We start from the raw sequence: 436,723 nt of genomic DNA, 5'->3' as shown, positions 1-436,723 counted from the left end.
TTGTTACCCTGCAAATGCCAGGTGACTAAGCATGTCTTAAGTTCCCTTTTGAAATTATACAAGAGGAGAGGGTGGGCAGCCAAAATTTCCCCAGGAGAGAGTGCCATAATTGGAGTGTCACCCTCAAAATGTACAACTGTGCTGAAGACTGCTTGTGGCTCCAACCTGCAATAACTTTAAGTTGTAGTGCTTCAGGATTACCTGTAGCTTTAATAGAATTTATTTCCAATTGGACTTAGAATTACATCTCTTGGACTTCCGGTTGGCTCCGTTGGTGATGGAGACGGTCTTTTTAGACCGCCAGCCCCGAGATCACATTAGAGCCGTCTAGACAGCGCAAATCAGCTGTCTGACGGCTCGGAAACCTTTCCCTCGGGAAAAGAGGGAAAGGTGAGCATACGGACGGAAGTAGAGCTCCCCGGAAAGCCTCAGGAGTGATTCTAGGGTCTTGAGGGTGAGAGCTCCCTGTTTAAGCCCGAGAGCTCCAGATCCGGGAAGAGTCTGCTTTTTAGCAGACCAAATCACCGCGACCATCTCTGCGATCAATGTGATAATTTAAATTGATAAGTGGCAATGCAGACAGAGCAATGTCAGGAAGGTGGATAAATGCAAGTACCAGACCTTAACTCTGTTTTTAAATAGTACTTGAAAAGAGTACTTAAGAAGAATAAGAAAATGGCATTTCTATCTAAAAGGGCATGAAAGCGAAAGTTAAGGAAGTTCTCATTAACAAGGCTAGCGCTCTTAGCTCCATTTAAACTTGTTGGAGTTTACACTTACATAAAGATTTTATAAGGAGAATAAGATATTCTCTTTTTTTTTTTAAAGATTACAGACTTACTGAAATTGTTGCAAAGTATAAAATTAAACTGAGAAATGGATCTTAAAGATACAAAGTTTAATGTTAAGGACGGTGGAGTCTCGTCATTTCAAATACATAAGCTACAGGAAGATATGAAAAAAAATTTAAAGGGACTTTTAAAGGAAGCTTTGGAGTCACAATTTTCGGTTATAGATCAAAAATTTAAGCAGATTCAAGAGGAAATCCTGGAAATTAAAGATCAGAATGAGGATATAAGAAATAATGTGCTGGCAGCATTTAAACAACTGTGTGAATATGTGATCCAGCTGGATGAAAGAGTAGAAGAAATTAATCAAGTTAATTTGAATTTGGAAAATAAAATAAAGGCGGTTCAGACAAAGGTGAGAAGGTAGACGATGAATTGGTGGTGTTGCAATTTAAATAATGGAGTTTGCTCTGAGAGTTAGAGGACTTAAAGAAAATAAGCAAGAGAATTTAAAAGAAATTTTTGCAGAGGCTTTTGCACAGGTGACTGGAGAGCAACCAGAAGATGTTGTAATTCAAATTGAAAAAATATATCGTGTTAATTCTAAGGTTGCCAGACAGAAACAGCTACCAAGAGATATTGTGATTTATTTTACAACCAGGAGGATGAGGAATGAAATTTTACAAGCATCTTATAAAAATAAAATCCAAATATTAGGACAAGAGATATTAATTTTGAAAGAAATTCCTATTAAAATGTTAAGAAGTAGAAAGGATTTTGTTTTTTTGGTGGATGAGCTTAGAAATCATCAGATATGGTTTAGATGGGATGTTCCAGCTGGTTTAACAGTAAATCATATAGGAAGAAGATATTGTCTTAATACAGTACCTAAAGCAAGAGATTTTTATATTAATGTATTAAAGGCTGGAAGTCCACATCAAATAGTTGGGACTAAAACTGATGCAGAAGAAGCATTGGAAAAAGTAGGGGATGTAAAGGAGAAAAAATTGAGTCAAGTGGTTATTAAATGTAAAGAACAATGAGTAAAGAAGCAACAATTTCAAGTGAACAGAGTTTCTCTTTATGGGAAAGGTTAAATTATAATTAACTTTTGTTAACTTATATATGTTTGTAAGAATAATTATTTGGAGTTTGTAAAATTTATTTGTATCTGTTTGAATTTATAATTTAAATATTGGAGATGTGACTGTAGTGATGTTATTTGTTTATATATGGTTGAATTGTCAGCAACTGAATTATTTGATTTGGGGGTGTCTTAATAAAAACAGAACAAGAAATGGACTTAATTAAGGAATGCATGAAAATGGCTATAAATTATTTGGTAATTTATAATGTTGGAAATATGGGGAAGAATTGGGATTAAATGTAAATGATATTGTTTGAATTTATATTTTAAATGTTGGAGTGAATGTAGTAATGCTAGTTGATTATATGTGGATTTGTTAAAATTTAAATTAATTTGGATAAAAAATAAGGTAATGATAATAATAGATTAAGAAATGGAGTATTAAGGATTGGATAAAAATGATATTATTTATTATTATGTATGATGGATCTATAAATCTGGTGGACTATACAAGATATTACTTCGAAGAATAATAAACTGAGTAAACTGATTTTAATTTTAATATCAGCAATTGGACTTTTGCTATTGAAATATTGGAAGATGGAATACTGTTGAAGATGGATACTGTTGAAGATTGGATACAAAAATTAATGAACTTAAAAGAGAAAGCAGAAACTTTAGAGTACTTAAAAGACTGTCTACAAAAGAATATTGGAATGGAGAAGAAGGATTGAAAAGTTTAAGAATGGATAGAATGTAATTGTAATAGTTTGTTCTCTTTTCTTTCTTTTTTGAATAGATAAGGGGAGTTAAGGTACTAGGGGAGGGATGGAAGTTTATGGATTGTTTGCTTATTCTAGTTTATGATTGTTGATGATATATCCTATATTTTGCTCTGGGAAGTCCGGGGGTGGGGGGTGGGAGGATTGGGTGAAGGGGGGTGGAGGGAGGGGATAGGGTGAGGATTGGAGGGAGGAGGGGGGAAGTATGGGTAAAAATGTTTGTAAAACCTTTTGAATAAAAAAAAAAAGAATCACATCTCTTTTAGGAGAACACTAAAAGTTGTTCCTGCAGTTGAGTCCTATGAGACGTAGCAAGAATGTGTGGAAGTGTTTTGCGTAGTATTAGAATGAATTTATAGCTTGAGTCCCCAGTATGAAGCTTACAAGTTTTAAAGTTCCTTTGGACCTCTGTCTTAGTGCCCTGATCCTGATGACTTCGTTTTACTTACACACACACAAACACAAACACCTACAATACATATACACGCGCACACACAGGAGCTGCAAAGCAAAGTCAAGGATCTTTCTTTCCAGGAATGCCTCTAGGGCAGGGATGTCAAGCTTGATTTCATTGAGGGCCACATCAGGGTTGTATTTGACCTTGGGTGGCCGGGGTGGGTGTGGCTGGGGCAAGTGTGGCCAGGATGGTTGTGGCCAGCTCAACGTCACTCATGTCAGGGGTGCCTGTGGCGGCTCGAGTGCTCTGCTAGTGAAAATGAGCTCCTGAGCTCTGTTTTGGCTGTGACCGCCTCCTGCAACCCTCTGCCAGCAAAAACGGAGCTCGGGACCCACCTGAGCTCTGTTTTCACTGGCAGAGGCACTGCGGGTTGGTCCTTTGTTGTTTTCAGGGTAGCTCCGCAGGTCAGTTTTAAGCACCCTATGGAACGGATCCAGGCCCCGGGCCTTAAGTTTGACATCCCTACTCTAGGGCATTAATGTTTACGTGCTTAAATTTTTTTTATTAAGTTAGGGGGTTTTTTTTAGAAAATAAAAATGATGGGTATCAGCAGCTCATGGTTTCATTTGTCCTGGAAAAGAAACTAAGTAAGACAGGAAAGTTGAGAATAGTCTACAGGAAGGAGGTTAGAGAGAATGCTAGATAATATGGGGACAAATTCGTATTGTTACGTCCCCCAGTACCTACTTCAGCAGCCTTTTTCACAATGTGTCCTCAAAAATCCAAATGGGCTCCAGGGATCAAGTAATCCCAATTTATGACCTTCCCAGCCAGTTTTCAACAAAGTCAATGGGGGTGGGGGTGGGGGAAGCCAGATTGGATTAATAATTGCATGATTCACTTAACAACCACAGCAAAAAAAGTCATAAAATTGGGCATGACTCACTTAGTAACTATAGCAATGAAAGTTCCAGTCCCAACTGTGGTCACAGGTCGAGGACTACTTCTATAACACAAGAAATTACTTTTTTTTCTTAAAAAAATGTTTTGAAATTTAGTTTTTTAAAAAATTAATGTATCACAAAACAACAAAGGAATATATTTTAGCAATTGCTGTAGCATTTTGGTATCGAATGTCCGGTGGGCTTCTCATGAGCAGAGGTGGCATGCGAAGAGGAAGAGCCTTCGGGGTTTTTTAGATAGGGCATTTTTAAGGGGTGGGAGGGAAAGGGCGGTGTTGGGGGAAACCCGTCGGGTGGGGGTCCAGTTCCTGCGTATGCTCGTGGCGGTAAGTTAATGGGTCCGAGGGTCATGGGGGGAGTTTGTGTTCCATCTGTAGAGGATGGTCCTATTTCCACGGTAAGGGGGAGGGGCAGATATGGTGGGAGTGGGGGCTCATATCGTTTTATGGGGGGGCGCGCTCGATGCTTGCAGGCGATCGCGCGCCCCGAGCCCTCAGACTCCTCCCGTTCCCCGGATGGTCATGACCCTCAGAGCCCGGGCCTTCGGCTGATGCTGTGCAATGCACAGTCCGTGGCCAATAAGGCCCCCCTAATTTATGACCTTATTCAGGGGGGTGCCGCGGACTTTATGGGCGTTACGGAGACCTGGTTGGGCGCAGAAGGGGGCGTGCCCCTTGTTCAAATGTGCCTGCCGGGTTTCCGAGCATTCCATCAGCCAAGGGCCCAGGGCAGGGGTGGAGGGGTGGCGGTTGTGATTAGAGAGAGTCTGGAGCCGAGGGAGACCACTGTACCTCAGATTGCCAGGTGTGAATCCCTCTTTGTGAGGTGGGGTCATAGATGTCAGATGGGCTTGTTTGTCACATACCTGGCTCCTTGCAGCGTGGCAGCAGCCCTGCCCGAGCTCCTGGAGGTGCTGGCTGGAGTGGCGGTGGAGACCCCCAGACTTATTGTCATGGGGGACTTTAACTTGCCATCGGCCTGTCATCTTCAGCTGCTCGGGAGTTCACGGCTTCCATGACGGCCTTGGACCTGATTCAAGTAGTTGATGGCCCTACTCACAGTGGGGGTGGCACTCTGGATTTGATTTTCATCTCTGGTCAGTGGTTGAAGGATCTGGACTTGAGGGATTTAGGGATTTAGTCATTGAGCCTTTGTCATGGTCAGATCACTTCCTCCTTCGCCTAGACTTTCTGACCGCCACTCAACACCGCAGGGAGACGGAACCAATACGTTGGTTCCGTCCCAGGCGCCTGATGGACCCGGAGAGGTTCCAGACGGAGCTTGGGCCGTTTCCTTAGGGTCTGGCTCACGGCACGGCCGAGGAACTTGTCGTGGCTTGGGAATGAGCCACGGCGGGGGCCTTGGATCGTGTCGTGCCTTTGCGGCCTCTGACCCGGCGTAGGTCTCAACCAGCTCCCTGGTACTCAGAGGAGCTGAGGGAGATGAAACGCCGGAGAAGACGCCTAGAGAGTTCCTGGAGGTCCAGTCATTCGGAGGCTGATCGGACACTAGTTAGGTCCTATACTAGAACCTACCTAGTGGCAATGGGGGAAGCAAGACGTTGCTACGTCTCCTCCCTCATTGCGTCGGCAGATAACCGCCCGGCCGCCCTGTTTCGGGTAACTCGCTCTCTCCTTCAACAGGGAGAGCGGGATGACCCGCTGCAGGGACGTGCTGAGGAGTTTAGTGGTTATCTATACGACAAAATTGTTCAGCTTCGGGACGGTCTGGACCAAAATTGGGTAGACCCGGGTGGGATGTCTGAGAGCCGTCTTGTTGAGATTGTTTGGGATGAGTTTGACCCTGTGGCTCCCGAGGACATGGACAGGTTGTTGGGTAGGTTGAACGCCACCACATGTTTACTGGACCCGTGTCCCTCCTGGTTGGTGCTGGCCGCACAGGATGTGACACGAGGCTGGCTCCAGGGGCTTACAAATGCTTCTTTGTTGGAGGGGGTCTTTCCGGCCGCCTTGAAAGAGGCGGTGGTGAGGCCTCTCCTCAAGAAGCCTTCCCTGGACCCAGCTGTGTTAGGTAATTATCATCCGGTCTCCAACCTTCGCTTCGCGGCGAAGGTTGTAGAGAGTGTGGTGGCATGTCAGCTACCCCAGTACCTGGAGGAAACCGTCTATCTAGACCCGTTCCAGTCCGGTTTCCGGCCCGGATACAGCACTGAGACGGCTTTGGTCGCGTTGGTGGATGATCTCTGGAGGGCCAGGGATAGGAGTTATTCCTCTGCCTTGGTCCTATTAGACCTCTCAGCGGCTTTTGATACCATCAACCATGGTATCCTGCTGCACCGGTTGGAGGGATTGGAGTGGGAGGCACCGTTTATCGGTGGTTCTCCTCCTATCTCTCCGATCGGTCGCAGACGGTGTTGACGGGGGGGCAGAGGTCGGCCCCGAGACGCCTCACTTGTGGGGTGCCTCAGGGGTCGATTCTCTCGCCCCTCTTGTTCAACATCTATATGAAGCCGCTGGGTGAGATCATCAGTGGTTTCGGTGTGAGGTACCAGCTGTACGCTGACGACACTCAGCTGTACTTTTCCACACCGGACCACCCCAACGAAGCTATCGAGGTGTTGTCCCGGTGTCTGGAGGCCGTACGGGTCTGGATGGGGAGAAACAGGCTCAAGCTCAATCCCTCCAAGACGGAGTGGCTGTGGATGCCGGCATCCCGGTACAGTCAGCTGCAGCCTCGGCTGACTGTTGGGGGCGAGTCATTGGCCCCAATGGAGAGGGTACGCAACTTGGGCGTTCTCCTGGATGGACGGTTGTCTTTTGAAGACCACTTGACGGCCGTCTCCAGGAGAGCCTTTCACCAGGTTCGCCTGGTTCGCCAGTTGCGCCCCTTTCTAGACCGGGATGCCTTATGCATGGTCACTCATGCTCTCGTGACATCCCGTCTGGACTACTGCAATGCTCTCTACATGGGGCTCCCCTTGAGGAGCACCCGGAGACTCCAGGTAGTTCAGAATGCAGCTGTGCAGGTGATAGAGGGAGCCCCTCGTGGCTCCCATGTAACACCCCTCCTGCGCAGACTGCACTGGCTGCCTGTGGTTTTCCGGGTGCGCTTCAAGGTTTTGGTAATGATCTTCAAAGCGCTCCATGGCATAGGGCCGGGTTTCTTACGGGACCGTCTGCTGCCACCGAATGCCTCCCACCGACCCGTGCGCTCTCACAGGAAGGGATTCCTCAGGGTGCCGTCGGCCAGGCAGTGCCGACTGGCGATGCCCAGGGGAAGGGCCTTTTCTGTGGGGGCTCCCACCCTCTGGAACGAGCTTCCCCCAGGACTTCGTCAACTTCCTGACCTTCGGACCTTCCGCCGCGAGCTTAAGACACATCTATTTATCTGCGCAGGACTGGACTAGAGTTTTAAATTTTAAATGTCTAAATTTTAGATTTGGTTTTAAATTGGGTTTTATTATTTATATATCTATTTTAAATATTTGGCCTATATAATAAGTTTTTTAGATGAATGTTTTATTTTGTATATTTATGTGTTTTTATATGGCTGTACACCGCCCTGAGTCCCTAGGGAGATAGGGCGGTATAAAAGTATGAATAAATAAATAAATAAATAAATGAAGGCCGCAAATAAACGACACGACACAAGGACTTCTCGGGATGAGAGCCTAGAGCATGTCTGGGATGAGTCACCCAGAGCTGACCCCGGAACCCTCTTTTATTGTGTTCAGGATAAAATGGGTGGTTACAGAAGGCAAGCAGGGGCGGTTACATATTAGTACGTGACAGTGAGCACATTTCACAAGCCTTTGTGACTGGGAGGAGTTTCCAATGGGGTGATTGCTCGTGTTTCTTCTTTGTTCCTTCTTCCGTCCACGTGGTACAGCCACATGGCAGCCTACACGTGGGCTATAAGGACATTATTCCCACATTTTGGCTTACAATATATACCACCCCATAGTGCAGTCTCTGGGCAGTTTACAATGTCAGCATTATTTGCCTATTGCCCGCCCAAAATTTAACAACATCAGAAGGATGGAAGGATAGTTAGAATCAAATTCCAGGCTGTGGGCAGTTTGCTGGCAATACTGCTCTTCAACCGCTGTGTCACCAGAGCTCAACGTTTTCTTGGTTGGGTCAATATTTTAAAGCAAGATCGCAGAGCTATTTAAAATCACTTATGAGGCATATAGCATAACAGATTTTAATTTTAACAAATTAAAAGCAGTCTTACAACTGAAATGTTTAGGTTAGTCTAACTCTGGGTGTTCTTACAGAAGATGTCTAATCTTACATTCCCACCAAATAAGTCTCAAAGTTCATTGCAACTCTTGTATGAACAAAACTCAGTCTAAAAGTTAATCTTTCGGTACCCATTTCCAGACTGTTTGGAATTTTATAGGTGAATACAGAAAATGCTCCAAAGGACTCAGAAGAGTTAACATTTGCTCTGGAGTGAATCTGTCTTGTCATCAATTCTCCTCCTGGATTGACTTTACCAAGCAGCAGGCTATTCTAAGGCATTTTAAATTTTCTACCATATAGCAGAAGAGCACTCCATGGAATTTTAAAACAGTGGGCAGCCTGCAGTCATTTAATGGACATTGCAGAGCTAATGCAGCTCATGGAGAGCAGGTGCTGATGTCAGCTGGATGCCCTTTGAACCTGGAGCCAGAACCCTAAAAAGAGAGGTTGCTACTGGGAATCACAGCAAACATCTGTCATTTTAACTTTTGGACAGACCAAGAGGCGCCACGCCAAGAAGCACGATAATGTTGTATATCTAAAATAGCTTTGTCTTTTTCTGTTTCAACCCAAACTTGCTTTTTGAAGGTAATCTTTAAATGTGGATTTCTTTCAGAATGGAATTGGACAGAATGCTACCGGAAGGCTTTAAAACACCCTGATACTAGCCATTTAATTTTGAAGCCATAAAGCTACTTAATGAGACAAAGGGGTTGCCAATATCATGATTATCTGAAGCAGGGGTCCCCCAACCCTGGGGTCATGCAAGAGGTGGGTGAGGACTTCATTTGTGCACGGTGGGAGCTAGGTTGTGTATGTGAAAAGATCCCCCACCCCCTGTGCTGCTACTGCTGCTGCTGGTCCCTGTAGTCAGAAAGATTGGGGACCACTGATCTAAAGGAAGCATTTTGGGGGTATGCATGAGTGCCCCTTATAGGAATGCCAGTAGTCCAAAAAATAAGCAGGTGGTTCTCAACTTACAACCACAATTAGCCCAAAATTTCTGTTACTAACTGAAACAGTTGTTAAATGAATTTTTCACCATTTTACACCCTTTTTTGCCACAGTTTTTAAAGAAAGCACTGCAGCAGTTAAGGCAATAACATGGATGCTAAGTGAATCTGCCTTCTCCATTGACTTTGCTTGTCCAAAGGTTGCAAAAGGGAACCACATGCCCCGGGGACAGCGCAACCGTCATAAATACAAATCCATTGCCAAATGTCTGAATTTTTATCAATGATCATGGTCATAAATGTCATAAATGTGAAAAATGGTCATAAGTCACTTTTTTCAGTGTCTTTGTAACTTTGAATATATGAATGGTTGTAAGTAGAGGACTACCTGTATATTTGCACACAGAAGGAGACAATTGATAGATAAAATGATGAACAGCTGGGTAGCTAGCTGGATATTCCTCATCTTAAAACCATGTTTATCCTCGTTTGCTCTTTTATTCCTAATCCAACTGAAGCTAAACCTTTTAAGACTCATTTGCCTTATCTCAGACTTCCAATACAGATTCCAGTATTCCTCATCTAAACCAACAGGCCATAGAAATCTGCAGCAAAACCAGTTCGCATCGAAGTGATGAAATGAAGCAATGATGTGTGTTTCTGATGTCACGATGCCAACTCTGTCCTGATGTTCGATGCAAGTATTTAAGTTGTGGGTTTCTGTGTCAAGTTGTCGTGATTTGAAACTATTTTCATCACTTTCCTCTGTGCCCCAATACCTATGGAATGTGATTCCTTTTGTGATTCCTTGCAAGTTTATCAAATCACATCTTTATTATTTGGAACAGTTTATCTTTCATTAAAATAAAGAAGTCTGTTAAACCTGTTCTTAGATCATCTGGGAATGCTTTGCTATCCCATTGAAGGAACATAACAGTTGAATCATACGGAAATTTTGTGTTTTATGTGGGGAATTAGGCAATCAGCGGTGAAGATAAAAACAGTGAGAATTACTTAATTATCACCTTTAGGTATAGCATTGCGTCACTTCAAATCATGTAAATGAAACCACAAAGCACACTAACTATCTTAGGAATTAATTATATGATATTCACAGATTTTCCGGGGGGGAGGGGGGGGCTCAGAGCAGTGGTAGGGAATTCCACTGACTCTTTTCCAGATCACTAAATGCAATTATTAAAATGAGAGGTTCTAGGGAGAGGTTATGCTTCCCATGAAATAGCTTCTCCCCCTTACGTAAGAAATAAGAACATTCCCATTTTGATTAATGTGAGAGACTGAAAACAATTTCTTTTGAACTTTGATTGGCCTTCACTGTCTTTCCCTAATTGGACCATTTTATTCTGGGAATCGTAGGAATTTTTGACATCTGTAATTGTTGACATTGTTGAAAGCTCCAGAGTGCTTATGGCATACATGACATATAATTTCTGGTGTTTACATGCAACAGCGACTTTGCCTTAGGAATCATGGCAGCTCAATAACTGCTCATTTGCAGAGATCCCCGATTTTTGTGAACAAAATTATGTGCATCCAGTATGGCAGGGATAGCCTTACAACTATCTTTCAGAAGTAAGCAATTCATTCTATTTTGTGTGTGCAAGCACACAGGCGTTCGGGTGTGCAGGTGCACCTTTGAGTCATTTTTTGCTTGTGGCAAAACAAGTTTTCAGGACAAGATTTTGAAAATGGTTTGCCCCTGCCTTCTTACCTAAGCCCGAGAGAAAGTGATTGAGAGGTACCCAACTGCCTTTATGCCTAAGTCAGGACTAGAACTCAGGGTTTCCAGCCTAGTGTTTGTAAGCAAATTGGTTCTCTTCTTATGACTCTGTTCATTAAATGCAACCCCCTCCCCTCATGAATTATACTCTGTGAGAAATTATACCATTTCTCACATCTTGAAAGAATAAATAATGCAGGTATTGAAGGTATTTCTATTCATGTTTAAGCATTTTTGTTGTTCCTTTAACTATCCTATGACTATCACTAAGTGTTGTATCGTATGATTCTTGATGAATATATTTTACTTTTTCTTTATGTATACTGAGAGCATATGCACCAAAGACAAATTCCTTGTGTCCAATCACACTTGGCCAATAAAGAATTCTATTCTATTCTATTCTATTCTCCGACTTTCATCGACTGCCTGGACAAGTCCCTGTAATTTTCTTCACAAAATTTTGAAAGTGGTTTGCTATTGTCTTTTCCAAGGGCTGAGAGAGAGTGACCGGCCCAAAGTCACCCAAATGGCTTCGTGCCTCAGGCAGGGCTAGAACTTACGGGTCTCCTGGTTTTAGCCTGATGCCTTAACCGCTACACTAAACAGGCTATAAAAACAACCTAGCAGGCTGATAGTAGAGGAAAGAACAGTTCATCTATAAATCAATCATTTAACTGCTCATTTGTGTGTAGCCCAGATTTTGCATACTTCAGGAATCCAATTCGTGTTAAGAAACAAAGCAGTTTTTCCAGTTAGTACCTGGATATTGGTAATGTGCCACAATAAAACAGATGCATATAAATAAGTAAAAGGAGATGCACTCGAATTAAATCTTCCTCATCCCTTTAATGACCAAGTACCTTCGCTTCTAGTTGTTATACTGAGAAAAAAAATAATAGAATTCCTTTCAAGGAGACTTTTTACTGGATAGCTGTTTATAGAATTCATTAGCTCAAGGCAGACTTCTGTTCTTGTAATTTACAGCCGATTGAAGCAGATGGGCCTTGCCTGCCAGAATAGCAGAACTGTGATTTAATCTCCCAAGGAAATTGAGAGGAAGCCCTAAAAGAAGGAACATGCCTTCTCAGCTATTGAAACGATAAGGAGATTTAAATGCACAATCCTATTTTTATTTTTTTGTTGCTGAAGCATTTTCTGGTTTAGTTAACAGGAAGGCCTAATATCATAAATATAAACCTAATATCAAGCACTCTCTCTTGTTTGCACGGTCAGAGATAGTTAAAGCCACGATGCATGGGAAGTAATATTAGAGGAAGGTAAATTAAATTCCTTCTCTACCACTTGTTAAAATATATATTTGAACACTAACCTAACTGGATTATTGCAAATCTTTTAAAGACTGGGAGACTGAGTTCTAGTCCCACCTTAGCCATGAAAGCCAGCTGGGTGACTTTGGGCCAGTCACAATCTCTCAGCTCAACCCACCTCACAGGGTTGTTGCTGTGGGGAAAATAGGAAGGACTATTAGATGTGTTCTCCAACTTGAGTGGTTTATTAAAAAAATAAAAATAATAAAAGCAGGATTAAAATAAATAAATAAATAGTTTTATTTATTTTGGTTGCTGCTGTTTTTCAGCTATACTTTCATTATTTAAGATGTAGCTGCAAATATTTAAAGATAGATAGATAGATAGATAGATAGATAGATAGATAGATAGATAGATAGATAGATAGATAGTTTTATTTTTTTCATTCTTATTCAAAATATCTAAAGGGGAGTTCCAATAGGCAGGTGTGATTCTTAAATAATCTTCCCTCTTTTTCCTCATGACATTCCTGTGAAGTATCTATCTTTCCTCCAGGAGCTCAAGGCACTGTTTACCGGTAGTCCAGGGGTGGGTTCTACTTACCTTTACTACCGATTCGCAGTGGGGCCGCGCACATGCGCAGAAGCTTCTTGATGACCTCTGGGTCAGTGGGCGGAGCCTCCTGCCGATTTTACTACTGGTTCTTGAGAACCGGTCCAAACCGGGGGCAACCCACCACTGAGGTAGTCCTCAACTTTCAACACCATCTGAGCCCAAAAACTATGTTACTAAGCAAGACAGTTGTTACCGATTTTACGACCTTTCTTGTGACATGGTTAAATGAATCACTGTAGTTGTTAAATTACTAACATGATTGTTAAGTGAATTATGGCTTCCACGTTGATTTTGCTTGTTAGAAGGTTGCAAAAAGCGACCACATGACACTGGGATGCTGCAAGTGTCATAAATATGAACCATTTGCCCAGCATCTGAATTTCGAACATGTGACCATGGGGATGTTGCAACGGTTGTATTAAAAATGGTTATAAGTTGCTTTTTTCAGTGGCGTTGTAACTTCTAACAGTCACCAGATGAATCATTGTACATTAAGAACTATCTGTATAGTACTTCCTTCTTCAATTATGTTCCCCACAGAATTCTGGGAGTTGAAGTCCACACATCTTCAAGCTGCCAAAGTTGAAAAACATTAACCTGGACTTCAAAAATAAGGGGACTATTAGAAACCTGGAGAAATTTCAAAAGGCCTAGTAGCAAAACTTTTGGATTAGTTCAGGCATGTCCAGTCTTTCTGGACCAGTGAACACATGTGAAAGCTTTTTATGAACACTTTCACAGATGGTGGAAACTGGTGTGGCCAATCACAAACATTAACCAGAAAGCAAAACTGTTAAGTTCGGGAAGTAACGAGGCTGGAGACCAGGGTAGTGACAACAGCTCTTTAATATAGGGTGAACCCAGCAACCTGGCTGGGGGAAAAACCTCTCCTTATATACTGTTTAACCGGCGGCTTCACCCAATCAGCAACGTGCTTGTTTCCCGCCAAAACATTTAAAGATACATAACACTCCTCCCCTCCCAGAAAACACTTTACCTATATTTACATATTATTTACATGTTATTTTTCGACGTAGTCACGCAAATAACCTGGGCGTCTCCTGATTCTTTCGGACCTGCGCGGTTCAGTCCTTGGGAGTGGGTTGAGCTGGTCGGAGGGGCTGTTTGCTCCTCCCAGCTCTTTCTCTAGGCCATCCGGCCCTGGATTACTTGCAGGCTCTTTTTCTAGGCCATCCGGCCTTGGATTACTTGCAGAGTCGTCCCTGCTGTTTCCAAAGGGAACCTGATGGCGTCGCTGGACCTCCGGGGACTCAGCTAAGTCTTGCGCCTCTCCTGGGTTAAAGTCAGCTGTTGGTTCAAATAATGTGTGGTCATGGTCTGTTTCATTTAGCTCGGATTGTTCGGCTATTCGTTTTCTTATTTGATCTATGTGGCGTCTCCATACTCGGTTGTCTTTTAACTCAACTAAGTATGATTTTGGACCGGTTGCTTTTATGATTTGCCCTGCCAGCCAACTTGGGCCGTCCCCATAGTTGCGTGCCCACACTCGATCGCCTATGTCCATTCCCCTAGTTTTTCCAAGTTCCCCCTGGTAACCCTCTGGTGTGTACTGGGGATTTAAACGGTCTAGTGGGCACCGGAGCTTCCGTCCCATCAATAATTCGGCTGGGCTTCTACCTGTTGCGGTGCTGGGGGTTCTATGCTGGACCGCTAGGAAGAAATCTATCTTTGTTTGCCAGTCGCCTGGCTTGAGTCTTGACAATGCCTCTTTTGCGCTCCGGACGGAACGCTCTGCAAGGCCATTCGACGCAGGGTGGAAAGGCGCAGAGAGGGCATGCCGGATGCCCGCATCTGCCAGGTACTCCTCAAACTGTGTTGCCGTGAATTGCGGGCCGTTATCGGATACTAGCGTGTCGGGCAGCCCGTGGGTTGCAAACAGGTGCCTTAGGGCTGCGATTACAGCCTCGGCTGTCATGGATTTCATGAGAATGATTTCCAGCCATTTAGAGAAGGCGTCGACTACCACTAGGAAGGTTTGGCCGTGGAATGGGCCAGCAAAATCAATGTGGATTCTCGACCAGGGCCCTTGGGGTTTTTCCCATTCCCTGACTGGGGCCGTTGGGGGTAGTGGTCTGGATTCCTGACAGGCCAGGCATTTCCCTACCTTCTCAGCAATTTCTAAGTCCATTAGGGGCCACCACACATAGCTTCTTGCTAACCCCTTCATCCTTACGATCCCTGGGTGGCCCTCGTGGAGGAGGTCCAATACCTTTGCCCTCAATTTCTCCGGGATCACCACTCGATCCCCCCACAGCAGGCACCCCCCTTGAGCCGATAGTTCCCCACGCTTCTTCACAAACTCCTTAAAACGCTCGCCCGGCGCAGCGGGCCACCCTCTTTGTACCCAACCGAGTACAGTTCTCAAGATAACGTCCCGGTAAGATGCCCGAGCCACTTCCTGAGATGTGACTGGGCCAGAGTCCAGAGAGTCGATTAATAGTACGGGCGTCCCCGGAGTGGGGTCCTCGATTGCCCCTGGCAGTGGGCATCTGCTTAATGCGTCTGCATGCCCCAACTCCTTTCCTGGTCGATGCTGCAGTTTGTAGGAGTAGGCCAAGATAGTCCATCTGGTCAATCGGGGTGAGAGTGCCACCGGCGTTGGGCGGTCGCCAGCCAATAACCCTAACAGGGGTCTGTGGTCTGTGACAATTTCAAAGTTTCTGCCAAAAACGTATTCGTGAAACTTCTTGACCCCTGACACTATAGCTAGGGCTTCTTTGTCCAACTGGCTATAGTTCCTCTCGGTTGAGGACATCGTTCTTGAATAGAATGCTATTGGGGCTTCTGTGCCATTTGGAAGTCTGTGGCTGAGCACTGCCCCCACTCCGTAAGGGGAAGCGTCACAGACTAGAACCAATGGCAATTTGCTGTGATACTGGATTAGCAAGCTATTGCTCGAGAGTAGGTTTTTTACTGCTTCGAAAGCCTTTGCTTCCGCCTTCCCCCAAGACCATGCAGCATTCTTTCCCAACAATTTATGTAGCGGCTCGGCAATCGTTGCCTTATTTTTTAAAAAGACCGCGTAAAAGTTCACTAAACCCAGGAAAGCCTGTAGCTCTGCTTTGTTTTTGGGCGCTGGAGCCTTTCTTATTGCCTTGACCTTGCTCTCGGTGGGGTGAATTCCCTCTTTGTCAATTCTGTAGCCCAAGAATTCTACGGATTCTACCCCGATTTGGCATTTGTTTACTTTAAGCTTTAGACCGGCTGACCGGAAAATGCCCAAAACTTTTCTCAGACGCTCCCCCAGTTCCTCTAAATTTTCTGCTGACACCAACACATCATCAAAATAGGGAACTACCCCGGGGAGCCCCTGCAGAAGTCGTTCCATTAAGTTTTGAAATAGACCTGGTGCCACACTCACCCCAAACTGCAACCGGGTGCACTTGAAAGCCCCCCTATGCGTCACGATCGTTTGGGCTTCGGCTGTGGCTGCGTCTATGGGTAGCTGTTGATAGGCTTGTGCCAAATCTAATTTAGCAAAAACTTGCCCTTGTCCCAACGAGTGCAGCAAGTGTTGCACCACGGGAACTGGGTAAGCGCTCTTTTGTAAGGCTTTGTTTAACGTCGCCTTGTAATCAGCGCAGATTCTTACTGACCCATCTTGTTTTACCGGGGTGACGATTGGCGTCTCCCATTTGGCATGGTCGACTGGTACCAGTATCCCTTGCCTTATTAACTTGTCTATCTCCCTATCAATCTTGGGCTTCAGGGCAAAAGGTACCCTCCTTGCTTTTATCCTGATAGGGGCTACCTGGGGGTCTAGGTTAAAGGAAATAGGGGTCCCCTTGTACTTGCCCAGGCAGTCCTTGAACACATCTTCGAATTCACTCATGAGTGCATCTTTAAGTTTAACGTCACTTCTGTAGATGCCAGTCACTCCCATGCCCAATGCACGGAACCAGTCCAGACCCAACAAACTTGGCAGGGTCCCTTCGACGATCGTGATGGGCAGGGTCTTCTTGTGTGGTCCGTACTCGACTCGGACAGAGGTGGTCCCTCGAACAGGGATGCGATTCCCTTGGTAGTCGTGGACTCGTAGCCGTTGTGTTTGCAGGTGGCGTTTCGCGACTGATGGCAAAGCTTTCGCAAGAGTGTCCCAGGACATGATTGTGATCGCTGACCCGGTGTCCACTTCTAGTCGGCACGGCACTCCTTCTATTTTGGGCTTGGTGAAGATTTTCTTCTCCACCCGGGTTGAGGCGCGGCCTATTATCACAGTCGTTTGATTCGAGTTCGCGCCTTTTTTGTTTGAGCCAATCACGGGTCGCCTTGCCGATCCCGCTCTGATTGGCTGATTTGAATTTTCGGCGGGAAGGTTGGGGAGCTCGACAGACTTGAGCCAGGTGCCCCTTCTTCTCGCACCGCCGACATGTAGCGTCCTTGAACTTGCATTGTTGGCGCTGGTGTTGACCTCCGCAACTTCCGCATTCGTCCCGGTCTTCTTTGCCACGTTTCTCGGTTCGACAAACCCCTTCCTCATCCTCACCGTCTGATTCGGTCTGGATCTCTTCGTGGTGTACTGGGGTTGGTTTTGTGCTCGCCTTCGGCGTGAGCGGCTTTTGCAGAGTTTCCGCCGCTTGGGTGGACATCTCATGAGCTCTGGCTTCGTCCAGAGCGTTTGCCAGCGTTAGGTTGCTTTTTGATAGCAGCCGCCTCCACAAACGCATGTCTCTGACCCCACGGATGAGTTGCTCTAGCAGCACCTCGTCCAGGTCTCGGTACCCACAGTCTTTGGAGGCTTTCCGCAGGGCGGCCATGTAGTCACCGATGGATTCGCCCTCCAGTTGCCTGCGCTCTCCAAATTCAAAACGCCGCACGTATTTGGACGGCGTTGGCGCGAAGTGGTTTTTTAGCAGGGTTTGCAGAGTTTGCCACGATACCGATTGTACCGGCGTTGGCTCTGCCAGGGCTTCCGCGATGTCGATGACCTCGGGACCGCAGTGGCTCAAGAAGTATGCCCTTTTGCGGTTGTCTGGGACTCCTTGCAGTTCGTTTGCTTCTAGGAAGCTTTCGAAACGGGTCATGTACGTTCCCCATTTCTCTCTGGCTGGGTCAAACGGCGCGGGCGGAGTATAACTGGCCATCTCCGCGTTTCTGCCCTGGGCTTGCTGGGTTCGGTTCTTCCGTGCTTCAGCTCGGTTCTGGTGCTCCTTAGCCTCGGAATCCCATCCTCGTCGCCAGTGTTAAGTTCGGGAAGTAACGAGGCTGGAGACCAGGGTAGTGACAACAGCTCTTTAATATAGGGTGAACCCAGCAACCTGGCTGGGGGAAAAACCTCTCCTTATATACTGTTTAACCGGCGGCTTCACCCAATCAGCAACGTGCTTGTTTCCCGCCAAAACATTTAAAGATACATAACAAAAACTAGTGAGGTTGTTCCTCATTCCCCTTCTTCAACCTTCCAGGATGCTATCTATAACTTAAAGTTAGTTCCCTGTTTTTGTTTCTGAGACATGTGGAAAATTTTTGAAATGAAACTCTAAGTGACATTCACCATTGTCTTATTTAATAAGATTGCCTCTGGGGTTTACATGGGATCCAAAGTCAAATTTGAATTTTAGATTCTGTTTGTAGCATGTTAATTTCCTGTTTAATAAATAAAAAGCTAGGCAGCCAGGATACCTGGTGAGCAACTTGGTAAGTTTTGGGCAAATTGGTGCTCACGGCTGCTATTTTAGGATAAGCTTCATTCATCCAGGCTTCCCATTAATAACAACCGGTATACAATATGCATGGATAATGGTATTTGAAAGATTAATTCACTAGCAGTCGCTGGATTTGGTTATGTAGTAGTTTCATTGTTACTATGGAAAACACACAATAAGAGTTTTGAATGGTATGTTCTCTAGGCTTCTGTGATAATAGACTTTTGTCTAAGCTAGGATTTTTCCTGAGCAACAATGGCTTTCTTAATGCATTATGTCTCCTTCCTTGCTTAGTGGCTGTACTGATCCATGATGTGATTCCTGGACTCAGTTCAGCAGCTTCCTCTGGCATACAACTGGGAAGCATTTTCACTCTTTTGAAGAGCTTCTGCAAACCATTCTTGCTGGGAACGGCCACATTTGTGGTGTTCCCACAATTTATCCAAGATTCTCCCTTGTCATCAGCTTGCAACATTCCAGAAGTCCTGAGCTAACTTGAGTGCAATGCAGTGAAATCCATGACTTTCCAGAATGGTCTTCTGGCATAGTACCAATGACATTACAAGTGTGGCCATTTTTCATCATTGATACTTGGCCTGACATACATTAGCAAGACGGCCATGTTGTACCAAACCAAGACTACATGCCAAGAGTCATCTCTATTTACTGTGTCCTTTTATGTGTATTATGAATTTTTTAAAAAATCCTGTTCATTCCATCATGACAATGAAAAATTTCTTAGGAAAGGATTAACAACAAGATGATAATGTGGAATCTGAGAAACTAAATAGGTATAGCATCGGTTAACAAGATGGAATTACCAATCCTCTTACAAATATCCCAATAAGAGAGCCTTCCAGGAGATGATCCATCTTAGTGCTTTCTGCTGATGAATGGTACAAAATTTTTGCATAGCACCAAGACCTTTGTTTTATCATTTCTCTCACTGAAATGTGCTTGCTGCTTTTAAGATCAGAAACAAGAGCACACTTAGAAGAAATCAGCCCCAGTTTTACAGGGGTTCTAGCTTAAGACATAAATAGATCATATTTGAAAGCCTTGTGGGATAAGAACAGGTTGGAACAAATACATATGAACCTATAAATTGCAGGTTGGGAGCTGTCAACTTCATAAAAAAATGTGATGTAAATTACATTACACAACCACTGAGCAGAAGTATCTTAATTTCCTTTTGAGCTCACTTTTGAATAAATTTACGTCATCTAAATTACCCTCAGGATCAAAGGGACGATGAGCTCTGAAAATTTCTGTCAAGCACAAGAAACTACACAAATGAGCTGATCCGAGTGGTATATTTATTGTTGCTCGCCTACAGACATGAATCTTGCCAGTCTCAAGCACACATTGTATAACTATTGGATAAATATTGCAAAGTTTAGGGAGAATCTCCATCCAGCTTCTTCTCCACCTCCCCATAAGGGACTCAAGACTAATCAGTTATTTCACTGCTCCACTCAACTCAGTGCCAGATTTTACCATATCCTCAGACCTTTTGCTTACTCCAGGGAGAGTGTCAGAGACAGACTGACTGACGCAGGGGGAAGAGTCAAGTGGGGAATTAGTCTGGAATCCTTATGTAGGCATAAGAGGGCAAGGCCCAACTCCCCTGTCCCGAAGCCGTTGAATCTTATCTAGACTGGTCCAGATGCAATTGCCAGTCTGGGAAGATTCCTGTGAAATAGGCATGAACAACAAAGCAACTAATGGAGCTCTTCATGTGTGGATCTGGTTTCTGGGACCTAACAGATAGGAAAACTTTCTTAGAGACTTGCATTCTGGGAACTACATGCCAAATTTAGCAGCAAAGTTAGCAAAAGTAGATGAGGTTGAAGCACACACACCTACATTTTCACAAGCCCATGAGCACTTATACAGTTCCGCATGCCTAAATCATACAGCATCCCACTCCTTCATAGATTGGGCTGGGTTCACACAATTAAAACAACATTTTGGCTCAGTCTATGTGGGAACCCAGAATCTGGTAAAAGAAGCACATATATGCACATACGACAGAGCAATTATTTGAAAATGGGACAAATTCACTATGGCAGTGCCAAATGAATGGGAAAAAAATACCAAGATAACTGTCCTCTGGGCTGGCAATTGGGCTCGAAAAATCATGCATGACTTTAATTTGGAAATAGAGGCAAAAAGAATAAATGGAAAACTTCATATGTGTGTAGAAAGAGGTCCTGATTCCACATACTCTTGTTTTACTCTGTAACATGTATCTTGGATTAGTGTTTTGGGAGACAGAATTACCTTCATTATATTGCCTCAATATAATTTAAGAAACTCTACCAAAAATAAGGTAAAACACTACCTATTAATTCAGCTAAGTCACTGTTTACTGTTTACTGTTTACATCAATTGAAGCCAAGTACATAGTATAGCAAAGAAAAGAAAAGAAAAGAAAAGAAAAGAAAAGAAAAGAAAAAGAAAGAAAGAAAGAAAGAAAGAAAGAAAGAAAAGAAAGACAGACAGACTTCCTGCAGAAAATGGCCCAGTTAGCATTTTGTCCTAGCCTAAAATGTGATTTGTTTTATAGTTTATAAAACTATATAAACAATCATTTTATAGTTTAACGCGCTGCAGAAGTCTACTGTATTTGAGTCCAGATGACTGCAAAGAACTCCCAAAAACCCTAATACTGATTCTCAGACATTTAGAAAGTTCTTCGGAAAGGAAAACTGGTTACTCTTGTGATGCATCAGAAACAAGGCTGCCCCATCTGTGGTCACATCAGAATCACATGTCTAACTGCCCAGTTGTTCCTGAAATTAAGTGATTGGGATCTATCAGAATCTGTCAGAACTCAAAGACAGCGCCTATCTAGGGAGGAGTTAAGGAGCCAACTGGCTTCACTCAGTCAGGTGGTGGACTGAGGAGCCTGAGGAGGTATATCCAGGAGGTGTATCCAGGAGCTCAAGATGATGTACTATATATAATATACCCCCTGCCCCACCCAATATTATCCCCCATATAACATTTGTGTCCAGATATGTTGGACACAAAGTTAGGGACTGTTCCAAAGCCCCCCACCCCACCCCCGGGAGCTTTCTCCACTGAGAATAGATTTAGATCTTGGTCTCCTCAGTTTTAGGACAATTCTGCACAGCAACTTATGTTGCTCCTCTGCCAGGCTGCTTCCAGTTCTCTTAAGCCAACTTCAGAAATCCAGTCCAAATTGCAGTGAGCTGATAATACAACTGGCTGGTGTTCAGTCCAGACTTTGAACTGATTGGTCTTTCCCAGTGGTGAAATTTAAAATTTGTTACAACTGGTTCTGTGGGCGTGGGGGTAATGTGACTGGGTGGGCGTGGCCAACTTTTTTTTTTTTACTTTTAAAAGCATTTTTTCTACAACCTCTTCAGCTGAAGAGGTTGTAAAAAAACACTTTTAAAAGGCTCCTCTGGCGATCTCAGATGAGCCGCGTGATCATCAGAGGCTTTTTTTTAATTTTTAAAAGCATTTTTTCAGCCGAAGAAAAAATACTTTTAAAAGTAAAAAAAAAAAAACAACCTCTGATGTTCGTGCGCTCAGCTGGGCATGGGGGGGGGGGCAGGGATTTTTGCTACCGGTTCTCCGAACCACCAGCCCCCATCGCTACCGGATCGGGCAATCCAGTCCAAACCGGGAGCATTTTACCCCTGGTCTTTCCCCTACATCTTGTCTTTCTAATCTAAGGAAGGCAGGGCTCACTGACTGATTGGATGGCTGCATCAGTGCCCCCTCTTTCCTTTTGGGGGTTAATTCCTTCTGACTAGTCCCCATGCCTTTCCATGGCTTTCCCAAGCAACACATAACTGCCTTCACATTCTCTCCTTCCCACTCTATCACGTTTCCCCCAAAATAAGACCCAACTAGAAAAAAAAGGCCTAGCATGATTTTTCAGGATGCTTGTAATATAAGCCCTATCCCAAAAACAAGCCTCCCTTAAGGTCATCAGCCAGACAGGCGCATTTAGTACCGTATTTCCCTCAAAATAAGACCTAACCGGAAAATAAGCCCTAATGCATCTTTTAGAGCAAAGATTAATATAAGACCTGGTTTTATTTTTGGGGAAACATGGGTATCTCCTTTAACACTAAAGCAGACCCGTTCTTGTTTCTTTTTTTCCCCTTACGGGACCATCACCATTGCGCTGATGCTACAAGCAGAGTAATAGGGAAAAAGTTGCTCTTTTGTTCCTACTTCCTCTCTAGCTCCAGGGGAACTTTGTAGCAAGGAAGAACTGATAGGTCAGCTTTATAGAAACAACACAGCAATGTTTCCAGCTTGTAACTTAAACATCCTCTTAAAAAATAAAGGGAAGGGAAGCCTTGCAGTACTATGAGCAGGGGATGGAAAGTAAGGGAAGGATGCTTCATTCAGCCTGGGCAGTAACTTTTTGTTTTGTTTTTTTAAAAAAGCAATGGCTGACTAGCAGAAAGCATAGCAAGGCAGGACTGAAAGGCTACCCTGGACATCTTTTATTTTAGGTATTCTCGGGGCTCTGAGTACACCATCGTCAATTATATATTTCAGTGTAGGGTTCTTTTTAAAAATTCCTAAAGGATGCAGCACTTCTTTGATTTGCAAATACAATATACTTGTGTGCAAGTATTTTATTTACTACTGTATTTATAGCCCTTCTTACCCGATTCCTTTGGACTCGAGTTGCGTGGAATTATGCATTCGAAAATGTAGGGATTCAAGACACCATTGAATCAATGGAAATTCATTGGTTAGTTTGATAATTCACCAACCACAGAAATCAGTTTGACATTCTTTTCCTAAATGAATGTAAGATTTGGAATGAGGTGGCAGTCAGAAAGGGGATGATTACAGTGGCGATGAACATAGAATAGAATAGAATAGAATAGAATAGAATAGAATAGAATAGAATAGAATAGAATAGAATAGAATAGAATAGAATAGAATAGAATAGAATACAATTCTTTATTGGCCAAGTGTGATCGGACACACAAGGAATTTGCCTTGGTGCATGTGCTCTCAGTATACTTAAATGAAAAGATACAGTCATCAAGAATTCTAAGGTACAACACTTAATGATAGTCATAGTGGCGATGAACATCAGTTTTAAATGGTGGAAGGAATCTTTGTGACAAAAAGACTGTCTAGTTTTCTCCTATGAAATATTCAAGGTGATGAGATAACAAAGGATGCAAAATTTGGATTTAAAAGGATATTTCAGGTAGTCCTCAACTTACAACTCAGCCCAACATTTCCACCGCTATGCAAGAGAGTTGTTAAGTGAGTTTTGCCCCATTTTATGGCCTTTTTTGCCACGGGTATTAAGTGAATTACTGCAGTTGTTAAGTTAGCGACTCGGTTGTTAAGCGAATCTGGCTTCCCCATTGACTCTGCTTGTCAGGTCGCAAAAGGTAATCATGTGACCCTGGGACACTGCAACCATCAAAGATACAAGCCAATTGCCAAGCATCCGAATTTTGATCATGTGACCATGGGGATGCTGCAACAGTCATTAAATGTGAAAAGCCATCGTAAGTCACAGTTGGAAGATGAGGACAACCTGCACTTAAGAATGATATCTGGGTTTTCAATGGAATGCCATGGGATGGGATATTCTTATTAAGGGTCACGCCATCTATATTTTGTTCCAGAATGATCAGTGCCGCCACGGCTGCTTCCCTTTTCTTGTTGTTTTCTTCCATTTCCATGGTCAGCCAGAATTCTGCAGCCTTGAAGCTCAGTTAGTTCTCAATATGACACTTCGGCTTTTTCTCTCTTATACCTTGGGGGTCATTTCTTTTCTCTTAAAGTCAGTTTATATTTCTACAAAGCTTGGGTTTCTTCCAACTCAGCTTTGTGTTTGAATAGCCCTATTTTGTCATTCAGAGAAAGAGTCCACGGCTAGCAAACTGAATGTGATTAGGAAACGGTTCGCTTCATTTCCTACGCAAAGTTCAGTTGATGTTAAATGTATTTAAGTAAAATATTGTTGGCTGCGGTGGGCCTGATGGGTTTCCATTTTCTAATTTCCATACAAGCAACATTTCTGCATTAAAGTCTGAATAGTTTATTTAGAAAAATGACACCAATTATGTTGTTTTTTCTCTATTAAAGAAGCAAAAAGACTAATCCTGGTAAATTCATGTCATTTTCTTGCAAGAATATGGAAAAAGCTTGATGTTGACTTCTCCTGGGATTTCCTGAATATATCCTAGAATCCTAGGACCTTGGTGGTCTCCTATCCAGGTTCTTCCCTGGTACAATCGTGTTTATCTTTTTCTAAGTCAGTTTAGTTCTACTAACAGTTGACATTTTCAGTAGATGTTTAGTGCTCTACATGATACAGTATATCATGCACTAAGCATTATATGACATTCTTTCTTCAGACAACTACACGAAATACTAGCGCAGTACTTTTCAAAATTGGAAACTTTAATGTGTGTGGACTTCAAGTCCCACAATTCTAGGACTTGAAGTCCACACATTTAAAGTATTGGCAAGTTTGAAATTTCATTGCTCTAGAACAGTGATGGTTAACCTCTTTGGTGCCAAGTGCCCTAAGCGTGCATGTGTGAATGCACACACATGTGCCAGAACCGCCAAAATGCAATGCGAGCACCGCCCCCCATGCATGCACCCCCCGCACCCCATTTTGGCTTCTAGATTGGTACAGAAGGCTTTCCAGGCCCAAAACAGAGTGTGGGGGGTGCATACCTCATTTTGGGCCTGGAAAACCTCCTGCACCAACCTGCACCACCCTGCGCATGCACCCCTCTCCCCCTGTGCATGTGCACACGCATCTTCCACATGCACCCTGCGCATGCACAGCAGAGACCTGAAGACCAGCTGGCTGGCGGGAGGCGGGAGTGCATGCACAGTGGAGCTGGGCTGGGGTGACGGCTGGCATGCCTGCAGAGAGGGCTCTCTGTGCCACCTGTGGCACACATCCCATAGGTTTGCCATCACGGGTCTAGAAGATATAGCTTAGACTCACTATTTCTATCTGTTTTAAATATTTGTATTCCACCTCAATCAAAGTTAAATAACTCAGAACAGTCTGTCTTAAAAACCTGTTAAATCTGGAATAGGACAGATAATAATTTGAGTTTAAAAAGAACTGCATTATTCCGCAAAACACTGTTCATAAAACATTTCCATGGCAGAGGTCTGAAATAATATAAAAACAGACAAGAGCACAAAATAACATTTGCTGCCATAAGAAAAGCAAGGACTCCTCTCTGTAGCATAAAAACAAAAAGTTTAAGTCATGATGTCATTGGGCACATGAAACAAATTATGTTACAAACACTAGACATTACATAATTCTACAACATTAGATTTCATCCTTATGCAATGATATAATGATATAGATGTCAGGTCTTCAAGGAAGTCCAGACAAGAAGCACACACAATTAGGATAAAATAACAGAATCTTGTAAGTCTGATCATATTTCTCCCCTTCTTTATTTTTACTTTCCAAAAAATTAGGGAGGGTCTTTTCTGAGATGCTTCCAATGCCCCTTTTCCTTCTGTGGGCTGAGTTAATTTTTGTGAGATGATTGTCTAATCTTTGACTCTTCTTCCTGTCTCCCAAGGTCTTCCCATATACTATTACAGCAGGTGATGTTATTGTGGATTCTCCTGGGCACCTGACTGTTGATTTAGGAATTGGTGGACTTGTTCATATCCTCCTTAGGGTCCCACAACACTAGGAGCGCAGCAAATTATTGCTGCATGCTGCCACCACCATAACTGTATTTTTAAAGAATGCTAAAACCAAGGGGAAAAAAACCAAATAGGTTTTGTTTGAACTGCTGCCACATTTCTAGAAACTTTCCATCTTTTGTGGAGGGGCAATTTTAGGCAGGGTAACATTCTGCTTCCAGGAATGTCTAATTTAAGATATTCTGCTCTTTGCAAAACTCATATCTGTGGAATTCTCATTTGTATCTGTGGGATTCTTTAGGGCAGTTCAGGATGGGGGGTTAAAAAGGAAAGAGTTTTCCAGTTTTAGTTTACCAATGATGAGATTTCCTCCCTAAAAATGTTCACCTAGAATCTATATGGATACATTTTTGGTATCAGGCCAGGAAAAATATGAATTCCCCTGCTCTCAGACACTTAGAGTTTAATAGTTTATTCGTGAAAATGTTAAGTGCCTATATTATGGCTTTTCCTTTCTTCTCTGTATTATTTATTGTTCTGTATCATTGTCTAACATTATTTGAAAAATATCCTCTCATGTCTTGAACATGAGTCATCAGATGAATTAAACATATAATTTTTTTTTAATAGCAAACGTAATGCATTTTTATTACGCCTCTCTCTTAATAACTAATCTGGTTTTTCCAAGCAGGTTAAAGTAAAGGTTCCCCTCGCACGTATGTGCTAGTTGTTCCCGACTCTAGGGGGCAGTGCTCATCTCCGTTTCAAAGCTGAAGAGCCAGCGCTGTCCGAAGATGTCTCAGTGGTCAATTCCACCATGCTGACACGATATACCCATGATTGTGAACCTATGGCACAAGTGCCACAGGTGGCACGCGGAGCCATATCTGTGGGCATGTGAGTGTTGCACTAGGTTAGCTTCAGTGTGCATGTGGGCTCCAGCCAGCTGATTTTCGAGCCTTCTGGGCCCACCAGAAGTCAGGAAGTGGGTCATTTCTGGCCTCTGGAGGGCTTCCGGGGTGGGAGGGAAACTGTTTTTGCCCTCCTCAGGCTCCAAGAAAGCCTCTGGAGCCTGGGGAGGGTGAAAAATGGACCTACCGGGCCCACCATGCCATCATGTGCCTAAAGTGGGGGGTGCAGGGGGGTCGTATACGCATGCACGGAGGGCAGGGCGCATTGAATTATGGGTGTGAACACACGCGCGTATGACCCCTCCGGCATAAAAGGTTAGCCATCACTGCTATATATAATATCAACCTTGAGGTGATCATTCTCTTTTTCCCTGGCCTTCTTGGCTTTAATCCTTGTACTGTAATTTCAGGTGGCACTACTTCTTCCTTAAAGGGGAAACATTGCAAAGAATCAGTTCCAACCCTGCATCTAGGCAGCCATACTATCCTAGACATCTCACAGATTCTCCTGACACCAATATACATTGCCACTGGCCACCCTTGCTCTTTTCCACTACCTCCTGCCTCATCCTTCCACCACTGCTTTCCTCTGCTGTCTCCCACCCCTCAGTGCTACCATATTCTCTCATCTTCCTTCCCCTGAGGGAGAGAAAAATATCCTTCTCCTTCACCTCCTCCTCTCTCATTCCACCTTATTCCAGTTTTATACTATTAACTATTACGTTTTTGTCCTGATCTCGCTAATCTTGGTGTAACATTTAAGGCTTTGGATTCTAGTTCCTCCTGAGCCACCAAATTTAGTTCACAGGGTGACCTTTTTTTTTTTTTTACATTTATATCCCACCCTTCTCCGAAGACTCAGGGCGGCTTACAGTGTATAAGGCAATAGTCTCATTCTATTTGTATATTTACAAAGTCAACTTATTGCCCCCCCAACAATCTGGGTCCTCATTTTACCTACCTTATAAAGGATGGAAGGCTGAGTCAACCTTGGGCCGGGCTTGAACCTGCAGTAATTGCAGGCTGCTGTGTTCTAATAACAGGCTTCTTTACAGCCTGAGCTATCCACGGCCCTTAAGGCCACTCACCCTCTCTTAGCTTAGTCTACTTCACGGGGTTACTGTTATTTTTAGAATTTTTTAGCAGTTTTAGCAGTTTTTAATATTTGGATTCTAATTTTATTTAATGGGTTTTATTGTTTTAAACGGATTTTAATTTGGCCTTATATTTAATAAGTTTTTTAATTATTGTTTTTATTGTGTACCTTTTTATTGTTTTACTTGGCTGTGAACCGCCCTGAGTCCTTCGGGAGAAGGGCGGTATAAAAGTTTAATTAATAAATAAATAAATAAAATTATGAGGAAGATAAGGAGGGAGTACTCTATATCTTGCACTTTACAGACCCCTCACATCCTGGACATAAACTGTTCAACTTCTACCCTCAAAATGATGCTAGAGAGCACTGCACATCAGAACAACTGGACACTAGAACAGTTTTTCCCCAAATGCCATCACTCTGCTAAACAAATAATTCCCTCAACACTGTCAAACTATTTACTAAATTTGCACTACTATTAATCTTCTCATTGTTCCCATCACCCATCTCCTTCCACTTACGACTGTATGACTGTAACTTTGTTGCTTGTATCCTTACGATTTATATTGATATTGTTTCCTTAGTGCTTATTTGTACCCTATGACTATCATTAAGTGTTGTACCTTATGATTCTTGATGAATGTATCGTCTTTTTATGTACACTGAGAGCCTATGCACCAAGACAAATTCCTTGTGTGTCCAACCACACTTGGCCAATAAAAAAATGTATTCTATTCTGTTATGTATATGTATGTGCGCAGGCACGCATGCATTACATTATTAATGGCTTATTATTAATAAAGCAAGAAATCTTTTCTTTCTATTGATGTTGATGCCAAGAGTATCATCTGGTACTGACATGTTTTTCTGTTTCTGCTAAATCGTTCAAAGGAATGGGTGATTTGGAAGATATAATTCTAACCCAACTCTCAAAAGGTGCTGTTTGTGTAAATCATGTTTGAAAGAAACTTATCTTGCTTGCAGCTGGGAGTGGTTTGCAGCTAGGGCTAACATCCGGGCACATGACAGAGAGATATTGCAGGAGAGTGAAAGAGCCATGCAGAGGGAGGCAGGTGGCATGAGTGTGGTGACTCCCTCCATCACTAGCCAAAAGAGTAGCTCTAAAGGAGAAGACGACCAGCTGCTGTGAGGAAGCTACACAGTGCCTCACTACTGGGCTTACCAACAAGATCTGTCACAACCAAGAGAGGAAAAGGATGAGCCAAAGTCTTTCTGGAAATACAATCAATTAGGTTTTTTTAAAAAACAAAAGACAGTATTAATTAAATAGATTTATATGGCTGCCCAACTCACACATCGGGACTCTATAGCTGCTCTGTGGGACTGGACTGTTTCTCCATTTGCAAAAACTCATCCTCTGTATACTTCAGATCTTTTAAAGGGAAAGACACTCTGAGGGCGTTTCATCTTACCCTCATAGGAGCTGAGTGGATTTTTTTTTTTTTTTTTTGCACAGAATTAGACAAAATGCGGAAGCCAGTTTGGTGTCATAGTTAAAAGTACCAAGACAGAAATCAGAACACTGTGAGTCCCGCTCTTGTTTAGACACAAAATTGAATGAGTGACTTTGGGCCAATCATTCTTTCTTGGCCCTAGGAAGGAGGCAATGCCACTTCCAAAATCGCTGCCAAGAAAAACATGGGGACTACTCCAGGGAATCACTTGAAGTTAAAGGCCTTAGTTGAAGGCCCTCAAAGAAAAAAAATAGAATCAATACAGCATGAAGTAGAGATTTAGATGGTGTATGGGTGTGTGTTTCTGTTTAGTGTGGACAATAAATAGCAATAGCGCTTAGACTTACATATTGCTTCATAGTGCTTTACAGTCCTCTTTCTTACAGCAGTTTACAGAGTCAGCCTATTGCCCCCAACAATCTGGCTCCTCAATTTACTGACCTTGGAAGGATGGAAGGATGAGCAACCTTGAGCCTGGTGAGATTCGAACTGCCAAATATCAGGCAGATGGCAATAGTCTGCAGTACTGCATTCTAACCACTGTGCCATGGTGGCTCATAAATAACAAAATTTAAGCAGACAAAAATGAGACAAGATAAGAATAAGGATTTTCAGTAAACTGTACAGAAGAGTTCAGCCTCAGCACTTGATTTTTATTACTGCCTAGCAGAATCAGAATAATTAGTGTTACTATAAAAAAAAAAAGATCGGTGTCAGCAGATAGTCACAAGGCTGGGACACTTTCAGATGATATGACAGCTATAGGCTAGTTTAGGGAGGACAAGATGGCAACAACTAACACCATGCTACCAAGGCAAATACTTAGACATGGTCATAAAATTGCCAACAACTGAATTCTCAATTTTAAAAGAGACTATATTTTAATGATGGTTTATTTGAGGATTGGTGATGGAATAGCTGCTTTTTACTTCTGTAAGAGAAAATGCTAATCTTTTGCAAACAACCAACGCAACGTGCACCAGCCACATCTATGGTGTCAAAAGCTTTTGTGGATAAAGAGCTCATTGCATACTTTTTGCAGCAGGTTCTAGAGACTGCTTTGAAAAGAGCTGAGTACCAGAACGTGTGGTCTTTGGTTTGTTCCCTGGGCACAAAATGTATTGCTCAGATGCCGCAAGGACAACAGAACAGAGAACCACTTTATCCATTGAAATAAGGGATTAACTGACTTGATGTATACCCCAATTGAGTGATAAATGTCTGAGCAAATGACCTCTCTCTCTCTTCCCCCCCCCCCAACGTTTGCCAAAATGATGTTGGCGAGAGAGCCAAGCAGATCACATGAGTTTTTGAAGAAAACAGTATTTGTTCCATGCAACTGAGGAAAGAATGTGTATGTCGATAGCCTATTTCCCCAGCGAGAAAACACTTGCAGAGATGGGAGTGACTTTAAAAAATGAGAATGAAGACAAGATTAGAGAAACGGGCATGGCACATACAGAGGATGACAGTCAAAGTTTTAAGGTACCCACTTACTTAATTGTCTAGTTCTGGATCTTCAACAGTCAGAAAGAGGAGATGCTGTGATAAAAGACAAGACCATACTTGTCCAAGAAAAAGGGAGAAAACAAGCCATCCTAGGTACAAATTGCCGTCCTACTTCCTGTTGTCTTTTGATTGATGGCATCAGCAGAAACCTGAGCAATGGGCTTACTAATCATATCAGACAGTGAGAAGCCTATAATGCTCATCTACAGTGATACTACTGGTCCTAAACCCGTTGCATGAAAGAAAATTCTTCAATTATCTTTCAACTGGCTTATAGAAATAAAAGGAAAATAGAAACTTGATTTTAAAAAACCTGTTAAGGGTTCCTGCTGGAATGCTGATTCACTGAATTATTGTTTAGGGAAACATAACTCAGTGTATGATTCAGTCACTTGTGCCAACCATGGTTAAATAATAATAAACAAGGTTCATTCACTACAATCTGCCATTGTGTATATTTGGTTTTAGCTTAGTTTGCAGAATAATCCCAGCCATTGCCATTTCTAAATCATGGTTTATGCTATGACATATTACATGATTTTAGCAAATTCTGGTTCAGGAATACACTTAGCCGCGGTAATTGAACAAAAATTCACATTATGTGAATGGCTGATCATCTATAATCCTAAACAGAAATAAATTACCTTTTGGCTGTATGAAATGCTTGAATGTGGCCAGTAAAGAGCATGTTCATTTTTAGTTCCAGGAATTTGGCAAGAATGAACATAAAGGCGAGCAGTTTGTCTTGTTTCCATGTTTTAAATACAGTGACATATTGTGAATCATTATGTCTTCTGCCTGTCCTAAGCATATTTCATGTTTGCCTTTAATAAGAATTGGGAAATGTTAACAAATCCTATAAATTCAAGTAGATTTTTGTTGGAAGTAATTGATAAATATGGAAAGGTATCAGGATTTAAAATAAATCAGAATAAAACAAAAGTGATAATTAAAAATATGTCTATACAACAGAAACAAAAACTAGAGGAAATGACAGGATTTGAGGTAGTAAAAAAAGGTTAAATACTTAGGGGTTTATATTAGCTCATCGAACAAGAAACTTTATAAGAATAATTATGATTTGCTATGGCAAAAAGTTCAGAATGATATGAGTGTCTGGAAAAAATTGCAGTTATCGCTATTGGGAAGGATTGCGGCTATTAAAATGAATGTGTTACCTAGATTTTTGTTTCTGTTCCAGATGATACCAATAATTAAAAAGGATAAAAATTTGGAAGATTGGCAGATTGGGATTAACAAATTTATATGGCAGGGTAAAAAGGCGAGGGTTAAAATGAAAATAATACAGGACTCACGGGAAAGAGGTGGTTTAAGAATGCCTAACTTTAAACTATATTATGAAGCAGTAGCCCTTTCAGTAATAAGTGACTGGTTTAACTTAACAGAGGAAAGAATTTTGAATATAGAAGGTTATGACTTGTTATATGGATGGCATGCGATTTATTTTATGAAAAAAGTGGATAGGGCTTTTAAGAATCATGTGTTGAGAAGTGCTCTTTATGGTCTGGAAAAAATATTCCTATAAATTAGATTACAAGATTCCTATATGGGCGAGCCCCAGACATGCAATAGAGAATATAAATATAGAACAGAAACAGGAAATGATTACTTATAAAGAACTTTTGTATGCTGAAGGAGGTAGATTGCAATTAAAATCATTACAGGTATTAAAATGAAGAAGGAGGAATTATACTTGGTTTCAATATGGGCAAATAAGTGCTAGATGGAAAGAAGATCAAAAATTGGTATAATGCAAAGGAGGAAAATTTAATAAAGCAAATTAGAAATCAGACCCAGGAGCATATAAAGAGATTGTATAATGTGTTGCTTGAAATAGATTCGGAAAAGGATTTGGTAAAGGATTGTATGATAAAATGGGCACAGAATATTCAGGAACCAATAATGTTGGAAACATGGGAGAAAATTTGGGTTAGAAATGTTAAGTTTACACAAGCACAGAATTTAAGGGAAAATTTTTATAAGATGTTTTATAGATGGCACTTAGATCCCAAAAAATTATCATGTATGTATCCTAATATCCAAGCGAAATGTTGGAGGTGTGATTGTGATGACGCTACATATTTTCATATTTGGTGGACTTGCAAGAAAATTAAGGTCTTTTGGATAAGAATTTGGTGGATTATTCAAAATGTACTGAAGAAGAAGATAAAGTTCCTGCCACAATTTTTCCTTTTGGGAATTATAACGGATTGTACAGGGATTGAGACTAAATTGATTCTGAATTTAATAACAGCAGCAAGACTGTTGATTGGACAATACTGGAAGAAAGAAGAAATACCTACAATAGAAGAATGGATACTGAAAGTTATTAATTTGGCTGAGATGGCTAAAATCTCAGCTTTTTAAAAGACAATACGCAGGAAAGATATTTAATTGAATGGAAAAAATGGATTGATTATCTACAAAATAGATATCAGATTAAGAAATATCAGATTGCCTTTGAATAATTAGAAAGTTATTTTATGTAATGGGGAGGGGGTCGGGAGATGAACAGCTTTGGATGTGGTTACTTGGATGGGAAGGGAAAATTTTATTCTATGTTTGGTTTATGTACAACAATACCTTGTGATTGACCCGGGAAGCCGGGGGGGGGGGGGAGGGGGTTTTTTGGGAGGGAGGGGGGAAAAAAGGGGGGAAAATGTTTTTGTTTTTTAAAACTCTTTCAATAAAGAATTGGGAAATGTTATGCATTTTTTCTTAGTAATAAATTATAAGGTCATTTTGAATAAATGACCAGCAGAAAGCTAAATTATTTTAATGTCAGCTGTATTGGATTGAATATATTTCATCATCATCATCATCATCATCATAGGTGCAAAATAATTCTTGTGCTAAAAATTGCTCTTCCAAAGAAAAAACAGAAAAAAGGCCTATCCTAAGGCACTGTGAATTATAAATTGGCCCACTACACATATAATGATCAGCAGGCTTAAAACTCATCATTAAAACAGATTTAAAGTCAAGAAGAAATCCTGACCTTTTCTGGCCAGCTGCCAGGATTAACTATTAAGCAAAATAAGCACGTGCTTGGGGGTGCCAAGGGAAGTGGGGCCCTACAGAGCATTTGCCCCTGACTGTCATGCAGGTAACTTTTCATTGCTGTACTATCTCTCTCTCTTTTTTTTTGTAATTATCTGCCTTGTTAAACAATGCGTTTTTGGACATGGTTGATGGCTAAGGTTTAAAAGTTTGGCTTGAAGTTGTTGTCAGATATCATGGTCTGAGAGTTTGGTTCCATTGAGGGGCACCATTGTTGGGAACTACTTAGGTCCTTAGTTGGACTTAATCTGGCCCTCCTGGTTAGAGTTCCAAATTCAGTTATACAGGTAGTCCTTGACTTACAATCACAATTGAATTGATGAAGCTTTGGCTACTAAATTACATCAGTAACTGAACAGTGATTTTTAATCAACATTCTAATTCAAGTTATTGTTTTAAAGGTAGTCCTTGACTTATGACTGGTAGCTTAGTGACCATTTAAAATTATGACAGACCCCCAAAAGCTATCTATGACACACACACCCTTTCTAAATTCCGTCATTTCCCCCCCACCCTATGAGCACATATGTTCGAGGTACATTTAAACCAACGTGTCTTTTGTCCACAAAATGTTCAAACTTTACAAAATAATACAAATATTTATTTGTATATTTGTCATTATATCTAGCAACAGAAGGCAACCTGCTGTATTAAAAGACAGGGAACAGAAAACACAAGAAAACTGCAACCTAACAGTTATAAATACAAAGGAAATCACCCAAGTTCCCACTCTGGAACACTGGAAATCCCTGTATTTTTTTCTCTGTGTCCACATTTCTTTATGTCACTAAATGTATTATAACAGCCTACTCCAGTCCAGATGGCTTACAATGAGTTATATAGGGCTGCTATTCTGCACTGCTGCTCTGCCCACTGCAGCTCCAAAAGTGGTATATACATTTTCTAAATAAATAAATAGTAACCTGCTGATACCAAATGTTGCTAAACCTTGGAATATCCAATGTGTAGGCAAACCCTATTTAGCAGTGGTGGAATTCAATTTTTTTTACTACTAGTTCTGTGGGCGTGGCTTGGTGGGTGTGGCAAGGGAAGGATACTGCAAAATCCCCATTCCCACCCCACTCTGGGGCCAGCCAGAGGTGGTATTTGCCAGTTCTCCGGACTACTCAAAATTTCTGCCACTGGTTCTCCAGAACCTGTGAGAACCTGCTGAATAGCACCCCTGCTATTTAGCCACAGGTATCTCCACCTTGCCTATGGCAACTCTATTAGTTGTGTGAGACAATTTTGTACCTTTGGGAGTAAGTCCTATTACAATTTATGGAATTTCTTCCTGAGTAGACATGTACAGAGGTACATTATTTATCAATTTAGGATAGAAGCTTAAATCATTCAGAGGCATTTCACTGATGCTGATTGTACTCTAAGTTAAATCACAGTTGAAGCCTGTTGGTTAATATCTATTTGAAAAGGAAATTACATAATGCCGTGCTTAGACCACTAAAGTATTAACTTAGGTTGATCTATTACTATCTGCTTACAACACACAAGCCCCTATCATCCTCCATCTGGCAAAAGTCTGCTGTTGCACAAGAAACATGTGTACACAGGTATAGATCTGTTATGACAAAACACACAGATAAATCACAAAGTAACAAACAAAACAGCTCAGATTCTCAAAGTAATTTATTTATTTGTTTTGGTCAGGTTACTTTGCATTGTAAATTAACCACACAAAAATCAGTAAGGAATAGATCTGAAAAGAAATTTTATTACAAACAAATCTCTAAATTGTAAGGGATGATCTCAAACTCTATACGAAATAGAGTATAGAGATAGTACAGGAAGTCCTTGACTTACAATTACAATTAAGTCTGGAATTTTGGTCGTAAGTCATTGCAGTCATAAGTCAAAGTCAGCTGGGTGACCAGACTCAATTTTATGACTATTTTTATGACAATTGATAAGCAAGTCACCACAGCTTTTAAGCGAATCATGTGATCGTAAGTCCAAATCCAGATTATCTAATGGGTGTTTTTTTCTATTGTTTTGCCAAAAACAGAATTTTTTTTGTAAAATATGATTATGGGACTGCAGGATGCTGCAACTGGACATAAATGTGAACAGGTTTTCAAAATGCAATCACATAACTGAGGATGTGTGTATGGCAGTTGTGACGTACATTTTTTTAAGTACATCATAACTGTGGTTGTTAAGTAACTGGTCGTAAGTCAAGGACTAACTGTAGCTTGAAGAAATGTTGTAATAATAATAATAATAATAATAATAATAATAATAATAATAATAATAATAATAATAATATTTTAATTTGTATACCGCCCTTCTCCCGAAGGACTCAGGGCGGTGAACAGGCAAGTAAAATACAAACAGAAACATACACAATATTAAAACAACCCTTAAGAAACTTATTGAATTAGCCAGGAAATTTAAAATAACATTACACCCTATAAAATTACATAAATTTAAAACCCATTAAATTCAATTAAAATTTAAAAATCAGGCCAGTCCAGCCATATGAAATAAATAGGTTTTAAGTTCGCGGCGAAAGGTCCTAAGGTCAGGTAATTGTCGAAGCCCAAGGGGAAGCTCGTTCCACAGGGTAGGAGCCCCCACAGAGAAGGCCCTCCCCCTGGGGGTTGCCAGTCGACACTGTTTGGCTGACGGCACCCTGAGGAGTCCCTCTCTGTGGGAACGCACCGGACGCTGGGAGATAGAAGACGGCAGTAGACGGTTCCGTAAGTAACCCGGTCCTAAGCCATGGAGCGCTTTAAAGGTGGTAACCAATACCTTGAAGCGCACCCAGAAAACAACAGGTAGCCAGTGCAGTCTGCGCAGGGTAGGTGTTACGTGGGAGCTCCGAAACACTCCCTCAATAACCCGCGCAGCCGCATTCTGGACTAGCTGAAGTCTCCGAGTGCTCTTCAAGGGGAGCCCCATGTAGAGAGCATTGCAGTATCCAAGCGAGAGGTAACGAGAGTATGAGTGACCGTGCATAGGGCATCCCGGTCCAGGAAGGGACGCAACTGGTGGATCAGGCGAACCTGATAAAAAGCTCTCCTGGAGTAAAAAATTGATTTTCAAGTAGGTTTGGAGAGTATGTTTGGTGTAATGGCTTAAATAATTTAAGGTACTATGTTAAAAACTTGGAGATTGATAATTCTATTCCTGCCACAAACTACAAAGCATGAAGGGTGACTTTGCCCAGTCTTTCTCTCTAAATCCTAGGAATAAGACAATGGCAAACTCACTTTGGAAATCTACAGGCAGCAGATATGGGTTTCAGCAGGTTCTGACCAGTTCTGGAGAAACGGTAGTGGAAATTTTGAGTAGTTTGGAGAACCAGTAAATACCACCTCTGACTGGCCCCACCCCCATCTATTCTCTGCCTCCCAAGTCCCAGCTGATTGGGAGGAAATGGGGATTTTGCAGTAACCTTCCCCTGAAGTGGGGAGGGAACGGAGATTTTATAGTATCCTTCCCCTGGAGTGGGTTGGGAATGGAGAATTTACAGTATCCTTCCCCTTCCACGCCCACCAACCACACCCACAGTAGTAAAAAAATTTGAAACCCACACTGCCAGGCAGTCACCACAAATAAAAAAATAGGTCAATGACACAAAGGAGAAAATTTAAAGCCTTGAAACTGAAATAATTCACTTTGAAGAGGACATCTTTCAGAAGACTTAAAGCTCTATGCTCATGAAGTTTTGTTATTTAAAATTGCAGTAGATAATATTTAATAGGTAATTATTATTATTGAAATTATTCTGGTTTTATTGGAGACCACAGAATCAGAGATAAATGTCTTCTAATTTGGGGGGGAGCTATTCTCTCATTGGTCTAATTCAATCTCTGTAATGTTTATGAATGGTTTGTGATAGAAAAACATCTGCTATATACCAACTGCTTTTCATAAATTAGGTGGAACTAAAACTACTTTCATTTATAAAGAGAGAGAGGCAGAAAAATCATAGTAGGGCTTTTAAGGCAATGAAATGTGATGCAGCTTCTAAATATTTAACTGCCTTGTAGTCAGATATGAAATCTGCATATTTTTACAGCCCTCTGTAAATTAGCTTAACAATTCAGGTTGTCTTCTGAACCAAAGCTAAAGGCTAATTAATTGAACAGAATAGCTATACGGATATCAGTCCTCCAAGAAGCAATGAAGAGATCAGGAATAAGCACAAAGCAAAAACTCCATTGCATCTGTTTAAGTTTCTATTCCTTGTTCCTGTGGCCGAAAGCTTTTTATTTATAAACAAAGCAGGTGAGGGGTATATTTTTTTCTCCACATATTAGCTGTAACCCCAGTCAAATCATTTTTGGCTTTTTTTTGGGGGGGTGGTGGTAGATTTTTTCTAAAATATAGAAGTATATTTAGGGAAGGAAGGAAAGAAGGAAGGAAGGAAGGAAGGAATTTTGCTGCAATACCATTATACTTTGTTATATTGTCTGGAACATTGACCTGTTGAGAACAGAATACAGATCTGAATGCAAAAATATTAGAAGGAGTTGATTTTGTCACAATTTTTAATTAGTATTACTATAAAAAGGCTGCCAGATTTTAGCTGCTCAAAAATAGATGGCATTAAATGCCTAAGAAAAGGAGATATTCATTGCTGCCACCTAGTGATCATCCAGATTTGTGCACCCCAGAAATGGTAGCCCTGAGGCCTAAGTGTGTTATACTGCTAAGCCATACGGATACATATGATAATGATAACAGGAGACTAAAACTAACTCACAACAATACAAATAATCGAAATATGATAAAAATATTTATAAGCATCATCAAGTTTCACTTATAATTTATCTTAGGGTATTTAAAGTATTTAGGCTAGGCATTATTTAGGAATTAGATCATTTGGGTTGAAGGGAGGTGGCCCAAATAAGGCATTTGTAAATTGTCTAAATAAACTGTCTAAATAAACTGCACAATTAAAGGGTTGTATTATAATGTAACTCTTCTTTATGAACACTTTGAAATTCAAATGATTAAGAGATGACTGCATCCACACTAAAAAGGACATAGCTCATCCACAGAGAAATTCACACTGTCCCTTATGTGTCCCTCCTTGAATGTATTTATATTATTTGGTTTCAAGAAGGTATATCAATGTTTCAGGAAGATATATTACTTTCACCTTTTTTATTTTTATTTTTGCTACACACGCACACATATCAAAGAGTTTTCCTGACAGCTATTTGATGATAAATTTAATGATATGTATTGAAGAGGTTTTTCTGATGTCTGCCTATAGCTGTTATCTATAATAAATTAAAAAAGTTACGTATCTCTTTTATCCCAATCCCAACAAGTAAAAGTAAGCTCCCTTGAATTCAAAGGAACTTGCTTGCTTGTGGTATGCTTATAATTATATCCCAGCAGAAAATTATATACGTTGTTAGGATATTGAATTTAGTAGCTGGAACAGTAAAGCGTACAATAGATCAGAAAACATAGTTGTAGTTGATTAGTTAGAGAGTGCTGACTCATGCATGAGGAAATCTGCGCTATGATTGGTTGCTGTAAGTACAAAGGGGGAGTTTCCCTTTTTTCCCGCCTTTTTCTTCTGTGTGTTCCATATACTCTTTAATTTATGTCATCATATTCTTGTGTTCCTGACTATCTTGTGTTTTCTCTTTCTGGATGATGACAATAAAAAACTACAAGTTTGTGTTAGTGTCTCCGACTTCATCTGCCTTGAATTGATTTTAAAAAGTGGAAAAAAAATCTAATAAATTACAGATATATTGATTTAATTAACAGAGCTATTAGAAATACTTTAATCTTGTCTGGCTAATAAATGTAATAATGAGGTGCGATGTTAAGATGTTTTTATAGCATATTCTGCAGTTTTGTCCTTAGCAAGAACAATGATACTTTATCAGATAAATTAAAAATGCTTTTTCCTTAAATAAGGAAACGCTGGTTCTTACTTTCCACTTTATTCCAAATTCAATTCAAGACAAAGTATTGTGCTGATGTACAATAAGAAACATTCATCTTTCCTGCCTGTGTAGGGTTCTCAATTATGAGTATAAGTAGTCCTCAACTTATGACTACAATTCACTCCCAAATTTCTGTTGTTAAGTGAGACATTTGTTAAGTGAGTTTTACCCCATTTTATGACCATTCTTGCCTCAAATTGTTAAGTGAATCACTGCAGTTGTTAAATTAGTAATCCAATTGTTAAGTGAATCTGGTTTCCTGATTGACTCTGCTTGTCAGAAGGTTGCAAAAGGTGGTCACCTGACCTTGGGACACAACAACAGTCATAAATACGAATCAATTGCCAAGCATCTGAATTTTGATCACATGATCGTGGGGATGCTGCAAAGGTCGTGACTGTGAAAAGAAGTCACGAGTAACTTTTTTCAATGCCATTGTAATTTTGAACGGTTACTAAGTGAACTGTTGTACGTTGAGGACTATCTGTAATGGTTCAAAGGCTTTGCTTGGACTAGTTAGAAAAACAACAAATGACCATTTCAGAATCTAAACCCAAAGCATGAACTAGGACAGCCTTTCCCAAACCACATATTTCAATTTTGCTGTAGTTCCAACTCCTGTAGTTTCACATCAGCACTTTCAAAAGTTGTACAGGTAATCCTCCTTATGACTGGTTGCTTCTTAACCATTCAGAGTTCTGAAAGAACTCATCCTTTCTCTAAAAGCTAATTACAACTTAGTTTTGAAGTTCTAACATCGGCCCCCTTCTTATATGATCACATTTTGGCTGCTTGGCAATCAACTGTTTGGCAATTAGCCCACATTTAGCCCTCCGCGGTCATGTGACCATGATTTATAATTATTATTTTTTTTGCAAAAAATGGTGTTTATTTCTGGTTTTCAGCAAAAAAATAGCCCAAAGTAAACAATGGGTTGGCTTAACTAATATAGTGTTCACTTAACAATCTCAGCAAAAAAGGTTGTAAAAGCAGATTAGGTCACGAGGTGACCCATAACCATCACAACTTACTACTATAATTGCAGGGCTCAATTATGGTGGTAACTCTAGGGCTACGTGTATAATTAGAAAATGTGATATATCCTCATATATTGGGAAACGATTGGGAAGGCTCAACCAAGTATGTTAGGATTTTCATCTGGTGACAAATGTTACAAACATCCTCAGTGGAGATCAGAATTGGTAAGATGGGGGACAGTGTTATAATTCAAGTTTCACCTTTTTGTACGGTGTCAATGGCACAAGCTCAAAAGGGATGTATATACAAGGAAGGTACAAAGTTGCTACATAACAGCCATTAAAATCCAGTTATGATGAATTATTATTATTATTATTATTATTATTATTATTATTATTACTATTATTATTTTAATATTTGTATACTGCCCTTCTCCCGAAGGACTCAGGGCGGTTCATAGCCAGTAAAAATACAGTACATACAATACAGATTTAAAAAACTATGTAAAAAACTGATTCAATAACGGCCTAAAAATTTAAATACAATTTAAAACCCCGTTTAAAACCCTGATTAAAACCCTGAAATTAAAACTATGTTCAAGCTAGTCCTGCACGTCGAAACAACAGCATCTTCAGCTCGCGGCGGAAAGTCCGGAGGTCGGGGAGTTGACGAAGCCCCGGAGGCAGCTCATTCCAGAGGACGGGAGCCCCCACAGAGAAGGCCCTCCCCCTGGAGGACGCCAGCCGACATTGTTTGGCTGACGGTATCTGGAGGAGGCCCTCTCTGTGAGAGCGCACTGGTCGGTGTGAGGCTACTGGTGGCAGTAGGCGGTCCCGTAGATACCCGGGTCCTAAGCCATGGAGTGCTTTGAAGGTGATAACAAGCACCCGGAAGATCATTGGGAGCCGGTGCAGACTGCGCAGGAGAGGTGTCACACGGGAGCCACGAGGTGCTCCCTCTATCACCCGCGCAGCCGTATTCTGGACCAGTTGAAGCCTCCGGGTCCCCTTCAAGGGGAGCCCCATGTAGAGAGCGTTGCAGTAGTCCAGGCGGGATGTAACAAGGGCATGGGTGACTGTGTATAAGGAATATGCATAATGAATGTTAGGTAAATGTAACAATGACTCTGTTTTACTCCAAAGAATAGCAGGCCTTCCAAGGAGACCTTTCTCTAGTTCTACTCTTCGATAAAGAAAGCCAAGCAACCACATCAGGAAAGACAAGAAGAGACAAGAAGAGACAAGAAGAGACAAGAGATTTACTGATTGGGATCACAAATATTACTAAGTGAAATAATAATAAAATAGAAATAAATAAATAAATAATAAAAAAAATCAATTAAAAAGAAAACAAAAACAAAAAACCCCAAAAAGCAGACTTGATGGACCACTGAGTCTTTTTCTGCCATCAGTTTCCTATGTTTTTATGAAAACTACTCTGCTATTCCAGTGAATTCCAGCAAGAAAGCTCAACTCAATCCTATTCACAGCTGCCATTTCACGTATTACCTAATAAGCTGTACTCTTAAGAAGTAAGAATATGGGTACACTTTATATAAAACACACCATCATCTAGTGCAGATTCCAGGTTAATATCCACTTGATGACAAAGCAGGTTTATTTCTGTGAAACTAGAATAACCAATACATCCTTATTTTTTTTAGAAGAAGTCTCTCAGGTACTGGCTAGAAATTGTTCTTTGAATTTTCTTTTTTTAATAATTGTTGAAAAGGAGGAGATATTATATCATGAAAAATATTTCCTGTGGTGGGGATGGGAGAGAAATAATAGTGAAAAGTGAGGTAAGCAGTCAAGTGTATCCCTGCTATTCTTGATTTCAAAGGCCAGTCAAGGCTTTTTGACAACTATGTAGCAAAAATCTTAAAAACGGTACTTTTTTTCTGGCATTAGGGTTACAATCATTTATTTTTTATTATTTTGTACCACGGATGTTTTAATGTAGTTTGATGATCTTGTAAACTGCTGGCAGAATTTGAATAGATATATAAAGAATAAATCGGCTGTCCTTTCGTGACATGCCATCACCAGTTCACTCAGTATGCTAAACTAAAAGATAGTTTATTTGTAAACCAGGACTGATAAGGTTAGTTTGTTGGGTGAATCCAGGAATTTGCTTTTTGGGACACACACAAACCTTGGATAAAGCTCTGCTGTCTTCAGCCAGCATCTCAAAACAGGGCACCTCAATCTTTTGTGGAAAAGATTGCTCTTCTGTTCATGTCTAGATCCCAAAGCTCATCAGTGCAACGCAAATCATATTTCTGCTTGCATATGGCAGAAGTGGAGAATCTGCTATTTAACCCCCCCCCCCAAAAGCATTTCGTTATATTTATGCGGGGAAGGAGAAGGTAGAGGCAGGTATGTCGACAGATTGCGGTCCCGTGGAAAAGACCAGGACTACGCTTCCCAGCTCTCCCCGGGGCAGGGGCGTGGAGAAGCTCCGGAGGAGGTGTCTGAAGTAGAGGGGGCTTTGTGCTGCGGTGCGCGGTGTCTGTAGAGTGTGGCGGCTGGTTCTCTTCTGCGGGTTGCGCTTGGTAGGCGCTGCGCGGGGTGGAGGGGGGTTGCGGGCGAGCCCGGCTCCGGCTGCAGCCGACCGTCCAGAGGCCACCGGCGGAGTTGTTAAGGAGGACCGCTCCGCCCCAGCCATGCGTTATCCAGCCCGGGCTGCTTGGCGTGAAGAGCATGCAACATGCTGCCGCTAAGCTCCCGGGTTTCCAGCACGAGAGCTGGAAGAAAGGGAATCCGATTGTGCTGGGGAGGAGGAGGAGGAGGCGGAGGAGGGCGGGCATTTCCAAGGCCGGTCCTAGAGGGAGACAGAGATCTGTGCGCCTCGCCTCCCCGCGGCTCTAATTCTTAAAAAAAAAAAAATTTGGGGGGTTGCGCGCGTGGGGCGCTGGGGGAATCGGCGCGTGGAGCGAGAGGAGAGCAGAGCAGAGCTAAGCGGAGCGCAGGCTGACTGGGCGGGGAAGGAGTACCGGAGCAACCAGGGAACGACTCGGCTGCAGCGCGCGGGGCTTGGCGGAGGAGCGGCGACGGTTTGGAGCTTGAAATCCGGCAGGAGAAACCCGGGCAGAGAGGTGGACCGATCTCCCCCGCTCCCCTTCCTCGAGGAAGGGCCGTCGCCATGGGCAATGCGGGCAGCATGGACTCTCAGCAGACGGACTTCAGGGCGCACAATCTACCCCTCAAGCTCCCGATGCCCGAACCGGGCGAGCTGGAAGAGAGATTCGCCGTCGTGCTGGTAAGTGCGGACCGAGTGGGCTTTTTGCTTCTCCCCCTCCTCCTCCTCCCCATCCCGGTCCAGCGAGGCGCAGAGAACCCAATGGAGGCAGAAAACCGGGGGGTTTCCGTCGGCCCTTCTCTTCCCCCCCCCCCCCCCGCCCTGCATGCACCAGGCAGGCTCGGCAAGCAGCGGCGAGGAGGAGCGATGGGGGTCCCCATCCCGTCGCGATCTTTAGATGGGCTTTTATTTTGTCAGCCCAAAGAAGGTGGGGCGGGGGAAGGAAAGGGTCTCGGAGTAGTACGTAGGAAATCGCCCTGTCTCTGCAGCAGCTGATCCATTGTTTGAAGCGGAGTGGGGCCAGGGGCGAGCTTAGCCAGACAGTCGCTGTCCCCGTGCGAAGGGATGTGCAAAGGAACCGGGGAGCCTGCGATAAGTGCCCGGCTTTCTCCGGCACAGGCTTTCTTCGAAACGGACGGCGAAGCCCCTGGAGGCTTTGAAAAGTGTTGCGGTCCAGTGAGATCCGGGCTCCGCTTAAAGTTATTGCCTTCCAAAAGGCAGCCATTCACTTCCTACTACTGGTTTGTTCCCAGCAAAGATCTGCATCTCATTTGCAAGCAGGGGTAGAAGAGGAAAAGCGGTCGGGAAAACCTGGAAGAGTCGGGAAAATCGTTCCCTCTTTGAATCCGGGTGGAAAACCTGATACCCCTTGTTGGTTATTAAGTTTTTAAATCTGGTCAGGGGAAGGGAGCCTATTCTATATACCCCCTTTACTCCCAGACAAGCGTGTCTGATCTTGGTGGCACTGATTTGAAATAAAAGTGCACAAAAGGATTGCACTTTATAGAAATATATTTGTAGTGCCCTGGAAATGTTCTAGGTTTGAGGTTTGGGGCTTTCCTTGTTATTTCTTGAATGATTAAGAGAAACTGCATATTGACAGCATCCACATCTCAGTTGCCCTGACTCACCTTTGCTTCAGAAACATTTAAGGATCTTAACTAACAATGTCTTCCTATAACATGGTGTATATAAGAGACTTATTTTTGTTCTCATTAGATCCACATTTTCAATAGATGATGCTGGGTAAATGATTGGTGTGATGTTTAGTCCACAGATTGCCTCCCCTTTTGAGTGCCATAACTTAACAGCATTTGGCATAAGGTTTTATGTATTTTGTAAATCCATGCATGTATTCTAAGGAATCTCAGCATTTCTTTAAAATATTGAAGAAGTCAATTTGCTATTATTCTTGATACCTTTTTGTGAATTTAACTTTGTAATACAGAATGAAAACTATAGATTATATCCATTGGCATCTATTTGTGTAGAATGTGCAAGCAACATTATGCTTCCTGTTGACATTGATAAAGATTTTTTTTAATGGCTTCTGAAGTCAGTATGTATACTTAGTTTTAGAGGGGAGATGTATCAATTCTCAAAAATTTTGAGCTGGGGATTTCGTTCTCAGTAGGGTTACAATAGTTCCTTTTTAAAACATTTGGCATGCTAGTTTGTCAAAGCACAAATACTGTTGGGAGTAGGGAGGCATCGACTCTTGAGCGCATATCCAGCAAGAAAAAAAAAGTGCCTTGAAGGAAGCTGACAAAATTGCATTTACTTCTGGTTTGTACTTGCAACACTCTTGGTTTTGCAGTTTTATCCAGCTAGACGCTGTCTTGTAAAATTAGGCAAAAAAAAAAAAAAAAAGAGGAACAATTAACTATGCAACAGAGGAAATTATTCTTTAAATGGAAACAATAATGAGCTAATGTCTGTAATGTCATGCATTTGATGAAGCAGAAGAGCCAGGGTGGTATACTGTAATTAACTAGAATTGGGAAACTCTTTAAGTTCAAATCCACACTTGATCATCAAACTCTGTGGGTGATTTTGGGCCCCCAGTTTCTCAGTCCTAACCTAGTTTGTAAGATGTTGAGATGATAAAATAGGTGGCCACTCTTGGAGGTGGATTGAGAGATAAAGGTATTTCCTATGCCTGCTTTCATCCTGATTTCTCAGATCCCTTATCTGTTCCTTTTCTAGAAGATCATATTATATATTATGATGTAACAGTGATAATAAAACATGTAGTAATATATGATGTATTATTATCAAAGTCTTTCATTACTCATACATGTCTGTATCAGACTTGTTTCTGATCGCTGCTGCATGGCTCATATGTCTTCATTTGGAAACATCTTTCTCCTTTATTCACCACCTCAATATAAATTGGTGTTTTCAACATGCTCTTTAAATATATGGAAAATCCAAAGGCCTTGACAAGAACCTACAGAACTTCCCGGATGTGTGTAATCTATATAGTTATTGAACTTTGTGACACATTTGTTGAGCTACAGTTTACTCAGTTAACATAATCAAACACTGAACCATTAAATAGCTGCATATGCTTGGTTTGCGTAAGGTGCCAGGTTAAGGTATGATTGGTTACTTTGTGCTCATTATGTCTTAAAAAATGTGTGAGAAATCTGATTCATAGATCTGAACTCATGAGTTGTACTAATTATTTCGACCTAGCATGTTATATGAACTCAGCCATTATGATTTGGATCCATGACTTATGACAGTGTATTGTGTGAACATAGCTTATTGAGATAGCGGGTCATCTGTGATTAAACAAATTATGACTTATTGTGAGGTATGAACTGGGTCTGAAACTTTTAATAATATCTGTGATTGAGAATGGGTAGACCTTTGAACTGTATTTGGACAGTTTGAACAATGATATGCATAAAATTGTTAGATCTGATTTGCTTAATCATCGTCTGTTGAATAAAAGAGTTGGCTAGAATCCCACATGTTACGTCAAAAAGACATAATAGTGATTTACAAACTATAATAGTTACACATCATGATATTCTAGAGCAGGGGTATCAAACTGGTGTTGTCACGGCATTGTCACATGATGCATTGTGACACCTTTTCCCCTTCACTAAATGGGGCATGGGCATGGCCACCATGTGATGCATCCAGCCCATGGGCTGCGAGTTTGACAGCCCTGTTCTAGAGTCAAGCAACTTCAGCAAGAGCTTCACTGTTGCTTAAAGCTATGTATGGCTTTATTGAATAAACCTCAGTTGGATGGGTATAAACAAATATTGATAGATTACAAATTCTGCACCCAGAAAGTAAAAATAAAGAGTAAAAATGTAATAAGTAAAATACAAAGTAAATCTGTAAAGAAATTCTGAAAGTAAAAAAGTCAAGTAAATCTGAAAGTAAAAACATAAAGAGGATTTCTGTTTACTAAAACAGTGGTGACACTCTGTCTTGAAAAATACAGCAAATGTAGCTGGCCAAGGAAAAGTGCTAAAAACACTTGGTATTACTTGATAAGAGATTTAGAACTCTTCTACAAGAGATGCTGTATGAAAATAAAAATGCTGTCATATTGCCAAAATCATTAAACGAGACAGGAAAAAGCTCAGATCAAGTTGGGGCTTTTCATGCCAGAGGACCTAGTTTTATCTTCATGATATCCATGAAAAGCTGGGGAAAAGAAAACTTCTGAAATCTGGATAACTGGTAACAAGTAAGTGCATGGCAAGTCATTAAAATTCAGAAAGTCTTCACGTAGATGTTTTTCCCCCCTTTAAATCAGTGACTAAGCTACAGCGTATTGATGCAAAACCTTATTGGTTTTAAAACCATGGTTTTGTCTTCTGGTTTTAAAACCAATAGGGTTTTGCACCATACGGGAAACTAAAGAAGCTTAACCACTTGTAGCTTAACCACTGATCTAGTGGTTGTAGCTTAACCACTGATCTAGTGATGGCTTATTTATTACTAGAGTTCATCAGACTCAGTTATCACTTTTCCTGTTGGAGTAGGCACCTGTCCTTGTTCTCTGTGTATCATGGGCTGCTTCTTGTTCCAGATGGGACAACTTTTGTGTTACCCAAAAACTATGTTCTGAATTCTGTGCACAAAGCAGCTGGTTGTTGGATCTAGTTACAAGCATTAATTGCTTTGAATGCATGATGGAAACTGACCCATTTAAGAAATTCCCTGGGCATTTCAAAGAACTTTTGAAATGAGGTATTAAAAATTATTGAACAGAAGTGATGGAATAAGTGACAAGGTTTTTGCATTATCCTAAGCCACCATGTAATTGGTCCAGTTTTGGATTGAACCAGGGCTTACTACAATGTGCAGCATTGTGGAAACTACAGATGCTTTTCTATTTTTTTCTTTCTTTCTTTACTCCAAGGCAATGTCATAAAGGAACAGATCCACATGGTGGGGGGTTGGATGCCTGGGTTTTTTGTTTTTTTTAAACAAAATCTGAGCTGGTGGAATTGATAGAGATTTTCCTGGCACCACTTTTCTTTGACAATCTATGCTTTGTGGAAGAATATTAGAATGTTGAATAACCGTGAAGGCATCCAGCAGTCAAAGTAATTTGTGTTTTTCCAACACTACTTATGACTGAAATGTCAAAGCTCTCATTTTGGTAATCAAAAAGGCTGAGCGACCTAAATTGGGTGGTGGTGGTGGGAATCCTGCTAGTGCTTCCCCAATTTCGCTGACCTGCATTGCCTGACCTTTTATTTTTCATACTTGTATCTGAAAATGAATGGCGATGTATCTTTTCCCAAGCAATTCTGGTCGTATCTTTTCCAATTAACAAAGCCTGCAGAATGTTGCTTTGTTTCTGACTAATTTAAGCGGCGTTTGAAGCGCGAAAGTAGCAGCAGCAGCAACAGCTACTCTGCTTTCTTCTTTTTATCATGACAGAATTTCTAATCAGCCAGGAGAAGATGCTAGCTGCTCCAAAATTTGTATTGCCTGTGAAAAAGAGTGAGAAACAAAGAAGCTGAGCTGGGTCTATTTCAAAGTGAAGGAAAAAAAAAAAGATGCATCAGGTTAAATTATTAAATTTAGCTGTAGTTCACAGGGATTTTTTTTTTAACCATATATGTAAGTTTTGCTTCAGCTAGACCTTTGGGGTCTTGTTATCTCTTTCTTTATGCATGTCAAAACTCTTCAAAGCAAGTTTTTGTATTACAGGCTAAAGTAAAGTCTTTAGCTGAGCTTGTCTCTTCGTAACTTAATGACATATTCATTTTTTTGTTTTTTGTTTTTTGAGCAAAACTATCAAGATAGTTTGCAATTGCTTTTTCACTTTTCCATGCTGCCTCAAGTTCTGATAACTCCTGATAGTTTCCAACCCGAGTACAGGTAGTCCTCAACTTATAAGAGTTCATTTAGGGACTGTTACAACAGCACTGACATAAGTGACTTACAATCCTTTGCAGCCTCCCCATGATCATGTGATCAAAATTTAGATGCTTGGCAACTGGTTCAGATTTATGACGGTTGCTGTGTCTCAGGGTCATGTGATTTATTTTATTTATTTTATTTATTTTATTCGATTTTTATACCGCCCTTCTCCCGAATGTGATCTTCTGACAAGCAAAGTGAATGGGGAAGCCAAATTCATTTAACAACTGTGTCACTAATTTAACAACTTCAGTGATTCACTTAATAAATGTGGCAAGAAAAGTTGTAAAATGGAACAAAACTCACTTAACAAATTTCTCACTTAGCAACATAAATTTTGGGTTCAATTGTGGGCGTAAGTTGAAGACTAACAGAACTAATCACAGCCAAGTCCTTTTGCTGTGAATTTAGAAGTAAAAGTCAATTTGTCATTCTCAGGATGCGTTAAGGAATCTGTTGCCTGCCTGCCTGAATGTTTGAGAGATATTTACTAAGATTTTCTTCCAGGTTTACTTATCATTACCTGCCTAAGAAGGTATGGGTGGAAAGGGACTTTGAGGATCATCTAGTTCAGGGGTTGGCAACCTTAAACACTCAAAGAGTCACAAAGGTCCTAACCGGGAGCCCCTGTTCAATTCTGGAGCTGACCGGAAGTCCGGTTCCCCCACCATAGTCTCTTCCTAGCGCGGTGTCCTTTTTCTTCTGCCGACTGGAAGTCCAGTTCCCCCACCATAGAGTCTCCTCCTAGCGCGGCATCCTTTTTCGTCTACCTGTCCTAACCAAAAGACCTATCAATTGTGGAGCCGACCAGCAACAGGGAGCCGCAGCAGAGGGATGAAAGAGCCACATGAGTCTTCAGAGCCACGGTCTGCTGACCCCTGATCTAATTGAACCCACACTCATGTTAACCTATGTTAAAAAACAATTTGAATATGTGTAGAATGCGATTCCTTTATCATTGTGAAATAACCTCAACATCTTAATGAGAATTTGCAGAATATGACTTGGGCCCCCAAACTAATTTAATTCCGGAAACTAATCTCTGATGAAATGGCACCTTCATTTATGATTTCCTAGTTACTACCCCCTCCCAGAAGCATAAAAAGAAGACGAAGCGGGGATGCTTTTGTCCAAATACCTTGCATGCGAATAAAAAGTAATGTCTGCTCGCATCTGTGAATGAAGTTTGTATAATAAGGCTCTTGCCAGCCTTATTCAGAATGGCCTTGTGCAGCCAGAAACACATCATTGGTTCTTACATCATTCCTTGTTCTGAATATTTCCTCTTTGTGTTTTCCATTCTTCTATTTGCGCTTTTAAGAAAGGAGCTGGGAGAAGGAGGGTGTCTGAATTGCTCTTGCTCTTCTGGCTTGTGCACAAAACCTTTTGGGCTGGGACCCCAGAGAACATAGCGGATGAGGCTAGATTTCCAAATGGGTGTCCTCCCCCCACCACCTGTAATAAAATGTAATGTTTTCGAAGGAAGACACGTGGCCAGAGGAGAAGGATGAAGCCAGGCCTGAGGTTGTGGAAAGGATTGTGTAGTCTAATGAGCTGCTGCTGATATTAAGCGATCACTGACTCGCACATTAGGGGTGTTTCTCACATGAAGAATAACATTTCCTCTTTGGCAGGAACATTGCATTATGCAAGTGGCTATTGAATGTAGAGTTGATGTTGGGAAAAGAACCAGAACGAGCTTTTCAAGCAGAGATCAGATTAAGGTGATTAGTTTTCATGTGCATGCTTTTAAGAGCCTAAATCTACAAACTCACCCCTCTCTAGCTTGGTGATGTTTTGTTTTTGTTTTTAAAGTTTTGACATAATGTGAACGGATGCCCAGGCCTATCTAGCAAAAGTCTTAAAACAGACTTTGTATGCCTGTATTGCAGTGGTGAAATGTAAAATTTGTTACTACCGGTTCTGTGGGCGTGGCTTGATGGGGGGTGATGTGACTGGGTGGGCGTAGCCAGCTTTTTTTTACTTTTAAAAGCATTTTTTTACAACCTCTTCAGCCGAGGTTGTAGAAAAAATGCTTTTAAAAGGCTCTGATGATCCCAGCTGAGCCACGCGATTATCAGAGGCTTTTTTTAACTTTTAAAAGCATTTTTTTAGCTAAAGAAAAAATGCTTTTAAAAGTAAAAAAAATCCCTGATGATCGTGCGTCTCAGCTGGGCATGGGGGGGGGCAAGGATTTTTGCTACCGTTTCTCCGAACCACCTGCCTCCATCGCTACCGGATCAAGTGATCCGGTCCGAACCGGGAGCATTTCACCCCTGCTGTATTGTATGATGAGAGGCATGTATCTGAATTCAGTGATTCCTTCTTGGCTTGAGGGAAGATTATGAGATGATACACCAGCAGCTTTCTCATGGTGTTCATTGGAGGTAGAAGATAAACTGCAGCGTGGGTGTGCAGGCTATTGCACTTTGGCACCACCGCCAAGAGTCCTATGGAACAGATACCAATCTCTTACTTGGTAAGGTGTTTGATCCCTTAGTTTGAATTAAGGGATGAATATAATGGACTCTAATTCCTTTGAGGTTGGTTATCAAATAATCCTGAAGTGGTTGTGATGTGATGTATTGACAATGTAGCTTCAGGGATACTTTCTTCTCTCTTGTTTCAGGTAACTTGTGAAGAGAAGACTTCTGAACCTAATCATAATTTGTATAATTTCTATGGGTGAAGTAGTGCAGTTGGAATAGTTAATTAGCCAACTAATTAAATATAGGCTATTATCATTAATTAATTAATTTATCTACTCCACTCAGAGGGTTTGAGGAGACATGTCTCTCTGGGAGGATATTTAAGTTGTTGGCAAATACTCACAATACTACTTTACTTGTGATGGCTTCTGGATTCATAAGGTATGATGGATTCATAAGGTATTATGAACAAAGCCATAGACTTTATTCACATGATGTACTAACCATGACATTTACTAAGTGATTTACTCAAACAATTTGACGAAATTTTGCAACATATAGAATGATCAAGTAAAAGTGTTCATGTAATGTTGGATTATATATTGAAAATCCAGATATATTATAAATTAATAAATACCTTTATTAATTTACACGAAGAAGTTTAAATTTATTGAGCTTGGAACACTGCCAAAAGGTTGATTTAGCTTTATTGGAAGCTACTCTGGACTTGAAGTCTTGATGCAACAGGGATGTTTTTGCCCTCCCCAGCCCCCAGGAGCATTCTGCAGGCCTTCCCAAACCCTCTGCATGCCCCGTTTTTTGCAAAAGTAGGACACATGGGGCGGGGGTTCGGGAACCCAAAAATGACTGTATTTGGTGTATGACACACCAACATTTCCACCCTCTTAGGGCAAGGGGTGACTTTCTAGAATTAGGAATCCTTGTCTCTACATGGGTACTTGTTTAACGATTCCTGATTCCTGATTAAGAATAGCAACTGGGATTGCAGGTATTGAAATCACTAAGTAAGGTGACAGATCACTTTACGACTTCATCACTAAGCTTCTGTGAACATAAGTTGAAGACTATCTGTGTTTGATTTGACACTATTAAAAGGAGCCACGGAACCTCTCTCTCTCTCTCTCTCTCTCTCTCTCTCTCTCTCTCTCTCTCTCTCTCTGTGTGTGTGTGTGTGTGTGTGTGTTTGTGTTTGCTTTACTTGTGCTGGACTAAATAGGCTTGCTGTTTCTTTCTCTTCATATTTATTTATTAAATTTATTTGCTACCTATCTCACAGGCAGCTTACAACAATAAAAAGATATGAGAACAGTGTAAACAAAATAGAAGTAAAATAATAGAACAATAAAGTAAAAAATGAAAAAGAACACGAGAACACACCAGTATGATAACAAAAAGATGGGTGGGAGGTGACCAGAGAGCAAGGGAACTAATGCCACTAATATTGTGTTGTTGTATACTCAAACTGGGTTCAAGCAACTTTTTTTGGCAGGTGGGTATATTATTCTAAATGTCTGCATTGGTCAAAGGCAATTCTTTTTTGGGGGAAAAAACCCTAAACGTAGTAATATTGTAACTCCAAATACATACATGACTTGAGTTTCATGTTGACTCTGCACTATGATGCTGGTGATAATTCTGGGAGTGAACTATAAGCCAGTGTTCTTGGGAAAGCATGTCAAAAAAATTATGTTCCGTTTATGAGAAGGCCACTACTTAGCCTAGTGTTTCTGCAGAAATTGACATAAGAAGAGTTAATAATGTCATTTGGTAGGATTTACAGTCATTTAACACAATGAGGATGGTCAATAGCTATGCCTTGAGGCTCTCTTGAGTGTGAATTGTTCTGTGAAGAGAATAATTGTTTAGTACATCACAAAATCTTAGAGCATGATTAGAGGAGATAGCTCTGCTGATTTCCTATAAAATGGCTTTGGGAGTGGACTTTGACATTGCTTTTATTAGTCTGCAGTCTTCATTTAAAACAGTTTTTAAAAAAAAAATAAAATTAACAATTTATTTCTTGACAGGACTAATTTCTTATCTTTTTCCTGAGGTAGGTTCAGAGATAACAGAAAAGCACTAGAGCAGTGGTTCCCAACCTTTTCTTGTTTGAGGCACAACCTTTTCTTGTTTGAGGCACCCTTGGAAAGCCTTTCAAAAGTTCCCGGCACCCTTATAAGGAAATAGATATTTAAAATCTCCGTAGCTCAAAAGTTCCCGGCACCCTCAAAAGATCTCACGGCACCCCTTAGTGCCGCGGCACACTGGTTGGGAACCACTGCACTAGAGGTTTCTGTGAGGAAGATATAAAATACCTTCCACCATAAATGTAGGTTCATGCTAAAGCATACTTTCTTCAATAAGTCACCAACTCCTCAAAATGAGTGAACCAGGTGTAGAATTTGAGGACAGACTAACCTAGGATTGAGTCTGCTGTAGTCATGCCTGTTTTGGACCTTCTTTCAAGCTATATCACTTACATAAGGGGTGTGAAAAACTCGGCCCGTGGGCTGGATATGGTCCACAGAGGCCACACCCACCTCAGCTCCACAAGGGGAAAAACAAACCTGACACGTCACGATATGGCCCGCAATGCGATTGGGTTTGACACCCTTGATTTACATTGTCTTTGTCCATGCAGCAGGGATAGCAATGTTAAATGAAACCCCAAACAGACTACCTCTCTGGTTACCATGTTATTTCCTTGTACAGGTTGCGCAAAATAAACTACGGTGCACAGTTTGGGGACCTGATTTGAATTCGGATTAAGAACTGGAACTCACATTGATTTTTCTTTGTGATATATAGTAGGTGTCAGCGTTCCAGAAAACCCCCTCTTGCAGAAAAGTCTCCGAAGCAAACATCTTTCAAAGTTCTTTTACTAGCATAGGTAAACTGGCGCAACTGGATAAAATCCGAATCTGGGGATCCGGGTTTTTCCTCAGTAAGATAACCTCCAAAATCCCCACCCTCCTTGACCCCTGTACCGATCACATGCTCCAATCGCCAACTGTCCCATCTCGAGACATCACTCCGGCCACTCCTTCTCCAGATGTAGGCTCGGCCTGGCCTTGACCGGCAGGAAGAATATCATTATGTCTAATGGGCCCCTCTACCAAATCCCCCCTCCTACTTTCCCACACATGGGAAAGTGGCAGCGCGGAAGCCTCCAGCCTAGTATGGCTTCCAAAGCTGACAGTAGGTGGTACTGGGGTTGCGCTGAGATTTCTCCCCGAGAAAATATTTCTTTTAATTAAAAAGATAAACAGGGAAGTTGGCAATTTGCAAAACAAAGCAGCTGTCACTAGCATCTTTCAGATAATATGTTAGGTGTCCCAGAAGTGCCATCCCAGAAGGGGATGTTAGAAGGCATCCTGATAGTCACGTGGTTTTCCTTCTGGAGAGAGAACACTTCATTCCCTTTTGGAGGTAGGTTAGTCTTCCATGGCAGTTGTGCTCTCCAAATTCTAGATGCACCCCCAGCACCCAAATGTTTGCCTATCCTGCCCCATTGAAAATTAGTAATATCTGCGTTTCTTCTCCCACCAAGGAGTGAAATTATCTCTCTGAGAGAATATTGATGCAAGGCCTATCTTTCAGCTTTTTGCAACAGTAAAAGCAGACCATGCAAAAACAATTAAATGTTGGACAATTACAGTTTTTAATGTTACTGTGTTATTATATTACATGTGTTGAAGGCATAAAATAATTCCTGTATTTCTTGGGGACATCCTGGTCAATCTGCTGGACAGGGAAGCATTTTGGCGATACATAAACATGCCTATTTCTTGCTTTGTAGAAAGTCATTTAATTCATTTGCAAAATTCTTCATTTTTTTTTCATAATGGAATTGGGTATTGAGAAATTATTTGTTTTGGAAGGAGGCTTGGGGGAGAGTGCTTTCTGTTTGGTTTGTTGTGGTTTCCTTGGCGTATCTGACCTCACCCATTGATCAAAATGGCTACTTGGGAAGTGTTAAATTATAAGCACACAGTAGATCTTTCCTTGTCTCCTAAAATTCTCTTTGGAGAATTATGTATAATAGGAGGGTTTTGAGCAGCAAAAAGAGCTTACAGATGTTCCAGCTTCATCCAACAGAACCAGCTGCAAGATTTTGGTTGGTGGTAAGAGGGTGGAAATGAACAGCAAAAGAGTGCAAAGTCACTTTTACAATCATTGCACTGTCAAACAACAATTGGAAATCAGAATAGGGTTCCCTGATGGAACTACTGCTGGAGCCCTTCCTTCTAATGAGTATAATCTGTTTCGGTATATATTTTGATACTATATCGCTGTGTTTATGTAAAGTGTTTGAGTTATCTCAAGGATATGACATTTTCTTGCCCAATCAAATAAAGTACCCTTGACACAGCAATTATTACTACATCCTTGGTACAGACTGTCTCGTCACTTTCTCTCACACATATATACGCCCTTGTGTACATTCTTTTTAACTATATCATTAGCATATTATAATCATAAGATCAAAGTTATCCTGAGCCTTTGGATCTTGATCCAGAGAACTGTGTGAAAGGGAGAGAAAGAAGGTGATAATAGCTGTAGCACTCTTGCAAGAGTTGACTCATCGGAACAATATTAATAGCTTTTTGCAATTGCTTTACCTGCATCCAGCAGCAATCACATGGAGTCTTTCAGCCCAAAAACAGAGAAAGGAGGACATTACATTATTTTAAAAATTAAAATAAAATGAAAAAGAGCCCAGACCCTTCACAGTTGTGTAGGGTTTAGAAATATAGATAGTCTTCAACTTACAACAGTTCATTTAGTGACCGTTCGAAGGTACAACGGCACTGAAAAAAGTGGCTTATGACCATTTTCACACTTATGACCATTGCGGCGTCCTCATGGTTATGGGATAAACATTTGGATGCTTGGCAACTTGGATGACGGTTACGGTGTCCCAATGTCATGTGGTCACCTTTTGCAACCTTTTGACAAGCAAAGTCAATGGGGAAGCCAGATTCACTTAATGACCATGCTACTAATTTAACAACTGCAGTGGTTTGTTTAACAACCGCTGCAAGGAAGGTCATAAAATCGGGCAAAAATCACTTAAATGTCTAACAACAGAAATTTGGGATTCAATTATGTGTTATTGGTATATAATTCTTATTGTATTGCTACAGATTTTTTCAGTAATTGGTGAACCAATATTGTTTTGAAATTTATTTATTAAATTTAATTTCTAGCCATTTTCCAGTTCAAGTCGACACTGAGCGGCCAAGTAATCTTCGGATTCTGTTGTATTTTTAAAAAAGATGCACAGTGTAGACCAGAGGTGGGTTTCAGCAGGTTCTGACCAGTTCTGGGGATCTGGTAGTGGAAATTGTGAGTAGTTCGGAGAACTAGTAAAAATTCTGACTGGCCCCGCCCCCATCTATTCTTTGCCTCCCAAGTCCCAGCTGATCGGGAGAAAATGGAGATTTTGCAGTAACCTTCCCCTGAATTGGGGAGGGAATGGAGATTTTACAGTATCCTTCCCCTGGAGTGTGGTGGGAATGGAGACTTTACAGTATCCTTTCCCTGCCATGCCCACCAAGCCACGCCCACAGAACTGGTAGTAAAAAAATTGGAAACCCACCACTGGTGTAGACACTAGCAACAAAATAAGTTATTGGCTATACTGTTCAAAATGTTGTAGATTATTATGACTCCTAACTTGTTCATCTTCATATGGCGTGTTAACTGTTCTGTGAAGCGCACTCTGTGTGTTCTGTCAGCTTCTTCTTTCTCTGCTGTTTTTGTAGGGTGGAAGCTGTCTTTCGAAACTACAAATCTCAAGAAAGATACCTGTATATATAAATATGTTTCGAATGAGAGTTCTGCAAATTGCCCCTTGAGGCCTGGAGAAGGGAAGAGGACACCCTTAATCTTACTTTGGAGGGGAGGGAAAAAGCTGTTTCCATGGCATTCAGCTTAGTAGGGCAAAGGACTCTTGATTGACAGATGCTTTTCCGTCTTTTTGGGGTTGGGGAACTGCCTTGCTGAAGGACTTAACCCTATGAAGAGAACTGCCCTTCTCTTTCAAAGGATTGGAAGAAGCAACGGAAACAAAGATGCTTGGCAATAGCAAAACTGAAGTCCAGGATTTTGTACGGAAGTGAAGATTGAGGTTTCGATGATGAGGCAGAGCTGTGAGAGACGACAGCTATGGCCAGAAGTGAGGCATGGATCTTGGAACTCAAGGCTGTTTTAGAAGTGGATGGGGGAAGAGGGCCCAAGGAAAAAAATCAAGTGGAATCTGATTTATTCTAATGACTGACACAGAGCCAAGTAAGTTACTGTATTTTTTGGAGTATAAGACTCACCTTTTCCCCCCCACAAAAGAGGGTGAAAATCTGGGTGTGTCTTATACTCCAAATGTAGCCCCACCCAGCTTCTCAAACGGAGGTTTCAGAGGCTAAAAAAAGCCCCCAAATAGAGCTTCAGAAAAGAAGCTCCCAAACAGAGCTTCAGAGGCTTTTTTTTCTGAAGTTTTGTTTTGGAGGCTTTCAGAAGCAGAAAGAAAAAAGCAAAAAAAAAAAAAAAAAAAGCAAGGCACAGAGCTCACAACCAAGGAACCTGTTGCTAAAATTCACCTCTGGGAACAGTTGATTGGGGGTCTTCTGGGAGGCCAATCCACCTGCCAATCAGCTTTTTTCTTATTTTCCTCCGCAAAAACTAAGGTGCGTCTTATACTCCGGTGTGTCTTATAGTCTGAAAAATACGGTAGGTCAGGGCTCAGTGTTTTCTGGGATACTAAGCAAAATTGAGCGCCTGGTTCCTGTTGAAGTCTAACATTGCTTTACTCTGGAAGTTAGTCTGTGACCAGGCTGAAGAAATGATGTTCCTCCAGATCTTGCTAAATTGGAAGTCCTAGCAGCCCAGACAGTATAACCAGTGATGGGAGCTGCTGGGAAGAGTCCACAACATCTGGGAGTCCCATAGGTTTCCCACCCTCCATTTATAATGTAGTTTGGAAATCCCTGGGCATAACTTTCAAGGCATTAATGGTTGAACCGAAAAGGTCTGGTTTAGAACCCTAAAGGCCACTGTGAGTTGCATGATAGCCAAAATGCAAGATGTGAGCGTATTAAAATATTTACTACGTACGTCCTTGACTCACTACCACAAGTGAATCCAAAATTTCCATTGCTAAGTTGTTAAGTGAGTTTTGCACCATTTTAAGATCTTCCCTGTCACAGTTGTTAAGTGAATCACTTCATATTAAATTGGTAACTCTGTTGTTAAGTGAATCTGGTTTCCCCATTGACTTTGCTCGACAGAAGGTTGCAAAAGGTGATCACATGACCCTGGGACGTTGCAACCATCATAAACATGAGCCAGTCGCCAATGGTTGTAAGTCAGGGGTGTCAAACTGGTGGCCCGCAGGTCGTATGCGCCACACACACCCCAGCTTCGCGCAGGGGAAAAACGTTGCGATACATCACGTGATGGCAACATGACGCTGCGAGTTTGCCACCCATGTTGTAAATCAAGGCCTGCCAGTATTGGCCATGGCAGAGGTTATCACAGCAAGTGAGTGCTTTGCAGGTTCTCCTTATTCTGAATCCAAAGAGGCAAGGTATTCCTTAATTAGCTTTCACTTCGCATACATTCCAAATGAAATTCCTCCTGACTTCGTGATTACGGTGTTAGCTAACTGCTGGGTGTGTTATCTGTGTAGAAATCCAGAAGGAGTCACTTACAGGCCAGAATCTGGGTGGGCCTCCTCAATACTCAAGCATGGGATTCCTGCCATAAACTGAAATGCAAGCCGTTTTGGGGTGGGTGTGTTTTTCAACTGGAGAATATGTGTAGGAGTTCACATAGTCCGATTTCAGTGGGAGAGGAAACGTTTTTTTTTCCTGGTGTCTCTGGAAGGCTTGAAAACAAGCTGCGTAAAATGTAGGATTAGGAGCAGGCATAGGAGGGGCTTCCTCACATTTCCCTGCATCCAAGCGTAAATTTTGGGCTACTGCTGCGCATCTTGCTGGGTGTGCTGAGTAAAGGTGAACAGCATTGATTTTTGCAGGTTAATGATACAGAAGTTAATTATCCTGCAAGGGCCTCTGCTGTTGAGCAGAGTTTAGTAGCAAATTTGCAATCATGACATGGGTGAGATAATTAAAAGCTGACAAGATCCAGACAAATAGTTTTAAACAGTGATAAAGGTGACCTTTAGTGGAGGCAATTAATTGTTCATATACTGTAAATGAGAAGAGAAAATCCCTACTTGGAAGCATCATGTGCCTCTCCTCCCCCCCCCCTCCGCTGAAGATGTCCTGCCTTTATAGGCATTTAAGAAGAAATTTATTTCTTGGTGGTTGTTGAGGGGTTGTTTTTTTCCATTGTTGGGCTGGGAGAAGGAAACCGTGGCAGGGTTTCAGCACCCTTATTTTACATTCACTTCTCTCCTCAAATATATGTTTTATTCTTTAATGTGGATGCAGCATAGCTTTGATCATTGTGCTTTTAGATATTGCTGGAAGAATTACATCCATGGTTAAAAAATAATAATAAAGATGGCAGCCCCGACTGTGATTGAAACTCTTTCTCCATTTTTATGTGTGTCAAATACACGAAGCATAGAAAAAGGGGGCAGGGCTTTAGGGGCACCGTCATAGTTGCCAGCTTTACTTTTTTGAATTCCCCTGAATCCCCTGCTGATGCTACTGATGGTAAAACCATCCAAATAAGCTCCTTTCATTCTTCTTTTGCAATCTTCTTGGTAGAAAACAGAATAGGCCAGTTGCCTGCAATTATGGGCGAAGATAATCTGAAGTACCAAGTGGTTGATTCCTTCTCTGGCGATCTCATCACTGATAGGATAGTTTTGCCTTCTGTCTTGCTCTTCCTCTAAGGATTAATGTATAGACACCAGCTTTATGGACAAAACAAACAAAAAATACCTGGTAAGATTTAACATTTAAATTATATTATACAAATTAAATTATATAAAATGGAAGCCCCAAAATCAGAAGGAGTCTAGTAGCATCTTTTCTAATGACTAAATAGTAAACGACATAAGCTTTCTTGAAATGTAGCTCGTTTCATCATATAATGGTTAAACTGATGTAGGATTTAAATTGAGATGAAGCAAAGGAAGAAGACAAAGGGTGGCTAATATGCAGTTGCAGGTTACATGCGAGACAGATTACAAGTACCTCATCACTTAGCAATTGCAATGTGTTGCATTGTGTTTATTAAGGACTCCTGGGTGAGCCAAAGTGATATACATGAGGTCTGCCTTCTCTTGATCGCTAATGATGATGTAGTTTCGGGTTTTGGATTTTTCCCCCAGAACAGCTTCCTTGAGGTCTGTAATCAAGTTTTGTAATGGGTCTTTAACCCATTACAATTGTTAATTGTTGAGGCACTTGTAATCTGTCTCACATGCAACTTGCATCTGCATAACCAACCTGTCATACCCCTCTTTTCTTCCTCTGCCTGACCCCAATTTAATCCTACATCAGTCAGGCCACTCTATGCAACTGATAAGAGCTGCAGCTGACAAAACACATTGCCTGTTAATGTGTTAGTGGAAAAAGTGTTATCAGGCTCCTGATTGCTGGCTACTATTTATTAACATGGTTCTTCTACAGTGTATAAAATGAAAGCTTAGTATTTGGAACTCTGCATTAAAAAGTAAGGCCAAGATGTGTTTTAGATCCAATTTTGAAAAAAAACAACCTTGAGTCTTTATGACATATTTTTCTAGTGACCTTTATCCTGTTCCTCCCTTCCCCCCCTTTTCATATTTATTATTCCCTTCATTGTTCTCTTGTTTTGATCCAGGCAGATGTTGTTTTCCATGAGAGTGAAGTACCTTGGTTCTTTCAGGGATGGGAGGGGGACACGCAATTACATTCTATTGCTATAGAAATAGGATGAAAGATTTAGGTGTAAGGGTTTTTCCCCCTTCTTTTTCTTAACATTGATTAAGACCTTGAGTACTGTTGTACTGTGTTGATTAAGCCCTTATCCCCTCTCCTCCCCAATCACTTAAGCTTAGCTCACCTCCTCTGATCTTGTTGCTGGGTTGCTATCATTTTCATGGAAGTACCTGCCATTTCTCTTTATGCATCAGAGAATGACCCAAGAAAATGACTTCTGCTTGTACCGTTGATTGCTTTTCTCAACAGATTTTGCTGGCAATTGGCCCTTGTGTTAGGAGATCCCTTTTCGCCTTTCTCTTAATATTTGCAAATAAAGTCCGTTTCCTTTTATCTTTCTTCTTATCCATCTGGTCGGGTTTTTTTGGCAGATGCTTGTCTAGGAGCATGTGTGGTATATGCTGATCTTTGGAGGAAAAAAGAAAATAAATTTGTTCCAGATGTCTTTCCAATATATGAAATATATTTTGTGTTCCTTAAGTTATTATGTTCCTTGGATATTGCTGTTGCAAGGGATAATATCTTTCACAAATTATGTAAAAATAAGACAGGTTAATTTAAGCCACATAATGGCTATCATAAGACATCCAACAGTGGGGTCCCAAAAGTTTAACACTACTGATCATGTCTGTAATCACCACCAGAAATTATCATACCAACATCCTTTTCTGTGGTTCTTGGCCTCATCTGGTGTGGGAAAAGGTTCAGCAGAAACTTGGGAAGATGTAGATAGTCTTCTTCAGTGCATAGAAAGACTTGGATTGTTTGGAGAAGTATCCTGGTTAATACGCATGAGCAGCACTTTCCATATCTCATATATGCCAGGTTTGACTTGAATGAGTGGTAGCAAAGTATTAGATGCTATCCTATAAAATAATGGCATTTTTACAACATGAAGAGGCTATTGTGAAGTTTCCCAAACTCTAAAAGATAGATACTGTAGTACATATTCATATTCATGACTATTAAATGAGCTTCTAGGCTGTATGGGTATTTTAATTTTTATTTCCTGAATTTAAGATCTATAATCTTAACAATAAAACTGCTTGGTGGTTTCATTCTGTCTGCTGCAATTACAATCCAAAGACTTGCTGTAAACTAATAGAAAATATTGCAACAGGGTCATCATATTCTATGATAAAACAATGTCAAACTGCTTGCACTTTGATTGATATGAAATTGCCAAATGAATAAATTAAAGCTATATAGTGTGAAAAAAATGCAGTGGTTTGGCATAAAACTGTCATTTGCCAGAGCCTATTGCAAAGTGTATATGTTTTCTGAGGTTTTCGCGGGTGTTTGTATGTAGGTCTTTGGTTATTCGGGTTTTCTCCTGCATAAAATTGGAAGTGTCTTGGCGACGTTTCGACGAAGTCTCATTCGTCATCTTCAGGCTGGTGTTTACAGCTTCGTGCTTCTAGGAGCACGAATCTGTAAACACCAGCCTGAAGATGACGACGAGACTTTGTCGCAACGTCGCCAAGACACTTCCAATTTTACGCGGGAGAAAACCCGAATAACTAAAGACATATATATATATTGAATTAAAGCAATTCAAAAAATGATCATGTGTGAAAAAGTGATTTGATTTGAAAGCCATGGTTTAGCACTCTGTTATGAACCTGGAGTAATACTGATGTCTTATGGGTAGAACAATCCCAAATAGATCAAGGTATATGCTGATCCTCGATTAGATTATCTATAAAAAACTTCATAGATAATTAAGGATTATCTATGAAGGATTTAATCGAGTGTCAGACACTGTGCTAGTTTCTAAACACAGTATGCTAAATAAGAAAGAAACATTGTCAACCCAGTAATCCAGTTTTTCTTGAAAAATGTACCAAAATTCCAATCTTCCTTTCCTAATTATGTCTTGTAATTATGAATATTTGGAAATGTGAAGTATAGATTTGCCTAGTTTCTTACAACTCATTTCTGTGGCTTAATCCCTCTAGGCCTTGTAGATTTAATACCTATCACCCCGTTCTGCAGAATAGGTTTTCATTTGTATTTGTTAGTTCCATAATCTGCCAAGAAATTGCACTACGTATGAACCTTCCACACATATGTGAACCTAAATTTGGTAGCAGTAAAAAAACAAACTCATGTAACTTTCTATTTTTTTCCTATTTACTACTATTCATACACCTCAATTTCCCTAGTACCGACTTAAATAGAGGATAATACTTATTCATTTTAAGGCAAACATGTTTGAATCTCCAAGGATGCTATTCAAGGAACCTATTGCAGGGGGCAGATGCCATGACATAGAACGCAACATGCCTGCTAAGTCCCAGAAAATAGTACTTGTGTAAATGGGACTTGAACCAGGCAAAATCTATTAGACCTTATAGAATAGAAACAATGGAGAACAATAGTTTGTCAGGTTGCTATGTTCTGTGCTATGTAGGGCTTTGTGGATGATAACAGCACCTTGAATTGCAGCTGGAAGCCTGATTCATCTTCCACATAGAAAAGGTCTTACATGGATGTACCAAGGCACATTCATACACATTTTTGCTGCTGGACCGGTTATAGCTTTTGAGTGTTCTACCAGTGAGGCCTCTTGCAGAGGTCATTGTAATACCATGTTTTCCCGAAAATAGGACATGTCCTGAAAATAAGGCCAAGACTGATTTTTGGGGTGAGTCTAAATATAAGCCCTCCCCCCCAAAATAAGTCCACCCTCTCTATCATACACCCACACAGGTCCCTCACCCTCCCAACCCTCCCAAGGCAGCCACATCCCTGTGAGCTCCTGTGCCCCATGCCCCTTTTGCCGCTCACAGCACCGACTGTAGACACATCGCCCCTGTGCCCATGCACTGCGTCTGCATAGCCCGTGCTACTGAGTGCCCGCCACAGCAGCCCTACCGCAATCATCGCCACCCCAGGGCTTCCTTGGCAGGGCGGCCACCAGTGGCAGAGAGGCCTCCATATGTGGCGGGCCGTCGCGGAGGACTACAGTGGCAGTCCTGGTGTGTCCCACAGCTGAGTGCGGGTCTCAGTGGGGATGGTTGAGGCGCTGCAGGTATTGCTCCTACTGCCGCCACTGACTGCGGAGGCCCGTGGCCCCCTGTGGCCGAGCTCAGCTGCAGATGAGGAGCATTAGGCGTGGCTGGGCTGGCCAAGCTATGTATGTTGGGGCTGCCCTCAGCATGGCTGCCTGGCGTCTTGCTGCTGGGTGTCTGGAAAGAGTAAACTGGACCTGCGGGAGGAAAGGAGAGCGGGCAAGGATCCCGCGAGTCTCCCTTCCCCAGAAACAGTCTGGCCTGATCACTGTCCAGTCCGGTGACTCCCGAGGTGGCGGCGTGCAAAGGGAGTCTCTCTGGGGGACTCCCGGCTATGAGTGCGCAGGCTGCCTGGGGCCTCCTGCACTCCTGAAATAATAAGATTCCCGATAGAATAGAATAGAATAGAATAGAATAGAATAGAATATTTTTATTTATAGACCACCCTTCTCCCGAAGAACTCAGGGCGGTGTACAGCCAAGAATAAAATACAGGAAAAAAGAACAATACAAAACTAAGAGCAACCCTTAAAAAAACCTATTTGATATGGCTACTTATAGATAAAATATTACCCTCTAAAATTTACAAAAAATTTAAAACCCATAAAATCAATTTGATAATTTAAAATTTAAGCGAGTCCAGCAAGACGAAATAAGTAGGTTTTAAGTTCGCGGCGGAAGGTCCTAAGGTCAGGTATTTGTAATGATAATGAAGCCAAGCCCTTATTTTGGGGTTCAAAAGAAAATAAGACCATGTCTTATTTTCTGGGAAACATGGTAGTCCACATGTGAAGTAACCAGGATATGATCTTGAGGAAACAGCGAGTTCACAAGATGAAACTGCACAAAAGCCTTCCTGGTCACAGCTGTTCATCTATTATTTGAGCTGTGAGTCCAGGAAAACCTATAAATTGCACAGCAGCTATGTCTGAGGAAATACAACCTCATTCAGAATTAAGGATGGAAAATTGCCAGAATCAGATGCTCTAGGAACTGGACACACCCACTTGGATTTGCTGGGATTCAGTTGAAACCTGTTCCTCATCCTAATCAGATTCAGATACCAACAGCCTCCTGGCCTGGGACAACATCATAGCCAGGGATTTTGATACAAAGCTGAATATCATCTGTGTAGTGATGATACCTGACCCCATGCTGATGGATGACCTTCTAATGGCTTCATGTAGACATGAAAAATCTTCCTGCTCTGATCCTCCAGAAGTTCATAGATCTCCTTCTCCAAAACTCATTTTGACATCTGAGCCACAAAATGATGCTAATCAGCAACTCAACCAGAGTCTTCTAGTCCATCCATCTAAAAACCATACACTGATACTTTCTGAGCCTACAACCAGCAGTTACACACAGTCACCATCTTAAAAAAAAAGAGTTAATAAAAACAAAGCAAAACACTTCAGAGTCCTCAAAAACATCCAATTGTGGTGGAATGTAGTCTGTATTCCCAGGAGGGAGGGAGGGCATTCAAGAGGAGTGAAAGATATTTTGAGTGGGTGGAAAAGAGTCAGAACAGCTCCATCCTAGGAGTTCTTGGAACACTTGTTTAATGATATAAGTAGTTTGCTTTAGTTTGGCAAGGTTTTGTTTATGGGCAAGGAACAATACATGAAATTGCTTAGAAGAACCTCTGCATGTCTTCCTTGGGTTTTGGAGCTTGACATCAATATAATATTAGTCTTTGCCCATCTGAGCTAACCATTATTCATTGGCAGTTGTGTTATATGTTACCTGGATATTTCTTTGTGTTTTGTTTGTTTATAGGTATCATCTTCAGTTCTGGGTTAATGGGGACTGAGTGGATGGATAGAATTTTCACTTAAAGTGGAGGGTAGTTTGGGTTTTTTTTTTTTATTAAGTTCTTTATGCATGTTGCGCTAAAAGGTCTACCACCAGAGCAGAAATTGACTTTTCAACTGTTAATGTGGTAATTACTACTAGTATACTCTTGGAATTAATTTGAAGGGGAAAGCAAGGAATAAAAGTCAGGTTTGTTTGTTTATTCGTGTCAGAAGCATCACTATTAAAATAAGGCATGGTATATGACATAAAATGTAATATATAAAATACAAGATTAAAATATGTACAAATTAAACAGATCTTGCCCAGAAACTACAACATTGTGTTGTGCTGCCTCAAGTGCTCCCTCACTGACTGGTACACATATGTATTGTTGTCTGCATGTCACCACCATTGCAAAAAGAAGAAGCCACCAAGATAGCCGCATTTATTCAGAATGTCTCTGGACCTTGTAGCCGTGCACTGTCTAGTCAATGGCTTCCATACTTCCCAGCTTTTGTCAGGCCCGGGTGCCAGCTCCTCCATTGGGTCCATCCAGTGTTGATTCTTTGTAGCTTTCCATACAAAAATACTATTTTTCTGTTTCAAATTCTTCAGTCTTCTGTCGACCTAAGAAAACATTTCCTGGATTTTAGTCTGTGATGAGCTTGTCATAGGCTATAGAGAGGGTGTTGTGTAGGTATTGATATTTGAGTCTCTCTGTATGTTGCTGCTACTTCTCTGTACAGAAGTCGGGACAATGCTGGCTAAGCGCTAGATCTTATCTAGAGGGCTAGGTTTAAGGAATCCAGGAAAAATTCTGGTAGTTTCGTTCAGAACAACATCTACTTTCCCAGCTTGTGTTGATTTATACCAGACTGGGCAGGTGTATTTGCCTGCTGAGTAGTAAAGAACTAGATCTGTTGCTTAAGGATCCGATAAATTGTCAGTAAGTCAAATGATGATTGGATAACCTTAATTATAAGAGGTAATGTGGTCTAGTAGTAAGATGCTGACTTGGCAATAGAGAAACTCTGAGTTCTATCTCTCCTGTAACCATGGAAGTTCACTGAGTGACTGGCCCAGACATTAGCTTTCAGTCCAAAAGATTGAATTGCTAAAAATGAGCAACAGATCTCCAAGTTGCATGGATTTTCCAGATTGTATTTATTTCTAAAGAAACAATTAGTGTTTATGCCTAGCCTCAGCTGAAATGAAGATCTGCAACTTTAGAAAACTTGCTTCCTCCACAGTTGTCCGGAACTTGTATAGCTGGACTCTTGCGCAACTTTTGTTACACTATATTTGGGTCGGGACAACCCATCTTGAACTATAATGATTTTAGATGGCATGAGATGAATTTTGCAGTTTTGTTTCTGCAAAACAAAGCTTGGAATATAAATATTTAAACTTTTGGTAAATTTAGTGTATCCATTTTTGTGGAAATACCATAGTTTTCAGAGTATAAGACACACCTTTTTCCCCCCTAAAAGAGGCTGGAAATGTTGGTGCGGCTTATACACCGAATACAGCCATTTAAAAACAGGCCTGTTTTTGGCCTCCCAAACTGCCAGGAGTACTCTGCAGGCCTCCCAAACCCTCTGTGCATCCCGTTTTTGCAAAAAACGGGATGCACAGAAGGTTTGGGAGGCCTGCATAGTGCTCCCAGGGGCTAGGGAGGGCAAAAACTTTTTTTTCTTGTTTACCTCTTTAAAATCTTGGTCCGTCTTATACTCCGGTGCGTCTTATAGTCTGAAAAATACAGTACCCCATCCCAAAAGACAAAGGAAAAAAAGGGTTCCAAATTTTGATCTCGCCAGTCACTGAATAATTTCTCGCTCCCCCTTTGCTTACTAAAGGAGTTGTTATTCTTTGACTTCAGCTTCTGGTAATTTCAGGAGATAGCCCGTGTCCTTGTTTTTTCCTCAAATAATAACTATTTCATTGGAATGGAATGGAATGGAATTAAGCAATTCCATTGCCGCTTATGGAATATTTTTTCAGCTTCCCAATATATCCCACGGCCTTGAGATTTCCTTGTGGTTTTCCATCCAAATATTAACCAGCAGAAATCTGTTGAGGCCAGTCAAAGTTAATTAGATGTTGTGATCAGCACAGAGTGTGTTAGGTTAATGATGTAGTCCTAAAAAAAAAAAAGAGCACTTAAGCATGCACATGAAATGGAAAGGGAAAGAAACAGAGGGTATTCTCAATGTCGGGGGAAACGGCGATCAGGTCCGGCGGTCAGGTCTGGGAAAATCCTCTTGTATGCCTCTGGACCGAGTCTGCAAAAGGAATCATTTTCCATAAGCCCCGCCTCTTTTAGCCGTTCCCCAGCTTTTCAACTCGGTCCCTGCCAGGACCACATGTGTCGTCAAGTGCTCTCTATAATTCACCCAACAAGCCAATTTGATCTTGCTATTATTTTTATTGTTATTTTTATTTTTAATTTTAATTTTAATTTTTTATTGCAACGTTAAAAAAAATTTTCTTTTCTTTTCAAGACGTTGCTCCTCAGCACGAAAGGCTTTTTAGCCCGAGCCCGCTGACGGCCGGCTCTTTCAGCTTTCAATCAGCCAACCCGGCTTTCCCCCTGGGATCGGGCTGACAGCTTGTCCTGAAGCCCTTCCAGGCGGCTCGCTAGGCAGAATCGCAGCGAGCGGACTGCAGCAGGACTTTTAATTTGACAGCACTGCTAGTCCTGGTGCTTGGAGCCTGCGCCACTAATTTTGATCGCGCCTGAAGCCTTGCGGCTATCGATCTGAAGAAAAGACCTCATAACCCGGTGCTTGGAAGTCCGCGCCGTATTTTTGATCGCGCCTGAAGCCTTTGCGGCTAGCGATCTCCGAAGAACCTCGTGGCTGGCAATTTCAAGCCTCTCCGGCAGATCGGCCCAGACAGAGAGAGAGCTCTCCTCAATCGCAATTTTTTCAGCCTATTTCAATAGCGATTGGCCCGAGGTCTCAATCGGAGACAAGGAAGTGGAAACTGAAGGTCGTGAGTAATCTCCCCTCAATCCGTTTGGGTGTGGGGCCATTGGATTTTTGGCCGGCTTCTTTGGCTCCGTAATTGGCAGGCTGACACCAGAAGCAAATGGCGTCTAGCAGCATCCCCCTTCACAGGGGACAATCTCTTCGGAGCCTCGCTAGATCCCATAGTAGTGGAAACTAAGGACAAGTGAAAGATATTTCCATCCCTATCTAGAAGAGGGGAAATGCGTCACCAGCCATATCCTAGACCGCAGCCATTTCGTGGAACAGACTTCGGAAGTTCTTCTTCGCGATCCCAGCACTACTTCTCACCCAGAGGGGTTCAACCTCGAGAGGGACAGGTCAGAACGGGCTCCCGTTTCCCCAACAGAAAACCCTTTAGAGGGGGAAGGGTGAGAGCGTTTAGACGCTCTAAGTAACTCCGGGTCGGATCTTCCCATTGGTGCTCGTCTATCCCAGTTTTATGCACAATGGGAAATATCAACTTCCGACAATTGGGTTAGGAACACAATTTACCACGGTCTTTCCCTGGAGTTTCGTTCCAGCCCCCCGACGACTTTCCTTCGCTGCCCGGTCTCATGCAACCCTGCCTCCAGGGCGTTGGTTTCGGAGGCCATCCGGCATCTGCTAGCCATTAGGGCTATCCAACCCATACCAACTGATCAGAGAGGGCTAGGGTTCTACTCTCGCCTCTTTGTGGTACGCAAGTCTTCAGGGGGCTGGAGGGCAATTCTAGACCTTAAGTCACTTAATCGGCATATCACCTATCATAAATTCAAAATGCATTCCCTCCGTACTATTTTAGAGTGTGTTCGCCCAGGAGACCTCCTCTCGTCTATTGACCTAACGGAGGCCTACCTTCATATCCCCATTCTACCTGCCCACCAAAAATACCTTCGTTTTTGTTATCGCAACCAACACTATCAGTACAGGGCCTTATTCTTTGGGCTTTCATCGGCTCCTCGGGTTTTTACTAAAGTCTTATCTGTCCTACTGGCACACATTCGTGCTTTCCCCATAAGGCTTCAAGCCTACCTTGATGATATATTGATTATGTCATCTTCCTTATCATCAGCCAACAGGGATGTACGCACCACTGTCCAGGTTCTACAGGACCATGGATTTTCCATTAACTGGGACAAAAGTCACCTAGTCCCATCTACCCATATTGTTCATCTGGGGGCTGTAATAGATTCGGGTAGGTCCATGGTTTTCCTTTCAGAGGATAGACGGACCAGCCTCTCCAACCTAGCGGCTCATTGTCAGTGGGTGGGACCTATTTCCTTGTTGCAATTGTCACAGCTCTTGGGGAAAATGGTCTCCACCTACGACATCGTGCCCTGGTCTCGTCTCCACAGCTGACCGCTGCAGTGGTTCATGCTTCCACATCAACGGAAGCGCATCAGTTCCTCCCTCAGGAGGGTTGCTCTTCCCGTGGACGTTCGAGCGTCTCTGGACTGGTGGATGTCTCAGGCCATAGCCCAGGGGACCTATTTCAGAGAACCCTCTCGATTGACCATCACAACCGATGCAAGCCTCTTCGGCTGGGAGGCACACCTGGGACCCCAGATGGCTCAAGGTCGGTGGTCGGAGCAGGAAACCCATTACAGTATCAATCTGCTCGACCTGAGGGCCATTTTTCTAGCCCTCAAGGCATTCTCCACGCAAATCGTAGGCCAGGACATTTTGATTCTAACGAACAATACCACTGCGAAGGCCCATGTGAACCGCATGGGGGGTACTCATTCTTACTCCCTCCTTCAGGAGTCACTTCGACTGGGACAGTGGGCGGAATCCCACCTCAGGTCCCTGAAAGCCTCACACATTTCAGGTCTAGCCAATACTACTGCGGACTCCCTCAGTTGAGGTACTATCGATCAGGCGGAATGGGCTCTGACTCCTTCCTTGTTCAACGAAATATCTCGCCGTTTTGGCAAACCTCTGGTGGACCTGTTCTCATCGGCCTCCAACCATCAGCTCCCCAGATACTTCACCCGGTTTCTGTCCAAGGGATCAGAGGCGGTGGATGCCTTACGCAGCAGGTGGCCTCTGGGCCTCCTTTATGCCTTCCCTCCTACACCCCTCATTCCCAGAGTGATCCGCAAACTCCTCAAGGAGAAGGCCGAGCTGCTCCTAGTGGCCCCATTTTGGCCCAGGAGGTCTTGGTTTGCGGATCTCCTGACCTTATCAGTACGGGACCCTTGGAGGATACCAGCAGGCAAAGTGGCCTTTTGCCAGGGGCCACTTCGGCACCCGGACCCACAATGGTTTTGCCTAGCCGTCTGGAGGTTGAGCGGCTCCTCCTAACGCGGGCCAACGTGCCCTCCAAGATCATCCCGACGATCCAGGCGGCCCGCCGGGACTCTACCTCTCGCATTTATCAAGCGACCTGGCAAACTTTCGTCGCCTGGTGTGAAGCCCTTGGCAGGTTGGCCACTACCGCTTCCGTCGTCCACGTGTTGGAGTTTCTCCATGACGGATTCGAGTCTGGTCTCTCACCAAACACCCTGAGATGACATCTGGCTGCGATATCTTCAATACTCACCTGTGGATCCTCGCACTCCCTTTCCAAGGAACCTCTTCTACGTGATTTCCTCCATGGAGCCACTAATCTGTGACCCCAGTGGTCCACCGGTTTCCTACATGGAGTTTACACAAGGTTTTGTCCGCATTGATAAGAGCCCCGTTCGAGCCATTGAGGGAGGTTTCTCTCCGGTTCCTGTCCTTCAAAGTTTCATTCTTAATAGCCATTACATCAGCCCGCAGAGTTTCCGAACTCTCTGCACTATCTATTCGACATGATTTGTGTGTGTTTCATAGGGACAGGGTGATCCTTCGCCTGGATCCCACCTTCCTCACCAAGGTTAATACGATTTTTCATCGCACCCAAGAACTCACCCTTCCAAACTTCTGTCCGAACCCTCAACGACCGCAGGAATACCTCTGGCACAATCTAGACATTCGGCGGGTGTTAAAGATATACATACTCCGAACATCGTCGTTCCAACGGTCTGAGGCACACTTTGTGTCTTTCCAGCCCAAGTCACTAGGGACGAGAGTTAATAAATCGGTCTTGTCCAGATGGATCAGAGCTACAATTGTCATTGCCTATGAGAGACAAGCTCTTCCGATTCCGCGACACATTACCGCACACTCTACTAGAAGCGCCTCTACATCGGCAGCTTGGGTGACTCAGGCATCGCTGGAAGAGATATGTAAAGCTGCAGCCTGGTCCACACCAACGGCATTCATTCGCCATTACCGGCTGGACGTTTATGTGTCCTCTGACGCTGCCTTTGGAAGATGGGTCCTACAGGCGGTCCATGAGGATGCGGATTGACTGCGTCGGCCTTTGTTCTTCCCGCCCGGAAGGACATCAAGCTTTGGTATGTCCCAGACCTGACCGTCGTTTCCCCCGACATTGAGAATGGGCGTTGGCTTACCTGAACGCCCCTTCTGAGAGAGGGGGAAACGGCGGTCAGTCCCATCCTGTTCTGAAAGGCCGACTGGTGGGGTGGGCACCGGGGTGGGAGAGCACTAATTCTTTATCGTTACAGGACGACACATCAGTCTGCATTCAAGTCCTCATCGAAAAGCTGGGGAATGGCTAAAAGAGGCGGGGCTTATGGAAAATGATTCCTTTTGCAGACTCGGTCCAGAGGCATACAAGAGGATTTTCCCAGACCTGACCACCGGACCTGACCGCCGTTTCCCCCTCTCTCAGAAGGGGCGTTCAGGTAAGCCAACGCCCATTTTTCCTGCAGTTTACTAATGTCAGCTTATTTGTTTTTCAACCTATAAATCATAATTCCCAGATAATAAGAAAAGCTCCTTTTAACTGATGAATTTTCTGCCTGCCAAGGTGAACACTGAATTCCTTCAAAAAGTCAAAGGGTAAGAATTGACTTTGCCCAATAAATCTGCTTATTGAGTTTTACTAAGCAGATTAATTGTTTGAAACATTTTACAAGGATTGAAATTACTTTGGTGATTTTGAAATACATTGCGGAGTCATATATTACAACACCTATAATTTTATAATCAATAACATAGATACTATTCAGGACTTTGCTCTATAAAATACAGCTTAGGCAATTGATAACAATAAAGGCATTAATTCAAATATACTGTTCTGTCTTTTAGGGGAAAGTTATAACGGTTATTCTGCAATGCTTGTCTGATAGTCACTGATATGATTTGCTCTTGATATCCTTCAGTGGTGTTATGATTCAATCTCTGTTAGGTCCCCATCTCTAAGATCCGTGGAGTTAAATGCAGTCATCTTATCGTTTACTTTGTAATAGTTTTATTAAAATGAGCAGAGCGAAAGGGTTTTTTTAAAACAGGATGTCCAGATTAAATGGTCTGTGCTTTCAATACACATGTGTTTATGTGGCAGAGAGAATGGGTGTATGTAGGTTAATTTCCTTGTCCTGTTAAAGGTAGTATGAGCTTAGATTTATTTACTGTATCCCACCTTCATTATTTTTACGAAAAACTCAAGGTGATGAACATACCCAACACATCTTTTCCCTAACCTCAACTCAGTGAGGTGAGTTGGGCTGAAAGAGAGGGACTGGCTTTCATGGCTAAAGCAGGACTAGAACTCATTGGTGGCCCTCTTTCTAGCCCCGGTGCCTTAACTACTAGATCAAACTGGCTCTCAGTTATATCAATTATATATCTTGTATCGAAACAATAGGCTTGTGAATGCTGGAGGACACAAGCAGTGGTGTCCTATTTTACTCATCACCTGCTTTCCAGAGATATCTGGTTGACCACTTTAAATAACAGAATGCTGGATTAGCAATGTTTTTGGCTTAAATCAAGCCAAAACATACCTTTAAACACTGACACTGACATCCCCTAAACTCCGCTGCCTGCCAAGCCTGCTAATGAAACGTTTGGAAACCAACCTACAAGCTTGAAGAACAAACCTTCCCCCTCATACCTTTACTATGTTGAGGGACTAACAAGCTAAAATTTTTATAAATCCCTTCCAGATGATAGGTTATATCATCTCTGTGTGTGTGTGTGTGTGTGTGTGTGTGTGTGTGTGTGTGTGTGTATGTATGTATGTATGTATATATATGTAGGTCTTTGGTTGTTCGGGTTTTCTCCCGTGTAAAATTGGAAATGTCTTGGCAACGTTTCGACGAAGTCTCATTCGTCATCTTCAGGCTTCAGCTTCGTGCTTCTGGGAGCAATGTGTGATATATATATATATTGGTATAAACTGAGGGGAAACCCTACTCCTTATTAACACTGATGATGTTACCTAGTTTCGTTGTTTTTTTGCAGACGCTTCATTACCCAAACTCAGAGAGCACCAAGGATCCAGATAGGTTATATCTTCCGGCTAGCAGGCTGGATTGATAATGGCCATCTTCAGTCTGCTTGTCTTAAACAACTACAGCACTTATCCCAGAAAAGACTTCCAAGTCAACCAACCATGCTTTTTTTTCTCCCCAGCAAAAAAAGGTCATTTGCAAATCAATAGCGTTGCCTTACAGGATTTAATTTTGCACACATAGCCACAGACACAATGCTCATTGAGTTTTAATTCTAAGCTTTGCACAAATCTTATTCTTATTTGTCTGCCTGATGCCCAAAGATGCCCAGTAGTTGTATCAGTTAAATTCAGGCAGTTGTCACAGTTTGTGCACTGCTTTCTGGTCAGGTCTGTTGTCTCTTCATAGTGGCACATGTTGTTTCAACTTTAGTTCAAAGAATTACAATAAAATCACTCTTCCGTTTCCTCTGCCTCTTTTCTCCCTGCCACGTTACAATACTTTTATTTCATGATGAACAATAAATGGGCATCTCTAAATGTCTTTGCTTTGCAAGTTAACTTTGTCTTCAGGACTAGCTTTAAGTTGGTGATGATGTCATACCTATCATTTAATTTAAGCATGATTAAAATAATAACCTCGTTGGAATAGGGAACCTCCCCCCTTCTTTAAATGTTTATGAGACCATTGGTCTCCATTTTATTTTATATTTTATTTCACAATTATAAAACTGCAGACTGTGTGTTATTGCAACCAATACTTCTACAACCTTGAGGTCAGGGGTAAAAAAAAGAAGAGATATGTAATAACAAAATGACCAGAGGTGACAGGAAACATTGTGGGACAAGCATTACTCATGGGTGAGTGATGTTAAGATTACTTAGAAGGCAAAATTCTCTACATAGCTAGCACATTCAAATAATCATTTCTGTGAGAGAGGAGACTTAGCCTTGTATGTCTCACTCATGCTACATAGGTGAAGTCTATGGTTAATTGCTTTCCATAATTGTATAAGCTGATTTAAGTAGTCCTTCTTACATGTGGCAGAATGGCTGTTTCTGTTCATGCCAGTGAAGGGGCTTTTCCAACAATGTTGAACTTACGACATGTGTCTCAAAGATGACATGCCATGCTGTTTTGGGTGACACAGCCATGTTTACCAACACCAGACAACTATTCTGAAAAGCATGCCCACTTCTCGTGTGATTTTCAGAGTTGCATAAGAACAGGATGTATTTTCGTACACGTTTTAGAGGCTGCAAAAGAACATTCTCCAAAATTACTTTCAGAATGAAGGCCTAGTGTGACCCAGAGTAGCCTCAGGTTGGCCTTAGGGGTCTGTTTGAAAGAGAGAGGACACCCTCAGAACAAAAAGAGAACATTACCTGGAAGTAAAAGACATGTGACAGATCCTGGGCCAGGGATGGCAGCTTTTATGACCTATGAACGTCAACTCCCAGAATTCCTAGGCTAGCTATAATTGCCCACCCTTGTCCTGGGGACTGTTGTGTCATGGGAATGGCATGAGGCAGCTTTTTTGAGTGGCAGCCATGATACTAAGGGTGAAAAGGCCCAGGCCACTATTTCAGACTTGATGCTTCTGCATGGTGTCACTGTTCAGGATATGCTTAGATGAGGGGGACATAGAGAATCATTTCTCTTTTTGTTGCGTGTGTATGTGAAAGCAGAGTCAAGCTAGGTACTTTCCAAATGTTTAACATGCCAGGCCCAGTTTATTTCTGGTTTTCAGCAACAAATGCCCATTGTGGAAAAATGGATTTGCGTTATAATCATGGTGTTCGTTTACCGACCACAACGTTCACTTAATGGCCGTTGTAAGAAAATAGGTTGTAATTTCAAATCCAGTCACGCCATGCCTCGACGTACAGCAACAACTTAGGAGTCTAATTCTGGTCTCAATTCTGGTGGTAAGTCAAAGACTTACCTTGGGATGTATTCATCCCATTGCTTTTAGGGGATTCAGCTCGAATCCCGTTCAGTGTTGAGTAATGTAAAGAAACATAGGTTTGCTTCACAAATGTTTAGATTGAATTGTGCTGCTAGTCTGTTTCTCAATTGGTTGAGCCTTGAAAGTGCTCAAAGTGAAAATGGTCTTTTCATTACCTCAGAGACTACATAGTTGGGTTAATGCCACGGATGCTTGGTGATTAATGTTGTAGCTCAAAAAGCTGTCTTTAGAGAGAACCGCAAGTGGGATTCAGTGTGTTTTTGGCAACTCCTGAAGATGAGGTGATAGAATCAGATCTACTAAGCCCATGCTAGTCTACTGTGGAGATATATATATATTTAAATTAACATAAAGGAAAAACAATATTGAGTTGAATTGCTTGTGACTTGAGATGTGGACCCACCTTGAGCAGGAAATATCTTAAAATGAGTACATTGACTGAATAGGGTCAGGGGCTATGAGGTTATGAGGGTGAGAGTGGCTGTCCAGAAGAGAATTTTGATGAAATTTAGCATAGCAGGAAGCAGATATGCTTTCAATGTCAGAAAGCGCAAATAAAAGTTTGTTAAGGTTTCAGATATTTTGTGTTCTTTCACAGTTTTGGAGCTAATAGGGAAGGTTTCCATTTTCTGAAGATTTATTTATTATTCACAGAACAATTTTATATTTCAAACCAAACCCAAAGTAACAGACTAGAGGACTTCCATAGAGATGACCACGGATGTGTACTACAATGAGCTGGTTCCCCATTTTTACTGTGGAATTTAGGCCTGCTTCATAATGCTGCTGAAATAGCATATTTTTTACAAAATATTCCTTCCTTGTCTTGCTAAATATTATATATATAATATACAAAGTATCCGATAGTGTGGATTGCTTGGAACAGTTACGAGGTATAGTAAACATGAAGTGGAATTTGAAGCCATGATTTTGACATTCCACCTACAGGGATTTCCTCATGACCATGATAAAACAGCATAATGCTCCATAATGACTCAATAGCTGGTGGCCCTTGGGCTACTTTCATGGAGCCCTCACCCAGTTTGAAACTCAGTACAGGTAATCCTCAATTTACGAACACAATTGAACCCTAAATTTCTGTTGTAACATGAGACATAAGTGAGTTTTGCCCCATTTTTTTTTACCTTTCTTGCCACATTTGTTAAATGAATCACTGCAGTTGATAAGTTAATAACCAGTTGTTAAGTGAATCTGGCTTCCCCATTGACTTTGCTTATAAGAAGGTTGCAAAAGGTGATCACATGACCTTGGGACACCGCAACCATCATGAGAATGAAACAGTTACCAAGTATCTGAATTTTGATCAGTTGACCATGGGGATGCTGCAAAGGTCATAACTGTGAAAAACGCTCATATCATAAATCACATTTTTCAATGCCATTTTAACTTTGAATGGTCATTAAATGACCTGTTCTAAGTTGAGGATTACCTGTATTGAAGTTCAGATTATTTATAAGATATGCCTGTTCCTTGTAGCCTCACGCTCTGAAGAATAGAATGGAATATCAAAAATATGGACACAAAACTGTCAGCAAGGGATGGGTACTAGCAATCACTTTCTACTCTGGCCCCATCAATTTCTTGCTGTTAGTCCAGGAGAAAAAAAAATGCATGTAACTCCAGGAGGAAAAAAAAATGTCCACATCTGCAGCAGACAATGAATAGATCAAGTGCTTGTTACTGATTGTCTATGAATTCAGCTTTCTCCTCCTGCCTTTTAATGGCAGCTTGGAACCTCTGGACTAAACATGAGGCATTTCATGGGGCATGAGATTTGAATGAAAAGTCCTGAGATGATATGAAGAGATTCAAATCAGGCAAGTGATTGTAGCTTTGTGTTTCCTGTCTGACCTGCAGGAAGGTCTTAGAGATCAGTATAAATCTCATGTTCCAGAGTTCCTCCGTTTTTGCGCTTATCATATCTTAAGCAGGAGAAGTATAGCCATGTGAATAAATGATGTCATGCATTGTTCATTTGAGGTTATATTTACCTACTTTTAAGAACTGCTTAGGATTAGATCAGTGGTGGGATCCTACCAGTTTAACAACCGGTTTGCTGAGCTCGCGCTTTGCGTGCTGTGCGCATGTGTGCACTTTGCAGAAAATTGAACTTCCATGTTGCTGAGAGCAAGGAAAACAGCTGAAGAGCGGCAATCCACTCTGCTACCCCAGTCAGCTGGGCTTCAGAAGCAGAAATATAGGTAAGTATAATGCAGAAGTGGGCGGGTGGACCCACTTCAAAGAAAGAGAGAACCGGTTTGCTCATGGCTGAAATTCAGAGCAAACAGTTCGCCCAAACCGGTCCAAACCGATAGAATCCCACCACTGGATTAGATGATATTTACTGTCTTGCTACATTCAACCATAGAATTCAAAGAAGGTGTACTTTCTTTTTCACAAATGGCTGTATATTCTGAGAAGAGTCAGTCAAGCCAAAGCAACATTTTTGGGCTCCTCCTTCATAAGAAATTCAGCACATGAGAAGAATGACTGGCATCATGGGAAGACTTTCCTCGTTTCCCTTTATTAATTCAAGTTTAAATATCTTGTTTCAACCAGGTATTTCCCATTTTAAACTGGCAGCTGTCCAGCATGCAAACATCCGCATGGATATTTGTGCAGATTATTCTTTTCTTTTTTTACCTGTTTAGAAAGACTACCAGAAAAAGGATAGTAATGGTGAGAGACTATCTTCATAATTGTTTATTTTAACTTCAAATGGGTGCCTGAAGTTGTGTTAATCATAATTCTTTATTTAATAGACCTGGAGAGGAATAAATAGAAGATTACAGATTTTATTTTGAATTGCTTCTCACTGTCAGCAATTATCAGTTGTGTTTCACAGGCGGAATAAGTCCAAAACTACCATTTAAGGATAACAGATTTTTTTTAAAAAACCAAAACAAAAGGTTAGTTGTAGTTTTGCTTGGGAAAATAAAAGCGTTTTTTTTTTCATTTAAAAAAAACAACCCAATTAAAATATGTATTTCTTCTTCCAGATCACAGCTTAAACAGATCTAAAATATTTCCTCTAATTTAGAAAATGTTGATTAGATAGATATTTACTTTTCATAAATAAAAGGATGGGATGTTTAAATTCATCCACCTGATTCATCAGACGCTGGTGTTTTTTTTGTGTGTGTGTGTGGTGGTCGGGTAGCTGGAATCAAGTGAACACTGGAAATGTTCTGTCAGTGTTTGCAGTTGGCCTGCTTTTTCAGATGCGACATAGTTACATGTTCAAACTGGGTTGCCATGGCATTCTGACATGACTTGGCAAGATACACAGATGAAGAATCAAGCATCTCCAAGTGGTGGTAAAATGCGAAAAAGGGATATGGGGGGGGGGGAATGGGGAGATTAGCAGCGTTTTTGTTTTGCCAAGTACTGTACAGAAGATGTCCCTGATACGTATGTCTCAATTTAAATGTAAAATATACACAAGGCTGCAGTCCTAAAACCAATAATGGCAGAACCATTGGAACAAAAAAGAAAAAAAAGAAAGAAAGGAGGAGAGAGACAGTGAGGCTCTTTGGAATAAATGGATTTGTATTGCAGGCAGTTTTCCAGTTCTCTGGTGAAATGTTTCATTGCAAAATGCAAATTCCCTGGTTCTCAGAACTGGCAACTGCAAATTTTCAAATGTAATTGAGTTAAACCTTCTGAGTAAAGCCATTAAATGTATAGCCATGGGTAGTACCAGCACAAAATGGTTTGCAGATGCTTCTTTACTCCCTTAGATACTTTGGAATAAACCATGAAAGATCCTCAGAATAACAATGGAGATTAAATAGCAATTTATGGATGCATACTTTTGCTTATTTATTGAAAGACCCCCCCCATGGCCTGTTTTGGGCCTAGCAGGCCTTCCTGCAGCCTCCTTGGACCAAAAACGGGTAGCAGGGGGGCGTGCTGCACCCCCCTGCATCCTGTTTTGGGCCCAGCAGGCCTTCCTGCAGCCTCCTGGGACCAAAAATGGGCCACGGGGAGCCCTGCACCCTCCGTGCTCCCCTGCCTGCTGCACATATGCACGCGACCCCCTCACCCCCGCATCCATGCGCATCTCCCACATGCACCCCGCTCCCCCTGCGCATGTGTGCCAGAGACTCAAAAATCAGCTGGCTGGCAGGAGGCACGCACGCATGCGCGGTGGAGCTGAGCTGGGGCAACAGAGGGCTCTGCGTGCCACCTGTGGCCATCACAGCCAACCCAGCCATCACGGACCTAGAATGTGGTCATGTGACACAAAGGGAGGGATGATATTTTACAATAGCCAGAAATGCTTTGTTAGCCATAAGGTACCTGTTTTGAGGCTGTAACACCGAATGGCTATAGATTAAGGACTGCTTGTATCTAAAGCTCTTTTAGGTCTTAGCATTTTTCTTTAACCTCAACTTATTCTGAACTTTCACTTGCCTGACCCAGCTCTACAGTTCTACAAAGAGGATCAATATAGTGACTTTTTGACTGTTTAGTAAGCTGTTTAATTACTTAAGCTTCTTCTACTTTCCTCTATTTTCTACCTCATTGAAATGTTTTTGCAATTATACATTTTAAAATCTTCAGAATTCCTATCAATCTTGATGTTCTTTTTTCCCATTCGCTTCTACTGCCATGTGATCTACTTTCATTATTCCAAGTATATAATAATAATAATTTCTTTGTTAGAAGCCAAGATACATATTGACAATGCTGTGTTTTACTTTCCCTTAAAATGGTGGCATGTTCATTTGTTCATTTAAAAAAAAACAACAGGATTGCAAAATTCTTTTACTTTTATATGTGCAGGGGCATTCAGTACAATTCTTCTTCCAATTCTTTTGCTCATGAACACATTTTATACTTTAATTGCTATATTTCAGTCATGGGAGTCACCCCACCAGCTCTCAATCATATCTACTGACACTAATTTGTAAGTCTCTCAAGAACATTTTAGTAATCTTGACTTGACCCATCCATCTTAAGTAATGTCCTATCACCATTTTAAAAAAATATAATCATTTAAAATTCATCAAATCCCCATATCATATGCCCAACTGTGTAAGGTTTTGCTTCCTCTTCACTGCCTCAAGGAAATCGGCCACTTGTGGTATAGAACTGATTAATTGCCTCTTTGCAGACCACAGCAAAATCCATAACTCAAAAGATGTATCTCCTTTCTCTCTTTCTCACTGCCCAATTTTTACAGCCATATGTTACAACTGCTGAAAAGAACATTGCTTTAAGTTTTCTGTTTTTTGGGGGGGGGGTTGAGTATAATAATAACCTTTTCTTTCATGAATTTGTCCGTTTTTCTAGTATTGCCTTCTTCATTTGTTTTGTTACTTTTCCAGCACACTGCCCTTTTTTATCTGTTCCTGAGCCAAGAAAATAAAATTATTAAACCACCTTCACTTGCTTGCCCTCAAGTATAAATTCTCTTGAGTTTATCTCTCTGCACAGGTTGATATGTCTTGGTCAGGCTGTAGCAAAAACTTCGGTTTTATGAAGAATGTGGGAAATAGCTTAGTAATTCATGCATTTTCTTGCTTCTCCATTTTTCAATGTACGTTTACATTACCTTTTCCAGTCTTGGGGCCTTGCAGCTTTATTTCATATTTGTTGATGTAGAACTAGTATTTTCTTCAGCTTTAACATTTCTGTGGGTAATTTCAGCTGTATCTGATATTTTTATGGTAGACTGCTGTTTGTCTTCTCTGCCGTACCTCAGTTTTTACTGCAATTGGTTCCTCAATGTATCTGATCTTGTTTGCCATAAGTTTCAGTTCAGTCTTTTCATCTTTTTAATATTGTTTGACTCTTATCAGATATTTTCCTTAAATATGTTGACTATGCTAACCTTACCAGTGAATTTTTATGTGATCTTTAAAGACTTTTTGTGCTTTTCTTGTTATATTCTTGATTGTCTTTATTGATGTATATTTTCTTGTTCTTTCTTCCATTATATTGATAGTCTGGGTTCTGTTGTTACACATTTTTCTTTTTGCTGAAAGCTTTCAGCCTCTTTCTTTTGCTATCATGACAGCATGTGCTAAAATCCACGTGGATCTTCTTTTCTTTAAATGTTTTGGGGATACCTTTTTCCACTTCGTATTTCACAATATCTCCTAACATTTCTAGGCTGACTGGATTGTACCTGTTGATTTATATAATTTATTTGATTCGGATGCTATTTATCCAGCAATGCTCACGTGTAGAGTTGCATCTCTGTTGCTTGAAACAGATGTTGACAAACAACAAAGATTCTCTTCACAGAACTTTATGAAAAATATTATGAAAAAATTGCCATATTTGCTTATCCAATCCAGATTTCTCAGATTATTCAACCTTTACGCAACAAAATAGTGGTACAAGCCTTCTAGAGGATGTACTGCTTTCACGCTTTGAGGAGACATGCTTTGCATGGGCTGACATACTTTTCAAGGTAATTCTTTGCCATGCTTTATAGAGTCCTAATTTGTTAACAATTGGATGGAAGATTCTATTGCACTAAATACTTGTTCTTAGTGGAAAAGGTTCATTAGAGTCCGAGTTGGGGATGCTTCTTTTCTCCATGAGAAAGGGGAACTGGGCTAGTTAGGGGTTCCTGGGAGCCAGGAGTGACAGCTAGCATCTTCTCTGCTCTTTCAGCCATGTGGGAATGTTGTTCGCCCAAAAGATTTCATAGAATACCTGGCACTGGTTGCTGCTTTGGCAGAAGGCACCAGGCAGAAGTAGGATGCTGGCTCGTTGCCTGACACAATAGGTTCTTAATCACTGGATCCAAGACAAGAGAAAAGATTTGCAGTGACAGTTGTGAGCCATTGAAACAAAAGCACAAGGAAGAATTGAAACCCTTTCTTCCCTTTGGCAAACAAGGGCTTGCAACTGAACGTCTTATACTAATTCCCAAAGGGGAAGAAAACACTGGAGTATTGTTACTTTTTCACAGGGCAGCACAGTGTTGGCTTTAGCATCTTGTCCCTTTTGGAAAGTAGCATCCTCATTAGGAGGGTGACAGTCATTTGTTGCAGCCATTGTCTGCTGTCTCTACCATTGTAAGAATGGGTATGTCTCCTACCCTTCCTTCTTTTGTTTAGCCTCTCCTAAGTAAATAATTCACCAATTAGTACTTGGTCTAGATTTGAAGTTCCCAATATAGTGTCCTGCAGAGGTATAAGACTTACTCTTGTCTTCCTTCTTTCTTAATGGGCAGGAGATGATGGGAATTGAGTAGCACCTGTTTAGGGAAAACTATTGCTATCGTCATTAGGAGCACTGAAGCAGTTCCAGGTTGAAAGGATTAAATCACCGTTACCTGGGGGATGCCCATGTTCCCATGCTCACTTAAGTGGTACCTATTTATATACTTGCCTGCTTTCAAACTGATGGGTTGGCAGAAACTGGAGGGTGTGACAGGAGTTCACCCCATCCCGGCAGCAACTGGGTCTCAAACATGAGCTTGCCGATCGTCAGCCCAGCATTCTAACCTCAGGAACAACACATTCTTTCTGGGGGAGTATGATCTAGAGGGACAATTTGGAATGGAAAATGAAAATTGTGTTCTCTTTCCTACTAAACCTAGTTCTCATGAAACACTGTTCCTCTTTAATTGACTGGAGTGGCACTGCATAGGCATCTGCCCGAAATGAAGTGTCTATGGATAGCCAACACATAGATATAATTGGAAAAACATGAAATGTTAACAACAAAAAAGCAAGGTATATTGTACTTTTCAGGCACAGATGTATATCATAGTCAGGGGGGAGGGGAGAAGCCTTTTTTTATACAGTTCTTAACTTATGACCATAATAGAAACCGGTCATTACAGTTTAAATTGTGACAGTTGTAAAGTAAGTAATCACATGACCGACCTGACCCAACACAAAGTAAACAACAGTTTTCAACGAAAATGTTGTAAATGGCCATCATGTGGCTGTGGGCTGTTGCAAAAAGCTGTAATTGTGGGCCGGTTGTTGAGCACCAAAAATGTGGTCATATGACTGGGGGGGTACCGTGTTTTCCCAAAAATAAGACAGGATCTTAATTTCTTTTGACCCCCGAAACATGGCCTTGGCCCTTATTATTGGGGGTCTTATTATTTTTGAGGTTCAGGACCTTGAAACCTTGGCCCCCAGCAGGGGAACTGGTGCCGGATCGCCAACCAGCTGTTCTGCTGGTGCTGCTCAGGTTGGTGCCTCTAGCAATTGTGGCAGCTCCCCAATGCCTGGAAACTTTTCTTTTCTTCCACCCCCCCACTCCCATAAAGTTGGCAGGGCTTGGCTGGGTGGAAGGACATCCCGAGTCTAACTCCTGAGCCAAGGCGATGCCTGGTGTGGAGCAGGTCAAAAGGGAAGTGAGCAGAACTCACCTGGCGTGGGCCACAAGGCCAACAACACATCTTCTCAGGCTTGGCCGTTGCTGTCAATGGCTGGCACCTCTCTGGCCAGCTCTGCCGAACTCCGCGGCATCCTGGATGAGAAAGGCTCTGGAGCACAAAGCAGAAAGGAGGCGGAGTTTCTGGCAAGCCTGTATGCAAGCAAGCTCTGCTCAGTTGGCTTTGTGTGTGAAAGGAGGGTGAGGGGGTAGGAGAAGCGTGGCGGGGCAGCCCAGGAGTCTTCATGGACCTTCTCGTCCCCCCCACCCCACTTCCCCAGCTGCCAACCAAGGAGGCTGGCTGGACTGGGTTGGGCTTGCATGGCTGCTCTCAAAGCAGCCAAGGGGGCCGGGGTGGGGGTGTCTGCTCCAAGAGTCACCCGGCCAGCCTTGCCGAAGTTCTCCTGAGCCCCCCCCAGCCAGGGATGGGGTGGAATGGGGGTTGGTTGCAGCTTCTGGAGACGAAGCAGAGAACAAAAGGATGGTTGGGAAGAGTTTAAAAGAGAGAATCCAAGGTGCTAGTTCTCAAGTTACACATTGCTCGGGAGTGGGGGGAGGAAAGGGGAGCAGGACAAGCGCTGGCTTGGATTGCAAAAACCACAGACTGGCTTGATTGCCTTCCTCTTGAAGAGCCTGCAGGGCAAACAGGAGATCTGGGGTTTGGGAGAGCGGCAGAATTTGGGGAGCTGAACGCGCTGCCGCCACCCGGGAGGAGAAGAACGTAAGAAATGGGTGCTCTTGCAGCACCTCCTCTCTCTCTTCTTCTCCTGAGTGGCAGCAGTGTGTCTGCCTCACTGAATCTGGCCTGCTGCTCTCAAGTGGCAGTGGCTCTGAGGTACCCCCTCCCTTCCCCCCCCCCCCGGTGCATGCGTCTTAAGTATTTGGGAGGGGAGGCTTATTTTAGTGCATGTGCTCAAAAGCCCAATTGGGCTTATTATCCAGGCATGTCTTAGTTTCGGAGAAACGTGGTAGTTGGAACTCCGGAACCCAATTTTGTGCCTACGCCTAAGATCCTGAGCGTGTGAAGGTCTCTGTTTCCTGGATATATTATGAATTATACCAATGATGGCTAACCTTTTTGCTGTCATGTGCCAAAAGTGGGGGGGGGCCCACGTATGCCCACACCCGTAATTCAATGCCCCCCCATGCCCCGACTACCACGCATTTAAACACAACCCCCCTCGCACCCCGTTTTGGGCCTAGCAGGCCTCCCTAACATCTCCAGAGGTCGGAAATGGACTGTTTCCCGACTTCCGGTGGGACCAGAAGGCCTATTTTTTGCCCTCTCCAGGCGCCAGAGGCTTTCTTGGAGTCTGTGGAGGGTGAAAACGGCTTCTCCCACCCATCGGAGGCCCTCCGGATGTTGAAAATGCCCTCCCAGAGCCTCCGCGTCAGCCCTGTACCTACTTGGCATCCAAAACAGGCCACATGGAGACTCCTGGGAGGGGAGGGGTGGCGTGTGTGGGGCCAGCCGAAAATCAGCTGGCTGACGCACACTGGAGCTGAGCTAGGGCAACGGCTCACATGCCCGCAGATATGGCTCCACGTGCCACCTGTGGCACGTGTGCCATAAGTTCATCATCATGGAATTATACTATGAATTATAATACTCTGTTGTCGCATGTATTTCATTTTTATTTATGTATTGTGATTCTAATTGTTCTTTAATTGGTTTTATGATTTTTGCCTCCCAGAGTTTACTTGTCTGAGATAAGCAGCCAAAAAGATTGAGTAAATAAATAAGTCGAATAAAACATTTTTTGTTAGATTTGTAAAGGTCGGTTGTGTTATCATACATTTTTATTTTTCTGTCTCTTAAGTTCTTGCACATACTTCTTAAACTGCCTAATATAATATAGGAGATCACTGCTTGTTCTATGTGTAAAAAGGGACGTCTTTTGAAAGTTATGTAATATTTTGTAATGGTTTCTCTGGCAGCTAGCCTTAGTGCAGGTAATGGATAAAAAATTATTTTGACATTTTGAACCGTAAGAATATGACATGCTGAAAATTGCATTTTTCTTGGCAGATTTGCTTTTTCTAATTAAAGCCAAAGTTCACAGATTTTTGAAGCAGAATTCTTTATCTCAGCTATGCTATTTTGTGGGATTTTCTACATAAAGGAGCAACCCCTCTCTTCTTGAGAATTTTGTTGAGTTTTTCTCTTTGGTTTTAGTATCCATATCTACGAATCTATGGCCATAATCCAAATAATTCTTTTTTAAAAAAAAGAAAATCAAATACAGTTACACAATTATTTCACTTTTTTCTTCCATTTTTATAGTTATTTCTCAGGATTGGACTGAATAGGTATCAGAATTTGAGCAGTGGCTTGGCTATAATTAATAATTGCCAGCATCATGCAATAGGTACACCTGTATGCTGAAGGCACACATCTTTTTACTAAGAGGATAGCTGTTCAAACCTGTGTAAGTAGAGCTCTTCAGTGTTTTCTTAGAAGAAAGTACCAATTAATTCAATGAAACATAATCATTAATTCAAGGAAGAAATGCTCATAACTTGTGGTTTTAGTAACATTGGTATAGCTGGCTTCCAGGTGGAAAAAATGAAGAGCAGGGATAACACTGTGGAAGACAACTATAACCATGTGGTGAGCTTACATAATTGGAGCTTCTCCAGATAAGGAGAAGCTGAAGAGACTGCCCGATGCGTGCTTTGAAAAGTAGTTCCTTGTGAGGAAACCTGTAGAGTCGTGACTCTGAGGAAGAAAGATCATGTTTGTAACCTCAGCCAGTGACCTCTGTAAAAGTCACTGGGTCTGATCTAACTCCATTTGCATTATAATTATTTCAAAGCTTCAAAAAATTGAATTCAAAGATTCAAAAATCTTCAGAACAGCAGAGTAATTGGACCTTCTGTTGAGTCTGCCTAAGACTTGGAACATGAATAGGGGGAAACGGAAAGAAATAAGTACATACAAGGATTATAATGAGAGATATGGCTATTATCAGAGAAAGAGCAAAAAAAAAAAAAAAAAGGAAAGAATCACTTAGACAACAAATAACAGGAAAAGGTATCAAGGATGTTACAAAGAATGTCAGAGGAATGGGAAAAGAATGTTATAAAGTCAGTGACAACTTTACTGGCTGAAAGATGAGCAAATATGGAAAAGAAATTGAATTAAAACATTGAAAAAAATCTGCAGTACAAATGACTGGAGTAGTTAAATAAATTGCGGAAAATGGGGATCATAGAAAATAAGGTGGAAATTACAACCAAAGAAATGAATGAAGATCTGGATATTGCATTATTGGAGTAAAGAGAGAAAGAAATTTGTTCAAAATTGAGAATAATTTTGGAAGACATTAAGGAGAGAACTGTTGAGGTTTTAATAAAAGTTATGGAATGGGAGGAGGAAGATGAGGTTACAGAAGTGGACAGTGTGCACAAAATTAGCAAAAATATGTAAAGATAAAACATGTTTTAAGAGATATACCTGTGTACTTTAGTAGGAAGGTGATAAGTTATACAACAATACTTCAAGTTAATTTTGCCCAAAGAAGAATCTATTAGAAGATTGCCTATGAAGAAGGAATGCAAAATAGATTTGCTTAATCAGGGGCAAAATAATAAGTACTTTCATAAAAGGATTGAAAACCTTGATGGGCTTTTTGTGAAAAATTACCTGGATCATTTTCTGTTTTCATTAATTAAAAAAGGTTGAATGCAGGGAGAAGGGAAACATGGATGAAATTTTAAAGGGGGAAGAGAGAAAATAAGTTCATTTTTGACTACTTTAAAGATCGGAAACTACTTTTTCTCTAGTATCTCTTTTTTCCTACATGTTTTTGTCTTAACTTTTTGGGTTTTTTTTGTCGCTTTTATTTATGGAAAAACAATGTGAATAAAATTTTTACTTACACACATACCCCCGTTGCTGTAATTCTTACTCCCTTAACTGGGTGCCCTCCAGAGTTTTGGACTTTAATTTCCAGAATTCCATAGCTAATATGAGCATTGGAAGTTGAAATTCATTTATGTGGATGACATCAAAGTTGAAAAAGACAGCCATAGGCAGTAACAGTGTACCAAAGAAGAAAACATAATTTAAAAGACAAATTTTGCTGGCTGAGTACCTGTAAGTGCAATCTTTGAATGTGATTAAACTTCCTTAAGTCCTTTGTGTTTACTTTGTTAGGTACCATACTTTTCAGAGTATAAGACACACTTTTTTCCCCTCTAAAAAAGGGTGGAAATGTTGGTGCATTTTATACACCAAATACAGCCATTTTTGGCCTCCCAAAATCCTACCCAGCTCATCCTGTTTTCACCAAAAACAGGGCCGTTTTTCACAAAAATGGGATACACAGAGGGTTTAGGAGGCCTGCAGAGTGCTCCTGAGGGCTGGGGAGGGCAAAAACTTTTTTTTCCTTGTTGACCTCTTTGAAATCTTGGTGCATCTTATACTCTGGTGCGTCTTATAGTCCAAAAAATACGGTGTTTTGCTCCTTTACATGTTTATTGGTCAGCTCAGTGATGCTTTATGTCGAGTAAGTGTGCATAGGCCTGAAGCAAGTCATGTAGGTCATTGGTTTTTATATCATTGAATAAGTATAATTCTTATTCAAGACTGTAGAGTCCTTCTGGAATGAATGAATTCCTGGCCAGATGTATGCTAAATCAAGTTACCATGAACCAGATTTCCTTTCCCATGTGTTGTTTTGATGCAATTTATTTTCTATAAGGAAACTATTTACTTAGCAGACACCAGCAGAACAATGGAAAGTGGTTGGAAGAAGAAGCAGTGGAAGCATTCCAGTGGACTAACCTTCCTTATTTGAGCAGGTGCTGGATCTATTTGAGGCCAAAGGCAATATTTTCCTGAACAGTTTCTAAAAGCAACATTAGGCTCTAATACAATGTTTTTGTAAAATACAGCTAGCAAGTATCATTCAACACTTTGAATGATTGTTGGCAATTTGTGTGGGAAATGCCTTTGAGCAGCCATTATTCATGGAGTTTTTACGTTTGATGTCAAAGGTTTCAAATCTGAATATAGATAATAAGGAGAGTGATTGCTTTCTTGCCCTACCTGGTGAAATCCCTAAAGTGGAGTCCGAGCAAGGGACAGAAATACATCCCTTATTAATCATGCGCGTGCACGCGCACACACACGCACACAGATCCAACAAATGCCTGGTTGATTACATTGTCCTTAAGACAAAGAACAATTGTGTCATGCTGAGATCAGAGTGGTGAGGGGAACAACAGTAGTGGTAGAAGGCTGGCTAGAAGGAATAGTACTGTTGAATAGAGATGCTTCTCAGCCATGTTTCATGTCCTTTTCAACACAAATAGAAGGCTGTCTTTCTCCTTCTACACCATTTTCTGTAATTGTAATTCTGTAAAAGATCCAATAATTTGAGAAAGAGGTTCTTTAGTAATGGGAGGAAGGGCTTTTTTTAAAAAAAATGAAGTAGTTTTAATCCTCAAGGCTGGCTTTTATTTTTCTTGTGTTTCTTGCGACACCTAAGCACCCATCTCAGACTTTGCCTGTAAATCTCTGGGTCTATTTTTCAATCTTTCTTTTTTTTTTTCTTAGCCACCAATCTGCATTACCTAAGTCTTACAAATAGGAGTCGGAGAGCAGTCTTTTATGCTAGAAAATTTTGTTAAAAAGGCATAAAGTTTCCTGAACTATAGCTCCCTTTACCACATACAACACAAACCTATTACCATAGCAGCAGCAGCTAGATAACACCCCAATAAAAACATTCAGTAAATACTATCTATCATCATCATTGAGAGATAAATACGTAGATAGTATCCTCATAGATCAGGGGTGTCAAAATGGATTTCTTCGAGGGCCAGTCAGCACTGTAATTCTCTCCAGGCCAGCCCGGGGGAAGGGGGAGAGGGAGGGGGGGAGACAGGACAGACACCTCCTGCAGCATTCCGCCGGCCAAAATGGGTCACAGTTGTGCCCCCCACGCTCTGTTTTGGCCAGCAGAGTGGTCCAGGAGGCACGTGGCTCCCCGCGCCCTGTTTTGGCTGCCAGAGGCATTGTGGGCCCGGTCCTTTGCTATTTCCAGGCCAGCCCTGTGGGCCAGATTTAAGCACCTCTGTCATAGATAAAGGAGTAAATGTAGATAACTTTTGGAAGTGTTCTTCAAAACTTTGTATCAGAATAGCAACTCTTTGGGGCACTGTCATAACTTTGACTGGTCATAAGTCAAAGACTACCTTTTCAGTATAGGATCCAGCTTATCAAGGAAGAGGGGACATAGAATCAGTAGACCACTGTAAAAGGCATTCCTGATTATTCAGATTACTTTTTAAGACCAATTCCAGGACCATATCCTGGGGACATGTTACCTTGAGTGGGAAGTAGTTACATATTTTGTTATAGATTTTTGATTATAGCTATATTGCCTTGCTTCTCGCAACTCCAGCCCTTTAATGAGCATTACCTTTCTTCTTATTTCCTCCAGAAACTTTATAGGGCAGTTAATTACAGAAAATGGAGCTTCTGGAGCTCTGAGTAAGCTCCAGCTGCATATAAAGCTTTCCTGGGTTTGCCTCTTCCTTTCCCACTGAGCCCAACTATTTCACTATGAGTCTGCCCCAAATCCACAAATTAAACATTTGCTATAGGTATGGCCCTCAAAAGACAGACCACAGCCTACTTTGACCTGTGATTTAGAGAAATGACAGCTGCGTCAACTGGGTTTCCAAGCACTGGAACATTTTGTGGCATTCAAAGCAACATATGGGAGTTATCGTGGCTGTAGGGTGGGCTGCTCCATGTCTGAACCATCACCAGTTTGCCTTCTGTATTCCTATTTAAGTCCACATTGATTTTCCTGCCCTCTATTATTTGGTGTAGTGGAGAAGGTGCTGGCCTCAAAACCAGATGATTGTGAGTTCTAGTCTCATCCTAGGCATGAAAACCAGTTTTGTGACCTTGGGCCAGTCACTTTCTCTCAGCTCAACCCACCTCACAGGGTTGCTGTTGTGGAGAAAGTAGAAGGAGGAAGGAATATTATCTAATGTTCACTGCCTTGAGTTATTTATAATAGTAATAAAGGCAGGATAAAAATATAATGCATAATGATAAAATATTTCCATTGTCCCAGAGACTATTTATTGGCTAAAATGAAGAAAAATGTTAAGAGCTCGGGAAAGAAATAAAAAGGAACCTTGTGCATGGTGATGAGTGCTAACATCTTTTTTGGTGTGTAGCGAATGTGTAGCGTCCGTGATGACGTCCAGGCAGAGGATTTCCTAAGTTACCATCTGGTGCGCAGATATAAAAGGTACAAGTATAGCAGTTGGCAGCAGTTAAACTTGTTTCTTAAAATACAACCTGAGGATTTAGATTACTACTTGATTTTCTCTCCCCTTCTCTTAAAATAGATAAGAAGCTGTGTGAAGATTGAAAGATGCAGCAGCCGATTCATTTTGCCTATTTTAGATGTTGCCTCCACCTGTCCCTTGCCTAGTTCACCATCATTTGTAAAATGCGGGAGAAAGAAACTAGCTACGTGCTTTGTTTATGCACAAGGTTGTGTTTTGCTGAGCTCTGAAATTTAGAGAAGCAGGGGTTATATAAGCCATGTTGGTGATTCCCAGTGGTGGGTTTCTACCGGTTGGCCCCATTTGGGCGAACTGGTAGTCGCACCACTGGGAGGCTCCGCCTACCTGCCTGGACGTCATCACGGACGCTTTGCGCACGTGCAGAAGGTTCTGTGCATGCACAGAAGTACTGCACACGAGCGAAGCAAGCGCGCACGCATGCACGCTCCCGGTTCTGAAACTGTAGCAAAGCTAAGAAGAACCTACTACTAGTGATTCCTCCATAGAATATAGTAACAATAATATATGCAGAACACAGAACCAAGGATTTGGTGAAGTACACACTAGGAAAATCTGAAACAGTTCTTTGTTTTATTTGTTTATTAAATTTATAGGCTGCCCATCTCACTATTGTTTTGCTGTCTCATTGAATATAAGGAGCATATGGCTGTTAAATGTGGGTGTTAAGTTCGGGCAATAACGAGGCAGGAGACCAGTGAGTGACAACAGCTCTTTAGTTTATAGTGAACCCAGCAAAAACATCCGGCAAAACCCCTCTTTATATACAGTTCTCTCAGAGGCTTTAACCAACCAGCAACGTGCATTTTCCCGCCCAAATTTCCCTCCAAAAACCTTAAAGATACATTACAGTGGGTGTCTGTCAAGGTGGAACAAACAATGAAATGTGCATCACAATGCAAACTGCACCTTTTATACCTATGCCATGACATTAGAGGGCATGTGCCATTTTTGACAGAAAAGCTGGATTTAACAGACATGCCCATTAACTGAGTTTGTGCAGAATCTTCTTGTAGACTTTCGCATGAGCTTCGTCAAAGTGCCAAAGTTTGAATTGATGCAGTGACAAAAGGATTCCCACTTTTCTTAAATTATTTGGGTTTTTATTTTAAATAAAAATTGCCACTCAGTAGCTAATACGTTTTAAATAGAAATAAAATTGCTAAAAGGAAGGAAGAAAGATGAAGATAAACAGAAGTTGGTTTATTGCATTGATGTGAACGTTTCCTGGAAAAAGGCAATAACGAATATTAATAAAGAAGCAGATCTGCTAGTCTGTTGCATAGAATTTAATCTGAAGCTGATTTTGATTAATAGTTGGAGAGGAAACAACCAGGAAAGCACTGGACTAAAGCTAGACCAGGAAATTAAAAGAAAAAGTGCCAGCAAAACGCAGTTTCAGGCTGCTTCCATAGGCTAACCAAAAAATTTGCATGGTTGTGTCCATAAAGTCAGTAGGTTGGATCGAGGCAGACTTTATCTGTTGTGCTAGTATATATACGGTACTTCTGATATTCAATTCCTGCATTAAAGAGTTATTTGACTGTTTTAGTTTCACACAAAGCTGTGGTTAGATATGTTTATCCTGAAGTTTGCCCACCCCAGTAGTATGTCCTTGAAGAGTGAACAACTGGATGTAGTCAGAATAACCAGCACTAGACGTTTGGCGTCTTTTTCTGTGTATTGTTTTAAATAAACCTCTATCTGTGCATTTTGTGGTCTCACATTCCTTTAAAACCGTCTCCCAATCTCCGGCATTAGAAAAATACAAGTTTTAAAAGTGGCTCTGTTGTTGAGCCCAGCAGCCATTAGAAAGATCTCTTTTAGAAAGAAGATTTTGTTAGTGCATTTGGAAAGGCCATTTTCTTGGGCTGATTAAAACAGCAAACACCTTCTCTTGAGATTGTTGTGGGTCTGAAAATGTGTGAAAATAATTACAGACACATGTTTTGATTAGCAGAAAAAGATGTGTGTGTGTGTGTGTGAGAGAGAGAGAGAGAGAGAGAGAGGAGTGGGTGGAGGGAAGGCTGCTTGGTTTTATGATATGTGTAGTTGGGGTAATCCTTGATTGTGCTACTTAGTCTTGGAATTCTTTGAAAACTTTTGAAATTTTGTCCTTTGTCAAGGAAAAACTAATGCAATTTGCTAAATTAGAAAGTGGGGTGTTTACTTTTTTGTTCATCATATGTGATTGTGATTAGTAAATAAAACAAGCTTTGTTTTCGGCAGCTGCCTGAAGGTAATGCCATGTTTTGTTATGGCTTATTTCTGGTTGGTGTGTGCCCCGGCCAAGCTTTTAACTCAGGGCCATAACCTTTAACAAGGTGCATTGGAAAGAGCTTTTCTGACTTTTTTTTAACCCAAACCATAGTTAAAGTAAACTATTCCTTAGCAGGGTGCTTAAATGCAATCCATAGTTTTGAAATACTTCTTGGACTGCCCTAGAATTCCTTTCAACGTAACCGTATAATTTCTACTTCACTCCTTTTCTTGCTAATGGAGCTTAATACTTGAAGCCAAAGGCCTAATTTGCAGAATCAACCTAGAACCTGCACTAGAGGAAAAAGAAGAAATGATTAAGGATTGAGGAGACATGAGATACCTATACACACACATGAATGTGCCAGATAAAATAATTATAAATAGAAGGAAAAAAGAATGCCTGAAAAAGAACTCAATATGTATTCAGGGGAGTCTTATTTCATTTTTATAGGAAAGTTTTATTTTTATGTGCTTTTAGATAAGTCTTCGTACAGTCACTTCTATCTGGAAAAACCTTGAATTCATACAGGGAGGAAAGAGCCACTTAATTCTGCTAAAACTTGGCTTTTCAAACAAATGTCATGTTTGGGAAATATTTCATTGTCAGCTATAAAGTATCCCTGGTATAATTCATAATTGCATTTTGTTCTATATTTTCTGTATTTTTTTGCCAGAGCACTGATTTTGAATACAGTTCATGTGAGGTCTCTTCTTGAAACATCCTGATTTAGTATTTGCTCTCTGGTGTACCTGTCAGATCTTGAAAGATGGGGGAATGTCTGAATTTTGGGCAATAGGGGAAAGAATCTTCCCTTCATAAAATAACCACAGAGATAACCTATAAAGGCATTTGTAGCTGAAACATGAAACATTTGCAATTCAGACAAATGAGTATAGAAGACAGTCGTGAAGCCTCTGCATATGTTAATCTGTTTGATTATATAATAGTTATACTATTAGAATTTGAAGTTCTTCTAAGGTGTCTCCTTTCTAAAGAAAAGATAGGATTGTATTAAAAAAAGAAAATGATTGCTTTCACCAAAGTGAATTTGATTACTGTATAATGCTCAACATGCTCAACAACATGTTGTGACCGGCCTTTTCACAAGTATTTTGTTGCTCATTTGCTAATTTATACATTCTAAGCATGTCTAAGCAATATTCCCACATTGATGGTTTGGATTGCATTGCACTCTGCTATGTGGAAGTAAAATACATCCTTACAATTTCTTTGTTATCTAATACATGGGAATAAATCCCATTAGTCTATGTGAGACTTGCTTCTGATGAGACATGATCAGGATTACAAACGCTTGTATTCCAATTGGGTTTTGATTTTTCAGCCACTAGAGTAGTGAAGAACCCATCTGAATTTGTTTCTTTTTGTATTGAAACAATTATGAGGAATAATTCTTTTCGGGACTAAAATCAAGATTAATTTGGTTTTATTTAAATCTGTCTTTAGAAGTCACTTTGAGATTATTAAATAATTGTAATCATTCCAAACAATTCTTACAAAGTCACTGGATGGATTTTGTATGGACTTTTGAGATGCCATAAATTCTTCTAATTTATATCTGTGAAGCAGAATGACAATAGCATGATGGAAAATAAGAAATTGAGTTAGGAAAAGTTACCATCTGGTGCCTAGAAGAATTATGGTAACAATAGTTCTAAAATAATGCATTTATAGTTATTTTGTAATTTTAGAAAAATTATGTAACACATCAAATCGCTTCACATAGGGCATGCTCTGTGATTGATGATTTCTCAAAAGTTTTTTTTTAATATGTTTGGAAGGAACACTAAGCCATTGTTAGTATTATGATAAAAAGCTTCATCCCTTCCCTTTCTTCCTCTGATGTTGATACAGTACAAAGAGGTTATAGTTAATTGCAGTTAATTTAAACAAGTCGATCTAATAAACTATGGCCTGAAATGGTATTTTTCCTCTAAAAGCAATTACAAATAATCTTGATTTATCCTGGTTCAAAACACAAAGCAACCTTTGATTACTTAGAAATGAGACTAGAAGAATAGTGCTTTTTATATTTTGTATATTACTTTTAATGCTAATGTATAATTTTAACATTACATTATGTCTGAACTAGTCCAATATTATAAAACTGATATTTATTTGCCCAGCTGTAATGTGATATACAGTATGTTTACCCAGCTGTAGCAGGCTGCCTTTGATCCTTTTTACACATGAAGGTGATAATATTTTGATGTGAGAAAAAACATGTCTAGCACTTTTATTGTACATGTAACATGTTTCTGGGGGATTTTTTTTTTTTGGCCTCCTGTGCAAAAATGATTAACTGCATGCAGGAACTTATAGATAGGAATAAACTGGCAATAATGTTCATGATTGTATTTTATTTGTAAAAAATATTTTTATACCCAGAAACATTCAGAAATTTACAGCCTGAATCATGCTGTGCTTATACAGTCATAACAATAATTAACTTCAGTATGCACTAATCAAATTTAGGCAGTAGGAATGATAGATAGGAAAATTTGGTTGTAGTTCTCATTGGATGGGTTGGATAAAACTGTGCTTGTGACTTGATTAGACAAAAAAAGTATAGGAGAGAAAGGATATAGGGATCATTGGGAGGATTGAGTTTCTTCTTCATTTCCAAACAAGAAACTTTCTCATAAAACTATTTATTTGCCAACCACCTTGAATTTTAAGATTTTTTTCTTTTATCTTTCTTAGTTTTGGATTCAATAAATTAAATGGCTTTCTTGCAGACAGGACTTGCAAATCACTATTCCAGAGAAGTCAATTGTAGTCACTACTGCAGTTTAAAGAGTGGAGCCTTTTATAGCAGGGGTGGGCAACTGTAGCCCCTTTTACAACCTGTGAACTTCAACTCCCAGAATCTCCAATGCTCAGGAATTCTAGGAGTTGAAGTCCACAGGTCATAAATGGGCTATAGTTACCCAACCCTGTTTTACATAGATATGACAGAATAGATAAAATGTAAGAAAAGGAAGATTTATTCTCACATCCTACAAGAGATTAGGATTTAAAATCCTGCTATACAACCATTTTAGTGGTTCAAGCCTAAGCATCTGAAAGCAGAATTTGGGTGTGGTTGTGGAAAATTTCCATAATAAAAATCTGAATGAAATCTTTAGTTTTAGACTCTTCCAGAATGCCAGAAATGGAAGGGAAACAGCCAACTTTAAGACCAAGTAAGTCTAGGTAAACCCTTTACAACAGCTGTCATATGTTTACAATTAAACTTTCTTGGCTGCCTCCAGAAACTAAGTAGGCTGATTTTATTTACGGGTGTGACAATTTGAAATAAACAGTGTTAATCTAGACCGAATTTATTTATTTATTAAATTTATATTCTGCCACCTCACTGTTACAGAGAGTCTGAGTGACTTTTTTTTTTAATTTGAATTTATATCCCGCCCTTCTCCGAAGACTCAGGGCGGCTTACACTATGTTAAGCAATAGTCTTCATCCATTTGTATATTATATACAAAGTCAACTTTTATTGGCCCCAACAATCTGGGTCCTCATTTTACCTACCTTATAAAGGATGTAAGGCTGAGTCAACCTTGGCCTGGTGGGACTTGAACTTGCAGTAATTGCAAGCAGCTGTGTTAATAACAGACAGACTTAGTCTGCTGAGCCACCAGAGGCCCTTAACAGCAGGAGTCCCCACAGCCACGCCAGCGAATGCATGAAGCTCCATTTGCATAAACGTTGGATGCGCATGCGAAACCCTCTTTCCGGAAAGAGCCGGAAAGGTTGGGTACTGCAGGCTTACACTGTAATAACCTGAGTGACTACCCAGAGTCACTTTGTAGGGGAGATGGGTGGCGTAAAAATTTAATACATAAAAATAAAAAGATAATAAAAACAGTTAAAAGGTAAGAAAGATTAAATAAAAAAAGGTCAAGAGAACAGATGACATGATGGTGGGGATCTTTCCTCTACCCTGTCAGTCACCCCCAGCATAGAGTGCCCTTATCAGCTAGCAGATCCAGGTTTTCAGGCTCTTCTGGAAGATCAGGAGTGTGGCGGCTGACCTTACCTCTGATGAGGGAATATTCCAAAGGGCCACAGCAGAAAAAGCTCTTCTCCTAGATCTCAACACCCAACATTCTTTGGCAGATGCTATCTGAAGTAGACCTTTTCTCCAGGGCCAAGTAGGACAGGCCAATTGTGTTGGGGCAAGACAGCTGCTCAAATATCTTGGACCCATTCTATGACTTGCTCACTGTGCCTTTGAATAAATTCTACTTTTCAGGAAAGTGGTGCTTTTTTTTTAACCGTGGAAACCTGAATCTGTATTTCAACCCTATTCAGTTAAGTGTTTTTCAGATTGTGTCTAAGGAATAGTTGCTTCGAGACTGAGTGTTTTTTCTGCCCGTATAAATGGCAGAATCTAGGCAAAGGGGCTGTAGGAGCTTTGGAAGTTACAACAAGGGAAATAATGTAGCTCTTCAGATGTTTTGTTTGTGACAATAGCCACGTGGCTGAGGTTATCATCCCAGGATCTTATATTGTGAGGGTTTCAAGCATTGTTCATATAATTGGGAATGAATTTGATTACAACACATAAGCTGTTCGGTAATTTGTGGTTTAGAGTGTGTTCACACACAATATTAAACCAGATCTTGTGTAACTATGGTTTGCAGAATGGTAACCTCCAAATCTCTAAAACCAGACTTAGCACAAGAAGTGCATTTTGTGAGTTGGTCTTGTTTTGTCATCTGCCATAGAGTAAAATCAATGGATATTGGGGACTTCTAAAATCTTCCTCTTTACTCCAGAGTTCCCTAACCTTTCTGGTGGTCCGGAGAAGGAGAGGGGCAGGCACCTTTACGCACAGAGTCACGAGCGCAAGCGCGATGCTCGTGGCAACGTTAACATGCTTGCGGCAACAGTAGTGCCCGCACGGCTACAGTCGTACCCACGCGGCGCTCGCACAATGCTAGCATGAGTGGAGGTGCGCATGCACGCACACTGACCAGCCACTCACACGGCCCAGTGGCCAAAAGGCCACGGCCCAATAGTGGGCTGTGGCCCACAGGTTGGGGATCCCTGCTTTACACGCTCAAATGGAATTTGAGAACTTTTGTCACCACAAAATATAATAATTAGCCTCTAATTAGGATTCTTTTTTAAGGTTCTTAAGGTTATTCTTCTGGACATTGTAGAGAAATCTCTTTCTTAGACAAGGTCTATCTTGGTATGGCAACTTTTGTAGAGTTGGAAAAACAATTACAATCCAAATTACAGCTTTCACCAATTGGGAGAAGACAAGTGATCCAAACTTCCAAAGGAACACCTAGCCGAAATGGCAGTCCCGGCTGATCATTATCCAGGTATTACATTGTTGAACCTTCTAGGAGACCAGATACCTGTTGCTTGAAAACAGAAAATGCCTGTGGTTAACTGCACTCCTGATTCCTATCTTCTATTACTTCCTATTCACAAGGATGTCTCACCATTCGCTATAGTTATGTGGCTGTCAGGTGGTTGTCTGTTGCCTTTTGTCAATTGAAGGCAAAAAATAGAGTGTGCTATCTGCCATTGTGGGAACATATACAAAGGAAATAGTGTGCTTTGGACAGAGCTGGCTTTCATGTATCCACATGCTTCCCCCACCTGTTGAATGCAGTGACTAAGGGATACTGGTTGAAATATTAACTGATGTGGATATTGGACATTTCATTTTTGACTATATGGAAAATTGACTATTTTTCACTTTTAAAAGACAATCGTCTTCTGCATCATATAAAAATTGCCCAATAATTTGCTGATACTGAGTGAATAGATGACACCAATAAGGCCTTGTTATTTGGGCACAGCACTTATTAGCAGAAAGAGAGTCAGCATTATAAAGTGATATGTATGACTTGTAGAACCAAGATAGAATTTAAAATTGTGAGAAACAAGCAAGATAAGAAAAGTGAAAAAATTTACATCAGTAGAGAATCTGAATGTATATGTATATGTTCCTCTTCTACAGTATTAAGTTTTTCCCCAATACTTATAACATTATATAAGCTATGAATAAATTTAAGTAAACTTTAACCTGAGCTCTTTTTAGAAGTAAGATTTGAGGATTAATAAATGGAACCATAAAAAGCACAGATTTGTTTAATGTATTAATTTTTTTCTCACTAGTTTGTCTAGCTTCTTCATTTTTAGCAAAAGAGAATTTACCGTATATACTCGAGTATAAGCCGAGTTTTTCAGCACGTTTTTTGTGCTGAAAAACATCCCCTCGGCTTATACTCGGGTCTATACGGCTTATACTCGAGGTTTTTTTTTTAAGCCCTCGGCATACTCGAGTATATCTGGCTTATACTCGAGTTTTTCTTCTTTTTCACATTTTACCGGACGGAAGCCCTGCCGGTGCAGTGAGAGGGCGGGGGGGGGGAGCCGCCAGCCTTCTCAGCTGAGGGAGGGAGGCTTTCCCCAACCGGTAGGTGCCTCATTTCCCACCCTCGGCTTATACTCGAGTCCCCAGTTTACCCCAGTTTTTGGGGTAAAATTGGGGACCTCGGCTTATACTCGGATCGGCTTATATTCGAGTATATACGGTAGTCACTTTAAAATAAGGAACATAAAATAGGCAAAACATCAACTGTGAAATTATAAAATAGTTTTGTTGAATACAGTAGGCATTAATTTAAAATATGTCACTGCTTCATGTACTTATTTTTAGTGGCTTATTGTGGGTCTTTGAAAACATGGCTGGGGAAATTGTGGCCCACCAGATACTGCTGAGCTGTCACTTAGAGCAGATTCAGCTGGTTGGCCAGTGCTGAGAGATTGTGGTGATTTTAAAAAAATCGAGCCTCAGAGTTTTCTAACTAGTGACCTTGTGTTTGGAAAAGCATCTTAGCAACTATCTTTTTAAAAAAAAATGTGCATGTATTGGTGGTTTTTTTGGGGGGGGGATATGTATATTCAAAAATGGAAGATGCACTTTGAATTGCAAGTTGGTAAAACTGATTTTCTCTCAATGCAACTGGGAGGACTTGGCTGAGGCTGAGAGGTTTATATATTGATGTATGTGGTCAAATTGAATAGAGAAGATTCATTTTTACATAAGAGATTGAGGCATATAATAAATAAAAGAAGGCTCAAAAAGTTTTTATGAACAGAGGATGGTCTTCTTATATTTAACAGCTATATAATAGATGTGCTACTGGCTATGATGTGTGTGTTCCTTATGATCTATTTTGAAGTTGGGAGGTTTTTATTTATGTTCAAAAAAAGGAGAAGACATTATTTCTGCTTTGAAAGCCAAGAGGCGCATCTGCTAATCAGTAGGATCGCAAAATGGCTTGGAATTGTAGGTGAATAATAAAGAAAAAGAGAGAAAAGACAGACTGAATACGAAGTTTATATTTTATTAAAACTATTGTGTCAGTTTGTAAACTTCAGTTGGACAACATTGGAAGGTATAGGGCATGGGTGTCAAACTCGTGGCGTCATAGGACGCCACGACACATTGTCACAGGACACATTGCAACGTTTTCCCCCTTTGCAGAGCTGGGGTGGGCTTGGCCTGCACGTGAGGCATCTGCCAGTTTGACACCCCTGAATAGAGCAACAGTTATTGAAGGAAGGTAACTCAAATGGGCTTACAGAACACTGGGACACATAACTCCCTTGGGAATGAAGTTAGCAGCAATTGGCTGCTTTGGAACTGAGGCTGAAATTTGAATTCTTTTAATGGTGGTGGATGGTAAGGGAAGAATGAGAGAGAGGCTTGCTGACTTAATAGGGTTGGCTGGAGCCAGTATCGATATCAGCTAACAGTGACCTCTTTTCCACCCTGGAGGGAGGGGGCCTTTGGGACCTGCCAAGATGGGTAATGGAGGTATAGATAACCTTGTGGTCCATTGTTCCCTTTGTCCCCCTTCCCTCAACAAAGTGCCACACAGTTCTGCAAGTCAGCCAAGGGGGAGGAATATGGGCTGTTTAGTGTCTTAGATTTGTCAGAGTGATTAATAATATATATATTCTGTCATATATAGAAGTCCTTAAATTTCCTTTCAAGAATACTTACTTACCTAATCCGAACACACCAGGAATTTAAATTCTATTTCCTAATGTAAATATAGTGATAGGAAAGTAACTCTGGGTACATTTTTCATTTGGGTTGAATATTCTTTGTCCTCCTAGTTTCTGAACAACCTGTGTTGAACCCTTTTGGCTAATGGTTGAACTAATAGCACTGCCCCATAATCACCGGTATTCAGTGTGTCATAGGTTAATTCATCATAACTAGTCATAATTATAAGATTTTGGTTTAGCATCATTGAAAACCCAGCAACTACACTTTCTAAACGACGATTTATTGTTTAGTATGTTGGATGAAACTAGCCAATTGGCATTCTTTCATTAAACCAGTGTTAAACGTGTCATAGCTTAACTTAATGTGTGATAGACTGACATTTTTCATTTGTAGTGCCTTTGATTATAAGCTGTTCAAATTTGGTAAAAAAGACCCTTTTTATTTGGATGAAACAAATGATCTTGCATCTTTCTTTTAAAAATACATTTTTACACTATTCTTGAACCCTTCATTCTCGTTGTTAGCACTGTGTAAATTAGATCATGCATCAGTGAAAGTTTCCCGCTTTTGCGGAGTTACATTCCTCACTTTAAGCACAATTATTGACTGGAAATCTTTGTTGAGATTTTAAGAAAAGCAAACCTATTTCAAAGATTTGGTCCCAAAATAAGCTTCTGAAGATGTGTCTATTCTTTTTTATTGGGTATCTAATGGACTGCTCGTGTGTAAAGATACTGCTGCGTATTCTGAGTCCTGAAACAGTTACTGTAGCTTGTCCTTGACTTTTGCAAATCTTTAGCCACACAGTAAACACTTAAGATTGGGGGTTAGGCTGATATATCCCTAAGTGCAGATACTCAGTCTGGATACAGAATGTTTGGCTGGTGGCCTTGGAGCTTGTGGCTACTTCCATCAGTGCCTGTGTTGAATTATAAGTAGCCCTCAACTTTCAACCATTGGTTTAGTGACTGTTCAAAGTTACAATGGCACTGAAAAAAGTGACTTATAACCACTTTTCACACTTATGACCGATGCAGCATCCCCATGGTCATGTGTTCAAAATTCAGATGCTTGGCAACTGGTATGTATTTATCAGTTTGGTATGTCCTGGGGTCATGTGATCACTTTTTGCGACTCTCTGACAAGCAAAGTCAATGGGAAAGCCAGATTCACTTAACAAACGTGTAACCAATGTTAACACCTGCAGTGATTCACTTAATAGCTATAGCAAGAAAGGTTATAAAATGGGTTATAAAATGACTTAATAACTGTCTGGCTTAGCAGGGGAAATTCTGGGCTCAATTGCATTTGTAAGTCAAGGACTATCTATAATTCAAGTTATTCAAATGATTAATTCTACTAGATATGAAAATACTTCTTTATGCCAAAAGCTAGGAGGTTGAAGCAAAATTCAAGCTAGAACTGTGCTTTCTGATAACCTGATATGATTTACGTATCAACCACTATAAGGTGTTTTGCTTTGTGTTTAACATGATGAGTTTAATTATTCTCTGGTTGTTGTTGTGCGTAAACAAGCCCCTATGGCAGTGATGGCTAATCTTTTTGCCATCGCGTGCCAGGAGGGGGGAGTGCAGTGGGGGGTCTCATGTGCCTACACCCATAATTCTATACATGCACGTGCATGAGATCCCCCCCCCCACTCCTGGCATGTGATGGCCCGGTAGGCCCATTTTTCTCTCTTACCTGGCTCCAGAGCCTCTCTAGGAGTCTGGTGAGGGCGAAAACTGCCTCCCCCCCCCCCGGAGGTCCTCTGGAGGCCGAAAACAGTCCATTTGCTAACTTCCGGTGGGACCTTCATCACAGTGTTGAAATCTGAACCAGTTTACTACTGGTTTGCTGGCTGCGCATGTGCGCTGCGTGCCAAATGTGTGCTGTGCACACATGCACAGTTAAACCAAATCTGAGTTGCACGTGCAGTGCGCACCAAAAGGAGGCTTGGGAAGGTAAGTAGAACAGTGCAGGGGGGGTGTTGATCAGTTGTGGTGCGCGATCATGGGAACCTTTTAAAAAACTTTTTAAAAACATTTTTTACTACCGGCTCTGGCGAATAGGTAGTAAAAAAGGCTTCAAAAAAGTAAAAAAAAAAAAAAAGGTTCCGACGATCGCATGGCACAGCTGATCATCAGAACATTTCTTTTTACATTTTTTACTACTGGTTCTGGTGAACCGGCCCGAACTGGTACCATTTCACTCCTGCTTCATCATCTTTTCTGCTTTTTGCTTGCTATGGCCCAGCAGAGTTGTCCTGAATTCAATAGAGCTAAAATCATTAAGATTTGGAGAAAATTTGCTTTTAACTAGCTCAATAAAATTAGTTCAGAATCCTTCAAATTGACCAAGAGTTTTTCAGAAAACCTCACTTTATCTGCAGAATTCAGAGTTCTGAGACTATGTTTATTTCTTAGATTTATAGCAACCTTTTTGTTGAGAAATTCAAAGCTGTCTATGGAGCACTCTCTCCTTCTATACCCTCCCCATCAAGAAACTTGTGAGGTAGATTGAGAACAATTGGCCCATAGTTACCCTGTGAGCTTCCATGACAGAGGAGTGGCAGAATGTGTGTGTGTGTTTCTCTCTCTCTCCCTCCCTCTCTCTCTCTCTCTCTCTTTGTGTGTGTGTGTTTTATTTTGGAGCCCTTTCTCTCATCTTTTCCACACGGTTTCTTCCCCATTTTTAACAGACTGCAGAAATCTGTTTTGAAGAACAAGTTGGAATAAGTCTAAGGATGGACAGCTTTGGAAACCTGTGGCCTGGAAGTAGCTAGTATTAACTGTAACCGTCTTTAACAATAGACTAGGACAATGATTTAGTTGTAGGTGAATAAGCTGATTTCCCCCTTTTTTGTGATAATATTTTAACGAACTGTACACTGTCTGATCACCACCTTTTGTTTCATCTTCCTGAAATCACAGACTTTTATGCTTTGTTATGTTTTCATAATCAGTCACCGTAAATGACTGGCAGATGCTTTCACAGTCAGCTTTGCAACTTAGCCTTTGGAAAGTCTAAGCTGATGTAACTATTTAAAACTGGTTTTCCAGTCACCATGCAATGGATACAGATCTGTCAGAAAAGTATGCATAAGGACATAAGCAGTGTCTGATTTTTGTTAACACCTACAATAGATACAATAGAGAAAGCCTACAGAAAAGGTGATAAAATGCTGTACAATCAGACCAGATATGTATTATTAACAAGGGAGATTAGAGCAGCAAAAAGAAGCTACTCTGAAAAGCTAAAGAATCAGTTCTCAACAAATGAACCAGCAAACATATGGAAAAACTCTTTATCACCGGTTATGGCAAACCTCCTTCCCAGGCTGAAGGAAATCAATAACTGGCAGATGACCTGAACGTGTTTTACTGCAGGTTTGAAAGGAAACTACAGCCACCTATATCCACAACCCCCATCTCAGACACATAACAACAGCCAAGCCTCCTACAACTAATCCCATCCCATTCGGTTCACAACCTCTAGTGATCACAGAAAAGGAAGTGCAGGACCTATTTCACAGACAAAAGCCAGGAAAAGTTCCAGGCCCAGACAAGATAACTCCTTCTTGCAAAAAATTTTCTGAATTTTTGGGGCAGCATGAGCTGATGTATCTCGAGGAGATTATGTAATATCTTATTCATGTGGGCTTCATAACAACTCCGTGTGATGATGTATTTGTTTTGAATCTATTATTTGTTAGATTTATATCTTACCTTTTCCGCGAGATCCAGGTGGCATACATAGCATTCGCTTCTCTAGTATTTTTACCCACACAACAACCTTGTGAGGTGAGTGTGACTGGCCCAAAAACATGGCAAAGGGTATTGTTGAATCTAGGTTTCTTTGGTCTTAACACAAGGCCCTCACCAGACTGGCTCTCTGCCAGATACCTCTTTCTGGGATACAACATACCTATTACCTAAAAAGCTACCATGGCTGAAAGTCAGGTGACTTCAGTTTTTATGCTCCCTCTTGGAAACTGAAGACTTGGCAAGATGCACAAAAGCAGTTCCAGGAGGGCAATACCACTGTTTGAAGGACTCCTAGGTCAAGTAAAAAAAAAAAAAAGCTTTTTAATGCTGAATTTCTATCACATAATTCTTATGTTTGCCTCCCTCCCTCCTTGAAAACGACATATTTGAAATTCAGCCTAGAAATATAGTTAGTGACGTCAAGTCTCCTTGAACCAATACATCTGTGTTATCTGTTGGGCCAGTTTTGATGTAATCTCTTTACGGTTTTTTTTTAAAAGATTCCCCATCTAGCCTCCAGTTCTTAAATATGCTGGTGACTTAGTGCCATTTTGGCACTAAGCAGATCTGATCCTGCTTAATTTTTTCACCTGGGAGTTACTATTCGCTAAGCCTGTACATTAGTTATCTCTGGCAATGCAGTAGCAAGATTAAGCATCTAGGCTTAATTTCCTGGGCATATTCTTGACACACAAAGTGGTTTTGAAAACTTCTTGTTGCATTTGATGTCTGAGCCTAGATGCTACATTCCTGGACACCCACGCTGCTTGATTATGTCCTTGGTATGATAACACTTGACTCCATGATTCCATGGTTTTGTTGTAATTTAGGCCCAAGTGTACTCATCAGGATCATCAACTGTCTGCTACACTAATCACTCAAGAGTATCTCTAGCCAAGCTGACCACATTATGTTAGGGATGTGCAATACAAACAAAACAAAAATAACAAAATATTTTCAGGGTCATTTTAGACTCCAGCTTTTCTTGTCTCCTGTTTTGCTGTTCCAAGTACATAAACAACAGTGATAAAACAGTACTTAAAGTGACCTTTGCTGCTGAAGTGTGTAAGAGGTGGTGAAAAAGCCTTTTTTGGACTATCACTAAAGAACTGTTTGTGCTGTTTGTGGCAACTCGTCAGATTAAGAGTAACCATCCTCTGCTTTAATTAGCAAGCTGTATTGCATGGCATTGAGCATTTCAGTTGTTCTTAAGAGATGGAAGTCTTGCATACTTTTCTCCCCAGGAGGATAATTAGAGACTCGATAGCTGAGAAAAAGGAATCCAAGATCCTTTAAATTTCAGGGAGTGTTTTTCTCTGTGTGCTTTTAATCAGAAGGAACAATCCAACCCATGCTTGCTTTTAAACTGGCTGGATCTTACTTGATTCTCTTTTGAATAGTATTCAAAAGTCATCTGTTTGCAACTATCATTGGATCAGTAAGATTCTATCTATCTTTTGTTCCATTCCTGTAACTTGGATGCCACTGCTCTTACGCCTCCATGTTCTTTAGTTCCAGTTGTGTTAGATTGATTGCTGGTACCCTTTGGAGGCGGAGGGAATTATTTTCTTCCTATATCTCTGCATCTTCCTCTTCAAATAACTGGTGTTTGAAGAAGTGACTTAATGTAAATAGCGAATGTTGTTAACTTTTTCTCCCCAATGCTTTTTGTTTTTATTTCATCTGAAGAGGCTTTCTCTGGTGTGTGTGTGTGTGAAATCTTACTAATCATTTGTTGACATATATGTGGGCTTTTGTAATTCTAGGTGGTTTACGATCACAGGATCTTATGGATGTGTTTGGAAAACTGGAACACCCACTCTGAATTAAAAATTGATGTATCGTCTCTGAATAGAAATGAATTAGTCATCTTTAACTTACTATGTATATTATTCTGACTAAAAAATAGAAAACTACCATTCGGTGGCTGATTTGCATCGACAGTGCTAGAGCAGTAACTACAAAAACCAACCAGTGAAAGGATCTCATGGCATACATCCTTTAATAATACATCTTCTTTTCCGTAGATTATAGTAATATCGAAAAATTTGCTTCACTCCATGGGTGGGAACACGATAATTTCACTAATTCATTCAGGCTGCCTGCTTCATCCAGATGGGATTTAGTCGGCTTTTTTGAAAAAGCAATCCCAGTGCAATCATACAAGTCAATAAGACCAAAGGTAATTGCAGAAGTTACAGTTATTTCAGATTTGGCTTATTGGAGCAGCCTATAAATTCTGCAAATAAATGAATAAACTATACAGCAGCTTTGTAAAGGACAGCAATGACAACCCATTAAATGGGGTAGCAACATTAGTTCAACTAAAAGTCTTAGTAGATATATAATTCTTCAGCTGATGCTGAATTCTAAGAGGGCTGGGTGGGGAGGGGAATTCAACAGCCTTCTCTTGAATTGTCAGCTATTGAACTTTTAGCACATGTTATGCCATCAAGTGGGATTTTTGTTGCTCAGTTAGTACCTAAGAAAAAAGCACAGTGGCAGGAACCTATATCCTAAGCCCTACAGTAGATTGGCATGTAATTTTAGGTAGGTATTTCAGGCATGCTGATTTTTTTAATAAAAATGTCAAATATACTGTATTTTGGGCAGCAGAAGAGTAAATCTCCATAGAAATACAAAGCTTTTAATCCTGACCTAAATTTAACTCAGATAGGAAGCCTAGAGTCATGCTTCTTTTAAAAATGCTGCTTACCGGAAGAGTAATATGATATGAAAGAAAGACACACTTTCAAGCCACAGTGAAACATTTTGGTGAGAATCAATTTATAGTTAGTTAAGGCATTGAACTAGAACTAGGCAATGGGGAAAACTAGTCCTGCCTTAGGCACAAAACCTTTAGGGTGACTAAAGGCCAGTCAGTCTCTCTCAACCCTAGGAAGCTGGCAAGGGCTAAACCAATTTGAAAATCTTGCCAAGAAAATTATAGGAACTTGTCTGAGCAATTGCCAGGAGTCAACACTGATTCGAGGAAGACACATAACATTTTAGCATTTGTGTAGTGACTTTTTTCACCTTTTAAAGTCTTTTCATACATGAGCTAATTAGGTTGACAAGTCTGGAATATGCCATGAAGACTCAGCGTGATGAATGGCATTGCAGTTGGGGCTGGGGAATCCTGAAAACGGTAATACTTTTTCCCAAAGCAGTTCAGCATTTATTTCTAATATAACATTCTTAATCTGTTCTAACTGACTTGCTACTGCTGGAGCAGCTTGGCATCCTCTTCTGATGTAATGTGGCTTTATCCTAGTCATAAATCTCAGAGGATCGCCACATTCCTTAAGATTTTGAGTGTTATAACAACAAAGCAGGTTTGGGGTCATGGAAGCCTTTTAAGAGTGTGAGCATGCAGTTGCCAATCTCTTTTTTGAATTGCATCTTTTTGTATTACTTGACTGAGGATCAAAAGGAAGATAAGAAACACCAGAGAACTAGCTTTTTTCCTTTTTAAATTTGCTCATTTTCAGTTATGCAATGTTTATTCAGTCTGATTTTTACTAAGGTTACATAGAAAATGCAAGGTTTCTTGCTGCAGCAATCGTTTTCTTCTCTTCTATGGCAAGCCGTAGTAAGTATATTGGTCTGGCAATAATCATTTATTAAATTGAGCATTTTAAAAAACATTTGGTGGGAGGAAAGAGGAGAATAATAAGGAAAAGAAGAAGCTGAAAGAGTTAAAGAACTACAGGCAGACTCATGTGGACATGGAAACTGACAGGAATTATAGATAATTAAAAATAGATTGATAGGAATGAGGATAAAATGTAGACTATTGGAGGAAAGACTGAACATGCACACAACTTTTGAAAATCATTTTGTGATATCTTAAATTGTAGGAGTTCTGGATTCTTTGCTATGAATTTTTCTTTACTATTCTTACTTCGATCTGACAATATGTTTAATACTTAAATTTTAGTTCTTCATCTAACATTAAAAACATTGATTAGATTCTCAATGAGACTAGGGTTTGCTTGATATAATTTCCTCAAGACGTTTATAGCGCTTCTGAACTATAAAATACTATTGTATTTTTTATAGGTTCCTTCTGTTGGGTAGGCTGTTTAGTAAAGGAAATGCCATCCCCAGGGATATGGAGGCGCAGTAGGAGTAATGTAATAATTATTGGCTTCATACTTAGCTACACCCAAATTTCAGATCTGTATGGGTGGAACAGCTCATCATGTTTTTGTTTCTCATTCCTGGTGTCTTTGTGAGACAGAATAAATGTTCCTTGGCTCACTGATTTGGTTATAGAAAGCTGCTCTGGAGTCTGGAAAATTCACAGAACTAATTTCTGCACGCAATACAGATAGGCCTCGACTTACAACAGTTCATTTAGTGACTATTTGAAGTTACAACAGCACTGAAAAAAGTGATTTATGACCATTCCCCCTTTTGTGACCTTCTGACAAGCAAAGTCAGTGGGGAAGCCAGATCCACTTAACATCCGTGTTACTGATTTAAGAACTGCAGTGATTCTCTTAACGAAGAGGATGAGAAAATGGAGCAAAAGTAACTTAACAACTATCTCACTTAACAATTGGCTCAGTTGTGGTCGTAAGCTGAGGACTACCTGTGGGGTAATTCTGTACTTTTCTATAAAGTTGTACAGTATGCCCAGCGTATCAATAATGACAGAGGTAGTTTCAGTGATCATGCAATCCTTTACTTACAACCATTAGTTTAACAACCGTTCAAAGTTACAGCAGCACTGAAAAAAACGACTTACCACTGGTCCTCACATTTATGACCATTGCAGCATCTCCCCAGTCATAAGATTAAAATTCGGGTGCTTGGCAAGTGACATGTACCGTATTTTTCGGACTATAAGACACACCTAAATTTAGAAGAGGAAAACAACAACAAAAAAAGTTTCTGGCCTACCTTTTTCTGGCCTTTTCCAGTCTTTTTCCAGCCTGTTTCTGGGCTTTTTTTGGCCCACTTTTGAAGCTTTTTTCAGCCCATTTTTGGGGCTTTTTTTGGCCCGTTTTTTCAAAAAGTCCCCAAAATAGGCCAAAAAAAGGCCTGAAAAAGACTGAAAAAAAGGCCCAAAAAACAGGGCATGAGGAGGTCAAGAAGATAGCTGATGGGTGGACGGGGTTTCGGCAATATTTGGTCTATAAGACGCAAAGATGTTTTCGGCCTCTTTCGGGAGACAAAAAAGTGCATCTTATAGTCCGAAAAATATGGTATTTACAATGGTTGCAGCATCCCAGGGTCATGTGATCACTGTTTATGAACTTCCCCCAGCCAGCTTCTGACAAGCAAAGTCAATAGGCAAGGATTTGCTTTACAGCTGGAGTGATTTGCTTAACAACTGTGGCAAAAAAAAAAAAAAAAGGTGTAAAATCAGGTTCAACTTACTGAACCACTCCTTGCTTAGCAACATAAATTTTGGTCCTAACTGTGGTCATAAATCAAGGACTACCTGTGCTTGAACTTAAATAGCAATATATTTAATCAACTTTCGACATTTGGGAGAAGCAACTGGAAGCTCATATGTATGTTTCTACTACCAAGAAGCCCAGTGCTACCTCAGTACATAATTTTCTGCCCTTGAAAAAAGTGGGGAGTAAAAGAGGAAAAATCTTAGTAGATTGCAATCACATAGCTAATTGTAACTGATTTTTTTTTATTTTGTCACAACAGTATACACAAACATTGACATAAAACAACAACACATCATATAAACATATATATAAGCAAAAGTATGCAACAACTATATTAATTTGATACAATGAAAGGGAACAATAGGATAGGAATGGTAGGCACTTTTGTGCTCTTATGCACGCCCCTTATAGTTATACTTTATATACTTTGATTTCAAAACCTCTAAGCAGAGAGGGATCTGGTTAGTACTCAGATTGGAAATTGCAGGGCTGTAGGTTAGTTTAGTAAATGGAAAAAACATTAGTAGTCATCAGTAGTTTAATTTATGTTAAGAGAGTATTTACTTGGTAACAACGGAGAGAGTTTTTTTAATACTAAAGTATAAGATAAATTTTATTATCTTATACTAAATCAGATGTTTGCTTATTTGTTTCAGCATTGTCCATGGTTTATAGCAATGTGCAAACTCAGGCAATAGTGGTTTGTTTAGTAAACTATTACTCATAGTTTTTTTTAATAAACAAGATTTAAATAAATAACAGGTTTGTGCAATATATAATGACTGATGGAAGCTTTCCAGCATTTCAGTCTTTTCCCTGTTATGTCTGGAGAAATTGAAGACTAAACTAAGGGAAAAAAAATTTTTTTGGCATATAAAGCATATGCTCTACTACTGCTCTTATCTAAAGCAGGAGGAAATGCCCAAAGTACATAATAGGTCTTCAGATTAAAGGTGGGAAATCCCTGAGAGGCTGAAAAGCAAGCAGTGGCTATAATTAGTGAAGTTGGATGAATGGAAATCCAGTTGAGGTGTGATGAACTGCAATGAAGAGTATGAGATCTTTATCTGTTCTACAGTGTCTACGTCATATTAATTAAAGAGCAGTGTCTGGAAAAAAAGTATATTCAAACAACCTTAAAAACAAAGGCTATTATAGTGGGGTTGTTTGTCTTAAACTGAATGATTCAGTCAACTCATTCTTGAATGATTAACAAATATAGTAATCTCTTTGCCTTAGAAGTCACCCTGAACCTGGATAGAGAGCAGTTCAAAGAAATCTATAATGATGGATCACAGCGAATTATGGAAAGTTTGCAAGTTCGAGTCACAGTTTTCCCTTATACTTATCCATTTAATGCTTGGTCTCAGGTGTTGCCTTTGCCAGAGTAATGATTAGCCTTGTTGTTTGTATAGTTGAGCAGAAGTGGCCAACCCTGCTGAATGCCACACTAAGACTTCAGGGTAAAGAAAAAGGCAGACGACTCCTGTAGTAGCTAAGGAAGACTCCCTGCCATCACCAGCTTTGTTTCTGGATGCCTGCTTTACTCCGGCACACTCTGGCTCTTACATAATTAACAAGCTTCCCATTTACAGCTGGATGGTGAGGTTTAGCAGATACCAGTTGTTAACAGCTAGTCTCCTTATCTGGTGTTGAAAATGTATATGGTTAGGAGGTGCTAAATGGGATTGTCAGGCATGTAAGAAAGGGATGATACAAGGTACTAATTTCTCCCCTTCCTCCCCTTCTTCCTGATATTTATCAGCAGAAAGCTTAAGGGCACATCATATCCCAGGGGGACTCTAATCTGAGACTTGTTCCTTAGAGCCTCTGCTCTTTAGTTCGTGTCCTTTGTGGTGTGTTGAAGATTTTCCCTGCATCATTTTAAACCAGGACAGGCCAAATGTTTGGCAGCTGGCTATAGGTGACTTGGTGGAGTTTCATTTTGTTTTCTGTTTTGTGTAGTTGGGAGCAGCATTTAAACTTTCCCAAGTATTTTAAATCTCTTTGAGACTTAATGCAACTTTTTTTTTCTTCTGCTGTTGATATTTAACTCAAAAAGCTCCTGAGGTACCCCCCCCCAAAAAAAAGGAAAAGAATTTTTTTTTTGTGAACCACAGGCAGGCCACAAGTTGTGGGTTGCCTGTTTTAAAGTTTCTTTGATAGCTATATCAAGTAATTTCCAGAGTGCCTGAGGCCTCTGCAGCAGCAACAGCCTGTACAAATTATCAAGATCTACTTTGGCTTTTATTCTGTGTGCAAAGATAATATATCAGAGGCTTTATGGACTGTTGTTTTATGAATATGGGGTCTATCTCTTTTCTAGATTTGTATTGAGAATCATCTTGTCATGGTCATTTGCTTTAGTTTTCCTCCATAGCCTAACATTTTCCACACAGTAGGGAGTGGTGCCAAATCCTGACTTCATAGATCATTGGAAATTACTTCTCCCTTGTTCTTAACACTGGAGCTATGCAGAGTAAGATTGCTCCTATTGTACCTCCTATACTGAAGCAAATGTAAAATGCCTGAAGTTGGAACATTCTGCTTCTTTCTGTCAACCCTTCAATTATAGATTTGGGCCTAGTTTAAGATTAGCAGTGTTTATACTTGACTTATGTGTCTATTAACTGTGCCCTTTCAAAACGCCTTTAACTTTGTAGCAATTATTTTCTTCCTGGATGAGCTTTCTCTTAATTTCCTTTCTCCTCTCTGTCCTGTCAAATCGGTTTCCAAGATGCGGGTCCACATGGGGCAGAATTATTCTGTACATTTGTGTTTATTTTAATTAAATGTAATTAATTATTAATATTGCCTTTATTATTTTCATAAAAAGCTCAAGCTGGTAACATAATTAACACCAAGAGCAATGCTGGCGCAGTGGTTAGAATGCAGTACTGCAGGCTACTTCTGCTGACTACTAGTTGCCAGCTGTTCGATTTTCAGTGGTTCAAGGTTGACTTAGCCTTCCATCCTTCCAAGGTTGGGTAAAATGAGGACCCAGATTGTTGGCAGTAATATGCTGACTCTGTAAATCACTTAGAGAAGGCTGTAAATCAGGGGTGAAATGCTCCTGGTTCGGACCAGATAGCGTGATCCGGTAGTGATGGGGGCAGGTAGTTTGGAGAACCGGTATCAAAAATCCCTGGCTCTCCCCCACTGCCCACGCCTCACTGTTCTTCTTCTCTGTCCCTGAAGCGCTTGGTGGTGATATAGCTGCAAATGGCCTTAAATGACTTCAAAGGGTCGCACTACAGCTGATCAGTGCTGTATTTTTAAAGAAGGTAGACCAGGACCTGTCAGTAAAAGGCAATTGGTAGACTGGGGTCTGTTTTTAAAGAAGGTAGACCAGGGCCTCTCAGTAAAAGGGAATTGGTAGACCGGGGCCTCTATTTTTAAAGAAGGTAGACCGGTGCTTCCCAAGTTTTGTATACTTTATTATTTTTATTATTTATTATTATTGACCATGCCCATTCAGTCACCTTATCACCAAGCCACACCCACCAATTAAGCCATGCCCACAGAACCGGTAGGGAAAATTTTTAGATTTCACCCCTGCTGTAAACCCCTATGAAGCTGTATATATAAGTCTAGGTGCCATTGCTGATACTTCTTCCTTCTCTATTTTCCCCACAACAACAACCCTATGAGTTGGACTGAGAAAACGTGATATGCCCAAGGTTACTCAGTTGCCTTTCATGGCTACTGTGGGATTAGAACTCTACCTGGTTTCTAGCCTGGTGCCTTAGTTACTAGGCTAAACTGGCCCCATATCACTGATACTCAGCACACAATGGGTGATTCACCAATGTTCCCTAGTTGTTAAACCCTAGATCTGACTTCTTCTCTTATTATTACACTGGTAAACCAAAATTTGTTTTTAAAAAATGTATTTATGGTGTTCATTACAGCACACTTAATTTGCAGTTGTTATTCCTGTTAAACAGAACATTTTACATTCAGTACATTTTTTCTTTCCATATTGTCTCTCTGTATGACAATAAATGTATATGTCAGGGAAATAGTTTTACAACACAATATGCTGTCTCTTGCCAAAATGTAGAGAATGAATGCCATTTGATTTATTTTTAAAGTGAATCGGAACAAAATTTGGGATAGGAAATAACAGAAACTGGAAATTTAAAGGACCATATCTGTTCTTTTTTATGAAGAACATTGCCTAATCATTTCCAGATTCTTCCTGTTGACAATCTCAGCATTAAAACCACAATTGAGGATGCTTCTATTTAGGGTTCTCTAATCTGATGTCTTCCAGATGTGTTGGACCATAGACTCACTGTCAGCCAATATATGGCAGGTGACAAATTGGGAGTATACAATCCTTCCAATTTAGTGCAGTATTTTCTAGATTTATTGGATGGCAAGTTCTGTTATCTTCAACCAGAAAGAAAAACGACTTTGTAGTTCATTTTCATACATACGTACAACAGAATTAAGAAACCTTAGTGAAAGCATCTAAATGCTCTTTTTAAAAACAGACATATTATCCCCTCATCTTTTGCCCATGTGGTTTTGTGTTGCTGCTACTCTTTGGTAAACTTCAACTTCAGCTAAACTCATACCAAAAAAAAATAAATAAATAGTAGGAAATTTCTCAATTGTTGCAGGGTGGGCTTCAGAGTTTGGAAGTAGTTGCTGGGTGGCTGTGTTTGCATGACTACCTTGTAATCCTTTGCAAGATTGTGGTTGGGATGTTAGATTAAAAAAACCCAGAAGACTTTGAGTTCTGGTCGGTTCTTAGACATGAAATTTGGTTGGGTGACTTTGGGGCAGATACTTTTTCTCAGCTCAAGAATCCCATAAGAATCTTGATGAGGGGAACATCGGAGGAGGGAGTATTATGCGAAGTGCCTTGAAGTGTACAACATAAAAATGGGAGATAAATTTAATAATTAAAGACCAATCCAAGAAGTCTCCAGGTGGGAAAAGTTTCCTTTGATCAGTCAGTATAACTTGGGCATTTTCCAAAGCTTTAAACTGGATCTTCTAACACAGAGACTATTTTAGTTGAGGAATAGTTTAATTGGGGTTACATTCAATTGGGATCAGGTCCTATTTCCACAAAAATGATTTTGCTTCCAGCCTTTTCTCCCCCCCCTCTCTCAGCCAATTTAGTCTGTGGAAATATTGGTCTCCTTCTTCTACCCACCCCACCCCTTTTTTTTGTCAGATTGTAAAGACAGGCATTTTGTGACTAGCTTCTCAATGCACCCCTGCAGAGGGAAATGAGCAAAGTGGAAGAGTTCCCACTGGTACTAAAATATTCTATTTTTGCCCCATTTTAAAAGCAGGCATCTCATAATTTTCATTAGTATTTATTGAAGATCCAAACAATAAAATGACCTCATTTTGACAGAATGAAAAGCTAATGAGAAACAAGGGCTATAAAATAATAATTAAAATTTCCTTCTACAAAGGTTAAATTTTCTCCTTGGAGGTCACATTCATCTCCCAGATTTTATATGCAAGGTCAGATGGTCTTGGAGCTTCCGAACTAAAAGAGCCCAGTGAGTAACATCAATTGAAGTTTATTTTAGGAGGCATAACTGTTTTCTTCACTCAGAGCTTATTAATTATTAGTCTATCTGGAAAGTGTAATGCTAGATTAGAAAATCCTAGAAAATGGAAGTTACTGGATACAGAGAAGTTCCTCCTATAAGTATAATAAATCATGCCAGGCAATGATCAAGGGATGATTGACTAATGTTCATAAGCTTCTGCATGCTTATGTTTTCTACTTTATTTTCCCTCTTTCTCTGGTTTTGTCTGATTCATTGGGGTAGGGGGGTTGTGTAAGGGGTGATAATGATGTAGGTAATTGGAATGACAGGCTATATTCTATATTTCCAATTCCAGAATCTAAACCTCCATCTTTCATATTACATGCTGTATCTGCATGTTGCTTTGGTTAATAACAGTTGGATGAATAGAAGAGTATAGAAGTATGGATTTATCCAAAGTGATTTAGATGTAGTGTGGCTTAATCAAAATAGGACCTGCACATATTTAATTAGATACAAAACTGGGAACTGGAATGGATGTTAGGGCTTGGTTCTGGTTGGTAGGGTATAGCATGGGCTCTGGTAGATGAGCCTGGCATTGACTGTTGCGATGAGAAATTGAGAATAGAACTTACTTTATTTAATTGTTAACTGTGTTTAATTTAGCAGACATAAATTCAGAGTTTCCTTGTTTAAATGCCATATATTTTGTGATTTTTAAAATAAGTAAAGTAAATATAAAGTAAATCTTTAAATCATGGTCATCCAATCTTTTGGCTTGCCTGGACTGCATTGAGTGAAGAGGAATTGTCTTGGGCCGCATAGGAAATATATAATATACAGGTAGTCCTCAACATACAACCGCAATTGAACCCAACATTTCCATTACTAAGCGAGACAGTTATTAAGTTATTTTTGCTCCATTTTATGACCTTTCTTGTGACATTTGTTAAGCGAATAATTGCAGTTGTTAAGTTAGTAACACGGTGGTCAAATGAATCTGGCTAACCCATTGACTTCGCTTGTCAGAACGTTGCAAAAAGTGATCACATGACCCTGGGACACTGCAGTCATCATAAATACATGCCAGTCGCGAAGCATCCAAATTTTGATCACATGGCCATGGGGGGGGGGGGGTGGCATGCTGCAATAGTCATAAGTGTGACAGTCATAAGTCAGTTATCAACACTCTTCTAACTTCAAGCAGTTGCTAAACAAATGGTTATTTAGTCCAGTATTGCTTGAACCCCCCTTTTGAAAAGTAAAATAGAACCACCTCTATTAATTTGCATTTAGAACCTTGAAATAGGGAAACATATGTTGTAAGAGTACTTGAGATCACTGAAGCTTTCTCTAGTGGTGTGTTTTTGATAACTTATGGGCTAGACTGGTTGACTACTTTGCTGCTGAGTAATCATTGATAAAGTTGAAGTACCATTCCAGGAATGCCCTGAAGCTGTAAAAGAAGAATCATACCATGCCTTTCATCATGGAGTACAAACCCAATGATGCTGTGAGCTGATGTACCTTCCGCTTTCTGAAGCCTGTATATTCATTCTGCAGTCAGGCCTTGCCCATGAAAGTCTGTGTATTTTCTCCTCCCTTTCTGATCTGCTGTGGGATGATTCAGTCAAGACTTGAGACATCACATCACAGCTATTATTACTAATTCTCTTTTGGTTTGGAAAAAAAGTCATGGAAACGGCAGGCCTCTGTAGGAGCCAGAATGAAATCCTACGGAGCATTTCAGTAGTGGTTGCTGATATTTTTGTGTATCTGGGTGGGGTTTTATGTTTTATGAATGAGCATCTTACTTGTAGTCATTACTTGTGAATAAAGTTGCTAGGCAAGGTACAACATGATTACTTAGAAGATAATCCCTGATGTGGAAGGTTGTATATGATTTAGTATCCATATTTTATGAGAGTCAGAGTTTCCCAAGAGTATTCTGTTGTGCGGTTGAAGCAAGAGTTTAAAGGTCCCCCCCCTCCCTCCCTCTCTCCCCCTCCCTCCATCCCTCCCTTTGACATTCTTATCTTCACCGCTCTTCTGCTGGTCTCAACTACCATCCCCTTATCTCTGCTGGGAAAGACATAATTATTATTCTAAGGCAGGGGTTTCCAAACTTGGCAACTTTAAGACTTGTGGACTTCAACTCCCAAAAACTGGAAGTTGTCGCTCACAAGTCTCAAAGTTGCCAAGTTTGGAGACTCTCTGTTCTAAGATACCCGATATATAGGAACATGTTTTTGTAGCTTTCTTTTTTTATAGTAACCATATATCTTATTTTGTCAGTGCTATTGCTTGGAAATGATGAAAAGAAGAAGAAGTGAGAAGCTGCTATTAAGGAAGGGCCTAATTCTGCAAGGTTAGGTTATATAGTGAAAGGTCTATTTTTGGTCAGTGATAGCAGCAAGTTAGCCCTCCTCCCTTTGTTCTCTTCTCTGTCAGATGAGAACAACCTCTCTTGAAATGTATCCTTGCCAAAGACCACCCGTATGCTTACTGGCTCAAAGGGACTTTGAATTTGGACTTCCTATCTCCAGACTCATCCCTGTGGCTGTTTATTTTAAACCCTGAATAAGTTAAAGGAGTCACAAAATTGGACAGTCCATAAAAAAAACGATAATCTTGCTCAACCCCACTGTATTGAGAAGGGATTTCCTGTGCCTGAATTGTGTCTGCCAAAAACCTGTCTGCTTGATCTTTAACACTGATAAGAAAAGAGTTTCAGCAAAGTTCCCAGAGAAGATTGCTCCATAGCCCATGACACAATATTCCACTGCATTCCAAGTGCAGTGGTGTTGCCACTCAATAGAAACCCTTTTTAAATATATTCCATTGCAACTTAATGTTTGATGAACTCGACTTGCTGCAAAACAGTGTAAAGTATTTTCACTGTATTTTCATCTGGATCCCAATCAAATTGTCTAACAATGCTCAAAGATAGCGTTTCATCCCAAGAGCACCCAGAGAGCGAAAAGGTTTTGTGGCTAGCCTCAGTTGGCAGGACTTGGCCAGCAAGCATTTTACGCATGTTCTAGTTGTAGATCAGAATCTTTTTAAGAAGTTTGAAATGAAGTAAGACTTGCACTAGATGAAATAACTTCTATAAAGCTTATTCCACAAAATCTCAGCTAATCTTTGAGGTGCCAAAACAGTGTGTGTGTGTGTTTGTGTGTTTGTACGCGCGGGAGGGGTAAATGGCCTAGAATAACTCAAAAGTGCAGCTGTTGCCATCATTTCTTTCGTTATTAATCCTGTTCATTTATTTAATTTGTTCTTCCTCTTAGTTGTTTAGCATGATATATCTAATTCCTGTTCCACTCATTTATCCTGACACAGTCATGTGAGGCAGTCTTACAATGTGAGATAGTAACCAGTTTAAGCTGGATAAACCCAAATATTTTACTGTGGCTGTTATTTGTGTGTGTGTGTGTGTGTCCTGTGAACATCTAATCTCTTTTTGAAAGTAAGGTATGAAATAATGTTTGAAATGAAAGTAATGTTCATACATACATCTCAAATTTCTCAATATCTTTAAAATACGGTATTGTTGTGCAGCACTCTCTTGTGCCTGCTAAGGATTTAATGTACCCAAAATCCTTGAATCCCAGGGATGGGACCCCAACAGTATAACATAACCATAAATTTCCTGAATAGTAAGATAAATGTATTTTAATGAAACAGTGTCAACCTTTTTCTAATGTCTAGGGAATCAAGTAGTCTGAGAGCACTTTTTATATCCGCCTTACATTTGTTTAAAGGAATGAATGCTTATTTGCAAATTAATACCATGTGTGAACATATGAGAAAAATAACTCATTGACTTACTTATTAAATATATTACTATACATCTTCCCATACAGTCATACATGGAAAAGGTTTACCATTGTTTATTACAGTTATTATGGAGGTGTAATATTACAATAGGCATATATTGTAATTTTATTCAAAACAATTACATAATTTTAAGTTTATCAATACGATTCATAATTTTCTTGTCCAAGTAGGAATTTTAATTTAGGTGTGTGCCTGAAAAGAGAATGATGATTCTGGAGTTATCTCTTCTTTTTTTTCTTTTTAATCAGACATTATTGGATTTTATTTCATTTATTATGTTTTGTTATGCATACACATAACCATATTTTTTTTCGGTGGGGGGAGTAAAATTGAAAATAATGATTCATCTGTATTTCATCTGGGATGGACCTGACATTTTTCCGCGTGAGGTTGTGGCTATTTCACACACATTGGTGATTTGTCACCTGAGTAATTGCCCAGTTCTCAAGGGATGACTTGAAAGTGTGAAAGAGCCATCACAGATCATAGTCTACAGGTATAACTTCATTAGCAGGGTTTTTTTTCCCTGAAGAATCAGCTTGCAGTGCAACTGTGAAGAGAAACTGGTACAGGTAGTCCTCGACTTACAACAGTTCATTTAGTGACCGTTCAAAGTTACAACCGCACTGAAAAACATGACTTATGACCCATTTTTCACAGTTACAACCTTTGCAGCATTCCCCATGATCATGTGACCAAAATTCAGATGCTTGGCAGCTGTTTCTTACTTACGACCGTTGCTGTGCCCTAAGATCGTGTGATCCTCTTTTGCGACCTTCTGACGAGCAAAGTCAATGGGGCAGCGAGATTCACTTAACAACCGGAATTACTAGGTTATCAACTGCAGCGATTCACTTAACCACCGAGGCAAGAAAGGTTGTAAAATGGGGCAAAACTCACCTAACAAATGTCTCTCTTAACAACAGAAATTTAGGACTCAGTTGTGGCCGAAAGTTGAGGACTACCTGTATTTTGTGAGCTGATGGTGCCTGTTTGTGGCATCTAGGAGGGGTTTTGTAGGAGAGCATCGACACTCGTAAAGGCAGCGGTTCTCATCTTTCGCAATTGCTCTATTCTAGGGGTCACCAACCCTGGCAACTTTAAGCCTGGTGGACTTCAACTCCCAGAATTGGAGAGTTGCCCAGAAAGCTGGCTGGGGTATTCTGGGAGTTGAAGTCCTCCAGGCTTAAAGTTGCCAAGGTTGGAGACCCCTGCTCTATTCTGATCTTCAGTTTAAAAGGGAAGAGGATGTTCCTGTTCACATAACAGTGACGTTTTAGTTCAAGATTTCGCAAATGTAAACTGTGGGGTCCATTTGTGATATAATGCAAAAAAAATTATATAATTTAATACAGTCTACTGTACTAAATTTTAACTATGTGCTGAAGAATCCTATCAGCGTTTGCACTCTTCCCAAGCAGCTGGTGGTTACCCTGTAGTGCTGGTAAAATAACCACTTGGGAGGAATATTTGACATGTGTACAATGAAGGCAACAGATGCTTTGCCACATGACACTTGAGGGGACAGTTTTGTTGCCTGCCTGTCTGCCTACCCCTTTTAGCAATAAAGAGATGTTTCCTTGAAATAGTGGGAAGCCCTGGTTTGATTAACAGAAGTATCATTTGTAGTCAATAATTGGGCAGTTTCTGTTTTTATGTTTGTGTGGTTAGAGCAGGAGAAGAGAAAACAGTGTTACCACCAAATGACATTACTGTTCAGTGATAAAAATGAAACAGCACAGCTGTGATAGCTAAAGTTATTCGGGAGCCGTGTATGTGTTTGAGTGCATTCCTCGATTATTTGCAGATTGGTGCTGTGCGAATTGAAAAGCTACAAAAAGTTCTATGTTGATTTTTAATTTTTGTAATGCCAGTTTCTCTTGCCTCCTGAATTGTACAAGCGGCATGTTCAATCCGTGTTGTTAGATTTGCGTATTGTATTTTCCACCAATTTTTGCATTGCCGAAACTGTTTGTAGCAAATAAAGTCCATTTAATGTAATCCAAGAAAAGCATGGGATATCATTTTCAGAGAATTAATATGAGGAAACATTCTAACCCTTTGGAGTATAAAGAACGACAACAGCAAGAAATACTGATTGCTAATGGCAAATGCAGACCACTTCCATAATTCTTCCAAGAAAATGGTATGGTTTATTTCTAACTTCTTCCATTCTCCTTGACCCACCTTCCCAAAATTTCACAAGTAATTGGAGGAATCTGAATCTTCTGTAGAATTATTTATTATCTGGATAGTTTAATGTGCGCTCACTTTTAATTGACTATAAATAATTGCTTAGAAAATCTTAAGACAGGGATAGGCAACTTGATACTAGGCTATTTATCTATTACTAAAACTCTTGTATCTGTTTGGTTTTTGTAACCTTCATCTGGGCGCAGTGGTGCAGCTGGCATTTTTGAATCAACATACCCCAAAATCCAGAACCTATGACTCCCATGGGATTGAAATTTGGCAAATTTGGCTATTTCAGTGCTGCCGTCCTACTATGGTAAGCCTTGTGAGCATCATTTCCAATCCTCCATGACAGCTTCCTACAAGGAAAGTCAATAGGAAAGCCAGCAGGAAGTTGCTGCCATCCCCATTGCTTTTTTGCCCCATTTAGTTAAGGAAATATCTCTAAAGTGATGAGTCAAAGGGCCACAGGTTGTTTAGTAACTGCTAAAATACCCCACCACCCACCCTACTGTTTGGATTATTGGAATTTGTAGTCATATCCACCTGGAGCTCTAATCCTTCCTTAGAATTTCTGGAAGACAAAGGTCTCTCTCTTGTCTTTCTCTGCCATTAATGTTATCACTTTAATCTCACTTTGGCTAAGGAAATGTTATAAACATTGTTATTAATTGCGTTTTATATTTTGACCCCAGGTAGCAGGCTGATTTTTAGGGAGTTTTTAAAAAGCCTTTTCAGTTTGCTCTAGGTCAGTGATGGCTAACCTTTTTGCCGTCGCGTGCCAAAAGCGGGGGGAGCGCAGGGGGGTTATGCGTGCGTGTGCCCACACCCATAATTCAATGTGCCCTGTCCCCGCCCATGCACGTGTGACCTCCCTGCACTCTCCCCACTTTTGTAACACAATGGCACAGTAGGCCCAGTAGGCCTGTTTTTTGCCTTCTCCAGGCTCTAGAGGCTTTTTAGGAGCCTGGGGAGGGTGAAAATGACCTTCCCCGTCCCCCGGGAGGCCCTCCAGAGGCCGGAAACAGCCCGTTTCCTGACTTCCAGTGGGCATGGAAGGCGCAAAAATTAGCTGGCTGGCGCATGCATGCGCGCTGGAGCTGAGCTAGGGCAATGCTCACAGGCCCACAGATATGGCTTCGCGTGCCATAGGTTTGCCCTCACGGTTCTAGGTTTACCAACTTCTCTCACTATAGTATTCAAGTCACAAAATAGAAAGTACTGAGTACTGAAGAGCAAATTTTGACTTTGAAAAATCTGTAAGGAAAAAAAAAGTATATCTGTGCCGTCGCAAACTTAGCATAGTATTTTTGTTTGATCATCCAACAAAATCTCCCATTACCATTGCCCTTGTCTTGCTTACTACCCATTTTTCTACAATGGGGTTTTCCAAGTAGTAACTGACTATCCATAGTAGTTTCCTGATGGTGTGTGAATATGTTGGAAAAGCTCAGCTGTTGCTAATGAAATGCCCCAGTTGTGAAAAGGATTATGTGTGCTAATGACTTCTCTTTCATAAGCAATTGGACAACTTTATGTAAGTAGGCGCTAATCAGTGTCAATAAGATTTGCTGCAGAAAATGGAAGAGGAAGTGTCTTAGCCTGTAGGCTCCAGAGAGGCTGAGTTGGATGCAGAAATTTACTGCAAAGGTTGCTATGTGACTAAGGAACATGAGCTGGAGTCCATGAAGAAAGCCAAGAATGGGGTTCAATTGGGTTGCAAAGAATGGGGCCACCTAAGAATAATTTCTGGCCCGTTGTTCTCAGTAATAGGAACTCGTTTTTATTGTTGTATGCTAGACTGCTCAGTCTGGATAGTGTTTGTACAATGAAAATATTGCATGGTGGTTGAAAATCGTTCTCCAATTGATGACAAGGACTCAATGGAAGGAAAGGAAAAACCAATAATTGCTTGATTTGCAAATACGGGGGTTAGGTTCCAGGGTGAAGAGGTTTGCAAGTGAGCTGTGTTACATTTTAGCTATTGGTTTATTCAATTAATTTAATAACTTGCAACCATTCTGCTGCCTATTCTCACTACTCTAGCAACTGCTGTACAGGTAATCCTCGGCTTAGAGCTATTTGTTTACTGACTCTTCAAAGTTACAACGGCATTGAAAAAAGTGACTTGTGACCATTTTTCACACTTATGACCATTGCAGCATTCCTGTGATCAAAATTTGGGCTCAATTTTAATCCTAAATCCAGAACTACTTGTACTGTGAATGTGACCAAAGAAAGAAACAAGCACTAAAAAAGAATTACAGATAACTTGGAGCTGTGGGCAAGGTATAATTTTGGAGCCTTTCCCCCTCTAATAGTGTTTATGTGTGGAGCTTTTGATGGGGATATTCATAATCCTGTATGCCAGTTCACTAGATGGTTTCTGATTGGTCAGCACCATCCCATAGTTTTCAAACATTTCATTCCATTCAATTTAACTTAATGGAATGCAAAGCATAACCTCCAACCTAAGAAATATAGATCACTATTGGAGCTCTTTATGCTGCCACCATGATAAGAGGAGATTGCTTAAATTAATATAATCATACACTTGAATAAATGTAGGTCCCTCTGTGTCACACTGAAGTTTTATAAAACCATCCCCTTTTGTAGTTTCCCCTCCTTCTTCCATCTGTTGTAACCACTGCTGGAGTGGGTAATGGGAATCATCTTTCAATCACCTGGCATCCATTGTTTTGCATTGGTTAAACATCTCACTGTTCTTTATCTCCTTGCTAGTTCATTTGGTTCAATAAACCTAAAAATAGCATTCATTGCTTCTTTAAAATTGGATGGAGGAGGTCTCCAGCAATCCCAATTGCTCATTTGGGCAGATTCAAACATTTACACTTGTAGGTGCTAATCTGTAAAGTTAGCATTCCTAATGTGAGGAACGGTCTCCTTTTTCTCTTTCCTTTTACCAAGAATCGAAATCTAGGAATTTAGGAAGTCATGCCATCTGGAAATGTGCTGAAGGGTGCTGATTATTTGGTGACTGGATCAGGGCTGGTGCCGAAGAAGCAGCTGCTGCTTGCAGTCTGTTCAAAAGAGCCTTATAGCATAGGCTGACCTTCCTCAATTTTTTTCAGTGGCATGAAGCGTTTTGCACTGCTGTTCATCTTTTTACCTTCCCTCTTGTATTATTAACACACGGAGTTTTGTGCTAGCTACAGTCATAGTGAGAGGTCAAATATTTTACAGTAAATTAGGGAAGAGGGAGTGTTGTGTAATTACTGTGGTGCAGCTTTTCCCAAATGACAGGCACTTCCAGAGGTGCATAGCTATGAATACCAGCACCAACAGCTATCAAAACACCCAGCTGGAGGTGTTCGAATATGGAATAGTTCTAGACTATTGCTTTTCAGACCAGTTTTAGTCCACTCTCTATGCTTGGCTTCCTCTCACTGCTTTGTGACTTTTATGTTTCAAGGAGACAATACTGTAATAAGCAACAATACCATACCAAGTGATTAAAAAAAAATTAAACGAGGTTAATTTGAAATGACCAGCATTATTGCAAGTCTCTTAGTCACAAAAGGGTCTAAGGAAAAGTTCACTAACATGTTAACCAATAACATAGTTTGATTTGGACCTAACATAAAATGTGTGAACTGGGTAATTGTAGGATATGATTAATATGCTTAATCAATTTACCCTAGAATAAATTTGGCATGCCTACTTATTGTAATTCTTATTAATTTTCTATATAAGCTTCATGGCATCCACACCTTGTTTCCTTTGCCATTAGGGAAATTGCTGATTTCATTTAAAGGGCTATACATAATAACACCCTTTTATGGGATCCTTTTTTAAAAAATATTTCTTGAAAATACTTAGAAATTGATTCCTCTTCCATATGTTCCTTTTCAGAGATAATGTATATTACTGCTCATCAATTCCAGCTCAATACTGAGGGTAAACAAATTGGAAATCTGAATTGCTCACAATTTCTAATTCACCTAATTTCTCTTCTTTTTGTTACTTCCGGCTGCTGTTCCAGATACTAATATTCATTCAGAAATTTCATAACAGAAAAACCTTGAGTGCTTTTCTTTTTGCTCTGGATCCCATTCTGACTGTTTCAGATGGAGGTCTGGAGAAGATATGGCATCTCTCTAAGATACGTTGGGGAATTGGGGCTGGATAAGATTGAGAAAAACATCATTTTGGAGATGAAACTTAAAACCAGAATGGGGATCTGCAGTCACCCCCAAAAGGACTGAACTGTAGCATTGGAAATTGCGGGACATTGTCATTTCAGTCTGTTTGAATAGCTAATTTACAGTTATCTTCTCTAAGATTACCCACTTCTTGGTGGTCTCTCTGTTTTTTTTCTAACGGACTTCATCACTTGCATTTGTGTTATTGTCATAGCAGCCTGCCCCTGGTTATAATGCGTGAGAATTTTTACTTACCTTGATCAAGAGGACAATTTGTGGTCCCTAAATTTAACCTGCTTGCTTATATATATTCAGAACTGTTCTCCCAATGCGCTGCAGAATGCGCCAGGAATGGGTTGATACAGTCTGATCTGCCTGGAGACTGAGTCATAATTTTGATGGCTACGCCTCCATATATCCCCGTTGGCTCCAGCTTTTTGACTCAGTCGATCTGATGAGACATATTGGCAGTTTCTCTGTTCAACATCATTCCTGACCCATTCTGGACTTCTAATTAAGGTTTTTTCCTTCACTTGAATGCTGGCCACTTCAGCTTTGGCTGGAAACGCCGTTGTCACTGTTGCAGGCCTGAGTATATATATTGCAGGACCCTGTTTATAAGGGTAGTGGTTTTTTTCTTCTTCTTCTCAGTCACAAAGGTTGCATGGCCAAGTCCCTGCAGGTTTCTTGGCAAGGTTTTGCAGAAGTGATTTGCCACTGCCTCCTTTCTAGGGCTGAGAGAAAGTGACTGACTAGAATCCCTACATAGCCACAAGCAGTCCAAGTGCAACCCTTCTTGAATTCCATGTATCCTTATCTAACTCCAGTCAGGTGCTAACTGTTAACTGAGAATATTTATTTGTTTTATTTATTTAGAGAATGTATATGGCCACCTACTCACTTAGAGTGACTTTTGGCAGCTCACAAGCAATGAAAACTTGGAATAGAAAATAAAATTAAAATAAAAAAAAAACAATAATCCCCACCCTCTGCGCTAGATTCCTATGCATAGGCTTTTTAGCAATAATTAGTTTAATTGGACCTTCACATGTGGATGTTTTGCACCTGACACTTACCCAAGGTCACCCCAACTGGCTCTGTTCCTAAAGCGGGATTAGAACTCACTATCTCCCAGTTTCTAGACTGGGGCCTTAACCACTGTGTCAAATTGGCTTTTGTAAAGGGAAGTTTAGTGACAGACGATTGTATTTCCCTTTGTGACTTTGTCTCAGAGCTTTTGCTAGCCTGTATAGCTATTTTCATTCTGGGTCATACTTTGCTCCTCAGTGAGGAGCTGATGAACTGCTTAACCTAATTTCCATCTGAGGGATTTAATTCTCAGTTGGAGAAGCTAGGAAGCTTGATTTAACAGAGATGTCTTTTCTTTAGCAGCTCTGAAGAATGCTGATTTCAGTACTTCCCCAGGGACTTTCTCATTAAGGGAAAAGAAACACTCTCACACACTGAATGAAACTCTTGCCTGGTTCTGTAGTTTGGGACATAGATTAACAACAAACCTGTGTGGTTTCCCCCCTCCCCCCAAATGAACATTTCTTCCAAATAAGGTTAATATAGGTTAAGACATATTGTTCTTACTTTATTCAAATTCTTAAAATAGTTTCCAAGTTTCCCCTTTTTCATATTTAAACATTCCAGCATTCAGGTTTTGTTTTTTTAAAGAAAACTAACCAAGAGCCTTTTTAACACTTCTTCTTTGTCTATATTTGGAATCGAGAGTAAAATCTTCCACTTCCCAACAGACATTAGGCTTTAAGGTCTTTTGTTTTGTTTTAGTCTGGCTTTGTAAAATGTTTAAATATGTGTATATTTTACTGTTATCTTTGCTGCTGGATATGATTTTATTTTCAATAAAATGCTTCAAGGGCAATTACCATTCAAATTGTGTATGATGAACTGACTAAAATAAAATAATCCAAGGAATTCATTAAGAAATACTTACAGAATTTGAGGTTTTAATTTTCAAAGGTTCTGTCTCCAAAAAAATTGAAGAAGTTAGGACCACCACAATAACCCTGTTTCCACAAAAATAATGCAAAACAAATAGGCATCAATTGACTCAGGGATCTCCAACCTTGGTCCCTTTAAGACTTGTGGACTTCAACTCCCAGAGTTCCTCAGCCAGCTTTGCCAGGGACTCTGGGAGTTGAAGTCCACAAGTCTTAAAGGGACCAAGGTTGGAGACCCCTGAATTGACTTTTATTCTGGTTGGTTGTTCATTTTGGTTATTATTATTATTTTTTTTTCAGTTCTACATCTCTTTTGAAAAGTGGCAATTAGTCCTGCACACATTGGGGCTGAACTATAGATTCTCAAAGGCATTATGACAATGGAAAAAGCAGAGAGATAAGTATATTTTGCTTTTCTGTTTAAAGCAAAGTGAAAAGTGAGAATCCTATAAGCAAATTTCAAAGGCAAAGACAAAAAGAAATCAAGAACCTCTTCGTATCATTTAGGAAATAAAATAACTTTTGGAGAAGTTAAAAAGCAAAACTTTTTTTCTTTTCAACAAAGGACACAGACTGCTTAATAAAGACTTATTCTGTTTCAGTAAGAATGTTTTAGTTGTGGTGAATAATACTGCAGCAAAGTGACTGGCCATGTGTTTGTTGTATGCTGTCTTAAGACACTGGCTAATTCTTTTCTTGTGGTCAGATTTCACAACTCTGCAAGTGGGATTCTCTTATTAACGGAGCTTATTCAGAAGAGACGTGACAAGGCTTGAAATCCTTGGGGCACAATTTAGGAACTTGTGCTGCTTCTTTTTTTATTTCTATTGTGAGTAAAATCCTTAGGGGCAAAGCTGGTGTAATGATGAAGGACAAGGTGGGAACAGCATGCACACCAATTATTGATGTTGGAGAGTGACTTTTGAACTAGAAATAAAGGGAAGTGCTTCTGTGAACTCAGACTTTTATTTGTTTGCAGTATGGGGATGCTATAACAAATTTCCTGCAGCTGGCTGTTAATATTTCAACTTAAAATAGGAAAAACATGTATGGCATCTAAATGCAAATATGATACAATATCATTAGTAGTTTACTGATGGCCGACAGATACCAAGTATGAAGTGGCATTGGGCCTGAGTCAAGAAGCAATAACTTTCAAGTGAATATAAGAAGCTCTTTAATAATCCTGGATGATCTCCCATCCTGAAAATGTTCAGAAAGCTATTAAAATAGACCTAAAAATAGGGAAATATTCTCCCTATTATTTTCTGTGTTTCTGTTGGCTAGGCCACAGGGTGAATAAAAATCGATAATTAAAAAAAAATCAGATTTTTAAAAATTTAATTTGGATTTTTTTATTTTTATCAAATTTCTTTTAATAAAATGCTTTTGGAGTAAAAATCTACCTAGTTTTCTATTTAATATTTAATATTTAAATAATATTTAATAATATTTTATATTTAAACTATTTAATAGTTTTCTATTTAAGATACATTACTAATTTTAGTTTATTCAGCATGAAATGGAGCTTAGTTACATAGCATGAGACTGTATATTCTGGAATATTTACATTTTTGGTAAACATTCAGTGAATCCAAGCTTTGCAAGCTGAGATAACATGTACTGCATTGATGCATTCACACAATTTCACAGTAACCATGAGATAAATCATAAAACAATGTTCAGGAATATTCCTTTTCCCCATCGTTTTGCAAATCTGTGTACACAACAAACTGTATGATTGTTTGAAGAGAAATGCATGTGTACCACTGGGCTCTAAGTTATAGGGACCAGATTTTAACATTTGTAAAGTGGGAGGGGGGGGGTGTTCTAAATTTTTTAGTACCCGTTCTGTGGGCGTGGCTTATTTTGGGGTGTGGCTTGGTGGTCATGTGACTGGGTGGGCATGGCTAGCAGCTCATGTGACCGGGTGGCCCTGGCTATGGGCATAGAAACTACTCAGAGGGCTAAAAAAAGTAATTTCTGACTGGTCCTCGCACTTATGACCATCCTCACATTTATGCCCATTGCAGCATTTTTAACAACCATGTCACTTATTTCACAACTGCTTCTCTTCATCACGGTTACAAGATAGGGTGCAAAATGTAAAATGTGAGGACAGTTGTGGGTGTGAGGACCAGTCAAAAGTGTGAGGACAGGTCAAAAATAACTTTTTCAGTCCTCCGAGTAGTCCCTATGCACAAAATGCTGCAACAGGGATAAATGATGACTGGTCATAAGTGTGAGGACTGGTCATAAGTGCGAGAACCTGTCAGAAATCACTTTTTTCAGCCGTCTGAAAAAGACGTCTGAAAAAGAGGACTGAAAAAAATGATTTCTGAGAGGTTCTCGCACTTTTGATCAATCCTCACACTTATGACCGGTCATCATTTATCCCTATTACAGCATTTTTAATAACCATGTCACTCATGTCACAACTGCGGTGCTTCATGTAACTGGGTGGGCATGTCCAGGTGGTCATGTGACATAGCTTCTTTGCCCTAATGACTGTTTGCTGCAATGTTCTTAAGTGTGAAAAAGCAGTCATAAGTCACTTTTTCAGTGCCATGCTTGTTAAACCAATTACCAGAACAAATCCATTTTCCCTCCCTCTTTCTCTCCATCTCTTTCTCCACCTTTCTCTCTTTCTCTCCTTAATCTCTTTCTCCCTCCCTCTCTTTCTCTCAATCTTTCTCTCCTTAATCTCTCTCCTTCCTTCTCTTTCTCCCCTTTCTCGTCTTCATCTTTCTCCTTCTATCCTTCATCTCTTTCTCCTTCATTTTCTCTCCATCTTTCTCTCCTTAATCTCTCTTTCTCCCTCCCTCTCTTTCTCTCCTTCATCTTTCTCCCCCCTTTCTCTCCTTCATCTTTCTCCCCCTTCTATCCTTCATCTCTCTTTCTCTCCTTCATCATTTTCTGCCCCCCTCTTTCTCTCCATCACTCTTTCACCAGATGAGTTAGGGTAGGCTGGTGCTGCATGGGTAGGAGGCGGCCGCAGGACAGTCCTGCTGGGTAGACAGCAGGCCGAGGCGATTGACACACGCTTCGCAGCCCAGGCCAGGCGCGGAGACCTTCCTCCTCCTGCGGGAACCGAGCGACACCCCCGGGCCTTCCCACGCACCCACCTTGCTATGAGGGCTCGGCTGCTCCCCGCCGTCGGGACAGGCTTGGCTTGAGGGGACTTCATCTGCCAGGAGAGTCGAACGGGGCCTGGGCGGAGCAGGAACACGCCTCCGTCTCCCTAGCAACGCCCAATTGCCAGCGTGCCCCGTCTGCGCAACCAATGGCAAAGCTCTCTTTTTGAAAGGCGACCAGAGGGAGCCAATCGCAGTGCAGCATGGGAAGCCGTGGCTGGGAATCCTGGGAGTTGAAGTCTACGTGTCTTGAAAGTTGTTGCCTCCGCAGGAAAAAGCGGGGCTTTTTAAAAATGCAGCGGGATGCGGGACAAATTTGCCAAAAGCGGGACTGTCCCGCCAAAAGCGGGACATCTGGTCAGCTTACTCTAAGTGTGAGGAGGAATGTGAGTGTGAGGAGTGTGAGGAGACATGATAGCTGTGTTCCAATATCTCAGGGGTTGCCACAAAGAAGAGGGAGTCGGGCTGTTCTCCAAAGCACCTGAGGGTAGAACAAGAAGCAATGGGTGGAAACCGATCAAAGAAAGAAGCAACTTAGAACTAAGGAGAAATTTCCTGACAGTTAGAACAATTAATAAGTGGAACGACTTGCCTTCAGAAGCTGTGAATGCTCCAACACTGGAAATTTTTAAGAAAATGTTGGATAACCATCTGACTGAGATGGTGTAGGGTTCCTGCCTAGGCAGGGGGTTGGACTAGAAGGCCTCCAAGGTCCCTTCCAACTCTGTTGTTATGTTATGTTATGTTATGTTAAGGGCAAGCAGTACAAATGAAAGTGAAACTTTCTCAGCAGCTTATAAATATAATATTAAAAAGCACCCGTCATTTCAGATCCATCATGGCAGCCGCCTGTTAGCAGGCATCCACTCAATCTGCTGCTTGCCACGTCCCTCACCTTGTGTAACTGCTGTATCATCAGCCGCCCTATTACCGGTAAATTAAATGGGACTGTCGGTGAGTCAACAGCGGCTCAGAGGAGGAGCCACTGTGGGACAGAGATGACAGTTGCTCTTTAAAAAATATGATTTAAATCAAGCCTTTTTTACTAGTGATTTAAATCATGATATAAATCGTGATTTAAATTGACTTGATTTAAATCAAATCCACCCTGGTAGACCAGACCAGGAATTCAACTGCACAGAAATGCTACAATACTTACATTGAGTTGATTTAAATTAAGCCTTTTTACTAGTGATATTAATATATTAAAAGACCTTTGCAAGTTTGATTATGTTGTATCTCCTCCCCCTTCTTATACTCCTGTGAATTAGGGAAGCATGTGTTTAAGTTTAACCCTAACCCTAACCCTAACATTTCTGTTGTTAAGTGAGACATTTGTTAAGTGAGTTTTACCACATTTTACGACCTTCCTTACCACTGTTAAGTGAATCACTGCACTTGTTAAGTTAGTAACACGGTTGTAAAGTGAATTGGGCTTTCCCATTGACTTCGCATGTCAGAAGGTTGGAAAAGGTGATCACATGACCTTAGGACATAGCAACGGTCTTAAATATGAAATATGAACCAGTTACCAAGCATCTGAATTTTGATCACATGATCATGGGGATGCTGCAAAGGCTGTAACTCTGAAAAACTGTCGTAAGTCATTCTTTCCCCAATGCCGTTGTAACTTTTGAATGGTCACTAAATGAATTGCTATAAGTCGAGGACTACATGGTATATGGTGCCTGTTGTATGTAGCTTTTTAGATGTTGATTGCTGTGTTGATGGCTGGCTATTAAGTCATTGGCTGTTGTTTGCTTTATTTTATAATTTTATTTTATTGTAAAACTATATTGACAAAATTGTGCGAGTCTGAAGAGACAACCCTCCCAGTCTCCTTATAGCCAGAGAAGCTAGGTAAAGTTTCTTTTGATCTTCTTGCCTTGCTTCTATCCAGCTCCTATCCTATCTCTTATCAGTCACTTCCCTTGACATCGTCTCTTGGCTCAGTCTCCCAAGGTCTTTCCCACACACCACTGTACTCTAGAAGATGGCTTTTTAGAGACTTACATCAGAGGCTCTTTTCCTATTAGTACTTGTGCTATTTTATTAGGGTTCCATTTCTTCTTTAGCAAGTAGTTTCAGTTGGTGGTTGTGAAAGAGGAAAAGAACCTTTTTTTTTTTTTGGTGGTGCATTGCAAGGTGCAGTCCTTTTCCTCTGGTTCTTCATGTTTACTTGAAATTGCTGGGGAAGCTCATCCATATGTTTGGAGTGTGATATGATAAGCATGAAACCTGCAAGCTAGCAAATTAATTTCACATTTGTGGGTGTCTGTTTTTCTGTTAGAGGGACTGTCTGCCACACCTTTCAGTTCCCTAATTAAAATTCATAAGGCCCACTTTAGTAGTATTTCACTGTCATCCTTGCTATGGTAGAAAAGATCTCCAATGCAGTTTTTCTAGCCTGTTAATTTTAATAGGGTTTGCTGCTAATTTAACAGACTTATTAGAATGTCATCTTCACAGCAATTGTCTGCACGGCAAATCTGTACATTGCCTTCCCCGGGCCATACTAGAGATGATATCTGGTCCCAGTACCCGGAGGTTGTTGGAAATTGGATGGGATGAAATTGTGAAGTGTAAAGTGAAACCTAATCAGGATAGAGTTTTTCTTTGCGAATTGACTCTGCAACAGACTTTAGCATTGCCTTCTGATGGGGAGGTACAGCCCAAAGGAGCAGATCCAGAACCTGTGGTCTTCCTGGTCTCATAGCTATTGCTGGATGGGCAAGAGGAGAACCAGCAGGACAACCTTGCTATAGTAACAATTTTTCATAGGTACTTGTTTGAATTAACTACAGTGTGTTGTATTTTGAAGACCAAAAGTTGCAGTTGGTGCAGCTAATGCTCATCATCACGAGCACATGACTGGTGCTGAAAGCCTGCATTGCTTTCATTAGACTTCTGGGTGCAGTTCACAATGCTGGCTTTAATTTATGGAACCATATAAGGTTTAACACCTTGGTATTTGCAGAGGCCTTCTCCAACTAGAATTATGGCGACACTAGGAGAAGCTGCTACTACTGGTTCTTGACATCTTACTTCCTTGAAATGTTGAGGTCTATCACTAGTGGGCATCTGCCTTCTGGAACAACTTCCTTGTGGAGATTAGAGGTATCCACATTTTATTTTTTTATGTTTGATTCTTTAATTATATTGATTTGATTTACTGTGGATGTTTTAATTGTTTATTTACTGTAAATATTTTAATTTTATTGTTACTGTATACTTTCACCATTAACCACTGGAAGTCTGAGCATAGCAACAAGCAATTTTATAAATTAATAAAAGTTCTATCATTTCTTTCCTGGTGATAAAATTGTTACTTCTCTTCAGATTTTACATATATAAGTGTTAATATAAATTATTATTAGTATTTTTGCAATATTTATGTAATTAAAATTTATCATAACCAATAACAGTAGAACAACATCTTGGATGCAAATATATAAATATTTATAAATATCTTGGTAGTTCTTTGATCAACCAATTGATGTGATTTAAAATACAAAAGCTGGAGCACTATTGATCCAGTATACCTGGTGAAATTCTGGCATTTTGATTTTTTGTGACTAAATCAAGGACATTCATAATTTGTTTAGCATAGCAAAGGGAAGTTGGTAGCATAATTCAAAATTGTAAATCCTGGTACCATATTCCACTTCTTATTCAATGAAATCAGCAGAAGAGTGCCACTCTGAATATACCATAAGGCATGCGGTCATTGCTTTCTGTTTTAATAAGAGTTTTGAGAGTAGAGCAAATAGACAAAATGAATCAAGCTATAACATTTCTATGCAGTAGGTATTATCATGCTAATTCCCTTCTCCAACGCAGATTTGTGCAGTTAAAATATATTGCCTAGCTCACATACATTGTTCATTGTCTAGAGAGTTAACTGTAGTGACTCTGAATAAAGGTTTTGTGCTTGGATTTTACTTTTTTCCCCTCACTGATTCATTTTCCAGTGAACTGCAGTGATAAGAAGACCTGAATCTTCGTTAGAAAATTGAACTTACTAGACTGTGGTTTTATCTCAAAAGTTGTGCCTTGGCAAATTAGAACTGTTAATCAGCACAGTTATTGAATAGATCAAGCGAGTGATTTTTATCTCTCTCTCTCTGCTCTTTTGGTGGCACATGAATTGGTCAGTAATAATTGTGAACAAATCCTGATGTGATGCAGACTTCTGAAAGCTGTGAGTTCCTGCTAATTTGGAACTTCTTGAATTGTTCCTTCCTCACTTCAAAATGAAGGAAACTTGCAAGCCATCAAATTCATCCTCTACTTCTGGATGTCTCTTTTCCTGCTGGGACTGTCATTCTTCACCTCCCTATAACATTTTATGAAGCCCAGTAAGTAACATGTTACTGTGATCCATGCTATTAAGCAGAAACTTTCCAGAATAGTTTTGCTGGCATGGTACTGCACTGCATTCCACATTCACAGAATTTATTGTCAGACTGGCATATTCAGTACTTTTACTTATAATACAGATCTGACATCACAATGACTAGAAAGCTTTTGAGCCTTCTCAGTGCGTTTGTTATTAGGTTGTTGTTTTTAATGGTCAACTAACTTACAGAAACGTATTGTGAGCATATTTTGATTCCTTCCAGATATGCATAAGTACATATGGAAGGATCAATGGAGCATGTATAGTTGAATGTAGGGTGTTAGAACTATTTTTTACTTATTCCACTTCTATCCATTGGACAATACTTCTATCATAAGCCATCATATTATAAAATTCTGCCTGCAAAAACATTCATAAACCTTGAAATAGGGCAAGAAATATCATTCTGACTTGTTTCTGCACTCTTTATATCCAGATATTCTTTACTATCACAGTAGATGATGGCCCCTTTATGACTTATGGACTTCAATTCCCACAATTCCTGAGCCAGCCATCCTGGCTCAGGAATTTTGGGAGTTGAAGTCCACAAATCATAAAGGGGTCATCGGTCCCCACCTTTGATTTAAACAGATAGCAATCTACAAACTACATATCCCAAAGTATAAATCAGGTGTACAGGTTTTATCCATTTAGTCCTTTATGTGATTTTGTTTTTATAGAGGTTTATAAAACCTTTTGGTGGCCATAACTTCAGGCAGGAGGATAGCGGAGTTGGCCTCCCTTTCGGTAAGGGAGGATTTATGCATCTTCCATACTGATAGAATAGTATTGAGACTGGACCCAGCTTTTTTGCACAAGGTCAACTCTTTATTTCATAGAGCACAGGAGTTGATATTGCCGGATTTTTGTCCCAATCCATCTCACTTTAGAGAAAGGGAGTGTCACAGGCTAGATGTGAGGGGGGCCCTATATATTTATATAAAACAGACTCAGACTTTCAGGATGTCTGAGGCACTTTTTCTATCATTCCAACCGGCTACGATGGGAAAGAAAGTTACAGCATCTACCGTAGGCAGGTGGCTTTGGGCTACCATTGCCATAGCATATGACATGCAGGCCCTTCCGAGACCCAGGGTGATCACAGCACATTCTATGCTGTCACACTGGCTGCCTGGGTGATACAGGCTTCGGTGGAGGACATTTGTCAGGCAGCAACCTGGTCTTCGCCGTCGCCTTTCATTTGGCACTACAGGCTGGATTTGTTCGCCTCGGCTGAGGAGGCATTTGGAAGGAGAGTTCTGCAGCGTGTATTGGGAATGACCAGTGAGCAGGACCAGACAGGTACCTCCTGTAAGGACAGCCAGCTTTAGTATGTCCCATGCCTGGAGTCTCGAGGCACCGTGCAGGAAAAGGGGTGTTGCCCTACCTGATACGCCTATTTTCTGTCAGTGTTGAAAGATCCCAGCCCCACCCTAAAGGTATTTGGGGCAAATAATACGTCATGAAACATCACTGTGACATCATCAAAACTTGGGGATGTTTTCTTCAGTTTAGACCCAGTCCATAGAGTTATGAGTGAAGAGTGATACCCATGCCTGGTGTCTCTCAGCACTGACATAAAATGGGCGTATCAGGTAGGATCAACGCCCCTTCTCCTTTTAAATGCATAAATATAGTATAGTATTTTATTTTATGCCCATGCAATTCTCAATAGGTTGCCTTAACAGTGCAGCAGTGATGGAATTCTGACTACCAACAATTGTATAAGAAACTGGAATCCAAAACTTTCTTATCTAGGGATTTAATAGTTTATTCTGTAGAGTAAATGGGATCCAGCATTTTCTTCCACTCGAGAGAAAAACTGACCAATTATGGTTTTGAGGCACAGAGATGAACACCATTATTCAGGAAAGCAGTGGAGATCGCTGTTATTTTGCAAGATGCTACTACTGTTGTTACTATCTCTTGTAGTCAAAGAATTAAATGTGTGTGGGGCTTGTTAAAAGTCATATGAGCAGTTTGTGAAATAAGGATGCTGGCATGGATGTTACAGGAGACCTTTTGTGGGGGGGATGATACATGCATGATAATATAATCCACCCCAATGTCATCCTATGTTCTGACACATTCATAATTGTAGCATTGAGTGGTTACATCATCATGCTCATTTTAACATCACTGCACTTTGCTGTAGACACGGCTGGTTACTCTTATTAGCTTATCGATCTTATCCTTTACTAGTGATTCAGCTGCTTTGCCCTCTTTAAAAATAGGAGAATTGTCTTTCAGTTATGAGAAGGCCTATCCCAATCATGGCTGTTGATTCTGGTGCTGGTGTGTAAAGGTTAGTATAGAAACAGTAGATTTAACCGTTCAATATTAAGCAGAAACTGTCATGGCTAGAATTTGTTTTCTTTCCATTTTTCCTTGGATCTGTAGCTTGCTATTCCTACTTAAGTTGATTACTGTAGGCAGTGATATTGAATTATCTGAGTTGCTGTGCCTTTTCATGTATTCTACCAGCCAACCTAATAAAGGTAAAACCTATGACTTTCCTGCTGTAGATTAAAGTTTTTGTCCAGGAATTGAATTGCAATTCCCATTTATCCTTCACCTTAGTGAATTTGGTAACAAGCTCATGGGTCATTAGTCCTTCCAACACTACATTATATCTTTTCTGCTAGAGCAGTGGCCATTCTTAAGAACAGTAACACTCCTATGATGCTATCAGTTAGTTTAATATACCTTGATGAGTATTAGTTGTTCTCTCTCTTTTTTCTTTGTTGGTAAAGAAAAAATTATCATCACTATTGGAGCTCCATGTTTGCAGCCCTTCAAGTTGTTTCCAATTATAGGGAAAACGGTAGTATGAAATTATTCCAGTTAGCAATTAAATCTCTTAGTAATTATAGGTTTATATCTTCTAGTGTGATTTGGAATTAAATTGATTCTGTTGTTCTTGCATTTTAATTATATGCAACTATTGTATGACTCCAAGGTTGTGGTTAATTTAAATGCATATTTGATACTTAGCAGATTAATGCTGGTGTCAGCTGTGTGTGAACGGTTTGGATTGGTGATTGGTTGTTGATCAAATGGAATTAGTGATTTATGTTTAAGATTTTATGGTTCTATAGTATTTTTTCATAAAAATTAGCTTTGCATGATTAAGCATATATTGACCTGATTTGCATTGTTCTTTATTTATTTATTTATTTATTATTTTTATTTATTTATAGTTTAATTTCTATACCACCCTTCTCCCAAAGGACTTAGGGCGGTTTACAGCCTTTTTTAAAAACACAAATAATACATAATATAAATAACAAATTTAAAACAAATTTAAAACCAAATATTAAATAGGCCTAATTTAACTAAAACGGTCATAGACCGACATAAAAACCCTTAAAATTTAAAATTATAATTAAAATGCACTTAGGCAAGTCCAGCACAATTGAATAGTAAGGTCTTCAGTTCCGCTTGAAGGTTTGGAGGTCGGGGAGTTGGCGTAACCCTGGAGGTAACTTGTTCCACAGGGCCGGTGCTGCCACAGAGAAGGCTCTCCCCCTGGGGCCCGCCAACCGACATTGTTTGGTCGACGGCACCGTGAGCAGGCCCACTCTGTGGGAGCGCACAGGTCGTTGGGAGGCAATCGGTGGCAGAAGGCGGTCTCGTAAATAGCCCGGTCTTAAGCCATGGAGCGCTTTGAAGGTGGTCACTAACACCTTGAATTGCACCGGAAGGCTACCGGCAGCCAGTGCAGGCCACGCAGGATAGGTGTTATATGGGAGCAACATGGTGCTCCCTCTATTACCCGCGCAGCCGCATTCTGGACTAGCTGGAGCCTCCTGGTGCTCTTCAAGGGGAGCCCCATGTAGAGAGCATTGCAGTAGTCCAGGCGAGAAGTAACGAGGGCGTGAGTGACCGTGCGCAAGGAGTCCCGGTCAAGGAAGGGGCGCAACTGGCGGATCAGGCGAACCTGATAAAATGCTCCCCTGGCGACGGCCGTCAGATGTTCTTCTAAAGACAGCCGATCGTCCAGGAGAATGCCCAAGTTGCGCACCCTTCCCCTGGGGGCCAATACTTCACCCCCAACAGTCAGCGAAGGTGTAAGCTGACTGTACCGGGACGCTGGAACCCACAGCCACTCTGTCTTGGTAGGGTTGAGTTGGAGCCTGTTCCTCCCCATCCAGACCTGCACGGCTTCAAGACACCGAGCCATCACCTCGACCGCTTTGTTGGGGTGGTTCGGGGTGGAAATGTACAGCTGAGTATTGTCAGCGTACAGATGATAATCCACCCCAAAACCACCGATAACCTCACCCAGCGGCTTCATGTAGATGTTGAACAGGAGAGGCGAGAGAACCGATCCCTGAGGCACCCCACAAGTGAGGCACCTAGGAGTCGATCTCTGCCCCCCTGCCAACACCGTCTGCGAACGGTCAGAGAGATAGGATGAGAACCACCGATAAACGGTGCCCTCCACTCCCAATCCCTCCAACCGCCGCAGCAGGATACCATGGTCGATGGTATCAAAAGCCGCTGAGAGGTCTAACAGGACCAGGACAGAGGAACATCCCGTATCCCGAGCCCTCCAGAGGTCATCCACCAACGCGACCAAAGCCGTCTCAGTGCTGTATCCAGGTCTGAAGCCGGACTGGAACGGATCTAGAAAGACAGATTCCTCCAGGTGCTGGGGAAGCTGATATGCCACCACACTCTCAACAACCTTCGCCAAAAAGCGAAGGTTGGAGACTGGACAATAGTTCGCCAATATAGCTGGGTCCAGGGAAGGCTTCTTGAGGAGGGGCCTCACCACCGCCTCTTTCAAGGCGGTGGGGAAAAAGCCCCCCAACAAAGAAGCGTTGGTAACTCCCAGGAGCCAGCCTCGTGTCACCTCCCGTGTGGCCAGTACCAACCAGGAGGGACACGGGTCCAATAAACATGTGGTGGGATTCAGCCTGCCCAACAACCTGTCCATGTCATCAGGAGTCACAGGATCAAACTCAACCCAGGTAATATCCACAAGACTCGTCCCCGCCATCTCGCCTGAATCTATCCAATCAGCGTCCAGTCCATCCTGGATCCGAGCTATTTTATCGGACAGATACTGTACAAAATCCTCAGCACATCCCTGCAAGGGGTCCTCCTGAGCTTCCTGCGAGAGCAGGGAGCGGGTCACCCTAAACAGGGTAGCTGGGCGATTATCTGCCGATGCGATAAGAGCGGAGAAATAATTATGTTTCGCCATTCTTATCGCCACTAGATAGGTCTGAATATGTGACCTAACTAGTGTTCGGTCGGATTCGGTGCGGCTGGACCTCCAGGCACTCTCTAGGCGTCTTTTCCGGCGCTTCATCTCTCTCAGCTCCTTGTTATACCAAGGAACTGGTCGAGTTCGGCGCCGGGTCAGAGGCCGCAAAGGCACGACGCGGTCCAAAGTCCCGGCCGCCGGTCCTCCCAGGCAGCTACTGGTTCTTCGGCCGAGCCGTGGGCTAATTCCCCAGGAAATGGCCCAAGCTCCGTCAGAAACCTCTCTGGGTCCATCAGGCGCCTGGGACGGAACCAACAAATCGGCTCCGTCTCCCTGCGGTGGGGTGCAGCTGTTCGAAAGTCTAGCTGAAGGAGTAAATGATCTGACCATGACAAGGGTTTAACAGTTAATTCCCCTAAATTCAGATCATTAAGCCACTGTCCCGAGACAAAAATCAGGTCCAGAGTGTTACCCCCAGTGTGGGTGGGACCATTAACTACCTGGGTCAGGTCCAAGGCCGCCATGGAAGCCATGAACTCCCGAACTGCCGTTGATGAATCGCCCACCGACGGCAGGTTGAAATCCCCCATAACCATGAGTCTGAGGGTCTCAACTGCCATCCCAGCTATCATCTCCAACAGCTCGGGCAGGGCTGTTGCCACGCAGCAAGGAGCCAGGTACATAACCAGCATGCCCACCTGTACCCCACGGCCCCACTTTACCAGAAGGGTTTCACTACTGGCTATCTGCGGGACAGTGACCTCCCTCGGTTCTAGGCCCTCGTGTATAACAACCGCTACTCCCCCACCCCTACCCTGGGCCCTCGGCTGATGGAATGCCCGGAAACCTGGTGGGCACATCTCGGTAAGGGGAACCCCCCCTTCTGCGCCCAACCAGGTCTCCGATATGCCCATCAGGTCCGCTCCCCCCTCTTGGATAAGATCGGCTATGAGGGGGGCTTTATTCATGACGGACCTGGCATTGCACAACATCAGCCGAAGGTCCAGGTTCCTGGAGGCATAGCCACTCGGGGAACGAGGCAAGTTCTTGTTTTTGTGGTCAATAAATTGAATATTTGCTTCATAACCCACTGTAGTTTTTGTAGCAAATATTACAGATTCCACTATTGCTTCTCTTTTTATAGCTTTCTGTAGTGTGTTATATTTATAATGACATCTGTAACAGCCGAAGGGTGCCTGTTCAGGAGGCATTCTTTGTGGTAGTATCTCGACTATGATACATCCTAGCTTCTGAGATCATATGTATATGCTTCCCTAGTCCATTTGTTGTGCTTTAGTTCTGTGGTAATATCATTATGATTTTATATCATAGGATCCTCAAGCACTTGTTCATGGATAGATAGATAGGATTTGAAAAATTCATTTACATGAATATATGATAACAATATTGTGAAGCATTCTCTTGATTGGTTCCTTCCAATTTAAACTAAATTAATATTTCATCATACAGAACGTTCCTATGTTACTTACTCAAACTTTCAGATTCAGAGAATGTCCTGGAAATTCTATATTTTACAATACATTTATTTTACTCTTATTAGATACATAAAGATGTATTTCCAGAAATGAATCACCTAGCTTGTGGCTTACAAAACATGTTCGTTTTTAGGGATGTGAAAGGACAAGCAAAGTTGATTTTCAGGGTCAAAAGAGAATGGTTTCAATGTCTGTTAATATCTCATCTGATCTAGAATTTCATGGGCCTAGCTTTTTTGGCAGTTAGCAATGTCATCATTCAGAGCAAGTATACAGAGTCCCTGTGATTTATTTATCTCTTGCCCAGAAGACTGTGGAAAAAACCCAGATCCTTTTCATTTGGTTTCCAGGTTCTATGCAAGAGATGTCTGATTAGAGGAAAGTTCCCTTGATAGTAGGTACAGAAACTTTCATGCCTTCAGGCTGCAGTGCTGGGTGTTGTTTCGTCCTGTTTGTTACAGTGGGAGTTTCAGCTATTTCAGTTCATAAAGGACTTCCTCATTTGAGCCCTTTGGGCTACTGATGCCTTTATGAGCTGAAGCACACTCTTCTTGGCCTATTCAAGGTGTTTGACTAGGCAGGATACTTTACGTAGCTGTGTTGCATGGGAATTGTGTTTGCCCTTCACACTGCTTGCAATGCCCTGTCCTGTCTCTTTAGCATACTCCATTATTAGCAAAGATAGTGGTAGGGCAGGGACAGAATAGTACTTAAATAGCTGGCAATAGTGATCTGCATAGTAATATTCAGCTTGGATGCTCAACAGAAAGGCCATATTGTTTTCTTGTGAAACACGGTTAAAATATTTGTGGATAGCTTTAGAAATATTCACTTTTTCCTTGCAGCATGTAATATAAACCCCTAAGTATTTAACCTTCTTTACAATTTCAAATCCTGTTATTTCCTCTAGTTTTTCTTTCTGTTGTGTGGCCATATTTTTTATTATCACTTTTGTCTTTTTCTGATTTACCTTAAACCCTGAAACCTTCCCATATTGATCAATTATTTCGCCATATTGTTTTCTTGTGAAACACGGTTAAAATATTTGTGGATAGCTTTAGAAATATTCACTTTTTCCTTGCAGCATATTTCTCTCTTCCTTATGGACAAGTGGGAAGCAATTCTATGCCATTGGTGTTAACCAGGTTGTGAAACAATTGTTCAAAGTAAGTGTCCATATCCAGGGCCAAAGAAGATTCTTTTGAATTGATGAATATAAACGGTTGAAACTTAGTTAAACATAGAGGTGCATTGATACTTGAAGATTAATCAGTCTATCAGTATTATGTCTTTCAGAAAATGAGAAATATAGGTTTTTTTAAATGCTAAAAACCCCACAAACCTCTGGGCATGGTTTTCAATTGAACTTTCAATTCCAATTAGATTTAGCTATTTACAGGAAATTAATTTTTCCCTTAGGACTTCTGGACTGGTTATCAGATGAGTTAATTGTTTGTATATGCTAGAAGTACATCCTAATGGAACAGTCTGACTTCGGACAAAGTGTCCTCCATTTTATAGCCCCAGTGCTTAATCCTTCAATATGTAAAGATTTAGCATTTAATTTTGCCCCAAATTCTTCATTTTTTAAGTACACGGATAAATTATTTGTATAATACAATATCTAGACAAGGCACAGATTAAGAAATGTCAGTTATTGTGCTGCTGGAAGAATTACCTAACTCTCAATTACTTCTTTCCAGACAATGAATCCGCCATCTATTTTGTAACAATGTGTGTTAACCCAGCTAATGTGAAAACCTTTACAAATGTCTTGAATTGGACAAACTGTACAGTGAATGGGCCATCAAACAATGAAGAATTGTGTCAAAAATAAGCAATCTCAAAAACACCACTGTTGTCAGTTTTCTTTTTGCTTTGTCTTACTGTGGATAGCATGATTTTTTTCCACAACTCCCCCAATGTACATTCTGTATAATTTTTAGTGATATTAAACTTTTAATTCAGGCACCAGGCTTAGAAAGCAAGCAAATGCAAGTTCAAATTCCTTCTTAGCTATGGGTGATTTGTGGTCAATTATTCTGCCAGCCCAATCCACCTCACAAGATTCTAACTGTGGAGAAAATAGAAGGTGGAAGGAGTATTAGGTAAGCCCTTTGTCTTGAGTTATATATTGCAAAAATATTGCAAATATACTGTTTAAGTATATTCTAAAGTTTCTTCTAAAAAAGAAACTACTGGGGAAGAAATGTAGAAGTTCAGGGGGATTGTGATCCAGCACATTTGAAAATCACCATCAGGTTAGGAATTTTGAGGCATTTCATTCTGGGTTGTTTCAGATGAGTCCCCCTGCTGCAGAAGGAAACAAAGGTGATAGTAAAAGTATATTTTTGATAATTTTGACTATACTGAGAAAATTGCTGCATGGATCAGCTGTCTGATTCTGAGAGAAAGTTCAGTCTTTTTTTAAGGCAAATTGATTCATGACAGGCAGCCTTTGATAATGAAGATCTTCTGGTATATGACAACTTTTCATTGGATGGGAGAAGTCTATGGTGTGTGGAGCCTTAGTTGATCTGTGAATCACACACGGCAACTGAAAGAGAATATAAAATGATGTGAAATAGGCATTTATATGGCCACTGTAAATATTCTCACATAAATACCTTGTTCTCCCAGTCAGTGGGAATGCCCGTCAGGCTGGGGTTTCTCCCGTGCTAGCCAGTTAGGACCGAGTCTGCTTATTTCTTTTGGCCCCGCCTCTGTTGCCTTCCAGCTTTTCAAGGCTTCCGTAATATATTTTTCCCTTTTTAGATTATGTCTATTTTTCTTTTAACAGAAAACATATTTATCTAGTGTTACCGTCTACCTTGAATGATTCAACGTCATCATCCTCATCTCCACCATCGTGCTGTTCTGAAAAGAGCTTCGAATCTTTTATGCATGAGCCCTTTCTTCCAAATACATAAATTTTGTAATTAATGAGTAAAGTGAATTAATGAAGCTTCTGACATTTCTAAAATGCAAACTTAAGCCTAATACCAAGTTTGAAAAAGACGAAATGCTATAGGGTTAAGGATATTTGCCTTCCACTGTTAGAATCATTCAGACATTTTAACGCAAGAAATCTTGGAGCGGGAATTTGTCAGAAAGATGTTGACTTTCCAGCAATAACCAGTGCACATATTGATTTATGAATGGAATTAACAAATGGTAGTTTTTTTTTCATCATCATTGCATGAGAGTGAGTGGAAAGCTAATATTTAATTCACGCAATTAATTATTGTACTGACATATAGAGGTAGTCTTCAACATATGACCACAATTGGGACTGGAAGTTCAGTCGCTAAGCGATGCAATCATTAAGTGAGTCATCACATTGATTTGTGATTAATCAGTGTGATTAAGTGAGTCATCAAACTGACCTGATTTTGGGAAACCAGAATAACAGAGTTGGAAAGGACCTTGGAGGTCTTCTAGTTTCCTGCTTAGGCAGGAAACCCTACACCACTTTAGACAAATGGTTATCCAATAGCTTCTTAAAAACTTCCAGTGTTGGAGCATTCACAACCATTTTTAAAAACTATGGTTCTTAATTGAATCATGTGGTTATTAAGAAATGCAATCATTAAGCAAACCTGGCTTCTCCAATTGACTTTGCTTATTTGGAAGCCAACTGGGAAGATTGTAAATCACAATCATGTGACCACAAAATGCTGCAACCGTTGTAAATGTGAGTCAGTTGACAACCTCCTGAATTGTGATCACATGACCACAGGAGTGCTGCAAAGGTTGTAACATGAAGGACAAGTCGTGTCCCTTTTTCGAATGCTGGCATAACTTCGAACCATCATTAAATGAATGGTTGTAAGTCAAAGACTGCCTCTATTGCGTTTTATATGTAAGCTCTGTAAGACATCCAGAATTCATGTGATAGGTAAAAGCCATAAAAGATAGATAGACAGATGATCCCAGTCTGCAGCATTTCAGTTACTAGGAAGCTACTGGATTCTAGGGTAGTGCAGATCTTCAGATGGTTCCTTAGCTTACAAAAATGATTCAAACAAAGCAACTCTTCAAAATGACTCAGCATCATCCCTGCTTTTAGAAGTCAAGTGGCTACATGGCTATTCTGACTATTCTATTTCTTCTGACTATTGCAAGATGGTTGAGGAAAATTAAGCTATCACTTTAACTTGACAAAGAAAATTATGGTCTCCGTAGCCCAAAGCATATTTTGTCAAGGCCAAAATACTAGCTACTCTACATAAGCCCAACGCACTTCCTTTTGCTGGTTGGATTCAAACTGAGGATGGACACCCCTTCTATCTGGGATGGTGTTAATTTGGATTCCTATACTGAAAGAAAATTGGGCAAGATGGCCTGAATAGTCTTCCACGTTCTGTGACTTTACCAACATGGTTTCCTAAACTGATTTCAACAGTTCAGGTAATCCTTGATTTACGATTACGATTGAGCCCAAAATTTCTGTTGATAAGCAAGGCAATTGCTAAGTGAGTTTTGCCATAGTTTTAGCAATAGCACTTAGAAATGTTGTCTCTGACAATTTGGGTCCTCATTTTTACTGACCTCGGAAGGATGGAAGGCTGAATCAGGATCAAATTCCTGGCAGGTGGCAGAGTTAGCCCGCAATGCTGCATTCTAACCACTGCGCCATCACGTGACCTTTTGCCATGGTTAAGTGAATCACTACAGTTGTTAAGTGAATCATGTGGTCATTAAGTGCACCTGGCTTCCTTCATTGCTTTTAATATATGAAGCTGTACCAAATTTGAGCTACTCTGGTGGTTAACATAATAATCTTGACTACTTACATAACTGTGAGTGGTGTTAAGACACAAATGGAAATTTATTGGGGTCTCTGCAGTAAGAAAATCAACTTGCTGTTTTTCCCCTCTGTCAAAGTAACAAGTTAACTGTAAAAACTTGCAAGCCTAAAATTTAGCTCATAAAAAAGTGTGAATATGTAAATCATCCGGGGGTTTTTTTGCACTTTTGATTTGAAAAAAATATTATTTGTGCCACTGAACTACATGCAAATTTTTTTTAGGGCAAGTGAAGAGTTTCTGCTGAAAATTGAGAACATCTAATGTGGTATAGTCTTTTCTAAATACTGGACTTCAGTTGTATCATTTAATATATCTATTTTATTTATATATCCTATTTAAAAGCAATACATCTTCCTCATAGAGTGACTCTGGGCAGTGTACAATATGACCTAAAGATATGAACACTATATATATAGCACAAGCAATAGCAATTATACTTATACACCGCTTTACAGCCCTCTCTACAGAGTCAGCATATTGCCCCCAACAATCTGGGTCCTCATTTTACTGACCTGAAGGCTGAGTCAACCTTGAGCCGGTGAGAATCGAACTGCTGAACTGCTGGCAGTCAGCAGTCTACAGAATTAGCCTGCAATACTGCATTCTAACCACTGCACCACCATGTATATAAATATTATAATAAAAGGCAATTTGTGGCAGCACCGGCCCTTTGGAATGAGCTGCCTCCGGGTTACGCCAACTCCCCGACCTCTGGACCTTCAGACGGGAACTGAAGACTTTATTATTTCATCGAGCGGGACTAGCCTAAGTGTATTTTAATTGTAATTTTAAGGGGTTTTATGTCGGTCTAAGACCGTTTTAGTCGATTTGGCCTCCTAAATATTTGTTTTAAAATTCTTTTAAATTTGTTATTTATTTACTGTATTTTAATATGGCTGTAAACCGCACTGAGTCCTTCGGGAGAAGGGCGGTATAGAAATTAAATTATAAATAAATAAATAAAATAAATAAATTTAAAATAAGAAAATAATTAAAATTAAAAAGGCAGGGGAGGATCTTCAGAATAACCAGAATAAATTATATCCAGTATGTTTCCACAATATATTCTAGAAATGAAAAAACATAGCAATAGAACATATTCTTGACAAACTCATGCTGTTCTCCTTTTTCCTGAAATTTATTACAGTAGTCTAGTCTGCAATTTCTTTGAACATTATTATTTATTTTGTTTTTTTAACATATAGGTGTTTGCTTACATTGAGTTCTGGTATCATTCCATTCATTCTCTTTGATGTCACAAAGAGTTAGCGTAATGTCTATGGAGATTCTTAGTCATCCCAAGTCATGGCAGTCCGAAAAGTGCTTTTTTCAAGAGGCATCTGGACTTTCTGGTTTTTCTTTGAAGACGTTTCACTTCTCATCTAAGAAGCTTCTTCAGCTCTGTTTAGCAGAGCTACTGCTTTTTGTCTTCTACTTCAAACTTACCTGAAAAAACTGTTTTTGTTCTTAGTATTCTTTGTCATTGAGTCATTCAGACTTTCCTCAGTGGGGTGCACAGGAAGGGAAAGGATAGTCAGAATAATGAAAGGGGAAGAGCTTGTAATGCTGCTTTTATCATTTTGATGAAAAGATCATTTGCTTGCTTGCTTGCTTGCTTGCTTGCTTGCTTGCTTCCTTCCTTCCTTCCTTCCTTCCTTCCTTCCTTCCTTCCTTCCTTCCTTCCTACTTACCTACCTACCTACTTACCCACCCACCCACCCACCCTGTCACTACAAACTTTGGCTACCTTGCCAACCTATCTCATTTTTTTATATTCATCTTTTTATCAGTATTTTCTACTTAACTAACTAAACTCTTCATGCTTTAAAAAAAAGCTGCCATTTTACTTTTCTCGTTTGGATATATTGCTTGTGGCCTTTAGGATACCCAGGACATTTTTACTGGTAATGTAATCTGACTATGAAATAAAACACCTCTGAGAAAGAATAGAGTGCATTTCCTTGTCCAATGAGTAATCACAACCTGTCTTTTGCATCATATTGCCAGCTCCTACAATTCCTAACCAACTGACCTCTTCTGATTCCCACTCTAAGCAGTGGTAGTTTATTCTGCAAGCCTTAGATAAACAGTCATGACTTACTCTGGACAAGTGATGTCAGCTGCCACTACAGCCTAATAAAAAGAGATTTATTTAGAACTGAATTAAATGTTATTAATAACAATGTTAAAAAAAAAGCTTGTAATTCTCTCCTACCAGAATTTTTTTTTCCTTTTTCACTTGTCACTTTTACCTAAATTCTTGCAGTTTCCCATCCCATGCACATCAGGTCCAACCATAGTCAAATTTCACTGGGTGCTGCCATCAGATGTAGCATGTTAGCCAAACATAACAGATTACTGTCCTTCAACGATTGAACAGCCAAAACAATTTTAAAAAGAAACAAAAACACTCATGGAAGGGAATTTCCATGTCCTTCATCTATATTTCTGACAGATGTTGAGGCTCACAAAGTTGATGGCAGATCTCAGGATGATAAATTTATCAGGAAATTCAAATTCAAGACAAATTTAAAAGTGTGCATTTTAATAGGTACTTGATGACACATATAAAGCTTTTAAGTTACAGCGGTTGAACCTGTTTGCTGAAATCTTAGCTAACGTTCTTATTTTTGAGAAGGGGAAAAAAAGAGAAACCAGTAGCAAAACAAGACTATTCCATGATGTCAGTTTGTATGGCCAAATTTCAGCATTGTACTTTCCGCTGTTGATAAGCTTTTATCTAATTGTGGAGGTGGACTTTAAAATGCTGCGTTTAGATGGGTATATGAATGATTTGGCCTTTATCAGCATGCTTGTAGCTTTCTCCCACTTGCAAGGCAGCACAGCATATCTTTGTAGGAAACAAAGTGTTTACATTCACAAAATACTGAGTGAGTGTTCAAGTTCGGTTAACATGAGGTCATGTTCCTCTGGCTTAGATTTTTACTCTCATTGAGATTAATTTAGTATTGAGAAAATGGAAAGCTATGTCTAGCATACTAGATGCTATTGGGTAGGGCATAAGATTTGTGGATTCTTTCATTGAAGTCTCTGTGGATAATAGATAGATCCTTCAATACTTTTCAAGACTGCTTACATACAATTCCAACGTGGTGGTATAGTTAAATGCTAGTCTTGTGTGGGTATAACAGCTTTATTTTGATTCTGGTAGTATGGCAACAGTTTTAGAGTTTGCAAAAGAACATGATTCTACTTGAGATGTCCAGTTCTATTCTTCTAGTCTCATACTTTGCTTTTCATGCAAACAAATGAGGAGGAGAACTACTGTTTCTTGTGGCCATTTCTGGTGCACAGCTGAATTCAGTGTGATTTTTACCCACAGCAAGCAAGCAAGCAGTTTTATTCCCTCACTTTCTTTTCTTATCTATGAGGCAGAGGAATGGAATCAAGGAAGTTTGGGTGGTGGAGTGGAGGTGTGGGAAAGAAGATTGGTTAGGTCTACTCACAGTTTGCTTCAAACCCACCTACTGTTGGTATGCAATAACCCACTGATAAATGGCTGGATGTGACAGTTTTCAGGAATGTAGCCTCATTTGAGACAGAGTTCTCTGTGACAACTTAAGACGTTGATGCCCTGTAATTCTTGCAATCAATTAAAAACTATTGGCTATTTCAAACAATTTGTTATCTTCATTTTATGTATTTTTTTTCTTTATATTAGGAACATAGTTTATGTTCTGACTTTTGTCAAAGTTTATTCAGAATAAATGTAAGCTTTCACATGTACTGACTGGCAATTAGTGTAAGATACAACAGAGAAATGCATTAAGAGGGGACGTGGAAAGAAATTCTATGGTAGCTGAGCAAAAACTAGCAAATCACAGATATATTGTCTTGATTTCTGCTAAGCAGAAATGTGATCTTCTTTGTTTTGGCTTATTAGGCAAATATAGCCAGTTGCAGTTTATTCCACAAGCCTTGCATAATTTGGACCATGACTTTGGACATATGACTTTGTTTCTTGCTGGCCTAATGGAAAGAGAATTATTTGGAACTGAATTTGATGTCATTAGTAACAATTTAGAAATGCTTTGCATTCTCTTCTAGAATTTTTTTTTCTTTTTAACATCTCAGTTTTATATAAAACATCTCAGTTTTATATAAAACTCCGCAGTTTTCCAATCAAGTACTCATCAGGTCTAACTTTAATCAGTATTGTAGGGGCTGCTGTAAGATACAGTATGTTAGCTAAACATAACAGATTACCGTCTTCCTACAATTGAACAATAGAGATTGGAAAATCAAAGAAAATGGGTGGGTGGTAAATGAGGTGTTTGACTCAAATTAAGGTGGTCCTATTGCTATCTATTGAGAAATTAGAAGTTGTGTCAGATTTTATCAGTCTTCTATAACAGGGGTCTCCAACCTTGGTCCCTTTAAGACTTGTGGACTTCAACTCCCAGAGTTCCTCAGCCAGTTTTGCTGGCTGAGGGACTCTTGGAGTTGAAGCCCACAAGTCTTAAGGGGACCAAGGTTGGAGACCCCTGTTCTATAATGTCTACTTAGTTTGGCTGGAAGAAGCACTGTTTCCCTACTCGTTACCTTTTAGTTCCAGGTTTAAGGAATATCCTTGCAAAAAAAGATGGAAGAAGTTGTGTTCATGATGGTCCTTAGAGCGTTTTATAATTTTATTTCAGGAAGTAAAAATTGGTTAGGCACAGTTACTCTCTAACTTTTTTCAAACAGACTCATGAGTTTACTCATTTCAATATGCGATAATTGGCTTTGAACAGTCATTCATATCCGTTTACCAGAATGTGAATGGAATGTGAATGTGAATTCAGAATGTGAATGCAGATCTACTTAACTCATATTTTGCATCTGTCTTTACACAAAAGGAAAAAACAATCCAACCTATCAAAAACAGCACTACAAAAAACAGATTAGAAACACAAGTTAAAATAGAGAAGAAAATGGTAAGTGAACACCTGTCTACCCTAGACGAGTTCAAATCACCAGGACCAGATGGATTACACCCCAAGGTTCTGAAGGAACTGGCAGACGTGATCTCAGAACCACTGAACTATATCTTTCAAAGATCCTGGAGCACAGGGGAGCTGCCAGAGGACTGGAAAAGAGCTGATGTAGTTCCCATCTTCAAAAAAGGAAAAAAAACAGATCCAGGAAACTACAGACCTATCAGTCTGACCTCAATACCGGGGAAGATTCTGGAAAAGATAATCAAGCAACGAATCACCGAACACCTAGAAGCAAACAAAGTAATAACCAAAAGCCAACATGGGTTTGTCAAAAACAGATCATGCCAGACTAATCTTATCGCATTCTTTGACAAAATGACAAAATTAGTAGACCAGAGGAATGCTGTTGATATAATTTACTTGGACTTCAGTAAAGCATTTGATAAAGTAGACCATAACCTACTACTAGATAAAGTAGAAAAATGTGGGTTAGACAGCACCACCACCAGATGGATTCGTAACTGGCTGACCAACCGCACTCAACGTGTAGTCCTCAACGGAACTACATCCACATGGAGGAAGTATGCAGTGGAGTACCCCAAGGCTCTGTTTTAGGCCCAGTACTCTTCAACATCTTCATCAATGACTTGGACGAGGGATAGATGGGGAACTCATCAAATTTGCAGATGACACCAAGCTGGCAGGAATAGCCAACACTCCAGAAGATAGGCTCAAGTTACAGAAAGATCTTGACAGACTTGAACATTGGGCTATCTAACAAAATGAAATTCAACAGTGAAAAAGTAAGGTTCTACATTTAGGCCAAAAACAAAATGCACCAGTACCGTATATGTGGTACCTTGCTCAATAGTAGTACCTGTGAGAGGGATCTTGGAGTCCTAGTGGATAACCATCTAGATATGAGCCAGCAGTGTGCAGCAGCTGTTAAAAAAGCCAACACAGTTCTGGGCTGCATAAACAGAGGATAGAATCAAGATCACGTGAAGTGCTAGTACCACTTTATAATGCCTTGGTAAGGCCACACTTGGAATATTGCATCCAGTTTTGGTCGCCACGATGTAAAAAAGATGTTGAGACTCTAGAAAGAGTGCAGAGAAGAGCAACAAAGATGATTAGGGGACTGGAGGATAAAACATATGAAGTACGGTTGCAGGATCTGGGGATGACTAGTGTAACAAAAGAAGGACTAGGGAGACATGATAGCAGTGTTCCAATATCTCAGGGGCTGCCACAGAGAAGTGGGAGTTGGGCTGTTCTCCAGAGCACCTGAGGGTAGAACAAGAAGCAATGGGTGGAAACTGATCAAGGAAAGAAGCAACTTAGAACTAAGGAGAAATTTCCTGACAGTTAGAACAATTAATAAGTGGAACGACTTGCCTTCAGAAGTTGTGAATGCTCCAACACTGGAAATTTTTAAGAAAATGTTGGATAACCATCTGACTGAGATGGTGTAGGGTTTCCTGCCTGGGCAGGGGGTTGGACTAGAAGGCCTCCAAGGTCCCTTCCAACTCTGATGTTATGTTATGTTATGATTTCATTGTTAAATAATTCTTGCCTATCTTTATATGACTGATTAGATGAATGTATTTAGATAGGCCTGCAATAATTACTAGTATTAGATCAGAGTAAGTAACAGTTGGAGGCATGATCAGGTGGTGATTCATCCTAGTTAAAAGACAAGTTGGAGTAGATGAATTATAATGAGTTTGAATTCCTTTTCTGAAGGGGTACTCATCCTTTGCTAACCCAGAGCGCTCCCCATATGCTGGATTTCAATTCCCAGAATGTTTAGTATCTATCCAAATTGACTGGGGTTTATAGCACATAAAGTCCTTGCGGTCACTAAAAATTGACAAAGATCTGATGGTACATGATAAAAAATAATAGGACTATCTAGATAATTGATTTATTGGTCTCTAATGAAGATCAATATTGATGGACATGTGTCTGGAGAAAACAGAAATTGAAAGAAAGAACTTGTTCTGTTCTCTTGATAGCTGCTGAAATAAAATAGATACATGAAAGGTGAGGAATCCACCGCCAGTTTAAACAAATAATCTGGAATAAAGGAAAAGGGAACTATTTTGCTATGGCTAAAGTGATAAATTGCCAGAAGTAGATGTAATTGGAAATTATAATTTCCACTTGCATAAACCATATGTGATGAGTTTATATATTTCCTCCTATCTGCTCTTCCTCTTACAAATCAGAAGGCACTGAAAATTCCATGCTGACACTTAAGAAGCTGTTGTCTAATTCATAATTAGAATTGAAGTAAATCTAACATGATTTATCCAAGCTTTAACTTTATTAACTTTATTTTTAATTTTCAGTGCACCTCTTAGGGTATCCCTTTCTCCCAGCTGAGCAATAGAGAAATGAAAGAATGGACGATGAGGAAGAACAGATTTTCTAAGGTTTTCATGTACAGTTTTCTCCACCACAACCACATTGATGCGATTCAGTTGAAGAAGGCTTTGTGTGTGTTTGTACAAACGTGTGTATTTTATGAATGAAATAGGGAGTCAGTTCCATCACAGGATCAAATACAAAATGTAGTAGATTTTCAATAAACATTTTATATTGACATCAATATTGCATGTATTATTGGTAGGTGTTCCTTTTGTTGAATGACTTTTCCATGGTTGTTTTTGAAGGAATTACCTATTCTTCCAGATATTTGATCCAACTGACGTAGATCTAGTTTAAATAGTTCTTTCTTTCTTTCTTTCTTTCTTTCTTTCTTTCTTTCTTTCTTTCTTTCTTTCTTTCCTTCCTTCCTTCCTTCCTTCCTTCCTTCCTTCCTTCCTTCCTTCCTTCCTTCCTTCCTTCCTTCCTTCCTTCCTTCTTTCTTTCTTTCTTTCTTTCTTTCTTTCTTTCTTTCTTTCTTTCTTTCTTTCTTTCTTGGAATATGAAAAGGAAAAAGACAATCTAGTAAGCAATGATTAGATAATAGGTCCATTTAAAAGACAAATCAAGCAACCTTACTCTTAGCCAAGCTAAGATCTTACTAGATCTACGTCAGTTGGATCCTATATTACCAAACAGCCAACAAGTATTTTATTGTTTCCTTATCAGTGTATAAATGCAGCATGTCATTGTACATGACAGAAAGGTGAAAAAAGAAAGAAGCTGTATTTGTGGACTTGGCAAGGCTTGATGCTTTAATTCTTTGCTGTTTGAGTGGTTAACTCTGTCATTTGAGAGCAGAAGCAAAATGCTCATTTTGGATGGCGTATTATATAAAGGTAGCCCTCAACTTATGACCACAATTGACACCAGAATTTCTGTTGCTAAGCAAGATAGTTAAGTGAGTCATACCCAATTTTACGACGTTTTTACGATGTTTTTTGCTAAGAGAATCATGGCAGTGAAGTGAATCTCATGTTTGTTAAGCAAAGCTGACATCCCCCATTGACTGCTTGTGGGAAGCTGGCTGGGAAGGTTGCATATTGCGACCAGATGACCCTGGGATGCTTCCACCACCTAAATGCATGCCAGTTGCCAGTGCTCAAATTTTGATCATGTGACCATGGGGTTGCTTCAACACTTGTAAGTTACTTTTTTCAGTGTGTTGTTGTGACTTTCAATGATTGCTAAACAATTGGTTGTTAAGTCAAGGACTGTCTTCTAATATTACACTGCTTTTGGTTTGACAGAGGTTATCGATAGGGCAGCCACATTCCTAAAAGGGCTTCTCTGTAGTTTTAACAGTGTTCTCAATAAAGACAATAACTCGGGCATAGATGCCGAGGAAAGGCAAGCAGGAGCAAATGAAGAGAGCAGCACTGCAACATCGCAGCATAAGTTTCATCCCTTTTGAACATGCATTGTGAAGTTACAAAAGGACTAGAACTTGTACCGTGATGATGGGTCGCCGTTTTTGTCATTCGGGCAAAAAACTTGAACTTTTCAGAGGCTTCAAACTCGTACCAATACAATTTCTGTTTTAAGATGAGGAAAACTACATCTGTAGAACATTTGCCTCCCCCTGAGTTTTAAAAATGGAGAACAAAGAAAAACTTGAGGAATTGAATTGTTCTAAATACCACCCATATCTTATATGAGTAGGGATGATTGAAGCATAAGTCAAAGAACTGATTGCAAAGAGATGAAGTTCAAGGCATGGTTTGAGGAGCTTACAGTATATAATATAAATTTATGACGAGACTGTAAATGTCACATATACAGGCGATTATTCTGTTGTCCCTAAGATAATTCAACCTTTGCCTATCCTGTTCTCTGTCTACATTGAACATGGATGTGTCCAGGCTATACAGGTACCATAGAGCGTGATGTGACTGTGTTGAGTTTTCTGTGGTTGCCTATGTGTACCAAAACAAAGGATGAGGATCTGGTACCTTTGCCTTTTTATCCATCATCAAGGTGCTACCTGAAAAAACACAGAAAGTCCTTCATGGAATGATTTCAGTGTGGGAAAATATATCCAGTCTGGTCATTCATTGCCATTAGCATTCTCTGGCAGGAAAGGTTGAAATGAATGGACTTTCCTTGGTCCACCAGATGTTTGCCCTTCAGTCAAGTTTGTTTACAAAAATGAAACCCTTCTTAGAACTTTTTCAAGAATAAATTATTTTATTTATTTATTTATTTATAATTTAATTTCTATACCGCCCTTCTCCAGAAGGACTCAGGGCGGTTTACAGCCATATTTAAAACACAAAATACAAATAACAAATTTAAAACAGAATTAAAAACAAATATTTAATAGGCCGAATCAACTAATAGACCGACATAAAACCCATTTAAAATTACAATTAACATTACACTTAGGCCAGTCCCCCACGATGAAATAATAAAGTCTTAAGTTCACGTTCGAAGGTGAAGGTGAATCCTCTGCAAAGATCCTTAAGAATAGTTTACGTTGTGTGTGTAAATTTATTCTTTCTGTAGAAGCGGGGTGGGATAAATTCTTTAGGATAATTATATACTCTTTACTTTAGGGCTTATCTTTTTCCAGGTAAAAACCCTGATTGATGTTATTGCTTTGATTAGTTGCAAGCTGAGTGGACATACTGTGGCAGTTGCTGCCGCCATTCTTGCCTTGGTTTTATGCTGTGTATCTTGGATTTTGTCCAATCTGGTTGATCTCACAGCATATATGCTGGAGTACTTTTTGCTGGGTTTTCCCTATGAATGCTCACTGGCTGGTCTTAAACAGCAGACCATCAATTTAGAGCTGCAAGCAGACTTTCCAGCTTTATCCAGAAACACTACCTTGAACAGCTTCTACAATCAGCTAGATATCTTAGCACATAACGATTCCCCAAATTCAGAAAAGCTTTATCCATAGCCAGATTCAATGCTCACTCAACAGCCTTTACTCAAGGAAGATACCAAAAGATCCCCTTTGAACAGAGATTGTGTCCGTGCGATGGAGGAATAATTGAAACCATGGAATACGTTGTTCTGGATTGTCCCTTGCACACATGTTCTGCATCATCCCTTCCTGCTCTCCAGGAATTATTATTTCCAATCTTTATTAAATATCCTGGTCACTTGTTTTATCTTAAGTTGTTTATTATTGGATCAATCTGATTTTATTTCCTTGATCCCAGCCAAGTTCTATTCTATAGTTTGTTCAGTCAGTCATAGTATTTCCTCTAATAAATCATTTTAAGATATTTTAGAACAATTATATTTTCCCTTTTTATTCTAATTTAACAGTGACTTTTGAGTTTTATCTACTATATGACAGAATAAAGATTGATTGATTGATGGTTTTTCCCAGACCACATATCTCCAGATTACATGCACTCTTGCCTGTCTATGTAACTCAGACCATACAAAAACAACTGTGAAATATATTAACGTTCCTTAGAAGCTCTCTCTGTTTCTAGAATAGGTGTAAAATTAAGCCTTTTAATTTTAGATTTTAATGCTTCTTTGGTGTTTTAATGAATGACATCACTGCTTATAGTGAAGACCTTCTGCTTCTCATCCAAGAAGCTTCTTCAGATTTGAAACTGAAGAAGCTTCTTCTATGAGAAGTGAAATGTCTTCAAAGAAAAAAATAAGGTCCAGTTGTCTTTGGAAAAAAGTACTTTTGAGGCAATCATAACCTGAATGATTGAGAATCTCCAGACGTTCAGCGATATGATTCAATTCTTTTAAATAGCTGGATATTACCATGTTTTTCAAAAAATACTTGAAATAAAAGGATGCAGAAACCCCCAAAGACTAAGGCTAGATAACAGAATTCTGCTCAACTTGATTTTAAATTAAGATTCATATAATGCTTACATAACAATATAATGCAGAGCAATGGATCTAAGCTTTATAGGAAACCTATTGCTCTTTTCTTCCTCACATAACAAATTGAAGATAGTTTTGTGCCAGTAATAGTGCTACTAAATAATAGGAGCCATTATTCTGACATAAGATATAGTTTGGAAGTATAGTATTTCAAGTCAAAACAGCAAAAAACAAAGCTGGCTGATGTTATATAAATTTATAATTTTTTACTTGAGAGATAAAAACAAAACAAACACAAGCACAAATGCAGAAGCAAGTTGTTTTTTTTTGGAAGATATTAATTTATAAACTTCCAACAAGAAGCTATTCACTAGAGCCTCATACTTAATACTGATTGAGAGATACCATATATCAGGATTCTCAGTTCCTTTTCCTTGAAAACCTATATCCAACTGAGTTCTGACAATAGAGTGAGAGGAATCTCTTTTATTAGCCTAGTATAGCTTCTGAGACCATACTTCAAGGTGTGTTAATGACTTGGTTGTCAATAGCAATACTCTGTCTATCCTTGAAGCTTTGTGTATCCCAGGAATACAGTCCAACAAAAGATTAAAAGCAAGGTCTCTCAGTCACGGGTGAGTAAGTATTTAAAAAAAACAACCCTAAAAACAAGAGGAAGACACAATCAAGTACAAAATAACAAGATTAAAAGAAATGGGGGCAGGAGGCTTGGAAGAGGAAGGTATCCTTTGCTGTTGGTGATCTTCCATCTACCATATCACTTAGCAATTGGAATGGAAAGAGGGTGTTTGTACATAACAAGACAGAGTCCAACAAGAACAGTGGCCTGAAGGGAAGCTATTTTCAACCGAAAAAGCTAAGGAATGGACTCAGATAGGAAAGTGGAAAACACTGGATAGAATATATAAGTCACACGCTGGATTGACAAAGTGAGCAATTCTCCAGACCATCAGGTGATCATCAGGGATGTAATAGTTTCCTGTCCTTTTATCTAAAATCTAAGTAGATCAGAGGGGAGGAAAGAACCTAGCGATTTAACAAACAGACAGGATTACAAATGTGGGGCTGAATTTCTCTTTCTGTTTTCAAAGGATGGGAATTCAAATACAAAACTATGAAGCAGTAGTGGATTTCAAATCCCGGTGCTACCATCGATATCGGTGTTATCGATAGTGCGTGGGCGCACACTCGCTTTATGAGTGCGCGGCACTTCTGCGCATGCGGAGAGCATTTTTGATGACGTCTGGGTGGGTGGGCGGAGCCTCCTGCCGCCGCCACTACCATTTCGCCCAAACCGAGCAAATCGGGAACAACCTAACACTGCTATGAAGGCTATTTGAGTTTAAGAAGTGAGCAGGTGCTTTCCCCCAATGTTTTCCCCCATAACTTGGTATACGTAATGTTATTTATCTGAGGACCTCTTAGCCCCTTGCTTGGAAGACAGGAGTATTTAACAAGTTGCATTTTCCTTTTCTCCAATGTTATCCTGTCCATCAAGTTTCAAGTTAGCTAGCTATTATAACTTCATTCCATATCATGCTCCCATATCTCATGAAAGTCAAAATCTTTGTTTCCCATAAGCTTCTATAGCCTCTTCTGCTTTGTGAGTGCTGGGCTTCTTTGGCTGTTGCAGAATATACTTTTGAGAAACCCAAGAATAATCCACTGGAGTTGGACAGCCAATAAAATTAAATAAATAAAAACAATAAATATATAACTTAAGAAGCACAGCATTGTCTTCCAAAGTCATAGTGGATCAAGGAGCCCCTTTCTCCCATGTAAAACTGAGGCAAAATCAGTAATTGTGAGGTTGAATTCTTGATCCTCAGACGAATATACAGCTATGTGACCTTTTAGAACATTCTTCTAATTGGTGCATTTATAATTCCTGATTTAGAAACACTTTTCTATTTTGTAGACGCAAGTTGGGATTAATTATTGCTCAGTATGCTGGGCTCATGTTTATAGTTCAGATTTATAGGTACACATTGAAAGAATCTTGTGTATTTATATCACCTGTATTAATGGGGGAGGATCAAACAGGCAAAATGGCATCATGGTATCACAATTGAATCTCTCTCACACTTTGTGTATGGGTAAAAACATTAATAAATCGAAAAGGGGTGGGCTTCAGATCAGGATGGAGCGACCATTATCTTGTCTGCTTCCTGTGTCTGCTCCTGATCTCTCTTACTTTTTAAAATAATTAAAACTTGTGACGTGGTTGCCTGGGTGGTCTTAGTGAATCTCAGGGTCAGGGTGAACATTTTCTGAACCTGAGAAAGTAACATGCAGTACCATCAAAAGAAGTCTCGTCTCTTTTCTTCTTTTTAGTGAGGCAAAGAGAAGCCTTTGTACAGTCGATGCTGCCCATTTATCTTTTAGATCAAGATGATTACAGCTCAGTACAGTATGACTCCTAGTGTTACTCAATTCCAAGCAGTAGAATTACAGGAAGGAGGACAAGTCACAGACATCTTCAGGCTAAAAATATGAATCATTTAGCATTGTACAGGAAGAGGTGCAAAACTTTCCTGGTAAAATTCAAAGGAATAAACGTGTGAGAAAGAAGTTAAGAAGGCAGTGCTGGAATAGTAGAAAGTAAAAGGGAGGGAAAAATCCAAATTTGATGGTAGTTTTATAATCACTAAAAGGAACCCATCTGTTTCTAACTAAAAATCTGAAGCAAGTGATTCTCTGAAAAAATACTGCTAATTCCCTGCCAAGTAGGCAAATGGTAGAACAAGTTTTGATTTATAAGAATTGCCTTTGATTTATAAGAACTGCCAACAAATATTTTCTCCTCAACTTTTAACCTAAAGAGACGTTTTGCAAAAAGTATTATACAAAGACGATTTTCTGTATTGGCTTAAATCGCTAACAAAAATTTGGAGGCTCATTAGTCGTAATTCATTCTGCATTGCTTTAGTTCTGTCACTATGGAATTTCACTATTCTGGCAATTCCAGGAATGTTATAATAGAGGTGTACTCAAATACCCAGTGAAGGAGATTTCCCATCTCACCCCCAGGCAGTAAACCACCTTTATACAAACGCCACATAAAAGGTTAATCTGAAAGATGGGACAATTGTTGTAGTGATCTGGCTTTCTGATCTCTATTCTTATTAGCATAATATTGTTTTATGGCTTGATTATACCTTTATTTCAGTCAGCTTTGGACTTCAGTCAGTTTTGGAGTTTACACCTGTTGTGCCATCTTGATATCTTAGATGAGGGGTGTCAAACTGACATCATGGCGTCATCACGTGAGGTATTGGGAGTTTTCCCCCCTTCGCTAAAACGGGCGTGAGCGTGGCCAGCGCGTGACGCATCATAACATAATAACAGAGTTGGAAGGGACGTTGGAGGTCTTCTAGTCCAACCCCCTGCCCAGGCAGGAAATCCTACACCATTTCAGACAAATGGCTATCCAACATTTTCTTAAAAATTTCCAGTGTTGGAGCATTCACAACTTCTACAGGCAAGTTGTTCCACTTATTAATAGGAAATTTCTCCTTAGTTCTAAGTTGCTTCTCTCCTTGATTAGTTTCCACCCATTGCTTCTTGTTCTACCCTCAGGTGCTTTGGAGAATAGTTTGACTCCCTCTTCTTTGTGGCAACCCCTGAGATATTGGAACACTGCTATCATGTCTCCCCTAGTCCTTCTTTTTATTAAACAAAACTAGACATACCGAGTTCCTGCAACCGTTCTTCATATGTTTTAGCCTCCAGTCCCCTAATCATTTTTGTTGCTCTTCTCTGCACTCATCCGTCATGTGGGCCGCGAGTTTGACAGTTCTGTCTTAGATGAAAGGCAGATTAAAAAATGCTATTACTCACCTGAAAATAATTCGTTCATATATATGGTTTGTTTTGAAATAAAATTGCATAAATAAATACTATTAACATTGGCTCTGTAATTTTATGAGGCTCCTGTAGGGTTGGCTTCTAGTTGGCTTGTGGTTGACCTGTTAGCATGTCAGTCACAAGCATCAGCATTTGAGGCTAATATTCTACACCAGAAAATCACAGATGAGCAGTCAGTTTCTCAGAAGCGAGATGCTATCTTGTCATAAAGCAAAATACATAGATTATACTGCTTTCATTCTGCATCTTCTTATATCTGTCTGAAATATGAGCCATGCATTCCCTGACTTCCACATTGCAAAGGGCAAGAGATTTATTTCAAAATGTTGCGTTTGGCCTTTCTAGCTTTAAATGAACTGCTATTTGTTATGATATCAGGGGCTCTTATCCTAGTACACTTAAGTTCTTAAGTAATATGGTGGAATGTTTGGACCATGTGTGTGTATAGGGGGGCATCTGTGGCCCCTTGAATTCTTATCTACACTAATTTCCACATGAGAAGATTCTTAGCGCTCTTGCTGGTTGTGGGTAGATGTTGTTGCTTTTTACATCTTGGGAAAGCGGCAGTTTTGTAAAAATGAGGGCATAGTGTTTGAATGGAAAACAGGATGTGAAGGACTGCAGCACCAGCATAGCTGACCATTGGCCATGCCAGCTGAAATTGCAATTCAGGGCTAGGAGTTCCCCACTACATGCATAACAAAACAAACCTTTTGTGACTCTTGACACGTGGTGACATAGTCCTGCAATACTACTAGAATATGGGTAGGAAGCCACCTGTTTTCAGATAAATTGGGAAAAAGAAGGCAGCATAACCACACAGACTTTGGATCTGGAGTGGCTACATTTCTGCCAAAAGTCCAGCATTACCAGAGAGGGAGAGGGCAGAAGTGATATAGGGGGTTGTATGTATGAAATACAGAGTTGGGAGCATTTTTCCCTGCTATCATTTCCTTTTAAATATTTCATTAGTGATGCTTTTCAGTCAAAATTTTACATTCATTAAGTTGCTTTCACATGAGAGGATCCATATCATTATGGACAATAGATTAGAAGCCAAGGATCTAAATGATTAACCTGAGTTTGTATATGGTGACCTGTCAAAATTAGAAAATAATCCTCTTCTTGCAATAGATTTAATATGATTCTCATTTTAATGCTTACATTTCTTTGGTGAGATTTTAAATGTAGGTCCACAGTTATTCCTTTGCCAGCATTGCAGGAGAAAAATTAACACAATTAATAGAGAAAAAGTCTGCATGATCCGTATGTAGGTTTTTATTTTCTCTTGGTTTTTAAAAAGTGCCTGTATATATATATATATACTCATGGATAAGCCCATCTGCAAATAAGTTCACCCTTGATTTTTTTAAAAAAACAAAATACCATGGAAAATGTGCCATCCGCGGATAAACACATGGAAATTTTATAAAGGTAGGCTTATTGATGGATGATGCATTTTCATGGCATTTTGGTTAAAAAATTTGTCCTAATTTAACCTGGCTAGATTTGTATGTACTTTTAACAACAGTAGCCTGAGCTGTACAAGAAGAAAAAAGTGTACATTTAGTGAAGTCCTGAAATGTAAAGGACTTAATTCTGTGCAGTGCTGTATATAGTGCTGTATATAGTGTATATAATGCCATATCGTTAAATTAGGAATAGTGAACTTGTTACCCTTAATATAATTTGGACTACACATTTTCTGTATTTTGCCTAAAAGTCAGGGACTACATCACATGTATGTAAAACATCTGGAAATCATCAGGTTTTATCCTTGAAGAAACAGGTTCCAGAGCTACAACTTAATTTGTTGGTTCAGTATAAAAACATAGCAGGAACCAATTAAAGGTTTTACAGAATTCATGAGCAGATTTGAAAAAAACAGAACAACCCTTTCCTGCTTTGTCTTCCCAGAAAAAATGTATTTAAACAGAAGATTCTTCAGAAATCTGGAGGTCGTGGTAGAAATTTTTAGATTCTTCTGACTTTATATGTGCTACTGAAATTTTTATGAAATTCTGTTGTGGAAGTATATGTGCAGATTCCAACATATGGTACATCAAGTCTCATTTTTCTGTATTGTTTCTCTTTTCTTTGCTATGATAGGTTTTGGTTTTCTAATAAAGAACAAGGTTTGTTTGTCTGATGGCAGTTTTATTTTGGAATTCTATGGGATACAGTTCCCCTCAACAACGCCTGTTCTTCCATATGTGCTATAATGTTCTTTGTATGCATCTTAAGCAAATGTATACATCGCTGTGTATTTTCATTAAAATTTTCCACTTTGATAGCCTTGATACTATATAAGAGCTGTATAGGTGGGTTCCATTTTGAGCACTCATTTCTTTTGGCTAAAATAGAATCTCATCCACAAATGTACCGTATATCGCAGTAAATCTGTTTACTTCTGTAATACTGCAAGCCTTTTTCTACTCTTACTACAACAGATTTATGTGGCTTTCTTTTTAAATGTTATATACATTGGTGGCGAACCATATCTTATACTACTATAACTATGAATTGTGCATCGATTTCAGTCTTGCATTTCTAAGTAGATAAAAGCATGCAATTGTTATTGGGCATTTTATGTAGCAGTTATACATGATAGGAGAGAAGAAAAAACAAACTCTCCTTGAATTACCCATAACTTCATTCTCCAGTTTTATCCTACGTGAAAAACCTCTCAACCTTGACATTGTTCAACATGAGTCATATCTTAGATTAGAGGGTGGAGAGGGGCAGGGATCTTTCATTGCTCTTTTTGCAATTTTTTTCTTGGAAAGCTTTGGATAAACTCTGTTAACTATGACTTTTTTTAAAAAAAACCCACATAACTGTAACCATGTTGTTCTGCTTATTTACACTTATTCATATGCAACCTCTCTCAACCTTCAGCCTGTTGTGGTCACCCAGATTTGCTTTCTCTTTTTTTCACAGAATGCCATGAACCTGCCTCCTGACAAAGCAAGGCTACTCAGACAATATGACAATGAGAAGAAATGGGAGCTGATCTGTGATCAGGTAAGTGTAGCAGCCCAAAGGCACTTTAAAGGTACAGAGTCTCTCCTAAGCTGGTTTTACAAATACTATTCCAAGGTTGTGATAACAGGAACATGGGAAGCTGTCTTGTACCAGGACCAATGATCTGTCTCTTAAGGCAAATAATTGCTTATTATTGACTAGAGGAGCATTTTTCTTGTTTCCAATACTTGGCGATTCAAGGAACAGAATCTTGTGAAGCATGCACTTCCTGCTAAGATCTGTACCTCTCCAATTGTGAAACTTTTTGAAATTTCTTAAAAAATCAACACAAAAATAGAAATATCTTTGATTTCTGCTTGGCTTAAAAGCCTTCTCCCCATCTCTCTTTCTCTACACCCACCCACACCCACCCACCCACCCACACCCACACCCAGCACTTTGACCCAAAGGTGCTTTTTCAGGAGGCAACTGGACTTTCTTGTTTTTTCTTTTGAAGATGTTTCTCTTCTCATCCAAGAAGCTTCTTCAGCTCTGACTGGATGGTGGGGAATGGAAGGATTTATACTCCTTTCAGACAAGAATGTAAACCCTTCCATTACCCACCATCCTGTCAGAGCTGAAGAAGCTTCTTGGATGAGAAGAGTAACGTCTTCAAAAGAAAAAAACAAGAAAGTCCAATTGCCTCCTGAAACAGCAACTTTGGGACAACCATGACCTGGATGACTGAGAATCTCTACAGACACAGCACTTTGGGGTGTATAGATACCGTTTGGAAAATATGTATTTTGTCTCTTTGCCAAAGATGAGCCATGTTTCATGTTCAGCTTTTCCCACCCTAAAGCAAGCATTACTGTAATGATCATAGTTCCCAACATTATGATTAGGCCTAAAGACCATCTTGGTCCTAGGCCAAAAGAAGTAGCTGTCAATTTGGAGAAGAGGATCAGAATATATGTCATGCTCAAGATGCTGATGCAGATCGGTCAGAAAACAGCAGGGGGAAAAATAGTTGAAATAAAATGTAAAGGTTCCTTTTTTAAAATCCACCTGAATTGCATCACTTCAAGTTCAGAGCAGCTCAGAGCTGAAGCCCTAATTCAAAGCATCTTTCCTATCTATGTACATGAATATGTTAGGGGTTTTTTTTGTTCTGAATTTGGGTTTGGGGGACTTTTTTTTATCCTCATGGCATTCTTTCTGTGTGACATGGAATAGAGATGGATTAATTTTCCAAACATGCAGCACAGGGTTTCACCTTTTCTTCTTTCTTGACCCAGTGACTTTGCCTCTGAAAATGATACAATCACAGCAAATTTTAGTTCATTCATTTACTTTGTGAGATTGTTGGCTGTGACTTCCCTTGTCTGGAACTCTGTCTGTCTGGTTTCTGCACAGGTGAAGCCACCATGCTTAAAGTGTTCTGCAGCGCAGGCAAGAAAGTGGTATGACTTAATATAGGTACCCCTCATTTAACAACTGTCTTGTTTAGTGACTGTTCACAGTTACAGTGGGGATGAACTTTGCAACCAGTCTTCGCATTTACGACCTTCACAGTTCTATAAAGCAAACCAAAGCTAAAGTAAAATTGCAAAATCTTGATGTTTCACTTAGCAACTTCTTACTTAACAAATTGCCAGTCCCAGTGGTGATCACTGAATGAAGACTACTTCTAGTCATTTTTTTATTTATTTACTAGGATTTATGGAACTGAAACCAAATTTTTGGTGGGAAATGGGTTTATGTTTTGGTCATTGTTCATTAATTAAAGAAGCTCTTAGAAGAGAATCCCTCAATACTTATATCCAGCTTTGGAGTGGCAAAGCAAATATATAAAAAATATTATCTAAAAATAAGAAATCATTAATCTTGGGAGGACTGTTACTGAAGACTTTAAAAAAGAGGACTAGACTGGGCAAGTTTGCTTCAAGTTTAGCACTTTTGAAACTGAGCCAGAAAGTTTGTCAGAAGTTACAAAGACGCAATCAAAATTGAATAACTAAAAATTGCTACTCTGTGGAGTATGCCCTATATATGCTGTAGAGCAATTGTCAAATAGTTTTGGGATTGCAGAACTATTAGCTTGTGTTTTTTAAACATTCTGTGTGGAACATTTAAACCATTGTATAGCTTACAAATATACAGTAGTTCACTGAGACACAGTGGCAAATTGTTTAACCTGCTGTATGTAACTCATTTCCTTGGGCATGTTTATCAATGGCCAGCATCTTTACAGTGCTAAACCCATGAGTTACATTTTTCCTTACACCTTACACCATCATCCAACAGGATTCAAGAAGAATGCAAGAATTTTATTAAAAATACAAGAAATAAATGAATTACAGGGAGTCCTTCACTTACAACCATTCATTCGGTGACTGTCTGAAGTTACAACAGCATGAATAAAAGTGTTTTACGACTGTTTTCCACACAACTATTGTAGCATTCCCATGGTCGTGTGATCAACATTTGGATGCTTGACAAATGACATGTATTTTTGTTGGTTGCAGCATCTTGGGATCATGTGATCACCTTTTGTGACCTTCTGACAAACAGAATCAATGGGAAAACCAGATTCACTTAACAACCTTGTTGCTAACTTACCTGCAGTGATTCATTTAACAACCATGGCAAGAAAAGTCATAAAATCGAACAAAATTCACTTTAACAACTGTCTTGCTTAGCGTTGGAAATTTTGGGTTCAATTGTGGTCGTAAGTCGAACACTACCTGTGTATGGTTGGGGCCCAGACAGTGTCACTCAAGCCGGCTAAGTTTAATAGCATTCATTTACAATCCATTTCAGATTAAAATTCAGCAATTTCAGAGTCCATAGATACACTAATGGCAGGATTGAGAAGACCTGATGGGAATGGGAAAATATGAGAACTACATTGGCATCTTACTGTCTGAAGCACCTTGGTCCAGCCAGCGAATCTTCCTGATTGGAATAGAAGGTCCCAATTCTTGCTTTCAGTTTCCTCATCAGTTTGGTGAGGCAGAAATCAAAGCACTTGTCTCCTCAACTTCTTCTGTTTTAAGGCTTCTACGATATATTGGAATGTTCCTCTTCTCCTGCATCCTGTTTGTGGCTGACCTATTGACTCCTTTTTGAATTATTTACCAGTGGGAATAAAGAGCAGCCTTGAAACAGAAACTTCATAAAGAGATTTAGATGAAGCATTTGGTGCCTGACGTTTTTATAGGTCCAGCAGTGCAGTTATGGCACATGGCTCAAGCTGTTTTCCCAAAAATTGATGTACAGTTTGCACCCAGTCCTGACATGATCCTGTTTGGCTTCGACAGGCTTTTCAAATGGCTTTTGGATTGTGGCCTGGAATCTCTCTGAAATCAGGGAAGGAGGTCAAAAGGGGTGGATTTGGTAAATAAATTAGTTCTGGGGCTTTTTAAAATGACTAATCAAAAGAAACTGGGACCTTATAAAAAGGTGTGAGAAATCTAATTTCTAATATATGACAGATATGACTGCATATAGATTTAGGTTTTGAGTAGACAGAAATATCCATTGTGATGGCTTCACTCAGGTGCTTCATTCAACACTTTTCCACACAGGATCCTCCTCAGTCTGTAGAGGTAGGGTGTGCAAGTGAGGAGAGATGATGAGAACACCCCATGGTGCAAATGGAATTGGATTCTGTGAATGGATCTAACTCAGTGCTATTTTCAAGACCTGAAGAATGAAGATGAAAATCTCCCATTTCAACACAGTTAATATTTTTTTCATTCCAAAACCTCATAACCCCAAATAATTGTTACCGCTATTAAGAACAAGAACAATGGAAACAAATACATGTAAACACAGTCCAATCCCAAAATCTTTATTAGAGATTACTATAACAATATTCTACCGATCTGGAAAGTTTAGGCAGTGTCAACTCTGGTTAATTTACGGATGGGAGACCTCCATTAAGCCCTGGGACTACAGGCTGGACTGGGAGGTGAAAGAACAAGGCAAAGGCAACCCATTGCAATCTGGATTCCAAGAAAACTATATGGATCATGAAATTGCAGAATTAAGCTTGACTTGAAGGAGAAACTTTTTTTACGATTTTTTGTTAGAAAATTCAGACATTATAAAAGATGTGTAGAGCCTTTCAGAATATGCAAATACTCATCTTCCTATTTTTTATAACACTCTTTATCTTTTAGTGATTCTGGAATGACATGAAGACCTCCCCCCCCCCGCTTTTTTTGGTGCCCCTCTATAGGAAATTAACTAACATCAAAGCAAGCATCTGCATTCTTCAAATGCCTTCCACCCCCCCACTAAAATAAGTCAAAGATTGATCTTCCTTATTGTTAATAGCAATCTGCTCATAGGACCTTAGTAGCTGAAACAGAGATGGATGAGAGAGCGTATAATCATGTGATTAAGGGGTATTCTTGTTTCAGGACTCATGTGACCATTCCCTTAGGGACTTTGAGATTGGCTGGTCTTGGTTATTCAGCCAGTGGCTTGCTAAGAGGGCTGGGGAGAAGGGCCTTTGGAACCCATCACACAGCCCTTTCACGCCCTCTAATGGAAGACTGAAGCACTGAAATGCAATTTTAAACAGACATGCCACTGATTCTCTTGAGGCTTTTGGACTGGTTTGAAAGATAGATAAAAATGTGAATAAATAGGAGAATTATCTGATAGGTGCAAAAATCCAGATATCTACTAAACGGAAGAAATCCCAGTACATTTAAAGAGAGTATCATATTGGGGAAGTGAACTGTTTTCATACAAGAGTTTCTGTTGTACAGCATTCGTTCCTTTACCTTTCAATCACTCTATCCGAAAACATGAAAGGAAGAAAATTCCCTCGTTTTCCTAGAAGATTTATATGCATATGGACATTGCGTCATTATATTGTATTGTTTATGTTAGTTTTAAGACTCCATTCAGGTTGCCATATGTCCTTTGTTAGAATACTTCTAGGTTCAATCTATGGCATACATTTTCCCAATTGATAATCATTGAACTCAACCAAGATCATAAAGATGGTTCATTTTGCAAGCATTCTAGACTTCAGACTACACTTTTTATCAAAGGGAAAGAAAAGTGGTTACGGGAATCAAAGAATACTAATACTTTGGCCCATTTACACATCAGATAAAGCCTACAATCCTTAATCAGCCACTATACACATTGCAGCCCCTTTGCTCTTCATTTAGTGGCAAGGGATAACAATTCTGTTTTTAAACATAACACTCTCTTATGCCATGATTATAGATTTCAAAACAAGTCAAGGTTTGTAAAATTACTTTTAAATTCCTTACATAAAAGCATTTCAGTCCAAATTAAAATAAAATGAGAAATATTTGAACATACTCTCTGAATTATTTTAGGGCTTTTAAAATTAACTGCCTTTGTAGAAAAGTTCACTCAAAATTTTTGATGTTTGTTGGCAGGAGGGAGGGTGGAGAGGGGGTTGGAAGGAAGGAAGGAAGGAAGGAAGGAAGGAAGAAAGGAAGGAAGGGAAGGTTTTAAAAAGAAAATCCTGACTCCAGTCTGTTTTCTGTTATATTGGAAAAATATAGCTGACATCCTATCTGGTTCTGTTCTGCCTTTTTTTATTAATTATTTCACAGCCTCCTAAGCTCTCTCAGTTCTTCCTGAGCAGCAATTGCTTATACCTCTGTAGTGAGTTTCTTTGTATCAGCTCCATAAGCATTCATGTCACTTGAGTTTTGTTTAGTCCAGCAGGCTCACAAGCTAAGTGGACTGCCAGAGGACTTCTAAAAAACAGACTAATGTATGCCAAGTTGCATTCACTCACTTAGGAGAAATTAGTGTTTCTTTTTTGTTTTTCCATTACAAAGAAAATCTTCAATTCCCTAGTGAAATTATTTAACCATTGTTCCTAGAGAGCAGATGCATTCATTGCATCCTGCAAAACTAGGAAACTGAGTTCTAGTCCCACCTTAGGCATGAAGGCCAGCTGGGTGACTTTGGGACAGTCATTCTCTCTCAGCTCACGGCATCAAGCTCAGGCGACAAGCCAATTGATCAATTCATGTCGCAAGTAATGGGTCAACACTTGGTTGATCCAGGGAAAAAAAGCAGTTTCTGCACTTGTGGGGGGGGGGGGGAGAAAACTTGAAATTTCCTCCTCCCACTTTTGCCGGTTTGTTAATTTCTCTGTTTAAAATGCATTGGATGCCATCAATTCTGTAAACACATTAAGAATTGAAGAAGAAAAAGAAAATGTAAAACTGTAGGCATCAAAAAGGCCTAGACAAATAAGAGTATCCTTTCACGTGGTGCTAAAAATATATCAGATGCTGACCCAGGAAATATCTTCATTCTCATGTATGAGAATGTTATCTGGTTTTTGATAATGGATCCAGAGAGGATGTTCTTACTATGATTCAACTGGAGGGGGGGGGGATTTCTCTTCCAAACTGACCTGGGGGGAAATCTCTTCCAAACAATATTCTGGTAAAAAAGACCAGATTGTAACATTACAGTGTTACAGTTACCAATTAAGGTAACATCCTTAATTGGTTCTGGGAGGTGTGATGAGTACCAAACAATTCCCGCCCCCCCACCCTACAAGGAATAATGTAGTGAGTCACAAAGTAGCCGACACCAACAAGTTCTAGCTTTTGTGTTGAGTACCAAACAAATGATGAGTACCAGGACAAAATGTTCACGTCAAAATGCATTGAGTATCAGATCGGGTGAGCTTCCTAGAAGTTGAGTATCAAGATGCCACTGTATAATATAACACGTTACATTTACAGAAGAAAATATTCACTTTATTTACCAAGTGGCATAGGGTAATATATCTCTTCTAATATATGGGTAAAGACAAAAATAAAAGTGAATAAAGTTTGTCAAATAAGAGGTGTAAATAAGATGACCTGGAAAGAATCGTAAACTATGGGCGTGTAAATTGATTGAATTGGAAGAGGCGAGGAAAATAAAAGAAAGCATAAATGGAATAATTATCTTGCTCTATGTAGAGCAAAGCAGTGCCATTTGTAGTTAGTCATAAGCAATTGGAAAAAAATATTGTAGGACTCTGCCACTTTTAGTCTCCCAGCTTTTAATTAAAATTCACACTATGATGAAAGCCTCAAGCTGCTTAGACCAAGGCACCATGTTGTTCAGAAGCAATCAAGGATGATAAATCAAAAAGTGAGTCTGATACACAACAGATAATTATGGTGCTTGTGGGAAAAACTGGACAGAGGGGTAATGTTTTCTAAGGACCTCAAAGCTATCAGGAGAAACAAAAATGGGGAATTCTCATCGATTGTAGGACCAGCAGTCAGGCAAGGGTTAACTCCTGTCTGATGTCTGAGGATTGAGTCTGCAAACTGTGAAGCTCCTGCCATAAAGTTCAGAAAAATACCTAAATAGGTACACTTCTCTCAGTACCTTTGTATGACCTTCTTCAGTGTCCTAAACAAAGTAAATGGCAGCATTGAATCACATTGGGTAATGTGAGTAGCATTGTCCCTGTTTAATATTTGAAAAAATAAAGGCAGTCTCAAAGCTGAATATGGCTAAGATGTTAGGAATCAGACTTGGCTAAATCAACTCAAGGATCAGTAGATCATAAGCACCATTGTGGTCACATGATTTTTTCACTTAATGACCACTTTGATTAATAGTCGAGTGGCCAGTCCCAATTGTGATAGCTAAACGTGGACGACTTGTTTGTGCTTCTGATAGATTCATGTATCAAGCTAATGCAGAATGTAAACTGCCTGGTTTGGGTTTGTGTAAACTACCATAACAGCTTAGTGTTTTTCATATGCCAGACCTATGACTTACTCAACAAGCTACAATTAAAACAAACCAAGGTTAATTTTAAAAAAAACATTGTAATTAAAAAAGCCTATTTATTTAAATCAGAGTGCATTTATCTTCTCAGTCTGATGGAAAACAACTGAACACATGGCTGTGTTTTGGAATGTCAAAACAGCTTTGAATTGTCATCTTTGCACAAGAGATCACACCTTTCCAGTTGTGGGTTGCTACTGGTTCGGACCGGACCTTGCAACTAGTAGTAATGGCGGTGGGAGGCTCTGTCCACCTGCCTGGACGTAATCATGGACGCTCTGTGCATGCACAGAAGCGCCCCGCACACGCTCCCATTGCAAACAGGTAGTAAAGGTAAGTGGAACCCACCCCTGCACCTTTCCCAACTTGATGCCTGTAGATGTATTGGGCTACAATACACATCTTCCCTAGTCAAGACAGTTGAGAAAGCTGAAATGGATAAAGAGATTCTTTACAATATTTTGGACAGCAAAAATTGGAATTATTATAATTAGTGGACAAATGAGATAGATATTAGTTCATTTGTGTCTGGAAGTTATGCTCCTTAAGCAAAGGTTCTAGATTCAAAAGAAGAATTGAGTTGATTTAGCCAAGTTTGATTCCATTAGTGGAAAAAGGTTGAGTAGAAATACTACATTTTTAATAAATGAATGCCTTGAACAGTTGATGAATGCCTACACTAATGATGGAGGTTTGCTTGAAATCCTTGGAAATTTAGAAACCAGTAAGAAGTTACATCTCTTTCCAATATGCATTTGCCCTATTTTATTCATGTCTAAACGCCAAAGGCGCATGGAACGATGTTATCTTCCCACCAAAGGTGGTCTCTATTTTTCTACTTGCATTTTTTATGTGCTTTCGAATTGCTAGGTTGGCAGAAGCTGGGACAAGTAATGGGAGCTCACCCTGTTACTTGTCATATGACCACGGAGATGTCTTCGGACAGCTCTGACTCTTTGGCTTTGAAACTGAGATAACTGCCCCCTAGAGTCGGGAAATACTAGCACATATGTGCGAGGGAAACCTTTACCTTTTATTCATGTCTAAATTTCAAGCACAGGAAAATCAGAAGTTAATAAGCTGCATGCTCTTGGGATCTCCATCATAAACTGAATAAACTAGGTTTCTATTGTTATAGATCCCTGCTATCCTTTTACTTACCTAACCTAGATGTTACCATCCAATTTAATAAAATGGGAAGTCCTTAATGTACTCTTCTGCAAGTAATAGAACCATTTTCAAAGTATGTTACCTCTGAAAAGCAAGTTGGGGGCTTTCAAGGGAGAGCAAATCTCTATCTGAAAGCAATTCTAATCTGTAAGAGCATATTATCTATGATTAAAATATTCTTCCCAAAGCCCGGCCTTCCAAAAATTCTTCATTTGTTTGTAGAAAAGAAAGAAAAGAAGCTGAGTTGTGAAGTGCTCAAGTTGTTAAAGTAAAAATTGAGGAAATGGCTTGCTGACTGTTGTGAATAAATAGGAGGAAATTATATTCCCAGCAGAGTAATAGATTCTTTGCAGTCATTAATTTTTGATCTGTCTGCACTCGGGATTTGGCAGGAGAATAATTCTGGGTTATATGGGTTTATAACTGACTATTACATTTTACAACTCATGCTTGCCTGGTTTATGATTCAGTGAACAGTTTCCCACGTAATTAGTCAGAAATGTCTGCATCAAAGAATGCAGTACAAAGCTCTCAAGTTTTTTCCCCCATGATTGGCTTCATAGAGGCATCTTTCATTGAGAACTTACTCTGATTCAGGTGAAGGGTCTTACATCTTCATAGATGCTTACCCTAATGGGCAAATGAAAGAGTAGATTGGATAGTTACAGTTATGGTCAGCAGCACTTCTTCTGACAGTCCTCATGCCTCTGCCATTCATACACAGTGTCTCTGGAGAACCTCAGTCATCCAAGTCAGGGGTCTCCAACTTTGGCAATTTTAAGACTTACGGACTTCTTATTTTATTTATTTATTTTTATTTGATTTGATTTTTATATCGCCCTTCTCCCAAAGGACTCAGGGCGGTGTACAGGCAAAAGTAAAAAACGAACAATACAATATACAATTTAAAATGCAAGTTAAAAAACTTATTATAATCAGCCTACGAACTTTAAAATATATAAAAACTAAAACCCCAATTTAAAATTAATAATAAGAAATTTAAAATCAATAAAACTTAAGCCAGCCCTGCGCGAATAAAAAGATGTGTCTTCAGTTCGCGGCGAAAGGTCCGAAGGTCCGGTATTTGGCGTAAACCTGGGGGAAGCTCGTTCCAGAGTGTGGGAGCCCCCACAGAGAAGGACCTTCCCCTGGGGGCCGCCAGCCGACATTGCTTGGCGGACGGCACCCTGAGAAGTCCCTCTCTGTGAGAGCGTACGGGTCGGTGGGAGGCATGCGGTAACAGCAGGCGGTCCCGTAAGTACCCAGGCCCTAAGCCTTTTAACTCTTAGAATTCCTCAGCCAGCCATGCTGCAGGTTGGATACCATGCTGGCTGGCTGGGGAATTCTGGGAGTTGAAGTCCATAGGTCTTAATGTTGCGAAGGTTGGAGATCGTTGATCTAGGTCATGGTTGTCCCAAAGGTGCTTTTTCAAAAGGCAACTGGACTTTGTTTTGCTTGAAGATGCTTCACTTCTCCATCCAGGAAGCTTCTTCAGTTCTGCAAAATGAACTGAAGAAGCTTCTTGGATGAGAAGTGAAGCGTCTTCAAGCAAAACAAAGAAAGTCCAGTTGCCTTTTGAAAAAGCACCTTTGGACATTCATGTACAAGATTTCAGCATGGGAAGTTAGCACACTCCAGTTTCTCTGGAAAGGAAATCTGTTGTGTGATGCATCCAAGAGACTGCCATTCTGCTCACATCTAAAGCATGCAAGCAATCACCATAGAACAATGATGATCAAGAGACCTTGCAAGGTTTTCTTCTCCAGTTGATTTTAGGAATAATAACGTAGTGTTTTCACGTTTCAGCACAATGCGGTTGGGTGCTTTCTTTTGTTACACTTTTGCTTTGAACTGAAGAGCATGTTTGAAAAAAAATAAAGGAAATAGTTAAAATAAACATGATTTTCAAAACATTTATTACTTCCATCTGCTCAGATACGCTGTCTTTTCTTTTTTGCATACAGATTTTATCCATTGTCTTAACCATGGCTATAAGTTATTCTGAGCAGTCATTCTGAGTACTGACTTTAATATGACCTTTATTAATAGTACACCCCAATTCTCTTATGAGGAGCTTTTAAAAATCTACCCCTTCTAAAGCTGTTGATTCAAATCCTGGTTACTATTAATCAGGAAAGTCTTCTTCATGTTAAGTAGCCCCTGAGATGAAAGAACATACCTGAAATGTACAATAAATGCCATTTTTCAGCATGCTATTTTATATATAAGTAGAAAGAAACCAGCGACATCTCTTTTCTGCATAGCTTTATTTCCCACATACTGGTTTTGATTCAAAAAAATCTGATATTCAAGAAGTGTTATGCGTTTAATATTTTTTTTATTTTCTAAGAAGCACACACATCTATACATGCAGTAGATCATTTGAAAACAGTTATATACATCTTGTGAGAAATAAAAAGAAAGTAGGGTTGTCTTCATGGTGCTATAAATATTAGTAAGTGATTCACATAGTCATATTTTGATGCAAACTGACATATCTCACAAACTAGTTCACATGCCTTAATGCTAAACTACAATCTTGATTCATACAGCCCACATTCTGCAAATTATTTGCATTAAAAGGTTTGCATAAATATTTTCACATAATAATAAGAAACAAGCAGAAATAGGTATTAAAAGTTGTGTCATTTGTGATTCATTTTTAAGGAAGTAATTGAGCATCCTGTTTCCTTTTTATATGGTTATCCATATTCAGAAGGTGTAGTGATAATTTTAAGTTAAATAGAAATAAGCGTATTAATATGCCAGATTCTTCACTGACATAGAAAACAGGATCTGTTAAATATAGTGTAATGCTGTGATATAATGCAAATCTACGGAAGTTAATCAGGCATTGAAAATATTGTACAGAAGAAAATCCAATGTATAAACCTGCATGTAATGCTGAGAATCAGGTTATAATTTATAAATAAGGGAAAACAAGGAAAACATGCTTTTAGAAGTCCTTATCCATTGGGGGGTAAGAAAGCAAATTGCACTGTAGGAGTTCGTTCAAGCCTTTCTAAAGCTTTCATGAGGGTCATCACGAATATGTTTGTTGAGTAGGAGCAACATAGTTGAATGTAGAATTCATTGTTCAATCCTATGTCGATTTATTTAGAAGCAAGTTCTGGAATTTAGTGAGCTTTATGTTCCCAAAAATTATCCCTCAGCTCCTCAAACATTGATTTGTAAGTGTTTAGGATGGGTTAAGCCCATGACGTGTCACAATAATTTGTGGGTCTGTATGACATTAAGGATTATTTTAAAATACTGCTCTAACAGACCAATAGGACTTTCAGCTCCGTTGTGTGAGCAGCAGCTACTGATTCACCATTTTGAATCCTGTCACAGAATAGAATGGGCAGGATTTGTGAGGGAGAATCTATGATGTGTGTCACAGGCCAGACCTCTTTATCCTCTGAAAACTGTGCAGTAGGACCTTGTTCTTACATGGTCTCTGGAACCCCCCAAAATTGTGTGAGAACGGGGCTGTGCTTTTCTTCTCTTTTTGGCAACTGCAAGGCCATCCAATAGCATTCTTCAAATTTTCAAGGCCTCTAGAGCTGCCTCGCATAGGCATTTAAAAAAAATACTTACAATTACGTAAACATTTATTTATTAAATAATAAATTTAAATAACTCAATTAAATTTTTATTATTCAATAAAAATAATTTAATTTTATTTTATTTTTCAATTTTTTTTATTCTTTTTTTCTCTCTGTGTTTGAGAGAGGGAGGGAGGGAGGGAGAGAAAGAGAGAGGGAGATGCCAGCAGAGTCAGAGTAGGCATTTTCTTATTTTTTTTGACCCACCGTCAGTGAACTGGGACTTCAGCAAACACAGTTGATTGCGATTCCACAGCCTTGAAGAGATTTAACAAGTTTAACAGCCATCCCCAGTTCCTAAGATGCCTTTAAATGATAGTTTTGTGAAAGAATTGGGGCTCCTCTTCCTCCTTTTACAGATAAGGTAAATCTTGCTTCTCCTGCAGAAATAAGCTGCTTGTGAATGATAGCTCCTTCCTCTGAATTGTCATCTCAGATATATACATCCACACTGTGATAGCAAAACAGAAATGACACTGCGAGCAGTCAAGCTATATTTCAGAAAGGAGCAATTTGGAGCGGAAAAGGGGTCGATGAAGATTTCCTCTTTTCCCATTCCGGTATCCCCACATTCACGTTAGGACCCACATTTGAAGGATAATTTTTTCTTCTTCTTGTGATAACAAAGAAAAGATACTGCTGGGTTATTTTCAGGAAGGAAACTATTAAGCACTCTCTTCTGTTTTCCCGGAATAGATTTTAAAGACAGAAAAGGAAAAAAAAAAGTTACAGTGCTGTGTGTATTCCAACATTTGTATCATTTGAGATAGAATAGGTGCAAGGTTTGTTTTCATAATGAAACCGTATACATAAAGATAAATGACTAACCATTTGAACTTTGAGTAGTTCTATCATTGATGATTTTTCCAACTTCCTTATTTCACTTTAATGGCACTTTCTTTTTATGGTCTTCTCTTTTCATGTAGTTTACTGAAACACCCAACTTTCTATGAGGTAATTGCCAGGTATTTAACTACAGAGCAATATTGGGAAGAGACAGACATTGACAGAAAATCAGGATTGGCTTGTTATCGCAATGTACATTTATTAAAAATCAACAGATTTTAAAGGAGCTCAGATTTTTAAGAAATGAAAATGCATTTCTTCTGTTTTGAAAATTAGCCACCTAACAAAAATGTGAGCCTAGGGAAAATATTAGAAGTCCATCAGTTTTATCATTACAGTCAGTAGACCATAGTTAGTTTGTTTACTACATTTCTACATTGCCACACTTCTGAGGTAAACTTTTCAGTTTACGGTTTAAAATGACACTAGACATGAAAAAGCAGTGCAAATGCAAAGAAAGAAATAATTTAAAACTTGATATTGTTGTTGTTATTAAGCCCTCTGCAGACAACATTGTTACGCTCAAAGGTTCTCCTGGGCAGTTCTGTTTCAACAGCCTTCTAGGAGGAGTCTAGGACAGGGGTCAGCAACCTGTGGCTCTGGAGCCGCATGTGGCTCTTTCACCCCTCTGCTGCAACTCCCTGTCGTTCAAAACAGCCAATGTGCAACACATGCCAGCACGCGATTTATTGAGCTTTTCAACCCCCGGTAGGCCAACCATGGATAAATCCAAGAAAAGAAAAGTTTCAGAAGAAAACAGAACGTTTACTTTAACTACATATGCTAGTTTTGTGGCTGCTCAAGAAATGGTCAGGCACGGGAAGGGTTTTGTGGTTCCCGGTGTTTTCTTTTCTGTGGGAAACGGGTCCAAATGGCTCTTTGAGTGTTTAAGGTTGCAGACCCCTGGTCTAAGACAACTTGCCCCAGCCAGTTCGCCACAGGACAACTTATCGCAGCCATCTTGCCATGGGACAATTCAAAGCGGGATAATTCAAGAGAGGGACGAGTGAATGGGCCTTGTCTTACTTTAGGTTTGAACCTTCTCAAGTTAGAAGTCCTCGAGGCCGGGGTGAGCTGCAATTCTACTTGTCCCTCTCTTGAGTTATCCCACATTGAATTGTCTTGCAGCAAGTTACTCTTTAGTGAGTTGGCTGTGGAGAATTGTCCCACAGTGAGTTGACCTCAGTGAGTCAACCGAGGTGAGTTGGCCAGAGTGTGATGGCCGGGGTGAGTTGGCCAGGGTGGGAGGGAAATTTCCAAGAGGGAAGTGCTCCAGAGGGATGGGGGCGACACCTAAAAGGTTCTCATTTTGCTCCATTTCCTGAATCTCAGAAGGAGATTCCAGGAAAGGAGTCCTCTACCTTCTTCTTAGTTTTGAGCACTTTATTTCTCTTTGAAATAAAAAAAACATATATAATTGTATAAATGTATAAACAATTAATTGTATAAATGAATGAAAAATCAGATTTGGTGGAATGCAGTCTTTGTGAACATGGTTTACTGCACATGTGTTAGGCTACATGTAGTCCTTGACTTGCAACCATGTGTATAGTGACCGTTCAATGTTACAACGTCACTAAAAAAAAATGACATGACCATTTCCATTGCAGCATCCCTACAGTCACGTGATCAGAATTTGGGCAATTGACAGCTGACATATATTTATGACAGTTGCATTATCCTGGGGTCATATGATCACCATTTGTTACCTTCCCAGCTGGCTTCTGACAAGCAAAATCAGTGGGGGAAGCCAGATTCACTTAATGACCACGTGATCCACTTAGAAACTGCAGCTATTTGCTTAACAACTGTGGCAAAAAAAATTGTAAAATGGGGCAAAACACACTTAACAATTGTCCGGCTTAGCTATGGAAATTTTGCGGCTCCATTGTGGTTGTAAGTCAAGGAATACCTCTCCTACCCCCAAGTTCTTGGTCAGTATGTGCACAGAGAGCTGATGTAAAATAGTTTCTTTTTCCACAATAACAAGACGATTTCTAGGACAATAAAACTCAAAACTGTAATTTCATGAGCTATACTTATAAATTCAATCTGATAGCCTCAATAACATTCATCATCTTTCTCTTTTAACAGAATATACAATTTATCCTATTCTTTGATGATCACAAGAGGTGTTAGCGTGGTGAATTTGTACAGCTCTGTCTTTTTTAAAAAAAAATTAGTGGGTGATTTTGAAGTATTTGACCTTTGTTTCTAATACACAAAGAAAATATTAATTAAATAAAGAAATAACAGAAGCAGTGAAGCATGTTTACATGCTTCTTTATATAGATATTAGTTACTATATTTGGTAACTGACGGCTAATGATTACTTTTTTTACTTATAGGAAAGATTTCAAGTCAAGAATCCACCTCATACATATATACAAAAATTAAAAGGCTATCTTGATCCGGCTGTAACTAGGAAGGTAAGAAAAAGATGGGATTTTTTGGTCTCATTCTCTTTTTAAGGACAGTCATTTTTTGTCACATCAAGCAGAAAAGCTTTCTCCGTTTGCCAGAAATGAGGAGGAAAAGAAACCTCTTGCACATTTTGAAAGCTGTGGTTGTTTGCTTGATAGTGTCGCCATTCGTTTTTTGAGATTAGTATGAGGACCTTCTTTTTCAAGCCTTGTCAGGGATGGTGTCCTATGGATAATAATTCTAAGATTCTTTGTCAACAAGTCCACAGCTCCAGCTTAACCATAGAAACAAAAGTTAGGCAAAATTTGGGGTGACCCATAAGCCACATTCAAAATTTTTAAGATGCGGAGAGTGAAGAAGTCTGCAGAGGATTTTAATTTTTTTTTTCCTCTTGAGTTTTTGAGAATTTGGATGTCAGCGTTCCAGAAAACCCTTCTTGCAGAAAAGACTCCGAAGCCAACATCCTTCAAAGTTCTTTTACTAGCATAGGTAATCTGGCACAGTTGGTTGAAATCCGAATCTGGGGATTCGGGTTCCTCCCTCAGTAATACAGACTTCAAAATCCCCACCCTCATGACCCCTTTGCTGATCACATGCTCCAATCTTCAGCCGTCCCATCTCGAGACATCACTCTGGCCTCTCCTTCTCCAGATGCGAGCCATCCTGACCTTGACTGGCAGGAAGAATGTTGTTATGTCTAATAGTCCCTTGTACAACCCCTCCTCCCCTACTTTCCCACACAGGAGAAAGTGGCAGCGCGTGGAAGCCTTTGGCCTAGTATGGCTTCCAAAGCTGACACTGGATTTATACTTTAAAAAAAAAACACCAATATTCTCCTCGATTGCTGGGCCAGCAGTCAGATTGGGGATGACTCCTGTCTGATGACAACTGAGTCTGCTAGTTGAGAAGCTCCTCTTCTTCCTTCTGCTTCCCAGCTTTCAGACTCAGTCTGATCAGACAAGACATATCTTGCTGAGCTGCTGGCAAATCAATTCGATTTAAGAAACCGGGTCACTAAAATTCAATGGAAGCTTTGGGGGTGTTACAAAAAAAATGAAAAATGAGGATAGAAGTTGCCTGTCCCAGTCAAACTGTTGATGTATTCTAGGAGAAAAATGCTCTCATTATATCCTGTCCAGATCGTTACGATGTTGCTTAGTGGGAATCTCTCCCCGCCCCCTCCCGAAGATCTTGATCATTTATATCATCCTGGGAAATATTACCATTGTACATATTATGTGTACAAATAATGGGGAAAATGGTTACCTATGAAAGACCTTTGGTGTTATTCTCAGGGTAGACTATTGGAAGATTTGATTGGACAAAATTATTTGTGAGTGGTGGTGGCGGATGTGTTTGTGCTTAAAAAACATAGACTCAGAAAAGTTGTCCTGTTTATCGTTTTTTTAAAATGTACTGTACATCCTGTTCTAGATATCTTGCAGGACACTTGGTTTATTTCATAATAGAAAGAAGAAAAATCCATAAGGGTTAGGCTATAGAATTGTCATCCTCATTAATTTAGACATCATATAAGAATTTTTTCCCTTTCTTGTAATTTCTAGAAATTTAGGAGAAGAGTTCAAGAATCTACACAAGTTTTACGGGAACTAGAAATTTCTTTAAGGACTAATCACATTGGGTAAGTTGTTGTTTTTTTTAATTAAAAAAAGCAATGGTATTTGAGGAAATGATTTGGGGCATAACCAACACAAATTTAAACTATTGTCACTGTTATTATTCAGTTTTTTTCAAGTCAATCATGGGATTGCATAAGAATATCATGATTGACTTCAAAGAAGCTCTAGAGTTCCTTTGTTTGAACTCTAGTGTCATCTGTTGAATAGAATAACTTCATCCCCAGGGCACTGTGGCTTAGGGATGTACCTTAGTTTTAACAGAAGCATTGGGGGCTTCTCAGGGGAAGAAAAATTAAGAAAAAAGCAATTTCAACAAATGCAGGGTTGCTTCAAAACAAATTCTACTTTACCATCTCCCAAGTAGATCTCAGAAACAGCTTTTGTTTAAAAGTTGTGGTTCTGTCTCCTTCCTCCCCTTCCACCTTTTCATTAAAGTTAAATTAACCATGAAATACTAATGCTAGGCCAACATTTCCAAGAGATAATTGGCAGTGAGTGAAGATTTAGGTAGTATTTTGGAGATAAGAAGCCAGGAAAATCTGTAAGCAATTGCAACAGTTTTGCCATCAATTAAATTTCAGATTTCAGCAGTATTTGCTAAGCCAAATACTTTACAGCAGTCAATCTTTCTCCATTCCTTTTATTTTTTCCCCCCCAAACTGCTGACTCTTTCAAAACACCAGGCATTGTGATGTGATGGCAATTATTAGCTGTGACTTCTTATTAGAGATTACACCTGCCAGATTCATTAGGATTTAGACATCATACGTGTCTGCTTAGAAAAAGGTTTAAATGTAACTGTTAGCTGAGCAAAGTAATTGCATGCTAGTTATAGTGCTTTTGCAGATAACTAACTGGAGCGTAGAAATAGTGACTTCCTACACATAGTGAAATCTTTCTCACATTTTAGGTATGTCATGAAGTTCTTCATGATTTCCTTTAAAAATAAGATAGAAGAGCATTCCATTTTTGTTTTGTTTTTGCATTTGATACTTCGAATGATGAGCAAGAATTAGCAAGATTTGTGTATGCTTCACTTATAGATTTTTCATTGGCACTCCATAAACCATAGTATGTCAGTAGATGAGAAATGGTATGAGACTTGTACAATAAAAAGATCTAAGTGGCACAACCGTTTCTTTAACGAGGGACTTGGTTGTTCACTGTTAGCAGTTTAAGCTATGCATCTTCTTCAAGACTAATGCTGTTTTTCTGATCCTATATGCAAGGCAGGTGAGCTGTTGCAGGAAAGATTGCCTTATTGGTAAACCAAATATTATTTGGAGATCTTAAGTATCTTAACTAAATACCTTAGTTATGTTGGTATAGTGAGCAATGGAAATGATTTTGAGAAACTGTTTAGAAACTGTTAACAAGCAACCAAATTGACAAAAACATGTTTTGAGCCTAGGATAATGGGGAAATAATGGGAAGAGCCTCAGTTTGGCTTCTCCCTGACTATAAGAAGGAGGGGAGAATAAACACAGATTGGCAGGATTCTGTTATAAAGATAAAAGTTTACCCTATCCAGGCATGTCTGGCTCTAGGGGTTGGTGCTCATCTCCATTTCTTAGTTTAGGAAGTCAGCATTGTCTGAAGACAATCTCTGTGGTCATGTGGCCAGAATGGCTATATGCCAGAGGTGCACGGAATGCTGTTATCTTCCCACGGAAGTGGTATCTATCTATTCACATTTGCATACTTTCGAGAAGGAGGCAGGAACGGGAACTCAACCTGTCACACTGTGCTTGGGGCTCGAACCTGGGCTGTGAACTTTCCAGCTGATAAGCTCAGCGTCTTTAACCACTGAGCCATCATGCCCCCATATTCTGTTAGAGCCTTACTCAACAAAGTATAGCACTAATCTTCTGGTGTAGTCTGTTTTCTGATCTGGTCATTCTTAAAAAGCTGACCATTAAATTGAAAGCTAGTTGGCATTATTTAGTTGGAATCCAAATAGAATATTAAGAATTTGATTCTGTTAAATAGTTGAACGATAGAATGGACTACAATGAAGTTTATTTGTTATACTTTGGGTCCCATTCCCCCTGCAAAAATGCTCCTGGAAATACAAAATCCGTATGATTTTATTTTGGCATAGTTCAATTGATTGAGTGCATTACTTGAGTTGCTTTGTTCCATCTATATGTGCTGCTTTGGTGCACGAAAAATTGAAAAAAATGAAGAAGCTAAAGAGTTCTGGGACTTCAGAATCCAAACAGACAAGCACATGCCACATAATACCTGAGAGTTAAAAATTGTTGATAAGAATGACAAAAAAAGTGGATGTGGCAGAACCTGGAGACAGCAGAATAGAAGAGAGAGAACTGGAGAAGATAATAAAATACAAAAAGTTGCAAATAGAAATAGAACAACTGTGGCAAAAGGAAGCAAAGTACCAATAGTCATAGGCGCTTTGGGTGCAATCCCAAAATAACTGAAGCACCACTTGAACATCATTGGCACTGACAAAATCACTATCAGTCAGTTGCAGCAGGCAGCTTTACTCAGAGTATCTTCCATCCTGTGAAGATACCTTCAACACTATCAAACATCAACATCTGCCTAGCCCAGGTCCTTAGGAAGGACTTGATAGGTAAATAAGAATGCCAAATTCAGTCTGAACATGTGACTGACTGTGTGATGAACCATAATAATGAGCACCCTAATTTTATAAAATGCCACCTTGCTTGGAGCTGCCATATATATTCTTAGGTGCTACCTTAATAATTCTTAGGTCCTTGGTTAGAATTATTAGGTTTTCACTAGTCTTAAACAATGCATCTAACTGCAGATTACTCAACATAATAATTAACCAGTTTGCTGACCTCTAATAATATTTCCAAACTCTGCATGAAACAGTCACACTGAAGATAACCCTGAAGTTCGCTCTGAAAATGTGGTTCTCAATCTTTTATCTTTAACAAGTTTCTGAGTAAGAAATGAATACCTTTTTGGATCCTGTAATATTTGGTTTATGCACAGATATAAATACGATAATCTCTTTTGATGATTGTTTTTCCAGGTGGGTCAGGGAATTTTTGAATGAAGACAACAAAGGCCTAGATGTTTTAGTGGAGTATTTGTCTTTTGCACAGTATGCAGTCACGTAAGTATAATATGATCCACACATTCACAATCTGGGCAGAAGGAGGGAGATATTATTAGTTCATCCTGTTTCAGTAAACGGTGAACACAGTTGGTGTAAAACCCTGTTATTCAAATAATTATATATCTGTCTTCCTAAGATGGCTGTCATAAAGTCTCTATTCTCTGTTATGCCAATTGCGCTGCTCACTTCAGGGACAATAAATGGTAGTGTCAGTTCTGGAAACACTGGGAAGCATGATAAATGGTTATTATGTACTGAGATCTACTGTGCCCATAGCCAAGTCTTCAGATGTGTATTGAAAGTCAACTCAAATGCACATGCAGCAATAGAAAAAACAAAAGCATAGGGGATTGCTGATGATGCAGGTATACAGGAAGTTGCCTTATTCCAAGTGGCTTCTGTTAAGTTTCCTGAGGTCCACCTTCTCCTTTCTGAGTTCCCTTTAACTGAAGATGCCAAGAATAAAATGTAAGGACTTTCTGCTTACAGAATGTATGATCTACAACTGGGCTGATGTTCATCTGCACCCATTTTCAGAAGGAGATTTCATATCTTGCTGTGTTGAGGTTCAGGTGTTCAGGTGGACAAAACTGGTAATTTCCATGATGAGTGCTGCAACAGAAAGAGAAGCCCACAATGGTCATGCTTCTTTAGCCCTTTGCCTGCTTCTTCTTAATACTTGAATTAGTCCTCAGGGTCACCAGCGAGAAGAAGCCCATAAGCTGCCCATAAGAAATCCCTCTGCTTTGCCATTCCACTGATGGAAAGTGACTTGGACTTCAGAATGAAGCCCTTTTGGTAGAAGGTGGCTTCATAGCCCCCTGCAGTGGAGGGAAGGAGCGCATGCAGAACGAGAAGCTTCTGCTTGACTGGCATGTCTTCTCGATCCTGATCCAAACATTCCAAGATGCAAAAACAAGTTATTTTTAGGCTGGAGATCTAAAAAAAAAAAAAAAGTTATTCTGCTGCTGGATAAGAAAGGATCTAAACTGTGCTAAAAGAGTAAATATGGCAAAATAGAATAGAATAGAATAGAATAGAATAGAATAGAATTTTTATTGGCCAAGTGTGATTGGACACACAAGGAATTTGTCTTGGTGCATATGCTCTCAGTGTACATAAAAGAAAAGATACGTTTATCAAGGTACAAAAAGAATGGCACATGGCAGAAAAACAACTGACTTTGAAAACAACAGCTGCATTCTCGTATAAAGCTAAACAATAATGTGGCTTGTTTGGGATTCTTTGATGTGATGTGTGAATCTGTCTGCAGAAGGAAGCCATGGTTTACAAATCATGCAGATGAGTTTTGCTGATCATATCAAACGGAAAACCAACAAACCATATTATGATGTGTGAATTGGCCACTCAGATAAAAGCAAGCAGCTTCTCTTACTGTCCATTCTGCCTCACATACTAAGTTTGAGAAATAACCTCAAAGTCTGTGGAAGAGGATGGCATAATTCTCCAGTAAATTAGACTAGGTTTGAGAAATAAACCAAACAAAGGAATATTACAGTCAGGAGTACAGTAATGTATTACACATGTTTGGAATTTCGCCTTGGCCAACATATTGAAAGAAATATTTCCATTGCATATTGACAGTTGAAAGTAATTAGAATACATCATTTGTTTATCTTTAAAACAAAATGCATTCTTGAAATTTCATCTGTGCTATAGTACAGAAAGGTTGTTTTGTCTTCCAAGAATTTAAGCAAAATTGAAATTAAGTAGTCTCTCTGCAAAATTGTGTGACTTATTCCTCCTTTCCTTGTGGTAGCCTTTTATTCTCTCCATTTCAAGATTCAGTTTTATTGTGAAACCAGCACTGAGTTTCAGCCCAAAGGAAAATACATTTACATGGTTCTCTACCACTTTATTGTTGTAATCTATTGGGAGATTCCTGAGTTCTGAAGCAGGGGAAAAAAAGCAGTTTCCTCCTTCTCATTGGCATATGAAGTGTCTATTTCTTTTCAGATTTGACTTTGAAAGCTTGGAAAACAATATGGAAAATTCAGTGGACAAATCTAAACCATGGAGTCGATCCATTGAAGATCTCCATCGAGGAAGTAACTTACCTTCTCCAATTGGCAATAGTATTTCCTGTTCCAGCAGGCATTCTACTCTAAGGTAAGATGAAGAAATAAAATTGATTTTGGGCTGTTCTTGTAGTTTGTGGAACTTAAGAGGCAAAATAAAAGGTTTTTCAAGCCTTTACATTTCTTCCCTTAATTGGCCAATTTTAGCGCTTCCCATATTGATGATGTCTTGATCTCACTGGTCAGTGCAAACTGTTGCCAAATCGATCAAAATGCTCCCCACCTGCAAGGAAGTTGTTCACCTTTACAACACAACAATCTTAGTTGATTGGGCAGAACAGTAGCCAGAGAATTTCCCCTTGTCTGCCTGATACCGAGTGAGTGGCCTAAGGTCACCAGGTTGGCTTTGTGCCTGAGAAGAAACTACTCACGGTCTTCCAGTTTCTCGACAGGTGCTTTAACTATTGCATCACATAGGCTCCTCATAAAAATATGCTTCATTTTTGGGGGGTGGGGAGCATGGTCCATGATTCTATATAAATATATTGTAAGTTTGCAGTTCTGAACACAAACCCATGCATGTGTTCATTATAATCTCCTTAAGAATTAGTCTGATATAAGTGCTTATGGGATTGCAGCTTCAATACTAGAGAAGAAACATACTATTCAATAATTTTACATATAGGAATTTCACTAAGATTGAGTTCATCTTAAATAGTTCCATTTGTTCATTGGTACTCATAGTCCTATAGCTGTCATATAAGATAGTAATTCTTGATCAATATTTTACTGTACGGTAGCAACATTTTATTGTTCCTCAAAGGAAGGGCTAGGCAACTCTTATCCTGTCAATTTCATGTGACTTCATGCGACTTCCACAGCAATCTTTTGTGGCTCCCACAATCCTCCCACAATAACCAGGGTGTTCTGTCTCCGTCCTCACTTTGGAGTAACGAGCTGGTCTACAGCCAGTGGGTTCACAGCTCCTATCAGTCCTGGCCGAGAAAACGCAGCTGCCTGCCAAAAAGTTCAAACAGATTAAGACTTCAGCTCACTTCGACACGGTTCAGCTAATTTGCTTCCTGTGGAACTGAGAGCAGTCCCAAAGCTCCTTATATATCCTGTGTGGTGGGGCTCCTGCCCCACCCTTCCCTTTGATGACACCGCCTCTCTAATCTTCTGAAGTGCGGGTCGATCCAGGCTTGATTAGTATGATTATCAGCTGCGTCTGAAGGCGTAGCCTGAGGAAGGGAGGAATCAGGGGATGTCAGCCTCATTACGTCCTCCAACTGGCCTGGTTCTGGCTCCTGGAGCCGGGCCAAAGGAATCGGTGCTTTTGAGGTAAGCCTTACCGGCCCTTCCCCCTCACTCTCGGAGTCACTTTCGGGCATGTGGCCAGGTTCGGGGGCTGGAGCCACAACACAGGGCCTGGCTTTGGCTTCACCTTCTCTTTCAATCATTCATTATGTTACCAGTCACACCATTTCCAGTTTCTATTAGACCATTTTAAAAAATCATCTATTATTATCTATCATGTCTTCAGCTCCATGGATTCTTGGTAAATTACTGTATAAAAGCACCAGAGTTATATGTAAGAAGTGGCTGTTTCCCGCCAACAGGTTTGTTGCTGTATTTTGCCCCAATTGTATTTATAGCACTCTTTTGGTAATACATTTATCAGATTTTTGTGAATGTGGTCCTGGGGCTAACCTGAGCTTTGTTTGACTCATGTGAAAGGTCACTGTGGCCTATCCTGTTTATCAATATGTGCATGTTTGTTTGGAAGCACTTCCTGACATTGTGGGCATATTTACATGCAGTCAAAACAGTGTGAACATGCTGATCTACACAAACAACTGGTTCTGATTATTTGGATTTTTAATGGTGATGGCAACTTTGCAAGGTTGATTTGGAACTTGATACCCAAGCTCAGCAATTTTTTAATTCAGTGGAGGCATTGCTTTTCAAATACGTATGGTGTGCAGGTGGGACCCAGGTAGGTATAATGGTTAAGTCATCTGGTTAGAAACCAGGATACTGTGAGACTCTAGTCCCATCATAGGCACAAAGCCATCCATTGACCTTGAGAGAGTCCTCCGCTCTCAGCCTTAGGAAGCAGCCATGGGAAACTAGTTCCAAAAAATCTTGCCAAGTAAACTGAAGGGACTTATCCAGGTAGCTGCCAGGAGTCAACATTGACATAAAGATGTGTGCATGCATATGTGCACATGCACACTTACACCCATTCACACACACACACACACACACACACAAGGTTGTAGATATTAAATGTCACATCATTTTAAGTTCATTGCTCCCACCTGTATTTTACAAACTTCCAAGAGTAAATGAGAATGTGTAATAGCAGTATAAAAATAAAATAACTTGGTTATTTTGCTTTACATGTAAACCACAGATGGTCAGGATATATCGATGGGCTTAAAGCCAGTGTCTATAGAGGAATAATTAGCAAGAAGTGTGTTCATTTAAAATGAAGGTATAAAAGATAAAGATTAAACTACTAGCTATAAATTTGAGTGAAGAATACGGAAAAGAAAGCGGCATTATTTAAAGTATAGCTTAACATTTCTGATTGACTAAATTATTTGAACAGTTTTCTCTGCGGGGTTAAACTACCTATTAGAATATATAATAATTCTTAGGAAATCTACTTGAACTGTACTTGCGGTTTTGGAATGCTGCATATTTATGAAATATTTTTAAAAAGCAATAAATCAGTTGTTGTATGTCCAACACATGTTTTCAATATTTGTGAATCTGCATTTGTTGCTGAAAAGCAAAATTCAGATGCAGATCACACAGTGTCTAAATTCACTGTTTCTGGTCTTGGTTTTCCTGTATCTTCTTTCTGAAAACATGGTCTACCTTCAATATTAGTTTCAGTTTCTGTTACTTTCTCATTCTTTCTCAGGTTCACTGTTTTCTCCCCCCCCATGTCATATTTATTTATCTAATTATTTAAGCTCCATTGGGATTCCTTTCTCCATCACTTATCCACATCAAATGCCATCCAAGTAATTCATTGTCCTGTACAACTTCACCTAGCTGTCTCTGGCATTGCTTCAGCTTACAGCTCTAATTTTTGTTTTAACATTCAAATTTCAATTTTTTGTCTGTCTGTCTATCCACTCCATCTATCCATAAACCCGCCTATCCAGCCATCTGTCTGTCTATCTTCTCTATCCATCCATCCATCCATCCATCCATCCATCCATCCATCCATCCATCCATCTATTTTTATCCAGCCCTTTTTTCTTTAGAATAATTCAAGAAAGCAAACATACGTCATTGCTCCTATTTTTAATTGTTCCTGGTTCCATTGAAAGCAGCATGTAGATAGGGCAATTGATGAAAATAGTTGAGTATTTCAAATACATGCATGCATGTTTTTGCAAAGTAAAATATAACCTGATTCAGATGGTTAATGTTAGATTGGAAATGGTTTATTTTCCCATAGTACTGGGTTGTATTGTTCTAAGATGCACAGCCTATTTGGTACCTCAGGTATAAGATAGATTCTCCAGGATGTGTTTTTCTCACTTTAATGGATATTCAGTGACGAGAATACAGTGTCATTTATTTTAGGCCAAAAGGAGATCCCAATTGCTTGCAGTTTCTGTTTACTGCAAATTTAAGTCACAGCTAACACACAGTGCCCTGATTTTCTTTTTTAATATTAGCATTGCAGACAGCGATGTCATTTGAGGGAAACAGTGACTCTTGCTGTAAAACTGCAGGGGTAATTCCAATGCCCATGTCAATTGCAGTTCTCCAACAGTTCTGGAAGTGGGCTTTGAAATTAGTTTTGCTGCATTTTTTTTATTCGGTGTTCAACCAAGTGTAAAGGACATGAACTGCCTTGTCATCTGCTGGATTATGGCAACCGCTGAGTTGGAAAGGCTAGAATATAAAGTGCTTACAAGCAGATCCTTTGAGCCCAAAGGCTCTGATATTTGGGCTGATTTTTGAGATTGCATGATACTTGCTGCCAATGGAAATTTGCAGGATTGGGATCATTCTGTGTATTCATTAGTATTCTTCTTATTCTAAAGATTTCAGTCTAGATATTGAGACATTGCTCATTCTACCCATGTCAATACGTCTTGGCTTTGTAATCTTTCGTAAGGCTTGCTTCCTGATCATCTGAACTACATTACAAAATTAGTTAGTATAATGGCTAATATTTATCTTCAGTGTGAAATATGAAAGCTTATACCCATTTTAGAATAATTAGCTTTTGTTTGGCAAGGTTGAATAGTACCTCATTGTTTCACACTGAAGATAAACGTGCTAATAGAAGTATTATTTTTCTAATGGCTTGGGATGTAATGAACTCCATTGTGCTGGAATTAGGTCAAAGGTTGCTTTGGAAAAGCACTTGCCAGTGCTCGCTCTCACACAAAGTGTGTTTTTCATGAATGGGAAATCAATTAGCAGATGGAACCCATTGGAGAGTTAGACATAGACCCAAAGGGCTTTTCTGAAGGAGTGGGGAGTGCAGCCCATGCATGCAATTGAGCTTGTAACCCTGGGTTTTTTCAGATTTGACCAGTTCAGAATGTGTGGACTTCAACTCCCAGAATTCCCCAGCCCACACTACTTTGGAATCTCTGGGAATGAATTCCTCCTCAAGAAACTGCATTTAGAAGAGAACAGAATAAAAAGATTGCTTTGAAACATTTTCTGAATCTTGCCTAGGATTATGCATTTAAAATATAATTTAAGAGACTGAAATATATGCTCTAACATCACGAGGGATACGGCCTTACGTCTGTTTTATGGGAACAGGGATTATGTGGAAAAGATTAAAAAAAATCAACCCTTTGAGTCATGGCCACAGCAGTAGTAAACGTTTTTCTCATCACCCCCCCCCTTTTAAAATTACTTTTATTTAATATGTCAGGAGTATAAATAAAATGAAAAAACACCAAAGATACTAAAAAGATACCGAAATTAAGAAAACAAAAGATAATGATAACTATTCCCATTAAATTTTAAACTGAACCAAATAGGTTAGCACAGTATAAATTACTAACAAAAAAATAAACAGTAAGCAGCAAATTAGATAAGTAGTATATTTACAATAATTCTGTAAATAAGAAACTCAAAAGTTTGGCTTGGGGCACCTCTCTCTCTATAACATTAGGAGCTAAGAGTGGTTTCCAGTTAGAGTTCAATTCTGAATCAGATTTATTTTTTATGTAGAAAGTTATTTTTGTAATTTCAACTCTTAACATCTTAGTGGGCAGCACAAATGTGGATAGATATTGTCTTTTTCCAGAAAGTTTTTTTTCAACTTCCTTGTCTACTTTTCCTAATGATCTCTCTTCAAAATACTGACCTTGCTTATCCTTTTTGAGACCAGATAGGGTTGAATGTATTATGGAATAGATCAGTAAAATAAATATTTGCTTATTTATTTTGGTTTATGAGTCCACCCATGTGGCTCAAGAAGGCTAATAACCAATTCAAAACAGCAAGTAATAATAAAACAATTCTGGCTTGTTCAGCTGTATATAGTTGAAGGATGAGTGATTTTTAAAGACTGACAGATAAAGGTACTCTGAACAAAGGTGTGGTTTTGATGGATATTAAGTGGCACAATAGTGATTAATTATGTAGATAGTGCACATTGACAGAATGCCAAGATCTGACAGACACCATGTTAAAAGTAAAGTAAAAGGCAAATAAGTTCATGCCTTTCTGAACTCAATTTCCTTTTGCAAAAAAATCTCTTTCCTTAATCTCAAAAAGGTAGTGGAGGGCAAGACTTCTAAGGAAATGGAAAACCGGGAATCCTTGTGTTTTAGCACCTCAGCGCTAATCTCAAAGCCCTTAGAATTCTTCATCTATAATAAAACAATATATTGTAGTTATGATTATTGCAAAAGATATTTCACTGCAGTGTCGTCTCATAAAAATTTACTTTGCTGTGGAATGCATTTTTTCAGGAATTGAAAGTCGATGGAAGAATGCTGTAATTAATTATATAATTATAATTAATAATTATGAAGAATTATTATTAGCATTGTCCTTAATTAGGAGGTTATTTGCAAAAGTTTCAGGATGATTATAGAGTTTTAAAAAATCTGGTGTTTTTCTAAAATTTTGATTAAAACCCAGTAGCTGACCTAATTATTTTTTGTTGATAGGTATAACACCTTACCCAGCAGAAGAACTCTTAAAAATTCAAGATTAGTGAGTAAAAAGGATGATGTTCATGTCTGCATCATGTGTTTGCGGGCCATCATGAATTATCAGGTAGCTGAATTTTAGAAATTCTTTGGTGGGTGAAGATTCTGAAACATGGCCATAATGAGGTTTCTTAGTCAAGGGAAAAAAACCCCTCTCTTTAAGTTTAAGTCTATGACACGTGAAAAAAATATATACAGGTAGTCCTTGACTAACAACCGCAATTGAGCCCAAAATTTCTGTTGCTAAGTGAGACATTTTGGAAGTGAATTTTCCCCATTTTATGACCTTTCTTGTCACAGTTATTAAGTGAATCATTGCAGTGATTAAGTTAGTAACCCAGATGTTAAGTGAATCTGGCTTCCCCATTGTCCCCGGGTCTGGATGGGGAGGAACAGGCTCAAACTTAATCCCTCCAAGACGGAGTGGCTGTGGATGCCGGCACCTCGGTACAGTCAGCTGCAGATGCGGCTGTCTATCGGGGGCGAGTCGTTGGCCCCGATGGAGAAGGTACGCAACTTGGGCGTGCTCCTGGATGGTCGGTTGTCCTTTGAAGATCATTTGACGACCGTCTCCAGGAGAGCTTTTTATCAGGTTCGCCTGATCCGCCAGTTGCGTCCCTTCCTGGACCGGGATGCCCTATGCACGGTCACTCATGCTCTCGTTACCTCTCGTCTGGACTACTGCAATGCTCTCTACATGGGGCTCCCCTTGAAGAGCACCCGGAGACTTCAGCTAGTCCAGAATGCGGCTGCGCGGGTTATTGAGGGAGCGGTTCGAAGCTCCCACGTAACACCTATCCTGCGCAGACTGCACTGGCTACCTGTTGTTTTCCGGGTGCGCTTCAAGGTATTGGTTACCACCTTTAAAGCGCTCCATGGCTTAGGACCGGGCTACTTACGGGACCGTCTACTGTTGGCCTCTATCTCCCAGCGTCCGGTGCGTTCCCACAGAGAGGGACTCCTCAGGGTGCCGTCAGCCAAACAATGTCGACTGGCGGCCCCCAGGGGGAGGGCCTTCTCTGTGGGGGCTCCTACCCTGTGGAACGAGCTTCCCCTTGGGCTTCGACAACTTCCTGACCTTAGGACCTTTCGCCGCGAACTTAAAACCTATTTATTTCATATGGCTGGACTGGCCTGATTTTAAATTCTAAATTTTAAATTTTAATTGTGGGTTTTAAATTTCTGTAATTTTTATGGGGTGTAATGTTATTTTAAATTTCTGGCGAATTTGAATCAGTTTTTTAAGGGTTGTTTTAATTATGGTGTATGTTTCTGTTTGTATTTTATCTGCCTGTTCACCGCCCTGAGTCCTTCGGGAGAAGGGCGGTATACAAATTAAAACATTATTATTATTATTATTATTATTATTATTATTATTATTATTATTATTATTATTATTATTATTATTATTGACTTTGCTTGTCAGAAGGTCGCAAAAGGGGGGTCACGTGACTTTGAGACACTGCAGCCATCATAAATATGAGTCAGTTGCCAGGCATCTGAATTTCGATCGCATGATCATAAGGATGCTGCAATGGCCCTGTGTGAAAAACGGTCACTTTTTTCAGTGCCGCTGTAAGTTTGAACGGTCACTAAATGAACTGTTGTAAGTCGAGGACTGTCTTTATACAGGCAATTCTCAGTTAATGATGGTAATTGGATTACCACATCTATGCAACATGGCCATAAAGTACAATTTTACACGATTGGTCTGCTTACTGCTGGAAATTATGGCACATCTAGTTGTGGTTGTTAAGTAAACCCTGTGCTGTAAACACTGTGTTAACGTGGTCACCCTTTGCGATCTTCTGCCGGCTTCCCCATTGACTTTGCTTGTGGAAAGCCAGCAAAGATGGCTGCAAATGATGATCAAATGACTGTGGGACACGGCAGTGTCGTAAGTTCAAACAGTTGCTGGACAAGCTTTGTTAAGCGAGGACCACCTGTATCAGGCCTCAGAGCAGAAATGTCATGGGGGGAAACCCCCCCCCCTTCTGTTGCACTTGAAGCAGAGTAGATGTGCTCAATCAGAGTGCTATTTTTGGTGTTAGGAAGGAAGCAACTGTCCATCTCTATCACAGTCATGAGGGCAATAGCGGGGAAAGCTGCTTGTTTTTTGAGGAAAGAAAGGGACATGTGATGGCTACTGTGTCTGTTCATTACAGTGTTTTAAAAATAAAGTCACTTAATGTATACCAATTGGCCATAGCAATAATTGCTTTTGCTTGTTCTGTATAAAGAGAACAAAGCTAAGTAAAGTTGCTAAAGATGGCAACAGATTGGGTACATACCTTTCACACATTCCAGTCTTTATGGATGCAGCGATACCACGATAAATGTATGCTAAATTGCCCAGAGTTGCTTTCTATTTATTTATTTTTTTACATTAAAAAGAAACATTGCAACAGCTGAAATTTGTTTGTATTTTAGTATGGCTTCAATATGGTCATGTCGCACCCCCATGCCGTTAATGAAATTGCACTAAGTCTGAACAACAAGAATCCCAGGTAAAACGTCTCTTTTGTGCTTCATTTTTTTTGATAGGGCTGTTGTGGTTGTTTTTTCTTTTTCTTTTTTTGATTGAAAAAAAATCATTCTGCAAGAACTTTATTTACATGCCTTGCGTTTCCGATAGCCATACTTTCTAAGCTTCGTACTTTCTAGACATTAATAGGCCGAGGAATAGTTTTGTAAATTCTATTTGCATTCATGTAAAAACTTCAGGAGATTTTAATGCAGGGTTTAAGAAAGTGCTGAATAATTTGTACAACTTTTTTTTTTAAAAAGGTGTTGGCAGGATCAGCCTTTGAAAGTGCAACATTCAGAATATTGTTTTCAGATGTCCCTGCGTCTCTCAAAAGCTGAGTCATCATGTTGTTCTAATGGGTTTTCTCTCCCTTTTCTGCACAGAACAAAGGCGTTGGTCTTAGAACTGCTGGCAGCTGTTTGTCTCGTACGAGGAGGGCATGAAATCATTTTGTCTGCCTTTGACAATTTTAAAGAGGTAAATCATTCAGTTGTGACAGAGGGAGCTGCCTGCTTAACCACAAGTTCTCTGGATAAGGTCTGTGGCAGCTTGGTGGTTGACCTCTGCCTCTGAAACAACTGGTGTTCATGTTGTGGACATATGGATATCTTTCTCCTCTGTGCAACACCCAGTTTAAACACAGTCTAAAACAAAGGCTTCCTGATTAAAGTGAGGCTACTATGCTTCATAATGCATATTTTTTTATAGAAACTTTTATATCCCACCACATGAATCAAAGCTTAAATCATATCAATTTATCTTTCCATCATGTGCCAGCTCTTGATCAATCTTCTCTTGGTCTTTCACCCCTCTTTTCACCCACTATGCTTACAGCAACCAAAATGAAAAAACCGTTTCAGAAAGAAAATATATTTTTCAGTATTTGGCTTTGTTTTTTTGTTTTTTTTTCATTCATTTTAAATGCTGAAATTAAATTATTCAGGACAGCTGAGTAGAAACAGATGAACATGTTGTTATTATGAATGTTGTCTAATTTCTGTTTTAGAGCTAGGGTCCTAATCTCCCACTTCTGCACTTATTTACTTTTAAGATAGCATAGATGATCGGTGCAAAAACCATGGGAAAAACGCTGTGACCACAGCGTGTACCCGAATCATGATTTTATTTTTGTGGAATTGTCTTATATAGAAGTTCCAAATTAAGGGTTTATTATTCTGCAACTTCACTGTACTGTTTATAGCAGGGTTATCAAGCTCCCAGCTCGCAGGCCCTGTTTACCAAAGGGGAAAAGAGTCACTATACGTCACATGTCGACGCTGTGATGACACGAGTTTGACATCCCTGGTTTATAGGGAACTAATAAATGATGCTAAGGAAAACAAAATCACAAAAGATCTTTAAAAGTGAAATTAAACAGCACATTGATAGTTGTTCAACAGTGAAATGTTGGTTTCCGTATTCATAAAATATTAAGGAAGTACTTTTGGCCAGCCTTTCTCTATGCGTTCGACTTACAGCTTTCAGACTTCCTAGCCAGCTGTGTGATTGACCCTCTGAAAGGTTTTAAACTGGGGAATCCCTCTGTTTCTTGAGAGAACGCAGGTAGTCCTTGAGTTTATGATAGGTGATTTAGTGACCATTTGGACTTATGGCCAACCATTTGGACCTGGTTCCGATATTCTGATGGTTGGACCCCCCTCTGCTGTCACATGACTGAACTTTGGGCACTTTGCAACAGGGCTGCATTTACATCTCTTTGTAGCATCCTGTGGTCATCAGACCACATTCTACAACATTTTTGCCAAAAACGACTACCACATCCATCTGTAATGGGCAGACTTCGTTAAGGTCCTATGTCAAGGACTGCCTATAAACAGTAGTGAACAAAATTCATGCGGATGCTATTATTTCTTCTTCCTTACTGTATTGGACAGTATTCAGTAATTGGGTGTTGTAGCCAGCATATTGTGCCAATGGCAGGGTAGGAATAGCGTGCTGGAGGATCATTTCCCCAGTAACATTTTTTTTTCAGTTTAAGGGCTGGAAAATTATAAGATAGACGAAACATAAGAGAAAGGAGTTTCTCGAGAGGAGATATCTGGTTGTCCTACAAATGTTTAGGAAGAACTTTATATTTATTGCAGGAATAAAGGTGGCCCAGAAAAGCATATTGTCACTGAAAGAAAGTTTGCTATTTTGTGTCGGTTAATATATGTTCTCCCCATCACAGATTTAATAAATTGCATTTATTACACACCAATGTTATTATCCATAGAGCATCAAAAGAACAGGGAAGGTCTTTAGTTTATTAGAATGATAAATGAAGACCTATTAACTTTTATTTATGAACAGCTGAATAGGCAGGAAGTCAAGCAGACATTTGGAACTGGTTCCAGTAGTTTAATCTAATTTAATCCTCCCTTTAAAACATCCTGGGATAAATAAATTACAAAAATATTGCAGTTATCTTAAATATTGTGACATGAGTTCACTTTTGTTTTATATCATCATAATCAACCCTGCTGAAACTTCACATTACGTTATATTCTTCTTTTCTTTTCTGAAGGTCTAGGCTTATATGAGTTGAATTTTGATTTTATTTTAAATTATAAAAATACTCTTCTTCCAGTGGTAAAACTCTTTAGTGAATATAATATTAAATCCCATATATTGCTAACCACAATATTATTATACATTATTTAATTCAGAAATTTAAACTTGGATTATTTTTAAATAAAATATCATTAATAAAATAATTTCTCCCTGAGACTTCTACTTGAAGGCGGTATAATATGTTGGGAACAATTCTGCCATCACTGGTTAGCACAAATACACCTGCGTGTAGCCAGTGCTTCCCTTTTTTTCAAATTAGGAGCACCAGTAATCCATGCCAGCGTAGTTTTATAAATAATAAGTATATTTTAATTTTTTAATTACAAAATTCTAAATAAAAGACAAAAGTATATTTAAGCGAACCAGAAAGGTAGAAAAGTTGAGAGTTATAAAAAGGTTGACAACAGATTCAAACTGCCTGTCCTTCAAAAAACAGGCAAGCATTTTTCCATTCCTCAGCAGAGAAAAAGTAGAGAATGGAGAACAGTTTTGCTGAACTAGAATTACTATATATAAAAATATTCCCTGGAATTTTTTGCGTTACAACTTGTACTTTCTTCCTGATAAATTCTGCTAATCTTGGATTTTTGTTCCTTGAGTTGTTTCCAGTCCTGAACACAAGATTGATTACTTAACTAAAGTTGATGTAAAATAAGCTATGTTACGTCTGTATCTTCTGATTAAATCCAGACCAAAATATTGTTCATTCTACATTTGGTTAACATAATTGTAAATAAATGATGATTCCTAGCTTCATGATTGAGGAATCTGTGGTGAAGCATAAGCCAACTCTGTGGTTAAGTATAATGTGTGAAGACAGTAATAGAATTAGATATCAGTTAAGGAGGTTTTAGTACATTATTTCGTATAAACAGCTCTGTTTAGCTTCTTTATCAACTTTCAATTTTTGAAAATTCTGGCCATTACGTCTTACATGAAGTAAAAATGTTCAGAGATATAAATTAGATGAGTATGGTTCACATGAAGTGGACTTTTTCTGTTTTTCATGGTATTGTGGTGACCATCAACCCATTTTACTTATCTTCAGATAAGGTAAAGATAAGAGGTTGCCATTCTCAATATACCTGCTTGGAAGAAAATTACACTGAAATTGTTAGAGGTGACCCAAACATCATTAAAACCATGGAGCACCAGGATGTTGAGTCAGCAATAGGAAGCTTCCGAAGATCAGCTCCTTGACAGATGGGTTCTAGCTCTTAGTTTTTCCTTCTTGCTTCTCCCTAAGAACATAAGAGGATATTCCTGAATCTGGGATTGATACAGAGATGAATAGAGATTCAAATTATGAAGTGTAACTCAGGAGAAGAATTTACTGCCAATGAGCTTTATCTTTGTGGATCATTAAATGTAGCTATTTAATTTTTTTTATTTGAATTTATATCCCGCCCTTCTCCGAAGACTCAGGGCAGCTTACATTGTGTAAGGCAATATTTATGATTTTAGGATCAAAAATATTGCCTTACACAATTTAGGATTTAGAACCAATACATAAGACCTGAGCCAATTCCTGAAGTTGTAATCATTTAGATATGGCCAATTTATTTATTTTTTTAAAAAATCAATTAAAACAGAAAATGTTTTTAGCCTAGTAAGCTTAAGCAGAAATTGCAAGAAAATTGGACTTTTGTTGCCTTAGCGAACTGTCAGGAGTTCATGGCAATCTGTAAGAAACATTCTCTCAAAACAGCCCAGTCCTGGAGTGAAATTGGCAGATTACACCAGACCATTAAGTTAAGAATAAAAAGAAATCATTGTCAAATCACCATACAGAACAGCAAAGAAATAAAGAGAGGGGGGGAGGGAGAGAGAGAGAGAGAGAGAGAAAGAGAGAAAGAAAGAAAGAAAGAAAGAAAGAAAGAAAGAAAGAAAGAAAGAAAGAAAGTAAGTAAGTAAATAAATATTTCGGAAAGTGCTATGTTAATGTTTAAATAAGCAATTTAACAATGAATCATTTTCACACTTTCCTATGTTGATTTTTCTCAGGATTTCTTCTCCATCTTCCGGTATTGTTAGTAATAGCTAGGGAAAAGGATTGGAGCATGGCTGCCCATTTAGTCTCCTGTTTCTTTGTGACACACACATGTTCCAAGTATTTCAAATTGCAGGATCAGATTGCCACATTCACACAAAATCTCATTCCATATCATTCAGCAGACTTAACAATCACAACAGTTGTTTTTCTCAAGTATAAAAGAAATTTATACCAGGTATTATTACTCCTTTTTTTATTTTTGGCAGCTGCATGTTGACCTATCTATATCTGTTGTGAAAAAGAACTTATTTAAAATATTATGTGCCATATTTAAATAGGCAATTATAATTCTGTTTTCATTAACATTCCTATTCCAAACACATTTACTAAAAAGGAACTTGTACTGAAATTTTGCTCTCAATTTAGTGTGCTTAAATTCATGTCAAAATATATACAACCGAATAAATAAGTAAACAAACAAACAAACCAAAGGACGGAAAATGATGTGTTTTAGGTTACAGGTCAGTCTGATCATTAATTATGCATATAATTTCTAGAAGCTGTAATACATATGATAATCCAATTATTTTGGGACAAACAAATTATTTCATGCTTAATTCTGGAGTCTAAAAAGAATAGCAGGTAACTTATCCCTGGAAACTTGATTTTATTGGAAAAAATTGTCAATTTTCTTCTTTCTCCTATTTTATTCAACAATTGATGAAATAATACATTTGTTAAAGCCAGGGTTAAGAATGGTTTCCTAAGTACCTACAGTTAAAATAAACTCTAAAATAAAAATCTATAACCTCTAAATCTCTAAAAAAATCTCTAAAAAATTAATCGAGGAAGTCAACAACATCTGAACAGAAGGTCCAACTAGGCAGTAAAAAACACCACAGAGGCATTGGATGAGACCTACAAGAGACATAAAATGGGTTAAAAAATGGGTTCAGTTGTCTGGTCACACCCACCATTTCACTGCCACTGCCCCTCCCCACTTCCCATGCTCTTTATTATAAGTAGTTGAAGGTGGACACCAAAGTTTCTCATCTCTTCCATATGACAAGGGAGTATGAGTGGATACAGTATATCAGCCTGGAAACTTATTTTGGGATGCAAAACTTACTGTATATGTGAACAGCTGCTTTCTGTCTACACATGTGAATGTACAATGAAAAGAAAAATGTTTCGTTGTCTGCTTTTTGTTTCTTAAAAACATACACAGGTGCACAAAAGTGGCTCATTAGATGAGAGGCGCTATTGTTATTGGATTGTTTTCCTGTTTTGTTTTGTTTTGTTTTTTGTCTTGTGTATGGGCTTGTCAGAGTCAGTAAGATTGGAGCAGCATCTAAACTGGAATAAGTAAGTAAGTAAATAAATACTGGATTCTGAGAGGGTTACATACCATATACTTGAGAACGTTTTGACATAACAAAACATTTCATTTGAGATGACATTTCCCATTTGGGATGTTTAAAGCCACTGGCTTGAAATAGCATTTTTAGATGATAACTCCTTACGTTCTCTTGTAAGAGGGTTAATAGTTGCAAATGATATTTTGTTTCTCCCTTTGACTTAAAGTTAATCCAAATAAGTGTGGATTTTGAGGAAGGAGTATGTGAATTGAAGGCTTTTTCTTTTGGTACTGGACTTTAGTTTGATGATGATGATATTATCCATTCAGTCATGTCTGCTCTTGGCGAGTCTGTGGACCAGGTCTCTCCACATCTTACGATCTTGCACTACTTCTCTGAGTTTTTCTGCTTTGGCTGGTGTCAGCTTTGATAGTGTCCAGCCACTGTGTTCTTTGGCGGCCTGGTTTCCTTTTATTGCTAACTCTTCCTAGCCTTAATGGATGAACCAGTTGTCAATATCTATTTGTCATGGGCAACATTCCCTCTAATTCTGTATATTTCTATGTTAAAATGGTTTGATGATGTTATTAGCATGTTTCCTAATAAACTGATAAATACTCTGCAATTTCTTTCCAGGTTTGTGGGGAAAAACAGCGGTTTGAGAAGTTGATGGAACATTTTCGAAATGAAGATAATAATATAGATTTCATGGTAGGTGTGTGCATATATTTCACTTACAAATGTGTGACTTCTCCCTCAGCTTTCATATTCTGGGCCATATTCCCATCCCATCCCTGGGTTATCAGGTTCTTTTGGAGCGAGAGGAACACAATTCTAATGCACAATTGGATTTTAATAGAATTTATGAACTCTGCTATCAATGGAGCGGTGACTAAATAGGCCTAAAAACAGGAGAAGGAGAAAAAAGAGCATTTGGAGTAGAAGAATGAAAATGAATGTTCTTCTGTCACACTTGAAGAAGTAATAAGCATGTGAATATTTGTCTTTCTTCAGCCAAGCATCAAGCCAACCTTTTCTGAACAAAGAAGCTAAGCACTACCATGGTGTTAACACTTGGAGGGAAGACCTCAAGGGAATAGCAGGATTGTAAGCTAGATTGGAAAGACAAAAAACATCCTAGAAGAATATTACTGCTAAGAAAATTACATAGACAAGTCCATGAAGTCACCAGGAGTAAAAAACAACTTGAACAAGACTTGACATTATCTTAGTATTGAATAAAACTTCAGAACTTACTTAGTAGTCTGCTTGTGATGTTCCCTTGCCTTTCTTTGTAATAGTTGGTAGAAAAATGGGAGCAAAGAAATCTAAGTAGTTACACTTCTCCCACCAGTATAGTGCCTAAAGCAGGATAAGGAGTAAAATCCTGGCATTCTTTAGAGCGGCACATTATGCTGTTATTTGTAAAATAAAGAGACATGCTTTAAACTATCATTGAGATATATATATATATATATAGAACATCTGTTCTATAGACATATAGAACAGAGGTAGGTTTCAGTAGGTTCTGACCAGTTCTGGAGAACCGGTAACGGACATTTTGAGTAGTTCGGAGAACCGGTAGTAAAAATGCTGACTGGCCCTGCCCCAATCTGCCTCCCAAGTCCCAGCTAATTGGGAGGAAATGGGGATTTTACAGTATTCTTCCCCTGAAGTGGGGAGGAAATGGAGATTTTACAGTATCCTTCCCCTGCCACGCCCACCAAGCCATGCCATGCCCACCAGGCCACACCCACAGAACCGGTAGTAAAAAATTTTGAAACCCACCACTAATATAGAAGAATAAGGAAAAACGCTATCTTTAAGTTAGCATTTGCATCTTTTGATTGATTTATCAATTTCATTTCACTTCCTTCCTATGGTTAAATGCAATCGTTTTGTGGAAGGTGCAGTTGACAATTAATGAAACATACTTGGATACTAAATTCATGTGTAGGTATGAAGCAAACATGCTGTATGTCAGAAGAACCAGGAACTTTGTATGATGATCTCTTGAGTCTACTTTCATTATGTAACCATTTTGGTTTCTAATTTTTGCTGGTTTTTTTTTCATATTGCAGAAACTTGACCAATTAGGGCGATATGTCAGTGAAACAATCTCTTTAAACTGTTTTTAGCCAGACATGAATCCTGGGCAGCTCCTTTCCTGATATAAAGAACAGGAGGAGGTTTTGAAGAGACCCAGCTGTTCTTCTCAAGCCAGTGAGCTAGGAGTGCTTTTAAAACACTCCAGATATTTTGCTTCAGTAGACAACAGCTCCTATTCCTTACTGAGTGTATGATTAGTGTGGAAATCTGGATTTGCCCCCCCCCACCTCAGAGTAGCTACTTACTTGATCAAGATCATTATTTTTTGCTGTAGTGGTTTGCATCAAGTCAGGTTTCAGATTTGCAGACAGAGCTTGCAAAGTGAAATGCGAGCTTTGATGATAGAAAGTTTAAAGATCTGCCATTGCCTACTGCGTCAGGAAAAATAACATCCTGACTTACAGAAACTTTTGAATTATTCTGTCATATCTCATTTTCATTCTTTTCTACGGCTATCCTATAGTTAGAGAAGTAGAAAAACTTTTCTTCAGTGATTTTAACCTCAGGGCTATGCTTCTTGATTTTGTTTTGGACACTGCTGTCTTGCTTAACTGAATATATTTAGGTCGAAGCTCCTGAGGTTTAGAACTTTGAATTATTCCTATGAGTATTAGAGTTATCATTTGTTCAGTGTTGCTGCAGAATTATAAATTACAAGTGTTCCACTTGTACTTGGAAACGCGGTCACCATGACAGCCAGCCCTCACACGGCTCCTGAAATTCATGGTTACCCACTGATCCAGTGCCCAGGTCCGCAATCAGCTGATAGGTTCAGCACAGACCAGCACTCAGCGCCATAAAAGAGCCTCCGTGATCTGTGACTCAAACTCTGCAACCAGGCCATCTGACCATGCACTTTTGAGGACAGTTGAACATCACCGGTCGGGACACAGAGTCAGAAGACAGAGCAGGAGACAGTCTCAAACTCAAGTGTTGAATCTGAGCAGGTCCAGACAGCAGGATCAGCCACACAGAAACAAACATTTGCATAACATCTCAGATAGGATGGTCACCAAAGCTGAAACCGATGTCCTTTCAAAGGATTCAACTTTGCAGTCACTCCCAAATACATCCCCACTGAGACCATTATATGGAGTTGAAACCAGCCTGACCAAAATCAACCCCATGACGCTAACAAAATCAGACTCGAATCACCAACATCCTCTGCAGCAGCAAGCCACCCAAAAGCAACTTACCCAAAGAGGAACAGACAGCACTACTTAACCTGAAAAAAGATACCAGCATAATAATCCTACCAGCAGACAAGGGCAACGCCACGGTGGTTATGAACACATCTGACTACCAAACCAAATTAACCAACCTACTCCAAGACCCTGCATACAAGCCCCTAAAAACAGACCCCACCACCTACCTAGAAAACCACTAGATCCAAAATAAAAGCCTCCCCATCAGCTAAGAAATCCAACAAAGAATCATTCCCAGAGAGAAATCATCCAGATGCCCTAAGCTCTACGTGGCCTCCCAAGATACACAAAGAAGGAACCCCACTCAGACCCATAGTCAGCTCCATAGGCTCACCCCTACAAAACCTAGCCAAATTTCAAACAACTACAGCCCTATGCAGAATCCATCACTCACAGTAACTCATTCCAGTTCATAGAGATCATAAAGAAACAAAACTTACAGCCCAGCGACCTACTTGTGAGCTTTGATGTCATATCCCTTTTCACCCAAGTGCCAATCAAAGAAGCCTTGACAGCTATCCAAAACAAATATAACCCCCAAGCACATACTAGATCTGACCAACCACTGCCTATCCAACACATACTTCATCTATAACGGACAAAAATACAAACAAATAGAAGGCGCACCCATGGGATCACCCTCTCACCTGTCATTGCCAACCTCTACATGGAACACTTTGAAACCCAAGCACTAGAAAATCTGATCACAAACCCAAACTCTGGCTCAGATACGAGACGACACCTTCATAATCTGGCCACACGGGAAAGAAAACTTGAAAACTTCCTCACACACCTCAATAGCCTACACCCCAAAATACAGTTCACCATGGAAACAGAAGTTAACAACCAACTTCCTTCCTAGATGTCTTAGTCTACAAGAAACCCAATGGCTCCCTAGGACACACCATCTACCAGAAGAAAACACACACAAACCGCTATCTGCATGCACTCACACCACCACCCAGCACAGATCAACTCCGTAGCCAAGACACTCATCTCTAGAACAAAATGCTTAGCTGACGAACAACACCTAAAACCGAACTACACACTCTCACAAACGTACTAACATCCAATGGATTCCAGAGAAATAAGATTACCAAACTAATCCAAAAGAACCCCCACTAAAACCCAAGACAGAGAGCAAGAAAATGGCACAGCCCTCCTCCCATATATAAAAGGCACCACAGACAGAATCAGCAAGATCCTCCACAAACATAACATCAAGACAGCATTCTGCACAAACCAAAAATATCCACCATCCTAAGAAACCCCAAAGACAAAATTGAGTTAGAAAATCAAGGAGTATATGAAATCCCATGCACCGCCTGCCCCACCACATACATTGGACAAACCAACAGAAGAATAAGTGCACGATTGAAGAACACAAGAACTCATTCAAAAAGAGGAACTAACTTCTTCCCTGGTCCAACACTTTAAAGTCACAGGACACGATATTGACTTTAAAAAGACCAGAACTATCGCCAAAACTGAACACTTTAACAACAGAATAATCAGAGAAGCCATCGAGATAGAAAACGCCCACACAGCATGAACAAACGAGATGATACCTCCCGCCTACCAGCCATTTGGAAACCTGCCCTTATTGACAAACGTGTCCCTAACACGAGGAATGACACCACTAATATAGAAGAATAAGGAAAAACGCTATCTTTAAGTTAGCATTTGCATCTTTTGATTGATTTATCAATTTCATTTCACTTCCTTCCTATGGTTAAATGCAATCGTTTTGTGGAAGGTGTAGTTGACAATTAATGAAACATACTTGGATACTAAATTCATGTGTAGGTATGAAGCAAACATGCTGTATGTCAGAAGAACCAGGAACTTTGTATGATGATCTCTTGAGTCTACTTTCATTATGTAACCATTTTGGTTTCTAATTTTTGCTGGGGTTTTTTTCATATTGCAGAAACTTGACCAATTAGGGCGATATGTCAGTGAAACAATCTCTTTAAACTGTTTTTAGCCAGACATGAATCCTGGGCAGCTCCTTTCCTGATATAAAGAACAGGAGGAGGTTTTGAAGAGACCCAGCTGTTCTTCTCAAGCCAGTGAGCTAGGAGTGCTTTTAAAACACTCCAGATATTTTGCTTCAGTAGACAACAGCTCCTATCAGTCCTGGCCGAGAAAACGCAGCTGCCTGCCAAAAGTTCAAACAGATTAAGACTTCAGCTAGTCCAGAATGCGGCTGCGGGTTATTGAGGAGCGGTTCAAGCTCCCACCCAATCAGTTCAAACCCCACTAGCAGTTAAAAGGAAGAAACAGCTGCATCACACATTGCTCCCAGAAGCACGAAGCCAAACAGCAGCAGTGCAGCTCACCAGCTCAAATCCCCTGCAGCACAGATTAGACTGAGCACAACCAAGCCCCCACCAACACAGGACACACCCCAGCCAATCAGAGCACAGAAAACCCCATCCAATCAGAGCACAGAAAACCCCATCCAATCAGAGCACAGAAAACCCCATCCAATCAGAGCACAGAAAACCCCATCCAATCAGAGCACAGCCAAGCTCCCACCCAATCAGTTCAAACCCCACTAGCAGTTAAAAGGAAGAAACAGCTGCATCACACATTGCTCCCAGAAGCACGGTTGAAGCCTGAAGATGACGAATGAGACTTCAAACGTCGCCAAGACACTTCCAATTTTACACGGGAGAAAACCCGAACAACCAAAGACCTATATATATATATATATATATATATATATATATATATATCATCTGTTCTATAGACATATAGAACAGAGGTAGGTTTCAGTAGGTTCTGACCAGTTCTGGAGAACCGGTAACGGACATTTTGAGTAGTTCGAGAACCGGTAACGGACATTTTGAGTAGTTCGGAGAACCGGTAGTAAAAATGCTGACTGGCCCTGCCCCAATCTGCCTCCCAAGTCCCAGCTAATTGGGAGGAAATGGGGATTTTACAGTATTCTTCCCCTGAAGTGGGGAGGAAATGGAGATTTTACAGTATCCTTCCCCTGCCACGCCCACCAAGCCATGCCATGCCCACCAGGCCACACCCACAGAACCGGTAGTAAAAATTTTTGAAACCCACCACTAATATAGAAGAATAAGGAAAAACGCTATCTTTAAGTTAGCATTTGCATCTTTTGATTGATTTATCAATTTCATTTCACTTCCTTCCTATGGTTAAATGCAATCGTTTTGTGGAAGGTGTAGTTGACAATTAATGAAACATACTTGGATACTAAATTCATGTGTAGGTATGAAGCAAACATGCTGTATGTCAGAAGAACCAGGAACTTTGTATGATGATCTCTTGAGTCTACTTTCATTATGTAACCATTTTGGTTTCTAATTTTTGCTGGGGTTTTTTTCATATTGCAGAAACTTGACCAATTAGGGCGATATGTCAGTGAAACAATCTCTTTAAACTGTTTTTAGCCAGACATGAATCCTGGGCAGCTCCTTTCCTGATATAAAGAACAGGAGGAGGTTTTGAAGAGACCCAGCTGTTCTTCTCAAGCCAGTGAGCTAGGAGTGCTTTTAAAACACTCCAGATATTTTGCTTCAGTAGACAACAGCTCCTATTCCTTACTGAGTGTATGATTAGTGTGGAAATCTGGATTTGCCCCCCCCCACCTCAGAGTAGCTACTTACTTGATCAAGATCATTATTTTTTGCTGTAGTGGTTTGCATCAAGTCAGGTTTCAGATTTGCAGACAGAGCTTGCAAAGTGAAATGCGAGCTTTGATGATAGAAAGTTTAAAGATCTGCCATTGCCTACTGCGTCAGGAAAAATAACATCCTGACTTACAGAAACTTTTGAATTATTCTGTCATATCTCGTTTTCATTCTTTTCTACGGCTATCCTATAGTTAGAGAAGTAGAAAAACTTTTCTTCAGTGATTTTTAACCTCAGGGCTATGCTTCTTGATTTTGTTTTGGACACTGCTGTCTTGCTTAACTGAATATATTTAGGTCGAAGCTCCTGAGGTTTAGAACTTTGAATTATTCCTATGAGTATTAGAGTTATCATTTGTTCAGTGTTGCTGCAGAATTATAAATTACAAGTGTTCCACTTGTACTTGGTAAAATGTAACGATTAATGGACATCAAGAAGGTTGTTGCAACTCTATACTCACTTCCTAGGAGAAGGACCTGTTGAATACATCTTCTCGGGACATATTGAATTGGTTTGAATATATTGAATTTGCCTTTGCTCAGGAATCCACTTTCCCACTTGGAATTAGAGCCGTACGGTAATTCCAACTGGAAGAGCAAAATCTCATTTGGAAAGCAAATGGATTGTGCATAGCACTTTTCAGGAAGCCCTTAAACTATGGGCTATGGACTATGATTTTATGGAATCAGGTAGCTTGGAATCTGGATCCTGGCACAGCCTAGATCAGGGGTGTCAAACTTGATTTCATTGAGGGCTGCATCAGGTCTGTGCTTGACCTCAGAGAGCCCGGGGGGTGGGTGGCATAGCAGGGGTAGGCATGGCCAGCTCGACATCATTTATGTTGGGGGCACCTGTGGTGGTCCAGGCAGCTCTGGGGGGATCCATTGTCTCTAGCAGAGGAAGGCGAGATCAAGGGAAGCACCAAAACCTTGTCCTCCAGAGGAGTCTCTCCGTTCCTCTCAGGCCATGCAGAGGACCCTTGGATGGTGGTGCAGGCTATTCAGAGCCCTAGGCAGCGGAGGGTTGTGACGGCCTCCTGCAGCCCTCTGCCAGCGAAAGCGTGCACCCCCCCAGGCTCTGTTTTCAGCCGCAACAGCCTCTTGCAGCCCTCTGCCAGCGAAAACAGAGCCCTCCCCAAGTCCATTTTTGCTGGCAGAGGCACCACAGGCTGGTCCTTCACTGTTTCCAGGGTGGCCCCCTGGCCTAGATAAATACAATTTCTGCAAAGATTCTTTAACTGCATTCTGTATAATTTTGCTTCTCTCTATCTTTGCCTAACTTGTTAGATGTAATCTTGGAACTGTGGTAAGATCCAAAAAATATATAGGACAGCTTATTCTGACCCATTTTTCCCTCTGGCAGGTGGCGTGCATGCAGTTCATCAACATAGTAGTACACTCAGTAGAAGATATGAATTTCAGAGTTCATCTCCAGTATGAATTTACAAAACTAGGCCTTGATGAATATCTGGATGTAAGTACACCCTGCTTTAGATTATCAGTGTCTTCTAGCAATGGGGCCTGTTATAATATTTGAGACGTGTTGCACTTGGATCTGATGATACAGAGAAAGAATTGGCACTTCCCATATTAAAAAGAACCACAAGGAGGCCTTTCCTTTTTACATTATTACAGGTAATCTTTGACTTACGACCACAATTGAGCCCAAAATTTCTATTGTTAAGTAAGATTTAAGCGAGTTTTGCCCCATTTTATGACCTTTCTTGCCACAGTCGTTAAGTGAATCGCTGCAGTTGATAAGTTAGTAATCCAGTTGTTAAATGAATCTGGCTTCCCCCATTGACTTTGCTTGTCAGAAGGTCGCAAAAGGGGATCACATGACCCCGAGACACAGCAATGGCCATAAATATGAATCAGCTGCCAAGCTTCTGAATTTTGATCTCATGATCATGGGAATGCTGCAGAGGTCGTAACTGTGAAAAACAGTCGTAAGTCACTTTTTTTCAGTGCCATTGTAACTTTGAAAAGTCACTAAACTAACTGTTGTAAGTCAAGGACTTACCTGAATTATTTTCAGCATTTTCAGTATTGGCCATTCTTAAACACAATCATGTTACAAAAATAATCCAATAAACAGACAAATCTAAAATCACATACCGCACTTTCCTGTTCTTACAAAATGTGGAGGATGGAGTTTTAAATAGCTATTTAAGTTTTTGCATTAGCTTTTCTCTAGGATGCACCTTTGTGCAAAATTATATTTTATCAGATGCTTCTTTAAGCAGCCTTCTTTAAAAATATTGCTGTTAAAAAGAAGTTACAGTAGTGGACAAGCTACCTGATTTCTCCTTCTGCAAAAATCATCATTGTGGACTCCTTATTTTCTGCTGTTCCTTTCTCACTGATGCTGTGATACCTCTTCATGTCCTATGGATCTGGGTAACTGGTGCTCTTTTTCATTATGTTCAGTGTTCAGTGATTTTACTCCATCTATGAACTTGCAAAGTGCGTCTGTGCATTTTATAAGGATGTGACTCGCCACCCCTTTATAGTGCCAAGAGAAGTGAATGAAACCATATGTTGTGCACACACTCGTGTTGTAGGGAACTTTGTATTACGTGTATCTCCTCTTCGCTGATTGCTGCTGGTACAGTTGGCTACATTTCAAGAGTACTAGTAGTTCCCCATGCTTCTTCTGCTGATCCTTTTTTTCAGAAAGAACTATCAGAACATGCTCAGTCATTGTTCTCTGAGCATTTCACTCATTGTTGTCCCTGTTGTTGAGCTACAAAACTCAGCTGATAACTGCCTTCTTGACAGCAATGATTTAAAGGCAATCATAATAGTGCTAGTATAGGCAAATATGATATGGATGTGACTGAAAAACTATCGTCAAGAGGTACTCCTAACTTTCTCATAACAAAGAAACTCTCAAATATACTTTCAATAATATTTTACAAACTTTAGGAATTACTTAAGCATTATATATAAAGGAAAAATACATTTTTAGACTTTAAGATTTTCTTTCAGTTACAAATGTCAAACCGATAAATTTTTTTTAAAAAGTTTAGAGTTTTTAAAAGGATGTATACAAGAAGAAAAAAAATATTCTGTGAGGGTAACTTGGAGGGAGTGATCTAAATTTAATAATGAACTTTGAAGTATGCATGCTAAGAGGAAGATTAAAAAAAAGATGTTTTAGAAAGTTTTGATTTCAGAAATGTTTTTAAAGAAAAGTTTAGTGTTTTATCACTAAAACACCTTTTTTTACCTTTAAGGTGAAAGAATCTGAAAGAATACAATAAATTTTGTTAATGTAAATGGTGATAGTTTATAAAGATTTGTAAGTGCAAATAGAAATACATATTATTTCCACAGCAAGGAAGATAAAGCAGAAATGGTTAAATTGATTGTTTTATTCAAAGAGGAGGATATATTTAATTATGTTTTTTTATTTGGATATCATTTCTGGATTTTGTTTTGTGATAAAAAAAGAGTGGTACACATAACTTAAGTTCATTCACTTTGAAAGCCACCTAATACAACATAAGTAGAATATATTGATCTTTCTCATTATATCCTTCATCATTTCTCTCTCCACATCACTTCCCTCATATAATTCTATATTTTTTATTATAGTCTTTTGTAGCCTGGTGCTCTCCAGATTTGCAGGGACCTAACTTCTAAAGTGAAATGTTCTGATAGCATATACTTTGGCATACTGGTTGGGAATTTCAGAGTTGGAATATATTGGAAGCACATATAGGAAGTATCAACTGACAATGGCTTAACTAGGGTTTCAAATGAGGTTACATGCTGGTAATTTGTATCTGGGAATGGGATCCTCTCTAAAAAAAGTATGTGTTGCACTTCTGAACTGCAGCCTAGAGAGGGATTGGCAAATCTTTTTGTTTCTTTAAAGAATGTGGATTTTGATCTGGATCTCCATTTTACACCTACATGGTTTTAAGTGAATGACTCATAATAGAAAGTTTGCATACTTTATCTAAACAGTTCATTTGGTAAATTATTTTGACACAGAAAACTACCTTAAGACAGCTTGACCTTTGATTTTCAGACATGGCTTGTGAATGATTAAGATAGACCATTCACAATGTAAAGTCTACAGTCCAAAGAGGAAAATATTCCATTGTGTAATATTATATGATTCATACTATTAGTTATTTCCCTTTTCATCTTGCCAGAAACAGGATTTGAGAAATTGGGTTCAGAAGAACAGTATTATAGAGGCATAACCAAGTAATCTCCCTTCAGTTTTTGGAAAAACAGCAGGATACATATCCAACAAATAAATAAAATTGTTGTGCAAGAAATTTAAGCTGGTGTAAGACTTTGGCAGAATAGAGGCCTATCTAAAAGTCTCCATGATAATTTTCATGATGGTCTCTGTGCCCCATATATTAGATGCTTCTCCACACTTTTGTAGTTCTCTTTGAGACAATCTGTACATGAATTATACATTGTGAACTCAGACAAACTTCTCCCCTAAATGTGGCTGAAATAATGTTCCTACTTCTTTTTTCCCCCTCCTGGATATTTGCTTCAGTCAACCTGTTTCTCATGAAGTAGTATTGTTTGCTGTTCTTTTTGCCACACCTTTCATTAAAATGAGCTGCAACTACGTGCATTTTTGGAATTTCAAGGAATTTATTTGGCTGCACTATTTCCATACAGTGATAGTACAGTCTTATTTATGCCCTGCTTACCTATGGGGAGCAGTTCTGTTGGTAGGAGCTTTGGGGTGCCTGCAGTTCTATAAACCATCTGCCAAATCATCAGAAATTTCTGATTATCAGAATTTTTCCTTGCTAGAGGAATCCTTTCCTTTATTTTGTTGGTGTTTTCTTTGAGTCTTTTTCAAGTCTAGTCTTTATGGTTCTAGCTTAATATTTATGCTTTAGATATCTGCATTTTTTTCTTGCCTTGGTTCATTGATACCATGTAAACTCAAGGGTATAATTACCTTCTCTGTCTGTGAACTTGGGACAATTTTGGCTTCCCAGATAATTTCATTATGGAGACATTCTCTTAGATTCAGTGTAGGCTCCAGCATTCCTTCTTTAGGACAAGACTATTGAGGTCATGGCATTATCTCAAGTAATTCGGGCACATCTCTTGATGTTGCCATGTCCAGCAGAAAATACCACTCAGTAGCTGCTAAGGTACCTATTAGCCATGACAATCAGGGCTAACAGGAGGGATGCAAATTGCCATCCCAAATACAGTCTAAGATGATGCGGTCAATCTACAATCTAAGCAAATGTTTTTTCCCCCCAATTACTCTCTATGAATACATCTGTCCAGGATGGGGAGTTGATTTTAACTCTCCCAAGAACATGGTCACAGTCAGATATGTCTCATGTAGGTATCAATGTACTTTCTTCTGATGCAAGGATTCAGGGAGTCATCAACTGGAACATAGTTTCTTTCTCTGAGTATATACAAAATCCTAAATGATTATGTCCATTGTTATGCATATCTGAGATCCACAAAAGAAGGATATTTATGGCTCAGGGTTGAAATGAGGGGTCCTTGATGCTCTCTGAGCTTGGTTGTTTTCTTGCAGATGTTTTGTTACTCAAACTAAGTAACATCATTACTTCTATAGTAGTAATGGAAGTGCTTTGGAGCAAGCCCACTAAAGAAAGAACCTCCTCTATTTTGGGTATCCATCCGAAACAATTCAGCTGTAAATGTTCTACTTAGGCTTGGGTAGGCATACAGGAACATCCTAACGTGGGAATGTATGTTTGCAGATAACCAAACTGTTTATCCTCCTTCCTCCACTCAAGAACTATCATGGAATTATATTTCTAGAATAACTAGAAGCTTGACAGCAGATTAAATCAAAACTGTAAGTTAGTCTGCCTGTGAGCAAAGAAAACCCAATTCATACTTGGCAATCAATTTTCAGATCCAATTTTAAAAAAACATGTGACAGATTATTTATGGCACTTCTGGCATTACTTATTTATTTGATTGGTCAAACTGTATGTTAGACAACCAGTTGGGAAGAAATAAAACTTTTCTTCATTTTCTCCCCACTACTTCCCACATCTCCCAGTTTGCTCCAAATGATCCTTTGGGGGGGCAAAATTGTAAGCAGAAAATTGTAAGCAGATGCACAATTGGATACAACTCAAAGATTTTTTTTATACTTGTTAGGAATTAGCTGATAATGTCCACATTTAAACTTGTATATATCCTGTTTCTACATCTAAAATGGCTCTTATATTTCTTATCCTGTTGTATCAGTTCATAGGAACTTGTAGCACGAAACAAAAATGAAATTTTTGTTGCTTAAGAGGTCAGCTGCTCTTGACGTGTTTTGGCTTTTTTTTCATTATATAAAAGTACTGCAACCTACTATGACAAGAATATTTATGATATATAATATCTTACTTCTGATGCTAAGTTCCTGCATGAGAACTTTTTTGGGGAAATTATTTTAATTTGGCTGTTAATATTTCAATTCCCTTTAAGGGATCTTGCAGAACCAATGCAAAATTGTCTGCAAAAGCCCTTGACTTAAAAGTTTCATTTTAAATTCTTTCTCTCACAAAACTTTCATCTTGTACTTGTATCGCTATTCAGTATATGAAGAACCAAAATTAACTACAGGGGAGAAGTGGGCATCCCTGTCTTTTCCTTTTTGTATTTCATAGGATGTTGTGAGTTCTCCAGTAATAATTATTGGTCCTTTATCTGAAGTATAGATCAATCTTACACATTTTATAAAATTCACTCCAAAATTCCTATCTTCCAAAACCTTGATGTTCTCTGTAAATATAGTGCAGGAGTCAGCAACTTGCGGCTCTGGTGCTGCATGTGACTCCCCTCTGTTGCGGCTCCCTGTCACTCAAAACATGTGGTACAACTGCCATTGTGTGACACCCGCCGGCGTGCAATTTATTGAGCTTTTCGACCCCTGATAGGTCAACCATGGATAAATCCAAGAAAAGAAAAGAAAACAGAACATTTACTTCAAGTACATATGCTAGTTTTGTGGCCACTCAAGAAATAGTCAGGCACGGGAAGGGTTTTGTGGCTCCCGGTGTTTTTTTTTTTCTGTGGGAAACAGGTCCAAATGGCTCCTTCAGTGTTTAAGGTTGCAGATCCCTGATACACTGCCTTGAATTTTAAGAACTTGGTGTATTTCTATACCTCTAGATATCTGAATTATTGCAAGAAGAAAAGGGACTTAACTTTCAATACCCCCTCCCCTTTTCAAGTGAACCTATGGAATTGTCTCTCAATTTAATATACAAATGGTAGTCTATATTCAGCATCCTAGAGTTATTAGGATATAGTGGGATAGAAATTTCCATAGTAAGTAAATAAATACATTTGATTAATCACATCAATGTGGGGCAACATTAAAAAGTTGGATGGTGCCAGGTTCGTTTGATAATTCTTTTTTATTCATTGATTAATTTGCTGTTGACTTTCTAGAAGCTGAAACACACCGAAAGTGATAAGCTGCAAGTGCAAATACAGGCTTACCTGGACAATGTCTTTGATGTGGGAGCTTTGCTTGAAGATGCTGAGACCAAGAATGCTGCCTTAGAAAGAGTTGAAGAATTGGAGGAAAATATATCTCATGTTAGTATCAGTTCTAATCATTTGAAAATATTTATTATGGGGATACATGAAAAATGATGTAGATTAGTTTCATTTGGGAAAATGTTTAGGGGTGTGTGTGTGTGTGTGTATAAAATAAGTATCATTGGCTGTCAACATTAGGTTGTGATTACAAATGTATTTTTATTATACAACTGTTTCTTCTGATAAAACATTTTTACTTACTTTGTGATAATTATTGCTTCCTTATTTTTTTTAAAGAATTGGAAAAAACTAAACTATAGGAAGTGCAATTTTACCTCAGGTTTCTGCCTCATTTAAATGACAGTTTTCATCTAATCCACTGCTGATGAAGAAAGCAATTTTTCAGGAACGCATGGTTGAACTACTAAATGTGGTTGTAGAAGTTATAATGATGATTGGAAACCCTTTATTTGGTAAAATTAGAAAAACAAGCATAGCATTGACCAGTATATTCCCATTATGATAAAAAAATAGCACTGCCTCAGATCTCAGTACTTGTGGAATAGAGATGGATGGCTGCTATTTCACCCAGACCGTAGGTCTTCATAGCCAGTATGAAAGTAGGACTAGCAAGATATTTGATTCAGCATGTCTTTTATGTTCTTATTATGGTGGAATGAAGAAGGGGAAATATTTGGACATTCGTCATTTTCCCATCCTGCAATTTTATACCCATTAAAATTTAATATTACCCATTAAGATCTGTTTCATATATTATATAAACTCTTTTTTTCTCACTAGGACAATGATTCAAATAGCTCTGGTGAATTCACAATCTCAGGTGCAGTCACTTGAACGAATAATTGAAATGTCAAAGCTGTTATCATATGACTTGTTTCCACTCCCCACTAATTGAATATAAATCCATAGTTGTAGAAAACATACTCAACTATGTCATAGTTTAAAAGTATGCACACAAATAACACAGTATGGTTTGCCCATTTGACTGTGTTCAGCAACAGAAATTAAACTGGAATAGAATGGATGGATCTGAACTTTATTATTTGGTCTTGTGGAGACTAAGGTTGAAGGGCAAAGTGTGTGTGGATGTGGGTGTGAGCGCATGCACACATATACGTGTATGTGCTCAGCACATTGTTGAAACATAACAGTTACGTGAATCACGTTGGCAGGGGGGGAGAGGTCGATCCCGAGGCGCCTCACTTGTGGGGTGCCACAGGGGTCCGTTCTCTCGCCTCTCCTGTTCAACATCTATATGAAGCCGCTGGGTGAGGTTATTCGTGGTTTCGGGGTGGATTATCATCTGTACGCTGATGATATGCAGCTGTACATTTCCACCCCGAACCACCCCAATGAAGCCGTCGAGGTGATGGGCCGGTGTCTTGAGGCCATGCGGGTCTGGATGGGGAGGAACAGGCTCCAGCTCAACCCTTCCAAGACTGAGTGGCTGTGGGTTCCGGCATCCCGGTACAGTCATCTTACGCCATCGCTGACTGTGGGGGGGGGGAATACTAACCCCCAGGGGAGGGATGCGCAACTTAGGCGTTCTCCTGGACGATCGGCTGTCCTTAGAAGAACACTTGACGGCCGTCGCCAGGGGAGCATTTTATCAGGTTCACCTGATTCGCCAGTTGCGCCCCTTCCTTGATTGGGACTCCTTACGCACGGTCACTCATGCCCCTGTCACTTCCCGCCTGGACTATTGCAATGCTCTCTACATGGGGCTCCCCTTGAAGAGCACTAGGAGGCTCCAGCTAGTCCAGAATGCGACCGCGCGGGTGATAGAGGGGGCACCATGTTGCTCCCATATAACACCCATCCTGTGCGGCCTGCACTGGCTGCCGGTAGCTTTCCAGGTGCAATTCAAGGTGCTGATTACCACCTTTAAAGCGCTCCATGGCTTAGGACCGGGGTATTTGCGAGACCGCCTTCTGCCACCGATTACCTCCCAACGACCTGTGCGCTCCCCCAGAGCGGGCCTCCTTAGGGTGCCGTCGACCAAACAATGTAGGTTGGCGGCCCCCAGGGAGAGGGCATTCTCTGTGGCGGCACCAGCCCTATGGAACGAGTTACCTCCGGGGTTACGCCAACTACCCGACCTCCGGGCCTTCAAGCGTGAACTAAAGACTTTATTATTTCACCGAGCAGGACTAGCCTAAGAATGTATTTTAGCGAAATTTTAATGGGTTTTTAATCGGTTTTTGACCATTTTAGTGATTCGGCCACTAAATATTTGTTTTTAAATTGTTTTTAAATAGTGTTTATTTATTATATTTATATCATAGTGTTATGTGTATTTTAATATTGGCTGTACACCGCCCTGAGTCTTTCGGGAGATGGTGCGGTATAAAAATGTAATTATAAATAAATAAATAATTATGTTCCAGCAAAATGAACCAAACCAGTATGCATGCAGTGCTATACACAAAGAAGCCACAGTAAACATTTGCTTCCCCTTGCCTGGAAGCTGTTACTGATTCCAAACAAGGCAGGATGCAGAAGTCAACTCTATACCACAGCTTCATATGCTGGCTTAGTTCCAAAAAATTGGCTATACATTATTTATTTAAGTATATAATTAAACTGTGGCCGGTCTTCTTCAGTTTGTGTCTGCAGTTGTCCAAAGAATGAGAAAAATGGCAATGCAGTGACTGCACTGAACACCACAGAATGAATCCATGGAAAATTAAATGGAGTCCTTGTAGTCTGTAGTATAATCAAAGAAAATCAATTTCTGTAGTAAAGTTTTGCTCCATTCATGGTGTTCTCGTTACAGAATAAATGTAACTGAAATGTAGCCCATGTTAAGAAAGTTACTTTGAGTAATTAAGCCATTTCCAGAGAAGAAAATATCTTAAGATGGCTTTCGACCCAAGAAAATTCTTAATAAAAAACAATATATAAAAAAAATATTTAAACTAGTTAACCAAAGAAGAGTAATCATATCTTTTCTCTGGCTTATGAGATTTTCTGGGAATTTGAAGTAAGACAAAACTGTACCAAAGGTACAATCGTACTAAAGTGATGATGGTGCATCTTCCCCAGAAATGGTAAAAATGTGCTTGAGTATCAGACTCACCCTGAGTTTAGATTTGTGTGTGTGATAAATCAGTTTGAAGTGCTAAGACTGATGCATGTTCTTTTACCATCTAGAATGCAAAATCCTGGCTTGTTTAAATTTGACAGCAATACTTTTTTCCTAATAGACATGTCAAATTTCAGGTATACATGTGTGGGATAATGTCTGTAATTTTGAAGGTCCTCATATCAGGGTTCATTGTGAGACTTTTCTTACCAACTACTCATTCATTTTAATAATATCTAGTTATCAGAAAAACTTCAAGACACAGAAAATGAAGCTATGGCAAAAATTGTGGAACTGGAAAAACAACTTATGCAAAGAAACAAAGAACTGGATGTTGTACGGGTAAGTTTTCTAAAAGTTCAGATGTTAATGTTTGATAGCTTCTCAAACTTTGCTTCTAGATGCATCTTTGCATCTCCAATTGTTTATAGTTGAACGTCATTCTACTTGCATTCTATAGAAGCTGTGTATTTCCAAGTCACATGTGTATTGTGGCATTAAAATCTAAATCTCTTTATTCCTTTGTCTAAGCATATCTAAGCATATCTTATCTGCCATTTTGCAATTGCTGATATATAGAAAATATACATATGTCTGTGCCTTGCTGCATGATGGTAATTTGTAACTCCAAGAAGTATAAAAAGGTCTTCTTTCATGTCTCTCAGCTTATTAGCAGCATATTCCCCTTTGATCTGGCCACTTTGATGAAGTATGAGGTTTTATTTTCAAAACAGGAAGCATTAAATTTAGAGTTAACATAAATCCCTTTGGATCTTAGCTCTGGGATATCATCCACGGCGTTTGCTTGTTTTCAAGATTCAAGATGGATACACTTAATTACAGAACATATTCATATACTTTGTGTGCAACCATATCTAAAAAATGGGAAAAGAGGGGAAAATCATAGACCCAACAGAAGTAAGGGCAGTTTCCTTTGATTCACTTAGCTAAACTAGTTTGCCAGGGGAGTTATCTGCATTTACTTCAGATGATACGGTGTTCATTAACTTATATAGAAAGAAAACCGTCATTACAATATGTTCCCAGGTAATGAGCTTATTGGAAATCTCATGTTTTCTTTTGACACTGCCCTGTCTTTCAAATGAAATGAATTCTTTTTTTTTTCTGGGGGTTCTTTCATAGGAAATATACAAAGATGCAAATACACAAGTCCACACGCTAAGAAAAATGGTCAAAGAAAAGGAGGAAGCCATTCAACGGCAGTCAACACTAGAGAAAAAGATCCATGAACTGGAAAAGCAAGGGTCCATTAAAATTCAGAAGAAAGGAGATGGTGACATCAACATCCTTCCTGTCGGGGTGTCACCAGGAGGATCCGAAGGTTCAGTTGGAATTTGTGGAGGTTCTACTGCCAGCGCAGGGTCTCCAGTGCCACTTTCACCTCCGCCACTGATAGCAGCAGAATCAGAAACAGGTAAAATGGGCTGACTGAGGATTGAATTTTTTTCTTTATTTAGAGAATCTATATGGTCACCCAGTCACTTTTTCAGTTGCTGTGCAAAGGCCCACGTCACCAGAATTGCCACCTGCTCTTAGAACAAGAGTTGTGAGTCCAGGAGGATCCCCAGACTGTGCACTGAGTCTGTTTGGGTCAATGCAACCCCATCCAGTTACTAAAAATGGCACAGTTCCTGAACCAGAGGGCCCCCAAAACCAAGGTCATTGAGTTTTGCCAGGGTTTAGTTGAAGCCTGTTGTCCTTCATAGCCTTCAGGCACCAGGATAGAGTATCAACAGCAATGCTTAAAGCACTAGAGGCAAAAGATATAATTGAGTATCTTATTGATTATACCACACCCCATAGCAGTACATGGTTTCCTCCAGTGGCTTCACGTTAATGTGGAAGTACTGAATGCTGTGGAATCCCACAGAGAAGGGGCTGGGGGCTGGATCTCTTCTCCGTTTTTTCCACTGTCTGGTATAGACCATAGAGAAAAGAAAATTAGCACAATTCAGTATCACCCACCCCAATCCCCAGACCAGGCTTAGAAGGATACTGCGGTCAATGGATCAAAAAGAGTAGGAATGGATTGTGCAAATTCCTGCCCATGCCAGAAATCATCTGAAAGCAAGGCCAATGATGTTTCCATCCCATACCCAAAGCTGAATCTTGACCAAAAGGGGTCCAGATAATCCACTTCAGAGGCCTGAAGTTAGTTGGGAAGTTAGTTACTTTGTGGAAATTTCCAGTATGGTGGGATTCAGCGAAGGTTTCTTGAGGTGGAGGTGAACCATTGCTTCCTTGAGGAGCAGAGGAACAGTCCCCTCACTCAGTAAAATACTTAATGAAACGTTTCCAAATGTTGTCTATATTTTTCATTTCACAGTGCAAAATGGTCCCATGGCAGCACCAATGCCGCCGCCACCGCCACCACCGCCACCTCCACCCCCTCCCCCACCCCCTCCTCTTCCTGGTCCAGCTGCAGAACCAGCACCACCTCTTCCTATCCCACCTCCACCATTAGCACCCCCACTTCCAGGAATGGCCTCTCCGACTGTTGTGTTCAACTCAGGATTAGCAGGTAAGAAGCAACAGAAAGCATGACGTGTGAGGAAGGTTTTGAGACTGAAGATGCAGTCTTATAGGGAAAGACATAGAGTCTGAACTAGGTGTGTCTACTAATGTGGCCCAACAATATCTTAAACTTTTACATGATTTTCTGCATTTATACAAAATATATATAATATATATTGTATATTTTATAAGTGACTTAAAACCGTGATGGCGGACCTATGGCATGTATGCCAAAGGTGGCATGCAGAGCCCTCTCTGTGGGCAGGTGTGCCATCGCCAGCTGCTCTTCTGGTGTCCGGCGTGTGCATGTGTGCCGGCCAGTTGATCTTTGCATGCACCAGAGCACCGGAAAGCTGAAGACCAGCTGGCCAGTGTGCATTCTGGAGTGCTGGCTAGCTGGTCTTCGGGTTTCCAGCGCTCCGGCGCAAGCATGCGTATGCATGGGCGCGCGTTCCAGTTTGGGCACTTGGTGTTGAAAAGGTTCACCATCACTGACCTAAGGCAATTCCTCTCCACTCAGTGAGGCCCAGGCTAGCCAAAAGGTCGAACACGCTTGCTGTAAACCAAAAACTGCTCCAAAGAAGTTACGAATCTTTATTTATTTATTTATTTATTAAACTTTTATACCGCCCTTCTCCCGAAGGACTCAGGGCGGTGTACAGCCAAGATAAAAACAATAAATATACACAGTTAAAAATCAATTTAAAATACCTATTCAATAGTGGCCGAATTAAAACCGTCGAATTGACCAACCTAAAATACCCCATATAAAATTACAGAATCTTCTTTTCTCTCCTGTGCATCACAAGCAAGTCTTCTTGAAATGCACTTGGCTGCATTTGAAGTCAGAAGGAAATGGAGAAAAAGTACATGTGAATTCTGACATATAGCGTAGTTCTCAAACACCTTAATGCACCAGAAAAAAGAATGTCTTATTCAATTTCTGTCTACTCAAATAGGAAAAATACGCTCACATATGCTATTAAGCTTAAGCGGGACTTTTTAAAATGTCCTAAACAGAGGTTCCCAACTTTTGGGTCCCAGGGACTGGTTCCATGAAGAGATGTTTTTCTACGGACCGGATGGATGGGGCTTTGCTTGTTTGCACAGACTAGTTTCTGGCATGCTGCGGACCGGTGCCGGTCCACAGATCAGGAGTGGGGAACCGCTGCCCTAATACAGTTCCATTTTACAAAATTTCAAAACTTACCTACAAAGGATACTTCCCTGATGATTATATTAGAACACTGCCCAATCAGCGTTCCAGGCTCAGTATCAGAATACATAAATATTTCTGAATGTTATTAACATTTCAGAAGCTTTTCTGCTATTCGTGCACACACTTTTTTACCTATTGCGGTCCATTCAAGTCATATTGTTGAATTGCCCTACCTGATTCAGGCTAGATAAATATTGTCTCTCCATTGTCTTTTCTCCCTTGGTCTTTTTAAGGAATGTTAGGGAGGGGGAGAAGGAGGGAGGGAGGAGGGACAGTGTTATAGTCAACTTGCAACCCTCCCATTTCCCCACCCCCATTGCTACTTCTATTACTTATTTCAACAACAAAACCTATTATGGAGGGGGAAAAATTATCTGTGGAGTATGTTTGGTTTGAGAATGTTATCTATCCATTTTCCATTTTCTTTTCAGTATTACTAAAAAAATATAATGGATGCTTACTATATGTTGATACAATAGATGAAGGGTATGCTAATGTCCCTGCCAGAAATTTAGTCCTCTAAAAAAAAATTGTGCTCGCATTGTTAGAATCAGCTGGATAATCTTACATTTAAAGGTCGCTAACTTACACCAAATGCTCCTAAGCTATGCACTTCAAAAATGATGCTGTTTGTGAATGGAGACAATCAAATGAGTAAATATGGATTGTACTGTATAGATTGGTGCCATGAAAGAACTACATTGAGAACACTTTGATATCCTTTCTCAATATGTTTTGAAAATAAACAAACGATTCGTATTTTTTATTAGTTTTGTCTGTACCATTTTCCACTTAAAGGATATTGAAGGTTGCAGTAGGACCCAGTTCTTTTTTTTTTTTTTTTAGACATGCAACTGACAGGTTTTATTTTATAGAGTTTTGTGATAGTCTTATGTAAAAACATTTGGGTGTCTCTGCTCCATTGGGATATTAATTTGGCATCCCTGGAACTTCTGCTAGCCAAATATATGTTCTTTTAGTAAGTGCTTTCTCTTGGACTTTATCCAACATCTACATTTGTTCACCTTCTGATAGTATATGTGCATTTTGCAATAGACATTCAGTTCCAGGTTCTGTCTGGGCAATTCTATTCAACCGCATCCAGTTTTTTTTCCCCTCCCAGCTTGCAGCCATTGACTTGGTTTAATCGTTAGTCACAGTCCTCTCTTTACATCTGATGACCAGCTACCCTGCCAATGCTGCATTGTCTTGCTATAATTAATACAGTTTCTTTGTGTCCAGTGTGACTTGGAAGAGACTGAAGTGTAACTCAGATTGGCCCATTGAAATCTATTCAGTCCCTGGGGCAAGAGCTCATTAATATGAAAAGAGCTCCAAGAATTCATAAACGTCGCTGCCTCTTTTTGGTGTAGATGGAACACTTGTATTTTTGAAAATGACACCTATTAAGAACGTTATTCAAAATATTTGAGTCTTCTTCTTTTCCAAGGCACATGCACAAAAGAGCATTGTTTTAGGGTAGATATTGGTCGAAGGACCGGTTTATCTGATGCACCTTCATTTCTCTTATATTATTTAAGCAAAATGTTTTTAATAGCTAAACTGCCAAAGGAAAAAAAGGTAGATGGGTATCTTGTGTTTCCTGCTTAGGTGACATCAGAGGAAGATTTTTGAGATGATGCCTGTGAATCATTAGGGTAACATATTAAGATACTGTGATGCAAGAAAATACATTTTGCCCTAAACATGAGTGGATGGGTAGTGAGTGCTGGAGCCCTCCAAAAGTTACTTTAACTCCCATTAAATTCTGGCCAGATGGCTATTGGTCAAGAATGATGGGCTTGATCTGATTCCCTATCTTTGCCTTACAGGTGAAGGTAGATTAAGTAAACACACAAACATCTACACACACATCGACACAGACACACCTTTAGCAACCATTTCTGAGCCACTTTTGTGGTATTAAAAAAACCCAAAGAGATGCCACAAATTTGTAATTGTTAATTGGGTGTAATGCATGCTTAAATTTATGTTTTCTATTATTTTCTATTTTGGTTTTTTATTTGCTTGCACTCCTGTTAGTCAGATTGCAAGGAAGGGAAAAATTAAACGACAATGAATAAAAATATTTCTAGGTAGAAAAATAGTTATATATGAAAACATCCTTTCACTGTTTTGTTAAAATAAAATAAAATAAACAAATAACTGTCCTCTAATTTTGATTACTGTTAACTCTTTTCTTCTTTATTCCCTTTGCTTCACTTTAAGATGGGCCAATCAAGCTTTTCTGTAGGTTCCTTCTTGTTAAGTATTTTACCTTGTTTTCTAATACCTCTCTTTTCTGTCCTTTTCTGTTGCATGTGTGTGTATGTAATGTACATGCATGCACATATGTTGTCATTATGGATGTGCTCTGTTTCAGATAAAAAGCTGAAAAGGCAGTTTGGTGTGGGCACATATGATGTTCCTGTCAGCGTCTCCTTATTTTTAAAAGCAGGGGTTTCCGCTGGGCTTACACAGTAACTGTGCAATTCCAAAAAAGCACATATCTGAGTTAAGGGTCACAAACAGAGCATCAACACTCACTCCAGAGCACCTCGTTACATCCTTAAGGTGCCTCCTTAGGTTTAATATGCCTTTACGTAGCTACAGAGGGAGCCCAGGAAAACAGGCTGCTTCTTTAAGGAGTGGCAAGTGAAGCAGAAGGTGCCCAGAAACCTTCTGAAATAATTTTCAGCTTCAGATCTGAAACTCAACATCCTTTGTGGGTATGTGTGTGATTTTGCCATTAAAATCCTTTGTGGGCATGCGCGTGATTTTGCCATTTTAAAAATGGTGTGTGTCTGTGTGTTTTTGCCTTATCTGAAAGCATGAGATGGTCTGCATTATGTAAAATATTATCCATACTGTAAACTTCATAAAGCCATTATCTTCATGTTGTCTCGTGATCAAAACCTATCTATATTTTCTTTGTGAAACAAACCATTCCTGCAGGTTGTTTGCTTTACTGGCTTCTTTAACTTATTATTTTGTCTGCCCTCTATAGACATAATTGGTCTTGCATCTAATCTAGAATAGAATAGAATTTTTATTGGCCAAGTGTGATTGGACACACAAGGAATTTGTATTTATGTCAGAGGTCTGTGGTGTAATAACATATACTAGAATTATGGATACATTTACTATTGTACTATAAGTAGACTAGAAATATTAATATGTTTATATAATGTTGATATATTATGTACTCTTATGAAGAATTTTTCTAAATTATTTTGCATATGCACATAATATAATTATCTTGGTATTTGAAGATCCCAGAATGAGTTATTGGCATCTCCACTTTAAATAGGTAGGTTTTTTTTCTTAAGGAGCCACTGCTGTTAGGGAATTTTATCTCACCTGGGTTAAGGGTATTTTGTTTTTATTCAACATGAAAGCCTTGAACTTAGAAACCACGACTTGACCAAGTTTTATTTCCCTCATCAAAGGGGCATTAGCTGGAACTTCTCACTTTACAGTATTTCTAAGGTTGTAAAAACAAGAGTTTTGAAGCACATGTTTCATGGGAAAGTTAAGAATGCTGCCTTGGTAGATTTTCCTTTTCACAAGTGCTTATAGAGTGTTGTTATTTTCCTAACACCAACACTCAACTTGCTATTTAAGACCACTACAAATCCTGAGAAATATTAGTTCTTTCTTGGAATAAAATATCAATGGGTCCATCTCCCTCCCCCCGCCCCCCTATAAAAGAGAAATCTTGAAGTGTTATGCCATAGAGTACAGACTCATTCTCCTTCAGGCGAAAATACCTGCAAGAGGGAGTTGAGTTAATCTTAGCAGATAGGTGAAGAAAGAGCTGCCTTTAGTTGCTTCAGGTCTTACACACATCCCCAGAATGTTGAAAAGATTACATAGCTGTGTTCCACCACCCTCAACAAGAATTGTGGCGAAAAACCAGAAACCCATGACTGTGCATGAGCTTGCTCCATTATCCTATTCTTGCTGTCCCTGCATTTTCCCCAGAAATGGTGAAGATGTGCCTGAATATCACACTCGCCCTGCTTGAGTTTAGATTTTTTTTAAATTTGCATTTATATCCCGCCCTTCTCCGAAGACTCAGGGTGGCTTACACTATGTCAAGCAATAGTCTTCATCCATTTGTATATTATATACAAAGTCAACTTATTGCCCCCAACAATCTGGGTCCTCATTTTACTTACCTTACAAAGGATGGAAGGCTGAGTCAACCTTGGGCCTGGTGGGACTTGAACGTGCAGTAATTGCAAGCAAGCTGCTGTTAATAACAGACTGCATCAGTCTGTTGAGCCACCAGAGATGTGTGTGTGTGTGTGTGAGATAAATCAGTATGAAGAATGGTTAAAAGTGCTGCGACTGATGCATCTTCTTTACACCATTTAGAATACAAAATCCTGGCTTGTTTAAATTTGGCGGCAATACTTTTTTCCTAATAGACACGTCAAATTTCAGGTACCGTTTACATGGGTGGGATAGTGTATGTAATTCTGAAGGTCCCCATTTCAAGGTTCATCTGAAAATACCTGAACTGGACTTGTAAGTTCCTTCCTGTTTACAGAGATGGGAGGAATCCTACAATTACATTTCTATCTTTGCAAATGTGTGTCTTTAACACAATTAGTGTCATAATAGGCTTAAGTCATTATATGTCCCATTTGCATAATGTGCTGCTCAATCATTGTAATTACATGTCTGAGTCTCTAATCAGTCTGAAAATGTCAATCCCTAGATTGTTCCCTAGAAAACAAGTAGTGTTTATATGTGGAGCTTATTCTTAAAACACCGGGGCAATCACGGTTTATAGCTTCTAAATGCTTTGCAGCATCCCTTATCCCTTCCTATCAATCTTAATTTAGCCAAGACTAAAAGCTTCAGTTGCAGCATCTGTAACTTTTAAATAAATGGATTATAATTCTTCCTCAGACATTGAGATTAATCTCTCCCCTCCCCCCAAGACATTGTGTTTGGAGTTTTAATTTTAAGGGGGTCAGAATGAGAATGGACTAAAATCACAAGGGCAGGAAATCATGAAGTATTATATATACTTTGCAGTGATTAAGGTATTTGTGCATTCTAATATGCAACCTTGTGCGTGTCTAATTATAGAAGTAAGTTCTCTTGAATTTATCTGGATTTATTTTTAGGTAAAAGTGGGCATTAGGTTGTGGTTCATGACAGCTAGTAGGAAAAAAAGTATGTAATGATTTTTTTGTAAACTTGTTGCCAAATTTTGATATGAATTATTATATCAGAAGTCAGTTACTGATTTGAAATCTTTCTCCCTGCATTTTTTTTTAATTTTCCAAGAGTGTCTAATCATTATGGATACTTAGTATATACTTTTTTAATGTCAGCTAGATGTTTTTCAATGTTAAAATACCGCCTTCCCACTCCCCAGTAATAATTGTAATGGTTAAAGTGATTTTTGATTAGGACTTCTGAAATGTGTAATTGCACTGTTCTCTTCTTTTAAGCTGTGAAAATCAAGAAGCCAATTAAGACCAAGTTCCGCATGCCAGTATTTAACTGGGTGGCTCTGAAACCCAATCAGATTAATGGGACCGTCTTCAATGAAATTGATGATGAAAGGATCTTGGAGGTACGAGCCTTGAACATTGTGATTTTGAATATCTAGAGGAGAAGGGCTCCAGGAGGATTAATGGGAATTATTGCCTCCTGGTGAAATGGAATGATTTTTATTTGCTGTTGTAGATTTTGTCATATGCATTTGGCAGATTTTAAGTGTTTCGTTGTTATCTTAAGAAAATACCCGATTTGATGGACTGACTTTAAATTTATGTTCTTCTGTCCACATCTGCATCTTTACCCCTACTTGTTTGGATACTTGGATGTTTACCTTTTGGTCTAGTTAGTGTTAGGCTTGTTTCTAACTGAACACTTAGAGTCAGCTTTCGTGTTTTTGTTTTTTGTTTTGCTTCAGAAGTCATCTTTGTTTTCTCCTGTGATGCAGAAGTGTGACCTAAATTCACATGACCGGTGATAAGTGTATTTGATGAGGAATTGAGAGTCTTGGTGTTTTTACTTTGAATTGTACAGCTGTTCTTATAATTGGACTCCTTTTGCTTTTTACAGATGCATTTTATAAGATTTTTGTTTCCCAGGTTGTCCTTTCTAAAAAAAAAATGTCTCTTTTAGGATTTAAACGTGGATGAATTTGAAGAAATATTCAAGACAAAAGCCCAAGGGCCAGCCATCGACCTTTCTTCAAGCAAGCAAATAACTCAGAAAGGATCAAACAAAGTCACGCTTCTGGAGGCAAATAGAGCTAAAAATCTTGCTATCACCTTAAGAAAAGCTGGAAAGACTGCCGATGAAATATGTAAAGCTATTCAAGCGTAAGTGAAAAGATTTTATACACAATTTTAAATATATGAACTGCCAAGCAGCATTTGTGCAACTAGAATAGATCCAAGAAGGTTTGCTTGTTTTATATTCCATAGGTTAGTGGCTGTTGCTTGGGTTGTTGTTTTTTTTACACTAAAGCTCCAAGTCTGCACACACTGTTTGTGGATTCAGCTCCTTAAAGTCCTTGGGATACACTTATGTGTTAAGCTGCAGAGAGCCAATATACATATGCCACAAAAGCAGGAAGAAAACTGACCTGTTTTACTATAATATTCAATTGGTATTTTTTTGTTTTGTTTTGAAGAACATCATATGGATTCATCTATAATGCTTGTCATGCAAAATTTCCATTCTTAGCAGCAAGTTAAATACCAATTTGAAAGAAATATGGTAGCTATTAAGGAAATGAAAAGAGTGTAGTTCTTTGCATATTATTTGAATGTAGTCCAAGTATCTTGAACAAATGTACACTGGTATTGTGCATATGTGATTCATTATTACTGTGCATAGGTTGCATCTTCAAATGTTCAGCTGGCTCAGCTGGCTACCAATTAGTGATTAAATGGTCCATTATTGTATCTGAATGTTGCTTGCAAATCATACTTCAGCACAATGCTTATCTTAAAAGCCATTTATGAGCTTAGCTTAAAGAATTTCTTTGCAGTCTTTCCAGGAATGTGGAATTTAGCCACCTCTCTTTCTAGAAAACACTTCTACACTCCAGCTTACCACATATAAGTTTTACAAAGATTTCAAAGGAAAATATTTGGGAAATGTGGGGACCCACAATAACTTCAGTAATTTGAAAAGTTTATGAAAACTGTGTGGTTATGTTGTACCCTCAGGCAAAATATTTAAAGATGTACTTCTGTTGTTCATTTCGTAGAACTTAAGTGGTATTGCATTGTGTTGTATTGTCAGATTTGATTTGAAGACGCTGCCGGTAGATTTTGTTGAATGCCTGATGAGATTCCTGCCAACGGAAAATGAAGTGAAAGTGTTGCGGCTTTATGAGCGGGAAAGGAAGCCCTTTGAGAATCTGTCAGATGAGGATCGGTTTATGATGCAGTTCAGCAAAATAGAAAGGCTGATGCAGAAAATGACCATCATGGCATTCGTTGGCAACTTTACTGAAAGCATACAGATGCTCACACCGGTGAGTGAAATGTGGATCAGAGCTCTGTTTTACAAAGGGAAAGGACTACAACTTAATTCTCAGAGTTAGGCTTACAGGTAATCCTCGTTTAGTGACCACAATTGAGTCCAGGACTCAATCATGAAGTGAAACGGACACATAATGAAACATCACAATTTTACAATCATATTTCAGCTTTCCTTGGCTTTATATACCTGCAAAAGTTGCAGATACAGGAACTCAGCACATAATTTTATTTTTTTGATAACCATTGTAACTGTGAACAGTCACTGTGTGATGCAGTTGTTAAACGAGAACTACCCATTTGTTAGCGTACATTTTTGAGCGGATAGTCTAGAATACGCTTATTGGAGATGGTCTGATGTTATTTCCTGCTTTCCTGCTCATCTCTAGCCAGTCTTAGCCACAAATATAGTTGCGTTGAGACAGTTGTGTTAGGTATCACTGCTTACATTGGATACACCAGATCCTGGGACATGTGATATGTGTACATGATGAACTGGGAAAACTAGCTACGCTTAGAAATTTGGAGAGAAGTAGAAGGAGGAAACAATAGCTAAGAAGCCTGGATGGTTTGAAAAAGATTACAGAGACTTGCTTGAAAGCTACAATCATTACTAGCAATATGTCAAGTCAGCAGACATTTTTAAGTGACGTTACTGTGCAGTCCAACTTGATTGCGCCTAACTAATGGTTGGTTGATTGGATATGGTTTCTTGTGTGAGAGGTTCTACAGTATTTGCATTGTGTAGATTCCTGCCCTTTCTTGCTAAAATCTTGAAAGTTGGAACAAGAATGGACAAGAAGAAATATAAGGAAGAAGAAAAGAAAACATAAGGGATCTTGAACGTATTGCTTAACTCTACCTTGAAAAGTGACTTACTTGAAATTCATTCCCGGTTGCAGAAATTGCCAAGTGTTCTATTTTAATTTGCACTTGCTGAGTTTTTAAGGATGTTCACCCTATTTCCTGTTTTTGCCCTTAGCAATTACATGCAATCATTGCAGCATCTGTCTCCATAAAGTCTTCTCAGAAACTCAAAAAAATCTTAGAGGTAAGTCTAATTTTCACTGCTGTCTTTTGAGCTTTATATTCGTGTTTTATTTCAAGTAGCAAATTTCAACTTTAGCTGATAATTAATTTTTTTCTATCTCTTATAATACCTATAGATAATCTTAGCTCTGGGCAACTATATGAATAGCAGTAAACGAGGAGCTGTCTATGGATTTAAACTTCAAAGTTTAGATCTGGTAAGTAGGGACTTTTACTTATCTACAAAAATCCCTGTTCATTCATCCAGTTTATATCAAAAGAGGGGAAAACTGACATTTGTCTAAAAGCCATCAGGAATGGTACCAAACTAAAGTCACTTACATGCAAGTAAATGTGCCTAATATGGAAATATTTTGGGATATATTTTTCAGTATAAAAATTCTGTAAAAAGGAATGTTAGAATTTAAAAAATTAATTTCATCTTCTGGACACGTTACAATTTTTTAAAATTAAAACCCCAAAATAACCATGTTCTAACAAGAATATAACTAATAAGAAACCATCCCTATCAGGTTGGTTTGGCCATTCATTAAAAGAGAACAAAAAATAAGCAGACTATCCTTGTATCTTTGGTATTCATTGTTCATTATGAGGCTGTCCTTAGAGGAACATTTGACAGCCGTCGCCAGGAGAGCATTTTATCAGGTCCACCTGATTCGCCAGTTGCGCCCCTTCCTTGACCGGGACGCCTTATGCACGGTCACTCACGCCCTCGTTACTTCCCGCCTGGACTATTGCAATGCTCTCTACATGGGGCTCCCCTTGAAGAGCACTAGGAGGCTCCAGCTAGTCCAGAATGCGGCCGCGCGGGTGATAGAGGGAGCACCGTGTTTCTCCCACATAACACCCATCCTGCGCGGCCTGCACTGGCTGCCAGTGGCCTTCTGGGTGCAATTCAAGGTTTTGGTCACCACCTTTAAAGCGCTCCATGGCTTAGGACCGGGATATCTACGAGACCGCCTTCTGCTGCCGATTGCCTCCCAACGACCTGTGCGTTCCCACAGAGCGGGCCTCCTCAGGGTGCCGTCGACCAAACAATGTAGGTTGGCGACCCCCAGGGGGAGGGCCTTCTCTGTGGCAGCACCGGCCCTGTGGAACGAGCTTCCTCCAGGGTTACGACAACTCCCCGACCTCCGGGCCTTCAGACGTGAACTGAAGACTTTATTATTTCAGCGAGCTGGACTAGCCTAAGAAATATTTTAGTTAAATTTTAAAGGGGTTTTAATCGGTTTCTACCGTTTTTAGTGATTTGGCCATTAAAATATTTAGTTTTAATTTGGTTTTATATTGTTATTTATTATATTGTTGTATTTTAATATGGCTGTGAACTGCTCTGAGTCCTGCGGGAAATGGTGCAGTATAAAAGTTTGATTGATAAATAAATAAATAAATAAATAAATAAATAATTAATTAATTAATTAATTAATTAATTAATTAATTAATTAATTAATTAATACTACTCATTGTTTGAATTTGTTCTGATTTTAATTTCCAAGAAGTTTGAGTGATGGTTATAATAAAAATGGACAAATCTGAACAAGCTAATTTTTTGTTAACCCTTCTACATCCTGGCTTCCATTTAAGCTCAATTTCTTGTTTTGAAAATATTTTTAATATAACATATTTAGTTGGGCAGTGTTTCAAGAGATTGATTAATTAATTCCCTCGAGGTGATGCTATAGGGCATTGCATGCCAAAACAATCACACACAAAGATAGTTTTTCTCCCCATGCTATAAGTCTGCTAAACAACTAATTCCCACAACACTGTCTATGTCCTAGGATGTCAAACACCTACTTGGGCTGTATTACCTATTATCCTTCTCGTCTTTTTCTCTTTCCTCTTTCCTTTTTCCTTAGCTTCTTATAACTATAACTTTGTTGTTTGTATGCCATGATTTATGTTGATTGCCTTTATTTAGTATCCTATTACGATTTATGTTGCTTGCTTATTTAGTATCCGATGATTATTGCTGACTTTGTATCTTATAATTTATGATGATTGTATTTTATGATTATGATCATGATTCATCACTTGCTTGCTTGTACACTGAGGGCTTATGCACTGGAGACACATTCCTTGTGTGTCCAATCACACTTGGCCAGTAAAGAATTCTATAAATTCTACAAAAAACTGTCAAAAGCTGTTTTCCTTAGAGTTCTGTTTTGCTTAAAACAGGTAGACAGTGACTTGAACCATATATTAAGGTACTTGAAGATCTCTCATAAAAGAGAAAACTTCCAGTAGTTGCAAAGGCAATTGTAGGATGGAGTACAGAAGAATCAGCAAGAGGAGTAATTATTCCCAACCAGTCTTGGTTTTTAACTAGCTAAGTTAATGGTAGGAAGGTTCTCACTTACATTGTCATCCTGGTTGGAAGCTATAGTTGTCAGGAAAAGTCCTCACTTCCCTGATCCTCTTGGAGTGGTTTTGGAAAAAGTGATAATTTGCTGCTGGAGAGTAGACAAGGTGGAGAATTTTCTTTCCCAGAAATCTGTAGTTTTATCTTAGAATTTTATGATTATTGTATTACTAACGTGCCTCTTTTTGCTTCGTTTGCAGTTGCTAGATACAAAATCAACAGACAGAAAACAAACTCTATTGCACTATATATCCAATGTTGTAAAGGAGAAATATCAGCAGGTTTGCCTTTTTTACAATGAACTTCACTATGTAGAAAAAGCTGCTGCAGGTAATATGGCCATTTGTTACTTATTAAGTGTGGAAAATAGTTTTAGATTTATTGTATGCCTGTCTTAATGCAATGATAACTCATAAGAAGGGAGACTCCGGTGAAGCTATTAGCTTGGGAGCTACGCAAGTTTGTAAAAGGCAAATGGACTCTTCAGGTTTGAGCATGGGAGATCACAAAGTCATCCTGATTTTAAAATTAATTCCTTCTGTTCTTAGCAATTGTTCTTCTATTCTAAGCTAAGCTTGTCGATCGAAAGGTCGGCAGTTCAGCGGTTCGAATCCCTAGTGTTGCATAACGGGGTGAGCTCCCGTTACTTGTCCCAGCTTCTGCCAGCCTAGCAGTTCAAAAGCACATAAAAAATACAAGTAGAAAAATAGGGATCGTCTTTGGTGGGAAGATAACAGCGTTCCGTGCGCCTTTGGCATTTAGTCATGCTGGCCACATGACCATGGAGACATCTTTGGACAGTGCTGGCTCTTTGGCTTTGAAACGGAGATGAGCACTGCCCCCTAGAGTCGGAAACGACTAGCACTTATATGCAAGGGGAACCTTTACCTTTACCTTATTCTTAGCAATCAAACCACCTTCTTACTTTTACTGCAAGATCTATTTCTTTATAACATCGAAGCACATTCAGCAGGTGCAGCCCTCTGCACTCATCAGACTCTGTGACCTACCAGCAATTAATCCCCCCCCCCGGGTTTTCTTGTGTCATCCTGGTTTGTCTGTATGAGAGTGGATATTGTAGCCTGGTATACGTGTAACAGAATAATTGATTTGGGATGCCTTTTATTCATATTCATCTAAATTTGTTTTAAATCTGGAAATCAATTGAGATGTCCTGTATATGTTAAAATGTAATAGTTCTGTCAGAAATTAATCATTAAAAATAATGTCATTCTAATAAAGGAGAATATTTGTAACTCAGGGTTAAATGAGGGGCCCTTGCTCTCTGAGCTTAATGGTTTTATTGAAGATGTTTCATTACCTAAACTAGGTAACATAATCAGTGCTAGATGACTATCACTGAGGATGTTATCTAATTTTGGATAATGAAACATTTGCAAGAAAACAACCAAGCTCCAGAGGGCACCAAGGATTCCTAATAATGTCATTTATAAGAAATATAACATTGTCTCTTCCTATCAAATATTTTAATCCTCATCTACTCTTTAAAACTCATTATATGGCCCCTGCACTGCAGTTCCAAAAGCCAATGCAGATCAATGAGATTTATACATTTCTGATTTACAAATGCTTTTGCTGATAAATTGGCCATGCTTTCTCATAATTCTGAATGTCGGCCCAGCTATATATCCCAGGAAAAGTCTGCCCCATAAGAGCTTGCTTCATCAATGCTAGGTGAAAATATTTGCCGTCACAATGCTTGGACAAAAAAACTTTACTTGGGCAGAAGTTGAGGAACAGAAGCACACTGCTGGTACAGAGGCTCAGAAATATTCTTCTTATAAGCTATTTCTGTTTTTTATGTCATTTGGCATTACCTTGCCCACTGCCTCTTTGGTTCTTGTGATTTTCTGTTTGTAACGTATATAATACTTTGAACGCAGTTGATCCTTCCATTATTTTAGTAGTGATAATGTTATAGTATAAGTTATATTTATGGTACATCTCTTATGAAACACACTTATCTTAAGTGGGTAAATTTTCATGCCTTACTGTATAAAATTCCTTACTGGATTTTAGATGCTATCTGAATTAGAGGCATGTGCTTTCTAATGTAACCTATTGTGTTTTCCCTCCCTTTTAGTATCCCTTGAAAATGTTCTATTAGATGTAAAGGAACTCCAAAGAGGTCTGGATTTAACAAAGCGAGAGTATACTATGCATGATCACAATACCATGCTGAAGGAATTCATCCAGAGCAATGAAGGGAAACTGAAGAAATTGCAGGATGATGCAAAAATAGCCCAGGTATTCCATAGAGTTCGTCTCTCATTTAGATTTAGCTATCCAGAGCTGAGAGCCAAGAAACATTTCACCTTTTGAATCTGACAATTAGCTCTTCAGTGCAGACAGAAGCACAAGTCATTTTCTAAGTGCAAGTGTGACATAGTAATTATAGTGCCTGACAAAAGACCTTTGGTTGAAGTTCCCTCTTGCGAGAGGGAAGACTATGGGCTAGTCTTTCTGACTCAGCCTAAACCTAATATTATTACCAGGTTATATGGGGGTCTGGAGGAGAGGACAGTGGATCAGAGAAAACAGTGGATGTTTCCCTTAATTCCTCAGAATTGAAAAGGGAGTATTCGAAATGTGGCAACTCCTAGAGCAAGGGTCCCCAACCTCTGGGTTGCAGCCCACTTTTGGGCCTTGAATATTTTGGAACCAGGCTGCGGAAGTAGTGGGTGAGCATGCGTATCCGCTCATACAAATGGAGCTGCACACGCAGAACCATTCCCCCCCTCCCCCGCTGGTTCAAAAAGCCAAAAAGATTGGGGAACTCTGTCCTAGAGGAAAATAAGGTAGTAATAACTGGGATACTTCATACCAAAAGTATGAAGCAAAAGAACTTTAGATGTAGATTGAAATCCTACATGTAAGCAATATAATGTATGCCAGTTGAAAATGCATCTCTTGATGAAAGTCACATCATGCTACAATGATTCTCCAAGGCATGGAGATCAAGTAATAATAGAAAAAGCAGCCAACTGTAACAAGTAGATTCATAGAGTTGGAAGGCCCTTTGTAAATCTAATCCAATTCTCTGCTCCATTACAACATCCCTGATGGATAATTGTTAAGCCCTGGTTTAAAAACTTCCAAAGGAGAATTGCTATTTCCTGAAGCAGGCTGTAACTTCACAGGAAGGCTCTTATTTGGTAGATATCTCAAAGGATAGAGAGGTTGTGTAAAAGGTTATACAGTATATACTTCCTGGAAGGATACAATTCTCTATTAGAAATATGTAAAAATATTTATGTCTTTTTTCTCCTGTCAGTATTTATTGCATTGTATGAAGCCGTATTTTGTTGTAACAAAATGAGATATGTACGCCCTAATGAATTGGTTATCAGTTAAGCCTTGGCTCTTTGTAATTTGAGTGCAAAAGACAAAAATAGTTGCCTCAGTGAGGAAAAAAAATAAAAGTGTCTCTCTTACAGGATGCCTTCGATGATGCTGTGAAATATTTTGGAGAAAATCCCAAGACAACTCCTCCATCAGTCTTCTTCCCAGTCTTCGTACGATTTGTGAAAGCTTACAAGGTAAACCAAAGCCACCAGACCTGATGACATTATAATCTGAATACATCCTCAGCTTCTGGTTCTGAAATTTCTTTGTGCAAAGCAGGCTCGAAAAATGGAGAGAGGGCATATTTTGAAAGCACAGTGACTTAAACAGAAACGAGAAAACTTTGCTTCTATATTCCTTCAATAAGGAATATATTCCATGGGGAGTTTGTAATAAATGCAGCTCTGGTCTGGAAGCCACCTGATAGGTTTTTGACCACCTATCCCACAATTTCCAATTGTCTAGAGTTAATGGGACTTGTAATCAAATAGTCTTAAGGCAGGGGTGTTAAACTCATGTTGTCACGGCATCATCACGTGATGTATTGGGACTTTTGTCCAGGCATGGGCATGGCCAGCGCATGATGCATCTGGCCCATGGGCCAGAAGTTTGACAGCCCTGGTCTAAGGGAACTATGGCAATTCTATGAATTCTTAAAACCATTGCACCAGTTACAGCGAATCTAGTAATGAGTTTAGTGCTCTTTCATTTGACCTGTCTTTTAGCTTCCAGTTCTTCAGAAGCATTTGCTTAGCTGAGATAGTTAGCAACAATCATATGAAAGAAGTAAGACCCAGTATGATCCTTCTTTGATTCATTTGTGGATGATTCTGTAGTCATCCTCAAATTATTGACTTCCCCGATTTGGGTCTTGGTTGGGGAGAACTTCTGCAGAATTGTAGCACACATGCCGCTCCTTTTGTCTTCACTATGTGTGTGGTCTACCTTCATATATACTCCCTTATAGCACTTAGACTTATATATCTCTTCATAGTGCTTTATAGCCCTCTCTAAGCAGTTTACAGATTCAGCACATTGCCCCCAACAATCTGGGTCCTCATTTTACCCACCTCGGAAGGATGGAAGGCTGAGTCAACCTTGAGCCTGGTGAGATTTGATCTGCCAAACTGCTGGCAGCCGGTGATCAGCAGAAGTAGCCTGCAGTATTGCACTCTAACCACTGCCCCACCGCAGCTCATTATAATAATAATCATTATGTGCAAATGTGCAGCCTTTCTGTATTGGGAAGTTGAAAGGAGCTGCCAATTTGAACATACAAAGATGGAGCCAGTGAAGAACCTGAGTAATCAGGGATCCTTGCCTATAAAGGAAGAAGAACCGAAAGAAGAACCTCTGTCATCCCTATGACATGTGCTTTCCTCTGCATTCGGCACTTATGGGATCTGGCTTGAAAATTCATGCAAAAAAGCCTCTTATAGTTTAAGGGCTTTTAAAAGAGTTTATAGATAATGCTATAAATTGGGTTCTGTCTCATTGGATAGGTAGCATGTCTGAATTAAATTTGTACTAATAGATATGTCTTTTGGTGAATGAATCAGTCCCTTGTATATTTGAAATTTCAGTAGCTTTTACAGCAGTGTACATTTGTTTTTCTTAACAGCAAGCAGAAGAAGAGAATGAATTGAGGAAAAAGCAAGAACAGGCATTAATGGAAAAACTGCTGGAGCAGGAAGCATTGCTTGAACAACAAGACCAAAAGGTAACAAACAAGCAAGCATTTGACTATTGTTGATGAAATGGTTAAAGTCACAATGCCTGAGAACATTTGCACATTACAATAAACCAGAATTCCCAAGGTCTGTAATAATCTCAGATGTGCCTTAGTTATTGCTCCTGCTAGGTTGTTCTCTCGAGTAGAAGCATTTTATTATTTACAAGCTTATTATTACTACTTAACAATTATTTAGAGGCCTTCGTGTTCTCTGAGCCCTGATTGTTTGCATGCAGACATTTCATTTTCCAACGAGGTAACATCATCAGTGCAATTGAGCGTGGGGTTTGCTCCCAGTTTCTATGCAGTAGCTTGCCTGCCAGTTTCAGTAGCAGGGCAGATTTCCTGCTTAATTAGGATATTGTTTTCTGCTTGATTGTTTGTCTGGAATTAACTCTTGTTTAGTTAATGTTGATTGCTTGAGAGGATGTGTTCTGATGTTCTCATTTCCTTCTTTTTAATTGTCTCTTTAGAATGGTGTATAAATATGATTTATCTCTATAGCGCTTATATAGAGTGATCTCTGTACAGTATGTTGTATATACTAGAATTATCTCTAGAGAAAAACCATTTTAATGCATAAGGCATTTGCAAGTGTGGCAAGATTGCTTTCCTGTTTGTTTATGGGATTAAAAAAATATATATTATGAACTATATAATTACTGTGTGTGTGTGTGTGTGTGTGTGTGTGTGTGCATGCATGCACCGATCATAAAATGACCAGAAACCTTTTTTTTTTGTTTTGCCCTATTGAAATAATTGGCTTTTATGGCATTTTTGAACAATGATATTTTATTTTGCAGGATCAACTCATACTTTTGTTATTTTTGTTTGCTTCCAAGTAATCTAGAAATTAGGTGGCAGGGTTAGGAAATACTTTGTCAGAGTTTACTATTAAGTTACAGATCAGGCTGAAGATTCTAAAAAATTACCATTGGGGGAAATACATGCTTTGCATGCAGAATATTCAAGATTCAGTATTTGCCTTTTGAGAGCCTAGGGAAGACTTTGGGTAGCAATCCCATGGCCATTCAGTGCTGATCAACACTTTGTCATTGCTCATGTTGGCTGGGGCAAATTTGAATCTGAAGTATCAGGAAGAACTCAAGTAGCTTATCACTGAAGTAGATCATCCAGATGAGCTCCTATGGTGTAGAACAGCTTCCAATAGAGGTCGTCCTCAATTTGCAACAGTTCATTTAGTGACCATTCAAGTTACAATGGCACTGAAAAAAGTGACTTACGACCATTCTTTATATGTACGACTGTTGGCAGCATCCCTGCAGTCACATAATCAAAATTCGGACGCTTGGCAGCTACCATGAATTTATGACAGTTGCAGTGTCCCAGGACCACGCGATCGGCTTTTGTGACCTTCTGACCAGAAAATTCAATGGCCACATTTCACTTAACCACAGTGATTCACTTAACAACTGTGGCAAGAAAGGTCATAAAATGGGGCAAATTTCACTTGTCTTACCAATGGAAATTTTGTGCTCCATTGTGGTCATAAGTCAAGGACTATCTGTATTACCTTCCAATCCAATATTGTTTCTATTAGTAAAGAAGGAGCGCTACTGTCTCTTTGCGCGCTGATGGTTACTGGACTTTACAACCCTGTGCTACTCTCTTTCAGTCTCCATCTCATAAAACTAAGCGACAGCAACAAGAACTAATTGCAGAGCTAAGACGACGACAAGTCAAGGACAACAGACATGTTTATGAAGGAAAAGATGGTGCTATTGAAGATATCATCACAGGTAAAGCCCCCTCCCTCCATACTCCAAAGAGCCTGTTTCAAACACACACACACACACAAACACACACACACACACACACACACTTAATGTTCTCTTTTAATTGCTTGGTTAGGGCTTTGTAAACAGTAACAAGTAGGAACATTAATTGATGCACCATTAATTTAAGTTGGCCAAATCTCAGGCTTTTAGGCCTGTTAGTGGCAGCAGTCTCGCTGATACATCATTGTGTATTTATTCACATTGTCGTAACTAAAGCCATAGATTGAACAGTCTTGCTTATGTTTTAGTTCATCAGAGGCATGCTAGAGAAATCTTGGAATCGGTTTCATTTGTTTGCAAATCTGTTAGTGTTTTAACTTTGTCCTTAAAAGGTCACATTACTGTAAAAATGCTACTAACATTAATAGTCACAACATTACAGATAGTTCTCATTTAACGACCACAATTAGGACTGGCAACTTTATTGCTAAATGAAACATCTCATAACCATGACTTTCGATTTTACTCCTGCCCTCTCTCTCTGTTAACTCTGCTTGTCACAAGCCAATTGCAAACCACAGACATGGCAATCACATTACAAATGTAAGGATTGGTCACACAGCTTTTTTTAAACCACCATCTTTGAACAATTTTTAAACGTGATAGTTGGTGAGAACTATCTGTAAAGGAGTAATGGAGGACATGGTTTTTCATGCGAAATGTGGAATTGCACGAAACTTTGGAATTGCATATTCTTCTTGCAACAAACTTTACACACCCGCCTATATGCAGTTCGTAACTGAAAGCAATAGGGATACAATGGCTGGATCGAATTTGTAATAGATAGGAGAAAGACAGCTTGGACAGACAACATAAGATTCCTGAAACAGACCCATTACTTGCTGCAGTTTGATTTGCCTGCTTTCTACTGTCCTAGCAGAACGGATGAAGCTTTTGAGATCTTAAGCTTACCTTTTCTTTTTTCTTTTTTCTTTTTTACATTGGCAGTAACCCAGCCACTTTTTCTGAATGTTGTATATGGTACTATGCTTATGAGTAAAGAAAAGCCCAAGAAATTTATTTTTCTCAGGCTTTTATTATTACTGTACCTGCACAATAATAAGTAAACATAGCTAGGCTTACAGAGGCTAAACCCTGTTCTGCAAAGACTTCACTAGAATGGCAAGAACTTCCCAGTGGGTCTTTAAAGTCAAACTGGCTTTACGCATGAAAATGCCCTGGGAATTCCCTTCCTTCAGCCCAATTTATGGGGAGCAGGGAGAAGGAACATCAACCTGCAAAGGGAAGTTGTGCTGAGACAAAGCAGTATATTAAAAAAACCCGGGGCTGCCACCAAGGTGGAAAAGCACTCTGACGGTAACCCAGCCACACAACCCTTATTGTGGTTAATCGAGAGATGATCTGCTGCAGGGTGCCTTTAATAAAACACTAACTATATACTAATGCAAGAGATCTTTGCTTCTTACTGTCTTCTGTCTTGTCTGGCTATTATTTTCATGCAGTGCTGAAGACGGTGCCCTTTACTGCCCGAACGGCCAAGCGTGGCTCTCGGTTTTTCTGCGAACCTGTTCTGACAGAGGAATTCCATTACTAAACTATTCCTCTTTCACAGCTGATCCTCTTAAAAAAATAAAAGGTTGCTGTAGGTTTTTGACATTTCTCCACTTTACGGCAATGGGGGTGTTGAATGGGGTTTTGTGATGTCTGGCATCCCTGTGGAATCACGTTTTACATGATCCTCTCCTTGACCATCATCTCCTTGCACGTTCCTGTCTGCCAGTAATGGTTTTCTCCCTTCCACCCACCATGTGAAAGCTTGTTCCACCCCATCCATTTTCAGGGGTCTAGATCAGGGGTATCCAACGTTGGCAACTTTACACACCCGCCTATATGCAGTTCGTAACTGAAAGCAATAGGGATACAATGGCTGGATCGAATTTGTAATAGATAGGAGAAAGACAGCTTGGACAGACAACATAAGATTCCTGAAACAGACCCATTACTTGCTGCAGTTTGATTTGCCTGCTTTCTACTGTCCTAGCAGAACGGATGAAGCTTTTGAGATCTTAAGCTTACCTTTTCTTTTTTCTTTTTTCTTTTTTACATTGGCAGTAACCCAGCCACTTTTTCTGAATGTTGTATATGGTACTATGCTTATGAGTAAAGAAAAGCCCAAGAAATTTATTTTTCTCAGGCTTTTATTATTACTGTACCTGCACAATAATAAGTAAACATAGCTAGGCTTACAGAGGCTAAACCCTGTTCTGCAAAGACTTCACTAGAATGGCAAGAACTTCCCAGTGGGTCTTTAAAGTCAAACTGGCTTTACGCATGAAAATGCCCTGGGAATTCCCTTCCTTCAGCCCAATTTATGGGGAGCAGGGAGAAGGAACATCAACCTGCAAAGGGAAGTTGTGCTGAGACAAAGCAGTATATTAAAAAAACCCGGGGCTGCCACCAAGGTGGAAAAACACTCTGACGGTAACCCAGCCACACAACCCTTATTGTGGTTAATCGAGAGATGATCTGCTGCAGGGTGCCTTTAATAAAACACTAACTATATACTAATGCAAGAGATCTTTGCTTCTTACTGTCTTCTGTCTTGTCTGGCTATTATTTTCATGCAGTGCTGAAGACGGTGCCCTTTACTGCCCGAACGGCCAAGCGTGGCTCTCGGTTTTTCTGCGAACCTGTTCTGACAGAGGAATTCCATTACTAAACTATTCCTCTTTCACAGCTGATCCTCTTAAAAAAATAAAAGGTTGCTGTAGGTTTTTGACATTTCTCCACTTTACGGCAATGGGGGTGTTGAATGGGGTTTTGTGATGTCTGGCATCCCTGTGGAATCACGTTTTACATGATCCTCTCCTTGACCATCATCTCCTTGCACGTTCCTGTCTGCCAGTAATGGTTTTCTCCCTTCCACCCACCATGTGAAAGCTTGTTCCACCCCATCCATTTTCAGGGGTCTAGATCAGGGGTATCCAACGTTGGCAACTTTAAGACATGTGGACTTCAGCTCCCAGAATTCCCCAGCAAGGCTCGTTGGGGAATTCTGGGAGTTGAAGTCCACACGTCTTAAAGTTGCCAACGTTGGACACTCCTGGTCTAGTTATAACTGCCTTAGAACAGCCAATATGGGAAATCAGTGAATGTCACTAAGACCAGCAACAGCTGTGCTTCCAGCCACTCCACTCAATTTACAGGCAACTGTTGAGGGGTGTAGCGATAATCATGACAGACGATTCCATTTGGTTTTTTGTATGCTATTCTACTTTGGGTTCTTTTTTATTTTAACAGATTAATCACTGTTGCATAAGTCTTGGTATTAAGCCTTTATCTGGAAATAAGCTATGTTTGTATGAGAAGTTAGAAGTGTGCAGTATTTGGATCTGAAGTGGGCAGAGATGCTTCAGATCTAGTAGGAGTTCCATCAATGTATCTGTGTCTTTTCTGGAGCTCACATGACACCTACTGTAAGGACCAGGAAAATAGGAAGTTGAGGGCTTGTTCATGGGGCACCTGTTTCTCAATATTTTCCTAACTCTTGATGGCTTTCTTGGGAGCTCAAGAAAAGTTAGTTACCGCAAGGTGCCCACACTGGATTAGAACCACTGTAGCCCCCTTTGGAGTCAAATGCTGTGCACCTCTAAAGAAAAGTTAAATTTTGGGAGGGGGGGGCTTGGTTTGTGATCTGCAAAAGCATTTTTTTATATTTGTCATTCTACTCACTGCTTGCATGTTGGTGTTTGCATGTCAAAATCTTTTCCTTCCCTCCATTTTTATTCTGTTAGATCCATAGCTGTGCTAGTTTCAGTTCCATGCCAACATAATTGAGAACCTCAGTAGGCCTATGAATACCATCTTTAAGAAAATGCAGTAGCTGTTTGGGATTTGATAATTGGGGAGATTTAAAATCAAAATTTAAAATAAAAATCTGGAACCAGGTGATATATCCCCCAATCGCAAGCAGCCTTGAGTTTTGAGCTAAGAAGTGAGAAGATCTACATGAACGTTAAACGTTTCTTTTAGGAGAAAGTCAAAGACCATTCTGCTTGAAAAAGCAAAGCTGGTAGCAACATGTCTCCAATTGTCTCTGGATAACAAATATCCCAAGCTGATTGCCATGGAACTGGATGCATTGAAATCTTTTGATGTAAACTGTTATAAAGTGGAGGTTGAATGAATCTGTTAATGTTGTTGCCCTTAATATAAAGGCAGAAGGTATAAAAGAAAGTGATATTATCAGTCCAAATCCTGCTTGCTCTTTCCAATGAAAATGTTGCCTGGTCGTTCTGGAGCCAATGTTCAAAGCAGCTTGGAGTTTAATTGGCTAATGGTTAGGGTGGCCTGTTTTTTTCCTCTGTTTAATCGTCTTTACTTTTTGGCTTCACTCATTCTTGCTTTTCTTTTCTTTTCTTTTCTTTTTTGCTAACATGCTGGACCTTTAAAGTAGGGTGTGGTTTTTGGTTTTGTTTTGCTTTGCTTTGGGGCACTGAATTGAGTTGCTCTTCATGTTCCATCCCATTTTAAACTTAACCTTCATTCTGTGTTTTTTTTTTCCCTTCTTGTTTAGCCTTAAAGAAGAATAATATCACTAAATTTCCAAATGTTCACTCGAGGGTAAGGATTTCTTCTAGCACACCGGTGGTGGAGGATACACAGAGCTGGCAAGCATCACTTTTTATTTAGCTTCCTCCTCTCTCTGAATGCCACACAAAATTGTTGCACGATAAATCCTAGGGACAGGAAGGAGCTGTGTCCAATTAAGGCCTAGGAGCATTGCTGGGCCATTTAGCTCTTCTACCATTTGTCTGTGTCATATATGGGGTTTCTTCACTTGTGGCCCTGATCAATGATCAGTGTTCTCTCTTGCCTTTCTGCTTTGCTTTCAAAAAGAGAGGTGCTTTGCCTGTGCTTTATGTCTTGACCTATATTAGGGGCAGAGGGGCATAAAGGAAGGCAGATCCCAGCAGCTGAGTTGCTCTTATGGGATGGGCCACTTTTTTTAATAGCAGAACTCTCGCTTTACAAAATGCTCCATGGGCAAAATGCTTCTTCAGAGCTGAAGAAGCTTCTTGGATGAGAAGCGAAATGTCTTCAAAGAAAAACGAGAAAGTCCAGCTGCCTTTTGAAAAAGCACTTTTGGGACCTCCATGGGGATAGTTGTGAATGGATGACACCAGAGTGGGTGAAGGACTTTTCAAGAGCATGTTAATGGCTTAAATGCCTCCAAAGTAAACTTCCCCCCCTCCCCCCCCCAATAATCTGATCTGAAGTTCTATGGATATTTGGGAACTCAAGAAGGTATTGGGACCCACACAAGGGTGAGCAGGAACTGCATGCCTCAAATGCCCACCCCTCCCCAAGGGAATCCCAGTGTATATAGGCTGAACACATGAAATATTTTCTGGGATAAGCATTAAGTGGGGGAAAAAACACATGCCCCTTTAAAATATTTGCAGATCAGGTTGTGGCTGTTTTTAACATGCACAACCACCAAGGGCAGAGAGAATGCTACTGTGCAATAAAGGCAAGTGTGAAATATTTTAGAGACAGAGATTCACCGGCAGACGCTGATTTGTGATCAATTATCACAAATCAGTGATCCTCTACTTGGGCCAGCAAGTAAAATGGGCTGGACCTGCTTCCTGCCAATAAACCATTTATCTTGAACTTTGGGGAGACTTTGTGATTGTCACCAGTTGAATGCCTCTTCCATAGAACTTGGCCGCTCCTTCTGAATCCCCTTATCCAAGACTGAGGCATTACGACCTTCTTGCTATTTCAGTTTGTAGGTTCAGTTACAGTGAGGGCTCTCAAGAGCTGAGCAAAATATATGAAAGTAGATTTTTAAGGATGAAGCGTAGGAAAAGCAGCCAAGTGAAAAAAAGACCAATGTCAATGTTCTGTAGGAAACAGTAGTTTTGTCCCCCTCAAAATGTCCCGAAATGCATGCCTCTCCTCCCATCTTGGACTTAAGAATACAGTAGACCAGATACCAGAGAATAGACTCTTATATATGCGGGCAGTTCTTATGTGTCTAAAAAAAAATTCTTAGGAAATCCTGTTGATGGAAGATAAAAGTTGAGGGATGAGCCCCATCCTTCTTGGTTTACTTCAGTTGTGAACAGTCTGAGAAGACCTTGGTTCTGGGGTTACTAATCATATTCGGTCAGGATGGTGAGCCCCTGATTCAGGCTGTGCTGTAATAGAAAGAAAGCTCCAGTCAGCCCTACCCGTGCATTTTGTTAAGAACAGGACCAGTTCTACCTGTGAGGTGGCTCTTAAGATGCTATCGCAATCTATACCACTTTTCAGCAGGTGACAATGTCTTCCAGACACCAGAAATTAAGCAGGGCCTGGACTGGTTAGTTCTTAGCTCAAAGACCATCAGGAAGAACAGGGTTGTAGGCTAGACGAAGAGGTCAGAAGACATTCTGGCAGAAGGCAATGGCAGGTTGTAAGTTACCACTAAAACTGCCAAGGGACATCCATGAAGTCACTAGGAATCTATCATTTTCTTCACCCACCTAAAACTCAAATGTTTCCAATCGCTTCTGTAGCTCTGAAGAAGCAGAAACCTGATGTCCCATGTTTACCCTAAACTCATGGCCTGAGGGCCCTCTACTGAATTCCCACTCCTCTTCCTTAAGCTGAGACAAGATGTATTAGCAAGCCACTTGAATTCAACAGAATGTCCTTTTTCAGCAGAGGGTTCACTACTGGATCCCTTGGGGCACAGGGAGGAAATAAAAATGGTCAACCGTCACTTTTACCAGCTGCTAGATTACCTGTTTTGCTCTTAATAATACAGTCAGGAAGCAACAAGGGGCTTTACTAGCCCCTGATTTTTATTTTTTATTTCTTTGCTTCTTTTGTCAGCTCACCTGGTAGAGTTGGGAATGGCAGAGCCAATTTAGCTGGGAAATTTGATGTATCTTGGGAAGATAGGACATACAGATGAAAGGATCTTTGGGATAAGGTGTAGAAAGAAAGTGAAAGAGCAGTAGCTGCTTGTCACTTTTGTCTCTGCTGTGGTATATCTATATAGCTTTAGACTGAACGGCATGGGAGACGCCTTCCCCTAAGAAATAGAAAATGGGAGGAAAAGGAATTTTTGAAGAAATCAGCAGAATCCCAGTTTTTAGGGGAGGTTAACATTGAGCTGTGCCCACTAGCATCTTTCCTTTCTCCTCTCCCTTCTGGGATTGTGGGAACAGCCGCCCTTTTCTTCCTTCTTCCTGAGGGAGATCATTAGTGAAGATTCGGGTTGACGTCCCATGGCTGAGCCTGTGATGAAAGAACTTTCTTTAAGAGAGTGATTTACTCTGCAAGGAATGAGCTGATAAAAGCCTTCAACCTGTGGAGATATTCAGGAAGGAGAGGCAAGGGCGGAAGGAGAAACCCTCTCACAGCTGCTTCATAAATAGCAAAGGGGAGCTTCCGTGAAGGGATCAGAAGCTTCTGACCCCATCATAGGCTTGCAGGAAGGAAGGGAGGGAGGAAGAGAAAGGTAGATAGGTAGGTAGATAAATTAATTCTTGCCTTTTTAAACCGTAGGAAAAGATAGGCCCCTCTATGCTCTTTGCTCAGTTCTCTGTGAATCTAAGTGGTCCTTTTTCTCCTTGGCTTCAAGCTGCTTTGATGGGCTGCCAGCAGGACCCTCTCTTTCTGGATCCAAAAGCAGAGGGTGGCCGGCTTCTGACTCCTCCACTGTTTTTCCTGCAGATCTTAGAAACCAACCCTACCGACGAGCCGATGCGGTGAGGAGAAGCGTCCGGCGGCGTGTTGACGATCAGAACCTACGTGCTGTCAATGGTGCTGAACTGGCTATGTGAGCCAGATGGGAGAAACCGTGCCTGTAAACCAGTAGAAAGTGCCCTTGATTGCTTCCTCACCATGCGGACTCTGTTTATGTTGCCATTTTAATTATGGCCTTGTTCGGAATTCCTTTAACTAGTCTTCTGAAGGGCTCAGTAAGGACTGAAAATGCATAGGAATGAAAAATAAAAAATTTAAAGCAAAAAAAAAAAAAAATGGGCCGGCCATACAACTGTAGCTACCAAGTGCCTAAATTTCAAGGACCTACTCAAATGATTGAAAGCAATAGGACTCTTTTTTGATTGGGTAACTTTTTACACCAATAAAATTTCTTCAGTGTTCTTAACCAAAATGTAAAATACATAATGTATTTTTTTTGTTATTGTTACATACAGTTTAGTAAATAGCCCGCAGTGGACTTTTTTGATTTCATAACAGTTTGTAAATAAGGAATATTCTGATAAGAGCTGCTGTAGATTTTTTTAATATTTTCAGTACATTCCTGAACACTTTGAAGAGTTAACTTTGAGCTTCAGCTGCACTTACTAGCATTATATAGATATGTATGTGTGTGTTTATATACATGTGGGTGTATATATGCATACACATACGTGTACATGTATGCATGGAGAAGGACTTTTATCATATATAAAGGAGCAAAAAATATTAAAATAACGTGGACCCTTTAAGAACATTTAGTTCACTTTAAGACTGGGGGAAAATATCCATAAAGCCAATGTTAAGGAAGATGTGAATACAGTTGACAAAGATTTAAAGCTAGAGGGATTTCTACTGTAAATACAATGTGGGAATAAAATGGGATTTAGATTAACACACTTGTCTGTTTTCAACTTCTGCCTAGTACACACAGTTGCTGGTAAAGGTAAATAAAACGAGGTGATATAGCTTAAGAGGATGGGCACACTGCAAACACAGTTGTTGTGTTTTTTAAGTAGTGGCAAGCATAACCTTAACCCTAACCCTGGGGTAACGATGTTATTTATTAATTAGCACTAAAATATTAACTTCTCAATAATCAGTATTAGAATTCATAAGGATCACAAACTGCTCAATTCTCAAAATGGTGAAAAGGCAGTGCCCCCCCAAACAAGGTTAGGGTAACATTGCAGGAATGCTGTGGTATTCCATACAAAGGAAATTGCGTAGTTCACTTCCATTTATGCTTTGCACCAATCCATTTTCAATGTTTCTGCACTGGATTGCCTTCAGTTAACATTCAGGTTACACAAACTGTCGAATGTAATGCAGTGCAGCAGGATACTGTCAGGCACAAAAGATCAGGTCCAATTAAATTGATTTATTATTACTCATGCCCATGCACAGGAATATTCTTAACTAACAGTTAGCACCTGCTTGGAGTTAGATAAGGGTCAACAGAATTAAAAAGAGGTTGAACTTAGTTCATTTGTGGCCACGTATGGATTCTAGGCTGATCCCTCTTTTAACTCCACCCCCAGGTTCTGCCATACCTTCTCCTAGGTACACTTGGAAAATTCAGATGATTAATGCTTAGATACCCTCATTTTGTATTGGGATGCTCACATGTTAAACTTTAAGCTAACTTTAACAGCTTATTTATCAATATTGCTTCAAGGTAGGACCCTTGGATTTTTTCCCCTCCAAAGTAAAAACTGGAAGTTAAGAGAATCATTTTGCCTGCATTCTTCCCATTGCTGGTAGCACTGCATCATTATGTTAATTGTAAAATTTATTGTATAGTATTTAACCACTTAATTCTTTTCTTTTCTTTTTTATATTGTGCTTCTGTGAACCACTGGTCAAGGTCCCATATTCCTTCGATAATGTGTAGTTATATAATGTTTTTAAATGTACAGATATTTTGCTACAAAATTGGTGCTTTTTTATGGTTTTTACACTTCTCTTTAATTCCCACTCTAGTCTCGGGTAATACTGTAAATATTGTTTAAAAATGCATCAATCTGTGCTATACAATCTGAATGTTCTTAACTTATAGTTTTGTTTTGTTTTGTTTTGATATTTAACTAAATGGACAGTCTGGGGCTCAAAAGCTGTTTCATTAACCTTTGCTTTTTATTTTAAACAACTGCCAACATGCTGACAGAATCCAGCAATGTATATTTGACATGCAAAAGAGAACATGCCATTATTACATCTTTTCCATTATGAAAGATGAATATTTTTGATTTGGGTAAAATCCAGCTCAGCAATATTATTTAAGTTCCCATAAACAGCTGCAAGAGATTTCATAGCATACTGCAATATTTCAATATGACTAAATAGGCTGCAATATTGGCATGTTCTCTTAGATCTTTTATCTAGTAGATAGATCTGCTTCTTAGCAATATTATAGGTGTTTTATAAAAGCAATTCATGTTACTTTTCTGATCTGTTCATGGCATATGACTGAATAAACAATTTACACAACTATATTGCCTTTTCATGGATGGTTCAGTTTCCACAATATGATCCAACAGGTGTAGTAGAGCATTTCCCTCTTGCTAAATCCTTATTGGCAGTTGAAACCCTATAAGGGAAAAAGAAGATTGTACTCCTAATGCAGTAGGCTGTGAGAGCAGATAAGATGAACTGAGATAGATACAGCTATAGTTATGGATTGCCTAGTGCATCACCCAGGCTAGAAACCAGGAGATGGTGAGTTCTAGTCCTGGCATTAGATATGAAAGCCAATTGGGTGACTTTGGGCCACCAACTCACCTGATAGTGGTGGCTGTTATGGAAAAAATAGGAGGAGGAAGGAGTATTGGGTATGTTCACCACCTTGAGTTATTTATAAAAACAATGGGATTAAAAAATATAAAAGAGGAGAGTCATCTGTATAGAATGAACTATAGTGCTCTCCAGGGAAGAATGGAGCTTCACTGGAGAGTGACAAGCAGTAAGCCAACCTGCTATATTTAAATAAGTTGCAGAAGCAGTGAATTATAAAGATCTGCACTTCTGAAATGTGTACCATTTCTTCCTTTAGAGCAGTGCTTCTCAAATAGTGGGGCGCGAGGCTCCGTAAAGGGGGGCGCGTTTGACCTCGGCAAACACTGTCATAACAAGCTAAGCCCCATGTTTACAGTCGCGCGGGGGGCGCGAAAAATGTTTTCTTCTTCCTAGGGGGGCATGACAGAAAATAATTGAGAAGCACTGCTTTAGAGCATTTGAATTTAAATCAGAGATGTAAGATACCCAATGATAATCTCCAAGTATAAATCCTATAAAATGGTGAACTGGAGGATTGTTGAAAATAAGCACTTGTTCGTTTGTTACCGCTTGTTCGTGCATTAAAGCATTGCTTTCTGGTGGACTTAGCCGTTCTCTATATAGGAAAAATTAAAGTACATCTACCATCAAGTTCAAAGTGTCTTCACTTAATGAAGCTGCAGCCAATTTACACCCATATTGTGTCTGAAACCTTGCAACATGATGGGAACTAGATCCAGATAACACAAACATCAGTTACAACCAGCAATGGTCTACATCCATTTGTGTGCCCAGATTTCTCAATTACGTAAATGTTGATAAATGCGAAATGGGGGAATTCAATAGGGGGAACGGCATTGTTTCACAATTAAAATTGTAGAGAATCTACAAAGCAAATGATTTGAACCAAAGATAGTTAAACCTCCCTGCTGACAGAGAAAAAGGTCAGTGATTTTTAATTCCATCCAAACCTTTAGTTCTCATGACTCAGGCTACCTCTTTCAGGTTCCACCGGTAAGAAATACTAAATAGCCTGAGAAATGATCACCTCAGCAGAGGGCAGAAGTTACAGTACTTATTTTTAAATGAGGTTGGACCGTTTTCATTCCAATTAAGCATTTTTCTCTGTCCATTAGGCTGAGATAGCCAGGTGATGTCTCATCTCATATATTTACACGCACATACACATGAAATATTCCTTGAAAGGGATTTCTAAACTAGATGAGAAGCCATCTTAGAACTGTGTGTGTGAATAAGAGGATAATGATTAGAAATCACCTACTGGTGTAGACTTGAGTGCTAAGAAAGGACTGATGACCTAATTCACAGGCCCAGCCTCTATTGGCAGCTCAGAAGTCCTAATATTGCTTGTCCAAAACGATTTTGCCAGAAGAATTTGGCACTGACAAAAAGAACAGAGAGATTACATAGGCTTGGGTGTTACTGTGGGATATTAATGCACCAAGTAACAGTTTGGTGCTGTGGTTAGGACATCAGACTAATAACCGGGAGGCCTTGAGTTCTAATCCCACCTTGGAAATGAAGTTAGTTGGGTGACCCTGGGCTAGTCATTTTTTCTATGAAGGATACAACCGCAAGTCACTTCTGAAAATTTTTGCCAAGAAAAATGAGACAGTCTTAGCAGTCTCCAAGAATCAGACATGATTGGAAAGGGTGGGGCGGGGGGAAGTAACATAGTCATTTCTGTAGGCAATGCCAAATTGGGACAATGCCTACCTGACTTGACTCTGCTGGAGTGTCATGCACTCCCCCCGCAACCCCCCAACCCCAAATAGAAACAATTCTCTATCTCTCCCTCAATCTAGGCCACACTGAATAGTGGCACTTGGCAGCATCACTGAGGCTGTGCCTGAAGTAGTGCTCTAGGCCTCAGCTTCAGCCCTTGCGCCACCACCGCCACTCACAAAATCTGCCTTGCACTATTTCCCAAGGTGTAACTGTCTTGGGGAATGGTGTAATTGCTCCCACAGCCAAGCATCCTCCAAGATTTGCCACACACTGCTTACCTTCATGTGGTATTCTTTCTGTGCACAAGCCCTTGCAGCCTACCCCAGGCTGCACCGGGCCTTCTTTCTTGAAGTGGCTTTGAAGAATGCTGTTTTCAGCTTCTGCAGCCTCAAAAAACCATGCAAAAACACACACCATTCTTGCACAATTTTCAAAGGCACTTGCATGGCCCTCTCTTGTATCTTCTGGAGGGGTCAGTGGCCGTGAGAGAACATCCCATTCTTGCACAGCCTCAGCAGCCTCCAAAAATCATACAAGAATGGGGCATGCTTTTGAGAATAGATATCTGATGCTGGTGAATGCTGACATGTCACTGAAAATGTGGCATCATCTGACAAACGTGTCAGGTTCACCATCACTGTGTTAGAAACCTATTAAACTAGATTAGAACATCACCATTTTACTTGAATACGCACCTTTTTCTTGCTCAGTCACATGGATATCTGTAATTAAGAAAACAACTGGTAGATTACTAAAGTGGGGGCCAGATTCCTTTGTAGCTGATTTTAGATAGGGGATGAAAAGAGGGTGATGAGAATGGGGGGAAAAGCTAATGCATTGCCCATCTTTCCATTAGGGACAAAAGGACAAACATTTTCTTTCTGACATTGCTGCCCTTAGAGGCAAAGAGATTTGGACTTAGCCTTGTTCCAGATTTTAAACAAGTCTGCTGACATGGAGAACATTGTAGAACTGGCACTAGACTAGGATAGTGGAGATTCCAATCTTGGCCAGTTTGCCTTGGCAGCCTGTCACTAGTGTTTCTCATTAGAAGTCATCTCCCAAAAAATTATTGGTTTAATACAGATATGACCCTCCCTTCGATTGTCAAAATATTCGCCTCATGAGCTTTCTCAAAAAATGCCATTGCATCCATTGCAGGGATCTGTGGAGTTGTTAGCTGTTCTCTTGCAATCAGCGGCATCACGAGGCTACAGGAGCATCTACCAGACTTGAACATGGCTAGAGCCAGGGCCTGTTTGCCTGCAGCAGAATTCATTTTTTATCTTCCTGACTCAATTTATCTAGGATCAAAGTGCTATATATAGTACTCCAAGAAATACTGGGGTTTTCCAGAATCTGAAAGTGGCCCAATGGAAAATGGATTGGTCTCTTTTGAGACTTGAGTTTCTTACTTACTTACATGCCTCTATAACTTCCTGCAATAGCTTTCCTGTCTCCTCTATGATAAAATCCTGACTTTATATTCAAAGATCAATGCCCAGCATCCTAGGAGCCATTTTTTTCTTCTCAAATTAGCTTGTTGGCAAGTGCTGGAGACTGAACAAAAAGCTATTCCCTCTCCTGGATCTCTTCAAGATGGTGGCCACCATGCTCTGAACCATGCAGTCGGGTTCCTTGAATGGCTAGGGCCTCAGACCATTGAGGGCATGATGGGATCCAAGGGCACAAGCACAGGAATGGTTCCTTGCCTGAACTACTACAGAAGTCTGGATGCCTCCCCTGATGAGGTGCCATAAGGAATGTCCCAGTTTCCTTCAATCTCCGAGTTCCTTGATTCCCAGAGACCGACTCCTGTGAATCCCACTGCTGTAAGAAACCTAACCTCTTATCTATAGTGCACCTGTGCAAAAAGGGCCTTTTGGGCAAATATGAGAGCAATCTGGTCCAGCATGCCTTTGCTTTTCTTAAAGATGCCATGCCCAGGAATGGCAAGCCTGATCACCAGCTTTCCTTGATGTGTTCAGGGAGCATATAGAACTTCCTGATTACAGCCAACAGAGAGAGAAGAAATTTGCAAGGAAAGTCAAAAATTATGTCAAACGTTTCTCTAGGAATTTGCTTATAGGCAGGATAAAAAGAACTGGCAAGCTGATTTTGTCATACGTGATCCTGCCTGGCTTCGCAGTGGGAAGAATAATCCCCGTTAAGAATGTCCTTGAGCCACAGCAGAACTTCCATGTACAACAAAGGGAGAAGCTCTGCTATATATTGCTGACCTCTTTTGAAGGAAGGCTAGAAGACATTTTACAAAACACAAAAACACATTTCTACATAATGGCTCCATAAACTGAAAATTTGAATTACCATGTAACCTGCATAGATATGGAGAAATATTAAGAAACGGTGTTATATTTATAGCATTTTATTTTTAATGGAAAAATAAAGACAATGCTTTAAAAATTAATATTTACTTAGAAACATGTCCCTTCATGTAAATTATGCAAAGTAATAAAAAGTATTTTACATAAATATTACTGCATGGGGGTGGGGGAGGGAGCAGCTCTGATCTGTTTTCCTGGGATAGAATTCTAGTCTCAATATAAACCTGAGTATTTTAGTCACAATGAGCCATCTAGTATAATGGGAGGCTTTTTTTTTTGTCTGTCTCGTTCGTTACTACTATGGAATTTTAAGTTAGCTGACAACACTTACAATTTTTCAAAATAGTTTTTTTTAACAAGTTTAGCAAAATATATATTATGATTCCATCATGTTCTACATCAATGATCCAGAACCTGGAGAATAATTACAACTTATCACTTATCAGAATCATGATAGCATCATTCTGCAACAATATATTTCCCAGTACCTTGTCCTTTTGTGAATATGGCACTATGATTTTATCTGAAGAAATGGATGAGAAATAAATATAGCTGTCACTAAATGATCAGATTACATCTTAAGCAAAGATGAGTTTGGAGCATATCATGAACAGTTTGTTAAAGCAAATGAACTGCAGGAGATACATCTGCTGGAAAAAGAGAGTCTGTTTTCATTCACATCTCACATTGTCTTGAAGGAGACTGCAACGGAAGTGCCTGACTGATGATGTTTTTTACACCTTTCCTGTGACCACTGGTTCAAACTAATTTCACTTTTACTTAAATTAATATATGTAATCAGAATGACTGACTGTATGCAACTTATTTTAAAAATCTTATTTCTTAGGAAGTTGAAGAAATATCAAGATTTATCATTACTATAATGAAAAATCAACTTTGAAGCAACATCATTATATTAAATAATCACATAAAATATTCCATGTTAATGCTATGATATATTCTGAAGAGGCCTTTTCTGTTGCTATGATTAAACATACGTTAGAACGATTATACTAAAGAAATGTATTTCTACATGCACTCTTCAAAGTAACAAGTGAGAGAATGTAAAATTGGTATGTGTCAACTTTACATAAGTTTTATAAAACAGAAAAATACTAGTACACACTATAAGACAAGGTTTAATAAGTGATAAAAATGTACAAAAATATTCAAATCAGAAAGATTTTAGTCTGTACCACAGTAGTCAATACTCCTGAATGAATAGGTAGATAGTACGTTCATCAAATCAACATCAGATAGAAGTTATTTAGTACAAAGGAAGAGAACAGAATGAAAGGAAAACAATTTTTAAACATCAGATCAACATATCTTAAAAAGAAAAATATTACATCAACATTGATTTTCTAAACAAGAGTATTGCAACTGCTTTTCAAAATTTGGTGGTACATTCTTCGGAAAGTCCTTAAGGCAACATATTGCAATTAATTTACAGTCCGATTTTGTGATTTGCTGAAACGATGCCCTCTACCAATTTTATTTTTAAATATTCCAGATTTTTCTCCTCTAATAAAAGTGATAGCTATGATATTTTTGTAAGTATTTTACCAGATTTATAATTAAGGGCCTAATAGGATTTCCATCAATCGTCTAGTTTTCACAGTTTTAAAACGTAACACTAAAAATTAAGCTCTGAGTAAAGCTCTTGTATACATTTCAACCTACGGTCAGTGTTCAATAGAAATCACCGTCATCAATTTGGCCAGAAGGGTAACTCTCAAAAACCTAACACTGGTTCCTGGATTACCATAAATCAAAACAAGAAAAAAAGCATCTTCCCTCTTCCTTTCCTCTCTTTGAAAAGTAGTAACAACCCAATCCAATTGGAACTGCAAGAAAATTATCGAGCTTTTCAGGAGGGGCAGGTGCACCTGCTCCCTGCACTTGGGCCTTCTTTGACAAGGAAAAGAAGTTAATGACTTTCGAGTGTGAGCCATTTTAGAGATGAGAGGCCTGAAAGGCTTGAATATTTTTCCAAGCCACTATTTTAAAGGTTGTTGTTGTTTTTTTTAAAAAAAAGCTTTTCTGCTCATCCTAATGTGCTGTCTGAAGAATGGAAAGGTACATGGGGGGGATATATACAGGCTATCTAGATGATAAGAAATAGGACTTCAGGTTGAATCCTGAATGTTCACCGTCTTTGCCAAACTGCTACCTGTGTCAAATATTTAGTTATGCAAGAGAACCGAAGAGCCACAATTATGCCACTGTAACTCAGAACATTGGAATCCATTTCCTGAAATTAGTCATCTATATCTTTATTAAATCAAATTTGTAAACATATTTGGTATAAATATTTCTTATTGATCTTCATCCAGTTGTTCCAAGAGGGTCCTCCTTTGTTTTTCAAGTTCACCTTCACTTAATTCACTACCAGAGGTATCCCAATTACCCTGCAAACAGATAATGACAAATGTTTGGTTCACCTTTGAACGTAGTCAGGAATTCAATTCCTTTAGATCAGGGACCTGCTGCCTTTCTGGCCCAGCCCATCCTGTAACCCTCATCTCCCAGGACTGATTTTATTGTGTGGCACCTCTTATGCTACACACAAATTCCATATTAAGAAATGCAATTGAGTTACCAACAGATAATACAGATTTCATACTTGTTTGATGGCGAAAAAAACAGATCTACTGCAAAATTATTTCTATAAAATTCTGTGCTAAACTAAATATATTATGCGAATGGAGAATGTGAAGGGGTAATCTGGATACAACCAGAACTTAAGCAAGACTGTGTATAACACTGTGAGTAGTCCAATGCTATTTTCCTACTCATCTTCAAATGCACCTACCCAAAATTGGCACTCAAAATATCCTATCAGTCTGTGATATATTAACAGAAGAATCCATTCTGTTAAGCAGACACATATTTATAGTCAAGTAATTCATCCGATCCAATAGTCTTTTTTTAAAAATAGGCAACCGATTCATCCAATCCAATAGTTTCTCTTAAAAAATTAATGATATTCCTTGCATGTTCCCCAAGGCAAGTCGCAAAGTATTTTTGGAAATAGTCCATCGGGAATGGTTACTGGCATAATAGCACTAAACTGTTCTGTTCTCTCAGATGAAGATTTATTGACCCTTTAACTATTATTAAATACCCATTTTAAATATTAAAAATACAACTTGCTTAAAATTCTCATTTAGTCATCTAAGTCAAAGTTTATCAAGTTTTTGAACGCTTCACAGCCAGATGAAACAGATCAGGTGACTTTTGAATCCTCAATCCAAGGTGTAAGGAAAATTAGAATTATCAATCAGAAAAAATGATAATTGGAACTGTCAATTTAAAACTAAAACCCTTCAGATAAATTATTTATGTATTAATTGGGACTAATCCTAGTTGGCTAGCTAGAACAACTTAAGATCAGCTGGGTAGTCACTTAACCAGGTTCTTCCAGCATTCTTTATTTTTTTTAAAAATCAATTTCGCACAAATAACTTTCACACTGCAAACTATCCTTTCCCACATCCCCAATTATTAGTCTAAGTTAACTTTACAAAGGCATTCATGTGTTCAAATAAACATTGTTTCTGATAATTACATGTCCAATAGCCTATTTAAAACTTCCTGAGGTCATGTCCTGTTTTCATCTAGGTCATCTGTAACTTTTAATTTTTTTTGGGTGGTTATTTTCAGGTGCCATTCCTCATGTCAAAAATATATTAATTTATAAGGATATAATAATAAATACAGTAATTTATACTATTATTCAGATGAATAATATGTGTCACTTTATATGTGTTGACATAAAAGATATTACAGGAATTTCATTTTTTGGCAAATGTCTGTATAAACTGACCTTATCTGATGTTCCTCCTCTTCAATTAAATCTCTGATTTGAACAGATTTCATTGAGTCTCCAAATATTGGCCATTCAAACATACTGAACTAAATATTCTGAGATCTTTCAAAAATTGCATTTTATAAAAAGTATGTGCAAACTTCACTTCTTTTTGTTCTCATGCCCCACCATACCACAGCACAACAAATGCAATATATCTGGTCTTACCCGAATCTGATCCGCTTCTTCTGATGTTTCTTGTAATCGAACGCTGTTGGTTGCAGGATGGTGCTGGGAAGAAAACATGCCAGAATGACCTTCCTTATGCAAATTGCACTTTATCCAGTCCATCAAACAGGGTGATGATGTGTTTTATGGAAAAGGGGTTTTGCAAAGAGGATCTGCTGTGTTATAATAGTATTATTAGAGTTTTTTAAACAGCTATTTGGCAGATTGTGTTGAGAGTAATTTGCATGCAGGGATCAGCAAGTAGGCTGATTTCTGCAAGCCTCCTCCCCAGCATCCTTCATATATTTTCTCCAACAAGCTAGAAATAAATCTCTCTCTCTCTCTCTCTCTCTCTCTGTATGTGCGTGTTTGAGTGCACACATACTCTGAGCAAAGCACACACAGCAAGCCACACTAAAGACTGTCAAAGATTGTTATGTGCTTCATGGGATGTTCATGTGTGATCAAAGCAAACTGTGGTTGTGGAATGGAAATAGAATTCCAGAAGCCATGTATTATTCAGAAATGTTGCAGTCATTAATATACTGAACTTGGTAAGATAAAACACTTACAGAATCTTTGTTAGGTCTCTTCTTAGGTGGCGATTTATGCTTAGATTCAGATCTTTGTCTACTTCTTTCTTTTTCATTTTCTCTCTCTTTTTTCTCTCTTTCTCGATCTGCATCCGATTCCGGAGAATCCTGTGCAAAGTAAAATAAAGAATATAAATCAAAAGAAGCAATATATTGCAATCAGCAATCTACTGCAATTTCCAGTGTACTACCCCAAGATTCTTCTAAAATGTGAACTCTCTGGCAATATACTCTAAGTAATTTCCATGTGCTCCAAACTAATGCTGGGCTGGGCTGGGAAGTGGCTCACCAGGCTAATGCAGCCTGTTATTAACATACAGCTGCCTGCAATTACAATTACTGCAGGCTAGAGTCCCACCAGGCCCAAGGTTGACTCAGCCTTCCATCCTTTATAAGGTAGGTAAAATGAGGACCCAGATTGTTGGGGGGGCAATAAGTTGACTTTGTATATAAATATACAAATAGGATGATTTGTATATTTGTACACAATGTAAGCCACCCTGAGTCTTCGGAGAAGGGCGGGATATAAATTCAAAAAAAAAATGCTGTAAAACTGTTGGATTAAACTTTCTAACTTCCACTAATTCTTCAGAATTACATCAAATCCTGAAGTTATCTTAACGGTAGATACCAAGTCAAGCCAACTAGAGTATGAATTTTGGCTTTTTCCCTTTGCTCAGTAACCTGACACATTAAACACTGTCACACTGAAATTCTAGTTCACAAAAGGAGGAGGAAAAAAACACAAGATGTGAAGTTGACCACAATTACTGTAAAAATGGTACTGCTTATTCCTGTTACTAACGTGTAAACTGAAATAGGTGACAGTCAACCTAAATATGTAGCAATGCTGTTGCAAATAGGTCCACAAGACTGAATTGAATCCAAGTTCTTATTTAAAAACAAACCCCAATCCTTGGTTGCAGTATTACCTATTTCCATTAGATCACCTGTCTGCCACCCCACCAGAATGAGCAGAGTTGGCATATTCCAGATCCTGTCATCCCTCCTCTGTTACTGTGCCTGTGGGATGGCCCTGACCCTGTTTGCCTTTCTTAAGGCTTTAAAGTCCTAACTATTTCACAGGCACTTGAGTCAGGAAGTTAAGCGTGTTTGTTTGAATGCTTTGTAATTTTTTTTGGCACTAAAGCACTAATGGTTCTTCAAGCCCAGGCATGTGATACGTTCATGTTTTTAAAATTGATTTTGCTATTAATGTTATGATTTTTCTGGTTTTAATCTTTGCATATTGCTTAGCACCACCAGAGGCAATTACATAAATTGCATGTATAAATAAATACATACATTTGCTGGTCATACTAACAAGCTGTGAGACAGATGCATAACCGTTATTTACAACTTAAAAGATAGAATATATTGAAAATCCTTATCATACTGAAAGATGCAAAACAGAAATACTCACAGACTTGTGTCTCCTCTTTTTGCTTTTCTTTTTATGCTTCTTTGACTTCTTGTAGCTTCTCTCTATTTATGCAAAACAAATTAGAAAATGAAAGGGAAATCAGGTTGTTGAAATTTAGCACCACTCTCCCCCCGCCCCTGACACGATTTAGAGAAAAAAAATACCAGATTCTGCACTGGAGGAGCGTTCAGAAACTGAGCGTGAGTCTGAACGTTGCCTCTTTTTCTTTGAATGGCTATCGTCATCTTCGGATTCTGAGCCCTTTAAAGAAATAAAAAAGTATGGTTAACATACAAGAGCTTTTAAAGATAGTTTTTGAGATGAGTTTCCTGCAGCATGTTATCAAAGGCCTTACCGAACGAGAGCGAGACCTCTTTCTATGATGCTTCTTTGATTTTTTAGAGTGCTTCTTGTTCTTTGAATGATGATGCTGACACTCATGCTACAACATCAAAAGAATCAGAATTATTGTTTTGAAACAGCAAACATCTAGTAATCAAAAGTGCTGCTTTCTTAAAGTACATACCTAAATCGTAGAGGCAGTAATGGAAGCTTTGGGAAACCTCCCTAACGTTTTACATAGACCTTATTCCAATGTTGCACCTCCCCCACCCCCAAGTCTCAGGAAATCTACTAGGAAAGAGACTGAAGAACAACTATTCTGCTTGAACAAATTTCAACACTATCATATTGCCACAGCCTGCCAGGAACTTCTCCTTAGACGCTTTCCACAGCAGTCTTTGTAGGATGAAGAATCAATGGAGCTGGTATCCTCCTGCACTTTTGGGGTGCGTGTGAGGGTGGGGGCGGAGAAGTGATTGTGCACAGCCACAAATTGCCAAGAACAGCTTCTGAGATAGTTGTGCCAGTGCAGAACAAGACACAGCTGTTTTAAATGCTGAAGAACAGGTGTTCCAAGTGAAATCTGAGGCACTTTTTTCAAAGAATTTGCAGAACTCTAGTGCTAATGAAGATAACTATCAATCATCAGTAGTATGCTCAAACTGACATATATTCCTAGGGTTTAAAATGACCCCAGTCACTATTTGGCTCGCGATAATGTTATTGTAAATATAAAGTATCACCAATGTGTAAGGGAAAAATCATGCACGAGAATAAAGGACTGGGAAATTCCTAGAACACGTTCTGTGGTTTCCTGCCACCACCAAGTAACGCCTTGGCTGAAGTTGGACAGCCCACATTTTTCTGGACTTGTTCCACAGTTGCCCTTTGAAGATCTTTCTCACATCCACCAGTTTCAACTGTATCAACATAGCTGTAATTCTCTTCAGTGAACATTATAAAGTAACCATTCTTTGAGAATTTGTACAAATCTATTAGAAAATATTGTGTTAAACTGGTATGTCAAACGTTACCTCCAGTAAATAAATGAAATCCTTAAATATTCTTTTTCTCTCTGATTCTAAAGTGATGTCTTCAAATGCTGGCTCTTTTACAAATCTCTCCCGAATCTATATCAAAAATGAATTATATCAGTAATGCAAATTTATGAAGCAATGTATTCCTAAAAAGAAAATGTTTTGGTTTTTAAAATATGCCCCCAAGAAATTGTTTATTAATCCACATTTCACAGGAATTTATTTGCATACATCCAACTCTTGTCTTTTGTTTTCCATTGGAACATTATAAGGTAAATCATAGATTTTCTGAAGCTAGTAATTTTTTTTATTATCATAACTGCATCTTACCCAAGGATACTTTGGTGAAAATGGAAGGTTAAGAATTTATACAGCAATTCATAAAGTGGCATTAACTATTAACTACATCAGCAACAAAATTTTGTTTTCAGCAATAATAGCAGTAACAGTATCATTCTATGCATATTAAACCTATGACTGTAAAAGAAATCTGCACTTCATAAAGAAACACACCCGTCACACTTTTATATTAAAAACTCTACTGAAAATTTCTCCATTTCATTATTGTTTCTCTGAATTATTCCTTAAAATACTTAAATTACATTCCTTGATATTTCTATTATCACTCCTCTTATCTTCGGTAAAGATTTGCTACTGATTACACTACAAGACATTTCTTGAAGGTCATTTTCCGGTAGTAGATGAAATAATTAAAATAATTGAAAAAAGTTCTTTAATATTTAAAAGAAAAGAAAAAAATCAAAATGCTGTAGGACATACTTACATCTTCCCAGACTGCATCCAATTCAATGGGAGGTGTTGCTTGTTTTAACATGCTTTTAAAAGCAGATTCTTTTCGTTTCATTTTGCGAGCTTCTTCTTTCTCTCTCTCACGTTCACGAGCTTCTGCTTTTTCTAACAGCTGCATCAAAGATTCAAGGGGCCATGAAATGAAAGGATCATTGCAAGAAAAAAGGGGAAAGTAATCATAATGCAATATCATTGCAAAGCACTTTTCTTATCATTTGCCATGTATAGAAATTGTTCAGATATATCTACAAAACAATAGCTTGGCATTGCAAGAACAAGTCTCAGATTAAATTCTGGTCTGCAGGTCTGAGCAAACTTTCATTTACCTGTTCAGACAAAAGAGGGACCACAGGCCTGGCCTTCCGCTAGACTAGTATCTGACATGACGACCTCTGAACTCTCAGCATTAGAATTTCAGTGTTAAATCAAGATCTGGCATTGCCTAAATAGCCAACTGAGCATGTATTTCATCACTGAGAATTTATACTTTAGATTCAACAATACGAATTTTATATATTGACATGGGAGACTAATAATATTTAATAACATTGGGCACAATCCATATCATTTATTGATATATATTTTAAAAACTTACACTGTTGAAAGCCAGTTTGATATTTCCAGCATCTAACGTGGTAGCTCTTTTAGTGGAACTGATGACTGTTACAAAGTCTTCAAAAGGAGTAGTCACTTCAACTACAAATCCTTTATCCTACAATACAATGGTTTTGAGAATACTGAAAAATATAGGAATCCCACAGAAACAAATATTTGTAATTGCATTACAAATGTAATACTACTATTTTCAAAACTAGCAGATTTTGAAATAAATGTAATAAATTTGAATTAGAAATTCTGTTTTTCCTCCTAATTTAAGAATGTATGTTACTTCACCTTTAAAATATCTTTGATTATCTTCTTTTCATCATGGTAGCGAGCTTTTAAATCTTCAACATAAAACTTGAAAAGATCCAGTGCTGTTGAACCTAAGGGGGGAAAAAAGACCTTATATGGCTCAAGAGCTCTCTTTACGCAAAGAGCTCCATTTCTTAGCAATGTAAGAAATGCCAAAAATATTCACACATATTATTCAAACATTACCTAGCCCAAGCAAGAGAGGGTACACTTACCAGGTTGACCAAGCATATTAGTAAACCTAATATCAGAACTAATGGTTGGATATAACTCCATCCATGACGACATTGAGTGCAGCTGACCATGTTCATGCAACTCATCCAAAAATATCTGGGGGAAAAGTGGAAAACGGAGAATCTTGTAATTAAATTTTTAAAAAGACAGACACTGTCCTTTTTTACAATCCCAAAGACGCATAAAGAACTTCTAATGTGAAAGACACATCAGTTAGCTCTTCCAATGTACTAAAATCTCTCTTGCCCAGCATCCCTCCTCCAGCTTTTAATCTTGGAAGAAATTTTCCACACAGTCAAAGAAAGGAGATCACTGAAATATTCACAATGCTTAGAAATCACACAAGACTTGGGGAGATTGGTTTTTACACTCAGAATCAGAACAGTTGCTGATTTTCTTAATCCAGCCGATACTTAAAATATCTGAAAGCTCTGCAGTGGGTACTAAATAGAAGTTAACATTTTTTCAGTAACCTGAAAAGATTCTCTGTTTTTTCGCTGTCGTCGCCTTTCTCTGAGTAAGCCTTTCTGCTTCTCCTCTTCTTCCTCTTTTTCAAGTGCTCTTATGTGTTCTTCAAAACAGATCAAGGCATCCTCTTTATCCATATCTACAAAAATAGGAGTACGCTTTTATAAAATTAAATGTCACTTAAAATACAAATCCTTTTGGTTTGTGATCTTCCCCAAGCTTCAAACACACACACTTTTTCTTCATGCCTGTAAATATTAAGCTAGTTAATGTTATCTCAATCTAAATAGGGTGGTGAAACACTGCAATATAGAGCTATACAAAACTCTGTGACCGTGAAATTGATAATTCCAAGTGTCCCCAAAGTGGCCTAATTTTATAATGGCACTTGTACAACATTCAGCACATCTGATATAATATACAATAGAGTCTTTTAAGTTTTGATTCTTGGACTTGCAAAGGCAGATGGACTTGCAAAGGCAGATGAATACAGAAGGATCTGTATCAAAATGTGCCATAATTGATTTTTATTGTTTTATTGTTTCTGTGTATCTGAAGTAAACCAGTTGGTCCAGAACAAGCCGCCTTAAAGGAAATGTCTTAGGCAAACAAGTAAGTGGTCACTTCTTTACAAACTGATTTCAGAATATAGTAATTTTAGCACTAGAAGCCATTTTAGCTGGAAAGCACAGTTAGGTACCAGTATACAAAAGGAAAATAGCTTTCAGCCTTAAACTTGAAGACTAGATTTCTTAACCAACTGGCTTCAGGATTAAAAGTGAGATTTCAAAATTATAAACATGCAATTTATTCTATAACTTCATCTATAATTCAAATCCTATGTTCCCAATCTAGGGGTCTTTTTTAAATATGGTAATGAAAAAAAGGGATTTATTTCATACCACTATGAAGGCAAAAATTATGTGACACAGAGGTTGAAAAAACTAAATGACAATGTGCTGAAAATGTCTTATTCATATGTGCTGGCAAGTACAGTATTTAGAGACACAGATACAGTATTTATTTCTACACTATATGCTAATTATTCAATTCAGAACAAAACAATTTCTTAATACAAATAAATGTGTTTATTCACGATCGCAAGTTTAAAACTTTATCTCTATATGTGGATTCCAACTTTATATTTTCACCAACAGAAGCAAGCTTTGCTGGAAGAGGCAGCTTTTGGGGGACAGGGAAATATTTACTCAGTTCTATACAAATCTTACCACTCCATGACTGATAAATCCCAGCTCTTTGGAGAGGATTTTGAGTGTGTGGTTATAATGGAACGGTAAGCTTGTTGATCAAAAGGTCGGCAGTTCAGCGGTTCGAATCCCTAGTGCCGCATAACGGGGTGAGCTCCCATTACTTGTCCCATCTTCTGCCAACCTAGCAGTTCGAAAGCACGTAAAAAATGCAAGTAGAAAAATAGGGATCGTCTTTGGTGGGAAGGTACCAGCGTTCCGTGCACCTTTGGCATTGAGTCATGCCGGCCACATGACCACAGAGACGTCTTCGGACAGCGCTGGTTCTTTGGCTTTCAAACAGAGATGAGCACCGCCCCGTAGTCGGGAATGACTAGCACGTACGTGCGAGGGGAACCTTTACCTTTCTAAACTTATTGCAGAAGCCTTCAATTATGGTTTTGATTTAACAGTTTTAATAGATGAGTTGCTATTATCAATTACACTCAAAGTTTATTTTTTTTATAGAAAGGTAAAACACCATTATCCTTACTCTGAAGTTCTTCATCTTCTGCGAATGTAGGATTGTCCATCAGATACTGCTGAGCCTCTGACCATGTAGTAGAGTAAGTGACATTAGCCATATTGTCCAGAATGTTTTTTAATGCCTCCCAGTTCCTCTTCCTTAGCTGTTTGGCTTGTTCCTGAAAAAAAGACAGACATAAAATATAGTGATGTTTTCCTAAAATGCAGCATTGCCCATAATTGATATGACAGACATGCAAAAATATTGAACAATTGCACCCTATTTCTATGGTTTGGCCTGAACTTTCAATTCTATAAAAATCACTCTTTGCAGGTAAAGGAGATAAGCGTTAATCTTAGCAAGGAACTACTAGACTTTTTAATTTGATTCCTTTCTAGAAAAATTCAACCCTAGAACATCAAGTTTTCTCTTTATTCTTTTACCTTCTCTTTTTTTGACAGGAAGAATAGAACATCTTCATAAATTTCAAGGCGATCACGTTCAGAAATTGCATTCCAGACTTCCAGCTCTCCAAACATTTGTTCAGCTTTTCTACATACAGAAATACAAAAAAATTATATAATTTTTAAAAACATCTTATTCTGATTTCATTCTCCCTTGATAGCTACCAGTATCTTATTCCTTCTATTATTTAAACTAGTATCTAGTTATTTTTTTCTTCTTGATAAAAAGGAACCAATATGAAGTTAACACAGATCTGAAAACTATTCTGAACATCATAATATTTGTATTATTGTTCTTCTCAATTTTCTCTACCTCTAACTCAGAGTTCCCCAACCTTTCCAGCTTTGCAAATTGGCTGGGGGTGGGGTGGGGTGATGATTTGACCGCGCACACATTCGCTGCTTGCGGAAGTGGGGATGTGCGTCTGCACTCACCCTGCCAGTTCCACGGCTCGTTTCAAACAGCTCAAGGCCCAGTTGTGGCCCATAGCCTGGGGCTTGGGGACCCCTACTCTAATTCAATCCAAAGATTTTCCTTCAATTTCCTTGTCAACTAATACTGAAAATATTTATTTACCAACAGGATAGCATTCTGCCCACTGCTTGGCCTGAAATCGAAGCAGGCAGGAGCAATGGGTAAAGACTGCTGAAGGCTGCCATTGCTAAGGTCTACCAACTCTAGCTCTATGCAACAGCAAGCCCCATGCTCTCTGGCATCCATCTGCCCCACTCTCAAGCCTGTAGCCCTTTTCCATCAATCTGCTTGCCTGTGGCTCCTGCCTCCCATGATCACAGAGGTTTTCATTTAATGAATCTTGCAGTCCCTACAGAGCAACCAGGAGTACAATAATTCAGCTGCAATGGAGACATGCGATGACCTGCTTTACGACTGCATCATTTGGTAATACATATCTTTGTCTCAATTGTCATAGTAACCCAAGGACTACCTGTACTGTCATTCCCACCAGCCCATCTTATGTAGTTATTGCAATCTGTGTGCAGATATAGAGTTCCTAAGGAAAGATTTCAGCCATGATACTAAGATTTTAGCATTGGACTGTATATTAGTTAATCTTACTTGTATCTGGTTGTTGATGTCATTTTTTCATGATTTTCAAGGAAACGCTGAAAAGACTCTTTTGCTTCTTTGTATTTTAATCTTGCTTCCTCTTTTTCTTCTTTCTCTGTCTGGACTTTGTAAGCATTAAAGGCTTGCTTCTTCTCACTCAATTTTGCCAAAGCGCTGCAAATTGAGGAAACATCAACTAAAATTAGCCCTTTTATATCCAGGTTATTGAAAATAAAATTAGCCATTTTTGCAATGAATTGTTTAAAATAATCTAGTGATACCTGTATCTTGGATCATTAATGATCATTTTCATAGCTTGTTCCCAAGAGGCAGTGGATGGCACACGCTGTGAAGATATAAGATAAATCACACAAGTTCTGGAACTGACATTTTGTTTTCACAAGTGAGGAGCTTAAAAAGAACTGATTCATTTTATGTAATTTTCTGTTATCTAAAGGAAAATAAGTTATCTGGCTTGATATTTTACAATCAGGATAAAATATTTTTACCCAACATAATTAATATATTTTCTCAGAAAAAGTGATATAATAGTGATGACAAATATCATGTATTTCACTTATATCACCGTGATGTCACAGAATCCTTCACATTTCTAGAAAAATCAAGCCCAAGAATACTTATTTGCCAATTCTTGTTTTTAAAGGTATTAAAACTATCACTCAGAAAACATTATCTTTTTGATTTAGCAGTTATGTTTCAGCAATCACCAAGAATGAAATCATAATGATTAAGTAGAATATTCAAAATTTTAAAAGCACCTAACCCTCTTTCTTACCCCAACTTATCTGCCTAATGTCAACTCACAAAGCATCCCTGGCCTGCTGACACCTAAAACTTTAAAAACCTGTGACTGCCTTGCCTATGAACTGAAACTTCCATATTAAAAAAATCTTTTCCCTGTGGATTTTTACAGGACACCTTATAAAATCCACTCTTTTAGATAAAGCATTTGATATTTACTTTTGCATGAATGTTACTCAAGTTCTTATAAAAATCAATTATATTTGTAATTCTTGAAATTTAAAGAATAGTTGATTCAGCATAAAAACCTTTTCTTTCAATAATTCTTTAAATGCTTGTTTGGCTTCTTCTTTTGTATTTTAATCTTGCTTCCTCTTTTTCTTCTTTCTCTGTCTGGACTTTGTAAGCATTAAAGGCTTGCTTCTTCTCACTCAATTTTGCCAAAGCGCTGCAAATTGAGGAAACATCAACTAAAATTAGCCCTTTTATATCCAGGTTATTGAAAATAAAATTAGCCATTTTTGCAATGAATTGTTTAAAATAATCTAGTGATACCTGTATCTTGGATCATTAATGATCATTTTCATAGCTTGTTCCCAAGAGGCAGTGGATGGCACACGCTGTGAAGATATAAGATAAATCACACAAGTTCTGGAACTGACATTTTGTTTTCACAAGTGAGGAGCTTAAAAAGAACTGATTCATTTTATGTAATTTTCTGTTATCTAAAGGAAAATAAGTTATCTGGCTTGATATTTTACAATCAGGATAAAATATTTTTACCCAACATAATTAATATATTTTCTCAGAAAAAGTGATATAATAGTGATGACAAATATCATGTATTTCACTTATATCACCGTGATGTCACAGAATCCTTCACATTTCTAGAAAAATCAAGCCCAAGAATACTTATTTGCCAATTCTTGTTTTTAAAGGTATTAAAACTATCACTCAGAAAACATTATCTTTTTGATTTAGCAGTTATGTTTCAGCAATCACCAAGAATGAAATCATAATGATTAAGTAGAATATTCAAAATTTTAAAAGCACCTATCCCTCTTTCTTACCCCAACTTATCTGCCTAATGTCAACTCACAAAGCATCCCTGGCCTGCTGACACCTAAAACTTTAAAAACCTGTGACTGCCTTGCCTATGAACTGAAACTTCCATATTAAAAAAATCTTTTCCCTGTGGATTTTTACAGGACACCTTATAAAATCCACTCTTTTAGATAAAGCATTTGATATTTACTTTTGCATGAATGTTACTCAAGTTCTTATAAAAATCAATTATATTTGTAATTCTTGAAATTTAAAGAATAGTTGATTCAGCATAAAAACCTTTTCTTTCAATAATTCTTTAAATGCTTGTTTGGCTTCTTCTTTTGTATTCCAAGTATAAGTTTTTTTAACCGGTTGAGCTTCCTCTTCTTCCTTTTTGGGTACAACACTATCAATTAAAAAAAAAAGTTGGTTACTTTAACAAATAGCAGCATTAATTAAATGCAATACCTACTGAAGCAGTAATCATAAATATTAGGCTGATGCCTTTTCAAAAGTAATAGCTAGTTAACCATCTTAGGATAGTTCCAAATATATTAATACATTTGACATGCATCATTCACTTAAGACAACTGATACACCAGATGTCCCTTAAAATGAGCACTCTTAAGAAAGTTAGTGTCCCTTAAGCCTATCCTCTAAAATCAGCCCCTTTGAGTTTTGGCTCCTCCCACTTTTGGAGTGCAGTTCTCAATGTTATGCAAAGCTTAAAGTGGCCTCTGAGATAACCCAAATTACATATTCTTGCCATGAAGAATTCATTATTCAAAAGATTTAATCATTTAATTCATTACAAATTAAGTCTGACCAATTCTTCAGGCTACTGCAAAATGGAATGGGCCTAGCAAGTTGCTCTCTGTTCATTGGATATATATATAGTCTATCAAAAATGAGATGAAATTCAGGACAAAAATGGCAATATAAAGAAACACCATGTATAACACCAAGAGTTGGAAAAACAAGCCTGTAAGAAAAAGATTCCAGGTTTCACAAGAAGGTTCTCTATCTATAAAAATAAGTGAAAAATCTTCTGGAAACTTTTCCCTCTCTTATCTTTGCTACAGGAAATGGAAAAGAAATTAAAAGATAATCTATTTAATCAAGCCTCCATTGTAGCTGTCTTTTCCTACTGCACAATATAAGATAACAAGGCCCTAAAAGTTCTAGAAGTTAGTAACAACTAAAAAACAAAGAAACCAACAGTACTTTTTTTGTCTTTTTTTTTTTTTTTAAAACCATTTCCCTCCCCCCTCAAACAATGAAATATTCTCTTGAAAAATAGCTATTACTTACTCCAAGGATTCTTGCTTTGGAGTTTCTTCCACAGAGTTTGTGATAACTTCCATGCTCTGTTCTTGTACAATAGAAGGAGCCGCTGGCTGTATCTGCTCATCTGTCGAAGGAGTTACTCCTGCATCATTTTCTGTAACTGGAACCACAGTAGAAGGCTCTGTTTCTGGAGCTGAGGCCATGGCAGGAGCAACAGGGGCTGATGGTACAGGTACTGGTATTTCAGGAACATTGGCGGCAGCAGCTGGAATCCCTGGTGCAACCGCAGAAGATGAAACTGGAGCAGATTCTTCAGATTTGCTGTTACAGAAATAGAAATATTTTTTTGTTTTAAAAAGCCTTCCAATTTCACAAAGATCTGATTTTCTTCTGCATATCTGTAAATAACTTCCTCCCATGAAAAGTCCAATTTGTAACTGATTTACAAGACAGGGATAGCATCAGCTTCTAAAATCTGCATCTCCTTCAGAATAGGCAAGCCATAGTGTTTGACAGTATTGATGCCTTAAAAATTTCTACTAAAAGTCTAATGAAATGCAGGTTGTTCTATTACCTACAGTACAATTCCATGTATCTGCAGTTATAAATAGAATATCGACTCAATAGACTTAATTTAGTAAACCTGGTTATTAGTTATGAATAGAGCTGCCAATTTATATACTTAACACTTCAAAAGCTATTCAAGGCATTAATGAGAATCATATTCTGTGCAAATCACTACTAATCACATCTAAAATAAAATGTGCTTTTTATTATTCCTAATCTGCTCATCAATTTCATTAGATATACTTAAAGTCACTCATTAAGACAGATCAAAATCTTCCTATACATTCAAACTTAAAACTTCCACACTTATTTTTACATAAAATTGAGAGGCAAGCTTCTTCCTTCCAAATTACAAAAATTAGTTGCTAACATACATTATTTGTGATATTTAATTAAATGACTTCTAAATTAAAATTTATATAGGCTGATGTTCCATTATCAATTATAGTTCTCCTTGCAATCTCATGCTAACGGGGTTTTTTTTGGCAGGAGGTAAATCTCACAATTCAAATTTCTGAAACATCTTTTCTATTGTTTTTAAGACTTAAGGACACATCAATAGGAAAAGCCTCAGATTGTGACTGCTATGTTCCTCAAAATTAAGTGGTCACAGTAATGTAATTTGCTGTCAACATGCACTCATTTTAACTAATTTTATGAAAAGGCTGAATTATTTCCTAGGGAAATATATATCAATTACTTCCTTAGAAATGAATAACCAGAACACCCATTCTTTGTTTATATCAGTTACTGAACAATTAATATTAGCAGGTTGAGAAGCTAAAACTGTGTAAAATTCAGCTGCTGGGATGCAAACCAGGAATGATATAGTACTACCGTGTTTCTCCAAAAAGAAGGCCGGGTCTTATTTTAAAGAAGGCTAGGCCTTCTTTTTGGAGGGTTCCAATTATTGACTCACCTCGCAGCGGTGGCACTGACAGCCCCTGCCCAGCAGGAGCCCTGGGTTGGCCCACTTCTGTGGCCACTTGTTGCCACTCGCACACATCACCCTGGCCTCCGTTTCACCTTCAGATGCCTGCCGGAAGGTATCTGCAGCCGCTAAGACTCCGGATCAGAGCTCTGTTGTCGGCGGCAGATGCCTTCAGGAAAGCCCTCTGCAGCCGATAATAGAGCTCCTGATCAATCCGGAGCATTATTATCGGGCTGCAGATGCCTTCCAGCAGGCATCTGAAAGCAAAACGTAGGCCAGGTCAATGCGTGCAAGCGGCAGCAAGCGGCCACAGAAGAAGCAGCTGCAGAAGGCGGCGAGGCAGGTGTCAGGGTTTGCGAGGCTTGGTAAGTAGAGCGGCTCCAGCCCCCCATCCCCACCCTAGCTTATTTTTTACCAGTATGCCTCGCCCCACCCCCTGCACCCAGGGGTGGGCAGGGTCTTAATTAGGGCTAATTTTGTGGATGGGGCTTAATTTGATCACATGTGCTTAAAAACATGATAGGACTTCTTTTCAAGGTGGGTCGTCTTTTTGGAGAAACACGGAAGCATTATTTCAAACCCTGTTAAGATTGTTAATTGTTTTCTGAATGTAATTCAGAATACTGGTTTCAACCTTGATGCTACATCTATAATTACCTAAGTATGTTCCGAGATATTGTATTTAATCTCTAGTTTTTCTGCTTCCAAGAAGATTTTTTAAATGAATTAATCTTTTCATTAATTTTTGATGCAGTTTTGACTGCATTTTAGTTTAAATACAAAGACATCTTTAAGAAAAGTGTTTGTAAGCATACCTGTTTTCCTCTGCTTTAATCATTGCTGTAAAAGAAGAACAAAGAAGTATTTATATATTTAAGATATTGTATATAATTTTAGAGATAGACCCTAAAACATTTTGCACGTGAAAAATAACTTTTTTGATTTTTAAGTGAAAATACAGTATAGCCTATATGTCAAAAGTATTTCATGAATGAATGAATAACTTTTTCAGACCCCAGAACACAAAAGGTATTTTAAAAATCGACAAACAACAGACTTCCAGCAGAGGTATGGCATCTCCATGGCAAAGACCAAAGAACCAGTGAGTAAACCAGTATTCTGGAACCTTGATGAGAGATCGCTCAAATGTGTTCTGGATAGCTGCTCTTCACAAGCAGATAACAGGACAATGATTTCCCACAGGTCTGAATGCCAGGGAACAAAGGGATTAACCATTTGGTTCACAACCATAGTTAAGCATTATAATGATCCTAAATTTGCAAGCCCTGCTGTCTAATCACTTTTGAAAATTACCTATTAACTTAAAGCTATTAGAGATCTTTGGAACAACATTTGAAAACTCATTGGGTAAATTTATCTTTACTTCTGAATAAAAGAAAAAACAATTAAAAGTTTAAGAACTTAATTGAAAATAGACAGCAAAAAGCTAAGTAAGATTTTGATATATTAAAGTTATAAACAACTTAAGGATTTTAACGAATTTGGAATATTGACTTTCACCATAAGATTTTGGAATGAACTATAAAAATAATTTCTCATTAGAAACAGATTTATTTTGGCTATCCTAGCTATTGTAAATCATACCAAAGATTAAGTTATTTTATGATTTTAGGACACTAGACACTAAAGGGGACCAAAGATTCTAAGCAGAAGGGAAAAAATAATAGTTTTTCTAGATGTCAGTTAAGTGGGACTTACAAAATGACACAAAATGTTATAACATCAAAAACATTAGAGAACAGAGCCAAAAATTAGTAACTACAACATTAACACTGTCAATAATGATTATCTGCTTCTATGTCTACACTATTCTAAAAGGTGTTAACGAAGGAACCACAGATGTGAAACAAATTTAATCTGACAAAGAGAAAATACCAAAACAGGCTTTATCTCATCTCACAGGAATCTGTGTAATGGGATAAAGAAGAAAGAGAAATCAAGTCCTACAACATTTGATTGGATTAAAGATTAAGAAGTAAAAGGAAGGAATGTAAAATGGCTTATTTGTTTAAGGTTAAAATAAAACATTGTTTTGCAAAGTTCTAGCAACCTTTTAATTGCTTTACTTGCTGAGACCAGGACTGAAAAGTTGATGTTTTATGAATTTGCTCACAGATAAGGGATGGGATGAATAGATATTTGTAACCATAAAGGGATGAAAAAGTAGTAAATTTGTTAATACTTGTGATGAATATTGGAAATCACTTCTTTATATATTTCTTTTCTTTTCCTTCATTATATCCTTTCTTTTCCTTTCTTTTTTCCCTGCAGTTTTCAAACTTTTTTCTATTCTTTTCTCTTTTTCCAAGTTTAGTTTGTATTAGTGTTTACTCTTGTGATCCAAATTCTTAATGAACATTATATTTAAAGAATGCACTTCTTGGATCTTTTCAACTTAACACTAATGTATGAGCTAGAGAGTATAAATCAGTAATAATTTCGGTACGATTTTGGAACTTCCTACCAATTCCAGTCCCAAATGCTAAAAACAGATCACTGCCTAAGATCCTTTAGAATTGCTGTCTGAGAATTGCTGCTGGTTCCGTGCAACAGGCTGTTCCTCTATAGTCACTGAGGGTGACTTTTTATCTTTTGTCAACAATAATTTATCCAATTATTCCTTTAACTAAAACATTTAAAATATCTTAGATTATTTCATTATATAGTCTGAATTTCCTGCTTTCACTAACTGGAATTGCCACGATCTATAAAGTAGCTTATGTTGAAGATAAAACATCATGATAATTACCTTCAAGATCTTCAAGTTCTTTGGGTTTTGCCCAACGTGACTCCTTTGTTTGAGAGTTGTAGTAATAAGGCTTTCCAGAATCAGATTTGTATTCTTTCCATGGGCATTTTGACAACAATTGCTAAGGAAGGGGAAACAACACAATATCTGAAACCATTCTATAATAAAGAAATGAATGTTATAAAATGCTTTCAGAATCTTTGGATGAAGATGCAAAATTGCAAAGATACAAGTTACATACAATTCATTTCATGAAATAAAAACTCTTTGGGCATTCTCTGCCTAGTGCAGCATTAATATGAAGACTAAGATACTAGAACTGCACATTGAAAGGAATGTTTTTCTTAATAGTAAATATTTCTTTTTCATTGTGAGACATGGATAGTTACATAATTATATTCTCAATTGCTTCTTTTACCTCTGCAGGGGTTTTAAGATCATCTGGCTTCTCCCAGGTAGACTGTTTGGTCTCAGTATTGTAATAGTATGTCCTCCCATCTGGTGACTTATGCTCTGACCATGTAGATTTCTAAGGAAAATAGAACATTCTATTTATGTCTTGGGATTTTAAGATAGAGCATAACAAAACTGTTAAAGAGAAAAACATGAGACCTGTTTTGAGGGCTCTTCATTAGTAGAGTTATTGGTTGGAGTGGCTTGTTGCACTGCACAAACTGGAGGTGTAGGCTAAATAAAGAAAATATGAATTAAAATTTAATCCAGTGAAATGCAGTTATGTTTTTATTCAAGAGATAAAAAAGCAAAGGTTTTGATCACATTGCTTTTTAAGCCTTTATCAGATATTAACAAAAAATAATAATGTCACTATAAACCAATGTATTTCTTTCAGTGTTATACAATTCTTTTAAATAGTCCCAATGAAAAGTTTATTACCTGGTTGTCTTGATAGATTCTAAATGCTAGAGATGTAATCAAGAGGGATGCAGGCTTGTTTATTACATAGTTATTTACCCAGTCATATTAATAAATTGATGGTGGCGGTTTGTGCCAATGGGATAAGACCAAATCTTATGAGGTAATGGTCCAAATTCTCAGTTGGATTTCGAAGAGCAAAACAATTGGAGCAAAACATTACTGAACATTCTCTGACATGTCCAATATAAATAAAGGAATCTGTCATTTCAAGATCATAAGACGCTATTGCCATCTCTACTACTAATCATACTTTTATGATCTATCTCATTTCTGATTCAAATCTATGCGGAATGAAATATAACCCAATCTACAAAATGGCAATTATTGAGAAATGAAAAGAACTTGGCTTACAACAATGGTGAATAGGAAACTCCTGCTTCCATTAATGTAATAATGCTTACCAGAATAGCCTAGCTTCATTAACTATAGTTTAATGTACAAAGATTGTAACTTTGTTGCTTGTATCCTTACGATTTATATTGTTTCCTAGTATGATTTGATTGCTTATTTATACCCTATGATTATCATTAAGTGTTCTACCTTATGATTCTTAACGAATGTATCTTTTCTTTTTATTTACACTGAGAGCATATGCACCAAAGACAAATTCCTTGCATGGCTAATCATATTTGGCCAATAAAGAATTCTATTCTATTCTATTAAAAATAAATCTGCATTATATAGAAATGAAATCACTGATTGCAGTGATCAAACCTAAGTCTCAAATGTGCTGATAGTAATGGAGAAGTGAACAGAATATGATCTTAATTATTTTATAACAGGTGATTGCATAGCTATATGCAAATAGCTATGTCCGAAATAAAAAAAACTCAAAAAAGTATTGTAGACATGAAAAATAAATTTATACTAAAAATGAATACTTTTCAGATATGAGGACATGAAATTTGAGTTTTCAAGATAGTACTTGCTGTCCTTTTCAAAGCCTTTCTACAAGCCACACTCGTCTACAGCAGGGGGCAGCACCTAATCAATTCTGATGTCAGAAACCTTATCAGCGTCATCAGATGTAGGAAATAGAGTTGAAAAATACATGCAAGAAGATGATAATGAAAAATCACTTCCACAATAAAGCCAAGAAAATTCATCAACATATTAATAGGATTACAACGAGTCAAAACTCACTGTAGGAACTTTTTTATATACTTTCCCTGTATGGAAAATGGAGCCTATAGGGATTGCTTATGAAAATGGTTACAGGTAGAGTTCTTGACTTATGACATACAGCCTGTCCTTAAAGCTACAACTGATGCACCGTCCCTGCAGTCTTTTGAGTGCAGTTCAGGTACTTGGCAACTGGCAATAATTTATAAGGATTGCAACATTCTGCATTCACATAATCATGATTGACGGTTTTCCCAGCTTGCTTCTGACAGGCAAAGTTAATTGGGGAAACTGATTCACTTAACGACCAAGGTTCACTCAATGACTACAGTAAACTGGTTATAAAATGGGGTCTGGCCATATGACTCATTAAGGATTGCCCTGCTTAGTAACCAACATTCCGGTCCCAACTTTGATCATAAATTGAAGATTACTGTACATTCATATCCTTGAAAATTCTTAAGGATTCAGTAAGTAACAAAAACATGTTATAATTTAAAAACTGTCTTTCTGTGCACATTTGCGTTATAAGAACATTTTCTGATATATTCATAACACCCGGACTGGAGTTAAATATACTATACTATCCCTCCAAGACGGAGTGGCTGTGGATGCCGGCACCCCGGTACAGTCAGCTGCATCCGCAGCTGACTGTTGGGGGCGAGTTAGTGGCCCCAAAGGAGGTGGTTCGCAACTTGGGCGTCCTCTTGGATGGTCGGCTGTCCTTTGATGAACATCTGGCGGCCGTCACCAGGAGGGCCTTTTACCAAGTTCGCTTGGTTCGCCAGTTGCGTCCCTTCCTTGACCGGGATGCCTTATGCACGGTCACTCACGCTCTGGTTACGTCTCGGCTGGATTATTGCAATGCTCTCTACATGGGGCTGCCCTTGAGGTGCACCCGGAGGCTGCAGTTGGTCCAGAATGCAGCTGCGCGAGTGGTAACGGGAGCCGTTCGTGGCTCCCATGTAACACCACTGCTCCATAGTCTGCACTGGCTTCCTGTAGTCTTTCGGGTGCGCTTCAAGATTCTGGTTACCACCTTTAAAGCGCTCCATGGCTTAGGACCCGGGTACTTACGAGACCGCCTGCTGCTATCTTATGCCTCCCACCAACCCATACGCTCTCACAGAGAGGGCCTTCTCAGGGTGCCGTCCGCCAAACAATGTCGGCTGGCGGCCCCCAGGAGTAGGGCCTTCTCTGTGGGAGCACCAACACTCTGGAACGAACTCCCCCCTGGCTTACGTCAAGTGCCTGATCTTCGGACCTTTCGTCGTGAGCTTAAAACATATTTATTCATCCAAGCAGGACTGGCATAAATAGTTGCTTTTAAATTGGGGTTTTAATAATATTTTAAATTTTTAAATGTTTTAATTATCGGCCGCATAGTAATAGTTCATTTTAAATTATTTTAATTGTACATATTCTGTGTTTTATTTTGGCTGTACACCGCCCTGAGTCCTTCGGGAGAAGGGCGGTATAGAAATTTAATAAAATAAAATAAAATAAAATAAATAAATAAATAAATATGTTCTTACATGCTCTAAGAAGTAATTCCTAATCATTACTATATTAGTTATTAGGGAACTTGCAAACTGAGGAATTGTATTCTAATTCAGTCAAAATTCTTGCTTCTCATTCTTGTTCCAGAATGATTACAACAGATTAAGAAGCATTTCATTCTGTTTTTATGACAAGTCTCTGGGAGACACGTGGCATAAAAAATTTAATCAAATAAACAATAAAGTGGAATTAGTTAAGGAGTGGGTTATCTACATATTGATGGAAAGGCTCAAAAATCTGCCCAATTTGTGCATTTTAACATAACACCTGATAACATGTAAATTTTGAACATCCTGTAGATTTCCTTAGTTAAGAATTATGTCTAGTTTTTAACAGTGGTTCATTAAAGTCCAAATTATCATTATTTAATAGTTTGTCCTGGTTTGGATATAACAAATCCGAACTAGCTGAAACATCAGGCATGATCCTATTGTAATTAAGCACTTTGAGGGAAAATGTTTACTATATTTTAAATGTAATTTAATGTAAAGTTTTGAATAAAATGAATGCACACAAAGATCATATCTAGTTTAAAATTGCATAAGTGGTAACTGTATGTATATGATACAAATTATGAGTTCTGAAGTAAAGTTATTGTACTTTACCTGCATTACCTATCCTATTCAAACATCTCTAAGTACGTTGATGTTCTAAGACTTTGGCAAAGTTAAGTACTCAACAAAGTGCTTGCTTTAATATAAGAGGGAGAAAGACAGCAGAGAAACTGGCTAGAAATGACTGAATTACCAAGAAAACAAAATGTCTTTTCTTACCTGAGTCCCAGGGGGAGCTAAACCTATGCAGAAAAAAATTGAGAAATCAATTTTATGGAAATACTAAAACAAACCCTTTCTGATTTACTCAATGTGATTCAAAAAGCTTTCAAGTTTATTGAAATAAATCGGCACACGAGTCCTATATTTAACAACTTACTTGCCAGGAACTATTTCAGGCAGAACGTCATCGATGTACATTTTGGCAGAGGCCACATTTAATTAATAAAATTTAGACTCTGGGCAGTTTACACTTAAAAAGAAAGGCAGAAATAAAAAAAATAAAAAGGCAGATTATAGGTATTCAGATGTTAGTTATGTGTTACATGCATTCAGCCAAATCACATTTTAACTACCTAATCTCCTAGAAAGCATTATTCATGCCAATATTCCAAGTACTTCTCTTCCAGTGCAGCGATTAGATTCATATACTGCACAAAGTCAGCTGGGTTGGTTGGATTCACTTTCACATGTTGCGTGAATTCACCCAGTGTGCTCTACAAATACCTTTTTATTGTTTAGCAAAAATTATGGTTTATTCAAAAGATAATACAGGGGGTCCTCGATTTACGACTACAATTGGGACTAGAATTTCCATTGCTAAGAAATATGGCCATAAAGTGTGGACACATTGCTTAGTAAAGGCAATCCCTGCAGCCCCAGTTGATGTTAACAGAATTCCATGTTTATTAAGCAAGTCACCAATACAACCAAAGTCCATGGGAAGGCCAGCAGAAGTCCACAGGCAGGTAAGTGGCTGGTGCTTGGTGGGGGAAGGAGCAAGAGGGTGCATAGGAGAGGATGCATGAGAGGATGGTGCAGGCATGCAAGAGGGTCAGGGAAAGTATGAAGTAGTGTCCAAAAGGTACTATTTGGGTCAGGTATGCAGAATGGCAAAGATGCAAGGAGGTACATGAGAGGTACTGGCTGGGGAAAGTGCAAAGGGATGTGCAAGAGGCTCCACAGAGGTCAGGGAGAGTATAACTAAATCCTTCCTTATGCTTTGGTATTTTGTTTTTAACATAGTAACAGAGTTGGAAGGGACCCTGGAGGTCTTCTAGTCCAACCCACCGCCGAGGCAGGAAACCCTACACCATTTCAGACAAATGGCTATCCAACCATTTAATATAACCACCTAGTCACTTAGATGAGACGGGTAGTATAGAAGAGTGATGAATGAATAAATTAAATAAATAAAAATATAACTGGTGGGCTGACACAATCCTGATTACTCTGTTGTTAGAATTCTTTCCCCTAACAATTGTTAGCATTTTCTCTTGTATTTTTCTAGCTGAACTTTTAATCAAAAAAATATTATTTCTAAAGATCATAAAGTTAATTTGTTCCATTATAAAAACAGACATTTTCAAATTTTCCTTTTAACAGAAAAGTTTATTTTTAATTAGAAAAAATATTTCTTATAACAGCCTAAATTACTTAACAAATAATTGATTATTCATACATACCAATTTGCGAATCCATGCTGTTCACTCCTGGCTGTAAAAAACCCAAATATATATATATTCGATATATATATCGAAACGTCGCCAAGACACTTCCAATTTTACACAGGAGAAAACCCAAATAACCAAAGACCTACATACAAACATCCGCGAAAACCTCAGAAAACACACACACACACACACACCTATTTCATGCTACAGACAAAAGCTATCTTAGGTCCAAAATATGGAAGTGGTTTATTCTTGCCAGTACTTCCCATTCCACTCTTTTGTGCTTGTATTTTCTGGTTATTTCCTGTCCAAGTACTAACCAGATCCAAACTTGCTTTGCTTTTCAAAACCACATTGGCTAGGAAGAAAGAAAACTATGGACAGACCTCAACATACAACCATTAGGGGCCAAAAAATTTGTTGTTGAGTGGTGTGATTATTAAGTAACCCAATTTTACAACTTTTCTATAATTTGCAACTCATTTCCAGCTTTTCTGTTAACTTTGCTTTACAGAAGCTGGCCGGGATGGTTGTAAATCTGCAGGAAACTGTGATCATCATAAATATATCCAACAGTTGCCAAGCTCTCAAATTATGATCACATGACTGTGGGGCACTTTGACAGTTCTTAAGTGCGAGGACTGATGGTAAGCCAGTTTTTCCAGCACCACTATTATCTTCAAAAGTTTGCTAAATGAATGGCCTTTAAGCAAGGACTACCTGTACTTGAAAGAAAGCTACACTGGTGGCAAACTTATGGCACACATGCCAGAGGTGGCACTCAGAGCCCTCTATAGGCATGTGCGCCTCGCCCCAGCCAAGCTCCATCATGTTTCTCTGTCGCATTTCTCACCATCATTTGCAGGGAAACAGAAGTCTGTGGGACTAAAAAAATGTTCAATCAATTCCAACTTCTCATGAAAGAAAAAGATCTCACGAAGTGGGAATTGATTAACTTTTTTTTAGTCCCACAAATTTTTGTTTCTCTGCACACGATGGCAAGAAACGTGACAGAGCTGAAAATCAGGTAAGCAAAGAAATGCTTGGGGGAAAGCGAGGGCATCTGGGTGGTGATGGGTGGGGCAAGCTCCATGGCACAGCAATGGCAAAATGGGCAATGGAACGGCCCTCTCTTCTCCCTGCTCTTCCTCCTCCCCTTGTGCTGGCTGCTCCATTTCCCATTTCTACATTGCAGAGCAGCGCCCAGGTTCCACTTTGATAGCAAGGGAGAGGGGAGAGGTAATTTGCAGTTCAGTCAGTCGGTAGCTCTGTTGTCAGCAAACAAAACAGCCCTGTTGCGCTGTACCTTCTTCTGCCACCAAGCACACCCAGCCATGCATGGCCTTTCCTCCATCTTTTTTTCCGTCACGGATCACGGTGGACAAAAAAAACCAACCAAGCCTCCCACTATAGCCAAGGCCACTCTCGCTAAACAAGCAGCTGCTGCCGTGGCAGCAGCGGCGGAACTTAGAGCAGAGAAGCAAAAAATATAAATTGGTAACTACCCATGTTGTACTTTTCAGCCCTGGACAATCATAGTATTTGCAGAGTCCTTAGGAGAAAGATACTGGGTGGGGGCGGGGGGGAATAAGCACATTTCTTTATTGGAATCACTCATCAGAAAAAGAAGCAGAATAAAAAAAAACTATCTGGTGTCCATGCAGTGGATTCAAAGCACCTTTTCTTTTCCTGCATGATACAGGCCATGTACCAATAGCTTTGCTCTCCCCCCTTTCTTGTTTTGAATTTTCTGTCCAAGGGTAATTGGATGTTTTGGCTTGTAACCAAAAGTATCTAGGCTGGGACTGTCCCTTCTTCTGTCCTGGACAGGACATTTTATGGTGATAGTTTTCTTCCAGATAAATAATTGATGGGCATTTAGTTATGAGGAAAACAATTTCTCTTTTAATAATAGAAATTAAAACTACCATATTTTTCAGACTATAAGACATACCTGAGTATAAGACACACCTTAGTTTTGGGGGAGGAAAATAAGAAAAAAGCTGATTGGGGGGTGGATTGGCCTCCCAGAATACCCCCAATCAGGTGTTCCCAGAGGTGAACTTTAGCAACAGGTTTGTTGATTGTGAGCTCTGAGCCTTGCTTTTTTTTCAGCCTCTCAAACGGAGGTTTCAGAGGCTTTGTTCAGCGGGGCTACATTTGGACTATAAATAAGATGCACCCAGATTTTCACCCTTTTTTGGTGGGTAAAAAGGTGTGTCTTATACTCTGAAAAATACAGTATTTTATTTTAACAAGAAAAGAAGTAAAAATATACAGAGAAAATTGGGATAAGAAAATGAAGAGAAAAACCAAGAAATGATATTACACAGGTTTTTCTTTTTTATTGTTGCTAAACATATTATTTCCAAAAGCAGGAAAAAATGAAGGGGCATAAAAGTGCATTTATCACGCTTTCTCTTAGAACAATTAGCTGAACTCTGCCTTGTTTAACATTATTTTAGGTAGTAAAACCTCAGTATTCATGTTAAATTGCCGTGTTGGCACTTTGTATTAAATAAGTGGCTTTGGGGTGCAGTTTGGGCACTCGGTCTCTAAAAGGTTCACCATCACTGGTCTATAGTCACCAGCTGTGAAGCTCAGCTCAAAGGAGACTATTTTTTTTAAAAAAAATATGTTAAGTATTATTTATTTTGGGGAAGTAAACAGTCACTACCATTCTATGCATATTCCGCATGTTTGGATCTTAGGAATGTGTTGTATACAATCATGCAAGATTAATTCGCTCTATATGGAGAGCCTTGAAGATCATCTGAAAGTTTCCACTGGTCCAGAATGCATTATTTGATCCAAAATGTAGCTACCCTATTTCCCCCAAAATAAGACATCCCCTGATAATAAGCCCAATCAGACTTTTGAGTGCGTGGCAATAAGGCCAAGCACTTATTTCAGGGTTCAAAAAAATATAAAACAGGGTCTTATTTTTGGGGAAACACGGTATTACCTATAAAGCCCAACATGGTATGAGGGTCAGTTGCTTATATAGTACCAAGAAGTACTACATAAAAGAAGTACTACCACATAAAAACTGCCTATTTCCATGTTATCTACCCAGCCAATTTAATCTGGCAGGGTTCGTACTTCAGGTTCCTTTGACTAAGCAATGCCATTTATTAGAAAAACTTTAAGTGCACCTTCTCTAAAGCAGCACCTGCCATCTAGAATGAGGCTCCCTAAAATTCAAAACCACTTGCTGGTATTTAAAGTGTCTTGAAGACTTGACAACTTTTGATTGAAGCTTCCTTCAGACTATGTGGGTTGTTTTCCTTTGTTCCCATCTGGTTTTGTCATCCTGTCAATTTTATCCTTTTTTTAAATCTTGTTTTTTTTTCTTGGTTTAAAGTTTCAGACAATTTGTAATCCACCCACACTTGATAGGAGTTGGGCAACATTACTGTAAATATAATAAATTAATACTTTCTCTTAGCAATTATCTATTTCTCTCAATCATCGATTACTGGAAAGAGGAAACATTAAGCATCCTCAAATATCATTTATATAAGCAGTTTTAGTCAGCATACTGAGTTAGTACCAAGAAGTACTATATAAAAGAAGTACTACAACACAGAATACAATATATTGTATCTTCATCTTAATCATCTCAGATGACTTTCCTAAGTTTTTAAAATTTAAAGGTAGTGCTTTCAATTTTGAACAAAAACTAATGCAGTTGTTTCAGAACAAGAGTAATGACAAAGCCACTCCCAGAAATCTGATATGAAAAACTTGCAAAGTCACTAGAAATGGAGATGGGAGGGGATAAGTCTTATTGATAAGAGATATTATTTTGATTTATATCCTGCCTCTCCTTCAAGAGACCTCTCAGGTAAAAATTCAGCTTTTGAAAAAGACGATTAAGATATTAAAGATGAAAGAAATCAGAAAATTATTTAAAAAAATTACAGGATAATAATGTATATTTTATTGTACAGAACAAAAAAAGGATAGATTTTTGTAATAATGTTCGTGAATTAGTATTATTTCATAATTAACTGAAAATTGAGACCAAAATAAAGAAAAGAAATGCCTGCATGTCTAAAAATCACAGGCTACTGCCAATAAAAATGAAAAGCAATTGAGGAAGCATATAGGGAAAAAATTAAGTAATTCGGTACTGATTCTTTTCTGGGATATTTAAATTGGATTAGCTTGTGAAAACTAGACAAAGAAAGAAAAAGATTCTATAGGAAACACTTCGATTCATTTTCATTGGTTCACTGTATTTTTCTTCTGTCTGTAAAAGACGGAATTTCCTTTTCTCAGTAGCTAGTACAGAAATTAATATACTCTAGTCTATTTGTTTAGCCATATGAAATCAAGATTATTAATGACTATCAGGCAAATAGCAAAAATATGTAAATAACATAATGCAGAGAGACAATATAAAGAGAATACCCATATTTTTTGGACTATAAGACGCACTGGAGTATAAGACGTACCTTAGTTTTTGGGGAGGAAAATAAGAAAAAAGCTGATTGGGGGGTGGATCAGCCTCCCGGAATACCCCCAATCAGCTGTTCCTAGAGGTGAACTTTAGCGACAAGTTCATTGGTTGTGAGCTCTGCGCCTTGCTTTTTTTTCAGCCTCTGAAAATGTAGCCCCATTTCAGAGGCTTTTTTTTCAGACTCTCAAATGGAGGTTTCAGAGGCTGGGCTGGGCTACATTTGGTATATAAGACACATCCAAATTTTCACCCTCTTTTAGGGGGGAAAAGGTGTGCCTTATACTCCAAAAAATACAGTAGGTAAAATAAATCCCTGAACCCTAAAAAGTTCAATGAGAGAAAGAAAGCTGAAGAGAAACAGCTTGCAACAGAAATATTGTGGGAACTATCAGACAACATAGAGTAACTATCTAAAACACTGATTAAGTCAAAGAAAAGAGACTGTAATGCAGAATAATCAGGAAGTATATCCTACAAATACTATCTTTTTTTTTTACTTATTTGCCATACACATTCCATGCCCAATTTCAACTTCTGTTCACACCATGAATTTGGCATCAATTTGGTTTTGAGATTGTAACAGAGTTGACTTTCACAAGTTAAGTAGAGTTTGCTTTGGTTAATACTTCAATGAGAGTCTATCAGGAAAATCTAGATCTACTATTAAATCATCAGGTATTCAGACAAGTTAATGTTACATGACAGATAACTATTAAAACTAAACTAGCCATTCTAGTAAAACAAAATAATCTATTTTACATTTTTCATGTGTACCTATAAAGCAGAGGTTGGGATATAGAATTTAAATGACAAAGAGAATGCTGGTCCCTGCCTCCTATTTGCAATCTAGATACAGGTACCGTGTTTCCTCGAAAATAAGATCCAGTCTTATTTTTTTTGCCTCTAAGAGGCATTAAGTCTTATTTTGGGGGGATATTTTTTCTCCTGTCGAACCTCATGGCGGCGCCACCAACAGCCCTGCCCAGCAGAGCCTGTGTGGCCGCTGCTGGCCCACTTCTGTGGCTGCTTTCCGAAGACCTCTGATGGCAAAACAGAGACCAGGGGCACTGTGCAGGTCAATCCAGAGCTCATTTCTTGGCTGCAGAGGTCTTTCTTGAAGGCCTCTGATGGTGAAACGGAGGCCACGGGGGACGCATGGAAGTGGCAGCAAGTGGCTGTAGAAGTGGGCTGGCGAGGCAGTGTCAGAGCATGGGAGGCCTGGCTGCAACTGTCCTAAGGTAAGCGGGTGCGGGGCACATAGGGCAGCTCCACCCCCCCCAAGCTTGGTTTTTGCCTGTGCACCTTGCCCCACCTCATGCAACCAGGTGCAATGGAATGGGCAGGGTCTTAACTAGGGCTTATTTTAGGGGTGTAGGCCTTATATTGAGCACACATGTAAAATCAAGTTAGGGCTTATTTTCGGGATAGGTTTTATTTTTGGGGGAAACACGGTAGTCCTTGATTTACAAGTTTGTTTAGTGATCATTCAAAGTTATAACACTGCAAAAATGACTTGGCAACTAACTCATATTTATGGCAGCAGTGTCTCAGGGTCATGTGATCCCTTTTTGCGACCTTCTGACAAGCAAAGTCAATGGTGAAGTCAATTACTTAACAACCGTGTTATTAACTACAGTGATTCACTTAACATCTGTGGCAAGAAATGGGGCAAAAGTCACTTAACAAATGTCTCACTTAGGAACAGAATTGTTCAGCTCCATTATGGTTGTAGGTCGAGGACTACCTGTACTTTTCTTCTAGTCTGTTAGCTGATAGGAATTCATATAGCTGTTTTTAATTCTATACAGCTAAAACTTAAGAAACATACAAGTGGTTTTCATTTTTTTATTTCCGTGCTTTAACTTTTACTTATTTAATATATTTAAACTAGGATTGTTAGTCTCTCTCAACGAAAATTAAGTTACTCATACCACATGAGTTAATAAAGTTTTTCTCGATAGCATCTCTAGAACATAAGGTGATGCATGAGACGAAAATGAAATTATTAGTTTGCATTTGTAATAAAACAATTCAATTAAATTCAAATATTTACGAATTTTATAGTTACACCATCTATGAAACACCTCAGGCTACCTTATAATGAAACATGAAATGACTCTAGCAGTTTTCATTATATAAATTTGAAATAATTAGCAATAAAGTGGCTCAAGTTAGAAAATTGTTCTAATAAAAGATACTGAACCATTGGGCAAAAGGTACAGGAAAAGGCTACAGAAATCGGTAAAATAGAGAGCAAATACTTTAAAATTGTAAACAGAATATTTACCGGTCCTGTTGGCTGCATGGGGCCATGAGACATATGAGGTGCCATCATTCCGGGCATCACTGACTGCATCATTCCAGGCATCTACAATCAAAATATGATTATTGTATTTGTTTACAACTAGTCACGCTACATCTGTAACTATTTTTTTGTTGATGGGAGGATATAGTTTAACCCTGTTCCCAAACAGCTAAATTGGGGCATAACAAAGGAGTAGAGTTATAAAAGGGCATATAAGTTTAACAAGGGAATACAGCAATTGTCTGATGATGTTCCAAATAAACAGTATTAAAGCTCTAAATGATCAGAAGTATTAAAGTAGGCAAGATATTAATTGCTGAGGGCCGACAAATAAGGACACAATCGTTCATCTACTCTTGATTGTCTTTCGAAAGGGAACTCAAGACAAAACATGAAGAAAGAAGCAGACTGGTATGGAGGGATAGCAGAAAGATAAACAAGAATATGGGCCCATATGCTTGTGTCTTATTTTTTAAAAACCCAAACATTAGACTACTTGTAAGTCATTGAAGGAATGGGGCCCAATCCATTTAAAACTCTAAAACCTTTAATTCCCAAACCAATTCCCTGTGACCTATGTAAACTCTATTAATCTTGAGGGCTCATTTACCTCATCTATGAACAGAGGATAATACCTGAAGAACTTGTCTCACAGGGCTGGAGTAAGAGTTATGCTGCAAAGATGTTCCAAGATGAAGAGAACTATAAAGTTTAAGAATTATGACTGCAGGGTTCAAAAACATGAACTGTTAAAAAGCGGAGAAAGGCATGCAACAAGGATGCAAACTACCTTAACCAATTAAAACCATATCATTTTCCTTATTCCTTAAATCAGTGTAAATATAGTGAGGGATAATTCTTATTCTGACAATGGTGCCGTAAGATAATACACACAAGGGTCTAATAGAAGCCAGCTTGGGCAAAGACCCAAGGCATTTATCATATAGAGCTAATTTCCTTGTGTATGCACATGGCCGTTAACCAGAAAAAAATTTCTGAAAGAAAGGCAGAGGTTTTGTGAAATTTTCATCAGTCCTCATTGGGGACTAAGAGGATGGCAACACATAATATAATTAATTGGCCATATTCAGCCAATTTTGTTGGCAGATCCCACAAATAGCGCTAGGGAAATCAACCCCCAAATATGTAATGACAATCCCTGAAGGGTTGGCCAAATAACCCCATTCCCATGTATCTTCAGGGAGCATCAGGTTATTGCTCCCTCTTACCTTCCATCTTGTGTGGAGGGAGAGGTATTTGGTAGGGCTACTGCTCCACCCTCAATCCACAAGGTTTTCTTGGAAGCGTGAGGAAGAGAAGAAAGAATGGGAGTGGCCCTCCCATTCCCCACCATCCTGTAGAAGCAGGAGAAGAAAGGAGTCTTGCCCCACTGCTGCTTCCAAATAAGTGTGTTCCAACCAAGAGTTGCTCCCTAAATATCTCCATCCAAATAGTTTTAGAAACACTTTCAGAATATAGGCCACCAATTATATTCTAGCCCCATAAAATAAAACATTTGTGCTTGACAAATCCAGGTTTCAGGAAAGCCACAAAGCTCCAGGGGTTTATCAACTACGTGGTGGCTCTCAACACATGGATTTATAACCCATTGTCTCTGAATGGTAGTCCTGCTTTAAGTGCTTGGAGACAGCCTTAATTTTATGACATATCACTTGATGCACAACTCAAGGTATCTATAACTCAGTGCCTGGAGAAAGGAAATACCAATATCAATAGGAAAAAAACATTGTGTAAATAAGGATAAATTGTGTGAAATATGATAAAACAAATTGGATAAGTGCAACACAGTAGCCCCAAAAAGCGATAAAAAAGAGCTTCTAAAGATTTGTTAGTTTTTTTTTCTTAAACAGAAAAATAATATACCTTTGAAGAAAGTACTTGGGTTGTTTAAATGAATGGGACAATAACCTCATATCTAAGACATAATTCTCCATATTTTAAGTGCCAAACACATATACCTGCCTGCCTTACATTTCTTGGAATTCATTTCTAATAATGTGTGCAAGAAGATTGCCCATTTGCGTTCTATGAATTTCTTATGATAGCCAAGCAGTAAAATATGCCAGGCAACAGCAATGTGAGCAGAACAACAATTTAATTCAAAGCAATGGCCTAGGGAATTTGATCAGCTATGTTAAATAGGCTGATAATTAGGGACTTTGCAATTAATGGGTAATAAGATAAGTAGCTGAACTGCTCAAATTACTTTTCATGTTCCCTATTCATCATTCAACCTTGTTTAAACTACATGCACCTGTACTAACAAATTATGACACTGTCCAGAACGCAAAGGACTTACATGATTTTTAATGCCATATGAAGACAGAATGCCCTTTATCCATCAGAAATGAAAGCTTTTTATATGAGAGTAGGAGTAATAATAAGAGTGACTTTAAAATTAAAGGTATGAATTAATGTAAGTATGGACAGCAGAGTACTGGGATTACTATCTAGAGTAGTAACAAAGGGTATTTTTTAATACTGCTATATCCCACTGAACATGAAGAACTAAGGCCACCACAAAAAGGAAAAATAAAAGCCCAGATCTGAAAAGGCTAAACTACTTATTGACATATAGGAGAAATATATTGAGGAGAAGTAAGGATTCAACCAAATAGTAAGGCCAACATATTTTCCAATCCCAAATGTTATGCAGAAAAGTAACTGACCTGTTTAAGAAAAAAATATCTTCTGAAATCATTTAAATCAGTAATAATGAGAAAAAGAGATTAAGAGGACTGTACTGATATGAATCAGTGCCAATTCCTAATGACCTATGGAAAGTTTTTAAAAGATAGAAATTACAGTACTGTTTTATTTTAAAGTAGCATATATATATAAATATAAAACAAAATCGTAGAAGCCCATTTACCTGTCCCATTTGTGGTCCTCCCATTGGAGGCATCATTTGAGGCATCATCCCATGAGATACTGGAGGCATGTTGGGGGGCCTTTGGCCCATAGGATGCATTCCCATGGGTGGATAGTGAGGCATGCCTGGATGTCCCATCTGAAAAACACAGTTTAGGATTTTAGGAAAATAAGCAAAACAGAAACAAGCTATCTTCCAAATCTGGTTAATTAGGATTCTCAAAGAGCAAGATATTTTAAATTGTTACAATATCACCTATCTTATCAATATAAAAATGTTTTATTTTTCCCTTTATGGATATTACAACTCATGATAGTTTAAAAACTTGCCATTTTATTATTGCAATTACAATTTGTATTTTTCGTATAAGTCTCCAAGAAAAAAAGTATAGTAAGTATTAGGGATATACAAAACATTTCAATCGATTTTGAGTTTGAAATGCTTCAAAATGTTACGACAGCCCATTTTGCACTCAAACACTACTGTTTTGTGTTTGAACAAGGCATTCTATGATTGAAACATTGTACATCAGATTTCAAATCATCCAATCTCAAATATATTTTCTGTCAAAAAAACATTCTTGTGAAAATCTGAACTGTACAATCTGATCCTGTTTTCTGATAAAATACTAGCTGAAATATACATATAGCAATTCACTGCCTCCAACAGAGTCCACTGAATTGGGTAGCTATAAACAATTTAAACAAAACATCCAGATTTGCACTGACAGGTCTAAAACAATTAGACCTTTAATTAATTTTAATTTATTGGTTTAAATATATTAAATAAGTAAAAGTTAAAGCACGGAAATAAAAAAATGAAAACCGCTTGTATGTTTCTTAAGTTTTAGCTGTATAGAATTAAAAACAGCTATATGAATTCCTATCAGCTAATAGACTGCTCAGTGCAAATACTGAGGTAGATATGAGTTTTACTAAAAATAAATTATATCATGTACCCTAGCCATTAGCTTGTTAGTGATTTATGAGTTTTAGACCCTAAATGAAATAGCATTTGGCCATCTACTTGTGCATAATCGTAACTAAAGATCACCTAAAACACCCTTTGCTTGTATTATTTTTTCCAATCATTATTAGGTTAATCTGCAAGTGGGCTTTTTCAAGTGCCACATACAGGAAACTATATATTTCAAGTCACTCATCTTTGTTCTGCAATCAAATGGAAATACTTTTTGTTAAGATGTTATTTTGCTATTTTAAAATTTTAATGACATTTTGGGAGGGGGATAGAATAATGGTTTGATTTTTTCAACTATCTTTAGATTGTAAAATGAATAAAACACATTAACATATGTATATTTATAATCTGCTCTGAAAAGTTTACCTTCATTATATTCTTAATTCTGTAAAGAAATATTTTGGATAGCAAATCTTCAAACAGGAAAGACTTGGACAGCAAGTCTTCAACGAGGAAATAACATGTATATTAGGCAGATTTGACTGTAAGTGATATAACCTTTCTTAGAAATTAAGCACTATTATTATTATTATTAATAATAATAATAATAATAATAATAAAATTTTTATACCGCCCTTCTCCCGAAGGACTGATACCAGTTTACCAAATATTCCTGTAAATAATATTGTCATTGACTTACTTTGTTTGAAAATTGCTATAAGACTTGGCAACTTATGAAACATGAAGTTACAACTGTTCAAATGCTTCACATATATTGGTAACATTCACATGGAACAATAATGAATGTTGACTTGTCACTGAAACCTCATACTTTTCCTCCTGTAACTACAGCACTTAATAGAAAGGATTAGTTTGTTTTATGACTCAAATCAAGGTTCTTGGCTTACTGTCCTCCTTTAAGCCAGTATAAAAAACTACATGTTTTTTTGTTTGTTTTTGGTGATTTACAAAGCAGTGGAAAAATCAGCAGTTGCAGGTGAACAGTGAAAGAGTGAAATGAAAGTCAATGGATTGCTTGGATCAATAAATGAATAAAATAAACAAATATTTATAAATAAATTCATCCTAAACTGTAGTCCTCCAGAATTCTGACTCTGTGTTCCAAATAATCATGACAAATAGTTTCAATTTGTCAAATCCTATTTATAATTAAATTAATATAAAGCTAGCAAATCTGAACATCTATCTCTCTGGAAAAGGATCTAATGGTGGGAAAGTTAGAAGGAAAGAGAAAAAGAGAATGACCACCAACAAGGTAGATGGACTCAGTAACACTGGCACTAAGAAGACCTGAAAGACCAGATTAAGAATAAGATGATCAAGGCATCGATGCGGTTGCTAAAAGTCAAAATGAATGCGAGGGCACATAATCAACAATGCTGATTGGAAGATTTTTCAAATAATAATATAATATTGTTTTCCCCAAAATAAGACATTCCCTGATAATAAGCCCAATCGGGCTTTTGAGCGCATGTCAATAAGGCCAAGCACTTATTTCAGGGTTCAAAAAAAATATAAGACAGGCTCTTATTTTCGGGGAAACAGGGGTATTCCTATTTTTTCCTATTCAATTCCTATTGATTCCCTCCCATAGGCACTGCTGCAAAGATTAAGTTTCACCATTCTCTGGAATGGTGGGAAAATATGCACTTAACAGGCCTTTCCAGTATTCCTTTCTCAGCGCAGGGAAAAGAAAGCCAATTTGACAGATTGATTATCAAGGTGCTTCTTCACGTTTCACTTGTCATCCCAAGAAGCTGCTTCACCTCAGAGCTGAAGAAGCTTCCTGGATGAGAAGTGAAAGGTCTTCAAAGGAAAACCAGAAACTCCAGTCACCTCTTGGGGGGAAGGGGGAGGGAAAAGCACCTTTGGGACAACTATGACCTGGATGACTTGAGAATCTCCACTGATATCAAGCAACAAGTTCAACGTTCATCCAGCATTCAGGTATTAGTTAAATGGATGCTAAACAGTCTAAAAACCTCTGCCCAAAGACCGCCAGCCTAAGGTTAACCATTCAAATAGTTGCACCTATAAACTCTTGAGGGAAAATTGCAGGCAAGGCAGACTCCAGGAGTCGAGACTAAATAAAGTCCTTTGCGACTAACTAGTCAGGATTAACTAGACTCCCTCCTCACCTTCAAATGAGGCCAAATGACTCCCTCCTCACTTTCAAATGAGGTGTTTGTGTGTGTGTGTGTTTTTTTTTTTTACTTGACGGTTATGAAATTTGGGACGGGAGCTGAAACCAAAGCAAAAGCGTAAAACTTAACTTTCGCCTCCCACCCCACCTTTCCCTCATCTCCAAAAAAATCGCCTGCCCACCTACCATAACAGCATCTCGGCCCATACCGCCGCCGCCGCCACCACCGCCACCACCGCCGCCGGTTCCTCCTCCGCCGGCGCCCAGCCTCATACCAGGGTTGAGGAGGCTCCCGCTGCCCGCACTGTTACCGCCGCCACCGCCGCCGCCCCTGCCGAGGAGCCTCCCGCGGAGAGGCTGGCGAGAGGACGGCCCGAAGGGAAGGAGCGGTTCGGGTTCCCCGCGCGGCGGAAGGAGAGGTGCCAGAAGACTGACGGGCTTCCCGGCAGGCCAGTCCGGCCGGCCTCCCATGCGGGCGCTTTTCGGCGACTGTTCCGGTCCGGGAGCTCCCACAGGGCGGACGCCTTCGCCGGGGTTGAGCTGCATCAGGGGGGGAGGCTTGGGCAGCGAGAAGGGCAACGGCTGAGGAGAGGCCGCGGCGGCCGCCGAGTCTCCACCTGACATCGCTTTCCCCCGGCGCAGGCCTGGCTCCGCCGAGCCGGCTCTGCTTAGTTCCGCCGGGATCCGAGGGGAGACCGTTAGCCGGAAACCGAACAGAGAAGAAGGGAAGGGAGACCGGACCGGGGACGCGGGGGGGGGAGGGGTTACTGGTCGGAAGTCTGCGAGGTGGGATCACAGCGCACGCGGCCGGAGGAGGAAAGAACAAAACCTCACGCCGGTAGGGGAGGGGCTTCTGCTTCTCCTCTCGCCGAAGGCGGGCGAGAGGGTGGCCAAGATCGGTGTGTGTGTGTGCGTATGTGTGTTTGCGAGGTGGGGGTGGGGGAAGAGTAGGGGCCGGAATGGAGGCGAGGAGGGGGAAGAGAGAGACGCGCGCACCGCAGAGGACGCCGGGAAAGCAGCTCGCTCCGAGCGACGGAGGTTGATGGGCGGAGCTACGGAAAGCCAAGAGGTACCGTTTCTGGGCGTAAAAGAAGGCGGGAAAAGAATAAATAAAATAAAGGAACGTGGCGACGAAGAGGCCGAGCCACGCGCGTACACTGAGTTTCCCTAAATGGAACACGGCAGCATGGGAGTTCCGAGCTCAGACGGTGGGCGTGGCTAGGCGAGAGACGGCGGCGTTCGGAAAACCAAGCGGGTCTTCACTTCTGCCGCTGGCGCACCAACTTCGATCAAGGGATCTTTGGAAGGCTTCCCCCCTCCCCGCCTTTCTGCCTCCTAAAAAGCGAACATTCCGCTGGCATGGAGGCGCGTCATGCAGTTGTTGCGGTTAGTTAGGGCAGAGGTGAAGGGGGCTGGTTGAGACGTCAGGCGGAGTTTACGGAGGGCTTTGAATTCTTTTTTTTTTTTCCTTTTTGGCAGGGCTCCGAAGCCGCGGGGAGTAAGTGGCCGAGCAGGACCTGTTCGGTGCTCTGTTGCCTGGCGATGGTTGCCTTGCTGGCGCTCCTGATAGCCATCGCTTGCCTGGCGCTGCGAGGTGAGGCATGGCGGGAGAGAGCGGCCCCGCTTCCCGAAACAGGGCAAGGTAGAACTAACCTTAACCCTAACCCTAACATACAGTTTCACTGGCCATGGGATTTTTCCCGTGTATTTTCCTGGGGGTCCAAAAACAACTCAAAAAGAAGCTTTCAAAGTTGCTATACTTAAAAAAACCTCCAAGGATTTATCCCCAGCTTTAATTTTTGGGCATGACTCCAAGAAGATCTAATCCTCGTTTCAGTTTCTTGGCAATGGAATTTTTCCCATGTATTTTAAAGTGGTGCACAAAACTCCAAATCCACAGTTGTCAACTTTCCTTTCATTCTAAAACCACTAGGAATCTGTCCCTAGCATTAGCTTTCAACCACAACTCCAGACCTAGATTCATTTTCATTAGCAATTGGATTTTCACAAATTTTTTATGGTGGTCCACAAACAAATCTGAATGAAAAGCTGTCAACTTTCCTCTCTTTCAAAAACCTCAAGAAATCTATCCCAAGCATTAGTTTTCGGCCATGAGGTCAAGTAGACATAATCCTAACCTTAGCCACCAAAAAGTCAGAACAAAGAGCTGTCAACTTTTCTTTCCTTCAAAAACCTTGAGTAATCTATCCCAAGCATTAGTTTTCGGCTATGACACCAAGTAGATCTAACCGTAACCCTAGCCCTAACCCTAAATTCATATTAATTCAAAAGGGATTTTCCCATGTATTTTACTGTGGTCCACAGAAAAGTCAGAAGAGCTGTAAACCAAGTAGAATTTAGGGCTAAGGCTAGGTTTTGGTCTACTTGGTGTCATGGCCAAAAACTAATGCTTGGGATAGATTCCTCGAGATTTTTGGAGGGAAGGAAAGTTGACATCTTTTCACTCTGAGTTTTTAGGTGACCACAGTAAAATACATGGGAAAATTCAAAAAATCCCTTTTGAATTAATATGAATTTAGGGCTAGGGTTAGGGTTCGGTCCTCATGATGTTACGGCCAAAAACTAATGCTTGGGATAGATTCCTTATGGTTTTTGAAGGAAGGAACTTTGACAGTTTTTCATTCCTAGTTGCTTGTTGAGTTTCAGTTGAAGGTGAATCTATTGGTTAGGGTTAAGTTTAGATCTACATGGTCAAAAAGTAATGATATGGATAGACTCTCAAGGTTTTTGAAAGGAAAGGATAGATAGTTGACATCTTTTCATTCTGACTTGTTTTTTGGATCAAGGAAAATATATTGGAAAATCCTACTTTTGACAATCTATGGTCAGAGTTAGGTTTAGGGTTAGGTTTACATAGGTTCATGGATGAAAACTACTGCTCAGGATAGATTCTTAAAGATTTTCTAAGGAAAACGACATTGACATCTTTTGCTCTAGCGCTCTTCATGGTCCTCAATAAAACATGGGAAAATCCTATTTTCAATTATAATGAATCTTGGGTTAGGCTTAGGTCTTGGTGTCGTGATCAAAAACTAATGCTAGGCATATCTCTTTAGTCGTATTTTCAGGAAAGTGACATTGACTTCTGATTATTATTTTTTTGGTGAACCACAGTAAAATATATGGTAAAAACACATTTCCAATCAAAATGAAACAAAAGTTAATTAGGTCTACTTAGAGTCAGGTCCCAAAATTAGTGCTAGAATAGATTCCTAGAACTTTTCAAATGGAACAAAGTTGACAGGTTTTCATTTGGAGTTTTTCTGTATGGACCACAGTAAAATTTGTCAGAAGCAAATGAAAATTAATCTATGCTAAGGTCTATTTGGAGTGATGGCCAGAAACCTATGCTAGAGATAGATTCTTAGCTTTTTCCTAAAGGAAATCAGTGTTGAATCTTTTAATGTTAACATGAGCTTGATTGACATCTTTTTTTACTCTGAGCACCGTGGCACACATTAAAAATGAAATTCTGTTTCTTGCTCTCAAAAGAAAATGTATATCTATCCACACCCATACCGTGTTTCCCCCAAAATAAGAGCTATCCCAAAAATAAGCCCTAGCATGATTTTTATATGTGAGGTTAATATAAGCGCTACCCACAAAATAAGCCGTATTTAAAAGCCTGCAGTGCATAGCCACCTGGTTGCTCGCGATGCTGCCAACACGAGGTGAGGCGAGGCAGGTGTGGGGATAGAGCTGTCCCACACCAGCTTACTTCAGGGCCCCTGCTGCCAGACCATTCATGCCCTGACAACTGCCTTGCGGTGGCAGCACTGGCAGCCATGTCTAGCAGGAGCCCACATGGCCTCCAGCCCACTTCTGCTTGCTCACAGCTGCAACGGAGCAGGAGGCGGAGTGAGGCACCAGTGCCTCAGCCACAAGGCAAGACAGGTGTCAGGGCCTGATTGGCCTGGCTGAAGGGGCTCTGAGGTAAGATGGTGCAGGGTGCATGGGGTGGCTCCACCACCACCCCAAGTTTACATAACACATCTATGCACATTACACACACACACGCCCCATACCTTTATATATACAGTGCATTCTGAAACTACTTACGGGACCGCCTGCTGTTACCACATGCCTCCCACTGACTCGTACGCTCCCATAGAGAGGGACTTCTCCGGGTGCCGTCCGCCAAACAATGTCGGCTGGCGGCCCCCAGGGGAAGGGCCTTCTCTGTGGGGGCTCCCACACTCTGGAACGAGCTTCCCCCGGGTTTACGCCAAATACCCGACCTTCGGACATTTCGTCGCGAACTCAAGACTCATCTTTTTATCCGCGCGGGGCTGGCTTAAATTGGGATTTTAATTGTAAATTTATTAATTTTAAACGGGGTTTTTTAGCATGGTAAATTTTAATCATGGGGCTAATTTAAAATAAGTTTTTTAAATCGTATTTTAAACTTGTATATTGTATTGTTGGTTTTATTATGCCTGTACACCGCCCTGAGTCCTTCGGGAGAAGGGCGGTATAAAAATAAAATAAAATAAAATAAATAAATAAATAAATAAATAAATAAATAAATAAATAAATAAATAAAATACTCAGACCCCCTTCACTTTTGTCAATTTTATTATGCTGTAGCCTGATTCTATAGTTGTTGGAATTCATATTTTCCTCATTAATCTACACTTAGTACCCCATAATGATAAAGTGAAAATAGTATTTTAGAAATGTCTGTAAATTTATTACAAAGAAAAAACTGAAATATCACATTGGTATAAGTATTCAGATCCTTTGCAACAACACTTGAAATTTAGCTCTGATTTTTCCCATTTCTCTTGACCACTGCTGACATGTTTCTGCACGGTGATTGGAGTCGACCTAAATTAAATTGATTGGGCATGATTTGGAAAGGCACACATCTCTCTAGAGAAGGCCTCACAGCTGACAATACATACTATAGCAGAGCAAAAGCCATGAAGTCAAAGGAACCGCCCGCAGAGCTCAGAGACAGGATTATTGCAAGGCACAGATCTGGGGAAGGTTCCAATAAAATTTCTGCTGCACTGAAGGTTTCTAAGAGCACAGTGGCCTCCATAATTCTCAGATGGAAGTAGTCTAGCACAACCAGGACTCTTCCAAGAGTTCATCGCCCAGTCAAACTGACCAATCGGGAGAAGGACCTTAGTAAGAGAGGTGATCAAGAACCCGATGGTCACTCTGACTAAGCTCCAGAGATCCTATGTGGAGATGGGACAGAGTTCCAGGAGGACAACCATCACTGCAGCCCTCCACTGACCTGGGATTTATAGACAGAAGCCTCTCCTCACTGCAAAACACATGAAAGCCCACTTGGAGTTTGCAAAAAAAAAACACTTGAAGGACTCCCAGACTGTGAGGAACAAGTTTCTCTAATCTGATGAAACCAAGATTGAACTGTTTGGTTCAGTTCTAAATGTTAAATTTGGAGAAACCCGGCACTGCTCATTACCTGCCCAACATCATTCTAACCGTGAGTGAAGCATACTAGTGGCAGCCTCATGCTGTGAGGGTGTTTTTCAGCAGCAGGGACTTTTTATTTTTATTTTGTAGTTAGTGTTTGTTTTCTAATTGCAATTATAATAATAAAAAATTATTAAAAACACATAGGTTTGATATCCAGTAATATTTCTTCACATTACTGTGACTTACTACAATGATCATGGTCATCTAGCTTAAGTGACACACAATAGCAGAAACAATGATTTCCAGCTTTTTTTCGTTGTTTTTGTTGTATACATGATGTACAATGACAATAAAGGCTTTGAATTTTCAAAATATAAATGCTTTTTACTGAATATTAAACTGAAAGCTTGTTTAGTAGGAAAAATGTTGATCTCCTGTCTTCTGTTCCATAATAATTGGCTTGATTTAAAATTTCTTGTAAATTTTAAAATAAAAATAAGCTATTTTTATTTACAGATCCAGGACATGAAAAAGAGAAAATGGATAGTATAGAAACCAGCATTTTAGGTGAGGCTTATTTTGTAACTTTGTTTTGGAATGGTGACAATTTCCTTATATTTGGTGGGTATTCCTTTTGACAGAAATGGAACATCTTGCAATTCATTCATAAATTAATGTATGCTGCTATATCATTAAAATACCTATAACTGATCTGCTTTCTTATTTACAAATTTGAATTTTTGTAGTTACTTTTTGTTTTCTAATTGTAATCTTTAATAAAAATTATTATTAAAAATAAAGCATATATTATTCTATATCTAGTAATATTTTTATGAGAGTAGAATGGATGGGGTTCCTCATACAAAAACATTTTAATTTCAAATTGTATCAAATTGTGTATCAGCAAAGTATGCTGATAGTCATAAGAGTTTCAGAGTTACAGTAACAGAGTTGGAAGGGACATCTAGTCCTTGGAGGTCACCTAGTCCAATCCCCTGCTCACGCAGGAGACCTGTACTAGGGGTTCAAACCACCGAACTACCAACCTTTCTGATCCACAAGCTCAGTATCTTAGCCACTGAGCCACCTAGTCAGGCCAGGTTTTGTGTATGGTCTTTATTCTACCCACTTCATTTAAATTGATGATCACTTTCTACAGATCAATAAGATGAAAAAGTAAAGCGCACGGTAATCATGACTGCAATCCTAAAAACAGTTAAATAGAGGCAGGTCCAGTGTAATTAAGGGACTAACTAAATATATTTTGGGTTATGTTGTGTTTTTTTCTTGGACATGATATAAGTCTATTAACATTTTGGTTTATCCCAGATAGATGTTAACATTTCTTGGCGGTAGAATTGGGACATTTTTGTTAGGGATATGCACATTTGAAGTGTATACTAATTGTATCAGAAGTGTATTCAAGGTCAAGATGACCTCTTTGAAACAGAGGAAAGTTGTTTGTCAGGGTTCCAAGGAACACCCCCAACGGAATTAAGCTCTGAGGCTTGAGGTTTTTCAAAGTTCCAATTTATTAGAGATGTCATGTTGACACAGCTGGGAAAACCCAAAACTGAAAGCTTCCAGGTTTTCCACAGCCAGTTGACAGTTCACAGCCCTGCCCCACACCCACAGGTTCATCACATTGTACAATCAACTCCACACTCAATTGGATACAATCATCAGACAGTCTCCATCAGACACAGGATGTCCTTGAATACGGAATGTTGGTATGACTAACTTTCTACCGCTCCAACAACAACCCCCTCCCAACTTCCCTAGCTAAAATATGTGGCTGTTAAGAAGCCAAAAAAAAAAAATTGTCTTCCAAAACTGACATTGTGCTTGGGACACTTCCAGGCATACTGGTCAAGTTTTTTCTAACTTAAAATGGGGCATTTTGAATTCAGCATTTTGCATACCGTATATTAATGCTGAAGTTGTAATTTTGAGATTTCATTATTTACATAATTTTTATTTTAAAAAATTCAAAAAGGACGTAAAAGCTAACAAGAACTAATATAAAGAAAAGGGAGAAAAAAGAAAGTACAGGTAGTCCTCGAGTTATGAAAGTAATGTGGCCTCCTGATTCCATTCGTAACCCAAGGATTCATGGGAGTGAATCTCATACCTTGAACGCTAATCAAATGTGAGACTCGTTAAGTACACAAGAAGTATTTCAGGGTGGGGAAGGCCAAGTGGAAGAGGCCACCTGCCTAAGACAACCCAGGGCCTCCCTGACCCACTGAAATACCTCATGCCCCCCACAATTGCTTCCCCCTCCAACCTGCTGCGCCGGGTCATTTACTGTGTGAAGATCCAGCAAGCAATCTCCTCTCCAGCCTCTCAGCCATGTACACTCCTCTGCAGTTTTGTTTAGGCCTGTGTAGGCCTCACCCGGCACGTTGTAGGCCAAAATGGAGCGTCCTCCGGCGCTCCTTTACGGCCTGCAATGTGCCAGGCGAGGCCTCCAGAGGCCCAAACGGAACCTCCATTTTGGCTGGTAAACTGCAGGACGAATGTTGCAGAGCCTCTGCAGTTGTTTGTAAGGGCGAACAACTGCTGTGGTGCTACAAGATGTGTAGTTCCGGAACTTGTTCGTGAATCCTAGGGGGCGCTTCCCACGTAACTGAACGTTTGCTAAGGGAACGCTGGTAACCCGGGGATTACCTGTAAAAGCTAAATGTGCAAAAAAGAATGAACTGAAAGAATTAGCAGTAGTTTCTTATTTTCTTTACAGCAATTATAAATACAAATACAAAATTACCTCTTACTCTATAATTATCAGAAACTATCTTTTTTCTGCAATCTATTTTTCTTATCATATGTCATCAGTTCATTTTTTATTTTTTTTTGGTCTCATGCAAAAAGACTATCGGGTTTCTATTCAGCAATAAACATAGATGTTTTTTCTCTAATCAAGGAAATAAATTTAACCATTTCTTCAGGTTCCATCACCATTACTAACCGTTCCTCCATTCTGAGTGGTGCCAAATCTTTCCACCTATAATAATCTCACTTCAGTTATCTTATATAAAAACAAAGATCCTTGACTTTTTCCAGCTGTTTGTCCATTTATCCCAAGAAAATAACCTTCTAGTTTCAATTGCATATTAATCTTTAAAATCCTCTGAATCAGTGTATGTATCCATAATGTTCTAGTCATCCTTATTTACAGTTGAGTTTTTCTTCCATAAGGATTTTGGAGTATTGTTGTTCTAGCCATGATGACTGGGCTGTCGTGTTGCAGTTTTTCCTGGACAGTTATCTATTTTGATTCATTCGAACCAGGAATGTTTCCTCCTACTCCACTCTCACCTGCACGATTTAAGTAAGTATCAGTTTAGAAAGTATCAAATGTGAATGGACATTAGGCTTAGAAATCTGCCATAAGAAATTGATACAATATGTGTACTATGTTTTCACATGATCTCCTGCAATACTGAGGAGTTTTCTTAGTTAATTTATACTTTTTATTGTTATGAAAAACTTTGTAAAAGTTGTAAAAATTTGATTGTAAAAACTTTGATTGGCAAAAGTCATAATGGGCAGTAGAGAACATTATCTACTGGCTCATCTAGTGATGTCTATAAATATGGAAGATTGTGGCTTGCAATGTTAGAGGAGAAAAAGTAACAAGCATGAATTAAGGTTCAAGGAACTGTACTGATGGGGCAGATGTAAAAAAAATATTTAATAGAAGGATGAAGTAAAAGAGGCTATGAATAAGAAAAATATGTGAAATATTGCTGCAAAAAAGGTGAGAAAGACACATGCTAATGGTGTAGCCAAAGAGATCGAAGAATGATTAGCATCAAAATAGGCAGAAAAACACAGCAATTTTTTGGGAAATAAAAATGGTTTTTGAATTGGATGAATAAAACTAAAGAAGCGCTGTCCAACTGAATGCATAGAATTAAAAATTAAAGTGAAAAAATTATACGGGATAAACTGAAGCTAAGAAATCTTTAATGGAGAGTTTTAGAATTTTTTATAGAAAGGCTAATAATGTCAGATTGAAATGAATACTGTAAACTCAGTTGAAGAAAATGGAAGAATTAAAAGTTATAAAAGTTATAATGTTATGAAAATGTTGGAAACTGGTTAATGCTGAAGGTGTAATCATGTAGCTGGAGAAATGTTAAAATATTGTGTTAAATGTTAGAACGTCAAACAGGTAGACCTCGATTTACAACAGTGACCGTTCAAAGTTATAACGGCACTGAAAAAGTTACTTATATCGTTTTTCACACTTGCAAACTGCACTAACCCCATGGTCATGTGAGCAACATTCAGCTGCTTGGTGATTGGTTCATATTTATGACGATTTGCGATGTCTTGGAGTCATGCGACCTACTGAGAAGTAAAGTCAACAGGGAAGCCAGATTCACTTAACAGCCTACTAACTTAACAATTGTGGTGATTCACTTAACAGTTGTTCACTTAACAACTGTGGCAAGAAAAGTCATAAAATGGGGCAAAATTCACTTAACAAGTGTCTCAGCAACAGAAAATTTGGGCTCACTTGTGGTTGTAAGCTGAGGACTACCTGTAATTTGCTTGTGGAGTGGCTGTGCAACTTGTTTAATCTGACTTTAAAGCCTGCATGTGTGCATGACAGAGGTTTAAGGGTATTTGGGAAGCTATTTGGCATAAATATGATTGAAAGATTATGATAGCTTACTATGAGCAGAATTTAAGGAATGAAATATAGTTTTATGGTAGGAAGGGGTGTAAGCAGACTAGTCTACACAGCAGATCAGTTTATTATACATTTGCTGATTTAGAAAAGTATGATAAAAGTTTTTGAAGGCTTATAAGAGAAATATATGAAAGGAATAACCAGACATAAAGTTAAATGAAATGCTTAGCAAATGGTTCAATGCTGCTTAAAGAACAAGTCTGTGTTGCGTGATGTCTCCTTGATTTAATGTATTTTTGGATACATTGTGCCGTCAGAAGCATCCCGGTTAAAGAAGTGAATGCCTGTATATTCACTTAACAGCATTACATGCCCATACACAGATGACATGCTGTTATCTGAGAATGATTTGCAGTGCAGCTTAGATAGATTATATGAAGCATCATGAAATCTGAATCTTAAGGTTTAATGAGATTTTTGTAAAAAATGTAGAGACAGATGCGTCATTGAGATTAGAACTTTTTTTGCTATGATGGATGAATAGAATGGAGGAAATGTGGGACTCAATTTTTTGTTAGGATTTTATCAATGGGGGACTATAATACAGAGAGATGAAGGAAATGTAAGAATTAGAGATTAAAGAGTAGATTTGGAAAAATGAATTGATGGAGACATTGAAATTAACTACTTTGGTTATTTTAAGATTTTTATTTAGATTTATTTTTAAATTACTGATTATTTTTATAATCTATCTTGATAATGACAAATAACTATTTTTGAATTAATGACTGAATAATTAGATTTGTTTAAGATTGGAAAAATATTGTAAATGCTATTAGGATTAGATGAAGGTTATATTACGGTTAACTTAGAATAAGAGATGATTTACTGGTTATATATTTGTATCTGTACTGAGGAAAGTCGAAAACCTTTTTTATTTTTTCTTTCTTTTCTCACACTTTTAAATATCTCCTCTTTTTGATTCTTTTTTTCCCCCTAATTTTTATTACATATTTTATTTTTTCTTTGAAATGTAAGTATTTTTTAAAAAAATATGAATCTAAACATAAATTTATTGAAGGCCACACAATTATGTTTGATTTTAAAAATGGCTGTAATATAAACAATGTAATTTATAATTTTTGTTGTTGCAAAAAACAACAACAGAATAAGCTGATTAATTTGTGTGCCTTAAACTGAATGGAAAAAATTTAAGAAGTGGAAATGATGGCAAAAAATATGTGTGTAATATGTGGTATATTGTATTTGTCAAAAGAAATGAACATGACTATTATGGGTAAATCACGAAGTACTTAAGGGTGTAGTAAAGCAAGAAAATAAGGATCAAGAATGAATGGACCACAAATTTTCTTTTCAAATAGGTTCAATAATTTGCTTTTACCTAATAGAAATTGCCTTTTTATTGGCTTTTCTATTAGAAGCAATGTTTACATTTGTATACTAAGGCAACAAATTAAGCAGTTTCAGGAGTTGGCCAGCAGAGTGTATTGTAGCATAATTTTTTACAACCCAAAGTATAAAATTATTTTCTTTTCTTGAGAATTCCAGAAAGTGTAAATATATTGTAAAAAAGATGTACAATCCATATATAATAGATCTTAATAAGCCAATCAGAATTCAATCAATTGAGTTTGAAATCAATGTTATTCTTACTATCAAAATATAATACATATCTTACAGCTAGAGACTTCGTTGATCTTGGATGTTAAACAGTCAGGCTTGGTTATAACTGAAATGGGAGGCCCCTATGGAGTGCCAGGTTGTAGTCTATATTTAAGAATTAAAAAAATATACAGTGCATTCAGAAAGTATCCAGACTCCCTTCATTTCTGTCAATTTTGTTATGCTGCAGCCTTGTTCTACAGTTGATGAAATTCATTTTTTTCTCATTAATCTATACTCAGTATAATGACAAAGGGAAAATAGATTTTTAGAAATGTCTGAAAATTTATTAAAAAACAAACAAACTGAAATATCATATTGGCATAGGTATTCAGACCCTTCATTCAATGCTTTGTTGAAGCACCTTTGGCAGCAATTACGGCATCGAGTGTTTTTGGATATGGCGCGACAAGCTTTGCACATCTGTAAAGGGGATTTTCTGCCATTCCTCCTTGCAAATCTTCTCAAGCTCAGTCAGGTTGGATGGCGACCGTCAGTGGACAGCCATTTTCAAGTCCCTCCAGAGATACTCAATAGTGTTCAAGTCAAGACTCTGGCTGAGCCACTCTAGGACATTCACAGAGTGAATGCCACTCCTGTGTTATCTTGGCTGTGTGCTTAGCATCGTTGTCATGTTGGAAAGTGAACCTTCTGCCCAGTCTGAGGTCCTAGTGCTGCCACCACCATGCTTCACTGTTGGGATGATATTGGGAGGTGATGAGCAGTGCCTGGTTTCAACCAGGCATAATGTATAGAATTGAGGCCAAACAGTTCGACCTTGGTTTTATCAGACCAGAGAATCTTGTTCCTCACAGTGTGAGAGTCCTTCAGATGCTTTTTTGCAAACTCCAAGGTTTCATGTTATTTTGCATATTCCAAAAGAAGACAGTGGCGAACAGTGTCTGTACTTCTGCCAAGAATAGCATATTTTTGTGTGTAGTTTTCATTGTTTGTGTTGGTACGTACGAATAGACAAATATATACAGTAAGTCTAAATGTGTCAGGTTAAGTAATATTTATTAGTGTTTTCATACACTGGCTATATTGTGTAGTGATCATTTAAAATAATGAAGAAAACATTTTTAGGCTAGTTGCTGGTCTATGCTGGAACAAACATATGCTTAAAAATTAGTTGTATAATATGGGTGGTCTTAAAACTTATTGTGAGTTCATTCCTCCACAATTCTTTATTATCCAAAGCCTGTTTGATTGGGATATAGCAGCATGTTTCACCCAAGACCTTTTACACAAACGTTTTTAACACTATGTAAGAAATTTATCTGCAATATTTGCCATCGAGGTTGATAAGGCTGGCTAATGGGGTGTGCATGAGATCTCCATATAGGACATTGGTGCAAATCTTAGGTGGTGACTAAATGCAAAAGTTTGTATACAAATTTAAAATACTGAGAAGGAGTTAAAGTTTATGAATAATGAAAAGGGCAGCTCACTAGGTGGTATTACTGTGTTCAGAGGCAGATACATATTAGCATATAGTAAGCATTAAAATGAAGCCATCTTATCTATGTAAAATGTTTCATGGCTTGAAATAATCTGTCTTCTCTAATCTGTTAATCAATTAATTGATCTTCTTTTCTTTTCAGGCGACTGACTGGACACTCTTTTCATATGGGCTATAGTATGGCTATATTGAATGGAATCGTGGCAGCTTTCACTATAGCCTGGTATCTTTTATAATCTGCTTTTAAATCTGTATTTCGGAATATAGCCCTTGAAACCAACCAGGCAGCCATTTGTACACAATATGGTATTTGCTACACTTCCCTTATTTGTTTTGTTTAATATGAGGGAAAATATTAAAACACATGAACTGATGGAAATTGACAAGAAAAGTCAACCCACGCATTTAAGGAACCATTTTCAGATTCCACTTGACAGCCTCAACTAAGAATGAATGGTGATGTTTAATTCTGAAGATCTTCCTACAGTATTTTTGCATACCATTAAATAAATTTAAAATAAGTTCTTATCTTGATATGCCCCATATATATCAACAACTTATTGGATTTGTTCTTTATGCTAAGTAATTCAATTATTTACTGGAATTAGATTTTTTTATATATTGTTGATTAACGGGGGTCATGTATCAAGCTTAAATTGCTTTGAAAGGTTTTTTTTTTAATTGATACAATGACTTGGTGGTATTTTCCCATGTGTGTATTCAATATGCAGTATTAACTCTTCTGCCTTCTCAGCCTTTATGCTTCAAATACTTTGTATTAGAGCAGCCTCATTTTTAGACTACCATGGACTAGAAATTACGGGAAACAATGAAAATTATTGTCTAAATAGCTTGGTGTTCTGGATGCTAAATTGGTATTTTGTGGTATTTGCAAATAATTAAAATTTAAGATACTTATAGTTGATCAGGCAAAATGAAAAAATTGAAGTCTGCATTATTTGTAATAAGTAAAGATGTACAAGGGTTGTAGTGGCTCAGCAGCTAAGACGCTGATTTTGTTGATCAAAAGGTCAGCAGTTCAGTGGTTCAAATCCCTAGTGCTACGGTGAGCTCCTGTTACTTGTGCCAGCTTCTGCCAACCTAGCAGTTAGAAACTGCCAACCTAGCAGTTAAGAAGCAAGTAGAAAAATAGGGACCACCTTTGGTGGGAAGGTAACAGTGTTCCGTGCGCCTTTGGTATTTAGTCATGCCGGCCACATGACCACGGAGATGTCTTCAGACAGCGCTGGCTCTTTGGCTTTGAAATGGAGATGAGCACCACCCCCTAGAGTCGGGAACGATTAGCACATATGTGCGAGGGCAACCTTTACCTTTACTTTCAAGATGTACATGTTCTTATTAAAATGTGTTGACACAAAAAAAAACCATGTATTTGTTGAATTATGATTCTGTATTTCTAAAATACTAAGTTCCTGTTGCACATTAGAACAACAGGGAAATTTAATGAGTGATTAAGAGTTTTCTAGTGAAATTAATTCAGTGTAAACCTATTTATTCTCTTTCAACATAAGGAAGGGTTGAAAACACATTTGGTTGAAACCAGTTTAGCATTTGATGGATATAAGGTCTTTTCCCCTTATACCTTGAAGTCACCAAAAGTCTGTGCTAGAGATTCATCAACAATCAGGAACAAAATTTCAGCGGCTACAGGAACGTATCAGTATCTGCAGGAACTGAAAAGCTCACCCCACTTTTTGATTATTCTACCATCAATGAGTTTGGATCTAAAATGTTAGTTTAATTTTTTTCTTGTTCTTAAGCAAAATCATGATATCATTACATTTTGATTATAGAGTAATTTTTTTAAAAAAATCCTTTGTCTTATACTTCTTTGTTGGTATGTTTTTCTCCACAAAACTGGTAACACAGCATGCAAAACATTTGTATGGAGAAGGCAGGATAGCAATCCATCTGATGAATAGCAAAGCACAATTGAAATATTTATCAACTATTTTAATTTTCTGGTGTCTACAATGAGCAAATAATTGAATTATTTTAAGCTATTCTTAATTCAATTTTTGCTCTCACAGCTGGAGGACTGGTTGTGGGCTCAGAAAGAGTCATGGATGAATGTTTTGGCCAGGTTAGTTAATGTTTTGGAGGTTAAACGTAGGAATGGCAAATGAAGCCTCTTGGTTGGAATCAGTTTCCCATTTCTGTTCTTTCAAAAGCACTCCAATGCTGTCAGCAAAATTATCTAAATTGTGCTGTTGGAATCAAAATTTCAGCAGCATAATTTGGGATTAGGTGTTAGGCAAAAATAGAAATGCTTTACTTCCCAGGAATTTTTTTTACTTCTATAGCTAGAAATTATCAGGAGTGAAATGCTCCCAGTTCGGACCGGCTTGCCCGATCCAGCGATGGCAGCTGCTGGTTCAGAGGACCGGTAGCAAAAATCCCTGGTCCCGCCCCCTGCCTCTGCTGAGCCGGACCATCAGCAGAGGTTTTTTTTTTTACTTTTAAAAGCAGTTTTTCTTCAGCCGAAAACATGCCTTTAAAAGTTAAAAAAAAAAACCTTTGAGGATTCCGCGGCTCAGCTGAGATCGGCAGAGCCTTTAAACTCCTTTTTAAAAAAGTTTTTTAAAAAAGTTTTAAAAGGCTCCTCTGGCGATCTCACCTGAATTCCTCATCACCAGAATCTTTAAAAACATGTTTTCTACAAGCTCTTCTCGGCCGAAGAGCTTGTTAAAACAATTATTTTAGGAGGTTCTGGGCTGCTATGAGGGAACTTCAGCTGAGATCGTCAGAGGAGCTTTTAAAATCTTTTTTTCCTCTGGTGATCCCAGATGAGTTTCCTGATCCTCACAGGCTTTTAAAATCATTTTTTAACAGCGCCCACTTACAAGAGCCCCCACCCATACCCACCCAATGCCCCCTCCTCACCTCTAATTACTGTTCCTTTTGGGCTGGCAACACCATGCTTTACTTCAGCTACTGATTACAGCCTGCTTTGACTGCCTGATTTGCTGAATGAGGAACTCTGGGAGTTGAAGTCCACAAAACTTAAAGTTACTAAGGTTGGAGACCCCTGATCTAAAAATAATAAATAAAATAATAAAATAAAATATTTGTGCAGCTTTCTGAGATTTGGTGTGTTTCTAGTGCTTCACTCTAACTACACAAACACACAAAATCTCACAAAGCTGTATGTGGCATTTTGTGTGTGTGTGAGTCAGTTGTGTTGTGTGTGTGTAAAGTGTAAAAGTGTGAGATTCCTGCTTGTTGCAGGGGCCATTTTGGGTGAAGTGCAGCTGCTTTTACATTGTGTGTGAGTTGTGTTTGTGTGTGTGTGTGTAGAGTATGAAAGTTGGTTTTTGGTACCTCTTATTGTTTTGTATACTTTATTTATTATTTTTATTTATTGTTATTGGTCACGCCCACCCAGTCATCTGACCACCAAGCCACGCCCACCAATTAAGCCATGCCCACAGAACCGGTAGGGAAAATTTTTAGATTTCACCCCTGGAAATTATGCTTCCAAAATTTGGCCATTGTGCCACTTAGCCTTGGCAGTGCAATCTTGGAATGTAGTGGAATGTACAATTGGGCTTTTGCATTTCTTTGATTATTCTCTCCCCCTCCCTTCCTCCCGCCCCTGCAATTTTTCTTCCATTAAAAATAGGCATAAGTTTTTTATTTAAATTATTTGATTAAATTTCATCACAGCTCATTGTGAAATTGCATCCTCTTCTCAATGCATCCTTATCCCTCTGAAGGAAGGCATTGCTTTTTAAACTTAATTCTCAATCTGGCCCCCACTTTTCATGTGCAGCAATCGTATTGTAGTTATTAAAGGGTTGAACTAGGACTGGAAGACCGAAGTTCAATTATATATTTGTTTGTCCCACCTTTATTCTTTTATATAAATAGCTCGAGGCAGCAAAAATACTTAATACTCCTTTGTCCTTCGATTTTCCCCAGAACAACAACCTTGTGAGGTAGGTTGGGCTGAGAAAAATGATTGGTCCAAAATCACCCAACTGGTTTTCATGCCCAAGGCTGCATTAGAACTCATTCTCTTAGTTCCTAGTCTGGCGCCTTAACCACTACACCAAACTGGCTCTTAGTGCATCCTTGAATCTTTCTGTGTAGTTTTGGAACAATGGTGAATGCTTTGTTCAAGCCCCGTCAAGCTGGTGTGCTCAGCACTTGCTTATCCCCCATAGTTCTCATGACGTTTGTGTTGTAAATGTTGTACCTTGATGAACGTATCTTTTCTTTTATGTCCACTGAGAGCATATGCACCAAGACAAATTCCTTGTGTGTCCAATCACACTTGGCCAATAAAATTCTATTCTATTCTATTCTATTCTATTCCGTGCAGCACTTGCAAATTCAGCAGGAACCTCTTATTTGCTGGAAAGCAATTTGGCTTCCACACAAGGCAGGGCTTGGCTTTTGTGGAATCCAGTATGCGTAGAGATAGTCAAATGATGTCAGTAGGAATGGGGATTACCTCCCAGAAGAGCTGTAGATAGATAATGCCTGCATGGGTTTAGCTCTCAAGTTTTTTCTTGAGAGGATAATACAGCTGTTGGAGGAGAAAGAGCCCTGAACACCATACTGAATTGCTTGTGGAAAGGTATATAAGTGTGATTAATTATTAGAAAATCCAGGATAATTAGTTTTGTCGCTCTTTGCTTCCTGATCCATGTTGCATGAAGAAAAGGGAACTGCAGTGACAGGAATCGGGAGATTTGAGTAATTATGATGTGGATAGCTAATTAAATGTTAACAGATTCCATGAAAAATGTTAGTTAAAGAAGAATATTTTATGAAGGGCAATTCATACCATCCACTTCTGAAACCCTTTCAGTGTTACCTGGACACTTTGCCAGCAACCAGAGGAATATAAAGAAATTTAATCAAATTTTGTGTAGTGGCCTGAAGGAATAGAGAAGAAGAGAGGTAGGACTGTCCTTGGATAGATATCAAAGAACAAATACGCAAGACTTTCAGATTGGTCCTTCCTCAATTAGTAGGAAGTCTAAAGGTTTTAAAGCACATTAATCTGCACTTGCTTAAAAAATGAAATCCAAATTTGAGATTTTTAAAAATAAGCTTATATGTATATTCCAAATTTTTCTTTGGACTTCTCGTGTGTGTGTGTGTATGTTTTATTTTCTATGTTACATTAACCATTTGTATCTATGTCGCTATAGATGTGTTTTTTATGGTAGACAATGTGATAAAGAAAAGTTTGAAATGAATAGGTTTAGAGCAGTTCTTATCTTTTTTCCAAATAAATTCACACAAGAAAAAAAAAGGCATTTATATAGCCTATGTAAGTAAAACAGCCACTATGGGTAATACTTAATATCTGAATAAAATAATGTTCATGAATCAATTATTCCCATTCAAACGAAGCGTATTTTAGAAATGTATAGAAATGTATTCTATAGATTTATTATTATTACCAGGACTTCCCTATGTATTTTTAATCTCAGTTGTTAAATATACATACTTGCTTGGAGAAAAATCTTTTATTTTAAAATATTTTTAAAAAAATACTCAGATTATAAACTTGCATGAATTCCTTTGGATATGTACCAAAGCATATACTAAAACAGAATTGGAATAGTGTAGATAATTACTTTTCTAAGAAATACAATTGAGCTTTGTTCTGGCTTTTATATTACTTTATTGATCTAGAAACATTAACCTGCATAACTGTCCACATAGAAGCTGTTTTATATTTAAATAGTTAGTGAGTCTGACTGAATAACTTAATAAACATATGTTAGTGTATATTAATACCAGAGTATCGCTGGCTTTTGAGAGCCAGTTTAGTGTGCTGTAGTGATTTAAATGATTTAAAATACCAGCCTAAAAACGTGGCAACTGGGAGTTCTAGCCCTACCTGAGGCACAAAGCCAACTGATTGATTAGGACAATCATTCTCACTCAGCGTTAGGAAGAAGTCCATAGCAAACCACATCTGAAAAATATTCAGTTTAAAAAAAAACTGTGGAATTGTCCATGTAGTGCCAGGAATCAAGATCGGCTGGAAGGCAAACCCTTTCACCTACTAGTCCCACCTCCCCTGACCTCATAAAACCATATGGCATTTAGTTCATTATAAATTTACATTTACCTCTTGAGCAGGACTTTTGCATAATGCTTCTAGGGCTTAATTTGGCATTTTATTATATTATACCACTTGGGTTATAATATTGGTGGCTGTTTAGCTTTGGCCTTCAGGTCTCAAACTATTTAACTTGGCTGTCATCCCTTTAGCTCTCAAAATATCTGGAAGGTTGTAGAAGGGGGCTTCGCAGCATTTTTGATCTTAATCTCCTTTGCTGCTGTCAGGGACGGAACACGGTAGAAGCAAATTAACCTGCATTTTAAAAGAAGGTCTGACTTGGAAACGACTTCTGAATTTTGTGCTTGAGGTGGAAAAAGATGAAACTGTGATCTTGGGTTAGATAGATTTGTTGTTACAGAAATGGCTAGTTTTTATCATTATTGAAAAAGTAAAAGTTGGGTTTAGATCCTAATGCCTTATTCAACTGCACCAAAGGAGTTGGAAGTCAATGCCTTTTTTTTTCTTTTTCCTTTTCTTTCCCCCACTATTCACTTCCCCCTTTCCTTCCCTAATTTCTCTATTTGCTTTTGTATTATCTTTGTATGATTCTGGGTTAATGCAAACGTCAACCTTCTGTTGTTTGCATTAACCCAGAATTCAAGCCATTTCAGAACCAGTACTGTTTGTAAAGTTTGGACTTGAAGCAGGGAAACTTAGTTTTTAGTGTAGCCTTAGCAAAGAAGTATGCTAGGTGATTTTGGACCAGTGTCTTAGCTCATATCATTTTTGCTACCATTGTAACAAACAAACAAACAAAAGGATTATTTTTTATACACCATTCTGAAGTTCTGAATGAAAGGAAGTATATAAATAAAGTAAAATCAAAGCTTTAGTGGCAATAGAAAAAACCTATATACTCAAAAGTTCTAACCATCCATTCCCAATCTCTTGCTTTTGTTAATACAAAGGGCATTACATGGGCACCTGTAGTATCTAAGCAATGAGGTTTGCATGTTTTGAACAGCTCACTTTAACAGAATCATTTTTGCAGAAATGTTGTTATAAATTATATAACATAATTTAACATACTTTATAGCAGACTTGAAAATTAAGCATTTTGTTTTCAAACGTCATACCCTTAGCATGCTAGAGGTCTGCAAATTAAGTGCTGCTTGGGTCATATGTGAACTGTAGATTGCTGACTGCACCCAAAGTGTAAAACAAAGGTAGACACATTCTGTAGATATTTTGCACTACCTATTCCATACGTTTCAGCTAACACAATAGTAAAGAATGATGACCAATACATTTTGGAACACTTCAGTTTGCTTCTTGCTGCCTTAGAGAAGAAAAGAAGTGGAAATGTTTTTTAAAGTATGATTTATTTTATAAAACAAAGATTAAAAGACTTCTTATCTACTCCATTGTCCTCTTTCTAGAACAAGCACTTCCTCTGTCATGTTAGGGATAAACATGTTTAACCAAAGAGTTGGGCAAAATGCTTGTGACCTGAGAGAAGGGTTCATTGCTTAGTATTTTTATTCTGTAGCATATGCTATTTGGCTAATGTAGCTTTGGGATTCTGGTTTAAGATAATCATTAAAGTTTTTTGCTTTTTAAAATGTTTTTTTTTCCCTCTCAGATTTGCAAAATGGCTTATCTTGAAAGCACACCACTTTACTGGAGTGACGCCTGTGATAGAAATTAGATTCTCAGCTATGATTTATCTGTTCTTCCCTTCAATTTTATTTGTGGCAGTATAACATTTGTGCTCAGAATGCTTTCTGTTTCCTCACTGTAATGAGGAACTATACAGGGTGAAGTCTTGAATTATGAAAAAGGAAGAAAAAGCCAAAGCAGCTGAAAAAAATGCCTCAAGGCAGAAGTGACATAATTGCCACTAAAGTTATTGTGGTCTGTTCCTTTCAGTAAGATTTTGCATAAGAGGTGTACTTGGCTCAGCATTCATGGGAGCATAATCTTGTCTCACCCAAATGTTTATCTCTAGGGGGACCTGAGGCAGAACATCATTCTTCTACCTACTACTCAACTACTGGGATCAGCAAGGTGAGACTTTGATATGCTGCCAATATGGATTCCTCAATAATCTACTCTTGAGATGTATTCAAAGAAAGGGAAAGACTGCCAGAGTTGGGGTGAGGCATCATTTCTGAGCTATTGCTTGGGGAAAAATAGTCCTCTGTGGTTGGAGAACAAGACAGACTTTTTATCCCTGCTCTTGAAATGCCTGCTCTGAAAGATATCGTAATAGCATTCAATGTTAGAGTAGGATAGGGATCTGCAACCTTAAACACTCAAAGAGCCATTTGGACCTGTTTCCCACAGAAAAGAAAACACCGGGAGCCACAAAATCCTTCCCATGCCTGACTATTTCTTGAGCGGCCACAAAACTCGCATATGTAATTGAATTAAACGTTCTGTTTTCTTCTGAAACTTTTTTTTTCTTGGATTTATCCATGGTTGGCCTACCATGGGGGTTGAAAAGCTCAATAAATTGTGGGCTGGCATGTGTCACACATTGGCGGTTGTGACGCATATTTTGAATGACAAGGAGCTTCAGCAGAGGGGTGAAAGAGCCACATGCGGCTCCAGAGCTGCAGGTTGCTGACCCCTGGACTAGGAGAAGAGAAAGCCTTGGCTGGATGACTGGGCCAAAATCACCAGTAAAAGTTTCATAAGGTTTCATCAGTCAAATTAAATCTTCCCAATCCTGGTACAACACCTCAAACTAGGAAGCTTATTATTACTATTTATTTATATCTCGCCTTTTATTATTTTTACAACTCAAGATGGAGAACATATCCAACACATCTTCATCTTATTTTCCCCACAACAACAACCCTGTGAGATGAGTTGGGTGGAGAGAGGGGGACTGGCCCAAGGTCATCCAGCCAGCTTTCATGGCTAAGGTGGGACTTGAACTCATGCCACTTAGCCTTAGCTGTTTCATGGAGTGGCAAGATTCAAATGGGATGGGATGTGTACTAGTCAGGGAGCCAGAATGTAATATAATGTAATCAGTGAAATAAGGCTTTGAATACAAGTAGTCCTTGACTTAGTTTGTTTAGTATTCAAACTTACAATGGCACTGAAAAAAGGGAAACGTCTGTTTTTCACACTTATGACCATTGCAGCATCCCCACAGCAATGTGATCAAAATTCAGACGCTTGGCAACTGAGTCATATTTATGATGGTTGCAATGTCCTGGGGTCATGTGATCACCTTTTACAATCCTCTGACAAGCAAATTCACCTAACCATGTTCTAACTTAACAACTGCAGGGATTCATTTAACAATTGTGGCAAGGAAGGTTGTAAAATGGGGCAGAACTCAACTGTCTTGCTTAGCAACATAAATGTTGGGCTCAGTTGTGTCGTAAGATGAGGACTAGCAGTATCTTGCCTCAGTATTTTATGTCTGTTTACATAAGCTATTGAGTTATTCTTTTTCCAATCTATACAATAACCCAGGTTCTGTGAAGACACTAAACTTCATAAAAAAACCAAACAAACCACATTGATAAGGTATAATTAATATAGTATGTCATCTTTTTTTAAAAAAAAAATAATGAAATTTAACAAACCAGAGAAATAAAATGTACTAGTTAGTTGTATAATTAAAAAATAATCCTACATTATAGTATTTAAAATACATTAATCATAAAAGAAGAAAATTTTTTAAAAAAGAATTAAGATCCATGTTTTCTATATCTTTTCATTTCTGGAATATAAAAAAACATCCAAAATTAGTAACCAACTTATATATCTTATTCATCGAATTCATGGTCTTCTAGTTTCTAGCCAGGGCCATGCAACTGACCCGCCATATTCCAAACTGCCATGTAAGAAAAATAAATGAGCATTTTCTTAATATGCGATACCTATTCTGAATAGCCTTAGCTGGTACAGTAGACTTTTTCTTAAGATCCTGAAAACGTGTTAAAAAATAGTCAAAGCGAGCACATTTTCAATATTCTGGGGATTTCTTTAAAGCTAGCGGAAAATGAAAATTGTTTTGCGGCTTTAGTTTTCATAGCAGTTCTGTTAAATGAAATACTAATGAAACAGAATTGGTTAGCCAAGTATATAGATTGGCATTTATTTCCCTATTGTTTATCTGTGCCTATCTCATATCTTACACATTTTATGGTGCTACGTGTTGCTCTTTGAAACTTAAAGCAAACAAAATAAAATTATATTAATACCAGCTGCATGTTCTGTAAACAATATCCCACTTCTGCCCAGAGTCTTATAAGAAGAATTAATGGGAAACAGATATAATGGGCTTTTTTAATACCACCCCATCTCATTCTCTTGAATTTTACTTGTGAACAAAACACAAAAGGTATCTACTATTTATAACTCTCATGTGGTTTGCTACTACTACTGCTTACAGACTTAAATCACAATGCCAGTGAATTTATAATTCCTACAGAAGTTCTCCTAATCCCACTGATTTTTCTTGGACTATCTAAAATGAGACATTGTTAACTAATAAGTTCTTGAAATACATTACTCAAAAGATCTATATCTAGTTATCTAGCATTTTTATCTAGCAAGTTTTCTTACATTTAATATCATATGAATATCTTAGAAGCCTTTTCTGAGTAACACAAAAGAGGTACATAATATGTAATTTTACCATTTACCTCTAAATGCTTTCTCAGTCACCCTATCTGTATATATGTAAAGCTAGGAGTTTACTACTGTTACTAGTATTATTATGCCTATGGAGATTCTCAATCATCCCCAGTCATGGTTGTCCCAAAGGTGCTTTTCTAACAGGCCCCAGGCTTTCTTGGTTTTTTCCTTGAAAATGTTTAGCTTTTCAAGTTCTAAAGTTAGAACTAAGGAAGCTTCTTGGATGAGAAGCGAAACGTTTTCAAGGAAAAAAACCAAGAAAGTCCAGTGCCTTTTGGAAAAGCACCTTTGGAACTGTATTACTATTACTTTTACATTCACATTTATTTGAACTTCAGCACACGTATTTTTGACTGTTTGCCATGCTTATTGTGATCATCCTGGCTCTTTCAAAATACCCTAAATCAGAAACATCTGACAGGACAAACTGCTCTTCCTTTTTTTTTTTTTTCAGGAGAAATTACCAGTTTGTTTGTTTTTAGAGATTCAATAGATGCCAATCTATTCCACTTCAGACTACTTTGAAATCCTACTTTTTTTCAACAATTCTTAAGTGCTGGTGCACTGATTTATCCACTCTGATTGGAAGACAAATCAGCATTGCAACCTTGGGAAATGTATTGGTTGCTTTACAATTACAAAGAAGTACATCACTCTTTATGATAAGAGTGATATACATTACCTTTCATTAAATGAAAAATGTTAATTAAATGCAGACTCTTTGCACCTTAAGGGAAATATAACATAATTTAGGATCTTAATGAAATCTATTTTCATACTTTGATTTGCAGATTTTTAAGTATACAGTAGTTGCAAACACTTTTATTTTATATCTCTGGAGAACATATGAGATAACTATTACATTGTGTTTGCTTAGAAATCTGATATATAGTATGTAAACATCTGGAGAAAGTTGAATGAATTTAATTATGCTCTGTTAACAAAGAAAATCAATTTACATGCAAACTTTTAATTTCAGTTTGTAAGTAGATATTTAAAACATAACAACATAGGAGGCAGTGTGGAACACTGATTAAACTTTTAAGGATTGCTATTTTTTCTATTATTTTTGTTGTGATAAGAATTAGGTAACGCAACTTTAACATTATTTGATTTTAAACAGTGTTACTACTTTTAATTTGCATTTCAATAATTGCACACATGTGAGCACATACTGATTGTCTTGAAAAGCTTGGAAAATGGAACAAATAATATATTTTGACAGTTTTCATTGCTTTGTGTGGCGCATTTTGCAAATTAAATGAGAATAAGTGTTTTTGTTGTCTTTTTCATTCCAACTGTCATTCTTGTTTGGGATTATTTTGAGGCAATCATTCGCTATTCTTCTCAAAGAAAGAAAATGCAGGTTTAAGTAAGCTTCTATACTAGTACAAACTAACAGCAACGAATTTATTCTGTAGGAAATTTCCAGGTTGCCCTTGGAAATGATCTTTTCCCAATATCCAAAGCTTAAACAGGCAGCAAAACATTTGCTTTTTCATTATGAATTTCTGCCCTCTAGGGCTGTTTGGTCTAAGCTATGCTGAAATGCAAATTGTATTTTATTATGAAGCCAAAAGTAAAACCCACTGCACTTTTTTTGGTTTGTCACAAGTACATACCCACACAGGCATTGCTTCTTTAACATGGAAGAGATTTCTACCTTGTGCTTTTGATATTTTCATTGATATAAAAAGGGTAATAGAGAAATGGCATCTTCTCTTCCACATGAAAATACATTTAGTGGGTAATGTCCAATGGTGGGTTGCCCCTAGTTCGGACCGGTTCTACAGAACCAGTAGTAAAACCAGCAGGAGGCTCCGCCCACTGACCCCGAACATCCTCAAAAGTGATCTGTGCATGCGCAGAAGAGCGGGCGGGCGGGCACAATGCGAACCGCTAGTAAAGGTAAATAGAACCCACCCCTGGTAATGTCTAACTGAAAATGCCAGATAACATTTGGTTGAAACATCATACAGCGAACATAGAGAGATCCTTGGATAGTTTAATATTCCTATGAGTAAGATATTTCAATTGTCACTTGCCATTCAGGCCTTCCCACCAACCAGTTGGGCATAGGGGCCAGAGGAAGATAGGAAAGAGGGTGGGGATACACCCCTCCTACTTTTCTTGCTCCATGCAACCTATGGGTTTCTGAGAAGCGTAGTCAAAAAACAATCACTTGAACATAGCTAACTTTCACTTGAACATAGCTAACTGGTGATGCAGTAGCAGCTATAAATTTATGAATGGAACTGGTCTGAAGATCTTTGAGATTTCAATCCCACAGGAGTAATGGTCCTGGAGTTTGGATGCATTTTTTAAGTTAGTCCATTTGAGATACATTGATTTAAAAATTGTTGCCCCACGATGCACTGTTTCACCCAATTAAAGATTGCAAAAAGACATGAGAGCTGTAGTAGTATAAATTTTCTTGGCTCATAGGATGTTTTAATGTCTCAATATTTTTTATATAATGCTCCTAGGCCAAAGGAAACACTGAATAGTTCCATTTGACACATTTATTCATCTGTGCAGGACACATTTATTCATCTGTGCAGGACTGGCTTAGATTTTAAATTTTACAGGGGTTTTAAATTGATTTTAATATTTATATTTCTATTTTTAATAATAGGGCATTGGAATAAGTTTTTTAAAGATTATTTTAATTTTGTATATTGATGTTTTATATGCCTGTGAACCGCCCTGAGTCCTTTGGGAGATAGGGCGGTATATAAATTTAAATAAATAATAAAAATAAAATAAAATTTATTAAGTAGATAGGTTCAAACATCTTAAATAAATACTGTATGTCCTAGCACCTTAGTAGCTATATGAACATTTTTAATTAATTTAATTTTTAAATAACCAAGATTACTTACAAAGAGAATGTGTATCTGATCAAATATCCTTTTTTGCTTTTCACAATCTTAACATTTACATTATTTTAATACTGTAGGAATTTAGCACCCACCCCCCTCCTAGAAGAATGAAAATATTTTAGAAAATATTTAAAAGGCAGAATATATTTCCCTGAATGAGAAATGGAGAAACATGTTTTAAAGTCAAAGCAACTTGCTGCCACTCCCCACCTTTGTCAATGGGCAATTAAGGCTTCAGCCAAGCTCACTCAATCCCCCCATCATTTGCAACACAATAGAACTGAAACTCATCACATGGCAAGGCTCAGGCAAGCTTGAGGGACAACCTACAAGGCTAGCTAAGACCCCCACCCCCTGGGAATCTGACAGCCAATCAGGGTACTCTTCCTGTGCCCCAGAAAGTTCAAAGCTCAGAAAAAGCATAAAACCAGGGAGCACACAGGATCTCGCCCTTTTCTGTTCAGGATCTCAAGCCATGTGATCCTGACCACCATTAAACCATCTTTCCAAGCAGCCTCCATGTTTCCAGTGTCTTTGTCCCCACTTGGAACTGAACCCAGATGGATATTTCTTCCAACAATTGGCGACCCAGATGGGACTCCAAGCTAACCTAACCAATGGACCTGGCCCAGGTAAGCCTCCCTTGCTAGCAGCAGACCCATTGAGTCTGTAGGTAAGTTTTCCTGGACCTTGGCCATTTGGAACCAGGTTTTAAAGGGTTTTTGAGAGTTGAGCTCAAAGGCTGCTTGGAAAGAAGGTGAGTACCTCTAAATTTTAATTTTAAAGCATGGAAAAGTATGGGAAATATGTGTATGCCTGCATGTGTGTGAATGAGAGAGCCCTTCTCCCAATCACAGCTGGATTTTGCTTCCTCTGTGCATTTCCTAACCGCAGAAAGACCAAAAGTCTGGAGAGCATGGGGGTTTTGCCAGAGCACAGGACCTTCTGTTAGGGAAGGAGGAAGTGTGTGTGTGGGATTCCACCTGAGGAAACAGTATGATTCCACCTCTTTGAGCAGCCTCTAGCCGCACCTCTACCTACTGCTAACTCCACTGAGCCGTGACCGGTAGGATAGAGAAAGCAAGGGGGGGAAGCCAAATGTGGAACTTTGTGTTTTCAAGGAACAGAAGCTGAGTGAAAGGAAAAGAAGTGTGAAGGGGGAAAAAGAAATATATAGGAACTATTGGTGTATCTAAAAAGGAAAGCAAAGCCTAAAGTGGTGCATGTGGAGTGAGAGGAGGTGCTCCTACCTGCTGTAGGGGCAGCAAGGTCCTCCGGGATCACTTTTTTTTTTATTGGTGATCTTCAAATAAGAGTTCCCTTAAGGAAGGGGCCCATACTTCGACAGAAGAGAGTCGGAGTCCTTCGCGAATACCTTTTTTTCCCCCGAAACTGCGGGAGTACCCGGCTATGACAAAGTGAGCCTCACATTCCGAGGACCATGGGAAGCGTAAGCTTGAGGGTAGAGGGAAATCCCCTGAGAGACATGCTTGGGGCCTGGGACGCCAGGCAGGTGCCAGTGTTGACTGGCATGCGAGAATAGAAATTGAAGAAATTGTGTAAAAAAATGGGCTTTGCTAAGAGATAACACCAGGAAGACAAATTTGGCTAAATAAAGGTACTTAAAAGAAAAGGGAAATATATAAATAGGAATGTTTGGGTTTTTGTTTTGTTTGTTTTGTTTGTTTGTCTGTCTCTTTCTCTGTCTTCTATGGAACCACGTGGTCTGTCTGTTAAGATTTGTGCCTTCCCTAATTTAACTGAGATTTATGGCGGGAATGATCAGTGTGTGTGTAAATCTCAAGAGTTTTGTTTTCCTCTCTTTGTCCTCCTTGTTTTTTATGTGTGTATGTCTGTCTTTGTGGGCCCTTGAGGTAATTGTAACTGTAAAATGTATCTGATCTCTAGAGACAAGAATTTTAAATTGTTAGGAAAAAAGAGAAAAAGAAAAGGTTGAAACAATGAAAATGGGGAAAAGAGAGAGAGAGAGAAAAGAAAGAAAGAGCCTTTGCCCTGTTTTCGTGTGGCCACCGGAAACTGGGTACAAAGAACTTTTCATTTCTGCTTTTGTCTCCTTCTCTCTCTTTATCTCAAGTTTATAAGGAAACATTTTAAGTTCACTTACAAGATAAGTTTATGAGGAAACGTTTTAAGTTCACTTACAAGAGAAAAAAAAAATTCAGTCTTGCATTTACTGTGTGTTTAAATGATTTTACCTGTTCCTCTTCCTAAAGCATGTGAATCCAGTTTTTTTTTCTTTCATCAGTTGTGTCTCCATTTTGTTGAAACTGCATTATCTTTTAGTAACTGCAATATTGATGTGTTGTTTCTTTTCAAACTCTGCCTGCAAGATATCTACCCCCCCCCTTTTAATCCTGTTACAATGCCTTTCCTGAGAAGATTACCCACAAAAGTGGGGAGGAGATCCTGTTCTAATGTCTTTCAGCCCTGAAAAGATGACTCTGCAACTGTGGAAGCAGAGCACATGGTTCCAGATGCTGCCCCCAGAGGAGACCTTCCATTTGTTGGAGCCAGGAATTGAGTTTGAATCCAGCCCCCACTGAAAGTCATCACAGCAACCAGAGTGGAGCAGACCTTCCAAGCCTGACTAACCAGCCTTATTACCAAGCATGCTACCCAGCAGACATGAAGCATAAAACCAGGGAGCACACAGGATCTCGCCCTTTTCTGTTCAGGATCTCAAGCCATGTGATCCTGACCACCATTAAACCATCTTTCCAAGCAGCCTCCATGTTTCCAGTGTCTTTGTCCCCACTTGGAACTGAACCCAGATGGATATTTCTTCCAACAATACCTTTGAATGATTTGATGTTTCATCCATTCAAGAGGAGTTTTGCAAACTATCACCAGCCTATTTTATAAATCCCATAAAGAGGCATCATCCAGGATTTCTTGTTGCACCTGTTCCATCAGATCTTGTCTTTTGTATTCTCATTTGGGTAATCTCAATTTTGTTGTCTTCTATAACAGGGGTCTCCAACCTTGGCAACTTTAAGCCTGGGGGAATTCAACTCCCAAAATTCCCCAGCCAGCTTGCTGGGACTTCTGCGAGTTGAAGTCCGCCAGGCTTAAAGTTGCCAAGGTTGGAGACCCCTGTTGTATAATATCTTATGTTAGGTAAAAAAAAAAGTAATCTCATCTACTAAAAAAGTTATCCATTGATATCTGTACATCTTTCTGAGATGTTAGTTATTAAAATTATTAAAAAGTTTAAAAAAATTTAAGGGAACAAAGTTATAACTGACTTAACCATTTTGTTAAATCTTTTCTCTCTAGTCCTTTGGTCCAAGCCACAATTGCTAGATGGGTTTAATTCTTCAGTTGTTTTTCACATTTAATTATATACTTGTTTTTTTTTAAATTTTACAACAAAAGTAACCAATATTCCAGGCTTCACTGGCCTCCCAGTCTGTTTAAAACTTTCTTAGATAAAAATCCTTTTTTCTTTTTACCCATTGTATATTATTTTAAATTCTTAAGACTCTCTTTAAAAAATTTTAAATCCAAAAAAAGAGGTAAATATCACCAGATGTCAAATTAAGCTCGTCATTTTATGGTTTTGTCTCTAATATCTATAAAGTGATTGAACTGAACATTTCTGAATGTGATTAGAAAGTTTGTCTGGTTTAGTGTCCTTATTAAAGCTCAGCTGCTGCTGAGAACAAAGATGTCATCTCCCTTGGCTCCTGGCACTCAAACCTACAGGAAACTGCTGTTTGAATCTCTGCTATTCAGACTACTCATGGGCAATTGCTTATTCTCTTGTTTTCCTGAGAGCTTGAAGGTCTTGTCTACTTGCTGGTCATTCATTCTTCACAATGGTCATTGTCTGCTCATTTGCAAAGACATCTTCAATCAGCCATTTACATTGGAAGCTACATCTGATTTTCTGTTAACTTTCAGGTCAGCTGCTTTTATTGGCAATATTGAAATTATTTAGATTCTGTTTGGCTTCTTGGATATTATGATGGATTATGACAGTGTCATTGGTGAACTGAAAATGAATGAATGACAAAATGAATGTCAAGTTTGTGTCAAGTCTGATTTCATAGGCCTTGATTATTTTTAAGCATTTACCTTTGCATGTCAAATGCTTTTTCATAATCAGTGACCTTAAGACAGAGAGGTATGTGAATATATTTTACTTGTTCTATCAGCAGGTTAGTTGTGTGAAGTAGTCAATGGATGAGTGTCCTTTGCAAAAACTAGGTTACTCTCATGAACAATGTTCATCTAAGTTTTTCCTCTGTTTTGTTCCATATAACTTGAACAGAACTTGCAAACCAAACTTGTAAACTTAAAAGAACTTGTAAACCAAAGAGAGAAGAGAGATTTGGCAGTAGTTAACAGGTTTTACTAGGTTGTCTTGTTTGAATATTAGAAACAAAGTTTTCCATAATTCAGGACAATCATTCATATGTTCATATTATTCATAGGAGCCATGTTGGTGCAGTGGTTAGAATGCAGTATTTTTTTTTTTATTTACATTTATATCCCGCCCTTTTCCGAAGACTCAGGGCGGCTTACAGTGTATAAGGCAATAGTCTCATTCTATTTGTATATTTACAAAGTCAACTTATTGCCCCCCCAACAATCTGGGTCCTCATTTTACCTACCTTATAAAGGATGGAAGGCTGAGTCAACCTTGGGCCGGGCTTGAACCTGCAGTAATTGCAGGCTATTGTGTTCTAATAACAGGCTCCTAACAGCCTGAGCTATCCACGGCAGGCTAACTTTGCCACAGCCACGAGTTTGATCCTGACTGGCTCAAGGTTGATTCAGTTTTTCTTCCTTCTGAGGTCAGTAAAATGAGGACCCAGATTGTCTGGGGGAAATATGCTGACACTGTAAACCGCTTAGAGAGTGCTGTAAAGCACCAGGATGTGGTATATAAATCTAAATGCTATTGCTATTTAGGCAGTCATTCAAGGCTTCAATCAGCTGTTTTGCTTGGGATTCTCTACAACTTTCTCAATTTATAAGGTGATACCATTCTAGCCCTGAGGCTTTTCCTGATTGGTCTGTCAAATTGCATGGTGAACCTAATCTGAGTTGATTTTTGATACTGTTGAAAAATTCATCTAAATGTTGGTTTGGGAGATGGATATTTTAAGACAAAGAGGTCATAGTAAAAATGCTGACATGAATATTTTAAGGTAAAGAGGTCACAGTAAAAATGCTGACATTCTTTGTCAATTTCTCCTCAGTTAGTTGTGGTGTCTTATCCTGCTTAAGGGCCTTTAAAAGTCTTTTTCCCCCCTTCCAGTATGTTTTCATGCTGCTTCTGGCCTCGACTGCTTTCATAAATTGTTGTCTGTCGTAAATTTCATAGTCGTCTTTTAGCTGTCATCTTATCTTGTAGTTCAGCTCAAATGTTTTTTTCCCTTTGAATGCCTTCCTCTTCTCTCCTCACATGAAATTCAGTTTACTGTATTTCGATTTTTAATGTTCAATTACATTTGCATTAAATATATATTTATGTATTGTGTTTATTTTTAAATGAACTAAATTCTAATTAATTCGATTCATTTCATCTAAAAATAAACTTGCCAAATTCACCCAACACATTAATTGAACTGAAATTAATTGCAAGTATTATTGCTATTTATTATTTTCTAGTTTATATAAGTGGAAGGGAAGGTAGTCTTTCTCCCAAATAAAAATAGGATTGCTGTGCCAAAAAGTTCAGATGCCTCTGCCTTAGATACTTGAAAAGCTGCGTTATACATGTAGAGCTGTCATTTTAAGAACTCCTTGCTCTTTTCTGCTTCTTGTTATGTGTTGCCTAAAAGATTGCTGGCCTCACTTGATTTTCTTTTGATGCAATATATTGGTTAATAATGCCAAAAATCTGGCATGGGCGTTCCCCCTCCTTTTAAATATTATTGGCTATGTTTTCTGACAAAGAAAGTTAGTTTACAAAGGGACAGCAGAACAAATAAAATACAGTCTCGGTGGAATTCACAGCAATGATTTATCCATTTATAAAAGCTGCATAACATAACAGATGATAGTGCTTTTAGTAACTGGAACAATATATGCTCAATATCTTGCACCCAAGAATGCGAACCTGAACATCTATCCATAACTCTATATTTAAGGCTCAGATGCCTACCTTCAAACATGAACGAATGGCAATGATTGTTGGAAAATCATATCTCCAAATTTTGGGGATGTTTGATCACTTACCAACAAGTAGTATGTGAAATGTATCTCATCCATAACCTCATACTGCCTTAATTGAAGTCAGTAATTAAAATCTGCAACAGATTTTAATTACTCATTCTCCTGCTGATTTTTAATGAAGCCATTTCAGAATTATTAAGTAAACTGATAATATCACCACTGCATTTAACCAATAGCTATGAGCTCGAAGAAAGGAATTTGCAAGTAAAGAACAGGGAGATAAAATCATAGGCAAGCTAGTTTGGGTATTTATTAATTCAAGGGACACTTTAATTTAAAAAAAAAATCCCAGTGTAAAATAGTGAGAAAGAATGTAGCAGAAGTCAGCAGAAGTCATGACTGTAAAAAAAGCAGCTGGTGAAAGCTGCTCCAAAAATGACTCTTATTATGGACATCTGGCAACAGATATGACTGGAGAGTAATTTTAGTCTTCGCAGTACTAAATTGCCAAGACGGGATATAGAGCTGAGGTAATAGGAAAAGGAAATTTCTACAAAACAATTTGTTTTTCGTTGCTGCACAAAACTAAATTCATACAATTAACAAAAAGGAAGCAGTAAAATATTCAACTGATCTCCTAGTTCCATTGAAGAAAGTTAGCACCCCCCCCCCGAAGAATGAAATATTTTAGAAATATTAAAAAGGCAGAATATTATATCTCTCTGGATGAGAAAAGGACAAACAAATTTCAAAGACAAAGCAGCCCCCCACCCTCACTTCAGCTCCAGGGTGATGGGATTAAGACATGGCCCTCAGAACATGATAGGATTAGCCCTCTACCCATCTAGTAACAGAACTCACCACATGGCACCAGGGGAGATTACATCACCCAGCAAGATTCAACCAAGCTTGGGACTCAAAAGACAACCTACAAAGTTACCCCTGCATGGCCCCAAGGGAGTCTGACAACCAGTCAGAATACAGGAACAGGAAGCTCCAAGGTGGGACCCAAGAGAGGGTATAAATCTCTCTCTCTCCCATGTGCTCTTTTTTGCCCAGGACCTCAAACCATGTGGTCCTGTCCACCACGTGGACCTCAAGTCATGGACCTCAAACCACGTGGTCCTGTCCACCATTAAACCATCTTTCCAAGCAGTCTCAGTGTTTCCAGTGTCTTTCTTCCCACTTGGAACTGAACCCAGATGGACATTTCTTCCAACACCATGTAAAGATTCTTTCTTTCTTTCTTTCTTTCTTTCTTTCTTTCTTTCTTTCTCTCTCTCTCTCTCTCTCTCTCTCTCTCTCTCTCTCTCTCTCTCTCTCTCTCTTTCTTTTTCTTTCTTTCTGTTCCTCCCTCCCTCCCTCCCATCTGTTGCTATCCCTCCAATGAATCGGAGAGTATGTGATTTACATTCTTTCTCCTTTTCAAAAAAGGCTCAGCTAGAAGCTCCCCCCCCCCACATCACATTGCCTACTTTGAAACAGCCTGGTTATTCAAAATGAGGTGCATTTTCCTGATAAATAACAGTTTCCAAAAGGTTCAAAAATAAGAGAGACCTTATATCTGAGCATGATTTTGGCAAACAGAAACAAAAAACATTTCATCCTGAGTCCATTACATCATTCCTGTCCATCAGGGCAATTTAACCCACCATCGGGACAAGAATAGATTGATAAGCACTTTTATTTGGATGGAAAACTCTGATGGAACTCTTGGAATATATGCACCACAATTTTAACCAGACTGAATACTAGTCATTATTCGTCTCCAGGGTCTTGATTGTCCCCACGGACAAAATAAAATGCTCAATATGCTCACCTAGTTGTATTTTCTAGGTTTTTTTTTAGGGAAGCCATAGCAACTGTGCCGTCTGCTATAAAATCAATACAAGTCTGATGTGCAGACAATGCCCAGGGAAAATCCATATTTAGAGGAAAAAATATGCACAAATTGACAAGAAAGCTCTGAGCATGGTTTGAGGAGATAAATGCTTCAACTAGTAAGTATAGGGGATTTAGTTACCTTAATTACTGATGATCCACTATTGTCAATTTTCAATCCACAAAAGGGGATTCTGCTTATAGCCTCTGCTTGAATGCAGCTTGGATCTTGTTCCTTGACAGCACGCATGCAAAATAGAAGGAGACACAATCGCACAAACATTAGTGGGTTGCTTCATTTGTCCCTACAGGATAAACTAAAGTGTTCAGGACTCAACTCAACTATGATTATTGAATTATATACCTTTGAAATAAATTTAAAATTGGTAATAGTCCTAGCAGCATCACAATCATGTTGGACACAGTGAAACTTGCTGTTGATGATGAGCCATTGCTTTATTCACTTACAAAAGCCACTACATCACATGAAATTTGTAAATAGCATGTATCTTGATAGAACTGTAGTTGTGGAGAGTTAAGCATGCCTTTGATCTTCTGGTGCTCTATTATCATGGATTGTATTTGATGCAGATTGTTTGGAATTCCTGTAGTTGTTACAGAAGTTTCAGGAAAGTAGAGGTAGAAAAACCTACTTCTGACTCTGGTGTCCTTTGTAGAACAATCACAACAACCAGCATTTTCAAGGATTCATTTAGATAAATAGATGTCTTTCTTGCATCTTCCTAATTTCTGATTACAGCAGTAGGACAAAACCAAATAAAAATGTATCTTCCTTACAATATTGAAAATTTGGTATCCTTTCATAAGGATTGTTCTACAACTTCAGGAAGTCATCCATACATAGCGTCAAATATCATAGCCATCCTCATTGTCAGCCCTTTGAGGTAGTCCAGGTCAAGAAACATGTTTATACAAAGACTACTGGAATTCTGTATTTGGAGGTTATAATAATAGAATCTTGAAAATCTGACAGAGTTTCTCTCACTTTCTCCTTTTGTGCAGAAAAAAATCAAGGCAGGGCAATCTTGGGCTTCCTTTTCACCCTGTCTGTTGTGACTCCGGCCCCCGAGGCTGTCCTCATGGAGGAGGATGACTCTGAGAGTGATGGGGAGGAACTGACAAGGCCTCCCTCTCCCGGACCCTCCTCCTCTCTGGCAACGCCTCAGGTTCCAGCTGCTGAAGATCAATCCTGGATTGACCCGAGGCAGCGACGAAAAGATAAGCGTGCACAGCAAAGGAAGAGGTGTGGCAGGCCCAGAGATTGCTGAGTTACTGAGCCACACCCTGTTGTGTCTCGTCTGCTTTCCCCGCAGCTGGGCCCCTCTTATCTCCTTCCGGATGCTGAAGAATGTCCTGGCATGCCTCCAGGCCCCAGCCCTGGAACCCTGCCCAGACAGGCCGAACAAGACGAAGGGCCTGAAGTGCCTCCAGCCCCCAGCCCTGGCTCCATGCCCAGGCAAACAGAGCAACTAGACCCCTCCCCCTCCCCCACAGCATGTGAGCCTGAGGAAGGTCAATTACCAACAGCTGTAGACTGGAGAGATCCTAGCTTCAGGAGAATTGATAGGCGGCGGCAGCAGAAGGAAGGGAGGGGCAGGCTGGATAAGTGCTGAGTCATGGAGCCACACCCCATGGCCTATATAAAGGATCTGCTTTCTGGCATTCTCTGAGTTAGGCAAAGTCTACCTTATATTGCTGAAGTCACTTCCTGGTCTCCTGCCTGCCTTGAGAACTTTGCTAGGACTTTGGCAGAGCTGCAGAGGCACGCCTGATACGGACTTCCCCGACCCGGAGGAGTGGGACACGACACACCCCACAGAGGATAAAAGCGGGTGGAATTGCCATCTGGCCCTTGTGACGGACCAAAACCTACCAAGTGTGAACTGCAGATCGGTCGTTTGGGAGTTAAAAGGCCTGGACTGTGCAAAGGATTTTTCTGTGAGCTCTTGGCAACGGATTTTGGACACGTGGGCTTCTGTCTCCGTAAGAGATAAGGAACTCGGAACTTGGCAGGCCTTTGCACTGTCGCTGCCAAGTCTGTCATCCACTACAGAAAGTCAGGTCTGTTGTAAATATAAAGGACTGTGGGACACATGTCTCTGTCTTCTCTGTGAGGTGGGGAGGAGGACAGAACACTGTCTTCTCTTTCACAATTAAGTTGGTATTTTCATAATTGCCCTTGTATTTCATCCTCAAGTCTATCTCTTAGTCTTCTACACTCAATAGTTGACCAAAACTTAACTTTTATTCTTCAATTTACAGTCAGTGGCAAATGTATACTGACCAATCTCAATTATGCAAAGCTGTTTTCAGGTAAGAAAAGCAGGGGTGTCAAACTCGATTTCACATCAGGATTGTTTCACCTTGGGTGTGTGTGTGTGTGTGTGTGTGTGTGTGTGTGTGTGTGTGGCAGGGGTGTGCAGCCAGAGGGGCATGGCCAGCTCGACATCACTCGTGTCGGGAGTACCTGTGGTGGCCCGAGTGCTCTGCCAGTGAAAATGGGCTCCTGAACTCCGTTTTCAGCTGCGACAGCCTCCTGCAACACTCTATCAAATGAAGCTTGGGAGAGCTGCCCGCGGCCCTCTCGAGCTCTATTTTCGCTGGCAGAGTTACCATGGGCTGGTTCTTTGCTGTTTCCAGGGCAGCCCCGCAGGCCAGCTCTTAGCACCCCTTGGGCCGGATCCAGCCTCCAGGCTTCGAGTTTGACACCCCTGCTCTAAAGGCATGGCTTGATAGATATTCTATCTGTATTTGATTTAGATATTCATTTTTTTCATGAATTGCTATTTCTGGGCTCATATTACATCTCAAACATTTCCAAATGGCCAAATGACAGGGATGGGATATCACTGTTCGAGCAGTCAATATAATTCATCTCCTGCAATCAGCATTCAGATGCTTCAGGAAATGACCAGGGAAGACTATACCTGTTTTCTACTGGCAGTGTCCCATGTTTCTAGTTATGCATTATAACACTGGAAAAACAATAAAATCCCATATAGATCTTGCCTAGAGGTAGAATAGAATAGAATAGAATAGACTAGACTAGAATAGAATAGAATAGAATAGAATAGAATAGATTAGATTTTTTTTATTGGCCTTGTGTGATTGGACACACAAGGAATTTGTTTTGGTGCATATGCTCTCAGTATACATAAAAGAAAAGATACCTTCATCAAGGTACAACACTTACAACACTTAATGATGGTCATAGGCTACAAATAAGCAATAGCTATATGGCTTGTTTCACTCACAGAACATTACTCTGGGTTTCTTCAACCTGAATATATGTATGTATGTATGTATGTGTGTGTGTATATATATATATATATATATATAGGTCTTTGGTTGTTCGGGTTTTCTCCCGTGTAAAATTGGAAGTGTCTTGGCGACGTTCGACGAAGTCTCATTCGTCATCTTCAGGCTTCAGCCGTGTTTCTGGGACCAATGTGTGATCGCAGCTGTTTCTTCCTTTTAACTGCTAGTGGGGGTTTGAACTGATTGGGTGGGAGCTTGGCTGTGCTCTGATTGGATGGGGTTTTTTCTGTGCTCTGATTGGCTGGGGGTATGTCCTGTGTGGGTGGGGGCTTGGTTGTGCTCAGTCTAGTCGCCAAGACACTTCCTGTCTTGGCGTCGCCAAGACACTTCCAATTTTACACGGGAGAAAACCCGAACAACCAAAGACCTATATACAAACACCCGTGAAAACCTCAGAAAACAAATATATATATATATATATATATATATATATATATATATATATATAGGTCTTTGGTTGTTCGGGTTTTCTCCGTGTAAAATTGAAGTGTCTTGGCGACGTTCGACGAAGTCTCATTCGTCATCTTCAGGCTTCAACCGTGCTTCTGGGAGCAATGTGTGATCGCAGCTGTTTCTTCCTTTTAACTGCTAGTGGGGTTTGAACTGATTGGGTGGGAGCTTGGCTGTGCTCTGATTGGATGGGGTTTTTCTGTACTCTGATTGGCTGGGGTGTGTCCTGTGTTGGTGGGGGCTTGGTTGTGCTCAGTTTAGTCTGTGTTGCAGGGGGATTTGAGCTGGTGAGCTGCATAGCTGTTGTTTGGCTTTGTGGTCGTGCTACATCTTCATATTGGGTGTCAGTCTGCTGCATGTATGGATTGGAGGGGTTTGAAATGGCTAATGTTGCAGCTGCGGTCTGGCTTCTGGTCCTTGGTCGTGCTTCATGATCAGTGTGGGTTTGGGTCTGCTTTCTAGGTGGATGTGCGGTGGTGACATCCTGTGTGGACCTCGTGAGTGTGGGTCTGGTGTCATTCCTCATGTTAGGGACTCGTTTGTCAATAAGGCCGGATTTCCAATGGCTGGTAGGCGGGAGGTGTCATCTCGTTTGTTCATGCTGTGTGGGTGTTTTCTATCTCAATGGCTTCTCTGATAATTCTGTTGTTAAAGTGTTCAGTTTTGGCGATAGTACTGGTCTTTATAAAGTCAATATCATGTCCTGTGACTTTAAAGTGTTGGACCAGGGAAGAAGTTGGTTCCTCTTTTTTGAATGAGTTCTTGTGTTCTTCAATGCGTGCACTTATTCTTCTGTTGGTTTGTCCAATGTATGTGGTGGGGCAGGCGGTGCATGGGATTTCATATACTCCTTGATTTTCTAACTCAATTTTGTCTTTGGGGTTTCTTAGGATGGTGGATATTTTTCTGTTTGTGCAGAATGCTGTCTTGATGTTGTGTTTGTGGAGGATCTTGCTGATTCTGTCTGTGGTGCCTTTTATATATGGGAGGAGGGCTGTGCCGTTTTCTTGTTCTCTGTCTTGGATTTTAGTAGGGGGTCCTTTTTGGATTAGTTTGGTAATCTTATTTCTCTGGAATCCATTGGATGTTAGTACGTTTGTGAGAGTGTGTAGTTCGGTTTTTAGGTGTTGTTCGTCAGCTAAGCGTTTTGTTCTAGAGATGAGTGTCTTGGCTACGGAGTTGATCTGTGCTGGGTGGTGGTGTGAGAGTGCGTGCAGATAGCGGTTTGTGTGTATTTTCTTCTGGTAGATGGTGTGTCCTAGGGAGCCATTGGGTTTCTTGTAGACTAAGACATCTAGGAAGGGAAGTTGGTTGTTAACTTCTGTTTCCATGGTGAACTGTATTTTGTGAACTGTATACACTTTAACAACAGAATAATCAGAGAAGCCATCGAGATAGAAAAACGCCCACACAGCATGAACAAACGAGATGATACCTCCCGCCTACCAGCCATTTGGAAACCCGCCCTTATTGACAAACGACTCCCTAACATGAGGAATGACACCAGACCCACACTCACGAGGTCCACACAGGATGTCACCACCACACATCCACCCAGAAAGCAGACCCAAACCCACACTGATCAGGAAGCACGACCAAGGACCAGAAGCCAGACCGCAGCTGCAACATTAGCCATTTCAAACCCCTCCAATCCATACATACAGCAGACAGACACCCACTATGAAGATGTAGCACGACCACAAACACGAAGCCAAACAACAGCAATGCAGCTCACCAGCTCAAATCCCCCTGCAACTCAGACTAATCTGAGCACAACCAAACCCCCACCCAAACAGGACACACCCCCAGCCAATCAGAGCACAAAAAACCTCCATCCAATCAGAGCACAGCCAAGCTCCCACCCAATCAGTTCAAACCCCCACTAGCAGTTAAAAAGGAAGAAACAGCTGCGATCCCACATTGCTCCCAGAAGCACGAAGCTGAAGCCTGAAGATGACGAATGAGACTTCGTCGAAACGTCGCCAAGACACTTCCAATTTTACACGGGAGAAAACCCGAATAACCAAAGATCTACATACAAACACCCGCGAAAACCTCAGAAAACAAATATATATATATATCCTGTATAACTAGCAGCAATCTTTATTTAAAACAGCAACATGGGTCATTTGACAGATGAGATGCATCTTCTCACCTGAACCAATCTAGCTTTCCCTGCACAAGATATCAATGTTCAAATCAGATGCACTGTTGCCTAGTGACACTGACTCCGTAATCAGGAACAATTGTTCTTGAAGGCCGAGGCACAGCAGGGCTATTTCCATGAAACACTCAAGCTGATTTCTTTGGGTTTTTTTGTTTTCAAATGGCACCTGTTTTCCTGTCTTAATGTGATTAATAATGGGGATATATGTTACTTCACTTGGTCGAGCGTCCAAGCTTGAGAGGTTCTTGGAAACTCAAAGCTGAGTTTAAGATTTCAGTGCAGATAGGAGAAGGTGGCATCCAGGAAAGAGAATGAGGTTGCAATTGTTTTCTTCAGTGGATTTCTGAGGAGGCCTTTTTTAAAATACTGAATCAATCTGGATTAGCAAGTACCTTTAAAAAAAAAAGCTTTCATTCTGATAAACAGAATGGAAACATTATGAAAAGCTGTTATTCCAGATGTTGAGGCGTTTGACATCAAGGGCCATCTGTGGATGTTATCACTTCACCAGACATGGCTAATTTTTTGGGTTGGGGTAAGAGCAAAAGACCCCCTCAGAGGAAGATTGCTCCCATTTTCATTCTTTAAACCCACCCAGAGTGAAAAATTGTCTGCTCTTGTTTCATTCTAGAGATGGGGGCAGATGGAAAAATGGAAACAATATTACCACTGTTAAACCCACCTCCCAAAAGAGGTCAAAACGGTGCTGCTGAAATCTGCTAAATATTGGCTTAGTCGTTTGGGGGTGGCCTAATCATAATGATAGTGAAATTCATGTTGTAACATACATTCTGCCCTTTTGCAGTTATATTACTATGCGTCACACAAATACATAAGGGGAGACATTAATGATGTCATTCTGTGTTGACACAGATTGTGCCACTTGTCCTCCTTTCTGCCTATGGTGTGTGTGTCTGTGTGCTGGGGAGAAATGGGTTGCAGAGAATCTCCATGAAAAGCAAAGGCTGCAGTTTGCCAGCTCAATGTTATTCTCTTCAGGGAAAAGTAAAGTACTAAATTACATCATATTGATTAGCCATAAGGCAAGAAAATGCTACCAGTTGTGTAAAGCCAGGAAATGTTAAATGAAATCTCTTATTTTTTTCCCGTGTTATTACTCTGGGTCTCAGTCTGGTGAACCATAAATTTGACAAATTAGCTGTCCTGAGGTTCATAAATATTTTAGCCATAATTGCTAAGGAAAATAATATAAAACATTAAAAAATAGGGAAGTGAATATTGAAATGAAGGCAGGGGAATGGAGCCATGCATGTAACATTTGCTTTTTTTTTGTTTTTATTTACAGGCTCTAAAGCAGTCTTCTCAATTAGCAGATCTGGTGATTGTTCTAAATATTTTATTTTTGTAAAACAGTAGAGTCAAAAGCCATGAGATTGCTGAATGTTCAGTAATTAATGCCATAGGTGCTGCTTTGTTTTGTACTTTTGAATTTTCCCATAATTTGTCTTAATGGGGAAAATGATGCCTGGAACCTGTAACAAATGTGTAACTATCAGGCTTTTAAAGCATTGCATTTAGATCTTTCGTGAGATTCAAAAAGCAGTCATAATTGCAATGTTTGTTATGAGTATATCCAGATCATATTAAAAGAGGGAAAGAGAGATTGGGAGAGAAAATGGGAATTTGCCTGAACTGTGTAATAATTTTATTCATTAAATGAATGGTGATGACTGAAATGAATATTACATACCTACTAACAAATTAATGAATGGTAATATTTTGATACTTGTTCTGCTGCAAAATGGCAGAGGATATGTTGATTATATAGCAGTACTAGAAAAAAAATAACCAGCTATGTTTAAAAGATTACTGAAAACCAAATGATTAGTCCTCATCTAAAATGGACATGTCTGTCTAGTCACTAGGATCTGGATGTGGTTTAAGGAAAATTTACCCACTCTACTTTTTTTAGTTGTTTAGTTGTATCATATCCTGAATCTGGAAAATGAATCTGACAGGATAGGAATGTCTAACCTTTACTTGGTTAGAAGGAAAAACAGGTTGAAGAAACCCAGAGTAATGTTCTCTGAGTTGAAACAAGCCATATTCCAGAGCAAGACAGTAATGTACATAAATTCTGCATTGCATACTTGGCAAAAAGCTCAACACAAATTTTCATAGCCCCACATGATCCCTAGCCGATATGAAACAGAGCTCCTGTTCAGACTTACATTCTGAACAGTGCTGCCTATTATACAAACTAAAGATAAATCCTCTCTCTATTTACTCCTTTGTGGGATACAATATCATTTACCTGCAGCACATTTACAGAAACAAATGCAGTCCTACTTGCCTTCTCATTCAAAGTCCCTCCCTCCCTCCCTTCCTTCCTTCCTCTCCCTCCCTCCCTCCCTGTTTTATTTGAGCTTCAGATTAGTCCTTACAATTTATTTGTTACGCTAGAATTTAGGGCTGTGTTCTTGCCTGCAATAATACTCTACTATTTGATCCCCAATAACAAGATTAAGACAGGAGAAACTTTCAGAGGGCATGATTATAGACAATCTTGTCAGCTCTGACATCTTGCTTTTAAAATAACTCCTGCTTTTCATTGGGAAGGCTCTCTTCTGTGCCCCATTAACATCAGACCTATCACTATTGTTACCGAAGCCTACTTTGTACGTGGTTCTTCTGGCCTAATTTTCTGGGTTCGGGGAACAGCACGACGCATCTTTTTCCATGTTGCCACACGTCTGTTTGCCATTAAATTTTATCTTTTTCCCTAAGGTACGGTCTGCCAGATGATGGTCTTTTTGCTGCTCCATTAAGACATGTTCTATGCCTCCCATCAATCTTTCTCTCTGACATACTCATGTTATATTTATCTTATTTTGCATTTTCAGTGTTCGCTGCACTGAATGACCTGAGATGGCACAATAAATTATCTCAGGCAATGAGTCACTTCTATTGACTGGGGAGATTCACATAGCTCAGACTTCATCCAAAGCTGCCACCATATGCTGATGACACGGTATATTTTCTGACATTCAGAGAATTCAGAAATCAAATGCCATATGTTGTTAGGATCGAGCTGGAGATTTGGGAGTGGAAGTTCTTGAACAAGGGCAAAGAAACAAATGTACCGAACAATACTTACAACCTTTGAGTTGTATTTGATGAATTGCTACCAAAATAGTTTAAAACTGTATCTGAAGAGTATACACAATATGATAGCCTTTGTTCCAGATGAAAGTGATATTGCTCTGGTTCATTTTAATCATCTATCATACTTTAAATGACTGTATTCTTTAATAATCCTTTTTCCTATTTTTAGAAGTATTTTTAAAAATTTCCTCCAGTGAGTCCAGATGGCATTCGGACCTCTTTGCCCTGCACTAATACTCCAGTCATCCCTCTCCCAGTCCCCTGACTCATCTTTTGTGGCAGCATTCAATCCTAGATTACCCAATAGTCATCGAGAAGCCATATTTTTAGCTCACAAAGTGAACTGCCGCAAGGAGACTGTCAATTTTACCCTTACTTCCTACCATTTATTCATTTTTCCCCCTTTGCAATGACAATATCAGGATAACCCCACTGTGGACATTTTCAAGAAAACTATACTTTCTCCATCAGTTACTTTCCCCTTTTCACTCTTACACTTCAACACTGAAATAACTGTACATTTGGAATGTCTAGAAAACCTTTTGATGCCTCTGCAGACCCTTGTCTAGAACATAGAAGTTGAAAAGATCAGTTCATGTTTCAGTTCATGTTAACGCAACACAAGAACAATTGACCAGAGGAATATAGTATAACACAGGCCTTAAAGAGACTAAACTCTTTAAGGATTTAGATCTGTCTTTGTACTAACTGGCTGAACTCATTAACTTTGATTTAGAATTCATATTACCATCAATCCATGGCTGACTCAATTATGAAGCAAAAGAGCCAATGGGATTTTCTTTTCCCATATCTATATAATAAGAACTCTTCAAAGAACATAAAACTAAAGGCGAGTTTCTAGAGCCCAAAGGCCTCAGGGGTCTGAGAAGAAGCTCACAGGCCATGGCCTATATTTGGCTGCCTCTTATTCTGCAATCCCAGAATCCTCCTCATTCTGCACCATCAGAATTCAATAGCAAACCAACAAATAATTTTGTTGCAGTTTTTCATCAATACATAGGAAACAAGAGAAAAGTATGTTATTATAGAGCAGTGGTAGTCAACCTGGTCCCTACCGCCCATTAGTGGGCGTTCCAGCTTTCACGGTGGGCGGTAGGGGTTTTGTCCAATACTGAAGCACTTTCCTTTTTTTTAATTTAATTGACTTTTTAAAAAAAAAATTTATAGCATTATTTAAAAACAGTTTCATTAGTTTTTCATAAAATTTGCTGTGACAATTTAAATTTCTGAAAATAAACTATTTGTATCGCCCGCACATAAGTTTAGTTCATGTTACGTAAGTGAAACTAAATGGCGCTATAGTGCGACCGCAAACAAAAGAGCCTCGTCCCAGAATAGCTCACGCATCTCTCTCCACACTACCCAGCTGTAACAGACAAGCAGAGCTGGTACCTGGCGCCCCCCCCACTCCAAACCTACTTTATAAATCACCATTACTGTGGAACCGGTGGACAGTTAGAAAATTTTACTACTAACAGAGATACAAAAGTGGGCAGTAGGTATAAAAAGGTTGACTACCCCTGTTATAGAGGCTTAACACATCCTGCGAGTCCCTTGGACTGCAAGGTGAACAAACCAGTCAGTCCTAGAGGAAATCAACCCTGACCGCTCTTTAGAAGGCCAGATCCTGAAGATGAAACTGAAATACTTTGGCCACCTAATGAGAAGGAAGGACTCACTGGAGAAGAGCCTAATGCTGGGAAAGATAAAGAGGGCAAAAGAAGAAGGGGACGACAGAGAATGAGGTGGCTGGCTGGAGTCACTGAAGCAGTTGTCATGAGCTTAAATGGACTCCAGAGGATGGTAGAGGACAGGAAGGCCTGGAGGTACGTTGTCCTTGGGGTCGCGATGGGTCGGACACGACTTCACAATGAACAACAACAACAACAACAACACATCTATTTTCATTGATACCTCAACTCAAAACGTAAGGATAAGGCTGTGCAATGCTTCAGATTGGAAGGAAGAAGGTACTTCTGAGTGTTCAGGGTAACAAATGTAGCACTCACCGCAACTCCTGAAAGTTGCAGTGCCTCTTTTCCTGGCATTATGCACTGCAGCTGCAGCTGCCCCAGGAAAAGATATGTTTGATTTAAAGGGTTGTAAGCAGGTCATTCATATACATTTTGGCATGTTTGTCTTTGATTTTGAAATAGTGACTGTGGCATTAAGACACTGCCATGCCTTTTAAAACTTTCAATTTCTAGAAAATAATCTAAAGCAGAATCCTGAGCTGCATAATGGGTGCCCCCACTAGGTGGAACCTATGATTTCTGCTTAAACCAAGTTTATAACTTTGATCCTGTTCATTTGTGCAGCATTTTTTAAAAAGTTATTTTTATTAATAATACAATTAAAAACATTGGACATGGTGCGACTTTTCTGGTTTAAACATTTTCATCAAGTTTTACCTTACAACAAATACATATTCGATATATAAGTGTGTACAGTCTGTCACAATTCAAACACATACATTCTTTTGTCTGTGAAGATTACATCAATACCAATACCATTCCTATTTGTCACAGAATACTAGCATATAACTTTTTAAACTTTCAACCTGTCAATAATCCTTTATCCCGACATTCCTCCTCCTCTCCAACCATTGATACATTTTATTCCAGATTTCATAATATTCCGTTTCACTCTTATCTTTGAGTTGTAGAGTCAACCTGTCCATTTCAGCACAAGTCGGTATCTGAATAGAATAGAATACAATACAATAGAATACAATAGAATAGGATAGAATTTTTTATTGGCCAAGTGTGATTGGACACACAAGGAATTTATCTTGGTGCATATGCTCTCGATGTACATAAAAGAAAAGATACATTTATCAAGAATCATAAGGTGCCTCACTTAATGATAGTCATATGGTACAAATAACCAATCAGGAAACAATCAATATAAATCATAAGGATTTATTTAATATCTCTTATAATATATAACAACAGAGTTGGAAGGGACCTTGGAGGCCTTCTAGTCCAACCCCCTGCCCAGGCAGGAAACCCTACACCATCTCAGTCAGATGGTTATCCAACATTTTCTTAAAAATTTCCAGTGTTGGAGCATTCACAACTTCTGCAGGCAAGTCGTTCCACTTATTAATTGTTCTAACTGTCAGGAAATTTCTCCTTAGTTCTAAGTTGCTTCTTTCTTTGATCAGTTTCCACCCATTGCTTCTTGTTCTACCCTCAGGTGCTTTGGAGAACAGCCCGACTCCCTCTTCTTTGTGGCAACCCCTGAAATATTGGAACACTGCTATCATGTCTCCCCTAGTCCTTCTTTTTATTAAACTAGACATACCCAGTTCCTGCAACCGTTCTTCATATGTTTTAGCCTCCAGTCCTCTAATCATCTTTGTTGCTCTTCTCTGCACTCTTTCTAGTCTCAGCATCTTTTTTACATCATGGTGACCAAAACTGAACGCAATATTCCAAGTGTGGCCTTACCAAGGCATTATAAAGTGGTATTAACACTTCACGTGATCTTGATTCTATCCCTCTGTTTATGCAGCCCAGAACCGTGTTGGCTTTTTTAGCAGCTGCTGCACACTGCTGGCTCATATTGTTCAAGATTATATTAATTGAGAAGCCTAGAAAGACTGGAAAAGATTCCGGAGAAAAATTGACAGCACAAAATCAGAAGAATTCACAATCTGTGAATATACAATATTTAGTAATATCTTTATTTGAGGAGTGGAATACAAAATAACCAGCAAGTGGAAGAGGGAAAATAGATTCCAAATTGCAGTAAAGCAGACCAAATAACTCATGCACTGAAGGCCTCATACGATCCTGCCAGCAACCTGTTAGTGTCCCTGGAGTTCACCAGAGTAAATGGGACTAACATTTGAGTTCCATTTTGCATGAGGGAGGGGGACCTGAGTGAATCAAATGGCTGCCCTAAGCTTTGCCGATGTTTAGGAAATCCATTGCAGCCCTCAAAATCTCTGATTTCTCCAAACCTTCTTTTGTCCATTTAAAGGGATTTAAAGAGTAGAATGGATGTCTGAAGTCTCTATAATGCTTAAGATACCAATGCTATTTCAACGAGGCTTAAAGCATCAATATGCTTTCTAAGCCCAAATACCACACACACACACACACACACACACACACACACATCTACCAGGTCATAATGTCATCAGCCATCTCTGTATACTTTTCATGCAGAGTAGAAAAATATAATATGGCTTTCAGCCCTCAAAATTCTTATTCTGCAGTAAGAATGTGTGGGATGCTTCTCTTTTGGCATTGGTGTTCCTATTACAACATTGGCAAATTCACAAATAAATTGCCTGGAAGAAAAGATCTTTTTGTTTTTGCCAGAAAGATTGATGATCATTCTAGAGCACGGGTGTCCAAACTTGGTCCCTTTAAGACTTGTGGACTTCAACTCCCAGAGTTCCTCAGCCAGCTTTGCTGGCTGGGGGACTTTGGGAGTTGAAGTCCACAAGTCTTAAAGGGACCAAGTTTGGACACCCCTGAGAGAGAGAGTAGCTGTAGACACTCTGGTTATAAATTGTTACTCATTTTTTATATTTACAAGGAAATCTTGATTTTTTTCTCAACGGTAATTTGGCCTAGCAATAGGAGTATATTTCTGTATGTATAGGCTAAATTAATCTTGAGAAAAATTGCACACATATGCACATTCACACATATATAGCAGTGGTGGGTTGCTCCTGGTTCGGGCGAAACAGTAGTGGCGGTGGGAGGCTCCTCCCACCCACCCAGATGTCATCAAAAATGCTCTGTGTATACGCAAAAGCTTCTGCGCATGTGCAGAAGTGCTGCACACTCGCAAAGCAAGCATGCACACCCACACGCTACCAATAACGAACTAGTAGGGTTGGGATTTGAAACCCACCACTGATATGTAGGTGTGGATTATAATGTCTTATTTTTTTTATTTGTGATGGCTATAATATATTTTAATTAAAAGGTTTTTTTTCAAAAATAGCACATCTGGTGTTAAAATCAGTAATTAATGAACATATTTCCTAATGATTAATCGCTGCATAAATATTATGAGGAATTGTTAATTGTAAAGCTGTTGCCTACCTCAGGTATTTTTTCCAGAGTGGGTTTTACCTTATTTATGGCTTTTCTGTATTGCATTAATTAATCATGCCTTCTACACATTTCACTAGACTGTGAAATCAAATTCATACTGCAAAAATAATCATGCATATAATATTTAAATATTGGAAATCACCACAAATCAGATCATAGCATAAAATCATTGTCAAAACAATCTTAAATTCCAGGAACAGGAAGGATAAATTAGTTTCAAGTTTTAAATTGCAATGAAACAAAATCGAAATGGCCTGGACTCTTCTTTGTGTTGCTGTGTGTACTTGTCTTATGCTGTGACAACTCTTCCTCTAAGACATGATCAATGCAATCTTATCTATTTTGGTATACTATCTGTTGTGTTGGGGCAAAATCACCAATTCCTTGCCTAGTTATTGTTCTGGTATATATGAAGATGGCCACGTTGGGGAATGTGGCATAATTGTTAATAATGTTGGTAAGCATGGCTTCTTAATTCTTTCTTAGACTATTCAACACCATTGACAATGCTGCTACTCTACAAAAAGACCTTGACTATGTGTCAGAATGATCAAAACAATTGGCAACTCCAAATCTCAACCAACAAATGCTCTGTCTTACACATTTATTTATTTTTATTTATTTATTTTGTCACAACAATATATGTAACTATCATACAGAAAGGTTATATAGTATATAAAGGTATAGAAGAAAAGAAAAACAATAGGACAGGAACGGTAGGCACGTTTGTGCGATTATGCACGCCCCTTATGGTCCTCTTAGGAATGGGGTGAGGTCAATAGTAGAAAATTTTTGGTTAAAGCTTTTAGGATTATGAGAAGAGACCACAGAGTCAGGTAAAGTATTCCAAGCACTGATGATTCTGTTACAGAAGTCATATTTTCTGCAATCTAGATTAAAGCGGTTGACATTAAGTTTAAATCTATTGGTTGCTCTTGTATTATTGCAATTAAAGCTGAAGTAGTCTTTGACAGGAAGGACATTACAATAGATGATTCTATGAGTTAAACTTAGGTCTTGTTGAAGGCAATGGGAGTTCCAAGTTTTCCAAGCCCAGGATTTCAAGTCTAGTGGGATAAGGTATTTTGTTGTTTACAGAGGAATGGAGAACTCTTCTTGTAAAATATTTCTGGACACGTTCAATTGTATTGATGTCAGAGATATGGTGAGGGTTCCAAACAGGTGAGCTGTATTCTAGAATTGGTCTAGCAAATGTTTTATATGCTCTGGTTAGTAGTGTAGTGTTTTTGGAAAAGAAGCTATGCAAGATTAGGTTTATAACTCTTAGAGCCTTTTTTGCTATGTATTTGTAGTGGGCTTTGGCACTTAGATCATTTGACATGAAAACTCCAAGGTCTTTAACAGGATGGGGGTCATCTGTAAGGTAATGTCCATCAAGCAAGTACTTAGTGTTTGGGTTCTTTTTTCCTATATGTAAGACTGAGCATTTGCTGGTTGAGATTTGGAGTTGCCAAGTTTTAGACCAAGCGGTTAGATGATCAAGGTCTTTTTGAATGATAGATGTATTATCAGTGGTGTTAAATAGTTTGACATCGTCAGCAAAGAGAACACAATTACTTGAGATATGGTCACAAAGATCATTAATGTATAGTATGAAGAGTGTTGGTCCAAGGACGCTGCCTTGAGGAACGCCACTCTTGACAGGAACAGGATTTGATAGAGCATTGCCAATTTTGACCACTTGTTGTCTGTTAGACAGAAAAGCAGATATCCATTTGTGAAGGGGTCCTGAAATGCCGTAGGATTTTAGTTTTAGGAGAAGTTTATCGTGTACTACTGAGTCAAAAGCTTTGCAGAAGTCTATGTAGATTGCATCTATTGTTTTGCCTTGATCAAGATGGTTGATGATTGATTCCATGACTTTGCAGGTGACGCAGCATAGAGAGATTGGTCTGTAATTTTCGACTAAGCTGGGGTCTCCTTTTTTGAAGATGGGGATGACTATGGCCAGTGACATTGGCAAAAAAAATCAGAACACAAAATACAAGCTGGATGGATATGACCTAACAAAGTCCTACCAGCCAATGAATACTTCAGCTTCAATACAAGAGCATGCAATAGATACAAACTCCAAACTAGAAGATCCAAACTAGGCTGCAGAAAATACGACTTCATAACAGAGTTGTTAACGCCTGGAATGCACTACTTCACTCTGTGGTTTCTTCCCCAAATCCCCAAAACTTTAACTTTAGACTGTCTACTATAGACCTCACCTCATTCCTAACAGGTCTGTAAGGGGTGTGCATAAGAGCACCAGCATGCCTTCCGTCCCTGTCCTAATATTTTCTATTATTTGTATCCTTTTCATGTATTTATAATTATGTTTACACTTGTATCTGTCATAAAATACATGTGTGATGAAATTAAAAGAGAAACCCCAATATAGATAACCCCAAGATCAAATATTACCAACTTGTATAGAAGTCAACGTGTCACTTAAAAAAGCAGAAGTATACCATTGGGCAGGGATGTGGTGTTGCAAGCTTTCGGGAAAGTGCAGAAATATTTCTACTATTCTTTGAAACCTGTTCCAGTAATGTGATAAAGGAGGGGGCATCGAGAGTAACGTATGTATCAACATATGTATCCGGAAGGTGTATGATAAGAGTAATCCATATATAGGCTTTTGTCTGTTTTAACCAATTAGGATAACTTCTTCTTTTTGCTTATGGCAATATCTGTAACTAAAGGTATAAAAGATTATGCTTGAGCTTTGCTTGAGGCTCAGACCTTTGTTTTCCACGTGAGTGGGGTCTGTGTCCTATTTGCGCAAATAATAAATTAATTCTTGTTTCTCAAATCCTTCATGGTCTTGTCTCCTCACTTTAAGACATAAGTTTTCTATTACAAAATAAATAAAATTAAAAAAAATATTTCTCTAAAACCAGCCAGTCTTCTCAGGCATACAAAAGTTGAACTACAGTTATGAGGCTTTTTAACTTAGCAGCAAGCTAGAAATACATGTCACAAGGCAAAATGGTGCACACTTTTTCCACCCTTTCAATGTTAATTTTCATCATTGCATCATAAATACTATGCTTGAGAGTTCTTGAATGATGAAGGAGAGTTATGATGGTTTGAGTCTGTGCTTTTCAGCCTTTCTAATAAATCAAATTAGTGCTTGTTGCCAAGAATCATCAAGGAAACAAAGTGTAGCAGGCATTTTGTGGAGAGAAAAATCTTTTTCTAAGTTAAGGCCTACTTCATTTAATAACAGGCTTCCACTGAAGTCAGAGTGTCTGGATGTCTTTGAAAGCAAAGGATTGATTGTGTTGCTGTGCCTGCTGTCTCCTTATTGACTGGCAGCCTGTCGCTTTTTAAAGGCAGAGCTGGCATTTACCATCTGTGCACTCTGAGACTGGCCCTGCCTAAAGCAGACAAAGCGGTAGCCTCCTCTATCCATTTTGTTAACAATAGGAGCTAAGTGTAGGTCTGTGTGCATTAGCAATAGTTGTCATAACTAAGGGGCAATAGAAAAACAATAGGGAAGTTAATGGAAAAATTACTTTGGGCATTAGGGATGTTAACTTCAGACTTTTCTAATCTGGCCGGTCTATTATTAAATAGAGAATGAATTGATAGTACAAAATGTGATAGCCATAAGAATGAAAATGTAAGATTTTATCTTGGTTGCAGCTGCACATTCTAGGGGGAGGGGGTGCCAAAGGAGAGATACCGAGCAAATAGCTACCATAAAACATTAAATGACCACCTTTCCCTTTGTTGCAAGTATAATGTCACATGGGGTACAGGGTTATCCATGGAGAGGGAGTATCTCAAAAAAAGTCAAGATGGGAATCAGTAACATACAACAAAACCCCACATGTAAAGAAAAAGAAAAAGATGGTGGGGCTCCAACCATTACCACCATCTTCTAACTCACCAGGTCCTGCAGGGATGCTGGGCTTCCTTTGAGTAAACTGTGAGACATCACAACATTCTTCCAATTAAGTTTTCTCTTCTTTTCACAGCCAACCCCACTTCTGTTGTTTTAAATGACTGATGTTACAAACTCAGCTGAGTTTTGCTATTTTTGAATAGGGCTAGGGGCCTGGTTCACTAGAAGAGCTTTTATTCACTCATTCATTCACTCATTCTTCATTTTTCTTTGGGAGTTCATTGCAGCACGTATGGCAATTATTTTATTTTTAAATAAAATAATTATTTTTGATTAAGAGTAGGCTTAAATTGGGGTCAGCCTTTTTTTTTTTTTTTTTTTGACGGGAACGTTTCTCTTTTAATAGAAAGTGTTGAGGAAGAATTTAACAGGAGAAGCGAGCTAAAAAGGAATGTATGAGTATTTATACATTTGGGTGGATTTACGAGTATTTTTCCTCAAACACAGCACAATAATAATCACAATGAAACACATTGAGGAATGACTGCACAGCTCGGATGGATCTCCACCGCCAGGAGATTGCATGTTTTCTTCGATTCTTGCACTATCTTGATCTCCTTGGCCAGAATATTTTTCAGTTTTGTATAAGCTTCCTCCAAGTCAGGGGCCAGGATAGCTCAGGCAGTAGAGAAGCCTGTTATTAGAACACAGAGCCTGCAATTGCTGCAGGTTCGAGCCCGGCCCAAGGTTGACTCAGCCTTCCACCCTTTATAAGGTAGGTAAAATGAGGACCCAGATTTTTGGGGGGGCAATAAGTTGACTTTGTAAAAAAAATATACAAATAGAATGAGACTATTGCCTTATACATTGTAAGCCGCCCTGAGTCTTCGGAGAAGGGCGGGGTATAAATGTAAACAAAAAAAAAAGTCATCATTAATGATGATTATGTCAAAAAGGCCAGCCTCCTTACTGAGTTCCATGTCAGTGGCAGCCGCTTGCAGCCGTTTCTGTAAGCTTTCTTCCCTCTCGGTCTGTCTCTCCCTTAACCATTTCTCCAAAATCTCTATGGAGGGGACTTGAATAGAGATATAGATGGGATTCAGGTCCGTCTTCTTGATGTTCCTCACCCTTTGGAGGTCAATATCTAGGATGCACATCTGGTTCTGAGCTTGGACAGCGTGGATGGTGGCTTTGCTTCTTCCGTAAATGTTGCCTGAAAACTCTGCATGCTCCACAAATTCTCCTGCCTCAACTTCCTTCTGCATCTCTTCCCTGGTTGCAGTCTTAACCGTTGTGCCACAATATGAAATCTCTAGCATCCCCAATTCAGTGGCACTTGAGAAGGCAGCCAGTAAAGGTCTTTTTGTGGTCAAAGCACATCACCTTCAACTAGATGATCATTGACTCACAACAAGTTGATTTTAAATGCTCACTAGACAAACACGATATTCCATCAGTTTGTCATTTATAAATGAAGTTTAATTTATATATCATGTTTATTTTCTTTACCACAAGATTATGGTTTTACCTATACACCTCTCTCTAATGCTTCTTGTATTTCTCAGTGAGAGTGTGAGTATTTTTATATGCTGTGATATCTTGAACTATTGGACAATCTACTGTCCTAGATACGATGGTGTACTTGGAAAGAAAAATGAAGCAAACAATATTCCTGTAACCGAACACATTTGAGAAATTGAGAAATTGTAAAGGGTAAAATGGAGGGAGGGAGAAGACAGAAAAATATGACTTACAAAATAGCAGTGATGGTTTCCTTAAAGAAGTGATAGACAAATCTTCCTGCCTATTTTGACCTGGACAATGCATTATACCTTGGAAAGTGATATACCTAAGCAATGTGTGAATGTTTCGTGGCCTATTTTCAATCATGTAAAGTGGTGTCCTGTTTTTGATAAATGGAAACATTGGAATTGATCTCCTATTGGAACTTTTTAGTACTTTCAGCATTTCTGCTACCCAGTAACTCAAAAGAAATTTTAAGTTCACCAGTGATGAAATTCAGTGCTGCTAACTTCAAAATACTGAGGAGACCATAATTGCTCTCTGCAATTGATGAGGTAGCACAAATAACACCATTCAATCAATACTCTGCCCTCCCATTCATTTTTTCTTTAAAGATTCAATACTCTGGAGATTGAGCGCTTTTAGTGAAAGGGAGTTGTAAAGCCACCAAGCTATTATCTCTTAGTTGCACGCAAAAGATCTGAAAAACACAATAGCTGAGCCTTTATGGGGAGGGGAGGGAGACTGGTAAGGGGCCAGTAATTAGGAAGAAGCAAGAGTTCTCACATATTTGAGAAATTAGAGAATCAGATGGTACACAACTTCTGCAGAAACCTATAGTGCTGTTTTACATCCATCACTCTTGAATAGAAATAAACAGCTTAGCTGCTGAACACAGATGGTGCTGTGGGATTGTACAGATACAGAATGGATTTTAGACAATGCAAGGGATGTTTGAGGAAGATCCCTTTGTCTGGAGGTGGGGTTTGTAGACATTGATCAGAACAAAGCAGTTTTGACTACTGCTAAGTTACAGTTATAATGGTATATAAATATTTAAAATAAAGGCTTAGGTTTGGTGTGGTAGAGAAAATCTTGTTAATAACAAATCCATTTAGCTTCTTGTGATGCTCATCATGAAGGACACAGGCTGACATTCAAAAGGTAGAACAATCAATTGGTTAAGTTTCATGGTTGAAAGTCACATCCTGGCCAATCTGACCTGCATGTTCACAGGAAGATTCTGGTTCTGATAACTTGGATGAAAGGCTGAAGATATTAAGAGCTTGGCAGTGGGAAGCATTGTTCTCTTAAGAATGTATAACTGGCAACTGAAATGGTCTCTGAAAACTTTGACGATACTCAAGTGCACAAAGAGAAACTAAGCCTGTTTGCAGCTAGCCTTTGTTAACATTTAAGGATCACTTTCACCTTGTTGTCAGAAGCTTTTCCTGGTGCTGCTGATGGAATATTGTCTAAATGCACAGTAAAGATGATGATGATGATGATACTTTTATTCGTTAAACATGAAACTCAGTCAACTGAGCATTTAAAAATGTATCACAAATATTATTGACTGGCACTGATGGTTGATACAGGTTGCTGCCAGCATCCTAGTTATCGACCAAGTATCTTCTTAAAATGTATGTTCGAGTAGCACAGTTTTTTTGCAGTTCCGCTGCAAAAAATGGCGCAGGCTGGTAAGGTGAATGGCGCAGGCTGGTAAGGCCTGTTATTAAGAACAGCCTGTTATTAAGAACACAAAGCCTGCAATTACTGCAGGTTCGAGCCCGGCCCAAGGTTGACTCAGCCTTCCATCCTTTATAAGGTAGGTAAAATGAGGACCCAGATTGTTGGGGGGGCAATAAGTTGACTTTGTAAAAATATACAAATAGAATGAGACTATTGCCCTATACACTGTAAGCCGCCCTGAGTCTTCGGAGAAGGGCGGGGTATAAATGTAAACAAAAAAACAAAAAAAACAAACAACAAATGATAGGAAACTGTAAATTCTTTATGTATTTTGTAAAATTCTTGGACATGGTGCCAAGTGCCCTGATGACAATGGGTATCACTGTCACACGTTTCATCCATAATTGCATAGTTTCGATGGCCAAGTCGTGATATTTCATGATTTTTATTAGTTCTTTTTCTTCGACCCTGGAGTTTCCTGGTACAGCAATATCAATAAATTGTACACTTCAGTTTTCGACAACTGTGATATCTGGCGTGTTGTGTTCTAAATGACAATCCGTCTGTATTCAAAAGTCCCACAAGATCTTCACCTTCTCATTTTTGACAACTTTTTCCACTTTTTGTTCCCATGACTTTTCAGATACAGGTAAGTCATATTTTTTTCATAATGATAAGTGGATTAATTTAGCATCTCGGTCATGTCTAGCTTTGTAATCAGTTTGCACAATTTTGCTGCACGCACATATTAAATGTGAAACAGTTTCAGTTTCTGTCATTGTAAAGTCAGCAGTTTAGATTGTCAGTCGATTTTTGTATCTTAGCTTTCATGGCATTAGTTTGTAGTGCTTGTTCTTGAGCAGCAAGTATTAAACCTTCCGTTTCTTTCTTGATGGTTCCCCTCAACAACAACAACAACAGAGTTGGAAGGGACCTTGGAGGCCTTCTAGTCCAACCCCCTGCCCAGGCAGGAAAGCCTACACCATCTCAGACAGATGGTTATCCAACATCTTCTTAAAAATTTCCAGTGTTGGAGCATTTACAACTTCTGCAGGCAAGTCGTTCCACTGATTAATTGTTCTGTCAGGAAATTTCTCCTTAGTTCTAAGTTGCTTCTTTCCTTGATTAGTTTCCACCCATTGCTTCTTGTTCTACCCTCAGGTGCTTTGGAGAACAGCCCGACTCCCTCTTCTTTGTGGCAACCCCTGAGATATTGGAACACTGCTATCATGTCTCCCTTAGTCCTTCTTTTTATTAAACTAGACATACCCTGTTCCTGCAACTGTTCTTCATATGTTCTAGCTCCAGTCCCCATGCCCATGTCAAGCTGTTATCAAATTTTCCTTCAATGTTTTTCAAGTGTTGTCCATACAAAGCTTTGGTCTCCATCCGTTTAATCTGTCATCAGGCTGTTTTTCCTTATATCCTGCCTTTGTTTCTGTTGTTTTAATAATGTGTTCCATTTTCACAGCCTGCAACAATTTGTCAAGCTTCGCTTTTTAAATTGTTATTGTTATTATTTATTGTTATTGTTATTATTTATTGTTATTGTTATTATTATTATTGATCATTGCACAGTCAGCCAGATGTTCAGACTGGGTTTGACATTTTTGTCTGTCTATCATGTCCTTACCAAAGACCTGGAATAGACAAATCTTGATATTTGACAGTGTTACAGATATTATTGAAGGATGGAAGCTGTTCCAAGTATAGCCGCCTTCTGCAATGACTGATGGCAAATTTGTCAATGCCTATGGTGTTCAAATGGTGCTCCAGTTGTTTTGAGACTGCACCCAAGGCTGCTACTACTACTACTACTACTACTACTATTATTATTGGAGTCCATATGAACCATATTTATTTATTATGTTAGTAAAAATTTCATGTTTAATAATAGCCTGTTGTGGCATTTTTCAAGAATGGTGCATTGTGTGGGAGGAGGAGAGTCTTATATGCAGCATAAATGTTAATCTAATCTTCCCTGAATAATTTCTTGCGTCACTATTTTACTTTTGCCTGTTGGTTAGCACGTGGGATTTCAGTGGGACAGATAATTCAGTTTTCCTAATCTCTGACTGAAGGCTAGCTATTCAAAAGAGCAGAAAAATATCACCAGAATTAGCATTTTTTCATAATGTGTGTTTACAGAAAATGTAAATTTACAAAATGTAGTGTTGAACTTTGGTCAAGCACTATCTTCAGGTTTTAAATGCTAGTAATGTAATGTATTACTGTAAGTTTTGGCGGGAGTTTTAGGCGGGAAGTATCTCGCTTCTGATTGGATGCAGCCTCTGGCTGAAGTGTATATAAGGAGAGGTTTTTCTCCAGAGTTTTGCTGGGTCACACTATATTAAAGAGCTGTTGTCACTAACCTGGTCTCCTGCCTCGTCAATACCCAAACTTAACATTGGCGACGAAGGTGGGATCTTGAGGCAGAGCACCAGAACAGAGCTGAACTCACTACGAGAATCAAACCCAGCAAGGTGATAGCGAATGCAGCGATGACCGGCTACACGCCACCCACTCCGTTTGACCCTGCCCAGGAGACATGGTGAATATATATGACCCGTTTCGAAAGTTTCCTGGAGGCAAACGAGCTACAGGTAGTCTCCGACAACCGCAAACGGGCTTACTTCATAAGCCACTGTGGGTCCGCAGTCATCGCCGTCAGAAGCCCTAGCGGAGCCAACACCGCTACACTCCGTGTCGTGGCAGACCCTTCAGACCCTCCTGAAGAATCACTACGCACCAGCCCGTCCAAATACGCTCGACGGTACGAGTTTGGGGGCGCAGGCAACAAGAAGGCGAGTCTATCAGCGACTACATGGCAGCCCTGAGACAAGCCTCCAAGCATTGCGAGTACCGCGATCTGGACGAAGAGCTGCTGGAACAACTTATACGGGGGGTCAGAGACATCCGTTTGAGGAGACGGTTGCTAGCCAAGAGCAACCTGACATTGGCAAACGCCTGGACGAAGCCAGAGCCCATGAGATGTCCAACCATGCAGCAGACACCTTACAAAGCGACTCACGCCGATGGCGGGCGCAAAGCCGAGCACAGTCCACCACGAAGAAACCTATCGTGAGTCAACCAGCGAAGAGGAGGAAGAAGTCCACTACACCGGAAAATCGACAAGGAAGACCGGAGGAATGCGGAAGTTGCGGGCGACATCAGCGCCAAAGATGTAAGTTCAGGGCGCCATTTGCGGCGGTGTGAAAGGAAGGGCACCTGGCTCAAGTCTGCCGAGCACCCCAACCTTCCGCCGAAAATTCAAATCGGCCAATCAGAGCGGCTCTGAGTCAGAGATGCAAACCCCACATTCCGCCGAATTTCAAACCAGCCAATCAGAGCGCGAGATCGGCGAGGCGACCCGCGATTGGCCAGGAAAGAAAGAGCGCAAGTCAAACCGAATGACTGGTACCATAGACCACGCAGCTACCCGCATCGAAGAAAAGATCTTCACAAACCCGACAATTGAAGGCGTACCGTGCCGACTGGAAGTAGACACAGGATCAGCTATCACAATCATGTCCTGGGACACTTTTGTGAAAGCCTTGCCGCACATCGCAAAGCGCAAGCTACAGAAACAACGGCTCCGGGTGCAGGATTACCAGGGCAACCGCATCCCTGTTCGAGGACAACGACCGTCGAGGTCAAGTACGGGACATACGAAAAGACCCTGCCCATCACGTTAGTCGAGGAACCTTGCCAAGCTTGCTGGGGCTAGACTGGTTCAGGCGTTGGGAATGGGGTGACTGGCGTCCACCGGAGCGGATGCAACCTGCAAAACGCCCTAATGGAGGAATTCGCAGACGATTCGAGGACCGTTTAGGCAAGTACAAGGGGACCCCTATCTCCTTCAATTTAGACCCCAAATAGCTCCCATTAGGTTAAAGGCAAGGAGGGTTCCTTTGCACTCAAACCTAAAATCGACAAAGAGTTAGATAAATTAGTCAGCCAGGGATACTAGTGCCAGTTGACCATGCCAAATGGGAGACGCCAATCGTCACCCTATAAAACCAGACGGGTCCATAAGAATTTGCGCTGATTACAAGGCTACCTTGAACAAAGCATTGCAAAGAGCGCCTACCCAGTTCCAGTAGTGCAACACTTATTGCACTCACTAGGGCACGGACAAGTTTTCGCCAAATTAGACTTGGCACAAGCGTACCAACAGCTACCCGTAGATGCTAGCACAGCTGAAGCCCAGACCATTGTAACGCACCGGGTGCCTTTAAGTGCACCGGTTACAGTTCGGGTGAGTGTGGCCCCGGGCTATTCCAAAATTTGATGGGCGGCTCCTACAAGGGTTACCGGAGTCGTACCCTATTTCGATGATGTGTTGGTATCAGGGAAGATTTAAGAGAACTGGGGAAGCGATTAAGGAAAGTTTTGGCCATTTTAGGTCGGCAGGATTAAAAGTCAAAGCAAGCAAGTGTCAGATAGGGGTCGAATCTGTTGAATTTTGGGCTATAGAATAGACAAAAGGATTCACCCACTGAGAGCAAAGTCAAGGCGATAAAGAGAGCCCCAGCACCCAAAAACAAGACAGAACTCCAGGCTTTCCTGGGTCTGGTAAACTTTACGCCGTGTTTTTAAAAGACAAGGCAACCGTTGCTGAACCGCTGCATAAATTGCTTGGAAAAACACTGCTTGGTCGTGGGGAAGTCAGAGAATAGGGCATTTGAGGCAGTAAAAGTTTGCTATCAAGCGATAGCCTGTTAATACAATACAACAACAGACTGCCGTTAGTATTGGTTTGTGATCGTCCCCTATGGAGTAGGAGCTGTACTTAGCCACAGACTCCCAAAGCGGCACTGAAGCCCCTATAGCGTTCTATTCACGAACGATGTCCCGGCTGAGAGGAATTACAGCCAGCTAGATAGGAGGCTCTCGCAATAGTGTCAGGGGTGAAAAATTTCACGAATACGTTTTGGGAGAGACTTTGAAATTATCACTGACCACAGACCGCTATTGGGATTACTGGCTGGCGACCGCCCAACGCCAGTGGCACTATCACCCGGCTGACCAGATGGACTACTTTTCTGGCCGCCTACTCTTACAAACTGCAGCATCGACCTGGAAAAGAGCTGGGGCATGCGGACGCATTGAGCAGATGCCCATTGCCCGGGGAAATCGAGGACCCTACTCCGGGCACCCCCGTTCTACTAATTGACTCTTGGGACTCTGGCCCAGTCACATCGCAGGAAGTGGCTCGGGCCTCCTACCGGGACATTGTTTTAAGAACTGTAATCGGTTGGGTTCAAAGGGGATGGCCCGCTGCGGCCGACCGTTTTAGAGAGTTTGCAAAGAAAAGAGGGGAATTGTCTGTGCAAGGGGGGTGCCTGCTCTGGGGGGATAGGGTGGTAGTTCCAGAGAAGCTGAGAAAAAAAGTCCTGGAACTACTGCATGAGGGTCACCCAGGAATTGTAAGGATGAAGGGGCTAGCCAGGAGCTATGTTTGGTGGCCCCTAATGGACAGGGAAATCAGTGACAGGGTTGGCGGATGCCAGGTATGTCAGGAATCCAGACCACTACCACCTACGGCCCCAGTGTTGGAGTGGGAGAAACCCCAAGGCCCTTGGTCCCGCATACACATTGATTTTGCCGGCCCCTTCCACGGCCAAACATTTCTAATTGTGGTGGATGCATTCTCCAAATGGCTGGAGATCATCTTAATGAAATCCACAACCGCGGGAGCTGTCATTGCAGCACTAAAACACCTTTTCGCCACGCACGGGCTACCGGACACCCTCGTGTCCGATAACGGCCCACAGTTCACCGCAGCATTATTTGAAGGTACCTGGCTGAAGAGGGCATCCGACATGCCCTCTCAGCGCCGTTCCACCCTCGTCGAGCGGCCTTGCTGAGCGTTTTGTTGGTCGCGAAGAAGCGCTATCACGGCGGCCCGGCGATTGGCAGGCACAATCGGCGCATTCTAACCGTCAACACAGGACCCCTGTGTGGCCACCGCCGCACCCCAGCCGAGCTATTAATGGGGCGGAAGCTACGGTGCCCACTAGACCGGCTACACCCGAACTACGTACAGGACGGGTTCAAAACAAAACCAGATAGAATCCGGGAATTAAACATAGGAGACTCAGTGTGGGCACATAATTACAGCGACGGCCCAAGCTGGAAGAGGGGGATAGTCATAGACAAAACGGGCCCCAAATCTTACCTAGTGGAAATAGACGATGGCAGAGTTTGGGCGCCACATAGATCAATTAAGAAACAGATTGAGCGATAAGGCAGAATTAGGCGAGACCAGCCCTGACTATGATTTAATTAACCCCACAGCTGACTGGAGCCGAGAACAAACAGAAAGCGTAGAACCAAACAGAGACTTATCTGAGTCAGGCGAAGTCCAGCGACACCCTCCGGTCCCTCTAGAGGACAGCAGGTCCGAGCCGGCGAATAATCCAGGGCCGGATGGCCGGGAGGAGGAGCTCAGAGGAACGAAAAGCCCCTCCGGCAAGCTCGACTCAACTCCAGAAAGTGAATTGCGCAGGTCCGGGAGAGTCAGGAGACGCCCCACGTACCTGCGGGACTACGTAGAGAAGTAATATGTAAAAATTGGCAAAGTGCCTTCTAGGAGGGAAGGAGTGTAATGTATTACTGTAAGTTTTGGCGGGAGTTTTAGGCGGGAAGTATCTCGCTTCTGATTGGATGCAGCCTCTGGCTGAAGTGTATATAAGGAGAGGTTTTTCTCCAGAGTTTTGCTGGGTCACACTATATTAAAGAGCTGTTGTCACTAACCTGGTCTCCTGCCTCGTCAATACCCAAACCTAACAAGTAATACTGCACATTTTAACCAAAGTGTACAATTTAAAGCATACAGTAAAGGCACATATGTTTCTATTGTATCTCTTTTTCATCCCTATTGCTTGATCCTGTTTTTTTAAAAAGAATAGGATTTCTTCCTACAACAACATAGTTCACTGAGACCTTGTCAAGAACCTTTTAATGTATTGAATAGTCCCATTTTATTCAGCTTGCAAGGTAAATGGTAAGATAATTAGGTATTATTGTCCTCATTCTGTAGCTAGAAAAAGATAGGCTGAGAGGAACCATCTGTCCAAAGCATGTTTAAATCTAGAGGTGAGTTGGAATGAGGGATTTCTGGATGCATAGTTCATCTCAGGATGGATGGGGAATTCCCCTGACAGATCTATAGCCAGAGTTAAATCTCCATTGGCTCCCTGGGAGCTGGTTTGAAAGTGGGATTTTTACTCATTTCAATAGAAGAGAATAGATGTAGCTCAGGGTTCAGAGATCATCAAGAACTCCATAGATTTAGTTCTTTATCTCCTTACTCTTCTCCTCATTTTATAGTCTACCAACCACACTGATTCTAGGTGTGCCGTGATTGGGGTGGGTGACTGGCCTCTTGGGAGATCAGGATGCTTGGGTGTTTGCAAGATGCTTGATCTAGTACTCTTATCATTCCCCTTTCAGAGTTTTTGCTTTGAGAGCATTATGAGTGGAAACTTTTGATGCTGCTTTCCCAGGGGCTAATGTCCCAGGAGAGGGCACCGAGGGAGGTGCATGGCATTTGGCAGTCCTCAGCTATCCTTCCCTGGGGGTTGGTGTTGATTTTTTAGTTACTCTGTCACCCCAGCAATGCAAGAGAGTAGCTAATCAATTGCATTGACTTGATTGCATCACATTAACAACCTTTTTTTAAAGGAACTAACCTATAGGTGCTCTATCTGGCTGCAGGCTGTTAACATTTACTCCTCTATTGCATTTGTTATTAAAAATAAGGCACCCAGTTATTTTTTCTAGTATTTTGGACAGGTGCTTTCTCCCCTGTTTTGTAACGGTGTGCCATTAATGCATTTTTAAAGAGTTTGTTTTGTCATGTTTTTTTAATGCAGGCCTTGCTTCTATTATGAAGGCTTCTTTGTATTTGTCTTCCCAACTCTACAGTCAAGGAGCAAGCTCGGTGCTGTGAGAACCATTATTTAAATCTGATCTTTTCATGCTGCTTCTTTCCTAGCTGAGCTCATGATGTGGCTTTGGCTGCATTAAGGTAATTTATCGAGTAACCAACTGTGATTGCGAAGGACTGTGACTTGAAATGGGAGCAAGCTGTTCACACACACAAATTTCTGAAACAAAATCTAAGCATGCTGTTGTAATGTTGAATTTGAAAGAACTTTTAACAAGCTGGTATTCATCAAAAAATTTTCTACTCTTAAGCAAAATGATGATGTCTGTTAAATGATTTTGTCCATCAGCTCGGAATTGAATACACTGAATTTGACATGATTAATTCAAGGTGTGATTTAACACATTACAGAAAAGCAAATTGATGAGCTTTTCAGTTAGTCCAATATTTTTTCTTAATTCAAAACCTGGACAGCATTGTGTTTTTATTATGATCAACCTAAAAGTTATAAAATAGTCAGCAAACTTTTTGGAGTTTTCTCCAAATAAGTGAAACCAAAAGGGAAGAGGTTTTATTGGAAAAAAAGAACTAGTATCTAATATAGAGAGAGAGACGGCAGCTCCGACCACGCTTTGCTCGCACGGGCACAAAGCCAAAAGCACCAGCTTGAAGATGATGAGTGAGACCTCATTGAAACGTTGCAAGATACTCTCAACCTTACACGGGAAAAGACCCGAATATGCCAAGACCTACATACCTATATATATTTTTTGCTCACAGAAGCACGAAGCTGAAAGCACCAGCCTGAAGATGATGAGTGAGACCTCATCGAAACATCGCTAGGATACTCTCAACTTCACACGGGATAACACCCAAATATGCCAAGACCTACATACCTATACCCTATGAATATATATATATATATATATATATATATATTTGTTTTCTGAGGTTCTCGCGGGTGTTTGTATGTAGGTCTTTGGTTATTCGGGTTTTCTCCCGCGTAAAATTGGAAGTGTCTTGGCGACGTTTCGACGAAGTCTCATTCGTCATCTTCAGGCTTCAGCTTCGTGCTTCTGGGAGCAATGTGTGATTGCAGCTGTTTCTTCCTTTTTAACTGCTAGTGGGGGTTTGAACTGATTGGGTGGGAGCTTGGCTGTGCTCTGATTGGATGTGGGTTTTGTGCTCTGATTGGCTGGGGTGTGTCCTGTTTGGGTGGGGGCTTGGTTGTGCTCAGTCTAATCTGTGCTGCAGGGGATTTGAGCTGGTGAGCTGCACTGCTGCTGTTTGGCTTCGTGTTCGTGGTCGTGCTACATCTTCATAGTGGGTGTCAGTCTGCTGCATGTATGGATTGGAGGGTTTGAAATGGCTAATGTTGCAGCTGCGGTCTGGCTTCTGGTCCTTGGTCGTGCTTCCTGCTCAGTGTGGGTTTGGGTGTGCTTTCTGGGTGGATGTGTGGTGGTGACATCCTGTGTGGACCTCGTGAGTGTGGGTCTGGTGTCATTCCTCGTGTTAGGGACACGTTTGTCAATAAGGCAGGTTTCAAATGGCTGGTAGGCGGAGGTATCATCTCGTTTGTTCATGCTGTGTGGGCGTTTTCTATCTCGATGGCTTCTCTGATTATTCTGTTGTTAAAGTGTTCAGTTTTGGCGATAGTTCTGGTCTTTTAAAGTCAATATCGTGTCCTGTGACTTTAAAGTGTTGGACCAGGGAAGAAGTTAGTTCCTCTTTTTGAATGAGTTCTTGTGTTCTTCAATCGTGCACTTATTCTTCTGTTGGTTTGTCCAATGTATGTGGTGGGGCAGGCGGTGCATGGGATTTCATATACTCCTTGATTTTCTAACTCAATTTTGTCTTTGGGGTTTCTTAGGATGGTGGATATTTTTGGTTTGTGCAGAATGCTGTCTTGATGTTATGTTTGTGGAGGATCTTGCTGATTCTGTCTGTGGTGCCTTTTATATATGGGAGGAGGGCTGTGCCATTTTCTTGCTCTCTGTCTTGGGTTTTAGTGGGGGTTCTTTTGGATTAGTTTGGTAATCTTATTTCTCTGGAATCCATTGGATGTTAGTACGTTTGTGAGAGTGTGTAGTTCGGTTTTAGGTGTTGTTCGTCAGCTAAGCATTTTGTTCTAGAGATGAGTGTCTTGGCTACGGAGTTGATCTGTGCTGGGTGGTGGTGTGAGTGCATGCAGATAGCGGTTTGTGTGTGTTTTCTTCTGGTAGATGGTGTGTCCTAGGGAGCCATTGGGTTTCTTGTAGACTAAGACATCTAGGAAGGAAGTTGGCTGTTAACTTCTGTTTCCATGGTGAACTGTATTTTGGGGTGTAGGCTATTGAGGTGTGTGAGGAAGTTGTCAAGTTTTTCTTTCCCGTGTGGCCAGATTATGAAGGTGTCATCTACGTATCTGAGCCAGAGTTTGGGTTTGTGATCAGATTTTTCTAGTGCTTGGGTTTCAAAGTGTTCCATGTAGAGGTTGGCAATGACAGGTAAGAGGGGTGATCCCGTGGGTGCTCCTTCTATTTGTTTGTATTTTTGTCCATTATAGATGAAGTATGTGTTGGATAGGCAGTGGTTGGTCAGATCTAGGATGTGCTTGGGGAGGTTATATTTGTTTTGGATAGCTGTCAAGGCTTCTTTGATTGGCACCTGGGTGAAGAGGGATATGACATCAAAGCTCACAGTAGGTCGCTGGGCTGTAAGTTTTGTTTCTTTATGATCTCTATGAACTGGAATGAATTTTTTACATGTGAGGCGATGGATTCTGCATAGGGCTATAGTTCTTTGGCGAGAAATTTGGCTAGGTTTTGTAGAGGTGAGCTTATGGAGCTGACTATGGGTCTGAGTGGGGTTCCTTCTTTGTGTATCTTGGGGAGGCCATAGAGCTTAGGGCATCTGGATGATTTCTCTCTGGGAATGATTCTTCGTTGGATTTCTTCACTGATGGGGGAGGCTTTTATTTTGGATCTAGTGGTTTTTTCTAGGTAGGTGGTGGGGTCTGTTTTTAGGAGCTTGTATGCAGGGTCTTGGAATAGGTTGGTTAATTTGGTTTGGTAGTCAGATGTGTTCATAACCACCGTGGCGTTGCCCTTGTCTGCTGGTAGGATTATTATGCTGGTGTCTTTTTTCAGGTTAAGTAGTGCTGTCTGTTCCTCTTTGGGTAAGTTGCTTTTGGGTGGCTTGCTGCTGCAGAGGATGTTGGTGATTTCGAGTCTGATTTTGTTAGCGTCATCGGGGTTGATTTTGGTCAGGCTGGTTTCAACTCCACATATAATGGTCTCAGTGGGGATGTATTTGGGAGTGACTGCAAAGTTGAATCCTTTGGAAAGGACATCGGTTTCAGCTTTGGTGAGGATCCTATCTGAGATGTTATGCACTGTTTGTTTCATGTGTGGCTGTGAGGGTGGAGGGGTTTGTTTCTGGCGTTCTTGTAGTCTTGAGTTTGTTGGTGTGTGTGTCCGTCTTGAGGGTGGTCTGTGTTTGGCTCTCCAGAGTTATTTAGTTGTCCCAAAGTGCAGGGTGGATCTTGTTGCTGAGTTTGAGGTGAAGTGTGAGATCTTTGTTGATTTGATCTAGGAGAGATCTTTTTAACATCAAGCATTCTGCACAAACCAAAAATATCCACCATCCTAAGAAACCCCAAAGACAAAATTGAGTTAGAAAATCAAGGAGTATATGAAATCCCATGCACCGCCTGCCCCACCACATACATTGGACAAACCAACAGAAGAATAAGTGCACGCATTGAAGAACACAAGAACTCATTCAAAAGAGGAACCAACTTCTTCCTGGTCCAACACTTTAAAGTCACAGGACACGATATTGACTTTAAAAGACCAGAACTATCGCCAAAACTGAACACTTTAACAACAGAATAATCAGAGAAGCCATCGAGATAAACGCCCACACAGCATGAACAAACGAGATGATACCTCCGCCTACCAGCCATTTGGAAACCTGCCCTTATTGACAAACGTGTCCCTAACACGAGGAATGACACCAGACCCACACTCACGAGGTCCACACAGGATGTCACCACCACACATCCACCCAGAAAGCACACCCAAACCCACACTGATCAGGAAGCACGACCAAGGACCAGAAGCCAGACCGCAGCTGCAACATTAGCCATTTCAAACCCCTCCAATCCATACATGCAGCAGACTGACACCCACTACGAAGATGTAGCACGACCACGAACACGAAGCCAAACAGCAGCAGTGCAGCTCACCAGCTCAAATCCCCTGCAACTCAGACTAATTTGAGCACAACCAAGCCCCCACCCAAACAGGACACACCCCAGCCAATCAGAGCACAAAAACCCACATCCAATCAGAGCACAGCCAAGCTCCCACCCAATCAGTTCAAACCCCACTAGCAGTTAAAAGGAAGAAACAGCTGCAATCACACATTGCTCCCAGAAGCACTGGCTGAAGCCTGAAGATGACGAATGAGACTTGTCGAAACGTCGCCAAGACACTTCCAATTTTACGGGAGAAAACCCGAACAACCAAAGACCTATATACAAACACCCGTGAAAACCTCAGAAAACAAATATTGCACCTCTACGGGAGGAAATCCACCATCTGACCAGGACCTATGAAAACTAGAAGTCCAAGAGCTTCCATTTTATGTGACCTTGCATTCTCTGAAACTGCCGAGATCAAAATTTAATCCCCAAATGCTTCCAATTGAAATTCCACTCCAACTCTGCAGCCACCAAACGCATCCTAAAAAGAACAGAATTGGCCTTAATCAGAAATGAACTTCACACAAAAGATTCCTCCTAGATCAAATCAACAAAGATCTCCTCACACTTCACCTCAAACTCAGCAACAAGATGCACCCTGCACTTTGGGACAAATCCAAACAACTTGCCGTCTGGAGGCGAAACACAGACCACCCTCAAGACAGACACACACCAACAAACTCCGAAGACTACAAGAACGCCAGAAACAAACCCCTCCACCCTCACAGCAACACATGAAACAAACAGTGCATAACATCTCAGATAGGATCCTCACCAAAGCTGAAACCGATGTCCTTTCCAAAGTTCAACTTTGCAGTCACTCCCAAATACATCCCCACTGAGACCATTATATGCGGAGTTGAAACCAGCCTGACCAAAATCAACCCCGATGACGCTAACAAAATCAGACTCGAAATCACCAACATCCTCTGCAGCAGCAAGCCACCCAAAAGCAACTTACCCAAGAGGAACAGACAGCACTACTTAACCTGAAAAAGATACCAGCATAATAATCCTACCAGCAGACAAGGGCAACGCCACGGTGGTTATGAACACATCTGACTACCAAACCAAATTAACCAACCTACTCCAAGACCCTGCATACAAGCCCCTAAAACAGACCCCACCACCTACCTAGAAAAACCACTAGATCCAAAATAAAAGCCTCCCCATCAGCGAAGAAATCCAACAAAGAATCATTCCCAGAGAGAAATCATCCAGATGCCCTAAGCTCTACGGCCTCCCAAGATACACAAAGAAGGAACCCCCACTCAGACCCATAGTCAGCTCCATAGGCTCACCTCTACAAAACCTAGCCAAATTTCTGCCAAACAACTACAGCCCTATGCAGAATCCATCGCCTCACACGTAAAAACTCATTCCAGTTCATAGAGATCATAAAGAAACAAAACTTACAGCCCAGCGACCTACTCGTGAGCTTTGATGTCATATCCTCTTCACCCAAGTGCCAATCAAAGAAGCCTTGACAGCTATCCAAAACAAATATAACCCCCAAGCACATCCTAGATCTGACCAACCACTGCCTATCCAACACATACTTCATCTATAACGGACAAAAATACAAACAAATAGAAGGCGCACCCATGGGATCACCCTCTCACCTGTCATTGCCAACCTCTACATGGAACACTTTGAAACCCAAGCACTAGAAAAATCTGATCACAAACCCAAACTCTGGCTCAGATACGTAGACGACACCTTCATAATCTGGCCACACGGAAAGAAAAACTTGAAAACTTCCTCACACACCTCAATAGCCTACACCCCAAAATACAGTTCACCATGGAAACAGAAGTTAACAACCAACTTCCTTCCTAGATGTCTTAGTCTACAAGAAACCCAATGGCTCCCTAGGACACACCATCTACCAGAAGAAAACACACACAAACCGCTATCTGCATGCACTCTCACACCACCACCCAGCACAGATCAACTCCGTAGCCAAGACACTCATCTCTAGAACAAAATGCTTAGCTGACGAACAACACCTAAAACCGAACTACACACTCTCACAAACGTACTAACATCCAATGGATTCCAGAGAAATAAGATTACCAAACTAATCCAAAAGAACCCCCACTAAAACCCAAGACAGAGAGCAAGAAAATGGCACAGCCCTCCTCCCATATATAAAAGGCACCACAGACAGAATCAGCAAGATCCTCCACAAACATAACATCAAGACAGCATTCTGCACAAACCAAAAATATCCACCATCCTAAGAAACCCCAAAGACAAAATTGAGTTAGAAAATCCAGGAGTATATGAAATCCCATGCACCGCCTGCCCCACCACATACATTGGACAAACCAACAGAAGAATAAGTGCACGCATTGAAGAAAACAAGAACTCATTCAAAAAAGAGGAACCAACTTCTTCCTGGTCCAACACTTTAAAGTCACAGGACACGATATTGACTTTAAAAGACCAGAACTATCGCCAAAACTGAACACTTTAACAACAGAATAATCAGAGAAGCCATCGAGATAGAAAACGCCCACACAGCATGAACAAACGAGATGATACCTCCGCCTACCAGCCATTTGAAACCTGCCCTTATTGACAAACGTGTCCCTAACACGAGGAATGACACCAGACCCACACTCACGAGGTCCACACAGGATGTCACCACCACACATCCACCCAGAAAGCACACCCAAACCCACACTGATCAGGAAGCACGACCAAGGACCAGAAGCCAGACCGCAGCTGCAACATTAGCCATTTCAAACCCCTCCAATCCATACATGCAGCAGACTGACACCCACTACGAAGATGTAGCACGACCACGAACACGAAGCCAAACAGCAGCAGTGCAGCTCACCAGCTCAGATCCCCCTGCAACTCAGACTAACTGAGCACAACCAAGCCCCCACCAACACAGGACACCCCCAGCCAACCAGAGCACAAAAAAACCCACATCCAATCAGAGCACAGCCAAGCTCCCACCCAATCAGTTCAAACCCCCACTAGCAGTTAAAAAGGAAGAAACAGCTGCAATCACACATTGCTCCCAGAAGCACGAAGCTGAAGCCTGAAGATGACGAATGAGACTTCGTTGAAACGTCGCCAAGACACTTCCAATTTTACGCGGGAGAAAACCCGAATAACCAAAGACCTATATATATATATATATATATATATATATATATATATATATGTAGGTCTTGGCATTTTCGGGTCTTTTCCCGTGTAAGGTTGAGAGTATCTTGGCGACGTTTCGACAATATATGTATATACATAAAATAGATTATATATTTTGTGTCCTCCATCCTGGTCTCAGAACATAGAACATTATTTTATACCAAGTCAATCCTTGGTTCCTATAATAAGAATTATCACTCCTGATTGGCAGCAGGGTTTCCGGGTCGTTCCCTCCCAGTTTGAAAATGCCAGAACCCATCCCACAGGTTGGCTGGACCTTGTTGGTGAGAAAAAAGGGAGCCTTGGGCATCAGGAAAATACCACACAGATCTCTGACTTCTTTTTCTTGTAACTAAGCAACCATAAGCTGCACTATATCAGGGTGACGTAAGACATTATTGAGATTCCTACCTTGGCAGATTGAATATTTTTTGAAGGGCACATACCTGCAAGTGATTATTTTAAATATCTTTTTTAATCCCACATGTTCTAAATTAAAATACTGTTTGGCTATAGCTCTGTATTTGGAGTTGTCTCAAGCCTAGCAGTGAAATCCTGAAGGTCAGGATCTCGTTTTCTTCATTTTTGAAATTCTATCTATTCTTTCTCTTTTGTGATTTTTGCCCTTTCCACTGCAGTGTCACTGAGCTTCTTTTGTGTCCTTTGTTAGCGCCCTTCTATTTTGCAACTTCTTAAAAGGACACATATAAGCTCTTCTTCTCTAACAATTCAAGACTGTAACTAATTCTTATGATCTATTACCAAATGTCCTTTGTTAAGGCAGGCGGTATGGAGAAAGGGTAATTTTCGACAAAATCTATCAAAGACAAACTTCTGTGCACATATGCTACCTGCAGAAATAGGAGTACAAAGGACAACATCAGTCATCAAATGTGCAGTTAACGCTTTTGTTCCTTATTCTTGTCAGCATTCAAAAATTGACATGCTTCAAATATTTGGGGATGGTATTTTGCATCTCTGACTGTATAAAGGCTTATGTTTCTTATACTGCCCTTAACAGTCAGACAAAGGCAATTATTGTTCTTCAGTTTTTGAGATCCAAAGACAGAGATTATACTCCTTTTGCTGTCAAATTATCTGAAGCAAGTAGGTTGATAGAGCTGCTGTATTCAGTTAGTTCCTTTTCTTGAGTTTGCTCCCCTGAAGTAAGGTCAGTCCAGATTTTTGAGGACTATATTCCAGGACCTTTGAGGAGTACTTTCCTGGCTGATGTTGAGTCACAAACAATTAGAAAAGAATTCTGAGAATACCATGGATAAACTGGAAAACAAATGGATTGTCAGACAAATCAACCCAGAAGCTGCAGGTGTGAACCTCTAGTGAAAAGGTGAAAAGTGGAGGGTGGATGGCCCTCAATCTGCTGCTTGATGCAACCTCTCTTTCACACCTGTGCTATCAAGGAGTCTATTTCTGAGTTCAGGTAAAGTGGTAACTAGTCTTGCCAAAATTGGAATGGAATAGGCAAAAAGTCATTCCTCCAAATTATAAAAATAGTCAAAAGTATGACCATGTGGCATATCTTCTTAACAGAAATAGCAGAAAACCTGTAATGGACCCAACGATGACAAACCTGGGTCTATTTCTAGTTTGTCCTTTTGTGTAGCACAACACTAATGCTTTGTCAAGACAGCATTGGTCCTATTTTTAAAAATCAGATCAAATGCTGTGTCGATAAACAGTGCTAAGTCCGTTTTATAAGGAATCTTAGTAAGACTTGAGAGGTACTATTAAACATGGCTCTCAGGCACTACTCAGAAAGATAGGCATCTTGTCTTTTTTGTGGCCTAGGCCAAATGGGCATGTAGGCAGTTCCCAGTGCATGGAGGGGAATATGTCCAATAAGAACTGGACAACTCCCAACCCAACTGTATCACCAGCCAAATCATTGGTGAAGCAGACCTGCTTGCTGGTTCCTGGGAGTGAGGAAAAAGGAAAGCTGAAGTAAAAATGGTAAGGATGGTTGCAGTCTTGTAATTTTCCACTTAGTGACTGCTTCACTTAGCAATCAAGGTCCTGGTCCCAGTTGTGATCATTAACTGTAAATCTATCTGTTCCCACTTTTTGCAGGTTGTTTCTTCTTCTTCTTCTTCTTCTTCTTCTTCTTCTTCTTCTTCTTCTTCTTCTTCTTCTTCTTCTTCTTCTTCTTCTTCTTCTTCTTCTTCTTCTTCTTCTTCTTCTTCTTCTTCTTCTTCTTCTTCTTCTTCTTCTCCTCCTCCTCCTCCTCCTCCTCCTCCTCCTCCTCCTCCTCCTCCTCCTCCTCCTCCTCCTGCTTCTTTCATCCTTGTGTTCTGCGGCCTTCTTCTCTTTTTGCACATGCCTTGTTTTGTAAAGAATCCCAAGACTTTGTCTCCAGGTCAACAAACTATTTAATTTTCTGGTTTTGTATGTAATTTAAGATTGCTTCTATTCCAATACTTTCTCTTATGATTTAATTTTTGATTTTATTGTCTTGTTCCTTAATTTATTCTAAAAAAAACCTCAATTCAATTGGGAATTGATCTTCATGAGTTTCAGGATTATCCATAATTTATGGAGATATTTAAAACAAATGTTTAATGGTGGTCATGCATTTTCAGTCTGCATGGTAAGTTCTTCCTTTCCCCTCATCTTACTGGTAAAACGAAGTAAAACAAGTAAGAAATAATGCATACAAATCAATGGTGGGATTCAGATTTTTTTACTACTGGTTCTGTGGGCGTGGTTTGGTAGGCGTGGCATGGTTTGGTGGGCGTGGCTTCGTGGACATGGCAGGGGAAGGATTCTGTAAAATCTCCATTCCTTCCCCACTCCAGGGGAAGGTTACTGCAAAATCCACATTTCCTCTTGATCAATTGGGACTCAGAAGGCAGAGAATAGATGGGAGCGGGGCCAGTCAGAGGTGGTATTTACTGGTTCTCCAAACTACTCAAAATTTCCACTACCGGTTCTCCAGAACTGTTCAGAATCTGCTAAATACAACCTTTGATACAAATGTTAAGTAGCTTAGGCCATATTCCATAATTCAACTTCAGGCAACAAAAACACAACAGGAAGTTGCTAAACAAACTTTTTTTTAAAGCTTTTGTTATATTTGAAAAGTTCTTCAGCTGCCATTAAACAAATTGTTCACTCTGTTGGAGATCTTTCTCAGCTGAGCTAGTCAACTGTGGTTATTTCTTAGATGCCAGATGACAAGAGTGCTGTTCTGAATGGCTTCTCCAGGAGTGCATATTGGATTGTCAATTAATGTATTGGAATAGTTCAGCCAATTTCACTTGGCTTTGCAATTTGGGAGCTGCAAAGAAAATTTGCAGGAGAAGAAAATCTTGATCTTCCTTTTCTCATATTTCCCAACCTGATTCTTCTGTTCCCACCGTTTGTTTTCCTATTGCTGGATGGTTAATTTTACTTTTATTGTCAATCCATGTTTTAAATGGAGGGAAATTTGTTTTTATACAGATAGTCCTCAACTTAGATGTTTTTTTAGTGACCATTTGAAGTTACAATGGACTTCCCCAAAAGTGCCTAAGATCTGGTTCCCAAGTTCCCAAAAGCTGCCCTTCCCCCATGGTTATAAGACTGCATTTTGGACGCTTGGCATTTGGCCTGCATTATGCAGTTATGTGATCCAGGGGTGGGTTCTACTTACCTTTACTACTGGTTCAAAGTGTGCTCGCTCACTTTGCTCGCTTCTGTGTGTGCGCAGATCATCCATTATGCTGTCCGGGTGGATGAGCGGAGCCTCCCACTGCTTTTATTACCGGTTCAAGAACTGGACAGAACCAGGAGCAACCCACCACTGATGTGACCACATTTTACTATGTTTTTGCTAAAAACTAGTATTTACTTCTGGCTTTCAATAAAAAATGCCCCTTAGCCAGGGGTGAAATCTACTTACCTTCCTTACCGGCTCAAAAGTGCTCATGTGTGTCACATGCACACGCAGACCTTCTATGCATGAGCAAAACCTGTGCATGCGCAGAAGGTAAAAAACAGATTACTTCCTGGTTAAAATCAGGAAGTAATGACATCCGGGCAGCTTCGCTCTGCCATCGCTACTGGATCGCCGAACTACCAGCCATGATCTCTACCGGATCACGCAATCCGATCTGATCTGGTAGCATTTCAACCCCTGTCCTTAGCGAACTTTAACAACTGCTGTGTTTACTTAATGACAAAAAAAAAAAGGTTCATAAAATTGGGCTGGTCATGTCAGTGAATCACTTTCCAACTGTCACAGCTTATGACTAATGAGTAGGCTTCATCACGGTCATAAGTGAAAGACTATAGGTAATTGCTTAGAGACCCAGAAATATTGTAACTCACTAAATAAAATTACAGAAATAAAACAAAACAATAACTATAATTCTGTTTTATTTTTTAAAGCTCAAAATACAGACTCAGCGCTTTGCTTTGCCCCCTTTCTTCTCTTACGATTAGTACATGTTTCTTGGGACATTACCTCTATAAAGCTGTTGGCAATCTTTGAGAAAAGTTGCCACTTGTTCACAAGAATTGTTTTTGTTTCTCTACAGGTTTCTTTCCATTTCTTTTCATTTACTGCTCACAAAGGACCAGAGAGGGAAAGCAATATGGTTGGCAAGTGTATCTGCTATGGTTGCAGAAGGATCTTAATTTCCCACATGGTTGCTGTTCATATTACAGATCCTATAGCCGCAGGATAGTACTAGGTTAACTCTGCAATAGGTCCAGGTACATGGGCATGAATGGGTTCCTAGATAGAAGCTGCTGTATTTTTTAATAGCTACTGTTAATGGTAACTACTTTTACTAGTTTACTAAAAACTACATTTATTTATTTATTTATTTATTTCATTTATTTATTTATTTATTTTGTCGAGTACATATTAGATAATATATATAAGTATAAGCATGAACTGAATACATAAAATGAATACAATTAAAGGGAACATTAGGACAGGGACGGTAGGCACGCTGGTGCTCTTATGCATGGCCCTTACAGACCACTTAAGAATGGGGTGAGATCAACAGTAGACAATCTTAGGTTAAAGTTTTGGGGGTTTTGGGATGAGACCATAGAGTCTGGTAGTGCATTCCAGGCATTAACAACTCTGTTACTGAAGTCACATTTTCTGCAGTCAAGTTTGGAGCGGTCCACTTTAAGTTTGTATCTATTGTGTGCTTGTGTATTGTTGTGACTGAAGCTGAAGTAGTCATTGATAGGAAGGACATTGTAGCAGATGATTTTATGAGTTATGCTCAGATCATACTGAAGGCGGCATAGTTCTAAATTTTCTAAACCCCGAATTTCAAGTCTGGTGGCATAAGGTATTTTGTTGCGAGCAGAGGAGAGGAGGACTCTTCTTGTGAAATATTTTTGGACGCGCTCAATTGTATTAATGTCCGATATGCAGTGTGGGTTCCAGACAGATGAGCTGTATTCAAGAATGGTTTAGCAAATGTTTTGTATGCTCTGGTTAGTAGTGTAATATTACCGGAGAAGAAGCTACGCAAGATTAGGTTTACAACTCTTAATGCCTTTTTGGCGATGTTGTTACAGTGGGCTTTGGCACTTAGATCATTTGATATGAGTACTCCAAGGTCCTTGACAGAGTGAGGGTCATCTACAAGGTCATGTCCACTTAGCTTGTATTTTGTGTTCTGATTCTTTTTGCCAATGTGTAAGACAGAGCATTTGTTGGTTGAGATTTGGAGTTGCCAATTTTTTTGACCATTCTGACACAAACTCAAGGTTTAAGTTTCTATTCAAAATTATTTTTCTTATTTAGGATTATGTCTATTCCCAAATGGGCAAACTATGGTTCTAGGGCTTACCCAGCAGCATCCCCAAATTTCAGGTCTTTTGGTATTGGGAATATATAGAAATGGTTTCATCCTGGATGAAGTTTTAAAGAAACTCAAAATCCCATTCAGCCAGTTTGTTGTAGTAGTTAAGGCATCAGGCTAGAAACTGGGAGACCTAGTTGCATCTTAGGCACAAGTCCAGCTGGGTGGCCTTGGGCCAATCAGTTACTCTTAGCTCTAGGAAGGAGGCATGCAAGGACAAATTACTTCTGACGAACCTTGCCAAGAAAAATTGCAGGACTTTGACCAGGCAGTCACCAGAAGTCAAAAAAAGATGCATAGCAAAACAAAACGCCCTCTGTAAAACCTCCCAAACCCCAAGCAAATAGAAAAAAAAATCTGGTTCTTTCTATATGTATCAGTACTCGACTTTCCATCATTATTTACCTACTACAGTTCTTGCGGTGGGGGTGGGGTTTTATATAATTTTTACTAAAACTTTTAAATAAGAAGATAAAAAAAATACAAACGAATATAAAGTAAGGAAAGAAAAATAAAGCAAAGAAAAAGCAAAAACTGAAAGAAAAGATAAAATGTTGAAAAAAAGTAGAAAAGAGAGATATTAAAAAATGGTTTCTGATATTCTTCCCAGGGGTTATAAACAGTGGTGGGATTCAAATAATTTAACAACCGGTTCTCTGTCCTAATGATTTCTTCCAACAACCAGTTCACCAAACTGCTCAGAAAGTTAACAACTGGTTCTCCCGAAGTGGTACGAACTGGCTGAATCCCACCACTGGTTATAAGTACAATTATAACTGTAGCTGTTATTCTATACTTCCAACATAAATCTCTTCTCTCTGTATTCTATGCTGTCTAATCATCAAAACCATATAAATCATAAGTTCATTTGCCCCATTTTTACAAGAAAAGTCCATAGGAGGCTTCCAGTCACCAATGTAGATAATGGTTTTTTTTTCCAATCAAAGAAGCCAGATTATGCATTTCAGCCAAATCTAGCAACTTCACCAACCATTTTTCCATGGTGGATAGAGTTGAATCTTTCCATTACATATAGTAATATTGCCATAGTAGTTATATATTGAAACAATTGTAGAAAGTTAGCACCCATCCCTCTCCTAGAAGAATGAAATATTTTAGGAAATATTAACAAAAGGCAGAATATTATATTTCCCTGGATGAGAAATTGATAAACATGCTCTTGGAGAAAACAGCCCACACCTTTCTCAGCAGATGTCAGCATTTAAGCGATAAAGAGCTTATTGAGATCTGGGTAGCTCTATTCATAGGCAAAAATTCCCTGCAGCAAGGTCTGAACAAAGGTAGGATTAGCCCTCAGCCACAATAGGAATTGCCCAACAAGTCCCTTCATTGCATCAGCAGACCAAGCTTGGCTCAGACAACCTACAGCTATGACCCCACCCCCACAACAGCCAATAGAATACATGTTCTTGCACAGGAACAGGAAGCTCAAGTTCAAAGCCCAAAAGAAGGTATAAATACCCCCCACTCTCAACTCCATGTGGTCAGCTGCCCAGAACCATGTGCTTGGTGGTTCTGCTTCAGCATTAAACCCTCTTTCCAATCAGCCTCCAGCCTCCATTTTGTCTCCAATGCCTTTCTCCTGGCTTGGAACTGAACCAGATGGATATTTCTTCCAACAGAATCTACAGCTTTTGTCCTTTGACCTCTAGGCCCAGCCTCTGAACAATAAAAGCTTCTCCTTCCCTTATTTATTCACAAGAGGGTGGAAAGGACAAAATACTCTGCAGCTTCATTTAGAACAACAGCAAGATTCTTTTGTTGACTGAGAATTATGGAAGTGGTCCAACACATCTAGACTTGGAAATTATAGCTGGAAGGGACCTTGGAAGTCTTCTAGTCCAGGGGTCTCCAACCTTGGTCCCTTTAAGACTTTTGGACTTCAACTCCCAGAGTTCCTCAGCCAGCAAAGTCTTAAAGGGACCAAGGTTGGAGACCCCTGGACTAGTCCAACCTGCTGCTCAAGGCAAGAATCCTCATTCTATCCTGGACAAATAGTTGTCCAATCTTTTCTTGAAAATATAAATAGAGAGCTCCTACATCTGGAGGGCAAGCTGTTTCATTTACTAATCGTTTTCACACTCAGGACGTTTTTACTTACTTCTAGGTTGGATCTCTCTAACTTCCACCCATTCTTGTCCTGCCCTTAGGTGTTTTGGAGAATAAATTGACTTTCATGTCCATGTGACAGCCCTTCCAATATCTGAATATTTTTATCATGTCACCCCTAAACCTAGCCTTCTGTTCGATAGGCTAGACATATCTAGTCCCCTTAGCTTTTCTTTGTACGTACGGGTTAAACATTGTTGCTCTTCTCTGCACTCTTTTTAGGGCCCCAGCATCTTTTTTATATTGTGGTGACCAGAACTGGATATAGTATTCCAAGCATGACTCACTAGTGCAGTATAGAGATATACTAACACATTAGTATATCTCTATACTGTATAGTATAGAGATATACTAACACATTCTAAGAGGTCTGTAAGGGGCATAAGAGCACCAGCGTGCCTACCGTTCCTGTCCTACTGTTCCCTTTGATTGTATCCAATTCATATGGTTATTTCATGCTTATACTTATATATACTGTTGTGTTTGACAAATAAATAAATAAAAATAAAAATAAATCTCATGATCTTGATTCTATCCCTCTACTGATGCAGCCTAGGACTGCATTGGCTTTTTTGGGCAGCTGTAGCACATTGCTGGCTCATATTTAAACAGTAGTCTAGTGGTCCAGTGACCAGTTAGCAAAATGAGTAAAATTTCTATGGAATTAGGGATTCAATATAATATTTAATCTATTTCCCTGTCCAGTAGAAATAGAATAAATTATGCAAATCAAAGGCTATATCAATATAAATACATGAATAAATAGTCACAAACATTCTTAATTAATGTAGATCACAGAATTGAGTTTTGGATTCGTGGATAAAAAAGCAATTTTATGTGATTTATTTGAAAAAAAAAAGTAAAAACACGGAAGAACATGGAAAAGGAAATAGAATATGGATAATTGTCCCTACAATTATCAATTGTCCCTACAATTATTTGATAAACCCAATATTAGCCACTGATAGAATAATAAACAATAATCACACTTAGATCAATCTGAGGATTTTGAGGGAAACGTGGCTATTTTTTCAAATATGCCTGTGAAATGACAACTATTTTGTATCAGTCCTTTTTATCTTGGACTATATAAGTTATGCCAAAAAAAAAATTGTCATCCTCATATATTGCCTTCCAGGCATTAGACCAAACAGCATTCTTAGCCCACTATCTGGGGGGGGAGGAGCCACATCTTCATGGCCCGCTGGAAAGCTAAATGGGTACCGATCAGTGGTGGGTTGTCCCCAGTTCGGACCAATTCTTGCGAACCCGTAGTAAAACCTGGTGTGGACTCTGCCCACCAACCCCGACGTCATCAGGAAGCTTCTGCTCATGTGCAGAAGCAAGCGTGAACAAAGTGAGTACGCACACGCGATCCCGCTGCAAGCCAGTAATAAAGTAAGTAGAACCCACCCTTGATAACAATATTGTCCTCCAATGCTGCTGAACATCAGTTGCAATCCCAATGATGTCTAATGGTGAGAAATACTGGAAAGTGTGGTCAAGCAACCCGTTGAGGTATAAGGTTATATGACCGTGATGGCGAACCTATGGCACGCGTACCACAGGTGGCATGCGTAGCCATATCAGTGGGCACGCGAGCTCAGCTCCGGTACACATGCGCGCACTGGCCAGCTGATTTTCGGGCCTTCTGGGCCCACCAGAAGTAGGGAAACAGACTGTTTCCTGCCTCCAGAGGGCCTGGGTGGTGGTGGGGAAGGCCCGTTTTTCTCTCTTACCTGGCTCCAGAGCCTCTCTAGGAGTCTGGGGGAATGGAAAACTGCCTTTCCCACCCCTCCCCAGGCCCTCCAGAGGCCAGAAACGGCCCGTTTACCAACTTCCGGTTGGACAGGAAGTGACGTTTTTTGCTATCCCCTCTCTAGGAGTCTCTGGAGGCTGGGAACAGCAAAAAAGTCACTTCCTGTCCAATTGGAAGTTGGTAAATGGGCCATTTCTGGCCTCTGGAAGGCCTTCAGGGAAATGGGTAAGGCCATTTTCTACCCTCCCAGACTCATAGAGAGGGTCTGGAGACAGGTAATAGAGAAAAATGGACCTACCAGGCCATCGCGTGTCGAGAGGGGGGAAGAGTCACGTGCGCATGCGTGGGGATGGGGCACATAGAATTATGGGTATGGGCACGTACGCATGTGACCCTCCCTATCCCCTCCCTAGCATGCAATGGCAAAAAGGTTAGCCATCACTGTTATATATAGTGACCAGATGTCCCGCTTTTGGTGGGACAGTCCCGCTTTTTAATAATTTGTCCCGCATCCCGCAGCAATTCCAAAAAGTCCTGATTTTTTTTTTGTTTCACTCCCATTCTGAAAATGGGAGGCGGCAACGCAAGAGGAGGAGGCGGAGAAGGGGGAGTGGCAAAGAAGGGGGCACGAGAAGGAAGAGAGACGCCGCTTGACTTCACCTTCCTCTTCAAGAGGAAGAGAAGAGCCGAGAGGAGCAGCCGCTCCTCCTCCTTCAGGCATATGGCAAGACTCAGCATGCATGTGTAGCCCCCCCCCATGGTGTTTCGCTTTGCCATCGCTGAAATCTGGTCACTTTACTGTTATAAGATCTCTACCACTGGATAAGAAAAGGGCAGCAAATGATCTTTCATTACCTATGCTATAGCCTGTTCTATTAAGATGGTCCAACTACTTGTCTTTTCCAGAATAATTAATTCAGTTATGGATTCAAAGGAAAAAAAGCCCAAGCTACCCTTATTTAGCAGGATGCCTTAGAAACTCTTGAGTTCATTATGTATCTGGATTTCACAGCATCATACTTATCATTTTGGCTACTACGTGGATCAATCAAAGTGAATGGCAAGAGAGATATTTCTTTTGTTCCTTGTTTCCATTATTCTATTCACACTTTCATTTTGTTTGCTGCCCCTTGGCTGAAAATGTCTCTTTTATACTTTTTGGGATCTGACATCTTAATTGACATTCTTCTCCTCTCCATCAGCTCTGTAATTCTCAGCATTAGGCAAGCACTGTGGAGATGAATTGACACCTTTTGCTGTTGGTTATTCAGCAAGATTTTTGGTTTTTTTTTTAATGCCTGACAAGAGAAAGTGCTTAAGGCCGGCATGCTCATTTAGGCATAGCATGAGACCATAAAGCTGGCAGCTGGAGTGAAAACGGGTCCAAAGAGATAGACATAATAATTTGACAATTTTCTTCCATGAATGAGTAGAAGCCAGAAGCAAGGAGAGACAGTGAAGAAAGGAATAGGCCACAGGGATTGCCCATTCACATAATGAATGCACAGTAGATGCTGCCACTTATAAAATATAAATTTATCAGAAAGCAAGTGATGATGTTGCTCTCTGACATCGTCTTTAATATCTAAAGATAGCAACTTTCAATCTCCTATTGAATGATGTCCTTTTTGGTGACCAATTGGCCCCACAACAAAATGCCCAGCTTGTCGTGTCCCACTCCTCCGCTGACGTCCGGGTCAGGGAAATCTGAATCAGATGTGCCTCTGCAGCTCTGCCAAAGTCCTAGCAAAGTCCTCAAGATAGGCAGGAGACCAGAAAGTGACTTCAGCAAGATATGTTCGACTTTGCCTGACTCAGAGACTGCCAGAAAGCAGATCCTTTATATAGGCCATGGGGTGTGGCTCCATGACTCAGCACTTATCCAAGCCTGCCCCTCCCTTCCTTCTGACGCCGCCGCCTATCAATTCTTCTGAAGCGAGGGTCACTCCAGTCGGCAGCTGTTGGTAATAAACCTCCCTCAGGCTCACATGCTGTGGGGGAGGGGGAGGGGTCTAGTGTGGAGTCAGTGCATATTGCAAGGTACAAGGTCTGAGCTGTAATTCGGCCCTGTAAATCCCTTGGTCAGACAACTGAGTCAACTGTCAGCAGTTTTCAATACACATACAAAGCAAGAGGAAGACATAACCTAATCAAGAGGAAGACATAACCTAATATGGCAGTTGGGGAAAGAGATAACCTAATATGGCAGTTGGGGAAAGAGATAACCTAATATGGCAGTTGGGGAAAGAGATAACCTAATTTGGCAATTGGGGAAACAGATACTTAAGATAACAATACCTGCTACATGACAATTGTATAATCATGCTTTACCTGTTTGCTACTCAATAAAAGGTGTGCGCTCAGAGCAATCTGGGCTCACCCCATCCCGAGAGAACAATGGTGTCTGAGTCCTTATTGGGAAGGTAGCCCGTGTTCCTAACACGCACCCTTGTGAGGGCCTGATCTATCTGCAAACAGCATCCCTGCGGGGACCCTACGAGTCAGCGAAGAAGACCCACCCTAGATGACAACGACGCAACAGTCTAGTTGCTCCCTTTGCCTGGGCATGGAGCCAGGGCTGGGGCCAGGAGGTGCTCCCTCCTCCGCAGCCTGTCTGGGCATGGAGCCAGGGCTGGGGCCGGGAGGTGCCCCCTCCTCCTCAGCCTGTCTGGGCATGGAGCCAGGGCTGGGGCCGGGAGGCATACTAGGACATTCTTCAGTGTTCGGAAGCAGATAAGCAGGCCCCGGCTGTGGTGAGATTGGGCGAGACACAAAACAGCTGTAGTCTCCCACCATTCTGGTTTTCTGAGAATATCTATGGCCCCTATGTGGAATTCAAAAGTACAGCTGTAGATGTTTCTGGAGGCTGGGCAGTGGTGAAATCTGAACTACCCATTCGCTGGCTGCGCGTGCGCACTATGTGCGCACATGCAGTGTGCACAAAGCACAGTGCATGCCACAAACCAAATGTGAGTAGGTGCACACAGTGCATGCCAAAAGGAGTCATGGGGTAAGTACAACAGCGCGCGGTGTGTGTGTGATCAGCTGTGGTGCACAATCATTTTTTTTACTTTTAAAAGCATTTTTAAAAGTAAATTTTGACCAAAAAGGTTGTAGAAAAAATGCTTTTAAAAGTATAAAAAAGCCTCTGACCATCAGGCGGCTCAGCTGGGATCGTCAGAGCCTTTTTTTTAACTTTGTAAAAGCATTTTTTTTACAACCTATTTGGTGAAAGAGGTTGTAAAAATGCTTTAAAAGTAAAAAAAAAAAGGCTCTGACGATCACACGGCTCAGCTGGGGGGGAGGGGGATTTTTGCTACTGGTTCTCCGAACCACTCACTGCCATTGCTACCGGATCAGCCGATCCAGTCCGAACTGGGAGCATTTCATCCCTGAGGCTGGGCCTTTGCATTTTCCACAGGACAGTTAAGTAGAGTAGGTCAGGAAGCCTGCTGGAAGTTAAAAGAAATGTCTATGGGCACATTGGTACCTAGTATTGAGGACACTTAGTATCGTGATACTTGTGAGAGCATTTCTTCCAATACATGCCTCTAGAACAGAGGTCTTCAAACTTGGCAGCTTTAAGACTTGTGGACTTCAACTCCCAGAATTCTCCAGCCAGCATAGCGAGCTGGAGAATTCTGGGAATTGAAGCCCACAAATCTTAAAGCTGCCAAGTTTGGAGACTCTTGCTCTAGAATGTTGAATTCTTTGTCTATTTTGTCTATCCCACAGCTGGAAGAGAGGCCTTATGTGGCAAACAGAAAGTACTCTTTGATGGTACCCTGAAAGCCAGGCTATCACTGATATTATTTTCCTTTGGGGACCTGGAAGCCCTGTCTTTTCACCCAAGCATTCAGGCCTTGGCATTTCTTGTTTTTTAGAGACACTGCTGCTAAGGCTATTTGTTTAATCGTTAAACTTGCAAATTTTAAATTTGCTTCATTGTTTTATTTTACTTGGTTCTATTTATTTACCTTGTTTATGTGGACTGTGACCCATAATGGGGAGATTATAAATACCTAAACAAATCCTCAGAGAACAATCCCTACACAACAACAGGAGAAGAAGAATAGCTCATCAAGGCTTGATTCTCTTTGTAGGTGGATCATTGGCAGAGTAAACATAAGTATTACAAGTTTACATTTAGATTAAGTGTAAATCACTATTGTGTGAGAGAAGCCAAACACAAATCATGGTAACACACTAATGTTACATACTGTAAATGGCTACTTTGGCATGATCTGTCAAATGCTTATTTTTGAGAAAGCATCTTTGGCAGCTTCATACTGTCCTTGCCATATTACTTCCTACCATGGGGTTCAGATTTAGGGCTAGTTCTCATATTTTAAATATTAATAATATGCAATATTTAAAATAAAATTATGTAAGTTTAATGTGGTAGATGATATAGATAGATAGATAGGCAGGCAGGCAGGCAGGCAGGCAGGCAGGCAGAGAAATGATAGTCAGTCAGTAAGAGTTTAGAGATCTTATGTGAGCAAGAAATTAATTTATTCTGGAGTCCAGAAAGATAGTTCAGTTGTAGGATTTAACATTCATGGGTTGCTTTTTGTAGTTTATCTTGCTTTTGTTTGTCATTTTTTTACTTTTACATTTCTCTTTGAAGGCATTTGATCAAACTCAACCTATATATAAGCATACAAATTTACCCTTATCCCAGTCCATTTAAGATAGCAGTTTCTCAACACTTTGGCTTATTGCAACTTTATGTACCTTTTGGAACATAGCACAATACAAATTGCAATGTGATTTTAAAATGTAACAGTTGCACCTGGTTGTGAGTTCTCTGCTTCCTACTGCAATGCTGTTTGGTTAGTAAAAGTTCTTAGACTTTCAAGGCAATATTTCCTCACACAATTTTTTAGGGAATAAAGCCATTTGTTTACTGTCTTCTCTGAAAACCCCATATTAATTTTTAGCATGTGCTGCACTTTTTCATTTTCAAAGCAATTAATATAATTACTGCTGTCACCTAGGTAGTGTTGATGGGGGACATGATAGGCATATTTTACCTAAGATATGGCAACTAGTTTCTGTGGAAACCAATGTATTAAAGACAAGGTACAATATCAAGGAAATTCACTATTTCAGTCAGCAAATAATGAAGACTTAACCATGATATGGATGTGTACACTGGAGGGACAAATAAAACCAGATTCATTCCTCATGATCAATTAATCAACTTTAGTCAGATACATGAACAAGGGTCAGTTCCTTACCTAATCTTGTTGTCTAATCCAACCTTAATTCTAACAGAATATAATCCAACCAGTGTCTTAAACTTAAAAAAGCTGATTTTAACAAATTTAGAGAGAGCTTGGGAAAGATCCTATGGATAAAAATCCTAAAGGGGAAAAGAAGCATGGGAAACTCTGAAAAATATGATCATAGAAGCCCAGTCCAACACAATACCACTGAAAAAGAAAAACAAGAAATCCAAGAAAAAACCAGCATGGTTGCACAAAGATCTCTTTGATAAACTGAAAGGCAAAAAGGATAGCACTTAGCACTTAGACTTATATGTCACTCCATAGTGCTTTACATCTCTCTCTAAGCAGTTTACAGAATCAGCATATTGTCCCCAACAATCTGGGTCCCCATTTTACTGACCTCATAAGAATGGAAGGCTGAGTCAACCTTGAGCCGGTCAGGATTAAACTCAGTCTGATGGATTTGTAACTGGCTGACAAATCATACTCAACAAGTAGTCCTTAATGGTACTACATCTACATGAAGAGAAGTAAGCTGTGGGGTATCACAAGGTTCTGTTTTAGGCCCAGTACTCAATATCTTCATAAATGACTTAGATGAGGGAATAGAAGGGGAAACTCATCAAATTTGCAGATGACACTAACCTGGCAGAAATAGCCAATACCCCAGAAAACAAGTTCAGGATTCAAAAAGATTTTGACAGACTTGAACAATGGCCCTATCCAATAACATAAAATTTAATGTGGAGAAAAACAAAGTTTTACACCCAGGCAGGTAAAACTAGTGTCAGGCCTGGAAACCATACTAGGCCGTAGATTTCCAGACGCTGCCACTTTTCTTCCCTGAGGGGAAGAAGGGGGGTTGAGGGGTATGGTAATATTCTTCAAGTGGTCAAGGTCGGATTGTGTTCACATCTGCAGAAGGAGTGGCAAGAAGAGGTTTCGAATAAAGTGGAAGAACGTTGGACCATGTGACTGGCAAAGAGGTTAGGGGAGTGGGACTCTTGGGGTTTGTATAACTGGGAAAAGAATCCGGAAGTTTCAGTTTTGGAATTTTACTCATCGTGTGCCAGTTTTCTTATGCTAGTAAAGAACTTTGAAAGACAATGGCTTCTGAGCTTTTTTATGCAGAAGAGGTTTTTCTGGAACCCTGTCATCTAGGTGAAACCTGCCTCAAAAACAATAACTGTGAGAGGGACCTTGGAGTCCTAGTGGACAATCACTTAAACATAAGCCAGACGTTTTCAGCAGCAGCTAAAAAACTAATACAATCCTTGGTTGTATAAACAGAGGCATAGAATCAGAATCACATGAAGTATTAGTACCACTTTATAAATACTTTTTTTTTTTTTACATTTATATCCCGCCCTTCTCCGGAGACTCAGGGCGGCTTACAGTGTGTAAGGCAATAGTCTCATTCTATTTGTATATTTACAAAGTCAACTTATTGCCCCCCCAACAATCTGGGTCCTCATTTTACCTACCTTATAAAGGATGGAAGGCTGAGTCAACCTTGGACCTGGTGGGACTAGAACCTGCAGTAATTGCAGGCAGCTGTGTTTTAATAACAGGCTTCTAACAGCCTGAGCCACACCGCGGCCCTTTTAGTAAACACATCTGCAATACTGCATCCAGTTTTGGTTATCACACTACAAAAAAGATATTGAGACTTTGGAAACAGTACAGAGAAGTGCAACTAAGATTATTAAAGACCTGGAGACAAAAACATATGAAGTATGGTTGTAGGAACTGGGTATGGCCAGAAAAGAAGGGCAAGGGATGACATGATAAAAGTATTCCAGTATTTGAGGGACTGCCACAAAGAAGAGGGGTTCAACTTATTTTCCAAAGCACCAGAAGGCAAGACAAGAAAAAATGGATGGAAACTAATCAAGGAGAGAAGCAACCAGGAATTAAGGAGAAACTTCCTAACAATGAAGACAATTAACCAATGGAACAGCTTTGCATTCAGAAGTTGTGGCTGCTTCATCACTGGAGGTATTTAAGAAGAGACTGGACAGCCACTTGTCTGAAATGGTATAGAGTCTCCTGCTTGAACAGTGGGTTGGACTAGAAGACCTCCAAGATCCCTTCCAGCTCTATTCTGATTGATTGATGGTTGTTTTCAACAAATTCATTCTGTCCAAACTTTTCATTAAGTATCAAGCTGCACTGTTTTGTTTAAGGAAACTTTGTCAGTGACATGGGAGCATTTGTTTAAATGACAGGCAATTTCTGTAGCACTTTTCATTACCTAGCATCAAACATGGTCGATCAACTGGACCAAAGAGGCACATGCTGCTTCTTTTTATTTCCTTTTAAAAAATAAAATAGATCAGATCAATTACAGCACTTAATGACAGCAGTAACAAAACGAGAAAATCAAGCAAGCAGTTCTTTGATTCATTTTCTGCCCTTTCCCTTCTGCTGAGAATGATGAAGATATTGTATATATTCAGTTCAGTGCTGCTACTCCAAGCATCACTGTTAAATGAATTAGATTTTTTCTCCTAGTAATGAAAATTTGAATCCATTAGCGGATAGGGATGAAAACAAATCTTCCTGCTGCTCTATTCAGAGGGACCGCAAAGGCACTATGTTGTTTAAGAAGTGGATATATATATATATATATATATATATATATATATATATATATATATATATATATATATATATATATATATATATATATATATATATATATATATATATATATATATATATTCCTATAATATTACATTCCATTTGTAACCACAATTTTAAAATCTTTGCCTTTAAAAGAGAATGGTATGGCATCAAAGTCATCTTCTACAAGATGTATCCTCCAGTGGAGATCCATCTTTCTTATATGTCATGGGCCTGATATTTATTCCAGGAAGAACCTTATGGAGCATATTTAGAAGAGAGAACTGTGCAGGGAAAGGAAAAAATAAATCATTCAATGAGTAGAAAGTTACTTGGGCTACATTGGATATCTCGTGAAAACACGAGGATATCACTGTTGGTACAGGTAGTCCTCAATTTACAACAGTTCATTTAGTGGCAGTTTGATATTACTGTTGTGGCTGTCAGCTGCCAGTAGAGCTGGCGGAAGAGTCGGACAATGAGGAGGTTGGGGAGGAATTTAGGCCAGTTCTGGAGTCTGATCTCTGATGGATGCTCTGCGGCGGACACAGAGATAGAGCCAGCTGCCAGACACATTTCCCAGCCACGGAGAGGCAGCTACCTTTGGAAGCTGATATGAGTGAGGAGGAAGATCAGCTGGGGCCTGTTCCAGATGCACGTATGCGCAGAGCAGTTAGGAGAGGTGAACAATGGAGGACAAGGAGTCGACTTGGGAAGCAACGCACACATAGATACTGAATGGAAGGAAAGGGGGGTGGTTGTCGTAGGAGACAACAGTTTTGTTTCTGAAGATTTTGCTCATTGTGTTTTGTGCTACGAGGACTGCTTGCCAGAACTTAATTTGCAGCCTTTCGGCTGGGAGCTCAGGCAATTATCACAAGGAACTGATAAGGTCTGTTACTCCAGTTAACTCCTTGAAGGACTATTGCTTGGACTTTTTGGTGGGTGAATGCAATTAATTCACAAGAGATAAATAAAGAGGGGTCTCCATGACAAGGAGTCTGTTTCTTGCTTCTGCTAAGGTTGGGTCAGAACAGTTACAACATTCTGACTTGTGACTGTTTTTCACACTTATGACTGTTGCAGCATCGCCATGGCCATGTAATCAAAATTCAGAGGCTGACTCATATTTATGATAGTTGCAGTGTTCCAGAGTCATGTGATCACCTTTTGTGACCTTCTGACAAGCAAAGTCATTGGGGAAGCCAGATGCACTTAACAATTGTGTTACTAACTTAACAACTGCAATGATTCCCTTAACAACTGTGGCAAGGAAGGTCGTAAAATGGGGGGAAATTGACTTAACTGTCTTGCTTAGCAACAGAAATTTTGGGCTCAATGGTGGTAGTAAATTGAGGGTTACTTGAATTTAGTGAGATATAAGCAGTGGAGGAACCTGAGAAGGAATAGCAATAGCATTTAGACTTATATACCACTTCACAGTGTTTTAGAGTACTCACTAAGTGGTTTACAGAGTCAGCATATTGCCCCCAACAATCTGGGTCCTCATTTTATCGACCTCAGAAGGGTGGAAAGCTGAGTCAACCTTGAGCTGGTGAGAACTGAACTGCCGAACAGCTGGCAGCTAGGAGCCAGCAGAATTAGTCTGCAAGTGCAATACTATTGTGACCCAGACCCAAGTAGGTAGTAATAAACTTAGTCTGTGGAAAAACAAACTTTATTCGAACAGCTGGGAATTACTTCATTCCCAGTGTCGTTCAACTCAAAGTAAAACAAATGCCTCCCAACACAAATTCCTCAGTTATCTAACAAACCTTAGTCTAATTAGGTAAACTGCTAAAGGCCCTTCCTGGCAAATGTCCAGAAGCCACAAAAACAAAGACGTACACAAAGTAGAAGACACAGCTACAACGTTGTTTTCTGGCAAAGCTGAAACACCGGTGCTGGTCTGTTTTAAACCTTATGGGAGGGGCCAATCATTTCTTGGCCCTACTCCCGAGTTGTCCTCTCTGCTTGAGCTGCTCTTGTCTTCTGGCAGCTCTTCTCATGCATGCATTAGGAACAGGCTCCTTCTGTTCCTCTGCCTCACTACTATCAGGCTCTGGAGGCTCTGGAGTCCGCACCTCACTCCCTGATGGCCCTGGTCTCACCTCAGCCTCATCGCTGTCCAACTCCATTGCCAGCTCTGTAAGCTGCTGACAGACCATAACAAATACTTCATTCTAAGGGAAGGGGAATAAGCGCCCCTCATAATGGATGCACCCTCCACTTCCCTAATTTTGGGATCTTAAAGTTAATGTGAAACATGTTATGATTTCTATTTTCAAAATCAAACTTGTAGGACAAAAACATGCCTGATTAGAACCAGCCTATAATCCTCCAGACCAATCTGCCTTAAATTAGTATTAACCAGATATATTCGGATTACAATTCTCAGAATGTAAGGTACAAATCCAAGGTTTTGAAAGCCCAAAATACCTGGTAGGTGAGGGAAGGCATTTTCTTAGCATTTTTAAGGAACATATTAAACTGGAATTTTCGGGAGAAGGGCGGTATAAAAATCAAATAAATAAATAAATAAATAAATAAATAAAAGAAACAAACACAAAGGCATTTTATTGATATGCAAAATGTGAGTCCTGGACTGGTAGTACTAACTTTGCTCATAGATGTAAAATATTTTTTTTTCCTGGCAGAGACATTAGAACTTAATCAATTTCTTTATTACCAAGGAATAAATTGGACTATTTTGTTTCCTGCTACATTCAGGATTTACATGTCATCCTCTTTCTCTAAAAAACAATTTCTAGGTGAACAGGGCATTGAGAATAATACATGCTTTAAAAAGGCTAGTCAGTGTAAACTACTTCCTAAAGATTTTTTAAAAAATGTAGAAGAGTTGACTCAATAATTAGATGCCTACTCGTCTTGAAAATGTATCTGTATCCACTGAAATAAAATAAATAGCTACTAAGGTGTTTTTTTTTTTTTTTGTTTACATTTATACCCCGCCCTTCTCCGAAGACTCAGGGCGGCTTACAGTGTATAAGGCAATAGTCTCATTCTATTTGTATATTTTTTACAAAGTCAACTTATTGCCCCCCCAACAATCTGGGTCCTCATTTTACCTACCTTATAAAGGATGGAAGGCTGAGTCAACCTTGGGCCGGGCTTGAACCTGCAGTAATTGCAGGCTTCTGTGTTCTTAATAACAGGCCTTACCAGCCTGAGCTATCCGGCCCCTGAGCTATCCGGCCCCTTTTGTGATCTTTTGTGAAATTTTGCATGATAACATTTAAATCTCATTATGTTACTAAAAGATTTCAATGATCTTTTTTTAATGTGCAGTCAATTGTAGAAGATTGCATGATAGTGTTGTGGATTGGACAAATCTATATCATAGAGTTTGCGGGACTGATCTGATAAAACGCTGTTTACATTACCAAGAAATTAATCCTACATGATTTAGCTAGATTTGTCAAATAACCTGATAGTTGATCTTTTTTAACTCAGTTAATGCAAAGTTACAGTGAATTTCATTAGTCATCGGCCATCCTAACTGGAAGTGATGAGGTTTACAGTCTAGAATCTTTTGGTGAGATCAGATTGGATAGGGTATTTAGAATATAGATATCAGAAGAACAGGCTTCAGCTCAATCCCTCGAAGACCGAGTGGCTGTGGACGCCGGCTTCACGGTACAGTCAACTTACTCCATCGCTGACTGTTGGGGGCGAGTCGTTGGCCCCCACGGAGAGGGTGCGCAACTTAGGCATCCTCCTGGATGCACGGCTGTCTCTAGAAGACTATTTGACGGCCGTCACCAGGGGGGCTTTTTATCAGGTTCGCCTGATTCGCCAGTTGCGTCCCTTTCTAGACCGGGTTTCCCTGCGCACAGTCACCCATGCCCTCGTTACATCTCGCCTGGACTACTGCAATGCTCTCTACGTGGGGCTCCCCTTGAAGAGCACCCGGAAACTCCAACTGGTCCAGAATGCGGCCGCGCAGGTGATAGAGGGAGCACCTCGTGGCTCCCATATAACACCTCTCCTGCACGGACTGCACTGGCTCCCGGTGGTGTTTCGGGTGCAATTCAAGGTGCTGGTTACCACCTTTAAAGCGCTCCATGGCTTAGGACCGGGCTATTTACGGGACTGCCTACTGCCACAAACAGCCTCCCACCGACCTGTGCGCTCCCACAGGGAGGGCCTCCTTGGGGTGCTGTCGGTGAAACAATGTCGACTGGCGACTCCCAGGGGGAGGGCTTTCTCTGTGGGGGCTCCTGCCCTCTGGAATGAGCTGCCTCCAGGGCTTCGCCAACTCCCCGATCTTCGGACTTTCCGCCATGAGCTGAAGACTCTTTTATTTCATTGAGCTGGGCTAGCCTGAATAAGTAATTTTAAATGGGGTTTTAGTTTTATATTGTTTAGTTTTTAATATTCTGGCCATTATTTATATAAATTTTAGTCTGTTCTTAATTTGTATTTATTGTACTTTTTAACTGGCTGTGAACCGCCCTGAGTCCTTCAGGAGAAGGGCGGTATACAAATGTAATAATAAATAAAAAATAAAATAAAATAAATAGATGTGTGTACTTCCATATCTTTCTGCCATCAGGAGGTGCACATTATGTACCTCTAGATGTGCTGGGATCACAGTACCCCATTTTACAGCTAACTTGGACAAAAAGGAAAGGAAATGCATCTATTTCACCCTTTTCTTTCTGAAAAATACAGAACAAATGCATGCTTCTAATTATCTAATCATTTGCCCATGAATTTTAATATACAGTCTGGACAGGAAAACTCCCTTACAAAAAATGGGTGATTATCAACTTAATGTAGCTTATGGGTTGTGGCTTGCTAACCTGGGATGAACTGTACTGCATCAAAACCTAGCAACAACAGCATTAAATCAAATCAAGAAGGATTTGTGATCAGTTAGTAATTTTTGTTAATTTCCTTCTATTCTTCTCTGCTTTGTCACATATCCTTGATCTTTGATTTCTTCATTCTGAAGTAAAGCTAATGTTGATTGAGTTCTTAAAGATACACAGCACCATCTTTGCAAAATATCAGATATTGTCTATAATAAATGATATATTTATTATAAATTCCACAATGTGAAATAATGATTAGATGCTCACTCAACATAGAGAATTTCCTCAAATACTTGCATATTCTGTACTGTATGCTATACAATATAGCAGTATAACAGTGGTAAAACTTAAGGTTGTGCACATTTCAAAATCTTTCACACCACACATCACTTATTCTTTAAAGAAATCTGATTTTCCAGGCTCCAGCATGAGCCAGTTTTAAAGAATCAATTCATTAAAGTTAATGTAACTTTTGAAGCAATGGCATCTTTTATTTTCAGACTAGCTTGGAAATCTAAAAAAGTTTAGATTTAAAAGACTTTTTTTAATGAATAGGAAAGAGGTTCTGGCTGTGTTTCTGCTTACATGAGGTCATTTCTTCCAAATAATGTTGGAAGGATGCAGAGCTATAGTAAAAATGCATTTCCTTTCTTGAAGCATCATTTTATGGTTTTTTCCAACTTAATATTGCAGCATTCAGTCATGAACTGTTCTTTTTCTGTTTTATACCGGTTTTTCTGTGTGCAATTCTAAATGCCCTTTCTCGTTTCTTTATTAATCTGGGCTTTTAAAAAAACATAAAGATTGGCATTATCCTGAAAGCATAATTTCCATATTTAGTACATTTTAAAGGAGGAAACTATCAAAAACTTCAGATAAAAAAAATCACTGGGTCATGATATTGCAAATATGAATCAAGTTTATTTAACAATGTTCATTAACCATGGTGACCATTTGCAACTATCTATCTTCTTTACAACAAACATGGTCAGACATAATTCTATTATGTTTGCCATCGTTACAAAAATTAATAATGAGTTGGAAAAAAACACAGGCTTTTTAAAGAATAGAACTGATAGCATCACCTTCAAAACACTAAGGCAGGGGTTGGCAACCTTAAACACTCAGAGCCACAAAGGTCCTAACTGGAAGCTCCCCATTCAATTCTGGAGCTGACCAGAAGTCGGTTCCCCCACCATAGAGTCTTCTCCTAGCATGGCATCCTTTTTCCTCTGCTGACCAGAAGTCTGGTTCCCCCACCATAGAGTCTCCTCCTAATGTGGCATCCTTTTTCCTCTACCTGTCGTAACCAAAAGCCCTATAAATTGTGGAGCTGACCGGCAACAGGGAGCCGCAGCAGAGGGATGAAAGAGTCCCATGCGGCTCTAGAGCCGCAGGTTGCTGATCTCTGCACTAAGGTAATGGATTGACTTACCCCATTCTCTCAAGTGACCATAATGCTTTTAGCTTACTTTCATTTGAAATAGAACATAGGAAGTTAAAAAATGAGAAAAGCAATACTTTCCTTTTCTTTGATGGTGTTCTATTTTCACCCCAAGTTTTTTTAAAAATAACATTCTGGGTTTTTTTGCAGAACATCTGTAAAGAGTAAAGGTGGCAGAAGTTCTTTTGCTAAAACGTGCTGCGTATTGAAGTCAGAACGAAACCCTGCTGAATTGAATGGAGTTTCTCTCCAAGTATAGGATTGTGTAGTGGTACCCTAACTGGGCTACATCTGGATAATCACTAAATTACAGCAAAGAATTAAAGTGTTCTATATCTTTGTATCTTATCAAATCGTCATCCAGATTTTTACAGTCCTGATATGATAGCCCTAGATTTGTGGTTACAACTGCATATACAAATAAATTAGAAATTATGGAATATATTACTGTTCTTTGTGCAAGAATATACTACCACACATGAGAATCTGCAGGGGGAGCATCCTCTCAGGATCCCATAGGTAGGAGAGGCACACTATGGAGAGAAATGGGAAAGTGTCTTTGGAATTTTATTTATTAGTTTGTCAAACATGTACAAGATAGCACATATAAAAGTATGAACATGGACATGAATGAAGGAAATGTATACAAATAAAAGGGGACAGTAAGACAGGGACGGTAGGCAAGCCCCCTTTACGGACCTCTTAGGAATGGGGTGAGGGCCACTGTAGACAGTTTAAGGTTGAAGCTATGAGGGTTTGAGGATGTAACAATGGAGTCGGGTAGAGCATTCCAGGCATTGACCACTTGATTGCTAAAGTCGTATTTTCTGCAATCGAGTTTGAAGCCGTTTACCTTTAATGTGTATAGATTGTTTGCTCGTGTATTATTGAGGTTGAAGCTGAAGAAGTCATTGACAGGTAAGATGTTGTAGCAGACAATTTTGTGTACTATGTTTAGATTAGACCACAGGCAGCACGGTTTCAGATTGTCCAAGCCCAAAATTTGGATTCATTCACTTTGGAATAGAAGCCAGAAGGGAGAGCGGGAACTGCTTTCAGTGCTAGATAAAATATTATCTTTTAATAGTTGCAGTCAGGATCTAATGTCTACCATATTAAGTATTTTCTGTCAGTGTTGTTATGATTATTAATACAGGTTTACATTATTTTCATTTGGCTCTACTATTTTATGGATTGCAAGTTTACCTAAAAATTGAAGTTTCACTTCGTTCACTCATTCATTCATTGGATTTTGAACGAGTGTTCTAGTTGAAAAGAAAAGAAAAGAAAAGAAAAGGGGGCTCTCTGGATGGCTTACAAAAATAGTCTTTAGTCTCAGACTTATAGATAAGAGAAATAAGGAGATGAAATGGGACAGGGAGTAAAAATTAGATGGTAGCTGGATAGAATACACGAACTATTTACAAACAGTTATCTTCAACTTTTGAAAAAGCCAAATCTCAAGGATGATCACTTGGCTTTTGTTTTGCCTATCCTGCAGCTTCTTTGGAGTTGAGAAGGTGGTGCCTTCCTTCTTGAATGAAAGACAATATTTCAAATATTCAGTTTGCTTTGGGGATGGTTAGGCAAACGGCATCGGGGACTATTCTAGGTAATCAACACATTTTTTAAAAATAAAAATGCCAGACTTGTCTGATTCTGCTGAAGCAAGCTGGTTCTTATGGGTGATTATTTTTTGTACTTTGGAAATGTGGCAATTAGTAGCTCAGCTAGAAAATGCTAAATGGAACCCAAAGTGCCTTTAAATCCTATCCAAGTGGCAGACGCTCCCTTGAACTACTGTCAAGGTGGGATATAAATTGTGTGTGCGTTTAGTGAGACAACATGCAAGCAAAATGCCTTAGGTAAAACAATTCTAGCACGTCCACTTTAAAAACAACTCCAATGGAAGTGTTGGCAATGACAGTTCTCTGCCCGTTTTCAAAAGACAATGTTTGTAATTGCAAACAATCAGACCTATACTTCTAATTCAGATTCTGTCATGAGATTTGATGGAGGATGATCATTATTACTGAAGCAACATTTAGGAGACAAGTTAACTTGCAGAGGTGGGATTGATGGACAGAGTCCTGATCTTTGCCTCAGGCAACAAAATAACATGCCTGAGAATTATTATAAGGACAAAATGGATGCCTTGTCCTTCCCCTCACCCATCATAAATAGCATGAAAAAAAATGAACTTTTATATTAAATAAGATACAACACAGGGGAGACAAAACAGTATCTCCATCAGTCATCAATTTGAAAAAGAACTAGACAAGCAAATATAATGCTTTCTATTAAATGTCAGCATCTTACCATAAACGAAGCATACTGTTTGATAGAGAGGATATGTGCTTTATGAAGATATAAGCATTTGATACATTCCATCGTTATTTACCTTTAGGCAGTAAGTGGCTTTTTGGGCTTTTTAGACAAAACTGACTATGCATTTAACTATGCTCATGTCAGACATTTGTGAATGTAAATGAACAGATGAAGGCAACCCCTCCCCTTTAGAAGTCCCACTGGTGGCATCACTGAAGAGCCGTTTCCATGACTACAGTGATACTGTCCGCAGCTGGAAAACTGGTAGAAAATCAATCTTGCAGTATTCCGATTACATGGAAGCCTTTGCATGCATGCACTGAGTTTCCACTGCAGATACTTGTGCTGTACCTATTGAGGGCCAGCTCTTCAGTGATGTCACACATGTGATATTGGAGTGTGGAGGGATTGCTCACCGCTCCTTAAGTGTTGAATTGAACATGTTGCCCAAATAGGGTTCCTGTGAAATACAAAAGTTTTCCATTACATTTTTCCCTCTGAAATTTAATATAGTAATATAAAACTAAACTAAAGTTTACTTTGAACTTTTGCCATTTCTAATTTAGTTCTCACCTGGATGGGATAGAGTTTTGATTTTTCATTTCTCAGGACAAAGAGCTGTGTAATGGTTAAGATTCGTTGTGGGGATAAAACTGGAGGAAGAAATAACCTCTCATTTTGAAATATCATTGCCAATACTTCCTTTGAATTTTAAAGAAAAGAAGATACACGAACTCAATAAACCTTTCATAGGTAAGGAAAGGCAGTTTGCTAATTGGAGAATATTTGCATGAAAGGTGCTTGAAAACTGAACCTCTTCTGATTTAATATGATTTCACACTAGGCAGATTAATATGGAGATCAGGACGTATTATTCCTTAGATTGAAATTAGTTCCCTTAGATTTTATCCCTTATATTTCACACTTCATTGAATTTCAAATGTATATGAATATATGTTTGTGTGTATATGTATATAGTATGCATATACAGTATATATGAAATTATATTTGAATTTAAAATGTAATTTTTGTTTCCTAGTAATTGGTACTTCTTGGTGGGTTGTTGTTTTTTTTGAAAAAGTAACTTGGATATCTAAGTTATACAGAGCTGCCATTAAAACTCTCCTGTGTTCCCAAATACCAGAACCACTTTTATAGTAGCCTAGGGATAACTCCAGATCAACCAACCAGCACTTCTTCAGCCAACTTATGGGGAAGTAAAAAAATATACCCCTTAAAGGCTATCTTACACAGTATTCTTCTTCTGTTGTGATAGTTTTCATTGTGATAAGCAAGCAAACAAACTGCCTTCTGCCCTACTAAAGCCCAGGAGATCCTACTAATGGGGAAATGGTTGGCTTGGCCTCAAAATTCCATGGAGCTCCAACATCACAATTTGGAAGGAAAAAAAAGTCCGTGTGTTCCCCTGAAGCTGATGCTGAACTGGAAGAAGCTCAGTTCAAGGAGCAATAATGACAGTGAGGTGAGGTGGGCTGCAGAGCTCACCTGGAAGACTGCTTCTTATGAAAGTGTGCCCTAATACCCAAATGAAAGCAACAGGGACAATTTAGCTTGCTCTTTTGCAAAGTGCCCTATGGCTTATTAATAATAAAATTATGACCTGACCTTTCACTGAAATGCTTAGGTTACCAGATTTTTGCCAAGTGGCTAACTGTAAATCTGATGATTAAGGAAGAGAAGAAAACATATAAAACAAGTGCAACGGGCTTTCAAAAGAGTATAATTCTTTTTATTTTTATTTTGTCACAACAATATACACAAGCATCAACATAAAATAACTACATATCATATAAGCATATATATGAGCAAAAGTATGCAATAACTATATTAATTTGATAGAATGAAAGGAAACAGTAGGACAGGAACGGTAGGCACTTTTGTGCTCTTATGCACGCCCCTTATAGACCTCTTAGGAATGGGGTGATGTCAATAGTAGACAGTTTTTGGTTGAAGCTTTTGGGATTTTGAGAAGAGACCACAGAGTCAGGTAGTGTGTTCCAAGTGTTAATAACTCTGTTGCAGAAGTCATATTTTCTGCAATCAAGATTGAAGCGGTTAACATTAAGTTTAAATCTATTGTTTGCTCTTGTATTATAATGTATTGTATTATATTATTATAATTATAATATATAACAATAATAATAATAATTATAATTATTGTATTGTATTATATTATTGTATTATATATTGTATTGTATTCTGGTAACAACAGGGCAGCTAAAACAAAACACCCGCTCGTTATTGCCCGAATCTAACACTGGCGACGAAGGTGGGATCTCGAGGCTAAGAGCGCCAGGAAAAGAGCTGAACTCACCAGGAAGACGCGAACCCAGCAAACAAGGGGCGGAAAGCAGCGATGTCCGGCTACACACCGCCAGCGCCATTCGACCCAGCTAAAGAAAAATGGGGGTCATACATGGCTCGTTTCGAGTGTTTCCTCGAGGCAAACGAGCTTCAAGGAGTTTCAGACAACAGGAAACGAGCGTATTTCCTGAGCCACTGCGGTCCAGATGTTTTCGACACGCATGAATCCTAGCTGAAAGCCCGGTACAGTCGGTGCCGTGGCAAACTCTGCAGACTTTATTGAAAGCCCATTTGCACTGCGCCGTCAAGTATGAAGCAGTTGGTCGGGGCGCAGACAGCAGAGGGCGAGTCCATCAGCGCATACATGGCCGCCCTGCGGAAAGCCTCAAAACATTGCGAGTATCGAGACTTGGATGAGGCGTTGCTGGAGCAACTCATCCGTGGGGTCAGGGACATCCGTTTGCGGAGGCGGCTGCTGTCTAAAAGCAACCTAACGCTGGCAAACGCCTTGGACGAAGCCAGGGCTCACGAGATGTCTTCCCAAGCGGCGGAAACCCTACAAAAGCAAGTCACACCAACGGCTGGTGCGAAACCAACCCCGGTCCACAATGAAAAGGTCCAGGCCGAGTCGGAGGGTGAGGAAGAGGAAGGAGTCTTCCACACCGGGAGGCCGGAAAATGAAGACCGTGGTGACTGCGCGAGTTGCGGAGGGCAACACCAACGACAACAATGCAGATTTAAAGATGCAACTTGTCGACGATGCGAAAGGAAGGGGCAACTAGCACAGGTCTGTCGAGCTCCCCAACCTTCCCGCCAAAAATTCAACGGCCAATCAGAGCGCGGGAACGGCGAAGCGGCCCGCGAGTGGTCAGTTTAAAAAAGGCGCGAAGTTGAATCAGACTGTCGTGAGAGTGGGTCACGCATCAACTCGCATAGAAAAAAAAATCTTTACAAAGGCAAAGATTGAGGGGGTGCCGTGCCGATTGGAGGTGGACACCGGCTCATCGATCACGATCATGTCCTGGGACACTCTCGTGAGAGCCTTACCCGCCATCGCAAAGCGCAAGCTGCAACCACAGAAATTAAAGGTACAAGACTACCAAGGGAATCGCATCCCCGTCCGAGGGGTAATGTCCGTCCACGTCGAGTATGGACAGTACAAGAAAACCCTGCCCATCACCATCGTCGATGGGACCCTGCCAAGCTTGTTGGGACTGGACTGGTTCCGAGCATTGGGCATGGGAGTGACTGGAATCTTCAGGAACGAAGTCGACCTCAAAGACGCACTCGTGAAAGAATTTGGGGACGTTTTCAGAGACTGCCTGGGCAAGTACACGGGGACCCCTATCTCTTTTAACATAGACCTCCAAGTTGCCCTTATCCATCTAAAGGCTAGGAGGGTCCCGTTCGCCCTAAAGCCCAGGATTGACCGGGAACTGGACAAGCTAGTAAACCAGGGAATTCTAGTGCCAGTTGACCATGCTAAGTGGGAGACCCCTATAGTCACCCCAGTCAAACCGGACGGATCGGTCCGGATTTGCGCTGACTACAAGGCAACGCTTAACAAAGCGTTGCAAAAGAGTGCTTACCCGTCCGGTGGTACAGCACTTACTGCACTCAATGGGGCAAGGGCAAGTTTTGCCAAGCTAGACTTGGCCCAAGCCTATCAACAGCTGCCCGTAGATAGCAGCACAGCCGAAGCGCAGACAATTGTGACTCACAGAGGGGCTTTTAAGTGTACCCGATTACAGTTTGGGGTTAGTGTGGCTCCAGGGTTATTTCAGAACCTGATGGAGCGGCTATTGCAGGGCCTACCAGGGGTGGTACCATACTTTGACGATGTACTGGTATCCGCTGAAAACCTAGAGGAATTAGGGGTAAGGCTGCGAAAAGTTTTGGGCATTTTCCGGTCTGCCGGTCTCACGGTTAAACTAAACAAATGCCAGATCGGGGTTGAGTCTGTGGAATTCCTGGGCTACCGGATAGACAGGAAGGATTCACCCACTGAGAGCAAGGTACGGGCCATCAGGAAGGCCCCGGTTCCAAAAACCAAAACGGAGTTACAGGCATTCTTAGGTCTGGTCAACTTCTACGCGGTATTCTTAAGGAATAAGGCAACAGTAGCCGAGCCGCTGCATAAATTACTAGCAAAGACGGCTGCATGGTCTTGGGGAAAGGCGGAAGCTAGGGCATTCGAAGGGGTAAAGAATCTCCTAACGAGTGATAGCCTCCTTATCCAATACAATGGCACGCTGCCATTAGTGTTAAGCTGCGATGCATCTCCCTATGGGGTGGGGGCTGTGCTCAGCCACAGGTTACCAAATGGCACAGAAGCCCCTATTGCATACTACTCCCGAACCATGTCATCAACTGAAAGGAATTATAGCCAGCTTGATAAGGAAGCCTTGGCTATAGTCTCAGGAGTAAAGAAATTCCATGAGTATGTATTTGGTCGTGATTTTGAAATCATCACGGACCATAGACCTTTGCTAGGTCTGCTGGCAGGCGACCGCCCAACGCCCGTGGCACTTTCGCCAAGACTGACCCGATGGACTATCTTCCTGGCAGCGTATTCTTACAAATTACTACACCGGCCAGGAAAGGAATTAGGGCATGCAGACGCCCTGAGCAGATGCCCGTTACCAGAGACTATCGAAGACCCCACTCCGGGGATACCAGTTCTGCTAATTGACTCTTTGGACTCTGGCCCAGTCACATCCAAAGAGGTGGCTCGGGCTTCGTATAAGGACATTACAATAAGAACTGTAATTGGTTGGGTACAAAGAGGGTGGCCCGCTGCGCCGGGCGAGCGTTTTAAAGAGTTTGTAAAAAAACGTGGGGAACTCTCGGCTCAAGGGGGGTGCCTGCTATGGGGGGATCGAGTGGTGATCCCGGAGAAACTGAGGAAAAAGGTATTGGATCTCCTTCACGAAGGTCACCCAGGGATCGTGAGGATGAAGGGTCTAGCGAGAAGCTATGTGTGGTGGCCCTTAATGGACTCGGAAATTGCTGAGAGGGTAGGGAAATGCCAGGCCTGCCAGGAGTCCAGACCGCTACTAGCGGCCCGATTCGGGAATGGGAGAGACCCCAGAGCCCCTGGTCTAGGATCCATATCGATTTTGCCGGCCCCTTCCACGGCCAAACCTTTCTGGTAGTAGTCGATGCCTACTCCAAATGGCTGGAAATCATTCTCATGAGATCCATGACAGCCGAGGCCGTGATTTCAGTCCTACGGCACCTATTTGTAACCCACGGGTTGCCCGACACTTTAGTCTCCGATAACGGCCCGCAATTCACGGCAACCCAGTTTGAGGGGTACTTGGCAGAGGAGGGCATCCGACATGTCCTCTCGGCGCCTTTCCACCCTGCGACGAACGGCCTTGCAGGACGGTTCGGTCGGGGCGCCAAAGAAGCATTGGCCAGAATCAAGCCAGGCGATTGGCAAACAAAATTGATACATATCTAGCAGTCCAACACAGAACCCCCTGTGTAACAACTGGCCGCAGCCCGGCCGAGCTATTAATGGGTCGGAAGCTTAGGTGCCCACTAGACCGTTTAAACCCAAACTACACACCAGACGGTTACAAAGGGGCACACGGTAAAACAAGAGAGATGGCAATAGGCGACCTAGTGTGGGCACACAACTACAGCGAGGGCCCGACCTGGTTAGCAGGAAAAGTCCTAGAAATAACAGGGCCAAAATCATATCTAGTAGAGATAGAGGATGGCCGGGTATGGAAACGCCACATAGATCAAATAAGGAAACGCATAACTGAGAAAACAGACCCTGACTATTCAATGTATGAATACACAGCTGACTCAAACCCGGAGCAAACGCGGGACTTATCTGAGTTCCAAGAGGTCCAGCGACGCCAACCGGTTCCTCCTGAAAACAGCAGGGACGACTCTGCCAATAATCCAGGGCCGGATGGCCTAGAGGAGGAGCTGAGAGGAACGAACAGTCCCTCCGGTCAGCTCGACTCACTCCCAGAAAATGCATTGCGCAGGTCCGAAAGAGTCAGGAGACGCCCAGTCTACTTGCGTGATTACGTTGACAAATAAGATGTTAATTTCATGTAAATAGTGGTAAAGTGTTTTCTGGGAGGGAAGGAGTGTAATGTATCTTTAAAAGTTTTGGCGGGAAAATAGCACGTTGCTGATTGGTTGAAGCCCCCGGTTAAACTGTATATAAAGAGAGGTTTTTCCCAGCACTGGCTGCTGGGTTCACCATATAGTAAAGAGCTGTTGTCACTATCCTGGTCTCCTGCCTCGTTATTGCCCGAATCTAACAGGTGTGAAAGATCCTTGGGGGACAGTGAGACTTGTGCTAAGTTAGACTTCGAGCCTCATTTCCTGCTCTCTCAGCAGGTGAATTCTTTCTTCCTATCTCTTGAAATCGTGTGTGTGTGTATGTGTGTGTTGTGGTGAGGTGCTGGTTGCAGCACTTGCAGTGGGAGGGAAAGAGAAGTAAAAGTAAAACTTTCTTTCCATTATCTTTCTTAATTGATATAGCTTATGATCCCAGCTATTTTATTTTAAAATAGAGCACTTCTAGTTGAGGCTTTCTGTCTGATTCACAGAGTTTTACAGTGTTTAATGCCATCTGCCTTTGGAACCCTTTCATATTTTCCGACCACTTTCCTCCCCACCTTTTTTTCTTGTTACCACAGAAAAATACATGGAAGAGGAAAAGATCACAGACTTGCACAAAAATACTTTTTTTTTTTTAAAGAGCAGTGAAAACTGCCTCTCTGAAAGCATCCAAGGAGACTTACATTGCTCTGTTCATTTGTCATTCATGTAGGATAATGCCAGCCAGTGTCATGTCATAGTTAAAGTGCTGGCTTCGGACTGGAGAGACCCAAACCCACATTTTACTTGATGGAGATCTCCCTGGGGGGCTTTGGTCCAGTCACCATCTGTTAGTGCAACCTGCCTTACAGGATTGTTGTTCGGAAAAACTGGATAAGAGAATTGTATATACTGTATATGTTGTCTTGAGAAAAAAACAAGGAAAGTCAAAATAGAAAGGTTGGTGTTGTTGATGATGATTCCACTAGCAGAACCTTTAACCTCGACCCTCTAAGAGACTTTATTGCTTCTACCCCAGGGGTGAAATGTTCCCGGTTCGGACCGGATCGGCTGATCCGATAGCAACGGTGGTGGGTGGTTCGGTGATTCCCCTCCCATGTCCAGCTGAGCCACGCGATCGTCAGAGCCTTTTTTTTCTTTTAAAAGCCTTTTTTAAACAACCTCTTCTGCCGAAGAGGTTGTAAAAAAAATGCTTTTAAAGGGTTAAAACAAGGCTCTGATGATCCCAGCTGAGGTGCCTGATGTCAGAGGCTTTCTTTTTTTAACTTTTAAAAGCATTTTTTAAAAAGTAAAAAAGCTGAAGCCTGCTGGGCAAAAAATGGGGGTGGGGTGGGGGGGTTCATTTTAGAGAGAGAGAGAGAGAGAGAGAAGGAGGGAGGGAGGAAAAAGGAGAGGAAGAACAAACCTGATACTAGACACAGCTTCAGCGGATAATCCAGGGCTGGAAGGGACCTGGAGGTCATCTAGTCCAACCCTGCTCCAGCAGGACATTGTTAGTGAGTTTCTGTCTTTTGATCCCCCAGTCACATAGCCATGCCCACCCAGTCACATGACCCCCACTAAGCCATGCCCACCAAACCAGTGGTGGGATTCAAGTCATTTAACAACCGGTTCTCTGCCCTAATGATTTCTTCCAACAACCAGTTCGCCAAACTGCTCAGAAAGTTAACAACCGGTTCTCCCGAAGTGGTGCAAACTGGCTGAATCCCACCACTGCACCAAACCACGCACACAGAACTAGTAGGAAAGAAATTTAGATTTCACCATTGTTCTACCTTCTTTTCTATCCCTTCTTCTGATTCCAGCTATTATCAGTAAGGAAGAATTCACTTGACTCCTTTTATATAAATTGATTTTGTGTTTTTGGTTTGATCGAAGAATGGGGCTGGAAGGCCTCTAGGAGGGAAAATGCTTCTATTCTCACTCTTAAACCTATCTGGCCAAACCCCATAAATCTGTCCTAATTAATGCAGCCAATTTTCAGTGTTAAAGCAGTGAGCTCAAGTGCAAATTCTAGTCATTTTTCAGGGATTGACTCCCACTGCCTTCCTGCTATTATTTTCATCCTTAATTCTGAAGGGTAAAAGTTCCCTTGAAAATCTATCTTTTTGCCATTGAATTTTAGTGGTATGTCTTTGGTATGTTGGAGATTATAGATGGGGTACTGGAGGTACACACAGCTATGGGCTGTCCAACCCTAGAAAACTACAGTACCTAGTTTTATTATAGCTATTATAGCAATAGCAATAGCGCTTAGACTTATATACTACTTTACTGTGCTTTACAGCCCTCTCTATGCAGTTTACAGAGTCAGTGTATTGCCCCCAACAATTTGGGTCCCATTTTACCCACCTCGGAAGGATGGAAGGCTGAGTCAACCTTGAACCTCGTGAGATTTGAATTGCCAAATTGCAGGCAGCCGGCAGGAAGCAGAAGTAGCCTGCAGTACTGCACTCTAACCACTGGCTTATTTAATATGTTTTCATCTTATATCTCAGAAAATAAATTTTCCCAAAGTCGTTTGTATCAATTAAAACATCTAGATTCTCCTTCAGGTTTATATTCACAAACATTTGGATTTTTTTTGTTCCAGGAATCAATCTGCTTGGGCAAACTATCCAAAAATGATCCTTTTGTGCAAAATCTTCAAAAAGTAGCTGAATAATTTGAAATAATTACTAATTCACTTTTCTTTTAAAACCATCAAGCTAAGCTATGATCCTCAAGAGGAATATTTGTCCTTGGTTTTCTTTTTCTGTCAAGGACTTTTATGTATGATATATTATAATTTGGAAAATTTGTAATTAAGTCATGTTCTGGGTCTGATCTGATATGAAGTGTCATGACTCTTTTCTCTAAAAATATAAAAGAAGGAAAACAATGAACAAGCCAAGCAGTCTTGCTCATAAGTCACTTACGTCATTCACTTTTGAGGTTCTACCATGATTGACTAGGTTCTGTTCCTATTATTCATTGGTTCTTTCTTGGGCTAGCTGATGATGGTTGTGAGTAACACAAGTTTGTTTGTGCTACAGCTCGACAAGGTGACCATTCTGAAAGCCAAGTCAAGTCTACAAGGATGAGCCCAAATTAAAATTGGTTAGAATTATGAGTCTCACTTTTCTGCCTAAGTTAAATATATTTTTGCAAGTACAGGCATATAGTGGGCCACACTGAGCCAGTTATATAGACTTGGGTGGGGATAGCAATAAGCTATACCTGAAGCTTCAGAGCTTTATGAATTTCTCCCAAAGCCTGAGCTAAAACCTTTCTAAAATGTCACTAAGCTATTGTTTTTAATATGGCCAAGATGGAAGATTATTAAAATATAATGATATAGTTGTACTTACAAATTAATTAACATTAGGTGTAAAGATAAGTGAAATTCAACACATTGTTTTAGCCCAACTCACTTTGTGTTTGTCTGCGTTTTGGAGAACACACCCCAGTGAGCATCTCACAGACTAAGAGCAAATTTGGCCCAGAGAAAGTTACATGTCCTTGCCATAACAATATACTAAGAGCCTAATGAATGAATTAGCTTCACTAATTTTGAGGAGGGAGGGAGCTGATCCCAAACCATCAGTATCCATTTACTCTAATTTAGCTCCCATTTAATTCTTAGTCATCCTCTGTTTTAGCATTCATTTTCCAAAAGAGACAGTTCCCTAATGACAGGCCCATTTTACTCCCCCATCCAGCGCTTTAAGATGCACTTGGACTTCTATTTACACATCCTTCGTCTGTTTGTTCATATAATTGCTGCTAGACTCTGTGCTAATAGGCTGAACTTTATCTTTTCACAAACCCTGCAGTTAATTTCTCTGCTTGCTAAGGTACATCTTGTGATTAATAAAGGAAAATTCTTAACTCCTACAGAGTTCCCTATCAACAACCGGGATTATGAAAAGTTCACCCTAAACATATTGCAGTATTATTAGTAAATCTAAGTAAATGGAAATCTGAAACTAGTTCAAAGGCATACATTTATTCTACCCAATTCTTTCAGCAAATGGGATGGACAATTTTATTTTATTCACATAATTCTCATTATGAAAGAAATGATTCACATACACACATCTGATTTCCCATTGCTCAAGTCGGTCAAGATGATGTTTTTCAGATGTGATTGGATCTATTCATATGTCCCACTGAAGGACATTCTATGAAGTCCTTTTTTTCTGCCAATATTCTCACCACTTCTGGACTTTTCTACAGAGAATAATCTACTAGCTCTCGATTCTTCACTTGGCACAATTAAATAGTTATTTGGTGATTTTGGACCTGGAGTTGTTTTTCTACCATGCAAACCCCATTTGAAGATGCTGATACTAGGCAACAGATACACACTGAAGACTTTCTACCTCTCAAGTTCTTTCTAAAATTACTAGACTTTTGAATTTATCTATGACTCTTATCTCAAATTCTGTATTAAAAGAACAAAAATCTTTTTATTTGATCTGTCCAGATCAACTATTGTGCTTATAGTTGAAAAAAAAAGGTCTATTTTGTTCCAAAGGATGAAAAAGGCATTCTTAAGGCTATGGATTTTTTTTTGCTAGCACCAGCTGTTATGTATCTTTAAATGTTTTGGCGGGAAACAAGCACGTTGCTGATTGGTTGAAGCCGCCGGTTAAACAGTATATAAGGAGAGGTTTTTCCCCAGCCAGGTTGCTGGGTTCACCCTATATTAAAGAGCTGTTGTCACTACCCTGGTCTCCAGCCTCGTTACTTGAACTTAACACTGGCGGCGAGGTGGGATTTCGAGGCTAAGGAGCACCAGAACCGAGCTGAAGCACGGAAGAACCGAACCCAGCAAACCCAGGGCAGAAACGCGGAGATGGCCAGTTACACTCCGCCCGCGCCGTTTGACCCAGCCAGAGAGAAATGGGGAACGTACATGACCCGTTTCGAAAGCTTCCTAGAAGCAAACGAACTGCAAGGAGTTCCAGACAACCGCAAAAGGGCATATTTCTTGAGCCACTGCGGTCCGAGGTCATCGACATCGCGGAAGCCCTGGCAGAGCCAACGCCGTACAATCGGTATCGTGGCAAACTCTGCAAACCCTGCTAAAAAACCATTTCGCGCCAACGCCCAAATACGTGCGGCGTTTTGAATTTGGAGAGCGCCGACAGCTAGAGGGCGAATCCATCGGCGACTACATGGCCGCCCTGCGGAAAGCCTCCAAAGACTGTGGGTACCGAGACCTGGACGAGGCGCTGCTGGAGCAACTCATCCGTGGGGTCAGAGACATGCGTTTGCGGAGGCGGCTGCTTTCAAAAGCAATCTAACGCTGGCAAATGCCCTGGACGAAGCCAGAGCGCATGAAATGTCCACCCAAGCGGCGGAGACCCTGCAACAGCCACTCACACCGAAGGTGAGCACAAAATCAACCCCGGTGCACCAAGAAGAGATCCAGACCGAATCCGACGGTGAGGATGAGGAAGGGGTTTGTCGAACCGAGAAAGCGCAAAGAAGACCGGGGCGAATGCGGAAGTTGCGGAGGTCAACACCAGCGCCAACACTGCAAGTTCAAGGACGCTACATGTCGGTGCGAGAAGAAGGGGCACCTAGCTCAAGTCTGTCGAGCTCCCCAACCTTCCCGCCGAAAATTCAAATCGGCCAATCAGAGCGCGGGATCGGCAAGGCGACCCGTGATTGGCTCAAACAAAAAAGGCGCGAACTCGAATCAAACGACGGTGATCATAGGCCGCGCCACAACCCGGGTGGAGAAGAAGATCTTCACCAAGCCCAAAATAGAAGGAGTGCCGTGCCGACTAGAAGTGGACACCGGGTCAGCGATCACCATCATGTCCTGGGACACTTTGGCGAAAGCGGTGCCATCAGTTGCAAAGCGCCACCTGCAAACACAACGGCTACGAGTCCACGACTACCAAGGGAATCGCATCCCTGTTCGAGGGACCACCTCTGTCCGAGTCGAGTACGGACCACACAAGAAGACCCTGCCCATCACGATCGTCGAAGGGACCCTGCCTAGTTTGTTGGGACTAGACTGGTTCCGTGCATTGGGCATGGGAGTGACTGGCATCTACAGAAGTGACTGTAACCTAAGAGACACACTCATGAACGAGTTCAAGATGTCTTCAAGGACTGCCTGGGCAAGTACAAGGGGACCCCTATTTCCTTCAACTTAGACCCCAGGTAGCCCCATTAGGTTAAAGGCAAGGAGAGTCCTTTGCCCTTAAACCTAAGATTGACAAGGAGATAGATAAGCTCATAAATCAGGGATTCTGGTGCCAGTCGATCACGCAAAGTGGGAGACACCAATCGTCACCCCAGTAAAACCAGATGGGTCAGTTAGAATCTGCGCTGACTACAAGGCGACGTTAAACAAAGCCTTACAGAAAAGCGCTTACCGGTTCCGTGGTGCAACACTTGCTGCACTCGTTGGGGCAAGGGCAAGTCTTTGCAAAGTTAGACTTGGCTCAAGCCTACCAACAACTGCCCGTGAGACGCCAACACAGCGAAGCCCAAACGATTGTAACTCACAGAGGTGCTTTCAAGTGTACCCGATTACAATTTGGGGTGAGTGTGGCACCGGGCTGTTCCAAAATTTAATGGAACGACTTCTGCAAGGGCTCCCAGGGTAGTCCCTACTTGATGATGTATTGATATCAGCCAAAATTTAGAGGAATTGGGGAGCTTGAGAAAAGTTCTGGGCATTTTCCGGTCAGCGGACTAAAGGTTAAAGTGAACAAATGCCAGATAGGGTAGAATCCGTCGAGTTCTTGGGCTACAGAATAGACAAGAAAGGAATTCACCCCACTGAGAGCAAGGTCAAGGCAATAAGAAAGGCTCCAGCGCCCAAAAACAAAACAGAGCTACAGGCATGCCGGGGGCTAGGGAATTTTACGGCGGTCTTTTTAAAAACCAAGGCGACCGTTGCTGAGCCGCTGCATAAGCTTCTGGGAAAGAATACTGTTTGGTCTTGGGGCAAGTCGGAAGCTAGGGCTTTCGAAGCAGTAAAAAACCTACTCTCGGCGATAGCCTACTGATCCAGTATCATAGCTCATTGCCATTATTACTGGTTTGCGATGCCTCCTTACGGGTGGGGGCTGTGCTCAGCCACAGACTTCCAAACGGCACAGAAGCCCCAATAGCCTTCTACTCCAGAACGATGTCCTCGACAGAGAGGAACTATAGCCAGTTGGATAAGGAAGCGCTAGCAATTGTGTCAGGGTAAAAAGTTTCATGAATATGTTTTTGGTAGAGACTTTGAAATTGTTACTGACCATAGACCACTGTTAGGGATACTGGCTGGCGACCAACGCCTGTGGCACTTTCGCCACGATTGACCCGATGGACTATCTTCTTAGCCGCTATTCCTACAAGCTGCAGCATCGACCGGAAAAGAAGTGGGGCATGCGGACGCTTTAAGCAGATGCCCACTACCAGGGGCGATCAAGACCCCACCCGGGACGCCCATCCTGCTAATTGACTCTTGACTCTGGCCCAGTCACATCTAAGGAGGTGGCTCGGCATCATACCGGACATTATTTTGAGGACTGTACTCGGTTGGGTACAAGAGGGTGGCCCGCTGCACCGGGCGCGCTTTAAGGAATTTGTAAAAACGGGGAACTGTCGGCTCAAGGGGTGCCTGCTATGGGGGATCGAGTGGTGATCCCGGAGAAATTGAGGGAAAAGGTATTGGACCTTCTCCACGAGGGTCACCCAGGGATCGTAAGGATGAAGGGCTAGCGAGAAGCTATGTGTGGTGGCCTAATGGACTCAGAAATTGCTGAAAGGGTAGGAAATGCCAGGCTTGCCAAGAGTCCAGACCTCTACCCCAACGGCCCCAGTCAGGAATGGGAAACCCCAAGGGCCCTGGTCAGAATCCACATTGATTTTGCTGGCCCTTTCCACGGCCAAACCTTCCTAGTGGTAGTCGACGCTTTCTAAATGGTTGGAAATCATTCTCATGAGATCCATGACAGCCGAGGCAGTAATCGCAGCCCTGCGGCACCTATTTGCAACCCACGGGTTGCCCGACACGCTAGTATCCGATAACGCCCGCACCACGGCAACCCAGTTTGAGGAATACTTGGCAGATGAGGGCATCCGACATGCCCTCTCTGCGCCTTTCCACCCTGCGTCGAATGGCCTTGCAGAGCGTTCCGTCCGGAGCGCTAAAGAGGCATTGTCCAGACTCAAGCCAGGCGACTGGCAAACAAAGATAGATTTCTTTCTGGCCGTTCAGCATAGAACCCCCAGCACTGCAACAGGCAGAAGCCCAGCCGAGTTATTGATGGGACGGAAGCTCCGGTGCCCACTCGACCGTTTAAATCCCACTACACCAGAGGGTTACAAGGGGAACTGGAAAAACTAGAGAAATGGGCATAGGCGACGGTGTGGGCCCGCAACTATGGGGACGGCCCAAGTTGGCTGGCAGGGCAAATCATAAAAGCAACGGTCCAAAGTCATACTTGGTTGAGTTACAAGACAACCGAGTATGGAGGCGCCACATAGATCAAATAAGAAAGCGAATAGCGAACAATCCGAGCTAAATGAAACAGACCATGACCACATTATTTGAACCCACAGCTGACCATAACCCGGGAGGCGCAAGACTTAGCTGAGTCCCAGGAGGTCCAGCGACGCCATCAGGTTCCCCTTGAAACAGCAGGGACGACTCTGCAGTAATCCAAGGCCGGATGGCCTAGAAAAGAGTCTGCAGTAATCCAGGGCCGGATGGCCTAGAAAAGAGCTGGGAGGAGCAAACAGCCCCTCCGACCAGCTCAACCCACTCCAAGGACTGAACCGCGCAGGTCCGAAAGAATCAGGACAGGTTATTTGCGTGACTACGTCGAAAAATAACATGTAAATAATATGTAAATATAGGTAAAGTGTTTTCTGGGAGGGGAGGAGTGTTATGTATCTTTAAATGTTTTGGCGGGAAACAAGCACGTTGCTGATTGGTTGAAGCCGCCGGTTAAACAGTATATAAGGAGAGGTTTTTCCCCAGCCAGGTTGCTGGGTTCACCCTATATTAAAGAGCTGTTGTCACTACCCTGGTCTCCAGCCTCGTTACTTCCCGAACTTAACACCAGCTATCAAAGATATACTCTTTTTCTTCTTGCATATTAGAACCATGGCAAGAAGCTGATAGAAACCAGCTTTTTACATATTGCTTTCTTGTGTGCTATTTTACTTAACTGCTTTTGTTAAGGCATGGGCTGCACATCTTTTTCTAGATCAAGAGTGCTACGCTCAATCTTTGAATGCCCTGCTGAGTGCCTGAGTCTGAAAATTACTGGGTAGGGCCAGGATCAAATAAATTGGATTTCCTTTCCCTTACCTGTAATAAATTGAATTAAAATTAATCATTAACTTTATTTGCCTTCGGTTATACATTTCAACATTTTCTCCTTTTTTTAACATAAGAACAATTGTATGCCGTAACAAATTTTACTTGTATCTGAAAGCTAAAACCCATCGCTTTTAAAGTCTGGGTACTCAGGTTGTGCATATCTGTGTAGCCATAAAGGAACATCCTGACATAGATACCTTTTCATCCATGCTGCCAGTATTCTCACTATTGCTGGATCTTCTATGGAGATCTTCTTTTCCCTCAGATGTTCAAGAGGTTAGGGATGGAGTTTTAATTAATTCTATTTTAGAGCTTGCATTATATTTTTCATACCTTTTCCATCACAAATGGCTAGAAAACTTGCCATCAATGTTCCGTAATTCTCCAGCAAAAAGTGGCCTGGGATTATATGTGACCCTCATCTCCCTGTCTGACTATCCCTAAAAAGACTTTATTTAATTATTTGGGACTGTATATAACATTTTTAATGAAATGTATGGGGTTTATATTACAGATTAAAAAGGGGTTTTAAAAACTTCTTGATTTTTCCACATACCGAATGAATTTTGTTTCAGTGTTTTCACTTCTGTTGCTTTTATAGTCTTCTGTTATATTGTCATTGACAATTATGTGATTAATTTTTGTTTGCATGATGCTTTTCAGAGAAAAGAGATGATGATGTTCATGATAGTGGATATGATTCACTATGTCTTAATCTTGAGCGTTATACTGTATTTGCTTCATTCAGGGAGGCACATCTTGCTTGGAAAGACAGATATATGTTCAGACTTGTACTTTTATTGAGGTCGTCATTGTCAATTGAGGACAAGTTTAGCTGTCAACTATTATTTGGTTAGTTGTTCAGCAATTATTATTTTTATTAGATTTATATTCTGTTTTTACTTGTACAACTCTAGGTGAGTATAATTTTCTCATCTCTTTCCCCCCCACAGCAACTACACTGTGGGATGGGTTTTGCTGAAAGAAACTGGCTGAGCCAAAGTAGGCACACTCCAATTCCTATCTACAGGTAATCCATGACTGGTTGGTTAATGACTATTCAAAATTGCAACAGCTTGTAAAGGTTGCTTTGTGGTCTGTAAACAGTGGTGAAATCCTCCCCGGTTTGCCACCGGTTCACTGCCTGCGCATGCATGGTGCACGCCAAATGTATGCTGCGTACATGTGCAGTGCATGCCAAATGCATGCTGCATGCGTGCATGCGCAGTGTGCACCAAATGCATGCTGCACACGTATGCGCAGTGTGCGCCAAATGCATGCTGTGTGTGCGCATGGGCAGTACATGCCAAATGCACACTTCGCGCAGAAAAAGGAGGCTTGGGAAGGTAAGTAGAACAGCGGGGTGGGGGGGGAACAGCTGTGCTATGTGATTTAGATTCCCTAGAAAGTGAATTTAAATCGCACGGCACAGTTGATTTTCAGAAATACCGATTCGGACGAAGCAGTAGTTTTTTGTTTTTTTTTACTACCGGTTTGTCCAAACTGCTTAAGACCTGATTATTCTCCCAAGCTCCAGACTAGAATGGGGATCGAGTTCTCTGGTTGGTTATTGGCTCCTTCATTTTAGGGTTTTGGTTCCAGTTAGCTATATATTTTCCCCTCTTGATGTTTTTTGTTTTATTCTATTTTTTATGTGTAAACTACCCAGAAAGAATACAGAGTGAGATGGCCTCAAAATTGAAATAATAAATGAAGTCACCCTACTGGCATCTGTACTTAAGGGAGAAAATGGAACTGACAAGCTCCCAGCTTCACCACTGCATCAAACTGGCTCTTTAATGGCAATGAAAAATTAGTGCCCATCAGCAGAGGAGCAAATTCACACACATAAATTAACGTAGCTTCACTGGCTTCAGTTTCTGTCACTAGCTCCAGAGGAACAAATTTGCTTTGGATTGATTGAGGATCCAAAAGGCTTGGAGGAGTTCCTTTTCTAATGATTTATCTAGCAGAGGACACTGATTCTGGTGTACTCTTCCTTTCTGAGCCTGGGTTTCCATGAAATAATGCTAGGAGGGGGAAGAATGTATATTGAAGGACCTGCTTATTTTCTTTGGGAAGATAAAATTGTTCTTAGAGTTAGGGACATTTCGACTGCCATTGTTTTTCACAATTTAAATTCTCTTTTTAGTTTTGTACTACTGATATGATCTGTTTGGCTCATTGCATGTAACTTGGAAAAAAAAAACCCTATGTTCAGCTGCTGAAAAATCTTCTGAACTGCATTTATATTCTCGAAATAATCCAGAAGTTCCATTTTTCCAGCTTAGCTGATATTTTGTGAAATTATTTATCTAAGTATAGAAACTATCAATAAGAAAATTAGGAAGTGTAAACCACTGAACTGTGTTAACCGGATAAGGACGGATTGGTAAATAGATACCAATGTAAATATAGCATGTAGAGGATCGATTGAATAAGAACAGAGAATATATATTTATGTCGATACGGCAAACTGTAAAATAATATATGATGTAATGCTATGTCTGTTACGTGTTTTTAATGTTTTTGTTTTTTGTTGTATTTGTCTTTATTTTGTTTTTAAAAGTTAAAAGTTTAATAAAATTTATTTAAAAAAAAGAAATTATCACTAAGAATAGGTCTTCTTGTTTGGTTGAATGATATTTTTAACTGAACAGTCCTAGACATTAGTCAATGTCACCAGTGGAAGAATCATAGAATCATTAGATGAAAAGGCAATTGGTTCAACATCTGTATTTTCCTGAATTATAGGACACAGTAATTTTCATAACCACCACCTATTATTACAATGCTAGAACTATATTTTGAATCTGAAATAGTATCTTCATTGGTTTCTGGAATAACAAGCACCTTTTTAAAATTCTCACTGTCATAATAATGTACCTGCCAATTGTCATCTCTGCTTTAAACCATCTTTTATGTTGTGTGAAATCTGTTTATAATAGTTCTGCTGGTTCTGTATGCTGAAATAAGTTGCAATTTGGAGGCCTACTGGTATTCAGAAGTAGTAGGTCACAAGCTGGTTATTCAGAACAGCAGCAATGAATGCTATAGTCTTTTGAATAATCAGTTGCTGTTACAAATGTTTTGCTCTCAGGTCTGTTTCCTCCCATTAAAGAGATTTGTTTTCTCTCTTCAGTGCAGAAACCCTACACTGTTTCTTGTTTAATTCCAATTTTCACAACTTTACTTAAAATTTTAGACAGGTCTCTCAGACAAATTTTATTTTCTTCAGGCCTTGAAAAGGAAACCTTGCTTTTAATATGTTCCAGTACATCTTCCTGATCTTGCTTGAAATAAGACTATTGAAAGTCAACAGGGTCATTTCTTTCCTGTATAACAATGCCAGAGTCATTCTGGACTAATTTATGGAAACCATATATATTCACAAATATATGTTGCTATGCTTGAAGTACTTTGGAAAAATTGCCTTGGTAAATCTTTGTTTAACCAACAATTTATCTGATTATCAGTTTGCCTACAGGGGCAAAATCCCCATTCCCTCCCCGCTCGTGGCAGAAGGATATTGTAAAATCTCCATTCCCACCCCACTCTGGGACCAGTCAGAGGTGGTATTTGCCGGTTCTCTGAACTACTCAAAATTTTTGCTACCGGTTCTCCAGAACCTGTCAAAACCTGCTGGATTTCAACCCTGATGTAGCTGATACTTAGCATATGATTTAGGTAGAATACAAAGAAATCCTTTGGCTTTTTGTATTCATTATTCATTTTCCTTTTGGTCTTTAAAAATGCAAGATGGATAATAAAATTATGTCAATATAAATTTTGTTATTTCACTTATCTCTGTTTAGATAGCTGGACATTTATCCTTATTTCTTTAGAATCAGAACATTTGATCTAGCAGTTGTCTCTGACAGATTGAGTCTACTTGGCTGTTCGCATTAGGACACTTATCTCAGGCACTTGAAAAAAATGGATTGCCAACATTGTGTCTGATTTCCATTTTCAAATGTGACCAACAGCTATTTTAGTATTTGCAGGTTTTTGATGTCAACTGTATTCTGCGCATACACAAGCAAAATTTTGTTTTTCTTTTGGAATTTATTTGACTTAACATAGTACTTGGGAAATAAACATGTCATATATTGGTCATTTTGACATGCCACAGTATATGAAGATTTTTTTTTAAGAGTTCAACCCTGACATGTATTTTCATTATATTTTCTGTGCCAGGTTTGAAACCTAGAATATATTCAGTATATCCAGTAAAAAAACCAGAACTGGTCTTGAGCTGCAGAGTGTATATGCCTCATCATTGACGGAATGAACTCCTCTGTCAATTTCACTTCTTTCCACATATTTAAGATAATATAACAACAACTGTCTAGAAAACTTCGGAATCAGCAAAAATATTTGTACATTTCTGAAAGCAAATATGCATAAATGGAAAACAGTTCTAACAGCAAATGGGGAGAACATTGGAGAAGTCAACATCAGATGCGGAATTTTCCAGGGGGACTCACTTTCATCACTACTGTTCAACGTCGCATTAATTCCATTGACAATAATCCTATGAAATAGAAAACTGGGATACCAAATCTCAAGCCAACATGGCAAGATAAACCATCTATTGTACATGGATGACTTAAAAATGTATGCAAAAAGCCTCACTGAACTTGAATCAATACTCAACACAGTTCAACTGTTCAGCAGCGACATCAAAATGAACTTTGGACTTGAAAAATGTGCTATATTATCCATGCAGCAAGGAAAAATGGAAAAAATAGAAGGAATAGAACTTGGAAATGGAAACATAGTAAAAGCATTAGCAAAGGATGATGGTTACAAATACCTAGGCATACTGGAAGCAGATAACATCTTGAATGGAAAAGTCAAAGAGTCAGCGCAAAAGGAATACATCAGGAGGGTCTACAAAATATTAAAATCAAAGCTAAATGCTGGAAATATAATTAAAGGCATTAATACATGGGCAGTTCCAGTGATATGCTACTCAGTTGGAATCATCAACTGGACTTTGGCTGAACTGGAAAACTTGGACCAGAAAACACGCAAACTTTTGAATATGTACCACTCTTTACATCCAGGAAGTGACACTGACAGGTTGTACTTGCCAAGAAAAATAGGCAGAGGACTATTGCAAATCCATCAAACTATAGAAGAAGAAAAATGAAGTTTGAATGATTATGTGAATCAAAGTACAGAAAAATTGCTGCAGGCTGTGAAAACAGAACATTATAAAAACAGAAACAAAGGCAGAATATAAGGAAAAACAGCTGAATGACAGATTAAATAGATGGAAAACCAAAGCTTTGCATGGACAACACTTGAAAAACATTAAAGGAAAATGTGATGACAACTTTACAAGGGCATGGCTTAAGATGGGAACCATCAAGAAAGAAACGGAAGGTTTAATACTCGCTGCTCAAGAACAAGCACTACAAACTAATGCCATGAAAGCAAAGATTCAAAAATCCACCGATGAGCCAAACTGCCCACTTTGCAACAGCAAAGTCAAAACTGTTTCACATTTAATACGTGAATGCAGCAAAATTGCACAAACTGATTACAAAACTAGACATGACCGAGATGCTAAATTAATCACTGGTCATTATATAAAAAACACAACTTGCCTGTATCCAAAAAGTCATGGGAACATAAAGTGGAAAAAGTTATAGAAAATGAGAAGGTGAAGATCTTGTGGGACTTTCTAATACAGATGGATCGTCACTTGGAATACAACATGCCAGATATCACAGTTGCCGAAAACCAAAACGTATAATTTATTGACATCGCGGTTCCAGGAGATGCCATAGTCGAAGAAAAAGAACTGGAAAAAATCAGGAAATATCATGACCGGCCATTGAAACTACACGGCTATGGATGAAACATGTAACAGTGATACCCATTATCATCGGGGCACTTGGTACCATGTCCAAGAATTTTACGTCAACAAATTGCAGCTTCCTGCAATAACATCAGCGAAACTGCAAAAAACTGCACTACTTGGAACATCGTACATCTTAAGAAGGTACTTGGTTGATACCTAGGACGCTGGCAGCAACCTGTATCAATCATTAGCACCAGTCAATGGTATTTGTGATGCATTTTTGAATGTTCAATTGACTGAGTTTCATATTTAATGAATAAAGTAAATAATAATAATAATAATAATAATAATAATAATAATAATAATAATAATAATAATAATAATAATAATAATAATAATAATAATAATAATAATATGGAAAAACAAAAAGTTGTGGTTTGATGTTAATGCTTTAATGTACTGCAACAGAGGGAATCAGAAGTCAACATTTCTTCTTCTCTTTTCCCCAGGCCCTCCTCATTTTTCTTCTCCCCTTTTCCCCTCACTGTGTTTCCCTATTTACTTTCGTATTTTATCTTTTAACCTGATAAAATGTTTAAATTGATATTACGCTGATGATGACTAGTAGCATTTTCAACCTCAGAGACATCTAAGTTATTAGAAGCAATAATTAATTCTTACTAGATCAAAGTTATCATCAGTCTTTATAACTATATGTGATAAATAAGTCAATTTAATATGCAGATTTTAAAGACTGAATAGAGTAAGGAACTAGAGACCCCATTTTATTTAAACAATGGGAAAAACCTTTTAACCTTAGTAGCAAAAGCCACCTTAGAACTTAGATTATGTTTTTTACAGCAACATTTTTCTTCAGACTTATTGAACCCTTATTGTGTTTTATAAACAGGAATCACTCTGTTGCTTGGAGATACATCCAGAATAATGCTTCATTAATACATGTTTTTTTCAGTATCCTAAAGTTATTAAATTGTGAGAAGAATTAATTACATTATATTACTTTTGGCTTTGAGACGAAGTTTAGTATTTTCAAATATGTATTGTTTTGAACTACACAACTGCTACATGGAAATTGACAGCTGGACTATGGAAATGGATTCCCTGTGTCCCTAATTATTGTCAAGAGATTAGTTCTTCAACATTTGAAAGAACAAATCCATGGTCCCAATTATCCAGTGGATTGGAAGACCTGATGTTACTTGTGTTTTATGCATCAGTTGCCTAGAGATATAAATTAGGGATGGACAATTGCAACTGTTATGTAATAATTATCTAAATGGAGGTAGATACAATTTATTTTGGGGTTTTTTTCTATTTTCTCTTAAAGGAAGATACTTTCTCTTTATTTTTTCTCTCTAATTTATTAAAGAAAAAATGGAAAATTAAAAAAGAAAAGAAAATCAGATCCATATTTTTAAGCCTTATTTCCCCCCCAGATTTATTTATTTTTCATGACAACAAATCTACTCTTTGAGTCTTCTATATGACTAGCATCAAGGCTCATCATCAGATTTCCTTCCTGATTTTTTTTTAAGACAAGAGGAGACTACTTGTTTAGAATGCAGGATTACCATGGTGACAGTCTGGCCAGAGAATTTGCATTTTTATTGACAAACCAGAGATGTAATTTACATGCTGTTTTCAGGAAGAAGGTGTAGCCACCTAACAACTTCTGCTGGATATTTCATATTTCTCCACTGAAATATTTGCAAGTGACAGAGTGAGTCCATTAAGAGTTTATTTCATATCAGGGCAAGAAATGCACCAGCCAAAAATGTACTAGGTAGTAAATATCTATATGCGATGTCATTTTCTACTGTAAAGACATTGAAAATAATTGAAAATCGAGAAGGTGATGATAGGGTTATCCAAATTATGTAGTAATTTTACATTGTTGTATCTATTGTAATACGGTATCTCCAAAGGCAAGCTCATTCTGCCAATGAAACTGAATCTAGTGTCTCCAAAGATGGCATGACATGTGGGTGTGGATTTCAACTCTCAGAATTTTCAGCAATAGTTGGAGCTCAAATCCATCCGTTTGGAGGGCATCCAGGTTGAGTTAGATTGGCTTAGGCAGTTAGTGTTTGTATCTAGATACAATTCCTTCTGCTTTTTGTACATGTACAATATATTCAGAGTTACTCTGGAATATCTTGATTCCACATGTTTCTCATCAAATTAGGATTTGGGCATGCTATCCATTGTTTGTAAGCAGTAGTTCTAAATAACATTGCAATTAATTATTTTTAAATATTTCATTGCTTTTTAATCTATAACAAAAGAAAAAAAACAAGTATAGCAATAATGAAGTATAAAACAAAACAATAAACTGTAACTAATTCATAAAGAAAACCAACGAAAGGAAAAAAAACGCTGAAAAAATTCACAACCAATTCATATGGAAAAAATAGAATATAAATAAATAAATTCTCCTTCCTAAAATGAATCTTTTGTTTCTAAAATTTGGAACTAGGAAAAGATTTCATGGAATTTGAAAGTTATCCAATTGGAGATGTAAAAATTATGGTCACAACAATGGCTCATAGGTTGTAAACTATATATTCTCCAGCAGCTCTGGAGATTGTTAGTTGCTTTAGGTTCAGACTTTGATGAACCAGATTTGGGGGTGGTTTTCTAACTGAATGCTAAAACATGACATAGATCAAATTTTGGAAATATGTTTTGGTTGAATTTGGTTTACTTTTTAGTTTTGTTATCCAGATTGAAATGTGGTATTTAAACCCATTAGCAAAAGCTAACATAAACTGAATTGTTAGTATGCTACTCAAAAATTGTGATGGATGTGCCATTTTCTCTTCCTTTATTTAATTTGCAATGGCAACATTGCTCTATTTTATTAAGCAGTCTAAATATATTTCGGTTACATGAGTTGTTAGAATGAAATATAAATTGTAATATGCTGGTACTTAATCATTCACCAATACTTACCATTGTTCTTTAGCAAAATGTATCCATATTACACCATCCTTTGGCAAAATTTTAGGTTATATTTTTTTTATTGGTTGTTAAAATGTGCTTTGATATTTAAAACTGGAATCATTTAAATATCTTGGAACTATTATGGCTAGATAATTTTCTTTGTTGGTTAATATTAATTATTTATTCCAGATTTATATAAATAAATGGTTAAAAAACTCCTCAGCTTGAATAAATGTCTGTAAAATAAATGTTCCAAAGTTGATGCATATTATTAGATGTCTTGTGTCAATAACTGTAATAATATGAAGATGGACGTTACTATTTCCCCAAATTTCAGTTATAGCACTGGGTTTATATTTTGATAAATTTATTACTTTTGGAAATTCTAATAATTTGTTTAAAAACTATTTTGGGTAAAAGTAGGAAGTTATTATCTTATTTAATATATTGGTGAAGCCTTGATTCTAGTTTTAGTCATGATTCAGTGTAGTAAAATAGGCAAAACATATTCAAAATACTTTGGAAAGAAGATTTAAACTTCATCCAAACTCCCATAATAAAGTTACTGTGGAATAATCTAATGTTTAAATTTCTGGCAAATCATTTTTCTAGAGTTCAGTGTGAGAAACAGGAGATATGTTTATGTTTATTCAGATTTGTATACCGCCCTATCTCCCTAGGGACTCAGGGCGGTTCACAGGCAAATAAAATACATATAAATACAAGATAAAATGTCCGTTAAAAAACTTATTAAATATAGCCCGATAATTAAAACAATATATATAATAAAACCCATTTAAAATCTAAATTTAAAAAACCTAGTCCAGCCCTGCGCAGACGAATAGATGTGTTTTAAGCTCGCGGCGGAAGGTTCAGAGGTCCGGAAGTTGACGAAGTCCTGGGGGGAGTTCGTTCCAGAGGGTGGGAGCCCCCACAGAGAAGGCCCTTCCCCTGGGTGTCGCCAGACGGCACTGCCTAGCCGACGGCACTCTGAGGAGTCCCTCTCTGTGAGAACGCACGGGTCGGTGAGAGGTATTTGGTAGCAGCAGGCGGTCCCGTAGATAGCCCGGCCCAATGCCATGGAGCGCTTTAAAGGTACTTACCAGCACCTTGAAGCGCACCCGGAAAGCCACAGGCAGCCAGTGCAGTCTGCGCAGGAGAGGTGTCACGCGGGTGCCACGAGGGGCTCCCTCTATCACCCGCGCAGCTGCATTCTGAACTAACTGCAGCCTCCGGATGCCCTTCAAGGGGAGCCCCATGTAGAGAGCATTGCAGTAATCCAGACGAGATGTCACGAGAGTGTGAGTGACCGTGCATAGGGCATCCCGGTCTAGAAAGGGGCGCAACTGGCGAACCAGGCGAACCTGGTAAAAAGCTCTCCTGGAGACGGCTGTCAAATGATCTTCCAAAGACAGCCGTTCATCCAGGAGGACGCCCAAGTTGCGCACCCTCTCCATCGGGGCCAATGACTCGCCCCCGACAGTCAGCCGAGGACTCAGCTGACTGTACCGGGATGCCGGCATCCACAGCCACTCTGTCTTGGAGGGATTGAGCTTGAGCCTGTTTCTCCCCATCCAGACCCGTACGGCTTCCAGACACCGGGACAGCACTTCGACGGCTTCGTTGGGGTGGCCCGGTGTGGAAAAGTACAGCTGAGTATCATCAGCGTAAAGCTGGTACCTCACACCGAAGCCACTAATGATCTCACCCAGCGGCTTCATATAGATGTTGAACAGGAGGGGCGAGAGAATCGACCCCTGCGGGACCCCACAAGTGAGGTGCCTCGGGGCCGAGCTCTGCCCTCCTGTCAACACCGTCTGCGACTGGTCGGAGAGATAGGAGGAGAACCACCGATAAACGGTGCCTCCCACTCCCAATCCCTCCAACCGGCGCAGCAGGATACCATGGTCGATGGTATCAAAAGCCGCTGAGAGGTCTAATAGGACCAGGGCAGAGGAACACCCCCTATCCCTGGCCCTCCAGGGATCATCCACCAACGCGGCCAAAGCCGTCTCAGTGCTGTATCCAGGCCGGAAACCGGACTGGAACAGGTCTAGATAGACAGTTTCCTCCAGGTGCTGGGGAAACTGACACGCCACCACACTCTCAACAACCTTCGCCACAAGCGAAGGTTGGAGACCGGACGATAATTACCTAAAATAGCCGTGTCCAGGGAGGGCTTCTTGAGGAGGGGCCTTACCACCGCCTCTTTCAAGGCGGCCGGAAAGACTCCCTCCAACAAAGAAGCGCTCGTAATCGCCTGGAGCCAGCCTCGTGTCACCTCCTGAGTGGCCAGTACCAACCAGGAGGGGCACGGATCCAGTAAACACGTGGTGGCATTCAACCTACCCAGCAACCTGTCCATGTCCTCGGGAGCCACAGGGTCAAACTCATCCCAGACAATGTCACCAAGACCGCCCTCAGACGCCCCACCCGGATCCCCACAATCTTGGTCCAACCCGTCCCGAAGCTGAACGATTTTATCGTATAGATAACCGTTAAACTCCTCGGCACGTCCCTGCAATGGGTCATCTCGCTCCCCCTGGTGAAGGAGGGAACGAGTCACCCAGAACAGGGCGGCCGGGCGGTTATCTGCCGACGCAATGAGGGACGAGACGTAACAACATCTCGCATCCCTCAGTGCCACAAGGTAGATCCTAGTGTAGGACCTCACTTGTGTCCGATCAGCCTCTAAACGACTGGACCTCCACAAACTCTCTAGGCATCTTCTCCAGCGTTTCATCCCCCTCAGCTCCTCGGAGAACCAAGGAGCCGGTTGGGATCTACGCCGGGTCAAGGCCGCAAAGGCACGACACGGTCCAAAGCCCCAGCCGCGGCCCATTCCCAGGCCGCGACTAGTTCCTCAGTCGTGCCGTGAGCCAGACCCTCAGGAAATGGCCCAAGCTCCGTCTGGAACCTCTCCGGGTCCATCAGGCACCTGGGACGGAACCAACGTATTGGTTCCGTCTCCCTGCGGCGGTGAGTAGCGGTCGGAAAGTCTAGACGAAGGAGCGAGTGATCTGACCATGACAAAGGTTCAATGACTACATCCCTCAAGTCCAGATCCTTCAACCACTGACCAGAGATAAAAATCAGGTCCAGCGTGCCACCCCCAGTGTGAGTAGGGCCATCGACTACTTGGGTCAGGTCCAAGGCCGTCATGGAAGCCATGAACTCCCGAGCTGCTGTCGATGATGCGCCGGAAGATGGCAAGTTGAAATCCCCCATGACAATAAGTCTGGGGGTCTCAACCGCCATCCCAGCCAACACCTCCAGGAGCTCGGGCAGGGCAGCTGTCACGTAGCAAGGAGCCAGGTACACGACAAACAAGCCCATCTGACACCTATGACCCCACCTCACAAAGAGGGATTCACACCCAGCAATCTGAGGTACAGTGGTCTCCCTCGGCTCCAGGCTCTCCCTAATAACAACCGCCACTCCCCCACCCCTACCCTGAGCCCTCGGCTGATGAAGTGCCTGGAAACCCGGTGGGCACATTTCCACAAGGGGCACACCCCCTTCAGTGCCCAACCAGGTTTCCGTGATGCCTATAAGGTCCGTGGCACCCCCCTGAATAAGATCATGTATTAGGGGGGCCTTATTGACCACGGACCGGGCGTTGCACAAGATAAGCCGAAGGCCCAGGCTCTGAGGGTCTTGACCATCCGGGAAACGGGAAAAGGACGGGGGATCGGGGCGCGCGATCACCTGCAAACATCGAACGCGCGCCCCCCCAGGACAATATGATCCCCCCCTTCCGCCATATCTGCCCCTCCCACTTACCGTGCAAATAGGACCACCCTCACCGAGAGGAACGCAATCCCCCTCCATAACCTCCGAACCCATTAAATAACCGCCGCGAGCACACGCAAGGACTGGCACCCCACCCGGCGGGCTACCCCCAACACCCGCCCTAACCCTCCCACCCCTTAAAAACGCCCTATCTAAAAAAAACCAAAGGCTCTTTTTCTTCGCATGCCACCTCTGTGGGTCCCAAGACCCGTCATTGAGGCAGGCCCTTGATAATGAAGCGGGCCATTCCTGCGAGGCGGGGGCACCTCGCAGGCGCAAGAGATCATGTGCAGAGTAACGCATAGAAAAAATGAGAATCGGCGAAAGATGATAAGATGATAAAAATCCAGGTTGGCAGAACATCAATAAACAATGGGACCTCCAATGGATATCCAGTTGTCAAATAAGACAAATAGGGGCTGGAACATGATGACAAAGATGATATAACAAAAGAGAATAGACAGATGGGATCCATAATAAATAATCCATAAATAAAATCCTTGTAAGATCTTAATAAATCAAGGAAAGCTGCCAATCTGTCCATAATCCAGTCCAGGAACCATTGGGTACAAGATGGAAAGCATTTCCGTCCCCACCATCGATGCCAGTCCAAATTTTACTCCTCAGAAGCCTGCAATATCGCCTCCTCCGCCAACTGCTCCGAGCGCAAGCTGCTCCAGGCCAAAGGCCTGTCCACAGCCAGCTACTGGCTCCAAAAGGCCACTGATCCCAATGTGGCAGGGGGCCAAGTCGGAACATCAGGATAGAAATCAGGCAGAGAAGACGACTGCAGGCCGGGAACAATCCTTCACCCCTTCAACGTTCGAAAGTCAGGGGTGGGGACAGACAACTGCAGGCCGGGGACAATCCTTCACCCCTTCGATGTTCGATGTTCAGAAGTCAAACAGGGGGGAGAGGAGCAGACGACCAATAAGGACGCATATAAAAGTAAATGAAAGGTGCCAGATAGAAAGCACCAGATGAACAGCGTCTGATGGAAAACGCCATTAAAAAGGACAAACTACGGCCACGTCCAAGGCCTCGTCCCAGGCCACACCTCCAGCCTCCAGGCCTCACCTCCTCACCTCCACCTCAGGCCTCGTTTCCAGCCACGGCCTCGCCTTGCCTCACGCCGATGGAACAGAGAACGCCCCCAAAAGAAGCGCCTCGCAGCCCACCGGGGCTTCACCGTATAAGACAAAGCGCCGGTGGGCAAGGCGGGCCGAAGATGAAGTCAAAGCCGATACCGACGCCAAGGCCGAAGATAGACAGCGGGCCTCCCCTGCGTCCTGAAAATGGCCGCCACCTCCATACACGCTCCTCCCTTGACCCCCGTTCTCGGCGACCGCAAACCCGAGAAGGTCAGAAGACCTCTCCTGCGGCCGCCGGGAAGATGATCCAGCGGGTCGGGGAATAGAGACAGCTCGGTAAGTCTCCCAAAGGCTGCCATCCTGAATTAATCTTCCAACGCCGACTCCGATTCCCCTAGCGAAACGCCATACTTGCGCATGCGCAGAGCCTACAATAGATAATACTTGACAGCATCTTATTTCCAATCTATTTTTCAAAGCATTTGGTGTTTTATTAAAACAAATTGAACTTACTGAGAGTGCTCAACAGCAATATATGCCATTAAACCAACTCTTGACAGTATAGTTTGGACCAGATACATTAGCTGTGTCTAAAATTCCTAATGTAACTGGATTTTTTTTTTGCAGTTCCTGAAGTTATAATTAATCTTTATTCATGGACAAAAACTTGTATAGTGGTAGATATGGATAATTTGCAGATAGTTTAGAATAATGAGCTGGAATATTCTGTTTTAACATATCAAAGAGCTGGGTTTTTAGAAAATGTTAAATTAGTATCATATGATGTTAAAGTCAAATTAATCCAAGAAAATATTATTCTTCAAGTATATTGGATACTTCAGACAATGTATAATAAGGGTTGGTTTCAGCTTTTATATCCTAGAAGTAAAGTATGTTGCAAGGGATTCTGACTCATACATTTTGTACCTGCTCTAGGTTATTATTTTAAGTTATATATTTTGTTACTTTTCTTAAAACTACAGACAAGTATTTAAAATATATGAATATCATTTAAACACAACTATGTATAAAAATATAAATCAAAACAAGCCACCAAATACAAATACAAATGAAAATAAAATGGTTTTATATGGTTCTACAAACTATAAATATATTCGTTTCTGGAGACAGACTTTCCTTGTCTTCTATACATGTTATTATTCCAAGAAGTTCATGTTTTTTGCAATTTAAAATCCTGGATTAAAGACATGTTGATATTTTCTACATGTGAATTGATTTTTTTTTACTTATTTAAATAAATATTAAATAAATAAATGGACTTTTAAAATCATGGCATGGCAATATGATCAATATAATTCTGTGGTGGTTGTTACCTAAGACTCAATACCATTGTATTAAATTAACCAGTTACAAGTATTTGTTGTATATTTTAGATCTTGAAATAACAATGAAATAGCTTAGTAGCAATTAAAGAAATATTTGGCTTTCTTAAATGTACTACTTCTGTGCCATATGGTAAACAATATGCTATCTTAATTTACATATCATTATGTTTGGCAAAAGAATGAAACTCATTCAACTGCATAATTTTCCTCTCTTGTACCATTTAATTTGGGAATATGTTTCTAGCATCTAAGCATTGGTAGGTCATACAAAATAATACAGAGGAATGTTTTAGAAATAAAAGAATTCCTGTAATATGTTATGCAGTAGTGGGTTTCAAATTTTTTTACTACCGTGGGCATGGCTTGGTGGGCGTGGCGTGGCATGGCTTGGTGGGCACGGCTTGGTGGGTGTGGCAGGGGAAGGATACTGTAAAATCTCCATTCCCTCCCACTCCAGGGGAAGGTTACTGCAAAGTCCCCATTTCCTCCCAATCAGCTGGGACTTGGGAGGCAGAGAATAGATGGGGGCAAGGCCAGTCAGAATTTTTATTACCGGTTCTCCAAACTACTCAAAATTTCTGCCACCGGTTCTCCAGAACTGGTCAGAACCTGCTGAAACCCACCTCTGATGTTATGATGAAAATATTTGCAGATCCCTTGCATCCTGGACATAAACTGTTTCAACTCCTACCCTCAAAACGACGCTATAGAGCACTGCACACCAGAACAACTAGACACAAGAACAGTTTTTTCCCGAAGGCCATCACTCTGCTAAACAAATAATTCCCTCAACACTGTCAGACTATTTACTGAATCTGCACTACTATTAATCGTTTCATAGTTCCCATCACCAATCTCTTTCCACTTATGACTGTATAACTATAACTTGTTGCTGGCAATCCTTATGATTTATATTGATATATTGATCATCAATTGTGTTGTAAATGTTGTACCTTGATGAACGTATCTTTTCTTTTATGTACACTGAGAGCATATGCACCAAGACAAATTCCTTGTGTGTCCAATCACACTTGGCCAATAAAAAATTCTATTCTATATTCTATTCTATGTTTCAAAATTTGAACTAGGCATGGAAATACATAACATATTGAAAGGGGAGAAAGTAAATGGCAGTGAGATATGGGATGTATGTAATTATGTTTCAACAGTTAACTTTTAAAAGATCATTTCTTGGGAAAAGTGGATCTGTGAGACTAAATATCAGATAATACTTTTTAATATATTATTGATAGTACTTTCAACGATCACTGAAGAGCAGTTCTATACATAAACATTAGAAGTTAATTTTGAAATGAGGACTTAATAGAATAAATTAAAATGTTGCTTGATGATGGATTACATTTTGGTAAGTCCAGAAATTTATCACTGAATAATTTAGTATTTCAAGCATAAGTTCTGAATTTCTAGAGAAAGCCCTCATAGGGACCTCTCACTGCTATATCTCCCTCTTCGTGACTGAAGAGATAAAACTAGCTAGAAGGAAATCTTACTTTGTAGTTGCAGGGTTTACTTTCTCATCTATTATGAATACATTTCTGCCTGCAGACTTTGCGTTTTTATAGTTTTGTGTGTGTATGCATCTATGTATGTGTGTATATCCATTGTAGATAGATAGATAGATAGATAGATAGATAGATAGATAGATAGATAGATAGATAGATAGATAGATAGATAGACAGACAGACAGACAGACAGACAGACAGACGATGGATGGATGGCCAGATGTATAGTTTTGCTATGGAGAACTAGAATATATATTTTGGATTTGTTATATCACAGATGATGGTCTATGTTATAATTTTAGAATTAAGGTCAAGCTGGTTTAATAGTTTTTGTGTTGCTATTTGTTTTCTTCCCTGAACAAGCTTTTCTTAAATAAAATAAGCACTTTAGTTTTTAATGAATAAGAACAAAAGCTGCTAATTCAACATTCTGTCATGCAGGGATTAAAAAAGTTTTAAACCTCCATTCATATAAAGATTAAATATCAGAATAGGAAGGGATTTATTTCCCCTGGCAACAATCTAACAGGTTCCTAAAAATGATTCATTAGAAAATACTCATCAGACCTTTGCACAACTCCTTTAAAGTAATGCTTATAAGGTATCCAGTTAGTATAGAAAATTGAGGTAGACATCTGAATTCAAAGAAGCAGCTGTTTTGCTTGGCAGCTTAGGCAATAACTGGTTTCATCAAATTTGGTCTGAGGTTACCATTGGGGTCTTTTCTCTGTTTCTGTCTCTGTCTCTGTCTCAGCTGACTAGAGGATTTCATTACATTTAAGTGCAAAGAAGTAATTGCTTTGAATGGCAGATCAGGCAGCTCCTTAATCTCACAACACATGGACAGACTCAAGCACAATTTCAACCAGAAAACTGTTAGCATTTTAGACCAATCCAAATTCAAAAATTCCAGGAAGCTTGGTATACAGAGTCATTAACAGAGACTAAGAGATGAACTATAATTATACATAATTCAAAAGAGATTAAAAAAGCTAAGAAAAAAATATATAAAAAGACCAGAACGTATCATCTTCAGCAGTCAGCATCCAAATAAACAGGGATCAACACTAAACAAACAATTAAGCAGAAAACAATTCCTTAATCAAGGAATTACCAAGAAGAAAACCACTCCCCCACCAAAACTGGGAGGTCAAGCTACTGTATATAAACAGGGAGCAAGCCCACATTTTGTCGCATTTGTGACGTGCATAAGAGCACAAAAGTGCCTACTGTTCTTGTCCTATTGTTCCCTTCATTATATCAAATTAATATAGCTGATGCATATTCTTTACATATATATATATATATATATATATATATATATATATATATATATATATATATATATATTTTCTTCACGATATGTTTTTTTATGACAATGTCTGTGTATACTGTTGTGACAAAATGAAATAATAATAATTAAAAAAGTAGCTTAAACAGTAACTAGATATAGTTCACATTTTTTTTTATAAATAATTTTTATTTCCATTTTCCAACATCATATTTATGTACAAACTATTAGCCATCATTAATCATTAATTTTTATTTATTACTGATTCAGGCCTGCCCGATTGCCACTTCCTTTCTTCACGACCTCCCTCTCTACCCTCTACTACTTTCCCTCCTTCATCTCCTTCACTTTACTACTTCCTCTCCTCCTTCTCCACTCCTCCCTTCTTCCACCCTATCTAACCTTCTTATTCCCCTCCTCCTTCTCTACTCTTTCCTACCTACTTTCTTCCCTCCTTCTACTCCTCTCTCCTTTTCTTCCTGAAATGGCAGTCGAGCATCCCCAATATCATTTAAATTTTTTTAATTTCATATCTTCAAAAATTAACTGTACATTAATAATCAATCCATGTATCATTTCCCCCCCTTTCCCCCCTCCTCCCCCTCCCCCCCCGACTTCCCAGAGCAAATACCGGGTATTATGACCAACAATCACAAACTAAAGTATACAAAATATACATAACCTCCCACCTTTAAAAATTTAAAACTTTAGATCCCCTCACAATAAAAATAAAAAGATAGGAAAGAATAATAAAAAAAAGAAAAGAAAAGAAGCAATACCAACTTCACATATTACTTCTTCTTACAGTCCATTTTTAAAATTAATCCATCTTCTCAAATTCAATTTTTTTTCCACTTGTATATTCCTTCAGATTTCATAAGTCCATTTCTCAAATTACTGTCCATCTTCTCGAACTCAAATTTTTATCACTTATATATTTCTTCAATTGCCATAACATTTAATGTCCGTTCTTCTTACAGTCCATTTTAAAAATTAGTCCATCTTCTAAAGTTCAATTTTTTTTTCACCCACTTGTATATTCCTTCAAATTTCATAAGTCCATTTCTTAATTTACAATCCAGCTTCTCAAATTCAAATTTTCATCACTTATATATTTCTTCAATTGTCATAAGATTTAATATCTAATCTTCCAATACTACCCCATCAATCAAATATCATTTCTATTTCCAGCTTAACTTCATAACTTTTACTATCTATAAACGTATCATTTAAAACAAATAATCATTTAAACTACATCCACAATATAACAGTAAGCAGTTAAAATCATTACATCCACATTATCTAAATTCATAAATTTCACTTTCCATCCTTCACAATTGAATAATATCATCCCATAGATTTATACCATACGAATAGCAAATAACAAAAATCCTATAATTTATATCCTAAACAAATCAATTCCAAAAATTAACCATAATCATCATATTCACATCTTAAACATTCCTCCCCTCTCCCATTCTATTTTCCATCATTTCCAAACCAATTAACTTAGCATCTAACAACAAAGGATTCCCACTCTTTAAAACATTAATATAAAAATGTCTCGCTTTCATAACTGAATTAAGAAAATACTTTCTGCCTCTAAAATTCACTGACAAACCCATTGGGACTTCCCATCTAAAATATATCTGATGTTTCTTAAACTCATCCACTAAAAAAGCAAATTCTCTTCTCTTTCTTAACATTTTAGGAGGAATTTCCTTCATCATTTTTATATCTTGTCCCAATATTTGGAATTTATTTTTATAAAAGGCTTGCAAAATTTCATACCTAACCTTTTTAGTTGTAAAATAAATAACCACATCCCTCGGTACTCTATTTTGTCTTGCCCACCAAGAATTAACACGATAAATTCTTTCAATATTAGTCTCAAAATCTTCTGGCTCCACACCCTTTATCTGAGCAAGGCTTGCGTAAAATCTCCTTTAAATTTTCCTTCCTATTTTGTTTCAACCCCCTCACCCTTATAGCATATTCCATTAATCTATATTGTAATATTACTCTTTCTTCATCTGCCCTATCTACCTTTGCCTGTATATCTTCCATCTTATTATCTAAGTTCCAATTGTTTTGATTTTTTTGAATTTCTTCTATTTTCCTTTGCAACTCTAAATTAGCTTTATTAATTTCTGCAAGATCATCCTCCATCTGAATACAAGAGCTCAATATTTGCGCAATTGCATCCTTTACCATTTTCATTTCCCTCTTCTGCTCTTCCACCACTTCCTTAAAATCCAACATCTCTTTCTCTATTTCATCAAATTTTTGATCTATTTCTAAAAAATGACTCTCCAAAAACTCCTGTAAAGAATTTCTTAATTCCTTTTTAATTTCTTCTTTTAATTTTTGAATCTGAGCTGAGGAAATTTCAAAGTTTTTAATGACTTTTGGCACTATTTGCTTAAAAGCCATTTTTTAAAAAAAAATATAGCTTAATAAGAAGACCAAGAAGAAGAAAAAAAAAATTAAAAAAGAAAAATTCAAAAAACTTTTCTTCTAAATCACTATAATCCCAAAGAAGAAGAAAAAATATAAATCATAAGATTCTTGTTTCTTCCATTTAGTCACTATCTTTCTATATATCTTCTATTTTGACACTAGCTGTTAGTAAGCATTTCTTTAACTTTCGTTTTCAATACACACATTCCACAAAACCGCCATTTGCTTTCTTCTCTCCTATCTTCACAGCAAATATATCCTCAGGGGCTTGCAGTCTTCTTACAAACAAGTGTTAAAACTCCAGTTTCTGCTCCGTCCACATTACAGTCCATCATAAATCAACTCCAGCCGTGGAAATTGGACGCTTCGTTTGTCTGCCATAAAGGCAGAAGCCTCGCCCAGCCAGGAGCTTATCAGGCTATGAAAGGAGAACTCCCCGTAAGCCTTAGAAGCTTATTAGGGTGTCTCAACTTCAACCTGAATGCTCATCTTTCCTTCTTTGCTCAAAGGAAAGAATTCCAAGTTGTTGGACCCAGATTTACGATGTCCTGACAGCTCTACTGACTAGGGAGTTAGCAGCTAAATCATAGCTGCTCTCTACGAAGCGGAGCCATACCGGAAGTCTCCGATATAGTTCACATTTTGTGACCTGAGATGAGATGCAGCCATAGCTGAAGACAGAATGTAAACCTCTGGAAATCTTAAGAAAATAGTAGACAAATTCTAGCAATCTATTATTCTGGACAATTCTATCAACTCAGTAAGAGGACAAATTTAAAGAGCAAATCACTGAGGCGAAATAGAAAAGAATGTCTTGGAAGGAAGAAGCTAATCCTGTTAATAAGTAAGGAATCTATGTATTTCTATCACTTTTTTGGCATCAGTTGAATGGCACTGATCTATTTTGCTCTTTTCTTAGATACAAAGAAACGTTTCTGCTTTGATGGATAAACATGCCACTTTTTGTTGTAGAATTTGAAGGAAGAGCTTTTAATTGTCACAGGCCTTTAGATAACCTTTTGGTATTTTTTTTTTAACACAGCAGGCATAAATATTGGTTAATTGAGTTTTTAAAAAATCATTTTAGTAAAAATGGTTCAACGGTTTTTTTAAAAAACAGCACATTTTTCTTTTTACATAAAGAAGGACTTTTTAATTTATCTTAACTTTGTATGGTTTTTAGTCTATGCCTTTTGATTAATGACTCATGAGTCTTGCCAGTGTAGACTTTTAAATGCTTTTTAGTCAGAATGCTGTGCTGAAAAGAATATTAATAGCTCTAAATTAAAACAAAATATCCATTGGCATTTTTCATTTTTTTTTTAATCCTGTAAGCAAGCAAGCAAAGATGTAGTGAGCTTACTTCACGTAATTTGAAAATTAATTGGTTTTGAAACACTTATACATGCAGGATATATTATAAAAACATTTGTATTTTTCAAAATTGCAATAAGTTATATTATAGTACAAACTGTGCTCTTAACAAAAATATGGACATAACATCATTTAGCTTTTGGATTTTTGCAGATTTAAAAAATATAGATTTGAAGGCTTGCTCATGGAAGCAACAAGGGAACAGTAACTAGAAGTCTAAAAAGCTGGTATTAAGTTTTAAGATCAACAAAAAGTTGTTAAAAAAAAGTCCAATGCTGCTAACATATTTAATATTGTGTGTGTGTTTCTCTTTTTAATTTAGCATTGGAACCATTTAATTTCCCCATTCTTACATATAACATTTCTGTGAGTGAGCAATGTCATAAATTCACTTCACAGTTATTTCCTGAGACAAGGTAACTTACTAAAACAGAACTGTATGATCTTTGCATTTATTGGACAGTAGCAAATAATTTGGCGATAAAGAAAGATATGTAGTATTTAAAAACAAATACTTCTCAATTTATGCATACCGTATATACTCGAGTATAAGCCGAGTTTTTCGGCACGTTTTTTGTGCTGAAAAACGCCCCCTCGGCTTATACTCGAGTCTACCCTTGCAGAGCCGACCCAGGGAGAGGGTTTTTTGCCCTCGGGAACAGCTGGGCCGGCAGGACGAGCCCAAATGCTGCCGGCATGCTTTGCCAGCTCGGCCGGCTCGTTGGGGGCGGGCGGCGGCCCCCCGGCGTTTCCTCCCGCCGCTTTTGGAGGGGGGGGGGGGGGGGGGCGGGGGGGGGGGGCGGGGGGCGGAGGGGGCGTTCGACATTTTCGCCCCCCTCTCACTCGTCCTCCTCTTGCCCGCGGTGGGGGCGGAGGGGGCGTTTGTCACCCTCGCCCTCCTCTCTGGCGAAATTGAGTGCGGCGGCAGTGGGGTGGGTGGGTGGGGAGGCCGCCGTGAAGTGCCGGCTGGGGAGCCCGGGATTGGCTCCTGGGCTCCCCAGCCGGCACTTCACGGCGGCCTCCTGCCGCCGCACTCAATTTCGGCTTTTCGGAGAGGAGGCAAGTGACAAACAAATAGAGTTCTTCTCGCTTGGCGTTTGTCACTCGCCTCCTCTCTGAAAGCCGAAATTGAGTGCGGCGGCAGTGGGGTGGGTGGGGAGGCCGCCGTGAAGTGCCGGCTGGGGAGCCGGGATTGGCTCCTGGGCTCCCCAGCCGGCACTTCACGGCGGCCTCTGCCGCCGCACTCAATTTCGGCTTTTCGGAGAGGAGGCGAGTGACAAACAAATAGAGTTCTTCTCGCTTGGCGTTTGTCACTCGCCTCCTCTCTGAAAGCCGAAATTGAGTGCGGCGGCAGTGGGGTGGGGAGGCCGCCGTGAAGTGCCGGCTGGGGAGCCCGGGATTGGCTCCTGGGCTCCCCAGCCGGCACTTCACGGCGGCCTCTGCCGCCGCACTCAATTTCGGCTTTTCGGAGAGGAGGCAGAGTGACAAACAAATAGAGTTCTTCTCGCTTGGCGTTTGTCACCTCGCCTCCTCTCCGGCGAAATTGAGTGCGAGCGGCAGTGGGGTGGGTGGGGAGGCCGCCGTGAAGTGCCGGCTGGGGGCACTTCACGGCGGCCTCCTGCCGCCGCACTCAATTTCGGCTTTTCGGAGAGGAGGCAAGTGACAAACAAATAGAGTTCTTCTCGCTTGGCGTTTGTCACTCGCCTCCTCTCTGAAAGCCGAAATTGAGTGCGGCGGCAGTGGGGTGGGGAGGCCGCCGTGAAGTGCCGGCTGGGGGCCGGGATTGGCTCCTGGGCCCCCAGCCGGCACTTCACGGCGGCCTCCTGCCGCCGCACTCAATTTCGGCTTTTCGGAGAGGAGGCGAGAGGTGACGCCTCCGCCCCACCGCGGGCAAGAGGAGGACGAGTGAGAGGGGTGAAAATGTGACGCCCCTCCGCCCCTCCGCCGACCACCGCCGCCGCCATCAAAAGCGGCGGAAGAAAACGCCGGAGGCCAGCCGCCCCAAACGAGCCGGCCGAGCTGGCAAAGCATGCCGGCACTTCAATCCGGCTCCCCAGCCGGCACTTCACGGCGGCCTACCCCACCCACCCACCCACCCCACTGCCGCCGCACTCAATTTCGGCTTTGGAGACTGAGTGTGTCAAACGCCAAGGCGAAGAACTCTCTTTATTTGTTTGTCACTCTCGCCCTCCTCTTACTCGTCCTCCTCTCGCCCTCGGAGGGGGCGGGGGGGGCGTTTGTCACGAATACATCCCAATAAAATGCAAAGGTTTCAAAGCATGTTTTGGAAAAGCAGGGAGGGATGGGGAGAATGCTGCCTTGAATGTGAAAGAAACGTGGAAAACTCCAACTACAGTATAAAAAAAACATTTGCACTCAGTATTTTTTATTTTATTTTATTTTTTGCCAAGTTTTCCCCAGGGTTTTATTTCCCCCCTATGGAAATTGGGGAGGTGGGGAGAAAGAGGTGAAAAAGAAAACCCTCTTGGAAAGCGGAGAAATACGGCAAGAACAAACAATTTCTCCCCGAGAGAAGCAGGAGGAGGAGGAGGAGGAGAGATGGGGCATTGCAAGCTAGGGTGGGAAGAAGGAGGAGGAAGAAGAAGGAGGCAAAAGAAACCGACCCTCGCAGATCAGCAAATTAGCTTTCCTTCTCCAAACCAATTTTTTAAAAAAAAACCCGTTCTACCCAGAGCAAATGGCAAATAAGCAGCCCGTTTTGAGTCTGATTATTGTTTCGGTGGTTGCCCTCTCTGATCTCCTTGTACATGACAAGGCACCTCTAACCCAGCGCTTTGTGTTTGTTATTGGTAATTCTCCTCTCCTTCTTCCATTGGAGTCCTCTCCCTTCCTTTCCGAGCAGGCGGGCGATTTACCTTCTCTGCCTCTTTTTATTTTCCTGGAGGTGGAGGTGTATTCCTAAGGATGCCTTCAGTGCTGGGGAAGGAGCCGATCCATGGAGGGAGGGGCGGCGCTGCCGGCCGCTGCTTACAGAGGCGAAAGAGCCAGGAGACCTTGGCATGGGTGGGCGGCTGGTGTAAGGCAGGGCAGAACCTTGACCCGCAAGGATCCCGGGAGGTGGGGGACGAAGAGAGGCAGAGAAGGAGGAGGAGGAAGGAAAAGAAAAGAAAGGGAGTGAAAATAAGAGCAGTCCGAGCAATAAATAAATATTGCTGGGCTGCTTTCCAAAATCCTCAGCACGGAACTAAAAGTTGCAAGTGTTTTGTGAGTTCAAACAGTCCCTTCAGACTAACACGTTTCATTAAAAGATACAAAGTTTGGTAAACTGAAGCTCGCTCTGTCCAATGCAAAAAAACCATCATCATCATATAATAATAATAATAATAATGATAATAATAATAATAATAATAATGATGATGATAATGATAATAATGATAATGATAATGATGATGATGATAATAATGATAATAATAATAATAATAATAATGATGATGATGATAATGATAATAATAATAATAATAATGATGATGATGATGATAATAATGATAATGATAATAATAATAATAATAATAATAATGATGATGATGATGATGATGATAATGATAATAATAATAATAATAATAATAATAATAATAATATTCAGCCGTGCTTACTTTGATGGCAGCCTGGCGTAAAATGGGGGCAGGGGATACATACAGTTAGGGAAAAATAACAAAACAATGTTTTGGGCTCAATTGCAGTCTTAAATTGAGGACTACCGGTACTTGCAATTTGAACCTTATTGGACACTTCATTCCTGGAGGGTTTTTAAAGAACAGACTGGACAATCCTTTGTCTGAAACAGTATAGGATCTCTTGCTTGAGGAGTGGGGACTGGACTAGAAGATCACTGTTAGTTTGGGATATGTTCAGAGCCCACACATCTGATGACATAAAAAAATTGGCAAAGTCATCTCAAGTCACTTTGGCCGTTATTCCAGGTGGGCTTACATCTGTATTGCAGCCCCTAGATGTCAGTTTAAATAAACCTTTCAAGGACCATGTGCGAAGGATGTGGCATGAATGGATGACATCTGGTCAAGCTCGTCTGACAAAAGTTGGAAATCTGAGAAAGCCAGACATAGAACTAATAGCACAGTGGGTTCGTGATGCATGGGAAGATATTCCAGAGGACATGGTGCAACGTGCCTTCAAGAAATGTGGCATTAGTAATGCTATGGATGGCAGTGAAGACAGCGCATTGTATGAGAGTGACAGCAGTGATGATGGCGACTGTGAACTCAGTGATGACGACAACGTATATCGGATAACATCACAGAAGCTGAAGTAGCTGAAGCTCTGTTTGGACAAACAGATGATGAGGAGGAGAACTCCAGTTTTGAGGGATTTTAGCTCTCGTTAGCTTGGTTGCTGTTACTTTTAAAGATACTGTATTTTTGATACCATATTCTTTTTGGGGACCCCCTTTTGCACTTTTATTGTTTTTCGTTCAAATAAATATTCATGTTATTTTACTTGGCTCTATCTTTATTTTTTACATTGACCAGTAGCTGCCTCATTTCCCACCCTCGGCTTATACTCGAGTCAATAGTTTTTCCCAGTTTTTGTGGTAAAATTAGGTACCTCGGC

The 436,723-nt window shown here is 39.8% G+C and overlaps 3 protein-coding genes and 2 pseudogenes across 10 annotated transcripts; 2 read left to right on the top strand and 3 right to left on the bottom strand.

The window, feature by feature from the left end:
* The first annotated feature begins 43,601 nt into the window (after window positions 1-43,601).
* FMNL2 (formin like 2) lies at window positions 43,602-253,727 on the top strand. Of its 4 annotated transcripts, none has more exons than XM_058192712.1 (27): window positions 43,603-44,376; window positions 166,971-167,054; window positions 182,782-182,862; window positions 184,423-184,499; window positions 187,523-187,606; window positions 189,587-189,739; window positions 195,822-195,930; window positions 198,294-198,370; window positions 198,774-198,867; window positions 204,952-205,026; window positions 212,661-212,771; window positions 218,732-218,881; window positions 222,171-222,272; window positions 223,074-223,365; window positions 224,278-224,472; window positions 231,156-231,280; window positions 231,838-232,037; window positions 232,969-233,203; window positions 234,190-234,258; window positions 234,374-234,454; window positions 236,820-236,949; window positions 238,724-238,887; window positions 240,078-240,179; window positions 241,607-241,705; window positions 243,354-243,477; window positions 248,054-248,100; window positions 251,209-253,727. In XM_058192712.1, exons 1-27 carry the CDS (start codon window positions 44,260-44,262, stop codon window positions 251,245-251,247), a joined length of 3,216 nt encoding a protein of 1,071 aa, XP_058048695.1. In that variant the 5' UTR covers window positions 43,603-44,259; the 3' UTR covers window positions 251,248-253,727. The 4 variants fall into 4 exon arrangements, with proteins under 4 accessions (XP_058048704.1, XP_058048695.1, XP_058048689.1 ...); XM_058192706.1 differs by having other exon boundaries at window positions 248,054-248,147; window positions 251,209-253,726; XM_058192721.1 differs by lacking the exons at window positions 248,054-248,100; window positions 251,209-253,727 and adding an exon at window positions 244,980-245,333 and having other exon boundaries at window positions 43,602-44,376.
* A 5,501-nt stretch (window positions 253,728-259,228) lies between these two features.
* On the bottom strand, window positions 259,229-298,067 carry PRPF40A (pre-mRNA processing factor 40 homolog A). Its single transcript, XM_058192686.1, has 27 exons — window positions 297,355-298,067; window positions 294,087-294,224; window positions 291,176-291,256; window positions 284,436-284,466; window positions 282,970-282,992; window positions 279,191-279,265; window positions 278,997-279,107; window positions 278,579-278,699; window positions 276,624-276,648; window positions 274,335-274,631; window positions 273,321-273,429; window positions 272,532-272,596; window positions 271,224-271,388; window positions 270,125-270,233; window positions 269,709-269,859; window positions 267,974-268,107; window positions 267,482-267,596; window positions 267,246-267,337; window positions 266,947-267,063; window positions 266,326-266,463; window positions 265,539-265,634; window positions 264,518-264,604; window positions 264,327-264,423; window positions 264,163-264,224; window positions 262,719-262,847; window positions 262,147-262,209; window positions 259,229-260,518 (listed from the first exon to the last, which is right to left on the bottom strand). Exons 1-27 carry the CDS (start codon window positions 297,790-297,792, stop codon window positions 260,426-260,428), a joined length of 3,162 nt encoding a protein of 1,053 aa, XP_058048669.1. The 5' UTR covers window positions 297,793-298,067; the 3' UTR covers window positions 259,229-260,425.
* Window positions 298,068-298,243: 176 nt separating this feature from the next.
* Window positions 298,244-318,483, top strand: ARL6IP6 (ADP ribosylation factor like GTPase 6 interacting protein 6). 5 transcript variants are annotated; one of them, XR_009156254.1, is made up of 6 exons: window positions 298,244-298,554; window positions 298,648-298,810; window positions 303,097-303,147; window positions 305,779-305,911; window positions 310,510-312,119; window positions 318,425-318,483. XR_009156254.1 is itself a non-coding variant. In XM_058192676.1 (5 exons), exons 1-5 carry the CDS (start codon window positions 298,528-298,530, stop codon window positions 318,432-318,434), a joined length of 384 nt encoding a protein of 127 aa, XP_058048659.1. In that variant the 5' UTR covers window positions 298,244-298,527; the 3' UTR covers window positions 318,435-318,483. The 5 variants fall into 5 exon arrangements, 3 of the variants coding, with proteins under 3 accessions (XP_058048659.1, XP_058048632.1, XP_058048649.1); XR_009156255.1 differs by having other exon boundaries at window positions 318,059-318,483; XM_058192676.1 differs by lacking the exon at window positions 310,510-312,119.
* Window positions 318,484-412,217: 93,734 nt separating this feature from the next.
* LOC131201684 (heat shock factor protein 2-like) lies at window positions 412,218-412,785 on the bottom strand (annotated as a pseudogene).
* Window positions 412,786-413,228: 443 nt separating this feature from the next.
* LOC131201631 (heat shock factor protein 2-like) lies at window positions 413,229-418,481 on the bottom strand (annotated as a pseudogene).
* Between the last annotated feature and the right edge of the window lie 18,242 nt (window positions 418,482-436,723).

This window comes from Ahaetulla prasina, chromosome 1 (assembly GCF_028640845.1).
Source record: "Ahaetulla prasina isolate Xishuangbanna chromosome 1, ASM2864084v1, whole genome shotgun sequence".
NCBI lineage: Eukaryota > Metazoa > Chordata > Lepidosauria > Squamata > Colubridae > Ahaetulla > Ahaetulla prasina.
The sequence above is the reverse complement of the archived record's forward strand: the minus strand, read 5'-3'. Positions and strand labels throughout refer to the sequence as shown.

Bases quoted from the DNA above. Each gene is read 5' to 3' on its own strand.
- ARL6IP6 (XM_058192649.1), top strand. From the start codon at position 298,528: ATGGAGGCGCGTCATGCAGTTGTTGCG. The intron at 298,555-298,647 runs GTTAGTTAGGGC...CCTTTTTGGCAG, and splicing joins CGCGTCATGCAGTTGTTGCG to GGCTCCGAAGCCGCGGGGAG. The intron at 298,811-303,096 runs GTAGAACTAACC...TTTTATTTACAG, and splicing joins GCTTCCCGAAACAGGGCAAG to ATCCAGGACATGAAAAAGAG.
- FMNL2 (XM_058192698.1), top strand. From the start codon at position 44,260: ATGGGCAATGCGGGCAGCATGGACTCTCAGCAGACGGACTTCAGGGCG. The intron at 234,259-234,373 runs GTAAGTCTAATT...TAATACCTATAG, and splicing joins AACTCAAAAAAATCTTAGAG to ATAATCTTAGCTCTGGGCAA. The intron at 236,950-238,723 runs GTAATATGGCCA...CCTCCCTTTTAG, and splicing joins TGTAGAAAAAGCTGCTGCAG to TATCCCTTGAAAATGTTCTA.
- PRPF40A (XM_058192686.1), bottom strand. From the start codon at position 297,792: ATGTCAGGTGGAGACTCGGCGGCCGCCGCGGCCTCTCCTCAGCCGTTG. The intron at 267,338-267,481 runs GTAAGTGTACCC...TTCCCCCCTTAG, and splicing joins TAATATGCTTGGTCAACCTG to GTTCAACAGCACTGGATCTT. The intron at 267,064-267,245 runs GTGAAGTAACAT...ATTGTATTGTAG, and splicing joins TAATCAAAGATATTTTAAAG to GATAAAGGATTTGTAGTTGA.